Source organism: Xenopus tropicalis, chromosome 9 (genome assembly GCF_000004195.4).
Source record: "Xenopus tropicalis strain Nigerian chromosome 9, UCB_Xtro_10.0, whole genome shotgun sequence".
NCBI lineage: Eukaryota > Metazoa > Chordata > Amphibia > Anura > Pipidae > Xenopus > Xenopus tropicalis.
Genome location: NC_030685.2, coordinates 66,865,196 through 67,441,911, shown reverse-complemented (window position 1 = coordinate 67,441,911; position 576,716 = coordinate 66,865,196). Strand labels below are relative to the sequence as shown.

At 40.3% G+C, this 576,716-nt stretch overlaps 7 protein-coding genes across 17 annotated transcripts in view; 4 read left to right on the top strand and 3 right to left on the bottom strand.

Annotated features, from left to right (window-relative positions):
* Nucleotides 1-2,386, bottom strand: part of dlx2 (distal-less homeobox 2) — a 3,377-nt gene extending 991 nt beyond the window's left edge. Inside the window, 3 exon segments of the mRNA NM_001008060.1 lie at nt 1-789; nt 1,160-1,344; nt 1,882-2,386. The exon segment at nt 1-789 is cut by the window's left edge and continues 991 nt beyond it. Of these exon segments, the coding sequence (NP_001008061.1) occupies nt 442-789; nt 1,160-1,344; nt 1,882-2,209 (861 nt within the window). The 5' untranslated portion in view covers nt 2,210-2,386 and the 3' untranslated portion in view covers nt 1-441.
* Nucleotides 2,387-121,145: 118,759 nt separating this feature from the next.
* On the top strand, nt 121,146-175,150 carry itga6 (integrin subunit alpha 6). 2 transcript variants are annotated; one of them, XM_018097476.2, is made up of 26 exons: nt 121,146-121,746; nt 148,385-148,512; nt 149,757-149,836; nt 150,259-150,514; nt 152,440-152,571; nt 154,359-154,572; nt 156,396-156,592; nt 157,321-157,412; nt 157,697-157,824; nt 157,914-158,009; nt 158,740-158,801; nt 159,466-159,626; nt 161,017-161,163; nt 162,484-162,599; nt 162,691-162,880; nt 163,133-163,216; nt 163,728-163,807; nt 163,896-163,973; nt 164,431-164,533; nt 165,548-165,721; nt 166,798-166,899; nt 167,160-167,270; nt 167,367-167,465; nt 168,121-168,246; nt 168,913-169,044; nt 172,610-175,150. In XM_018097476.2, exons 1-25 carry the CDS (start codon nt 121,577-121,579, stop codon nt 169,018-169,020), a joined length of 3,234 nt encoding a protein of 1,077 aa, XP_017952965.1. In that variant the 5' UTR covers nt 121,146-121,576; the 3' UTR covers nt 169,021-169,044; nt 172,610-175,150. The 2 variants fall into 2 exon arrangements, with proteins under 2 accessions (XP_017952965.1, XP_002934665.3); XM_002934619.5 differs by lacking the exon at nt 168,913-169,044.
* A 4,348-nt stretch (nt 175,151-179,498) lies between these two features.
* Nucleotides 179,499-199,949, top strand: pdk1 (pyruvate dehydrogenase kinase 1). Its single transcript, XM_002934618.5, has 11 exons — nt 179,499-179,906; nt 185,379-185,520; nt 186,534-186,605; nt 188,051-188,235; nt 190,578-190,673; nt 192,156-192,233; nt 194,286-194,362; nt 194,865-194,963; nt 196,102-196,212; nt 196,632-196,745; nt 198,094-199,949. The coding sequence occupies exons 1-11, from the start codon at nt 179,783-179,785 to the stop codon at nt 198,232-198,234; spliced, it is 1,239 nt and encodes a 412-aa protein (XP_002934664.2). The 5' UTR covers nt 179,499-179,782; the 3' UTR covers nt 198,235-199,949.
* Nucleotides 199,950-203,209: 3,260 nt separating this feature from the next.
* Nucleotides 203,210-253,138, bottom strand: ppp1r9al (protein phosphatase 1 regulatory subunit 9A like). 5 transcript variants are annotated; one of them, XM_004917713.4, is made up of 19 exons: nt 253,038-253,138; nt 248,480-250,180; nt 229,405-229,537; nt 228,713-228,833; nt 225,397-225,501; nt 222,859-222,988; nt 222,294-222,443; nt 221,363-221,416; nt 219,099-219,328; nt 218,105-218,201; nt 216,797-216,977; nt 216,229-216,374; nt 214,971-215,298; nt 213,343-213,421; nt 212,456-212,527; nt 210,042-210,234; nt 209,082-209,198; nt 206,896-207,084; nt 203,210-205,565 (listed from the first exon to the last, which is right to left on the bottom strand). In XM_004917713.4, exons 2-19 carry the CDS (start codon nt 250,001-250,003, stop codon nt 205,401-205,403), a joined length of 4,014 nt encoding a protein of 1,337 aa, XP_004917770.2. In that variant the 5' UTR covers nt 250,004-250,180; nt 253,038-253,138; the 3' UTR covers nt 203,210-205,400. The 5 variants fall into 5 exon arrangements, with proteins under 5 accessions (XP_004917770.2, XP_004917768.2, XP_002934653.3 ...); XM_004917711.4 differs by lacking the exon at nt 253,038-253,138 and adding an exon at nt 252,566-253,020; XM_002934607.5 differs by lacking the exon at nt 253,038-253,138 and adding an exon at nt 252,566-253,020 and having other exon boundaries at nt 215,154-215,298.
* A 31,931-nt stretch (nt 253,139-285,069) lies between these two features.
* On the bottom strand, nt 285,070-289,045 carry LOC116407691 (ubiquitin carboxyl-terminal hydrolase 26-like). The gene is made up of 6 exons (XM_031893534.1): nt 288,786-289,045; nt 288,030-288,102; nt 287,165-287,222; nt 286,701-286,839; nt 286,201-286,305; nt 285,070-285,622 (listed from the first exon to the last, which is right to left on the bottom strand). Exons 1-5 carry the CDS (start codon nt 289,037-289,039, stop codon nt 286,284-286,286), a joined length of 546 nt encoding a protein of 181 aa, XP_031749394.1. The 5' UTR covers nt 289,040-289,045; the 3' UTR covers nt 285,070-285,622; nt 286,201-286,283.
* A 26,317-nt stretch (nt 289,046-315,362) lies between these two features.
* rapgef4 (Rap guanine nucleotide exchange factor 4) lies at nt 315,363-479,067 on the top strand. Of its 5 annotated transcripts, none has more exons than XM_002934617.4 (31): nt 315,363-315,711; nt 331,328-331,470; nt 332,739-332,827; nt 336,705-336,851; nt 409,186-409,255; nt 413,044-413,105; nt 418,379-418,432; nt 419,553-419,659; nt 424,684-424,805; nt 426,414-426,597; nt 427,561-427,645; nt 429,414-429,474; nt 431,455-431,531; nt 432,806-432,952; nt 433,190-433,305; nt 433,544-433,632; nt 434,937-435,015; nt 441,640-441,790; nt 445,668-445,756; nt 450,244-450,274; nt 451,199-451,277; nt 452,347-452,493; nt 455,219-455,316; nt 457,732-457,857; nt 459,621-459,799; nt 463,934-464,024; nt 466,591-466,641; nt 467,183-467,270; nt 468,071-468,135; nt 473,702-473,756; nt 476,110-479,067. In XM_002934617.4, exons 1-31 carry the CDS (start codon nt 315,647-315,649, stop codon nt 476,235-476,237), a joined length of 3,075 nt encoding a protein of 1,024 aa, XP_002934663.3. In that variant the 5' UTR covers nt 315,363-315,646; the 3' UTR covers nt 476,238-479,067. The 5 variants fall into 5 exon arrangements, with proteins under 5 accessions (XP_002934663.3, XP_031749210.1, XP_004917772.2 ...); XM_031893350.1 differs by having other exon boundaries at nt 418,379-418,459; XM_004917715.3 differs by lacking the exon at nt 418,379-418,432.
* Nucleotides 479,068-481,512: 2,445 nt separating this feature from the next.
* map3k20 (mitogen-activated protein kinase kinase kinase 20) lies at nt 481,513-572,431 on the top strand. Of its 2 annotated transcripts, XM_002934606.5 has the most exons (20): nt 481,513-481,696; nt 493,705-493,897; nt 501,365-501,452; nt 508,101-508,202; nt 509,407-509,472; nt 509,737-509,765; nt 509,853-509,990; nt 512,235-512,321; nt 518,079-518,153; nt 519,776-519,882; nt 524,689-524,824; nt 548,635-548,679; nt 550,431-550,461; nt 550,554-550,681; nt 551,998-552,060; nt 556,691-556,780; nt 565,090-565,206; nt 565,736-565,810; nt 567,306-567,453; nt 571,117-572,431. In XM_002934606.5, exons 2-20 carry the CDS (start codon nt 493,739-493,741, stop codon nt 571,803-571,805), a joined length of 2,373 nt encoding a protein of 790 aa, XP_002934652.2. In that variant the 5' UTR covers nt 481,513-481,696; nt 493,705-493,738; the 3' UTR covers nt 571,806-572,431. The 2 variants fall into 2 exon arrangements, with proteins under 2 accessions (XP_002934652.2, XP_004917774.1); XM_004917717.4 differs by lacking the exons at nt 548,635-548,679; nt 550,431-550,461; nt 550,554-550,681; ... (4 more) ...; nt 567,306-567,453; nt 571,117-572,431 and adding an exon at nt 536,001-536,781 and having other exon boundaries at nt 481,517-481,696.
* The last annotated feature ends 4,285 nt before the right edge of the window (nt 572,432-576,716 follow it).

Here is a 576,716-nt window from a genome sequence, read left to right as displayed (position 1 = left end):
ATTAATATAAGAATGTTTGCGTGTATTATATTATTAAGGACTGAATTAAAGCTCCGTGCAGTATTTAATTCTCTTTCCATTTCACCAATGCACGTTTTATAGTTTTGTTTTTTTTCGCAATTTTGCAGTAAAACTACATCATAATTATTTAGAATGATCTTAACCAAAAATGTCCTTAATTTTCTGCGAGGAAATCATGCATTTCACAGACAGTACGGGAATAAAACATAACAGTGATACCCTTTGGTTTCATGGGTATCCTGAGACTTGTTGGATAAAGGGATTCATCAGATCACCAGTGGGATTCCTGATACTGAGGTTTCCCCAACGGCCCTTGTGATCAGTGACACGAAAAGACCACCTGTCCTAGTGTTGGGGGTATTTCTTCCAGTTTAACAGTTCCTGTTACCCCTCATGTGGGTATAGGGAGGGGGCAGTTTTCTAGAAGATAGTCCCTGCAGAGACTGGAGCCGGTGGATGATGATGGAGATGGTGCTGTTGCAGTAACGGGTTGGACTGGAGGTGGGGGGCAGGGTTGGAAGTTTGATACCAGGAGTAGTTGCCCAGAAAAGGGCTGGGGCTGGAGGCAGAATTGGAGCTTTGAAGGGCAGACCCAGAAGCTGCTCCCTGCAACCGCTGGTGCGGTCCGAAGTCCCAGGTGGCAGTTGTGGCAGGAGGGGAGTTACAGGTAGGAGATTCGCTCCCTACAGGGAGCTGATCCGATGGGATCTCTCCGCTCTTCCACATCTTCTTGAATTTAGAACGACGGTTCTGGAACCAAATCTTCACCTGCCAAAAGAATATCAGAAGGTGAATATATTGTAACATTTGGGCAAACTGCACCCTATGTACTACTGGCTGCGCAACCCTCTGCCTAAAGCAACAGGCAACATGACAAAGGTCCTGTGAGAGTTTCTCGTACAGATTAAATATAAACCTACAGCTACACAATATATATCATTTAATATGTTCCTCTTGTGCGCTAAATATTGTGTTACCCCATATAGACCTGTATCCGCAACGCTACTCTCTCTTATGTATCTATCAAGGTCCTTGAGTCGCCATGTCGCAAGTTTTGCCAAGTAATTAACCACAAAGAACTACACGATTTCCCACAAAATAATACCCCCCCCCCAGAGTAGTTTCATGCTGAGCCCACCTGTGTCTGGGTCAGGCCTAGCGACGCTGCCAGTTCCGCTCTCTCGGGCAGTGCCAGGTATTGGGTTTTCTGGAATCGCCGCTGGAGGGCCGCCAGCTGGAAACTGGAGTAGATGGTCCTGGGCTTACGCACTTTCTTTGGCTTTCCATTGACCATCCTGACTTCGGGCTCGCAGTCTTCCTTTTCTGTAAAGGCAATGGAAAGAAAAGGGTTAATGTCTCTTCTTTGCCCAGAAAGAGTAAATGTGCAGACAAGCAGGGCAGGGGCACCAGCACCACTCATATTGGCACCGCACTGGTATTTGGTGGTTCAGCCATGAATTCTTAAATCCTGCGGCACAATGTGGCAGTTAGTAATGGGCCGAACAGCATAGGAACTCAAGCAGGCACAATATAGCTTGTGTAAGTAGGAAAAGCAACAGAGCTTGCAATCTAAAGTCAGTAAACGGAGGCTCCTTGTTACCAGAGCTTGCAATAAAATTCTAATCAACCCAAATACACCCATAAAGCTTGCAATCTAATTCCAGTTAACTCAGTATCCCCCTTGCTCCCCAAAACTTGCAATCGAATGCTTTTAAACAGAACCCCCTTTTTCTTACACAGACGAATGGTTGGGCATACGGGGGTTCCTTTGTACCCCAGAGCTAGCACTTTAATGCACAGAGAAGATTAATGAATGAGTATAGCTAATTGCAGATCGGTAGGATTTTGCATTGTACTCACCCGGATCGTTGTGTGGCGGGGAAGGACTTGTCCCGTAGGGCCCATAGGAGCTGTAAGAGCCACTGTAAGTCAGATCGTACGACTTGGTCGAATAAGAAATCCCATTGAGGGCAGCGCCATGGAACTGGTACGATCCGAGCTGCCCATAAGGAGAGCCTGCCCCGCAGTGCTGCTGCTGCTGCTGTTGGTTGGTGTAGTAGCTGCTGTCTGTGGCAGTCGATACCGGCAGTGTCGGGGATTCCTGCGACTTGTGCAGACTGTGGTAACTGCTGGAGGGCATGTGGTTGGAATGCATATCTGCCACCAAGCTGTCAAACACTCCGGTCATAGTGTTGGGGGCTGTGGGGGACACAGCTAGGGATGAGGGGCTGCAGCAGGCTCGGGTTGCAGCAGGGAATTATAATGCGATTGGCTTCAGTAAAACAAGGAGACGAAAAAGAAGCAGCGATCAGGAACGACAGGTCGGGCGGTGGGAGGACGCTGGAGGCATGTTCCCCGCAGCTGGTGGGTTTGGCTGCCGCACACACTCGGGGGAGTAACTGCTCACGGCCGCACGCTGGGAACTCACAGGATTGTGTGGGGCTCCCGGGCTCCCAGCCGGGCATTTAACCCTCGTCATGTGACAGGCACAGGCGTCTTCAGCCAATCACAGCCCGAGAATAACCCCAGCCTGTACCTTCTACCCCGGGACTGAGTTTCTCCTCCCACTTGTTGCTCCTGTGTCTGTGTGTGTGTATCTGTGTGTGTCTGTGTATCTGTGTGTATGTATCTCTGTGTCTGTGTGTCTATGTGTATCTTTGTGTCTGTGTGTGCATCCCTCCCTGAGTGTATGTGTGTGTGTATCTCTCATTGTATCTGTATGTTTGTGTCACTCTGAATGTGGGTGTGTCTGTGTGCTTCTCTGAGTGTACCTGTATGTGTGTATCTCTGATTGTAACTGTATGTGTGTGTGTGTCTGAGTGCTTCCCTGAGTCCATGAGTGTATCTGTATATATGTGTTTCACTCCTTGACTTTATGTGTATCTGTGTGTATCTTTGTGTGGGTGTGCCACATTAGTGTGTGTGTATATGTGGGTGTATATATACATTTGTCTATGTTCCCAAGTCTATATATATGTGTATGTGTCTCAGTGTATAGCCAAGTATACACTGAGACACATACACACATATAAAGACTTGGGAACATAATCACATTTATGTGTTTCTGTGTATATCTTTGTGAGTGTTTCTGTGTATCTATGTGAGTGTCGGTGTCATACAGTTGAAAGTTAGTCTGGATGTACAAGTTACAGTGTCACTTATGATAATGATACAGTGCTACAGTATGAACTACATTACAGCTATGGGAACATAAACAGTGACATTACATTGAATATGCTGGAGCCACATTACATTATCTTGGGGTGTGACAAGTGTGTGTGTGTGTGAGTGTACGTGTGTGTGTGAGTGAGTGTATGTGAGTGTAGGTGTGTGTGAGTGTATGTGAGTGTGTGTGAGAGTGTAGGTGTGTGTGTGTGTGTGTATGTGAGTGTAGGTGTGTGTGTGAGTGTATGTGAGTGTGTGTATGTGTGTGTGTGTATGTAGGTGTGTGTGAGTGTATGGGAGTGTGTGTGTGTGTATGTGAGTGTAGGTGTGTATGTGAGTGAGTGTGTGTATGTGAGTGTAGGTGTATGTGTGAGTGAGTGAGTGTGTATGTGAGTGAGTGTGTGTATGTGAGTGTAGGTGTGTGTGAGTGTATGGGATTGAGTGTAGGTGATTGTGAGTGAGTGTATGAGAGTGAGTGAGTGTGACTGTGTGTATGTTAGTGTAGGTGTGTGTGTGTGTAGGTGTGTGTGAGTGTAGGTGTGTGTGAGTGTGTGTATGTGAGTGTGATTGTAGGTGTGTGTGAGTGTGTGTATGTGAGTGTAGGTGTGTGTATGTGAGTGTAGGTGTGTGCGAGTGTAGGTGTGAGTGAGTGTGTGTATATGAGTGAGTGTGTATGTATGTGAGTGTAGGTGTGTGAGTGTAGGTGTGTGTGAGTGTGAGAGTGTGTGTATGTGAGTGTAGGTGTGTGTATGTGAGTGTAGGTGTGTGTATGTGAGTGTAGGTGTGTGTATGTGAGTGTAGGTGTGTGCGAGTGTAGGTGTGAGTGAGTGTGAGTGTAAGAGTGTGTGTGTATGTGAGTGTAGGTGTGTGTGTGTGAGTGTAGGTGTGTGTGAGTGTGTATGTGAGTGTAGGTGTGTGTGTGAGTGTAGGTGTGTGTGAGTGTGTATGTGAGTGTAGGTGTGTGTGAGTGTGTGTGAGTGTAGGTGTGTGTGAGTGTGTGTGTGAGTGTAGGTGTGTGTGAGTGTGTGTGTGAGTGTAGGTGTGTGTGAGTGTGTGTGTGAGTGTAGGTGTGTGTGAGTGTAGGTGTGTGTGAGTGTATGGGAGTGAGTGTGTGTATGTGAGTGTAGGTGTGTGAGTGAGTGTGTGTATGTGAGTGTAGGTGTGTGTGTGAGTGTGTGAGTGAGTGTGTGTGTGAGTGTGTGTGTGAGTGTAGGTGTGTGTGAGTGTGTATGTGAGTGTAGGTGTGTGTGTGAGTGTAGGTGTGTGAGTGTGTATGTGAGTGTAGGTGTGTGTGAGTGTGTGTGTGTGAGTGTGTGTGTGAGTGTAGGTGTGTGTGAGTGTGTGTAGGTGTGTGTGAGTGTATGGGAGTGAGTGTGTGTATGTGAGTGTAGGTGTGTGTGAGTGTGTGAGTGAGTGTGTGTATGTGAGTGTAGGTGTGTGTGAGTGTGTGAGTGAGTGTGTGTGTGAGTGTGTGTGAGTGTGTGTGTGAGTGTAGGCGTGTGTGAGTGAGTGTGTGTATGTGAGTGTGTGAGTGTGTGTGTGAGTGTGTGAGTGTGTGTGTGTGAGTGAGTGTGTGAGTGTGAGTGTAGGTGTGTGTGTTTCATACTCAAGTGAAGGTTAGAGAGCTGCCAATAATGTTCCTGCCGGGGAGGGAATTACAAGGATTATTACTGAGTTCTGTGTATCCCCAGTTAATCCCCAAATCCTGTCAGAGAAACCCAAATCCTGGCGGTGAGAGAGCAGCTTCCCAGCAATGAGCCGCTCGGTACCGGGGCCGTGGGCCAGGGAGTAGTGAGACCTGGGATATGTGTATAGTTTGGCCTTGGGGTGTCTGTATCGCCCGCCACTGACTCCCCCATAATATTCCTTTTGGCGATGCCCCCAACCCTGACTGGTTATATAACCCAGACAGTCCCAGGCTGGAGATCACTAGAGCCCTTGCTTTCCCTGAGGCAGTCAGTATGGCAGCCCGGGCACCCAAACTTACACTGCTGGGGGGCCCTATGTCCCTGTATGTTACTTACTGAGTCTAAATGTAATTAGTAATGTAGGCAGCCGAGAAATCTGCTCTTATAGAAAGGGAAAGAGTAGGGAAGACTACAGCTCCCGCAATGCGTTGTTGCTATGGGTTACTGTGCCCCCAGCGCTATTCTTTCCCTTTCCTTTAGGTAAGAAGGTCGAGTTCAGAGGCTTGAGTGGCATTTGGGCATCAGTCAGTAAACAGGCCTGATTGATACAGCTGACCCTATTGGTACATTTCTGCCCCAAAACAACCACTTTGGAAGAGGTTCTGCAGCAGTTAATGGGCCATGGGAATTATGCTTCTTTTACACACCCTGAAAATATTTTCGCATTTTGAGAAAATGACTTATTACCATCACAAACAAGCCTTTAAGCCATGCGGGGCTGTAAACACGTTTGATTACAGGGACACTGACATCATCGCTTCAATCACAATCTCATAAGATTCAGGGCAGATTTGTTTTTTTTCTCGCACGTCGGCAGCAACACTGCCCTCTCCTGCCACCTAGCGGCGGTCCCTGTGTATGCCGCCATCAGCCTTAATTAATGAGACGCTCTAATCTCGCCGAGGCGCCAGCCTCTCCTTGCTCCTGGGTGTCCAAAATAATAATTAAAAAGCCACAAAATAATTTCGTGCTTACAGTCTGATGGAATTCATACGAACATTGCTTGCTGGTACAGGAGTGTTGTGATGAAAAAGAGCTGATTGTGTCAAATTGTGTGCCACGTCTGGGCAGGGAGTGTTCCCATGGCACCAACTAAGATGGGGGATTTCTGTTGCAGCCTGTTGGCAGGGCTATGTGCCTACGTTGCATTGGTATAGTTGCACATGGAAACATGGATTTTGTATTGTTTCTCTTTGGGACTGAAGTTTAAAATAGGCATCAGCATTACATTTACACAAAGGCCCAAACAGGCCCAATAAATAGTGAGTGACAATGGCATCTTTCAGCAGTCCCTCTGGCATTTGCCAGAACATATTGATTGCTAGTCCAGGCCAGGTTGCTTGTGTCTGTGACCCCCAGCAATCAGAAAGATTGATCATAAGATTTCCCTAGAAGCCAGATGTTAAAGGGCTTTACGGCCTTTAGGCACATGGGTGCCACATTGTACTCACAACCACTCATCCCAATGTGCCACTGCTTTGTTTTGGAAAGGAATGGAGGCCGTGCAGCTGAGGGCACCGCCATATGGGAATCTCCTAACAGGATTTCCTATACTTGGCACAAAGAGCTGGTTTTGGGCTGAACCTTGAACATTACATGGAATAAGGGAAGAGAGAAGGAAATAAACAAATCAGGAATGGTTGGGAACGTCCGCTATAATGACCAGAACCCACTGAATCGTAGTTTAACAAAAGTTAAGAGTTGCCATGAAAGGAAACTTCAGGTGATTTCCGGAAATCGCAGCGACCCATATGCCATCCCACCAGCAATTTACATTCTTACCAGTGGGATGGCATTGCGGGGAGATTACTGACTTGCATTGGTACAGGGGCTAGCATTACTGACTTGCATTGGTACAGGGGCTAGCATTACTGACTTGCATTGGTACAGGGGCTAGCATTACTGACTTGCATTGGCACAGGGGCTAGCATTACTGACTTGTATTGGCACAAGGGCTAGCATTACTGACTTGCATTGGCACAAGGGCTAGCATTACTGACTTGCATTGGCACAAGGGCTAGCATTACTGACTTGTATTGGCACAAGGGCTAGCATTACTGACTTGCATTGGCACAGGGGCTAGCATTACTGACTAGCATTGGTACAGGGGCTAGCATTACTGACTTGCATTGGCACAGGGGCTAGCATTACTGACTTGCATTGGCACAGGGGCTAGCATTACTGACTTGCATTGGTACAGGGGCTAGCATTACTGACTTGCATTAGCATAAGGGCTAGCATTACTGACTTGCATTAGCATAAGGGCTAGCATTACTGACTTGCATTGGCACAAGGGCTAGCGTTTTGACTTGCATTAGCACAAGGGCTAGCATTACTGACTTGCATTGGCACAGGGGCTAGCATTACTGACTTGCATTGGCACAAGGGCTAGCATTACTGACTTGCATTGGCACAAGGGCTAGCATTACTGACTTGCATTGGTACAAGGGCTAGCATTACTGACTTCCATTGGTACAGGGGCTAGCATTACTGACTTGCATTAGCACAGGGGCTAGCATTACTGACTTGCATTGGTACAAGGGCTAGCATTACTGACTTCCATTGGTACAGGGGCTAGCATTACTGACTTGCATTGGTACAGGGGCTAGCATTACTGACTTGCATTAGCACAGGGGCTAGCATTACTGACTTGCATTGGTACAGGGGCTAGCATTACTGACTTGCATTGGTACAGGGGCTAGCATTACTGACTTCCATTGGTACAGGGGCTAGCATTACTGACTTGCATTAGCACAGGGGCTAGCATTACTGACTTGCATTGGTACAAGGGCTAGCATTACTGACTTCCATTGGTACAGGGGCTAGCATTACTGACTTGCATTGGCACAAGGGCTAGCATTACTGACTTGCATTGGCACAAGGGCTAGCATTACTGACTTGCACTGGCACAAGGGCTAGCATTACTGACTTGCATTGGCACAGGGGCTAGCATTACTGACTTGCATTGGCACAAGGGCTAGCATTACTGACTTGCATTGGTACAGGGGCTAGCATTACTGACTTGCATTGGCACAAGGGCTAGCATTACTGACTTGCATTGGTGGGTTATTGGTTTTTGATCAGAGACTTCCCTGACTGGGGATTAACAGATTGTCCCTGTGCTTGAGTGAATTTCCTCCAAGAATCTAAACCTTTATATTAGTGCCTATCTTAATACCCTATGGGAATTATTATCATTATAAGTATAAGCTGGTATATATATATATATATATATATATATATAGTTTGAGTGGTAGGAAAGCATCTGTATCATGGTGGCTTTGCCCCTTGTGTGATTTTTTTTCTATACACGTTAAACAAAATGTGTAAAAATCACCCTCCAATAGGAACCAAGTTCAATAAACAGACGACTCTGCCCCTCCAGACTGATTGCCAGCTTGTATTTCCCCATGTATAGTGAGCTTTAGGCTCAGTTTGCCATAGATTGCTGGGAAGGAAAGAGCAGATTGCATAGTTTGGACAAAGCCATAAGATGCACAAGCCTTGGCACAATTCTTCCTCCCACTCAGCACTGTACTTGGTCAGGTGAATAGACATGTTACTAATCATCTTCTCTTGTAGCCATGCAGGTCAGAGAGTGAAGTCTATCCCAGGAGTTTCCTTTGCACAGAGAGGGCATTAGAACATTAGGCCTAAGAATCCCTTGTGCCCATATGAACATATGAGATTCTGCCTGATTGCCCCCTTATGGCAGAGGCCAACTAACACTTTGAGGGTGGAACATTGCTGTAGACATGGCCCGGTGGGGACTTGCCTGGACTAAAGTACATGGGCGTTGTTTAACAAACTAAAGAATAAACAGGAAAAGCAACAAAAAGCATCATTGGCTAATTGAGTCGTAGGCGTATTTTTAAGCTTTAATAATGTTTTTAATTAGACTTGCTGAAATAAAACGAAGCATTACAAACAAACACAAATGTTTCTATGAAATTAATTTGAATGTGTTGTAAGATAAGAAAAAATCTCCAGACATGGTCCTGTGTTGGTTCTGGAAAAGTGTATTGGACAAGTTTGTCCCCACCCAGCAATGGCAGGTTCCAAGTGAGATGCACAGCTCAGCTTCCCATGTGGGAATGGAAAGAGCAATCTTTTGAAGGTTCCGACAAGCTTAATGCCGGCTCAGACTGGCAAATGCCAGAGGGGCTGCTGTAAGATGCCATAGACAGTCACTATTAATTGGGCCGGTGGGGGGCTGTTTGGGCCTCTGTGTACTTGGAATGCCAGGGCCTATTTGGAATCCCAGTCTGTACCTGTTGGTGTGTTGGGGGCACCCAGCACCCCTGCGCTTAACTCAGGCTCTGTATTCCATGGGCACCAAGGTGCTGGCTGAGAAAGAGCATTGGCACGCACAGAACAACAACAACAAAAAATATCAACATGTGAGAGAACTGGGGCCAGAAATGAAGGCAGCGCAGGAGACTGTAAAGAGTTGGAGCAGAAAACAAAGTAGGAGTTGGGACAGATATTGCGATTAGGCAGATCAGAGAATGAGACAAAGCTGGAGCTTTAGCAGGGATAAGATATAATTTGAAAAAAGACAGAACTGGAGCAGATGCAGAAGCTGATAGAATGCTGGAGCTTAGGCAGAGGAGGAGCTGAGACAGAACTGGAGCTGAGACAGAGCAAGAACCAAAGCAGGACAGTAACTGAGTTAGTGTAAGAGCTGGGGCAGAACAGGAGCAGCGACAGTATTGGGGCTAAGCAATGGCCAATAAGTGGTATAGCAGGGGAACACATGAAACTGCATAGCTGAGAATGAATCACAGACAGGTATGAGGAGAGCTGAGTGAAGTATAGTAGAATAGGAGCATAGCTGGCTACCCCGTTTACGGCAAATTATAAGGGGTAGTTGAACACCTTGTGTGTGTTTAAGAATAGGAGGAATTTCTGAGTGCCCAAGTTTATGACAAAATAATAGGGTAGCTATTGCCCTGTGTATAGCAGAATAGGAGGGTAGCTATTTGCCCCATGTATAGCAGAATAAGAAGGTAGCTATTTGCCCCATGTATAGCAGAATTAGAAGGTAGCTGTTTGCCCCATGTATAGCAGAATTAGAAGGTAGCTGTTTGCCCCATGTATAGCAGAATTAGAAGGTAGCTGTTTGCCCCATGTATAGCAGAATAAGAAGGTAGCTGTTTGCCCCATGTATAGCAGAATTAGAAGGTAGCTGTTTGCCCCATGTATAGCAGAATTAGAAGGTAGCTGTTTGCCCCATGTATAGCAGAATTAGAAGGTAGCTGTTTGCCCCATGTATAGCAGAATATGAGGGTAGCTGTTTGCCCCATGTATAGCAGAATTAGAAGGTAGCTGTTTGCCCCATGTATAGCAGAATTAGAAGGTAGCTGTTTGCCCCATGTATAGCAGAATTAGAAGGTAGCTGTTTTCCCCATGTATAGCAGAATTAGAAGGTAGCTGTTTGCCCCATGTATAGCAGAATATGAGGGTAGCTGTTTGCCCCATGTATAGCAGAATAGGAGGGTAGTTGTTTGCCCCATGTATAGCAGAATATGAGGGTAGCTGTTTGCCCCATGTATAACAGAATAGGAGGGTAGTTGTTTGCCCCATGTATAGCAGAATTAGAAGGTAGCTGTTTGCCCCATGTATAGCAGAATAGGAAGGTAGCTGTTTGCCCCATGTATAGCAGACTAGGAGGGTAGGTGTTTGCCCCACGTATAGCAGAATTAGAAGGTAGCTGTTTGCCCCATGTATAACAGAATAGGAAGGTAGCTGTTTGCCCCATGTATAACAGAATAGGAAGGTAGCTGTTTGCCCCATGTATAGCAGAATAGGATGGTAGCTGTTTGCCCCATGTATAGCAGAATAGGAGGGTAGCTGTTTGCCCCATGTATAGCAGAATAGGAGGGTAGCTGTTTGCCCCATGTATAGCAGAATAGGAGGGTAGCTGTTTGCCCCATGTATAGCAGAATTAGAAGGTAGCTGTTTGCCCCATGTATAGCAGAATAGGAGGGTAGCTGTTTGCCCCATGTATAACAGAATAGGAAGGTAGCTGTTTGCCCCATGTATAACAGAATAGGAAGGTAACTGTTTGCCCCATGTATAACAGAATAGGAAGGTAGCTGTTTGCCCCATGTATAGCAGAATTAGAAGGTAGCTGTTTGCCCCATGTATAGCAGAATAGGAGGGTAGCTGTTTGCCCCATGTATAGCAGAATTAGAAGGTAGCTGTTTGCCCCATGTATAGCAGAATAGGAAGGTAGCTGTTTGCCCCATGTATAACAGAATAGGTAAGTAGCTGTTTGCCCCATGTATAGCAGAATAGGAGGGTAGCTGTTTGCCCCATGTATAACAGAATAGGAGGGTAGCTGTTTGCCCCATGTATAGCAGAATAGGAGGGTAGCTGTTTGCCCAATGTATAGAAGAAGTGCACTATGTATAGTAAAACAGGACAAGTAGCAATGTGCCCAGTGTCTGCCCGAGTAGGAGTGGTAGCGTAGTGTGGCCTATTTTTAGCAGAACAGGACGGACAGCTACTGTATGTAGCCTACTAATAATAAGAGGAGTGCAAACTTCAAAATAACATTTTCTCTAATGGAGAAAATTTAATTTCAAGTAACTTTTAAATATACATTAAGTATCTTGATTGTAAATGTAATTGCAAATGAAAGCTGTATTTGTCTGTCTATTTCAGCACTGCTAGTTCCGACTGTTGAAACAATATAGAAGACATTATCTCTTTATCAGTCATTTCTCACAAATTCTCATGTTTTTTCAAATGTTAATCACTTGGTCAGTGATCACAAAAGTCAGAACCAGCAGCAGTGGAAGGAGAACAGAACCAAGTACTTCATTGCTTACAATGCACATTAAGAGAAACTTATCCCCAGTAAATACACTGCATTACTATATGTGCAAGAATCAGCAGGCAAAATAGTTTGGTTGTATGGCATTATGAGCAGTAATCAGCATGGCTTTATGAAGGACAGGTCATGTCAGGGCAATTTGATTGTTTTTATGATGAGGTAGGTAAGAAGCTGGACAGTGGGGATGCAGTAGATTTAATCTATTTGGATTTTGCCAAAGCATTTGATAACGTTCCCCGCAAACGACTGCTTTCTAAGCTAATGCATATTGGTCATTTGCACATGGATAGGAAACTGGCTACAGGATCGGGTACAGAGGGTGGTTATTAATGGCACATTCTCTACTTGGAATAAGGTTCTCAGTGGGGTCCCTCAGGGTTCTGTACTGGGTCCACTTTTGTTTAATTTGTTCATAAACGGCATAGGGGAGGGTATTATGAGTAATGTATCAGTGTTTGCAGATGACACAAAACTCTGCAGACCACTCAATTCTATCCAGGATGTGACATCCCTGCAGCAGGATCTTGACCAACTGGCAGTCTGGGCGGCTAAGTGGCAGATGAGATTTAATGTGGATAAATGTAAGGTCATGCACCTGGGATGTAAAAATATGCAAGCCCCGTATACCCTTAATGGGACTGCACTAGGCAAATCCATAATGGAGAAGGACCTTGGAGTCCTTGTAGATAATAAACTTGGCTGTAGCAAGCAATGCCAGGCAGCAGCTGCAAGGGCAAACAAGGTTTTGAGCTGGTATTAAAAAGGGCATAGATTCACAGGAGGATGGTAAGGCCCCATCTAGAATATGCCATGCAATTTTGGTTTTCAGTGCTCAAACGGGACATTATTGAGTTAGAGAGGGTAAAGAGAAGAGCAACTAAGCTGGTAAAGTGTATGGAAAGATATAAAGTTATGTTATGAAGAAAGACTGGCCAAGTAAGGGTTTTTACACAGAAGAAGAGGCGCTTAAGGGGTGATATGATAACTATGTATAAATATATAAGGGCTCTGGCATACGGGGAGATTAGTCGCCCGCGACAAATCTCCCTTGTCACGGGCCACTAATCTCCCCAAACTACCATTCCACCGGCGAACATGTAAGTCGCCGGTGGGATGGTACACGCTGCGCAGGCGAGGCATTTTCGGCGATTTGCAACTGATGGCAACTCGGGGAGATAAGTCGCCCGCGAACAGGGAGATTTGTCGCGGGCGACTTCCTCTGGATCAACTAGCAATTAGGCAGGTTATATATAGGCATTAAGGTTGGACGTGATGGACGTGTGTCTTTTGTCAACCTAACTATATTACTAGGTATGTTACTATGTTACTATGTATTGCGGCACCTGCTGACTAACCTGTGTCTGGGGGCACTCAGGCTAAATTCCAATGAATCAAGCCATTTCCCAAAGAATGAAAAAACCTCAGACAATTTAACTGGCCAACTGACTCATTAATAACACAATCTCCATTCATAAGTGTTGAGAGGGGATAGCCACAGTGGCCTAAAGCCTATTTATGCCACTGAGCACGTTGTTTTCATTCATTGCTGTCTGCAATTTAGTGACCTTTGTAAATACTTTGAAAATACTGAGCAGCATGGATCATTAGGTGCTGGAAACCAGGGTGAGCAGCCAGTATGGCAGTACAGGTAGTGCAGAAGTAAGCCCCTGCCCTGATATCACAATAACCAGCCTATTTCAGCAGTTTGTCAACTCTTCAGGGTCAGGGCACAAAAATGGGTCCACAATCATCACACAATAGGAACATGCACACAATATTCCTTGTCGCTTAGCCTTTTATAAACAGCCAAGGAAATAACAAGATGGTTCAACATTTTGGGGGGTGGGGGTAAAACCTTGAAATCAAAATAACTGGTCTGTCTGTTTATTTCTATTTAGGTTAGGTCTATGTGTCAATACAGGGAGTGCAGAACTAAAGGTGGTCATAGAAGGGCAGATTTGAGCTGCTGATTCGAGTCCTTTAGACCAATTCATGGTCCGCGATGGGCCTCCCTGATCGACATCTGGCCAAAAATCATCCAGGTGTCAATCAGGCAGATCTGATTTTCCCATTGGATCAGGGACCACATTGGCCGTCCTTGTAATTCAATCATTTGGCCCGACGGCATTTATATTATTTCTACCAAAGTGCATAACTTTACTCGTATCAACATTGAAAGTGGCAAAGTGGCAGCATCCTGTATCAATATATAGTTTTGCACAATTTAGTATCATCGCCAAAAATAGACAGTTATTACAATGCCCACCTCCAGGCCATTAATAAACAAGTTAAAAAGCAAAGGACCAAGGACTGACCCCTGCGGTACTCCACTAACCACACTGGTCCAATTAAAATATGTTCCATTTACTATCACTGGTAATCTATCCTTCAGCCGGTTCCCTATCCAAGTATAAATATTATGTTCCAGGCCAATATTCCTTAATTTACTGTATCAAAAGCTTTATCAAAGTCTAATTAGATCACATTCACTGCCATCCCAATTAGTGATATCACAATAACCAGTCTTTTTCTGTAGTTTAATTACCTCCCCTATGCTATCTAGGGAGGGTCTACATGTTAATATAGCAGGACAGTTAGACCTCATATGTAATTAGTGATATCACAATAACCAAGCTGTCTTTACCTAAAAGAGTGCAAAAACTATTAGTGCTGAGGTTTAAAAGGAACATATAGCCTCCATGTAGCAGGAAGTGTCTCTTATTTATTTATCTTATCTGAACCGTGCCCAATGTGACAGGTATGATAGAACCAATCAAGTAAGCACCAAGGCTCTTCCTACTTCAGAGAAGAGAGAATTTGCCATTGCACCTTGTGTTGCTTGGGCCAAAATGCATAAGGTGCTCCATTTAATGTAACAGCAGGGTAAGAACTACTAATATCATAAAATCACAATTTTATTTAGGCTATAGTTTCCCTTTAAATGAAGGGGATCATTTCTTATTTCTTTATGAGCAGTTATTTTCATGGCAGTCCTGTTGCTAACCTTAAAGCAATGTATTCAAAATGTAAGGGTTTTGCTCCCACTTGGGGAAGACAGAAAAAATAATAAATGCCATGCCAATACCATATATAATACCACCAAGTGCCATTTCCATAATAAAAGAGAAGTCTTGGTACTTTCCGATTTTATATAAAATAGCTTTTTCATGGAATATCTTAATAAATGAGGCTTTGCAGCAGTGTAACCATGAATTCCCAAGTGGGCAAGTGTTACACTCTATAAGGGATATCAGCATTCAATGAAACATATCATTATCAGATGAATAAAACAATCTGGGTGCTGGCCCCGCCCCTACTGTGTCTCTTGACATTTTCGCCTCAGCCTGGTTTCTCAGGGGAATCATTAGACTAGCAAGTGACCCCATTTGATAAAAGTGATATTATTTAAGAAATAGAACAAAAGAATAAAAGTGATATCAGACATGAATGGGAAGGCTAGCATTGGCAGTGACTGGCTACAGAGGCCAGGAGACGATTAGTACAACACTCAACATGAAGAACTCTCTGTATTCAGTGACTGCGCATCGTCTGCACATTCACTTAACCTTAGTATCTAGCACTCTGACTTTCAGTCTATATCATGAAAATAAGCAGTGAACCAGGTAAAAGTAACAGTGACCAACAGCAGTAAAGAGCAAAGTGACCCACAGCAGTAAATGGCACAGTGACCCACAGCAGTAAATAGAACAATAACTTATAATAGTAAATAGCACAGTTAGGGCCAAATTTGTGGGCAGGCCACGAAGGCCTAGACCTAGGGTGGCATTGGATACTGGGCAGGAGGAAGCTGCGAGCAGCCAATCAGTTAGAGGCGGTGGTTTAGCTTGGGGGGAGGAGGTTCAAGTGGGGGGGGGGGGGGTACGAGCGCGGGGGGCCCTGGGGCTCAAAAACTTCTAATCCGGCCCTGGCACAGTATTACATGGCACCATGGCCAACAGCAATAAGTGGCACAGTTACATTACAAGGCATAGTGAACTAAGATTTGAATGGTGCAGAGACCCCAGAAATAAATGGCACAGTGACCCGCAGCAATAAATAATGCGCTTCACCATAGCATTAAATTGTACAGAATCCCCTAACATGAAATGGCACAATCAGCCACAAAATTAAAGGACAGGGAAAGTTAAAGGGATACTGTCATGATTGTTATGATGTACTTTTGATTTCTAACTTACACTGTTTTCTTAGAAGATAATTCACTCTGCCATTTAAAATGTTATTCTTGAACCAACAAATGTATTTTTAGCTGTAATATTGGTGTGTAGGCCCCATCTCAGTGCATTGTGCCTGAGTCTGAGCTTTCAGAAGGAGCCAGCGCTACACATTAGAACTGCTTTCAGCTAACCTATTGTTTCTCCTACTCCCATGTAACTGGAGGAGTCCCAAGCCAGACTTGGATTTCTTATTGAGTGTTATTCTGATATCTACTGGGAGCTGCTATCTTGCTCCCTTCCATTTGTTCTGCTGATCGGCTGCTGGGAGGGGGATATCACTCCAACTTGCAGCGCAGCAGTAAAATGTGACTGAAGTTTATCAGAGCACAGGTCACCTAATAGCCAATCCCAGCCCTTATTTGACATCACAAATAACATTTTTAATGCTTGTGTGGCTCACCAAGACTTTTTACAGCGTGGCTCACAAGTAAAAAAGGTTGGAGATCCCAACTTTAAGGGAAGTGTACTATTACTCTGATCACATTTTGTTACAAAAGCGCCACCTGCTGGTCAGTGTCTAACGGTGATTCTGTTTAGGAACCTGTCAGGAGAAATGGTCTGGTGCAAATGAGCAGGTCGGGAGGTAATACAGAGCTCTTACTAGAGGGGGTCATGGCAACCAATCAAATCTTTGCATGTATTATTCTACCTGTATCTGGCTGAAAAAAGCTAATCATTGATTGGTTGCTATGGGTTATTGCCCACAGGAAAACTTGCCCAGTGTTGATGAATAAGGCCAAGTACTAATAGGTCTTGTATTTATAGGTACACCTTCTGGAGCCTAATGAATCATAAACTAGTAAGTGGCAACACGCGGGCACCCTTGGGCATCTCCCAGCAGTCTCAGGCTGAACCCCGGTGCCCGCCATTCACTGTCTGTTGCAAATCTATGTGCCGGCATATGAAAGCTAGTGTGCAGTCTGCAGCTCTCCTCTCAATGGCCTTCTAATATGGGATTCTGTATGTATACAGGGTATCATGTAACACAATAAAGCATATTATGCTGACAAAATTCCTTTTCTGACAGAAACTAACAGTTGTGCCTATGGGTGCTAGCAGCATATTCTATGGAGAAAGGTGAAAGAACTGCGGTGCTTTGTACCTTGATCCTTTTTGGCAAATGAGCAAAAAGAAGACACTGTAAGGAGGTAAAATAACAATTGTAAAGGTGTGTAGTATTTTAATTTGGACAGTAGATGGCAGGCATCTCCAAGGCTGGGCATCGGTTACCCTTCCAAAAAGCTTCTAGCAAAGAGGAGGGCCAAAGGCTGATTGACTATATCAGGGGAATGGGACAGAGAAAGCACCTCTTTGCCCTATGTAACATGAGCATTTATTATAAAACTAGAAAGCAGCAGGGCAGGGAAAGTAGTTTTGCTTTACAGGCGAGAGAAAGGCAGTCTAGTAAACACGGGCAGATGGAAAAAACCATAAAAATATAGGAGAAGACCAGTATTTCTTTCAAGAAAAGGTGGCAACCCTATGTAGCAGTAAGGTTACTGAGCAGAGCCCAGTCTATCACTACTGAGTCTGGGGTTTTGGAGCCAAGGTGGCAGCATTAAACAGAGAACATGGGCCCCGTAATATGCCCGCTGCAGCTCGCCACTGTTATTTTGTGACACTGTTTTGTGTAATGCTGTCTGTTAGATGTCAGATGATATCTCCTGTATGGGCGTCATGTAGGCAACAATAATGTAATAAATGAGGGAATATTATGAATTGGGCATTTACTCGCATGTACTATTCAGCTGGTGGAAAATAATTTGCACACAGTCAGAGAGCAATGCTACACACTTTCCATTCCCTAAAAAACAAAAATAACTTACTGAAGAAACATGCAATTTACTCCTTTATGTGCGGCCAACTGTGCACCCATGGCTGATAAGGGCTGGTGGTGGCCAGGGTGTCTACAACACTTTATGGATTTTTTTTCTCAAGTGTTTACTGTAGTCTATTCATTCCTAAATGTGTGTCTCTCACAACTCTATGTGTATAACAGCCCATTATCACAGGTACCAAGCTCAATGCATGCAGTTCAGTCAATGGAGAATAAAGCCCTAGGGCACTGGTGTGGGTACATTTCCAGCTATGTAGTTGGATTCTAGTAAGGAAACTGACTGACCGATTGGATATGTTGGGCGGGAGAGTGAATTCCCTCCTCCTTCTATTATAACACACTTAGCTCTATGAGCTCCTCTCCCCATTAGGGTTGTCACCTTTTTTGGAAAAAATATTCTTCTTAATCTTTTATTTCTTATTTCTGCTTTCCTTCAGCTCCCAGCATCCCCCACAAACCTTGCCCTCTTGAGTATTGTAGCTACTGCAAGGATGGGGTTGGCTGGAATCTGGTTGCCTACCAACAATATGTGGCCCTGCCAAGAGGCTTTATTGGCTACGCTGAAGCTGCTGGGGACAAAGCTGCTCAGATTGGGTGGGATTCCAGCTGGTTTAATTAATTCTGCATTATTTTCAATCGGATTGGTCCCTGGATCGCTACTGTTTTACATGTAGTGGTGTGTACTAATTCTGGTAGCATATATTCTAGTTCTATCCTATGCTAAATTATATCCTACACCAATACAATGTAATTCCATCTCTTCATATTTTAAATACGAGTCCTTTAGTTATATCTATATAAACTGGGGGCTACTCAAAAGGCCAGAATTAGAAGAGATTATATTACTGTTTGATGTATTATAGTGTAAAAGTGTGGGTTAATGAGAAAGACAAAAGTCAATGTTGGGGTTCAGTGATGATGTCCAGAGATGGCAGCCGGTGGAAGAGGCTGTGGGCAGAGGCCGATGGAGCGGGCCAAGATGGAGGGGCCGTGGTGATGCCTAGAGATGGCAGTCGGTGGAAGGGGATCCAGGCGGATGGAGCGGGCAAAGGTATGGGGGGCAGTGGGCCAGTGGTGAGGGGTGGTGCAGCCGAGAGACAGCAGCCAAGGGAAGGTGCTGCAGGCAGACACAGATGAAGTGGGCCAGTATTGGGGGCCAGTGGCAAGGCGCAGAGACTGCCCACTCCATCAGCCTCTGCCTGCAGCCCCTTCCTCTCTGTGACTCGCCACCAGCTCCCAACAATGGCCCCTTTCCATCAGGCTCTGCCTGCAGTCCCTTCCACCAGCCCCCGACACTGACCCTCTCCTTCGGACTCTGCCTGCAGTCCCTTCCACCAGCCCCCGACACTGACCATCTCCTTCGGACTCTGTCTGCAGACCCTTCCACCAGCTCTCCCCACTTTTCCGTATGGGAGTTTAAATGTTTGCGCATGTGCACTTGCGCGCCGCGGGGGGGGGGGGGGATTCGCACGTTCATGCATGCACGCTCCGGGAGGAGGTGGGGGGGCGATCAAGGGGGAGGGGCGGCCTTGGGGCGCCCGCAACGCAAATCCGGCGCTGGATAGGTAGGTAGATATAGACAGATAGACGATGATAGATAGATATAGACAGATAGATGATAGATGGATAAATAGACATATAGATACTCAGGGTAGGATTGACAGCACACACAGGACTTTTTTTCATGAAGAATCACAAAGTTTTAGATGAATAAATGTGAGGCTTTATTCAGTCCGACGTTTCAGTTCCTGTCTGGAACTTTCATCAGGGACAGTAACATCTCAGTGCAGTACAAACGTTTTTAAGCACAAAAGGGCGCTTTCTATGTGCGCACTGCTAAAGAATATGTGGCTACTATGCCCGCTCACCACTAGGGGGTTGGTTTCCTAGCAACGGCGACGCAACCAGTCTGATAATGTGCCTCTGTTTCCATACCCGGGGGTTGTTCCTCTGTACTGGCGGCTCCTTCCTAGCGATAAGGGATAATAGAGGGGTTGGGGCTTTTCATGTTTTGCACCTTTTTTGAAACGATATGACCAGATGATTGCCACATTCTGAGATCTCCTCATGTATGTACCCTTTGGCTCTGGACGCACTGTCCTTACATTCACCTATATGTACTTTTTGTAGCAGTTTTTTGTTACTTTTTTTGTTTCTTACACACTATTTTTTCACATTATGTGTTTGTTAGTGGTTGCCTAGCAACAGTCTTGGCGCCCTTTTGTGCTTAAAAACGTTTGTACTGCACTGTTACTGTCCCTGATGAAAGTTCCAGATAGGAACTAAAACGTCGGACTGAATAAAGCCTCACATTTATTCATCTTAAACTTTGTGATTCTTCATGAAAAAAAGTCCTGTGTGTGCTGTCAATCCTACCCTGAGTATTTACATCTTCTGCACGAGCACCCAGGTATTGCCTTGTTCTTATGGTATGCAAAATTTGTTTTGTTAAGTGTAGGAGTGTATTCTCGACAAGCATTTTTTGGCTTGCAGGGAATACGTTATTTGTGCAATTAGCCTAAGAAATGGCTATATATTCTGCTATCAGTTAGCTTGCATACATATAAGGAGTTATATGTTTAGGCGCGATTTCGCGCAAATCGCCGAAAAAGACTTGCGAGTCTTTTTCTGCGATTTCCGGAAATTGCCCCGCCGCGTCTGCCATCCCGCCGGCGACTTACATGTTCGCCGGTGGGATGGCAGGGGTAGGCAACTCGGGGAGATTAGTCGCCCGCGAACAGGGAGTTAATCGCGGGCGACTAATCTCCCCCGTGTGCCAGAGCCCTTAGATGTCAGCCAAGAATGGTTGGACATACCCCTCTCCTCTCTGGTCAGAACATAAGCTGCCTGTCAGAACTGAGCCGAGTTAAGCAGGTTCACACTCATGATAGTTCCCCTTTAAAACAATGAACGTTTTGTTTTTGTTATGAAATCTGAATGTTTTTTGTTATGTATTGCTCTAAACAGGGAACATGTTTATCGATCAATATAAATGCAACATATACTGTTCTACAATTAGTCAGCTGTTTTGCTATTAGCCATTATTTTACAATAAAAGTGCCTTTTTAGCAAAGTATGTCTTTCACATAGTATACACTAGATGGCAGCAACATTCCTTCTTTTAGCTGTGTAGGTAACTGTAAGCGGTAACCCTTGCACTAGGATACAATTTATTTTTCTCTATTTAACAAACACCTTTCATCCTATCTGATTCATAAGATGCCATTCTTACTAGGACAAGGATCCTACTTGTATATAGCATGTCCAGCTTGCAGCCCTCCTGCTACGTTGGTTTACACCTGCCCACAGATTATGGGGCATTGATTTACACTTTGTATAGAAGCTTGTCTTTTGGGAGCACTTGGGTCATGTTATGTATTACAGGATAATGTTCTTCTCTAGATTTGCCTTATAAATCTGTGGGAACCCGATTGGCTTCTAATAAAACAACTGAATTATACATTTGAACAGAAAGTTGCATATTACTAAATGTTTTGGCAAAATTGTTATAAAATATGACAGGAAACATTGGGTCTTTTTCACAGTTGTACTGTACAAATCTGTCCGTATATGGAAGTGTGTACAGTAATTATTAATGTAATGTCCCACTGTGGACAGTAGGTGGCAGCAACTCCTAATCTTTCTTGAGTCTAAAAGCGTACATAAGGGGAATGGAACAGGAGCAGAGACACTTTGGCCTGTGTAACACCTTCTATTCACAGCATGGCCACATTGTGTAGTCTGTACAGTTCTTAGGCTGGTGCAGGTGCTTTAAAAAAATTGAAAAGGTGTCTTTCTCAATTTTGCCACTTGGCTGCGCTGTTGCTAAATAATGATCAGATTGAAGGTGTTCACTTTCAATAAAAAAGGGCCTTGTTTTGGGAACAAAGAACCTTTCACTCTGTGCAATGAATTTAAATAGCACTTAGGGCCCTGCCGCTCCCTCACACTGGCTCACAGAAAGTGTGAAAATCCTCTTGTGTCTTATAGCTGAGTGCGGAATGTGATGCACCTTCGCCAATACACGCTGGACTTCAGAGTCAGATTTAGGACTGATCAAAGCCAGCATTTACCCCAGGCCCTTAAGTCTGATGGGGTTTCTGGGGGTTGCAGTTCCCCAACAGCTGCTAGGCTGCAGGTTGGAATTCTCTGATTCATATAGCTTTAACTCTTCTAGATGGGGGCCTCATCTCTGCAAAATTCAGATTTTCCGCACAGATTAAGATTTTTATGCATTAATACTTCCATTCAAATCTCTCCTACATTAGATATTTGGCTGACTGGAGAGATACATTTGAATTTGTAATTCCACATTTAATTTATTATCTAATGATATCATATGTAGAGACTGCCGGCATCACAAAATCAAAAATTAGGATTGCCTGGGTGCAGAGTTCAAGAAACTTTTCCTGGTATATATATATATTTACATCTTTCTGTTCTGCTGCTCTCATGCACGAACACATAAAACTGAACCCTTGCTGACGATCTGATTTTTGTTTGCTGGGAGGAGGCTCCATCTGAAGGGTTAAAATAGAAATAATTGGAGGCACCCACCCTCTGTTATTGAACTACAACTTCCAGCATCCAGTGTCTAACCTTCCCTATCACAGGGAAGCATCTAGGACCCCTGCGACAGTGCTGACACCAGCATCTCAATAGCAGTCATGATCCAGGACTTCAAACTTGTCACAGGGGCTCAGCAACTTGGAAAGTGTCAGTGACACTGCACATGCTCAGTGAGCTCTGGGCGGCTGTTTATCAAGCAGAAAATGAGGTTGGCCTGTCATATAAGATGATGCTACAGGGCAGATTATTACATTCTGATGATAATTGCACTGGTTTCTGAGCTGCCATTTAGCAATAATCTGTATTAATTACAGCCTTAATTAGCCTTATCAGCCTTATACTGTGACATTTATATTCTATATATACAGTATATTGTGAGTCACAGAACATGTGCATTGAATTAGCAGAAAAGAAGATGGGGGGGGCTACTGGGACATCTTTGGGGGCACAGATCTTCCCTGCTAAAGGGCTGTGGGTGCCTTGGGCTGGTACAGAAACCCAAACATAATGTTCAACGTTTCTGCCTTATTTCTATAGTTATGCTTTAGTTCTCCTTTAAGTTCCCCCAGACTCCCAGCAACCCTGTCATTCACCCTGACTGAAATGGCAACTGTAAAACCTTGAACTAGTCTAGATTTTCCCTTTGCAGATAATAAGTAGGTGTCAGTGGAGCCCCAAATCCCCCTTGAAGCGTGCAGGATTGTGTGATTGGATTTGCTTCGGCTGCTAAGAATGTCTTCATTGTCTTGCGGTGTTTCGCTTCCCAGGATATGAACGGATGCTCCCAGGATTCCGGAGGGAATTCACTATTCCCACGCACTTCAAGGCATCTTGAAGCAGTAAAATGTAGGCCCTGTTGTTTGTGAGAACCTTGATAGTGAAGTTGCTAGAAAGTAATTCATTTGGCCAGAACCATTTTATAATATCATTCACCTAACTGATTACTATGCACCCTAAAATATATATTTCTATATTCATATATAGTTAGGGGAATTCAATTCTAATATAGAAAGGTAAACACAGTCTTTAAACCCCCTACTGACAGCTAATGCATTATTGTATTGCTTATTGTGTGAATGGTACATCCCTTTCCCATTTGTCTTGTGGCCGCCCCTAGGCCCCCCCCCCCGAACGTTTAAAGTCCCATACGGTGCAGTGGAGAGGTTCCCATTGCTGCGTATGGGAGCCAAATTTAAAAATGTAGTTGCGGCGGGGTGGCATGCTGCCCCTAAATTTGTGCCGCCCTAGCCCCGGGCCTTTGTCGCCTTGTCACAAATCCGGGCCTGTCCCTTTCCATACCTCCCAGCAATCATAGAAAGGATGTACTAAATCCACTATTTTAGGATCTGGCTGAACCCCAAATCCTTTGTGAAAGATTTGACCAAATACTGAACAATAATAAGCTGAATAAGCAAATTAGTATAAGAAAAGATTTTCTATATAGGCACCTAATTCATATGCAACCGCGTCATGGGGAATCCCTTGAGTTCTTATATGTAAAATTTAATAGCATACATTAAAAAATAATAATTTCCCCCTGCTGGCGGCCAGACACTTGTGGGTGGGGAATCCCTGTCTTTGCAATCAATGTATTTGCTAATTGGCTAGAGGAGGGGACAGGTAGAGGGGTGTTCATAGGAATTAGGGTGCACCGAATCAAGGATTCGGCTGAATCCATACTTCTGACCATACCAAATCTGAAACCTTAAAATCACGTGACATTTTGTCACATAAACACGGAAATCTAAGATTTTTTGCCATGCGCAAAGTTGTGTTTATTCTTCCCCTGGCTGCTATTGCTGGAAGTAATATGCCACCCTTCCTCTCTTACGACATAAGGCAGTGTCGGACTGTCCCACCAGGATACCAGGAAAACTCCCGTGGGCCCAGGTGTAAGTGGGCCCTCCTGCTCCTGACCATTTGGCCTGTTTCATAGTCATTCCCTTTTTCTGAATGGGAACAAAGAGGAGAAATAGATGGAAGAATAGATGCTGGCCTGTAAATAAAAGAGGCTAGGAGAATAAAGAGGTTGGGTGAGGAGAGGAGGAAAAATAGTTTGGAAAGCGGGCCTAGGGTCTAAGGTTTTCTGGTGGGCCCCTGGGTTCCCAGTCCGACAGAAGGTAGATAATTACTAACCTGTAGGTATATTAGCAGCACTAGTTGTTACACTGCCTTCCTCACATCAAATATTCCCATTAGAGACCCCACTTCTACCATTAGGGTTATTGATCTACCTATGTCCATGGACACCCAGTAAGCTATGCTCTGATACATTACTGTTTGTCTGAAGGAAACTCTAAAGGTGGCCATACACCTTCAGATCCACTTGTTTGACGATGTCGCCAAGCGAGCGGATCTTCTCCGAATATCCCCCACCTACGGATGGGCGATATTGGCAAAATCCAGGCTAATTCAGTCGTTTGGCCCAACTATCGTATTATAACGATGGGTATAGGCAAAGTCAGTTCGGGGCTGCATCAACGAGCCGATGCGGTCCCCGATCCAACTAAATTTTTTAACCTGCTCGATCGACATCTGGACAAATCGGTCTAAGGGACCGATATTGGCAGCTAGAATCGGCCCCTGTATGGCCACCTTAAGAAAGATAAAACTGAGTTATAAGTATAGGTATTTTCCCCTTTAGGTCAGTATTAATAGATGCCATGTTTCATGATTGATATCTGTAAACTGGAACTGTCTGCTTCAGCCTCTCCTCCTTGACCTTCCAGCAGTATATTTTCATCCATTTTTATTTCTCTGTCTTTTCCACATTCCAGTGCTGTTACAAACATGATTATCCCATTAAGGAGACAGGAGAATCTGTCTGTTGCCTGTGGCCTTGTGGGGCGGGGTGTCTCTGGGGCTGACAGTCATGGCAGTTGGACACAGAGCAAAAAAGCCTTTCTCTCCCCAGTATTTAAAATCCAATGTACAGATCTCCAGCTGTTAATTAAAGCAACTACACAATGGCTGGGGGCTGCATGTGGCACAGCCCTAATATATAGTGTTACCCATGCCATAAAAACCCAGTCTCTTCCCTAGTAAAGACATATATATCCTGATATGTCAAAGGCAGACACAGTACAACTCTTAGGGCTCTGGCACACGGGGGAGATTAGTCGCCCGCGATTTAACTCCCTGTTCGCGGGCGACTAATCTCCCCGAGTTGCCTACCCCTGCCATCCCACCGGCGAACATGTAAGTCGCCGGCGGGATGGCAGACGCGGCGGCGCGATTTCGCGCAAAAGAGACAGCCCTGGGTGTATAAAAATCTTGTACAAGTCTGAGTATACTGTATTTGTTTGGAAAATCTGTACACATATAAATGTATTACATGTATCTGTAGTGTATTGTATTGCACAGTACAGGTATAGGATTCCTTATCTGGAAACACGTTATCTAGAAAGTTACAAATAACGGGAGGGCCATCTCCCACAGAGTCCCATTTTAAAGAGATACTGACACCAGAAATTAAACCTTTTTTACATCTTTCATAACATGGTCATTGCATGAGCTTTATAATTTTGCCATAAACGTATTTCCTGAGGCTTTTACATTTCCTATCTGATCCCCCATGTTCCTCTATGAGGGGGCGGCCATATTGGTGCTGCAGGAGTCCGTTAGCATTAGAAGCTATAACTGACAGGCTGAGAAAGGACAGTCAGGTTGGTCACATTTAGGAACTTCAAGAACAATTACTCACAAAAGCAGCCCTATCAGTGAAAAATGATCAACATGACCTATAGGTAACTTTTTACGTAGATTCATATTTTAAAAAGTAGTTTTTTCGTGTCAGTATCACTATAAGTAAATAATTTGAAAGGTGATTTCCTTTTACTCTGTAATAATATACTAGTACCTTGTACTTGATGGTAACTAAACTGCATGAATCCATACTGGTGGCAAAACAATCCTATTGGGTTTAATGAATGTTTTATTGATTTTTTAGTAGACTTAAGGTATGGAGATCCAAATTACGGAAAGATCCCTTATCCTGAATACCCTTGGTCCCGAGCATTCTGGATAACGGGTCCTATACCTGTATAATATAATACACTTCTCAATATACTGCACTTGTTTGGCTGTACATGAATGAATATATTACAGGAATGAATATACAATATTTGTAGTGTACAGTATTGTCAGGCAGTTTACCGGGGGGAGAAAATCTTCTCTTTCAAATACCACCAGGATTCCATATTAAGGAGCACAGCTATTCAATAGGAATACAATATAAGTCTTACAAAATCACACTCGAGCTTGTTTTTATAATCATTTCTTGTCATTATGCAATGTTCTTGTCTTTCGGTTGACCTTCATTGACGCACATTGGGTTTATATGTGTCTTGGAGATTACATATGTACATGTCATCTGACGTATGCTATGTACATATGTAATGTAATACACACCTGAATGTTCTATATATATATATATGTGTTTGACAATGCTGTATTAGTTTGGCAGTTGGCAATGTAAACTGAACGTTCCCAATTTATTTGCTAGTATTATTATATATTACATTGTGACACCAGAGTTGTCTCTTGAAAAACGATTTCAGTCTTGGCCATGCTGCGGATATGTTCATTTGTGGCTATCCCAGGAGTGGAGCTTTGCTGAAACAAACTGTAGTTGTTACAGGGCCCCAAGTGGCCTACTGGCTGTGAGCCAGTTGAGCTGTGTTTCCTGTGACTTTAAGATTGAAGCAGACATCCGGAAGCACTATATAAAGGTGCAAGATAAAATCCAAGGTCAGGGCGTAATGTTCTGGTACAGTCACTGCTTAGGTGAGAAACAATGACTCATGGTAGAAAGGGTGCCGTCGGATCTCCGGATATCTGCGAAATAGCTTATCTGCTCGTCACCTCTGCTCAGACTTAAAGGGGTATTGCTTGTAAATTAATTGTTAATATGAAGTAGACAGTGATGCTGAGACAATTTGCAGTTTGTGGAATTATGTAGCATTTTGTTCTCAACCTCTCTACCTTGTCATTTCAGCAGCTACCTGGTTGATAGTGTCCGGTCTATCTGAGCAACCAGGTGGTGGTTTGAATCACAGACGAGCAAATAAACAAAAGTGTGCCTGAAAAGAAAAAAAACTAATAAAAAGTAACAGTAACAATAAAACTATAACCTGGCAGAGCAATAGAGTTATGGCTCAGTGACTCCCATTTGCAATCTGGCAGAAGGCAAATATTCGAAAGCAACTAAAAAGTTAAGTTAAAAGTGAACTACACCTTTGAAGAGAACAAATGAAAGAAAACGCATACAGAGTGCACTTCTGATCATTGTCGCAAGCAGTTAACTGTTGTCCAAACAAATGTTCTTGTGGGAGACGTATATTTAGTAACCTTTAATAAACTGCTGTGCCTGTGCCCTGGGGGTATTTTGCAAGTGACGCGTCCAGTGAGAAGCCATTTGGCATACCCAGCAATTGCTCTCCTCCATATTTCCCATATTTTCCCATATTTAATATTTGTATTGTTTTTTTTTTGTCTATGTAAAGTTGGGGGGAACACGGGCCAAAAGAATTTCATTACGGTAATGATGCTTCATTGTTATTTGTATTTGAGAATAAAACTTGAAACTTTGAAACATCTCTGTCAACAGCAGCACTTTGAGCAATTTTACTGTAATTTGTCAAGAAGGTTCATGCCCCTTTAAATGAGCAATCAAACTGAATTTTCTTTTGTGTGAAAGGACACATCCTTTATCCAGGACTTGGCCAATACAACACACCCGACTGCCTGAAAGATATAGGGAGAAAGGCTCAAAGGATCATAGAATGCATGTGTAGGTGGCACACTACCATAGAGATACGGGCCAGCAGAGGTGGCATAATGGCCTACGAGCATTAGTAAGCCAGTGTTTAGTAAAGGAGCTTAGATGTCCTGTAAAGATTTTGAAATAACTTCAGAAAAGCTATTGGAACAGGATATGTACTAATATGGGCAACGTCTGGCCTAGTGCAGCAGCCCAACTGCAACCAATTAGGTGCTTGCTTTCATATTTAATAAACACATCAGATAAGTGAAAGCTTATATATAGCTATGGGCTACCAGACTGAGGCAAACTTTGCATATACCATGTCATTTCCCAGAGAAAATTACCGTAGCTTTGCTCACATTCATTTTAATGTGGTTAATTATTTTCCAAAGCCGGACTGGGAACCGCTGCTACTTCTCTAATGTTAGTGAACTGCTAAATGACTTATTGGTTTGTGCAAAGCCAGTGAGTAAAGTAGAAGTGATCTTCCTCATGCTTAGCCATTAAGTTAATGTGTGCCTACAGTTATTACTTATTAAGCAGGGAGAACTTAAATGGCATAAACAATTGTTTTACCTACTTAGTTGTGGGCTGATAGATCCTGCACTCTCGATGGGGGGGGGAACAATAGTGTTAACTGAAAAAATACACAATAATATCAACTGAACAATTCCCCCCAGCCCAGTACTGTGACACCTGCATCAGGTTCCTATTCCATTTGTGGGCTGCCAGGCTGGGGCACAGTGAGCCGGGACTAGGGTTGCCTCCTGGCTGGTATTTTACCGGCATGGCTAGTAAAACACCTGTGAACATGCAGGTAAAATAAACCCTTGGCCCACCCATGATCTGCCCAAATTTTACCTTTTTTCTCCCCAATCCACTTAAACTCATCCTCAGTCAGCCCCCCCTTTTGTGTTTTCCACCCACCAGATGGTAAAGATATTTTAGAAAGGTGGCAACCCTACCTGGGACATTAGCTCTGTATGAGCATTACATTGCATGATGGTGAGCCCAGGTGACACCCCAAAGGGTCAGACTGGGGGTGCAGGGACCACTGGGGATACTGCTTCAAGAGCCCCTGCACCCCCAATGGGCCCCACAGCAGCCTTCACAGTGCCCCCACCACCCGTCCATAACCCTCCCCTGATCATGTGTAAGTGATCAGGGGCGGATCGGGGGCGTCCTGTGGGGATTGGGTCTGGGCCTAGCCCAACCCTGGACACCCCTGCTCATACCAATTCTACAATATGGAAGGTGCAAAGTTTGCCACTGATCTAGAAATCCATAGCAACCAATCAACAGGTAGTATTTACCGAGTATCTGTTCAAAAACAAAATTCTTATTGGTTGCTATGGGTTACTAGACCAGCGGCAAACCTCTCATAAAATTAGCCAGATAAAGCCGTTATTGCTGCAAAAGTGTGGGGACTGATTACATATAAATACTTTAGCATAAAACAATTTCACATAAAAATCATTTTGAGTTAATACCACAGGGAGGAATATTTCAGTGTGGGGCTTGTTGACGAGAGAACAGATCAAGGGGGTGAATCCGTTTGCATGGTACCGTATGGAACTCCGCATGTGACAGGGGCCTGGGTAATAGAGGTGATTTAAAGGCTGGCTGCTGGAGGATTGCCATGTCTTCATATTTTTTTTTCTCTCATTTTTCAGCCTCAGGGCAAGTTTTCCTTCTGTCAGATGGGTCACGCTTTGACTTGTCTTACAGGCTGGAGATTTAGCAAGTGCCTGCTTGCCTTAAATGCCACATCTCCCAGATTATATATATACACAGTAAATATCATTTTATCTATGTATTTTCTTTCTTTCTTTTAACCTCTTCAATATCTTACATATATATATATATATACTGCATGTACATACACACATATGTATTAAATACAAGTATGTTGGCAGCACCCTCGCTAATGAATATATATATGCATGGTGCCTGGTCATTCAGTGACCTGCTCAACATATAAGATCCTGTAATGTTTCAGGCATACATTGTACCCTTTGTCAAGCTTATAACAATTAGCTTTTAAAAAGAGCAATACAGGAAGTGACATCACTCTGGTTCCTTAGCAACAGACGAATACACTGAAGCTTATTTTTCCTATGTTCCAGCATTTAAGTGTAAAACAAATATAAAATCATAATCTTAAATGCAGAAAAAAACGTTAGTTATACAAGTATGGGTTCCCTTATTCAGAAACCCGTTATCCAGAAAGTTTTGAATTACGGAAAGGCCCTCTTCCATAGACCCCATTATAAGCAAATAATTCTAATATTTAAAAATGATTTCCTTTTTCTCTGTAATAATAAAACAGTACCTTGTACTTGATCCCAACTAAGATATAATTACCCCTTATTGGGGGCAGAACAGCCCTATTGGGTTTATTTCATGGTTAAATGATTCCCTTTTCTCTGTAATAATAAAACAGTACCTGTACTTGATCCCAACTAAGATATAATTACCCCTTATTGGGGGCAGAACAGCCCTATTGGGTTTATTTAATGGTTAAATGATTCCCTTTTCTCTGTAATAATAAAACAGTACCTGTACTTGATCCCAACTAAGATATAATTACCCCTTATTGGGGGCAGAACAGCCCTATTGGGTTTATTTAATGGTTAAATGATTCCCTTTTCCCTGTAATAATAAAACAGTACCTGTACTTGATCCCAACTAAAATATAATTACCCCTTATTGGGGGCAGAACAGCCCTATTGGGTTTATTTAATGGTTAAATGATTCCCTTTTCTCTGTAATAATAAAACAGTACCTGTACTTGATCCCAACTAAGATATAATTACCCCTTATTGGGGGCAGAACAGCCCTATTGGGTTTATTTAATGGTTAAATGATTCCCTTTTCTCTGTAATAATAAAACAGTACCTGTACTTGATCCCAACTAAGATATAATTAATCCTTATTGGGGGGAAAAACAATCCTATTGGGTTTATTCAATATTTAAATGATTTTTAGCAGACAAGTTATGGAGATCGAAATTACAGAAAGATCCCTTATCCAGAAAACCCCAAGTCCCGAGCATTCTGGATAACAGGTCCCATAACTGTACATTAAAAAACCCACACTAACAAGTATAGGTCATAGTCCATGTTCAATCCATTTTGAGCTAAAGATTTGAATCCAAGTATCCACCATACTTCCCTTTGTTTTAGTTTTAACTCACAATCGCCATCATATTTAAATGGTGGAATTGCTTCTAAACCAATAAATTTCATTTTGTCTTTAGTATGACCCATATCAAGGAGATGTAAAGATAAGCCCACATGGACAGGTCAGGACATAGATAACATATTTTAAAATACAGGTATAGTGTCCCTGTAGCTGGACATTACAAGCCATACTAGGATGTATAAATTGCCTTCTTTGGAAAAAATGTAAACGTTGTGCATATTTCCAATATATCCAGGAATGTAGTTTATTGATGCAGTAACAAGTACAAAGTCTAAAACGTGACTTACCAGTGGAAAAATGTAAAAATGTTTTAGACCTTTGCCCTTAAACATTCTATAGCAACAAGTAGCCAATTTAAAGACAAAGCTATACCTCTCAAAAATGACCACATCCCAGAGATAAAAAAACAAGTTAATACAGACATTTCAAATCTCCTGTATTTTGCAGGAGATACCTGTATTTATAGGTCTGGTGGGGGCTCCGCAGGCTGCATGGTGTGGGTGGAACAGGCCAGGGTCTGGGCATAACAGGGGTGTGGCCAAAAGTCAACTGGATTTATATCCCAATAGGCCAACACCTCTGTTTATGGGTTAAATATATGATACAATAGCTATTGGGAAAACGAAATGGTGCCTAATAAAACAGGCCCATGTAATAAGATATAATTAGGGATGCACCGAATCCAGGATTTGGTTTGGCACCGGCCAGGATTCAGGCTTTTTAGGCAGGGTTCGATTTCTGCTGAATCCACGGTCCTGGCCGAACCAAATCAGAATTAGCATAAATTAGCATATGCTAATTAGCACTTGGAATGTTAGGGCTCATTTTTAACCCTTACCCGTCCTAATTACCATATGCTAATTAGGATTCAGATTCGGTTCAGTATTGGGCCGAATCCATCAGGGTGGGTTAGGGGGTTCGGGTGAACCCAAAAAAGTGGATCGGTTCATCCCTAGGTATCATATTTACCATCTGCAAAGATCATTACTATTATTACTATAAATAAAAACCCAGGAAGTAAAATATCATACACCCTATTTGTATACCTGGGACTCCAACATTAGCGATGTATGAATCCAAAATATTTCTCTTTTCTAAACATCCAGAAATCTGTTGCTGATGGAAACTGAATATTATTGGGTTGTACATAACCCTCCAAGAGATTTTTATATACTGAAGGGATCCATTGACCTCTCTGTATCACATCTTTATTTTATTATAGTCCAACCCCAAAACGAACACAGTATTATAGTGAACAACTGGCCCACTATATTGGAACAGTTACAGAGTTAAGAATTACATGAAGGGGTATATGTATCATGCTGTGTAAAAAGTATAGTAAAATATTACAGGTGATGTTGCTCATAAACAACCAATCAAATGCTTTGCTTTGGTTTTATAACAGTTGAAATTTAATTGCTGATTGGTTGCCCTCGGTAACATCACCAGTAATGCTTCACTCGACTTTTTACACAGCATGATAAATATCCTTATTAGAGTTTATTGTAGTCATTGTTTAGGTGTAGGTTTTTCGCTCTATCATTTTTTTTACTAGTAGTAGTGTTGAGAGATTTCTGCCATAAAGTGAGAAAGAACTGTTTCTTTGTAAGAAAAAGGAAGGAGACTAAACTCTTTGATTGAAGCATAAAATATTTATAATACTTCCAGACATTAAATACTGTAAATTGTTTTTTCAAAAAGTAAAATCATTGTTTTGAAATGCAAACTTTTTTGATGATTATGTTTCTTTAACATTTCTGTCAGTTCTTTACTACTTTCCTTTAGATAACCACTGTATCTGACAGCGCGACTGCAGGGGTTTATTACTGATATTGGCTGGAGTAGTGTCGTTACGAACCAAATGACTGACAGAAAGCCAGCCCCTACAGGCATCCAAATATGAATAACATGATCAAAGAGTAATTCAATATCTTGATTTTTAATGGAAAGTTAAAGCAGAGAAACGTAGACTAGAAATTCCAAACATTATGTATTGGTTTTCTTAAACAGCCCAAGGGAAGCACAGCCCTCGATCTGTACCTCTGCAGATCACTCTATTAGCTCCCCGTGTTCTTTTCTGCTGATTCACAGCCCATGATCTGGGCTGCTGACAGTTGGGGACTGACTCACAATATACTGCATACACACAATAAATATGTTATGATACAAGGTTTTAGTAATTAATTTTTATTCACATTACACTGCAGCTCAGAAGCCTGCACATTCTTTATCAGAAAGCTGTAACATCAGCTGCCTGTGACAGGCAAACATCATTTTCTGCATGATGATTTCCAACAGCCCCTAATCTTAGCTTCTCAATAGCTGCCCAGAGCACACTGAGCATGTGCAGTGCCACTGACAATAAAAATATGGCCTAACAATATCCAAGTTTGATGGACAACCTTAAAGGACTGTATTCTAACTGTTATAAGGCTGCTGAACCTTTTTGCTGCAGTAAGTTTAGAGTTTAATATACAGCATTTCCAACCATGTTGTTTTTTTATACTTACTTAGTTAACAGCACAGTGTTGCTTTATCTAGAGGTATTTTAATTATAAAAGTGCAAGTAAAAACTGGGAGATGGTTACCTATGTGTTACCTATACAATAATAAAATCTACACATTTAAAGAGGTGAGAAAATAGTTTGTTTTTGTTTCCAAAAAAGATCTTGCAGGAAGGAGTTAAGTTCTACAAGTAATTTTTATTAGATGTGTAGACATGCAGCGTCGGACTGGGAACCCAGGGCCCCACCAGAAATCCTTAGACCCTAGGCCCGCTTTCCAAACTATTTTTCCTCATTTCCACACCCAACCTCTTTATTCTACTAGTCTCTTTTATTTACATGCCAGCATCTATTCTTCCATCTATTTCTCCTCTTTCTTCCCAATCAGTAATAGGGAATGACCATGAAACAGGCTAAATCATCAGGAGCAGGAGGGCCCACTGACACCTGGGCCCACGGGAGTTTTGCTGGTATCCTGATGGGACAGTCAGACACTGTGGAGGTGTCTGATATTGAGAGGGCAAACAAGGCGAAAATAGATAAGGGATGGGAGATCAAGCTGTGCTGTTAATTTCTGAGACCGAGCAAAGCCTCGCTGTATTGAGTCTAATTGTAACCATTTCCAACAAGCTCTGTCTCAGTTCTTGTCTGTTTCGTTTTCAGCCTGATTGTTTCCTTACAGGGATTAAGATTCTTAATTTACATAGTGCTGACATATTAAGCAAAGATTTATGGAGAATGTTTAAACAGTCACATCAGAACTTGCCCAATGATGTTTTTAAACTATAGGAGGAAACCACATACAGAGAACATACAGACCAGGTTGTAATAGAAATCAGAACCCCAGAATTGCAAGGGAGCAACGCTATAAACTCAACTACAGTGTTCTACAAGATACCCAGAGAAACCTATAAATGTTCAATATTTGTCCTTTTCATTCGATATTATAGGCATCATTATTTGTGTTGCAACTTCATACTCATTCACACTTAGGCCCAAAAGGTGTAAAACAATTGAGGCATTTAATATATGAAATTGTAATGAACACACTTGCCCATATTTTTGCACTTACCAAATGCCTTATACCTGTATATTAAAAGTACCAGTTGTTTTTGCACTGTTGTTCTGAACTTGGCTGTCTATTACATTATATAGTGAATAATGTACCCCCTCTTGTAAAATATAAAGATATTATATTTTATCACTGAGGAGTTCAGCCTTGTGCTTTTAGGGTGAAGACACATGGAGCTACTTGTAGCAGTTACTTGTCATGGATACTAAAATAGACAGTGCTAATAATTTACTAATAGATAATTGTCTCCATGTGTGTTTTAGCAGTGGTAATTCTCAGTATTGTCTATGGTAGGATACTTTCTGGCATTTATTAGCACACAAGTAGCTGCTACTAAGTAGCTCAGTGTGTCTTCACCCTCATACAGGTGACTTTAAACATCCTTATATTTTACAACAAGGGGTACATTATTCATCATAATACACAAATTTCAGTGAGTCACATGACAGAAATTTCATCACTTAGCACCAATTATAACTGATGACATCACTATACATACACAAAGCACTGTACATTTTTACAATACATTAATAGCACAGATAAATGCAAATATAAATTTTCAGTTACAAAGATTTAAGCTGGCGATACGTTGACAGATCTTTTCCCAGTATGCCGTTCATGTAGTTGGTGATCGAATTGATCTGATTGTTTGGCCCTCGGCCCAAAGGATCAGATCACATTGACAGGCCACTGGGACAAGGACCTTATCAATGAGTTGATGTACTCCTTGTTCCAATGGGATATTTAAACCTGTCCGATTGACATCTGGCCAATTTTTGGGCAGACCCACCTGAGGGCCCCATACATGGGATGATATTCTGCAGACTGTCAACAGCTTTTATCAGCCCATGTGTGGCCACCTTAAGTCCACTTTGTTTAGAGACACAGAAGGAAGGAATTCCCTGCCCTGGAAAGCTTACAGTCTAAGTCCATGGGTAACTAACGGGCATTTTATTTACCTTCATGGCTTCTGTGAAACTTGAGGTACTTTTATAAGTCTGTTGCTTTTTTTCTCAATCTGTCACTGTTCTTCTGAAGGACAAATGAACCAGTGTTGTCAAACCCTGTATCACTGGAGACATAATAAAGGCTTTTGTCAGAGCAGACCACAGGCAACAAATATGATCTATAGTGGCGCCTCATTAATGAATCATTATCACTTTATTCTTGTTTAAGGCTAATGTCACACGGGGCATATTCTCTGTCTGTGGATAAGTGGATACACTTATATCTGCAGGCCAATAAGAATCCGACTCGGGGTGTTATTAGCCTTGCACTACTATACCACTACTTATTAGACTACCCCAAAGAGCTTACCATTTATATCTGATGCCTGGGGCACTAAGTGGTGGTAAGTTGAGAACAGATGTAGTAAACAGCACTGTTACAAAAATAGGGCCCAGGCAAGAGTTTAGAGAATTAGGCAAAAGCATAACATATAGCTATTGCTCCCTAATAAAGACACAGAAAGAAGCAATAATCCAAATTAAATTGACTTCTTCCTTTTGATAAATACTTAATTTAATATTTATTTTTGGTTTGTTCAGAGTAACGGAAATGCCACACTTACGCCCAGATGTATATGAACAACATCATTATTTCTGTCTCCACAGCAAACACATCATCTGAACGGCATCTGACTTAGTTTTTTTCACTGTAAAATGCTTCTTGTCAGATATTTTTGCAAGACTTGTGCAATGGCTTTATAAAAGATACAGTTTTTCTTAAAGGTGAAGTTACGGCCTGCTTCCTATTCTGCATGCTGACACAGCAGCCGTTCAGACAGAGCAGTGTTATATTTAGCTCTGCCACTGACAGAAGTGCTGCACACTGCAGATATGACTTGTATTCAAGCAAGTTGCTGGACGATGGACACCCCAGCAAAAGTAACCCCCTTGTCTTCCTTCCTTGCAGGTTTATTGTCACTTTGAGTTGAGTAAATTGTTCTGCTGAAGGCCAGCAGCTATAAGTTAGAACCGACTCATGCCACCTGCCGGGCTTTGGAACTGTACAAGAGCCTCCAGTATGGAAAAAAAACTAAATAATAATAATAACAATATATTCTAAATATCAATAGAGTAAAACTGCAATGAAACTGACCATTTGTCAGCTGAATAACAGCTTCATGCATGTGCCCTGGCGACATTCCTCCATGCTGCTGGCCTGCAATTGGTTAATCATTTTATCAGTTGCTGAACACAAGAGCCCATTGATTAATTTCTCGGGCAGTTAAACAGTGGCTTACATATATTGTGGGGGTCTTCTCATAAATCACTGACCAAAACCACTTCACAGATCACTTAATTACATTTCAGAAAAGAATAGGTCTTCTGTAGTGAACCGCCCTATGTTTTCCATGCCCATGTCAGTCTATGTAATGCCATACAATGTGGCATCAAAGCAGCGAATCTGTGGTTGAAGTTAATAATATAGGAATGCTGACCAAGCCTTTTGTGGTGTCCTGCACAAAAGAATCCCTTATGGATCAGTGGAGATGCTTGGTGCTCACCCTGTTTGTACTGTACATGATGTATTACATCCCAAAGCAGCCAGTTGTTGTGCCACTATAAGGCCTAACTTAATGGACTTAGATTTTGTGTTCTGCATAGGGAGGCTTTGGAAATCAACACCACCCACATGCCCATAGTGAATTCTCTGTAGTTTGGCTGCTGCTTACTGTAATAAAAGGCACTGCCATGCTGGCTAATTGTGATTGCTCAGTTGATAACTTGGCCAGATTCCTGAAAAGGCCTTCATCAATAAGACCTTAGGGCTATGACACATGGTGCTACTTGTCACCACTACATGCCAGAAAATACCCTGCCATAGAAAATACTTGAGAGAGAGAATTGTCTCTGTGAAACACACACAGAAAATTATCAGTAGCCGCGACAAGTACTGGGCTACAAATAGCTCAGTGTGTCATTGCCCTTATAGAGCTGGAAGTGAATGCCCCATTTTTGGCACCATGAAAGAGAAAGAGCTGGTAATTTATAATAAAAAGGTGCCCTGACCATCTTCTTGTCAGGACAGCAGTGTCCAAACATGAGAAACCAAATGTGAGTGCCATGAAGAACAACTGAAAAGCTTGGAGCTCAGCTTAAATAGATCAGTGGTCATCCAATCAGTGGTACCCAAACGGTGAGGTTCCCCAAGCAGGAAGGCTCAGCAAAGTGGATTGGAATGTGCCTAAAGGGCAATTAGGGTGAGATTTGGGGTGAATGCCTATTTACTGCCCCTCACATTAGCAGAATGACAGTTTGGGCCTCGTTTTGATTTGTAATTTATTTATTTGTAACCTTATAACGTTATAAGCTAAGGGGTGACCAACAAAGGAAACATTTAAATTCAGGAACATTAAATGTGTCTCTGGTAAATAAAATAATTGGCATTCATGTTACAACGTAGTTCTGAAAATGGTGCCAAAACAAGCATATGCTCTTAGCCCAGCAGACACACAGTTCAGCCCAGCAATTGGATTCCAACAGGTCTGTTTGCTTACAGCCAATCGTAATGATCCAGATGAAGATAGAAATGTCAAACTCTCAGGAGAGAGTGGAAATTTTTGATCACACCCATGATATGTCCAATAACACCAAATTGCTATGTCAGCATCTATAAATAGTAGAAAAGCATTATTCTGTCCACATATGCCCTAAAAATGCATAGGTGTATTCAGAGGTGTATTCAGCCTTTGATGACAATCTTTCAATAGCAGTTACTGTTGACCTGTTTGTGGCTTGCTGAGCTGTAGCAGTGAAAAGATACTGCTCTCTGATGTTCTTGCTACATAGAGAGACGCTTCCGCTATTTATTTCTGCATCTGCAAGTCTGGAGCAGCTGCCCCCAGCACTCCCTATAACTCACAAACACAATCAGCAATTTGCTGCACTCTGAAATTTGGGAGCCCATGCAATAAACATGGATATATCCCCCTCTGAGCCGATATCATAACACAGCCAAGGTTATCCAGTCATATCGGCAATTGCACTTAAATCATTTTCCTCCAAGAGACTGTAATTTATTGATTACAGAGCCAATGCAAAAGTTTGCAGCCAAAGTGAGCCCACTTGTAAGTTAGATCATGAATGGAAACTCAAACTCCCAGCATACTTGGGAATGTTAAAATGCTGCCAGAGCTAGGGATGAGGCACAACCTGATGAGGTCAAGTAAGTACATAACCAGTCATGACCAACTTTTAGACCTCCCTCTGTTGTTGAACTACAGTGCCCAGCATGGCCTGACAGCTGGAGGTAGTTGAAATTCAGGAACAGGTGGAGAGCAATGGGGCGGACAACCATGACTTATACACTGAAAAATATTTAACAGTTGTTACACATTATAATATGTTATTTGTATTGGTATCTTCATTTATATTACATTACAGAGGGCCCATCTGGTCCTGGAGGACAAGGAAAAATATCCTGTAGGCCACATCCTTAAAGTGGCCCTGATCATTGTTAAACCATTGAAAGCACACTCAGTCCCACAAAACCCCCATCTAAAAACATATAGATAGAACAATTGGGATTTTAGATCATCAGAAAACTAAAAGTGTATAGACCCTTTGAGTGTACAGGGAGCTACAATGGGAATGGGAAGAAAAGGAGTAGAATATTTTCTAATTCAATAAGGATTTTATGTTGGAGCCTCCTTGACTTTAAACACCTTCTTTCATCCAAACAGGATCTATAGTGCAGAAATTACTATTCCCTTAGTAATACCGGCAACGCCCAAGCCAGGGAGTAAATCAATCGAGTGTACTGGGCCTCTTGTGATGATAAAATGTGCGCTGGTATATGATGTGTCATAATACACATATCTCTGTTGAGGCACGGACTTACCTTGCAGGCACAAACATCTTGTCATAACGAAGCTTTCTCCTCCCATTTCTAAGTAAGAAGGCTACATGATGTATCCCTCTCTTAGTAACTAAGATGATCTTGAGTAATATTATTTACTTTGGCTAAATGAGCACAGATATGGCAGTAAATTAGAAGGGATGTCAATCACTTTAAATTTGAATTACAGCTCCCAAATTTTTCTCAAGCATGATCCATTAGAGCATTGTTGTCCAACTGGTGGCCCACAGCCCCTCGAATGGCCCCCATGTGCATCCAGCTGTGCCTACAGGGCCCCACAAAGTGCTTAACCCCATGAAAACAGTTGCTCCAGCACCCACATTTTCACAGCCTTGCAGTGTTCCTGCAGAACTGACCAGTAATTTGTCCTGATGAAGATGAAGGTTTATGAATGGACCAAATCCAAACCTTAATTCGCATTAGTATTTCATTATGGCTACCCAGTGTTGTAACTTTCTCTTGCTGGGACCAGTATAGGCCTTTACTGACAATAGCAGGCATGACCACAATAGGATCCGCTGAACCAGAAGCAGGAAACTGCTATAAGTTTCACAAATATGTGATATCGGTGGCTTTGTCGAGCCGCCATACACGCAGTCTTGTGTCCTCAGTTCCAGGCACTTGGCTTCACTTCACTGTGGCCGTTTCTGCAAGATTGTGTTTTTTCTTTAGCATGGCATCAAAACTGACACAGCCTGCAGTGGGAACCCTGGAATTATCACCAGCTTGAACGTGGCTGTAGCTCCAAGGTTCCCCTATGTTATTAGGTGCACTTGCTAGAGATTTGGAATAGGAGCTGGGACAGAAGCACTGGCACCTAGTGAAACTATAGCAAGTGCAAGGAGTATCTTTGGACACAAGTACTTTTATTCAATAGCCTCATTATGTGCAATGACTGTATCCATCATAAATGAGCCCTATAGTGTCGATTCCAGGGCAGGGACTGACTTGAATGATGTATAATCTCTGCAGAAACGCTGTGTAAACATGTCAGTGCTGTATCAATAGAGATATTTGTAATAATAGTAAGTGCTGGAGCAGCGTAGGGTCACTTGGGTAAGATGGATTGATTCAATTTGCAATTCAGTTAAACATGGATGCACTTACTAATTTATACCTTTGTATCGTCTCTCCTATATTTCTCAACCTGAGGATATGGGGTTGCTGTGGCTTTAGTATGACTGGAGGGTCAAAGTTGCCAATCACAGACTAATTCTGAATCATGCATAATTAAATAAGATGCCACTCCCTGCACTGGAATTTCACATATTTCTGATTTTGACTTCTCCTGATTCAGCCACATTTAGTATGTTGGGAGGCTGTCTTGCACTTTTAAAAAGGATGATTCAGCATAGGGAGTACTATGGGCTGTGTCACTTGGTGGCACGGGGGGGGGGGGTTCCTGTGCACCCATACATGCCCTAGGCTTCCCCTCTGTTGAACCAAACTCCTCATTGCCGGCAAACATATTAAACTCACATCTAAAAGCACATTCTGAAATCATTCCTCTGTTATTATTCGTAAAAAAACAGTTACTAATGTAAATGGCAAATAATATGTCATAAAAAGGAAGCCAAATGCTGATTGGTTGCTTGTCTGTGTTAAGGTGGCCATACACGGACCAATTTGGCAGCTTATCTGCCAACAATGGGCCTCCCTCATTGGCAGGCTTTAATTTTCCATCGGATCAGGGACCATATTGACTTGTTGATGTGGTCCCGGAACCGACCAACATTGAGGGCCTATACCTGTTGTTTTCATTAGCCCGATATAGCCCACCCATAGGTGGGCATATCGGGAGAAGATCCGCTCGCTTGGCGACCATGCCAAACAAGTTGATCTTACAGTGTATGGCCAGCTTTACTTAAGTATCTCACACACAGAGGATGTCAATGGTACCTACCTCCTCTTATAATCAGTAAGTTTATAACCTTCGCAATGATTTCACCAGTTACCTGCTTCCAGATAAGGATCAACAAGAAAGAACACACTTTAAATGTATTATTAGCCAGGGCTTAAAAGGTCCCCTGCTTTTCTAAACCATTGTACCTTACTATCCTTGCTAAAACATGATTATCAAAAAACTGTACATAAAAAATTTCCACTACTTATTTAGGTTAAAACAACGTAACAATGCCAAAAAACCCCACTGAAGAAAGCTTGTCACAAGAACCACCCAATATAATATATATTTGGGCTGTCATGCCAGCCATCCAACCCTGAGGGGTCCAATGAGCAAGCTAAGACAGGGAACCAAATTACCACCTAGCAGGACCTGGGCCCGCATAGCGTATATTGCATCCCAGTCAGCTGAAATAAATCCAGACATAGACCACCAAATAGCAAGAATTTTCCGGCCCCAGCTGTGAAAAACTGCTTATCAACTGACTGCCTTTACAGATACTTAGGGTAGGTAGGCAGAATATTGCCCTAAGGGTACAGCCGCATTGGGTTGATTCTTGGCCTGTGGATGCAATGGCTCTGGGTGCAGACATGCCAAAAATTTGATCCGTACTTAGGGGCTTTCTGAGCCTTTGTTTATCTGCAGGGTGAGAATTAACCTTGTGCGGCCATACCCTAAGCAAGTCATTATACTGCCCCTGGTATGCATTACTTCCAGCCAAATGTCAACTCATCAGGCTTCTTTTCATCCTTTGACACCAATGCAGCAATACTAACCTTGGTGCTATGCATGCCCAGATTGAGATTCAAAATACAAACTTGTATTTCAAGTAGACTGAGGTCCACACAGCCCCCAACCCTCAGGTCCAATATAAAGCGTGGGTCTATGGCAGCTTACAGAAGCCCCTGTGGCATTTGTCAGTATATCCAGATTAACAGTTCAGGACTGGTGATGTTAATATTATCAACTGACCTCTTTTTGGAAATAAGTAAAGTTATGGAATACTTGTGGATGTTATAAGTCGAATGCATGTGGATGTCATAAATCGCATATGGGGATTTGTAATAAAAGACCCCAGGAGCAGTAACCCATAGCGACCAATCAGCACAAAGCATTTAATTGTCACCTGTTTAAAAGTAAACATCTTATTGGTTGATATAGGTTACTGCACCTGGGCAAATTTGGTGCCTTTTGTTACATATGGGGGTAAGTTATATAGTTACATAGTTACATAGTTACATAGGGTTGAAAAAAGACCATTGTCCATCAAGTTCAACCCATCCGAGTAAACCCAGCACACAACCTATACTAACCAATCTATACACTCACATACATAAACTATATATATACAACCAGTAATACTAACTGTAGATATTAGTATCACAATAGCCTTGGATATTCTGCTTGTTCAAAAACTCATCCAGGCCCCTCTTAAAGGCATTAACAGAATCTGCCATTACCACATCACTAGGAAGGGCATTCCCCAACCTCACTGCCCTCACCGTGAAAAACCACCTACGCTGCTTCAAATGGAAGCTCTGTTCCTCTAATCTATAGGGGTGACCTCTGGTGCGCTGATTGTTTTTATGGGAAAAAAGAACATCCCCCAACTGCCTATAATCCCCTCTAATGTACTTGTACAGAGTAATCATGTCCCCTCGCAAGCGCCTCTTTTCCAGAGAAAACAACCCCAACCTCGACAGTCTAACCTCATAGCTTAAATCTTCCATCCCCTTTACCAGTTTAGTTGCACGTCTCTGCACTCTCTCCAGCTCATTAATATCCTTCTTAAGGACTGGAGCCCAAAACTGCACTGCATACTCAAGGTGAGGCCTTACCAGGGACCTATAAAGCGGCAAAAATATGTTCTCATCCCTTGAGTCAATGCCCTTTTTTATACAAGACAGCACTTTATTTGCTGTAGTAGCCACAGAATGACACTGCCTGGAATTAGACAACTTGTGATCTACAAAAACCCCTAGATCCTTCTCCATTAAGGATGCCCCCAACACACTACCATTCAGTAGATAGTTTGCGTTTATATTATTCCTACCAAAGTGCATAACTTTGCACTTGTCAACATTGAACCTCATTTTCCAGTTTGCTGCCCAGTTTTCCAATTTTGTCAAATCGCTCTGCAAAGCGGCAGCATCCTGCATGGAACTTATAGTTTTGCACAATTTAGTGTCATCAGCAAAAATAGAAACAGTACTCTCTATGCCCACCTCCAGGTCATTAATAAACAAGTTAAAAAGCAAAGGACCAAGGACTGACCCCTGCGGTACTCCACTAACCACACTGGCCCAATTAGAAAATGTTCCATTTACCACCACTCTTTGTACTCTATCCTTCAGCCAGTTCTCTATCCAATTACAAATATTATGTTCTAGGCCAATATTCCTCAATTTGATCATTAACCTTCTGTGCGGTACTGTATCAAACGCTTTAGCAAAATCTAAGTAGATGACATCAACTGCCATTCCAGCATCAAGGTTCCTGCTCACCTCCTCATAAAAGGCAACTAAATTAGTCTGGCAAGATCTGTTACGCATAAAACCATGCTGGCACAAACTAATAGTATTGTGAACTGCAATGTATTCAACTATCCTATCCCTTATTACCCCTTCCAGAAGCTTTCCTACTACTGATGTCAGACTAACAGGCCTATAGTTTTCAGGCTGAGAACGAGATCCCATTTTAAATAACGGCACCACATTAGCAATCCGCCAGTCTCTCGGCACCATGCCAGACCTCAACGAATCCTGAAAAATTATGTGAAGAGGCTTGGCAATCACAGCGCTCAGCTCATTTAATACCCTGGGATGAAGTTATGTAGGATACTTTATAAGTGTTCTGTGTATTGGTATTGTACACCATGCAAAAATCTCATGTAAACAGAGGATGAAGGAGTCACGCATGTGGCCTCAGTTCTAGCTGTCTGGGAGACATCAGGTAAGAACTGCTCCATTCTTATTGAGATCATTAATATTCTAGTGATGATACATTACATATGTAAGGGAGATAAATGGGAGATAAACACATGCTTTATATTCTAAATGGACCCCATTAGAACCTTTGGCTCTCCAGATACTAGCAAGCCATACATTTACAAGGCGCCCAGAAATTTTTTCGACTGCAACCAAAATGACATTGACGGGCTGGAGATCCCTTCTAGCAGAGACAGAAATCTCAGGAGTGAAGAGCTTTCACTGACACAGCCATTTATAAGGGAAATATTTCCCCATGAGAATCTTCCTCCTGGGACTCATTATGATATTATAACACAATTCCCTTAAGTCTGGTCCCAAATGCCAAAAGTCATTACAAAGGTATTGTGCAGTGTATTTTTGTGACAGACAGAGGAAATGCACTAATGGAAAGCAGCAGAATAACAGCTGTTTAGAAACAAAATCAAGAATAAAAGCTGTTTTTATAAGGTCTATAAGTGCAATACAGGGATACAAGAAGTGAGGCGTGCAAAGGAAATTTTCTTCAATGTGAACATTGAAACTGCTTGATGTTACAAACAAAACATAGAACCCATATATAGTTTGTTCTGTTTGCAAAATAAAAAAACATGATATATACAGTAATATATGTGAGATTTACCTCTGCCCCTAAATTGCCTTAGAAGTGCTGTCCCCTGTACCTGGGATGGAGCTTAAGGTTTAATCATACAGATCCCTATTTTTTATCTGTACAGGTACAGTTGTGCTAAATTGGTCATACATGGGCTGCTGCCATATGGCATTTGATAGATTGTTGATTGTGCATGAAGTGTAGTAGCATTAGCTGGGCTAGTAGGCCCGAGTATTTGCAAAGTTCCCAAAGACATGCTTTCTTAACTATGGTTTAGCAAGCTGTATTGAACTATACCTCTAATAATATTCAAATACACTATCAAGGGGGTATAAGGGTAATCTCCCACAGAGAGATTAGTCACAAGCAACAAAGGGAATCGCTGGTGGAAAGGCCTATGCATCTCAGGCAACTTTGAGCTTTGGAAAACTATAGTGATGCAAAGGCCTTTCCACCAGTGATTCGTATTGTTTCCAGTAGGCATTTTGGAGAGATTAGTCGCCCGCGGAAGCAGAGATCTATCATGGGCAACTAAATTTCTCCATGGGACTGTACTGTGGGGCGACTAATCTCCCTAAAAAGCCTTCACCGGTAATAAAGGGAATCACCTGTGGAAAAGCCTATATATTGTTTCATGTTTGCCTGCTGGAGGAAACTTCAGAAAACCAAAGCAATGCTTTCCACCCGCTATTTCCTTTATTACCAGTGGAAAGGCTTTTCCGGGACCCAAGCAGAGATTTATCACGGCGACTTATCTCCCCCTGGGCCATTACACTTAATGCAAGTGTATGCTTCAGTGAGGATCCTGCCTGCTCTGTGTACACTTTCCTTACTGTTCTATGCTCCCACATAAAACACTTTTCTTATCACCAAATACCAAAACAGCCCAAATCTGTCCTTGGGAGGGCTGATTACAGTGTTACATCAGCAAGCCAAATTGCTCAGAAATCTCATTATGTTAAATAACATAACATAATGAAGCCAAGATGGTGCTGGTAAACAAAATTCTCTTGTATCTGTAAGTACTTTTGGTCTACATGCTAGAGATCTGGGGAGTAAATCTGAGTCTTTAAAGGACAATGGCACTCAGGGCAGATTGTCAACCTGTGAATGAGAGAATTACCCCAATGTTTCGGCTTATGGTGGCCATACACTTTAAGATCCACTTGCTTGGTGACCTCGCCAAGCGAGCAGATCTTCTCCCAATATCCCCACCTAAGGGTCGGCGATATCAGGCGAATGTAGGCTAATTTGGTCATTTGGCCCTGGGGCTAAACAATCCAATTATAGCAACGCTAATGAGCCAGTTGTTGTTTCCCCTACACGGGGCGATAAGCTGCCGAATCGGTCTAAGGGACAGATATCGCCAGTTACAATCGGCCCGTGTACGGCCACCTTTAATGCCTTTGTCAAGGGAACTCTCCTCATATTTTTTGCTTGTTGTTGCTGAATGTTGCAGCCATTTAAAAGAGAAAAGGCACAGGTTACATAGCAGATAACAGATAAGTTCTGTACAATACAATGGTGTTTTATCTGTTATCTGCTATGTAACCTGTGCCTTTTCTCCTTTTTCCAGCTTGAATGGCTGCCCCCGTGGCTACACAGCAGCTTTTTATATAAACTACAGAAGTGTTTCTGAAGCAAATGTACAAATTTTACCAGTGCAGGGCAACAGTGCATTGTATTATGATTACTTAAAGGAGAATGCAAGCCAAAATTTAAAAAGCATACTGCCCATAGTCTTCCTACTGTTTAGTAAAAACGCCACACTTTTGGCTCACCTAATCAAATATTTACTCAGTCACACTTACTTCACATTTTCTAGAACAGGCAGCCATCTCTAAAAAGGTATTCTCCCTTCCTTTCCCTCCTTGCTTCATACTGCACATGTGTTTCATTCCCTCCCCCCCCCCCTCTGCCAGATCCGCTTCTGATTGGCTGGTGGGCATGTGTAGCTCAGAACAGCAGACAGGATCAAGTTACACACATGCTCAGAGAATAGGAAGGCTGCCGCTGGCACCTACAGGAAGGGGAGAGAGATTTCAGTGATGTCACTGTAGTCTTCACACTGCTGTAGGCTGCCAGCACCATATCTCAGAGAAGCAAGCAGGGATCTGGGAATTTAGATATGCAGTAAGTACTTAAAAAGAATGCCTTTAGACTTACTTTTAATTTATATTAACCTTTCATTGTCCTTTAAAAACATTTTTATTTTTTGGTGTTACTGTTCCTTTAATAAACTATGATAGTGTCGTCCCTCAGAATATTCATTCAGCCACATGTTGTGACACTGCCAGATCTCCAGCGCCTTGACTGTGTGCCAAATGTTTATTCTACGCTTGATGCAATTATCCCTTTAATGCTTTGTGTCTCTGATGTTCTGCTCAACTACATGTCTCTTTTTTCCAGATGCAGATATTTGTACATATGTAACATTCATGATAATGAAATGCAACTTTAAAAGACTACAGAAGCGTTCATAGCAATTATTCTTCTATGAGAGGCAGCATTGCCACATTCTCAGACATTTTTTGTTTTTCTTTGCACCATCAAAGAATAAAATACCGTACCACAGGAGGCAAAATAGAGTATACAAAATAATAAAGAATAAAATGAAATAGAGGGACGAGTCTGTACACTTTTTTTGGCCAGACCCTAACCTTCAGTTACATATTTATATATTCGGTGCAAGAATTCTACGACTTTTCTGCAACTTTTTCCCCACACAGACTTTTTCAGTTCAGACGTTTAAGTAAAAGTCAGACATTAATGGAAATGAGTTTATTCAGATTTTTTTTTTAAAAAAAGAGAAATGTTAGCATTTTAGTAAATGTGCTCCATAGCGATTTGATCAGAATAAGGGGCATATTTATTATGCTGTGTAAAAAACGGCGAGAAAATTTGCCATACATCGCCAGGCTTCGCCGTGTAAAAATGGCGTAAAAACGTCATAAAATCGGCGTAATTGTTTTACGCGGTTTTTCTTCCACCGGAACTTATGGAAAATAATGCCGTAATATCCGGTGTTCAGATGGTGATCTTTTCCATTTATTTTACACAGATTTTTACTCCATTTTTTCAGCAGATTAGTTTTACACAGCATAATAAATACGCCCCTATGTGTGGGCTTGGGGCAAACTGCCTAGGGCAGTGGTGCAGTGGACAGTGTGCATTTAAAGATATGCTCTCTGATTATAGCTTTACTTTGACAGTATCAATATTCTGAGTGTCAGTTAGTTGCTTCAGTTCAGCAGATAGCAGCAACAGCAACTGGTTAGTTTCATAGCATTTTAATTTGAAGGCTGTAAATATGCAGGATAGGAATGCTAATTAGTCAGAAACCATACAACATAAATTATAAAGGCCAATTGAATAGCTGCTTAGAATAGGTTTGGTTAATTAACAAGTGATGACCTTGAAAGGGTAATAAAGAAATACTAAAATATAATTTAAAAGTAAACTTCCCCTTTACAAGAGTTAATCTTCCATGTGTGCTGCTTAATTGAAAGACTATAAAAATAATTAAACCTGAGAATGTTTTTACTTATAATGGCTCATACAGACTATACCATAGGTGCACCATATCCCTTTATGAGCTAAATGCCAGCTTAAATGAATGCAATCGCATGTGTCACTGATAATCCCCCTTCCAGACCAGTAATAATGAAGACCATCACCCCTGTATGGTGATACATCTCTGTATCCCGGGCACATGTATATAATGAATTCCCTTTCCCATAACTTCCTCCACTTTAAATGCAGTCCTGTCATTTGTGAGATATGGGCTCTTGCTTTTTGATTCTGTTTGCCCTTAATTAAAGATGCAAGTGACTTATTGAAAGGACAAAGCTTTCTCTAAAGTACTGCAGTCTTAATTTTGTAGCTTATTGATTATTCTGTTAATCAATTGTAATAGGCGACTGGAGTCAAAAGGTTGACTTAATCAAATGAATTGGAAGCAAAGTCACTGAAGGCAAAATCATTGCATTATTGAGTTCTTTTTTTCCCTAAAAGTAAACAACAAAGCTGAGGCTATTAAACACCAACATGGCTGTCAGACAGAGCTTTCAATGAGGGATTATTCCCCAAAGTCTTGCCTTCCATGTGACTGTAACTGCCGGTTGTTTAAAATGTTGTATTTCCCTATAAATCCTAAGGAGAAAAATATTGTAAAAAAGTATCATCATCTTGAAGCATTTGTACCAGTATATAAAAAGGAATATATATATATATATATATATGGACTATCTGCCACCTGAAGCACCACCATAGCCCAGCAGCTCCATGCTGCCCCTCTGCCTAGTCACTCTTCTCTTAACTAAGAGAATAATTCAGACAGTCTATGGACTCAACAGAGAGAGCCTTTTGCAAGTGATTTTCTGCAGTATAAAAGCTCTGCTATGATAGTTACATTTGCTCTCACTGTGTGCATGCAATTTCTACTGCGGGCAGCTATTTGCCACCCCAACCAGAATGTCACCCAAGGCTAGGTGCTCTGCTCATATCGTGGCTAAGATGCCCTTATGAAGATAAATACACTGGCTAGGATTTTGTATCTTTAAGCAGAGTGGAGCGCTTTATAGTAAAGAAAAGAAAGCTGGGCTGCTTTCTAATGCTATAGAACCAGTACTTAGAAGGTTCCTTCTCTTGTGTTACACTTAGAACTTAAAGTATTGAGCTTTGTTCCGTAGTTATACCCAATAAATAAACAAAGATACCATTGCAAAGCTACAGTGGGCATTTATATATTTTCTTTGCATTTTTTTAAACAACTATAACTAGAGACCCATGTTATGCCAATTTAGTTTAAACTTTGCCTAGGGCAAATGATTTATATATGTCCAGGATTAACTGGCCCTGGGAATACCCCCTTTGAGCTAGGCTGACTAAAGTTCCTGCACTTCAGCAGGCAATTTTCCACCCACACCTGCAATGTTTTATTATCCTAGACAAAAACATTTTGCTTTATAATTAGTTCATTGCTATGAAATGGTTTCCACAACTGCAGCAACAAAAATTATTTTATTATATAAATTATGCCAGTAAAAAGTCTGTTGTACTGATTTGTTATATAGTTGCCAAAATGCACCAATGCAGTTATACCCATCACAATCCCAGATATCTGCTTTCATTTTCCAACTTGTAGGGAAGCTATCAAAATGAATTTCTGCTGGTATTGGCACTGGTGTGATTTATTATTTGTTAGTTAATTAGCCCTATAATCAGTTCTTTATGCTGAGGCCCTTTCTGTGATTTTTGCTTCCTTACAGTCCTTTTCAGTGTTTAATTAATTAACTAAAACAGTGCTGTCCAACTGGCGGCCCGCGGGCCGCATGTGGCCCGCGACCCCCCTCTGTGTGGCCCCCCACCTGTCTGGCTGCTTTGATGGCTTACTCTTGTGTAAGATTTAAATGGTATCAGTACTGAGATTAACTGCCCCCCTGCATGGTTCACACCTCAGATTCAGGCTGTAATCAGGCTATATTGTTTATGTAATCCCCTGTGTTGTTCACACCTTTTAATCTCTGCATTGTTCACCCCCTGCAGTGTTCACACCTCAGGCTCAGGCTGTAATCACCCACATTGTTCCCCTGTTCACACCTCAGACTGTAGGAGTAGTAGAAACCCACAAATAATCCCTGCACACTACAAAAAGAATATATACTGAGGTGGTACTACAATTAAAAAAGTTTTTTAATATATAGTTATTGTGCAGACTGTAGGAGCAGTGCCAGCATTGTGTCACTGTAGGCTGCCTGTGTGTGCCATACACACAGGCAGCATAGGGCAAGCAGAGTATGGCACACACAGGCAGAATAGGGCAGGCAGAGTATGGCACACACAGGCAGGGTAGGGCAGGCAGAGTATGGCACACAGGCAGCATAGGGCAGGCAGAGTATGGCACACACAGGCAGCATAGGGCAGGCAGAGTATGGAACATAAAGGCAGGGTAGGGCAAGCAGAGTATGGCACACACAGGCAGCATAGGGCAGGCAGAGTATGGCACACACAGGCAGGGTAGGGCAGGCAGAGTATGGCAGATTTTTGCTGTACTACAACCATTAATATGGGTATGGTCATGTGATAACACGGGTGTGGTTTCAAGTGGGTGCGGTTTCAAAAAGGGGAGTGGTCAAACTGGCTTCCATTATCAGCCCTCCACCACGTATGTCGGAAAAATTCCGGCCCTCGGTACCACAGAAGTTGGACAGCACTGAACTAAAACAACTTTACCTAGCAAAATCACTTAGCTGAATGTAATGGTAAATTTTAATATGGGTATGGCACAAGGGCCTATTTTGAATCCCAGTCTGGTCCTGTTGCATTATACCCATAGTGCCAGAAAATACAGGATTGAAAATCTAGGGCAGAGATCAGCGCTCAGTGGTGCTTGGTGTAAGGTTACTCACCAGCGCCGAGTCCCGGGTCCTAGTGTACGGCGGGTCTGTGTGGAGCGCACGAGCCGCCTTGCGTCCCGGCATGCAACGGCGCCATGTCTGACGCACTCACGCAAGCGGCGTGCGCGGAGCGCGTGCGCAACGTGCGCGCGATTTGACGCCCGCTTCACGTCGCGGGACGCCTTAAATAGCCTTTGCAACAGCCCATCAGTGCTCGGTTATCATTTCGGTGTGCCTAGCGTTTGTTACTTCTGAATATTTCTGCGAATTTGACCCTACACCTGTTACCTCGTCTTGAACCTCTGCTGCCTGCCCTTGACCCGGATCCGTTTGACTACCCTTCTGTTTACTCCTTTGGTACTTCGCTGTTCGGCCTTCCAGCCTCTCTCCACTGCTGTGCTTCCTGTCCCATCTCCAGGTTAAGCCTCCAGCCTAGTGCGAGGTGCTTGTGGGTGACATTACCCGTCGGACCAGCTTGGCTTGACACTTGGGAGCCTTAATAAGCAGAATATTGGGTGCATTTTGGGTGCACCTTCAGGTACTTTTACATCATGGATGCAAATAGCGGGTATGCACAGTGCCCATGGGCTGCCCACAGCATACACCAAATTTAATTCACACCTTGCAGCACAATCATATGCAATTCCTATTTATGAGGCAGAAAGAGTTGCCCTTGAAAAGAGGGGATTTGATCTATTTTTTGCACTTTCCCCCATAATATTTAAAACCTATATAAAAGCAATGCTTGTGATACTGCATTCAATGAGAATACCCTTCAGGCAGAGACACTTTAGGTTAACTATTTCCTATTAATATGGAATCATAGTTATGAATTCAGCATTAAGTTATAACTTCAGTCAGTAATGGCAGAACATATAAAATAAATGTCACATCCTGCAATACAAGAACAGTAACTTTTTTGGCCAAACAATTAACACAAGAAGAGTGGGAAAAGTAAGTGATGTGACCCCTTCCTGGGAGGATGTTTTCTTTTCTTTCCTATGTCTACTTCTGAAAATTAGCTATGATTCCCTTAAGATTTTGTGGAATGTCAGAATATCCCATTTGCACTGTAGGGAGCGTGCCCTCTGTGTGCCTAGAAACACTATGACATAAGCATGGAGGCCTTACAGCGCAGCGGTATATGTGGATTAAACTGTCAGGAAAGCTCCGGGGTTGAATAAAGACAAGCAAACTGTAGCTCTCTTATTGGCGAGTGTCTTTGTTGGGCTGTTGGAAGTGATTACCTAGGAAACCTTAATTCCCACGCTCAGCAATTCTAAAAAGAATGTGTCCTGAATTTGCCTTTTTTGCCTGGTGTTCTTAATAAATAAAGCAAAAGAGTTAATTACCATGTCTTCAGACATCCGACCCAAGAGAATGCTGATTGCGTTAATTAGATGCATTATGCTATTGTCTTTTGCTGCTGACCAAATGTCAGGTTTTCTTTTGGTGTGGTTAGAACACATACTGTAAAGCTTTGATAGAGCTGACTCTCCGCTCTGGGAAAGGGAAACTCAGGAATTTATTGTTTGCTGACTGGAAAATGAACAAACAATCATTATATTTTATATTTCTGCAGGCTTTATTCATCAGGAAGGCAGGCCAAATTCCATAGGGGTCATTTATAAAGACCCAGGAGCACTAAGCAAAAGTGCACACGTTAGTGCTTTTTCTACAAACACTTGTGTCTGGGGTCTGACCGTACTCTGCACCTTGCGCCGGATTGAGAGGAGCAGAGAGCAGTGCCAACAGGTGCAAGGTAGCCCCACCAATATGGTCTGCCATGGGGCAGTAAGTATGGGTCTCTCTTACAACCTGTGTCTGCCAGTGCTCCCTTACTTAGACTGAAACTTAAGCTAGTGGGTGGGAAGTGGAACTCCTACATGCCACCCCCTGCCCCTTATGACTGATCATGGGTTTGCTGTACCTCCTCATAGCTGCCCCTTTTAACGAAATTCTTATGCTTTTTATAATATATGTGACCATATACAGTACATGATTCTTTGTGTATGTATTAGAGAACACCTTAGGAGTCATTTACAATCAGCCTTATTTTGCACTTTGCCCACTGTGTGGGTTATTGTCAAATAGCCACAGGCCTCTGCACTCTGTTTAGTAGCACACAGACCTCCGGACTGCTGTTTGAAACTAGTGTGAGGCTGCTCTAGAGTCAAAATGAACGGGCAGGGGGAGGCACATAGCTGCCCTCCCTCCTGCTTCCTACCTGCCCCTAACTTGCACTTCATTTGCCCCTGCAAGTTAGGCTAGCCAGCATCAGGGCCCTGTACTTATGGTAAGGACAGGGCTGCATCTCCTGACACTGCTTTCTGCATGGAGTGCACTTGAACACCCTCTTGTTTCAGGTATATATAATAAGAAAGATATATCATTAGACAAACCCTCATACTTTACTGTATGTGTAATGAGGCATAACAGAACTATAAAAAAGAGTGGTAAAAATGTATGTACAAATATGGTGCTATGGTGCGCAGCACAAGATGTCTCTGTGTTTATTTAAGTGGGAAAAGTTGAGACAGTTATCTATTTAAAGAATACCTAAAGCAGTAGTCTAGAAATGCTGCACATTATGTTTTGGGCAACCACAGCCCATTAGCAGGGAAGATATGTGCCCCCAAAGATGTCCCAGTAGCCCCCCATCTTCTTTTATAGAATATAAATGTCACAGTACAAGGCTGATTAGTAATGAATTCAGGTTCATTACATGGCAGCTCAGAAACCAGTGCAATTAGCATCAGAATTTAATAATCAACCCTGTTGCATCAGCTTCCATGACTGACAAACCTTGTAGAAACAGACAGTAGAAGGGCATAATGGAGGGACATAATGATGTTACTATATGCAAGTGCAAGTATACTTAATGGGAATCTAATGGGAATCTACAGATTAGATACAATCTTAAAGAAGAAGGGAATGTGAGACACAATGTGTGGACGTAAGCAAAGAATTAACAAACATCAAATTGCCTTTAGTCAGCCAGTTCTGTACAGTTTCCTTGACCTCAGCATTAAGTAAAATGGCAATGAAATTTAAGGACAATGTGTTTGCCGAGCCCCCACCCAAACCCAAATATTCTACAAGAGGAAACATTAAAATCATTTGCTTATCTACAGTTGAGTCATAACAGACACAGGATATTTTTGTTCGTTACAGAATGCTTTTGTGGGCTACCAAACACAAAACTGATCTGTACAGCAGCATTTGCTGTGTTTAATTACAGTTTGCGCTGAGTAATATTTAGAGAATGTGAAGTCGGGGAAAGATAAACACATACAATAGGAAATGAGGGAATACGTAAAGGAAATGTAGCATTGTGTGCAAAAAAGTGAATAAATCAGAGTGGATAAAAATATAATCATGTATAAGAATGAAGAGCAGTGGTGAAGCTGTTAATACACAGAAATAATTCCTTCTCTGCACAGGTTTTCAAAAGATTGTTGCCTTATCTGGGTGGCCACTTTGGTGGCCTAATAGTTTAGGGCTCTGGCATACGGGGAGATTAGTTGCCCATGACAAATCTCCCTTGTCACGGGCGACTAATCTCCCTGAACTACCATCCTACCGGTGAAAATGCAAGTCGCCGATGGGATGGCACACACTGCGCAGGCGATTTGTGCGCCATCATTTGTGGGGCCTATTCACAGCCACTGGCCACAGATCTTATCCATGGCCCAGTACAGTCATAGCCAGTGGAATTTTCCATTCAGAGAATTGTTTTGCCCCTATATAAGAACTGACTGAGGAATTCTTCAAGAGAAGCCATGTCTGAATATGTATGTAAAAGTACTTTAACAACCCCCTAGCCGGCACTTTCTTTGAAAAATTATACTAAATTGCAGTGTGGGCAGATAATGTTATTGCTTTACAGGGCAACTAAAGGTTGCAAGTAGGTCACCCTGACGTTGTTTGTCTTAATGTATATGGCTACCATGCCAGCACAATTTTCAGCCACTTGATTTTCTTCCACTTATTATTCTACCTCCTCCATTGTGGTTCCTCCTCATTTTCACATGGGGTACAGTGCACCACCCAGAGGTTCAAGTTCAGAGGGCATGTTTTTGTGCCATGTAGAATAATTTACATACTTATCAAGTACCCTGCACTCCAGACAGCAGTTGTTCATGTTCTTCACCTTGGGCAAAGAGGAGGACCATGCATGAAGGAAATTGGAAAGTAAATAAGGGTTTCATGAATGGTTACATTGGTGATACATAAGGCCATCTTGGATAGTAGTGCAAAAGCAAGTAGCAGGCAGCTTTTATTGACCTGCTGTTTAAAAACAAATATCTATTTGCTAGACTGGAAACAAACTTTGCACCTATAATTACTTGACCTCCTTACTGTCTGTTGTGTTTTACCAGAGATACCAATCTGGATCTGAAGTGATCCGGAAACATCTTGGCTGTGCCTGTCATGCCCTGCTTTGCATGATATCAGAGAACTTCGGGTTATGATTCTATGCAGTTCTATAGAATGAATAATTGAGGTTCCAGGTGCAAATTACTGACAGTGGGCATGGGCGCTGCTGCCATGAAGTGAGCTGAGAAACTCGCCTCAGACAGCAGCACCCCAAAACTTACCAGGGGATGCAAAAAGCCACTCCTGGTAACTTAAAGAGCTGAATGTGCAGTTTTTAAAATGGAAATTTGACTCTGTTAGTGTAGAGAGCGACATTGCTCTCTCCACACTAGCGATGCACCCCTTGGACCCCCTTTGGCACTGTAAAGGTAAGCACAGGGGGCCTAGGGGGGTGGCTTCAGAGGAGTCACTAAAGGCGGCTCAGAGGCCAGAAACACCCCTGACAGCAGAGAGACAAAACCTGTTCATGGAGACTCCCAACAAATATGGGTACTGCCACACTAATGGCCCTTTTTGCATTTTAAGGGGTAGGTTTTTTTTATTGCAATTCGTTCTTAGCCTCCATTCATAAATGAGGCTTTGCCTGTCATTTATTAGTAAATGGAGATCCCTGTGCTAGGGTTACTATAGAGAACATAACATATATATGTAATATATTGCCTTTATACATTTTTAATGCAGACAAAAAATCTATATCACAACTGCTAGTGAAAGAACCATTATGAAAGAGTTTACTGGCAGTAATCTAATACGTGCCCCCCTGGAACAGTGTAGGACTTCCTTCCAGTCATTTTTGTATCACAGCTGTCACTGACATCTTTGTAATTTGTTTACCAGCTGTTAGTATAGAAAAACGTGTTCTTTTGTGAACACTGAGAAAAAATTTTGTGCAAACATTTTAAAGGGTTTTTGGAAAACATTCTTTTATTAAATAGCCGTCCTTTCCCCCAGTTTTTTTCCAGGAGTTATGCGATTTAGATGATTTCCCCCTGGCCTCCCATTACTAAAAGGCAATCCCCCAGTTTTGAATGTCTCCCTGTCTGAATACTCTCTGTGCATATACAATAAACTTTCAGTTCAGTTAAGAAGGCTTTAGTGCACATATAGTAAGCATTTAGTAATGTCACTGGGCTTATTGCCGGTGGAGAAGCATTTTTGAGAGTTTTTTTGCCTGTGGTAGTGCAGTTAACCTCGGGCATGTGCCATCACCCTAAAAAGCATAAAACCCACGTTTCTGAGACTAAACTGAAGGGACCCTTCAGATCTTGGTTGTTGTCTCTGCGTTTGTGACAGAACCGTTCCACCATCTTAACAACTCACCTTTAAATTACCAGTTGGCAAGTAAGACAATTAAATATTGTATAGAGCGCATCTGTCCAACTGAAGATCAGATGTGGCCGTCAAAATGATTTTTATGGCCCCCAGCCTGCTCAAAGGTCCCATAGACTTCACTATATATCATCATTTTAATTTAATCCAGCCCTCCAACATGCTGTATGAGAAATAATTGGCCCAATACATGTAGTAACCTGGAAAGCGCTGGTATAGAGTTTTGGGCCGGTCTGATGCCACCTGCCAATCTAGGCCTGGGCCTTTTCCCATATCAGGCCTGGATGAGATTCAAGGAGAATGGTCTCCTACTTATAACATATAACCCAACATAAAGGTTAATAGCAGTAGATTTTAGGGGAACACATTTCCACAACAACAATATTCCACCACAACAATATGTTACACTTAAACCAAAAAAGGTCTGATATTCACTGGCTTTAGGGGACAAAAAGAACTTGTATCAGGATGGGGTGCATTAAAATTTGCAGAGGTCTTGTTTCTTCTTCTCTTCTTTATAGTGCATCATGCCACACCTGCAAAGGTGCCCTGCACAGAGCTCCTCTCATTGACTCCAGAGGGAGAGAGCACTAACAATATATCACGGCTAGTTGCAGACATAAACATCACATGTTGCAGACAACCTATTTATTTATATAATTTATAGTTATATATAGCATGAATGAATTGATTGGCTGCCAATAGACTGTATTTTTGTGAATTGATTTTATCACTTAGGAGCCATTAGGGTCCATGCAAAATTCACATACTTGGAAGTGCATTTCCTCTGCTTGAGAATTATTGTTGATAATCTTTAGGCTAATAATAAGTTCAGTAAATGAATTAATTAGCCAAACAAATGCATTAACCAAAGCTGCCATCAATCTGAGCGAGATCCTTCAGTCTACTAATTCTGTAGTCAGTAAATCACGTAGACCTGACTTTATATGTAAGCACTGTGTCTCTGAGTCAGGATACATCAATAGATGTTTGTTAGTTTATGCTGTATTGACATTCACTGAGTACAGTCATTGTCAGGAATGATACACCATTAAAGGCTCTTAGTATTCACTCGTTAGAGATTTCTGTTCTAGGGAATACCAATGTCTGGTCCTTTAGACTATTATATATATTATCACATTTCATGACCTATTCATATTTTTCAACACTAAAAAGAAATTCAAGTGGGGGGGCGGAGCCAAGATGGCGGCTTGAGAAGACGTGTTTGCAGCGAGCTCCTCACCTACCTGAATATCCTGACTATATTTAGCCTCTCAGACATTCAAATAGACCACAAGTCATATCTCTCATACCTCTGCCAACAATGGGGAAACATACAGCCAAATCTGCCCCGGCCAAGATGGCCAACAATGGGGAAACATACAGCCAAATCTGCCCCGGCCAAGATGGATAAGTACCTAAGTTCGTCACGGCCGCCATCGGAGCCCAGCTCGGAGCGGGAGCAGCCGACGTCTCCCCCTCCTCTCACTGCCGAACAGGTTCCAACACCTCAAGCAGAACCAACCAACCGTGACATACTTCAAGCAATTACCGATTCCCACACCAGTATGACATCACAGTTGGACACTATTAAAATTGATATCTCACATCTACGGCAGGATGTGCAAAACTTGAGAGAGAGGACGTCGGAGGTGGAACTCCGTGTATCGTCCCTGGAAGACACTACCCGTCCGATACCAGTGGAACTTTCCCGCCTAAATAAACAGATCACCGAGGCCATGGCTAAAGCAGACGACCTGGAAAATCGACTGCGCCGTAACAACTTGCGAATGGTGGGCCTACCGGAGAATACTGAAGGGAATCGGCCTGAACGCTTCGCTGAAGACTGGCTGCGTCAAACCCTAGGTGCGGACCACTTCTCTGCCTTTCTGGTAATAGAACGGGCACATCGAGTCCCCACCAGGCCCCTACCACCGGGGGCTAACCCGCGCCCGCTGATCATGAGATTCCTGAACTACCGGGACCGGGACGCGGCCCTGTCTGCCGCCCGAGCTAAAGGACAGCTCACCTTCAACGAAGCGCCCATCTCACTATTCCCCGACTATTCCATTTCGGTCCAGAAGCAGCGAGCCTCCTTCATTGGGGTGAAATGGAGACTACGGAATGAAGGGCTGCTATACTCGGTACTATTCCCCGCTAAACTACGCATCATAGACGGGCCGAATACTCACTTCTTTACTACTCCAGTGGAAGCAGACCGATGGCTGGACTCTCGTGGGGCCCGTGGGAACCAACGGGTTGGCTCTCCAAGGCAGTGAAGCCACTGCACTCCTCCTGTGAGTATGCTTATACCCCTGGGATACCCCGGGTGATTCTGGCCGTACGTACCTATATGTGCCCCCAAATACCCAACAGGCCCCTGCACTACTGCGGGCATGGGTATGGTATGACTAATAACACTATAACCCCCGCTAAGTCCGGAACATAAGCATGGGCGAATAGTATGCAAGGTATCCGGCCATTGCAAGCCATTAACACTACTACAACGCTGGTGGACCTGCGACACGTAACCTATCAAAGCCACGACACAGATACTTCCCTCCATTATTGGGCGGACTCCTTCCGCGGACATATACCAAGTCCCTTAGAAGGTCTTGACCCTGACAAGGGAATTATACCCGTGGCAAATCCACCAACTCTCCAGTTATCCATGGACAGCCCCAGGGGGCCCCCGAATAAGCCGCCTAGGCTGGCCCACCACTGCCAACACCGGGCATATATACATGTTAATACCCCCAGGTCAACACAGGAGGGTGATTTCACTAGTCCTTTCCAGACGCTAAACTAGTGTGTAGAGGCGTCAGTTATAATGGTGAGGACGGATGACGGTTCTCAAGCGCAATGCTACTACTCCTTCTCCATCAAAGTTCTATCGTTTGGGGCACAGGCCCACCCAAGTTCGGGGGGTGGGCAGGGGGGGTGTTGGGTTTCAGTTGGGTCCCTGTTTGTCTCTTTTCCTCCTTTTTATTTCCTCTCCATACCCCGCAACGGAACTATAACTGTTCTCAGAAAGTAACAGCGACAAATTACACAGGTGACAGCATACCACAAACGACGCACCGATTCACTGATGTCGCAACTGCATTCAGAAACACCGGCATACTTTATTCACCCCACCTATTAGGATGGACACAAATGTAATATCGTGGAATACTCGGGGCCTGAACTCCAAGTTTAAAAGGGCCCTACTATTTGACTACATCAAACAAAGGAAACCTGCCTTGCTATTATTACAAGAAACTCACTTGGTCGGCCAGAAGCTTCTGTCTCTCAAGAAACACTGGGTAGCCCAGGCTTACCACGCTCCTTTTTCAACTCATGCACGGGGTGTATCTATTTTGGTTCGGAAAGGTATCATATTTGAATGCTTGGGTCTGAATACTGACTTTTACGGTCGCTATATTGTTTTGCATTGCAGAATCGCCAATCAGCTCCTAACACTGGCCAATATTTACAACCCTCCCCCATCTGACAATGACCTATTGGGAAAAATCTACGCCCTAATAGCATCATATCCCAGCGCCCCTATATGTCTCCTTGGAGACTTTAATGCAGTCCTCGCTCCCCACTTAGATAGACTGGGGCAAACTGCAACTCAACCTACTAGCCTAGCTAAATGGGCTGAGGCCTTAGGCCTCACGGAATTGTGGAGATGGAAACATCCCAGTGAGAGACAGTACTCCTGTCACTCCCCAAGCTATGGCTCGCTATCCCGAATTGACTTGGCCCTTGCATCCACTGACACAACTGCTAGTCTCTGCAGAATATCTCCCCAGAGCCTTCTCTGATCATTCTCCATTGCACTTAACCTTAAACTTGTCTACCAAAGCCAGACGAGCTGATTGGCGGTTATGCCCTATGTGGTTATCTAATATAGAAATAAGGGAATCTTCACAGTCTGAATATGCCGCATATTGGGAACGGAACCAGGACACTGCCCCTGGGCATGTACTATGGGAGGCTTCTAAGGTAGTCGCCAGAGGCACATTAATAAGTGAAATTACTAAAGCTAGACATAAATCTAAAGCAGAGCTTAAAGTAGCTGAGACTGCCTTTGGGGAAGCCGAAAAGGAATATGCTAGTACACAATCAGAGGAATCACATCAATCCCTCAACCAAGCACAAAGAGACGTAGAGCTAGCCCATACTAAACTTACAAGGAAAAGACTACTTTACACAAACCAAAGAGTTTTTGACCAAGGAGAAAAGGCCGGCAAATTGCTAGCCTACCTCTCTAAGGCCTGGGACTCACAGACCCTTATTCCCAGTATCAGAGACTCCAATGGAACCCTTGTCACCACTCCCCCTGAAATTCTTGACACTTTCACAAAATACTACCAAAATACTTACCGGTCACTATATACGGCCACCCCAGAGGAACTCATGCAATTCCTCGATAGGATAAAATTTCCAACCCTACCCCCAGCAGAGGCAGCCTGTTTGGACGCCCCCATCACTGAATCGGAAGTGGCAGACGCACTTGCGGCCCTTCCCTTGGGCAAGACCCCCGGACCTGATGGATTCCCAGTAGCCTGGTACAATCTACAGGGCCCTCTCCTAGTACACCACCTTCACCATACATACCTCAATGCCATAGATAAGGGCCAATTACCTCCCTCCTTTTACAATGCCACCGTGGTACTCATAGCCAAAGAGGGTAAGGATCCAGAAATATGCGATTCCTACAGACCCATCTCGCTCATCAATACCGACGCTAAAATATTTGCCAAAATACTGGCACGCAGATTAGCTAGAAGAGCCCCTTCGCTTATACACCCAGACCAGACTGGCTTCATGCCGGGGAAATCTACCTCTCACAATCTTAGAAGAGTATATACTCACCTCCAACTCAAACATGACAACTGTGGCTCACGTGCCCTGGTCTCATTGGATGCGGCCAAGGCATTTGATTCGGTAGAATGGCCCTATTTATGGGAAGTACTGAGGAGATTTGGTTTCGGCCCAAAGTTCATTAGCTGGATCCAATTGCTATACAAGAACCCTACGGCTCGTATCAAAATTCACGGAACCCCATCTGATCCCTTCCCTCTCCATAGAGGCACTAGACAGGGCTGCCCCTTGTCTCCCCTACTATTTGCATTTGCTATTGAACCGCTCGCCTTGCTAATACGACAGTCACCCAACATAACTGGGTTTAAACAATGCACTATGGAAGACAAACTTGCCCTATATGCAGATGATCTATTACTTTTCCTGGCCGACACTTCCACTTCTCTGCAAGCGGCCCTCCAGACACTTTCCCTATTCGGCAGCTTCTCGGGTCTCCACATAAACAAAACAAAATCAGTAATACTCCCGGTAGACCCCACACTGAACCCCCCTAATAACACCCACGGCTTGCGCTGGGTTACGAAGTTCAGATATTTAGGCATACAGATTTCACCCTCAAACACACCATATATAGCCGACAATATTGAACCTCTCATCACCCAACTTAAGTCCACCACGACCTTTTGGGCCAAACTCCCTCTTACGCTATGGGGCAGAGTGAACTTATATAAAATGATCTACCTCCCTAAACTTCTGTATAAATTACACAATTCTCCGGTTTGGGTTCCCAAAAAGATCTTTCAGAAAATAAACTCAATATTAATCCCTTTCCTATGGGCCAACAAGACCCCTAGAATATCCAGGAAATCACTTACGGCCCCGGTTTTAGAAGGGGGACTGGCTCTCCCACACTTACATCTATATTTCCTGGCCAGCCAACTATACTACATACATACCTGGCTTCACGCGGACGAGAAAGACCCGGGATTCCTCGTTTTGGCTCACCAGATGGGCTCAGCAGAGGCTGTCCAAAATACTATACACAGAAGGCCCTCTGACTACCCTAAATGCCCTAGTCACATGCCCAACAGTCACTGTCCCGGTCAGGGCATGGAAAGCAGCAATTAACTTACTCCACTACCCCACACCTCCCACCTCCCCTTTCCTTCCACTGTGGAGCAATTCCAACCTACCACACTTGCAGGGCCTGCAAGATTTCCACTATTGGACCCAAAGGGGCATTCAGTGTCTAGGGGACATGCTGATCGATGGTAAATTTCCCACCCTGGAACAGCTTCAAGGGAAACTAGAAAGACAAGACATTCAACTTTTCCGCTATTTCCAACTTAGGCATGCCTTTAAAGCCCAATTCACGACATTGGAGCACACATTTAGCAGGCATAGCTACGTTAACTCGGCGTAATATACTTACTGTGACATTCATTGTAACAGTGTTATATCATACAATATTGTACTGTTCACCTTCTGTAAGCCAAACCTCTGTATAAAGATACCTGTACTAAATATGTAACAGCACTGTGGTAAAGCTATGTACCCCCGTTGCTCCCCTTCCCTTCCCCCCCCCCCTTCCTTCCCTATTTTTGTGTTAAAAAACAATAAAAATAAAACTTTAAAAAAAAAAAAAAAAAGAAATTCAAGTAAATGGAGGGACAGGTTAAAATATAAAAAGTTGATAATTCCATTAGAGCATATAAACGGATTTTCAAAAGGCTACTGGGTCATTAAAATATGTGCAATATCATAGGTATCTTACCCTCTATATAAAAGAATTACACTTACAGCTCAGTTTTATTTTCCTAAATATTTACATGGGGAGGCAAATTTATCAAAATTACAATTTTGCTTATTTATTTAAATATCAGAATATAAAAAGCATGATGGAATAAAACCGTGAATACTTGAATTTGTATTCTACTCATCATTTTCAATGGGTCACTAAATTCCACCGATCACTAAAATTTTGCCTAGGAGAGCTCCCATTGACTTCTACAAGAACCTGCAATCTTTTATATGCCTTATGTTCGAGTTTTTCGCACTTAATAAACACTGAACATTTAAGTGTTAAAACTACACTACAATTTGAATATGTTAGTTTTAGTGCAAAAAATTTTGCACCATGTCAAAAATTCAAATTCAAACGTTGATAAATCAGCCCAGTGTTTGCATTCCTGTTTAAAAGGCTAACCATATTTTTATCTTGCCCTGGGTCCTTCTGTAAATATGTAATATGTAAAAATGTAAATTTTAGATTGTTTCTCTTACTGCTATCCACAATGGTGCACTCATACTGACTTGGCAAAATGCTTATATGCAACAGCATTGCTATTATGCTAGAATTCTGGGGGGAACCTTCTGCATTGTGGCTAAAAAACTTGGCAAACTTGCACAAATATTATGGACATTGCACTTCCCTGGAAGGAAATGAGCCCATGCTGAAGGCATAAGGAAAAGAAACAGGTTCTGACAATAATATGATTAGAGAGGAAAAGGGAAGAGTCAAAGATTTCCCCAAGGCAGTGTGTGCTGAATCAACAGGCTTTATGAGCATGCCATCATTAGTAATCATAGTAGGTGGGGGGTGTTCAGTTTAGTTGGAAAGATAATCAGCTATTTTTTTTTGTTAATTAATAGACTGAACTGATTTAACCAGGAAGAGATAGTTAGGAGACACAGATTGTGAACTAACTTTCAGGGTGTATTGAAGGGACTGATAAACCAAATTTTATATTTAGGTATGGGATCAGTTACCAGGAATGCATAGGCCCTGGGGTTTTCTTGATAAGGGGGTCTTACATAATTTAGACCACCATCCCTTGAGTCTACTAAAAAATATTTAATATAAAACACATAGGATTGCTTTGCCATGTTGGTATTTTTTGTAACCCAACATGCCTTGTCATAAAACAAGACTCAAAGACAAGGTTCTCTCAGAAAGGCTGAGTTATTTATTAGTCATACAAAATACAAGTCTTGTAGAAGCAGTCTCTATAGCACACCAACCAAGGTGGCACTATGTGATTCAAGAGGAACAATACAGTAACGGTCTGTGTTTTTATGACCTTTCAGATATGATGATTTCTATCAGAAGCCCAATATTCAGTTATTTCCATATTACTGTAGTTGCAAAAAAGCATCTATTATTATGAGCATACAACTGTATTAAACTTAAAGTTTCCTGTAAAAAGAGGAACCAGACACACTGTTTATTATCACTAATAGGTGCAGTGTGGTTTGCTAGACTGTGAAGTCTCAAATCTTCCAGCTATGGTCTTAAAATAAGTATTCTTCCATTACTGCCTTTTACCATTCCTCTTGTTTCATCCTGCCTTAGGCCTATCTATATTGGGGATGCAAATAAAGGGGGGTGTCCCTACCGCAGGGTGAAAAGTCTCTACAATAATCAACAACCACCATTATGGATTTATGTGGGAACTGTTATACATAGGTCATATTGCAAATACAGAGGACTGCAAACACCCTCCAGTCATGAATGTTTTTGTTCAATTAATTGAATTTAACAAAGCAATGTATTCCCTAGGGTTGATACTTGTTTGAGTCTGTTTTTCAGCCCCGTGTCCAACCCACACTGCTTACCCACTTTCTTATGCCCATGCAAACCCACCCAACCCACTCCTGCAGAAAGTGATACACTGACCAGAAGTGACATCACATAACCTAAATGGCCACCACACTGCAGCAGGTCGATTAACTGTGGGTTACCCTCATGGTGGGGTCATCAAGTAGATTATGGCCAAGTCCTGACTGCTTTGCAGGTATCCCACGGTTACCCAACCCAATGCAAAACTCTACTATAGAGCTCCCTCGCTTCCTGTGTGACTAGTGGGCAATATAATCAACCATACTCTGATCATAGCTTTGTGTGAATCTTAGCTTTTTGTATCTTTATGTTTCAGGCTAAATACTCTTGGTGCTAGTATGCTTCTTCTCAAATCCTTTTTGAGATGGATCATTCCAACCTGCATGGGTCCTGCAACCGCCTCATCCTTAAGCTGGCCATACACGCACCGATACTATCGTACGAAACCTCGTTTTGTACGATATTCGGTGCGTGTATGGCATGTCGGTGAGTCGACCGATATCGCAGGAAGCTGCTGATATTGGACGACTCGCCGATTGGCCAGGTTAGAAAATTTTGATCGGGCGCCATAGAAGGCGCCTGGCCAAAATCTGCCGTCAGGGCTGAATCGGCAGAAGGAGGTAGAAATCCTATTGTTTCTACCTCCTTATCTGCTGTTTCAGCCCTGACGGTGTGTGGCGGATTTGACGATGTTTCGTGCGACCGATGGTCGCACGAAACATCGTCAGATCGCCACGTGTATGGCCAGCTTTAAAGTCTCATAGATTTCTTTACTATGCATAAAGGTGGCCATACACGCACCAAAATGTATGATAATCAGTGTGTGTATGGTGGAACCGATATTGGTAAAAGCCTTGGATATCTTCACTAGTGATGAGCGGATCTATCCCGTTTTGCTTTGCCAAAAATTCGCGAATCTTTCAAAAGATTTGCGTAACGGCGACAAAATGAGGCACTGCAAATTTTTTCATCCGTTTTGTGAAACAATCCGCCAATGGCGAAACTCAGAAATTTGCCGCTAATCCATGCCTGGCGAAACATTTCGTCCATCACTAATCGTCACCTCATCAATCGGGCTCCTTTAAAGTTACCCGAACCTCGTAACATTAATGCTGAATCCTCAAATGGAGTAAAGTGTTCCTTTGTTTTTACCTGCATATCTGACAGTTCAGCTCTTAGGGCTCTGGCACATGGGGAGATTAGTCGCCCGCGACAATTCTCCCTTTGTCGCAAGCGGGTAATCTCCCCAAAATGCCATCCCACCGGCGAGAATGTAAATCGCCGGTGGGATGGCATATGCGGCGCCGTGATTTCCCCGAAAGATTGTAGTGTGAATAGCCACCTTTAAAGGTCAGGCAGTTATTTGTCACAATTGTGCTGATATAATCTGTCCATTGAATACAGACTCTAGGGAATGTATGAAGGAAACTCTGTGAAGTCACTGGTTTCCTTGAGTCATAAAATTTTTATTAGGAAGTTAGCTTTGTGTTAGCACTAAGACGTTTATCAGGTAAAGCAAATGACCCTGTGACCTAAACATTAGGATACTAGTGACTTTATAATAATGTGTATTTAACTGACCTCAGATTATAGATTTAAAATTGCATGTTAAAATCTAAGTTTAGTAATCAGGGATGTTTATATCTTTGGCTTCATGTTTCTGAATGCCTTCTTATTAGCAGATTTATTTGGCCTGGTAAAAATAGAACACCTGATTCCATGGATTCAACTATACAGCTGATATTGTAATACACCATAAGTAGAATTGCCTGTTCATTGGGATGTAAAGAATTGTCACAAGATATCATGCACCAAAACTGAAAATGTAGTTGCTGATTCAAAAAATCTATACTTGAGACGTCATTGGAAAGTCTCAGGTTGCCACTTGTTTGGCAAAGGAGACACTATCTACAGTGCAGTAGCAATGTGGCCCTGTATAACTATGGAGGGATCCAAAATATTACCTTGAAGTGGGGCTCTTGGCACTTTTGTAGCAAAAAAGCATTGGTCTTTGAATTTTAGGTGAGGCGCTTCATGCCTCTGCCTGCCTAAAATGTTGTAACTCCTATTAAAAATTAAATGTAAAGGATTTATCAGGTATTTCTAAAGTTTTTATAATATTTATGTTCTAATATTTATGTTCTAATATTTAGCAGGTAGAAAGCAGCCCATTAACTAGAGCTTTGTTTTAAACATTTGCCACAATTTTCACTGGGAATCAGTGTGTTTTCAGCTGTATAACTGAAACACTCGAGTACCTTCAAATCCAATCTATCTTCTCTTCATGAACATTTTTTGGCAAAATCCTTGAGAAGATCACTGTGAAGGTCAAGGGGGAGTCAAGAGTTCATTTATATCTGAAAAGGAAAGAATATACAGGAAATTGATGTTTCCTCTTCAATAATGCCTAGAATAGCAAGAAGTGATACAACCCTTGCAGGACCTATAATAACCATCTTGAAGAGCATGACAGAAAGGGCATGTAGACTCCACAAGGTTCAGCCAAAAATGTTTATGGTGTCAGAAACCCAGAGCAGGTTGATGAGAGTTGGAGAAATAAGGTCACAGCAGTTTCATAACCCTGTCTCTCCCTGTTTCTGGTGATTGACTCTGCATAGAACAAAATGAGCAGGAGATCTAAACTAAAAGGTCAATTTAAACAGGCAGGTATTGCCGACCTAGTTGAAAAAGGCATGAAACCTGTCAAATTGGTCTCATAAGCAACTGCAAATATTCATGGAAGATTTATCAAATGTTAGACCTTTCTGTAATGTCTAATGGCTGCAAGAAATATGCTTCAGTTGTGAGCTGTCTTTGTAAAGGAACAAGTACCAAGATCTCAATATTCAAAACATATCATCAGAGCAATAATGTCAGACTCCTATTATTCTGCACTGTAATTTTAAAGAACCAAACATGGTATGGAATCCGTTATCTAGAAACCTGCTATTCAGAAAGCTTCAAATTTCAGAAAGGACATCTCCCATAGACTCTCTTTTTCTCTGTAATGTAAGTACCTTGTACTTGATCCCAAGATATAACTGATGTTTATTGGAAGCAGAGCAATCCTATTGGGTTTAATTATTTAATTAATTAATGTTTAAGTGATTTTTTAGCAGACTTAAGGCATGGAGATCCAAAGTAAGGAAAGACCTCTTATACAGAAAACCCCAGGTCTTGAACATTCTGAATAGTCTGAAAGATCTAATACCTGTACTAAGAACTTCCTTGCACACTCCTATGACATATTTGTCTAGTTATTATATTCCATATACCTTGTAAGTGCAAGAGGTTGTTTGATTGATTGTTTGTTTTTTTGTTGTTGCTTATTACAAATAATAATAGACCAACCTGGAGGGTGGTGACTTGTTGGCCTGTATTAGTCTTCTCAAGAATTTACATCTCTTTGCCAGAGAGGTCAGAACATCCTATGGCTTTTATCAATTATTACAACAACCCGTGTTGTGTTGTGGTCAGAAGACCACTTGGTTCTCAGAGTTCCCAATCCCAAACAAGAAACACATACTAAATTCGAAAATTAAGGGCCTCATTTATAGAAAGTATGAATCATGAAAAGGCAATCTGTAAATTGCAGGACTCCTCTTCTCCCTCCAGCCCATGTTCATCCACCAAACACTTTGCATTGAAGACATAATGCTAGAGATGCAGAAGTTCCACCGAGGGAATTCCTCTTGGATTGCCCCTGATGACGTCTATAGGCACAAGGCCCATTCACAACAAGAACAACATTCCATATGAATATACACTTTGGCTTTGATGAAAACGGAAAGGATAATTGAAGAGTCATCTTAAACAGGAAAAGGTTTATCTCACTTACCGGTCGTCTTAAGATCTTGAACTCTTTTCAGTCTTACATAAACAATAGCAGGCAAACAGTAGCAGAGGGCATGATTTCCTATATTTTAAAGAAACAATCTGGCAGCTGAATAGATATGTCACCTCTATTTTCAACCAGATGATATTTTTGAGCTGTTGTTCTAAGGTTAGTGTTACAGGCTAGTTATTTCTAGATGAATTCTGCTGTGCGCAGGCATGGTAGAGGGCCATATCTGTGTTTCAAACAGAGCAAGTAGGAGAAAATAGCCTTACAGTTGAACTCAGGTGATTGCTGTTTTATATTTGCCACTTGGTAGCCAATATGATTCAATATTTCTATTATGTGATAGTAAGGCCTTTGCTTTGATCCACTGGCTGCAAGTTGATCTGACCAGTCTGATGCTTGCACATAGGGGATACACAGTCCACATCCTTTTGCAGTTAAATGCTGAGGTGCCAGTGAAGGTTAATCACATGTAATACATGTAAAATGGAATAATGTACCCCCATTGTAAAATATAGGGATATTATAAGTCTCCAAGGAGTTCCATTACCATATAAAAGCTCAGAGCTGAAGGCCAAGTGCTTTTATACAGGTCACGGAACTCAGAGGCGACTTATAATATCTTATAGTTTCCTAAAAGGTGAAACATTATTTATTATAATACACAAGTTTCAGTGAGTCATGTGACAGAAATTACATCACTAAGCACTGATTATAACTGACGACATCAGTAAGCAGTTAGCATTACATTTTTAATTTATTCCTATATTGTACTTTAAATCTGTGCATTCACATAATTGTGATATAACTTAAGGTGCACATTAGTTTGGAATTGTTAAGTGTGTGTAAATGTATACATTAAAGCCAACACTAAATGCATTCCATATGTACTTACTCGTGTGATGTACAGTTATATTTTGTCCCTTGTAAGCAGAATTACTAGGGAAAAATGCCATAAATATTAATGTGGAGTCAGTGGATCAATACAAAGAAGGCTGTATTGATGAGATACCCACTGAGTAATATTAAAGTAATATACATCAGTTTAACATATGGACAAAAGATAAAAATAAGCAGTGTAGATTGTGTGTAAGGGGGGAGAATACAGGCGCACACACAAATATAAAACACATTTTAGGCTAAAAGGGGCAGTATGCCCCCTTATTCAGCATGGGTTTTTGAGCTTAAAAGGGCAAACAAGGAAACTGTAGCTACTCCATGTTTGTTCCTTGTGAGGTAGATAATTAGTTTACTAGTGCACAGATAATCTACCTGCAAAAGAGACTTCTGCTAGCAAAATAGTCACAACAAAAGGGAAAGGGTTTCCCTGTTTGCCCTGTTTAGCTCAGGAAATTACAAAATCCATGTTATTAATAATTAAAACAATGGGCAAAAACTAAGCCCTATTCACTGAACTCATGTTGAACAAGGGGGGTATACTGCCTCTTTAAGGTGTACATATATGGGCCTACCCATTCAGTGGCCAGACTAATCGGTCAGCAGGCTGAAGGGGGAAACACATGCTTCTCTTTAGAATTATCAGCTAAAATGACCAGTCGACTTGCTATACATGCCCATGTGGTTGGGCATGTTGAACAAAATTTAGGAACATATTGCCAGTTGAGGTGTTCTTTAAAGTGGACCTGTCATCCAGACATAAAAAGCTGTATAATAAAAGCCCTTTTCAAATTAAACATGAAACCCAAAATAATTTTTTTTTATTACCGCATCCATACCCATTATAAAAGCATTTAAAAATCCCAGCTGTCAATCATATAACGCCTGCCCCGCCTCTATGCCTTAGGCATAGAGGTGGGGCAGACAGTTACTTTCACTTTCAATTCAGAACTTGTGTAACCAGTGCATGGATATGGGTATCAGGTCCCCCCATACTGGCACAGAAACAAGATTTTGGCAGGATGCAATGCCTGCTTTGATAACAGTGTCCACAAAATGGCCCCTGCCTGCTCGCTGCAATTGTGAATTCCAAGGCTGAAGAAAATAAGATTAAAATAATTTATATAGTATAAGTAAAGTTTATTTTGCTTGCCAAACACAATAGAAAACAATTTGAAATTATTTCTTAAGGTGACAGGTCCGCTTTAAATTACACCTAGGGTAATTACACATATGTAGTTTGCTACCAAATGTTGGCCCTTAATTCCAGGGTGGCATTCCACTTTTTCCATCAGTGGAGAAAATCCAGTGTGCAAATGGCCTTTATACAGACAACTTGTTTATTTTTTTATAGGACAGATGTAGGCTAACAATTAATTAATTAAACGGCTCACACAACATATCAGGGCTCACTAAGTAAACTAGTGCAAAGTGCTAAATATTGCTGTTATCTACCAAGTTTTTCTACCCACATTGCAGAGTTTTCCAGAATTTTAGAAGAATTATGTAAACCAGTGATAAATAGTGCACAGGCTACTGCAGGAACAAAATTGTGCCCCAGTTAGTGAAATCCGTGTACTTGGATGCCACTTGCACTGACCCTGATGTGGAACATTAGTGATATTCCAGCTTCATAAATTGTAAACTGGAAACCCATGCCCTGGCCAATATGATGTACCTTTCAAGGGGTACAAAGTACAAAGGGTGACTTCATAGACTTTTTATTATGGCATAATTTATGCAAAATGATGCATTGTAACAATTTACCTACCAAACACACGTACACTAGAATCAGTTTCATCAGGATCCAGTTGACATGGCTGTAAACTTCAGTATGTGGAAGAAAACCCACAGAGAACAATTTTAAAGGAGATCTGATCAAAACTGAACTTAGGACCACAGTGCTCCAAACGAGTTGTGGTAAATACTACACTAGAGCACTCCAACACAGTCCCAGAAGTTAGAAGATGTTAATGTAGAAAATTCTGTGAATACTCACCCCCTGACTAATAGGGAAGAGGTAGCAGAAAGCACTGCCCTGCTCTGAGACTATGATGTATATATATATGCCTCAGCACCAATATGTATGTATGTATATCTTTATTTATAAAGCGCTACTTATGTATGCAGCGCTGTACAGTAGTTAGTATAACAGACATCCCCAGTCTATACAGAGTGCCACACTTGGAAAATATCAAAGGAATATCCTGACATTAAAAGGCCAAGAATCAAACCAAAATTGGAAAAAATACAAGCTAGGTGGAACTCTTGCAGAGCACATTCTTTGTGCACTTAACTCACTACAGAAAGGTTATAGCTCATTCTGTAAAAACATTAAACACATTGGTCACAAAGGGTATACTTGAACCTTTACACAAAAAATAATAATAAAAAAAAAATATATATATATATAAATAAATAATAGGGAACACCTCAGTATTTATTCTGGCCGCAGTTATTTAATCAAAAATGAAATTTGGATTCTGCCTATTAAACCTAGAAAGCAGAATTACTTTATAAATTGGAATGATGTAGTGTTACTATTTATTACTGCACCCGAACTATTTAACAACTGTGTTAGTAAATTAGCCCTTAGCACCACCTCAGGAAGCTTGTGTGAAGTGGGCTAGGGAGTGGAAGGAGAAATAGGAGTGTGGTGTGCCGGAGGGCAGCCAGTGCCACGTGGTAGTGCTCCAGGTAATTATTGGCAATAACTTCATCAAGTTATCGGGTACTATAATTTGGAAAAAGATAGGAATTTATAATAAATATAAATACAAGGATTGCAGAATGAAAAGGAGGATTATAGAGCTTACAAATTAAAAACTTATTATACTTTTTTGGTATGTTAACTTCTGAAAACCTAATGATTAATGGTATGCATAACATTAATCTATACGTACTGCAACAACAAACAAAATCTTAAATAATAGCTGGGTAGATAGATGATAGATAGCTAGATCAGCATAAGGCCAAGAAGACACTTTATTTTCTAAGCATTGCAATCGGCGTGCAGCGTACTGGCCTTGATCCAGCAATTTCTTGGACAATCTCATACCCCACCCTATTGCAGGATGCCCTGCCCAACAGATCAGCCAGGAAGTGGGGGACACATTTGTTTTTCAGTGTAGTCTTTTCTTGCTTATGAGAGGAAACAGGTTTAAAAGCCATTGTGTAGTAACTCTAACTGCTGGATCTTAAGTCCTCTGTGTATTTGGTCTCATTGTCACATGGTCTCCATTATGTTCTGATTTTACTTTCATACAGAAGTAAATAGGAGACATAAGGAACCAAGTTATAGGGGAACTCCATCCAAACACAACATAAGCTTGAAAAGTATACATAATTTTAAGCAACTATATCAATATAAATAGATTAAAGATATGCTGCCTTTTTGCAATTTTTAATGTAATTATATAGTTTGGAACAGTTCCCTAATCCTGGCTCCCTGTTCCCCTGATGATCTGGCTGACTACTTTGTGACTCAATTAAAATGTAATAGTAGTCACCTGTCTTCAGCCTGCCTGCAGTCTGCACCCTTCATATCCCACAATTCCCTGCACACATGATGTCACTAAGAAATGGAAGCTCCCAGTGTAGTGCATTGTGGGTTTTGTATTTCCTGCACACTTTCTGTAAGCTGTAGAGAAGTTGTTACAATGCGTAACATCAGTGTTTTAGTCCCTCCTTCTCTGCCAGGATTTCAAATGATGCAGAAAGAAAAGTAAGTTTTAGCAGCTAGATTTCTGCATATAACAATTGCATTTATTCATACTTTTTGAAGGAACAGATTATAGTGATATTAGGTAACAGATACAGTATATTAGGGGATTCTACATTGTGTGGAGCTCTTTAAAAAATGTTGGTTTGGAAGGCGGAGTTCCTCTTTAAGTAAGTGAAAACATTACTATTAGGGTGGCCGTACCTGGCCCACAATAGTTTTCAAGTTGAGATGAATTTCCCCTTTAAAGTTACTTTCACGGGTTGTTTAGAATAGCAGTAGACTCAGAATTTAACAATGCCTTGCCAACATCTCTTATCCTCCCCCTCTATAAAGGTGGCCATACATGTAATGATCCGCTCCCCTGGCGAGGTCGCCAAGCGAGTGGATCTTCTCCCGATATCCCCACCTATGGGTGGGCGATATCAGGGGAATTTAGGCTAATTCGGTTGTTTAGCCGATGTGGTCCCCAATCCGACTAAATCTTTTAACCTGCCCTATCGATATCTGGCCAATTTCAGGCCAGAAATCAGTCAGGCAGGCCTGTCGTTGCTGCCCCTACATGGGCCGATAAGCTGCCAAATCGGTCCAAGGGACTGATATCGGCAGCTTTAATCAGCCCTTGTATGGCCACCTTAAGTCTGTAAATCATAGAACAGGCAAGGGATTGTTGGAAGTGGAGCCATTGCCGGGGGCAGTGACTAACAACCACCAAAAAGTCTTCAGAGCGGCCCTGCACCCATTACAACTACTAACCATGCAAACCCATGCTCCATGCTCAATGTACCTCTCTCCCCACCCACTAGTTTAAGTTTAAGTACCGGTTCACCCCAGGGTTGTGTGTTAAGTCCGCTATTGTATACACTGTACACATATGATTGTGTTCCTACCCACTCTGGAAATAAAATCATTAATTTTGCGGACGATACTACGGTGATCGGACTTATCTCTGGAAAAGAGAGTGAGATGGAATACAGGGATGAGGTGGAACACCTGTTGGAGTGGTGTAGAGCCAATAACCTGCTCCTAAACATTGAAAAAACCAAGGAACTGGTTGTCCATTTTAGGAAAAATAAGAGCAACGTTGAGCCACTCATCATTGATGGAATGAAGGTGGAGAGGGTTTTGGTGTTTAAATTCCTAGGAATGGAGTTGGAGGATGATCTGACGTGGAGTGTAAACATTAAAGGGCTGTTAAAGAAAGCGCAGCAAAGACTGTACTTTCTGAGAGTTTTAAGGAAAAGCCATCTACCTAAAAATCTGCTTCTTGCCTTTTATCATTGTTCCATCGAATGCATACTTACGTATGGACTATGTGTGTGGTTTGGTGCTTGCACCTCCAAAGATGTTAAGGCACTCCAGAGGGTTGTTAGGTCAGCAGAGAAAATAATTGATTGTCCGCCCCCAACCCTGGAACACATTTACATGATCCGACTCATCCTGGCCACTGTCTCTTTCAGCTTTTGCCATCGGGGAAGAGATTTAGAGCAATGAAAGCCAGAACAAATCGATTGAGAGATAGCTTTTATCCAAGACCAATTATGGCCTTAAATATGAAATAGTAGAATGATATTTCTATTATTATGATATTTCTATTATTATGATATTTCTATTATTATGATATTTCTATTATTATGCCATTGCTTTGAGTTGTTGCTTGCTTCTTTTAAATTTCGTTGTTAGCTATGTGACAATGACAATAAAGATATTCTATTCTATTGCTCACAGAAAGGAGAGCTGACAGGGTAGGGAGATTTCTGCAGTTATAGAGGAAGCAGAAGCAGTGGTCTAGCCCCCCCCCCCCCCCCCCCCACGACCACAGAGTCTGCTTTCTCTATAGTTATACCACTGGCTGGAGGGATGTGGACAGCAATGATATTGTTTTATAAATACTGCTTGCAATAGCAATTGCATTTACAAATTACTTTTTAAACACTAAAAAGATGTAATGTTATGTATATTGGAAATCAAATCATAATGCAATATTTTATTTTGGGTTTTACTGCCCCTTTAAGCCTGCTACACCTGTATTAGTGTAACATGATTTCAGTCCTGTGTTAATTTTCTACTGTAAATTTGTTTCTTAATGATGGGTTTGTATTTGGCAAACTTTTAAAAGAGATATGCAGGATTCATAAAGAATAAAACCAGTGGCAATATTTTGACACATTTATAAAGAATGTGTAGAATTCTTTCTCGGCCTTTAAGCCCCTGTTCTGCATGTGTCAGTAATTGGGCTTGACAGGGCCTTTGACTTTCCTCTTTCATCCTATTTTTTGGAAACTCCCATTTCAGAGGGACTGTGAACAAGTCGATAAGCTGGACTGATGAGGGTTACTCTCAGTTACTTCAGCCAATACTTTCTAGGCTGCTGTTCTCTCTTTAACACAAACAGACGTCTGGGAAACTATTATGGGGCTGACTTTTGTTTTCTTCTGGTTCCACAAACCACTCCACTGGGCACAGGAAGTTAATTTTTCACTCATGGGTTAAGCAGGCCCTTCTTGGCAGGGTTATCTCCTCCAAGCCCTTACATTAAGGTCATAGGCTATGAAATGGAGCCAGGTGTCACTTTTTCCTTTGGGCATCAGTACCACACTTCTTCTTAGATTTATTCTTCTCCCTGTTATTCTCAGTTTTATGGGCTCTTGTGGTAGTCAATATTGTCCTCTTCATTTCTAAATTCATCTTGGTGCATTTCATAGGAGCTGGCACCCCTGCTGGCATGACATTAAGAAAACAGCAGGCTGTTAGGGAGAACAAGACGGACATAAATGTTTATCTCATGTGTTGAGTCATTCTTCACAGAATACTACAGTGGTGTGAAAAACTATTTGCCCCCTTCCTGATTTCTTATTCTTTTGCATGTTTGTCACACTTAAATGTTTCTGCTCATCAAAAACCGTTAACTATTAGTCAAAGATAACATAATTGAACACAAAATGCAGTTTTTAAATGAAGGTTTACGTTATTAAGGGAGAAAAAAAACTCCAAATCTACATGGCCCTGTGTGAAAAAGTGATTGCCCCCCTTGTTAAAAAATAACTTAACTGTGGTTTATCAATTTCAATTTTCAATTTCAATATCAATTTCTGTAGTCACCCCCAGGCCTGATTACTGCCACACCTGTTTCAATCAAGAAATCTCTTAAATAGGAGCTACCTGACAGAGAAGTAGACCAAAAGCACCTCAAAAGCTAGACATCATGCCAAGATCCAAAGAAATTCAGGAACAAATGAGAACAAAAGTAATTGAGATCTATCAGTCTGGTAAAGGTTATAAAGCCATTTCTAAAGCTTTGGGACTCCAGCGAACCACAGTGAGAGCCATTATCCACAAATGGCAAAAACATGGAACAGTGGTGAACCTTCCCAGGAGCGGCCGGCCCACCAAAATTACCCCAAGAGCGCAGAGACAACTCATCCGAGAGGCCACAAAAGACCCCAGGACAACATCTAAAGAACTGCAGGCCTCACTTGCCTCAATTAAGGTCAGTGTTCACAACTCCACCATAAGAAAGAGACTGGGCAAAAACGGCCTGCATGGCAGATTTCCAAGGCGCAAACCACTTTTAAGCAAAAAGAACATTATGGCTCGTCTCAATTTTGCTAAAAAAACATCTCAATGATTGCCAAAACTTTTGAGAAAATACCTTGTGGACCGACGAGACAAAAGTTGAACTTTTTGGAAGGTGCGTGTCCCGTTACATCTGGCGTAAAAGTAACACAGCATTTCAGAAAAAGAACATCATACCAACAGTAAAATATGGTGGTGGTAGTGTGATGGTCTGGGGTTGTTTTGCTGCTTCAGGACCTGGAAGGCTTGCTGTGATAGATGGAACCATGAATTCTACTGTCTACCAAAAAATCCTGAAGGAGAATGTCCGGCCATCTGTTTGTCAACTCAAACTGAAGCGATCTTGGGTGCTGCAGCAGGACAATGACCCAAAACACACCAGCAAATCCACCTCTGAATGGCTGAAGAAAAACAAAATGAAGACTTTGGAGTGGCCTAGTCAAAGTCCTGACCTGAATCCTATTGAGATGTTGTGGCGGTTCATGCTAGAAAACCCTCAAATAAAGCTGAATTACAACAATTCTGCAAAGATGAGTGGGCCAAAATTCCTCCAGAGCACTGTAAAAGACTCATTGCAAGTTATCGCAAACGCTTGATTGCAGTTATTGCTGCTAAGGGTGGCCCAACCAGTTATTAGGTTCAGGGGGCAATTACTTTTTCACACAGGGCCATGTAGGTTTGGATTTTTTTTCTCCCTAAATAATAAAAACCCTCATTTAAAAACTGCATTTTGTGTTTACTTGTGTTATCTTTGACTAATAGTTAAATGTGTTTGATGATCAGAAACATTTTGTGTCACAAACATGCAAAAGAAATCAGGAAGGGGGCAAATAGTTTTTCACACCACTGTATATTAAGAACATCCTTCAAAAGAAATTTTCCCTCTGATTCCCTTTTTAAGCACATTTGCACATTTTAAAATGCAAAATGTTGCATTTTCACATAAAATTCTTTGTGCGCTTGCCTCAAAATTGGTGTCTGTATGCACAGGCTCACAGCTTAGAGCAGTGATCACCAACCAGTGGCTCAGGAGCAACAGTTTGCTCACCAACCCCTTTATGTTGCTCCCAGTGGTCTCAAAACAGGTACTAATTTTTGAGATTCTGGCTTGGAGGCAATTTTTGGTTGTAATGCCAAACAGAGCCTTCTATGGGCTGCCAGTCAACATAGGGGCTACCAAATAGCCAATAACAGCCTTTATTTGGCACCCCACTCCAACTTCTTTTATGCTTGTGTTGCTCCCCAACTTTTTTTACATTTGCTACTTCCTATTTGTTTGAATAATTTCCATTTATTTGCTATGGTAAATATGCTGTAGGCTAGTGCAACCACTTCTTCCTCCCAGCAGAAACATCTGCCACAAAACACAGTTTCCCTATTAAGAGAAAAGGAAGAGGCTGTTTATGGGGACAGTTGTAATCACTGTGGTTCTTCTGCTGTGATAACAGTTCTACTATATATTAAGTGTGTTTTCTCCACTTTCCATCATGGCCTTGAGTAAAATAAGCCTGCAGAGTTATGGGTTTTAGGAGAACTAAAGGAACATATAAGAAGCTCCAAAATCAGTAACATACAATAGCAGTAATCCCAGTGACAACAATGGGCTTTGCTCAAAAATTTATTCTGGTTGGAAAAAAAATGTCAGTGCTACTAATAGCAGAGATCAATATAAAGTGTATGGTGGTGGACAGCAGGTGGATTAGCATTAAGAAGTATACTTAGATGTGCAGTTGGCCCTGAAACCATGACTCTGGCACTTTGGTATATTCACATATACAGGCATGTGACGTAGATAAATGCCGGGGCTAGGTAATCGGCTGTTCTGACTGACATTGAGTGTTCCAGTTGTTCCAGCTCCTGGTTGGACTTTGGCTTGACCCCAGATTATTCATCTGACTGTGTTATCTGGTTGACCTCAGCTACATTTATCTTTACCTGGCTGAAACTTTGGCACTTGGCTTGTTTATTCCCCCCATACCTAGAAACTGTTTCATCCCTGTTGGCACTGCTGCTTCTCTATCTAAGCTCATCCCATTCACATATTCAGGTTCTGACTAGTCAGTAAGAAGCGTAGGGGAGGCTATCCATGGACTCACCAAGAGGCCTGACATACTTGTCTACCAGAGTACCATGAAAACACTCAGTGGGCCCAGGTATAATTGGACCTTCCTAGTTACCCAACTATTTGCCTTGGGTGTCTTTACCATGGAGATTGCCCATTTCTATTTAAAAACAAAGAGAATAAATGGAGAAAAAGATAGATGATAAAGTGTAAGTAAAAGTAATAAAGAGAATAAAGAAAGTAAATGAAGAGAGAAAAAAAGTTGTTTGGAGAGTGGTCCTACGGTCAAAGATTATTGGGGGGCTCCTGGCACCCCAGTCTGACACTAAATAAACACCCAAATATTTATTGTCACTGTACTTTGTAATGGGTATCAAGTGGCAGGGGGTAAGGGAGTACATTGGCCTGACTGGCTGCCAGGCTGGATATGCAATGATTGAAACTCTAAGTGGCTATACTGTTCAACTGAGGTTATTTAAATAAGGGTTCTTATATGAAAGCCTTGTGTCTTGAATTGGCAGACGGGATTTAGTGAAGGCCCCAGAGGAGCCCCCATTATAGATGTGCTTAGAATGAAGACTATATTTACTTTATTGGCAAAAAGAAATGATTGCGGTATTAAAAATACATCAGCCAGCAGAAATCAGCTGTAAACATGTTGACAAAGAAACGGAGCCTTGTTTTTGTCTGAAGATCAGACCGATCATGATTCAATTGTATTTGTTTTGCTTACCTACCTTGTAGTGGTTTTATTGTCCAGCTGCTTGTATCATTCAGTGCAATCTATGGAGCAGCCCCAGCTGCTGGCTGTATGACAGAGGCTCAAACTAGTAAAGGAAGCAGCTGTACAGGTTTCAAAATCATGGGCTTCTCCTTTTTAGGGCAAATACATGTATTTCTATATTCACATATTCACAGACCTTCAGCAGTATTAAAAAACAATCAAACAAAGATCTTTCAAAAAATTTCTTGAAGTTAACTCTACGAAGCCCAGGCCTAGACTAGCAATCTGTGGATTCTGAGTTTTTATTGCATACAGATCAGGTATACTGACAAACAGAACTTCCTGTAAGCTGCCAGTCCACATAGGGACTACCATATAGCCAATCACAGCCCTTATTTGGTACCTCAAGGTGCATTTTCATGTTTATGTTGCTGCCCCCCCTTTTTACATTTGAATGGCTCATGGGTAAATAAGTTTGGGAACCCGTAGTGTAGAGAAACAATGTTATGACTAGTGACTGATTATAATGCATATTAAATTATTATTATAGTACCCAAAAGTATAATAATGAACACATATTTTTCAAAGGGTTAACATACTCCGCAGAAAAAATCGAATTGGACTGGTAAATCTTATATAACATATGGAGAGTTTAGAGTTTCTATAGTGTTATGTGTTTAGCTATAGTTCTACTAACTGACAAATTCAAACACAATGATGATTTATCGGACAGGGCCTGTTTATTGAGTACATATAGATGACTCAGTGGTGAGTGATCACAGTAGGTGATTCATACCATTGGCCAACTGTAAAAAGAACTGTTCTAATGCAAAGATAATGTATTTTGTTTTTCTCTGGAGGATCGTGCCATTAATCCTCAAGACCAGCTGTTCTGTCCCATACTGATATATGGAAGGTGATGAGCTCAGACATTCTAATGGTAGGCTTTAGTGACTCTGATTGGGTGGTCACATACGTGTTTATAGCCATGTATAATATTTTATGCAGATTTAGTAGGACATGGGGACACTAGACAAAATCTAAGAGGAGGCATTTAGAGGATAAAGCCCTCTTACACTAGCTGCTAACATTTTGTGGCCACTTTGGTCCCTGGAGCTTGTAAATCCTTACATTTCCTTTCATTAGGTCAAAAACTATCTTTGAGTTTATATCCTCTTTAAGTAGTGGAGCAACTGTTATCGTAAAAAAGGAAATTGTTTTGAAAATCAAATAAAAAGCAATGATCTGACAGCTGCTCCAGCTCATAATTCTAAACCAGCTGCCGCCTGTATCTTTGTATCTGCCTTCCCCTAATTGAACAGTTAGAACTGCTGTCAAGAACACAGCAAGCAAGAGCATTACTGGGAAATCCGAAATTCTCCATTCACCATCAGCTCCATTCAGTACTCTCATACTGATTCTTGGGCATATAGTTGAATTTACCAGTTATTATTTGTATGTACATATCCCTAAATCTCCAAGATTTGTGGGGCAGCCACAAATATTTGGGTCTAGGGCGTCACTATCCTCGGCATGGCATGCTGCCCAGCCGGAGCTCTTGGGATTGGGTGATCAGGGCATTGGACAAATCTTTAAATTCTCCATGTGCCAAGACCCTACTTTTCCTCAGTATATGGCACTACTTGACATTGGTCCAAGAGTAAAGAAAATCCAAAATAACCCAATATGGTTGCTTCCATAATGTGTTTCATGCAATCAGGTAATTGATGCTCTGCGCAAATAATACATTAAATTATATATGCATAATATTTTAAGATTTTCAATACTCTTTGCCAAGGCCTATAGGCATTAAAGTTTCTGGCTTCTTACATACCCACCTGGCCTCAATTTTGAATCAAGCCGAGTATGATTCAAGTCAACCAATATAATGTTGAAATTGGTTTTAATTCACTTTCACTCGTGTTTAATTCTACTGCCTCTACTAAATGCTATTTGAAAATTGGGAGATCATAATCATATAGGAATTCCTTTGGATTTACATGTAGAGAGCTGATGTTTACTAAACATGTGTAAGTTCAGGAAACGTGTATTTTTTAATGTATTGAATGTCTTATATAATAATCATGACCACTGGGGGTCAGTAACAGGAAAACGCAAAAGGAAGTGGATTGTGTCCCTATAATGCTGAGCCATCCTCATAAAGGACCTACGCAGTCCGAAACGTTGCCGTGATCACGCCATATTATAATAAAGGTGGTTATATGTCACAGCATGGGAGTGCGGCATCACTTTGTTTTGCGGTTTATAGCCTGACCAACAATGTTATCATCATGCAGGGCACAAATTCATTGTGCTGTGTGTGTTTATGCAATTTGCACAGTTCCCTTGGAATACGTGACATCTGATACAATCCCCGTGCAAGTAATGGATATCAGGCACAAAGTATTCCCTTGTACCACTAGGTGAATGGGGTCAGGAAACAGAGCAGAACAATTCACTTCTGGAATAATGATAGTGGCATTATCTGACTGTCAGCCCTGATATACACTTGTTCCAATCCAATGTGATTATACAGCTTTCTTATGGAAAGCAGAATGTGTCCAAAGCCTGAGAAATTACTTCAGGGTCTACCCAGCGAACAAATAAAATGTCAATTTCAATAGCAGAATAAATCTGTTCTCTAAAGATATTTGTTCAGCCAGTCACACAGCTAGAACCAATTTAAGGCAAAGAGATTGTACCAATTTATCAGAAACTACAGAATACTCTATAGGGACCAACATAATGTTCTTTACTGATAACTATAAAGCATTTTAAAGGATAAGTTGACCTTAACAAAGTTTGAATAGGAAATACTGCAGGATTTTTATTAATTCCAACTTTCCAGTTAATTCATAACTGGTCAATCAAGTCTGAGCAATTCATCAATTTCCAACAATACAAACAATATTAAAGAAGACCTAAAGTCTAAAATAGAATATAATTAGAAATGCTTTGTTTTGTATACATAACATAAACATTCTGAACTTACTGCACTAGCTCAGAGGTTGAGAAGCCTAATTAAAGTAAAGATTTAGGCTTTCAAAGTTTTCCACAGGGGGCTACTAACTGTTACTAACTGTTACTTTGTTAGACCATCTTTTTGAAACCAAGGGCTTGCACATGCTCAGTGAGCTCTGGGCTGCTGTCAGGAGGCTGAGCTTAGGGATCGTAGTAAATTATCAAAACAAACAACAAAGTCACATAACATCTGTAATAAAAGCTGATACAGCAAAGCTGATTAATAATTAGAATCATAATATACAGACTGCACTGGTTCCTGTGTTGCCTTGTTTTAGAGTTTTTTGTGTTGTTTATAAATCAAAAAAACTTTTCCCAGCTCTGCAGAGCCAGTGGCTACAAAAATATGCAAACTAATCCTCCAATGAGAATCACAGTTGATGAGTGTAAATCTGTCTCCATGTTCTGTGATCCTGCGATTGGAGTTGGGAGCATTATGCACAGTTTCCTATCACTGAACAAGTCTGTTCTTTGCCCCCATGTCTGATCCCAGTGTCACATAATGAAGGGAAAAAGTATGTAAGATAACATTTAAATGGCTGTCATATAGTGGTGGGAATCTAATCAGAATTCTCATTGGTCAATTCTCTTGCATCTATAATTTTTTCTTCAACTTCTATAGAGTACTAAAAAATTAATCCTGGAGAGATTCCCATTAATGATACTGGCCAAATTATCCCATTGGCACAGAGACACAGGTGTATGATGGATACGGGTACATATAAACTAGTGCTGCCCTATTATACACATTGGATTACAGCACATCATATATATATACTGTATTTTCCTAAATCTAGAAGATAACTGTTGCATTTTCTAAACATAAAAGCTTCTGGATCTTATCATTCTACAAACAACTTAGTTTGCCATTTATATTAGTTATAGCACAACCAAAACACTTTTTAAAGCAAGGTTTTGCTGAGCAGACCGGAGGTTTCAAACAGCTTATTTATTAGGGCAGTGACACACAGGGAGATTAGTCACCGCGCAACAAATCTTCATTGCTGAGGGCGTCTAATCTCTCCGCAATGCCATACCACCGGCTAGAATGTAAATCACTGGTGGGATGGCATTCGTGGCGCTGTGATTTGCCTAAGTCGCCTGAAGTTTCCTCTCAAGGCAACTTCGGCAAATCGCGGCGCCACGTATGCCATCCCACCGGCGTGCTGAAATCCGCTTCATATGTCTGCAGCCATGCAGAGTCTCTGGGGGCAAACACACCAGAGAATGGGTTGGCGGTTTCTCGGGTTTGTGCATATATGTAGGCAGAGCAACTGCCCCGTGTGACAGCAGCCTTACATTAGTTACATTTCTGTTCTCCCTATTTTATTTTGGCTTTGGAATTCCATCTAGTCGTCAGACTCAATTACAATGGAAAAAAGGAATCTTACCCACACACCCTGCCACTCCAAAACAGCGAAGCTTGGGGCACAGATGCTGGAGGGATCAGCACCCTCCTTCCCTTTTTTGTTTGGACATTTTGTTTCAATTAAAATGGAAACCATAAGGTGAATAGACAACCAGGGTGGCTTTTACAAATTTTAATTTTAAGGACTTTTCTTTTATTGAGGCCATAACAAAGTCAAGAGCCTAAAATCAATTTTTTAACAACCACAGTGCAGAAATAATAGTTATAGATCTAAGATCATTCTCATTAATGAGAATATTCTGATACAAAGTCACTTTCAGCACCTTGGAGACCAAAGCATTCAGCTGCAGATTATAAAGAAGCATTTACTTCACCTTTAAAAAAAAAAAAAAAAAAAAAAAAAAAAAAGAAGTATTTACTTGCCAGACACAGTCTTTTGGACTCAATTTCAAGGCCAGAACTAGGGGTAGGCAGGCATGTGACTAGGGTGCAATGGTAGGGGGCGCTAGGTACATACCTCTTTTGTTGACTACACCTTGTTTGGGCCCTTGTGACAGCGCTTGTTTGCGAGCTAGTTCACATACCACCTATGAAGAAGCGTGGTGGCAGGAGGGAAAGCTGGTCTGGCGCTGCTTAGTTTGGTATATTTTTTTCCCACAGTACAGCAATTTTCATCCAGAATTTTAATATTATTTTGGCTCCCATTAGTGCATCTGCCCCAATTACACGCAGTACGTCAAAACTATTGCTGGTTGCTTGCCATTGGGCCAGGGCTGGAAATGCCATCAGAGATTTACAGAGTGAAATTAGTGATTGTAAAACACCATGAAAATCAAAGGCTATATATACACCAATAACATATTGTCACACTGGTATAGTAAAATTTCTTTTTTTTTCTTTTAAGTTTCGTAGCGCATTCCAAACTTGGTTGCCGTTGATTGAGTTTTACAGCTATAAGCTCATATTTACTAAAGATTTTCAGGTTAGCATCAAAATAAATCAAGTTTTTACATATGTTAATGTTTTATGTTTCCAAAAATATTCCCTTTAAAAATATCTGAATTCTTGTAGCTTTAAGATCTATTTCTTATTGACCAAGCTGGCTAAAGGTATTGGTTTTCCAAACACAACTCTGAACATGGAAACTATGCAGAAATTAGTATGGAAAAAAAAACAATTAAGTAATGGGATACACGATCAGTAAAAGTTGATAAATGAAGCAGAACCTCCAGAGAAACTAAATGGAGGGTTTTTCATTTCATTACACAAGATAAGTGTGCTTTTAACCAAAGCTGCTGGGAGTAGGGGCCTGTGTAGCATGTAGAGGTGTAGTAGTATTGTTTTAAACAGTAACACCAAAAATTGAAAACATTTTAAAGTAATCATAATATAATTAAATGTTGCCCTGCACTGGTAAAACTGGTTTGTTTTCTTCAGAAACCCTACTATAGTTTATATGGGGCAGCCATTTCGGGTAATGTCCCACGGAGAAATTAGTCACCCGTGATAGATCTTTGCTACCGTGGGCAACTAATCTCTCCAAAATGCCTTTCCACTGGCAACAAAGGGATTTGCCAGGCCTATGAATTGAAAGGCCTACGCATCACTGGGCAAAAAAGAAAAAAACACAGGTTATGTAGCAGATAACAGAGAAGTTCTGTAGAATACAATGAGAATCTACACCGCTTATCTATTATCTGCTGTGTAACCTGTTACTTTTCTTCTTTTTTTAAAATTGAATAGCTGCCCCCATGGCTACACAACAGCTTTGTTTATATAAACTATAGTTGGGTTTCTGAAGCAAACACACAACTTTTACCAGAACAGGCCAATAGTACATAATAGTACATAGTACATACTATGTACAAGTACATTAGTGGGAATTATAGGCAGATAAGGGATGTTCTTTTTTTCCCAGAAAAGAGGGGCCTGGATGAGTTCTTGAACAAGCATAGTATCCAAGGCTATTGTGATAGTAATATCTACAGTTAGTTTTGATGTTGGTATATATGGTTTATGTATGTGAGTGTATACATACAATCAATATTTAAATGATTTTTAGCAGACTTACGTTATGGAGATCCAAATTACAGAAATATCCCTTATCCAGAAAATCCCAGGTCCCGAGCATTCTGGATAACAGGTCCCATAACTGTATAGGTTTATGTATGTGAGTGTATAGATAGGTCAGTATGGGTCTGTATGTAAGTGTATAGATAGGTCAGTATGGGTCTGTATGTGAGTGTATAGATAGGTCAGTGTGGGTCTGTATGTGAGTGTATAGATAGGTTAGTGTGGGTCTGTATGTGAGTGTATAGATAGGTCAGTGTGGGTCTGTATGTGAGTGTATAGATAGGTCAGTATGGGTCTGTATGTGAGTGTATAGATAGGTCAGTATGGGTCTGTGTGTGAGTGGATAGATAGGTCAGTGTGGGTCTGTATGTGAGTGGATAGATAATTGAGTATGGGTCTGTATGTGAGTGTATAGATAGGTCAGTATGGGTCTGTGTGTGAGTGGATAGATAGGTCAGTATGGGTCTGTATGTGAGTGGATAGATAGGTCAGTATGGGTCTGTATGTGAGTGGATAGATAGGTCAGTATAGGTCTGTATGTGAGTGGATAGATATGTCAGTATGGGTCTGTATGTGAGTGGATAGATAGGTCAGTATGGGTCTGTATGTGAGTGGATAGATAGGTCAGTATGGGTCTGTATGTGAGTAGATAGATAGGTCAGTATGGGTCTGTATGTGAGTAGATAGATAGGTCAGTATGGGTCTGTATGTGAGTGGATAGATAGGTCAGTATGGGTCTGTATGTGAGTGTATAGATAGGTCAGTATGGGTCTGTATGTGAGTGTATAGATAGGTCAGTATGGGTCTGTATGTGAGTATATAGATAGGTCAGTATAGGTTTATGTGTGTGCTGGGTTTACTTGGAAGGGTTGAACTTGATGGACTCTTTGATACACTTTCAATTTTTGGTGTTACTGTTCCTTTAGGAGTGAGTTGTGAGCCATTAGTGGGAAAGTGGAGTATTTTGGAAATAAGCTGTGCTGTTGAGACTCTGAGATAAGCACTATTACCTCTCAAAAGTGAAAGTATAACTGGTATTTGCGTTGGATTCTCCTGATGTTATTCACTACATTAGGCTTGATTCCAGCCAGGGCTCCATCTGCAAGGAATTTGTATGTTCTCCCCATGATTACATGAGTGCCACAGCTTACTCCCACACTCCCCAATTATACAGGCAGTATAACTGACCAGATTTGAAACATAATTCTGTTATGGTACAATGATGGGAAAATGTTTTCTCAGATTTATTTATTTTTATGTGTTGTACTAGGTTATGTGGGAATGGGGAGTTTATTGATTGTTTTGAGTGAACAGATGTATAAGTGTCATGGATTTTACTTGGGTGTTTAAATAGTAGGGCAGATGGTATGACTTCCAGGCCAGCCCTCTATATCTCTGCAGAAAGTATATTAAGAAACAGAAAACCTTTTATGACTGTCATGGCTTCAGCCTCATAACACGACTTCACTAAATAGTTTGGTTACCCTATAAAAACTTGTGGTTGTGCTTTCATGCAAAGTTGACTACGCCCTAATTAAAGAGTGATACAGAAGCACAGGGGATGTAAATAAAAACATCTGTGGAATCTAAAAATATTTTCACATTCTCCTCATATAGCATTAAGAGCATAGAGAACCAACTTAGAAAAATGTCCTACTTATCCTGGGCACTGGAAGGATATGCTGGATAGCAGTCAAGGAGAAGAACCTCAAGCCAGAGCACTTTTCAGTAAACAGGAGTACTGGCCCTAGGAGTAGGGGGGGTGCCTAACAAATTGACACCCGCCAGTGAATAACACAAGATACAGTAAGTAATATTTCAAGTCTCAAAGTAGCATTAGCTGGGACAGCCATGTTCATGGAAAGCTAACTTTGTGGAATGGTGGGCAGGTTGACCCTGCCCATAGGTCTCTAGTTTCTCTACTAAGCTGCATATGTACATACATTGTCTTAGAGCAGTGATCACCAACCGGTGGCTTGCAAGCAAAATGCGTCCATTTTTTTTTTATATGTTTTGGAAGCACAGATACACAAGAACTAATGAAAATATTAAGGTCAATATAACTGTATTTTTTACGTGACCACAAATTTTTTTGACACCACAAATTTTTCCACAGCAGATTTTCGCTGAAGTTTCTCAAAACTATTCACCAGTGGGGGAAACTTTGTGCAAATCCCTGCCTGCCGAAAAAATTTGCTTATCACTAGTAGCTGCTACTAGTAGCTCCATGTGTCTTCAACCTTAGGGCCACGACTCTCAGTAGCAGCAACTAATTGCAAGGATTTAGCTGCCATAGATTAATATATGAGTTGCCGTGACTAATCACCCCATTAAGCTCACTGCATTTTTTAATGAGAATTTTTTTGCTGTCTATTCTCTTGAAAAGGAATCTATTTTTTGGTATCTATGCTGAACTCTGCTGAACTGTGATGACCTTTATCTATCAGTATTTGATAATATGCTCCTTAATTGCACAGCTAATGTGTAGTATAGAGCAGTGTTTCCGCTTTCCCTTACAAAGTATTTTAGGAAAGCTTGAGATAAGTAAGTCAAGAGATACAAGGGGCTGAAGTTGTTACTATATTTCCAATATCTGATTATTTAAATTGCCTTAAGTTACCCTACTAGAAAAAAATGCAGGGAGAAAACCAGTGATATTTCACTCTTTGAGTATCCCTGTATTCTTATTCATCTATTATAATACACTACAAAGCATTGTTAGCCTTGGATGAAACCTCTCATTGCCAGAGGAAATGTTTCTTTACATGAAAAAGGGATTTAACACCATGGGATGAGGTCCTGACAATACAGTCAATATCCTCTAAGGGTTTCTGCAAACATATTTAGCAATGACTGATATAGTGTAAGGTTACAATAATAACTTTAAGCACAGGTTGGAATGTTGTTTCTAGGAGAAACATGACCACCCTTATTGTAGTCAGCTGAATGTATTATACTATACGATAATAAAGCAACTTTAGTGGAATTATGTTCTCAATCAGCAGAGATCACAAAATCTAGGATAATTAATAGACATGCATTTATCACCGCTGAAAAACATATTCCATAATAAAACTACCATTTACTTTGAAGGAATAAAATTTGGAAAGCTAGTAACAATTTGAAATTTAGGTGTCCTTGAGTTCCTAGACTTTAGAAGGCCATAATCTTTATATCTGTGTTCTTCTGACCAGGTTCCAGGCTCCCTCTGTCGGGTCCTGTTTAATTTATAGCAAGTTTACAGATATAGAAAACCATAGTTGCAACAGATATCCTATGTTGTCCAGAAGCATTAACCCTCATATTTGTTCTAGACTGGGCTCTTATTTTGGACCAATGGGGGGCAGAAACACAGTTTAAAAACAACTGTTTTAATTGATAGTAGTATATTTCCATGTACAGGGGTAACCTACATATCAGAGCTGAATGCTGTGTGCTATAATTAGCTCGAAATAAGACTTTCTCTACACATATATTAGAGCAGTGTATCCCAAAGTATCCACCCATTGTCACGATCTCCCTGAGGAGTCGCTGTGGAGTACCAGGAAGGTGGGAGCCTGAAGACGGGGTAACCCGGAGTGTAACCATAGGTAACAGAACTGGTGTCAGAGGCCATGTTGATAGTGAAGAACTTTTAATAAACTTAGTGACTTAATAGTGCACACAAAGGATATACAGACTGAATCTTGAACGGCAGGCAGAGGCAGAATCCAAAACAGGCAAAAGGTCAGGGCAAGCGGCAGTCAAGCGAAGTAAAGGACAGGCCAAGGTCAAAACCGGGAAATCAAGGCAGAACTAGAAAGGACTCAGGAACAAGGCAGAAGGCAGGATCAGGACACGGAACTGGAGCTTGGAACCAGCGAGAACAAGGACACAGACACAGGACCAGGACGGCAGGGTCACAAAAGACAATTAATGACCAAGCAAGGGGCAATGGTCAGGGAAAGGCTTATAAAGGGTGAAGATTAGGAGACGGGAAACACATGAGGTTAATGAGGTGGGCGGAGGAAAGAGAGCAGACAGAAAGTAGGAGACAAGGGAAGAAACACACGGACCGAAATGCCTCCAGTGGCTACAGAGGCAAATGCATGCCGCCAGGAACACCCCAAGTGGTGTTCGAATCCCGCTGATCCTGACATTACCCCCCCCCTTGAGGATCGACCACTGGGCGATCCCAGGATCGGGTGGACATATTTTAAACATTTTCCTACCAAAAATGTCCTTAAGGCTTGCAGTCCAAAAAATGTCCAAAAGTTTCAAGTCCAGAGAGACCAAAAACAAAAGAACTGTAAAAAATTGAAAATAACCAGGATCAGAAGCCAAAGCCAGAGGGTCGTTAGGATCAGAAGCCGGAATCAGAGGGTCATCAGAAGCCGAAGCCAGAGGGTCGCCAGGAACAGAAGCCGAAGCCAAAGGGTCGCCAGGAACAGAAGCCGAAGCCAAAGGGTCGCCAGGAACAGAAGCCGAAGCCAAAGGGTCGCCAGGAACAGAAGCCGAAGCCAGAGGGTCGCCAGGAACAGAAGCCGAAGCCAGAGGGTCGCCAGGAACAGAAGCCAGAACAGGAGTGTCGCCAGAGTCAGGAGCCGAAGCCAGAGGATCATTAACACAAGGTAGGCCACCAAGGTCAGGATTTAGAACAGAGAAGTTGCCAGAATCGAGAGCCACAGCGGATGAGACACCAGGGTCAGGAGCCACAGCGGATGAGACGCCAGGGTCAGGAGCCACAGCGGATGAGACGCCAGGGTCAGGAGCCACAGCGGATGAGACGCCAGGGTCAGGAGCCACAGCGGATGAGACGCCAGGGTCAGGAGCCACAGCGGATGAGACGCCAGGGTCAGGAGCCACAGCGGATGAGACGCCAGGGTCAGGAGCCACAGCGGATGAGACGCCACAGAAAACACCCATTACAGGTGAAGCACCATCAAACACACCCATTACAGGTGGAGGACCATCATAGACACCCATTACAGGTGAAGCACCATCATACACACCCAATACAGGTGGAAGAGAGATGCCCAGGGAAGCAACAAGACCACCACTCACTGCAACAGAACTGGCAGTGCCTGTGACAACAGAACCACCAGATCTAGTAGCAGGGAAGGTAGGCCCGGAAGCAATTTTGTCCTCAGAGGCAGGTGGCAGAAGCATAGGCACTGAAGCGAAAACAGGCACGACCGCTGGCACAGAGGCTGGAGCAGCCGTCGGGATGCAGGCACAGGCTGGATGGCAGACACCGGAGCGGGCACAGGCTGGATGGCAGACACCGGAGCGGGTACAGGCTGGATGGCAGACACCGGAGCGGGCACTGGCTGGATGGCAGACACCGGAGCGGGCACTGGCTGGATGGCAGACACCGGAGCGGGCACTGGCTGGATGGCAGGAACCGGAGACTGGACTGCGGATGCAGGAACCGGCAGGTTAACAGCAGGTGCTAGAGCAGACAGCAGCAGCTTTCGGGGAGCCGGCACAGGAGCAGACAGCTTTCGGGGAGCCGGCACAGGAGCAGACAGCTTTCGGGGAGCTGGCACAGGAGCCGAGGGTTGCAGTTCAGGCACAGGAGCCGAGGGTTGCAGTTCAGGCACAGGAGCCGAGGGTTGCAGTTCAGGCACAGGAGCTGATGAATGTTCAGAGCTGGACTGCCCGAGGACTGGTAGGGACCCAATCCGTGGGAAAGCTGGCAAGGGACCAAGCCGCCTGAGAGCAGGTACCAGAAAAATTGACAAATACGCAGGTGCTAAAGGCTGGGCAGCCGGCCCTGGAGCAGGTAGCATGGAGATAGCCAGCATTGGAGCAGACACTGGAAGCTGGGCAGCCGGCACCGGAGCAGACAGGGGGATAGCTGGCACCGGAGCAGACAGGGGGACAGCTGGCACTGGAGCAGACACTGGAAGCTTGGCTGCAGGAACTTGAGCAAGAGACTGGTTTTTAATAGACAGACTCACGAACTGGGGTTCAGGTCTGAGAGACTTGAAAATGGTCACAGGTTTGATGTCAGACTGCCGAACAGCCAAAGCTGACAGGGGAGCAGTTACAGACTGAACTGAAGGTAAATGAACAGACATGGGTTTAATGGCAGTTTGAATCTCATCCTCATCAGTATCCACATCTTCCCAATCCTCATAATCAGAAAAATCAGTATAGTCATCTTCACAGTTTAGTTCTTCATCATAAAAATCATAATAGGAAGGAACAGTAGGCTGGTGGATATTCAATATATTTAACTCAACAAGCTGTGAATATCTTGGGACTGAAGGGGTAAACGGGAAAGGTTTTACAGAACCGGCAGTCCCAGTGGCACTTGAAGAGAATGAGTCAGAGGTAACTGGGAATAAATCCCCAGTAAAAGTAGCTTTCAGATAGGACAAAAAAGCACAGGGATCCTCCAAAAAACTGGCCTTTTCAGCAATGCACCATTCCGCCCATACACGAGCATCTCCCTCTAGAAGATAACGAGCTATAAGTCTACTCCTTAAAGGATTAGTGGCTTGTACAAAAAATGTAGCAGAACTTAAGGCTTTACATGATAGCAGAAAGGCAGAAAAAGAATCTTCCTCACCTTTGTATTTCTTGAGGGTAGAGAGCCAAGGAGCAGTAGAGAGTTGTAGTTCAACATCACAGGACATGGAGGAGTTACCGGCAGGCTCCATTTTGTATGGCTTGGTCATTCTGTCACGATCTCCCTGAGGAGTCGCTGTGGAGTACCAGGAAGGTGGGAGCCTGAAGACGGGGTAACCCGGAGTGTAACCATAGGTAACAGAACTGGTGTCAGAGGCCATGTTGATAGTGAAGAACTTTTAATAAACTTAGTGACTTAATAGTGCACACAAAGGATATACAGACTGAATCTTGAACGGCAGGCAGAGGCAGAATCCAAAACAGGCAAAAGGTCAGGGCAAGCGGCAGTCAAGCGAAGTAAAGGACAGGCCAAGGTCAAAACCGGGAAATCAAGGCAGAACTAGAAAGGACTCAGGAACAAGGCAGAAGGCAGGATCAGGACACGGAACTGGAGCTTGGAACCAGCGAGAACAAGGACACAGACACAGGACCAGGACGGCAGGGTCACAAAAGACAATTAATGACCAAGCAAGGGGCAATGGTCAGGGAAAGGCTTATAAAGGGTGAAGATTAGGAGACGGGAAACACATGAGGTTAATGAGGTGGGCGGAGGAAAGAGAGCAGACAGAAAGTAGGAGACAAGGGAAGAAACACACGGACCGAAATGCCTCCAGTGGCTACAGAGGCAAATGCATGCCGCCAGGAACACCCCAAGTGGTGTTCGAATCCCGCTGATCCTGACACCCATCCACCCGGCTGACAGATAAGGTGAAATCTGAAGGTGAATGAATATTTACTGTTTTGGCTCTTCCTGGAAGTACAAGATGTTTTTAGAGGTCTGTGACACGCAACCTCGTTTCTTACGATATCTGGTGCGTGTATGGCAAGTCGGCGAGTCGATCAATATCGTAGGAGCCGATGGTCGCATGAAAGATCACAAATCGCCACCTTTAGATTGGCCTACAAAATGTTCAGGGAGCCCTGAGCCCAAAAAGCCTAAAAAAAAATGCTTATCTAGAGTAGTGAACCAAAGCAGTAGAATGGATGGGGGGGGGGGGGGGCGGTGTCTGCATGAACATCGGTCAAAATAAGGACTGGAGTGCAGGCTCAGACTGGGCCCCCCGAGGCGTGGTAAGTAAGCCACTGTTAGCTATGGGAAGTCTAAATGAATGCTACACACACACAGAGAGTTTCGTTTCTTACGATATCTGGTGCGTGTATGGCAAGTCGGCGAGTCGATCAATATCGTAGGAGCCGATGGTCGCATGAAAGATCACAAATCGCCACCTTTAGACTGGCCTACAAAATGTTCAGGGAGCCCTGAGCCCAAAAAGCCTAAAAAAAAATGCTTATCTAGAGTAGTGAACCAAAGCAGTAGAATGGATGGGGGGGGGGGGGTGTCTGCATGAACATCGGTCAAAATAAGGACTGGAGTGCAGGCTCAGACTGGGCCCCCCGAGGCGTGGTAAGTAAGCCACTGTTAGCTATGGGAAGTCTAAATGAATGCTACACACACACAGAGAGTTTGGACCCCAGAAATCACAATCCTTGAGTATAAGATATATCAATAAGGCATAGAGGGCTTATTCTGAGAAATGATTGATAAACTCTCTATTACAGGGCAGTCAACCAGTTTCCCGGATATTGCACATCATAATATACCTTGCCAATACAATTTATTTGGGAAAAAACACAGATAATCTGTAAATTTTCCTATCTCAAAAGAAGGAATGTAGAGGGAACAAAAATGCTGCCAAAAATGGACTGGGAAAATCATGTATAAAAAAGTATTTTTTTCTATGTGCAGAACAAGGACAAGGCCTCTGTGGTATGTAGTTTTACAGGGAAGATACTGTACCTAACTCAAAAATGAGAATTCTGAAGGAAGCAGCAGGCACAGACTTGTCAATGATCTGAGCAATGTTACAGCAGATGGTTTGTACGCCAATGCCTCAATGGCTCATAGAGATTTAGTGTTTACTCATCACCTATGAAGTCTTCAGGATATGCTGTCCTAGCTGGATTCATTGTATGAACCCATAACAAGCACACACCTACAATCACTATTACACACCAGATAATGTTTATCCTTGGGGCTAGTAAAAATGTTTCCCTTAGGGACTGTTCACCTGAAGTGTACAAGACAAGCACACACCCTTCTGTTAGTCGGATTGCTCAGCAATTCCAAAGGATAAGAAAGTGACTTGCATGCATTTAACCCCTGGATAGCTTTGAAGTTTTTCTCAGTCCGGAAAAAACTTTTCTTATACAACAATTTAGTTTCCTGCCTGGGTCTGTAAATTTGGGTTACTCTCTTATTAAACTGTGTATTCACTTTTACCTGAATTTTAAAAAAACAAAAAAAAGCCAAAAAACTAAAAATATATATAAATTAAATACAACACAAAAGACCAGCACTCCAATCTTGTTTACTTTGTGCTTTATTTTACTTGTTGCATCTGACATTTCGGACTCAAGGATGATAAAGGAACCAGGAGCCCAAAGGTATTATATCACTAGTTTATAGGAATTTGGAGTAGGGGGCTCAGAAATAAGCAGAGCTGAGACAGAGGTAGGACTGGGGGACTGAGGACTTTCAAACAGAAATAAGCTTTATTGCCTCACACTTAGTAAAGAAAGCAGGGAAGACAATGGGTAGATATTGACAAACAAAAATTCACAGCAAGGCACAGAAGGGTTAAACCAAGGATCACCAACCTTTCTTACTCATGAGCCAGAGTCAAATGTAAAAATACTTGGAGTGCAACACAAGCATCATAAAAGTTAATGGAGGTGCCAAATAAGGGCTGTGATTGGCTATTAGGCAGCCTCTATGCACACTATCAGCTTACAGGGGCTTTATTTGGTAGTAAATCTTGTTTTTATTTAACCAAAACTTGCCCCCAAGTCAGGAATTCAAAAATAACTCCCTGGTTTGGGGGCACTGAGAGCAACATCCAAGGGTTTGTTAGCAACATGTTGCCCCTGAGCCACTGGTTGGAGATCACCTGGTTAAACAGTTCAAAGTCCAAAACCCACTAAAGGTCAGATATTCAAAAGCCCAGGCGACATGACCTACTGGCAGACCTGAAGTCTTGGGAGTATAATCAGATGAATAGTCAATTATTGGTTGTGCTAACATAGGCCACGTTGTGTGCCTTATCTGGTCCTTGTTTTTCCATTAATCAGCAACATCTTCACCCCCTGCGATTGTAAACGCTTATTAACACTTATTAACAGGGTTGGCAAATCACTTTTAAAGGAAGTTGAGTTATATATAATTCACGTAATTCACTTAATTTAATTCAATTAATAGACGAGGAAATGCTAAAACGTATAGGGGTGTTTTCTGCAAACTGAACCTTATGTAACCCCCAGTGCTTTAATTGGGTCACATGGGGGTATGAAATGAGAAAACACTCCCACACTTTTTGCCCATTCCTTCTCTTTTTAAAAAGACTCAGATGAGTTTTGCCTTTTTCTTTAAGAGAAGTATCATTATTAACCTTTCCTTTTTTATCACCTTTTGTTTTTTCAGAAGTCTACCAGTTATTTTAAGGAAACAACTGCTTCCCTATTCATTTTAGACATTTTTAAACATGTTGTTCTACTCCTTATCTGGTGTACACAGCAGGGGCCTTCATCCTCTCACACTTTAGATTACAATGTTAGAAACCACATACCACTTGTCTAGTGTATATTAATCAGGAGGCAAAAATGATGTAATTCTCTCAGGGGTCTTTCTAATTGATAAATAATCATAACTAGGTCAGATCTTGCTCAGGAAAGTTGGAAATACTCTTGGGCAATGGCTACATTAGGCTGATCAGAACTTCGTCGGGTCTTGGTAGGGAAGGCTGGAAAATACTCTTGGGCAAGGACATCATCGAGCTATTAATGAGGTCCTTTCTCAGTAGGCTGGCATAGGCCCCTAATTTGATTCTTGGTTCAAACTGGATAAGCCCAACATTACCCACCATTTGGGTAGTCAAATCAGGCAATATTTCTCATCTGTCAACCTTGTGAATTATAAGAAACAATATAGCTTTTCTTATAATTATATAAAAAGCACTTGGTCTGGGAACTCATAAAACTCCTCTTAATTAATAATATATATTTTAGAAATTGGGGTGTATCATTTTTGCATATAACTAAAAATATCTGATCTGATGATTCATTTACTAATTTCACAGGTGCAAAATTGTGCCCCTTATGATCCATTCACCTGACAATTGTGTACATGGGATTTGTTATGCTCTGCATTAACAATACAGCTTAATGTGCAGAATGCAGCTCTCCTGTGCACTGGAGCCCTGTATTTATTGTCTGCTATAGGCAGGTCTCCCTGCACCTGTTGGAGCTTCCTAGTTTGCAAGTCTAAATGATGTACAAGCCACTGCAGACTGCCCTTTATGTTGCTGAACCTTCTGAATACTGACCAACTTCTTGGCCCCTTTTAGTCGAGTTTCTGCACAGGTCATTCTAACAAAGGTCATCAATGATATCCATGATGCTAAGGACCAGGGACACTATTTCTTCTCATACTCTTGGATCACTCTGCAGAATTTGATACAGGTGACTATTGTCTTTACATTTCCAAACACTTGATATCAGTGGTTTCTGATTTATCATGGTTGGCATCTTTCCATGCACACCAGTGTAACAGTTTCTGACTATACCTCTCCACCTGTTGATCTATCTGTTGGGATCCCCAAGGGTCTGTCCAAGGGCCTCTCTCTAAATTCTCTTTTCTTCTTTCTCCTTTGGCTTCTCCTATCACGTTTATGCAGATGACACACAGATCTTTCTTTCCTGCCCTGATCCCAACCCTGCTATTCAGGCAAAAATCAGGCACTTGCTTATTGCATCTTGGATGGCTGCTTATGCTTAACACGACCAACACTGAACTGCTTATATTTCCACTAAAACCTGGCCCCTCCCCCTGCTGAACATTACAGTTGAAAATGTCACCCTACATCCAGTCCCCTAAGGCAGGTGTCTGGGTGTCACCATAGCCCCCATTTCTCACATTCTTAGCCCACATCACATCCCTCATCAGAACATGCCACTTCTTTTCAAGAAACAATGCAAAATATGCCCCTGTCTCTGCCCTTTCACTACTAAAACACTGGTCCAGGATCTCATACTCTCCAAGTTAAACTACTGTAACATGTTACTAGCTGGTCTCCCGAATCACATCAGTCCTCATTCCCCTCCACCTCACTAATAAAATGTGTCTCTTGTCTTTTAGAACCCTTCATTCTTCTGCTGCTATCTATATATAAGCTCTCATCACCCCATATCTCAGGCTGAGGACAATCTGATGGACGTGATGGACGATTGAGCGTAATGGACGTATGTCTTTTTTTAACCCAACTTACTATGTTGCTATGTTAATATCTATTGACCATACAGTTCACCAAAACAGCAACATGTAGAGTTGTCCATAAAACATTTTATGTATTGTGCCCTACCTCTGGAATGCTCTACCACAGGGGTCCCCAACATTTCTTACTCAGGAGCCACAGTCAAATGTAAAAAGACTCGGAGAGCAACACAAGCATCATAAAAGTTCATGGAGGTGCCAAATAAGGGCTAAGATTGGCTATTAGGGCTCTGGCACACGGGGAGATTAGTCGCCCGTGGCAAAACTCCCTGTTCGCGGGCGACTAATCTCCCCGAGTTGCCTTCCCCCTGCCATCCCACCGGCGGCGGCGATTTCGCGCAAATCGCCGGAAAAGACTCGCGAGTCTTTTTCGGCGATTTCCCGAAATCGCCCCCCGCCGCGTCTGCCATCCCGCCGGCGACTTACATGTTCGCCGGTGGGATGGCAGGGGGAAGGCAACTCGGGGAGATTAGTCGCCTGCGAACAGGGAGTTTTGCCGCGGGCGACTAATCTCCCCGTGTGCCAGAGCCCTTAGGCAGCCTCTATGCACACTATCAGCTTACAGGAGGCTTTATTTATTTATTCTCTGCAGCAACACGCCCTTATCCTATGCACTTATACCCCACCCCTTTTTGTTTCTGTTTGTTTGCCTCTTCCTTATAGATTGTAAGCTCCTTGGGACAGGGACCTCATCCAAACTGTGTATTGAACGCTCTTAGCTCTTAAGCATTGATTTATCTATTGTTACTGTATAACTTAATATAACTATAACCCTGTTTGGGTTCACGCCTTGTAAAGCACTACATACAATTGCGATGCTATATAGATATTAAATAAATAAATACATATATACATACAATACATACATAGAATAAGGGTGCAATCTTCAGGACAGGGTGCAAAGTACTAAAAGTATGGCACTTTTTGCCATTTTTTTGCAATTTGTGCCCTGCTACGCCATTAGTAAATGAACTCTTTAGAGACTAGATTGGGATCTCAGGAGAAAACAATACAATGATTATAATAACATAAGTAAGGGGTAAAGTTATAGAGAAATGTTATACAAGCACCCTCAGAAACCTCAACCAGAGCTGAAAGTTTCCAGGGTAGCATGGGAAAATATAAGGTAGGTATAACAAATTATTCTCTCTGCCTTTTGTGGGAAGGATAAATTTGTTGAATGAAAGTCAAGTACTTTTTTCAATTGTGTTTTACAGTATTATGCGGGCCAGCTTCCATGTATAAAGTGGTGTTTTTTGTATTACTTGCATAAGCCAATTAAAATGAAGCTTTATATACCTGCATAGAGCTCTATTATGCACCTGACAAGAACATTTTTAGAACTCCTAATTGAATAGAATGGCTTACTAGGGATTTAAGGTTATCAGAGAAGGAAAAAAAAATTTGGAATCTCAGATCTGAAGAGATGAAAAGAAAAACATTTCTGACCAATAGAGGGAAATCAGCCGAGCTGTTCAGCAGTAACATCAGGACTAAAATTAATATAATCACCAGTCATATGTTGCTTGGGGCTAATTTTAGGCAGAATTCAAGCACAACCTCAGGAAAATACAGTAATTGTAGGTATTTGGAAATTTGGGAACATTCTATTCTACACCAAAAGGAAAAAAATGAGTAGAACAAACACAGTCAGTGACAGTGGCTTGCCTACTGCAGGCTGCGCAGTCATGGGGCACCCAGGAAACAGGGGGCCCAGTTAACTTAGTAGTTTGAAACCCCAATATTACTGATGGTGGCCTTGGAGGAAGCAACAAGTTAATAGCCCTTCTTTTACACAAACATATCATTTTCTGATTCTGCTTTATGTGAGTACAGTAAATTCCAGCCGTGTACTATGAGGCTCATGGCCCATGAGGAGATTAGTTGCCCATTAATCTCTGCTACCATGGGCAACTAATCTCCCTGAAACGCCTTTCTACCAGTAAATAAAGTAAATTGCCAGTGGAAAGGCATATGCTTCGTTTTCCAATTTCACATAGAGTTTCCTCCTGCAGGCAATTTTGCGCCACTCCTGAAATGAAGCAACGCTTATGCCTTTCCAGCGGCAATTCATTTTATTGCGGAGTTGTGGAGATTAACCGTAGGCAAAGGCCATCAGCCTAATATGTACGCATTGATGTTTCTTACTGTTCCAAACAGATGTTGGCCCTCAAGCCCCGTGTGTCCCTAGGCCTTGTACACATATCTTGTTTATACAGACAGCTCCCAGGATCAAGGCCGGCTGTCTCTCTTTTCAGAAAAGGAAAAGGATATTGTAGTAGTAGATGCTATCAAGAGATTTTGTGCTTGACAAAATAAACTTTAAATGTCCTGGGGCAATGGCACACACAGTGATTTGATCAGAAAGCCACTACTTGTGCCATATTGTTTTCTATTCACTCACATTTGGTAAAGGCTGATCGTTAACACTGACCTGAGGCACTTCCCATTCAAGTGAATCACAAGCAATCTATAACTTGTAGAGCCAAAGCCCTTAGATGATATGGTGACTTTATGTGATACTTGTTAAAGGTACAGATTAAAAACAAAAAAAAATACAAAAAATACTAAAATTATGCATTTTATTATTCATCTCTTCTAATAAGATGCTGAGAGCACAGAGACATAAAAAGGCATATTCACCTTTATTTGCTTACATGAAGGTATTTAAACACCTATAGCAGTGATCCCCAACCAGTGGCTCGGGGGCAACATGTTGCTCACCAACCCCTTGGCTGTTGCTCTCAGTGCCCCCAAACCAGGGAGTTATTTTTGAATTCCTGACTTGGGGGCTAGTTTTGGTTGAATAAAAACAAGATTTACTACCAAATAAAGCCCCTGTAAGCTGATAGTGTGCATAGAGGCTGCCTAATAGCCAATCACAGCCCTTATTTGGCTCCTCCATGAACTTTTATGGTGCTTGTGTTGCTCTCCAAATCTTTTTACATTTGACTATGGCTCAAGAGTAAGAAAGGTTGGGGACCCCTGACCTATAGTATAAACAATATTATTGTAATATAAAACAGGTTATTATTTTTGTAACGACTGTTCCTTTGAGAAGCAAGGTGGGGGACCTAAAGCAAAGCAAAGAAGGGGACAGTTCTATGCTGACCTTATGTAACCTGAACACTAACCTATAGCAGGCAAAATATTACCCATAAGCATCCCATTAAAGGGGTTGTTTAAATGTACTTTTAGTAAGTTGTAGGGAGTGTTATTCTGAAACTATTTGCAATTGGTCTTTGAACTATTTTGCTTCTTGTTCAACAACTATACAGATTGGAATTTCAGCGGCTTTAGGGTTGCTAGGGTCCAAATTACCCTAGCAATCAGGCAGTGGATTAAATAAGAAACTGAAATAAGTAATAAAAAGTAATAATAAAATTGTAGCCTCAAAGAGCAATAGTTTTTCTGGCTGCAGGGTCAGTGATCCCCTTTTAAAAGATTGAAAGTGTCAAAAGAGGAAAGCAAAAAAAATTATAAGAAGTGAAAAATGAAGACCAATTGAAAAGTTGCTAAGAACTGGCCGTTCTATAACATACTACAAGGGAACTTAAAGGTGAACCACTTCCTTAACAGCCACAGGAACAAAAGCTGGAAGGCTAAAGGTTCAACATTTCTCTTTCAATTCAAAGGGGTCCCAGTGTTTCAAGGGGGCTTTTTAAGCGCTGGCCCTTACAAGTAGACCCCCCCAAACAAAAATGACTCTCTTCTCCTCTTAGTACATTTTGGACAACCAAAAACTGTATTGCTGTAAATCTGTGTACAGTTCTGTTTAATTAAGAGCAGTACACAAGAATAGATTTATTATAAAAAAAAATGGATTGTTTGCATTTCTGAGTCAAATAAAAGTCTTTGAGAGCCTGAAATGTTAAAAGTTATCTGTAGCCTGCAGGGAATGTGTAGTACAGAAATACTGAGTGTAATGCAATGTTATGAGTATAAAGTCAACTCTCTCTCTCTTGGGATAAAGGGTGAAATTCATGAACCCGCTGTGCCAAGCATTGCTGCACGATGACATGCTGTCCCTCCAAGACAAAGGGGCAAATGTACTATGCTAAGGCAAAAACTAAGCAATCTTTGGGCCTGGCAACTGCACAAAACATTTAGGGAATATAACTCATCAATCAAAATACATTTCTTTTTCTGAAGATCATTTGATGGAAAATGTTACATGCTGATATATAAAACGCACAGCTGAATCATTTTTTCTTTTTTGCATTGATTTGACTACTAGATAAAAAAAAAATCATTGTACTATTTCTCAATTGGCACACAGATGTATTTTAAATCTATACATTACTGTAGCCAATCCTGCATTTAATATACTGTTTATGGTATTGCTTTGCTTATAGCCTGTTGTTTCCCTATGTGCTACCAATACAGTTTCCCTCTTATGATATTATAAAGACCCTTTGTGTACTTCCTGTACTAGTGCAACCTTCTGTAAACTGCCCCTTTTCAACAAAAGACAGCTGAAAAGAAACCAACATAACTCTAGAATGTTGTTATCTTCTATCTCTGTCAAGACATGTCCCACCAAAATCTTTATAACAACTTTCAAGTTTGATCTTAAGGAATCCCATTTTTAGTTGTGGTGGGGCCCTGAACAACAGGTTATGTAACATAGGACTTTTTAAATGATGGCCCTTCAGTTGGCGTTAAGCTTGCCATTCCCCCCCAAGATTTACAATTTTCTATCATAGTAGTAAAGATTTGACCTAGAGCTGGCCATACACGCGCCGATAATATCATACGAAACCTCGTTTTGTACAATATTCGGTGCGTGTATGGCAAGTCGGCGAGTCGACCGGTATCGCAGGAGGCTGCTATCGGTCGACTTGCCGATCGGCCAGGTTAAAATATATAGAAGGCGCCTGAGCAAAATCTGCCGTCAGGGCTGAATCGGCAAAAGGAGGTAGAAATCCTATTGTTTCTATCTCCTTATCTGCAGTTTCAGCCCTGAAGGTTAGGGCGGGTCTGAAAATCTTTCGCGCGACCGATGGTCGCACGAAAGATCGCAGATCACTATGTGTGTGGCCACCTCTATGGGGGACCAAGAAGAAATCTTTGAAGAAAACAGGTAGCACAAGTCATTTCTATAATATGAGCACATCTACATTTTATTTGCAATCATAGCATACTTCTATTGCAAACTGAAAAAACAAAAAGATTTGTTTCTTATAATTCATCAGGGACATAAATATTTAATATTCCTACCCATGCAGTAACTTTCAGTATGTTAGTAAGGGTCAGCGCATGATGGGACTTGTAGTTCATCAACCATAGAAATGGATTCCGAAATCAGTTGATGAGCTAATGGTTTACCCTTGTTTACTCTGTTTAAGTTCTGTTTCTGCAACTTTTTTCATAAGTCTAACTGAATGAGCTAATTCTAGAAAGGCGGCATTACTGAGAACCAAAGTCCTCACCCACCTTGTCTAGACAGACCTTTAATTCCCTTTCCAGTTCCTGGCAAATTAGTGTTTAGCATCCTCCAGTTTAGGGATACCCTGCATCCCATTTTGACATAGGATCTTCAGTTAAACCTGACCTAAAGCCTTGGCTTGAAGAGAAAGTCTTCATCTTGTAGGGAACTGGGAGTGGCAATGCCCAGCAAATCAAGCCACTGAGCCCTCTTGATTACTGTTTATTTCCACATACTAATGACCTTTTCCTAACAAGAAGTATACATTAAATTCAGTTTTTCCACATTATTTTCCAGGCAACTAGTTAGCTGTAAACAAGCTTGCAGTAATCTGAACTTGTCGGTCGAGGTGTGAGCATTACAAAACGTACCCTGTGGTAATGACTGATCTCTGACAGCTTAGTGTTCTGGTAGCCTAATAAAATGATTTCCTTGCCAGACGTGCTTGACACGGCACAGCATGTACATCGCTGTCAAAACCTTACAATCCAGGGAGGATATTAAATACCCAGGGCTATGATTCCTGAATGACTGCAAGTAGAAACACCACCAAAAATCTGGGTGGTGTCCCGGAACAGTCATGAAAGAGAAATTTTCCTTCAAGTCAGTTATTTGTACCTGCCTAGTGCGTGTCAGTTTGAAAAAGTACAAGCTTGCCTACGTAAATGGTAAGCACTGTGTGTTCGTGAAACTGTACTCTTTGTACGGAGAGCATGTGTACGCTTTGGGTCTTTTGGTTGCAATAACAGCTGAGCAAATGATACATGTAGCACTAATTGCAGCTTTATTCAAGTTAAGGGTTCTATGTACTTTATTAATAGAATTTTTCTTTATTGTCTGAGGATAAAAGAGTTCAGTTGTTAAAAGCAGGAACTACCAGTTAACTTAATAATAACTTTTTTACATTGACACAGGTACTGCTAGGAAATGGCAGTATTGAACAAACAACATAAATGTACAACACTGCTCTTATATACAGTGACTTGCAAAAGTATTCGGCCCCCTTGAACTTTTCCACATTTTGTCACATTACAGCCACAAACTTGAATCAATTTTATTGGAATTCCACGTGAAAGACCAATACAAAGTGGTGTACACGTGAGAAGTGGAATGAAAATCATACATGATTCCAAACATTTTTTACAAATAAATAACTGCAAAGTGGGGTGTCAGTAATTATTCAGCCCCCTTTGGTCTGAGTGCAGTCAGTTGCCCATAGACATTGCCTGATGAGTGCTAATGACTAAATAGAGTGCACCTGTGTGTAATCTAATGTCAGTACAAATACAGCTGCTCTGTGACGGCCTCAGAGGTTGTCTAAGAGAATATTGGGAGCAACAACACCATGAAGTCCAAAGAACACACCAGACAGATCAGGGATAAAGTTATTGAGAAATTTAAAGCAGGCTTAGGCTACAAAAAGATTTCCAAAGCCTTGAACATCCCACGGAGCACTGTTCAAGCGATCATTCAGAAATGGAAGGAGTATGGCACAACTGTAAACCTACCAAGACAAGGCCATCCACCTAAACTCACAGGTCGAACAAGGAGAGCGCTGATCAGAAATGCAGCCAAGAGGCCCATGGTGACTCTGGACGAGCTGCAGAGATCTACAGCTCAGGTGGGGGAATCTGTCCATAGGACAACTATTAGTCGTGCACTGCACAAAGTTGGCCTTTATGGAAGAGTGGCAAGAAGAAAGCCATTGTTAACAGAAAACCATAAGAAGTCCCGTTTGCAGTTTGCCACAAGCCATGTGGGGGACACAGCAAACATGTGGAAGAAGGTGCTCTGGTCAGATGAGACCAAAATGGAACTTTTTGGGCAAAATGCAAAACGCTATGTGTGGCGGAAAACTAACACTGCACATCACTCTGAACACACCATCCCCACTGTCACATATGGTGGTGGCAGCATCATGCTCTGGGGGTGCTTCTCTTCAGCAGGGACAGGGAAGCTGCTCAGAGTTGATGGGAAGATGGATGGAGCCAAATACAGGGCAATCTTGGAAGAAAACCTCTTGGAGTCTGCAAAAGACTTGAGACTGGGGCGGAGGTTCACCTTCCAGCAGGACAACGACCCTAAACATAAAGCCAGGGCAACAATGGAATGGTTTAAAACAAAACATATCCATGTGTTAGAATGGCCCAGTCAAAGTCCAGATCTAAATCCAATCGAGAATCTGTGGCAAGATCTGAAAACTGCTGTTCACAAACGCTGTCCATCTAATCTGACTGAGCTGGAGCTGTTTTGCAAAGAAGAATGGGCAAGGATTTCAGTCTGTAGATGTGCAAAGCTGGTAGAGACATACCCTAAAAGTCTGGCAGCTGTAATTGCAGTAAAAGGTGGTTCTACAAAGTATTGACTCAGGGGGCTGAATAATTACACACACCCCACTTTGCAGTTATTTATTTGTAAAAAATGTTTGGAGTCATGTATGATTCTCGTTCCACTTCTCACGTGTACACCACTTTGCATTGGTCTTTCACGTGGAATTCCAATAAAATTGATTCATGTTTGTGGCTGTAATGTGACAAAATGTGGAAAAGTTCAAGGGGGCCGAATACTTTTGCAAGCCACTGTATTTCATTTTCCTTCTTATTTTATAGATTAGCATAGTCTTTTAACACATTTATGCCCCCACCCCTATGCTTATCTCTGTTATGTTTAAAGCTGAAGAGGGGAACCCATTCTCTAAGAACTTTGCTTGATAAATATGCTCCCAAAGACAAAGTTGGGGTTATATAATAAAATAAACTAAGTTTGCCCAGGAGCAGTAACTAATCTGCAGGAAGCATTTACTAACAATATAATGTACTGTTGCCCTGCATTGCTACAACTGGTGTGTTAGCCTCAGACTACTCAGAAAGACTACTATAGTTTATATAAGTAAGCTGCTGTGTAGCCATGGGGGCAGCCATTCAAAGGAGAAAAGGCACAGGTTACTTAGCAGATAACAGATAAACCCCCATTATATGGGGCTTATCTACTAGTTATCTGCTATGTAACCTGTGCCTTTTCTCCTTTTTTCCAGCTTGAATGGCTGCCCCCATGGCTACACAGCAGCTTATTTATACAGTAGCTTTTCTGTAGCAAAAACACCATTTTTTTGCAGAGCAACAGCACATTATATTTTAATTACTTTAAAACACTTTATTTTTTGATGTTACTGTTCCTTTAACGGTTTTTCCGCTCCCTATGGATGAGGGTTTGGGGTTGGAGCACCTGGATTTTCTTATTTACTTTGGTAAGCTTTTTTACAAGCTAAGGTTTCTAGTTTGCCAAATATATACGTGAATTTTTTATATCATACTGAAAGTCAATTTAAAGGTGAACTACCCCTTGAAATGGAAGCAGGAATGGGAAATGCTTTGCTATAGCCAGTGACAGGGCTGTCAATTGGTGATTACTCAGAAATATCAATGGTCCTGACTGTGGACAGTGGTTCTCACTTGACAGTGCTACAAGTGGCACCTTCCCCTAATGAAAAATAATAAGAAGTATCTGCAGAAAGGGAGGATAATTGTACTTCTCAGATGACTGCAGAAGCCAAATGCACTGTATGGTCTAAAGCTATGGCCTATGGCACAAGGGATGTTTTCTTATATGGAATTTTTTAGGTGCGTTAAAAATCAGCTGAATCTGCCTATGCTGCCTGTAATTTTCTGTAATGGAAACTGCCTGTCACCAAGTCATTTCTGGTAATGAAAGGCAGTTTCTGTATGGGTGGCACAGAAGGATTTAGGTGATTGGAATGGGTATTCATTTACAGCCAGTCTTTGAGCCCCAATCTAGAAACAACTGGAGTGCCAAACACTTGGTCAATGCTCACAAGATCTAGATGCTTTGTGAAGCCATAGAATCTCATAATGGTTCTAAATCCATCATAGCTTCCATTAAAAGGCTTCTTTTTCATTCCTCTTTTCATGATATCCAATACTTAGATCAATATGGCCTTTTCACTTCCTACAGCTGAATGATAATAACTGTGAGAGGTGTATTCGGGCAGGAGCAATTATACTGCTTAGCAGTGTTTAACATATTCCCTTAGCATTCACATTCTGAAGCCCAACATCATTCACAGGAATTGTGAACATGAATAGAATGGAAAGGCTCTCACTTACATGTGCTCTTTGTTTATGCTAAGGCTTCACTTCAGGGGAGCTCAGCGCATAGTTTGCATGGTGATGAGGCTTTTAGCATTAGTCAAATAAGGACTTGGCATTCCATTCATTTTATGAATAAAAGGACCGCCAGAGTCTTCCTCAATACCATGTGCTACATGCAGACTACATAGTACTGAACTCATGCAGAATTCATTGAATGTTCCCAATCTCAACACATTACTAGAATGAGTTCAAAGCCAACCAATGTCTTCCTTTTTCTTGTTGATCTGTTGGGTTACATAAAATGTTTTAAATTGATTCTTGGGCATGGGTAGAAGGCAACCACAAAACACGGCCACTTTGTGGGAAATGGGTTCTGCCTGTCGTAGTGATAACCAGCACAGTAAATATTTAAATCTGCACAAAATATTTGAGATCTCCAGCCAGCTCTGTGTTAAGGTGGCCATACACTGTTCTGCTCCTTTGGCAAGGTCACCAAGCAAGCAGATCTTCTCCCGATATGGCCACCAACCGGTTTGGCCCCAGGGCCAAACAATCTAATTAAAATGGCAGGCATGGGTGCTGTCGGTCGGGGTCACATCAAGAAGCTGATGCGGTCCCCAATCCAACAGAAAACCAAACCTGCTCGAATGTTCTAAAGGAAATTGGCCACCTTAAGGCTTAATATAATTATGTGCCTAAATCATTAGACTACGGTTATCAGCTTTAATCAAATTTATATATGGTGTTTCTATCCAAACCATTAGCTAAATCAGACGGGCAACCCTGCAGTTCCTCCACTTGCGCCCGCACACTGACGAGTCAGCACATGTGCTGTGAAGTTGCCGGGGAGGGTGGAGTGGGTGGAGCAGCAACAACAGCGGTGGTGGCAAGAGAGCTTAGACTAGGGGTAGGCAGAGGAAGTACCTGCCCAGCACCCCACCACCATTGCACCTTAGACAGGTGCCTCTTCTCCCTAGCCCTAGTTCAGGCCGTGAGATAAATACTGAATTTGAAAGGAGTTTATAAAATCATGGAAAAAATGAGCCTTTTTAATTAATATAGGCCAAATGGCAGTAGTTCTCTCCATGTTCTTTACCCACAATGCACAGTGTGTTCCACAAATGTATTCCCACTTCTAGGCACCAGCAGCACAAATGATTCTTGTCCTTTATTTATATATTTTATACTTTCAACATATTCACACAGTTTAAAACGATTGATTTTCGTGATATTTGCGAACTTCAGAAATTATCGTAACCAATCCGAATTTTTCCCATTCGGAATTCAAACTCGTGATTTCATGAATGTGCCCCTTAGTGTTATTTCATCAGGAATACAGTTGTATGTTTATGTGTGGGGTGACATGCAAGCAGACAAGATAGTACCCAGGTCTGAACTGATGTATGAACCTCAATGGTTCAAGGCTGAAACCACTGCCCCCATGCCACCCTATCCTTTTTAGTGCTTAAAAATGATGGTGTTTCATCATGAGATTATGCAAGGTCATATATTACCAAAATACATTTTTCACAGAAAATGTGTTTTAGTTTTAGTAAGTGATATATATTTTCTGGGGTCCTGTAATGTTCATGGTTATAGTTTCCCTTAAACTTTGTTGCTCCTTAGGTTATCTCATATTTTATTTTGCTACACTTCTCTTTTCATATAAGATGTAATAAACAGTGTGTCACTTTTTATAATGATATAAATGAAAATCTGCATCTGCCCTTCCTATGTTGCTATTCCAGCACAATGCTTGGTATGCATTCCCTAGATATGTCAAGAGCTAGAATGACAAATGCTACTGAACAGAGTATTCATCTGAACAAATGTCCCTTTCTGCTTGTTAGTGAAAGGATCCTACATGTTTAAAGGCATGTTTAATAAAAGCAATGCAGCAAAGAGAATAAAATGAAGATCAAATTATAAAGAGCTTCCGTTGAGTATTGTGCTGTAAATCTGGAACCAGATATTTTCCATAAGTCCCTTTTTTTATGGAAACATTTTATTATGCTTCAAAGACTATTTTATTTAGATACTTGTGAGGTTGCCACACATCAGAAACATCCTTAGAATTTAAAGAAGTATTAACACTGGTTAAACATGCCCCCTAATGAATAGGGCTTGTGTTAAACATAGTTTTTAGTGATGGGTGAAATGTTTCGGCAGGCATGGATTTGCGGCGAATTTCCACGTTTCGCCAGTGGCGGATTGTTTTGCACGTCAAAAGAATAGTCACGCGCTAAAATAAATAGTCGCGAGCGTCAAAATAAATACTTGCGCATCAAAAGAATAGTCGCGCATCAAAAGAATAGTCTCGTGTCAAAAGCGAAAAAAGATTTTTCGCCATTTCGCAAACCTTTGGAAAGATTCACGAATTTTGCTCATCACTAATAGTTTTAGCTTACTATATAACTAATATGATTGCTTAATTACTTTTTTCTGGGGTGTATGTACTAGAGCACCAAGGGGAGCAGGTCATAGAGCAGGCAGGAAAGGCCTTGTTGCATGGTGCTGCTTGCACCTTCTACAGCAAAAATACTGTTTAATTGTGCCCTGTTTTATGCAACAAACAAAAACATTTCATTATTAAAACATTAATCAAAAAGTAGTTTTAGTGCCAGCCCTATTCATTAAACTAATCTTGGGGGTATAGTGCTCCTTTAACTAGTTCCGGAATACAAATAGTCTCAGGTTTTAAGATCTCTTTTCCCCACTGTATGTATAGAGCTAGTGTCCTTGGGTGTGTTTACCATAGCAAAGAGGCCCAGGGCTGCAGACTAAAGTGGGGCAGCTGAACTGCCCCATACATGTGTAAATGCAAATATATCTATTTGAATCTTAATAAATAGCATTACCACATGCCTATGACCAGGAAAATGTTAGATAAGACTTACTTATACATAAAATATATTTTCCCTGACCCAGGCCATGAGTACCACATTTAATAAGATGCCCCAGGGAATTTGTAATTTGCAACCAACAACCCCAAATTTCTCTGTTAGCAGCTGAATGGCTGAACATATCACCGACAGAAGCACATATGTGATTACTTGTAAGTCAGGGGTTTTGTAGGAAAAACACATGGCTAAACACTAGCATTCATTGCAAATGCTCCTTTTTCTGTTTTATATTACATGAATGTGTCATTGATTTTGCACATTCCTGTAATGAGCAGCGACCAAGCAGGTATTTAGGAAAGGTAAACTCTGTTATAGGCTGGAGCACTAAGACTCCTTTAACACTTCACAAATATCCACCCTAAAAGCAGCTTGTCTGTGTGTCAGTATAGTTACCTCATTCTCCATACGCTGACTCGCTCTGTACAATGCCATATTTGTCTGAACGTTAGCTTTCACTCCGTTTCCTTTAAAAATAAAAAAAAATTCAAACAAGAACTCTTGGCTTAAATAACTTAAACCAGTGCTTAAGCAATTTTGATTTCTAGTGTTAGAAGGAAGAAGAAAAGATCACAAAACCTTGTTTCAACATAGTGGTTTGTTATGTGCCATACAGTATCTGGGAACATAGATCAGTTGACTGGAAGGTGTTCTCTTTAGATGAACAGTAAAACAAGTCTATGTTTTAACTATAGCAGGGAATATACAGATACAAAGGATAGGGTTGTATTAATAAAGAGATTAAAGCTGTTTTAACCAGGTCTATTAACTTTAGCAACCAAGCAGCAGATAGTATTTAATAGTCACCCTAAGAAAGTGGCCTCCAAAACAAAAGTAGAAAATCGACAAATACATCAGTGATTACTAAAGATTTTTATTGGTGTTATACAAGAATCAATAAATTGGGTAACACGCATAGAAAATATCTGGCAGAGGTCCATGGAGCTTAGGTTCTTATACATTTGTAAAGCAGACAAAGCTATATATGAATTTGTTATTTAAGCCTATTATTTATGGCTAGGATCACACGAATACATAGCAGGCAACCAGTTGCTGCGTCAGTGAGCTATCAGTGCTAAAGGAGATGGCACAGCAGTCCATATAATCTAGTAGAGGCCCAATTATTAACTGATTTTAATGGTTTTTGAATCCACAAAAAAACACATTTTCACTTAAACCACAAATGCCAAGTAATTTATTATATCAGCCTGATATGAGAAGCACAAATGAAAAAGCTAAAAGAATCAGAATAAGAATATGAAAACCTTGAAATCCTAAGTATTTTCCTGTGCTTACAAACTTGAAAAAAAACCATGAAAACCTCTAAAAGCACAAATTAAATAAAGATTGTTACATTTGCCTAGGACAGCTACCATCAACTTCTACATGACATTTACAGGTGTATATATATATGCTATATATGGTGTAGTTTTGTATTAGTGTCTTTTCATGGTTTTTACACTTACACAGAAATTATGAAAAAATGGTGTGTTCGAGTATCTGGTAAAATACATGATTTTTACACTAAAAATATCATTCCTGAAAACCAAAAAAAATAATACTAACGTTAGTAAATCTGGCCAGTAGTATTGATGTTTCTTTATTGCTTGCAAAACATTGATAAAGGCTCTACACAGGGCTATTGGGTTCATGGATGACTAACTTTGGGATACTTTAATTGACTGAATGAAAGCAAATGTATTTCATAAGCCAAGTACTCTCAGGTTATTGACTTTGGGAGGGGTGGCCATAGAGTATAAGTTCAACCACAGTTGGCAAATTGGTGCCATTCAATAAAAGTACCTGTGACTAAAGCCACTCTTTGAACTATGCGTTGGCAAGTGTGCTTGCCAGACTGTTTGGCTGACTCATGTGCAGAGCACCTATTGGCGCTGGTTAACCCTGACTCTACCGTCAGCATGCTGGGTCAAAATGCCCACAGATAATACACCCAGAGAATCAGGTGCAGACATCATTTTGATGGCAAAATATTTTGATCTAATTCAGGGGGCTCAAACTCAATTTACCTGGGGGCCGCAGGAGGCAAAGTCAGGATGAGGCTGGGCCGCATAAGGGATTTCACAAAAAATAATTGACTTTGGGAGGGGTGGCCATAGAGTATAAGTTCAACCACAGTTGGCAAATTGGTGCCATTCAATAAAAGTACCTGTGACTAAAGCCACTCTTTGAACTATGCGTTGGCAAGTGTGCTTGCCAGACTGTTTGGCTGACTCATGTGCAGAGCACCTATTGGCGCTGGTTAACCCTGACTCTACCGTCAGCATGCTGGGTCAAAATGCCCACAGATAATACACCCAGAGAATCAGGTGCAGACATCATTTTGATGGCAAAATATTTTGATCTAATTCAGGGGGCTCAAACTCAATTTACCTGGGGGCCGCAGGAGGCAAAGTCAGGATGAGGCTGGGCCGCATAAGGGATTTCACAAAAAATTGGCTTTCAAGGGATAATGCAAGGCACGGCGGGCGGGAGCTGCTGATTGCGGAAATGACGTTATGCCATCATAACAGTTATTATGGGAAGACGTTCTGTGTGCACAATTAGCTCCTTAGCAGCTAATTGTGCACACAGAACGTCTTCCCATAAGAACTGTTATGATGGCATTCATTCATTGCTTTTGAGAAGGCGTTGGTGTGGGCCACAAAATACTGTACCGAGGGCCGCAAATGGCCCGCGGGCCGCGAGTTTGAGACCCCTGATCTAATTGTTTCAAAGTGCAGACAGATTTACATGTGTTTTAACACACCTCCCTCAATTGTGTCAGGTGCGTCATGGCAACTTACACCTGAAATTGCATTTTGCACACTGCATTTGTGCTCATAAACAAGCCCTCATAAATAAGCATAATTTTTAGCACAATAATTTGCCTTCATGGCAGGAATTGTAGGAGAGAGTTTGTGTCACTAAGAGCGCCTGTTATGGGGGGGGGGGGAGGTTGCATAGGACTAAAAAGAGAGTAGTCCCAAATAGCTGGTTCTTTTTGTTACCTTTTAGGCATCATATATCCAAGAGTTGCAGTTAAACAATTCATCCTGACCAGGGTCAGATACAGAATGTGGCTAAAAACTGCTTTGTGCCTTCCCCATGTGCCACAGGCAGCTGTGCTGCTGTGTGGTTCTGAAGGTGACCATGAGTGTCAATAGAATGAAAAATTGGCAGTTTGGCCATCTACAACTGAACGACTACATCTGAAGCCTATGGTGTACAAGAAGCCAATGGTGGAACACTAATGAGCCCAAAATTGCCATTAAAAAAAAGGACTGCATTTTTATCTGTCTCGTAACATAGGGTTAATTGACAGCTCTGCATATTGATATAAAAAAAATAAAACTTTCAGACAATCAGCCTGAAATCTGGACTCTGCTATGACTGATAATTGAGCTTTGGGTGTTCTGGGGAATGTAAAATCAGAAAGAAAAAGACTTTATGGTAATACTGTTAAGATGTAAGAATTTACTATTAAAAAAGTTTGATATAGCTACAGTAACAACGAGCCAAACACATATGATTGCATTGCTCCTCTTACATAACTTTATTGAGCAGGATGCCACTGTGCAGTTAGCTTCAACCAGGATGTGAGTAATGCCAAGCACGATCTAGAGGGTAGTTCCTAGATGGAAATTTGTTACAACATATCCTAGCGATACAGAAAGAATTGAGACTTCATGAGTTTTCATGATATATGAGGACTTTGACAGTACAGATAAGGTATCCCTACAGCTGAGAAGCAAAGCATCCTTTCTTCTCAACTTGGATGGTACCTAAGTTCGTTGTGGGAATATTTATTTCTTATCTCATTATGTGTACAAAATTAAGAATATGAATAATAAATATTTGCAGTTGCCAGTCACCGGGAAGACCTCAGAAAGCCCTTCTTTATTTTCTAGTTGAAGCAGAGAAAAGCAAATTAAACCTGCATTTGTCTTCTCTTGAAGATATGTTATTAAATATGCTAGCAGAAACTTTATGTTAAGGGCCCTTTACATATTTATAGAGATCATATCCCAAATCAAGTGTTGGTACATGTTTTTAGGTGACAATTACAGCGGGTCACTATCCACAGCAAATCAACTATGTTTTGATGGCATCTGCCATATAGCCACTTTGAGTGGAGATGTTGCATGTTTGGCTTTAATAACACTTGGAGGCATAAAAAGGTTGCATCTGTCTACAGCCTACGCCTATTTATTTACTAATAAAGTCTGGCCCAACCTGCCCAAACCCAGTCATACCAAGGCATGCCAATGATCCCTTGCACTCCCCTACTGTATTTGATAAGCCTCTTTCAGGGGACCTGACATCCTCTGAAACAGGCAGAGTATGGATTATTGTTGGGGCATGGCCTGTATAAAGCAAGGTTGTATCTGTGGTAGGTCTGGACTGGGATTCAAAACTGGCATTTCAAGTACACATGGGCCCAAGCAGCCCCCCACCAGCCCAATAAATAGTAACTGTCTATGGCATCTTACAGCAGCCCCTCTGGCATTTGTCGGAATCCACAGATTGCCAGTCCAGGCCTGATCTGTGGGCAGAATGGGCATGGCATGGGTAGAACAGGGTGTGACTAGAATTCACCTTGTTTATAACACAACTGGCTTGGCTTCTATGAAAAAGGCACAACTGAAACATATTGTATGAAGCATAGCTTAGTGTGCCCAGAACATTTCTTTAAACTCATATCAGTGGGTTTGGCTGAAGAAAATCTAAAAATTCTCCCTGCCAGTGGGTGAGCCCCTGTTCATACAGTATAAATAAATATAAATAATACCAATATATTCTGTACACAAGTTATACAGTAATTTCTATTTAACTATTCCGGGAAAAGTAAACTCATTATAGGCTAAAATAAAAAGGTGTATTTTGACTTCAGGATTAACGAGCCTATCCCACAGCATGAAACAGCATGTCCCCTGTCTTTATACCAAGGAAACACTGATGCCAAATTAAGAGCTTGTTCCAAAGGGAAATGCATTTGATAAGTGCTTCACAAATGAGAGCTTTGAAGAACTTATCTGTTTCCTTTTCCTTGTTAGCAAACTTTCCATTAACATAACCTAAAATACATTTGCTCTACCAGCAGTGACAACGTGTGTATATGTTTGTGTGTGCGTGTGCATATGTGTGAAAATTAGGAAATTTAAAGGACAAGTATATTAATATAATAACATTTGCCAGCTTTAATGTTTGCGGGTGGAGAGCCACCGTTCAATCGGTGCAGCAGTCCTATGGTACGCCCCTGCCTCATTCTTCCCAAGATCATTCGCTCTAAATAGCCATTGGCTGCCAGTGGTATGTTGGGGTTGCAGTTTTAAAAACAGCTGGAGGACCACAGCTTTGAAATGGCTGAAATATATGCTCTGCACTCACAGGACTTATGGTAAATATAAGTTGCATTTATTAAAGAAAGATTTCAGTTTGGTCCACCTCTAATGTGGTCCAAAAACTACCTCTTCCAGAGGTGGCAGGCATTTTTCATTTATAGAGGACCTGTCACCTTACAAATTAAATCATTTCTATTGTGTTTGTCAAGTAAAAAATACTTTACTAACACTGTATGCATTTTTGAAATCTCGTTTCCTTCAGTTTCACAGCAAGCATTTTGTGAACAGTTATTAACACAAGCTTTGCATTATCATTCCAAAATCTTGTGTATGTGCCACAATGCTGATGCCCATGCCTACGCACAGAATACACAATTATAGACAGTAAAGAGAGAGAAGGGAAATGTGAGGACTGCAGTAACATCTTGGAAGTGCAGAATGGAAAGTGAAAGTAGCTGCCTTCCCCACCTGTATGCCTGAGGAATGGAGGCAGGGCAGGCAATATATGATTGACAGCTGAGATCTTAAAATAATTTAATTTGCAGTAAAATAGTTTAATTTGCAAAGGACTTTCATTATACAGCTTTTCGGGTCTGGGTGACAGGTCCCCTTTAAGTCAACAGAAAGCATCATGGCCAGTTTTGGGTGCTTATCCTCTAGCTGAAAGAAAAAATACCTGTGGGCCATAAGTTCGGGACTGCACATTCACCAAGCCTGACCTGACACAAGTCTGGGAAAGAAGAGAGAAAATGGTGGTCACCCACACTATGAAAGCTATGCCATTTTAAAAAAAGAGGAGCGTAAAAAAAGTCACTGTGGGGGTGCTAAACAAATCGGCATTGACTTTAGTTTTCCTTTTCTTTTAGGGTAGAACAGAAAGGTGATTTGCAGGGATATATCAAATACATAAATTTTGAATTTGGCTGCATACCAAATGCTTAACAAAAAAATTGGCTGAATAACAGACAGATCGTTTTCTCTGCTGGCATATACTGTATATATATATATATACTCTGCCTTCAAGAGATCTCTAAAAACGCATTTATTTAGAGAAGCTTACCCTAATCTAGTTTAGCAATACCCTGTGCCACACCTCTCACAACTCTGGTCATGCCCATTCCCACACCTTGTGTCTCAACCCTTTCTCCTTGTAGATTGTAAGCTCTTTTGGGCAGGGCCCTCTTCACCTCATGTATTGGTTATTGATTGCTTTATATGTTACTCTGTATGTCCAATGTATGAAACCCACTTATTGTAAGGCGCTGCGGATTATGTTGGCGCTTTATAAATAAATGTTAATAATAATAATAAATATCAGAGAGGCTTGGATTGCATCTACACTTAATCTTTCAAGTGAAAGTGACTTGGTATAACTCTTCATAGGTGTCAATATGTGCAAATTTTGTGATGGGGGAAGAGATTAACACTGCCTCTACCACTTCCTGCTGTTCTTGGCATTATACATTACAAACTCCTGACAATGGGGAGCCCAGAGGAAAACTGCTTCCCTTCCACCTGCTGACAGCAAACACATAACTCCAGTTTTCTAACCATTTTAAAAGCTGCATGCCCAACATACCCTCAGCCTGTGTTTATTGGTGGCAGTAAGGTGTGTACCCTGTATGCGCCAAGGAAATGCGCCAGCGCACGATAAGGAGGATTCCTAGGATGAATCACCACTGATCACTTCCCCAACTATTATGATTCCAGCAGTAGAATGAGTAAGTGGAATACTTCTGCAGTGTACTGTGCATATCATTTACTAGACACACATTGAGAGCACTTTTCTTGTGTAGTGACCCCATGGGAGCAGGAACACTTTTACCCCTGAATTGTGCTTCCAGTATCTGTCCAGATTAATGAATGTTGCACAAATCCACATTAATAACATGTGGAATAATGGATTTCTATTTTGGTACTCCCATCAGCATGAAAGAGCAGGAATCATGATCCACTGAAGCAGGTAATATTCTCCTTAGGTGGGCACACAACATGCCCAATCTTATTTTGCGGAGTGTCCTTGGTAAACCACTTGGAGCGACAGAGCAACTGCTGTAAGGTCCCATTGGATTGCAGCTCCTAAATCCAGTTTGAGCATACAAACATATAGTCAGCTTATGCCACACATAGAGAGGTCCCCAGTAACATGAAGTTGTGGTGGTGGGGGTCTGCATGTGATGAAAGGGCTCAGCTCCCATGTCTGACTGCGCAGAAATGTGTCTGTGCAGTTTTTCCCCTACTTAATACAATCTGTTTTTTGCTGGCAAGAGTAGAAAGCAGTGGGTTTGCTGTCTAGATACCCCATTAAGGGTACTTCAGTGTGTACACACTGTGCCCCCTGCAGCTGCAGAGTCTTCTTCCTCAATAGCTAGACCCTTGCTTTAGATTCTGCAATCCATTCTGGGCAAACTGAAATAGGTTAGAAACAATGTTGCTCTTTATCGGTAAAGGTTATGGGCATTTTCCACAAGGTACCATATTTATTAATAATATATTAAAATATATGAATATTTATGGAGCTTCCATAGGCTAAAATGAAATGCTGTTCACAACTTTCAATGTAACTATAAAATAGCAAAATGCTTTCATGGTTTGCCCAAGCAATATCTTTTGAGCTAAGAGTGAATGTACCTTTGTCACTCTCAGCAGGAAAGGCAATCCTAACCTCTGTACTTGAATGCTTTGTGTTCAGTATATTGTATTCTTTTAACCATTTGCACTAACAGTTGCAGGGAAGAGAGATTTAAACATGTATGCATTAAAGGGATGGATTTATTCATAAGGCTGTGGCCACACTGGCTTTTTTCCTGTACCAGAAGTGAATACATTGCTTCCCATGAGATTGTACCCTGTTAGTGTAACAGCAATTAAGAAACACAGCCTACTCCATCTTTCCCACGAGTCTCACTTCCCATGGAGAAGTTCCCACTGTCAGTTTTGGCACTTTAGCCAATGAAACACAAGCGCTGACACACACGAGTGAGCAAGAGGCTGAAAGGGGTGCCACTCCAGCGCACTCCCACACTTATGAACAGGGCTGTCCTGCTAGAGGTCAGGGGCCCCTTCATATATTATTTTTAGTGGCTCTTGGCCTTAGTGAAAGCTGTGTGTATAGGCACTGATTCAACAGTTAGGAAAGCATTGCTTGAGGGGATTGTATAAAATATTTACCTCAAAGGGCCCCAGTGATGCAGGAAGCACAGGCAGTGGCCCCTTTGCAAATTTACTTCCTATACCCAAAACACTCCTGTACCCCTAATCAGTTTAATTAACTCTACCCCACATTCTATTGATGCATATACCACTGATAAAATAACTATATATTAGGGCTAATGACAGCGGCGTAACTAGAGTTTGTGGGACCCCCCTGCAGAGGAACTTTCAGGGGCCCCCCTATGAGGAACTTTCGATATCCCACCATTTATATAAGCATGGCGTGTGACTTTATGTGGAGGTGACTGGAAGCAGCAATGGTGGCGTGGCTTCAGACTCTTGTAAGTCCCCTCAGGTACCGGTGGCAGTGGGGCCCTTCAAAAGTCGCCCCCCCCCACAAAGGCCCTTCAGGACTGGGGCCCCCGCATTGTAGGGTCTGTGGGGCCTTATTTATGCCACTGGCTAATGGGGGGGGGGGGGATATATTTTCTGTACAGGCAGTTGGTCCCTATACGAAAAAAATAAGCAAAAAAATCACCAGCCCTGCTAGATGCTTACTGCTAAATCTATGTTTACAGGGTAACCCTTTTGAAATAAAAAATAACAAAAGTGGTATAAAGGTGATACCTTTATTGGCTAACTAAGATAACCATAGCAAGCTTTCAGAACATTTTAGTTCCTTTTTCAAGCTTATTACTAAAAATGTTCTGAAAGCTTGCTATGGTTATCTTAGTTAGCCAATAAAGGTATCACCTTTATACCACTTTTGTTATTTTTTATTTCAAAAGGGTTACCCTGTAAACATTTTTGACTGGCTAACAGGGTACATCACCTTTTCCTGCTAAATCTATAAAAACAGCTGAGGGAAAAGGGGGTCACCAAAGCTTCAGAGCACTATGTGGAGTAGCTACTAATGGTCTAATGCCCATGGAGCACCCTGAGTGCCAGCAAATCATGCAGCTGTTTCCTCATGGACTACATAGTTCCCTGCTTTACCTAGCTCAAATATACCTTATTTAGACAATATATACCTCATATATACCCATGCTTATTATTACTTCCCGCTCTTCAGCTAAAAAACACAATCATCGAGTGTGGGTATGAGGCTTTCCATAAACTAATGGAAGAGCGCCACGCCCCCATCACATAACAGCAGCTTGTTGGAGGCGGCACAGGCTGAGGTGCATAAGCCGCACAGTCAGACTTTGTGCTACCTGAGGGCAGGACCGCTTGGAGCAGCGCCAAGGCACCGACTCGCCCAGTCTAAGCGCCGCCCCTCCCAGTGCGCTCTCTATCTGCGCACTGACAGCGCACCTGCTTCCAAGCCCGCCAGCAGGGGAGAGCCGGGCAAGCCGTGGGCTGGGCGGGGAAGCCCTGGGAGAAAGAAGAAAAGAACTGATCCCGGAGCTGTGGGTTCGGGCAGCAATAGGGCGGGGTTTGCCTGCCTCAGCAATTCATATAAAAACCTTCTACTCTCTAGAGAACAACGATCCCATTCAGCTAGCGGGAGTGGGACGGGCGCAGGGGAAAGGGCACAAGGAGGGGGGCAGGACCGTGAGAGATACCCGAGGATTTGTTACTTGGCACTGCCACTGGGACACGGCAAGGAGATTCCGTAATAATAAAACTCTGCAATATGCGACTCGCAGCGGCTCGGATTAACCTGCTGCTCGGCTGCTGCTGCGCCTTCATCGCTGCTTTTAACTTGGATACTGAGAATGTCATCTCCAAAAGCGGGGATCCCGGGAGCTTGTTCGGATTCTCCATGGCCATGCACTGGCAGCTGGACCCAGTCAACAGGAGGCTGTAAGTGCCGAATTGCCTGCCCGGGCTCCGCTTGCATTTTGTCTAATGTCTGTGGCAACAGTTCACTTTGTTGGGGGGTTCCCGTAAGGTCTGAGCATGGTGGGGCCTCCCCTGGAGCAGTTGTAAAAAAGCATGGGAAAGCGCAATAAGGCGCAGCAAACGGACCTTTACACTGTGCAGGTAGCGCTACAGCTCTTAGTAACTAGGGGGTATAGCGCAGCACCGAACGTAGTAACAGAATGGATAGCCTATAGATGGTGCCTATAGTAGCAGTGTGGGGATAATAGCCTCTGGGAAGGGACTGGGGCTGTGGGATAGCAGGTATAGTAGGGAGAGATGGTGCCTATAGTAGCAGTGTGGGGATAATAGCCTCTGGGAAGGGACTGTGGCTGTGGGATAGCAGGTATAGTAGGGAGAGATGGTGCCTATAGTAGCAGTGGGATAATAGCCTCTGGGAAGGGACTGGGGCTGTGGGATAGCAGGTATAGTAGGGAGAGATGGTGCCTATAGTAGCAGTGGGGGGGGGGGGGGATAATAGCCTCTGGGAAGGGACTGTGGCTGTGGGATAGCAGGTATAGTAGGGAGAGATAGTGCCTATAGTAGCAGTGGGATAATAGCCTCTGGGAAGGGACTGGGGCTGTGGGATAGCAGGTATAGTAGGGAGAGATGGTGCCTATAGTAGCAGTGGGGGGATAATAGCCTCTGGGAAGGGACTGTGTCTGTGGGATAGCAGGTATAGTAGGGAGAGATGGTGCCTATAGTAGCAGTGGGGGGATAATAGCCTCTGGGAAGGGACTGGGGCTGTGGGATAGCAGGTATAGTAGGGAGAGATGGTGCCTATAGTAGCAGTGGGATAATAGCCTCTGGGAAGGGACTGGGGCTGTGGGATAGCAGGTATAGTAGGGAGAGATGGTGCCTATTGTAGCAGTGTGGGGGGGGGGGGGGGGGATAATAGCCTCTGGGAAGGGACTGGGGCTGTGGGATAGCAGGTATAGTAGGGAGAGATGGTGCCTATAGTAGCAGTGGGGGGATAATAGCCTCTGGGAAGGGACTGTGGCTGTGGGATAGCAGGTATAGTAGGGAGAGATGGTGCCTATAGTAGCAGTGGGGGGGATAATAGCCTCTGGGAAGGGACTGTGGCTGTGGGATAGCAGGTATAGTAGGGAGAGATGGTGCCTATAGTAGCAGTGGGGGGGATAATAGCCTCTGGGAAGGGACTGTGTCTGTGGGATAGCAGGTATAGTAGGGAGAGATGGTGCCTATAGTAGCAGTGGGATAATAGCCTCTGGGAAGGGACTGTGGCTGTGGGATAGCAGGTATAGTAGAGAGAGATGGTGCCTATAGTAGCAGTGGGGATAATAGCCTCTGGGAAGGGACTGTGACTGTGGGATAGCAGGTATAGTAGGGAGAGATGGTGCCTATAGTAGCAGTGGGATAATAGTCTCTGGGAAGGGACTGTGGCTGTGGGATAGCAGGTATAGTAGGGAGAGATGGTGCCTATAGTAGCAGTGAGGGGATAATAGCCTCTGGGAAGGGACTGTGGCTGTGGGATAGCAGGTATAGTAGGGAGAGATGGTGCCTATAGTAGCAGTGAGGGGGGGGGGGATAATAGCCTGTGACTGTGGCTACATGATAGTAGGTATAGTAGATGTGCCAAAAAAATATTGGCATTGGACTAGAGATTGGGATTTTACTAAATTTTTTTGTCTAATACTGTTACACTGTAGCCTGTATATTTATTTATATATTTTTTTGCAACTTTCTAGCATACATGATAACTAAATACATGTTATCTATAGGTATGAAAACACACAATCCTTATCAGTTTTGCTCAGCCTGTGACCCTCTCTCACCCAAGAGTTAGTTCAGGGTATTGCTTTCCAGCAGCAGTTGGGACATGCCTACTTAGTATACCATTTTATCAGTATTGATCAGCATGAAAAAAAGAACAGGCCTTTCGGTGTTTGGGACAGTTTTTACCCAAGTATAACACCGTTGAGGCAAATATATTGGATCGCTGTCAGCTTTCTGTTGTCACAGCCTGAGGTTGTAAAGGTGATGTATATAACTCAGTAGTGTGTGGCAACGATATACAACAGCTGCTGCAGACCTCTTGTGGAAACAGCATTCTCCTTCCTATAGGTACCATGGAGGAATCATTCTTAAAGGAATACTTTCATGGGAAAACATGTTTTTTATTCAAAACACATCAGGTAATAGAGCTTCTCCAGCAGAATCCTGCATTGAAATCCGTTTTCAAAAGTGCAAACACATTTTTTTATATTTAATTTTGAAATTTTACATGGGAATGGGTAGCCATATTCTTCATTTCCCAGGGTGCCACAGCCAAGTGACCTCTGATAAACTTCAGTCACACTTTACTGCAGCACTGCAAGTTGAAGTTATATCCCCCTCCTCCCAGCTGCCGATCAGCAGAACAATGGGAAGGGAGCAAGATAGCAGCTCTGTGAGCAATTTAGTCTGGGATAGATCTACCACGGGTAACTAATGGTTCTGAAATGCCTTTCCACAAAGGCAGTCGCCAGTGGAAAGGCTTACGTATCGATTTGATTTTCCAAAGTCCCGCAAACTTGGCTGCAGGAGGAAACTTCTTGCAAAATGAAGCAGTGCGTAGGCCTTTCCACTGGCGATTGCCTTTGTTACTGGTGAAAAGGCATTTCAGAGCAATTAGTCACCTGCGGTAGCAGAGATCTATCACAAGCAACTAAATTGTACTATGGGACATTGGTCTAAAACTGGTAGATATGGGAATACACTCAATAGTAAAAAATCGAAGTCTGGCTTGGGACTTCTCCAGTTACATGGGAGTAGGAGAAACAATAGGTTACCTAAAAGCAGTTCTAATGTGTAGTGCTGGCTCCTTCTGAAAGCTCAGACTCAGGCACAATGCACTGAGATGGCGCCTACACACCAGTATTACAGCTAAAAAATACATTTATTGGTTCAAGAATAAATTTTTAAATGGCAGAGTGAATTATTTGCTATGTAACAGTGTAATTTAGAAATAAAAATCATGACAGAATCCCTTTAAGAGCTTCTGCAGTGGCCAAGTGGCCCAGCTTAACCGTTATCTGCCTCAGTGCTCCAATAAAATTGCCAGTCTGTGGCTCTTTCATTGCAGTCACGCATTGCCCAGTAAATGAGACTTCCTCATTATTATGTCTGGCAGAGGCAGGTTGTATCTGTATTCACAGTCGGTTGGTGGCTGCTTTGCCATTTATGCTCCTAACGATTGAAACTCTTAGGCAAGGAATATATATATATCAGATAGCCTATTGATTTCTATTCTCTGAGCAATGTCTATGGGGTTCCTGTTGAATATCTATATGTTCTTGGTTGGGAGAGGTTCTCCTCTAACCACACAAGGTGCCGTTTGCTGTGAACTTTGCAACAGTGCGACTGTTTAATCTCCAGAGTTGATCATTAAACTGCTGGATAGTGAAGCGGAACTTTTAACCTCATTGTTGCCATCTCGGCACTTGCTTTGTGTGCACTTTGTTTCCTGCCAAAAATTCTGGTTGTGTAGTGACTTTCACTCTCTATACACCCCTTATATTAACCCACCCTTAGCAGCGCTGAAGCAGTTTAATATTGTCCTTTTTACCAGGGAAATGTTTAAATTGTGTTAACAAGCAAGTGTAAAATAAACAGTGTACCTGCAGCACTCTTATATTATTTAATGTGCATTGAACTTATTAAGTCATGATTGTAAGCTCTATTGCCACCAAGATTTACTATGCTAACATATAAGTTGTCTTAAAGGGGGGGGGGGGGTTGAGAAACTGCCCAGAACACTGCAGAGCAAGACCCATAGGCAGGAATAAAGCTGGCCATACACGTGGCGATTTTCGATCTTTCGTGCGACCATCAGTCGCGTGAAAGATCGTTCCAACCCTCCACTGACGGTCAGGGCTGAATCGTCAGATATGGAGGTAGAAACAGTAGGATTTCTACCTCCTTCTGCCGATCCAGCCCTGAAGGTAGATTTTGCTCAAGCGTCTTCAATGGCGCCCGATCAAAATCTTTTAACCCGCCCGATTGGCGAGTTGTCCGATATCTGTAACCTTCTGCGATATCGGTCACCTTGCAGAGTTGCCATACATGCACCGGATATCGTACGAAACGAGGTTTCGTACAATATTATCGGTGCGTGTATGGCTAGCTTTAGTGTAGTGAAAGTTTGAGATTCTAAATAGCAACACTGTAGCATAGTTTAGAGATGCAGTTTAACATAGCAAACAACCTACTATGTATAAATTCAGGGGTTCCACAAAAGCCTGTTTTGTCCCGGATGTCTTTAGTGGCCCTGCAGCCCCTAAAGACATCGCTGACTAGCATTTGTGATAGATAGATGACCTTTCTTGGTGGCCAAAATAATGAAAATCAAACTATCAAGGCACAGGAGGGGTCAATTGCTAGCCTGTTCATTCGCCCATCTCCTAATGTTTGCATTGTTCCCTGCTTGCTTGTGTTGGCTTTTCACACTGGGATGGCTTTTTTGTATGCTGACTGTCAGCACGGCAGTAAAGCTTCCCTGCAAGGACAGAGAGGGGTGGAGGGTTCTAACTGGAAAACCACAGAAAGTGTTTTGTTGAACGCACAAGAACTACTGCGATGTCACTGTTTGTAGACACTTCCTAGAGGTGACTATGTGTTGTGATTTGCACAGTCGCACATTGGTGAGAGGGTTCAAGGGACCGGCGCCTGATGTATGTTGTATTTCTAAAGCATTGTGTTTCATGCTTAAAGGGGTTGTTCAAATTTAAATGTACTTTTCTATTCTTAGCAACTTTGCAATTGGTCTTAATTATTTATGTGTTATAGTTTTTGAAACATTTGCCTTCCTTCTCTACATCTTTCACTAACCCTGGCAGCCAACAACTTTTGCTGTGTGGGGCTACAATTTTATTGCTATTGTTGCTGTTTATTCCTTATCTTTATGTTCAGTCCCTCTCCTATTCATATTCCAGTGTCTCATTCTAACTATTGCCTGGTTACCAAGGTAAACAAGACCTTAGTAACCAGATAGCTGCTTACATGCCAAACTGGAAAGCTGCTGAAGAAAAGTGAAATAACGGAAAACCCACAAGAAATAAATGAAAACTAAGTGTAAATTGTAGCAAATCACTAAATATACTGTGGAAAATTAACAGCTTGCATGGTGCAAATGTCCTGTGTAAAACATTAGGGAGTTGCCCCTGCTTGAGGGCCACAGGATGGCCAAGTATATATTGCACATTATTTCATATAGACATGAGTGGTGGTTAGAGCTCATCCTAGGGGATGGAAACATTTATAATGCCACTTCCATCAGTCAAGAAATTCAAGTGGACGTTTACACAGTGAATTTATATTGCTATAAGAAGACGACATGGAGACTGTGTGACTGCTTTTCCCGTGACCGTGCATCTCAGTGAGATGATTGCCTCCTTGCGTAGTGTGGCAGCAACATTCTTTACCCTGGGGAACCTACAATTTCACCAAATCATCTTCAAGTCATTAAGGATGCTAAATTCTGCAATTATAATTCCCAGCTGGCAAAATTTAACAGGAGACACAGTATAATTTCTAAATGTGAGAGTTGATAAATCATAGTTCAGATTCTTCATTAAGACTGAGTGCTTTTTCCTGGAGTCTGTACTGTCATTTTTGCCAGAAGATAATTTACTGTCATGATTGCCAAAACATAATTTACATAGTGCATAAGGGCTCTGGCACACGGGGAGATTAGTCGCCCGTGACAAATCTCCCTGTTCGCGGGCGACTAATCTCCAGGAGTTGCCATCAGTTGCCATCCCACCGGCGAAAATGTAAGTCGCCGGTGGGATGGCACACGCGGCGGCGCGATTTCAGTGGAATCGTGCAAGTTGCCTCGAGAGGAAACTTGCGGTGCCGCGTATGCCATCCCACCAGCGATTTACATTTTCGCCGGTGGGATGGCAATCTGGGGAGATTAGTCGCGGGCGACTAATCTCCCCGTGTGCCAGAGCCCTAATGGCCTTCAAGCCTTACATTTTTGCTAATTTAATGTACAGGTGTGGGAGCTATTATCCAGAATTCCCAGGACTAGTCCTTTTCCAGATAAGGGTGTCTTTTAAATTGGATCTCCATAATCTAGTCTACTAAAAGAAAAAATCTAAACACAAATTTAACCCAATAGGATTGTTTTTGCATCAAATAAGGATTCTGTATATCTTAGTTTGGATCAAGTACAAAAGTACAAGGTTTATTATTACAAAGAAAAAGAAAATTATTTTTTAAAAATGTGAATTATTTGATCAAAATGGAGAATATGGGAGATGGCCTTTCCTTAATATGGAGCTTTCGGGATAATTGGTTTCTGCATAACGGAAACCCATACCTGTATAATGTTTGAAATTAAAAAGGGAGGTACTACTGCACATAAGCAATACAAGCTCATTTGGGATGTATTATTCTAAGCTCTTCTGTATCTCACTATGGGCCCGATTCACTAAAGTCCGAAATAAGGAGTGCTATTTATAGCATGCGTTAAAAATCTTATCACTTCTTATTTTTCGCTCGATTCACTAAAAGGACACTTGTCATAATTAAGAAGCGATGTTCTTGGCGTTATTTATCTTACAATGACATATTTTAATGAAAAAAACTATGCGATAAGCGTTATAGGGCCCGATTCACTAAAGGTCAATAACGCTTATCGCGTAGTTTTTTTCATTAAAAAGCATGCGATAATTAAGTACCGATTCATCAAAGTCATTTCGCATGTGTTAATCCGCATATTGCATGCACAAAAAAAACGCATTGCGTTAATTAGCGAATAGAAATAGTACTAATGCATGATTCACAAACACATATGAAGCGTTAAACGTGCAAAATATCGTGTTAATCTGTGTGAATATTAACCCTACTTGGGGCAGACGGTACTTAAAGAAAATTGCGGTTCGTGAGCTATTGGCAACACAACATGGAGTTTGCAGTCATATTTTTTCAAGTATATGTTGGCCCTAGAGTGATGCATCCTCCAGTTTTCAGGGAAATGGTGGTTTTCAGAAAGTAATGGTTACGTGCGTAATATATTGCGCTCTGCAAGTGTCCTTTTAGTGAATCGAGTGAAAAATAAGAAGTGATAAGATTTTTAACGCATGCTATAAATAGCACTCCTTATTTCGGACTTTAGTGAATCGGGCCCTATGTTCTATGTATATAGAATGTGCAGTACTGTATATTATAGAGAATCATAACAACGTATTTTGTTTTACAGTAGAGTGTGTGCCACTTTATATAGTGCAGATCTCCCTATTTTGCATTGTGGTTCAGTACATAGTCCGTCACTGCCACCTTGATAAGTTTCACCCCAGAAAACCCTGCCCTATGGGCAATGCCTTTTTTACATTTTCTTGGATTTCTTTTAATATTATTCTATATAAAGCAGCAAGTTGTTCAGCATGTCTCTATGAATATCACACACCATGCAGAAAATTAAGTTACAGTTCAGACTGTATCCAAAAAAAGGAGAAAAGTTAATGGCATACAGTGGAAGTTCTAGCATCGGGGGTGGAGATCACTAAAGCAGATTAGCTCTTAAGTAGTATTTGCACAGACCAAAATGAGATCCGATAGTCTGGCCACTCCCAGCAGCCTTTAATATCTCAAATTCTTTGTCATTCCTTTCCGACACGCTGCACTTACAGACAGCAGTCCCTGCTTGCCTGTGCACATTGCTGCTTTTTAGAAAAGAATTCCAAGGCAACAAAAGAGGTCACAGCTCTGAGCGCTTTAGGGCTGGGATTGGAGCAGGATGCCTTTTGTTATTCTCTATTCAGTAAACTGCCTTTGCAGTGAATAGGTGGTGCAAAGGGGGTTCCCTCCCTGGAGGGTAAAATAAAATTGTACAAAATACAACTGTATAATGTCATTTTGTAACACACATGCACAAAGTGTGTTTGGAAGTGAAATTGTAGGTCCATGTCAATCATTTTGTCAAGCTTAAACATTTTGGCTTGTTTTGATATTAATAAACAATCCCACATGCCTGTATAATGTCACTTGGATAATCATCACCATCATTTTATCAATTTGTACTCACTGTGCTGCAGGCAAGTCTCGAAACGCAGGTGTAACTCAACTTAGATTTTTTAAAACTTAGTAAATTTGCCCTGTGCAGTAACCTATGGCAACCTATCATTTTTTGAAGCTGCAGGTAGAACATTTAAAAACAAGTTTCCAGGTGCAGGTGCATGGGCCAAAGTCTCTGTAAGTTCGTCAGGCTTTGTTTCCTGATGAGCTCATATTACCAAACTATCTGATCTGGAATGAATTAGGTCATTGTGTGTATGACCTGATTGTGCAGTGATATAAGCATTTGTCTGTATCTCCTACATTGTGTTTTAGGGCCGTGGTAGACGGGGCGATTAGTCGACAAATCTCCCATGTTGCGGGCGACTAATCTCCCCGAAATGCCATCCCACCGGTGAGAATGTAAATCGCCGGTGGGATGGCATACGCGGCGCCGCGATCGCCGAAGTTGCCTCTCAAGGCAACTTCCGCAATTTTGGGAAATCAGCGCGCCGCATATGCCATCCCACCGGCGATTTACTTTCAAGCTGGTGGGATGGCATATCGGGGAGATTAGTCGCTCGCAACAAGGGAGATTTGTTGCGGGCGACTAATCTCCCCATCTACCATGGCCCTTATGGTCAGCTTTATAGTCCAGATAGTGTGCTTGATTTGCACATTTGTGTAGTGTTAAGCTGGCCATACATGCACGATAATATCGTACAAAACATCATTTCGTACGATATTTCGTGCGTGTATGGCAACTCGGCAAGGCGACCGAAATCACAGAAGGCTGCTGCCTATCGGGCAGGTAAAGGGCTCTGGCACACGGGGAGATTAGTCGCCCGCGGCAAAACTCCCTGTTCGCGGGCGACTAATCTCCCCGAGTTGCCTTCCCCCTGCCATCCCACCGGCGAACATGTAAGTTGCCGGCGGGATGGCAGACGCGGCGGGGCGATTTTGGGAAATCTCCCCGTGTGCCAGAGCCCTAAAATATTTTAATCGGGCGCCATTGAAGGCGAATGTCCATATTTGGCCCAGCATGAAGGATGAAATGAAGGAGAAATACGCATTCAGTAAATACATTTTCTTCCCAAGCTTGTACAAGAATACAGCACATAAGCTGGCAGGGGCCTTAGTGTTAGAGCTAAAAGAAACAAATGAATTAGCCTGGGAGGACAAAGAGCATAGCTGCTGTTTTGTCCATAAATATCAGTGAGCTTGTAGTGAAACAAACCAGGGCTAGGCCCTAATGACCTGGATACCAGTCTGATGCTGTAGAAACAGTGCTAGAGTTGTGCTCTGTAAGAATCAGAAGTGCCTGGTGTGCCAGCTGAGAGGCTCTGCTTTATGGCCAACACTGATTTCCTACATACAGATGGCAATTAATTTGCTTGGTGGCCTCTTTTCTACCCCAGCTGATTTAATATTGGCCTTATTTGATCATCTGCCTTTTACTGCTGTTTTGCACATGCACACAAATGGTTTCTGTGACTGCCATATATTTATTTGCAAGACCTATACCAACAACACTTCATTTTAGATAGAAATACGATCACAAAATATGACATTTTCAGTAGTATTTTGCCTTCTGCTGAGTAAATACATTTTTCTAGATTCTGTTAATGCTGATTAGAGTCTCTTATAGACAAATGCTGGCATTTACTTAGGGCATAGCTGGGGTACAATCAGGAGGCATCTTACTGAAAAAGCAAAAACATTTTACTGGCATATTAGTTGTCCTTTAAAAAGGAGCACAATTACCTTAATGCAGTGTTTCTTCTAAACTGCTATGGGAGATTTTCCTTAACTACTGGATTATATAGTGCTGCAGGCCAGTATATGTAAGGTTAAAAGCGTAAACACTGTAGCAGTAAGAGAATTCTTTTCATTTTATATGCCTATAAGTGCCAGTAGGGCATTGTGTTTGCATGTGATCTAAGGCCCTCTGACACTGGATGGGTTACATTCCACATTCTGAAACACTTGCCATAAATTACATCTTTTTATTCAAGAGCAGTTTAATGTTTTCTGCCTCCCTCCATTTCCACAATGAATTCTGGGATCCAAACATTCTAAATGGAATTTCTAATGAATTCCGCAGCAGAACTGACAGCCAGCATTCCCCACCCAAGATTGATGAGCTGTAAATTAAACTGTATTGTTTTCACCGGTTACTTTCATTGTGCCTGAACGACGTCTGAGAAGTATGAAACACTGCTTGCTAGAAATTATTTTTGTTTTTGTCAATACCTATTGATTTGTTCTGAGAAAGGTACACCAGTCAGTGGTCCAGATTCACTAAACAGTTTTAAACATAAAAAAATTCACTGCTCTTTTAATGTTTAGAATTGTAAGGTGAATAAGAACTTCCAATTCACTGAACTTTTTGTATGTTAATATTACTTGAGGAGGAAATTGCCTCTGTATCACTATACAATAAGCCTCAAAAAACTGCTTTGTGCTCCTCTTTGCTCCCTTCTATTCCAATCACTTGGGCGGTCAGCCTGAAAGAACCACACAATACACGTGTATAGGCATTTTTACAGTATTTATTTGTTTGTCCAAACAATGTAGTAGGTAGCAACACAGGGGGCTCCAAAAAAACTTCCATTGCCCACCATTAAAAAAAATTGCTGTAAGAATCTCATTCAAATTGCTTAATTGTGCGAAAATATATATAATGGCATTTTGTTTTCCACATATTAACACCTCATTATCCTTAGACAACAGTTTTAGGGGGGCCTGGACTTTGACACACTGACAGAAATGGGGAGGGGGGAAAGGCTGATGCCAGCATAGGGACTGATTTTTGGCCTGTGTGGCATTAGCCTAAAGGTGGCCACACACGTGGCGATTTCTGATCTTTCGTGCGACCATCAGTCGCCCGAAAGATCGTACAATCGGCCACTAACCGTTCAGGGCTGAAACGGCAGATAAGGAGGTAGAAACAATAGGATTTCTACCTCCTTCTGCCGATTCAGCGCTGAAGGCAGATTTTGATCAGGCGCCTTCTATGGCGCCCGATCAAAATCTTTTAACCTGGCCGATTGGCGAGTCGACCGATATCAGCAGCTTCCTGCGATATCAGTCGACTTGCCGACTTGCCATACACGCACCGAATATTGTACGAAACGGGGTTTCGTAAGATATTATTGGTGGGTGTATGGCCAGCTTAACACTGTGTGGGGTTGATTTAGTAGATGACACATTCTTATCAGTTATGGGAATGTGTCAGTATCACTTTAAACTAGAAACAGATAAAGACAGATATCTAAGCTGTGCAATCCTGAAGGTGTTTCTCTGTGCAAACTTCCCGGGTCAGTGAAGCAGAGATATTTTAAGAGCAACTAAAAACCCAACAAAAATTATTATTAGTTTATTCCAGTTGCGGCATAGTGCTGCTGTATCTCTCTTAAGTCCACAATGTTCTCCTTAATTGCCCTTTTAAAGGGAGGAAATAACTTAGGTGTTACTTTATATAAAGAATTCTTTGTTGCAATTATATAAAAGGCCCAGTATCTGTTTAAAGGATCAACCGTTAATATTCCAGTATCCCACAGAGCTGTGGTTTTTTATATTAATCCTCTGTATAAAAACGCTCTCGCTTTTTTTTAGCTCATTGATCTATGTGTATAACACTGGGTAAGGCTTTCTACTCATTCTAAAATTAAATAATGACCTTGGGCTATAAATTATCCCCAAACACAAGTTTTATAGCACTGGCATTTCTGCCCAGTTACACGGGAAGCTTTCACGATCACTTAGCTGTTTAATATTCTCCGAAAGAAGCTGGAAAGGGCAAATAAAGGATTTCCTATGCCTCCATCGTCCAACTTATTCCTGTAAGTGTGAATGTCACTACCAATGTTAGGCAAAACCTATAGGGTGTGGAGCTAATCTCTAGAACGGTATTTACTACATAGTATTAACCTTATGTATGTATATATATATATATATATATATATATATATATACATACAAACATATAGCACTGCCATATTCCTCAGCACTATAGACATTATATATCATTTACCTTCCCTAGTGGAGCTTACAACCTATTACTGTGAAGGAACCTACAGATAGCCCGGTTGGAACTGAATTTAATCTTCCTACACATGAGTAGAATGTGAAATAACATAACTGGTTGAATGCTTGCTTGAGCAGTTACCAGTTAATAACACCTAAGCAAAGCATCTCTAAGGGTTTAGACATTCAAAACATGTTTTACATTTTCTTTTCTTTTATCATTCTTTTTCCTGTTTATATTTTGTGGCATGTTATATTCTGACATTAAAACGAAATGCCCATTTGCTAGGGTGGGTGAACCTAGCAACCAGATAGCAGCCATATTCTGACTTTTGTTCTGTGGTGTAGAATTTGGACAGCTTGTGCTCAGCCTAGAGACTGATAATTTGATGAACAGAACAAAGCCTGAACAGATAAGCGTTTAAAATAATAAGAGCAATTAAATTCTTGGTCTGCCTTGTTGTTGCCCTAACAACCAGATGCCATTTTAAGGGACCATTCCAGAGAAAAGTTAATTAAGCATATAATCAAGTGAGAAGAACAGCAGAAAAGTTGCTTATATCTTTTGCATCTGCAAACATACTAAGGGTTAATATAAAGGGGAAATACCAAGTTCATGATACAAATTCCTGTGTGTTTCTCCCACATATTCTGGGTAAGTATGCAGGGTTCCTTTGCTGACTGTGTACTTTATCTGTGGGCACACAATGGAGTCACACAGGACTGTTTTCAAGCCTAATACTAAGGCCCTTTTAGAAACCTAGAAATAGTATTTCAGCAGTAAATTCTGCTAAAGGTCATGAGTCTTAGTCATTTTCTTTATTTAATATATTACATCCAAGGAGCATACTGTAAATACAAATGATTCCTATTGTGGTTTACTTCTCCTTTAAACGTAGAACAGAACGTTGAGGGCCAAACCACAGAGCAGTTTATTGTAGCAAGAGGTACCAACTGCTGGGAAGCCTGCCATTCACTTAGTGAGCAAAGCAGTGCAATTCCCTTTCCAATAACAGTTTTCTGTTTACTGGTTTAGATTTCTAAGGAGTTAACTATGCAACATGGGCAAAATACCCCCAGTCCAGTAATCTACAGGAACCAGTCAAGAATCAGACTGATTGGTTAATGTGGGTTAATGGACAGGGCCAGATTTTGCACAGATTACTTTATAACCCCAGTAGAGTGCAAACTTTTTTGTAGTGTACCCTCAGTCTCTTCTTTTTGCTTTATTTTCAGTTGGCATTTAGAAAATATGTCACAGTGCTACAGAAAATGCTTCTATCTTTATAAATAAATGATAATATGGAGTGAACAGAGACATGTTTTGAGCAAATCATTTGCCCCTATCCCTCTACTAAAACTGCTCAGGCTCCAGGAGAAGACAGAGTGCATGATGATAAATCTCCATCTATTGACTCTGGTGGATGTCTGCAGGGGCCCATATATCAGTGCTTATTGGGGAAAGTCCACTAACTCGATTTTAGAGCTTCATAGCTTGCTTTAGTAAATACCAGGCAGAAAGAATTAAGAGCATTATTTCATTTTATTCTGTTTCCGCCACCATGACCTTCAGTAGAATCAGTATCGCTGCACATATTACACAGAGCAACTGGGATTCTTTTTTATCATACAGTTGTCTTTTGTGTGAAATAGCCAATAGACATACATGAAACAAAAGCCAATTGGATTTTAATACTTGGCGGTATTTGACCAACCATATTGCACGTATGGATTTTTGTGTAACGTGGACTAGGAGCTCTGCATTGGTTAGCCCATTTGAAATGTGTAAATAAGGGCCCGTTTAGCCCCAATTAATTCATTGTTTCAACTCAGTATCTGCTACAGAAAATAAACTTAGGGACGCTGGTTGGGATGCATACATATATGACCATATTTATACCAGATAGATAGACAGAGACAGATAGATAGACAGACAGCAACATAGATAGCCAATGGCTATTACTATTTTAGCGAGCTTAGACATATTCCTAGCAAGCAAAAGATCAAAGTTTATATATGATTTATTACACACAGATATTTTATAGTAATGTAGTTACATTACAAGCTCCATGAAATTGATCAGTCTTACCAAAAACTGTAGTAGAAGAGTATTTACTAGCCATAGTCACAACATTTCTATTCCTGGGATTGGCTGGTATAGTTTTAGGTCTGAGCATATAAAATGAAGATATCATAACACAATGACCATCAGCAGGGGTACTATAATGTGCTGAGAAAAGGAGCATCTTATTTATCTACAGTATAAATAAATAGGAGTATAGTAATAGAAATTATTAACAGTGAAGCTTTTGCCATAATTATCATGAAGTTCCTGAACCTTAGCTCTCACCAACCGCACCAGATGCCTCAACTACAATATGATCTGGAGTGCCTGCTGTGTTGCCTGATTTCTTTGTCAAGAAAAGTCTATTCTTAGGCAATTTGTAGGCAGTTACTGATAATCTTATCAATGGAATGGGAAGACCTTCTTTTTCCTTCTGGGTATTTCAGAGCTCTGTGAATGTTATAGCCATCTGTCTGGGGGTAATTAGAGCTGGAATAACTATGCTAACAAGGTCTTCTGTCTTGGTGGCTCATAAAGATAAAGCTTTGGAGTTACAGGGCCTGCTTTATTGCCTGAGTGCTACAGTGCCCTGAGCACATTATTAGCCTTACATATATCTGCTGCCCTAGATCAGTTTATGGGCAGCCACTAGTGCCAGGCTGCCTGCTGGGGAATGCATGGCATAAACCATAAGATACAAGTTACACTGGGGATGTTGACTTTTCTCAGACAAGGGGTAGAAATAGAACAGGGTGTACTTATATTAAACTTGCCAGGTCCATTAATGCACTAGCTCGGACTGCTCAGTGCTGTCTTTAGTAGTGTAATATAAGAGAAATGTATGGTGTGTGCATTCTGGTATTCAGTTAGGAGTGGCTCGTAACCTTGTGTTTATGGAAAGCCATAACTGTTTTAAGCCTCAGCCCATGGGCTGGATGAATTGATTTTTTTATGGCTCTTCCCTTTTTGTTTTATTTTTGATCTTTGTTCCACTATATATTTCCAGTTTTTTTAAGGGGGTCACTTCTGATTACTCATAAGGCAACCTTTAGGGACTTAAAGCCAAAGTGTCACATATGTTTTCCTACAGTAGAAAAGCATTCAGAGGAGATTAGTTGCCACTGCTACAGAAGATTAATCGCGGGGAGACTAATCTCCTCATGTGTAATTGTTGTTTTCACCTTCAGGTTAACTTTTAGTATGTTATAGAATGGCCTATTCCCAGCAACTTTTCAGCTGGTCTTCATTTTTTATTTTGTAAATTTTATTATTTAGTTACCTTTTTCTTCTTACTCTTTCCGGCTTTCAATTGGGGGTCACTGACCCAGGAAGCCAAAAAACTATTGCCCTGTGAGACTACAATTTATTATTGCTACTTTTTATTACTTATCTTTCTATTTAGCACCCACCACCATTCATATTCCAGTACCTGTTTAAACCACTGCCTGGTTGCTAAGTTAAATTGGACCATAGCAAGCAAATAGCTGCTAAAACTCCAAACTGGAGAGCTGTTGTAAATAATTAAAAAAGTGCAAATAATACAAAATGAAAACCAGTTGTCTCAGAATAGCACATCATACCAAAAGTTAACGTAAAGGTGAAAATACCCTATAATTTAAACTTACACCCCCCGTGTGTCTGATTAACCTAAACAATGCTGTGTATAATTAATAGGTCTGTATTAGAATAAAAATGATTGCATGTAAAATAGTAATTAACCATTGGTGTTGCAGCAGATTCAACTCAGGTTTGAAACTACTTCTGGGGTTTTCAATTTCTAATAGTCATGCTGACTACATTACCTTACAATATAATCTGAAGTTCCCAAAAGGTATGGGTGTATTTAGCATAACAACCATTTATGAAGATAAATGGCAGGTTACGGTTGACAGAACAGCTTTATAACAAGCCATCTGTTTGCAGACTTTCCGGAGAGAGTCGTTTTGCCTTTACTGCCTGTGAAAAACTGCAGTTGTAACCTGATTATTGCTCGGCTACTTGTGTGCAGAGAAACAGCTGCTTTCTAGACTGGTGAAAGTTACCCTGAGGTGACCTGAGACTGCCCCATTTATCCATTTTTTGACTGATTTTATGTTTTCATGTTTAAACTGATCCAGTAGGATGACATGATGGCCTTTGAGTCCCCAACTTGCCACCAGTATGGTGAAAGCGGGCCCAGACTGGGATTCAGAATATGTCCTGCCAGTTTAAGTAGGCAGAGGCCAGTTGCCAGAATCCACAGATTTCCAGTCCAAGCCTGGTGGATGCTTGGGAGATCTTTGCTTTGATGTTGTGTCCTTGAGGAGTGATAATAAATAAAGGTCATTTGTACAAAAAAAATACTTGGCATTCGGCAGAGGAAAAGTCCTGCCATCCTGTAATATCTGTTTCTCTAGAACAGTAATCCCCAACCAGTGGCTGAGGGGCAACATGTTGCTCACCAACCCCTTGGATGTTGCTCCCAGTGGCCTCAAAACAGATGCTTATTTTTGAATTTTTGGTTAGGGGGCAAGTTTTGGTTGCATAAAAACCAAGTATAAGGCCACACAGAGCCTTCTGTAGGCTGCCAGTCCACATAGGGGCTATGAAATAGGCAATTATAGCTCTTATTGGCACCTCCAGTAACCATTTCCATGCTTGTGTTGCTCCCCAACACTTTTTCCATTTGAATGTGGCTCCCGGGTTGGGGATCCCTGCTCTAGAATCTTGAGGTTAAAGTCCATATATAGCCAGTGGGTGTGTCAGTACTCGGAAGGTTTTCTAGATGGGTGTGTGTATCCTGGAGAAGGTAGTGCAAGGATTTCCTGTGGCTTCATTGTGAGCAGAACTACAAAGGTTTTGCATTCTTAGCAACAACATATCGGTACAAGGCACGTGTGTGTATCACTGGGTGCGGCCCCACGCTGCAGCTTCTAACAACATGTCTCAGTTTGGTCCACTCACAAAATAAAGCACGTTTACATTGATTTCCTACAGCCGTGTAATCCAACAAGAATTTAAACCTGCAGGTAAGGAATTTAGTCTGAGCTTGCTGAGTGCTGCATGTTTGTGTAATATGGTGACAACTGAGCATACCTTCTGTCAGTGTAATGTCAGTGAGATACATAGAAGATGCCTCCCCAAGCTCTCTGGCAGGGGATAGCTAATATCTTGCCACCACTTTGCTAGAAAGAGTCCTAAAAGTTATTGACCCTAGGCCCTGTTCTGCACCCCCTTCATGAAATACACATCATCTTACAATATAATAAATATTTGAAACCCCCACTTCTAGGTTCCCTTTTTCTAGATCAAACCTAGGACCCCAACTTTATAAATATTGAAGTAATAGGGGCTGATTTACTTACCCACGAACGGGTCGAATGGAGTCCGATTGCGTTTTTTTCGTAATGATCGGTATTTTGCGATTTTTTCGTATGTTTTGCGATTTTTTCGGATTCTTTACGAATTTTTCGTTACCAATACGATTTTTGCGTAAAAACGCGAGTTTTCGTATCCTTTACGAAAGTTGCGTAAAAAGTTGCGCATTTTTCGTAGCGTTAAAACTTACGCGAAAAATGCGCAACTTTTCGCGTAAGTTTTAACGCTACGAAAAATGCGCAACTTTTTACGCAACTTTCGTAATGGATACGAAAAACTCGCGTTTTTACGCAAAAATCGTATTGGTAACGAAAAATTCGTAAAGAATCCGAAAAAATCGCAAAACATACGAAAAAGTCGCAAAGTGTTCGTTTTCAAGTCGGAACTTTTCCAATTCGGGTCGGATTGGTGGGTTAGTAAATCAGCCCCATAGAGTAGGAAAGCTATTGTAGATAGGGCCAGAGACCCTTGGTGTGTTCTTTGCGAAAACATGGAACCCCAATCCTGCAAGGTACTCAGCCTCAGGGACATGGAAATCATCTCTGGTGGGCCAAATTCAGATTGTCCTTTTTCATAAGGTTCTCTTATTTAATTTAAGTAAAAGTTAAAGGAAAACTATATCCCCAAAATGAGTACTTAACCAACTGATAATTTATATTATGTTACATTACCTATTAAACAATCTAACCAAACTGGAATATATATATAAGTAAATATTGCCCTTTTACATCCTTTCCCTTGAGCCGCCATTTAGTGATGGGCTGTGTGCTCCCTCAGAGATCAGCTGACAGGGAATAACACAGCTCTGCCCATGAATTGGCTGATGGGGCCTAGCATGTATGTGTGCCTTGGCTTGTTTGTGTGCACTGTGAATCCTATGATCCCAGGGGGCAGCCCTTAATTCTTATAATGGCAATTTTCTATTTAGGAGTAACCAATAGCAAATACTACTAAAAAGTATATTTTTATGACATGGTTTATTTAGATGAATCAGGGTTTTACATATAAACTTGTTTATGCAATATAATTTTTATGGAGATCTACTTTCCTTAAAAGGAAATGAGATTTTGGCCTGTGTGCTGTGTGTTGGCAAGTCTCAGCTTTCTATGACTTTTCACTAGATTTTAATTCCATGTTAACAGAAGATATAGAGGCAATACCTTGTTTTGCTGAAATCTGACACTTTGCATGCCGAGACGCCAACTGTAGCCGGATCACTTTGCAGGGCTTCTGTTCCCTGAAATCTCAAACAAACAAAACCTTATCTGATCGGCCCATTTATAAAAGACTCAGGTTCTTTGGTCTGTGCCTCCAAAGGCAGATTCATAAAATATTCACTCTGAACTTTTTCTTCTCCTCCCTAACAGGGAGAAACACTTGTCCAGGGGGTTGTGCTGCATTTGTGCAGCGCTGAGAAAGATATTTCCTGTGTTTAAAGGACAAGGAAGGTCTATTAACCACACTATTAAATAGTACTACTATTGCTATGTAAAAATGCTATATTTCTGGCTTGCCTAATGAAAGATATACAGAGATACACCTGCTACATTCTACATACTTGTTTCAGTTAACGGCGCCGCCATCTTTAGCAAGGGATGCCCACTCCCTTTCCATCACTGTCTCTACTGCGCATGCGTCCCCAACATCCTCCAGCATCCTCCCTGCGGCCCCCCACTCCCCCCTGCATCCTTCTGTGTCTCCCCCCCCCCCAGCAGCTCCCCCCCATCTCGCCAAAGTGCGGCGCCGCATATGCCATCCCACCGGCAATTTACATTCTAGCCGGTGGGGTGGCATTTCAGGGAGATTAGTCACCCACAACAAGGGAGATTTGTCGCGTGGTGACTAGTCTCCCCATCTACCACGGCCCTAAAGGGTCGTGTCGGTACTTTTAGGTTCTTATATTTTAGGGATGCACCAATGCCACTTTTTTGGGGTTTTGGCTGAACCCTGAACTCTTGGTAAAAGATTTGGCTGAACACCGATCTGAATCAAATGCAAAATAGGCTCCAGAAGGGTTAAATAAAAGTACGCTTAAAATATTTTTTACTTTTGTGTTTCTTGACCAAAATTAAAGTGATTTTAAGGTTTCTCATTCGGTTTGGCCAGGCACTTTTGACACATTCCTGCCAAAAAAAGGCAGAATCTTGACCAAATTCTTGACCTAATTCAGTGCATCCCTATTATATTTTTGTAGTTTTGTAAGGGATGCAAATGCTAGAATACAGGTTGTGCTTATGTAAAAGATTATCAGAATACGTGTAATGTAGGGAATGATTTACCCCCTATTTTAAATCACAAGGATATTGGAAGTCACTATGATCACCAATCATTTGCATTATATTTTATTATGTGTTGTCACCTTCCACTACAGATTTCCTAAAATATTTTTACAGTTTTATACCCATCTGATATGTTAAATACATTTCGTGCCATTTGGATACTCTCACATAGTTTCCTATGTATTTGTGTGGTGCAGGGAAAGTATTGGCAGAGCTGTGAGTGTTACTCATCCCTTGTCCCCCCTACTCATTCCTTACAGAAATGTGTGTGTCAGTACAGTTGGGTTTGTGTGCCGGTCTTTCTGTTAAACTGCACGCGTGCGCTTGCCCTTTACAGACTGCAACACCTGCTTTTCATGTGTGATTTACATTTTAAACCAGGTAGAAATTTGTCACCTTAGGGGACATTAGTTGAGTGTGACTTGAACTTGTGCTTCTAGTGAAGGAAAGCACCCAGACAGCAGAGTTTGTTAGGCTGGTATTGTCTGTTGTGCAGTCTCAATGATAGATACAGGGCAAGAGAAAGGAATATTTGTTCTTAGAAATAATAGAACACTTATTTGTCTTTGTTAGGTAGGTGGGAAGGGTCTATTTCCTCCACCAGTGTAATTAAGACTCGTAACTGTAAGAATATTACACCTTGGGGGCAAAAAGCATGCTGTGTTGGCAGCCACCTACCCTGGGGGAAATTCCTGGTCATGAGCATCTTTAATTAATGCTTCACCTTGCACTTCCCTTGAAGTCATTCATGTAGGAAAAAACAGTGATTTAAAAGGATACTCCAAAATGTTACCTTTTCAAAATGGTATTTTTTTTATATCAAATATCCATTTCCATAAAATTCCTTTCAAGCTATTTTCTTTGCCAATTATTCTGACCCCTAAAAATCAACAGAAAGAGCTTTACATATCAGTAGTGGAGCACTTTGCAAGGGCTTCTGGTTACAGACTAGCACCAATCCTGCTTTATCTTTTTTTTTTTTTCAAGGGCAGTCGTACAGTATCCTCCATGATATCACAAGGCACAGTAGGGTGGTCTGGCACCAAGGATGATATAAGCCACATCATGTCAGCATGGATCTGTATTTTTGTTTATATTGCTGCTCTTAAATACTGGGCTATTACAAAGGGTTGTTCACCTTTAAGTTAACTTTTAGTTTCTTATAGAATGGCCAATTCTTAGCAACTTTCCAACTGGTCTTCATTTTTTATTTCTTATAGTATTTAAATTATTTGCCATCTTCATATGACTCTTTCCAACTTTCAAATAGGGGTCACTGACCCCAGCAGCTTAAAACTATTGTTTTGGGAATCTACAATTTTATTGTTATAGTTACTTTTTATTACTTATTTTCCTATTCATATTCCAGTCTCTCATTCAAATCACTGCCTGGTTGCTAAGGTAATTTAAACCCTAGCAAACATATAATTGCTGAAATTCCAAACTGAAAAGCTGCTGAACAAAAAGGGAAATAATTAAAAAAAACACATAAAAAATGATGACCAATTGCAAATTGTCTCTACATACTACATACATATGATGTCTCATCATACTAAAAGTTAACTCAAATGTGAAAATATTGCACAGTAGGATGCTCTGCTTACTACTTACCATCTATTCAATAGTCCCTTTTTATCACATAAACCCTCCACTTGATACCTACCTGTTCAGCTTCTAATTACTGATTTGCTGGTTGTGCTTCAGGCTGATGTTCTTAGATGGGTGCTTGTGGGTCACTTTAATGTGGTAGCCACACAAATGTCCTCTCATTGGGAGAGGCAGAGCTAGAGAAATGGGGGACCCAGGCAGCACCTCCAGAAAGGGCTGGGGTGCTTTAAACTGACACTTGCTCTGCTAATGTGGTGTTTGCTTCTGATACCGCCTGGGTAGTGGGATTATTACTTTGTGGGTTTTGTGCTGCTGTCTCATTATTTTGTGCATCCTATTTGTGTTCTATTCTTGTTTTTTCCCCTGTAAGGGTGATGATGAATGGATTAGTATAATGAATGCAGACTCAGAGGGTAGCAGAAAGTATATTAATATTTTCAAGTTATTTACTCGCTGCTTCATTTTTTCCTGCCAGGATCGTTAGTTGCTCAACTTCAAAGGCATTCATTCTTTGGGTGCTTAATAATTCCTTGGAGCTAATTGCATTTGCAAAGACACAAGAAAACATGTGCGAAGGTCAAGTAACCTGAATGTGCAGTCAACGGTGCAGAATTGTCCTGTAGAGAAAAGTGCTAATTTAATTGGAAAATTACATAGAAATCTAAGTTTTAGTTTAAAGCCATACCTTTACATTATGATTTGCTACATTTAGTCATATATTTATATTGCTTGGTACCCTCTCACATTGCTGGTGAACTGTGGAAGAGACCAGATTATGCACTCTTGGTCTGTTATATTATTGGAAATTAGTTGCCTTAGTTTCCATAGTGGGACACTGAAATTGGTTCTGATCAGTCAGATTACTTAATCATGTTAAAGTTTTGGAAAGACATTTTGTTGCCCCTGTTTTGATGCCCTGTGTAAGTGTCTTTAAAGGCCATCTAAGCTTTTTTGTAAACTCTCCCATTGTAATACCCTACTCTTTAAGGGCTTGGCACACGGGGAGATTAGTCGCCCGCGACAAATCTCCCTGTTCGCGGGCGACTAATCTCCCCGAACTACCATCCCACTGGCGAACATGTAAGTCGCCGGTGGGATGGCACACGCGGCGGCGCGATTTCGCCAAATCGCCTGCGCAGCGTGTACCATCCCACCAGCGACTTACATGTTCGCCGGTGGGATGGTAGTTGGGGGAGATTAGTCGCCCGTGACAAGGGAGATTTGTCGCGGGCAACTAATCTCCCCATGTGCGAGAGCCCTAAAGGAGAAGGAAAATCTCAATCAGTAAATGTTAGGCACCCCCAGTGATTGTAATAGCTTATACCCCAGGATAGTGCTCCTGCTAGCAGAAAACTGCCCCGGCCCAGGGTATTTCTGCAGAAGCATGTGCAAGTTCAGCTTTCACTCTGCTGTGCATGCACCTATTTGAAGTATAACGAAAAGAAGATGGAAGACTGCAAAGAAGACGGTGACAAGGATCTTCTGCAGAAATACTCCGTTGGCTGGTGCAGTTTTAGGGTAAGAATCCACAGAGGGGTTTAGTCGCCCGCGATAAATCTCAGCTATTACAGGGGCAACTAACTGCTCCAAAATGCCCTTTGCATCATTCGTTTTCCGAAGTCACGCTAAGTTGCCTGCAGGAGGTAACGTTGGGCGACTTCGGATTACCGAAGCCATGCAAAGGGCTTTCCACTGGCAGCTGCTAGTTACCTGCGATAGTAGAGATCTATCGTGGGCGACCAAACTGCTCCGTGGGATGTTACCCTTAAGCAAACTGGAGCACTAGCCCAGGTTATCAGGTAGGCAATCTTAGGTGATTTTAACTTTCCTTCTCCTTTAAATGAACAGTAAAACCAAAAAATGAAAATGTTTTAAAGTAATTAAAATATAATGTACTGTTACTCTGCACTGGTAAAAGTAAATAAGCTGCTGTGGGGGCTGCACAGCTGGAAAAAAAGGAGAAAAGTTACACAGATAACAGATAAACTCTGTAGAATACAATGGGAATCTATGCAGTTTATGTGTTATTTGCTATGTAACCTGTGTTTTTTTTCTTTTTTTTTAATTTGAATAGCTACCACCGTGGCTATACAGCAGCTTTGTTTATATAAATTATATTAGGGTTTCTGAAGCAAACACACAACTTTACCAGTGCAGGGGAACACTACATAATATTTTAATTACTTTAGTACACTTTCATTTTTTGGTGTTAGTTGTTCCTTTAAGGTACGTGGCCCAAACTAAGGTACAGGTGCAATAGGGTCTCCCTGTGAGAGCTAGTACCTACCATAGGGGGATTATTTATGCTGTCAGAAATACACAGCAATGAAACATCAGCAGGACAGATAAAAGTGGCTTTGAAGTGTTTGATGCTAGAAAAAAAGTATTTAATAGCTTAATAGACAGTTGCATGAACCAAACGCATGGAGCCAACAGTGTTTACACAGAGCAAAGCAGCAACATTGTTATGGAAGGTTTATGTTTGGTAGATAACGAATCTGTTTTGGACAAATCCCTTCACATTTTCCAGTACCATCCAATCATGTGACTGCAGTTCTGGACAAATGAAGGTGACATTTTACTTTATTGAGATGATATTATTCTGATTCTGAATTAGGTTTAGTACTTATGGAGGATACAGGAATTTGACCAAATATAAAAATCACAAATTCACTGGATCCCTATATTATGCTCTTTTTTTAGTAAATGTGACTGTTTGCTGGGGGTTCATTTACTGAGACTCTGAAGTGAAGAGTGCACCCCGATAATGAAACAAACATTTGTATATACTGACTGCTTCTGTGTGAGCAAGCATTGTTTTGTGACATTGAGATTCTCAACAGCCAGCAACTGGTATAAGGCACATAAAGTTGGAGGCTGAAGATCTGTTGATAAAAAAAAAAAAAGACGTCTGTAATAAACTGTAATTGGATGAATGTTGAGTAATTAAATGTCTTTAGTTAAGCTTAGAAGCTGAAGTAAGCATGAACACTTGGCAGTAACATTCTGCTTGTATGGAACAGCCCAATATCAGCTAGATTTGACAGGTTCTCTTGTGCTGCTGTGGCCCATTTAATAAACTTGCCTCTTTGTTCTGCCCCTTGTAGGGTGAGGGCAAGGGCAGTGACCCTTTAGCCAGAACGATTTAACTAAATTAACCATTAAAGTCTAAAATATAGAAATATTCTCTTTACTTTACTTGTTCCAGTATTGTTATTGCTGTCCACAAAGGGTTTTCACTTCAAGCATTGCTAGCCTACTTAGGGCTGTAACATGCCTAGGGATGCACTGAATCCATCATTTTTGGATTCAACCACATAAGGAATTGTTGGCTAACTATCCAGCTGAATCTGAAACCTAATTTTGTTGCCTTTAATTATCCAGCACTTTAAAGTTGTGGTATTTTAAGGGATGCGGCTATGGTTGGGTGTTGGGATTTGGCAGAACCACACACTAGATCTGGGGTTCCCAACCTTTTTTACCCGTGAGCCACAATGAAATGTAAAAAGAGTTGAATAGCAACACAAGCACGTAAATTTTACCTTGGGGTAACAAAAAAGGGCTGTGATTGGTCACTTGGTAGCCCCTCTGTCAACTGGCAGCCCACAAGAGGCTTGTTTGGAGGTACACTGGGTTTTTATCCAACTAAAACTTGCCTCCAAGCCAGAAATTTAAAAATAAGCACCTTTTTGTGCCCACTGGGAGCAACATGCAAAGGTTTGGAGAGCAAAATATTGCTCCTGAGCCACTGGTTGGGATCACTGCACTAGATTCTGGATCCTGGTTTTATGTTCCTCATAAACAGGTACATTTTTGTCTGTATTTGATGCAGGTAGCAGCATTGTCCGGCATTTACATGATTTTGCCCTGTGGCTTTAATATACAGTATACCCCCTGCCTCTACCGGCCATTCCAGTGAGCTACAGATCACATCCGGCATGGAGACGTCTGTGTACCCATGACCCTAGCATGCCATCATTTAGTTATGGAATCCAATCAAGCAGATTAGCACTTGGATTACTGCAGAATTCATTTAAAATTCATTGCACTCCACCACTTAATGTAATGCATTTACTTTCGGCTATTTATACTCTCTCACAAGTCATAATACACTTTTATTTCTTGGCTTATCACATATGTCTTTGCCAAGACGGAGCCACTGGGGAAAATTCATTGTGTGGGTCACGGATAATGTTCCTCTGGGCGAGCTGTTTCATCAGATATACCAGAGAATGCCCTCGATTCATCCCTGAAAATCCCAATGCATAACATTAAACAAAGGAACCATTTCCTTTCAAGTTCTCTATATGGCTTTTAATTTAAAAGTTGATTTGTAACCCAGTCTTTTATTTTCTCTGGTTTTAAAAAAATGATTCTGGGCATTTTATTAAAGGGATACAGCTTCCACAAATGTAGTGCCTTTTATTACATATGGGGGTTTAAGTATGGAAATCCAAATTACAGTCCAGAACACTATGAATGACAGGTCTAATACCTGTATAATGATGATTTTCTGCATAAGAAATTTTAATTTTAGGTATGTTGTCTCTTTCCTTTCCCCTTGCCCCCACATGATAGGTATGGTTGGCCAGTTTACCCATCTTCAACTGCCTCTTCGTTTTATGTATTGGGCAGAATGATCCCATTTCCCAAAATGCTGTTTGTTTGAAAGGATTTAGAATGACCTCTTTGGACAGAATAGGCAACTGATTAATGTATGTGGTAATTAGTCTACCATTGTGCCATGGTTCTTGTGAGTCATCTGATCATTGGCCAACAGAGCGGTTCCTTTAACTTAGAGTTACCAGATTACTTGAAAATTCAGGGACATGTCTAGAAAATCCAGCTAATAGGGCTGTACTTGTTGCAATTTAATTGAAAAGCAATTAGTGCATCCCTAAAACATGTATTTATCAGATGTGCCCATGATTTATTAAGTGTCTGGTAACTTTAATTTAACTTTTACTCCATTTAAGTGCTTCTTAAGTTTATTTTAAAATTATTAAAGAAATATATAGCTGCCCATCTGGGTGACTGATAGGTGGAGCAACAAGTGCCAACCTAGAGATGATTATCAAGCCATGACCAAGGTTATACAGGCAGTTGTGTCTGAAGAAAGAGGCCAGTATCTGCGCAATAGTAGTATATTTCACCATTTTGATGAGTTTTTGATCTTTCCTCAGCTGTTAGGCTTTATTACATTGAACAATATAGTTATACTATTTTCTGTTTCTCTCTGCAGGCTGTTGGTTGGGTCACCTAGAGCTAAAGCTCTTCCAGCACAGAAAGCGAATGTAACAGGCGGCTTATATGTTTGTGACATCACATCGCCTTCACCGAGCTGCAACCGGGTTTTGTTTGATGACTCAGGTACCTCAGTAAATCTTATACCACTGTTCCCATATTTTCTTAGAATCTTTCAAATGCTTTCTTAGAGTTTCTGTATATTACAAGACTGTGTCAAAGTAGTATTACAGTGAAACCTCAATTTTACATCCCCTGATTTTTAGTTTTCCTGCATTTTACACCATTGTTTTGTGGTCCAACTAACATACAACACATAATAAACTTCCCTGATTTAAAATTTCCACGGGGTTTGCACCATTTTTTCTGGGGGCGGGTTCTACTGTATATATTGTTAGTGTGTTCTCCAGCTGGGAACCTTTATTTTCTCAGTAAGGTACCTGAATTATACCATTGGTTACTGTTACTGTCTAACAGGTGATTTTTAAGCCACAGTAACACTAAAAATGAAAGTGTATTAAAGTAATAATATGTTATGTACTATTGCCCAACACTAGTAAGGTCTAAGGACAGTGGCGCACCCGCAATAGCAAAGATTTATCGCAAGAATGTAAACCGCCGGTGGGATGGAATACGCGAATAAACTTCAGGCGACTTTGGAAAAACAAAGCAACGCATTTGCCATCCCACCGGCGCTTTACATTCTTGCTTTTGCCGGTGGGATGGCAAGTCGGGGAGATCAGTCGCCACTATAAGTATCTCCATTTGTCTAAAGGTGGTCATACACAGGCAGATTTCAGCTGGCGATTCAGGTCCCTCAGGTCCCTGCCAGTTCGGCAGCTTATCTGCCTGTGGATGGGCACCCCTCTTGATCAGGCAGGTTTGATTTTTCTGTTGGATCAGGGGCGGCATCGGCTGACAGCTCATATACCTGCCCTTTTAATTCAATCATTTGGCCCTAGGCCAATCATTAGCCCAATATCGGCCATCTAAAGTTGGACATATCGGAAGAAGATCTGCTCATTTGGTGACCTTGTTTTGGATCTTACCAAGTATGGCCACCATTAGCCTTAAAAGTTGTGTGCTTGCTTCAGAACTCCTACTATAGTTTATATAAACAAAGCTGTCTGAAAGTCTGAATCCGATACAGGAATCTTCCCTGATTAATGCATGATATTAACCCTGCCTCCTGTCATTTCTGCCTCACCCCTAAACATCCTCACCCTGCCCCCAATGTTGCCTGCTCAGCTTCCTGTCCCCTGGCAACTCTACATTACCCCCTAATAGTCTACCCTTGGTCTATGGCAGAGAATAACCTAAATGGTCTTTAGTTCACTTTGTTTTAAATGTATTTCTTCTCTCTTTTTTAGTTGATTTGACATCAGAAAGCAAAGAAAATCAGTGGATGGGTGTGAGTGTTCAGAGCCAGGGGCCTGGTGGGAAGATTGTGGTAAGTTTTCATGCTCAAGTATCTTGCTGCATCTTGAATGGAAATTAACTAAAGAAATGACAAACTTTGCAAGATGGCTGTGTGCTCCATTTGACACCAAATTACATTTATTGACTACATAAAAGTTATAGTAACCCATAGCAACCAATCAAAGTGAAGCATATTTTCTGACTTTCCTTAGCTCATTACAAGGTGACAGATATATATAATACCATTTTTGTGGTGACCAGCAGTTTAGGTCCAAGAATATCTAAAACAGCAAATCAGTGTTCCTCAAACCTCACCCTAAATGACCTTCAAACTAGGTTTTTGGTGTTATCTAGAAGGCATGGTTCCCAAATCTCACCCAAACTGCTTTCCTTTGGGAACCACCCGTGGTTAGGTGAACATTCCCTTTAATAAGAATGTATTTTCCACAACAGACTTGTGCACATCGCTACGAAAGGAGAACGAGTGTAAATACAAACTATGAAAACCGGGATATCACTGGAAGATGTTATGTGTTCAGCCAAGATCTCACCATGACAGATGAAATGGATGGCGGAGACTGGAATTTCTGCGAAGGACGAAGGAGGGGGCACGAACAGTTTGGTTCTTGCCAACAAGGTGTTGCTGCTACATTCACAAAAGATTTTCATTATATCGTATTTGGTGCACCTGGAACATACAACTGGAAAGGTGGGACCTAAGAATAATTTATAGACAGAACGTTGCAAGGCTGTGTAGGAAATGGGGATAAACTGTAGTTACAGTATATAATAGTAAAGCAGAGTATTAATAGTAGTATATTATACAAGAGCCAGAGCAACACAAGCATCATAAAAGTTCATGGAGGAGCCAAATAAGGGCTAAGATTGGCTATTAGGGGCCTCTATGCACACTATCTGCTTACAGGAGGCTTTATTTGGTAGTAAATCTTGTTTTTATTCAACCAAAACTTGCCACCAAGTCAGGAACTCTAAAATAACTACCTGTGGGCACTGAGAGCAACATCCAAGGGGTTGGTGAACACAATGTTGCTTACGAGCCACTGGTTGGGGATCACTGCTGTAAAGCATATCCTTGTGTGATACTCAGTGATCAGTTGTAAACAGTGCTTACGTGACCCATTGTTCCCTGGAGTCAATCAACCCCTCCCTCACCTTATGGGAGTTGTGGTAACAAGAGAATCTATGCTTCGGCCCCCTGTCTCCTACAGTTGTGACACCATTTTGAACATAACTCAATATTAGTATACTGTTGACCCAATAGGGAATGAGATTTTATAGGACACGTAAGATGACAGGATATACAGTCTCATGTTTTTATGTGACAGGATGAACAATTAGGAGTACTCTTAACTATTCAAGTCACTTGGGCAGCATGTCATTTCTCATGTTATCCTTATTTTATCCATGTTTTGTACACAGCATTTGTAGTCCAATGTCCATTTAAGTCTTTATTTATGCATTTAAAATAACAGTTCGTCATTCTCACTGTGGTGAGTGGTGTTATATGGAAGGCAAAGGAATAAGGGCCGTTAATAACAGGAGGAAAGATTGCTCAGCATCTAGTCTGTTATTAGCAAACAAGCATTTCATATGGGTTAGTGAATCTGGCAAACTGTTCACCTCTTATTACATTGTACCCCAAGCGGGGCCTTAAATCACCTCTGAGCAGTTACAGAATTCTGGGGTCAAAATGGACCCAGATATTATTGCCTTTAATTAGAAGTGATTTGAAGTTAATCTCTGCATTTTGCTTCCATACATCATGTGATTCACTGCCCTTTTACATTATTTTCATGTATTGAGTTGTGCACTTTTTAAAGGGGTAGTTCACCTTTAAGTTATTTTTATATGTTGTAGAATGTACTGTTCTTAGTAACTTTAACTGGTCTTAATTTTTTACAGTTATTTAATAATTTGCTTCTTCTTCTGCCACTCTGCAGCTTTGAAATAGGAGTCACTGACCCAGCTCTGTGAGGCTATTATTTTGTTTTATACTGTATATAATTTGGTATTGTTACTTTTTAGTACATTTATGTCTACTCAGGCCCTCTTTTATGCATCTTTCAGTATTTCAGTCAAACCATTACATGGTTCCTAGGGTAAAGTGGACCCTAGCAACCTCCTTAATATTACTGTTTATATCATACTTAAAGGAACACCAAAATATGAACATGTATAAAAGTAATTATAGTATAATGTACTGTTGCCTTGTGCTGGTGCAACTGGTGTGTTTGCCTCAGAAACACTACTATAGTTTATATAAACAAAGCTGCTGTGTAGCCACGGGGGCAGCCATTCAAAGGAGGAATGCCACAGGTTAATTAGCGGATAACAGATAATACCTGTGCCTTTTCTCCTTTTTTCCAGCTTGAATGGCTGCCCCCATGGCTACACAGCAGGGTATTTATATAAACTATGGTTGCGATTCTTTAGCAAACATACTAGTTTCACCAGTGCAGGGCAACAGTAAATAATATTTTTATTACTTTAAAACAATTTCATTTTTTGGTGTTACTGTTCCTTTAAAGGTATTTTAAAGGTGAACTACTCCTTTTCACTCATTTCCAGTGTCTTTCTTTATTTTTATTTATAATTTTTCATTTCATCCTTTAGGAGTGGTCCGGGCAGAACAAAAAAATAACACTTTAGAAGACTTGTTTATTTTTGAAGATGGACCTTATGAAACTGGTGGTGAAAACAAACGAGATTCAGATTTAGTTCCTGCACCAGATAACAGTTACTTAGGTAATAATAGTCTGAGGCTACAAAGCCCTTTTGGAACAAACTGCAAGACTGTAGTTTAATCAGCAGCCTTCCATTTCTTATTGAGCTACAAATCCCAGCACCCTGTAAGAGTAGGGATACTGTGAGTTGGAATTCAGAAGCAGGAGGAACACATTTACATTTCTAGCATTGGACAGTTGTACTTTGTATCACTGGGTTGCTCTAATAATGTCATCAAGGACTGGCTTGTGTCTGTGTTTCCGTAACCTTGCTGTCTCTCTATCTGCTTTCTCTTTCTTCTGGGACTTCATACGTACGTATAGGCCTTCTGTTCATGACAACCATGTCCAATACTGATCCAGACCAGTTTTTGTACAAATCTGGGCCCCCCAGAGCCAGGTCGGAGAAAACCGTTGATGTGATGACTAATAGCTACCTAGGTTGGTGGTAACTGGCTGCAGAAACTCTTTCCATTGATACGTCACCTGTGGCATCACTGGCAAACCATTCTGGCCACTCACACTTCCTGCGTGCTCATCCCATGATGCATTTCTACATACATGTAATAGCGTAAATAGAATTGAAATACCATACCCAGCATCACCCCTGTCAGTTTCATCTCCACAATATCAGGAGGGAGATATTCCTGCTTTTCGTATTTAGTGTACATGTGTTTCATGGTCACTTAGACAACAAATACTAAAATCCTATTGGAGAATACTGTATATTAAATCTCTCAAAACTAAGCCATGTTATATCTGTTTGCATAGGTTAACTGAAAATAATTCAAGCATATACACATCTGTTAATATTCTCCTACTTAATTCACCCCATATTTAGTTGTACCTTGAAACACATAGGCAAAATTAAGTTTATACATGGCATAAATATATTTGCTCCATTCCTTTACATTTTTGCAGCCTCCATCTTGGTGTTGCTCCAGACATGGGACACCTGTGGCTCCAGATGTCCTTCAGCAAATCTGGGGGGCTTTAGGTGACTTATCCCTGGTATAGCAGCATGGTATCATCAAAATGCATGCACTGAGTTATTTCTTATAAATGATGTTATTGAGAGACACGTGTCTACAACAGAGTGGCTCCTTTCTGGTAATGAAGACACCATGTTCATTTATTGCATGTTAATTGTATTTACTTAAAGGGATTATTATCAGCATCATTACCCTAATTTTTAACCCAGTTCTGTAGATACTCCCAAAATAGGAAGAATATTTTTACTTTAGTAAATAGTTTTCTAAAACAGGTCATTGAATAAAATTAATTGACTTTAGCCATATCAGTTGTGCAAAGCTAGCTGTTCAGGTTCTCTTTCTGCCAGTCTTTGACATCACCAAAGCGGTGTTGCAGAGACATGATAAAAAGGGCTACTTTCTCCATTAAAGCTTGGAGCAATCTATAGATTCTGGCAAATGCCAGAGTAGCTGCCATAAGATGCCACAGACAACCAATATTTATTGATCCTGGTGGGGCCTGTTTGGACCTCTCTTTACTTGAAATGCCAGGTACTATTTTGAATCTCATTCTGGATCAGTCTCCATCTGGTCCACTTCCACCCCCCCAGCAATGACACCAACAAGAATATGAGATCAAGGGATGCTTAAGACTACTGGGCTGATTTCTGAGTGAGACTGCAGAGACTGGTTTAACAAGTTTACAGTGCTGGTGATATTAATTTTAATTATAGGAGTAAAACGTAGTATTGTAAATAATGATCCCTTTAAGCTGCAGACCATCATAAAGCGAAGTGAGATTTATCTTATTCCAGTCTTCTCTGGCTTTAATTTGTAGGATTTTCTTTGGATACCGGGCGAGGGATAACGTCCAAGGAAGAAATGACTTTTGTTTCTGGAGCCCCGCGAGCCAATCACAGTGGGGCTGTAGTCCTGCTGCAAAAGTTTCCACCCAATGAGAGGATGTTGTCTGCTGTACATACATTTCAAGGAGAAGGGCTGGCGTCTTCCTTTGGTTATGATGTAGCGGTGGTCGATCTTAATAGAGATGGGTAAGGCTGCTTGTGTATAAGCCATGAAAGCTCAATGGTAGTTCTGTCAGTACCTATGCCAGAGACTTGTGATTTCAAGCAAGACTTGTTATGTGCCTGGGCAGTGTTTCTCCAATTTCCTGTTGGCCGCGTGTGCTCAAATGGTTACTTTTTATTCAATTGTGTGAGCACAAAAACAGCAAAGTGTGGCTTACTGATATTATCACTTATTGGTCATGTGTTACCAACATGAGCTGTCAGGCAAGTGATTCATGTTCTTCTGTGCCACCGCCTTTCAGTTGTCATTATCCCCGCACTCTGTTAATGGTGTTAAGAAAAAGAAACACAGATAAGAATTTGTCAGGAAACACAAAGTGAATTGCACAAATTCTTTTCTCTGACACTGTTCCACAGATCTGCTTTTATTTTAATCTCCAGGTCAGGCTCATATCCTTCCTGTGCATACGGCTGTTAGGGCTATGGATGTGCGCCTGAGAGGCACAGACCCTGAAACACGTAGAGGCCAGTTTATGAAGGATATAGCTATATTATTTATTAAAATCCAGTTAGATTTTTCCCTTTCTCTCTTAAATTCTAGGTTACAGTGTGCAAAAGAGCTGTTTCCCAATTGTGCAAATTTGTTTTTCAAATTGTCTTTCCCGCTATTAACTTTTTCATTTTTGGTTAGTGTTGATACAGTTGGGTGTATCATTGAAGCAAAAAAATGTATTCTCAATTGACAAACCCCTCTGCTTTGATAATGCATTGATTGTTGCAGTCTTTCTCCTGACTGTGAAGAAGGTGTTTAGAAGATCCAGTGGATTCTTAATGTTAAAATGAGAAAAGTCATTTCAACCAGTAATCTCAAGCTCTTGCAGAAAAACCCTGTTACCTGACAATGAGATACACTGTGACTGGTTTACTAAGGAAGCTTGGTGCTATTGTCTATTCATTTGCACCCATGCACAGCCATCAGTGGGGTGTTTTTAGTGTTGCCACTGGGAAAGATACCAGTCCTCCACTCGCTTTTATTTACCAAAACTGGCATGAAGTCATACAGGTACCTGTATAACTAGTACAGTCATACTAGTCATACTAGTCATTCAGATAAACCTGGCAGGTATCAAACATAGGTGGCAGAGGCAACCACCATTAGCCATTTAATTTGTAAATGCCTGTGTTCATAGTAGACCGTCAATGGTTGCCTCCTCACTCAAACCTGCATATTCGTCCTCAAAGAGACCTCATTCCATACCAGGGTGATCAGGCCATCCAGCAAACATTAAAAAGTCTCCACCGGGAGCAGCTTATAGGGATTTCACTATCGCTGGCTTTGTGGTCTCGTATTGATAGGGTCCTTTGCTATTCGGCTTGTTCCTTACGCCCACCCTCTAACATGAGCACTGCAGTAGCTTGCTGGCTTGACTAGTCAGAAGTACTGATAAAGTTTTGACTCTCACTTAGGAACCACTACTGAGGTATATTCCCTTGGCGTTAGTTAGCTTCCCAGGTTAGATCAGCTTAACAGCTTTAGTATATTATCCCTCATTTAGATCTTCTCAGGACATTCCCCTAACCTCCAGTAACTGAGGGGCCTCTTCTACTATCTTAACTGCAAATGTGGATTCTCTGTGCCCTCTAGTGATCAAACTTAATAAGTGCAGTGAATTGACATGAACAGGAAAAGAACCCATTAACCCATTGCATTAAAATGGTTCATGTTGACACAAATTCCATTAGCCCTTAATTACTGTATGCATGTAATCATACACAGAAAGTTATTAACAGTGCTTTACTTTTGTAACGACAGTCCTGGTAAATGTTTTTCTTTTTTTTTTTCTCAGGTGGAAGGATATTGTTGTTGGTGCTCCCCAATATTTTGATAAAAATGACAGAGAAATAGGAGGCGCCATTTATGTCTATATAAATCAACAGGGAAATTGGAATGATGTTATGCCTGTCCGCATTGTAGGAACCAAAGACTCTATGTTTGGTATATCTGTAAAGAACATTGGAGACATAAATCAAGATGGCTACCCTGGTAATATTTGCCGCTTAGTGCTTATTCTAACAGCAGTTGAGTACAGTTTATGGCTGCCCTTTGCACCAGATTGGTGCACAGTTCAGCAAGAGCAAGTTATTATTATTATTATTGACATTTATTTATAAAGCGCCAACATATTCTGCAGCACTGTACAATAAGTGGGTTTCATACATTGGACATACAGAGTAACATATAAAGCAATCAATAACCAATACAAGAGGTGAAGAGAGCCCTGCCCAAAAGAGCTTACAATCTTAGCACTGTCCTTACTGTGTGCTGTAGGGACAGGTAAGGGGTGGGAGGGGGAACACCTACGTGCTTTCCTGTCTGCCCTTCATGAATATAGCACTGCCAAACGCAGTCAGCTCTGATTTCACTAGGGGAATGCAAGGCTCTGTGCCCCATTCTGAGTTATATTGGACAGCAATTTGGCATTTATGAAGGCAAATATTGAAATAAGTAGGATTTTTTTTAGTATTCTGTGAAGAATAGACTGACACCCCCTGTTCATCAGCCCTGTTATATGTTTTAAAATTTATCAGCAGAACACTCCCCACCTTTATTACTCCTGATGACCTGTCCAAGGTGTAGGGATATAACTACATGAGATCTGTTGTAAGCTGATTAATTGTTAAAAGTATTACTTGTAAATATTGTTATTTACTAATTTATAATTAGCTACCATTGAAACTTGCCAGCTGTCTCAGTCTTGATTTTCTATTTAGATATTGCAGTTGGAGCCCCGTATGATGACGGATTTGGCAAAGTTTATGTGTACCATGGGTCCAAAGATGGAATCATCTCAGAACCTGCTCAGGTGAGGAGTAGGGTTGTGGTACTCATGGAACCAAGCATGAACAGCAAGAAAATTCTCTTATTTGTCTTTGGGTTTGTTTTATTAATGTTGTAAGGAAAGAGTGCTGCAGTACCACTATCATCCAACAGACAGTGCTCTGCATAATTTTTTATTTGCTTCTGATGTTATACACAAAATCTTAGTTTTTAGATATTCCATATGTACACGTATATTATATTTTAACATTGTCCTTGTTGTTGTCTGTTATTGGCATAATGAGATGTGTAATATTTGTTTCCCTTAAGGTTATTGAAGGCAGAAGCACAAATACGCGGTTCTTTGGTTACTCCATCGCAGGAGATATGGATTTAGATCAAAATTCTTACCCAGACATTGCAGTAGGATCCTTATCAGATAGTGTTAAAGTGTTCAGGTATGTAATGATATGCGATAATACAATATTTTATAAGATTGTATTTGATGCAATTGTAAATATCAAAGTTCTTTTTCTGTTTTGTTTAGATCCCGTCCTGTTATCACTATCAAGAAGACTATTAAAGTAACACCTGATAGAATAGACTTCAACAAGAAAAACTGTGATGCCCCGAGTGGAATATGGTATGTCATTTCATTCATTTTGTGAATGGAAGCTTAAGGCCAAACAAGGACCTTTAAACACAAGAATACTGCATTATCATGACTGTAGTAATGCTACATCCAGATGAAATAGTGTCTCCTGAGATGCTTGCTCTGGAACAATGTGTGTGGCATTTTCCCTGCAGAACAGTCCTAAGAGGTTGAAGGAGTCGTTTTAGCAGGTGATTCTACAATAAGCACAGGGCCCTCAGCGCCTTTCTCAAGTGCAGGGCACAGGCAGCTGCCACCCCTAAGGACAGGTCTGCCTGCAAGCAATGCTCTATCGTCAGTTGAACATAATTGACCTGCTAACTGCCCTTATGTGGTCCAAAAATTAGTTATGTTTGAACGGATGGATTTTCCTATTTCCAAGGCTTAGGGATATTTGTCATTAAAGTTTCAATCAATACTCAGTCTCCATAGATCAATTTTAATGATGTTTGCCAAGCACACTGGAAGTTAAAAGTAGTTTACCCTGGTATAGTAATTGATAGTGATCACTAATTTGCTATCCAGTCTAGTTTGCTTCTAATACAGACAAGCTACTTATTGGTTTTGATGGGTTATTAGCCTGGGGCAAACATAGCCTCTGTGACTGCATAGTATACACAAAGCATGTTGTTTAAGTCTTTTCTCAAAACCTTGTAATGTGATACAATGACCCTTGTTTCTGCAATATCTAATGCTTATACATGTTATTCTGTACTTTCAGTTTGGAAGTGGAAGGTTGTTTTGAATACACTGCAAATCCTAAAACCTACAATCCAGTTCTAAGTAAGTGAAACATTTGGGGGCACATTTACTAATCCACGAACGTCCGAAAAGTGTCTGAATGCGTTTTTTTCGAAATGATCGGTATTTTGCGACTTTTTCGAGCGCTCAATACGAAAGTCGCGACAATTCGCGAAAGTCGTACTGGCAATAAAAAAGTATCGCAACAATTCACGAAATTTGTAATGGCAATGAAAAAGTCGCGACAATTCACGAAATTTGTAATGGCAATGAAAAAGTCGCGACAATTCGCGCAAGTCGTAACGGCTACAAAAAAGTCGCAAACAATACGAAAAAGTCGCAAAATGTTAGTTTTCCAATCCGAATTTTTCCCATTCGGATTCGTGGATTAGTAAATCAGCCCCTTGGTGTCCTGTGGCCAGTATTTTGTTCCATTGTTCCATAAAATGTCTTTCTATTGTGCTTAGAATAGTATTCTAAGATGTTTAATATTATCCTAAGATGTACCTTGTATGAGGCAAACTTATGTTGATCTGCAAGCCCCTGGTCCACAGTTCCTGGAAAGTTCTGTACAAAGCAGGCTTCCTGTAAACATTATAATGTTAGATAAGCCATTGGGAACATAGAGTTACCTTATATATGAGGAAATACTCTTTTATACTGCACAGAGAATTATTTATTGAACAAGTTCTCATTTTTTTCTCAGCTCTGAGCTGCACGTTTGAACTTGAAAATGATCGGAGGCTGTTGCAGAAGCCATTAAGGATGAACTTTAAAGATCTTCCCCAGGAAAGCAAATTGCCAAAAACCATTGAGCTTAGAGGCCAGAATCAAAGGAGATGTGTCACGACAACACTTCAGCTATTGGTAATTGTTCAGACCTTTTCTGGGCAGAAACCATTTAACTGCTCAAGTATTGGGAATAAATCCAAGGCTTTCCACTTTGATTAATTAGATAATGTTTAACCAGTGTATAGTGTTATCAGTATTAATATCACAACTGCATATTGGCACTATCATCATTGGCCTTTATTATGTAGTCCTGTTTTCCTTATAGTAAACTAGATTGTTAGGAGATATGCAATTGCTACCAGCATTATAACTGGATGCTCCAGAGCAGCAATTGTCAAACTTTTTTGCTTCAAGCCCCCATCTGAGGTACATTTGGTCTGTGCCTTCCTTAACTAATAAGGTTACAGATACTGTATATGGAAACATTGCTGTTTCAGCCATAGAGTAAACCAACACATAAGTATGCACTCTAAATCTCACCACCAAATACACTTGACCTTCTATTTTAAAGGGCATTTTGGTATGCCAAATTTTAGCTAAGAAGTCTTTAGGCTGGCCTCCCCAATGAGTGCCACAGTTTAGGATCCACAGCTGTAGAGAATTTGTTATAACAGTAAAGTTTCTTTATGATTTAAATTGGCTATAGCAGGTAGTTGCATTTATTTGATTAGGCTGCCAGAATAAGCAAAACTGTGCATAATATTAACTCAAAATAGTGTTTTATAATAACTCAAATGGTGGGCAAAATTGGCCTGATACCAGTTGTCCCCCAGTTAAACAGTCAGATGGTGGGTCTGTTCGGAGAGGACCACATCCACAACCTAATGGTGACCTCACCTAATGGGTTTCTCCAGCCTTGAGCCATCAAGTCAGATCAAAGACTACATGGCCATGGGCCTGGGTACAAAATTTGCACTTGTTTTCCTGCCCCACCCCATCTAAGACACTTGAGGTACACACCTCTCAAATTCCATTGTCACACCCCATGCCCCCTGCTTATAATGTATTCCTTGCTTCAACTCAGGGCCACCATCTATTCTAGATGGACAGACAGGAGCCCTTTAATGGGCCACCTGAAATAAGGGTAAGGCCTTTCAGAAAAGAATAGGGTTTGGCTAGGGCTGGTTGGGTTGGAGGTTTGGTAGATAATGGTAACCCTGGTTGCACTATGCAGGACTAGGCAGAAATTATGCATTACCCACTCCTGTAACTTACATCAACCAGCATAGCAATTAGCTTTTATTGAGCAGTTAGGATTATAAAAACAAAGATCTAATTGGTAAGAGTAAGTAGACTAAGAAAGTGTTTGTGCACAGCCCTTTGTTTCTTTATGTGGCACAAGGTATTGTCTGACACAGAACCTTTCATCAGTAAGTAATGCCAGCACAGTTGTTTCCGATGACAGAACAAGCATTATACGTGCAAATAACCAAGCAAACATAATTTACCCGTGCTTTCATTTCAGGAAAGTATTAGAGACAAGCTACACCCCATTGCCGTGTCTGTTAGTGCAGAGATAAAAAGTGTTCGTCGAAGGAAGAGACAAAGTAGTCCCCTTCCAGAACTTATGCCAATCCTAAATTCTAATGAGCCCAAGAATGCTACCGCTAATGTAAGTATTCATGCTCTGCTGCTTGCAGTATTGATCTGTGCAAGAAAATGTATCCACAATGGGTTTTCTAGTGAAATGTTATATGTATTAGGTTGTTTAAAGGGGAACTCCACCCAAACACAACTTAAGCTTTATGAAAAGTAACTATAATTTCAAGCAACTTTGTAATACACATCATTTAAAAAAATATGCAGCCTTTTTTATTTTTAATGTAATAATATAGTTTGGAACAGTTCCCTAAGCCCCGCCCCCTGTTCCCCTGCTGATCTGGGTGACTACTTTGGGACTCAAAAAAAATGTAACAGTAGTCGACTGTCCTCAGCCTGCCTTCAGCCTGCACCCTCCCAATCCCACAATTTCCCATGTGATGTTCCCTGTGTTGTGTGGGACTCTTTAACAAATATTGGTTCAAAAGCCAACATTCCTCTTTAATGCAACTTTTAGTGTGATATAGACAGTGATATTCTAAGATAATTTGCAATTGATATACATTTTTTATGGTTTTAAAATTATTTCATTTTTTTTGTTTAGCAGCTCTCTAGTTTGTAATTTCAGTAGCTATCTGGTTGCTAGGGTCCAGTTTACCCCAGACAGGGGCTTGAATTAGAGATTGGAATATGAACAGTAGGGGGCCTGAAGAGAAAGACATGGAATAAAAAGTAGCAATAATAATACAATTGTAGCCTGTATTTTCCTTACTATTGCATTCCAACCCATACTCATTTTTTTATTTTTTGCCTTTTTTTTTTGTAATTATTTATTTATTTTTAAATCAGCAGTGGCTCAGAATTTACATTCATGATTGCTCTGTGTTAATTATCTTAGCTAATAGGCAGCAGTTTTGAAATTGAAAATGAGGAGAAAATTGCCTAACAAGTAAGATAAGCAATATAGCTATTACAGCAGGAATCATCACAGTAGATCCAGTGTTGGACCTCTTGCTTCTAACCATTTGGCCTATGTAATGGTCATTCCGTGTTTCTGTATGGGACCAAAGTAGTAGAATAGAGTATAGTATGTAGAGAAAAGAGACTAGGAGAATAAAGAGGTTGAGGGAGGAATAATAGAGAGCATGGCCCAAGCTTTTATAGTAGGCCCCTGGCATCTGACACTGAGTAGATCTGTTTATGGTTGCTGGGGCCAAGACCCCTGACAACCAGATAGTATTCTTAGCTGCAGGCTGAAAAGAGCTGCAATAGGAAGGTTAATTATTAAAAAAAAATCATACAAATTAAAGACCAGCTAAAAGGTTGCTAAGAATAGGTTCATCTGAAACTAAAGTGAACTTTTTTTTTACCTATGCACCTTTATTTTTCCTAGGTCCAGTTTCTAAAGGAAGGATGCGGGGAGGATAATATCTGCAACAGCAATATGCAACTAAAGTACAAGTTTTTAACCAGAGAAGGAAGCCACGATTCATTCACAGAATTGAAACAGTAAGGGAAAAAGTTCAAACAATGATTCTTATCAGCGGGGAGTGTTTTTCCAGAGCTCACTGATTGGGTTATTTTTCCTTCAATGATACAGAGAGAATGGTATTCCGGTACTAGCATTGAAAAACCAAAAGGAAATTGCTTTGGAGGTCACCGTCACCAACAAGCCATCCAATCCGGCAAATCCAAAACTGGATGGCGATGACGCACATGAAGCACAGCTTACTGCGGAACTGCCAAGCTCTTTGTCCTATTCTAAATATGTAGAGCTGAATCCTCAGTTGGTACGTCACCAGTAACAAGTCTTTCCCACATATGTAATAAAAGGTGCTAAGTTTGCCCAGGAGCAATAACCTATAGCAACAAGTAAGATGTTTGCTTTTAAACAGGTGACCAGTAAATGCTACTTGCTGATTGGTTGCTATGAGTTACTGCTCCTGAGCTAATTTAGTACCTTTTATTACATAACCTAATTTGAACGATGTTTATGGTTATTACTTAAGTTCAATGTTGATTTTCTTTTTTTTCAAACACAGGATAAACCTTTAATTTGTGCATCAAACCCCAATGGCTCTGTTGTGTTCTGTGAACTTGGAAACCCCTTTAAAAGGAATGCCAATGTAAGTCTGTATGGAACTTATTTCTCACTGTGCCTTGTTGAAGAATTTAGACTGCTTGTGGAATCACCCACCAAAACATACCTACCATTCAGCATCCCTAAAAATGCTTACCTTTTTGACAGGAGAAATTATTTCTGATGTTATTTAGTCAGTGGGGTATGCTGTTTTTATAAATCTCATGCAGCGTATTCTGGGTAATGTAGTCCATCCTTTGTTGAAGGACTACAGGTCATGTAAACACCCTGAATTATTACAGCAAACTTTGTATTTAAGAATAGCACAAATTGTGCACAAAAAAAAATACAGATAAAAAAATCCTATATTGTGCAGAATCTGAGAATGCTGAGTTTATTGTTTTCTGTATACCCAGTCAATATATATATATATATTTGTGTGAGTGCCCTCTCTCTATTATGTTACAGATATATATGATATATATATATATATACGTTTATTGCCAGTACTCATTATACAAATGCACTGTAATTGTTTTTTATTCATATTCTTTCAGGTAACTTTCTATCTGATCTTGAGCACAAATGAGATATCAGTTGATACTAATGAGCTGGATATTGGCCTTAATTTGAAAACGTAAGTTTTTTTTCATCTTAGACCAAATTTTTGAGGCTATTTTTTTTAAATGTAGGTCTTTTTAAAATTAACTGATAATCTATTGCAGAACAAGTTCCCAAGCCAACCTTGCCCCTGTGGCTGCAAAGGCTCGAGTGGTAGTAGAGCTGCTGCTTTCTGTCTCTGGGTAGGTCTTCGGATTTCTGTCTTTCCCTTCATATTTCTGCTTAGGTAACGTTTCTCACTAGTGACACTAAGGCAAACAAAACTACTGCCCATAAATAAAATGCTCTATTGTGTTGTCATTGTATTGTCAGAAATATATGCATAGACGTAAGCATGGTGTGCAGGGGAGGAATGATCTATGCAAAAAATTAGGCCCGCATCCTTTACTGCCTTTTGCAAAGTGGAATCCATGAAGTAGAATTCGCTTTGCATTATTCATGCTATTTCCTAAAATAAGCTATATGCAGAATTTACAGATATAGGATGGCTTATCCGTAAACCTGTTATCCAAAAAGCTCTAAATTACGGAAATACATTATCATGATTTTTTAAAATTATATCCCTTTACCCTGTTAACAATAAAACAGTAGCTTGTACCTGATTGTAACTAGGCTGCACAAATCCATTTTGTTTTTCAGAGTTGCCAAACCTTCCCAGGTGTACTTTGGGGGCAATGTCCTTGGCGAGAGTGCCATGAAGTCAGAAGATGACATTGGAAACTTAATAGATTTTGATTTCAGAGTAAGTTCTGCTTTAGCTTATCCCGAAATGTTGTGCATAAAGCTCCCACTGTTAAGGAAAGTTCAAAATACAAAAAATTGCTCATTAACGATCACAGGCACACTAAAAGTGACACAATCAATATTTATTAAAGATTCTTGTGTCCAAACACGCTCCTTGTGCTTCTGAATATTTTGCCATTGGGCTTGCCCAGTCTTTTCTGGTTAATCATCTGCAATTGCGCCTATTGATGCAGTGTTCCTGATGCTGGCTGCATCTATAGGCACACCTTCCAACAAACTTCAGCTTGTTAGTTCAACAGCTAGATAGTTCAACAGCTTTTTCTAAGCAATAGGGTAAACATGGCTGCTATTCATAGAAACCACAATTGAAATCACTAAAAAAATATTTATCAAATGTCAGTTTAAAGAAATTAGTTTACCTTTAAGTTTACTTATTTAGTATGTCATAGAATGCCTTTTTATTAGCAACTTTTTCGCTGGTCTTCAGTTTATGTTTTTATATCTTTTTACCCAATATATCTCTATCTTTTTTTATTATCAATTTACCCTTGCCTGGTTGCTAGAGTAAATTGGAACCTAAAAACCAGATAGCTGCTGATATTCCAGACTGGAGACATGCAGAACAAAAACCTGAATAATTTTTTTTAAATATATAAAAAATTAAAATATCAATGTCTGCATCATACTAAAAGGTTACATTGTAGGGGAAGTGCCCTTTTAACCAATAAATGAGCATATCTGTATACATCATGTTTACAGAAATCTCTACTGATATGGGGACTATAGATAGTCCAGATGATGCTGATAGTTCTGAAAGGTGGGTTTAGAAACAGAGCTGATATAACAGGTTTATTTGTGAGATATTCTTCTGGAATATTCTGAAGATACAATTATGTCTGTAATAAATATGTCAGAGAGTTGTTAATTTAAATAGTTCACCTTGAAAGGCAGAATGAATAAAGTTCCACCAAACAATTCCATACGTACTTACTTATGTTCTTGTTCATTGCAGGTAACCAATTTTGGAAGGCCTCTTAAAGCACTTGGTACTACCTTCCTGAATATTCAGTGGCCAAAAGAAATCTACAATGGCAAATGGTTGCTTTACTTGGTGAAAATGGAATCAGAAGGGCTGGATAAAATGGAGTGTCAGCCTGCTGGGGAAATAAATAAACTGAAACTGCTGGTAAGGTTTTAATTTCAGCAGGGAAAAAACCACTGATTCAATACATTCCACCATATGTGATAAAAGCCAGTACCCAAGTGCAGTGACACTTAGCAACCAATAAGATGTTTGCTTTTAAATGCTGCCTGCTGATTGGTTACTGTAGGTGATTAGACTGGTAGGAAACTTTGCAGCTTTTATTACATTTTGCTTTTACAGCAGCTTTGCCAGATTGCCAAGGATGCTGTACTCTACTGCAGCTACAGAGCTGTATGTTAAACATCCCAGGGGTTATTTGAAAATTAAAATTTGCTCCTAGACAGTAACCCGTGGTAACCAATCAAATCATTACTTGTTCAACCTGCAGCTGGTGAAAAAACATTGAAACTGCAGAGGCAGCATGTACCTTAAGTAGTTCTTATACCTAACTGCAGTGTATTGGTTTACTAAAGGTAGGTTTACAGTATCTTGTAGCGATAAGTCTAAAGTATTTGGGTTTGCTGAGTAATTTTCTGGTTACTGTTGTGTAAAGTAAGTTGTGTGCCAAAGGTATTGTTTTCTGTTATCTAAATAGAGGCCTGTGAGCCAGATGTGGCCCTCCAATGTACTTTTATGGCCTTCAGTATGTTTAAAGGCTCCATAGATTTCACTGGCCCTTGACCATGCTATAAGAGAAATAAGTTGGACACCACTGTAAATTATCATTTGCACGGAAGAAAAACTAATTGAGGGCCTCTTGTTAAAACATCAGTATTACAATCTGTTTAAATGCTTGTGTATATCACTTGCATGTACCTAGCTGCTTTATAAACACACATGCATAATTGCTTAGGTCTCTGGTCCATATATCCCTTGTATAAATTAGCACATGTGCTGCAGCTTAACAAGGAAAGAGAAAGCTTTGCCCATCCAGGTCCTTTTTCCCAATAACAATTTAGCTGTTGCAGTTGTTTTGGTTTTAAGGAAACAGAGTTCTCTGATATCCATTATTACTCATTCCAGGACGGTACCATAACTGCCTCCTGTTTACCATAGTTTATTTTCTGTTCTTGAAAGCAGACCAAGGGTTGTAACTGTTGGATTTTTTTCTCTGATAGGAATCGGGCAAAACGAGACACAGGCGTGAAATTGGAGAAAGCCAAAGTGGAACAAGTGATAAATCATTTTCTTTGTTTTCTGAGAGGAAGTACATGACATTGGTAAGAAGGATTGACCATTAACCAACACATTATGTGCCTTGTCTGCAAACATTTTTTGGCTAAGAAAGAGTATAGGGCCACAGTAAATAATGAATTCTGCAATCATTTCATTCTATAGAACCTGGAAATGTAGAATCTACTTCTTGGTATGCTGGAGCGTGTTAATACTATAGATTTTATAATCTGTGGCATATAAGGTGTTAAGGAAAGAAATTGTACATTATTTGTTTTTTAACTAATAACATCAATGTTGTTTCCAGGACTGCAATAACCAAGCAAAATGTGTGACCATTAAATGCCCTCTCCATGGTATGGACAGTAATGCAATCATTAAGGCAAGGTCAAGACTATGGAACAGTACCTTCCTAGAGGTAAGCATTTAGGACTAGTGCCATAGACATTAATGTAAATTAAGGCCATTGGATTTTTCATTCATTCATGGGATGCTTTCTTTGTATTTGCAATAGGAATATTCAAAGATGAATTATCTTGATATCCTTGTGAAGGTCTTCATAAGCGTAGACACAGCAGCACAAAACATAAAATTGGCGAATGAAGGTTACCAGGTAAGTGCTTGTATGTAGTAAAACCTTAAACACCCTATGGAAATGTCATAAGTCTAGTAAACCATAGCAACCAATTAGCAGGTTGCTTCTATTTGTCTGAGGTTTGAAAGCAAGTCCCTGATTGATTGTTGTGGGTTACTGGAATGGAAGCAAACCTTACCTCTTATGTCAGTGGAGGCCTTCTTGTTCCTTGGAATGGCCTACTGGTGAACGAGGAGCCAGAGAATTATATGCCTTTTTAAATACATTTACTTAAAAAGATTCCATCTTGGCCATCCTTTGTGAGATATTTCATACACTGTATTAGCTTAATTGTCCTTCTCTCTAGTTTGTCTAGTCCCTTTGGTACTGGTAATCAAAACTGTACTGCATACTTTAGATTGTGCCTCAGATACTCATCTCCCTTGAGTATATACCACTATTAATATACACACAAGCTTGCTGGCCCTTGTTGGATGGAATTGTTTCCTACTGGAAAGTAAAATATAGCTGAGTGTTCCAAGGAAGCTTGTAGAAATGCAATTTGAGTTCCTGCGTTGCTTGGTTTTAATAAATAGAAAATGTCCCATAGAAAAATGTTAAGGGAAAGTAACATATTTATGAATGCAAATATGCAGAGAAGATATAAAACTATTCCCCCTATTTCTGTGTACAGGTTCGTGTAACAGTTTTCCCAGAGAAGACAGTAGCTCAATACTCTGGCGTGCCTTGGTGGATTATTTTCGTGGCTATCCTTGCTGGTATATTGATGCTTGCACTCTTGGTGTTTTTGCTGTGGAAGGTATGTACTTTTTTTATTCATTTGCCCAATACAAATGTTCATGTTTCCATTGACTGAGTACAAAAATACACATTACTTAGGTATATAAATATTTAAGTTAAAGTTGATTATGTCAACTAATCTGCTCTAACTAATGATGAGTTGTAATTAAATAGCCAGAGGCTGCTGCTAGTTGTCACTCTGAAGCCACTAGTAAGATGCGCAGTTATTTCCCTAATTGATGATTTTTCCTGTAGGTTTCAGCTTCATGGAACCGACCTATTAATGCCATCAGTGCCATTTCACTAAGTTTTACTTAAATTTACTATATCAGTGCTCTCCACCGCTTTGCCTCGACCAATCAACTGACACATGAGTTCAAAGGATGGATTGCATTAAAATGAAACCCAAAAGCTCTTGTGCTGACTATAAAAATCTGGACTATGAAAATCTTTATGAGGGCCACATCCTGCTGTTGGGCCCTCCAGTTCTTTCCTCTTTAATACAGAAACTGCTGTTTAGGGACCTGGTTTCAGCACTGAGTGCGTTACTCTTGTAACTCATACTTTGCAATGCTATATATATGCTATATATAAATGTATATCGTTGATGATTTGTATTGATTGAATTGCTTTGTTCACAACTTTCCAATCCTCAAAATGTACGCAATTTATCGATTCTTTGTAGTGTGGCTTCTTCAGGAGAGATAAGAAAGATCAATTTGATGCCACATATCACAAGGCTGAGATTCATACTCAGCCTTCAGACAAAGAAAGGCTAACTTCTGATGCATAGTATTGATCAACAATCTGTGATTTGGTAAATGATTATTTTTTTTGCTGGCTGTGGGAAGTGGTTTGCCTGCAAATTCTTCTGCTGCACAAATCTCTATTAATCATTCAGATTATGTCTCTAACTGGGCTTCTGTCCTTCCTGTCTGTAACTGGGAAACACACACTTCTTCAGTCAAGCTAGAGTATTGTTTCAGTTGCTATGATTGTTACTCCAGTGAACTCAAACAGTCAGATTCTATATAGTTATCAATAGGGTAATGGCAGATGCCAGTGATTGTCTGATACTGGGCCCTTCCTGCCTTTTACTGTGCACGTGGGGTGGATTTCAGATTCACACTTGGGGGGAAACTCCAAATGAACTTCTGCCATTATCCATGGAACTAGTATAAAGACTTCTCTAAGGAGCCTGATCAGTACTAGGTTTTTTATCAAGGCAAGAGATAGATAAGTGGTAGGTGGTACCCAAGGGACCCTAGCACTAACAAGATCAAATAATGAATTTACAAAATATATTTTACATAACAGGTAGCTAACACTAACCTCCAAACAGCTCTTTTTCCAACTGTGCCTACAGTAGAATGTCCATGCTAGGCACTCTTTCTAGATAGGAGGTAACAGGTAGGATTGCATCTGTTTTTCCTTTATCTACTCTTTGTTATTACTGGTTCTTTTGATATTGGCCGTGTCCCTATAAATGAGAGACTATGCTCTTGGCTTCTAGACCTCACCAATATGTTGATTTTCTACAAGAGATTGCACTGATCTTCAGGGCTGAATCGTCAGATATGGAGGTAAGAAAAATAGGTATTCTACCCCTATCTGACGATTCCAATCGACACGACAACCGATATCCGAAGCTTTAGCGATATCGGTCGCCTCGTCAATCCGCCATTCATGCACCGAATATCGTACAAAACCTTGTTTCGTCTGATAATATTGGTGTGTGTATGGCCAGCTTTATACAGATTTAATAAGAATATCTTTATCTTAAAAGTACAATTGCCCTGACTGAAAGGGAACAATTGCAATTTTTCCTTTAACATAATAAATATCAATTCACTTGTGATAAATAATAGACATCACAGATGAGAAAATTTACACAATCAGGGATAATAGGTTTTAGCACAGAGGAATGCCATAAATGTATAGTATGCCCTGTACTAAGAACAGTTTTAAAGTAGAGTATGCTATAGTGGCTGTTTAAAGAATACTGTAGGTATAGGGGTAATGCTACATAAGGAGGCCTTGCACAGGGCACAAAAACAAACATGGAAAATAATTTTTTTAAAAAGCAGCACCCGCGAGAGTTGGACTGACCAGATGACCTTCTCTAAGCTTTGTGTAATATCCGGCAAGCAAGTACTGTCTATGTGTGTATCAGCCACAAATTGTTTATACAGTGAGTAACATACCCCCTATTGTAAAATATAAGGATTGTAAGTCAGTAAGGAGTTTCATGACCATATAAAATCACAAGGCTGAGGGCCCTACGGTATGGCACTGTTTCCTCAGATACACAGACAAAAACAAAGAACCAGAAAGTGTAGATCAGAATCAATTTTTTTCTGAATTTATCATTCATAGGTGTCCACTTGGATGCAGAGCCATGTGGCCCAATGTGGTGACTGTTGAGAGGACGGTCACCACATACAGTAGCAGGCATATTAACAGAAAGAAACAAATCAACTTTGCCTTCTTTGATTACTGAAGAACTGCTCTAGGATTTCTATAATAATTTCATAGACACAAAATGGTGTCAAGGTGGCCATACACTGTAAGATTTGCTCATTTGGCAAAGTCGGCAAATGAGCAGATCTACTCCAAACCACCTAAGGGCCAAACAGTGGTATTACAATGGTGGGCATAGACGCTGTCGGACTAAGGACTGTATCACGAGCCAATGCGGTCCCCGATCCAATGGAAAATCAAACCTGCCTGACCAAGATCTGCCCAATTTTAGGCCATATATCAGTCGGATAGGCCCATTGGGGGTGTCCATATATGGGCAGATAAGCTGCCAAATTGGTCTAAAGGACCCGACACCTGAAATCTGCCTGTGTATGGCCACCTTTACTGTTAAAAGACATTTATACTAAAAATCACCAGCTTTTGACCTACAACTTACAGAATTGCTTTGCTATTCTTCCTGCCTCTACTCTACAATCACTAGTCCACACTCATGCATGCTTTAATGTTTATACATACTAGCACACCATGATTATTGCACCACAGGCATGCAGAAGAGCTTGAAGCACTAAATATGTTACCAGCGCTCCATTGGATCATAAACAATAAATGTCATGAAAAAGATGAGGGATATGTGTATCGTCACTGGTCTGGGAAAATACTAGGTAGCTAGTGCTAGTAGCACATGATCCACACATGAGGGCAGGGGGGCAAAGGCATGCGGGAGGCATCAGCATAGTGGAAGAAACCGGATCCTTACTGTTACATTTTTAAACTGCTCGACTTGATTAAAGAAGCATTAAGTATGCAAACTTTGATTAGAAAGAGCCTTTCTGTTAAAGGAACAGCAACACCAAAAATAAAGTGTTTTAAAGCAATTAAAATATAATGTACTGTTGCCCTGCACTGGTTTAACTGGTGTGTTTGCTACAGAAACTCTACTATAGTTTATATGAATAAACTGCTGTATAGCCATGGGGGCAGCCATTGAAGCTGGAAAAAAGGCACAGGTTACATAGCAAATAACAGATAAGCTCTGGAGAATATAATAGGTTTTCTATCTGTTATCTGCTAGGTAACCTGTGCCTTTTCTCCTTTAGGGCTTTGGCACACGGGGAGATTAGTAGCTCGCGACAAAACTCCCTGGTCGCGGGCGACTAATCTCCCCGAGTTGCCATCACCTGCCAAAATCGCGCTGCTGCGAGTGCCATCCCACCGGCGACTTACATTTTCGCCGGTGGGATGGCAGGTGATGGCAACTCGGGGAGATTAGTCGCCCGCGAACAGGGAGTTTTGTTGCGGGCGACTAATCTCCCTGTGTGCCAGAGCCCTTAAATGGCTGCCCCCATGGCTACACAGCAGCTTTGTTTATATAAACTATAGTAGAGTTTCTGAGGCAAACACACCAGTTGCACCAGTGCAGGACAACAGTACATTATACTGTAGTTACTTTTATAAAATTTAATTTTTTTGTGTTACTGGTTCTTTAAGCATCTTTTGTATTTTTACTTTGCTTCTCCTTTATGTTACCAGTCGAGCACAGGGATTTTAAATCTCATTCCAATTCTGGAAAATCATAGAAACTAGAATAGATTCAATATAGATATTCATGAATTCTAAAATACATCCATTTGCACAGCAGTATTTGTCTTTATCTTTATTTAAGGCAGTACCTTGTTCTAGAGTCACGTATGAGCTGTTTCACATGTTTGCTTGGTGTGGATGTCTTGCTTGCTTCTCTGCACTTTGATTATTGCTCCTGCGCATGGATTTGCATCTTTCCTTCCAAGTTGACTTTCCAGTTGGCTGCAATTAACACATTTAACCTAAAGAGTGAGAGCCCCTCTAAGCCAACACCTTGCACTTCATTTAACAACATTTGCCTTTTGTTCCCCTTCCTGCAGTGTGGATTCTTCAAACGCTCCAGGTACGATGATAGTGTCCCACGATACCACGCTGTACGAATTTCCAAAGAAGAACGAGAGTACAAAGATGGAAAATTGCCTAAGAACAGTGAAAAAAAGCAGTGGGTCACAAAATGGAATGAAAATGAGAGCTATTCATAGAGTTTTCTATTTTTCCTTTTTCTTTTTTTTTTTTTTAAAGAGATGAATATCCTTGTAAGATAGCCAGAAAGGCATTTGTTCGTATGGGGTCTAAAAAATTAGGCTTCCGTTTTAACTGACTGTTACTTATGCCATGGCTATTTCAGTTTGCACTGTGTTTTAAATGAGGACTTAGACTTTAAATCAGACTATTGCACCAAACCTTGTTCCACTGGAGATATCTGGTAGTTACTGCTGTGGCTTTTAGCCTATCACATCAGCAGGCAATGCGGCTAAGCCCTTTGCATGCTGGATTTGTTAACCAAGAAAGAAAGAAGCTGTTGGATATGTTAGCTGGAGGCTACTGCTGCAATCAAGAATCAAGTTTATCACTAAAGACTCACACATCCACATCACCCTGTACTGAATTACCCAGAGCTGAACAAGTCTTCCATTTACACAGTGTAATGTACCTGCCTTAATGCATAATTTTGTGGCAATGACATGCTAGCAGAGTGCTGAGATGTAATGTAATATATTGTACAAAGCCCCGTAGAGATTTATCCAAAGTCTATAGTTTCTTGTAAGTCCTTCATAGCCTCTGCTGGTGCCTAGGTCCATCATCAGGGCCCAGCTTTGTGGTGCCTTCACTGATATGCATTATCCTATGCAAGATATTTGTGCCAAATCCCCAAAAATATAGGCTTGGTCTTAGCTTCTGATATACATTCCTAACATAAGAGTGTATATATATATATATATATATATATATATATATATATATACACACACACAAACACACGCACAGTTATAGGATCTATAATAAGATAGTACCTAATACTTACATACTTAACTAACACTGCATAAACCCATGCCAAGTCTTAAGCATTCCTGATAATAGCTGAGTATATATATGAGTATATATATATGTACACACAAACAGTGTGATTAAAACCAAGATACCCTGCTATCAAGTTGTAAATGCATTTATATACTTCAAGGGGGGAATGTAATAAAAATTGCTAGTGGTGTGTAAAATGGCATTTTTAGCGCTGTTCGCAATGTTATACTATTCACTAAACATTTATTACATTGTGGATGTTTAACACCTACTTTATTACATTTACTGCGCACATGCACAAACTAAAAAAATCGCAAACCTCCTGTCGCAAGAAATGCAAAGGGTTCAACTTTTTCTTTGTTGCACAAATGCAAAATTTGTCGCAAATCACATTTTGGTCCCATGGCGACAGTTTTTTCCGTTAGTGATACATATTACATTCCCCCATAAATGTGCAATAGACCAACACACTAAATACAGCACCATTTTATCTAAAGCTGCCTGTAACAACAGGAAATGAAATGTCCTATATGCAGGGTACACTTAGCCTGCCCTTGAGAATTCCGTGTGGTTTCTAATTTGCAAAGTAAATTTATTGGAAATGCAATGTGCTGTCATTTTGTAGGGCTTTTTGATAACACATACTCACAACTTGGGTCAGAACACAACAGGTCTGGTGAGGAATAGGGCTGTATTAATATCCCTAGGCACCAACCAGCCGCCCGCTCCTTTTCTCACTGATCAACGCATTTGCAGGATAATCTTTGTGCATGCACTGATTGGATGAAAGGGGTAACATCCCTCCTTCTCAACTCAGTTGCTGGATTTAGCTGCAAGCGTCCAGTGATGGACTGGGAGGAATTTAGTTTTGTTTTTTAGAAAGATTTTTTTTTTATAGATAGGCACCCGAGGGATGCCCTCCTAAAGCTGCCACTCTAGACATGGGCTCTTCAGACCTATATATAATATTTATATATTGTTTAGGCAATAGATAAAAGATGTCTGCAAACACTACTGTTGATAGCAAACACACTGTAATATAGACTAGAAATTCTATTTCAAAGAAAATCTTGTTTTATATATATATATATATATATATATATATATATATATATACTGGATAACAATAACTAGCATGTCAGTTCAAATGGATAACTTTTACATTTTATTTGTGTTCCAGGCCCTTTAAAACCAATTTTTCTATATTGTGCCGACTGTGTATAATGTTGCCTTCATGATATTTATTGATATTTCAATTCTTCTGCTTTTTTATTGTTAACGCAAAAGATATATCTGTGATCTGTTGCTGCTTTTGGGGTTAACTATCCAAATAATCAAGATGGACAACTGTTAGCAACTCATTTGTGTACCGCAATATTTCCTTCATGAATGGACGTAACTACTGAATTGTGATGTCATATGTGTCAATGTTAATCCTGTACCGGAACAAATCTGCAGCCCATGTTCTGTAAATGTAAATACTAGAGTGTACATTAATAATGTTTGTTTTAAAAAAGAACAGAATTTAATTTGAATAAATGTCACATTCTTACGCTGATTTGCTGTTTGCCTCTAAACTTCTTAGCTTTGCTTTATGGACTGATTAAAACTGCCATTATTGTGGGTATTCCATCAAAATGAGTGTACAGGTAAAATGGGGTAAGGGTCATTAGAAGCAGCTAGACCTTTATCATGTAACAGTATATAAGGCTTATCTGCATTTTGAAATCTCTTGTTAGATAGGCTGAAATAATCTGAATGTGAGTTATAATGTACATAATAGCATTTTGGCCTTTGCTGATCTGACTGGGAAGCTGCATACAAAGCAGCGTCTGGTGATTCCCAGTCAACTGGACAGGATGTGGAGTCCACTTCCTGTTTCCTGTTACTGAATATGTGAATATACTATAACCATTGTGCTAAATGGCCCAATGTCAGTTTTCCAGCTATTTATTGTTAAGCTACAAGCTGAACTGTATACTAATTCTCAAAAACATTAAGTTTAGTTGTATATTTCTTACAGGGGCTGTGAGAAACTATAAAATCCCAGACCAAGGGAAATATGAGGCTGTGTATCATGTTGCTAATATACATCTCTCATAATGCACAGCTTGATGTACATTAAAGTAGCCTTTAGCAGCAGAGCCTTCAAGATGGGTTAAACTACATTTTTTTCTGGATAAAGCTTGGCAGAGCACCTTTCCATCAATTCAAAACAAACAATGCAAAATGCTGTTCATTTTGTAACCTTAGTACATACCTCCCAACTATCCCGATTTTCGACGGACAATCCTGATTTTAACAGCTCAAACCGCAGTCCCATATTCTTATTAAAAAGTCCCTCATTTCCCTGAACTACTGTAAACAAGAAAAGATAAAACGTTTCTCAAACATAATTAGATAAGTAGCTTTTGGCAGAGAGCCCAGAATACTTAACAGTCAACACCTGCACTTAGATACAATTATAACTAATAAGATAAACAGGTCTCTTGGGGGAACTGAGACTTGTATCTTAAAGGGCAATTACACCATTTTTAGCAAAACTGTAATAACACATAAAACAAGACCCCAAAACCCCCAGAAATGTGTTCAAACTTTAAATAACCTGCCAAATTTTGTAAAATGGGAGTATTATTTAGGGGGTGTGGTTGCAAAAACGGGCACAGTCAAAAATGTTCGCCATGCTACGTGCGGTATTTCTTTTTGTTCCTCTTTGCATTTTTCAAATGTTGGATAGTATTCCTTTGTGTTTGCACCAATCCAGCTGTTGAACTACAACAACAGCTGAAGATTGAAATTGGATACTGGAAGATGCAGTCTGACAGCTGGAGGGAGCTGGCTTCAATATCCCTGCTAGCCATGACACAAGACACTCACCCCCCTCAAGCTGTTGCTGAGCTACACAGCCCATTGTTCCCAAGCAACCACTGCTAAATAACAGTGCTAATTAATTATTTTGTCCAAAAGGACCACCCATATATATATATACTTTCCCTTTAACTGCTTTGGGGTGTGGCCTGTATCAGGGTCCCAGAAAGTAGCAATTGCCACCTTGCCCACAAGTTTTTCAGACCCAGCAGCACCCAGACAATACTCATAGGAGATAAACTGGCTGCTGTAGTGGTAGAATCTTAAAGGGATTCTGTCATGATTTTTATGGTATACTTTTTATTTCTAAATTTCAGTTTACATAGCAAATAATTCTCTCGGCCACTTTAAATTTTATTCTAGAACCAACAAATGTATTTTTTTAGTTGTAATATTGGTGTGTAGGTGCCATCTCAGTGCATTGAGTCTGAGCTTTCAGAAGGAGCCAGCGCTACCCATTAGAACTGCTTTCAGGTAACCTATTGTTTCTCCTACTCCCATGTAACTGGAGGAGTCCCAAGCCGGACTTGGATTTCTTACTATTGAGTGCTATTCTGATACCTACTGGGAGCTGCTATCTTGCTCCCTTCCAATTGTTCTGCTGATTGGCTGCTGGGAGGGGGGTGATATCACTCCAACTTGCAGCGCAGCAGTAAAGTGTGACTGAAGTTTATCAGAGCACAGGTCACTTGGCTATAGTACCATGGGAAATGAAGAATATGGCTAAATTAAATATAAAAAAAATCTGTTTGCATTTTTGAAAAATGGATTTCAATGCAGGATTCTGCTGGAGACGCTCTATTAACTGATATGTTTTAAAATAACCTTTCCTATGACAGTATTGCTTTAAGGGTAATGTGTCACGGAGAGATTAGTGGCCCACAATAGATCTCTGCTACCGTGGTATGACTTATCTCTCCAAAATGCCTTTCCACCGGCAACGAAGGGAATTGCTGGTGGAAAGGCCTACACATTGCTTTGGTTTTCCAAAGTCATGTGAATTTTCCTCCTGCAGGCAAATTCGAGTGACTTAGGAAAACCAAAGCGGTGTCATTAATCTCTCATTACTATAAGGGTAATGTCCCACAGAGAGATTAGTCACTCACAATATTGTTCTGTGAATAATTGGGGCTGTTGGCAGGTATGAATGAAATGGATATCTCTGCTTAAATTTGAGATTTTGAACTTTTGTCCTCCAACTATTTTCCCAGAAGTAGACAACTGAAGGAATGGTGAGTACACAATTTATTATAATGCAGACAGTGATATTCGGAGACAATTTTTAATTAGCCCTCAGTTTTTTCTGTTGTTTTAATTATTTCACTTTTTGTTCAACAACTATACTTGTTTGGAATTTCAGCATGTATATGGTAGCTAGGTTCCAATTTACCCTAAAATTAGAGAGAATAAAAATGGGTGAACCTGCATGACATTTTGGATTTTATATGATGTAAATTAAAGGGAAAATATACCCCCCTTGGGACATGAGGACTAAAAGTTTGGCTTATGTAAAAACAGTCCATAAACACTATCCAAACTGCCAACTTATTACATGTATTGTACATATACAATTATTTCTCATACAGCATGTTGGTGGGCTAGATTAATTTAAAGTAATGATGTCATACAATGAAGTCTATGGAGCCTTTAAACAGATATCTTTGGAGGGCCACATCTGCTGGCCTCTACTTGGATAGCCCTGTTCTAAGGAACCCATGCTGGGACAGGAGAAAATTGTACAGTTGTCTAAAACCTAGCGATTTCTTGGGAAAGCAAACTTAATTTAGGTCTCTGCTTTATTACTCTTGATTCCATTTTGGCCCTTTACAACCTGCACCACAGATCGTAGTCTGCTGTCACTGTAGGTGACTTGGTGCTCAGCATAAAGTACCCTAAGTTTTGATCAATACCTTGCTTTGAGCATTCAAACACATTCATTTTCCATGCAACTCAGCAGCAGCATCACTGAGCACTAACACCAATTCAAATAGTAAGTCCCTTATGTAAATCACATGCAGGGGTTGAAGATTTGGACAATACTTTTAAACTTCTCAAAATGAATTTATCAGTAATAGTTTTCCCCCAAGTAATCACCTGACCAATGACTTTTAAGGACTCGTATAGACAGGCAGTGTACCCTGTATTGGCGTTCTCTTACTGCGTTCCACTGCAGGACAAAACAAAGCCCTTTCTTCCCTATCGTGCTGTACTCACACAGGCGCATGTAAGCACCAAACAAGGCATGTTGCGTTCCACCTGTGTCAAGTGCTTACATGCGCCTGTGTCAGTACAGCAGCATAGGGAACAATAGGCTTTGTCTGTTCCTGCATTTGCCCTGTGGAGTAACACAAATAATAAAATAAAGATCAATTGCACATTGTCTCAGAATATTGCTCTCTGTCATACTAAAATTTTAAGGTAAACAACCCCTTTAAGGGTATATAGTAACTGACATACAAACACAGTAGGTAACAAGTATCCCCACAGGAATCTACAATCTATAGGGGTGTGGAGCTAAATAAGACTTAAGCCCCCATATGTAATAAAAGTTCCCTCAGTAGCAGTAACCCATAGCAACCAAAAAGATGTTTGCTTTTAAACAGGTGCCCAGCAAGTTCTACTAGCTGATTGGTTGCTATGGGCTACTGTGCCTAGGCAAACTTAGTGCATTTTATTACATAATCCCTATTCTAGGAGAGATTGTGTATTACTGGGACCATTGCAAGCTTGTTCTATGTCAGACTATGTACTCTTTTTATGAGCGGATAAACATGACTGGTCAGGCCAGTATATGTTCACTTTAAAGCCAGCTTTGAGGCAGCTCATCACTAAACTACTCGAGTTAATACAAGACGCTAATGAAGGCCGCAATTCTATAGAAATGTCTGACCGCGGCAGCGAGAAGGTTAAATGTTCACTAAAATGGCCCCTGATTTTGATGCATATGTACCCGCCCCCTTCAGCACTTTTCCCTGTCTGATTGGCAGAGGTGGGACGGAACTGTACAGCCGATAGAGACCACCCCTTTTCTCCCCGGCTTTGCTGATTGGTTGGTTATTGAAGGACGCGTGTGAGAGGCAAGGGACTGAGCTGCTGCTGGGCACTGAGGATCGGAGCCCTGTGGTGTATGGCTGCTGAGGGTGAGCGGTGCCAGCTGGGCAGCCTGTGGGCACTGACAAGCTCCCGGTGAAGCCTGTATGTGGGGCGGCGTTCAGTGGTGCATGCTGGGTGAATACTAATACAGGGAGGAAGAGAAGGAGGGAATGGTACTGTACCCCGCACAGCCCCACAGTTGGTAGTGCCTGCTGCGTTCCAGAGTAAAGATGAGGCTGCTCAGGGCTCTGATGAGAAGCGCCCCCTTGGCCAGCAGCAATACCCCCAGCCTGGTGGACTTCTACTCCAAGTTTTCCCCGTCCCCATTGTCCATGAAACAGTTCCTGGATTTCGGTGAGTTGGGGGGCTCGCCAAGGGCCCTATTTCTATCAGGTGTGGGGTGTGGGCATAGGCAAACTTTAGTACTTCAGGCCTGCTAGGCAGGGGCTGCTGGGACTTGTAGTTCTCTACCTGCTGCAGAGCCAAAGGTTTGCCTGAGATTTCCTAGCAAAGCTCTGGGGCCACTGATGATTTTGGATCTTGGGTTCTGGTTTGAAGGGTCCTCCCAAGTACCTCAGGGGCCCTTTGGGGTATATTCTGTAATTGTGTAACATTTGTTGGATATTTCTAGTTCAACAACAGGTGGAGGGTTACAGTTTGCACAGAATGGATCCCCAGTGACACTGCTCAGTTCCATTTTACCCACAGATCAGTACCCCAGCCTTCCTGCACTGCCAGGGGCCCCAAAGATTACTAGTTTGGGTCACTGCATCAGAACCAAGGGGCCCATCTCCAAAAAATGCTATCTGCAGTACTTCTGCTCTGAAAAGCACCCGTACTGGTGGGCAATTACGTGGGAGCCGCAGGAGAAGCTTAAATTGGCCCAGGAAGTATTAATGTATCGCAGCAACAGGATTGCTTTGGTCTTGCAATAGTTAAAGGGAATGTAAACCTAAAAGATCAATTTTGCTGCAGGGCACTTCTTCCAGTAGTAAATATATTTACAAATTACTAAAACCGTGGACATTTTGTAATTGTTGTAAATTGCAAAGTTGCTTAGAATTACAGTTCCTTTTACAATTGGGTTTACAAAACAAATCTAATTTTACTTTAGATTAATAAAGCCCACAGCAACCCATCAACATTGATGCAGTGAGCTGTAAAGCTAAATTTTGACTGGTTGCTATGGGTTACAAACCCGAACAATCAACTGCAGGGATCTTGTGACAGCAACGTGTTTATTGTTTGATTGGAGTAAAATTAGACTTGTTTTGTTAATGTTGAACAACTCAGTGGTTACACCAGATACAAACTGGGTAGGGGCCTGCTTGGGACTGGCTCTGCCATTATACATTTGCTTCCTATTGAAATTGGCCTCCTGGGTTATTATTGGTACATCTTGATGCTGAAATACATATATTATCCTTATAATATACCCATGTCTGGTGGTGGGGTCATCATAGCATCCTCTTTAATTAGCTTGGTTCTTGGTCTATTTATACTTAAGTGGTGCAGAAATGTGGCATTTTGAAAGTGTGTTTATCAGTGATTTGGGGGTGATTATCCTTCTGTGAGTTATTCTCAGTTATTTTTTATTTTCACATGTGCCTTACAGTAACTTAAGCGATTATATAGGATGAGCAAAAAAAAATAGAGGACCCCCAGACCCATTTGTAACCTTGTATGTGGGTGTGATGGGAAATAATATAAAGGAATAAATGCACTAGCGTGGATTCCTTATCTTGTATTTGGCTAGAACGTGAATAAAATTGGGGCAATATTGAACCCTTAGACTAGGGGTGCACAAGAAGTAACAATGGGGGTACAGAGGTAGAGTTTATTTTTTTGTATACAGTGGAAACTTAAGGCTTTGTTGTTTTGTTCTAAGGTCTGTTATTTTATTGAGGGGTTAGGGTCCAACCTTTGACCCCCTTACCCAACAGGGAATACGAAAGTCAGATGGGTTTTTGCCATTACATAATATGGTGGCGCAATTTTACCCTTCATCTTGTAGATATAAACTGATGGGAAGCCTGTTGATTCCCACTTTATTTGAACATACTTTCTAATTGTCCCATACTTTTCAACCCTATGTAACTATATACTGTACTATGCACAAATTTGACAATTTAAAACAAACTGGGGCTCATGGACCTAACCTTACTAGTTTTTCCAACCTTACCAGCAAATCCCATAGACCTTTGTGCCTTGGTAATTCATTCCTGTGGGGCAAGGACTCATGGAATGAGTTTTGTAATCAGGCCTGAGATCTAGGGAATTTAAAGTGGTGCCCCTTTCAGTACTGATCATTGATCATCTGCATACATAGCCACATACATACATACATACATACATACATACAAAGCCCCATCTCTGTACATTGAGAGCTCTTCCTGGTTGCTGCTGGGAGCTTCACCCCATGCTTGCTGTTTTGAAAGTCAGCTCTCTTCCCCAGGGGTGGCTACATCACTAGGCAGGGGTTGAATATGGGTGACTCCCTGCTGTTTACTGTTGCTGTGAAATCACCCAGTGTGCCATTAGCCTTATAATACAGATAAAGGGAGAAAGTGCTGGTCACAAGTGAATACAGTATGTGAACAATGGAGATTGCAAATTAGCAAGAGTGTTCCTTATTGGGGGGGGGGGGGGGGCATGACAAGGATTGGGCAGGTGAGAAGAAGCAGTGGAAGGGGCTCTATTACAGGAGGGAAGTATGGGGAAGATTTCACTTACCCTTTAAACATGGCTGCTGTGTTTATAGCAGGATTTTTATACAAAAAAATACATTATATTACACATTATAAGGAATATTGGGGCCTTTTAATGCATTAGTAGACTTAGGTCAAAGTTGACCTAAGTTGGAGGGCCCCCACATATGTTCAGCTCTGTATATTGTGGCCACATACAGATTTGGGGTGATATAGCCCCCATCCTTTGTTACAAACTTGCATGCAGTAACGCTAGTAATGGAAAAGGTTATATAGTAAAGGGCTTGTCTGCAAGAGCATCATAGTCCGGTAAAAAATAACAGTGTGACTAAATAGAATATTCAGATAGATTTCTTTAAGGAAGCATGTATGTTAATCTGTTTTGCTCTTTCCTGAACCCCACTTACTCAGATTTGTGTTTCATTCTCTAAGTGCAAAGAGCTGCACCTTAGGGCACAACCGTGGGGGGGCAAAGTGCAAATAATCTGTTCTTTCTTCCTGTGTGTATTCTTTTTTTTTTTTTTACACTTTTCACCTGTCTTTTTAAGGTACATTTTTATTCTTACCAACCCTTTGAAATCGAATGTATAAGGGTAAAGGGAAATTCTCCCCAAATTATGAAAATTTTTTAATTTTGCATAATGAAATAAAAGGTAATTCTGAGCAACTTGCCAGTTAACATTACAATGGCTTTGCAAATGTAGTTGCTATTGAAAGCAGTATCAGTCTGTTCCTTTCAATTATCTGCACAGCCGGTCCTGACTGTTGAAACAATGTGACAGAATAAAGCCAATAATCCAAAAGAGGAGAAAGAGAAAGGCAAAGAACAGCAGCTCCCACCATTTAAATCTATGAATTAATAGGATGAGCCGATGTTCAACACAGTTATTTGGTGATTAATTAATGTACAAAACACATAAGAAAAAATACTACTTAAAAAAGTGACCCCCCCAAAAAAACCCCACACCTTTCCAATACACCTGTTTTATATTGACCGTATATAAATAGACAGATATGGGACCTTTTATCCAGAATGCTCTGGATCTACGGTTTTCCGGATAAGGGGTCTTTCTGTAATTTGAATCTTTAACCATAAGTCTACTAAAAACTCATATAAACCAGTAGGATTGTTTTGCCACCAATATGGATCCATGCAGCTTATTTACCATCAAGTACAAACTACTGTTTTATTATTACAGAGAAAAAAAATATTTTGGGAATTAATTGATGAAAATTAAGTCTAAGTAATTTTTAAACTAATATATATTGGACATTTTTTAGAATGCATTTAATTGTGCTATATGTATTTTTATTTTATGGGTGGAGTCTTTCTTTAAGGAACAGCATTAATAGAGCAGGGTAAATTTTTATGAAAAGAGATATTTTAAAAAAGTGCATGATCTGGGGGGGGGGGGCTATAAATATTTGGCTGTGTGGCCCTGCTGCTGAGTAATAGTGGTGCAAATGCCACTGTGATACATGTCTATAGCTTCTCTGCTTCCTGGGATAGAAACCTAGAGCTTTGCCTTTGCAGCCCCCACATACAGTATATTGAATCCCAGTATCCCCCAGTGTTTAATATAAGTTTAATCTGCTGTGTGGGTGAAGTCAGGGTGGGTGAGAACTACTACCAACATATTGCAAGAAAGAGGGGCATGGGAGTTGTATATGGATACATTTGTTTGCAGTTTGTTAATTGTCTAAACGACCAGCTAAAAAACCTAACAATCACATACCTGGAGGGCTGTATTGGAGTCTCACTGCCACTAGCAGTGCTTGTTAGATTTGCCCTCTGCTAGAGAAAATGACCTTGTCCTGGTTGTAGCATACACTGCTTTCCTTTGTGCCTGACCTTTACTAAAGAATAGCTTCTCTGTTACCTGCAGTGTAAGGCAGCAGTGTTTAAATGGCTGCTACCTGCTGTGGGTCACTGGCCACTGGCATGGGTTGGACAATCCTTGTCAGGCCAATACCTTTCTATTGCCAAATTTACTCACCAGGTACTGTAAAGCTGGCCGTGCATGCACAAATAAAACTGCATGAAACCTAGTTTCGTATGATTCTCGGACTGTGTGGGCTCAAAATGATCCCGATAATTTTCGTACTATGGTGATCAGTCATTTAGTTGATCGGACAGGTTAAAAATTTCAGTCTGATAATGCTAAAATCAGCGCATGTATTGTGTATCTTACAGTGTCCCTGGGGGACCTACAGTGGAAGTCACTTTTGTATGATTAGGGTCTGCCAACTATTTCATGTTCAGATTTGCTTTATTCTACAATTTCAGTCTGAATGTTAGTTTTTGGTAGTTGCATTTAAATATACAACCGATATCTGATCGTTCGTCAGAAGAAGACTAAAATGTGAGTGGTATTGGCCAGCTTAAAGGAACAGTAACACCAAAAAATTCAAGTGTATAAAAGAAATTCCAATATAATGTACTGTTGCCCTGCACTGGTACAACTGGTGTGTTTGCCTCAGAAACACTACTATGGTTTATATAAAGAATGCAGCTGTGTAGCCATGGGGGCAGCCATTCAAAGGAGAAAAGGCACAGGCACTTAGCAGATAACAGATAAAACACTATTGTATTCTACAGAGCTTATCCGTTATCTGCTATGTAACCTGTGCCTTTTCTCCTTTTTTCCAGATTGAATGGCTGCCCCCAGGGCTACACAGCAGCTTATTTATATAAACTATAGTAGTGTTACTGTAGCAAACACACAACTTTAACCAGTGCAGGGCAACAGTACATTATATTTCTTTTACTTTAAAACTCTTTAATTTTTTGGTGTTACTGTTCCTTTAAGAGAGAATTTCCTTCTTTTTTTTTTTACGATATAAAGGGGATGTACTATGCATAAATTTAGTGGCAAAGAGGATAAATTCTTCTGTCGCTGATGGAGAAAGCTTCTGCCCACACATGCTGCCACTCAGATGTAATACTGCAGAGGAGTATTTTTTAAAAATTGCTGGCATGTTAAAGAAGAAGCATGCAAAAGAAAGCCTAATTATTAGTAAGGCAAATAAAGGAAATTCAAGTTTGTAAACTGGCACATTCCTTATAATATATATAAAAATATAATCTAATTTTATTAAATTATGTTCTGTTTTCCAGGCTCAGTCAATGCGTGTGAAAAGACATCATTTATATTTCTGAGGCATGAATTGCCAGTACGGTTAGCAAACATCATGAAAGAGATCAATTTGCTGCCAGACAATCTCCTGAAGATGCCATCCATTAAGCTGGTTCAGAGCTGGTAAGAATTGAGAAATGGAAATGAATTCCATCCCTTGGGTTGGATGACGAGCTTTGGTTTTCAAATCCAGTAAAATTATAGAATGACTTTGGTTTGTAATTTGAAACAGTGCAATTAAAGGGACAGTATACCCCCCCTTTTCAACATGAGATGAATGAATAGGGCTTGTGCTGAACATACATTTTGCCTATTGTTTTGGTTAAGAAATATCCATGGTTTCTGTTATTTCTGGCACTAAACAAGAATTTGAAGCCAGTTTCACTTTAGTACTTCCTGTCCCAAGGAATGGCAAAGGAATTGATGAAACTAATTACCAGTCGAGTGAAAGCCCCTGATAATGAGATGCTCAAAGGCTACTGCTTAGATAAGGAAGAGGTTGATGGGAAGCTCATTGCCCTGTTTATAAAGAAAGGGGAATGTAAGTTCAGTGAACATAGCCCAGCTCTCAAATTAGTGCTTTATAAGGGCAAAAAATACAAAAATGTGGATTTTTTTTTAATCATTTTTTCTTATTGGCTAAAACATGATAACCAAACTGATTATAGGTACAGTAATTAATACATTTTACAGTAATAATAAATACATTTATTTCAGTAACAGTAGTCGGTAATATAATACCTATGATTTCCAATATTTAACTTATTTTCTCTTCTGCTACCAGTTGTCCAAATCCCTTCACTCAACATATATTTTACATTAAGGATTCAGGTTGTATTTAGAACTCTTGCTCAACTGTGCTGACACCGGTTAAAAATTTAGTAAGTAAAATTAAGTGCCTTTCCAGTGTGAGATGTACTGGTGGTTTCATATGTGCTGGTACCCGGCCAGGGTGGAACTGCAGTGCAACATCACGGTTGTGTTTTAAATGTAAAGAGCAGGTTGGGAAAAATAGTGGTATTTCCATACTTTTTAAACACAGTGTGATTTCTCCTTATGTGAATATCCTACAGATGCAATCACTGAGATCAGTTTAGAAAATGGCCCAGAGTCCCACATATGTTTGTGTCTTGCAGGTACGTTCAGAGCTTCCAAGAAATAATTGATTTTAAGGACAACAATGCTGAAGACCCAGATACAGTCCGAAAGTAAGTATGTCGTACTGGTGAGTTACAGACAAGGAGCTCCAGAGGTTTTATTAAGAGAACATTAAGTGTGCTGTGTAGAGGACAACTTGAACAAGGGCTCCTGTTAAACATGAAAGGGGTCTTTTTAAAGTGATTTATGAGTTCAGCTGTGTCATCCTCAGGAACCAATATTTTTGAAGGTCTGTTCATAAACTTCTCAGATGCAGGGAGTCCCTGTTCTGTAGCACTAACAGTGTAAGTTTGGTTTCTGGGAAATTTAGGGCTCTGCTGTAGGGAGGTTCCTAGCTGTATCAGTCACCCTGCCAGTGCTGTTCAATACCATGCAGGTTTCTGGTTCAGGAGGTGTGATTGACCGGTATTAGGTGGACAAATGCATTACCTCTGCCAATTGCACTAAAGTCGCGCCCAAGTATGCCCATGTCACAGAGTTCTATTTGACTAATCCAAGCTCACAGGGTTTTAAAACTGTAGCTGAAACGCAGGCATCTGAGAGTTAGGTCATAGGCACAGTTTAATATCTACTTTTACTTCTGGACAGTGGCTGGTAAAAAATACAGGGACCATTAAAATCTGTAGGGTGCTCATTCACATTCATAGGCGCAGGCCAATATGGGTTCCCCAGTTAAAGGGGAACTCCTGCCAGACACAACTTAAACTTTTTGAACAGTAAACCTAATTTCAAGCATGAAAAAATACATTGAATATTGGTATAAAGCATCCAACTAGTCCTTAGTTGGACGTATGAAATAAACAAGCTTTATTTTACTGCACCCAGGCACTCTTTTATATTTAATTTGACGGGAGTGCCTGTTGCCCTGGACTTTATATTTTTTTTTTTTATAAATATGTAATATGCCCCCCTGTTTTCCTCCTGATCTGGCTGATTTCATTGGCACTCAAAAAAGATGTAACAGTAGTCAACTGTCCTCAGCCTGCATCCTCCAATCCCACAATTCCCTGCACATGTGTTGCAAGGGAAGGAACATCAGCGTTTTAGTCCCTCCTCCCTGCCAGGATTTCAAATAATGCAGAAAGATAAGAACTGTTTTGCAGCTGGATTTTGGCATATAAAAACTGGTCTTTATTCTTACTTTTTAAAGGAACAGATTACAGTGATAGGTATAGGGGTTTGTGTGTTGTGTGGGGCACTTTAACAAATTTTGGTTTGGAAGCCAAGTCAGGTAGATTGTAAGCTGTGCAGGGCAGGGACTTCCTTCCTCTTGTATATCTGACACCTTACTGCATATGCAGCTAATTGTACACTGTATTTAAATAATATGCATACAAAATTAATGTATACTTCAAGTTGAATAAATCCATCCAAATCTGATATACGGTGGAAATTTGCAGGCCCTTTTCTCATTGTACTAGCCCTTTGGACTGGCTCACATATAAGTCAATTGCATGGGAAGGGTAAAAGAGACCTTATTTTGTCTTTATAACAGATTCTCAGATACAGTGATCACCATCAGGAACCGGCACAACGATGTCATCCCGACTATGGCTCAGGGAGTGGTAGAATACAAAGACAGTTTTGGGGTCGACCCTGTCACTTCTCAGAATGTGCAGTATTTTTTAGACCGTTTTTACATGAGTCGCATATCCATTCGAATGCTGCTGAACCAACACAGTGAGTATCTGTTCTTGCATTGTGCCTGCTGTACTTGTTTGTTATTTGGATGTCCGGCTGCTTAGGTAACCGTTTATAATAGATCAGAAAGTATGTCGTCTCCAGACTTCATTCCATTCAAGTGGCTCCAATGCTCTCAATGCTATTCAGCCCAGAAACACCTGCTAGCTATAAACCACTGCCGAATAAATGCACTGCCCCGTGTTTGCTCACTGCTTAACCTGTAAATGAAGCTTTAAATAGTGCTTAGTATATGAAACAAAGTTACAGTTCTTGTTTTATTATTATAACCATTTTGTATAAAAATATGTATGAAAAAAAGCTGTCAAGAGAAGAGAAAAAAGTTGCTTCTGTTGTAATTTCTAGGAAAACTTGGAGGGGAAGCTCAGTCTTCTGGGACTGGGTACAGTTACACCACTAACCTTTTGCATATTTGATATATTTAGTTCATAGAGTTGGTTTACTGAGAAAAGCAAGTACTGTCCTTTCAAAGTTGTTCATTTTGCTGGATTTCAGATATACTGTTAGGGGATCTGTTATCCAGAAATCCATTTTGCAGAATGCTCTGAATTACAGGAAGGCCTTCTCCCACAGACTTCTTTTCAAGCAAATCATTTTTATATTTAAACATAATTTCCTTTTTCTCTGTAATAATAGAACAGTAGCTTGTACTTGATCCCAACTAATTATGTTTAAGGTATGTAGATTCAAATTAGAGAGAGACTTCTTGTCTGGAAAACACTAGGTCAGCATCCAGAGCTTCTGGATAACAGGTCCCATGCTTGTATAACCTCACTGCCCTTGGTATGGTGACAGATTCACCTATTGCATGCTGCAGTAGTTAGCCAGTAAGGCTTCTTGGTTCTCTTAGATCCGTCTGGCTTGTGATCTACTGGGCCACTAGCCCACACATGGTTCATGGTTGTTTTTGGCATATGCCATTTCACAGAAGCTCTTTTCCATTTTACATCACAGTAAAGGATGTGCTGTATAAAGATAAGGAAACTTGTTGCTGATCCTGCTACCTCCCTAAAAGGAACAGTGACACCAAAAAATGAAAATGTTTTAAAGTCATTAAAATATAATGTACTGTTGCCCTGCACTGGTAAAATGTGTGTTTTTGCTACAGGCACCCTACTATAGTTTATATAAAAAAGCTGGAATACAAGAGAAAAGGCACAGGTTACATAGCACATAAACAGATAAGCTCAGTTGAATATAATGTTATTTTACAGGGCTTATCTGTTATCTGCTATGTAACCTCTGCCTTTTCTCCTTTTTTCAATTTGAATGGCTGCCCCCATGGCTACAGCAGATAAATAAACTACAGTAGTGTGTGAAGCAAACACAACTTTTACTAGAGCAGGGCAATAATACAAAATATATTCATTACTTTAATACACTTTCATTTTTTGGTGTTACTGTTCCTTTAACTTTTAGTTAATCTTAGTTGTTCTATTTTTAAAATTCTAACATAGTTCAAAACATTAACTTTTTAACATTTCACTTATCTGTTAAATATGGTTATAACCTTTGTACTGGAGAGTAGAACTAGGAAGGACTCTGAACCACTGCATTGCTGGTACCCCTTAAGTTTTATGGGCAAATTATAAAATCATTTAGGTACAGAGCTGTAGTATTATAGCAGGGTTCTGCTTTCTGGCTTTGCTGTCCTTGACTTGAGTACAGCCTCTGCCTTCATCATAACAGCTGCTTTCTCATTGCCAAACTACAGGCCCTGTCCATATAGCTGTCAATTTTGGCATCTAGCGGGGGCGGACTGGTGACACATATGGGCTTTTCGGCCTATTGTATCACAGCTGCACAATACTGCAGTTCATTTTAAGTAGTCAGCTTTCTTTTCCAGTTTGCAGTTAACTGGCTGCCGGGCTTTGACCCTAGCAACTAGGCAGGGGGTTGGAATCACATCCAAGCGAAGGAAAGGTAAAAACTAAGTAATCAGTAAGGTCTATGTAAATACAGCCATAAGCACTTACAGTAATGCTGTACAGTCCTTCATCAAAAGAAACACAGGATTTCTTGTCTCTTTTTGTAAACATGATATTCCAGTGTCTGACTTCCTCTCTCAGAAACATCCTTAATTCCTGTACCCAGAGTCTGTGCAGTTCTCTCCCCCCTCCCACCAGAATGCTAAGAACTCCCTCTCCCCTCCCTTAGGAATGTGTGATCTGAGCTGTAAGGGCTAGAGACTGCAGGAAGGAAGCTACTTAAAATGGCAGCTGCTATCTTAAGCAAAGGGAGAAAGCTCTAGTTGTTTACTCAGGTACCACATGCTTAGAATTCATGGAGATGAACAATCCTTCCTTCTTTCTCAATTGCAGCTCTGCTGTTTGGAGGGAAGGTGAAAGTGAATCCAGCACACCCGAAGCACATCGGCAGCATTGACCCAGCATGCAACGTTGTTGACGTAGTTAAAGGTAATGTCACCTTGCTGATCTGGAACTGGAAGCCATTCTAGTCCATTCCAAGTGGTTTTACTGCTTATAATGACTGACCAGTTCAACTTTATTGCATCTGTCACCTGGATATTTGTTGTGTGGCAACAGCTGGAATGGTTTCCATTATAACCAGTGTCTGGGATATCTAATGGCATTAGTGTCATGCACAGTGCAACATGCTACTCATAGACATAGCCAGATATTTTGTCACATCAGCTTGGGTTGAACTGTTATACACAGTAATCTCCACATGGCAGAAGCCAAAGAAAGACATTTATAGGAAGCAGGGACTGAACTTCTTATTTAATGAGGAACCAAGCAATATTGAAACATGGGGGGAAAGTTTGGATGGAATATAAATGCTTATATATTCATATTTATTTACTGAACACAGAGACAAATCAGTGGCTGTAAAAATAATCTGTAAAAAAAATTCTCTCATTATACAGAGGTCACCTTGGAATTCTGTGGCTTAGATAAAAAAGGACAAGGTGTGCAATGTGATAACTTTATGTGGGGGGGTTGGGTCTAATGTGACTCATGATAGCGGCTCACACAATATTCAAACAATCTTTTATGCATTTAGCTAGCTAGAATAATTAGTATTCAAAAGCCTGGTATATAAATATGGCTAATGTCACAGCTTACTCATGTTAGAGGCCCTTAGCCCATAGGAAATATCTGACTTGTCAGGTTCTGTGGCTGCAGAGGGGGCTGGACTGGATTCAAGGCATTCTGAACTTTACAGAGCAGAGGGGCCAGCCAAATGGGAGTCACTTAAGGACACATGTTCTGCAAGTCAGTCACTGCTTTGTTAAAGGCACAGATTCCACCTGGTGATTATCAGTCCAACAGTGCACACTCAGATAGGCCAGTGCAATGGTACATCTTATCCAGACACAGACTTGAGAGGAAAGTCACTGAGAGTCTGCAGTTACTTTGAAATTGTTTACTGGCTGAGTAAAGTCACATCAGCAGTATTGAGAGCTCTGTATGTGCAAATTTTATCTGTAAGGGCTATGGCACCCATGGGGTTTTACTGCAGCAGTGATGTGCAACATGTGGCCAAGGTATTCCTAAATTACAACTCAGGTTCCCTTCAGTTATAGCATGGCTCTGGAGATCATCAGTTTACAGCCAATGGCATATAAATATTCCTTAACAGTCTAGCTCTACTGAAATATATCTAGAGCATACTCTGAGATCCTTTATAGAGTCATACTCTGAGATCCTATCTAGAGTTAAAGTGTGCTGGAAGCTATAGTCTAGCAACATCATGGATGGATTTCATCAATTGCTTAACATTTCCCTAGCTCTCTAGTGGCAGGGGAGTCACATTTCATTGACGCAAAGGCGTTTTTGCATTACCCCCAAGACTTTGTGAGGACTGCTCATGATTTAGATTTATGGAAATTAGCACCTAAACTTATGTGACTAAATATTATTTGTAATATTTTTTAGATGGATATGAAAATGCAAAACATTTGTGTGATTTGTATTACATGAGCTCCCCGGAAGTAGAGCTAACAGAGTTCAATGGTAAGAGTTCTTCCACATTCTTTAAATCTGGTTTGATGTAAATGTTATTAATCCACACATAGGCTGGGTAGTGGGATATATACAGTATATATATATATATATATATATATATATATATATACAGTGGGTTGCAAAAGTATTCGGCCCCCTTGAACTTTTCCACATTTTGTCACATTACAGCCACAAACATGAATCAATTTTATTGGAATTCCACGTGAAAGACCAATACAAAGTGGTGTACACGTGAGAAGTGGAAGGAAAATCATACATGATTCCAAACATTTTTTACAAATAAATAACTGCAAAGTGGGGTGTCAGTAATTATTCAGCCCCCTTTGCTCTGAGTGCAGCCAGTTGCCCATAGACATTGCCTGATGAGTGCTAATGACTAAATAGAGTGCACCTGTGTGTAATCTAATGTCAGTACAAATACAGCTGCTCTGTGACGGCCTCAGAGGTTGTCTAAGAGAATATTGGGAGCAACAACACCATGAAGTCCAAAGAACACACAAGACAGGTCAGGGATAAAGTTATTGAGAAATTTAAAGCAGGCTTAGGCTACAAAAAGATTTCCAAAGCCTTGAACATCCCACGGAGCACTGTTCAAGCGATCATTCAGAAATGGAAGGAGTATGACACAACTGTAAACCTACCAAGACAAGGCCATCCACCTAAACTCACAGGCCGAACAAGGAGAGCGCTGATCAGAAATGCAGCCAAGAGGCCCATGGTGACTCTGGACAAGCTGCAGAGATCTACAGCTCAGGTGGGGGAATCTGTCCGACAACTATTAGTCGTGCACTGCACAAAGTTAGCCTTTATGGAAGAGTGGCAAGAAGAAAGCCATTGTTAACAGAAAACCATAAGAAGTCCCGTTTGCAGTTTGCCACAAGCCATGTGGGGGACACAGCAAACATGTGGAAGAAGGTGCTCTGGTCAGATGAGACCAAAATGGAACTTTTTGGCCAAAATGCAAAACGCTATGTGTGGCGGAAAACTAACACTGCACATTACTCTGAACACACCATCCCCACTGTCACATATGGTGGTGGCAGCATCATGCTCTGGGGGTGCTTCTCTTCAGCAGGGACAGGGAAGCTGCTCAAAGTTGATGGGAAGATGGATGGAGCCAAATACAGGGCAATCTTGGAAGAAAACCTCTTGGAGTCTGCAAAAGACTTGAGACTGGGGCAGAGGTTCACCTTCCAGCAGGACAACGACCCTAAACATAAAGCCAGGGCAAAAATGGAATGGTTTAAAACAAAACATATCCATGTGTTAGAATGGCCCAGTCACAGTCCAGATCTAAATCCAATGGAGAATCTGTGGCAAGATCTGAAAACTGCTGTTCACAAACGCTGTCCATCTAATCTGACTGAGCTGGAGCTGTTTTGCAAAGAAGAATGGGCAAGGATTTCAGTCTGTAGATGTGCAAAGCTGGTAGAGACATACCCTAAAAGCCTGGCAGCTGTAATTGCAGCAAAAGGGGGTTCTACAAAGTATTGACTCAGGGGGCTGAATAATTACGCACACCCCACTTTGCAGTTATTTGTTTGAAAAAAATGTTTGGAATCATGTATGATTTTCGTTCCACTTCTCACGTGTACACCACTTTGTATTGGTCTTTCACGTGGAATTCCAATAAAACTGATTCATGTTTGTGGCTGTAATGTGACAAAATGTGGAAAAGTTCAAGGGGGCCGAATATGCCATTTCATAGTTTAGAGTTATTTGTCTTTTAAAGAAGCAAAAAGACATCACAGTGCTGGGATCGTAGTTTGGCCCAGCCAGGGCACTATCTGCAAGGTTTTTTCATGTTTATTTTTTGTGTGGGTTTTCTCCAACACACCTAAAAACATACAGGCAATTTAACTGGTTTCTTATCAAAATTGATCATAGTGCTTTTGAATGTGGTAATGACCTTAAACTGTAAGCTTCTCTGGGGCAGGGACTGGTGTGAAATATGTGTGATCTCTGCTTCAGAATATGTTAGTGCTACATAAATAATAATAGTACATTATCCTATATTAATTTTGCTTTCTCTATCTGTAGCTAAATCTCCAGGACAGCCCATTCAAGTGGTTTATGTGCCATCTCATCTCTACCACATGGTGTTTGAACTTTTCAAGGTTGGTAGAATCCCTTCTTGTGCCAAACCTCAAACTGGAGGACACGCTCAGAGCTGGCGGGGTCCACTTTCTTCTTCTGAAATTATTTCTGCCATCACAGCAAAGATGGGAATTTAATGTCACTGTATTGTGTGTCAGAATTTAGCACTATTAATAGCAAAAAAGATACATAGTTTTTGAAGCAGGACAGCTGATTAGAGAAATATGTTTCTTAAGAACCTAAACGCTTCTACAGTAATGGGGTACAACCTGAGGCTCCAGACTCATTTAGATCTGTGACTCCTAACTTCAGACAGGCTGTGAGGGTGTTGGCATTTAATTGCCACTTAAGGGCTGAGGCCTGGCACACCCCTGGATTGTGAAATATTCTCTGTGCTCATGGAATAGTATTTCACTCTGATTCTGCATCTTGCTGATAGCTGTGGATAAAGACAGATTAATATGAAATGCACAATTGTGCATTTTAAAGCTTGCAGATCATGACTTTTTTTTTCTCTTGCAGAATGCAATGAGAGCCACCATGGAATTCCATGCAGACAAAGGAGTCTATCCTTCCGTCAAAGTGCATGTGGTTTTAGGCAGTGAGGATTTAACAATAAAGGTAATTTCACTTCTTGCACAACATATTCTGACTAATGCCAAGTAAATAAACCTGCCCATATTCCTGTTCCTTTCTGAATGGGGTAGGATTAGTGCCATAAGGTTAAAAAATGGACGTGTTTGCTGCCACCCTGTTCGTGCCTGTGTGCAGTAAAGCCAGTGGGGCTTTGAAACAATCCATTCATAAGATGAGATTTCTGCAATACAGATTTCCATGTTTAGAATGCAAGAATGAGGAACTTTATGTATCCTCCTGTAACTGTCATCAGTTTTTAGTATTGCGGCCATACTGCTCACTAAACACAAACCTAGCTTTTCCTACCTGGTAACGGTCAGAAGATTTTCCTCCCCTGCTGGTGGATCACGCGCGGCACTACTATGCTCTGTTATAAAGCTGATGGGGAGATGATTATAGGCAGCCTATGTCCAGCACTTAGCATAAACCAGATGTGTTGTCACTATACCACAATTATTGCTGTCTAGCCAAATGCTCAGTTTTCTGTGGCTGCAGCAGCAATGATGGCAGTAGGATTTTTTGTAAACAGACAGATAGCAACGGCACTCAGGAGCTTAATACAGGGCTATGCCCTTCAAATATTTTATTGCGGAAAATGCAACGTTTCGAGGCAAAGACAGCCCCTTTGTCAAGCTTGACAAAGGGGCTGTCTTTGCCTCGAAACGTTGCATTTTCCGCAATAAAATATTTGAAGGGCATAGCCCTGTATTAAGCTCCTGAGTGCCGTTGCTATCTGTCTGTTTGGAAGTTGTGGGGAGGGTGCCGATCCCTCTGAGCACTGTGCACCGAGCGGTGAGTGGATTTTGGAGAGCGGAGGGAGTGCGGGTGAAGGTTCATTTTGCATCTACAAAAGTTTTTTTGTCCCTTTCCTGCACCCACACCTGTCACATTGTTGGCACAATGTATCTGGCTTCTAACCAGAGCTGCCTACATGAGTTAAGGCAAAGCAGGGAGAGTTTGTCACTCGTGGCCTAAACCCTATACACACAGTGCTGTCACCTACACATTGTCCTTATGTCATACAGCAAGCCAATCAGAGGAGAGTGCAGTCCTATCCTAGAAAATAGAGGAAGTTTTTTCTTTATTCAGATTCCTGATTTCTGTTGTTTGTGTTGCGTTACAGCTCAGTGACCGAGGAGGTGGGGTTCCGCTAAGGAAAATAGACCGTTTGTTTAACTACATGTATTCTACTGCACCACTGCCTCGAATGGAGACATCTCGTGCAACCCCATTGGTTTGTTCAACTTTCTCTTCCTTACCTGTATAAATTCATTTTAGATGAGCTTTATCTGTCAAACTGGGCATTTACTTCATACTAGAGGGGTCAGTTATTAAAAAAAAAAAAAAAGTGCAAGAGCCATAAGGGACAGAAGATGCAATTCACCGAAGTTTTAGGGAGAATGGGTGTTCCCAAGAATAATGAAAGAAATCTATACTACGCAACTACTAAGGCAAAAGGAAGTTTTATGACCAATTCAGCTTGTGTGCAGTACCAAAAGCATTGCACTAAATCAAAAAATCTGGTACCAGTAATCTAATTATCTACCTCGCAAGGAGCAAATAAAGGATAAAATGTTTTCTCCCTATATTCCTACTGATATATCTCTAATTCCTGTCTCTGGATGCATTACACGGTATTACTTTCTGTTGCAGGCTGGGTTTGGATATGGCTTGCCAATATCTCGCCTCTATGCAAAGTATTTTCAAGGAGATTTGAAGTTATATTCCCTGGAGGGATATGGGACGGATGCTGTTATATACTTTAAGGTATGAAATCAAGGAACTTATGGGAATAGAACTCTTTTCCTCTCTTTTTTCTTGCCAATTTCTGGCTGTTATCTCTCAGTTTATATGCAGTTAATTGTTCATTAGGCGCCTTCTGCACTTTGCTCCACTTGGACCAGGGCCAGACAACTCCCTTTATAGAGCCTGTAACAGAACTAAAGTGTCACCTTCTCTTTTAGTCTTTCCCCTCAGTTTAAAGAACCAGTAACGCCAACATATGTAACATTTATGTAAGCTCTTTTTGTAGATTGTAAGCTCTTCACCTCTTGTATCGGTTATTGATTGCTTTATATGTTACTCTGTATGTCCCATGTATGAAACCCACTTATTGTACAGCGCTGCGGAATATGTTGGCGCTTTAGAAATAAATGTTAATAATAATAATAATTTAGGACGAAGACACAGATTAGTCGGCACAATTTTTAAAAACCCAGTTGCAGGAACTCTCGCCATGGCTATGATAACGGCGCTTTGTGCCACATGGTAGATTTCACACACAGCAACTGGTATAGTTGTGTACGGGATAAGTCGCCACACCGATGGTTTTAAAACATTGTGGAAACTAATTGCCCCACGTGTCTTCGCCCTAAAAGTTTGTATGGCTTCATCCAGCACCTACAATATTTTTATTGGCCGCAAAAATACAGTTTTATGTAAGAGTTTTTTTCCATTCTGTAGAGAGCCATGAATGGCATTGGACCCCTGTTTGCATAATAACTAAACACATTGTATTCTGTCTAATTATCTGTTTTCTTCTGTGTAACTATGTGCCCTATAACCAGGTCCAGAATGAGATTCAAAGTAGGTACTCAGAGGCCCTGAGAGCCCCCCACCAGTCTAATAAATAGTGACTATCTGTGGTATCCTACAGCCGCCCCTCTGGCCGACCTCAGCTGGAATGGCTGCCCCAAGGCTCATTTATATAAACTACAGTAGTGTTTTTGAACCAATCACACATTTTTAAGTAGTGCAGAGTAACAGTGTGTAATTAAATGTATACAGATCCCTTTTATTTTGGTGTTACTGTTCCTTTAATAGTCCTATGCTTTATTATCCCTCATGATTCAGAGCTGATTTGTTTGTTTGAACTCATCTCTTTGCCTCTGGCGGCTGGATTAGCCCTATAACATCCCAGACTCTGGGGCAGCAAATATCAATAAGCCTTTCAGATGTGAGTGGCCAAGGACAGATGAGGGGCAAATTGCACCGGCCACATGGCACCACAGTCTAAATTCTTTGTAGAAATTGGTTTCCATTTGCTGCCAGAGATTTACTGTTTCAGACCAGTAATTGAGAGCAGTAATTGAATTTAACCTTTTTTCCCCACCAGGCTTTATCAACAGAGTCGATAGAGAGGCTCCCCGTGTACAATAAATCTGCCTGGAAACATTATAAGACCAACCACGAAGCAGACGACTGGTGCGTCCCAAGCAGCGAGCCCAAGGACATGACCACCTTTCGCAGCAACTGAACCTCAGATGCTCTGTGTAGAGTTTTTAATGCCCGACTAACGTGGCATTGCCCTTCTATCAGCTCTCTCATCCCAGCTGGGCGCCCTATCTGTACATGAACCATCAGCAGTTACCCCAGTGACACAGTCCCTGCACACACGGAGGCATTTGTACTTAGTCCTTCAGGTTGTCTCTTACAGGAAACAGTCTCTCAGTTTGTTGCATTTTACCTGGGACATTTGTTCTGGGTCCCCACCCGTTTTTAAAAGAGGTGGCTAAGCCCTTACTATCATGCCTTTGGTTCTTTTAAATCTGTGAGAGGGACAGGAACTAAAATCATCTCAGGCGTGGAGAAGCATATTCCCCTTTTATGTTTTGCCCCTTGGTGTTTATGAGACAAGGAAACAGGGTACACTGATCAGCAGTCACAGTGCAGAGAGGTGAGAATATCAGGATAATGTTCATTGGGCAGGTCGGAAAATCCTGTTGGGTGAGGACACATTGGGACATTGATGAGGTCCTTTCCCAATGGGTATGCAGGGGATTGGGATCTGATTTGGCCAGCACATGGGTGGCCAAAGATCCATTTGTTTGGCCTGGTCTATTTGTTTATGGCCAACTTTACTCTGTTGTAGCCAATAGAAATAATCAAAGATAATTACCCACAGGAACCAACCAGTGAAACTAATTCTGGTTGGTTCCTGTGGGTTATTTCTCTGCAGTAACATTTATAGCCATGTTATAAATTCCCCCAACCCCTAAGGAGAGTATCTGAACTCCATTGTAATGTGGCCTTAAGTCTATGAGTGACTTTGCCAATTAACCAGTTCATCTCCTGGTTCTGATGAGCAGGGCCAACTAGTATACGTTAAAGCCTGTTTGCTGCAATATAAGCAGAGGTATTAGCACTATGGAGAGGGTGTTGTGGAACTACAGTCTACTGCCCTGGGGTGCTGGGAGTTAAAATTTTCTTATGGATGGAGTCACATCACATGGGAGATTCTTCCCTGGTTATACTTTCATGGACATGATGGATGGAAATGTAATTTTTATCTTCCCAGTTCATATCAGTAACAAAGACTGAAGCGTTGCCTCCCGTAGCAGCCCATCATTTATATACACTGTATATAGACCCACACACGGCCTTGTGTGCAAATGCGAATCACTAGATTAGAGAAACGTGCCTTTTATTTATCCCGGTCATTGCACAAACTCTTAATTTGCCTCATTGTTATAGTTGTGTGCCTGCTTACATAGTGTCAAGATTTTCTACTGCTGTCTAGTGGCTAGGGATGAATAACTCTAGCAACCAAGCAGCAGTCTGGAAGTCAGAATAGAAGATGGGGCCTTGAGAAAAAAAAATAAGCCAGAAAATGGCCATAAAAGGAAAGCCTCAATGTTTTGTTGGTTGCTAAGGTCAGCGAGCCTGACAACCACCTAGGCAAATATGGGAAGGGCAATAATTAAATAAAAATACAAAAATAAATAATGAAGAGTAATTTAAAAAGTGTGCAATGTTAAAGTGAACTTCCCATTTGAATCACTGTATGACTTGTTGACTTGTTGCAATACAGTATTTCAACATGTATAAATGGTGCTTTCTTTTGCTTCCTGCACATAACCCCCACCAGTTTGCACAATCACCCAGTTATGGGTGGCAGTAAGTCTCATGCTTCATTATTTTATGGTCTAAACCAATAATAAAAGTCGATTTCGCATTGTTGGTTGAACCGCGTTGCAGTGTGAGTTGTACATCTGTTGCTAAGGCATGTAGTGGCCATGTTGTTCTGAGGCAGGTCCCTCCAGTAGTTTTCTATGTCTTAGGTGTAGTAATATGTTTGGGGACTGTACATTCATACAATTAAATGATACTAATATTATACACTTGCAGGTATGTATGCACAGTCCCCAAACATATTACTACACTGTTTACAGATAAGGGGGAGATCATTATAGATTATCCTCCTTGTCCCCTCCTGGATGAAACACAGCAATGCTCTATAAATAAGAATATACATATAGGCAGGTATTTCTAGGGAGGGTCATTGTATTAATTACCTAATTCATTGGGTTAAAATGGTGGTTTTGCAGTAAATGCAACAAATAATACAAATGTATTGGGCTGATTTAATCTGTGGCCACACTGGGCATTCAGCTGTGCCTCGGAGGGCAGAGAAATATGTGTCCAGTTGTAGCTAAAAGGCCACACAAGCACTGACCGGCCGGTGTGGGGCACCATGGATCTGTCGCAGCACCTTGCTTTATGGCACAGGGGAGCATCTGTGCTTGGTACGAGCTGGAACGTTCTATAAACATTTTTGGTCAAATGATTTGTTTAGAGCATCAACACTGTCAGAGTTCTCTGTTGCCATAACAAAGTATCCAGTAGTCCTGCAAAGCTTTCCTTTTTCTGTGCTGCAGGGCACATTTTCTTGGCCTGTTACTACTGGACTTGTTTTGTTGCCCCTTTGTTAGAAATATATACATATATACTTCTCTTTGGTTGTAGCCACAGCGTGCCATGGGGTGAGGGCTAATGGCCTGTAGGTAGATGCACTATGGCAGTAATGTAGTCAGTAGGAGCAGTGGTTGCCATATTAAAGGAGAAGGAATGTGTCCCTAATATAAGGGACTGAGTGTTGTTTACTATACTAACTCCCGGGACCCTTGCCTCTGAAGGATCTCCTCATGCCTGGCTCTGGCTCCTTACACGGCGCCCTGGGTGGGTAACATGTGCAACAATCCCTGCCCCCCTTGCACTCTTCAGTGGTTTCTTCCCACACTCAAAAACCATACTGGCAGGTTGACTGGATCCTGGTGGAACTGATCCTAGTGTTGGTAAATGTTACTTTAATGGGGAACCTCTGCTTTATCAAGAATGGAATTGAGAGTAATAATTCTTGCCAGAAGGTGGCGCTGCAAAACAATAAATAGAAAGTTGCTCTAATGTGGAATAAATTGGACCTTGCTATATAAATGCCTCCCATTTGCTTTATGGAACCAGTTTTATTCATTAGGGGTAATTTCCCCCCAGGCCTGCCCAGAACCAGCCCTTGTGTAGGCCCAACCTGAATAGGGTTGCCCAGTTGGTATCCATTTAATGGCAAATGTTTACAATTGGACAAGAAGTTTGCGTTGGGGATTTTTCCTTCAGAAAATGACAGTAATGGGAGAAGAAATGGCACAGGCAAAGGCCTGTTGATGTGCGAAGCTCATTTTTGAGGGCAGTAATTTACAAATGTCCCATAAGAAGCCACTGGGTTCCAGTCAGCATGGCAATGACTTTGGAGACACCTGGACACTCAAATGGGCAGAGCCTGTATTGTGACCATCATTTGCAGACCTACGAGAGTCGCTGTTGCTCCCAGTTGTGCATTTTGCTCCAAAGTTCTCCACTGAATGGGCAGATTGGACATGACTGCTTATATAAGGGCCACGATAGTCATGTCATAAAAAGAAGTCTATGGTGCTCTTCTGCAGACAGGTGGCCAGTAAAATTCCTTGGAGGGCCACACCCAGCCCACTGGCCTCTGGTTTGACAGCTCCATTCCAATGAACTGACCAGGTTACATGCATTCACTGGGATTCAAAATAAGCACTGATACTTCAAGTACACAGAGGCCCCACCAGCCCAATAAATAGTGACTGTCTGTGGCATCTTACAACAGCCCCTCTGGCATTTGCCAGAACTCACAGTTGCCAGTCTGGGCCTGGGTTACTGGCTTTAGGATTCACCCAGCTATTCACCCCATTGGTACCAATGTGTGCCCATGTGTTCTATTTAGCGAATTCTGCCCTTGTTTCTGGGAAGTGTATATCACGGTGCCAAATTACCTAGGTCTGTATTTATTTGCAGAGATCCCTCTCAGTGGCCCCAGGACCCAGATACCCCTACTCCTAAGGTTGGGTGCACAGCAAACATACCCAGCATAAGGCCCATCTCCTGGTATGGCACAATACTCCATAGCCACAGGAATGGTGGGAGTTGTAGTTCAGCCAGTGTATAGTTTCAGCACTATTCTGCGCACTTCTATGATACACGTGGACAGTAAAGCACTACAGAGTGTATGCTGCGCTTTGGGCCCATTCTACTCATGTAATATTGGTGTGTAGGCGCCAGTGCATTGTGCCTGAGTCTATTGTTTCTCTTACTCCCATGTAACTGGAGGAGTCCCAAGCCGGACTTGGATTTCTTACTATTGAGAGCTATTCTGATACCTACTGGGAGCTGCTATCTTGCTCCCCCCCCCCCTATTGTTCTGCTGATCGGCTGCTGGGGGGGGGGGGATATCACTCCAACTTGCAGCGCAGCAGTAAAGTGTGACTGAAGTTTATCAGAACACAGGTCACATGGCTGTAGCATCCTGGGAAATGAAGAATATGGCTAGTCCCATGTGAAGCTTCAAAATTAAATACAAAAACAAATGTTTAATTTTAAAAAATAGATTTCAATGCAAGATTCTGCCCTGCACAAGGTTTATCATTTGAAATGGTTTATTAAAAATACCTTGCTAAAACTCTGCTACCGGTATACTGGAACAGGCGAAAGGGAGACACTCGCTATGTTGACATGTGTCGCTTGACTCCTCCCCCTAGCCTAAGCAAGCCCCTTACATTTATAGCTGCTGCCATTACAGGATAACAAATCCTCTGTACGGCTGCAACAGCTGACTGCTGGTTTGTGTCTGCTTGCTCAGGCTAGGGGGAGGAGCCAAGCACCACACGTTGGACCCTGCACAGTGAATGTCCCCCTTTCGCCTGTTTGAGTAGGCCGGAAGCAGAGTTGAGTTTTAGTGAGGTAATTTTAATAAAGCATTTAAAATAATAAACCCACCTACGTGTGGGTCTGCCCAGAGCTCAGTAATAATATGGGAAACGTCGGGCTGTGACACTGGGACTCCCATGTGCTGCAGCCTGTACAGCAGACACAAGCCGTGATACAGGGGTATATACTGTATATTTGTGTGTGTGCATGAAGACAAGACAACCAGAGGCTCAGAAAAGAGTCAGTTTTATTATATAAAACTTTTTTTTTTTTTTCAAAAAACTTTCTAATAAAGATCATGATTTTCTTGTTAGGGGGCTAATTTAGTGGGAGAGAGAAGAGCTAAAGGAAGAATTGGTCCTCAATCAACAGTTTCAGCTCATATATAAAACACTATACTGCTCTGTACGGGGAATGAACAGGTTAATTGTAAGCGTTTATAAAAAAAAAAAAAGACCCCAATTGTTCAGTTAAATTTGCATAAAATCCCAATCCCAGAATGCTCTTCTGCAAATGATTCCCCTATAGCCGGAGACAGCAGTGGCACCCCCCTATTCAGCGCTCTAGCAGTACAAAAATACCCCCCTATACCCACTATCTCTATGCTGAAATGCAGCCCGAGCCCAACTACTACATAAAATAGTTCTACACAAACTCCAGTCTCTGGGAATCCGTGTCCGGCCGTGCCCCCCGCTCGGGCACAAAAGCAGCAGGACGTCACCTCATTACGTTCCGAGACCCCAAGACTAAGGTTTTGCCGCAGTGGTTGCTGAATGACAAATTGTGCAATACTGGTAAAATCCATAGGAATAAAACTGCCAGGTGTGTCCCAGCAAGGGTTAAGGAATGTGCTCCAATCAGTAGTAGTGATGTAAGTACCATTGGTGCCCCCGCAGCTACACCCCCCTGTACCATAATCTCAGCCACTGTTAGTAGCAATCGCTCACACACAGACCACACTTACAGTCAGGACAAACGGCAAGCCGTGGAGTAGTTTTCCCAGTAGGGAAGTTTATTCAAGGGGAACTAAACACACTGAAACCAACGTCAAATTGCTCAGGGGGAACTTCCGCCATTTACAGGAATACAGCGAGCCTGCGAGACAGTGGCAGCGCTTACACTACTGTAATCAATCTGAAACTGCCCCGCCCACTGCTGTTTTGGTTGGTCGGCTGGCTGGACACCAGAAAATTAAAGGGGTGGTTCACTTTCAGGGTAACTTTTAGTATGTTATAGAATGGCCTATTCCTAGCAACTTTTCAATTGGTCTTTATTTCTAATAGTTTATATATTATTCTGACTGTTTCCAGCTTTCAAATAGGGTCACTGACCCAACAGGCAAAAACCATTGCTCTGTGAGGCAACAATTTTATAATTATTATTATTTTTTCTTACTTATTTTTCTATTTAGACCCTCCTCTATTCATATTCCTGTTTCTCTTTTACAGCACATCCAGGTTTCTAGGTTTTGCTGTTTCCTAGCAACCAGATAGTTGCTCAACAAAAATCTAAATATTTCATATTTCATGCTTCTCTGCTCAGTAACTGCATTTTCGACCAAACAAGACAGCAGGGTGCACCGCGGTGGTTAAATTCATTCTATAAGCAGAGCACAAACTGCCAAAATCTTGAAAACTAGGGAAAAACAATATCCTGTAAATTGTAAAGTGCTCAGCAGAGCAATCTCACTACTTGGTCTTTTTTGTGGGAGTTTAGTTCCCCTTTAAGGAATAAGTGCAAAGAGAATAAAGGCCACATAGATCATGAAAAATCTCCCCTTTCCAAAAGGCAGGCAGCCTAACATATCAGCGGCCACAGTAGGAAAGTGGTTCTAAACAGACTGCGTCAGGCATTTCCTTCGGAACAATATTTATATACAATTTCATTGGACAAGGGGCCGACTGAAACCGTGACTGCGTAAAGGTTCCAGATCCCTTTGGTCCCAGCAGGTTAAGAGAGATTTGTCTCATTTATATACAACGCACGCCACTGCTGGAGGATTCTGCACCCCATGCAGTTGGTCCCCCCTCACTAACACAATTAGCAGCCATTAAATTGGATGAAGAAGTGGTTACGTGAAAGAATAAAGACCACAGAGCGAGGAGTTTAAGTAGAGAGCGGCACGGCGCACAACAAGCAAACCAGTGTTGTTATGGGCGACAGAGGGACAGTTCTCCCATGCGCAACCCATATTAGCGAGTGGTCTCACAATAACGCTCTGTACTACTCCCTACACATCCTATCGGCAAACATTTCAGTACACATTTCATTAAAAGTTTGGGGAAAAAATATATATATGTGACTCTAGGCGACTTCCAAGTAGAAAAAGACTACCAAAAAATCTGAAATACAATGACCCCAAATATATATAAGCTCCACCCATTGTACAAGTATATACACACAGAGTGGGGGGAGTGGCCTTTAGCAGTTGGACTCCACAGTGCCTGGCGCTTTCCCACTTGGCTTCGATACCCCTTTTTTCATGATTTTCTCCTTCTGCTTCTCCATTTTCTCCTGTGCTTTTCGAATTTCTTTGATCTTCTTCTTTATTGTTGCTCTGTCTGTATGGCTGGAAACACCTAAAGCCTAGAGGGACACAAACAGAAAGAAATAAGCCCCACGTCCTAGATTAACACACATGTGGGCCCAAGTCTAAACCAAACATACAAATGTGTCCATGGTAACCACACATCAATCTTTCACCCTGGCACCCACTATTGCTGAATATGGCCGCTCAGCCCCACTCCAGGAACCACTGGAAATAAGAACATAGGGTGGCATGAATGGTCAGTCCTGGATTTGTGGAAAGGCCCTGGGCCTTGAGTGGCAAGTGGCCCCCAATACTCTATCCAGAGCTTTACTGGCCTGGTCCTATCAGATACAAGGGAGCACTTTAGAAACGTCAGGGCACTCAGATATAGAACTTCTATTTGTACTCTGTTAGGATTTAAAAACAACAAAACAAAAAAAGAAAAACCAATACAGCATTTTCACCAGTAGAGGGCACCAGGTCACTACTATAATTGAGAGAGAGAGGAATGTGTCTCTGCTGGGAGTAAAAATGCACCCTTAAAAATAAAGTAAGACATTTTTGCTTTTTAGTCCGACAGCTGAAAGGTTAATTACTGATTGGCTGCTGCCCAGGTGCAAATTTGGCCAGTATTAATAAATGAGCCCAAGTATGCTATATTAGATCTATATAGATATAGAATGTGTGTGAGCGTGCAGGCGCTGTAACCCTCTAGCAGCCCAGAAAATCACATGTGCGCATATGCGGGTGGAAGTGAAACTCCCCAGTATTTCTTATTGTATCTGGCCAATAGACAGTAGTATGTTAGTCAACATAAGTCAATATTCAACACATTAGCAGATCCCCAGAATTTTATGACAGACACAATGTGATCCCCCAGAATTTAATGACACAACATGAGCCCACCCCCCAGCATTTCATGGCAGACACTGTCCCATTATCTGTTTTCTCTTTTCCTTCAGATTTTTTTTTAAAGTGTAAGACCGGCTGTAGTCACAAGCTGATTGGATAGACTGGAGGGAGGTGCAGAGCGTACCCATATCCAATCCAAGCACAGCCGTATGGCACTTGCAGTGTCACCTGTGCAGTCTCACAGATACGGCTTCCCTTCTGTTATTGCGCCACTTGTTCCGTCACTTGTATGTGGCACCCAGCGCAGCTCCTGAGCCTTACGCTTATGTTGTGCCTGCCATGAAAGGCTGTGGGCTTGTCATAAAATGCTGGGGGCCCACACTATGCCTGTCATGAAATGCACTTTGAGACACTGTAATACTCCCATTACATAGCAGCCTCAAATTCAGCATTATTTGACCCACTCACTGGACGGTACACCCCACGCAAGCAATTAAAGGGCACATTGCTCCTATGCAAGATGCCCAGTGGTACCTTTAGTTTGTCGCTGTCCAGTAGCATTAACTGCTGCCCGTCTATGTTTTTGGATGTAAACTCTCCGATATACTGCTCCAAATTCATTCCCATAAGCCAGTGGCAGACTTGCTGAGTGGTCCAGTTGGTAACCGGCCGGCTGTGCCACTGATTTTGTTTCCCCGTTGGGGTGGAGTCATCATCCAGAGCCTGCAGTAACAACATGGCACAGACTGTAAGCGTCACTTTATTTATTAAGCACCACTACCCCCCTTCCTTTCTGGACTATAAATGGCATTCCTGCAACCGCGCAGGCCTCGCTCGCATTCTTCCAACAGGAACAAGAGCAGTGGAAGCTGTTGCAGATCTGCATTAAACTGCACGTGTTCAGCACTGGGAACTGCAGAGACGGGACTTGAAGCGCCAAGGTGGAACCCGCCAACCCTGCTGCACTAATTTGTTTTTTGAAACATTTAGGGGGGTCCCCAGTGGTGCAGTATGGGAAGGAGGGCTATGAAGGGGGGCTGGGCTATTGCTCAGGGTATTATTGAAATTTAAATCCCTAATATGATTGGGGGGGGGGGGGGGGGGAGGAATAATTATTAGTTATAACAGTAGCCCTTTAAGCAACTTTCCAATATACATTTATCAAAACATTTCTAAGGCTGTAAATTTATGTTAGTGTAATTGCTATAGAAATCAGTACCTGCACTGTTAGTTCAAACTCCTGAAACAGCAAAAGCCACCAATTAAAAGACTGGGAAGAGAATGGACTTCTGCTAGATTGTTTCAAGACTTGGAGCCATATTGGACAGAAACTGGGAAAGTGCTGGGATGAGTCTGTACAAGGCACGTGCATTTATGGCTCCCCTGTCCCAGTTATAGCTTAGCTAACAGAACCGCTGTCTCACAGAAGGCTCAGTATATAGAGCAGTCAGTGTTTCTCTGTAATTCCCCAATTAGATCCACTACCTGCCATTAGAGTGAGGCCAAGGCAGAGTGGGGCGGGACGTACCCATTTGAGTGATGTCCCTTTATTTTTATATTTGGGTTCACTATTGAATATTCACACTCTGGCCTTCATGGACAGTAATGGGAACAAATCAGAATAAGAATCAGATGTGCCAGTCATTTGTGCCTTTAACCTTTTATTAATCCCTATTCTGCTGATCCAGTACACATATCAGTGTGCCTAAACACAATCCCTTTATGATCATGAACCAACTGTTACGGTGAAACCTGCCCAGTCCAGGACTCCATTAAAGCAATTATAAAATGAGAGAATGGCACAAATGACACAACGAGCAATTCATTATGGACTGACAGATGGATGCACAGCCACACACTGACAGCAATACAGATACAACCGCAGGTACAAATGGTTAACGAGCCTCTCAGAGTCCACACTGAGCATCACCTTTCTTACTATGGCTCCACCCAGCACCAAGGCCACTGAGAGCTGTAATGGCAAACACAAACAGCCGGCACAACTCGTAATAGTGACCCCAGTGTCAGAGAGATGAGCCTCCGTCACAGATCATGAGTCTGCAGGACAGTGACCAGAAGCAAACCTCAAACAATGCCCTGAATGGTTGGTTCAACAAGGTTGTACCTTTCTGAAGAGGGCAGAAATGAGTCCAGATCTGAATCCCCATGGAATGTTCCAGGCTGTCAGCAGAGAGGTGGAGAAAGCACATTCATGGCTATAGGAGGAGCTTGATTCCACTTACTCCCAAGCATGGAAACCTGGTTTTGTCAACTTCAAACTTATTTTGCAGTAGATCCATTTATTTTAGTCTCATTTGTCAAAAAAGCAAAAGGTGCCAATATTTCTGGCCATGACCCTATACAGACACATTTTGAAGTTTTTGTGTGTTCCTATGGGATTCTACTTAACACAGTGAAGTAGGTGGGTATTTCCCAGAAATGGGGATCTGGCTCATCCCAATGAGCAGCCCCTGAGCCAATGGAGAGAGTGGATGCTCAGCATGGAACATCTGTAGGGGGTACAAGTGGAAGCAGCAAGATATTACTGGATATAACAAAGGCAACACTTTAGTTTCATAATAATTTGTGTCTATCTTTCTCATATTCTGCTGTTCCCACCCATTCCGTACAGAGCTAGTTGGACACAACAGACATGCTTTTATGGTGAGAGACAGACAGACTACTAACAGAACACCAAGTACACACACTTTGGCACTCACCTCATTGGAAGAAAAGGTGAAAGTGTGTGAGCGCCCTGACAGAGTTGGCTCTGCCACTAACCCTGACAGATCAGAGCCTGGGCTGTAACTGTATGCATCATCTATGAGCATTCTGCTCTGAAAACAAGTAGAGATAACATGGCATTAACTCTACCCCGCCTCACCCATGGCTACAAGGAGAACCACTTCATGTCAGAATGGTTAATGGATGGTTTGGATCTGGAGTTTACTTGTAAGGGGTCTTAATAATTTGAGGCTACTCAAATTTTATACAATTAAAACCCCCCAACAGGTAAGCTTTGCCACCAACATGGATTGGAATTAGGATATATTTTCCCTTTAAGGATTTGCTGAATGTACTCAGAAGAACTTCACTGTTGCAAGTACGAATTCAGGCTCTGCATAAACATGTCTTTGGCTTTTATTCACAGCTATTTCCCTGTTTTGTGCCATGGATACCTCTCCATAAACTACAGGCTCACACAATCCTCAAGCCCCCATATAGCATATAATGCATGAAAGCTGTTAAATATCGGCTGGCAATGCTGACCCATACAAAGTTGTTTGCACTAAAAGCCCCATGAAAACTCATTATTGAGGTTTTCACTTGTTACATCCTTAGTTGGAATAAAGATGCCCATACACATGCCCATAGAAGCTACAGACTATCCTATCCCATCCCGTCAGTTGTGAGGCACACAGACTTGTGCCTAAGTCATTCCATTGCCTGTTTGTATGGGTAATCTCATACTCTGCCACAAGTATTTTAAATTATGAAGTAATATTGCATCTCCTTCTTACTATAAATATTAAATAATAGCTTTTGCATATAACAAAGCCCTTCAATAGTAAGGAAGTACTAATGAAAGGAAGAGGACATATGATACGGAAGTCTTGGTGCTGGGTATACACAAAGGCTTCTTTATAGAGGCAGCATAATGTTCCTCTGTGAGATTGTACCTTGTTCCTGCTTCTCTCTTGGCTCTGCTCCACTGTAAGGTCAGGGCCGCTCGGAGAGAAGTTCAGGCTGCCACTGGAGGGAGATTCTTTGTGGCTGTCTCCGAACCAAGAGAACGGCATGCAAGTGGGGACTGGAGAGTCAGAATCAGATAGCGACTGATTGTCGGGCTCCTCCAGCAAGTCTCTGGAACCTCTGCACAAACACACAAGAAATACACTTATTTATTAAAGCTGGAACAATCTTGATTTTATTTTTCCTTCAGAGAAACAAAAGAATAGCGGGAGAGCATGGCTTCTTCTAGGCAAAAGGGATATGGCACCTTCCTCTGCTTAAAGGAACAGTAACACCAAAAAATGAAAAAGTGTTTTAAAGTAATTAAAATATAATGTACTGTGGCCCTGCATTGGTAAAACTGGTGTTTGCTACATAAACCCCACTATAGTTTATATAAATAAGCTGCTGTGTGCCATGGGGGCAGCCATTAAAGCTGGAAAAAAGGCACAGGTTACAAAGCAGATAACAGATAAACCCCCATTACATTCTGCAGAGCTTATCTGTTATCGGCTATATGCCTTTGAATGGCTGCCCCATGGCTACATAGCAGCTTTGTTTATATGAACTATAGTAGTCTCTCTGAGGCAAACACACCGGTTGTTCCAGCGCAGGGGCAACAGTACATTATAATTTAATTACTTTTATACACTTTGTGTATGTGTGGTCCCCTAATATGAGGAGGAACGTGCTGCCCTGAAAGCTAACACTCAGAAACATAAGCGGTATGTGTTTGCTTAGAGAACAGAGTAAAAATAGGAATCTCTCTTATGTCGCATTGTGAGCCAGTGAGCAGGAAAGAGTCAGTATTTGTGTTTGTTGCAGACTTTTGTTTTCTCAGTGTGACCACAATGGTATAATATATCTTACCAAGACAGACAAATACTGACAGGTTCTGTAGGTAAGTAGGTATGCAGGAAACATGCCCAAGCACACACAGACTCTCAGCCTCTAATTGATCTGTTTATATATTTTTGCAGGCACAGAAATTCAGTTGAATCCACGCCCAGTTCCTTGTGCAACAGAGCGGGCACATATCACCCTCCAGCTAAATGCAAAGTAGAGAGGAGTGGGGGGAGTGTGCCACTGTGCCCCCCCCCCCCCCCCAGTTCTTTAAGGTAGTGTGCTTCATTCTGCCTGTAACTACACCTCTTTAGGGGGAGTTCACCTTTTACTTTAAGTCTGATGTAAACTGAGATTAGCAGGGCCCAGTATACCCTAGCAACCAGGAAACAGGCCATTAAGCTGCTTCTAACAAAGAAAACTGCTACTAGTCTGGGGCATAGCCCCTACACACTGTGCCACTGTGGGGTGAAGGCAGGGTCAGACTGGGCTGGTAGGCAGTGGGGGGGGGGGCGCCATGGCAGCCCCGGTGTGCCCTGCACCCCTCCAGTCCCATCCTGGGTGAAGGGTACATGATTTACCAAAAATAACCTGCACACCTCTGGGCTGAAAGCTACATGTTTGTTATACACCAGAAGAAGAGGGGGCAATGTTGAAGAACTCAGTAGAGACTGCCCTGGGAAAGAAGTTGTTCTCTAACTTGAGAAGCATGAGTCTCTGCTGGTCATGGGCAGAGCACAGCAACCCTATGGCCCTAAGTAAACAAGGGTGCATAATGTCAACCTTACTTGCCAAGATAATTTCAAGTATTTAGCAGTTTATTCCAATTTGAATGCTTGCTACGCATTTTATCTCTTTTATGACAACTCTGCAAACTGAACTAAACTACCAATATGGCAGCTTATATTAATAATGTAGCAAACCCAAAACAAGACTGATAGGCCGTGCCTGTTACAGCTTACAATCTAGATTTAATATACACATGCCAACTTAAAAGACATGTAAAGAAGCCTATGGGAATGGAGGCAGTACCCATTGCAATTATAAGATATTCCTAACAACAACAAAAGGAAAGTGAGTTATTAACTGCCCCTCTGCAGTCAATATAGACAGTGCAGCAATGAAGTTATTCTTTGGCACCCTTCTGCACATGGTAAAAAAGATGTCCTGAACCCATAGCTCATCCAGATTCTAAACCCAAACTCTGGATTCAAAGCATCCCTGTCATAATATCCTAGCCAAGGCTGTTGCCCTTCCAAGTTCAACCTGCACCTCAAATGTAATGTTCAGTACGAGCCCTATTCATTGTACTCAAGTTAAACAAGAAGGTAGATTGCCCCTTTTTATAGCCCTGCAAGCAGCAACTTTTTTTGTATCTCTGTGTCTGAAAAAGTCTGTGCATAGCAACACATTATATTAATAGGCAATTAAGAGTAAAGTTTCAAAATGGTGACAGAAACGAAATCGCTTAATGCAGCAGATCTAGTGCCCAATTCTATACATGCATAAAAATACTTACCGACTGTCCAGGGATCCTCTAGGATTCTCTTTATCAGATTTTCTGCCTTTGCCTCCAGACTTTCGCAGTCCCCTAAACAACAAAAGAAACAAACTCCCAAATTAAGGAGACATCCAAGTAACAGAGCAGGCAATTTTCCCATTTACAAGCAAGAAAACAAATTACAAAAATAAATTTAAAAGTGCAGGTCACCTTTACTGTTATAGATTTATGTCATATTCTTAGCAACTTTCAATTGGTCTTTTTATGTTTTTATTTTAAATTATTATTTGCCTTCCTCTCCAGTCTTCCTCTAACAGCTTTGAAATAGGAATCACTGACCTCTGCAGCTTAATAAGCTATCCAGTCTCACATTCAAACCACTACCTGGTTGCTAGGGTGTCTGAGCAAAACAACTAATTAAATAACCACAAAAAAAGAAGATAAATTGCAAATTATCTCAGAAAATCCCAATCTACATCATACTAAAAGTTAGTGGATTCTGTCATGATTTTTATGGTGTCATTTTTATTACTAAATTACACTGTGTAGGCAGTTATTTTAAGTCATTTTGCCTCATCTGAGAAAGAGCCAGCATGTCCCAAAGCAACTGTTTTCAGATAAGTATTGTTTCTCCTAATGTATTTGGAGGAGTTAAGGCCGGATTTGGGTGTTTTCTATCGAGTGCTATTTTCATAACTACCACTAGGCTATGTTAGCAATGCAAGTGTCGGGGAGTTGTTCTTGTTACCTTCCCATTGTTCTGCTCCCACATCAAAGTTCAAAACTAAATATAAAAAAAAATCTGCTTGTTCTTTTTTTAAAAAAAAATAATACATTTTGTAAAAAAACATGTTATTCCTTATAACATCACTTATGGTTTAAAGGTCAAACTGCTGTTACCTTACCCAAAATCTGGAAACCGCCTTCTATGCTTTCCTGCGCCCTCACTGGATTCAACAGTTTTTTCCTCATTTCTCTTTTCATCTGAAAACATAGCTGAGTTAGTGATATGTTTTCATGCCACAGAATATTCAAGGACAAGTCTGAGAGCTATCCCGTACCTCTAGTCAGTATAAACCTTAATCAAGGTAGGCTTATACTATATTATGGGCACACATATTCTTAAAGGGGCATAAGACAAAGTTGCCAAGAACCAGTTATCAGAGCACATACGAATAGAAGAAAACAGGACTGAGAGGTGCAGATGTTTTTCCAGGCCTGCCATGGGACTTCCTGCAAAGCTCCGTTATATTATGGAAGTGGTGCTGCCAGCACTATTGCTGATTTGGGACAGCACTGCAGAAACATCCACCCTGGAGCGTGATTTAAATTATAGAAAGAAAAGGATAATGAAATGCTCAGTTACCTTTCCTTTTATTTGAAAGTGTTTTGATTTTTTTTAAGGCAAATTTGTGATGGATTTTTATGTCCCCCTTAAAATTCCAGATTAGCCACCAATAAAGTTGATTATAAAATGTATAAAGGCAAAAAGGTGGTGTTAAGTGGTGTAATAAATAAGTGGTGATCATACTTAGGGACATGTAGCATGGAACTTTGAAGGCCAATCTCAGATAGATATATATATATAGATAGATATATAATAAAATTCCCTAATCTCCCACCACAATAAAAATCCCCATTGCACCCAGCCAGTCTAGCAGGAATCAATGCTCATGTCACCACCTTTTGCCTTTAGCGCAGAATGAAACAGTTAAACATGCTTACGGATTAGTAGGGGTGCATGCAGATAAATGGTAATGTCAGTAATCACAGCAAAAGTGTGACACGACAATGTAAAAAACTGTAAACAGAAACTATTGCCTATGCCTCCCCAATTGCAGCAATTTGGCTGCTGTAAAAAACGGAAGTGTTTATGTGTAGCTGGTGGCTAAATGCAGAGGGGTTTGGCTGCATTATATCTAAATCTAAGTGCCTGGGGGGGGGGGGGGGTAATTTCTAATTATGCGGCGAGGGGTTAGTTCCCCTTTAAATTGATTCCCATAAAGTCTTTATGCTAATATTGAGTTAGAAATGTGGCTCCCAGACTTATAAACCGCCATCTCCGAAGTTTAATTACCAATATGCAAGTATGTTCAACTTTGTAATTAACGGAATTAGATGATACACAGATGGCAAGTCTGGTTCTGCATAACGCTCATACCCACTGGCTTTGGGGCAGCATTCAAGATGCATTCTTACATGCAGCAGTAAAGCTTTGCCTCTGCTGTAAGTGGAGGACTTCCCCACAGGATATAAATGGACTCTGACTGCATAGTGGTCACAGCATGCACACTTTACCTGATTCTGAAGAATTCAACTTTGCTGCTGCACCCTTAATGCCTCTGAACACTGGGGGGTACATGGCCTTAGTTTTTATACTGGAAATAGATCCAATCATAATGCAAGAAAGTTGCATGTAATCACTTCATGCAACTGTGTGCCACATCATAATCGATTTTCCATCAAGTCAGATGCCAAGTGCCGGTAATTGGAAGCCTGAAAATGATTCGCTAAGCCTAATACCTAAGCTTACCTTTGAAAACTTTTCCTTTGCCTTTAGACTCTCTCTGTTTGGTATTTCTACCAAAAGCTTCAGGGGAGGTCTGATCTACCCCTTCCCCAGTGGGAACCTGACTTTTGGTTAGAATGGGTTCAGTGTTAGTCCTGGGTGCCAGGGAGGAGGATGAAATGGAGGGATCTGACTCCCGAAGGCTACCTAAACTTTCAGCTTCTCGAGTCTTTTCAGTTCTTTGACCTTCATGTTGATAAGAGGGCGTGACAGTCTGCTCGTCCAGTTCCTCAACTTTGTTTTCAGATAGGCTGCAACTTTCTGTTTGTAGGATACTTTCTTCTGCATCGTCCTGTATGATGAGAGTCATATGAATCAGGGTAACAAACCATGAATATACAGGCTACAGTTTATGTTAAGGTAGTACAGGTATGGGTTCTGTTATTAGGAAACCAGTTATTCAGAAAGCAGGAAAGCCTCTCCCATAGACTCCATTTCAATCAAATAGTTCAGAATTTTAAAACTGATTCCCTTTTCTCTGTAGTAATAAAACAGTACCTTGTAACTGATCCCAACTAAGATATAATTGATCCTGATTGGATGCAAAACAATCCTGTTGGGTTTGAATAATGTTTTATTGATTTTTTTTAGTAGAATTAAGGTATGGAGATTCAAATTACAGAAAGACACCTAATCCGGAATACCCTTGGTCCCAAGCATTCTGGATAACAGATCCTATACCTTTATAAGGCACAGCATTGCATTAAAGGACAATTCATGTACTTCATTTGGAGCAAAGGGGAAATAAAATAAATAGTTTGATTAAAGGGGAACGCCACCCAAACAAAACTTAAGCTTTTTGAAAAGTGTAACAGTAGTCACCTGTCCTAAGCCTGCATCCTCCAAATCCCACAATTCCCTGCACGTGATGTCAAGGAAAGGAACATCACAGCGCAATGAATTGTGGGTTATGTAGTTCCTGCATGCTGTCTCTAAGCTGTGAGAAAGTTGTTACAATTTGTAACATCAATGTTTTAGTCCCTCCTCCCCTGCCAGGATTTCAAATGATGCACAAAGAGAAGAACTGGTTTGCAGCTGGATTTCAGCATATAAAAATGGTATTTATTCATACTTTTTAAAGGTATATTGTTGTGTGAGGCTCTTGAACACATTTTGGTTTGTAAACTGGAGTCCCCTTTAATATCCTAGAATCCAAATTGCTAAGCGAATTTGTGCACTATACTATCATTTCATATTGAGCAAAAATAAAATGAATACTCACCTCCAAGGCAATGTTCTGTCCCCCAGTAGGCTCCTTGAGCTTATTTCGAGATGGCCGCTGCCGTTTCACTCTGAGAGCAAGCTGTGCTTTGGCCTTATGTGCACTAGTGTCTAATCGCTGGGTTTCTCTGACACATTCATCAAAATCTAAAATAAAAGTACATTCATAGATATTCTGTGACAGTGTGGTGTTACCAGATACAGTTACCTATACAGTAAAGTCATATTGAACAAAATAGGACATACTACAATGTAAAAGATAAATGTTCTGAAACTTTTACAAATGTGCTTTATAATAGCAAACTCATTTTAACAATGTTTGATACCTTTACATTATTTTCTATTTTGAGGTTCTACCCCCATATGTAAAAAAAAAGGCACTAAGTTTGCCCAGGAGCAGTAACTCCTTTTATTACATAGCCCCATAATTGTCCCATTCCTCTAACAACTGTACAGTGCAGCACAGTCTAAATTTATAAGTGAAACAGTAAATGTGTAATATAATATACAAATCTATGTGTCTGTAATTAATTGCCACCGATTTATGGGAAATGTACTTATTTTTTTACCTGGTACTAAATCGTCACAAACTGGGGAGCTCTCTGCCTCCAAAGCTTCACGAGCTTGTACCAAAGCTGGATCATTATCACCAATTTCCGCACTGTGCTCATTTATCTGATGATGATTATGGTCTGAGAACCCTTGAACGGTTTGCTCATACTTGCACAGCTTGTACTCAAGATCAGAAATCTGTCAAGATAAAGAATTTCTCGGTAGGTGAACGTTCAACAACATTTGCAGTGTCACACTAGTAACATCAAGTTAAAACTAGCACAGGAGGAATGCAAATATCTGTTCCAATCAAGTACTTCTACTGTAAACAATTCAGGAATGCTTCAAATGTATTTAATAAGAGTTACCTTTAATAGCAAATCAAGATTTCCTATTACAAAATGTATGGTATAAGCTGTACTTGATACTGCCTGCAAATAAGACTACTCCTACCATGCTGCTTGTTTATAATGTGACTGTGATCCTTGTGGAGACATATTCTGACCAGGTACTTTAATGACTTTAATTATAATTTTCAAAGGCTGCAAACTGTCTCTGACTTAAAGTTACAGGATTTATAATGTGTTCTTTAAATCATCATAAACCTACATTTACGCTTGCACTTCCTTATCTGTAAGTGTGTATAATTCACTAATCTGCCAGTGTGATCTTGCCAAGGTATCTGAATAACATCATTCTATATGGGGAGGGGGTACTGTCTTGTGGTTATTTCCTGACATGACAGTACACATGCAGGAGAAAGACATATTAACATATGTTAATGTGAAAGCAATTCACAAGGCCCTGTGAGGAAGGGCTGAATCCACCTCCAAGTGTTGCACCTACAGGTGCCCTAAAGCACACAGATTTACACTTTAATATCAGTTTGTACTGCCAGGATCCAACCTACAAAGCATACTTATTTTATTAATTTAAACAAAATCCTTTTTAGATGGTAAAATATTTGAACACATTAAAGTATCATTTACACTAGTGTATTAGTAGTTGGTTAGACCATAACAGTCTCACTGAAAGGAGGGAAGAACCTTGAAGTTCATTACTTCATTTGCTGTACATTAAAACAGCAAATGATTGTATGGAACATGGTGTAACCCAGCTGGCTGTTCCTACAATTACTGTGGAGCCATACAGTCTACGCTATTTACAGGTTACAAGTGCAGGTAATAGAACCAACAGAAGCTGTTAAAACTTTTACTTGCATTGAGTCAGATTAATAAACTGTTAATTAAAAAAAAAAAAGAATTAGGCAGCCCAAGCCGTGTGAACAGGAACAGCCTGGAAATTGACATGCACCGTTGGCTTACCCTGCTATTTAGCACATTGATTTTTTCTGTATGTAGTCGGTCTTTTTCTTTTAAAAGCTCATTATGCTCCACTTCATTTTTCTCAAATTCCAGCTCCCTAAAAGCAAATTTTAACAGAAAAAAAAAATTGTACTTAAATTGCACACATACTATATAATACACTGGGCCACAAAATTGGATCATCCTAATCGTTTGGCTCCTGGGCCAAATATCAAATTATAAGCACAAAAACACTTCTGTGCCTTGATACAAATGAGTGAAAACTGCCACACACCTTGTTAGCACCTACACTGTACCGAACAGTGGCCATTCACAGGAAGATTTGCTCATTTGACGAGGTCACCAAATGAGCGGACCTTTTCCTGATATGTAATATCGAATTACAATGGAGGGCATAGACGCCATCGGAACAAGGACCACATCAATGAGCTGATGTGGTCCCCGATACGACGGAAAATCAAACCTGCCTGGACGAGAGCTGGCCAATTTTAGACCAGATATCGGTTGGGTAGGCCCGTGGGGGGTGCCAATATACAGGCAGATAAGCTGCCCAATTTGTCTGAAGGACCAGAATCGGTGGCTGAAATCTGCCCATGCATGGCCACCTTAACTATACATATTTAAAGAAATGCTCTGTGTTGAGAGCATGCTATACTTGACAGGCTATAAAATCAATAGTACAATATTTACCTGCATTTGTTGGTAGTGTATCTGCATGGTGTATTCAAAAGGAGAACAGTACAGTTCAAGAAAAAGAAATATAACAGAGAGAAAACAAAAAAAAACAGACCATAGGCAGAGATGTACAGCTCTGTCTTAACTTTTGACCCCCCAGATTTTGCTGAATTACAAAACCTAGTGCCTAGACATTTGAGGCAATACTAAAGGATGCTGTAGTTCTGCAACATCTGGGAATTAGAAACAGGGTTCGACAGAATAATCACAGTGAGGATTTCCAGTTGATATTTTGCCATTACAGAACCTTGGTACTCACTTTATCTGAAAGTCTTTGAGCAATTTTTTGGCTTTGGCATATTTCTTTTCCAAGGCATCATATTGCTCTTGAGTCTCTTTCAGATGCTCATTGACCGTTTTGCAAAGTGCTTGCGCCTCTAGCCAGTATGTCTCCAGCTTTTTTATTTTTTCCTTATTTTCCTCAACAGATTGTTGGTATTTCTGCTTATTGGACTCCCAGTCTAACTTTTCGGCTTCAGTGGCTTTTATCTTAAACACAAAATAAAAACATTCCGTACATAAAAATACATCTTGCAAGGAGATGAAGGCACCACGTAGGCAGAATGGTAAACGTAGCAAAGGTTTAATTTGTATACACTCTATAACATTTATATAAAGTTGCAGAGTCTGCAACATAACACATGTAAAAGAACCTGAAACTACCAGCCTACTTTTTTTTTATTGATTGTAAACTCTTTAACTTATGTGTCATTTAGTATCTGTATGGCACTGGCAATCTGTGGATTCTAGAAAATGCCAGAGGGGCTGCTAAGATATCATAGATGGACAATATTTATTGTGCCTATGTGAGGCTGTTTGGGTCTCTGTGTACTTGAAATTTAAGGGCCTATCTGAATCCCAGCCAAGACCTGCTATATGTAGTTTGTCAGTTCTATTGTACAGCACTGCTGAATATGTTGACGCTTTAAAAAATGACTAGTGCAAAGGAATCAGTCATAATATATAATGTATTTTATAATCAAATTAGTGACAGCAAAGGCAGATTGTATTTTAAAGGAACAGTAACACCAAAAAATAAAAGAGCTTTAAAGTAATACAAATATAATGCACTGTTGCCCTGCACTGGTAAGATTGGTGTGTTTGCTACAGTAACACTACTATAATTTATATAATAAGCTGCTGTGTAGCCATGGGGGCAGCCATTCAAGCTGGAAAAAAGGAGAAAAGGCACAGGTTACATAGCAGATAACTAGATAAGTTCTGTAGAATACAATAGTGTTTTATCTGTTATCTGCTATGTGCCTGTGCCTTTTCTCCTTTGAATGGCTGCCCCCATGGCTACACAGCAGCTTATTTATATAAATTATAGTAAACTTTCTGAAGTAAACACACAACTTTTACCAGTGCAGGGCAGCAGCACATTATATTTTAGTTAGATTTACACACTTTCATTTTTTGGTGTTACTGTTCCTTTAAGGGGGCCAATGGAAATTATGCTTGGCAAAGGCAGCAGAAGAATGGATGTTGAGCTAACACTACAATCTGTGAGATGTTAAACAACAAAGGGCCTATATTCTAGTGTCCTCAAAATCAAAGTCAACTCTGCCTTGCTTCAATTTTACTAGCAGCAATGGTTTAAACAGGCCAATCTAGGCATATGGTCATCGAAGAGTAGCACAAAACTGTATGCAGCTTTATAGAACTATACAGAGTGCTCCCATCTGTATCCATACATGGGAGTCAGTCTGTAATACAGCTGCATCACTCATAGCCTGGATTAGCTCTCTCCACCTCCATAGCAGCTGTTTGTGGTGAACCACAGGCTGCAATAATCCCCATGCCAGTTCCATTCCTCTAGAGCGGAATACAATTTCCGTATTAGAACTTTTTTTTCCAGTAAGGGGCTTGAAACAAGCATCTATGGCAGGAATCCCCAATCTTTTTTACTCATGAGCCACACTCAAATATAAAGAGAGTTTGAGATCAACACAAGTATGCAAAAGGTTTATGGGGGTGCAAAATATGCCGTGATTGGCTACAGGTAGCCATTATGTGGACTAGCCTAAAAGAGGCTCTTGCTTGGCAGTACATCTGGTTTAATGCAACTAAAAGCTTGACTCCAAGCCAGTAATTCAAAAATAAAAACCTGCTTTGAGGCCATTGGGAGCAACATTCAATGGGTTGGTTGGTGAGCAACATATATGGAACATCAATGGAAACGCCTCCCCTTTTTCTTTTAAATAGGAATTTTGGCAGGTATACTTTTGCTTAGGATCCCAAAAACAATTCTGAAAGTCCCGCCGGCATGTCCATTTAGGGCTCATTCACATTCATGCCTGGCTGTTTTTTGGGCAAATAGTTAAATCAAATCGTATTGACATTGGATCCTTTGATTGAACCAGCAGTTAATCAGAAGACAACAAATAGGATCTGGATCCAATATAAATATTTAGGAACAGACTCAGGATATTACTCCCCAAAGACAAAACTTTCAGTTTGGAAAAGATAAATGATATATGGTATATTTATATTTGGACTGTGTGCCCCAGCACAGTAACTTACCCTTTCTTTCAGCTGATTCACTTCTGCCGTAGTGACAGCATGTTTTAGTTGAAGCTAAAAAGGAATCAATAAACAGAGTGATTATAACAGCTATAATGTAGATACATTTATCTATGGACTCACACAGCTTATATTTGTTACAATTACTAAAACAGCAGCACATTGTCTCCTTCTGGCCAGAAGTAGGGTAAAGCTAAACTCAACCAATCTTGACTGCAGGAATAACTTAGTTAAAACACAAGTTGATGTCTTTACTGTTTCGAACGGGTCGATTTCTCAACCTGTGATAAATATACCCTTGCCTACAATTACCTTTAACTTTAAAGAAAAATGCTCCTCTAAACTGTTCAGGAGCATCATGAAGCCTTAAAAGACCAGATCCTCTTGCACAGCCCACGTTGGCCCAGTAAAACCTATAACCCATTCTGCAATCAGCTCTCAAAGGTCTAAAATTAGATAGAAAAGCAGTCATGTTAAGCTTTTTCCCATTATTTCTGATTGCAAATGATTAGAGCAATGGAACAAATTACCAATTGTGGCAGTCTGGGAAACTATTTTTAAATTGATGTTTGTTGGAACAGCATTAAAATAAAAAGGGCAGAGAGGAACACGCATAAAAGCAGAATTACACTGCAATCATTAGTGTTCAGTAAAGTAACTATGGCAGTTTAATTTTGTTTTTAGTTAATCGTAATTGTGGGCTGCAGCAGAGCACAGGAGACCTGAGCGCCTTGATTTGTCTGCACTATAACAACTGTAATGTGAAGATTATGGGGCTCATTTAGAAGACTGTGGGGCTCATTAGGGGCCAGCTATAGGTTTAACAACGAAGGCAAACATCTGATTGGTAACCATAGGTTACTGCTCAGGGGCAAATTTGCCCACTGTTTATAAATGAGCCCATGTGTGTCTATGTTTATTGGAATAGTACCTCTTTAAATTTAAGTGCCAGCTGTGATGAATCCATGTCCAGAGATATATCAGAGTCTTCACTTTCTGGCAGATCAAAAACTTCTACTGATTTCCCACTATGTAAATCGGATCTCAGGTCATCTTCATCATCTTCTTCAAAATCTTCTTCCTGCAGGAGATGCAAGTAAATTTGGCTTTCCATAAAGCTGTACTGCCACAATGACAGGCTTAGATAAGTAAGTGCTGCCTGTTTGTGTCAACATGGTCATTATTCTAAAATTTGAGGGTCTTATGTAAGAAAAAAAACAAAAACAATGGCTTGCTGTGAGAACCCATATGCCAGCCTGGCTTCCAATGCCATTCAAATCCTGCCCCTTTTGTGTGTGTCAACCCCAGACTGGACTCCTACCTCTCCTACCATTATGGTGAATCCAAAACCATGATAAAACTTGTATTAGCTGCAAGGATAAAGTAAATTTACTGCTGGCTAATAAAAACAAGATGTACCCCCAAGACCCCTACATCAGTCAATTCTGGATTTGACCCTTAGCTGCAAAACATCAGTAAAAAAATCCCAACAATACCTGGCCCGTACTGCCCTCTGAGTATTGGGGATCATACAGTTGCTGTTGGCATCTTTCTTGTTCAAGCGTTTCGCTGATTAGCCGGGCCACTTCACTCTGCGTCCCTGGTTTTTCTCTCCCAATAAGAAATCTTTATTTAAAAGAAAAAACAATTAAAACATCAATATTAGAAAAACAGTTACAAATAAAAATAGAACGCAATTAAAAGAAGGCTTTATTTCTGGTATTTGATGAGCACCCCTTTAATGGCTGCATGCACAGGAGGTTATACAGGGCTAGTTTAGGCACTTCAGGTGCAGCATTTTTAGTAGTTAACAAAAGTGTTTTACCCCAAACAGTTCCCCTAAGGCTGATGCCACACAGGTGTAATATCGGCAAGCCGGAAAAAAGCTTGCCGAGAATACACTTACCCTACCTTGTACCTGCACCCGAATGAATGAAATACGCTCGGGTGAAGGCACATGTAGCCGATATCTGCCAAAAATGCGAGACCTCGTATCTTCGTCAGATATCGGCTACATGTGCCTGCACCCGAGCGTATTTAATTCATCCGGGTGCAGGCACAGGTAGGAGTGTATGGCGGTATTTTCGGCTTGCCGAAAATATACGCCATAGGCTCAGTGTGGCATCAGCCTAAAGGTGGCCATACACGCACCGATATTATCGTACGAAACCTCGTTTCGTACGATAATCGGTGCGTGTATGGCATGTCAGCGAGCCGACCGATATCGCAGGAAGCTGCTGATATCGGTCGACTCGCCGATCGGCCAGGTTAGAAAATTTTGATCGGGCGCCATAGAAGGCGCCTGACCAAAATTCTCCCTTCAGAGCTGAATCGGCAGAAGGAGGTAGAAATCCTATTGTTTCTACCTCCTTACCTGCCGATTCAGCCCTGAATGGTGTGTGGCGGATCTGACGATGTTTCGTGCGACCGACGGTCGTACGAAACATCGTGAGATTGCCACGTGTATGGCCAGCTTTAGACTTGTTGGATGATGTTAATATTAGTCTACGCGTCGCTGCTTCGGGCGCTTCCTGTATCTTCCTGTGTTATGGATAGTTTTATACTCAATCACATAATTGAAATATATGAGATAGTCCAAGAATAGCAAGACATGCAGAAATATTTTCAAAATTATAGAAAACAATTGTTTCCATGCATATTTCTTAAGTAAAAAAAAAAAATAGGGTAATCTTTAATAATTAGTGTTCCTTTAAAATGCAGAATAGATGCAGAAATATTTACGCAGTGTAAGAGTTAAGGGTAATAGCTGATGAGATTTGTTGTCTGTAAGAAATCTGCGTTACCCACAGGTGACAAATATCCTGAAAATACATAAGCATTTGGCATCCATCTGAAACACCAGCAGTAAGTAAAAATACGAATCGCGCAACCGCCGGTATCTGAAGAAGGGAATTTCCGGTGTTTATGCAATTCATATGTTCTACCACCGGCGATTCACACTGATAACAATGCTAAGGGATTTTGTTAAAGAGTTTTGTTGCTTGTGGGTAGGTCAGATTTCCCACGACTGACTAATTCCCCCATGTGCCTTGGGTGTAATACTGGACTATAATTTAAATGAATATATCGGTATTTATTCCACAGTTATTCCCATGTAAAAATATAGGAAAGTATTTTCTTTTAGTCAATGGCTGTTAAAGGCTCACTCTGGCCTTGTCTTTGCTAAATCAGATTTTACGGTTTCAATGTTTCAGGTTGCATTCATACGCCACATTCCTAATGGCTTTTCACTAGTTGGAAGTCCTAGGGGGATGGGTGACAAGGGAATTTGCTCTCAAATGACTTTTTTTCCAATGCAACATAAGTAATTTGAGAGCACTCACTCTAGCCACCCCCCACCCTGATGACACAGACCTACAAAAACTAAGCATACACAGCTCAAATAAGATGATGTGACAGAGTTACATAAGCCTTGGAGAAATGGTTATTCACAGTTTCGGTTTTTGAGTATATTTACTTAAAATTGCTGAAACCATTGTGATGCTTTAAGGTGGCCATACACGCTACAATTAAGTTCTTTCCCACCACTATTGGTCGTAGGATGAACTGCTCCCACACGCTACTGATGTTAAGAGATAAATCGTCAGACATGCGGGTAAAAACAAAGGAATTCTTTACCCCATCTGCCGATTCAGCAGTAATGTTACAATATTCGGGCACCTTCAAAAGCACCTGATCAAAATATTTAGTCCTCCCAGATTGATTTATTAATAAATAATGACAGTATCCTGCTGGCAGCTGTGGCCACCATGTTAACTGCTTAGGCAACGCATAATACACAAAGCGGTGATGCCAGCTGGAAGGTTACTGAAAATACTCAAAAATACAGAAAACCATAGATTCTACATTCTACAAAAAGCAAGTGGTTAAGCTATTAAGTAACAAAACAGCAGCAACACAATGACAGCATACCTCACACATTTAATCCTTCCAGTAGAAACAATAGCAATTCAAAGGTTAAGGCAACTAAATCCTAGTTGTATATGAAGCCAAACAAGGAGACTGTTACTTACCTAACTGCACCTTGGGTATTTTTAAGCACTGTAGCTGCAAACAGTTGCGTCACCCCAACTAAACTTGTACCGTCCACCTCGACTATTTGGTCATTAACCTGAATACTGCAAATTGAAAACAATATTCTGTTAAAATAAAAATTACCTGTCAAATGAATGAATTTGTTAAAATTCCAGTGAATATTTAAGCCCAATATGGATCTGAAGCCTAACAGATGTTTGTGAATGGTTTTCAATCGCAAGCTATGGGGAAACTGCTTCAATCATTAACAAGATTGGGCAACACAATCAATATTTGCAAAACAAAAAAAAGGGGGGGGGGGGGGGGAAGAGAATGCATTACTCTGTCTGGCCAGGACTGGTGTGTCACTATTGCACAACATATAAATATCTGTTTGAAGAAGAAAATGTAACTTCAACAACAAAGCAATATGAAATAATATTACAATGACATTATTTATGGGCAGTTAATCATATAGTAGGAGAGGGATTACTTTTTGCAACTTTAGAATATATACAACCATTAGGGCAATGACAGAGGAGGTGCTTTGTTGCCTGCGGAGATCACCTCTACTGCAGGCGACAAAAACGTCTGACAATAACTTTTATTCCAGAAGAATGAGGACCACCGTATGTAAAACACTTTAAATAGGCATTCTTCCCAAATCTTTTACTAAGTATTAGGCACTCCCTACACACTCTGGCACTTTTGGACTTGAGCGTCTACACCACAGATTTTTACAAATTGTGGCAGAAAAAAATTAAATATTGGGTTATACTGGCTCAAAGACCAAAGAAATTCTTGTTTGAATTGTTTTACCCATGGCTTGTTAAAACATTCTAATCATTTAGACTTATGCCCCATGTGGGACCCAATGCTCCTAAAATCTTCTTTATGTGGCTGCCTGTTCTGTTTTATTTGGATTGTGTGCTGATGGAGTCCATTGTGTGTCTATTATTGTAATATACTTGAAGATGACGACATTTGTTTCTGAGATTTTTTTTTGCTTTCAGGTATATATGCATAATACTTAAAATTACAGGCGATACATAGTTTATGTAACGATGAAGAGAGTCTTTATGTTGCGAAATTCTTCAAATATATGCATGTACCTTGTCCACAGGTGAGCAAGCATAACAATTTCCAAGCAGAAGATACCCTAAAGGTAAGTGCATAATAATTACCTTATTACCTGTAAAGTAAAGGGGACCATAAACGTTAAGATCCACTCATTTGGCAAGGTCACCAAATGAGTGGATCTTTCTCCTAATATGCCCAGTTAAGGTGGGCGATATTGGGCTAATTCAATCGTTTGGCCCTAGGGCCAATCAATCGAATTGAAAAGACAGGTATTGGAGCTGTCGGAGTGAGGACAGCTTCAATGAGCCAATGAGGTCCCCAATCTAATAGGAAGCCCACTGGAGGACGCCATATGTGGGCAGCTCAAATCAGCTGGTGGGATGGGATTTGCAGAAATCGCACATCGAGAGGCAACGTTGGCGACCTTGTCGCCGCGTATGCCATCCCACCGGCGATTTACATTTTTGCCGGTTGGATGTCATATCGGGGAGATTAGTCACGGGCGACTAATCTCCCTTGTGTGCCACAGCCCTAAGATGGAGAAAAGGCACAGGTTACACAGCAGATAACAGATAAGCTCTGTGCCTTTTCTCCTTTGAATGGCTTCCCCCATGACTACACAGCAGCTTTGTTTATATAAAACTATAGTAGTGTTTCTGAGGAAAAACACAACATTTCTACCAGTGCAGGGCAACAGTACATTATATTGAAAGTACTTTTACACACTTTAATTTTTTTTTTTTTTATTACTGTTCCTTTAACCCCCTCCTACACTGTTTTCAACATCTATTATTTTATTATTGTTTATTTATATCACCAAACCCTCAATGTAAATTACAGTCATTGTCCTAGTAAGCCTCATAGTATGTGGCTCTGTCAGTATGAATAAAAAAAAAAAAAATAGTAATCAAGGCTGCACGCTGTATCTCTACCTGGCCTACAGTTTTCTTGCTACTAAATTACTGTTTAAGGAAGCAGCAGCATGCAGAAATCATTGAAGAGCAGTGAATTAGGACAGGAAGGCAGATAAACCCAAAACAATATCACTATTTCACTTCTAGTATGTCTCTTTAAGAATGGCCACTTACATGGGTTAAATAAATAAAAGACATACGACTAGCTGACATCTAGAGTCTCTGTGGGTAGTTGCTATTATCACAACTGCTACTGTGCATCAGATCAAGGGCAACTAAATCTACTGTGAGCCCTAAGAACTAAAGTCAGCCTAAAGGAAATGGTTACTTCGCAGTTTAGGGCTCTGGCACACGGGGAGATTAGTCGCCTGCAACAAAAACTCCCTGTTCGCGGACGACTAATCTCCCCGAGTTGCCATGACCCTCGCGAGTCTTTTTCGGCGATTTCGGGAAATCGCGCCACCGCGTGTGCCATCCCGCCGGCGACTTACATGTTCGCCGGTGGGATGGCGGGTCATGGCAACTCGGGGAGATTAGTCGCACGCGAACAGGGAGTTTTGTCGCGGTCGACTAATCTCCCCGTGTGCCAGAGCCCTTAGACTTCCTAGTCATTTAACATTAGCACACTCTACAAAGGAACATATTAATGTATTCAATGGTGTGGCCCTAAGGTTTATTTTTAGTGCCAATGCATTTAGCATGCATGACTAAGTAAACACACATCCCCAGAAGCATGCAGCAATACACAGTCCTGTCTCGCTAATTAAGGCTGCATTCAGCACAGTATTTCTCTATTCCTCACGGAGCAAAAGGTGGTTTCTGTGAGAACTAAATGTTCATCTCAATGGGATACATGCTACCTATGGCAGAAGCTGACATGTTCATGTGGTGATTACTCTGAAACGTTCACTTGAACATTCCTGAGTTGCCTCCATCTGAAACTTTGGTTTTTGATTCCTGGCTTTAAACAAGAAAATGAAGCCAGTTTCACTTTAGCACTTCCTGATCCTGCAGACCATCATAGGAACTGATAAAACTAATTACCAGTCCACTGTGTAGCACCTGAAAATGAGCTGCTCAAAGTTACTGCTTAGACAGGGTGGCCTTGTATATATTAAAGTAAATAAGAAGAAGCCTGCAGGCTAGGCAGGGCATTCTGGCTACAACAGAGACTGCAACAGTTGACTGTGTTCCAGGAGATCAGTCAAACAAGCAGCAACCAACTTTAGTTAGGATACTGTATATTTCTTTAAGGGAAAATTAGAAGAAGAATAACTACCAGAGATCCCCCTTCAATCTTGCTTACGATAAGAGAACTTACCGGCCATCTCTCTGTGCTGCCCCTCCTTCAGTAATAGTTTTCACAAATATTCCCAACTTTTCCAAGCCCTGGTCTGCGCCAACACCCATACCAATGATGCTAATGCCAAGGCCACTGTCACCTGATGAGAATGAGAAACGGAAATGTTCACAAAAGGAAAGTTTTATGTATGACATTACAAAGGCACAATGCAACATTAAAATTCATGCATCAGCATTCTAACTAGTGCCAATGAACTCTGCTCAGCCATTCAACAAATGGCTCATAATTGCCTACCCTTCATATAGATTGACACATTTTACTGTAAGTGCATAAATTAAATGACTTACCCTATATCTTGAAAAATGAAATGCAAACAAATGCATTCATAAGATTCTAAAATTTTACAAACAAAATGATAAGGGCCGTGTCCGACAGGGAGATCAGTCTCCACGCAACAAACCTTGTCGCGGGCGACTAATCTCCCCGATATGCCATCCCACCGGCTACAATGTAAATCGCCAGAGGGATGGCACAGGTAGCGCCGAAATTTCCTCTCAAGGCAACTTCGGCAAATCGCTGCACCGCGTATGCCATCCCACCGGCGATTTACATTCTAGCCAGTGGGATGGCATATCGGGGAGATTTGTCACACAGCGACTAAACTCCCCGTGTGTCACAGCCCTAAAAGTGTGAAGTTTAAATGTACAGACCTTTTTCAATCTCTACTGGAAAAACATCCATTTTTTCTACCCTCTTCTCCAACTCATATTCTGCAGAGGCGGCGACTGGATCAACCTCTTCGTTACGTCTGTCATAATCTTCATTTGAAAATGTGCTGAAAACCTGGAAATTGTAAAAATACAGTAAGTACAGTAAGTATTGAAAAATTCTTTTGACATTGGTGAGCCGAGCAGCATTCGTCTACCTTAGTGCCACTCTGCCAAACATTTGTACACTCTAGGCTTATGGCACACATAGTAGATTCTCGGTCAGTGGATAAAGGAGAGGCTGAGACCCCCTACGCTGGAATCAGCACACTTTTGTGTCTGCACCAGTCACTGTGTTGGGCCGACAAAAGGCACACAAAGCGTATTTCAGCCAGACAAGTATGCATTTAGCGCAGAAATCCGCTCTGTGTTTCTGTATGCAGGCTGATGCAGTTGGAGCCATACACTAATAGTTCTGCTCATATGGCAAGGCTAAGGCTAGGTCAAATACTGTATCCTAATATGGACCTTTGTAGACCTGTCAGGAGAGAAGACTGCATCAACATGCTAAGGTGGTGCTCATCTAGTGGGATTTTCTAACCTGCCAGACAAATATCCAGACAATTTTTCAGCCAGATATTGACCAGGCAGGCAGAGTCATGCACAGGCCAAAAACCTGTCAATTGGGCCTGAAGACACCAAAGCAAAGCCACCTTAGGAATAGAGTGCATATTGTTCTGGAAAGACTACTGCAAAAAGGAAAAGAACTTGCCGGCAGTATGGCAATACATTTAAATGTAGAAGTAAAACTAAACAAAGAAATGACAAGTATAGGAAGGTCAATGAGATCACAAGAAGGCTTAACCCTAGAGAAATTATTCTATATAAAAAGATAAAAGTCCAGATATACAAAAAAGAAATGCCCCATTTTACTATTAATAGAAATCTTAATTGACATATATATAGATTTCAGCTTCCGTGAGCAAAAAGTTGTCGCCATCATTTGGAAATAAAAAAATTCCTTGAGTTAACGCCTACTAAATCCACAGCTAAAAGCTGAATTATGAAGGCTCTTAAAATTTAACTGAGTGGTAACCGACAGTTAATTTGGGTTGTGACCCAGGGGTTAAGAATCAATGAGTTAAACCGTGAAAGAAAAAGATCTGAGATGCTGTGGGTAACTGCAGTGATGCCATTAATTAAGCACATATGTGAGTAAATCAGCACAAGAGGGTGTTTAGTTTTGCTTTTACTAATGGCCTCATAGATTTTCTCAACAGTTTTGACATCATTGTGGTGCCTCAGAGATCAATATTATACAAATCATTGTGAAATTATCAACTCGTATTTTTTTTTTAATTTACTTACTCGAGTCAGGAGAACAGAGTAAAGCAAAAGAGACTGTTTTAAAGTCACAATATAACTATGCTAAAGCATGCAGGAAGACTGCCTTTTGTTCTACAGAAGGTGGGGATTGCTCTGGTGCCCTACGTTTAGTTTCTGATACATAGGTCCATTTCCATGCCAGTTAGTGTGAAGAACAGGCCACAGGTAATGCAACCGTGGAGGTCCCACTAACTGACTCTCTGAAAAAAAACAAAAACTGTCTTGTCCATGTAAATTCCAAATATGTAGTAAGCTAAAAAAAAATTATTTTCAAACTGCACAGCCTAGGGTTAGTGGGGGTCAGGAGTAATATGATGCTTGCTAAGTTTGGTTATCTTAAAAATAACTTCAATAGCACACATTCCATAGCAAAAATGGGGAAAAAAAACCTTTCAAACTAATTGTTGCTTTCAGTGGGGCAAACATGTTGCAATACAATAGTGGTGACTTTTTACTCCAGACAGGGGGGCGGGCATTGACATCACAGGGGCGGGGCTATCATGTAGCAATGGGCGACTGCCCGATTGGCACGTCAATCTCGGAAATTTGGAAAACCGAAAATTTTTTTGCATTGGCCCTATATTATGTATGAATTATAACCTTAAAAGAATGTGACTGGACAGAGCTGGAGGTGGAGAATCTTTTTAAAGGAGGTATTGCTACTAGCTTTGATAAAACAACCTGGTACAAACTATTTTCAACACTGCCATTTAGGTGTTTATGATTAAAAAAAAAACAAAAAACAATTAATAGCACACATTCATAGGCAAAACTTGCACGTTGCTGCATCAGTGAGCGATACAAACAGCCTTTACCTGAATAAACAGAGGATGTTCAATAACAGCTTATTAAAACATTCTCTTCTTTTAGAATAACAATTCCAGATATGTTTGTTTTTTCAGTGAAAGATCAAGAGGAATGCGGAAATCCAGAACAGTTTTGCAATCACCTTCCAGTCCTGGGTAGGAATGTTGTTCTCATCTGAAATTATCAGTCAGATTGGGGTGGGGCGATGGCTTTACTGTTGTCCTGTGAGTGCTGAAAATGATCTTTATGGGCATGGTCATTCTGAGGCTCCAGACTATGCATTTGGCTTAAATGTCTTGGCTTAAACTAGGGTTGCCACCTGCCCAGTATTTCACTGGCCCAGACAGTAAGTATCATCCAAGGCTGGGGCTTGTACAATAGATTCTTCTGCCATGTATTTGCTGGTAAATCTGTAAGTGCCTATCGTTCTGCCCCTAGCCCACCCAAAACACCCACTTCCAGCGTGGCCCCTTGCCCCATGGCCCTTTATTTCTCACCCTCCTAACAAAACTTCTTCCAGGTCGGCCCCTTATGTGTCACTGCCTGCCCCTTTTACATCACCATTAATGATGGGCAAATCTGTCCTCCATTTCGCTTCACAAGAAATTCAAAAAGAAGTTTAAAAGAACCTAACCACAGAAAAGCTCTTTTATAAGCAACAAAAAATAGCACTTTGCTTAAGGGTGAAGACACACACAGAGCTACTAGTAGCAGTTACTTCTTGTGGCTACTAAAATGGACCATGCTGATCATTTACTGATAACTGTCTCTACGTGTGTTTTAGCAGAGGCAATTCTCAGTATTGTGTGTGGCAGGGTATTTTCTGGAGTTTAGTAGCTGCTACTAGTAGCTGTGTGTGTCTTCACCCTAAAGAATAAAAAAAAAATGAATTTCAAGGTTATTTGTTGAGCTGTGTACACTGTCAATACAGAATTTGCAGAGGCTATTAACATGTTCTGATCATTGGTAAGTTAAAGAGATACAGTCACCAGACAGAGTCCTTATGCAACATTTCACCTAGTTTTCAGGAAAAAGTAAAATTATGCAGCTTTGAAAACAAGCATATGACGTTACTGCTTTTAAAAGGGTTGTTTTTAGTATGATGTAGAGCAGGGATCCCAACCCTTAACCGTGAGGTTGGGGATTACTGATGTAGACTAATATTCTGAGAAAATTTTCAATTGGTCTTCATTTTTTTTTTTTATTATTTTGGTGTTTTGAATTATTTAGCTTTTTGTATGGCTGCTCTTCAATCCGAAGCAGCTATTTGGTTGCTATGGGCCAAATTACCATAGCAATCAGGCAATGGTTTGAATTAGAGACTAGAATATGAATAGGAGAGGGTTCGAATATAAGGATAAGTAATAAAAAATGACAACAACAATAAAATAGCAGTATCATAGGCTCACCCCCTATCCATTTGAAAACTTGAAAGAATCAGAAAAAGGTAAATCATTTAAAAACCACAAAAAACGAAAATGAAGACCAACTGAAAAGTTGCTAGATTCTATAAAATAATAAAATTTAACTTGAAGGTGAACTACCCCTTTAAAGTTATCAGCACTTTTGTGCCTGAGTGGGGAACCATCCTGCTACGCAACAACTGTAATTCTTTTTCCTTTCTGAAAAACAACGTAAGTCTTTATAAAAGCGATTTCAAATATACGCTCAGGATTAGTTGTGTTCCATGGGTCAAAACAGGATCAAAAACCCTTTATCTGAATGGCTCACAAATATTTACTGCACTGCTGCTTGGAATGTCTGTGAATGGCTTAACAACGAGAGGGATAAATATAAGGAGGCTTAGTAAAGGCAACAAACAGCTGCATAGTAGTGGTAAGCTCTATTAATACTTGAAATCTGAACCTTAAATGCAACAAAAAAAACAAAGCTTGTGCAAAAATCAAAAGGTATTATTATAAAAGGGCGTAATTCTGTGATGACAGTTCCTTTTCAGTAAAAAGAAAGTATTTTAACAAAATAAGTTGCAACATTTGCAAGAAGTCTAGTAACTGTAAGGTAAAGGCACAAGGGATATTCATATGGCCATGACAGACAAAATGCCTGCCTGCAGCTGCTTCCCATTGCCATAAGGGCTGCAAATGTGGGGCCTATGTGTGACCAATACACAGGTGGGCTCCTCTATGCAGGACTGTACACTATCCCAGGACAATCTCACAATAACTTTGCTCATTGTACAATCATTTTCATGCTAAAAGAAAAGTCTGCACAACTGCACATCACATGGAATGGAAATGTCTTTAAATGTATATTAAAAATAAAATTTTATATATGTTTTCAGCCAGGACAACAAGTATGTGGGAAACGCCAGGAGTCTTTTTCCCCTCATGGGAAACATATCAATGCACCAATACATGTAGCAGTACTCAATCGGATATATTTAGGTTGTTTGTCGTCATGACAACTAGCTTCAACAAACTAGATGCTTCCACTGATAATGTGCATCTCAAAACTCACGCATCTCTCTTAAAGAAAAGAAAAAAAAACAAGATTATAAATTATAAATTCACCTCCTAGAATGACAATTGATCATGTCACTTTAAAAAAAAATGTTAAGAATAATTGAGCAGTCAATGCAAAATTCAGATGCAAACTGATTCAGTGTTTTTTACAGACTGCCAACATGCATGCTCATTCCATCGCAATTTGTGTTTTGGCAAAAGACTTGCACATTTCAATGGATGAAATTGCCATAGGATTAGTGTTAGAATGGCATCACTCCCACTAATTGGTTAGGCATAAATCATCTGTGGTTTACTGATGCAAGTCACTAAGGGAGCCCTAGCATTACCATGAGGTGCAGGAAAGGGCTAATTCCAAGTTCCGCTGTGTCAGTGCATTCACGTGTGTGTGCAAATCGCCAAAGCAGGCACAGCCAACATGCCTTTCCCATAAAAAAGACCTTGCGCCGTGCTGCCTAACCAAGACAGGGCATTCAGGTACTGCTTAGAAATGCTGATGGGAGACTTCCATGGTGCTATTCACCCATCATCATCATCATCAAGCAGGGACAGGTAAAGTTTGACAGATGCAGTTCTCTTGACACTGTAGTAGTGATATCGGAGTCAGGAGAACTCAACCCAAACCACAAAATGTTGCTATTGTGTAGGACCTGCACCCAACCGTACCAATACATCTGCAAGCACCTTAGGTTCCATTCCAGAGGAATGGTGTACTTACCCAGTCTGACCTGCACCTGCAATGGTCACCCACATTTTAACCCTAACCGGCCTGACCCAAGGGTAACCCCGGACATCATTACACTGTATTGGTCATAAAAAATGTGGCCTAAACATCCTTAATCACCCTAATACTATACTGCAATATAAACAGTTTGCTGAATATCTGGTCAACTCAAATCCTAGTGAATCAAACGTTTGTATGTAATAATATGTATTTTAATAAACATTCATTTTTCGGTTTAGCATGTTTTACATGGGTGCCTCCGTGACAGGTATTTGAGAACATGAGTAGGCTTCCTGCTGAGGCATTCACAGAATTATGTAAGAGGCACCTGAAAAGTTCAAAACACAAGGAAGTGTGTATGAGTCAACTTACACTCACTGAATTCCGAAGAGCAGTTAGCCTTCCAAGGCCAATGGCACGTGGCTATTTAATAGGGACACCAGACTGAGGCATGCTCTTATATGAATAATGAATAAATCTTACATAAAAATATCTTCAATATATCAATAAAGAATAATAACAAATCAAATTGTCGATAGCACTCAGAACTTATAGGGTTAAATCAAAGGTCCATCTGAAAAGAAGGGTTAGTGTTAGAGCTCACTCACAGTCACTGTTAAAGGAATACTCTCATGGAAAAACATGTTATTTTCAAAGCACATCAGATAACCGAGCTTCTCCAGAAGAATCCTGCTTTTTTTTATACTTAATTTTGAAATTTCACATGGGGCTAGCCATATTCTTCATTTCCCAGGGTGCCACAGCCATGTGACCTGTGCTCTGATAAACTTCAGTCACACTTCACTGCTGCGCTGCAAGTTGGAGTGATATCCCCCTCCCAGCAGCCGATCAGCAGAACAATGGGAAGGGAGCAAGATGGCAGCAGCCACTAGTAGATATCAGAATAGCACTCAATAGTAAGAAATCCAAGACTGGCTTGGGACTCCTCCAGTTACATGGGAGTAGGAGAAACAATAGGTTAGCTGAAAGCAATTCTAATGTGTAGCGCTGGCTCCTTCTGAAAGCTCAGACTCAGGCACAATGCACTGAGATGGAGCCTACACACCAATATTGCAGCTAAAAATACATTTGTTGGTTCAAGAATAAAAGTTTAAATGGCAGAGTGAATTATTTGCTATGTAAACAGCGTAATTTAAAAATTAAAAGTACGCCATAAAAATCATGACAGAATGCCTTTATGGTAGGTGTCATGGAGGCTCTCATGTAATACACATGGGCAAAATAAACTGCACAGCTGCTAAAGTGAAAATGTATTTTCATAAACATTTGGATAGAACTATTGATTTGACGAAAAATATTTACATATAATCAGCACATGGTAGACAGAATATCTTCCCCATTAGGCAAAGCATGAAACCTTTTAAAATAAATATGAAAGACTTAAAAGGAAATAAAAAAACAAAACTATAGATTATTGGTTGTCAATTGTTAAAAAACAAACGTGTTTTAAAGTAAAACTGGTGTGGTTGCTTCAGAAACTCGAATAAGCTTCTGTGTAGCCACTTAAGCTGGAAAAAAAACAGAGAAGGGGTAGTAGGTTACAAAGCATTTAACAGATTTGCTCTGTAGAATACAATGGCATTTTACCGAATTTTTCTGTTATCTGCTATGTAATGTCTGTTTCAATTTGAACAGATATTCCTTTGGCTACAACAGCAGCTTTGTTTCTTTAAACCATAGTGGTGTTTCTGAAGGAAACGTTTTCCAGTGCAGGGCAACAGTACATAATATTTGAATTACTTTAATACATTTTTATATATTGGTCTTACTGTCATGGTGCATGGGCAAAGAAGTCTTTTTTTCACTTCCTGATGCTCCTACACTTTAGGCGGTTCCAATTAACGGAACAATCAAAATTCTTTCTGTTCTGCCCACGGACCAATTGATCAATTATGATACGGGATCAGTCAGTGTTTGAGTGCCTTTAATTCTAGAACTGCAGCTTCACTGATCACAAAGTCTACTCATGGCTCTAAACTAGCTGCAACGTTGAACTCCTGACATACTACCACCCTAGGCTGTGCAGATTACAGATTAGGTTGTAAGAAAATACATTTAGCTCACTATATATTTTATTTTTATTATTTTATTAAATTATTGTGTCACTTTAAATGCTGATTTATAAGACACAGGTAGCACTAGCAGTGCATTTGACAATGACAACCAGTCCAGTCCATGCATTCATTTCTTGACTGTTCAAGTCTAATTTCCAAGTGATTGATATTAGCAATGTTCATCAACAAGTCCCAATGTGTATTGTAATACCTATCCTGGCATCTATTGGAGAAATGCCTCATCAGCATCTGTGCCTGTATAATTCAAGTAATGCCAGCTCTCAGTTGGCTGGGTCCCCAACAATTCCAGATTGCCCCCCAGGTTACAGTTAACAAAGCTCTCTGGGGTCAAGCCATAATGGGAACATTGCCTGAATGACAAAATCTTTCACTCATCACAGTCTAATGTTTTTGCCATCATCTAAAGAGTACACATTAAATTTAGATGGAGGTAACTAATGCAACAGAAGAAAACATTTTCATAACATAATATTTAATACTTACATTTTTATAAACATAAAAACACAAAACACAGCTTTTCCATTTTCTCCCAACTTAGGTGTTCTTCAGAAGTATTAGAAAAATAACATACACACAAACTATTGCTGGTTTTTGGTCCGAAGAATCTGTGTAGTTGCTAAGAAATACCTCGGCCATAGTACACAATGGCTCTCTTTCTTTCCCCAAAAGCTTCTTAGCAAGAGAAGCCAAGCAAATCCCAAATTATATGTTCTTCTTTCAGAAAGTCTGCTACTGCAAGTACAAAATGAGCCAACGGGGGGAGAGAGACGGCACAGATGTCCTCTAAATCTTATCAGAGAACGGATTCAAAAAACATACAACGGGTTAAATCCTAGGTTATGCAGCTGAGGGAAGGGCATTTAAACTTAAGGATGGGGGCATCTTCTTAGGTCTAATATAAATATGTGTTTTTCCAGTCTTCTAGAGCAGGATAACGGACAGTATTTTGCCATATAGGCCACCATGAAGTTTTTCCCAATAAACTCTCATTATAGACAGAAGTGCCTTGACCAGCACTCTATAAATCCTGACCACATTAACTGGAAAACTAAGGATATAAAAAAAAAAAAAAAAAAGATATACAGGTATAGGACCCATTATCCAGAATGCTCGGGACCAAGGGTATTCCGGATAAGGGGTCTTTCCGTAATTTGGATCTCCATACCTTAAGTCTACTAAAGAATCAATAAAACATTAATTAAACCCTATGAGATCGTTTTGCATCCAATAAAGATTATTTATATCTTAGTTGGGATCAATTACAAGGTACTGTTTTATTACAACCGAAAAAAAGGAAATTGGTTTAAAATTCTAAATTATTTCATTAAAATAGAGTCTATGGGAGACGGGCATTCCGTAATTCGGAGCTTTCTGGATAATGGGTTTCCGGATAAGGGATCCCATACCTGTATATATCACCGCTTGCCCCTGAGTGGCCATCTTTGCTTTTGGGGGGGATTTTGAATAATGCACCAAACCCACAATTTTTTGGATTTAGCTGAATATGAATCCTTCAAAACAGATTTGGTCAAATATTGAATCAAATCTGAATACTGGATTTAATACATCCCTATTTATTTGCCTTTATCATCTGTCTCTACAAGATGGAATCGGTACTCCACAAAACCAGAAAGTTATAAGGCTATTCTGTATAACTATGTGGCCCAGTTGGCAAAATAAATAACTGGGTAAAAGGGAGGTAGGAAAGAAAAAGGGGTTTGAGCAGATAAACATACTTGTTTTAGCAGATATATATCTATATACAATCCATATAACAATCATTTCCTATATTACCACACTTTTCCAAATTTATGCAAGTTGTTGCTGAGTAACGCAGTTGAGTTTCTCCATTTCTATTGTCCACCACAAATATTTCAGACCCTTTTTTGCCAACTGAAATTCGAAGTTTGGTTCTAGTAAGTTTTGAGTGTGGCTATCTAGGGTGAGGTTTCAGATTTATTAGTGTTTATTAGTTTGGACAGTGGAGTCTGGGGTTTAATTTTTAAGAATATGGTGTTTCTGCAAATAGTGCAATTTTTTATGTGAATGAACTTATTGTGATTTTTGTAATATCTGGATTAAGTTATATGTTTTGTGCCAGGGGTTCCATACACATAGCAAAGATTAGAGGGATAGGGGACCGCCCTGCCTAGTTACATTTTTTTTTAATTAGAAATGGTGATGAGTAGTGTCCTCCCAAAGATACTTGGGCAGTGGGAAACTGATACATTTTCATTATAGCTGTGGTGAATTTAGTGCTGCATCCCATGTGGAGTAAGGTATGATAAATGTATCTCTAGTCTATGTGGTCGAAGGCCCTCTCTGCATCTAGTGATAAGAGCATAGCTTTACTTTTTGAGCTTTCGACCTCAAGAACTAGCTGTAAAATCCATCTGCTATTGTTAGTTGCTTCTCTGTCCAGGATAAATCCTGTTTGGTCTGGGTGTATTAATGTTTGTAGGTATTTGTTGAGCCTATTTGCAAGTACTTTAGTGTAAATTTTGAGGTCAAGATTTATTATAGAGATCAGTCTACAGTTTTGGCAGATTGGTGTCACAGTTTGATTTTGGGGTGACTACTATGTTGGCCCTAAACATTTCTTGGGTTATTTCAGCATCTGATTTGGATCTTTTCATAATTGAATCACCATGCTTTAAAAGTCTACTAAAAAATCATTTAAATGGTAAATAAACCCATTAGGATTGTTTGGCCACCAATATGAACATATGAAGCTTAGTTATCATCAGGTATAAGGTGCTGACTAAAATTTAGATTTTTACTGACTGACTAGTGCCTTCCATACATCCAACAAAACTATTACAGGCTCTCTCACTACTGTGAACTTGTGTTAAAGGATCACTGGATAAATATAGCATAAATGAATGACCTCTGTGTTTCCTTTACTTGCAGTGAAAACAAAGTAGATACATAAACAGCCGCACAAAAGCTTTACTAACAATTGTCACTCACTACACAAGGAGACTAAGGAGAGATTTAAGTGAAAAGCTCAGAAAAAGAGGTCCATTAAGTCACAAACACTCTATTTGTTTCCACAAGACATAACAGAAAGCGCTCCTTTACACTGAGCACTCACATGACCTCCATTTGCCGATCATTTTGGTGCAGATTTGGAACAAGTGCCCCCAACAAGCTGTTGAGGCATTGCAAGGATTATGATAACCTCACCAGACAAAAAAAGGTTACACAATTTATTAAGGCTAATGAAACAATTAGGTTTCCTTTCCTAAGGCTAACAGCACATAAGAAGGTATTGACTTGTGTGTGCAACAGACCACCCAAACCAAAAATCTCAGTATGTGTAAATTTAAGTGAACTGTATTTTAGTGCAAAAAATGTGTGTCACTCACCTGGTGCAGGCAGGCAAAAGTCACAGGAGGGCCAGAATATGTGCCTAGATGTTGCGGTGGTTTAAAGGAACAGTTCAGTGTAAAATTGAAATTGGCTTAAATAGATTGTGCAAAATAAAGAATTTTTGTAATATAGTTAATTGGGCAAAAATGAAATCTATAAAGGCTGTGAGAAGATGTCTAACATAATAGCCAGAATTCTACTTCCTGCTTTCAGCTCTATAACCACTTAGTCAGTGACTTTAGGGGGGCCACAAGGAACATAACTGTTCAGTTAGTTTGTGAGCAAACAGGTCAGATTCAAATGCAAACTAACTGAACAGTTTTGTCCAAATGGCTCTGCCTCAAGTCACCGATTGGTTACTGACTGCTAACGGCTTAGAGAGCTGTAAGCAGGAAGCAGAGTTCTGGCTATTATGTTAGGCATCTGCCCTCTTCAGTCCTTATAGATTACATTTTTGGCTTACTTACTATATTAAAAACATTTTTTTTATTTTGCACAGTCTATTTTACCTAGTTTCATTTTTACACGGAACTGCTCCTTTAAGACATACACTTGACAGCAGACGCTTGGTTTTCAAATGCCTGTGATCATGATCAAGGGGTGACTCCTTCTGCAGTTTTGCTCAATGCCTAGGTGTGGGTTCAAAGCAGGAGAGTGGAGAGGTAGCTTTTACCTTCACTACCCTGCCTTGATATAGATCTTAAAATGTATGACCTGTAGCAGTTTAAGGATATTGTGGGGAAGTGGCACCCCATACAGTACACTGGAGATCTGACCTCAAGCTACAAGGCAGGAGAAACACAGGAAAGCTTCCAGTTGCACTTACATTGTACACATTCACATGATTCAGTGTCTTGTTGCTGACAGTCACAAGGGTTGGCTTTTGATCCATACAGCATCATTGTGGTATTTCAAATATATATATATATATATATATTACTTAACTTATAACAAAAATAGTTTTAGCCTATGGATATGTAAATAATTACAGCTGAGGCTTCTCTTCATACAACACCATACCCTGAGAGCAAAACAGAATCTTCAGATCAACAAGCCTGGCAAAAAGAAAGGGAAACAGCACATTTTTATTTTCCCTTATCTGCAGTCACAGAGGTCCATGGAGGTTTGGGAGCCAGACTTGTAACCCAAGGGTTGGTTTATCATTAAATTATTTACCTTAGGCTTACATTAATTATTGCGGTCTACATTAGCAAGAAATTTCACTGTATTTGGAGGGGTTCAATTAGAGAACCCCTAAACAACAGGACCCATTATTGGGCCAAACCCATAGGGTTAAGATGCCTATTTGGAACATAGCAAAGCAGCATGTTCGTTGTCATCCTCTTTATAGTTTAACATTTTAAAAAGCAAACAAATGGATGTGAATCCCATTTTCAGCGCCCATATGGATGGACTAAATAAAATGACTGTCCACTCAGTGCTTTACCATAAGCCCCTCTCCCATGTATCAGTCTATATCTGCTTTAACCCTTCCCTGCCTATTTTACATAAACATATACTCAAATTGCCAAGCTTTCTTTTCCTCTACTTTCATTCTGGGGTCATTTCCTTGGGGCAACGTTTAGTTTACCTAGTAAAACTATACAGTGCTTTTCTTTTTGGGACAGCATAAGCTTTCCAAATAAGAACAGATTAGTGAGTAATTCTACTTCTTTAACTAGATATATAAGTCTTTAATACCCACAAATATTAAGGGAGTAAAATATTGACCTTTTATAAGCCTGAAAACAACTCTGAAAGCCCCTTTACCTACCAAGCATGCCAGTATTATTTGTGTATATTTGTATGGAAATTCTTTACTTATAGATCAAAGCATCCCACTAAAAATCCAAATATGCTTTAGGATACAAAGACGGACATCTGAATATAAAACACATGACTGTTCAGAGTAAATGGATACCACATATTCATAAGATAATAAAAATATATGGCTTCTAGAGATCTAAGGTAATTGTGATTTGAAACATTTTGGCCCCTTCAAACTAAACTTAGGGTGGGTTATGTGTTGAAAAAGCCCCTACAACCCTACAAAACCATATAAATTTTGAAATGAGAAAAAGATGGTAGAAAGACAAAATGTACTAATTATGATGGTCTCATCTCCTAAATACATGATATGATACTACACAGCCTGGGTAGCAAAAATATTCAGGTTTAAGAGACCCCTGAAAAAAAAGTACAAATTTTATTGTAAAAGTAGTAGATTTTTCTATTATAAAAGCCTCTAAAAGTACAATGGACACACAAAGCAATTAATCCTCAAATAGTACAGTTCCTGAAGAATGAAAAGCAAATATGTATTAATACGATAAAATATATCAAAGTGCCAATGTTTGGTAAAATTAGGAATTGTGGTAGTTTATGAAATGAAAATAGGAATATCATCCTAAATATGAATGTCATGGCTGTTATACGATACAGACATATGACAAACCAATATGCCAAACTATGTGGCATGCTCAGATTCTAAATGAATAGAGTATAGAACTTTTCATGTTGACACCAGTCCCCACTCTGTGATTCTAAATGAAACCAGTGGCACTTATTACTGTGACGCTACAATTAGATAAGTTATAATAAGCAACAACAACAATATGTCTAATCATGTTCTTTTCTATTCATCTTACAGTCCCTCATCCAAACCACTGCCTGGATGCTAGTACAAACTGGATCCTAACAACTAGATAGCTTTTAAAGTTTTAAACTGGAGAGCTGCTAAACAAAAATCTAAATTATCTTAAAAACTGCAAATTGTCCCAAAATACCACTGTCTCCTTCATACTAAAAGTTAATTCAAAGTTGAAATATCAATTTAATTCACTTCAGCAGCAACCCAATTAAGTTTTTTTTTCCTTTTTATGAGTTACTGCAAACAGCACTTATTACAGCAATGTAATGTAGCTGTATCCCAAAACCCACTAATATAAGCAAAATGAAATAAGAGGTAACCATAGTAACTATATCTGTTAGCTTAACATTTTTGCGGTGAGAGAATGCAATGCTCTTTACAATCACTGAATTAATTTTTATCAAAGTTTCCCAATAACTCACGCATTCACGAGTTTCACGTAACTCAAATAGATTTATATTGCTCTACATTTCTGGCTCCATCACTTAGGGAAAAGTAGGGGAGGTGGGTGGCCCACTGGTTAAAGGCTTAAAAATTTTTTTAAAAAAAATGTGTAAAACTGTAAACTGTAGCGGTGACAGGAGAAAGGGACATTTTGATCACTGCTGTTCTCCTCGAGGGCAGGTGTTAAATTGGTCAAGTGCAGTTGGCAATAGCAACCAGGCAGAAATTAGCTTTGAGCAGACTACTGCAAGTTAAAAGAAGCCAGAGATCTGATTGGCTGTATGAATAAATTCAATGTTGCAATTTAGCACTGTTAAGCCAGGTATAACTATGGATTTGCTCTCTCTGACTGGACTGGAAGGTGCAGCAAGTAGCCCTGTACCAGTGTTTGCTATCCAAAACACAGCCCTATCATTACCGCCTTCCACTCCCTACTTGCACAGCTATTTGCAGATGGCTGAACACACAATATAAATTGCAGGAAGAAAAAAAGCAGATTGTGACTTTTTTGCACTTTGCATGCTGCATAGAACTTCACAAATTAGGTCACTTGTGTTTTATAGCCATGAAATGTATGTCTCCACAATCCATATCACATTCAAACACAATAATGGCCACTTTTACCAAGAACCAATTAACCTTGCCTGGGTTTTTGGAATGTTGGAGGAAAGCATAGTACAGGTATGGGATCTGGGTTTTTTCAGATAAGGGGTCTTTCCGTAATTTGGATCTTCATAAGTTAAGTTCATTTAAATATTGAATAAACCCAATAGGCTTGTTTTGTCTCAAATAAGGATTAATTACATCTTAGTTATGATCAAGTACACGGCACTGTTTTAGAAAAAGGAAATCATTTTTAAGTATTAGAATTATTTGCTTATAATGGAGTCTATGGGAGATGGCCATTCCATAATTCAGAACTTTCTGGATAACAGGTTTCCAGATATGGGATCCCATACCTGTACTTGAAAAAAACCCAGACAAAGGGAGAACATAAGAACTCCATGCAGATATCATCCTGTCTACATACAGACATTATATATTGCCATTGAGCATCCAGGCAAAGCTTGAATTTTCAGGCAGAGAGAACAGAAAGGAATTCTGGAACACTCAAACTTAAACCAGCTCATAGCTATTGTGGGGAAGTTTCAGGTACTGCCATACAAGGGATGTATGAAACCAACCAGTACTAAATAATATAAAATGTTCCTGTTTCAGAGGGGTAGTGGCCAATGGGAAGATTTATTGCCCACTGTTAAATCTGGCTACAGTGGGCAACAAATCTCCCCCTGAAATACTTTCCCACCGGCAATAAAGTAATTCACCAGGGGGAAAGCACTGGTGTTTATCACTGCTAATCAAACTGCAAGCAAACAATGAGGAAATCCCAGCAGGACACATGAAAGCTATGCTGCATTGAATGTCTGGGTCAAGCGATCACTAACTTATCACTAAGTTCTACAGAACACTGGCAGTTACAGTGGTGTAAAAAACTATTTGCCCCCTTCCTGATTTCTTATTCTTTTGCATGTTTGTCACACAAAATGTTTCTGATCATCAAACACATTTAACTATTAGTCAAAGATAACATAATTGAACACAAAATGCAGTTTTTAAATGAAGGTTTACGTTATTAAGGGAGAAAAAAAAATCCAAATCTACATGGTCCTGTGTGAAAAAGTGATTGCCCCCCTTGTTAAAAAAAAATAACCTAACTGGTTTATCACACCAGAGTTCAATTTCTGTAGTCACCCCCAGGCCTGATTACTGCCACACCTGTTTCAATCAAGAAATCACTTAAATAGGAGCTACCTGACACAGAGAAGTAGACCAAAAGCACCTCAAAAGCTAGACATCATGCCAAGATCCAAAGAAATTCAGGAACAAATGAGAACAAAAGTAATTGAGATCTATCAGTCTGGTAAAGGTTATAAAGCCATTTCTAAAGCTTTGGGACTCCAGCGAACCACAGTGAGAGCCATTATCCACAAATGGCAAAAACATGGAACAGTGGTGAACCTTCCCAGGAGTGGCCGGCCGACCAAAATTACCCCAAGAGCGCAGAGACAACTCATCCGAGAGGCCACAAAAGACCCCAGGACAACATCTAAAGAACTGCAGGCCTCACTTGCCTCAATTAAGGTCAGTGTTCACGACTCCACCATAAGAAAGAGACTGGGCAAAAACGGCCTGCATGGCAGATTTCCAAGGCGCAAACCACTTTTAAGCAAAAAGAACATTAAGGCTCGTCTCAATTTTGCTAAAAAACATCTCAATGATTGCCAAGACTTTTGGGAAAATACCTTGTGGACTGACAAGACAAAAGTTGAACTTTTTGGAAGGTGCGTGTCCCGTTACATCTGGAGTAAAAGTAACACAGCATTTCAGAAAAAGAACATCATACCAACAGTAAAATATGGTGGTGGTAGTGTGATGGTCTGGGGTTGTTTTGCTGCTTCAGGACCTGGAAGGCTTGCTGTGATAGATGGAACCATGAATTCTACGGTCTACCAAAAAATCCTGAAGGAGAATGTCCGGCCATCTGTTCGTCAACTCAAGCTGAAGCAATCTTGGGTGCTACAGCAGGACAATGACCCAAAACACACCAACAAATCCACCTCTGAATGGCTGAAGAAAAACAAAATGAAGACTTTGGAGTGGCCTAGTCAAAGTCCTGACCTGAATCCTATTGAGATGTTGTGGCATGACCTTAAAAAGGCGGTTCATGCTAGTAAACCCTCAAATAAAGCTGAATTACAACAATTCTGCAAAGATGAGTGGGCCAAAATTCCTCCAGAGCGCTGTAAAAGACTCGTTGCAAGTTATCGCAAACGCTTGATTGCAGTTATTGCTGCTAAGGGTGGCCCAACCAATTATTAGGTTCAGGGGGCAATTACTTTTTCACAAAGGGCCATGTAGGTTTGGATTTTTTTTCTCCCTAAATAATAAAAACCCTCATTTAAAAACTGCATTTTGTGTTTACTTGTGTTATCTTTGACTAATAGTTAAATGTGTTTGATGATCAGAAACATTTTGTGTGACAAACATGCAAAAGAATAAGAAATCAGGAAGGGGGCAAATAGTTTTTCACACCACTGTACATCTAATTGAAGAAGTTGCAGCACTCTGCTACTCATTTACCACACTGGAAAGCACCAAATATATAATTTTTTGCTGATAAAGCTGTGAGCTGCGCAGCACAGAAGACCCATTACTAGTTTTGCAACTAGCAAGTTATTCCTTTGCAACAGAAAAAAATAAATTAGTTGACATATAATCAGATGATAGATGCTTAAATGGCAAATGTATTAATTTGTACATGGTGGGCGTGCCACATCCATTGACCATCAGGCCCATACCCCTAGACTGACACCCTATGGAATATTCACTAAACTGCCATAATCCAGTTTAGTCCGCATTCTTCAAACCTCCAATATAATAGGGACACAATGGTACTGAGCATATTGCCTTGTAAGGTTTGGAGAAGGAATGTCATGCTGAAGAGATACAAGATAAGATGGAGAATCCATCCATGTCAGTTTAAGAGGTATAAGTTTGGCTGCAGGAAGTGGCAGAGCAGTCAACATAAACCATTAGTGTTTAATTTAGGCTAGAGAATTCTAAGCAATTTTACAATCCATATTAATAAAAGCAGTACCTATCACTTCCCAATTGCTTCCCCTAGTATATATGCGGGCAAGAGCATGCGTGCCCTGCTCGTGTAAAGGCCAAAGCACTCTATTAAACAGTAGCTTAAAAACTACTACAAAATTTAGTTAATATTGGAAAGATGTAAAGAACACTTTCGTTCATTAAGCAAAATTTTATTTTGGGGTTCACATCCCCTTTACTAGCCAGAGCAACGACAAATAGCAGTGTATAAAAGATTCTGTAATAGCAGTCCTGTTATAGACAGTTTTGAAAAGCCATGAAACTGAGTCTGAAAGAATGCAAGTGTAAATAAATCACATGCCATACAACACAAAATCTTCAAATATATTGCTTCGTTCCACTAAAGAAAGCTCCCCATGATTTCACAAACAGCCTTATGTCACCTTCTCTGCAAAATAAAGGTTATCAAAACCAATACATTACAGTTTAAATAATGAAAGAACATTTTCAGTAGTATTTAATGCACATTTGACTAAAACATTATTATTTTTAGGTTCTTCTTAGAACAGAAAAAGAAGAAAGCAGAATGTGACAAAAGCACCTGTGTTCTTAGACTTAACTAAAGGCTGGGAAAATCTGTGTTAGACAGACCGCAATGAAAAGTCAGGGATGATGCTGGGATCCCGCTGGGAGAACTATAGTTACCTGTCTCTGTTACCAAGCTCACAACAACTTCTACATTTACATTCCATAGCAACGGCAATCTCAGCAGCCATATTTATGTGAACATATATTTATTTTTTATTTTAATAACTAAACTTATGGTTAATATATTCGCATTTCTAGGTAATAGGGATGTTTTTCTATTTCAGGTTTTTGCATATGGAAAACCTATGAACAATAACACAGCAAGGCATTGTAAACATAATAAATGATCATTTGCTTAATCTCTGATAGCCTCTTCAAGTTATTGCATTTTCATTTATCCTCACCTGTTGAAGTTCTAATGTGGACTAAAGCTTACCATACATGCACTGGTAAAATCGCACAAAAGAGATTTGGTAAAATTCTTGGTACATGTGTGCTGGTCGGACATTCCCGACCAACTAAGCAGGAGCAGTCAAGGGGTTGGACATTGAATAGGTCCAACCTCTGTCTCATAAGAGATGAGACGAGAACAGTGACTTAAACCAAACCCCTTTAAAACCAAAACATTTTTCAAATGTAATGCTAAAGAACTTCAATATGCAGTAAGAATTCCCTATTATAAATTTGTAAAAGTAATTTTAATTAAAAAAAACTGTCTAACAATTTCCTCATCTCCATTCCCTGACTACTTAAACCAGGAAAAGGAAATAACACAAGGCAGGCAGAAACTGATTTCAATTGCCTTTTCATTTATGAATTAACTTTTTAAATTATTGGAGAAATTAAATGCATACAATGGAATGTGTTTCAGGTTCACATAACAGAAGAGATTTAAACAATACCGAACTTGCCATACCTTTATTGGAGCTGTAGAGAACTTCACCTTTCGAGAAGGTGCTAGGTCTTCCTCTTCAGACAGTCCTGGTACTTCTTCACAGTCACTACCAAATCCATAATTCTCATATTCAGTGGTCAATTCATCTTTGGAGTCACCAGACCGGTCCTCTACTTCTGCTTCCCGATCATCATCAAAAGCTGCATTTTCAATGCCAAAAGCACTATTAGAATATCCAAACATGATTTCGCTCTTTTCAACGCGTTCTTCAGACTCACTTTCATTTTCTTCCTCACTGTCTTCATCATCAATGTCCTCTGTTGGTTTTATGTTCTCCTCTTGAGGCGCTGTAGTTTGCTCATTGTTCTGTTTAACCGTGCTCTCCATAATATCACAGGTTTTCAAATCAAGAGGTTTTATATCTTCAAATACGTCATTTTTAATCTGTTCCTCGTCATCACTCTCTGAAGACTCATTTTGTAAAACTACTAACTCTGCCCTAACCATTCCGGCTACTGGTTTTTCAGTTGCAGGGACTAAAGAATCGTCTGCTGTCTGGTTTGATAATATATTGTTATTTGGAAGAAAGACTTGGTCATCTTCGATTATAGTACTAATTCTTTGTTCGTCCTCATCTCTCTCCAGTTTTTTTCCAAAATTTTGGTTCTCAGAAGGGCTACTAAGCTTGTATGAAGAATTAATATGAATTTCTTTTTCAGTCCCTTGTGAGACATTTGCCAAAGGATCTAAGTTAGGGCTACTAGACAATTCCATATGGTCTTCATTTTTTATAGAGTCCCTTGATTCTTCCCCATCACTATCTACAAGGAAACTTTCCAGTCTCCTCGATATAGGCCCTGCATTAAGGGATGAAGATGTTGATGAATTGGATCTTTGACTTAGGTTATTGGAAGCCTCTTCTGTTTCTTTACTCTTAAATGAAGGCGAAGTAATCTTAGTAATTTTGGAGCATGAGGTTGAGTGGTCAGAACTGGAACTTTCTGTGTCTAGTGACCCATGCCGTCGCTGGCTAATTAACTTTTCTTCCTTAGTTGGAGAAGAGCTGTCAAAAGTGTTTTGGCGATTAACGTTTCTTTCAAAGAGTTTCCTGGTTTCAGAAAATTTTTCTGCTAAAGCTACTTTGTCCAAGTCCACTTCCTCTCCTGTCCTAATCACCTTTTCAGGAGAAGGAAGATCCCCACTTGCATTAAAAGCATTATTTTTTTGTACACTTACAACAGATGCATGGGTCGGCAGAGATGAAAAATCAGCCTTAATTAGCTTGGGCTCTTCATTTGGTGATGAGCTCATCTGCATGAACATATTCTTGATCTTGTGGACCCGATTACCATACGAGGCCCGTCCTCGGGTAATGTCAGCTGGTGCTCCATTTGTACTAAACTTCAAAGACACAGGCTTTGGTGAGATCTCTGGCTTTCTACCATCAAATGAGCACTTAATGGCATGGAAATCAGACTTATATGCATTTCTGTGCGGTGAAGCACTTCTCAGGGTCCTATCCCCTTTCCCTTCTGTTTTTAACATTTTTTCTTTAAGCAAATGATGGTTCCTGGAAGAAACTTTGAATGTCACTACCACTTTACATGGGCGGCTCCAATCATATAAATATATGCTCTGTTGCGTTTGTGGGAAATCCAAAGAAATGAATCACCCCCTCCACGTTCAGCTGTCTGTGTAATATCATTGCCACATGAATGCCATCTGCCAGAAGAAAAAATTAAAACATATATAAGGTAATGAAATACTTTCCATGATCTCATATCCAGCTGCATATATGCTTTATACATGATCAGACCTGGCACTGAAGTTTAATACTACCCAAGTATTAATTTTTTTTTAAAAACCCACACATTTATTATATTTCATACTGCTGTAAATTAAAACCCTGTGTGTTCTCCCCAATATGTTGTAGCCAGTCACTCCACCCTTAATTTTGTCCCTGATAACCCTTAAAGCCTGCCCCAGCATCACCCACTATAATAGAAAACATTTACAGGCACCTGTGGGACTGCAAATGTCTGCATCTATGAAAAGTTTCTCATATGCGAGGTAAAGTTGGGCAGGCCTTTCGGGGCATGGTTTAGTTGTACCCCGCCCAGCTATCTTTTCACCCCACATGGGTGAAAAAATTTGCTGAGTAGAAGACTGCAATGTTGTAACTCACATTAGTGATTAGGGGGGCTGGAAGCACCACCTTGAGCCTTCATGAAGGGGAACAGATGAAACTACAGAAGAGAAAGTAGGCACTGAATCATGTTACTCCAAACCAGGCGTATAATTTCTAGTTAAATAACCAATACTAATAAGTCAAGTACAGCCTTAAGGTGGCCATACATGGACAGATTGAAGATACCAATTCGGGTCCTTCAGACTGATTCAGCAGCTTATCAGCCTATGTGTGGTCCGATGGGCCTACCCAAACAATATCTGCCCAAAAATCTGCCAGATGTTGATCAGACAGGCTTGATGTTACTGTCGGATCAAGGACCACATTGGCTTGTTGTTGCAGTCCTTGCTCTAACAGCTGATGGTTCTGTCATTATAATTCACCCTTTGGCAGTAGGACCAAACAATAAAATTAGCCCGATATCACCCACCCTGGGTGGGCATATCAGGAGAAAGATCCACTCGTGTACTGGGATCTTACAGTGTATGGCCACCATTACACATGCAAGCACAAATCAAAGATGCTTTTAGACTTTTCCCCAAAACATTACTGCTTTTTTATGAACTTGGTTTGGAGTTGCATTCAGGGCCTGCCTTCTATTTTATGGTTAAAAGTACTTTTCCCAAAAATATACAGAGAATGTTCAGGGTTTATATAATTGTAAGTAATCTAGTGTCACACACAAAAATTGCATGTTTTCACAAGAATGAAATCTAAGAAAAATAAAAAGCATGTTTTCAGGGAACTTAGCACATTTTCTTTCCTGTGGCACATGAAAAGTAAAGTTGCTTCTGGAAACATTAAACTGCTTTCAAGAGTCCTAGAAACACAACACTCATGTGCCTTACTATGCTTAAAAAATACGTCCCCCCCAGGGAATCACCCATTAATGACTTAAATGAGCCAAGACTCAAATGAATGCAGGCACCTGTGCTCACGCAGAAGAGCAGAATTGGCATGACTTGTTTTTGTTTGAAATGAAGGACTTTGTGCACATATTAGTTTGAGCGCTGCAGAAAGATGCAGGAACCCATTTACGCTGAGCAAAACATCACGGTTTTCTCCAAGTAACAATCACGACAAAACACTTGTTATTTACTACTATAAATAGTCCTACGTAAAATCACCTTTAGACATCAAAGCTGATAAGAGGCACCTTAAAAGGTTAGAGTTGGTTTCTTTTTTTTAATAAATATGCATTCAAGACTAAAAACATAGCTGGGATTGTAAGTTCTTGCGCTCAAGGACCTTCTCAGCAGAGGTCGATTGCACCTCTGACACTGGAGACCCCAGTTTGAATACTAGGTCATCTGTCTGTGACCCTGGACAAGTTTTTTAAACTCCAGGTGACCCAGCGCACTATCCATGGCTACTCCGATCACAATAAAGGCAAATAAGATACCAAGATCCAAATAACTCTTCCTTTTGAATGCCCGTCCCTACATTCCCCTTCTAGTGCAATTACTTGTTAATGATTTACTCTGTGGATTGTACACCGGATACATATATAAAAGCACCAGTGCAGTATACACATTATAGACGCAACTAGTGCACACGGCCTAAAGCAATGTGATAGTACAGGTCCCGGGGTGGGTTATAAAATAAACCAGTATAGAATGTCACATCTGCAGCCCTCCTGCATCTATAAAGTACAATGAAGAGCTGTCAGTGGGTGCTGGGAAGCGTTGCAGCTGGGGGGCCACATGTTGCCCATTCCTGCTGTATGGGCAGGTACAACCCACTCAGAGAGTTTATAAACAGCAAAAGCAGGTGACAGTCCTGGTTGCTGGGAGACAGTGCAGTAGTTGCAAGCTTGCTCTTAATAAATAATGCCTCTGATTAAAGGTAATTATTCAAGCTAGCCCCAAAGAGAAGATAAAGAAAAGGCAGAGTATATATGAGAGAAATAAGAGTCTCACCAGTGTGGAGATGGAGTTTGTTCCTTGCCCTCCCTCATTCCCTCCTTGGACAAAGAATGCAGTTAGTGAGCCTGCCTGCTGGCACCCTGCCTCCTCTCAGGCACAAAGAGCTCCGCACCACACGCCTCCTCCTCACTCCAACTGCACTGGCTCTCAGCCCCAGTCCGCCGGGAAAAGTTTGCCGAAGTACCTGAACTTCCACTCTTCCTCGGCCACGTCTACTCGCCGGGAAAGGGCCCTCCTCCACCCAGTGGGAAAGCCAAGCAGACACGTAATAAACTACACAAATTGCTATGAATCAGACTCGCTTCAACTGCGCTCAGCCATGCCACCATCACTTCTTCTCCTCCTCCCACAGCCTCCCCGCCAGGCTTCGTCTCCTTCTTCCTACTCTCTCTTCCCAAATAACTCACTGCGCGCCGGGGGCGAGCTCAGCGCGCTCCCTCCCCGAACCCGCCAATCAGCAACTCACAGGCCTCCAGGCGCGCCCCCGCTCCACTTTATCTGAGGGTCTCGGAGAGACACACTTCTGCCTCGACTTTTCCCAAGGCGCGCTTCCTGTTATCCCGGAGCTGAGGGAAAGGCGGGGGCGAGCACGCACAGGACGCGCCGGGTGCTTGACGTTCTCGGCTTTTAGTAGCATAGCCATCGCTTCCAGGCGGGAGTGCTTGGGAAGGAGTTTATTTTATGTTTAGTTACACTACAGATTCGCTTCGTGTTTGAGGCAACTGAATCACTTACACTGCACAGAACAAAATTAGTCTGATAATTAGTATTTAAGACAGGCGAGAGGGGCAAATAGTGCCTTGTACCCATGTCGCACCCATTTGAAGCTGATGTTGAGGCATCTAATGTTTTCTTTGCTGTGCTACAGTCTATGCATATTGGGGATATTTTTTGGGTAGCGAAAATACAACTGCACTTTATTGGTTTTTAGTCTGAATCCTCACTTTTTTTAAACTACTTTATTAGTACTTTGCACAATGGCTGGTGTGTGGGGTATTGGGGTGCCATATGGCAGTGAGGTGCCAAACTGATAATTAACTTTCTATATAAGCTCTTGTATATTTTTATTTAACTTAAGCTGCTTTACTGTATCAGCCTGCAAGTAGAATATAGCTAAGGGGCCTGAACTGGCAATCAGCAGATTCTGGCAAATACACAGCCTATTGAGCCTGTAAGGGGCTGTTTTGGCCTCTGAACTTGAAACGCCAGGGCCTATTTTACAGCTGGCAAAATTTACAAAATTGCCTCAAATTGTGCGATTTATGCCTGAAAACAGTAATTCCCACTTTAGCCTATGAAGAAGCAAATGCAAGTGTTTTACTGCCTGAAAAGCAGCAAGACGTAGCCAAAGAAATGATTATACATCTGGCCAGTATTTTACCCACCTGGCCAGTCAAAATTATTCTTGGAGCCAATGTTATTAATAGGGAAAAAATGATAAAATATAAGAAGGCTGGTATTTTTTCCAGAAAAGTTCGCAACCCTAGATACACACTAAACTTAAGTTGGGTGGACCAAAACATCAAAATACTTGTAGGGCCATTAGATACTTTAACTTTTTTTTTAAAATAAGGAACTCCTCATCAATTAGGTCAAGGATGTCCAGCTAAATGCCCACAGGCCAAATGTGGCCTTCCAAGATATTTTTATGACCTCCAGCATGCCCCAATCCTCCATAAACTTCTCTGCATGGCGTTGTTTTATAATCTGGCCTCCAGTTATGAGAAAGAGCTGAATGCTGGCCCACAACATGAACATATTTTAACATCACTGGGTGTTCCATTTGATAGAAAAGACTTCCCCTGTGTTTTATCTTAGGATATTTTTCCTGAAATTCTCTTTTTTTTTTTTTCCTATATTCTGCACATTAATTTCTTAGGAGCTAATTCTTACCATAAGTAACATGCCTAATTTTCCTTAAAATGCCTGTTTATCCTTTGTGAATGCTGCACTGCTGATACTTTGTCATTAACACAGTAGAGTACAGTCAAACCTCAGTTTTACTTTCCTGCATTTTACAGTTCCCCATGCTTTAGACAGTTTATGGTGAACTTTATACAGTGTATAGATTGTGCACCTACTAAACATACTTGTTCAGATTGTCTTTTGATTCTGACAGTGGAGTCACCCGTAACATCAGAAAAAAAAGTGTTAGAAGATAATAATAGATAAATTGTTTTCTGGGAAATATTCCCAAATATTGCAGGGCAGTATTCCAAATAAAGTGGCCTTTGACTGAGGCAATAGTTATTTTTGTCTGCACTACAGTTGTCTTATGGCTGCTGGCAAGAAAAGTTGGGGAGGAGAAGTTTTCAAATTATTAAAACTGCCTAATGTCAAAGGGAACATTAAAGTAAAGTGTTAATATGTTGTGGAATATGCACATTTTTTGGAAATTAAAGTAGCATTGTGAAGATGAAAGGGTTATTATGGATTAAGTAGCGAGCTGCCATCTCTGCACAGTCTCAGAACTATGCTGGGTGCCTTTTTTGTGCTGTTTTGTGGTGTCAACATTTTTTTTTTCATCTTAACAAAGCTGTTGAAGTGAAACAGGCCAACTTCACTACTATTCATTCAGCAAACCAGGAGACAGGTCACGGTGAATAAGGAACTTGGGTTATGGGCTCACTGACTGTCTGCCTTTTCATCTGATTTATATTCTTAGGTCAAAAACCTTTAAATCCTTAATTAAAAATTGTAACTATATAACTATAAATATAAAATTAATATCTAATCAATATTACATGTAGAATACTTAATTATACTTTAAATTAACAGTTCTCCCTGTAGAACCTGAATCATTCTTTAACCCCTACAAAGGTTTGAATTCGTAGGCTTCGTTTGTATCTAATTTATTCATCATACAGATGTGACAGGTTTATTATATTAATTTCTAGCCCTTATCTCCCGTACAAAATATAATCATGTCTTGTAATCTCAGCTCATAACTTCTTAATTAAATGAAACTGAAACTACTGTTTATATGGAGAAGCTTATGAATGCAGTTGAAAAAGTTAAATGTATCTTAAATACCAGCAGAAACTGTACCTGCCATTTTGTCAAACTACATTATACAAAGTGCATAGTGTGCAAAGCTACACAGTACTTAAGATATTTCTTTTAAAAAATACATCAAGGGGGGATTTACTAAAACTTTTTTTTTCAGGTTTTTAAACAAATCTTGAAAAAACTCATTTCCATGAAAGGCAGTCATTTATCAAAAGATCTGAACTAAAAAAGCACAAACAAAAGAAATTGTGGAAAAGTTGCAAAAACCACTTTCGACGTCACATAACCACGACTTTTTCATATTGTAGCACAAAAGCCAGCATCAAAAACAACTGAAAACATCAAAACCTACGAAACAAGGAAAGATCTTCCAGTTGTAAAAGGGACGTCTACCATTTACTTCTGCATGATCTCGACAAGGTTTAGCTGGCATATTTTCGGAATCATAATTGTTGCAGTTTTGTTGCATAATAAGGGGCTGATTTAACAAAATGTGAGTTTAGAGCTTAATACATAAAACCCACATTCTGTTCATTCTTGTGGGGTTTTTAAAAGGCTATTTATCAATGGGTGAAAGTTAAAGTTCACTAATTGATAAATACGCTTCTTAAAATCCCATAGGAATGAATAGAACACAGGTGAGTTTTTATGTATTAAGCTCTAAACTCACATTAACAAAATTAGGTTTCCAACGACAAAAAGCCTGACCCGAAAAAGTCACTGTTTAGTAAATGCGCCCTCGGGCCTTTATTTTTTGAAATAGACCCCTTTACTAGGAAAAATAGCAGAAGAAAAATATTGTCTAACCTATTTAATATTTGGGACAAATGAAAAACCACATATCATCTGACATCTGAAAGGACATTGTATTGACTGGAAACCCCTGTTTCCCATCAGCTATTAAATCCACAAGCTTCGCTGTATGGGAAGAAAATAATCTTATTCAATAATTTGTGTATTAATCATTTCCTTGACTACATATATTGTTACAAAGCAACTATTGTTCAGACTAATAACACAATGGTATTTAACTTCAGAAAGAAAACATCATTGATTTTGCTGGATCCCCATTCTGTTTTAGAGGATGCCCAGAACCTGTATCTTTGATACACAAATGGTGGCATTGTTCCAAGGCTAAAGCATTTTGGACAAAAGTCATCAGTTTCTTGAGACAGCGCCTAAATGCCGACATACCAAATTCACCACCGAATCTGCTTCTTAACTTACCAATTAAAGGCCTGAATAAACCTAGAAACATTATTGTTAACAGTCAAATGGACTCTTGTTTTACAAAGGCCAAAGGAAAGCCTTGACTTTAATTTGCGCTTAATTAAGATTAAACAGGCAAACACGAGGCCACTCCTAGAAGACTCAATGCTCAAATTAATGAATATTGGATACCATTCACCTGCCAAATCTCTCATAGGGAAGAAATGGTGGCTATCACATTGTATGTCAATGACACCAGGAGGCAATAATACTGTATAAATATAGGTAAGGCACACATACATGCTAGGCCCCATCAGCCAATTAATGGGCAGAGTTCTGCCTTTTGCGCCCACACTACTTCCTGTTACAGTTTCAGTTTGGCGAGATTCGTTAATAGGCCACTTAATATGATATAAACTATCTGTTAGTTACGTATTCATTCTGGGAGTATAGTTTTCCTTTAACTCAAAGTCAGTAGCAATTAATCTGATATTTCAGATATAATTATCTTTCTCGTGAGTATTAATAAATTCATTTAAATCTTGGCTGTAACTTCATTTTGTCTCAATATAAATAGTTTCAGTTTTTAATCATTTTATTAAGGATTTATGTGCTGAGATTACAAGACACTGTGCTTTTATATAATTTAATGTGTGGGGGTTCACATTAAATCGGTTTGTTGAAGTAGTTTGCTTTCTGATTGGATAGGAGCTAAACTATCAAATGTTACATACAGTGGAGATGCTACATACTCATTTTATAAACCTTTGTATGGGTTGGTGCCACATACAAGCAAACAAGTAGGGGAAGGAGATTACTTGATACCTACAAAAATAGAGTCAAATAGAGTATGAAATGCAGTAACTGTATATTATATACACTTACTACAGCTTTGGGCTCCTCAAATAAAATGACCTGTACTGTATGTTGCTCAGTTGTTTGTTTGTTTGTTTATGAGTAGTGTTGCCATTGGAAGTGGCATTATAACTTTAACCCCAAGTATGTATTTATGCTTCTGTTTGCTGAAAACTGCACCGGCCTTGAGTACTGCTGTAGGAGTGCTACCTTATCTTTTTCCTCTTACTTGATCCACTGTACAGGCTCAGGCCGTGTGCGCACTCTTTTCACTCTTTTATGGATTTGCTCAGTGCACATTAACTGCAAGGGATCACTAGGGGATAGAAAAGATGGCAACATGGAGCTCCTATCTTCAAAGCCGTTATCCAGAAAGCTTCAAGTTATATGAAGACCATCTACCATAGACTCCATTTTAATCAAATAATTCTCATTTTTAAAATTTTCCTATTTCCTTTTTCTCTGTAGTAATCAAACAGTAAATTGTACTTGATCCCAATTAAAATATAACTGACCCTCATTAGGGGCAAAACAATCATATAGGGTTAAATTAAAGTTTAAATTATTTTTTATAGACTTAAGGTATAGAGAGCCAAATTACAGAAAGACCCCTTATCCAGAAAACCCCAGGTCCTGAGCATTCTGGATAATAGCTCCCATACCTGTACTTCCCATGGCACTTGTGTCTCTGGGTACATTTGTGTTCTATAATTACTTTATATTTATTAGTTACCAATTATGGTATTCTGCCAATACAATATTTTCCACATATTTTGCAATAATCTGTTAGGAGAGCAATCTTTGGTAACAAGCAGCAACATGTATAGTTAATCCATTGCTGTATGTTTTACATTGGATGCACGCTAAATATTTTGAATAAGAGAAGATTATACATTCTTGTTCTAGTGTAGACATTCGTGGAGTTCCCAGGAGTCCAAATAGCAGTTGGCTGTTGGGATGGTGGCAGCTGTAGTTCACAAGAACAAAAGCTTCTAAATTTCAAATTGATGCATTACTTTCTGTGTTCATGGGATTAGACATAATCCAGGCTCTGCTATTATGCAGATGTGTTCTGGGGGGTATATATCATCTAGCCAGTAGCTAGTATGTGTAGACAGGGCCATACCATTACATTAAGCGGTTCCTCCCGTCAGGGAGCTGAATTATTAACCCATTGGTCTCTGCCAACAGGTAGAATGGAACCCCAATGAAAAAGATCTCACATGACCACACCCCTGATTCACTCCAGCTGAAACCTCACCCGTGATTAACCCAAACCCTGCCAACTGCTCCCTAAGCCCACTTGCATTCTGACCTGCAAATCTTTTTTCATTATTTACCACTGCTTTTAATCTATGTGCTCTGGGGGCACACTTAGGGACCCATTCATGAAAGCAGAAATTTTTGACTGGTAAAAGCGCGATTGGAAAAAATTCGTAGTAACCACAATAATTTCTGATGTGCGAAAATGTCATGAAAATTCTTTTTTGGTCAAGCCAAAGCTTGAATGAAATCCGAAATGGTTGTAGTCTTTGCAAAAAATACAACTTTTTTGTGGAAGTTAACAAAAACCACAAAAAAGTTGCGCAATTTTAACGATATTATCGTGGTCATTATGAAAAGTTCTATAAATTAGAAAAAATATGTTTTTTTCTGAAAAAAAAATTGTGCTTTAATGAATGGGCCCCTTAATATAGACACTGCCTTTAAACTGTCCTGGGATAGGCTTATTCTGATACACCTTTGTGGTTACTGATGCACTCTGGCTATACTGTAATGCCCTTTTTGGTAATTTCTATCTATATATCATCAATCTCTCTAATCGTAATAATATTATACAGAATGCTCCTAAATATGGAATTGTCCTTTATTATTTAAACAATTCTTTGGGTTTTTGTTTTTTTTATAGATTGCTTTCCCGTAATAATAAAAACAGTACCTGGCTTGTACTTGAAAACCCAAAGTTTCAAGCATTCTAGCTAATAGTTCCTGAACCAGTATCAAAGACATGCTTGTAATCCCTTTGTTTTTCAGCCCATGCTTCTCTAAAAAGAATGTCCCCTGGGACTGTAGAATCCTTGTACCCAACTGCATTGCCATTGTAGCAGATCATCTGCTGCTAACATAGGCTGCCCTGGGCAGTATTGTACATGTGTGCCCCATTAGACCCTGTAAGGCACATTCACAAGGTCCAGGAAAGCTAGCGTCATCAGTGCCCCACCTGCTAGCATGGTGCTGTGGTTGGATATAAGTGGATTACCTGGCAAGTGGATCTTTTACAGCAGTGATCCCCAACCAGTAGATCGTGAGCAACATGTTGCTCCCCAACCCCTTGGTTGTTGCTCCCAGTGGCCTCAAAGCAGGTGTTCATTTTTTGATAACTTGGCTTGGAGGAAAGTTTTGGTGGCATAAAACCAAGTGTAAAGACAAACAGAGCCTTCTTTAGGCTGCCATTCCACATAGGGGCTTCCAAATAGCCAATCACAGCCCTTATTTGGCACCTCCAGGTACCTTTTTGATGCTTGTGTTGCTCCCCAACTCTTTTTACATTTGAATGTTGCTCACGAGTAAGAAAGGTTGGGGATCCCTGTTTTACAGACTAGGGTCATTGGCTGCCAAGAAAAAGTAAATTACTGGGTCACATGGGGGTAATATAAAAAATACACCAATCTATCCTAGGCTTTCCTTGTACTATAAGAAGAGTGGAAGAATGAAATATCTTGTTTGATGACTGTACTGTTTTGGAGGGCCCAGTTACAACTTCTGTTTTTAAAATGTTTCACATTACTGAATCTTTCCCTATACCACTTTTAAATTTAATTTTGTTCTTTGTAAATCAAAGGAATTAAAATAATCAGTGAAAACAAATGTTTCTTGTACAAGACACAATAACCTACAAAGTATCTCCCCAAAACTCCCAGTGAACCAGTGAAGTGCACCAATGAGTATTCTGTACTGTGGAGAAGTATATACATTTTCCTTGCCCATTCCATTTAGGCCTGCACGGAAAGTTTACACCCACTATCATACAGAAGGATGCTTTAGGCAAAATATATAGCATCATATTTCCTTTAGTTTCTGCTCCTACGTTAAATAGTTCAGTCCACACCCCTTACGTGTTGCATATTTTCCAATGTGATAAGAAATAGGCTTAAAGGAGCAGCTTACAAAAGAAAACTAAAAAGAAAGCATCATGTAGATAGATATAAAATAAGCAACTTTTTTATTTTTGGGGCATATTGAATTGCTTGGCTTAGTCCAGCTATAAATTAAAAATTCTATCTGGTAACAGGGATCATCTTCTATTCTGCCATTCAGACTATAAACTGGTTACACATGGAAATGTGCCAAAGTATACCCATTAATTTCAACGCTACTGTCCACCTTTTGGACGCCTGGCACTTTGGGGGGGGGCACAGTTAGGGTTGCTGCCTTTCTCTTTCTGTAACTCTGGGCAGGGAGTGGATCGGTGGTATCACGGCCCAGGTGGGGGATGTCAGGGGGCAGAATATGTAACGGTTAATGTGGGTGCGGGGGATGACATCAGGGGCTGGACAGTGATCAACGACTGGCTGATTTCCATGTCATTCAAGGGGAGTCCAGTTCATATTTACTAATTTGCAAAACCAGGCAAGAAGTTTTAAACCAGAGAGAAAACTGGCCTGTCCAGGTCAAAAGTGGACAGGTGGCAACCCCAGGGGTAGTCTCTAGACCAGGGGTCCCCAACCTTTTGTACTTGTGAGCCACAGTCAAAGCAGCCCCCTGTTTGGTAGTACATCTTGTTTTTATTCATAGAAACTTGCCACCAAGTCAGGAATTCAAAAATAACCACCTGCTTTGGGGGCACCCAACATCCAAAAGGTTGCTAACAAGCCACTGGTTAGGGATCACTGCTCTAGACCATTCTGCAGACTCCATTCAGTCTGTCAAATTGGCTGGGCATTTAGTACCACCCCAGTCAAGTATAATATTGTATTGGGGTCTAAGCAGCTGTGAAACTGGTAAATTGTACTGGAAATTTCATCTTCCAATGTTCGCAGCATGTAGATGGGGGAAAAGCAGAAATAAGAGTAACTGTGTGGATGGCCAGATTGAATAGTATATATATATATATATATAAAGAAGCAGAGAGCTGCACACACAGGGACTTTGCAAAAAGATAAAGCATTTATTGAAAAAGATCTGACGTTTTGAGCACTAACGGTGCTCTTCCTCAGGGACAAGAATAATATACAGTGGTGTGAAAAACTATTTGCCCCCTTCCTGATTTCTTATTCTTTTGCATGTTTGTCACACTTAAATGTTTCTGCTCATCAAAAACCGTTAACTATTAGTCAAAGATAACATAATTGAACACAAAATGCAGTTTTTAAATGAAGGTTTACGTTATTAAGGGAGAAAAAAAACTCCAAATCTACATGGCCCTGTGTGAAAAAGTGATTGCCCCCCTTGTTAAAAAATAACTTAACTGTGGTTTATCAATTTCAATTTTCAATTTCAATATCAATTTCTGTAGTCACCCCCAGGCCTGATTACTGCCACACCTGTTTCAATCAATAAATCACTTAAATAGGAGCTACCTGACACAGAGAAGTAGCCCAAAAGCACCTCAAAAGCTAGACATCATGCCAAGATCCAAAGAAATTCAGGAACAAATGAGAACAAAAGTAATTGAGATCTATCAGTCTGGTAAAGGTTATAAAGCCATTTCTAAAGCTTTGGGACTCCAGCGAACCACAGTGAGAGCCATTATCCACAAATGGCAAAACATGGAACAGTGGTGAACCTTCCCAGGAGTGGCCGGCCGACCAAAATTACCCCAAGAGCGCAGAGACAACTCATCCGAGAGGCCACAAAAGACCCCAGGACAACATCTAAAGAACTGCAGGCCTCACTTGCCTCAATTAAGGTCAGTGTTCACGACTCCACCATAAGAAAGAGACTGGGCAAAAACGGCCTGCATGGCAGATTTCCAAGGCGCAAACCACTTTTAAGCAAAAAGAACATTATGGCTCATCTCAATTTTGCTAAAAAACATCTCAATGATTGCCAAGACTTTTGAGAAAATACCTTGTGGACCGACGAGACAAAAGAACTTTTTGGAAGGTGCGTGTCCCGTTACATCTGGCGTAAAAGTAACACAGCATTTCAGAAAAAGAACATCATACCAACAGTAAAATATGGTGGCGGTAGTGTGATGGTCTGGGGTTGTTTTGCTGCTTCTGGACCTGGAAGGCTTGCTGTGATAGATGGAACCATGAATCCTACTGTCTACCAAAAAATCCTGAAGGAGAATGTCCGGCCATCTGTTCGTCAACTCAAGCTGAAGCGATCTTGGGTGCTGCAGCAGGACAATGACCCAAAACACACCAGCAAATCCACCTCTGAATGGCTGAAGAAAAACAAAATGAAGACTTTGGAGTGGCCTAGTCAAAGTCCTGACCTGAATCCTATTGAGATGTTGTGGCATGACCTTAAAAAGGCGGTTCATGCTAGAAAACCCTCAAATAAAGCTGAATTACAACAATTCTGCAAAGATGAGTGGGCCAAAATTCCTCCAGAGCCCTGTAAAAGACTTGTTGCAAGTTATCGCAAACGCTTGATTGCAGTTATTGCTGCTAAGGGTGGCCCAACCAGTTATTAGGTTCAGGGGGCAATTACTTTTTCACACAGGGCCGTGTAGGTTTGGATTTTTTTTCTCCCTAAATAATAAAAACCCTCATTTAAAAACTGCATTTTGTGTTTACTTGTGTTATCTTTGACTAATAGTTAAATGTGTTTGATGAGCAGAAACATTTTGTGTGACAAACATGCAAAAGAATAAAAAATCAGGAAGGGGGCAAATAGTTTTTCACACCACTGTATATGTTATCAGTTTGCAGTATTTTGTTTGCAAGCCTTGTATCACTTTAAGGGCTCCTCACCATGGGTAACATTATACAGGCAAGTTACTTTCCCATTTCCATTTGGGAAAAATCTTCTATAACTTTCCCGGGGGATTTGTCCCTGACAATCCCATATTGAATGCACCACAATGTACTACGGTTATTTTTACACAAGCAACCGTTTCTCTTCTTTTATGATGGCATCTCATCAAAAAGGTGAGATTTCGCACTGAATTTCAACTAAGAATCTGCCATCTATGAAATGCCATTATGCAATTAGCATCCACATATCTCTGCTGCAGCCTTCCCTGTGCATTTCATTAGATCCCTGCTAAACTGAATGCCCTTTTTATCAACAGCGGGAAATACTATGTTCTTGCACACCCACCCACACGCTATCTTCTTAACAATTGTAGGAACAGTCTGGCAGTGTAAACAAAACCCACATGAATCTGAAGGAGTTGCTCTGAGTTTAGTTCTGGCAAAAGACTCTGTATTCATATTGTGGTTTTTTGTTTTTTTTTAAATGATTTAAAATCTATGTCTTGCAATGAAGGAATGTAAATGCACCTTCCTTTATTACTTGGCTTCTAACTGACGTATTTATGATTGTTTTCATATAAATATATCAGTTAGAAGCCAAATAGTTTGTAATTGTACTCTGTTTTTGGTTTGGCCTTGCTCAGCTATTAAAAAGAAAAGTCTCCAGCCAAATACAGAAATAATCAAAGTTTTATTTGGGACGAGCATTTTTTGCTGTTCTCGTATCCTGTCAACAAAAATCTAGGTCATGAAGAAATGATAATGCAGACAAAGGGAAAGATTCTCCGCGTGGTTGTTAGGTGCAGAAATTTCTTGTATGGAAAAAGCGATGTACATTATATCATTGCCATTGCTATGGAAATGTTATGTATAGATTAAATATAAGTTGCTCGTTCCTAGGAGATAAAGAGAACATCTACTTATTATATTGATTCAGGGCAAACAAAATGTCCAGCAGACCAAACCAGTTCACCCAATGGCCTTCATTGGGATAGGGGGACAAGCTGGTACTCCTGTAGGGGGCCCCATGGATTGTGGGGTCAGCTATGATTTTTTTTTATCAGACGCCCCTCTAGCCCTCCTGCTCTCAGGCCGATATGGCAAGCCAATACATGGGTGTTGTGTTGCTTACAAAGCACTTGCTTTGCTGGTTGTGGGGTCCCAGCAATTTAGTTGTATGTGCTGCCAAAATATAATACTTTAAGGTGGCCATACATGCACAGATAAGCATTTTGTACAAGTATCTAAACTTGTATCGGAGTCTGCTGGCCTCACCAGATATCCCTGTGCTATGAATATCTGATGGTTCAAGGATCGGGCAGGTTTGGAATTCTACTCCATCTACTAATGCGCTATGCTGGCTAGTGCAAGTTTAATTGGCAGTTCTGATTCTTTATGCGTTTTGAACAGTTAGAACAATAGAAATGTGGCCATGCTGAGTGTGGTTCCCTCATAACTCTCTCAGGACTAAAATATGGGATATAATTAAACTTTAAACTTTCTTACAATTGTCATTCTTTTGACTACACTTGTCAGTAGTAATGCGCAACTCAACTCAAAGCTGACCCAAACCCACTAAACCTTAACCCACACCCGAACCTTACCCACAAAATATTGCCAATGTAGGACCCGCAAACAACTCCGTACACTACTTCTGCAAATGCCTCCGGTTCCAAGACAGGGAATCTTCGGGAGCAGAGGAGGAGTGTACTTCCCCAGTCTGACCTGCACCCAACCCAAATCCACATCACCCCATATTTCAACCCAAATCTGCCTGACCTGCAGGATTGTGGCTTTCAGGTCATCCTACACATCACTACTTGTCAGAACAAAAACAACATGGAGTACTTTAAGGTACTGTAAATGAACAGTGCACTTCTCAACTTATCAACAGAAGGCTCTGTAGGGTTTTATTTGCAAATACTCTTCACAAGTGCCTCTTCTACATCCACTACTTCCATTTGCATCAAGCTGCTACCTTGTAAAGGCCAAGTACGGGCAGTCCTTTACCCAAGGGTCCATGCCCCTTCCCATTACCCATCCTTGGTCCTTAAACTCTTTGGCTTAAGGACCTTAAAACACCTAGCTTGTTCCTGAGTTCCAACCTGTTTCTTTCATTTATTCATTTGTTTGTCTGGTACTGAACCAGGGTAATTCATTCATTTTGCTGCCTACCCTGACCCCTGGCCTGTTAATGTATTTGCCTATTATCTTCCACCTGTTCCAAAATACTGGCTTACATTTGGTCTTTCAGCCCCTCCAGATCTTTTGCCTGACTATTGGCTTCTGCTGTCTGTTGCATAACCTGCACCTTGGCTAGTTTAACAAGCTTGTTTATTAGCCATATTAGCAGGTCTGCTACTCTTTACTTTCACTGTATTATTCAGCATATGGACTCCAGCCTGTCAATCCGCAACCTACAGTTCCTCAGAACTCCTCCCAGTGAAAGCATGACCTAGATTACCTACCAAATCTTAATCTTTTTTTTTTTTTTCTCTAAATCAGTTTCCTTCTTTCAGCAGCTGTTGGAAGAGCCCAGCTGCCTTCCTCATGTCTCATATCTCAGGCACGATCAGAGGCAGGAGAGCAATTCACTTTTTCTGCCCTTGCAGGCTGTGTATGTAGGTATTGACATAGGCAAAAGCAATAAAAAACACATTATGCTGCTATCCAGTAGTTCTTTGAAGTGATCGAACTTTGGAAAATTCTGTCTGTTTAGTTTCCTAGTTCATAAGCTGAACATTGATACAAATACAACAAATCTTCCTTGTTGTGGGCAACTAATCTCCCCGAAATGTCGTGAGAGGCAAATCGCTGTGCCATGTATGCCATCTCACCGGCGATTTACATTCTCACTGGTGGGATGGCATTTCGGGGAGATTAGTTGCCCACAACAAGGAAGATTTGTAGCGGGCGACTAATCTCCCCGTCTGCCACGGCCCTTATCCAGAATGCTTGGGACCTGTGGGTTTCCAGAAACGGGATCTTTCCATAATTTGAATCTCCATACCTTAAAGGAGACCTGTCACCCAGACATAAAAGGCTTTATAATGAAAGTAATTTTCAAATCAAACATGAAACCCAAATTCTTTCTTTTTATTAATACATCCATAAGTATTATAAAGGCATTTAAAAATCCCAGCTGTCAATCATATATTGACTTCCCCACCTCGAATATAACTGAATAGATTCAATAATAGGCTGCTTATAAGAATACAGGATTCAAATCAGAAGCAAACATAATAGGAAACAAAAATCATAACATCATTTTGTAACTAATGCTGGAGGGTTCACTCAGTTGCTCACGTATTTTAGCAATTTGTCTTCTTAAGCCTATAATGGTAGAATTACTCTAAGGCAGTGATCCTCTAACAGTGGCTCATGAACAACATGTTGCTCACCACCCCCTTTGATGTTGCTCCCAGTGGCCTCAAAGTCAGTGCCCCTTTATAAATCTCCGGCTTGGAAGCAAGTTTTGGAAGCACAGAGACACAGTTTTACTTCAAGCAGAACCACATGCAGACTAGCCAATCACAGCCCTAATTTGACATCCCCAAAGAGCTTTTTGAAGCTTGTGTGGCTCACCAACACTTTTTACATCTGAGTGTGGCTAATAAGTAAAAAAAGGTTGGGGATCCCTGATCTAGGACATTGCCACCATATATGTAGGACCATTCCCTCCTCCCCACAGCCCCCAAAACAAAGGCAACTGTATTCAGTGGGTATTTTATGGTGCCGGACAGGGAACATTTACTGCCTAAGGGCTCTGGCACACGAGGAGATTTGTCGCCACGACAATACCCACGAAGAGATTTCATGCGAGTTGAGCTCCAGGCGATCTGCTACCCATGGTACACTCAACAGTTAACCCCCCCTCATGTTTACTCAAGTCGCTCAGAAAAGGGTCTGTGTGCGATTTGAAACAGCAGGCGATTTGAAGTAGCCTCGTATGTTTTGACGCTGGCGATTTCCATTGATTTAGCATTGGCGTCTTGTCGCTCGTCTTGTCGCCAAATCGCTCTTTTAAAAATCGCCGGCGACAAATCTCCTCGTTTGCCAGAGCCCTAAATAGTATTTTATTTGATTATGCCAGTAACTAAATATTTAGTCCCAATCCCTCTCCAATCTCTCTCCTCTGAATGCCCCAACTCTCCCAGGCCTTGAGTACAGTATATGATTAAGCAGTGGGTAGGTTTGCTTCAACAAATAACTGGTACAGTCCAGAAAGCAAGCGCTTGAGTAAGGGTGTACAGCATACTTGATATGGTTTCCACGATAAACAAACTTGTGTGTTTGGTTCATTATATAGATAACATAACATATTTGTTGGTATCAAAAGGTTTAAGAATCTGGGATAGAATGCTTTTAAGCTGATCCCACTTCAGAATACCTGATAGACCATAGAAGCATTTCATATATTTAATATTATTAGAAGACCACCAAAAAGAGTATATCCATGTTATTATAATGTTATGGTATGGCTCTATAGAGGCAACCTAAGGCAGGGGGGTTGAGATCCTTATCCTCACCAATGTCCAGTGTCAAAAATCCAAAACTAAAAGGGAAGGTAAATCTCGAAAAAATTGCAACTATTCTGTGACTTTTAGTAAATGGGCCGCTATGTCTATTTTTTTCAACTGTGCAGTTACCTATAGTAACCAGTTGGCAGGTAACTTTGATCAGTCGGAATGCTTTGGGGAACCTCTCTCTACCATTCATTGATGATTATCTTTGAAGGGAGGAATTTCTAAACAAACCAGCAGAAACAAAAGGATCAGGCACACTCGGTGTTTGTCCTCTGAGGAGAAGTTTAATAACAGGCTTGAGGAGTTAACTAAGTTCCTTTGGGAGGCACTACTCCCACTAGCTACTTCCTATTTATTCCTGCCAGTTACTGAGGCACCCTGCCAAATCAGATTAGCCACCTATGTAATAGTGTTTGTGGGGAAAGGCACCACAATTTCAGATGAAAAGCACCTAGACCATTTAAGCAGAAACAAATGTTTGTCTAGGTAGCAGAAGTCTGTCTTTCCAATTGTGAGGGTTCTGCATGAGTGTGAGTGCAAGGAGTGCCTAGGGTTGCCACCTGGCTAGCAACAGACCAACAAACCTAAAATACTTTCTCCAGCAGGTCTACAGTGTAAATCAGTATGTGATCACAAACAAAATGTAATTTTCTTATATGGTAAAACTATGAGAAAACAAATATAACACCACAAAATATCAGTGCCCCAAGCTGTACTATAAAAGTGCAATTCTGCCAAAATTGATCCCTGGGGCGATCATTAAATCGCATTAAAACTGCAGGCATGGGCGCCATCGTCCAAGGCCGTGTTACCAAGCCGATGTGGTCCAACAGGAAAATCAAACCTGCCCAATCGAGATCTGCCCAATTATAGGCCAGATGTTTTGGTCTGAAGGACCGGAATCAGCCACCTTTATTCTTATATCTTTAGGGTTTCCTTTGCAAAGAGTTTATGGAGTGCATGTGTTCTTGCACATCATTTTGCTACTGCTGCAAAATCTCACCATAGGAAAACCTGAACGTTTGAAAAATAGACAAAAGGGTAAGGGAAGAGGCACCAGGTCAAAAGCACAAAACATGGAGAGACTTGCAGCCACGCTGAACAGGAAGACTCTGGGAAGCACCTCTATCTCCTGCTAGATAAGCATTTATTGTGTGTAATTATGAGCGTGCATATTTCCAGATTAAAGGTATTAACAATCTACTTTGTACTTGAGGATTTACGCTCATGACTGTAAGCACTGTAAATAACAATATATTTTATTCTGCCCAGTTAAAGTATTTTAGCATTAAAAAATACGTTCTGCGGTCCTTAGTAGAAAGGCCTATGCATAGCTCTGGTTTTCCAAAGTCACACAAAGTTGCCTGCAGGAGGAAAGTTTGCATAACATCAGAAAACCGAAATGATGCGTAGGCCTTTCCACCAGGAAATCCATTTGCTACCAGTGGAAATGCATTTCAGAGCAGTCACCCACCGAAGTGGAATCTAATAAATTACTCTAAAACTGGGCTTTAACGAAGAATAAAGGGAAAGTTGTACTCACCACAAAATTTTAAACCATTAGGCAGGGGCTATGACAAAAAACAGGTATTGTTTGTCTGTATGTTGCAATATACTTCAAGCTGGCCAACTATGCCAAAGTCATCCCCGGTTTGGCTAGTCCTTCACTATAGGTGGCCATACATGGGCCGATTCTAGCTGCCAATATCGGTCCCTTAGACAAATTGTTAAAAATTTTAGTCGGATTGGGTACCGCATCTGCTCGTTGATGCGGTCCCCGATCCGACTTCTCCTATACCTGTCGTTTTAATTCGATCGTTTGGCCCCAGGGCCAAACGACCGAACTAGCCTGGATTCGCCCGATTCGGTAGGTGGGGGACATCGGGAGCAGATCCGCTCGCTTGGCGACATTACCTTTACTTTTATCTGATTCACTGATAATTCTACTGCTTCATTATATATTTTTCACAGAGGCTTAGTTTCACCTGCAACTTTCATGGTTAAAACTCCCAAATGGTTGCCTTTTTTATTGGTCTTCATCCAATCACCTGACTGTAGCTGGGAATGATGGAAGCTACAACATGGGACTGTCTAGAGACCTATAAAGTCTGAAATAAAGAAGAAATCTTCATCTTATAAAATCTAAAAGCAGACAGCACTTAACCTCTAATGACTATGGAGTCTGTAACTGCTCTAAATTGTACCAAATTCGCCATTTTAAAACTGGCGAGCACTCTGTAACAAGGTCTATCCATACAAATTCCGCAGTGAAAAACATCTTGTGACTTGTAGGAAATATTGGGCCCGATTCACTAAAGTCAGAAATAAGGAGTGCTATTTATAGCATGCGTTAAAAATCTTATCACTTCTTGTTTTTCACTCGATTCACTAAAAGGACACTAAAAGCGATGTTCTTGGCGTTATTTATCTTGCGACGACATATTTTCAAGCAATATATTACGCAGCGCACAACATATTATGCAGCATGCGATATTTTACGCAGAGCGCAAAATTTTCAGAACGGTAGTCTTCAGAAAGTAATGGTTACGTGGGTAATATATTGCGCTCTGCGTAAAATATCGCACGCTGCGTAATATGTTGTGCGCTGCGTAATATATTGCTTGAAAATATGTCGTCGCAAGATAAATAACGCCAAGAACATCGCTTCTTTATTATGACAAGTGTCCTTTTAGTGAATCGAGTGAAAAATAAGAAGTGATAAGATTTTTAACGCATGCTATAAATAGCACTCCTTATTTTGGACTTTAGTGAATCGGGCCCATTTACTCTTAAAAATAAGCCCTCCAAATGCAGAAATTGTATTTTCCTAGCAGATTATTTCAATCTATTCACAGATGTATATTTTTAATTCCCTGCAGCTGTTGGGCTGATTGCAGGACTTTTGGAAGGAGAAGCCTTTTCTGTGTTTATTTATTATTGCTCCTTTTGGTTGCCCTGTGTGACATGAAATCAGATTTAAACCATGTTGGTAATACTGTCTAGCCGGGCATTGCTTCATCATAATGTTAACACTTTATATTCATTTTTTTTTTTTTAGTTATTGTAGCTTTTTACATTTGTATTTTTCTTTATATGTCATGTTTGTCATAAATAAGATAATAAGCAATAGGAGATGTTACTGGTGTTTATATGGAAAAGCTGACTTGAATACATTGCGAATGCAATACTTTACAGATTTTTCAGAGTTTTTTAAACCCCCGGTATCAATATAAATCAGTATCTTTAGCTGAGTGGAGATGAAACCATATGGAAAGTTTGAAATGCTATCCTACATGTCAAATTGGTAAAGGGGCATTCACCACAGATTTAGATATATTAGATATTTTTAAAATTTCTCCCCGCATGTATGAAACATTGTGGCTGCATTTGTTTTGCTTTTTGACCTATGGGTGACTTTGTGGGATGCTTCTGCATTCTCCCTGTTAATAATCAGTTATGTCCTAAAGCTGAAAGTGTTTTAACAGGTGATTAAGTGTGACAGGAAGTGCACTCTATGGCCAAAAGAATCTAGACACCTGCCTGGCCAACATCTCATTCCTAAACCAAGGGTATTAATATAAAGTGAGTGCTCCCTTTGCTGTTGTAACAGCATCAACTTTAGTGTGAAGGATTCCACTAGATTTTGGAACCTGGTTGGTGGGATTGGCTTTTATTCAGCCACAAGAGCAATAGTGAGGTTAGGTTCTGATGCTGGGGATCAGGCCTGGCTCTCGTTGTGCATTACAGTTCATCCCACAGGTGCTCAGTTGGGTTGAGGTCAGGGCCTCTCATGTTCTTTTACTCCCATCTATGCAAACTATTCTGTACAGGCCTTGCTTTGTGCATGTGGAGCATAGATTCACTGGTGGTAGTGTTGGGTTGTACCGCTGGGACATTGAGAAAAAACCCAGTGGACCTGACCCTCGTGGGCCCCAGTGCCCAGGACTTACATTTGTGCGGATTTTCAGCAGCCTTTTAATAGTTTCAATGCATTATTATGTGTTTCTCACACCTTTTCTACTTCCAGCACTGGATCTTAAAGTTGTATTCAGGCTAATAAGCTGCATTTATTAAATTGTGGAATCTAATGAGGTGCACCTGTTGCTAGGTTTTTGCACCTAAGCTCCAAAGACTTCTTTTACAAACTCTGAAAATTGAGAAGGCAAGGAGGATTCAATTATTTGGGATCTCTTTTCAACTCCTTTTCTTTATGTTATGGGTGGCTGGTTTCTACAAAATCTTCTCTCTATGTCATTCCAAAGCAAGTTCATTCTTTTTAGACAATGGAAAGAGAAATATCCAATATCTTGCCAGGTGAAAACATGTCAATTAAAGAAATAAAAAAGGATATACTGCCACTTTTGAATCTGAGTGGTTCCCTTGTTCTTTAAAGCTTTGGACAACTGAGTGGGGCCTTTTTTTGTGCTTACTTAATTTAGAAATTAGAGAAACTCAGAAAGTAAGGGTGTTAAAAAGCTTGGGTAGTTTAAACTGAGGATCCCTCTCTATAAAGTTTTGGGCATCAAAGCACTTTTGCTAGGTCACATAAAGCTGACTGTGCTTTAGGATCCTTTCCCCCATATGTAACAATTTAGTATATACGTAGTAGTACGTATACATAGTAATGTAGTACAGCAGGTATAGGACCCATTATCCAGAATGCTCGGGACCAAGGGTATTCCGGATAAGGGGCCTTTCCGTAATTTTGGTCTTCATACCTTAAGTCTACTAAAAAATGAATAAAACATTAATTAAACCCAATAGGATTATTTTGCATCCAGTAAGGATTAATTATATCTTAGTTGGGATCAAGTACAAAGCACTGTTTTATTTTTACAGAGAAAGGAAATCAGTTTTAAAAATCGGAATTATTTGATTAAAATTAATTCTATGGGAGACAGGCTTTCCGTAATTCGGAGCTTTCTGGATATCGGGTTTCCGGATAACAGATCCCATACCTTTATATATTTCCCCATATGTAGTAACCCATAGTAACCAATAAGATGTTTGATTTCAAACAGGTGACCAGTAAATGCTACTTGCTGCTTGGTTGCTAGGGGTTACTGCTCCTGGGTAAACGCAGCACCTTTTATTACATAAACCCATTAATGTTTTAGAAAGCAGACATCCAGGGCTACATTATGGCTAGCAGGGCAGACTGGAGGTACAGAAAAGATTACAGGATTCCTTTTTCTCTGTAATAATAAAACAGTACCTTGTACTTGATCCCAACTAAGGTATAATTACCCCTTATTGGGGGCAGAACAGTCCTTTTGGATTAAATTACTGTTTAAATAATTTTTTTAGTAGACTTAAGGTAGGAGATCCGAATTATAGAAAGACCCCATATCCAGAAAACCCCAGGTCCTAAGCATTCCGGATATCAGATCTCATACCTGTATGTATTATCATAAATAATAGAGAGAGTGATATGTGCAGTGTAAATGGGATTCTCCGTACCAGCAGCCGCTTTCCCAAGGCCTCATATTGTTATCACTGTCAGTACCCAGGCCTTGCCTATTTGAATCATCACTGTTACACTGATGGCTAGAGATAACCTTTAGATACATTTTATTATACTGCCTTCAGCATACTTCTGATTTGTTCTATGTATGTGTAGCTACTGCCATGTATGTGGAGTCCCACTTGCATCTTCCCAGATCTTCAAGCTACAGAGTTGAGACTAACGCTCCTATTTGGGGAAACATCAATCAGAGGAAGAAATCTTGATAGAGAATTAAAGTTCAAATAGAAATGTAAATATGCTGAAAGTTTAAAATAATAGGAAGGAACGGCTCTGTGATTCAGACACCCAGGGTGTGACATTGGACTTTGGTATAAGCAGCCTGTGTGAGCTATGTGTGACCCGGGCAAGATCATTTATCTTCTTGTGTCTCATTCACCAACACTGAACCTGCAAGGAATGCACAGCAGAACTTACATAATGCGCCACTTTCAAAGAGGAGAAAATGATCTCATGGTTTGTCACATAAACAATTGAAGCCTATGGGAGAATCAGAATTTCTCCTTAAAGGAACAGTACCACCAAAAAATGAAAGTATATCAAAAGTAATGAATGTATTCTGTACTGTTGCCTTGCACTGGTAAAAGTTGTGTGTTTGCAACTATAGTTTATATAACAAAGCTGCTGTGTAGCCATGGGGGCAGCCATTCATATTGAAAAAAGGAGAAAAGGCACAGGCTTGAATGGCTGCCCCCATGGCTACAAAGCAGCTTGTTTATACATTGCAGTAGGGTTTCTAAAGCAAACAAAACTATTTACCAGTGCAGAGCAACAGTACATTATATTTTAATTACGTCAAAACATTTTCATTTTTTGGTGTTACCGTATATACTCGAGTATAAGCCGATCCGAATATAAGCCGAGGTACCTCATTTTACCTAAGAAAACTGGAAAAATGTATTGACTCGAGTATAAGCCTAGGGTGGGAAATGCAGCAGCTACTGCTAAGTTTCAATAATCAAAATAAATACCAATAAAATTACATTAATTGAGGCATCAGTGGGGTATATGTTTTTAAATATTTATTTCAAAGAAAAACAGTAAACTAGCTCTGTAAGCGGAGAAGAGGGTCAACAAAAACAGCAGGCACTGGAGGGTCTGGTTGCGGGGGGGGGGGGGCTAATTTGCACACAAAGGAGAGAGGGTGCTAGTCTGGAGGGACCCATGGCACCCGACTCGAGTATAAGCCGAGGGTGACTTTTTCAGCACATTTTGGGTGCTGAAAAACTAGGCTTATACTCGAGTATATACAGTACTCTTCCTTTAAATAAACAGTATGTTATAGAATGTCCTATTTATATCAACTGGTATTGATTTTTTATAGTTTATGAATTATTTGCCTTTCTTTTCTGCCTCTTTCTTGTTTTCAAATGGGGGTCATTTATACACTTTTAGCAGTCCAAGACTACAATGGAAAGCTAAAGCTGTAATAATAAGATGGAATTGCATCATGAGCAGGACAACCTACAGGGGGGGTACAGGGGGTACGGCCGTCAGGAGCCCACAAAAGTGAGATTTATAGGTCATAAAAATGGGCAGGCTCATGGGGAGTGGGCGGAGTTTGGCATAATTGGAATAATCAGGTACATCAGGGGAGTGGCCATGGATGCATAGGTCATTATTTTGCATAATTATTTTTGATAGCAGGATCTTTCACCCAGGGGCCCAGGTGACCAAAGGGCTATTATTTGGGGCCCTTTTAAGTAGTATGGGACCCCATAATTCCTGATAAGGAAACATTACCCTGAACCTTGCAATAAAATACCTTCAATTTCTTCTGTTACATTGATTGTGGAATACGTGCAGGCCCGGACTGGCAATCTGTGGGTTCTGGCAAATGCCAGAGGGCTGCTGTAAGATGCCATAGACAGTCACTATTTATTGGGCTGGTGGGGGCTGTTTGGGCCTCTGTGTACTTGGAATACCAGGGCCTATTTTATAAACCAGTCTGGGCCTGAATATGTGCAGTATTTGGTCAGAGGAAACAGCCCATTCTGTATCAATATTTATTTGTCCTTCCACCAGAGATTAACTTTATACACAGCAAGATGAAGTGCCATTTTATAACAAAATGTTTCTTAATAGTTACCAGCCATTGTTCCAGCCAAGAATTGGAATCAATAGCTTTCAGTGAGCGAGGCAACTCTATCAGGGTGAATGTATGGAATGAGGAAAGCTGAAACGACAAACACTGTATCTAACGGCAGAATCATGGCTGCGCCTCTGTACAGCTCTGCTGCCCCACAAAGGTTGCCAAGGTTATTTGAGTTTTGAAGCTGAGGAATGTGGAAAGTATTTATTTCCTTCTATATTGTAAAAGTCTTTGCCTAGAATGGAATTCAACTCTCTTTTCCTCTTCTAAACCGTAAAGAATGAATGTACTGAGGAGGAATCCAGTGCTTTTGGCAAATTAATTGATTCAATTCAAAGGGGATCTATTTTTTCCCTTATAACTTTGGATATATATTTCTATATGCTTCCATAACCTAACTAAGCAAAGGAATGATACAGTTGGCCTAGCTATATTCAGGCCTGCCCAGTTCAACTCCTTGATCCAATTCAATCCTCCATACTTTACATCATTAACACCAGCATCCCCTGATGTACCAGGCCATGTCGCTGATCCATCTTAATCACCTCCTCATTTATGTCACCATTGTTATTTCTTAATAGAAAAGGTGGCAAACAAACTTTAGGTGGACTTACAGCTTTAACATGCCCTGTTGACAGTTATGTCTGTAGCGCTGATAACTGAAATAAGATTGAATCTCACCAGGTTCAGCGGGACACCGGGAAAACCTGGTGGGCCCTGCCAACCAGACCCACTCACCGCCTGAAGCCCTGGGCTCTCCCCCTGACCCCCCTCCCAATTGCAGCTGCAAAGAAGAATACAAGGTACATGCGGAGGGGTTGGGTGGTTGGTGGATCTAACAACTGGGGCATGGGGGTTCCCGCCAGTCCTTTGCTGGATCTCACCCTATCTGTCTTTGTCTCTCCCCTTGTGGCACAGGTTGATTAGAAGTTAAAAGTCAAATTATATAACACGTAACAGGGAATATAGGGGGTTATAGAGAAAGCCCGCCATGCTTCAATAATGAAAACACGGATTGTACTGCAAAAGCTGATCTTTCTTTTTTCCATTCTTCATTTTTATATCAATGATAGTGGCTCCCATAACTCTAATCTGACATGGAAATTTTAGTGGTTACAGATTTATCGAAAATGCTGATACGCTCAAACTTCCACCCTGGAAAAGCTCAAAGCAAATGTAAGCAAATGCAGATGTTGAAACCGACAGCCCGAGGTATCTGGGGCAAAACAACATCTGAATCTGGCATGAAAGCAAACGCCGCAGTCACGTGGTCCAAGCAAAACATCCGATTGATAAATCTGCAGAGCTGTATGTGAAACAAATGCTCACTCCCAGCCGGATTACGTAATAGCCACACAGCCTCTCTGCAGTCGCGTTACTCCCAGTTGTCTGTACATGTGGCAGCTTTCACTGCTTCTACTGCTACTGGTTATAATAATATAATTCATTCAACTCTACAAATCTGAAACACAATTTGCACCAAGTTACCTTTACCGAGAATTGAATTATTTAGTGGCTGATTTATCAACCTTCAAATTCGAATTTTTACAACGATTTACATTATTTTTTGCACTAAAACTTATACATTTGAATTAGGGTTTCCAAAACTCAAATCTTTAATATTTATTAAACACAAAAAACTTATAAAACTTTGTAATCTAAAAGCTTCAAGTTCATGTAGAAGTCAATGGGAGTTTCAAAATTTAAGCAGTGTTTTCAATTCGAGTGTTTAGAATAGGGTTGTAGACCCTTTAAAACTGGTGAGTAGAGTGCAAATTTGCTGCATTCGCGTTTTTTTTCTACAGTTCAGTTTGATGGAATTTTTTATATTGAGTTTTTTTTTATAAATAAGCACACATTCGAGTTTGATAAGTTTCAGGGGCAGATTTATCAAAATGTGAAATTATATACATATTTACAGGTATTGGACATGTTATCCAGAATGCTCAGCGCCTGGGGTTTTCCAGATAAGGGACCTTCCCGTAATTTGGATCTCCATACCTTAAGCATACTAAAAGTCATTTAAACATTAATTAAACCCAATAGGATTGCTTTGCCTCCAATAAGGATTAATTATATCTTAGTTGGGATCAAGTACAGGTACTGTTTTATTATTACAGAGAAAAGGGAATCATTTAACCATTAAATAAACCCAATAGGACTGTTCTGCCCCCAATAAGGAATAATTATATCTTAGTTGGGATCAAGTACAGGTACTGTTTTATTATTACAGAGAAAAGGGAATCATTTAACCATTAAATAAACCCAATAGGGCTGTTCTGCCCCCAATAAGGGGTAATTATATCTTAGTTGGGATCAAGTACAGGTACTGTTTTATTATTATAGAGAAAAGGGAATCATTTAACCATTAAATAAACCCAATAGGATTGTTCTGCCCCCAATAAGGGGTAATTATATCTTAGTTGGGAATGAGTACAAGGTACTGTTTTATTATTACAGAGACAAAGAAACTCATTTTAAAAATACTTATAATTATTTGATTAAAATGGAGTCTATGAGAGAAGGCCTTGTATATTGTTCTCCAGAATCAGATAGTTACGGACCCCCATGGCCACTAATACCAGGGAGGGTTATGCCCACAATAGATAGGTGATATAATAAGAGAATTATCTCGTAAGACCTATCTAGTACGACAGGCCTTTTCTTTTAAACAGCTGACCATTAAAGGTTCCCTGATATTTGGTTGCTATGGGCTACTAGGTCTGTAGCAGACTTTGCACCAGGTAGGGGATTACAGCCCATAATGAACAGGTAGCATACAAGGGGATTTAATTACTATTTTTACAGTGATATCTGTATATGTAAGTGGGATCTTGCATTAAAATCATGGAATTCTCTACAGTAATCTGTGTAGGGTTTTATTCATATTTAGTGGTAATGAGTCAGGACCACATGACTAGCCAGTTATATAGTAACGCTGGTCCATTAACACATCAACCAACCCATTGTAACCAATTCCTACATTTTATTTTCAAATTTCAATATGCAAATTCAGTTCAGTATTTATAATCTTTTGTGGAGTTTTTAGAATTTGGAATTTATTAAAATAATAGATTTGGTGCAGCCCTAGTTACTGGGCCTTACTTATTTTATTACATGTCCCCCAAAGTGATGGCTGTAGAAAAGTAAAAGACCTCCATCCCTCCCTTCAACCTTCCTTAACTAAAAGTCTGCCCATGTATTTGTAGCAACACAACTGGCGACTTCTCCCATAATTATTTGTTTGCTTGGGTTTTATAATGTTGCCACTTGTTGTTACTCTAAGAAAGAATATCCGTATTGAGGTCATTGTGGTTTTCTAACTTCCTTAATCATAGGAAACCCCTAACCAGGAGATTGACTTAGCTGTCTGTATAAATACACAAGATATCGTGGATATTGTACTACTCTCATTTCCACTCTTTGGGCACATTTTTCATTGCGCGCTGCACATGCGTGGCAATTTTTAACCCTTCCTGATCCTAATTAGCTTATGCTAATTTGGGTTCGGTCCGGATTCAGCAGAAACCGTCGGGGTGGGTTCAGGGGTTTGGTGCATCCCTACTTTTTATACCTTATTTTTCAACTTAGGTCCTCTCCTGTCAATATATCAGTCTCTTGTTCAAACCACTTCCTGGTTGCTAAGGTAATTTGGTTCCTAGCAACCAAAGTTAACTGAAAGCTGAACAACCCCTTTAATAGATCTTACGAGATGGTGAAACATGCCTTGGCCAACTTCCACTTAACTTAGTGATAAGGTCTGTGCTTTTGAAGAGAGAGTGACTCTTCTAGTGTCAGTCGCAGGAGGACTGCAGGAAAAGGGTGATCACTGACATCTCAAAAGCATCAGAAGCTCAGACCCATCAGAAACACAGACTAATCAGAAGCTCAGACCTATCAAAAGCACAGAGCTATCAGAAGCTCAGGCCCATCAGAAGCACAGACCTATCAGAATCACAGACCCATCCGAAGCACAGACCTATCAGAAGCTCAGACCCATCAGAAGCATAGACCCATCAGAAGCACAGACCTATCAGAAGCTCAGACCCATCAGAAGCACAGACCTATCAGAAGCTCAGACCCATCAGAAGCTCAGACCCATCAGAAGCTCAGACCCATCAGAAGCTCAGACCCATCAGAAGCTCAGACCCATCAGAAGCACAGACCCATCAGGAGCACAGACTATTTACAATCACAGACCACCAGGAGCATAGACCCTTAAAAGCACAGGCCCTTCTGACGCATAGACCAATCAGAAGCACAGAGCCATTAGCAGAACTTCTCAGAAGCATATATCCATCAGAGGCCTAGACTCATTAGAAGTACAGACTATAAAAAAGCACAGACCTATCAGAAGCACAATGCAGAGCTTCTCCGAAGCACAGACCCATAAGAAGCATAGCTCCTCAAAATCTCAGACAAAATTGCTAAGTTAGGTGGAGGCTAGCCAATGCATTCTCCACTATGCACATTTGTCACATTTTGTCTATTTGTATTCTGAGGTTAAATTCCCCTGACAAACTGTTGTGTTGTAGCAAATTTCAGTGTGTCAAAACAGAATGTTGTTCTTGAGTCAAAAGAAAAATGAAAACACATGAAGGTGACAGAGTGATGATGGGGTTACATTGTGGTGCCCATACTACGACAGCGGATATCTGGGTGTGCGTGTATGAATGTGGTGCCTAGCAGGATAATGTCTTTAGGCCAGAAATAGAATAGCATTTAACCAAGCTTTCATGGGGATCGTTCATTAATCCCATACGACAGATGGTGCCAGGTTAGATTCATTTTGTGATCCTGAGCTGGTAATCACGTTTATTGCTGGATCTCATGTATAATTACTGCTACAGTGATGAGTTAATAGAGTAGTCTAATACAGGTCAGGGGCAATCAAATCTACTTTTCCTGTGTTTGTATTCATTATCACTGCAGGATGAGGAAGGGGTTTATGATAAGCAACAAGTTCATGTAATACCATGACATAGGTGCCACAACTGATGGCTATGAGCCCCTACAAGGAACTGCGGTGTTGATGAGAAGTAGCCATTAGCCAGCAAAGGGTTGAATGAAAGAACAGACATGGGACAAAGAACATACTTTATTCTGACATTATTAGCAGGGTTGGGCTCTTCTATATTTTTCTGACTTTCAAATAGGGGTCACTGACCCCAACAGCCACAAAACTATTGCTCTGTGACATCACAATTTTGTTATTATTGGAACTTTCTATTACTTATCTTATTTTGCTGTCCCTCGCCTATTTATATTCCAATCTCACTTAAACTACTGCCTGGTTGCTAAGGTAGTCAAGACCCTAGCAACCAGCTGAAATTTCAAACTGTAGCGCTACTGAACAAAAAGCTAAATAACTGAAATCCACAAATAATAAAAACTGAAGACCTATTGCAGATTGTCTCAGAATATTATTGTCTGCATCATACTAAAAATTCATTTAAAGGTGAGCAACGCCAATAAGCAGGTTATACATGTAAAAATATTAATCCAAACTTGATTTTTGGTACATGTATAGTGTCCTGTCAATCCTTGTTGATATCCATAGAACAACACATGCACAGTTTGGGAAGATTTGAAAACTTTCGGCGATGTACCGCCATTGTATTCAGCAAAGCCAAGTGAGGAAATGGCACCTGCTGGAACAATAGCCCCCATGCATACCTTCTTGGTCTGTGTATGGCTCTTAAGGTGGTTATACAGGGGCAGACTTAAGCTGCCAATTTGAGTCCTTTAGGGCTCTGGCACAAGGGGAGATTAGTCGCCCGCGACAAAACTCCCTGTTCGCGGGCAACTAATCTCCCTGAGTTGCCTTCACCTGCCATCCCACCAGCGACACGCGGCGGCGCCATTTCGGGAAATCGCAGAAAAAGACTTGCGAGGTATTTTCGTCGATTTGCGCAAAATCTCGCCGCCGCGTGTGCCATCCCACCGGCAACTTACATTGTCGCCGGTGGCATGGCAGGTGAAGGCAACTCGGGGAGATTAGTCGCCCGCGAACAGGGAGTTTTGTCGCGGGCGACTAATCTCCCCGTGTGCCAGAGCCCTTAGACCAATTCAGTAGCTTATCTCCCCGATGGGCCTCCCTGATCTATATCAGATCGAATAAGGGAACACATGGGCTCATTAATGGGGCCCTCAGGTCAGACAGCATCTATACCAAACAATCGAATTAGCCTAATATAACCCACCTTAAGTGGGCATATATGTTAATCATTCTACTAGCAAGTATTTAACTAAAATACACTTGCAGGGTTCATTTAGGGCTCTGGCACACGGGGAGATAAGTCGCCCATGACAAATCTCCCTTGTCACGGGCGACTAATCTCCCCAAACTACCATCCCACCGGCGAAAATGTAAGTCGCCGGTGGGATGGCACACGCTGCGCAGGCAATTTCGGCAAATCTCCCCGTGTGCCAGAGCCCTTATGTGCTTCATAGTATTTATGTTATCCACAGGAGGACTTACAAAGGCTACTACAAAGGGGCAAGGTGCTTTGTAGCAGGACAGCAGAAATAAATTGTATTTGTTGTCCAAATAAATGGGTGCTGTAGAAACTTCAAATTGTTCCCTTATCTAGTTGACTAACAATAAGGCTGACAATGCAAGCATTATTGGCCCCTCCTGTTCTGCACCCACCCGCCCCTCACATCCTCCCTGCCCACTTTCCAACTCCCCGGCCACCCAACTCCTGCCCCCCCCCATGTCCCCCCTCCTTGCCCGCTAGCTCTCGGGTAGGAAAGCGGTGGGGAGGGGGGTTCAATAAAGTTATAGAGGAAGCAGGCCCTGCAGTCCTGGCCCTCCTTTCCCCTAGGTCCCGGGAACTGTTTCCTCTAAAGTGGTGAAAGTACAGGGTCTCTCCACAAAAATCTTTAAGGGGCACAGTGCACAACTTCTCGGAGCCCCCAAACCCCCATGCAACTTAGCTGCCAAGTGGGGGGCCAAGTTTATTGAGCCTGAGTAGGGAGACTACTTTACAGCAGATCCCCCTAGTCCAAGTTACCCTGTGCCCCCACCCCAGGCTGCAGGGTTTGCTGTATGGTAGTTACGTGTAATATGTGCAAGCACTTTACTGAATATGACTGGTGCCTATGTCTGCACCTATAATGGCTGTATTGCTTTTAAAAATAATAACAAGACTGCAGGGTGCTAGACTTAATGCTAGAGAACTGGTACCTAGAATGGGTTTGGTCACTAAAAACTGTACTGTAAATATTAGCTGTCACATTCACTTATTTCCATGTAGTAATACTGAAAAGGCAAACAACAGGAGAGTAAGGACCGAATCTAACAAATGTCATCTAGTGCCATCTTGTGGCATTCTTGCATACATGTGGCACAGAGCTAGGTTTTCCAGCATTTCTTGGATGATAGCTACTAATAATGGGTATCTAAAGCCAGTCATATACGCACAGATAATATCATACGGAACCTCATTTCGTGCAATATTCGGTGCGTGTATGGCTGCTCAAAGAGGCGACCGATATCGCAAAAGGCTGTGGATATTGGCCTACCAGGCAGGTTAAAAGGTTTTGATCGGGCGCCATTGAATGCTCCCGAGCAAAATCTATGTTTAGGGGTGAATTGGCAGGTGGAGGTAGAAATTCTATTGTTTCTACCTCCATATCTGATGATTAATCCCTGAACGTCAGTGGAGGGTGGGAATGATCTTATCGAAATTGCTACGTGTATGGCCACCTTAAGGCTGCTGATTAGATTCATTGGACTAATCTATTGTGTTGGACTCAACCAAGTCCTAAGGGGTTTTGATGAAACTTTACCCTTTTGTTCATCCATAGACCCAAAAGTAAATAATAACAGTCACCACTAGCAACTTGCTACCTGGCTCCAGGTGCACATGCCCCAGATCTACAACATGAGGAGTATAGTATACTTCTTAGGGAAAAAATAGTACTAGGCTGGCACTAAAAACTACACATTCACTAACAATGAAACTATCTATATTGTATCTCTGGTCTTAAAATACTCTCCTTCATTCAGCTTACATTCTGCATATGACTAGGCCCAGACCAGGATTCACAATTGCTACTGTTGCTAGTGATGAGTGAATCTGTCCTGGAAAACTTGCCAAAAAGCAAAAATTAATGAAAGCATTAAAGTCAATGGGTGTTTTCTGTGCCCTTATAAGATAAAGAAAGTATATATGTTAGGTACCAACCAGTGATTACAAGCATACAAAAGAGGGGGTGGGGGTTAAGCATTGCACATTCCTCTGTCCCCCTGTTTTATTAGTAATTTGGTATCAGTGTAAGCGCATATATTTTCACAAACAAAGGTTTATAGTTCAGGTTTATGATAATACCCCAGTGATTACAATCGCTAGCCTTAAACCAAGTCCAGTGCACCACTGTGTATCGCGCTAGCCCAGGGTATATTTTTTTGCCAGTACCATGTCACCATGTTCTGAAGGGCCCTAGCAGTCTATGCGCAATACAGTAAAAGCTACGAATTTTACTACAGGGCACATGCCACATGGGACCAGGAACCTTTCAGAAAATACACCTGGGCTGGTGCAATAGTTAGTGAAGAATAGCAGTGGCCCTGGGTTTAAAGGAGAAGAAAAGGCTCAATCGATGGGGAGAGGAGTGCCAACTGTTTTGCACCCCCTAGTGATTGTAATCAGTTATATACCTCAGGACGGTGCTCCTTTTGGCAGAAAACTGCACCAGCCTGGGGTACTTGCAAGGAGCTCTATTCTTCCTGCTTTTATGTCTTTGCGCGGGTCCGCATGAGTAGTAGAGTGAAAAGCTGACCTTTAACAAAAAAGCTGGCTTTTTCACTCTACTGGACATGTGTTGGCCTGGGATTTTGAAGAAAGAGGGAGGATTGCTGGCTCGCAAGTACCCTGGGCCAGTGCAGCTTTCTGCTAAGAGAAGCACCGGCCTGGGGTATCAGGTAAGTGATTACAATCACTAAGAGGTGCCTAGCATTTGGCACCCCCCAGTGATTGAAAATTTCGTTCTTTTTTAAGGTTAGAGAATTGTATCCACTGGGGGTGCCATATTGGCATCAAAGGGCTGCATCTAACCCATCGCAACCAGGCAGTGGTTTGAATGAGAGACTGTGACACCAATAGGACAGAGTGTGAAAAGAAAATTAGTCATAAAAAGCAACAATAGCAATAATAAAAATATTTTTTGGGGATCAGTGACCAGAATTTGATATTTGAAAAGGGTCCAAAGGAAAAGGAGTGTTTGGCTGCAGTGATCTTGTATGTGTTAAATCTTGGCCTGGGTTGATGACCTTGGTTTTATCAGCATTATATAAAGCAGTGACATACACTTTGGAAAAGGACAAAAGGAAGTGAAAGAAACAAAATAAATTAGATTCTAAGAAGTCTTTATTTGTCATCACGGAATAAAAAATATCTGTAGACAAATAAAATAAAGCTAGTGACCAAGCAATGTTGTTAATACTATTGCCATGAAGGGCTGTCTATTTATTAACAACTGTTGCTTGGCTGTAAAATAGTTTAAAAATTCCCATACAAGGGACATATTTCCACCTGAGACAACAAAGCCTGATCATCCTTTGGATGCTCTAAACCCACCTCCACCCCCCAGGGGCAAATTGTTCTCGCTTCCAACTTTAAAGTACAGTATATAACTTTTCCTGCGGGCAGTAATAGTCCGCCCTTGCAGGAGTGCTACCTAAGGCAAAGTTTTCACTTTGCCTCATGGCAGAATAGCCCCTGGGTCTAGAGCTTTAGATGTTTTCAGGACTCAATTAATCTGCTATGGTGCCTGTGGTTTTCTTTTACTGAAGACTGTAGCGTGGTAGAGCAGGAAATCTTCAATTCTACAGACAGGCTAGAATGTTGATATAGCCCACTTAAACGTATTCAGAAGACGTCTCACTGTTTCTTAAACAGGCCCCTGACAAAATAAAGATTTGACAAGTCAACAATAGTAATGATAAAATACAAGAATGGATATTTTAATGTGTTTAATTTGTATAGATTGCATGTTCAGTAAGGTCAGCACTAAAGGACAGGCCAATGGTACAGGAAGCATCAGAAGCAATTCTAGCAACCTCAGTGTATTTCATTAGCTTTAATGGTAATCTAAGGGGGCCTATTTATTCAAATCTGTACTGTGTTTTTTCCATGATTTGAGAAAATTACGTCTCAGCGACATTCAATCTAATTTAACAGGTTACTTTCTTTCTTATTTGCCCTGGGTGTAGAAATCATCTTATTGTGGCAGTGGGACAAACAATATCACAGTTGTTTTACAAATTGCATGTTCATATGTTTCAGTTATTAATTTGAAGCAAAATGCTCACTTCTGGATGTAAAAATATATTTTGTAGCTTCCTTTTGAGTTCTAACACCATGGTCTGAGCCCTCTTGCCTAAGTAAAAGGCTAGAAATATTAGTCATTTATAAAACCATGTATGTACTATTCGCCTTGCTATAGCTCAAAAAATATCCAGGTCAGGGTGCAAATCTTACCTTAACTGGTCTTCAGACTGGGCTTCCAATAATATCCTGATCAGGAAATGTGCATTCTTCCCAATATATACTATAAATCCTTTTCACTTCACATTCAGAAATGATCTAAGGAAACCACAAAAGTTTACATTATTACCAAGAGGATTATTTTTAAAGGCAACATTGCCTGAAACCTTAAAGACATTGGCAGAGCATGTACCTCACACAAGCCATGTCTTATGTCCCACAAAAGGCTTCCTCAACTATCCCTTGAATTTATAATGGCTCTAAAAACCCCAAAGCACTTTGGCGGGGGCAAGGTAAACCAGCAATATACTTTTGGTGTGCTGGTGATTATTTTTTCGAACAATGTAGGCTAGTATAGGTAGGTCAGTTATATTTTGTTGGTTGGAGGCACCAAGAGTATAGGTATTTCACCTTGTCAACCCATTCTGGATATAAAGAAACCTTGTCTGATATCATGTTAAATAAATGAAACTATACTGAGAAATATTACTTACTTGTGGATGTAAAAATAAAGGTAGCCAGTATAGGCTCTTGTAGCCAGCATAGCTTCCGGGTCCATTTCATTTACATCAGAATCATCATATGTCAGCCAAGTTTTTGTTTTGTCATCATATACATCAGAGACATAATGACCTGAAAAATATAAGGTAATACATGAATAGAAATCTATGAATATAATCCATAAAAAAAATCCATAAATATAAGATAAAATAGTAGACATTAGATGCAGCTGTCTGTGGTTCTATAGTGCTTTGCAGTGGCAACCAGTGAGTTGTTAGCTAGTGAGGCAGATATCATAAGCTGCCTGATTCTAGCAGGGTACCTTATATAAGAACCTGCTGTTATCACTATGTATTTGTAAAAGTGGCATTTGCAAATGTTACATTTCCCTAATCCAACCTCTGCCTCAGCTGTGAATGAAAGCATAGACAGCGCAAATGAACACCCATTAACTTACCATCTTCTGCACCATCACCAATGTGATTAACTATGCTCACAAGATTGTAGGACTGGAACTGCAAGGTAAAAAGAAATGATTAGCTCTTTGTAGCTCGCTTATTAGGAAATTTATTTTAAAACCCATAGCAGTTTACAAAAGGGCTTTTAATTCCTAGTACCATAAGAGACAAAAAATACAAGGATTAAGCAATTTCTATTTGCATCTTTCCTCTCTGGTTTGCTAATTATTATTATTATTATTAATATCCTTAATTTATAAAGCAGTGCTTTGTGTAGATTATATCTCTTTCACATCAGTACCTGCACCAGTGGAGCTTACTTATCTAAGTACCTATCAGATTAACACATACACACTGTAGAGAAACCAGAGGACATACAAACATGGGGAGGACATACAGTAAAAACATTTTAGATTTAGCCATGGCCCAGAATTGAATTTAAAACTCCAGTCTTGGCATAGCCTGTCCTAGTCCAGTACTTCAGTACACAATTAACCCCCATAGAATTGTCCAATAAATCTACTTTTCTGTGAAGTTTTCCTATTCCCATTCTACCACTCAATGCAATGAATGAGTGTATTTATTCTGTACTGCACAGCCAATACAACTCTATTCCAGCCTTGTTGTACTGACTCCCTAAATATGCAGAACACCACAACCCCTATTTTACATTACACAGCTGATCAGCACCGGATTTCTAATCCGGGCGCCCCTAGGCCAGCCCAATTCATCCCCCCACCCCCGTCACCCATGTGCAAACACCCCCCCCGCGCACGCACGAAAGTTTAAGATCGCATTCGGAGCAGTGGGGAGAGGTCCCCATTGCTCCGTATGGGAGAAAAATGTCAACACAAAAAACCTCACCTTGTCCTCTTTTGTAGACTTTTTCATTGCTTTCCTTGATATCTTGGTTTTTTTCTCTTTGACATTACTATCCCTGTCAATCAAATCAGAGCACAAATATATTGAACAATAGCATGGACAAAAACATAGAAGCAAATTACACACTGTCCTATTTCACTATAAAGTACTATTTTAATCTCTTAGCTAGCAAATAAGACATGATAATTGCACAATTTGTTCTAACGAATTCCAACAGGTCCTGTATTTAAAGAGCATACATCTACTATTAACTGGTAACAATTTTTTAATTGCAGTATATACATTTCCAATTTTAAGAGGAAAATGTACACAAATATTCTGAAATCTATGTCTTAGTATACACTTGCAGTTGTAAACCATCTCACTGCAATATAAACTAAATATAGAATAGAAGATGCCGCGGCACGTCTTTTTGCAAAAGTAAGAAAGTAATTTTTATTTAGGTCAGAGACCAGGCAATGTTTCGGGCCTTTTCTTGCCCATTCTCAAGCCTGTCTGGTAATCACACACAGAAAAATATTTTAACCTTCAATACCAGAACCCACCCCCAAAGCACAACACCCATAGAAGTTACAATACATTTAGTGAAGACCAATATATGCAAAACATCGTACTGTGATATTGGTGCATGTATGGCCCCCTTTACAACATTTCTATTTGAAAAACCACAAGGGCTCTATAAGTGGATTTCAATAAACTGAAGCATGAATTTGAGTATTTTGTTATCAGGAGACTTACATTTCTGGCCTTGGCAGTGGAAGACTTGTCCTTTCTGTGCAGTAAGGTGACACAGTAAGAGACAAAGAAACCTCCACTTCTTCATACAATTTCTCAGTTTCTAGTGTTTCATAGTCGAACCAGAATCGTTTTAGTTGCACAATAAGGATCCTAGTTAAAAGTACAGGAAAATTAAAACATTTAGTGCATACACTGGCTGCGGCACCAAACCAAAATACAGCATTGGGTAAATTTGGAGCAAAATTCCAGGGCATAATTAATTAGGAATATTTAAGGCTAGCCAGTCCAGACATGTTAGAATAAGTCTAACCTCTGTCTTGGAAGGTACAGCAAAATTATTATAAAATTGTAATATTATATTTTATTATTTATTGTTTGGGGTTGAAAGATCAAACACTTGCCTTGGTAAACTTCTGAATGTTTTCTTGAGGGTTGAATTATTTCCTCCACATTTCTCACAAGACAATTCTACAGTTTCCTCCTGTAGATTAAAAAAATATATATGTTTATTTAAATAGGTAAAGGTAAGAATATCTTATAACTGACCATACTGAGAGTGACAAGAAAGTACTCCAGGTTATATTGTAGAGGGATGGAAATATAACATGTGTATATCTGGAAATCCACTGGGCACTTTTTTAAATTAATGTTTGTGATTTCATATAATTTACTACAAAGCACCACACAGTGGGCTAAGTGCAAAAAATAGGTGCTCAGTTTCGGAGCATAAAGACCTGTGCTCTGAATCTAGTGCGGTGTGCACTAGAAGACACATGGAGCTACTAGTAGCAGATACTTGTCATGACTACTAAAATAGACAATAGTGATCATTTACTGATAATTGTCTCTATGTGTGTTTTAGCAGAGGCAATTCTCAGTATTGTCTATGGAAGGGTATTTTTTGAGTGCACTTGTACTTGCACCCCCCGGGGTTGATTAATGACCCCTCTTGTGTTTTCTGTGCCAAAAGACTCACATCCTTGAACTAACATGAAACATCAATGTAAATGAAAAAAAGACAATTAATTTTGACCAGCATACCAAGAAATTGTTATCCACTGCATCTTGAATTGTCATTAAAACAGAATCGGAAACCGATTCTGAATCCCATGTTGAATCCGAATCTGACTCTTCTTGTATAAGGTTGACATATAAACAATTTGTCTTTTCCACAGATGTTCTAGTTTTTCCACACCTAAAGGCAAAAGTTATACGGATTATAAAGTGCATTGACACGTGTATGTGAAGAATAATGAAAATTTAGGGGGGATTAACCTCCACAAAAAAGAGACCAACTGTCATATAAAGGTATACAACTATAAGCTCTCTGCTGGAAAGCCATCTGTTTGTAGCCTCTCCAAATAGAATTCAACCCTCCTCTCTTATTGTCTTCTAATAACTAAGTGGAATATTTCCCAATATTGCTATTTGTCCCATTTTACCACTCTTGCTGCTGCCAGCAGAAATATGTTCTGGATAAACCAAAGCACTGTAATTATTATAGCTAATTAGTACTTACTTTTTACAAGTGTATATATTCTCCATTTCAAACTCAAAATTGGATTTCACAGGGCAAGTTATTGGATTCTTGCTTATTCTAGACAAGTTCTCTATGTTTTCTTTTATCAGGTTGAAGCATTCAGAAAGAAAATCATGGGCATCCTGCAGGAGTTAAAGGAAAAAGATGAGATAAAGAGAATAAATATTCCCAACTGGACTGATAACATTTAAGGCTGATGTCCCATGGAGCGAGTTAGTCGCTAGTGATAGATTACTGCTATCACAGGCGACTAACTGCCCTTTCCCACAAGGGAAAGCATTTTAGGGAGATTAGTCGCCTGCAATAGCAAAGATTTATTGTGGGTGACTTCCTGTGTGTCAGTACCCTAACATTCTAGGATATTCTGAGATGAGATACCCAGTGCACAATTTATAGCTATATATTTATGTTATAATTGAGAGAAGGGGATGCTACTTACATGCTGATTGTTTTCTGCAAACCTTTCTGCACTGTCAGATAGTGAATCTTTCAGTTTCAGCAGCAGTGCTGTTCTCTTCTTAACACTGCAGGTGTCTTTTCTTTCCAGTAGACTAGAAAGGTTTCTAAAAATTCAAACATCACAATATTAAAATAGCCTTAATATTCTATAATGCCTGCAATAATCATTCCATGCCAGTGATTTACTAAAAAAAAACAACTAATCTCCTAGCACCTTTCAGTCTATGTAAACAATACAAATGTTCTATATTAAATATTTATATCAATTTCTGGAACTTTCTTCATAGCTATAACAGAGATTTTATGTACCTTATAAAAGCAAACTGTGTTGTCTTCTTTGGTATTTTCTGCTTCAGTAAATCACTGACAAATGGCTGAACAGAATGAAGGCACTGCAAAGTGGCGTTCATGTAACAGGTATTCCCCAAATTGGGAAAGCTAAGGAAATAAATAAAATAATGAGTACACAACAAGCACACACCTAAATGAGTTATATTTATTAACACTGTCCTTTCCAAAAAAGTTAGGGATTTTAAAACATTAGAGGTAATGAGAGAAAAACAACCTACCCCTGAGGTTCAGGAACCTCCACTTCCTTTGTTTCCACTTCATTCAAATTGGATAAACTGTTGAAACAAAATTACAGTTTAGAAACTTTAAAATCATATTTATAGGAACATGTGTACGTATATGAATTACACACTTGTATTCAACCACACTGTCCTGTTCAAATGATTATAGTATATACCCATTGTTTAAAAACACTATTTAAATTTAAAGAAATAACAAATAATGGTTAAGTGGTTACAAGTAAGTGGTTAAGCTATGGAAGCAAAAGTACAGTTTAGAATATGTATAACTAAAATAAATGTGCCTTTTTCACAGAAGTTAGAGATTGCTATATGGGAGACTGTCAAAAGTATTTTCTTACATACATTTAATCCTTTCAATTACCACCACAAACCCAGTTTACATCATTTTGACAAAAAAGGATAGGGAAAGTAATTTCAGATTTAAATACCTTTCTTCATCTTGAGCTTGGACTTCTTCCTTTCTCTTCTTCCGGTAGCAATACACGACACTGCATATAGAAAACATATTTTTGACTTTTTTAACTGTGTTTTACCTGGCCCTATATAGGCCATACTGTTGGCTATTTTTGTTTGCTCTCTGAAAAGATTAAATGGCAAGGTAAAGTCACATTCACTATGGGGATCATTCACAAATCTAAATGACAGAGGGAGGACTGGGAAAGAAAGGTGGGATCGCACAGTGGAGCTTTGGTTCAAACTTCCCCAGGTCGGTGCAGTTTTTTTCCAGGCACTGGCCTGGGAAACAAACCTATTAATTCTATTCCTAACATTTCGTCACCCCCAATGAATAGGACTTTCCTTGTCCTTTAATGCTTTTTCATAGTTGGTTTTAAACAACCATATAACCTTTCTAGTTTCTTCACATGTAACATAATGTTTAAAGTAATGTATAGCAAAACAATGAATAAAAAAATAGATATACAAGAACCTTAATTTTTACACTAACCTACAGTCCTCCAATCCTGGGCCAACCCCTCCCCCTCTGTGGCCCAAAACCAAAAGGATGTAGACTAACCAAACTATGCCCACTTTGCAAATATAGATTAAGAAGGAATACTTACCAGGTAATCACTGTTATCAGTACTACTACACAACATGCAGAGGCAACTCCAGCTATTAGTCCAGTTGACCATTTTGCCTCAGTTCTGCTGGGTTTTTCTTCATTCTTTTCATCAGAAGCTTCAGAATCCAGTTCAGCTGACAATTTTCTATTGTCGCTTATGGGTATTTTCCTATTCTTTGTACCCAAATGTCTATGAGGCACATGCCATGTTCCTGCATTTCAAAGACAATATATTTGTTTCATTAATCTACATGTTGTGGTTGTTTATAGATAACTTTGGCTTTAACAGTAGAACTGAGTTGGTAAAGGTATACACTGAATGGGACTTTCGTGTAGCATAAGATCATTAATGCAAGGGCGTGGAATAGATTTTTAGTAGTATTCAGATAGACAGAAATATATAAAAGAGCAATTTATAGGGATTATTCTTGCACTCTTCCCAAGAATTATTTCATGGGGATGTGTTTCTATGTACTTATTCTAATGTAGACTTTACCTTGTTTAAATTTCTTTGTCTCCTCAATTTGCACTTGAATCCTCGGGAATGGTTTGAACAACTTTCCACCAACAGTTAACCGCAATTGATAACTTCCGCTATCGGTGAGTTTGGTGGAATCGATGATCAATGAGCAGTTTCCTTTGTGGACCAGATCCTTAAACACTTTGAACCTGTTATCTCGCAAACTAACTGTTCTCATCTTGATGCCAGCAAGCTGTATAACAGGGATGTACGCTCCACTTTCCTCTTTATCCCATTCCAAACTGATCTTGTTATTTTTAATAGGTGAGCGTGGAATGAAATGGCAAGGTATAATGCTCCATGTATTAGGTTCCAGCTGGATTTTTTCACCAAATAGTGTAACATTTTCAATTTTCACAGCTAAATGAGGAGGAAAAGAGAATTCTAAAATAACGCATATAAATGATTCAAGGCTACACATATTTAAAAATAGTGTGTATAAACTAGGGATGCACCGAATCCAGGATTTGGTTTGGGATTCGGCCTTTCTCTGCAGGATTTGGCAGAATCCATGCTCCTGGCTGAACCGAATCCGAAAAATTACATGACATTTTGTCACGTAAACACGGAAGTTGAAATTTTTCACCGCACACTGCACGCATTCGGGGGTTCAGACGAATCGGAAAAAAGTAGATTCGGAAAATCCCAAGTATAAACATTTGTACATTAAAAACACCAGGTTAAACATAATATATAATATTAAGTCAAATTAATATATATAAAGTCAAAACAAACCATAACATATCTACATAAGAAATAGTTACCTGATATTGGAGCCAAACACAGGAATACAATTAAGAAAAATAATATGAAAATAATTTGAAATAATTTAGCCATAATTGCTATGGAGAGCCAATAATAAGTAAAGTAAAACTTTACTGTTCTTCACTCTCCACAACCACTAAGCTGATGTGACACGAAATAAAGCCGAACACAACAGCAAGAGCTGACAGAGCTTTGCAGTTGTGATGTCATAATGCTGTTACCATGGTGACAGAACATAAAGAACACCAGAGGCACATCAACAACAGTGACAGTAGTGATGTCATAATGCTGAACATTAGAGGGACATTAACACAAAGATAGCTTGGGCAGATTTGGCAGATTTTTAACTGTCAAAAAGGAAATAAATAAATAAAAAGTTTTATTAAGGGGAATTCTTTGTTTTACTGGAGACATAGAAGAGTCAAAATGTTGTCGTTACCTGATGTTGGAGCCAAACACAGGAGAAAGATTAAGAAAAACATACTGATGATGATTTTCAATAATTTAGTCTTTGTAACCACAATGGATTTGAAGATCCAATAATAAGTAAAAACATTACTATTTTTGGCTCTCAACAGCCATTATCTCATGCAAGCAAATAAAATATCAGCTCTTAAGGTGGCCATACACGCACCGATATTATCGTACGAAACCTCGTTTCGTACGATAATCGGTGCGTGTATGGCATGTCGGCGAGTCGACCGATATCGCAGGAAGCTGCCGATATCGGACGACTCGCCGATCGGACAAGTTTGAAAATTTTGATCGGGCGCCATAGAAGGCGCCTGACCAAAATTCTCCCTTCAGAGCTGAATCGGCAGAAGGAGGTAGAAATCCTATTGTTTCTACCTCCTTACCTGCCGATTCAGCCCTGAATGGTGTGTGGCGGATCTTACGATGTTTCGTGCGACCGATGGTCGTACGAAACATCGTCGGATCGCCACGTGTATGGCCACCTTTACAGTTGTGTTACCCTGTTACAGCAGGGATGTCATAATGGTGTTACCATAGCGAAACACAAAGGGAGAACATTAAAGAGATATCAGGGTTGGTTTACTAAAACAGGCACAAGATTGCACCCAATTGCACTAGAAAGTGACCAATTGCATCTTAGCGTGTATTTTTTTAATGAGCTGATTGGTTGCTATGAGTAACTGAACTTGTGCAAATTAGCACTTAATAAAACCCTTTTAATACAAATAAAACATAGGGGCAGATACACAAAAGGTTAATTAGGTTTCCCTAAAAATAGTCAAGGGGAGAAATTTAAATTTAAGTTAGCATTTTTGTAGCTACCTGATATAGAAGCTTAACAATGTACAAAGAATGGTTTTCAATAATGTAGTCTCTGTAGCTATAATGGCTTCACAGCTAATCAAACACATATAGGGGCTGATTTACTAATCCGCGAATAAATTCAAACGTCAGTCTCCCTTCAATAATTTTTTTTAATATTGGACATAAGGACTGAGTAGTGCGGATTCCTCCTCAAGGTTATATATATATATAACCACACACACTGTGTGCATGTGAGTAACTGCTGCAAACTATAATGCATACCAAGCAAATGCAAGCTGCAGTCTTTTGTATTTTGCTGGACTGCAACTTCCATAATCCCCTGACAACTTTTGGCTAAAAAAAGTTAGTAAGAACAGTGAAGCTGACCAGAAAAGGCTGACGTGCAATCCTGTTATTCTGATCAGCTGACTGATTATGTTGGGTTTAAACCCCAACATACTGTTCTTCTTATTCTTAGCGCCCCCCATTCTCTAAACGCTACTCCTCCTACAGTTTTAGGGGTACAACACCCAAAATCTCCACACTTCTTCGCCCTATAGCGGAGCAGGTTGCTTGTGCTTTTCTAAGTGATCCCGCCCCCCCATCTTTTTGTGGCGCCGCTCCGAACATTCCAATTTTCCCATTGACTTTATTTTCAAACTGCTGCCGAACTTACAGCTTTGAAGTGACACCCCCCAAACTTGAATAACATAATCATGGGGTCACCCCGAATGAAACAGTGACATTTGTTGGATGACCTCAAAGTGGGAGGGGCCAACAACAGCCAAACAAATTTCACCCCTTGACTTTAATGGGGAAATTGAAACTTCTGCCAATCTTACAGCTTTGAGGCTGCACTCCCCAAACTTGAATCACATAGTCATGGGCTCAGCCTGAATGAAAAAATGATGATTGTTGGATGCACAAAAGTGGGCGGAGCTTTGAATACCCAATCAGATTTTACCTATTGACTTGGCGGAAATCCAACCTGCTGCCGTTCTCACAGTAATAACGCCGGGGGCCCCAAACTTTTCACAGTTGGCACTAGGGGACTGCAGTTTTAGTTTTGAAAAGTGGGCAGAGCCACCAACAGCCAATCAGATTTCACCTATTGAATTTTATTGGTTTGATGCCAAGGTGCCCAAACTTTGCACAGTCAGTCATTGGGTGACTACATATTCAAGTTTTTGTTTTAAAGTGGGCAGAGCCTCCAACAGCCAATCAGATTTCACCTATTGAATTTTATTGGTTTGATGCCAAGGTGCCCAAACTTTGCACAGTCAGTCATTGGGTGACTACATATTCAAGTTTTTTTTAAGTGGGCGGAGCCACCAACAGCCAATCGGATTTTCCCTATTGACTTTCAATGGGGAAATTCAACCTGCTGCCATTCTCACAGTATTAATACCAGGGTCCCCAAACTTTTCACAGTTGGTTGCTAGGGGACTGCAGTTTTAGTTTTGAAAAGTGGGCAGAGCCACCAACAGCCAATCAGATTTCACCTACAATTTTATTGGTTTAATGCCAGGGTTCCCAAACTTTGCACAGTCAGTCACTGGGTGACTTCGTACTCAATGTTAGAAAAAGTGGGTGGGGCTGCCAAAAGCCAATCACATTTCTTTCATTGTTTTCAATGAGTTAATTTTAACTGCTGCCATTCTCACATGTTTAATGTCAGGGTCCCCAAACTGCACAGTTTGTCACTGGGTGAATACATTCTAAGTTTAGAAAAGTGGGCGGGACCAACAACAGCCAATTAGATTTCACCTATAGACTCAGAGTTTAACTTGATTTTCAATGGGGAAATTCAACCTGCTGCCATTCTCACAGTATGAGGTTCTCTAGGGGACTGCATTTTTAGGTTTTAAAAAGTGAGTGGAGCCACGAACAGCCAGACTCCACCGACAGATTAGACTTCACTTATTGAATTTTTTTGGTTTAAATTTAAAATGCTGCCTTTCTCACACTATTTATGTCAGGGTTCCCAAACTTTGCACAGTCAGTCACTGGCTGACCACATATTCACGGTTAGGAAAAGTGGGCGGAGCCACCAACTGCCAATCCATTTCCACCCTTTAAATTTCATTGGTTTATATTTAAACTGCTGCCATTATTTAAGTATTAATTCCAGGGTTGTTAAACTTTCCAATGTTAGTCACTGGGTATTTGCGGGTCAAACCACGTTTTTCAAACCAACATGAAGTTTGTTCTCAAACTTCCCTTTCTAGTTGTGCGTGATATTTCCTGCTAGCTATTGACCTTATACACATTGGCATTGGCTGAATATATTTTACATTTAGGAGTAACTGTTTGTGATTGGTCAAATGCATAGAATCATACACCATGGTCTGCTCACGTGGAGTATGATTATAAAAATACATTATGAAATACAACATGAAGGGCAATGCATTATGAAGTATAGTTAGGCAATGATCATATTGATCCAGTCATATTATCACAGTCTCCAATAAAACAGTCCAACTGGGCAATTTACAATACCAGAAAAGCCAATATTCTACTGCAATTGAACAGTTTGAATATTACCTCTAATAAGGCAATAACACAAATACTTTCATTCCCTGTTTCCACAGTTGCTCACATTAACCACGGGAACCTAGAAATGGAAAGCGATATCAGTATCTGTTTGCCTGGTTTAGATTAAGAAATAAGGAATAGTGTTTAGTCTCTTAAAAAACAATACGCAAAATGTTTCTTTAGTAAAAGTACCATTGATTGAAATCATGTTGAACCAAGGGGGATTTATGAAAAGCACAAACATATAAGCAACCACAAAAAGGGAGTAAAAACTATTAAATATTATACAATTTTTGCTTATTTGTAGATAAAGCAGAAATAATTCATCAGAATTTCAAATAGTCAGCATTAGTATTACTGCTGATTATTGGAAAGTTAAAGCCTAGTGGATATACTCCACCCCCACTCCTAAATGAATAAAAAGAAACTACAAAATAATAGGAATATGAATATAGAGAGAATAATTTGCTGGTATGAATTATGGATCACAGCCAATGTCACAAAAACCATTAGAATTTAATGTTGGCGGACATATTTAGGTGGAATATAACCTATATAACAGTGTCAATGCAAATTTGTGTCCATAGTTCACTTGTGCTTTAAATCTGCATTTTGGCCTTTTTTGGGGGCACAAATTGTTCTATTGTAAAAGTTCAAAAGCTTATTCTCCTAAAATGGAGTTTTTTTTAATGCTATTCCAGAGATCCTTGATCACAGACCATCATTTTGGCCCTATGTAATAAGCTGCATCCACTTTACAAACCACAATCAGTTTATGCCCTTTGTTCTTTATCATTGCATATTGATGTGATGGGTCTCACTTTTTTCTCCAGCTATTGGAGCTGCTGCTCACTTGCCAAAGAATGTCAGACAAGTACATAGGTTTAACCTTCATTATTTTGAATTCAAAGCAAATACAACAAACTCATTTCAGGGCAGATCTAAATAATAAAGGATAAGTAACATCTAAAAATAAAAAAGTCATTAGTGCACGTAGAGGATCTATTTATCATGCTGTCTAAATAGAACAAGAGCCTCCGTTGGTATTTTGAGGTATGGCCATCTGTACTCCCCATAGTAAGTAACCTTAAACTATGGAAAGTTCATTACCCTCGTTTTCTATATTATCATTGAACATTTTGTCAGAACTATAGTTTAGCCACTCCTCCGCTCTGGTCCCACAAGGATTAGTTCATTTTACATAATGTAGTCCTTAGAAAATATGATCCATGGCATGCTGACAGATTGATATGATCCATGGCATGCTGACAGATTGCTTGTGCTGTTGACACTCCAAATGGTAAGCTGTGGTATTGAAACAAATCCTTATGTTTGTTGATGGTAAGATATGGCTTAAAAACAGGATCTAGTTTTAGCTGTTGATAGGTATTTAATAAATCAATTTTACTAAGGTTCTTGCCTCCAGAAAGAGTAGAAACCAAGTGCTCTGCATTGGTTGGGGTTCTGGTTCTAAGCAGTAGTCACCATAAAGTCTGATGGTTTGTATGTTTTGGGAACCAATACAACTGGAGCGGTCCAGATGCTGTGTTCTTTTTTTACAGGCTCCCTAGGGGCATATAGCTTTTGAAAAATAGGCTTTGCATCCAAATTTACTTCTAGCCAATTTATATTGCCAAATCGTTCATTGAAGGGTAGCTGGAGTTACTTTGATGGTGAATATGTAGCCCAATTCAGGTACATGATCCAACCAATTTCATTTCAAATGCATAGACCTGTTGCCTTTCGCCACTTCTGAAGGAGATGAAAATGGCTGGCCATCATAAGCCATGTGTCCTAGGACCTCTACAAGCACAGGAATCACATATCCTGTATAAGCAGTGAGAAGTTGAGTTCTGCAAGGTAATTTTATTTAATAAACAGTCAATAATAATAATCAGTATGTGATATTAGTCATACAGATGCACTAGTGCCTGTAGATATGACTGTATCCAGCCTTCCTCACCCATTTCCAGCTTAAAATTTATGATATACTCTCACCTTTGTGTAATATATACTGTGTACAAGTCTGCACCCTCACTCTCTGCCTCACCTTCATGGGAGTTACAGTTTAGTCACATATTACTGCCTGGGCTGACAGAGGCAACCAAATTACCCACAGTTCCTTTAGGTTTCTACTTTACATCTGCAGTTCTAGTGCTGATGCATACATGCACAGCAGTAGTAGGTTTTATGCTAATGGAACATTAGAAAACATGTATTTGCACTGACAGGCATGGTATCAGCCTGTACAGAGACATGGATAATGTATCTGCTCCATGTGTCGGTACACAGGCCATAGGTAAAGTGCAGATACATGAAGGAGTGGAGGGGAGCTCCAATGATTTTTTCCACCTGCAAAGAAAATGCAGGTGGAGAAAAGCTGATGCACAGCCCCACTAGCCATAGTTATTTGTGGTAAAAATACTTTCTCACCTGTGACTGACAGAATAGTTGGCTGTGCTGCATTAAGTGAAGCAGCTTTAGGGGTTATCCGTAAGTGAACAACTATTTTGCTCTTTCAATTGCTGAGAGTCACATCTGGTTTATTCCAATCTGTAGATTCTGGCAAATGCCAGAGGGGCTGCTATAAGATGCCATAGACACTCACTATTTATTGGGTATGTGGGGGGCTGTTTGGGCCTCTGTGTACTTAATATGCCAGGGACTATTTTGAATCCCAGTCTGAACCTAGTTAATTCCATAGCTGAGGCAATGTCAAAAGACTGAAAAGTTACATGCTTGTCCTTTAGTAGATTATGCAAGCAGAGCTTATTGTGCACACCACATACAAACCTATCCTGAAAGGTCTGATAAAGGAATTTACCAAATGTGCAGGAACGGATAAACACTGACATAACTTGTTGTGGGTCACTCAGGCCAGGTTTTTGTGGAGAGTATAGTAAGTAAAATATTTACTTTCTTTTACTGACTGACATAATTTACAGACAGCCATCTCTCAAACATAAAAATCAAATTTTAAGCAGATTCTGGGAACTCTGGGACCTTCACAATGGGAGACATTGTAGAAATTCTAATTACTTGAACGTGAGCATAAGGATACAATTGTTTGTTAGTTAAAAATGTATTTCAAATTCTTTGATGGATGAATTGTATTTAAAACCGGTTTCATAATCCATATTGCCATACTGCTATTTACCAATAGCTTAGATGGTTTCAAATCAATATTATGCCATATAGGCTAACAAAGCTTATTAACTGCAACATATTTTGGCCACACATGGGAAGATTAGGCTGCAATCTAACTGATTGCCTACCATCCTACAGACCTGATTGCCTACCATCCTACAGACCTACTTAAAGGTGGCACTAAATCCTACAATTACAATCTTTCCCTCAACCATTGGTTGTAGGAAAGATAGTTCATCCACTCTACTAACGTTAAGAGCTGAATTGTCAGATATGCAGGTAGAAACAAAGGGAATTCTTTACCCCTATCTGACGATTAAGCATTAATGTTGTCCAGCATTAATGATGTTTAGGCACCTCCAAAGGTGCCCAATCAAAAATTTCAGTCCTGCCCAATCAACGAGGCAACTGATATCAAAGGCTTTTACTGATATCAGTCGACTTGACTCCCACCATACATGCACCAATTATCATACAAAACTTAGTTTGTACAATAATATCAATGCCTGTATGGCCACCTTAAGAGCTGCAGACCAGATATTAGACCACATTGCCCACAAAATTTGCAGCTAGGCCCAATAAGTCTGATCAGTCAGCTAAGAAAGTGAAAGTGGGGCCTCTAGAGTTGCAGCCTGACCATATCATTGGCTGCAATCACATAAAACAAGAAAAAAATCAACAATACCAAAGAGCTCTAATAACAAACATAACATAATTTATATATGAGGCTTATAAATTATCGTTAACGCTATATCAGCATTAACAGTCCAGAAATATTATTCTGACACACAGCAGCAGAGTGGAGCTCTTACTCTTTGCAATAGGTTCTGCAAGCCAACCAAGGAGCAGTGCACCATTATTTGGAAGGACAAGAACATGATAGCTGAAATAAAAGAGGGAACAATTTTTTTTTACACAAACTTCAATCAAAAGAACCAAATATAAAGCAAAATCGCCCAACATTGTTCATCGCGTTCTACTGAATCATCTATAAAGTTTTTTTTTCTGATCTCTGCGACCAGTTCTGTCATTTTAATACAGTTGCCTAATAGAAGATAGGACATTTTTGGATGAGTATTTTGCGTGGATGACTTTAAACCTTTATCTCTTTGTTAATTCCTGCCTCTGTATTCTCATTTATCTTACTTCTTGGCTTAATAGGTCATGGAGAATTATAGAATTTTCTATTGGATATTATGCATGAACTTTTTTTGTACTATTATGTGAGTGTAATCCATTGTGATAACACAAAATGGACAATCCATATCATTGTGGCCATTTCACTGTAGTGGTTTTATGTGCTTTGTACTCTATACAAAGAAAGATCTAATCATGTCCCAGTAGAAAGACCATCTTCCCCCTCTTTGTGAAACCTTACCAAAGTGGATGAGAGGTATGGTAATGACACCTCAGATATTCTGTATTAGTGCCAAGCCCCAAAAGCTGCCTTAGAACTCCTACCATTATCTTCTCTGTGTTTTTTGTCTTCTTTCTTTAGAGACGGGATCTTTCATTTCTTATGGTTTCCCCCAACACTTTAATGATATCTCTTAAGAATCTACTTTTCAAATGTTCCTTCTTATGTCTTTTTTCATATAAGCTGTATAAAATATCAAGAGCGTGGGTTACCTATATCCAAGGCACATTTTACTTTTCAAATCAATGAACAGCCCAGAAGAAATATGAGAGAACCATATGACCGTTTGCCCTGCAAGGGAGCTTTGCTTTAAAATATTGACACATTGAGGATTTGTGCGGTTTGTGGATATTTCTTTATTCTTCAAATATGTTGGTATAGGGCCAAAAGGCTCTCAGTAAAATAGCAACAGAGAATGGATTTTAGAATAATAGCTTTCACTCAAGTAACACATATCTCTTCTTTTCTTGTTTCTTTCTACACATAGAAAACAGTTCAAAATATCTGGTTCAGCTGTGACATTCTTGTAAAGTTTACCAAACTAGTCTTGAATGCCATCTTGAGAGACATAATGATATGAGCTCTACCTTAACATTTCCTTTGTCCCTTATTTTAGAAAAATATCTCAATTATTTTGTGGCCATCAAGGTCTTCTAAAGTCCAGACATATTCCCTAGTACTGTAAAAGTTCTGCTTAGAAAAGACATAGATGAGCCTTGAGCTGAAATGGTATACACACGGGAGACACATGAATTCATCTTGGGTACTTTTCTTGAGTTATTCCTTCACACGTTCATTCCTCATAGCTTTGACTGACTGGTAAGAGTTTGGATCCACAAAAAATGTTTTTTTCACTTTATGGCTTTATTATAAAGCACTAATAAGTGATATATTGCAGCTTATGCTTCATTTTTTAAACAAATATTTATATTAATATCATGTTTAGTGAAGGGATAAACACTGTGCTGTCCAATGCACATTCTAAATGCACATTCTAAATTCTTTTATGGGTACCTTGGCAGCCTACACAGATGGTCATGGGCTACATAGATCCTTCCTCTCCACTTAAATAATCAACTTAAATGGTCCAACATTTCACCCCAAACAGACCATTGCTGAATCCTAGTTGTGAATAAAACTTCCACACAGGGAACCACCAGCAAAGAACTTGTTATCTTACCATACATTTGAATTTTATGTCTTTCTGCACTGTTAATTTTGGGATCCAAAATATAAAAACTACCGCTTCACTGCCTTTAGTTTCTGGGTAAATTCTCCCTTGTCTCACATCTCTTCATAACCAAGTTATATTTTGGATGCCAAACACATTGAGAAATAATACACTTACAAAAGTTCTAACTTTACATTAAAATGGCAACTTGTCAAATTCTTTTTTACATGACCACATTCTTGGAGAAGAAAGAGAGATGTAGTATGAAAGAAATGAGTACCATGAAGATTGATTTTGTATATGTTAGCAAAGGGATGCCAGTGGAGGTAGAACATAAATTCCAGATTCTCATATTAAACCAACAAGCCTAAGAATAAGGCTGCTTTAGTTCTATTTCAAGTATAGCTCCCAAGCAAAAAAAAAAAAAACCCAGAGCAAGACTACAGAACATGGATTGTTGACAATTTCTGCACTGCTATTGAAAAACACCCTTCTCTAATAAAAGATAACAGAGATGTTCCAAATAAAAAAGCCTTTTTGCACCCTAACCATGAAGCCACTAACCCATAAAAACAAGCACATAATGTGAATGAGCTGATACGACCCCCTGGTCAATAACTGTATACTGTATGTGTTAAGTAATACTTAGCACAACTCTTCACTTGTGAATATAAAGTTTTAACAAATAGAATTTGTGCATCATGTTTGCCTATAGTTTCCCTACCAGTTTTGACAAGGGTTCTGTTGATGTAGGTGGAACCAGTGTCGGACTGGCCCACCAAGATACCAGGGCCCACCAGGTAAACTTCCGGTGGACCCAGGTGTCAGTGGGCCCTCTTGCTTCTAACTATTTAGCCTATTTCATGGTCATTCCCTATTTCTGTATGGGAACATGGAAGCTTGATAGATGGAAGAATAGAGTATAGTATGTAGAGACAGCCTGGTTGCTCCTGCTTGATCCTCCTCTTCCCAGGTACTTGTCATATGGTTGGGAGTGCAGATAATTTTCCCTTTTTGACTTTTTTCCATCCCTGGGAAACCACTGATTGACTGGAAGTTCTCCACTCACCTCAAGGTATAAACCCCCTCAGCTGTGATATCTAAGATGCTGCACATTAGCATGGTAATAATGGTAGGCCTCCTACTCTATAAATAGCGATTTAAGTAGTTTATCGCCAAATAGCAGCTAACAAGTTAAACCTGGTCAAGTAAAAAGTATATTTCTAAGGGTCAGCTAAAGGTTAAATCTCTCATCTTCCTGTAATGACTTGCCATCTGTTTACCCCAGGCAGGTCTGCCTATCTGACCATGTCTATACAGAAGCATTGGCTGTCAAGAATAGCTGATGTAGAACCACATACTTCAGATTTCTAGGGGATATTCCTAAACTTTGCTGCATATTACAAACTGTCCTGCACATTATTCATACAAAAAGTAAATTCCATAGTTTTCATCAAATCTCCCTGTGTGCCACCATCTTAAATGGCTATTATGGCAGGGCCTGGGTGTGCAGGATAACATCCAAAGTAAATATGCGTGTAAAAGGTAACTCATCAAAAATACACCACAGAACAGTTAAATAATAACATAGCATAAACTATAACATATTTTTTATTATTTGTATCCTTGTTATGTAGGGTGAAATTAGGTAGCCCTCTATTGGAAAGACATCATGGCAGAACCATAAATTCCTGGGCATGTGCCAACCTTCATATCGCATGGTGAGCAAGAGAGCAACGTCACCAACCCTCAGCCATCCAGGTGATATTTAGCAACAGGGGATTTTGGATGAGTTGAAGATGCTCTGCTACAAAGTTACCTTAAGAGGCAACTCCTTCCTTAGGTATGCAGTAGAGCAACTACCGGCTTCTATATACTCAGTTACCATAAGAAAATAATCTACTGCCGCCCATATACAATGATTATAAAGAAATGATGAAAATGTACAGTGTAAACAGGTGGCACGATGGTGATTTTGTCTATTTAAATGAAATAAACTAATGCCAATAATAACAGGCTACACCATAAGTACAGTGTGAAATTGCCAGCAAGTATGACCTCATTCACCCTCCTACACATGTAGACTAGAGCATGGAGGGGCTGTTTAACATTCCATTTGGGTATTGCCTCATTCTCTGAGCTGATATTGGCAAGGCAGAAAGAAAGATGAACTCATGGAACTGTAAGGGTTATGAGTAAAACTTCAGGCTAACGTGGAATCAAAATTAGTATTCCGTATTTGTTGTGTTAAGGATTCAAAGACAGAATTCAAGATGGGCATAGATAAAATGAAGTAGCAACCATCTGTTATGCACCATATCACCCACAAACAGTTATTATTGCAGATATTGTGTGTATATATGTGTGTGTGTGTTTTTATGTGGCTTTGGCCCTATTAATATTGAAAGTAAGGATCATGCAATCTGAACAAATATATGTACAGTATATATTCATAATTTGCTATGCTTGTTTGCTGTATGTTATGGAATTGAAGCAGGCAGACATATGTGTTTTACCATTTTAAAAGATATTTCAAACAAATCATCATTAAAGGAGGTGTAACCCTAAAATTAAACATCTAATTAATGAACAGTAATGATGTTAGGTGGTCCTAGGGCTGCATGCATTTTTCTATGCCGAGCTTCAGCCCAATGCTAGGGGATCCGCCAGAAATGCTCAGAAATACAGGTATGGGTTCCGTTATCTGGAAACCCATTATTTAAAAACAGTACCTTGTACTTGTTCTCAACTAAGATATAATTTATTATTAAATATCCTAAGATAGAATTTACCAATAATGGTTAATTGATATTCTAGTAGACTTAGGGGCTGATTTACTAAGACACGAATTCGAATCCGAATTGGAAAAATTCCGATTGGAAAACGAACATTTTGCGTCTTTTTCGTATTTTTTGAGATTTTTTCGGCGCCTTTACGACTTTTCGGAAATTGACGCGACTTTTTCATTACCAATACGATTTTTGCGAAAAAACGGGAGTTTTTCGTAGCCATTACGATTCGCTCGTATCTTGTCGCGACTTTTTCGTATTGAGCGCTCATAAGCGACGGCCGAAACTTTCAGACTTAGCATGATTTTGGAAGCCTCCCAAAGGACTCAATGGCACCCTGCAGCTCCAACCTGGCCCAAGAAAAGTCACCATACTGAAGCTTGAATGAATCCGAACACTACGAAAAAATCGCAACATTTTGCGCAACTTTCGGAATGGCTACGAAAAAGGCACGACTTTTCGCGCAAGTTTTAACGCTACGAAAAAATCGGCAGATTTTGCGCAACATTCGGATGGCAACGAAAAAGTCGCGATAATTTTCCGAAAAAATTGCCAAATACCGATCATTACGAAAAAAACGCAATCGGACGCATTCGGCTGGTTCGTGAGTAAGTAAATGGGCCCCTAAGGGTATGAAGATCCAAATTATGGAAAGATCCCTTATCCAGAAAACCCCATGTCCCAAACATTCTGAATAATGTGTCCCATACCTGTATTTGTACACCTGCACAAATATTCTTTTAAATCAAAGACCTGCACCTATGGCCACTGGGGCATGGGACAGGATGCAAAGTGCAAAGAATATGGTGCTCTGCAGACATGTGCACAAACACATACACTATTTTTCTACAGGACAAAAAAAACACCAAATGTATTAGAAATTCTTTATATTCAACTCATTCCTAATAGGAATCCATGATCATATGAACAGATGTCTAATAAAAAATACAAAAGATAACAGCTATAATTAACATTGTACAGTTGCACTGAGGCAATCTCTAACACTGCTTCTTTTTTTCAGGATAACCTCGGTTTACAAAGGATAAAATGACTTCATTCAGTAAACTTGGCTTGCTGGGGTTTGGTAGGGAATTCAAAAGCTCCCACGGTGCATAGCAGTGCTAACAACACACAAGCACTAGTTCTGTGATCTGAACTTCATTAGGGAATGATAAGTACCCTTGCAGGCTACCCAGGGAGATGGCATAATGGCAGCATCAATCCATTCTATAAGCCAGTTCACAATGCCATGCAGATTTTAAAAGCTTGAAGAAACTGCATATTTTTTGTGAAATCAAAAGGTTTTTTTTATATACGATTAAAAGGTTAATCATGCTACAATTTTAAAAAATACAGTTGAATAATTGCCAGTTAAAGGTTATTTATCTCAAACCCACAAAGTAAAGGAAAAAATAGACTTTAGGCATATTAACCTGGTGCCAAGTAAAGGTTATTTATTTTAAATAAGCCTACAAATAATAATAATGAAAGATATGTAGAGCACATTTATGAAGCTGAGCTCAAGTTCATTTTGGTAAGATTCATGCCTTATAGGCCTATAACTGGTACTGTCCCACAATAATAAGCACATTCATGAGGTATGGGAGTTGTTTGTTACACACAGTCATGTAACTAAAGATGGAGCTCACAGAGAGAGGGGGCCTGGTGAGAACTCAACCTCCCAGCCCTTATGAGGCTTGAAAGGCTTGCAAAAATACCATAAAAAAGTTCTTGCTGCTGTCTGAGAAAGGCGATAGGGTGAACTGTGCCAGACCTTACGCATACGCTCACCCCCCAACATCACCTCCTTAAACTAGAAACCAGCTACTGAAGCCCTAAGTAGGATTTTCTGCTGCATGATGTGCCCCACCACAGGGGACATGATACGTTTCACATGCATTCCAAGGTTGGATGTGTCATTATAGGCAAATAAGAAACAATGAATTGCATTTCGTCCTGTACTCCCCTGCGGTAGAAAGCAGTTATCCACCACAGGGGAACGCAGGGTCAAACACCCCTGTGTATGAGCCTTAACACAGATATTTCACTGATCATTTTCTAGATCACTTTTTTCAGATTTTTCTGCTTCTGTCCATATCTGCAGGTTGATATGTCACTAACTAAATTTGCTTTAATACTTATACACACAAAGGAGAAATTGTTTGTAGATTGTAAGCTCTTTCTTGTAGATTGTAAGCTCTTTTGGGCAGGGCCCTCTTCACCTCTTGTATCAGTTATTGATTGCTTTATATGTTACTCTGTATGTCCAATGTATGTAACCCACTTATTGTACAGCGCTGCGGAATATGTTGGCGCTTTATAAATAAATGTAATGTAATGTTTGCCCTGCACATATATTATCCACTATTACATTTGCCTTTTGTTGGCAAAGAAAAAGTCTTCTGATTCCTTTCCCATTCCATATTCATGTATTCATACCTTCTAAACGAAACTGAATACCATCTTGTACGAAAGTAAAATTGTCATGGTGCCTAGTCACTTTCCCATTCGCCAAGGCAACATTTGGCATTTATGACAAAACAACATAAAACGCTAATTGTTTGTTTTCCTTGTTAAAGACACTAGATATAAACAGTGGCCTGTCACAAACAATCAAGTCAACTGAATGGCACAACTGTATCTTTAGGAAATTACATCTTTTAAGCAAACACATTTACTGTGTATCTGTTTTAAATAGAAACTCCCAGAAGAACTTGTTACTATGAGATTCGGGTCGGTTTGGAGCCACTGTGTCCAATGCAGGTTCTGAGTGACTTTGATCATGATGCACAATTGTTTCCAGGGCCGGAGCAATGCAAGCTTGTTGGGAACATATCTGATGGAGTGAAAATGGCATAAACCAGAGATGTGCAGCCTCCTGCTGCTGCTGCTAATATAATTGCTAATATTGGGCCTCTATGGCTTTTAGCTCTGAGTAGGACTGCACTGTCTACAAAGCAATCAGGGGTCACTTACAGATCCCAGGGGTGCAGAGTCAGGGCAGGAACTAGGGGTAGGCAAAAGAGGCACCTGCCTAGGGTGGGGGGTGGTGCTGGTCACATACCTTTTTCCTTCCTCTAGTCTGGGGTCTCGTCCTCACAGCAGAACTTGTCACCACCCCCTGCAATGTCACCATAAGGGAAGGAGGCAAAGTGGCTTGGCCCGCCTCTGGCTAGGGTGCTAAGTGATGCAAGTGTGTTCATCTGACAAGCACTTGTGCTCTTGGGAAAGAGCAGAGTGCAGCAACAGAAATAAAAGGGGCACAAGTAGTGGGTGGGAGGAGAAAGACTTTGTGCCGCACCATCTGTCCATTTTGTACACAGCGCTGCCTAAAGCAAGTAGCACTTTATTCAAGGGGTAAGCCACAGGTATCTGCACTGCAAAACAGAGTGAAGAGGCCTGTGGCCATTCTGCAAAAGTGGAATGCAATGGACAAAAAGAGGGGTCAGTTGCGGCCTTTTTTTGCATTTTACACACTGCTTTTTGCAATGTACCCTTTTGTGTTTAAATGACATACAGTTAGTGCTGCCCTGCTAGCAGCATTTTCTAGAAGTGTCCCTTCAGACATGCCATTATAATCAATGTAGAAATGGCCAATGAACACCCTTTAACCCCAAACAAGCCAGTAAGATCACAGAAAAATGGCCAATGAACACTCCATTCATTTCAGACATGCCAGTAAGAATGCAGACATGTAAAGATTTGATAGAAAGAATGCAGAAATGGATAGAAAGCATTCCCTCACCTACACTTGCATAAGCAGAATAGCAGTACCAAAGTTATTCCACCCTGCTGCTCCCACACTACTCTCTGTCTCCTTCTGCCTTGCTTCTGTAAAAAAATCCAAGATGGTTGTGCGTTCCAGAGTGGAGCACATACATGGCTTGGATTTTTTTCTTGATGAGCAGAAATCATATGATAATGCTGTAATTATCATCCATGTGCTTTGTTGCTCCTAGGGGGGCTAAATCCCCACTCTAAAGATGTTAGCTGCAACTTGCACACAAAAAATGAAAAGCTACAAGCTAATTAACATGCATTTTTGGTGGAATGATGCTAGCATTCTAGGACAAAATGCTGCATAGCTATTTGCATCAGAAAAGTGAACCCAGAACCATGCACTGCATAAATGATCCTTTTATTTCAATTTGAAGATTCATTAGCTGAACAGAAACAGTTATTTTGAATCAAAACCATGTTTATTTCATATTTATGTGGCCTGAATGTCCTTATCAAAAAGGATATAACTGCAGATGGGAATTTGTCCGTGTCCTGGTCTAATTGCTTATATCATGTGCTGTAATATTACTGTTGGAGACTTAGGGGCTCATTTACTAAGACACGATTTCGAATCCGAATTGGAAAAATTCCGATTGGAAACGAACATTTTTCGTTTTTTTCGTAATGATCGGTAATTTTGCGATTTTTTCGGCGTCTTTACGATTTTTGCGTAAAAACTCGAGTTTTTCGGCGTCTTTACGATTTTTGCGTAAAAACGCGAGTTTTTCGGCGTCTTTACGAAAGTTGCGCAAAGTCGCGATTTTTTCGTAGCGTTAACACTTGCGCGCAAAGTCGCGCCTTTTTCGTAGCGTTAAAACTTAAAAGGCGCAACGTTTCGCGCAAGTTTTAACGCTACGAAAAAATCGCGACTTTTCGCAACTTTCGTAATGGCTACGAAAAACTCGCGTTTTTACCCAAAAATCGTAAAGACGCCGAAAAACTCGCGTTTTTACGCAAAAATCGTAAAGACGCCGAAAAAAATCGCAAAATTACCGATCATTACGAAAAAAACGCAATCGGACGCATTCGGCCCGTTCGTGGGTTAGTAAATGTGCCCCTTGGTGTCAGTATTCTAATTCCAAAGCCTCCATATTGTTAGTAAAGATGTAATGATGCCTTATGGAAATAAACAGACCACTCTATGTGAAATTAGCTTTGTGCCAGTGTTCAGACCTGCTGTATATTTATCCTATTTGTGCTCAGCGATACTTGTTTTCAAGGCTCGTTACCTAGTTACATATTATCCCTCCTACACTGTGTTCAGTTAAAAATTCAACAAAGAAAAGAGGACATATGGTCCCTGCAAAGCAAACACAAGCGGGAGGCACTCAGCGGCACTACCAGACTTTTGCCAGGAACAATCACAATTTTTAAAGCAAAAATAAATATGTCCCAAAGTGTCACTGACAGATGTTGTGCCATAATTTTCGCATTTTGCACCCTGCCCTACACTTGAGACTTTTAGCGTGCAGGAGGAATTCCTGTCCAACTATGGGACATTAACAACAGGATATTAAAGTTCCCTCAAATTATTTACATTTAGGGCTTGATTTACTAAGATGCTTAATTGCGTGAGTGCATTAACCCTTAGCAATTGTCTAGAATTGATTTTTATTTATGTCTTAATTTTTTATTTATTTATTTTTTAATATTGAGAATTTTGTTCAGCAGCTCTCTGGTTTGAAATTTTAGCAGCAATCTGGTTGCTAGAGTCCAATTTAACCTAGCAACCTGGTAGTGCTTTGATTGAGAGAGTAGTATATGAATAGAGGAGGGCTGGAATAGAAAGATAAGTAACAAAATATAACCATGCCAATAAAATTATAGCTTCACAGAGCAATAGTTTTTGTGGTTGCAAGGATCAAAGACCCTCATTTAAAATCTGCAAAGAATAAAAAGAAGAGAAATAATGCAAAACTATAAACAATAAAAAATGAAGACCAAATGAAAAGTTGCTACGAACTGGCCATTCTATAACATACTTAAAGTTAACGTGAAGGTAAACCAACCCTTTTAATAGCCCCTTTTTGCCTGCTGGTGGATTGTAGCAGGTTACCAGGGTACTCAGACGTGGGTGGAGAAGTAACTTAAATAACCTGGCAGACTAAAACTACAGTGCCTTAATGTGGAGGAGTAGTGGCCAGCATGCTTCAGGTTCCTGGTTCTAGAGCAGGGCGCATGCTGCAATGGATCCCTGTACTTTTCCGACTGCCCTATATCCTTGCACTCAGAACTTTGAGCTGGATTTTTTATCTGGCAAAAGGTGCAAAGTACAGCTAGACCCTTGACTGAAGTACTAGTAAGGATGGGCAATACCAGCACTGCAATGAGTGCAATATCTACAATAGACAAAATAAATTTTCTTTTGCTTGTGATTAAAATCCCATATGTGGTATTATTAGTATTATTCTAAGCACAAGCCAGTGAAATTGGCTGCTACTAACACATGTACCCTGAGAGCTGACTCAGTACTCCCTCTTGTTTACAGGATTTCTCTATATTGTTGGAATTTGTCACTTACAGCTCTGCAGATGGAAAATTAAATAGTCAGGAAAATAAATATTCTGTAGCTATCCTGCTCACAGGTTTCACACAATTCTTTATATGACACCATTTTCTTATATAGCGGAGAAATTCTGAAAATTGTTCCGTACATGGATAAATATTTTCTTTTACAGAAAAGTCTTGTTTTTGTTGTTGTTGCATTATTGTCAGCTCTTCTGTATTCAGCCTTTTTTTATCTGAAGCCCCACCCAAATCTAATGTATTCAGTGGGACGTAGGGTTGCTACCTTTTTTTGCCTACAATACAAGCCTTTGGGTGGGGGACGGGATGATGATGTAACAGGGTGGGGAAATGGGCAGGCTGGTGGACTGTGCAGGGAAATTGGTGGGGCAGAGATGGGCCTCTGCTTAAATGGGGGTGATTGGCCATGGAGAGTGTCAGGGATGGGAGAGATTTATAGGTAGGGTTGCTACCCATAAAAATGTAACTCCTTTTTGGGAATAGACAAATTCCAGCTATGGGTAGAGCATGGGGTGCATTGGAATCCTTTACACCTCCCATGCCAAGTGTAAGTGCAAAGCTTAAATAAATTATTAGATGGACACCAGGAGCTCTTGCAAACAAAGGATAACTGTTTATTTGTCCCAGACAACTGATGGTACTGCAGGGTGAAAATACCCACTCTCTGAGGAAGTAATACAATTCTTCTGCAGTACTATTGATGGTATTGTAGATTAAGCAGTAAAGTATGGTGTCCACCAGGTTATCCCTCTCATGCAGAGTAAAGGCAACCAACAGGAGGTAAGTCCACTGGTTTATCCCTCTCATGCAGAGTATGGGCAGTGTTAAGACTGACCTAGTCCCTGGCACTACTGTGTCCCTATATTAAACCACAAACCTGTAGGAGACTACTCCTTTACGCTCCTCTCCTGGATGAAGCAAGAAAGCTGCTCTTTCTAGATAAGTACTATCTAACTCACTTTCCTAGAAAGTGTTTTGATATAGCTAACCTGTTCTTTCTTTACCTTGTTCATGGGGTTCCTGCTCTCCGACTTCACTAAGGGTGCTGGTACCCAGATCAAACGCTGCAGGCCATAAAGGAAGTGTGGTAGGGTATGGTTTACCTATAGGCCAGTAACAGGGTATATGTAAATACCAAACTAGATACATGAATCCTCGCCCAGTAAAAAAGAGAAAAGGAAAGGTAGGGTTTAAAGCCATAGGGGCACATTAACCCTATGGGTCCCTACACAAATTTACCAGCAAATTTGTCATAATGGCTGGTTGGCAACTCTAGTAGAACTATACATTATATGTAAATGAAAGGTGTTGAATCTACAGATTTTTGTCCTGAGATAATTCTAGCTTGAAAGGGCAGGCAACAATCATTTTGATTTACGTCCCATTCTTCTCAGCAGAAAGACGCTAAGCAACTAACACCATAAAAAGAAAAACTTAAAAGCGAACCTCAGCAAAAAGGTGTATCCTCATCTATTGCCTGTTCTGCCCAATCCTGAGCTTTAGGCTGATGCCCCTCATAGCGACTCAAAATGCCTTTCCACTGGCAACAATAGGACTTGTTGGTGGAAAGGGCTATGTATCGCTTTGGGTTTCCATAGTTGCCTGCACAGGCGGCTCCCATTGTTGCTGGTGTAAAGGTATTTTGGAGTGGTTAGTCCCCCGTGATAGATCGCTGCTATCTCCTGCAGGCAACTCACTCTGTGGGGCATCAGCCTTACCCTATAAATCAGCAAGGTGATCAATCTGCTATTCCTATGCACGGTAATCTACTGGAAAAAGGGCTAGGTTGAAAGTCCTTTGCACAGGGTCAAAAAATCCCAGAACGAGTCCTTTTCCCGTTGAATCCAGTAGAGTGTTGCAGTTCTGCCAGTTCATGCATTTACCAGCAGGTTCCTTGTTGTATGGCTAAATCATAAGATCTTCTGCTTGTCCAAGCCATCCGAGTATCCTGTCCTGAGCTCCAGTTCCTGTTTCCAAGTTCTTGCTTCTAAGTTCCTGTTTATAAGAATAAAAGACCCGGGCCTAGGGTGGCACAAATTCAGGGGTGGCATGCCGGAGATCTCTATGCGCCCTAAGCTCCAGATTTAGGAGCATGCATGCAGTCCTGTGGGAGGGGTGGGGAGCAGCTGAGGATGCCGGCCTCTGGGCACCAGGAAGAGAAATCCAGTCCTGTTTATCTGCAACCCTCCACAACCTTGTGTCTTTTTTATAGACTTTGTTTTTTCTGTCTGCTCCTTACATTTCAACTAGGGTCCCTGTGATTCGATTTCTCATTATTAAACCATTGCTCAATGCAATTCATGTTAGTCCTCACAACTAGCTTAAAGGGCACCTGTCACCCAGAAATAGTTTCCCACACCAGAGGTTGGGGGAAACAATAGTTAGGGAAAAAAAATATTGCCCCCATCAGTGCTAGGCCACCTGCATGGGGAGGGCAGCCATGTTGTATAGCATGCATATGCATAACAAGTGAGTCTCCCTGCTCGCTCATTATGTGTAAGCATCTAAAGTAAACATGGTGGATGCACCTCAAAAGTTTATGTCACGCACATCCGCATAATGAGTGATTTGTGGCATATATATATATATATACAGTATATATATATATATACACATACATACCCACAAAGGAAAATGAGTTATTTTGCTCTTTGTGCCTTACAGTCATTAATCATAATATTAAAGCCATCTTTCCTGCTAGTATGCTATTTATTCTATTCATAATTAAATTAAACCTGCACACACTATATATATATATACATATATATATATAGCGAGAGAGAGCTGTACCCCTGGGGAGAGAGCACAGGCAGGGAATTAATGACTCGCTGAGCTCCAACAGGATGTGAATGTGCAGCACCAAATTGATCCGCCTGCCAGCTAAGCCAATAAAGCAAACCTATTTTGATATTTCTACTGGAAAAAGATTGTACCATATGAGTTACTGTAGCCAGTGCTTGCAGCACCTCAGCCCATCCCCCTGCCTTTTGCCTCTGTCTCCCTGTAGAAGAGTTGGAGCGGAGGCACTGGAGGAGGGCTGCAGCGGTGCTCGCATTGTGCTCTTGCAGTGTCAGTGGCATCCTGCCTGGGATGTGGTACATGTGATACAGCATCAGCGCTGCAGCCTTCTTCCTGGGAACTGATTGCTGGCTGCCTGGCACTCAGCTCTCTTAGTTTGGAAACTGACCCTCCCTCAGCACTTTGGGAGCAGAGCAGGATAATAGATATATTTTTATTTTCCCTTTTCCTTACAAGACTGAGCTGGCAGAGCTCCCATCATGGTGGCTGCACACACTGCCCATTCTACCTCCTCTGCTGAATGGATTGCCTGCTTAGATAAAAGGTACTCTCCCCTGCCAGACCCTGCATGCAGTGTGCGAGTGTGTGTACGAGTGTGTGTTTGTGCATGCTAATCAGCCTGCCGCAGGGAAGAATGCAACAAGGCAGCTCTTACATACAAGCATGCATTGTGTTCCATTCATTTTCAGTTAATGAATGGGGTATATGAAAATACTCAGTATGTATAACTCAGTATGTATAACCCTCCATTGTCACTCTCCTGTCTGCTTGTTCCTGGGGGCTGAGCTTTGCATTATTCATGCATGGAAAATCAATATATTCTTCATGAGAAATCTTTTGTAAGAGGAGACGAGCAGGGTCTAACATGCTCCATTCTGGCCTCTAGGCAGACAGTGTCAGACTGTCAGGGATGCTGGGTGTTAGTCTTGTTCTATGATATTGTGCCTGAGACCTAAAAAATCTTCTTGAGCAATATAAATGGGTACCACCCCCCAGCAGTTTAAAATAGTGGTATTGGAACTACTGCTCACAGTATATTTATAAAATAGACTGTGTGTTCTTGCAGTTGCATGCACTGCACACTCTATTCCTCAACCAACCCACCGGAGTCATTCTGCTTGGCCTAAGATCTCAGTTATTGGGCATTTGTCATTATCTCCAATATTTTTCTGATGAAGCCCAGATTTGGTCTAGAAGGTCATCTACTTGATCCAGCATTTACATATATCATTTTTAGAAATAGGAGATACTGACACCATTTCAAAAACCATATGTAGCTCATAATTTATTTTGTATTTAATTTCCAAAAACGAAAGACATAAAGCACCCAGGGCCGGAACTAGGGGTAGGCAAAAGAGGCACATGCCTAGGGCACAACAATAGAGGGGGGTAGTGCCAGGAAGGTACCTCTCCTGCCCACCACTAATACATGCTCTCTTGCCTCTCTCCCGCGATGCACTTTCCCCTGCGACATCACTGGGCATGCACGTGGTTCTTTACGCACACATGTGGGGGGGAAGGTGCAGGGGCCCGGTTGACTTGGCCTGTCCCTGAGGCTACCCCTGTGGTGGGTCAAATCAGACTGATCGGATTATTTGCCCCAGGGTCAATGATTGGATAATAATATAGATTATGCAGGCCCCTGGCGGATGGGGTTGTCACCCAATTGTATTTTCAAACCTGCCAGATAGATATCTGCCCCATCTGACTTGCCATATTATAACATTGAGATTGCCATAAGTAAAACCCATTATGGTGATCTGGCTAAGAGAATGAAGGCATTTTACAGTTATTAAGCCAGATCGCCACGAGTATTGGGTTTTAGCTGCAGCGATCTTAATGTTATAATATGACATGTCAATTTCGGGAGGTTTGTTGCCCGTGGTAGCGCAGACTTAATGCAGACGAACAAGTACTTTCAACTTAGGGCAGAGATCCCCAACCTTTTATACCCGTGAGCAACATTAAATGGAAAAAGTGCTGGGGAGCAACACAAGCATAAACAAAAGATCATGGGGGTGCAAATATGAGCTATAATTGGCTATTTGGCAGCCCCTATGTGGACTGGCAGCCTATAGAAGGCTCTGTTAGACTTTTACTTTTCTGTTTTATGCAATCAACACTTGCCTCCAAGCCAGAAATTAAAAAATAAACACCTACTTTGAGGTCACTGGGAGCAACATCCAAGGAGTTGGTGCACAACATGTTGCTCACTGACTAAGGGTGATGGCACATGGTAAGATTTGTTGCCCACGGTTAAATCTCCATCACCATAAGGGACAGTAAGGAGGTTATGTAATAAAAGGTACAAAGTTTGCCCAAGACCAGTAACCCATAGCAACCAATCAGCAGGTAGAATTTACTGGTCACCTGTTTAAAAAAAACATCCTATTGGTTGCTAGGGTTACTGCTCCTGGGCAATCTGCAGTAGGGCAGGTTCACTGCGGCCAACAAATGTCATCTGCCATGGCGCTAAGTCAGTAATTCTTACATCCTTTCATGCAGGGTTTGGTGGCCTCCAGTCACAGAGCATCATAATCCAATTGCCTAGGCCATAAAGCTGGTTCCTACATCTAGTTCTGGCCCTGCCTCTTTATTAATTTGTATGGATCTGGAAACATCCAGGGGTAATGCAAAGGGTTGCCACCTTTTTCTGTGACTAATACCAGCCTTCAGGTTGGGGGGGTGGAATGTGATGTAATTTGGGGAGGGGCTATGACATAAGAGGTGGGGAATGGGAGGGCTGGGTGATGAAAGGTTGGTTGGGCCAGTTAATGGGTGGGAAATGGACAGATTGGGCAGGGCTATTGGCAGAGGTAGGTCCATAGTTATAAAGGGTGATTGGCAGCAGAGAGGGTCAGGGAACAGAAGGATTTATATGACTTTACAAATTTCAATTGGAAATTTACCAGCTAGTCTAGTCAAATACCATCCAGGTGGCAACTCTAGTTGTGCAGAGAGCAGCTCCAAATTATTATGATTTCAGGACAGATATAATTCCTTATCACATTGGGGTCCAAATTAAGGAAAGTCCCAGGTATATGGGGCATATCTGTGGTGAAAAGTATGTCGTTTGTGGGCACAAAGCAGCCCTGTCCTTTTATTGTGAAAAAAGAAGTATTGGTATATTTTAAGTATTGCAGCTTTTAGGTGATTAAGATAAGAGGCCTGTCACTGTGGAGAGATATTTTGCTGCAAGACTTTTAGATATGCAGATATGATGTTGATGCTTCTCTGGAACTGCTTTGGCCTAAGGACAGCTTTTTATCAGCAGGGGAAACAGAACAATGCCACCATTTCTAATTGTCCTGCAAATAATACAATGATGTTTGGAAGGTTATAACTATTGAAGTGTACCTCTGTGATCATGTGAAATTGGCCACTGTCATGGAAACGGAGCTGTTTGATGAAAATAGTTTTATTCAATGCTAAAAATCAAGAAAATACACAGACTATATAAATCATGCACTATACAAATACATAACTCACAACATTTGAAAAATGTAAAAAGGGACAAAAGGAAATGCCGGGTGTAGCGTGGCGAAAATGTTTTGATCACACCCCCTAGATACCACTCCCATTTTTACAAAATTTGGCAGGTTTGAACACATTTCTGGGGGTTTTGGGGTCTTGTTTTATGTCTTATTACAGTTTTGCTAAACAAGGTGAAATTTCTCTTTAAGCTGCAAGTCTCAGTTACCACAAGAGACCTGTTTAGCTTATTAGTTACAATTGTAAGTGCAGGTGAAGCTTGTCAAGTTTTCTGGGCTCTCTGCCAAAAGCCCACTTATTTAATTAAGTTTGAGAAACATTGTATCTTTTTTAGCATTCAGTGTAGGAGTTAAAAGAGAAATTAGGGACTTTTTAATAAGAATCTGGGACTACGGGCTGAGCTGTTAAAATCGGGACTGTCCCGTGAAAATTGTGAGTTATACAAATAATACATTATTGTTCCAAGTCACTGGTCCTCAGCCCACCCCCATCTCTTGCCAGTCGACACATGCACGGATTTTCCTGCAAATGCACACAGACGCCACATATACAGTATCTTTATGTCATCATATTTTTATTTCAAGCACCCTAAAAACTATTGTTTCAGGCACAGGCCCTTCAGTATCTATATAGATATAGGGCACAGCAACTATCTTTGCAATTTAGTTGTCCACTATCTTCCTACATTGCTGCATCCCCCGTCTTTCATTGGATATGTTTGGGAAAGTTCTTTAAAGCACTTGTAGCTTTTTCCTGGAGGTTCTGCTAGGGTAGAATCACACTTTAGCATTCACAGTGTGCAAGTCTGGGAAACCTGGAAACCATTGGCCATGCACGGGTATGGGACCCATTATCCAGAATGCTCAGGGTTTTCCGGTTAAGGTTTTTTTTTTTTAATAATTTGGATCTCCATACCTTAAGCTTCAAATTTAGATAAATCGCCTCTAAATAAATCCAATAGGATTGTTTTGTCACCAGTATGGATTCATGCAGTCTACTGAGGATCAAGTACAAGGCATTGTTTTATTATTACAGAGAAAAAGGAAATTTATAATTAAAATTTAAAAAATATTAATTATTTGATTAAAATTAAGTCCATGGGAGATGGCCTTGCCGTAACTCAAAGCTTTCTGGGTAATGGGTTTTGGGTTTCAGTCCATCTAGTAAATTGTCAACTATTCCTGCTTTCCCAGTTTCCAGGTAATTTATTAATCTATTAACTGACTCATATCATCAGGGTGAGGGTCTTGTGAGTTATAGTTGATAAGTTACACTACTAACACCTCAGATATCACTGCTAATCTTGCCATTCACAGAGGTGCTAATGTGCATTAGATATGTGATAAGTTTGTCAGCTGACAAATGTTTGGTTTCAAATACAATCCACAAGATTGCTCACAAATTAACAGCAGAGTTGTTTGCAATATAAATACAATAAATACATCACATACAGCCACTACAATCATTTAGAGACAGTTTATTGCTGTTAGTAACCAAAAACACTGGGCATGTCGGCATGCCCAGAAAGGAACTGGGCCCCCTAAAATTTATGACAATACTTTTTTTCATATACATATATTTAATCTTCTTATCAGTCAGTGTCTCACTGGGCTACTATACCTCTCTGCTTCTTCTGTAGTTACATCCCTGGTTGGGATAATGGTGAAAAATTATTTTATACAGGGGATGTATTCATATGGGTGAGTCAAAAGTCCCTAGAAATGCCCCCAGATCAAAAAGGGCATATTCAACAAACAAAAAAGGGTATCCGGAGGGTACAAAAGGTGTAAGGCGGAACATTATGAGCTCAGTATGTAATATTTAATATGAAGTTCTAAAAAAATATAAATATAATCATTGAAGGAGATTTTTTGACGAATAACCTGTAACCCCTTCTTGGCTGTAACCAAGCCAACAGCACGGCTAGTCTAGGTTGAGAGCATGGGGTACACACGACTCAATCCTTCAGGATGGGCTGTGTGTGCAGTTAACAAATGGGCCCCAGAAGGTTCTTGCAGTTGAACAATAGAATTGGTTTATTGTCAGAGACAATCAATATGCAGGGTTATTGCAATAAACTCACACAGAGGAGATATCAGGTAATTGCACAGAAGGTAGAAAAATTTGGTGTCCACCTGTATAACCCACCTCAGCCGAGGGTGGGGGAGGTAAGGACCACCAACCAGCACGATCTCCCTGTGGAGAGTAGCCTGGCCAAGTATCTGTATCCTCAGGGTGTCCCTTAGCAGCTAAGGATCCCTCACAGCCGACTATGGATCAGGGATAGGAACTGACCTGATACCTGCGTCTTAACCGTGGCCCTGCTCTAAGGCAACAATGCCTGTAGGGAAGAATACTTCCAGCTAATCTCTCCTGGTTGGAGTCGAAACTGCTCTTTCTAGCTAATCTCACTATCTTACTTTCCTAGAAAGTGCTCTTATGAATTATTCTGATACTTACTACTCCTCATTCATGGAGTCTCTGTCCCCGACTTCACTAGAGCTAGATGCAGACTCTAGGGTAGAAGGCTTTACTGGGGCCCTGTTGATCCCAGGCTCAGTGGAACTTCCACCTGGGTCAGCAGATGCAGCCAAAGAGGAACACCCACCCCACTGCTAAACACTATATCTGAGTGCCAAGGGAATGGCCTCCCTGTTACCCAATAAGACACATATGCAAAACTATAAACTGATATGAAACTGAATGGGTCTTTGCCCAGTAACAGCACATTCTAAGGAAGTTGTAGGGTTTAAAGTCAAAGGGGCATGTTAACCCTATGGGTCCCTCAAACCTTTTGGTTGCAATGTTGCATACCAGGAATATGTTCCCTGGGTTCCTTGTTAAATAACAAAGGTTACTGGAATTACGGTTCTGTCAGCCAGGAGTTTGCATGTCCTGTTTTAACTATACCTCCAGAATGAATACTTAACCAACAGACAGTTTATATAACTTTAAGTGGCCTATTAAAGAATTTTACCAAACTGGGATATATATTTTATTAAATTACCCTTTTACATCTTTTCCCTTGAGCCACCATTTTGTGATGGGCTGTGTGCTCCCTCAGAGATCTGTCAAAAGACAGAACTTTGTCCATTTATTGACTGTTGTGATCTAACATGTATGTGTGTGGATTGTTATGTTTGTGTGCACAGTGAAACGTACAGACCAAGGGGGCGGCCCTTAGTAATTACAATTTTCTATTTAGGATTACTCAGTGGCACATACTACTAAAAAATAAATATTTTTATGAAGATGGTTGATTTAGATGAAGCAGGGTCTACATATTATCTGTTTTATGCAATGTATGTAGAGCCCTACATTGTTCATAATTTAGTTGTAAGGTATACATTCATTCTTCCTCGAGGCTGCAAATGGTTTCAGGTAGAGAATAAATTTGTACAAACCTATTACACTGGAATTTGTAGTCTAACAATTAGTAAAGAATACCTCCCAGCACTTTAAACTTTTTTATACTGCTGGCCCACCCAAGCCCATATATATATATATACCAGTCACATCTGCACGCTTTCTAATCCTGCCTGTTTTCTTTACGTCCATTCTCCTTTGGTTCCATGTATCAGGACTGTACCATTTACTGTGCTATATAGGCAATAAGGCTAAGGGGCCTCAACTTGTATGCATTGCATAAAATTGGCTAAAGGTTGACTGTCTCTACTTTCAATACTCTCAATCTACCTTGTTTTATATCACAGCCCCCTGTTGTTTTTGTACCATATAAATCCAGCAGCATCTGTGCTTGGTTTGTCTAAAAGCAAAGTCGATCAGAGAACAAGCTGAGAATATTTGTAGCATGGTGTGACCATGGGAAGCTCATTAAATATTTATATTTTCCCATTATACACTTGCAGATATTCTCTAAAAAAGGCTTGATACCTTCTGTATTGTATTTAAGCAGAGTATTCCTTCCAAGAAGGGGTAAATGCATGTGGCCCCACACTGAGTGGGGCCCCACGGAGCAGCAATTTGAAATTGTTGTAAAGCTTAAACACACACCCTGTGTTTACCTCTGAACTATGTAGGCAGCTCTTGTAGTAGGGATAATACTACAACAGGACCTTTAGTAAATCTCGGTACGTATCTCTCAGTCAGTATGAGTGAGGAAAGCCATAGGTCTGGTCCAGTGATGTGCATAACCGTCCTGCTCCCAACTTGCAGCCAACCCGTTGAGTTACTTGTATTTATGGATCCGCACCCAACTCGCCCATCTCTGATGCCACGAATGGGGCAGTGAAGTCGTCCATCTATAAATACAAACTGTTGGAGGTGGGGTTATTGTAAGATCATTGGTGGGTGAAGGGAAGAGTTTTGAGCCAACCTCACAAATCACTAGTTTGGTCCCATACACAGACCAAATATTTGCCAACTTAGTCTAGAGGGTCCAAGTTGGCAGTGTTGGCCATCCCTGTACAGGCTTCTAGCACCTAATGAGACCTGTGATGGACCAAAACCAGCAAATGTCATCCTTTTTCTACCTGGTCCCACTGGGAAATATAAAGAGGAAAGTAAAGGTGTAAATAAATGGTTGGTGTATGTCATAAATAAATAAGTTAGCCAATGCTTAAAAACCTCTGCCACCCTAGCTCTGCCACAACAAAAATTCACCACACATCAACAATTTTCCATTGAAATTTATGTAAAATAATGGTGTAAAATCTGGCTAGGCGGAGGGTGACTTTTTTAGTTGGGGAGGCTAAAGATGGGCCATACATAGACGGCCCTAAAACTAATGTGAGACATAGTGGATTTGCTGCTGGTGCAAAAAATTAACCTCCCAACTACCTTGCCATTCCCCCTGGGATACTGTGCAAAACCGCAGATGGGAGGGCTTTTTTACCCTAAAATGCTTAGGATGTAAAAGTATTTATACATGCACTTCTGTGAGGGGTTCTCCATCCATTTGTGTTTGTGATCAGTTAGCTTAAAGGGTAGTTCACCTTTAAATTAACTTTTACTATGATGTAGACTGATATTCTGAGAAAATTTGCCTGCTCCTCTTTTTTATTTTTAATAGTTTTTCATTTATTTAGCTTTTTCTTCAGCAGCTCTCCATTTGGTATTTCAGCAGCTACCTGGTTGCTAGGGTCTTATTTACCCTAGCAACCAGACAGTGGTTTAAACGAGAGATGGGAATATGAATAGTTAAGGGGCCTGCATGGAAAAATAATAAAATTGTAGCCTCGCAGAGCAATACTTTTTAGCTGTCCGGGGCCAGTGACCCCCACTTGAAAGCAGGAAAGAGGCAGAAGAGAAAGGAAAATTATTCAAGAACTATAAAAAAAAATCACTAGGAAGACCAATTGCAACGTTGCTAGGACCACCCCTTTAGATGTGTTTTAGTTAGTTTTATAGAAAGAGAGGCATTGAGTAGGGACATCCCAGGCACATTATATGTAGTACAATTCAGTCTGTATTTACAAAACCAGCACATTATATGCAGTGAGAAGCAGTGGGTACAGATAGCAGATATTCAGGCCCTGGCACTATAACACTGGCACTGATACACAGCATTGGCTCCACTATAACTAATTAGAAATGAACAAAACAATGACAAAAGTAAGAAAAAAATAGTAAGTGCAAAAAACAACAACAAATATATAAAAGCACAATTAGCTTTTTTCAGGGGGAAAGAGTTAACTTAGCATCCATCTGTTAGGATAGGGCAGGGGTCCTCAAATTTTTCAAACAGGGGGGCCAGATGCCAGGGGGGGCCTGACTATAGCTTCAGTTTGCACTCATTGCATTGTATGCTATTCTGAAGTGTCTATTTGGTCTTTTCACACCACTTATTACATAACAACCCTTATGTGCTATTAAATATACAACTGTGACAACCATGATGTGCCCTTAAATGTACAACCTGAACCTTTGCACCCCCACCAGATATTAACATACCGGTAACCATGGTAATACCAAGAAAGCACAAAGCACACATTGTTTGTGTAATAACAGCTGAACTTTTTACAGGATAGACACCCATTTGATAGCCCTTCAACTGTATGTTGTGGGAATTACAGATTTATACCACTAACTAAAACCCCATCATTACTCAACAACATCTGGTAATGCTGGGAATTGTAGTTTATAAATCTTTCCAGGCCCTTACACCTTGCTACTCTACAACACAATACCCCCGCATTTTCCTATCCATGCCCTGTGTGTCCCCCGCTCAGCTTATAAAATGTGATATCGCCCGGCTTTCCCCAGTTTCAGGTTAGCTTACCCATCTTCACATACAACTCAGCCATGTCAGCTCTTAGCCAGCGCGTCTCACTGTTTCCTCTGGGGTCCTCCTCAGCGTTGTCCTCGACAATGGAGAGGGGCGGGGGCCGGGTAAATGACTGCGGCGGGCCGTAGTTTGAGGACCCCTGTTATAGGTGATAGGGATATTATAGATGTCAGGTAACAAAAAACAATTTAATTTCAGCTAGTAATTCAGCCTTTGGAACTGTATAGTACCTGTGTATAGCACCTGTGTATAGTACCTGTGGGAGTGGGATAAAATCTGCAGCAAAAGTTCAGAGTTGGTGAGGTTCTTAGGTAGAGTTTACAGCCTGCAGATTCTTCTTTTCAGTCATGTGGATTGCACTGCCTTCAGTTTGTAATATCTCCCGACCCCTGTCTGCATCTGTGCATTGATTGGTCAATTTTACTGTCTGTCAAGAAAGCTGTGGTATGATTGGAGAATCCACAAGAAGAAAACTCCAATCAGAGCACAGCTGATTACAGCAAAAGCAGAGCTTGTAGGAACACAAGAAGATTTCCTGATGTTAAGTGTTCCAGGACAGTGCAGAAACAGAGTGAGGTTTTTTTTTAAGGTGCCACGCAGTTTTGGGGGGCTTAGCCTCCACTAGTCTTATTGAAAATCTGCCTATGAGTATGCCTTTCTTTCTATTAATGGGCATTTGGAGTGCATACTGTAAATCAATGATGCCCAACTTATTACATGTAATGAGCCAGTTATTTCTCAAATAGCATATTAAGGGCCTGAATTTAATTAAAATGATGATGTCATACAGTGAAGTCTATGGAGCCTTTAAGCAGACTAGGGGACATAAATACCTCTTGGAGGGCCACATCTGCCCCGCAAGCCTACAGTTGGACAGCTCTGCTGTAAATGTATCAAGGTTCAGCAGATCTCAAGGTTAGACCATGAGAATAGCATTCTATAGGAAGCAGAGACTTTACCAAATGATTTGAGTCGGCCAGGGGCACAGAAATGTCAGTGCAGAGTCTTTAACAAGTCTGTTCTCCATCTGAAATCATAAGCAGCCTCTGCACATGAAGTATTGTATTGCTTTTCATACAAAGTTCTAAATAGATTGCTAGCTCTTGTTCTGGCAAATATTCACAACAAGAATAGAGGGAACAAAAGTATGGTTTTTGGAATTAATTTATTTTGCCTAGCAACCAGATTGTGGTTTGATAAGACAATGGAATAAATATAATAAAAGGAAGATAAGTAAAAATTATAACATTGTAGCCCCACGGAACAATAGTTTTTGCCTGCTGGGGTCAGTGACCACCATGTGAAAGCAGGAAAGTATAATATAGTAAATAACTATAAATAAATTATAAATAGCAAAAAACTATAAAGATTTCATAATTAAGACCAATTTTAAAGTTGCCAGGAATAGGACATTCTATAACTTGCTAATTCCGCTACTTAGAATGTAAACATTAAGGGGTGACATTTTTGGCCCCTTAGTATTCACGTGTCGTGCTCCTGAGTTTGGGTTCAGGAAAACGTGGGTACGATTTATGGCATCTCTTCTTCCTCTGCCTCAGGTTCCAAAATTAGCCCGACCTATGGGGCTCAGTGTTCCTGTATAATCACAGTACAGCACCACATGCAGATACATAATATTAAAGTGGTTGTTCACCTTTGAGTTAACTTTTAGTATTATGTAGAGTAATATTCTTAGACAATTTGCAATTGGTCTTGATTTTTTTAATACCTGTGTTTTTTACTTATTTTTCTTCAGAAACTCTCCAAAAAATGTTTGGCTGCCGTGGTCAGTGATCCCCATTTTAAAGCTGGGAAGGCAAATAATTAAAAAAAAACTATAAAAAAACAAATAATGAAGACCAATTGAAATATTGTTTAGAATTGGCCATTCTGTAATATTGTCTTATAATATCTCTGTTTACGTCGTACTAAAAGTTAACTTAAAGGTGAAGCACCCCTTTAAAGATTATAATACAAATGCAAGGCACCAAATAACCTGATATTTAGTTTGCATTCTCCTTCTTATAAGCCAATGTTTATTAGTTATTTATGTCAGAGCTGCCTTGGGTGCCACCAGTGGCAAAGGTTTCAGGTTCAGAAACTCCATTGCACTCGAAAATAAATCACTTTTCTAGGAAAGAGCCTGTAAATGTTGAATAGTGTATATAGTAAGAGAAAATGGTTTTGGTAGTGCTTCATATCAGAACCATCTATTGTGCAGTTTCCAGGTTGTTGTATTATGGTTTATATTGAACTTTGCCCCAGGCCCTGCTACCACTAGGGGCAGCCTTGTTATTTATTGTAGCATTCTATTCTGTACTAAACTTGCCTCCCTTCCATTCTATGACAGGGCTCCTAATAGTAATATTCAATTTTATGCACACTTCTGTGGGATTTTGAGGCCCTCTGGTGGGCAAAAAGCAATTCTGTGCATATTTTAGATTACAATAGGGTCAAATAATACAAATAAATAAAATGTAGCAAAACAATAGCTTGCTTTCTCTTAGAAATTAAACAATGCTTTTCTCTTGGAAACGTAAAACCTTTTCCCAGAGTCTGTTTTTCTTATTGATACAGACACCATCTCATTGTACTATCAACTGTTGTCCCACAGCCACAGTCCCTTCCCAGAGGCTATTATCCCTCTGCTACTATAGGCACCATCTTTCCCTACTATACCTGCTATCCCACAGCCACAGTCCATTCCCAGAGGCTATTATCCCCCCACTGCTACTATAGGCACCATCTCTCCCTACTATACCTGCTATCCCACAGCCACAGTCCATTCCCAGAGGCTATTATCCCACTGCTACTATAGGCACCATCTCCCTCTACTAGACCTGTTATCCCACAGCCACAGTCCCTTCCCAGAGGCTATTATCCCACTGCTACTATAGGCACCATCTCTCCCTACTATACCTGCTAACCCACAGCCACAGTCCCTTCCCAGGGGCTATTATCCCCCCACCGCTACTATAGGCACCATCTCTCCCTACTATACCTGCTATCCCACAGCCACAGTCCCTTCCCAGAGGCTATTATCCCACTGCTACTATAGGCACCATCTCTCCCTACTATACCTGCTATCCCACAGCCACAGTCCCTTCCCAGAGGCTATTATCCCACTGCTACTATAGGCACCATCTCTCCCTACTATACCTGCTATCCCACAGCCACATCCCTTCCCAGGGGCTATTATCCCCCCACCGCTACTATAGGCACCATCTCTCCCTACTATACCTGCTATCCCACAGCCACAGTCCCTTCCCAGAGATTATTATCCCACTGCTACTATAGGCACCATCTCTCCCTACTATACCTGCTATCCCACAGCCACAGTCCCTTCCCAGAGGCTATTATCCCACTGCTACTATAGGCACCATCTCTCCCTACTATACCTGCTATACCACAGCCCCAGTCCCTTCCCAGAGGCTATTATCCACCCACTGCTACTATAGGCACCATCTCTCCCTACTATACCTGCTATCCCACAGCCACAGTCCCTTCCCAGGGGCTATTATCCCCCCACTGCTACTATAGGCACCATCTCTCCCTACTATACCTGCTATCCCACAGCCACAGTCCCTTCCCAGAGGTTATTATCCCCACTGCTACTATAGGCACCATCTCCCTCTACTAGACCTGTTATCCCACAGCCACAGTCCCTTCCCAGAGGCTATTATCCCACTGCTACTATAGGCACCATCTCTCCCTACTATACCTGCTATCCCACAGCCACATCCCTTCCCAGGGGCTATTATCCCCCCACCGCTACTATAGGCACCATCTCTCCCTACTATACCTGCTATCCCACAGCCACAGTCCCTTCCCAGAGGCTATTATCCCACTGCTACTATAGGCACCATCTCTCCCTACTATACCTGCTATCCCACAGCCACAGTCCCTTCCCAGAGGCTATTATCCCACTGCTACTATAGGCACCATCTCTCCCTACTATACCTGCTATACCACAGCCCCAGTCCCTTCCCAGAGGCTATTATCCACCCACTGCTACTATAGGCACCATCTCTCCCTACTATACCTGCTATCCCACAGCCACAGTCCCTTCCCAGGGGCTATTATCCCCCCACTGCTACTATAGGCACCATCTCTCCCTACTATACCTGCTATCCCACAGCCACAGTCCCTTCCCAGAGGTTATTATCCCCACTGCTACTATAGGCACCATCTCTCCCTACTATACCTGCTATCCCACAGCCACAGTCCCTTCCCAGGGGCTATTATCCCCCCACCGCTACTATAGGCACCATCTCTCCCTACTATACCTGCTATCCCACAGCCACAGTCCCTTCCCAGGGGCTATTATCCCCCCACCGCTACTATAGGCACCATCTCTCCCTACTATACCTGCTATCCCACAGCCACAGTCCCTTCCCAGAGGCTATTATCCCCACTGCTACTATAGGCACCATCTCTCCCTACTATACCTGCTATCTCACAGCCCCAGTCCCTTCCCAGGGGCTATTATCCCCATTGCTACTATAGGCACCATCTCTCCCTACTATACCTGCTATCCCACAGCCCCAGTCCCTTCCCAGGGGCTATTATCCCCACTGCTACTATAGGCACCATCTCTCCCTACTATACCTGCTATCCCACAGCCACAGTCCCTTCCCAGAGGCTATTATCCCACTGCTACTATAGGCACCATCTCTCCCTACTATACCTGCTATCCCACAGCCCCAGTCCCTTCCCAGAGGCTATTATCCCCCCACTGCTACTATAGGCACCATCTCTCCCTACTATACCTGCTATCCCACAGCCACAGTCCCTTCCCAGAGGCTATTATCCCACTGCTACTATAGGCACCATCTCTCCCTACTATACCTGCTATCCCACAGCCCCAGTCCCTTCCCAGAGGCTATTATCCCCCCACTGCTACTATAGGCACCATCTCTCCCTACTATACCTGCTATCCCACAGCCCCAGTCCCTTCCCAGAGGCTATTATCCCCCCACTGCTACTATAGGCACCATCTCTCCCTACTATAACTGGCATCCCACAGCCACAGTCCCTTCCCAGATTCTACAGTCCCTTCTCTACTCTACCCTGTTGGAAACTAGCTAAATAGCTAGGCCCTTTTAATACATGATAACCTTTTACCTAGTTTTTATGGTTGCAGAATCCAGACAAAATTCCATACAAATGTGAGTGCAAGACAAAATAGCCCTGCCCAAAATAGCACTGGCCACCCCAAAGATCACCGACCAGCCTTCTGATTTCATGGTTCTATACCCACCATCACAGGCTCGCCCCAATGGCATAATCCCACCCCCTTTTTCTAGCTTTTGTTGCTGGCAAAGTTGGAAATGATATCCCTCTCTCACTATGCCCCAGCCTGTTGACGCTCAACCTCCTTTGATTTATGAACCCCAGGCATCTGCTAGGATAGGCACTGTGGTAACCTACCACTGATAATAAAATTTAGTATTAATGGTAATAGTTCCCCTGTTTCATTTTATAAGAGGGAGGTGCCTGTCATCTCGAGTTTCATCTCCTTAATCACCAACTTTTTCTGCTTGGTGGATGTGCCTGCTTCCATCAGTCTAACATCTATTCTTCTAGATTCAACCCAGTGTTTCAGAGAACTCATTTATATATTCAGTGCTTTGCAGTTCCCTGGGTGTCGATGTCTTTTACTTTGGAAATAGTGTTACCACTTTTGGCATTGTGCGGTAATAACATATGAGCCCCACTATGTATTATATGTTGGGTACAGTATTCCATTTTATAGTCCTTTCTGTAAAAATTATAATCATCTGACGTTTGCATTGCTAATAAACACTAGCGGGAGAGTTCCATGACAATTTAAAGCCACAGGCCTCGTGCTTTTTTACAGATGTTTGCTAATATTCTCATATTTGAAAGTAGAGTACATTATTTGTTATACTACACAAATTTCAATAAGACATGTGACATAACTGTATATAACTGATGACATGACTGAGCACCTTTTATTATTAAAGCATAATAGTTATTCATGGTTTTTGAGTGTTATATCATGTGTATTGCATGCTGAAGGGGTGGTTAGATAAAGGGGTGGTTAGATGAAGGTCTAACAAAGAAGGTTGTCAACCTGTGGGACTAACTTCCCTAGGGAGCCATAATGTAGTCAGTGAGGGGCCCACCAAGAAGACCAATTAGGGTGAGGTTTTGGGTAAATGCATATTTGATCTTTTAGACATTTTAGAAATATAGAAGGTTTGCTAAGGAACAGGAATGGATTAAAGGAACCCAAAAAATCTGCATTATTCATTTATATGTTCAAACTATGGTACAAGTGATGATTTAATAAAAATTGACACATTCAAGCAATACAGTGTATACCATAGATTCTGGTAGACATTGCAGCAGCTGAATGTATTCTGTATAGTAAACAGCCCATGTGTTATTTGTTTAGGCCCCTGGAGCGTTCGGGAGAAGATGTGGACATTATATTTGCACGACTGAAAGAAGTTAAAGCTTTTGAGCGATTTCACCCAAATCTCCTTCAGCAGATCTGCTTTTGTGGATACTATGAAAACCTGGAAAAGGGGATTACGTGTAAGTAAAAATGTAAATGACTGTAAATACCATAGACACAATGTTATATGCTTGGAAATAGCAGAAAATGAAGGGATTCTGTAGTATAATTACTATTAGTGTTTATCAAAGCCAGTAAAGCCCCAGAAAAGTAAAACCTGCAGGGATTTATTGAATCAACATTATTTTGATAACTTTGAAATTTCAGGATGTTGCTGCTTAGTGCAAATGTTATTGGCTGGTAAATGAAAGTGAGTATGCTCTGCAGTGTTCTCAGCTGGCAAGTGAGACCAAGTATTACACTATAAATATATGGTAAATAATGTACCCCCTGTGTAAAATATAAGGATATTATAATCATGAAGGAAATACATGACCACATAAAAGCCTTTTACTTATATATACAGATTTTACCACAGGGGGTACTATATATTAAACAAGTTTCAGTGAGTCATGTGGCAGAGATAACCTCACTAATCAACTGATGACATCCCTAAAGACCATTTATAAGGATATCATTTACAGGATACTCAAGGCTCTTGTGTATTATATAGCGAATAAAGAACACCCTATTGTAAAACATAGGGATATTATAAGTCACTGAGGAGTTGTGCTTTTATACAGGTCATGGAACTCAAGACAACTTCTAATATCCTCATATTTTACAACAGGTGATACTTTGGTTTATTGAGTCATGTGACAGATATTACATCACTAAGCTCTGATTATAATTGTTGACATCACTAAGCACCGTTTATAGGGATATAATTTACAGTTTGGTCCCATAGGGAAATGACAAAACTGTATATTATAAGAATATAAGGCACTGTAATGCATCAATGCTGCTGATGTAGCTATACATAAAATACAGGGCTGGTGACTAGGCTTGGAGAGTTTACTTGGATGAATAATAAGGGGACATTTGATACTTTCCCCTTGTATATGTCAAATGGGAATATTAAGAGCTGAATGTATTGTTATTAACTTCATTTTGTCTGTCTTTTATAATGGTGTTACTGGCTTGGAATAAAATGTCATTATTTTAAGATTAGGTTTTATATTTGTTATAAAATCACCATATCCAACACTTTTTCTTCTTGTAGCATATCAAAGGCATTGTATTACAGTGCATCACAGTAAACTACATCTATTCTGTTGCAGTGCATAACAACTAATGTTTTACAGTTCTCCCCAGCCAGTGTATTACAGTGCACTATAGTTACTGTATTACAGAACATTACAGTCAATCTATTAACATTATCATTTTATCTTTATCTGTTCTTTTCCAGTGTACCGTCAAGGTGATATAGGAACAAGTTGGTATGCTGTGCTAACAGGATCACTGGATGTTAAAGTATCTGAAACTAATAACCACCAGGTAAATGCCTGTTCTATTATGTGTAAATGCAGTGATATCCCAAAAGCAATGGACCACTCACAACAGTAGACTGCAAGCAGTTAGCCCAATTAGTGTGTCACGTGCTCAAACCTGCAGCTGATGCAGTAAATGGCTGAAGGGTCTTGCATTCTGCATGAGTGTGATGCCTTTTGCTTGTGATAACTACATATGGTGACATAAAGGGGCCTAGTTATCAAGCTGTATAAAAAAATGGTGACCAAATACACCACACATCAACAGGCATCACAGCATAAAAAACAGCATTTTTATCAAAGTGTACATTGATTTTTCACCCATTGCATACCTCTGTGTAAAAACCTGGTGTAAACAAAAGCAGCCATTTGAAAATGCTTTAAAAAAATACAGCATTCATCCATCACACTTTTTTTTTTTCAAGTTTTCCCTCCTGATCCTATTTGCCACATAAATTTTTCGCATTGACTTGGATTAAAACGGATTGCATAAAATCTATAGTGGTGTAAAATAATGGCGGCAAATCCAACGATTTGGCAGTGTTTTATTTATTTTATACAGCTTTTTAAACAGTTTTTCTGATGTTTCTCATTTTACACTGTATGATAAATGGGCCCCTTAGCATCATGGCCTCCAAGTCATCTCAGCACTGTTACGTCATGCAAGTGATAGTGTATAGGATAATATAGACACTGTGTATAGTATAGTGTATAGGATAATATAGACACTGTGTATAGTATAGTGTATAGGATAATATAGATACTGTGTATAGTATAGTGTATAGGATAATATAGACACTGTGTATAGTATAGTGTATAGGATAATATAGATACTGTGTATAGTATAGTGTATAGGATAATATAGACACTGTGTATAGTATAGTGTAAAGGGTATTAAAGACACTGTGTATAGAATAGTGCGTAGGATAATACAGACACTGTGTATAGAATAGTGTATAGGATAATATAGACACTGCGTATATAATAGTGTGTAGGATAATACAGACACTGTATAGAATAGTGTATAGGATAATATAGACACTGTGTATAGAATAGTGAATAGGATAATATGGACACTCAATATCATTTGTTTTCTGCAAGCCCCTAAAAGTTTAAAAATAGTTTAGTGTAGGTAAGCAGCAGTTAATAATTTAAAGGGCAACCCAAACACAGCTGATTTGTTTTCAATGCATAAAGAGGTTTCTAATACATCATTAAACAAGGGCAGTGGTAAGCTAGGCCTAATAGGGCCCAATAAAGAAGCTGACCTTGAGGGGTCACAAATTGAATTCACATCCTGCATGGTTAGTTAGCAATTAATTTAGATGCATGGCTGCACATAAATCATTTCAGTCTGCAACATGCATCTAAATTAATTGCTATATAGCCAGGCAGGATGGAGATTCAATATCTGGCTGGTATTAATGGCGTGAGGTGGAGGAAGGATCACAGGCCTAAGATCCCAAATTGTTAAATCATATAATTTGGCAAAGGGCAAGTCATTTATCAAAGGTCTCTTCTGGAATTTCCTAATATAATATATAATATGTTAGGCCCAATTCACTACAGGACATTGTATAATCAATAAACAACACAAGGTGGCAGTGTTTGAAAAAAGATTCCTGTCTCAGTACGGTGATTCTCAGGCACTGATGCACCAAACAAACTCATGATCTATTTGGTAAAATGTTAGAAATATTATGTATTTTTTAGTCTGCTGAGGTGCAGTAAATGCCTGCTGCCCTTAGTGCCAAAAGATTGCATTTAAGTCAGAAAATATGAACAAAAATAGGTTCATCCCACAAGCTCAAAGCATGAATGTAGAGACAATAACAAAGAAGTATAGTAGCTATGGTTGAAAAGAAGACACACATTCAAAATTGTATTTCAAGTCAACCTGCAAAATAACATTTCAATACCTGACTATGCAGCCATATGAGCAGACCAGTTACTCCAGCAGCCCATTGGTCCTGCAGAGTCCACTAGTGTGGGTGGAGGCAAAAGACATCCAGAGGAGACCCTGCCCATCATTTTCAGCTTTTTATTCATGGCTTTGGCATAATGAAAGTACACATCTGATTGGTTGCTGTGGATTACAGAACCAGGGGGGAAATGCAGGTATTGCTATATAACTACCATTTGCAAAAGTAATCTGGACAGAAATATACAGAACTGAATATACCTATATAATACCTTCATTATTGCCTTCTTATATCAGTAATGTGCCATAAATACAGTGCCGCAGAGTGAAAAGATGCTGAGCAGCCTCCATTGGAAGAAACTCTTTGTTTTTAGCCACCGAGGAATGTGTCCCCAAGTATTGATCATTGCCTTTCCCTAATGGAAAAGCTCACTCTAGCTTTTAACCATTGTCTTATTATGGGTTTAGAATAGGGATTATGCAGCAGAAAATGGGCTGTGTATACAATCCATGCCTTTTAATTCTCACTGTGCAGAAAGAACTGGCATAAATGAGCTGATTAGCTGAATGCCTAATAGTAAATATATGGGCAGAAGAGAGAGCTGACGAGCCAAACACTGTATTATGGGTTTAAATGACATCATAATGGATTTTGATTTAACTATATGAGTTTGTATAGTTGTTCTGTATCATCTGAATATACATTGTATCCATTTCTATTTGATCTTCCAGACCCAAAATTATAATGGCATTTCTTTTGGGTAATATGTAACATATCATGCCAGAATATTTGACATGAAGTAAAGTCACATTATACAATTCTGTCTGTAACAGAAAGCTATGGGTTTGGCAGGGGGGTTCTGTAACAGATGTCCCCCATGGGGAAAGGAGGATACTGTTACTTCAAATTGTTGCCAATGCTCTTCTAGGGGTAATGTAATAAAAGTGTATTGTTTGCTCCAGTTCTAGTAACCCATCAGCAATATTTTTTTGGTTGTTATTAATGATTAGACCAATGCAGCTATTATTATCATATATTATAGTTTTTTATAATTATTTGCCTTCCTCTTCTGACTTACAGCTTTCAAATGGGGGGTCACTGACCCTGTCAGCCAAACATCTTTTGCTCTGCTAGGCTACAATCGTATTGTTATTGTTTTTTGTTATTACTTTCCTTTCTAGTCAGACCCACTCCTATTCATATTCAAGTCTCTCATTTGTACCACTGCCTGGTTGCTAGAATAATTTGGACCCTAGAAACCATATAGTTGCTAAAATTCCAAACTAGAGGGTTGTTAAATATAAAACTAAGTAATTAAAAATGATGGTGCATTGCACTTTGTTTCAGAATAGCACTCTCTACAACATAATATGTATTTTCAGTAGTTGAATCAGAAATTTCCAGTTTGTGGCCCCCTAGTCATTACTGACCTATTATTCTGATCATATACTGTCAGCTGAAGGCGCTGTTGGAGAACTGGTTATTTCTGATTTACATACTTTCTCCTTAATTTGGGTCTCTCAGTCTTCCTTTATAGCCACTGGTCAAAACATTTTCTGCACAGACATGTTGGTTCTAGCTATCGTATATCTCCTTCGTTAAAGGAATTGTTTAAATGATCCTTTAGTATTTATCATATAATGCAATGATTGAAATCTGTAAATTTGCACAAGGAGCGCACTGCTGGGATTCCAAGGCAGAAGCCCTTTATGTTGGACTTAGTTGAGCCTTAGCCTAATATCACAGTAGGTGAAGGGAAGATATTGAGCTCTTGCTAGCTAGGATTATTGCCAGGTGTACAAATGTAAACTAATCATTACTTAAATTAATATTTTCTATATATATTTTCTAATTTTATATATATTTTTAGTCAATATGAATTTATAGCTTAGAATACTGCAGGTATATTCTTTATATACTAATACTTTATATACTAATAAATATGCTTCTTTTAAACTGAAGGATGCAGTCGTCATTTGCACTTTGGGGGTGGGAACGGCTTTTGGCGAATCCATATTGGACAATACCCCTCGGCATGCCACCATCGTCACAAGGGAAAATAGCGAACTCCTTCGCATTGAGCAGAAGGATTTTAAAACCCTTTGGGAGGTAAGTACTTTGCTTTTATTGGTAAAGCTCATAAAGGGAAATGTAATAATCAGCAGAATGTTATAGTGGAATTTATCCATTACTGGGAATATGGTTCACTGTCTGTTGTTAGAAGTAAAACATGTCTTGGAATTATGTAAACCATTTGACACTTTTCATACTGGGAATCTGTTGCAGACAACTGTATTTCCCCAGAATGCCATATGGGTGTTGTAAATAACAAATGGAGCTTTAGAAACAGAGAATATGTGGAGCTGCCAGACTGACATATGCAGAATAGAAATTGGAATTGCTGTTCTTGCTTCTGTGTTTTGTTTTACCATCACTAGTTATTGGAAAAGGGATCTGCGTAACAGCTATTTAAAGTGGGAATATACTTAAGTATACTTAAAGTGATACTGACACTAAAAAAATACTCTTTAAAATATGAATGTACATTAAAAGTTACCTATAGGTCCCATTGATCAATTTTTTTGCTGATAGGGCTACAATTAATCGTTTTGCCAACTTGACTGCCCCTTCTCAAACTGTCAGTTATAGCTTCTAATGCTAACGGCCTCCTGCTGCACAAATATGGCCGCCGCCTCATAGGGGAACATGGGGGATCAGATAAGTTATATAATAGTATTGGGCAAATACTTTTATGGCAAAATTATAAATAGCATAGAATTTTTGTATTTTATAAACTTGGTGTACCAGCAGTGAGGTTCAGCATCATTATAACACTAACAATATATCCAGGCTGTCAAAAGAAGCTTTCTTAGCTCTTGCTGGGCATTGAGTGTTAGATCTTTTAAGTGGCAGTGGCAGTGCACATGCTCAGTATGCCATGGGCAGCTGTTGAGAAGCTAAGTTTAGGGGTTGTTGGAAATCATCAAGCAGAGGACAAGGTTTGTTTTTCATAAAAGCTGATGCTAAAGGATCGATTATTAAATGCTAATGCATATGCACTGGTTTCTGAGCTGCCATGCAATGAGAATCTGAATTAATTACCGATAAGCCCTGAATGTAATTTTATATTGTGTATATACTGTATATTGTGAGCTTGTGCCCAGAGCATGTGTACTGGGTGCATATTTGGAGACACAGATTGTGACTGCTAAAGGGCTGAGGTGGATTGGTAACCAATCAGATCTTTGCTCTTCATTCACTTGTAGCATTTCTACCCTAATTCCTTGCAAAACTTTATGTTGTCTAGGTTAGCTTTAAGTATGTTATAGAATGTCCTATTCCTAGAAACTTTGCAATTGGTCATTATTTATTTTTTATAGTTTTGCACTATTCTCTTTTAAAGCTTCCCCGCTTTCAAATGGGGGTCACTAACTCCGGCAGCCAAAAAACTATTGCTCTATGAGTTTACAATTTTATTATTATTGTTACTTTTTATACCTTATCCAGCCCCTCTCCAATTCATATTCCTGTCTCTCTTTGAAATTACTGCCAGTTTGCTAATGTAACCTAGCAACCAGATAACTGCTGAAACCCTAGCAACCAGATAGCTGCTGAAATCCCAAACTGGAGAGCAAAGACAACTAAATAACTAAAAAAACCTCAAAGAATAAAAAATGACACAAAATGTCTCAGTATATGCAGATTGCCCAATCATGCTACTGGTTATACACGATTTTAAAGTGAACTAACATGTCATGCTTTATGGCTGAAATGTTAATTTCAAGTCAAATAACAGTGGGCCAAGATCCTTTCTGGGTTTTGAAAGCTATGGCACACAGGGCATTTTTGGGGTTATTTCCATTCAATGTTTTTAGTAGCCCAAGCATGCAGCATCAAAAGACCAGAAGTCACCCCATTTACTTCTGTGTGAATTGCACAAGCTGATGCGGGACTCGTTCCTGCGCACATCTTCTGACGGCCCCACTCTGCAATCTTGAGCCCCCTTGAGAGGCCTGGACTGTGGATTCTGGCAAATGCCAGATGGGCTGCTGAAAGAATAGACAGTCACTATTTATTGGGCTGGTGGGGGTTTGTTTGGGCCTTTGTGTACTTGAAATGCCAGGGCCTATTTTGAATCCCAGTCTGGGCCTGCCCCTGGCTAATTGAGGCAGAACAATAATGTGCATATTTGTGCATAAAGCAGTTGCCTTTACTGTTCAGTGGCATGTTTGATAAATGGGCACATGTTTCAAATGCCTGAAAAAAACTTGAAGGCCTGACGACAGTTAACACCCCACTCTATAAGCCGGCCTGCCCCTATTAGCACTTTACACAACAGGAGCTGGCTCTGTCATTAAGCTGGCAACCTGACCCAGGCTTTCTGCAAGTTTCTTCAAGTGGCATTATTAAGCATGGTTGCTATGAAACATCTATTATTTCCCTTCATCTTGACGTCTTATAGCCACTTTCTACTCTGATGCCTGCCTTGCTCGGAGTAAATACCAACAAGGCAAAAAACTGTTTTAAAATTACGGCTAAAAATAAATAGATACTAGAAAGCAAAGCTTACAAGTGCCGGGCAAATGTTCCTATGTTGCTGTAACTCTGAAATATTACAGGCTGTGGCTGTTATATTTGAGCTATTAAAATAATTTTTGTGATGCAACTCAAATGATCGTTAGCATTATAAAGAGGAGCATTGGAATTGACATGCCAATTATTTCTATCTAGCACATGTAAATATGTCTTGTTGTTACGCATTAACTCTGCTGTGTGTTCAGCCATCTTTTATCAGTTGGCTAAGCATAGCCCCACCCAATCCACTATATTTTATAAATCATACAAAATGAAGAACCCTGCATAACAAAACAATGTATTATTTTTTTTAAATATGGGTTATGGGTGTCTATAGGGTGTTTTCCTAGGGTTAATGGCTCTCGCTCGCAGTTTTACTCCTAAAACTGCTGCTTTTACAAATCTTGGCTTCCCGAGTGTCACTCACTGTTGGCATGTGTTTAAATAGGTCAACCTCTGTCTGTCATCGAAATAGGAAATGTATTTGTGCCTGGAAACCTTAGTCAGGTTTTCTGCTTTTCATATTTCTTTCTGGTAGCAATTAGGGAAAGCTTGATAATTCTTTCTATGGATAACATTCCATGGCATATTTACACCTCTGTGTCATTGAGAGGCTTTAGATTACTTTCTTAAAGGGGTGGTTCACCTTCAAATCAAATATTTTCATATTATACACACTAATATTCTGAAACAATTGGAATTTGGTCTTTGAATTATATCCCTTATTATCCAGCTGCCCTTCGTTTTGGAATTTCAGGAGCTATCTGTTTGCTTGGGTCCAATTTACCATGGAACCAGGCAGGGGTTGGAATGTGAGACTGGAAGTTGAATAGGAGAGGGCCTGAATAGAAAGATAAGTAATAGAAAATAATAGCAATAAAATTGCAGCTTCACAGAGCAATCAGTTTTTGGCTGTCTGGGTCAGGCAAATGAGGTAGTCAAATAATAAAAAAAAGCTAAAAAAAAAAAGGTCAATTGAAAAGATGCTAATAATAGGGCATTCAATAACATACTCATAGCTAACATACAGGTGAACTTCCCCTTTAACTTTACCTTGTTATGTTGCACTATAGTACCTAATTGCCCTGAGGTATAAGCAGGTGGCATTCTATCATTGTCACCAAGAAGAAAACGCAAGTGTCCAAACAGGTGCACAAAAATGTCCCAAACAAGCCTTAGGCTCCAAGGCACGCATGGCATATTCTCTACTTGCAGCTTTGGGCTTGGGGAATAGAAGCTGAACCTGACCGAGCAGCCTGTCATTTGCTTCAATGGAAACTGCTTGTCGCCGCTGTTTTAGAACAACAGTGAAGGAATCGCCAGTATAACATTATCGTAAGAGAATAAAGCAGCCCATAGAGAGAGATAAGAAAGGTTAACTAATGCAAAGTAAGCAAGACCAGAATACATTAAGAGCACTTAAATTGTGCTGATTATTTAAATGGTAATCTGCCCTACTTTACTTAATCAAAATGTTGTTTTTCTCTTCATAGGCAATCAAAAAAAAAAACACAATAAATATTATATAAAGGGAAAAAACACATTGCTAGCTCTAAAATGCTGAAACATTTTTTATTTCAAATTCCATTCCTGGAGCAACCCATAATGAAATAAATAGGTGAGGGCCTGAATAGAAAGAGAAGTAATAAAGAGTAGCAAAAACAATAACATTCGATCAATAGGTTTTGGCTCCCAGGGTCAGTGACCCCCATTTGAAAGCTGGAATGAGGCAGAAGAGAAGGAAAAATCATTCCAAATTCATAACAAATAAATAATGGAGACCAGTTGAAGAGTTGCTAAGAATATTCTATATTCTGTAACATTCTAAAAGTTAAATCAAAGGTGATTTACACTTTTAATAGAGCAGCACACTTACTTACTATGTTTTCTTTTACATGTCAAGTCAAGTCAAGTAGTCAAGTAGGTTTTTTATTGTCATTCCAACCATATACAATACAGTACACAGTGAAACGAAACAGCGTTTCTCCAGGACCAAGATGCTACATACATGCAACACATGAATTTAACAACACAACATAAATTAAAAATATTGTGGAAATAGTTGCAAGAGCAGTTCGGGTAGACAGACTGGTGGCCTGGATATTACATAGAGAATTTCCCATACAGAGTAATATGGTTAAAGCTGTTACCCCCAAAGCACACATTGTAGAGATCAGTGGTATGATGGGGTGGTCAAAAATGGACAACATTGTTGTTCGAACCCTTTGGGGGACAATTTGAACAGACCATGAAATTGTCCCATTCAGTAGCTGCTTTGTGAGGAGTGAACAATCCAGTCTGCTGATGGGTCTTTTTGGTACATATATTAAATAAGATGATACTTTGAAAGTGATCTCATTAACAAGCCGATGCTGTCCTTGTCCTGTTGGGGGTGACATGCTGGGCCAAATCAAGCTGATCCAACCATTGGACAACTGTTGGATCATCCAGAGAGGCCTGCTTAGTTTGGTAGGCCTGCCTGAGGACCCCATACATGGGCTGACTGTCAGCAGCTTTTATTGGCCTGTGTATGGCCACCTTTAGGCAGGTGTTGCCTTGGAGAACTAACTTCACTATTACTTCTTGGTGAAACCTAAAGCTTAGTGTAAAAACTCCCATGAATGTCATGAGGCTTCACAAGAATCTTTGTTCCCTGACTAAGGTTGCTAATCTCCATGGGCTCAAAGTTTGTATACTCGGGCCTTGAGCTCCCCACACTTCTATTGCTGGTGCTAGGCAAAGACTGAAGATGAAGATTCAGTATATAACCTATGGACTGGTCACACAATCCTATGGCTATTTGGGAGGAACCTCCCTCCCACAGGGCATAGGTAAAAAAACGGGGAGAAGTAGGGGTAAATAAACATTTGGGTCCACCACTCATGCAATATGTCTTGGGGACAATAAATGAACTTATTAGGTGATTTTGATGTCAGTGTGTGGTGATTCCAAGCAGCCTGGTGCCCAGAATATTGCATCACTATATACTACTAATAATACCAATAAATGCTGGTTTTATACCAATAAATGTAAAGTGATCTCTTTTGCTTTTTTTGAACTCTTGTTCATAAAGTAACAGAGATTTCTTTCTGACCCCAAGATCATCTGATTTGTGGCTTCATGTTTTCTCTGCAAGAAATATAATTCATATAGTGCATAATAGACACATTTGCCTATAAAAAAAATACTATTTACATGTTTTATTTAGTAACTCATGCGATCTATAAAATCTCAGTGTGACATAAGCCTATGGGCACAAGTGTAGCAATTAACTTTAGAAGCCCAGGAAGACTTGTCATTTAGAGGCACGAGGATGATCGTCCCCTTCTTTTCTGATTCACACAACAATACAAAGGAAGACAAATATAGACACTTTCATCTCCATGTGATATTTCAGGCAATGGCTAATCAAGCTATTTGAGAATACATTATTTATACAGAATTGGACAATTCTGCTGCATTTTCTTCAGCAAACACGTATTTCCAACCACGCTCCAGTTTCAAAACCTATTCTCCTTGCAGGCTCTGAAAGATATAATGGAGCCCAAACCATCTAAGGGCAGAGACTACTGAAATATTTATACCGTGAGTGGGCAATTTAGATACCCTGCTCTGTGCGGGTTTAACTCGGCTGAAAGGCTCTTCAGATCAACCAGCCCTGAACGCTCTGCAACATTTCTTGTGTCCCACGATAAGAGATTTCTATTTGGTTGCACCTTCGGCAGGTCAGTTGGTCCAACAAAAAATAGCAACCGAATGCTACAGTTAATTCCATATATTATTCGGCGTATATTCTCCTGAAAGGTTCAGCGTAAGCAATGCAGCTTGAGATTTCATTGTTATTTTTGGTATGGAGTCGACAGCTACTGTCTAGAAATATCTTGTCACAGACACGCAAAGATGCAGGAAATGAAAATGTTCCATTTAACTCAGTGAATTCACATGTAAAACAGAAGCTGACAATGTGATTCCGTCAGCTTAAAGGGACATTGATTCTCAAATACAAGCTTGGCGATAGAGCACCAAAACAGGAGGACATGGGGAGAATTCCTAAAAGTCACATAAGAGAATAATATTCTGTAAGATCATTGCCTTCATCTAAGAAAAAGAGCATGTGATATAAACATCTAAACTTGAATTTTGGAAACTCTTAAAGGTGAAGTAAGCCCTGAAAAGGATATGAACAGGAATTCTGTATGTTAAGCACTTGACTTGTTATATCAGCCCAGAAGCAGAGCAGCTCTATAACAGCAGTTCCTTTAGATTTGTCACCAGCAGCTTTCCGTCTTCCTGAGCTTGCAAGGCCTACTTTCTCCATTGAGATGCAGTAAAGCAACTTTGCTTTGGGATCACCGGAAATCATTAAAATAATTGTAGGGGAGTGAGTGTAACATCTGTCAGAAAATCAAATAAGCTGGTTTCTGTGTTGCCATGTACTAAATATAAAAGAAGTAATCGTTATCCCGGAAACATGGATTTTATGAATTTTTGGTTGTAAATGTATATTTAAAGGGGATTAAAGATTTTATTTTAGCGTTTAGGACCATTCGAGCTACGCCTAACTGTTTGTAGCAGGCTAAGATTTCTAAGATAAAATCTGTGCTCTCATTTTTGGACCATGTGGGTTGTCCTGTAGAACGCAATCACAACTATTTTTTGGGTGCCTCATTTATCTACAGGGCTCCTTCTGTAGTAGCGCCTGTAATTACTTGCACATTTTCATTGTACGGAAATGAAGGGTAAGCAGCTCCACTAATGGTTTTGCAGAATCTGGAGGCAGGCTGGGAGCTAGGGCAGAGAAAAGGTTAAACTTTAACATACATATATGGGCACCCTTAACTGTCCACCTAAAACTGCTGTCCTAGTCATGGGCGCTTATATAGAAAACCCTATAAGAAAGCCCTGCCCAGATCCCTGGGATTTTCAGAACAACTGGGTATAGTTTAACTGTACTTTCCCTCTGGGGCTACTAACAACCACAGAGAGACGCCATCAGCAGCCAGGAAACCACAGCAGGGCAGCTATTACCTCTCAAACCCTCTAGTTTCAGCACCCCAAGCACTACAACGTCTGTTTCACCAGTAATCTCTCTTCCAGAAAGCTGCTATCATTTTTAGACAGGAGATAATTTCCCTTCTGTGAACGCATCAGGCAGTTTGAAATCTGTGCAGCCCAAAGCTATATGTAGAAAATCACAGATAGATCCAAACATCTCTTCTTGCTTCCCATGGGGGCAGACTTGAATATTTGTCCCATAAACAACATAGAAGCCTAGAAACCTTCTCCTGGGACATTAGTCTTAGTGCCACAGTAAATCATCCATTCACAATTTAGCATTCCTGATATATTTTTAACCTTATAAAACACATTTCCTTCCTTATTGCTCACCGTTAACATATTTGTATTGAGAATATAATAAAATTAGAAACCTTAGACATTTGCACGAATCTCTCTTGGATTTATAGTCAGTGACTTGGAATAGTGTGCGGAAGGAAGTCTCCTGTATCCAGGCTGCCTGCCCTTCCTTTACTGACTATCTGACAGTTAGGGTCTATTCATTAAAGGGATATTGTCTTCACAACATTTCACTCTTTTTAGTTACATTTGATTTTTTACATTGTATTAATCAGTGATTTTTTATTGTCTGGAATTTAAGTCTTTGTAGTGTTTTTTTAATACATTCTAGTGTTTTTAGTTCCCATAGTCCTGGGGTCATACCCAAGGATGGTGCATTTTTACCCTAAAAGGAGCACCGCTTAGGGGAAAAAATTTAAGACATTGGATGCACTGGGAAGTACCTAACATACTGGAATCCCCCTTCAGTCACTTGTGGTTTCCTTGTCCTTAACTTACCACCAGGAATGGATCATCATCATCATAATGACATAGGCTGCAGATCTCTATAAGTGTTGTAGGGCTGGTGGCCATAGGAAATAGCACAACAGCTGTACAGCATTTTTTTGATACAACCCCCTACACTAAGCATGCCCAATTATGCCTAAACATACCCCAATCTGCAAAAGCCCTTCCACGATACAACACAGTAGCCCACTGACATATAATTGTGACACTCAACAGGGCTATCCCAAGCTTATCACTGCCTCTGCTTCAGTGACAGAAAACTGTTCTGAAAACTGTTCTGAAAACTGCATTAAAAATACTCCAGTAACAGGGCAGTTGTGCTGGATGTTTGGGCTACTAAGCTTCATGCAATAGCAGCAGATATTTCCTGCACTGAAGTTATTGCCATCCTGCCAGCTGTTGTTTTTCCCAGAGAATAAAAAGCATTAGGCTGGAGGTGTTATCTCTCTCTCTCTCAATAGTCCATTCAGTGCCTTGGTAGAAAAGAGCACCCTAATTAATAATTAAGCATTCACAGGCACAGCAGATCATGCATTAACCCCTCAGCCAGTGGAGAAGCAACCAAGCCCAGTTGTGAAGCCTTTCACAAGAAACCACTTGCCAATGTTGCTGGCAGCAGATCCTGGGCTTAATACACGCCCTTGAAAGGTGTTTTCATTAAAGCAAATGACGGGCTGCGCTAATTGACATATGCTGCATGTGCTGTGAGCCTGGTTATATGGGTGCTAATTTATTATCATAGGTGCAAAAATACACAAATACAGTGACTCATAGCAACCATCAAACACTTTTAGGGTGATGGCCCATCGTGAGATTAGTCACCCGCCGTTAAATCTCAGTTATTGCAGGCGACTAATCTCCCTGAAATGCTTTCCCACTGGCAATAAAGTGAATTGTCATTGGGAAGGCATCTGCGTCGCTTCATTTTCCAAAGTCGTGCAAAGTTTCCTCCTGCAGGAAATGTAAAATCAGCTAAATACATTATCTATTATATGTATTATGCATTATATATTAGAGTAGTGGACACCCAACCAGTGGTTAGTAAGCAACAGGTTACTCACCAACCCCTTGTATGTTGCTCCCTGTGGCCTCGAAGCTGTTGCTAATTTTTGAATTGCTGGCTTGGAGGCAAGTTTTGGTTGCATAAAAACCAGGCCCACTGCCAAACAGAGTCTTCTATAAGCTGCCAGTCCACATAGGAGCTACCAAGTAGCCAATCACTGCCCTTATTTGGCACCCTCACAAACATGTTCAATGTGTTGCGCCTCAACTTTTTTACATTTGAGTGTTGCTCATGAGTAAAAAAGGTTGGGGATCCCTGTAGTAGAGGAAACATAAAAACAATTAGGAAATATAAAATTAAGGTTTCATTGTATGTCTCACAATATTACTGAAACATCCTTTTTCTAGATTTTCTTTGCTGCTGCTGCAAAAAGGATCATACAAACACCAAAACAATTCACTCTAGAGCTGCACAAAATCCTTTCTTAACCCAATGTTTATATGAATGAGCCATAAACAGGATTAATTAGCACAGTGACTGAAATAAGAGAGCTTAGGCTGATGCCAGATGTGGCGAATTCTCTACGTCCTGCTACTCTAAATTTGTCCTACCTGTGCCTGCACCTGAATGAATGAGATACGCTCAGGTGCAGGCACAGGTAGGAGCGTAGGGCATTATTTTCGGCAAGCGTTTTTACGCCGTACGCCACATCTGGTATCAGCCTTAGCATGGCAAAGGAAGCCATCGGTTTATATATAGCTGAATAACTTTATGGAAATGGCATATTTCTAGTAGCAAAAAGCTAGCCCACCCTTAGTAGAAGTACTTTGAAAATCTTTTAAAGAAAGGGAAACTTTAGTATAATGGTATCTGTTTAATGACATATAGTCAAACGTTAAGGTTACATTATCTCTGAATGCTGGGCTTTTATTAATTGCACAGGGAGCTAAAGGTATAGAGCACTGGGCTGTGATACAATTAAAATAAGCTTCGTTATCTCTTCTTTTTCTAATTCCACTGAGAGGGAGATCTACTTTAGTGCCAGCAGTTTTATCTGCCCGCTGACACCAGAACCTGGTTTTATACTGTCTTTAAAATTAGATTATTCTTCTCCTTCATCCAAACACAAAAAGAGTAATCTCTCCTCTGAAAGTATTTAATCAAACCACAGTTATCAATTCTTTTTTAACTCTTTAATGTTGAGATAATTAGGAATATTCTTGGCCTTATGAATTCACAATAAAATAACTAGTTTCCTTAATACATTTATAAGGCAATACAGTATATTGCTGATAAAGCACAGATGTTTGCTAATTTTGCATAGGAATAAATGTTATAATGGCTAAAATATAAACATTGATAGGTTTACCACCCTAACTAGGATGTTTAGGGTTATTGAGTTTTTAGCTCTGGTGTTTCCAAGATCTATATTATCTGCCTCAATGTAGAAATGTGGGATGACTCTCTTTAGGACCAAGCGCTAGGATGTCATTTATGGATTGGAATTCCATAGTTCACTCTAGGTCAGGTCTCACATCAAAGATCTAGTGATTTGTTTTTATTTTGGAAAAGGCGGAAGTTTTGCTTCTCTATTTGTGTTTTGTTCTAAAAATTATGTAATATGGAATCGTATCCCTCAGAGAGAAGGATGCAGCTGCCCATTGCCTCCCTAAGCTGCTCTGTAGGGCCTTCCGCTGGCCAGGCCTGCTGTTTTTAACCCAAAAATTCTCTAGGTCAGTGCTGTCCCACTGGTGCATCCAGTCCATGCCCCTCCCCCCTCTGTGGCCCCCAATTGTCTGGCTAATGTGACTGCTTACCTTTATGTTAGCTTTAAATGGTGTTAGTACTGAGATTAACTGGCCCCCTGCATTGCTCACACATCAGATTCAGGCTTTAAGTCCCTGTATTGTTTGCACCTGCAATCCCCTGTATTGTTCACACCTGTTTTCTCCATTGTTAACCCCCTGCATTATTCGCACCTCTGGCTCAGACTGTAAGCCCCACATTGTTCACCTGTTCACATCTCAGACAGACTGTAGGAACAGCAGCTTCATTGCGTCACTGTATGTTCAGGCTGCCTGTGTGTGCCTTACTCTGCCTGCCTTATGCTGCCTGTGTGGGCCATACTCTGCCTGCCTTATGCTGGCTGTGTGTGCCATACTCTGTCTGCCCTATGCTGCCTGTGTGTACCATACTCTACCTGCCCTACCCTGCCTGTATGTGCCATACTCTGCCTGCCCTATGCTGCCTGTGTATGCCATACTCTGCCTGCCCTATGCTGCCTGTGTGTGCCATACTCTGCCTGCCCTATGCTGCCTGTGTGTGCCATACTCTGCCTTCCCTATGCTGTCTGTGTGTGCCATACTCTGTCTGGCCTATGCTGCCTGTGTGTGCCATATTCTGCCTGCCCTATGCTGCCTGTGTGTGCCATAGTCTGCCTGCCCTATGCTGCTGTGTGTGCCATACTCTGCCTGCCCTATGCTGCCTGTGTGTGCCATAGTCTGCCTGCCCTATGCTGCTGTGTGTGCCATACTCTGCCTGCCCTATGCTGCCTGTGTGTGCCATACTCTGCCTGCCATATGCTGCCTGTATGTGCCATACTCTGTCTACGCTGCCTGCGTGCACCATACTCTGTCTGCCATATGCAGCATATGGTCTTAAAAGCTCTTGTGATAATAAATTATGTATAGGTATAGGTATGTGGACAGGTGGGCTGTGGGTGAAATTATTTGCCCGTATTATATGTGCCTTAAATGGCCATTTCAATTAATAGACAAATAGTATTGATAATAGCTCCTCACCACTTCTTCTTTATAAAGCCCCCAATTTTAATTCTTTCTTTACTATCTTGAAAAACGTACCAAACCTGTACCGTTCTGCCTTTACCTGGGTGTATTGGCCTTACAATTTGCATGCAGCTTGGAAACACCGAGGATTTTTACTTTGCAGAGATTGCTAAAAAAAAGACTTTTTTCTTTTAGAAATGTAAGAACTTTGAAAGTGCAGAATTATAGAGAAGAGATGCAGCTTTCAGTTTGTATGCATGAGCACACCGTTTTCTACATCTTCTGGGATGTGTATATTTATATCCCGCTAGAGTGTGGAGATAACACAGATAAAGTGTGAACTCATAATGTGGTTAATCCCAGCCTGTTCCATTGAGGATTCATTTAATATAAATATATACAGGGTTTGATTCCTTATCTGAAAAGCATATCCTTTGATTTACATATGATTCAATCTTCCATTCCACCAATTTATGCAAATCCCTTGGCACAGATAATTCATGCCAAATGTATTACTTTGCACAGTTTTAAAACAGACCCACAATCAAAACTCCCAATAATACATTTAATTATTAGCGCAGCATCTCATCAATGGACAATACATCGTTTCCACTGATATTTGTCGGTGTGTGAGATCTAATGGTGGGTTTCATACTATTGTTTCTGGTGGCCCCTAGTTTTTCTTCTTTGGCTGATGCCACACGAGGCGTAGGGCTGATTTTTTCGGCAAGCGGAAAAACGCTTGCCGAAAATTCAGCCCTACGCCTGCTACTTGTGCCTGCATCCGAATGAATGGGATACGCTCGGGTGCAGGCACATGTAGCCGATATACACATGAAAACGTGAGAGAATGCAAAATCAGCCCTACGCCGCGTGTGGCATCAGCCTTACAGAATATTTGTCCCTGTGGGTTATTGTCCGTGGTGATGACCAGCTGACCAATGACTAGAAGAGTTTCAGTGGCTTATGCTTCTCAGTCAATGTATCCATGTGTGTGGCAGATTCCTCCTATAGGTTGTTGTTCAGTTGCCTGAGCTTTCAGAACTTGTGAGGCTTCTAGACTGTCCCCGAATGTCTTGGGGTGAATGTGGTTTAGAGCAGTGATGCCCACTCCAAGGCCTATAAGATGTACATCTCTGTATGAGTGCCAGGGCAAGCTTAGGGGAAAAGAAACCTTGTACAAAGTATCACAATGGGTGTTAAATAGTGACATGTGGGTCAGGAAAAACTCAACCCACATGGCCCTAACCCACACCAGCATCACTCCTCTAAACCACATCCACCACCTGCGTCTTTCCCCACTATATGCACTTAGGTTCCAAAACAGGGAAACTACATGAGCAGAGGAAAATTGTGCTTCCACAGTCTGACCTGCACCTAAACATGCAAGGGCTTAACCCCTCTGACCTAAGGGTAAACCCTCAGTCAACCTGCACATCGCTAGTGTAACATAACGTGTTACAGGAATATATATACAGCTGTAGGGGTTCCACTACCTCTAAAGATGGACCTCTGTTCTTTGATAGTTCTAATACTAAATAACAATGAGCCGTCACTTATGTGTTTCTGATATTCCCCTGGGCTCCACTGAGTTAATTACAATAACATTTTCTTGCCCCTCCATATATATGTCACAACATGTGTTCTTTACTTTACTTTCAGTAGGTTGATGTCCCTAAAGGTTGAACTCTGTTGATTGCTATTTAGGAAGGTCAGCTATACTTACTGGACTGATGAAGACAATGGTGGAGATATATTGAAGACAAAATGTGACATTGATTGTTTAATTAATTTTAGTGGTTTGAGAAGTGATAAATCAAATATAGCAGAAAGTTATGTTTCTTTTATAAATAAGTTTTCAATAAGTGATAGCATTAAAGTTCCTCTGAGACGGAAGCTTTACTTTTGTCTAACAGAAGAACCCACTGAACAAGCTTGGTTTATTTGAAGCAGAACTAGATAATAAAAAGAATTTTATTTCCCATTCTCCTTTACGTACATATTTCAGCAGCTTGATTCATGTCCCCTGTGGTTTTAGAATGTATTTCTGTTTTTCATTTTCCCTTTCATACTGATGAGTGGTGTAGAGTCAGGCTCCTGGGACCACTGTCTGACAGCCAAGCATTTTGCTCTTAGCTGAAGGGAATGCATGGTGTGACACGCACAAGGAGGGAGTAGGAAAATGTAAGTGTAGGTAAGTCAGAAAAACTCAGGGGAATGTCACAAAAGTATAAGTCTCACATACTAAAGTCCTTCTAATGGTCATTTAGCATTAGAACCACAGCAGTGTATACAGGGCCACCTTTAGTGGTGGTAGGACCCATGGCAAAACAAAACCCATTATTAATCAAATATAGGACTGTGGCCCTGCAGCTGCTGTCACCCTACAACTTTCAGAATTCCAAAGGCACCATGGATCACCTGCCTCTATTTTATTCTGTAGACCTTGTTTACGGTTTATTCTCATGTTTCTAAATCCCTAAACCTGCTGTTATTATGTATTTGAATGTGTTTTAAGTAATGAGCTGGTGGTTTTAAGACAAGGAGGTGTCATAGAGTATAATTTAGTGAGGCACTGTGGGGGTAAATAACTGTCATTTTAGTGCATCATGGTCAAGACTTTACAATAAGAAGTGTTTCAAGTTTTGTTTATCTGCAAACTGTGTGTTCTGCTCAATTGCTTGGAAATTCAGCATCACAGTTACTCACTGGCAGTTTTTTTTTCCAGACTTGCACAATTATCTGCTATTTTAGTTTTTTTGTGGCCTTTGTATCCTGAAAGTGTGTGTGGGTGTTTGATAGTACCTATGTTTATTTTGGCCATGCTTTGGCAAGAGTCATACTCTAATCTTCCACTTTGGATATTATTAGTAACACAATCTACAATTAAATGTCTGCCCCTAGCCCTATAGGCTATGTCTCTATGAAGATTCTCATTCATCCAGGTCATGATATACAGTATCTAGTAGAATTAAGTCTAAAACAACTGGACTTTTCTGAGTTTTTTCTTGAAAACGTTTCACCACTCATCCGAGTGGCTTCTTCAGTTCAAATGACTGGTAGGGAATTTCCCTACCAGTCATTTGAACTGAAGAAGCCACTCGGATGAGTGGTGAAACGTTTTCAAGAAAAACTCAGAAAAGTCCAGTTGTTTTAGACTTAATTCTACTAGATACTATAGGCTATGTCCTTTTCTTCCTGTAGCAGTTTTTATTTTTTTATTTGGTAACAGCTCACAGTCCAAGTGGCAGTGGAAAACATTTATTAACATGTTAATGGTACTGACAGGGTCTAAGAGGATCTAACTGATCATTAGTGACCAGCAAGATGTTGTGGTTCCCTTTACCCTGCTGGTATAAAGGTAACATAATGCTAAAACTGCACATAAAGGGTTGTTCACCTTTTAACTGTTAGTATGGGGTAAAAAGTGATAATCTCAGACAATTTGCAATTAGTCTCCATTTTTTATAACCTGTGTTTTTTTCAGTTATTTAGCTTATTGTTCAGCAGGTCTGCAATTTTTAATTTCAGCAGCTATCTGGTTGCTGGGGTCCAAATTACCCTAGTAACCAAGAATTGGTTTGAAAGAGATACTGGAATATAAATAGGAGAAGGATTGAATAGAAAGATAAGTAATAATAAATGACAATAACTGTAAATTGTAGCCACACAGTAGCTTACAGTACAAAATGGTCTGCTGGGATCAGTGACCCTCATCTCATTGCTTGAAAGGTTCTGAAGAATTCAAAAACGATAAAAAATTAAGACCTATTGAAAAATTGCTAATAATTGGCCTTTCCATAACATAAATTCTGTCTCCTGATATTGTCAGTGCTAAGATGGGAGAGCTGTGCACAAGGCAAAGTTTCAGCATTGCTTGGATAGTCTTAATGATGAATGAGCACTAAGACAGTCAAACAGTTTATGACTAATATACAACATGCAATAAACAGCCCTTATGTTGCCTGCTTCTAGACTGAATTCACTGTACATTGGATGGCTTTGTGCCTCCTATTTGCCCACGCTAAAGATGTTCATGCCACAGGCCAGTTCCTTTTAATAATAATGTTTGATAAATATTTGGACAAATAACACTGGTCTCATTGGTCTGTCCCTGATCTGAATAAGTAGAACTGTAAAATGAGAAGGATTTTTGGCACCTGTTAGTCACTACCGAAGTCCACCATATATTAAAATATAGAACTGCACTGCTTCAGTCTCTATTTTGGGGGACCTGTGGATATGATTGCTGCTGGAGCAAATTTACATTGTAGACATAGATCACAGGACAGGTCTACTATTGAAGGGATGAATTTCTGTAATAACATGGGCATAGTGCCCCCATGCAAAGATTTGGGCTTATTCCCAACCCTTTCTCAAGCCAAATATTCAAACTGGATGATGACCTGTCACATGTGTGCCTAGAGGCATTGACTGAGCTAATTGCCAGAGCTGCTAACCAGATTTCAACCAAACATCTCTCAGTATGTATGCATGTATATATTTATTTATTTATAAAGCGCTACTTATGTACGCAGCACTGTACAGTAAAATAGATTAATACAAACAGGGGGTTATTAAGATAATAATAGATAAATACAAAATATAACAATAAATACAAATAAATACAAGGTACAGTTGCAGTTAAGAGTCAGAGATACAAGAGGATGGAGGTCCCTGCCCTGTAGAGCTTACAATCTTGATCTGACTGGATTGCAAGATGGTCTCCCCCAGTGGTTTCCTGAGGAGCAGTTTCACTAGTTTGGCAAGAACATCCAAACTGGTAGACTAGATGGCTTTGTGTTGTGTACCTAGCTGAACTTTACTACTAGTCATTCTGTTGTCTTCCGTTTACTATCCCCACCATGGGCCTCTGAACTGTAGACACACTGCTTCTACATTACGTTAAGCACAAAAACAGTTTGTTACATACTATCTTCCGTTGTTTGGAGGTTTGTTTTGGTATTACATCACATAGCGACTGGAGTGAATTTCTGTCCCATCTGGATAAGTTACTCTATTAGATATATATATATATACATATATATTTCCTTTATTCTGCTCAGGAGTGGTTCCAAGGCGTGAGCTGGACAGATTTCCTCAGCAAATGCTGGCGTTTCCTCTCTGAAAACTATTTTCTCCGAAATGTGATGCGCCCTCAGGAAGTGCCATATTCTTCCCAGTTCCGCTCTAGCTGTTTTAAAATATCAGCTATTGTTACTGTTCCATTGAAGTGAATGCCTTTCTTCGGCACGAAGCTGAATGCTAACAGAGAGGCTCTTCTCCAGTGTGTAGGTGCTAACAATGGGGAATGTGTTTTGTCAGAATTTATCCAGTACCTTTCAGCATTCTAGCTGCTCATCATAGCATTTTGTGAGCATAACATTTCAGCCATAGCATAGAAACAGGAAAGTTTTTTTCCCGACAGCTGCAGGCCCTACATATGTTTCCTGGGATAAGTGAGGGCCAGTGATCACATGAGCACTAACTGTTTGCAATTTGCTGCCTACCCTATTTCCTTGAAACAAGCCCCCTTTCACATAACAAAAAGACACACTTGACCTCGGCATTAACTTAAAGGGGTATATCTATCATGCTTTGTAAAAAGTGGCGTGAAGCCCAGAGCAACCAATCAACAATTAGATTTCAAAATCAAAGCAAAGATCTGATTAGCTGCTATGAGCAACATCACCCACAATGTTCTACTCAACTTTTACACAGCATGATAAATATAACCCTAAGTATAATGTAGGCAGTGATATTTTCAGTTGCTGATCTTTTTCAGTTAGGCAAATGTATTCATACACAGAGCAGTAGAAAACATATTTAAAACGGTCAAACAGGCTCTTTACATAACATCATAAACATTTATACATTTTATACAGCATATTATAGTCAATAACTTTATGCGTTGTTATATTGGGGTGGTGATATAAATAAGAAGACAGGGAGCCAGCCTACTTTTGTGGTTGTTGGATGGTAATGGTTGGACTCTAGGGTTTGACTCAACCAACCACACTGCTTACTCTAGTTGTGACAAATTTAAACAAGTTTCAGAATTTAACTATACAACTATGGCTGTACTAGGATTGAACTGCCCACTCTTTCCCTCTAGACCGAGTAATTAGCTTTTTTAGCCTGTGTGTAGGGTCCTTTTGACTACTCCTTCCCTATAATATCCAAGGCATTCAGGTATTCTCTTTTTAAACACAATACAACAATTTTGGACTATAGTAGAACCCCCATTTTATATTTTTCTAGGGACCAGAAAAGTATGGTTTAAAATATGGGAAAATGTAAAATCAGGGAAATTAATTATGCATTATATATTAGTGGGGCCACAAAAAAAGGTGTAAAATGAGATAAATCTTAAATGAGGAGATGTAGAATTTTTCAGAAGGTTTCACTGTATTTGGCTTTTTATTCTGCCCATTTCCAGCCTGAAATCTGAAATGCTAACTGGTTGTTGGAGTCACTGACCCTGGCAACCAGAAAGCAGTATTAAAGCAATTTGCCATATATATAGTCACTTTTTACATAAAGCCTATAGACTTTATTTATCCGGAACCCCTTTCTCCAAATTTCATTCATAAATTACACGAGGCCATTGAGTTCATGAGATTGCCATCAGGTGTATATTCTGCCAGTTTTTTTTTGGTTGCTTACATAGTTACATAGGGTTGAAAAAAGACCAGTGTCCATCAAGTTCAACCCATCCAAGTAAACCCAGCACACCTAACCCACACCTACCAATCTATACACTCACATACATAAACTATAAATACAACCACTAATACTAACTGTAGATATTAGTATCACAATAGCCTTGGATATTCTGATTGTTCAAGAACTCATCCAGGCCCCTCTTAAAGGCATTAACAGAATCTGCCATTACCACATCACTAGGAAGGGCATTCCCCAACCTCACTGCCCTCACCGTGAAAAACCACCTAGGCTGCTTCAAATGGAAGCTCCGTTCCTCTAATCTAAAGGGGTGACCTCTGGTGCGTTGATTGTTTTTATGGGAAAAAAGAACATCCCCCAACTGCCTATAATCCCCTCTAATGTACTTGTACAGAGTAATCATGTCCCCTCGCAAGCGCCTCTTTTCCAGAGAAAACAACCTCAACCTCGACTGTCTCACCTCATAGTTTAACCCTTCCATCCCCTTAACCAGTTTAGTTGCACGTCTCTGCACTCTCTCCAGCTCATTAATATCCCTCTTAAGGACTGGAGCCCAAAACTGCACTGCATACTCAAGGTGAGGCCTTACCAGGGACCTATAAAGGGGCAAAACTATGTTCTCATCCCTTGAGTTGATGCCCTTTTTTATACAAGACAGCACTTTATTTGCTTTAGTAGCCACAGAATGACACTGCCTGGAATTAGACAACTTGTTATCAACAAAAACCCCTAGATCCTTCTCCATTAAGGAAACCCCCAACACACTACCATTCAGTAGATAGTTCGCATTTATATTATTTCTACCAAAATGCATAACTTTGCACTTATCAACATTGAACCTCATTTTCCAGTTTGCTGCCCAGTTTTCTAATTTTGTCAAATCGCTCTGCAAAGCGGCAGCATCCTGCATGGAACTTATAGTTTTGCACAATTTAGTGTCATCAGCAAAAATAGAAACAGTACTCTCTATGCCCACCTCCAGGTCATTAATAAACAAGTTAAAAAGCAAAGGACCAAGGACTGACCCCTGCGGTACTCCACTAACCACACTGGCCCAATTAGAAAATGTTCCATTTACCACCACTCTTTGTACTCTATCCTTCAGCCAGTTCTCTATAACCCTGTAATATGGAGTTGTTCCCTGGGTGGCAGATATTTTTTTTTTTTTTTTAAATTTGACAATTTTTATTTTTTCCTAAGAAAGGGAAATAAACAACATATCCGTAGCCATTACACATGTTTTAACAGTACAAATGTAAGTTTCAGGCTATACATGTTCAGCAAACCGTAACTTATGCTCTACCTAAATAATAGGTAGGGAGTAAGAAGGAAGAAAAGAAGGAGAGAGGGAGAAAAGGATAGAGAGGGGAGAAGGGGAAAGAGAGATTAAAAAAAAAAAAAAAAAAAAGGTTAGGAAGGAGAGAAAAAGGCACCAGGGGATATTAATATACCACAGTTCTCTAGGTATCCTTAAACAGACTTATAACTTTTCCATAAAGACCACTTTTTATCATATGAATTTAAAGCGTTTTTGTTTCTAGTATCAAAGAATTCAAATTTCTCAGTTAAGTCTAGTAGATTTATCATCTCATTCATGCCTGGGATAGTGTCTGATTTCCATCTCTGTGCAATTAACAGTCTAGCTATTTCTAGAAAGTGTACCACCAATTTTTTTTGGGCATATTTCAGAGAGTCAAGATCTAGGTTTAGTAAAGCAGAGAGCGGTGTTTTCGGGACTTGTGTGCCAATAACAGTGTTTATTAAATCGAATACCTGATTCCAGTACGGGAGCAGTTTAGGACAGTCCCACCAAATATGAGTAAAAGTGCCTTCCTGGCCATGGTGGCAGATATTTTATAAACAGTGTCACGTTGTAGTTTGTGTGTGCGATACATGTTCCTCTGTACATCTGTGCATTTTGATGGGAAAGCCCTAGTAAGTTCTGAATTATGAATCATACTCCATGGTGTGTTCTGGAACTGTTAACACACCATTTAGAGGTGCAAATGGAAAGCATTTATTGAATTGAAAAAAGTGTAGAAGAAAATGGATGTTAACTTTTTCTTTGACTGCCTTTGTCCCCATTGATCTTGCTGTGCCACCCAGGAACTGGAGAATCTACAACATTGCATGGTGATACTTTTACACCAACACCATAGTTTCTACAGCATGTAGTACCTACATAAACACTGCCTATCCCCAGGAAGTCATTCAGCCATGTAAGTTAAGGAGTGGTAGCAACAGGGCCCTATCCTTAAAAGGGCACTAGGCATATGCTCTAGCTCCCCAGGGAAAAAGTGAACTTTCCCTACATTGCCAATAGCTTACAGATACTATGACATTTGTGGATAGAGTTCTTAAATATTACATTCTTGTAGATTCATTGGAAATATCTCGTTATTTGTTTGCAAAAAATGGCAATATAAAAAAACGCTAATCGGTTTATCATTGAAAATCAAGTTGTTTATAAAAAACGTAGGCCAAAATGATCCTTTCTGCGTGTTAAACACTTCCATATCTGTAGTATCTGTACATCCTTGTTTATTCATAGACATCCAACTCTATCAATCAAAGAACCTAAATCCAGAAACATTTAACTGCCCTGGAGATATGAATCTAGCAGTGTCCCATGTAGGCTGCTCACACTCACTTCCCCCTCATGACTGTCTTATGTCTGTCCCAGAAATTCTTTAACTTTTTATTAGTACTCTCCCACCCCTCCCTCTCAAAGGTTGTTTTGTATATGGTCTTCCTTTCTGTAGAGCTGAACTCAAGCAATAAATGGTATATTACAGGACTTCTTCATCTTTAATTCATCTTGTAGTTACTTAAAAGTCCTCATTGGCAAGCAACTCCCTTGGCTAATGAACTACTCTCCATGCCTGAATGTCTATATGTATGAGACAAATTTTATGGCGACGCGAAACGGGACAGATTCGCTCATCACTACCCACAATGCATTCTTTCCTTATTGACATCATGTGTTCAGGGAATTGTGGGATTTGAAGGATGCAGGCTGAGGTCAGTCGACTACTGTTACATTTTATATAATTCTCAAAGTAGTCAACCAGATCAGCAGGAGAACAGGGGGCCGGGCTTAGGTAACTGTTCCAAACCATATTATTACGTTAAAAATCATGAAAGGGCTGCATATTTTGTAACTGATATATACTGTATATATATTATATAAGTTTGAAATTATGTTTACTTTTCTAAAAAAACTTAAGTTGTGTTTGGGTGAAGTTCCCCTTTAAAGAAAGGAACACATTGGCTTCAAGTGCACATGCTCAAGTGCCACCAAAGAGCAGAGGACTGCGCAGCTCTGCATTTTCATTATTGGTTTGGTGAAGAAGGGCCTTTCTGAGGGTGTCCTTACAGCAGCTGGGGTTGGGGGGTTACATAGTTACATAGGGTTGAAAAAAGAGTCCATCAAGTTCAACCCATCCAAGTAAACTCAGCACACACAACCTATACTGACCTATCTATACACTCACATACATAAACTATATGTACAACCACTAATACTAATTGTAGATATTAGTATCACAATAGCCTTGGATATTCTGCTTGTTCAAAAACTGTGCAGTGCACCCATATTAACTGCAATGTCAAGATGTAAAGAATAACATTTCATATCATTACCTGTAAATAATTTGTCTTTCTTCGTCTTAAGGTTAACAGATCTGCCTTACAGCGGGATTACATGACGTATAGTTATCGAGTGTCTTTCAGCCATAATGATGTGAAATGATACTAAAGTATACATCACCTCACACACAAGCATTGCTAAAGTGGCTCACACAGAGCCCCCTCTGCCTCCCATTCAGTCCTTCTCAGTGCCGGCCTAACGTGCAACGGGAAACAATTACTGAATGCGTGTAATACAGCTCCAGTCTCACTTACAATTACCCAGCAGAAGGTGCTCCAGCTGTCTGGCAACATTTTTTTTGTATTCAGGTTTTACCGTAATTTTTCAGAATTATGTTAAACACGCTTAACTCAATTACCCTTCCATTCACAGGCAATGTTTGCAAACCGATGCCTTTCTTTTTTTAAAAAGACAGTATTAAAGCACCAGTATAGCCTAACGTTTCCCTGAGAAAGTGTGCTTTGTACAGGAAAATATGTATACTTGCAAGCTTAATAGGAGCTCTCTGTTCAGCTTCTCCTTAGGAGAGTATCTCTTATGTTGCATCTCAGCTGACTACTATCCCCCAATAAGAATGTGCCCCCAGGACTGCTAAGCTACTCCTTGGTCTGATTTCTTGTTTTTGGATTATAACACAATAGAAGGCCTGTGGGAGATGATAAGGAACTTGTTTATTAGAAAGGAGACGTGAATTACTCACTAGTTAGTTCTAACCAGCGTAACACAATTGCATGTAAGTCAGCCTCATAAGCTATCCATGAAATATGTAAACACAAATTTTATGTGTATTCTGTAAGTCTTGGTTTTTAGAACTTGATCTGCAGGGAGAGTGGATTTGGGACCTGGTCAGAGCCACAGTACGTTGACAGAGGACAAGTAACTGGAGGGATTTTGAACCAGGGCAGTGTAGGAAGGTGAAGTCTTTGGAGACGCCAGCAACTGATGGATTTCAATAGGATTGTAAACATTCTGAATATATAGTTGATCTATTTTTAAGTTTACAACAGGGAGAGCGGGCAGAAGAGCTCAACCCCTGACCTGCAAACAGTGCTAAGATTGGCCTGAACCCACCACACCTGCAGGTACACCCACGTGTTCTGCGGGTATCGGCCTGGCCAGCACATCCCTAGCGGGTATAGATGTACATCGTGGGCCACAGGTTTGCGGGTCGAATGGCTGGTTTTATTCATATTTCTTATATTATATTACCTATATTATCTATTATATATTTTACTCCTTTAAACTCCTTTTTTTCTACCCTACCTTCTGATGATGTCACTTCCTGTTTGCAGCAACTGCATTTCCTGTTTAATGGTGGTCAGTGGGTCGCAAATCGGGTTACAGATAAGGCAGTTAAATAGCAGGTCAAAGTGAGTAAAAGTGCGGGTTAAGAGTTGGGATCAGGTCTTGGTCTCAAAAATTGGCTCAGCACAGGACTCTACCTACTTGTACCACTGCCTCTGGCCTCTGGGTGATGTAATAAAAGGTACAACGTTCGCAGTAGCGTTTACCGGTCACCTATTCAACAGCAAAATCTTATTGGTTGTTATGGGTTACTACACCTGGACAAACTTTGTGCCTTTCATTACATATGACTGTTACCTCCATATGTAAGAAAAGGTGCAAAGTTTGCCCAGGTGCAGTAACCCATAGCAAATAATAAGACGTTTAGCTCAGCTTCCTCTCTGGTCCTCAATAAAACCCCTAAAGGGCCGGGCCCCCTTATGGTATGTTGTGGATCCTGGTTCCTGACTTTGGGGAGGTAAGCATTCAATACTATCTGCTTATGCATTAGGCCAGTGCTGTCCAACTGGCGGCCCGTGACCCCCCTCTGTGTGGCCCCCCACCTGTCTGGCTGCTTTGATGTCTTACCATTGTATAGGATTTAAATGGTATCAGTACTGAGATTAACTTGGGTTTTTGCTGCACTACCACCATTGTGATAAAATGGATGTGGTTTGAAGTGGGTGTGGTTTAAAAGGGGGGAGTGGCTTCCATTAGCGGCCCTCCACCATGTATGCGCGAGAAATTCCGGCCCTCGGCACCGCAGAAGTTGGACAGCACTGCATTAGGCCATGGCCATGTTTGCAAATATTAAATTTTCTACACATTTTTAAATAGATGCATTTTATATAGAGGTTTCAAAAATAATCTTTCACTGGTAAGTTATAACCAGCAACATGACACTGTTGTGCTTGTGTTTGGAACACATCTGGAATATATGCAGTGATGGAGATGCCTATATGACTCTCTACAATGTGACACTGGGAAGCCTGAACCAATGAATTTAGTTAGATTTGAGGTGTTTTTGCCATAGGTATAAACACATCACCTAGGTAAAGTGAACTGTCCCCCTTTCATATTATCAGTTAGTAAAATTCCCTGTATATTTGCAGAAGCAAGCGTTATCTATCAGTATTACAATGCAGAAAACATGTCTTATACAATGTTACACTGTAGTTATTTTAGCCCGAAAGCTGCAGTGACTAAAGGACAAAATATTATGGTCTGCTCTGTTTATGTGTAGGAGTAATTCTGCCAGAATGACACCATTCTGTCTCCATCAGTTACCACATTAAATGCAAGGCCCCCCCCTTCCCCCACAAAAGAAAATACTCTTGGGAGATTTAGATGTTACACAAGTTCAAGACCCGGAGGTGGATGTACAAAACACCAGACCGGGGAATCCAGGTTTCCCAGCAGTTTAATCATGATTTGGGTTTATGAAAATTCCTGTTTTTTAGGTTTCTCCTTTCCCATTCATTTCCTATGGGGTGTTAGTGCTCAGTGCAGCTCAGTCTTAGCACTGAGCACAAACACTTTTCACAATGACTATTCCCTAATGCAAATCGCATTTAACAATTGTTGAATCCCAAACTCTTGTTGTCTGGAAAGACCATCATCCCCCCTCCTGAACCATTTTACTCCCCAAAACAGCCCCCATTGCCTTAACTGTTCCCAAGAAGCAAAGTAGTGTAGTGGAGTTGGCTGTACCATCTCTCACTGCTTAACCTTCTTTTGGAAATAATCAGCATAACTGAGCAAGTGCAGTTAATGCCATTTCAAACCTGGCTTTAATTCACTGTGAAAAGACTGAACAAATAGGGAAAAAGGGGGCTGCTTTGGGGGAGCACAGTGGTGTTTGAGAGTGGGGGGAGTGGCCAACTGAAGTAGTAACTTTAAATGGGTTAAATCAAACCTAAAGTGTTACTCTCTGGAATATCAGATTTTATCAACACATTTATCCATGTTCAGGGGTGGAATAATCCACAGTACAGTCTGTGACACTAAGGCCACTGAACCTAAGGGGTTTATGAAACAAACATTACGGTGATGTTGCCCATAGCAACGGTAGGTGACTGTTCAAATCTAATTGCCGATTGCTTGTTATGGGCAACATCACAGGTGATGTTTGACTCCAGCGTTAATGAATATGCCCCTTAGGGCGAAGACACATATAGCTACTTGTAGTGGCTACAAAAACAGTGATAAACAGATAATTCTCTGATAATTGTTTCTACATGTGTTTTAGCAGAGACAGTTCTCTGTATTGTCTATGTAGCCGTGACAAGTAGATGCTACTAGCTCTGTGTGTCTTAGGGCAGTGACACACGGGGAGATTAGTTGCCGCATGACAAATCTTCGTTGTCACGGCCGACTAATCTCCCTGCAAATCGGCGTTGCGATTTGCTGAAGTTGACCGAAGTTTCCTCTCAAGGCAACTTTGGCGACTTTGGAAAATTGCAGTGCTGCGGATGTCATCCCACCGGTGAAAAGTTTTCAGGGAGAACAATTTGTCCCATTCAAAGTAGTGGTAAGCCCTTTGTATATGGCAGCCTCTGCAGGTGACTGTTGGGCACCACCATGAGCATTCCCAAGCACAACTGGCCTGTACTCTGCCATAATCCAAGTGTTTCCAAGGTTGGGAGCACCACAATGCTTTAATTCCAAATATGCAGTAGGCGTAAATGTACTGTGTCCCTTTAAAATATAAGCACCTTCGGTGCCAGAACTCAAAGAATTGTGCTTGACGATGTTCTGTACTAAGCAATGAGATTTGCCCAGGAGTATGGCCAGTGGGAGACTAAGAACCTCTGGGACCTAGAACTAAAAATTACATTTTTCTACTCTACTCCCCTTTTTTTTCCAAGAACAGCTGTAGCAAAGTAGAAAGGAGCTGTTCTAAGAAGGTAGGGAATAGCATATACATCAGTATATACTATTACCGAGCTAAAACTCCTTAGCCATAATGTAAGTTTGCCTTCACATTAACTCCAATGCATTTTGGTGGAATTTAGCAGTTTTGTAAACTTTTATGCAAAGCGAAATGCCAGAGGTTCACTCACTAATTGAGTTGTTTGCTATAGGAAGAAAATGTTAGGTTGAAAAAGCACAGTAATAAACCACTGATATGTCAAAAGCACAGGACTGGAACTTAAGGTGGGCAGAAGAGGCGTGTGTATAGGACCCAACGGGGGGGGGGGGGGGGGGGCGCTGCAGCTGAGCTTCTACATCTTCTGCCTGCTTTCCCCTAGTTTTAGCCCACAAAATACCCGTTTGCCCATATGCTGCTGTCTTCCAGCGGGGGGAAAATTGGTGCGTCAATCACTTGTTTTGGGGGGGTTGGTGTGGGTGGATGCAGAGTGGAGGTGACAAGTGTATGAGGGTGTGGATGGGGAGGGGTGCCCTCACCTTTAGTCCAGCACTGCAAAAGCCATAAAAATAAAATTCTAAAACCTATTTGTGAATTATTAAACATTCATAGCAGTTTAGTTGTGTTTATAATCACAAAAGTTACCCTTTAGCCATAAGGAACCAAAATTCCCACCCAATTTCGACTGGGGCCCCCCACCCTAGTTGAGAGCAATACATCCCCTCCACACCAACAATGTACCTTATACCTGTAACTCCCTCCTTACGCCCACAATTGGGGATGAAGGTGACTGCCCACAGTCCCACAGGAGTTGGCATGTGTTGGTGGAACCCACAAGTGCTGGGGCCCACCGTTTTTTTCCTGATGTCCCACTGGCCCAGTCCTACCCATTTTCCCACCTAAACTTATAAACCCTTATATGTGCAGAGCCTACATGTGCAAATTATCATTGCACCCCTAATCCACACGTAGCCAATGTTCTCTGAGCTGTGATGGTTAATGCATACACATTAGCTCCCTATGTCTTTGTGTTCTGTAAGAGATATCCCTGGAGGTGGTTCCGTGAGGGAATTAAATAAGTGCATATAATTGTGTTTTAATAATGTGACAGTGCAGCTGAGATTTATACTTCTGGGCCGCGACAGACTTCTCACCCAAAAATAGACAGGTAATTGGGATCTTCTTATAATATCCAAACCTTAAAGGGGAAACTCAACTATCTAAAATGTAGTTACAGACAAAAGTAATCCCAGCAATATTAAACTAGTCTTTAATTTTATTTTACTAATTACTTGCCTTTCTACCCTGCTTCTGTTAACTGAAATTAAACTTAGCAGACAAAACAGTGCCTTGCTGCTAGGTTCTGTGACCCTAGCAATCAGTTTGAATTCCAAACTGGAGTAATGCAGAAAGAAAAAGTTAAATAATTGAGGAAAGGGAAGTTCCTGTGGGACTCAGAATGCAATTAGGACAGTCACCAGCTTAATATGTCAGATCAGCAGAAGGTTAAGTGACTTGTCCGGGGTCAAAAAGGAGTGGCTGCCACATGGGATTTCCAACCAGAATGCCTAACTTGAGATACGGTATTGGAAGCAGACCACTTCACTTAGTCACCCAGCGAAGTATATAAAAATAGAAAATAAAGACCAACTGCACAGATGAACATTTCCATATTGTGAGAGAAATCAGTGGCACTGAGCCATGGGTAATGGGTAGATAAGCTCAGGTCACTGGGAGCATGCAGCCATGGCATTCATAACCTGAATATTCCGCTGTGATTTATAATATTATAATGCTGGATTTATCCAAAGCTCCCAGAATAAAAGGGATTATAGAAGCTTGCAAGAATAAGGGACCATCTTATTTGGCAATCTATTCCAGTATAAGGGAGCACAAGTCAATGGTGGTGTCCAGCTGTTATAACAGATGTCTAATGCAATTGAACTTTGCCCTTTTAAACCCCTCTTGCTATAATTTGCAAGTAACCATGCTCTGATAAGCATCTCATCAATGGCAGATATGTAGCCATAATGTTCCAATGTTCCAGCAATGCTTATCTGGGAGTTATGTGTGTGTGTGTGGGGGGGGGGGGTGAAGATTGTGATTCAGAAATATTCAGATTTTTAGCCTATAAATTGGTATAGATTATAGATTTATAGGAACCACTGTTACTGCACCTTGTGCACAATTGACAACAATTGCAACTTTGGGCTCCATCGGGCAGCTGTGTTGGGGTACATACATACGCATAATGAACGAGTGCCCCCGCTCAATCATTATATGCACGTGTATGATGTAAGATTGGGGGCGCATAAACTATTCATACATTCCATGCATGCTCATAAGAGAGCCTCCTGGTATAGTGCTTTTTTGGGCCAAATAGTATTGTTTCCCCCAACTGGATTGTGGACCCCATGCAGCATACATCATTCCCTGTCCCAGTGGAGCTCACAGTCCAAGGTCTCTATCACATTCACACGTTAGGGTCAAATGAGTTAGAAGCTAATGTGTGAGGAAACCAGAATACCCAGAGAAAAACCATACAGACACAGCAGACACAGCTCCAACTCCTTGGAGATAGTGCCCATCCTGCAATTGAACTCAGGACCCCAACACTACAAGGCACCAGTACTACCGATTTAGCAAAAGTGTTCTGAAATTTCTTTTCCTTTGAATATTTTTGGCACTAATTAAAACTGGGTTGGAAAAGTATTCTTAGAATGATGCAAAGCTTGAAAACTCTATTATGTGTGGTTATTAAAAGCTAGGGTTTGGCAAGCTGCTACCTAGCGCATTTGATTGTTTATCAGGAGTCTGACTGAGCAAAGCCGAGCCATTGGGATAAAATGCTCTCTGTTGCCCAGATGCACTGTAGGTTCTGGAAGTCGTACATTTTAGTCCCTGCACTTTACTCTTATTCTGGGCATCTCTGTCCAAAGTGCTGAATCTTCTGGTGTTATAGTTCTACCAGCAAACGCGCCCAAAGCTCCCTCTATGCTATGAAAGCTGGCACTTGAAAAGTATAGAGGACTTGTTCTGTTGGTGGCCTTTAGATGAGTATATGTCAGTGTAACTCTCTCCAGCACTAGCTGAGGATGCTTGGTGAAGAATTTGATACTTCATCTGGCTCTAACCTGTTACTGCAGCTGTTATTGTTTCCTGTTAGTGCAGTAGGGTCACCGACCCTGGCAACCAAAAAACAGATCAACTATGAGGGTTCATTTTCATGGTTATTCTTATTTTTCATTGTTTGTCTTCGTTTTCTAACCCACTCCTATTGATTTTCCTTGTGCTGCCTTCTTACCATGGTAATGGAGGCTGATTTACTAACAAATTAATGGTCTTGTCTGACTATGGTGCAAGAGCCTTCTCTTCAGGTCTCCTGATCTCTGCTGTTGGTCCCGGCTTAAAAATCATGGAGCAAAAAGCATCAGGATACAGGTCCCCGTGATGGGCTACACCTCCTGATGCTCCCTAAAGGTGGCCATGCACTATAAGATCTGCTTGTTTGGTGAGGTCGTCAAGCCAGCAGATCTTCTTCCAATATTCCCACCTATGGGTAGGCGATATTGGGCTAATTCGATCAAATGGCATAGGAGGAAAAATCAAACCTGCCTGATCAAGATCTGGCTGATTTTAGGCCAGATGTCTGTCGGGCAGGCCCGTCGTTGGTGCCCATACACAGGCAGATAAGCTGCCGAATTGGTCGAAAGGGCCAATAACTGGCCCGTGTATGGCCACCTGTACTTGTGTGTCTGAATGATGGGCAAGTTAGGGGCAGGTAAGGGGATGCCTACGTAGTGCTGGGCGGTATGACCAAAAATTTATATCACGGTATTTTTCAAAATTATATCGGTATCACGGTATTTGACGGTATTTTTTTTTCCCCATGCATGATTAGGTGACCACCCCAAACACCCGCCACCCGCACCCCCCCCGCCACCCCAAACACCCCCCCGCCACCCCAAACACCCCCCCATCCGCACGCAGCCCCCCCACCCCCCCATCCGCACGCACCCCCCCACCCCACCCCAAACACCCCCCATCCCCTTCACATAAATATAACCCCCCACCCCACCCCCCCAAACACAACCCCATCCCCTTCACATAAGTATAACCCACCCACCCCCACCCCAAACACCCCCCCATCCCCTTCACATAAATATAACCCCCCACCCCACCCCCCCCAAACACAACCCCATCCCCTTCACATAAATATAACCCCCCACCCCACCCCCCCAAACACAACCCCATCCCCTTCACATAAGTATAACCCACCCACCCCCACCCCAAACACCCCCCCATCCCCTTCACATAAATATAACCCCCCACCCCACCCCATCCCACCCCCCCCAAACACAACCCCATCCCCTTCACATAAGTATAACCCACCCACCCCCACCCATCCCCTTCACATAAAATATAATTACTGGCCAGGCACCCCCCGACAGCTCACATTGGTATCCGACTCTGAATGCGTCCTAGCGATGGCGCTTTTGTAGAGTGTGCGCGCTGACGTCACGTGCGCGCTGACGTCACGTGCGCGCTGACGTCATGTGCGCACCCGGAAGTATTCAGCACACCGGTATGGGGGTATGTCAAAAATTTATATCGGTTTAAAAAAAAAAACGGTGATCGGTTTTTACCGGTATACCGCCCAGCACTATGCCTACGTACCCACGGGCCCACCCCTCTTGGATTGAGTGATGCCTTATGAAGGCACTGTTCTAGTCAGGGGGCATGCTGCAGGTTGCACTTTGCACATTGCGTGCTGTATTGTAAATACTGTGTTACAGTTAGCCAGAATAGATCACTGTTTTCTCTACATGTGCTTATGGCGCACACAAGTCATTATGACACACACAGAAAACTTTAGGTTCACACATTCCAGTACAAAGTACAGTGAGTATTTTCAATAAAGTATAATGTGTAGTTCAGTACTTGCTTAAAACCTTCACTCTGCTAAAAATCAGCACAGATATATAAAGTCATTGCTGTATATGCAATCCTAAATACAGGTATGGGATCTGTTATCTGGAAACCCATTATCCAGAAAACCCTGAATTACAGGAAGGTGCTCCCATAGAATCCATTTTCATCAAATAATTTTTAAAACATTTGGCCTTTTCCCTTCCTTTATTCCTGCAATAATAAAACAGTACCTTGTACTTGATCCCAACTATAATATATACGTAACTAATTCTTATTGGAGACAAAACAATCCTATTGGGTTTATTCAATGTTTTAATTATTTTTATAATTTAGTATGGAGATCCAAATTATTCAAAGACCCCTTATCTGGAAAACCCTGGTCCCATGGGAGGACAGTTTAGGAATAACTCTTGTGAACCATTAATTTCACTTTTTGGAGTCATTTAGTTGATCTAGGGCTTTCACAGAGTTATTTATCTGGAGTTTCACGTGTTAAATCCTTATTCTGAAATGTTTTTCTTCGCACTGAGACTCGTGTTTGGGAAACTAAAATATATGTGTGACAGCCGCTACATGCGGTGGGTGTATTAATAGACTTGATCATGGGGGATCTTTTAAATAACAGAGACCTCTCAATCACTAGCAGCTGGCTGATGCCCAATTATGTGCCACGGCTACCATCAAAAAGCATTGGCAGAACTTGCCAGGCTAGGAAAATGAAATGTGTGTGTGTGTGAGTTTCTCCCAGTGACATGTAGGAAGGGGAGGAACGGCCAAATACACTGTAGCATCCTGACCAGGGGTGTCTGTTCTATAGAGGAAGCCCAGGGAAACAAATTGCTCGCTGGGTTTTGAAGTGAGCGAGGAAGAGCACAGCTGGGTGCACAAGCAAGGACTGCTTCCTTAATTGGATGTTAAAGCACAAGAAGGCAGCGGATTCAGTGATATTCCCAAGCATTATCCAGGGGAAATCTTTTCAGCTTGACCATGTGTTTGTTTTATATCCACAAGAACATCAGAGAGCGCAACTAAATGCTGGGAGCTATTCTCTAGGCTGGACCTATGAACAGGCATCATAGTAAGTTCTGGCTATCTGAATTCATTTTGGCTTTATAATTATCCACACACAACTAAGCTTTTGTTAATGAACGTATGGCATCTATGTGCAAGAGAGCGTAATTATCCCCACACTGAGCTTTTTTCTATTAATAACTAGAATCATATATACGTCCTGCCGTGTCTTTATACATTAGGTGCAACAGTAATTATAGAGTAGTGCTGATTAATGGAAATGAAAAAAATATATACATACATATTTGGGGGGGGGGAAGAGAGTTGGGAAATAGATGTGGGTTTTAGATAGAACATATACATTTAGTATAAATGTCTCTGGCAATTGTACAGTAGTAGATATCAACCCTTTGTGCACCACACTACCGCCATTCATTAGTTTGCCACTGCATGTGGGTCCCTCTTGCCAGTGGTAGAGGGATGTGTGGCTTATCCAAAGGGCTTTATAGAACATTGCTAAACAAATTTAATTTCTGCCTTTAAATTACTGAATAAATTGATACTAATAAGATCCAAACGGTTATTAGCCATTAGCTGAAACATGCAGGGCAACGGGGGATCATTATTAGTACATACTCAGGGTCCATTAGGGGCTTGTAAGAGTTAGAGTAAGAGTTCTGTGAAATACACAAGGATACTGCATTTTACATGCAGGGCAAGGGGGGATTACAAATGCTTCTTTGATTTATTTATTTTTTTGCTTATTCATAGCTGGTGACTTTAACCCCTTGTGCAGCTGAACCATTTGCTGTGGTTATATAATAACTTTTCATGTTAGGTTGTGATGCATCCATTAGTAGGCAGTGTGGTTGTGCCGTACTGAGAGAGGCAGGAGAATTGTGGATAACACCCTCCGATGTGCTACAGAGAAACACACAGAATGCATTGTACAGCCAAAAGAGTGAAGAGGTTTAAATAATGCATGGGTAGCCTACATGTACAGACTGACTGGGGGGGGCATACTGCTTAAATCATTGTCAGAACAGATTCTAAGATTAGCAGTGTTATAGTTGCTTGGTAAAGCATGGATATAGCTGTGTTGCACTTGCAAAAGGAAAAGGGGCTTAACTTTGAAAGCCTGTTTAACTCTTTGCCGTAGGGAGCACAGGTCCTTGTCAAGCAAGAGAAAGTATGCAGGGCAATCTGTTTAACTCTTTCATTGCAGGGAACACAGAGACTATTTCACTGACTGGTTCCCAGTGTTCCAGCAGGAGTTGTAGGTAGATAACAGCTGGGGAGATGCAAGTTGGCAATGCCCATTCTCATGTCTTTCTTGTTTCCCCTGAACACCTGCTTTCACATATTTCAGCTCTGGGTTCTATTCGTAGATCATTTTATCTTATCATTAAGTTTAATTACTGTCAATATAATGCAGAAGTAGCAGATTAACAGTGGCGTAAATAAGAGGGGTGCAGGCAGAATGACAACATCTTGGCTGGCTTATTGATGTTAAGGGGCCACATTTGCAAAAATTGGACTGGGGCCTTTAGGGCTTAGGTATACATTAGTGAAGTTGACCAAATTATAAATATAGTATATGTGTATTTAGTGGGGAAATAAGGGACAGTTGGTACCCACAGCTCAAGGATGTGTATTTAGTGGGGAAATAAGGGACAGTTGGTACCCACAGCTCAAGGATGTGTATTTAGTGGGGAAATAAGGGACAATTGATACCCACAGCTCAAGGATGTGTATTTATTGGGGAAATAAGGGACAGTTGGTACCCACAGCTCAAGGATGTGTATTTAGTGGAGAAATAAGGGACAGTTGGTACCCACACTGAAGGATATGTATTTAGTGGGGAAATAAGGGACAGTTGGTGCCCACAGCTCAAGGATGTGTATTTAGTGGAGAAATAAGGGACAGTTGGTACCCACACTGAAGGATATGTATTTAGTGGGGAAATAAGGGACAGTTGGTGCCCGCAGCTCAAGAATGTTGATTTAGTGGGGAAATAAGAGACAATTTGTACCCATAGCTCAAGGATGTGCATTTAGTGGGGAAATAAGGGACAGTTGGTACCAACAGCTCAAGGATGTGTATTTAGTGGGGAAATAAGGGATAGTTGGCACCCACAGCTCAAGGATGTGTATTTAGTGGGGAAATAAGGGATAGTTGGTACCCACAGCTCAAGGATGTGTATTTAGTGGGGAAATAAGGGACAGTTGGTACCCACAGCTCAAGGATGTGTATTTAGTGGGGAAATAAGGGACAGTTGGTACCCACAGCTCAAGGATGTGTATTTAGTGGGGAAATAAGGGATAGTTGGCACCCACAGCTCAAGGATGTGTATTTAGTGGGGAAATAAGGGATAGTTGGTACCCACAGCTCAAGGATGTGTATTTAGTGGGGAAATAAGGAATAGTTGGCACCCACAGCTCAAGGATGTGTATTTAGTGGGGAAATAAGGGATAGTTGGCACCCACAGCTCAAGGATGTGTATTTAGTGGGAAGCATGAGCTTATACCTGGGAAGGCTCTGTATAATAGATGTGCCATACATGTAGTTTTACAAATATCACCTTGTAGTAATATATAGGCTTTTCTTGCTGTTGGTGCAAGGCTAAGTATATGGTTTCAGTCAGCATAAGTTATTGCACTTTTATTAACACTGTGAAAGCTTCTTCTTATCTGTTTATATATTAACAAAACCCATAACATTCTTGGGAATAGCTAAATGTGGAACATGGAACGGAAAGAGGAGCACAGACAATCTATTATGTATGACCTTGCAAATCTTGGTAAATGTGCACTCAGTACCAGCAGATATAAATTCTAAATAAGTTCCAGTGATTTTCCTTGGCTTACTTGGATAATTATATTTTCTGTTGTTGTTATTTTTGTGTCTGCAAGTAGCAGTCATGCCATACTTTGGGTCTATCTTTATAACAGAGAAGGAGTCACTTCTCATCTTACCCGTGATCAGACGGGCGTCTTTTCCATTGCGCTGTTCAATAAACATGAGATTCATATCTCCCTATGGGTCCCCTATGAGTTACAATAAGCTGAGTGACTGATCTGTTCCTAAGAAGATGCTCACAATTCAGTAGTAGCGCTCTAGCTTGTGAGTCCACTGCCAGATTCCTGCCTGTTGAATACATGGAAGTGAAGAACACTTCAGCTGGTTGCAAAGGGCTTAGTTCAGTATCTGTAGGGATGTAAGACACAAGTCTGTCCTTAGTTCTCATAACAAACAAAGATACTTTGCATACACAAGATGATCACTTGATATCAATATGTTATTACTTCTTAGTTCAGAATAGGTAATATCTTGGAGTAAAATACAGACTTCCAGGCAAGCCTTTTGCCAAGGTATGTAAGTATGTATATCTTTATTTATAAAGCGCTACTTATGTACGCAGCGCTGTACAGTAGAAACACAGCGCTGTACAGAAGGTCTCCAGCAGACCTTTCCATGAATGATTGTACCAAAGGCCATGGCAAATAAACATCTGCTTGATATATTTCCATCAGGGCCAGGACTAGGGGTAGGCAGAAGAGGCAACTGCCTAGGTTGCAATGGTGGGGGGACACTAGGCAGGTACCTCTCCTGCCTACCCCTATTCCTTGCTGTCTTTCCCCCTCCACCACCAATACATGTCTCTGCACTGTCCTTCTCTCCCCGCCCCCCATGGTGTCAATGTGAATGTGCTTATTTGCTTACACACGGGGGAAGGGGGGTGGACGTGTTTGTTCGCGTGGGCATGGGTGCACGCAGGGTAACTGGCCAGGTTGCCTAGGGTGCCGAGCCGGCATGGCCTGCCCCTGATTTACATGCACTATTTGCAGACTAGGGCGAGTCTTTTACGGTCTTCCCACAACCTAAACAGAGTAGAAATGATGATTGTCCATATTCAGGTCTTGCTTGACTTGTTAATTGCTACTGTGTCTTACAAAAGCTATTTAGCATAGAACGCTGGGACACACACCTCAAAAGTTTTCTGTTTTAAATGGGTGGTTAAGTTACCCTTTAGTATGTCATGTTTAGAATGGCCACTTCTTACAGATTTTCAACCAGTTTTATTATTTACTTTTAATAGTTTGTTTAATTATTGTCCTTCTTCTGACTCTTTTTATGGTCACTGACCCCTGCGACCATAAAAATATTTTATGTATTTTAATGTAACTTTTTCTTACTTTTTTTTCTTTTCAGCTTCTCTCCTATTCATATACCAGTCTTTTATTTAAGCCGCTCTCTAGTTGCTAAGGTAAATTGGGCCTTAGCAGCCAGATAGTTGCTGAAACCCTCCCTCCCCCGATTAAGCCGCACAAAGTATAAGGTGTGTGCGTTGGGTGAAAGGAGGGATGGTGGTGGGTGAGTGGTTCTGGTGGCCCCTGGGGGATGTGGGGGCCCTTGGGATTGCATCCACAGTGGGCTTCACAACCCAAGTCTTCTGCAGTATGCATCCTACCATCTGGTCCCTCTTCTTGCTTCGTGAAGTGTCTTTACTTCACAGTTTAATTACCCAATTGCACACCCAGTCCTTTATACAGAGTCTTTCCTATCAAAAAGTCAACTCCTCAGTTTGTGTGCAGTGCTTTGTGGTTGGTCTTATGGGTCTATGCATGTGTGGTCTAATTGCATGGGTGGGAAGGGGAATCCATGTGCAACACTCTAACAAACTATACTCCCAGAATGAATACTTAACACAGATAGTTTATATCATATTAAGTTGCTTATTAAAGAATCTCACCAAACTGGAACATATATCAGTAAATATTGCCCTTTTACTTCCTTTCCCTTGATCCGCCATTTAGTGATGGGCTGGGGGTCTCCCTCAGAGATCACATGACCAGAAATAATGTAGCTCTAACTGTAACAGGAAGTAGTGTGGGAACAAAAGGCAAAACTCTGTCCATTAATTCACTCATGTAAACTAACATGTATGTGTGTCCTAACATGTATGCGTGACCTTGGTTTGTTTGTGTGCACCGTGAATCATGTAATAGCAGAGGGCGGCCCTTAGTTCTTAAAATGGCAGATTTCTATTTAGGAGTACCCAGTGGCACATTCTACTAAAAAAGTATATTTTATAAAAATAGTTAATTTAGATGAATCAGGGTTTTACATTTAAGCTGCTTTATGCAATATATTTTTATAGAGACTTACATACCGCCCAACTGTCCCGCTTTCCTCGGAACAGTCCCAGTTTTTTGTAGCGCATCCCGCTGTCCCGGATAGTTCCATGAATGTCCCGCATTTCCGTAATGTGGGACATTCATGGAACTATCCCTGACAGCGGGATGCGCTGGCTGTAGTCAGGCGTTCCTCTTCTTCAGCGTCTCCTCTCTATATGCGGCTCCTTGTTCGGGGGAGCCAGGCCCTTTTATAAGGTTGCGCCCGTGCGTATTGACGTCACACGCAACCTTATAAAGGGGCCTGGCTCCGCCGAACAAGGAGCCGCATATAGAGAGGAGACGCTGAAGAAGAAGAAGCAGCAGCAGCATCATCATGTATGGAGGCTCTGTGTATTGGGGGGGACACTGTGTGTGGAGGGGCACCTGTGTATGGGGGGGCACCTGTGTATGGGGGCTACTGTGTATGGGGAGGCTAATGTGTATGGGGGACACTGTGTGGGGGGCTACTGTGTATGGGGGGGCTACTGTGTATGGGGGGCTACTCTGTATGGGGGGCACCTGTGTATGGGGGGCACCTGTGTATGGGGGGCACTTGTGTATGGGGGGGCTACTGTGTATGGGGGGGGCTACTGTGTATGGGGGGCTACTGTGTATGGGGGGGCACCTGTGTATGGGGGGCTACTGTGTATGGGGGTACTGTGTATGGGGGGCAAAGCTGATACATAGTTATAACTCACTTATAACTGACTGCCTTCTCTCTATACAGTGGTGTGAAAAACTATTTGCCCCCTTCCTGATTTCTTATTCTTTTGCATGTTTGTCACACAAAATGTTTCTGATCATCAAACACATTTAACTATTAGTCAAAGATAACACAAGTAAACACAAAATGCAGTTTTTAAATGAGGGTTTTTATTATTTAGGGAGAAAAAAAATCCAAACCTACATGGCCCTGTGTGAAAAAGTAATTGCCCCCTGAACCTAATAACTGGTTGGGCCACCCTTAGCAGCAATAACTGCAATCAAGCATTTGCGATAACTTGCAACAAGTCTTTTACAGCGCTCTGGAGGAATTTTGGCCCACTCATCTTTGCAGTATTGTTGTAATTCAGCTTTATTTGAGGGTTTTCTAGCATGAACCGCCTTTTTAAGGTCATGCCACAACATCTCAATAGGATTCAGGTCAGGACTTTGACTAGGCCACTCCAAAGTCTTCATTTTGTTTTTCTTCAGCCATTCAGAGGTGGATTTGCTGGTGTGTTTTGGGTCATTGTCCTGCTGCAGAACCCAAGATCGCTTCAGCTTGAGTTGACGAACAGATGGCCGGACATTCTCCTTCAGGATTTTTTGGTAGACAGTAGAATTCATGGTTCCATCTATCACAGCAAGCCTTCCAGGTCCTGAAGCAGCAAAACAACCCCAGACCATCACACTACCACCACCATATTTTACTGTTGGTATGATGTTCTTTTTCTGAAATGCTGTGTTATTTTTACGCCAGATGTAACGGGACACGCACCTTCCAAAAAGTTCAACTTTTGTCTCGTCGGTCCACAAGGTATTTTCTCAAAAGTCTTGGCAATCATTGAGATGTTTTTTAGCAAAATTGAGACGAGCCATAATGTTCTTTTTGCTTAAAAGTGGTTTGCGCCGTTTTTGCCCAGTCTCTTTCTTATGGTGGAGTCGTGAACACTGACCTTAATTGAGGCAAGTGAGGCCTGCAGTTCTTTAGATGTTGTCCTGGGGTCTTTTGTGGCCCCTCGGATGAGTTGTCTCTGCGCTCTTGGGGGAATTTTGGTCGGCCGGCCACTCCTGGGAATGTTCACCACTGTTCCATGTTTTTGCCATTTGTGGATAATGGCTCTCACTGTGGTTCGCTGGAGTCCCAAAGCTTTAGAAATGGCTTTATAACCTTTACCAGACTGATAGATCTCAATTACTTTTGTTCTCATTTGTTCCTGAATTTCTTTGGATCTTGGCATGATGTCTAGCTTTTGAGGTGCTTTTGGGCTACTTCTCTGTGTCAGGTAGCTCCTATTTAAGTGATTTCTTGATTGAAACAGGTGTGGCAGTAATCAGGCCTGGGGGTGACTACAGAAATTGATATTGAAATTGAAAATTGAAATTGATAAACCACAGTTAAGTTATTTTTTAACAAGGGGGGCAATCACTTTTTCACACAGGGCCATGTAGATTTGGAGTTTTTTTTTTCCCTTAATAACGTAAACCTTCATTTAAAAACTGCATTTTGTGTTCAATTATGTTATCTTTGACTAATAGTTAACGGTTTTTGATGAGCAGAAACATTTAAGTGTGACAAACATGCAAAAGAATAAGAAATCAGGAAGGGGGCAAATAGTTTTTCACACCACTGTATTTGTATTTTATATGTAGGAGTTGCTATATTGTTTTCCTTAGGTAGTACAGTATGAGGGTATAGCACATTTGCGTCTGATCCAGCCATTTCATCTATATAAAAGGAGTATTTTTTTAAAAAATGGGGTGTGGTAATTGGGGCGTGACCACAAAAGTGGGCGTGGTCAAAAAATTGCCAAATCTTTTTGTCCCTCTTTTCATTTTTCAAATGTTGGGAGGTATGGACTTACATTGTTTGGGGATATAGTTTTCCTTTAACCAAGCAAGTAACACAAGGAGTCCTATCTCCTGTCATTTCACTGGAGATAGCTGTAAAACTCCATGGGATATGTTGCTTGCGGATGGTCCCGCTGGAGCAGATGGGTTAATCTTTGCTGTGTGTGTTAAACCTAGTACAGTATATATTTTATGAGAACGCCTGATGAGCAGATATACTGTTTGGACAGAGAATTGATTTTGCGATAAAAGGTATGAATATTTATTTACAGGTGAGCTAATGATTAACTTGTCTCAGTGGATAACACAGGAACTACAAACAGTGATTACCACATTTATAATAAGCTGCGGCGTATGATGTTGATAGATTTGCTTTTAAAAGGTTTTCCGGGCACACTTTTGCTTGAATTTCACGTTACTGTGCGTTTTCTTCTTTACAATCCATTTCTCAAACAATTACTTGTATTTTGGGGGTATTAAACAAGAAGCTGCAGCAGGAAGTTCATTTTCACAGGAAGCTGTATTTAGTTTCTGCTTTGTATGTGAATTACATACATGAGTGATGCAGATGCTAAGGCAAATGGAACGCCAGGCTGTCGGATCACTGTGATTTCCCTCTGGGAAAATTGCAGCAATTCGACAAGGGAATCACTGCTTACCAGTCTTACTTATAACAAGGGGAAGCATCTCTGTTATGGCTCACAGGGGTGCTTATTGCTTGAAATGCGTCATTCCTGGTACTTCTGCATAGCTTATCAAATTGGAAACCATATAGTTAAGACTGTAAAAGGCACCCTTCCATTAAAAGGGTTGTTCACCTTCAGATTTACTTTAAAGGGGAACTCTGAACCAAAATTTGTTATATATATGTAGCCCACTTTATAAACAGTTGTGGCACTACCTGCTGATAAGTTACTATACTTGGCGCTTTCAGGAGTCCTGAGCCCCGCTTACTTTGGGGGACAGCTATTACTTTTACTTTGGCGTGCCTCCACCCAGGATAGGGATAGACTGAACTATAACTCCCCTCCTGAGACTTAATATACTGCTCCTTTGTGGGGACTCCCAGCACTCCTGGTACCTTGCCCCCTCCCTGGGGTAGTTGCTTACCAGGCAGGTGGATCCTCCAGCAGAGATACACACACACTGAGGTAATGCTGAACAAAGTGTTGTGTTTATTGGCAGAGTGGTAGACAGCTTTGGCATACAGGATACACAGGATATGTCAGGATACTTTCTCTTTCCCTCAGGAGTCCCTCTCTCCTGGGATACCGGTAACACTCCAGCCAAATGACCCTCCCTTTGGGGTTCCCTCCGGTACTTCTCGCCAGAAGCCCCTCTCTAGGGCACTTCCCGGTACTCCCGCCAAGCGGACACCCCTTGGAGACCTCACTCCGGAAATGTCACCCGGCTATCCCCCGGATTAGGCAAACTCCTATTCCTCACTCTTGTATCCCTGACTCCAGCTACCAGTGCTGGGAGATCTTAATCTCATCTGCCTCCTGGTGGGGCCAAGCTGCCCAGCTAAATAATCCTGTCTACCACTCCTAGAATGGTCTATTACACATATCTAACTCACTAGACCCAGCCTGTCACTATCCTCTAGCCAGAGGGGTCCCAGGCTTAAGACCTGAAGGCACATGGCTGCACAGCCTTATATACTGTGTGCACCTTGTGGCCTAACTATTGAACTGCAGGGAAACTAACTCCCTGTTAACCCTTATAGTGCCAACCACCCAAGGTGTCCCACTACTAAGTGTTACCTTCCCTGGGGCCTATCCTGGAGGCAACCTTCCTAGGGGACCCAAACTTTGGGGAACCCTACATTCTCCCCCCACAAGAAAAATGTCACCTCCCGGCTGACATACCTTTAACCAAAACATATACATTTTACCCATACATTTCTTATACCAAATACTTCTTCCACGGTCCCTCGCGGTGTCTGCGCAGAAACCTGTATCACTAGGGGAAGAAACAGTAAATACAATTTTACCTTTCCCACCACCCCCAAAGTCTTGGTATAAGTCCCAGAGAGTCCTTTTCCTGAAAGAAATTTCACACATACTCAGAAATGCACAGGACAATTATCTCTCAATAAACAAAAAACTTTTATTAAACTGCTCCTTTACTACTCCCTCCTCCTCCTTGAGGGAGTCCTTACCCCCAGGTGATCAGCACCTCCTGGGGTCTTCCACCAACGGGTGGGGATGCTTTAACTGGGCAGCTCCAGCCGGCAGCTGCAATACCCTCCATGGGTCAGAACTCTGTGGGGGCAAACCCCTCCAACTGAATGGCAGCTCCCCTTGTTGGGAGAAGTGGCAGGCAGTCCAGGCCTCCACTTAACAGAAATTTAAACATAGTTCACCTTGGGAGAGTCCTCCTCACACCATATAAGTGAACCTACTCTTTACATCATCATAGGAGGTGTAATAACGCGGGTGAGGCTTCTCTACCTTCCCCCCATCTGGCAAGGTATGTTCTATGCTGAAATACCTCGGTTTGGGATTGTGCTTCCCACAACTTTGGACGGCATGTTTGAGCACCGTGCGGCCCCACCACCATTCTTTTTCCCGGGCCCGCACATGTTTCCAGGCCTGTTGCCGTTTGGCCCTGTCAGCAGAATTTAGGATGTTGAGGGGCATCTTTTCTTTTCTTTGAATATCCTCTAATACCCACTCCTCCATCATGTGCTCAAATTTGTCATAGACCCATACCGGTGCATATGGGAGAAAGTAGCCCCACAGCATGTGGACCCGAAAATTTAACACCCTTTGTATCCGGGATACTGAGCGAAAAACCGCAGGGTCTGCCTGGCCAGGTAAGACCCAAAAGTACTTCTCTTCCTCAGCACTAACTCGGGGAGGGGGCACAAAACTGCGTGGAGAGCCGGCCATAGCCCTTACACTCTCCCCAGCCTCATCAGCGGATTCCTCTGCCCCAGTTGTATATTCACTGAGGGAGCAGACCCCCCTCTGACAATAAGGTGGCGGTGCCCTGCTGGCCGGTTTATCCCTAAGGCTCTGCAGGTAAGATGGTGGTGCCAAAACCTCATCAAGTCCCGACTCTGAGGGTATAGGGGATGGGGGCCCCATTGCCTCAGCCCACGCTTGGTCCCGCTCCCCCTGATATTTATTCTTCTTAGGCCTCCCCCGGTGTTTTCGGGCCCTGGGTAAGGTGGATCTGCGCACCTCCCCCTCTGCAGGTGGTTCCGGGGCTACCCACACATCGCTCTGGGCCCCCCGTTCACTCACCTCTTCAGCCGCCGCTTCCACCGCCTGTGCAGTACCTGGTACAGTATTGGCGGGAGCGCAGGCCTCATCCCGGTCGGCCTCACACTCCGCCGGATCCCCCTCCAGATTGGGGTCCGCGGTTGCGGCATACGGTTCCAGGGGTCCCTCTTCCTCCTCACTGAGGGAAAGTTCCTCACATGCGTCGGCGAGGGCCTCCACCTCAATCACTTGGGCTCCTCTGGGTCCGGCCCCAAACGGCCCACTCCAGAAAGGTCGGTCGCAGGTAGCGCAGATTGCCTCCGGGTGTTTCATGGAGCCAAATGACTCCACCTCGCAGCCCCCGCACAGGGGTACCATCCAGCGTAAGGTATCATCCACCTCCATCTCCGCAAAACAGCCGGACCACATAAATCTTCGGCCAGTGTCGCGTAGCCTCACTGCCATTCTCCTCCTTGCCCCTGCAGGGGTTAGTAATTCCTGCCCAGGTGGCAACGGCTTGCTCAAATTAGGCATACTAATGGTTGCGGTTAGCAAGGTGCGCAGCTCCTCTCTCCAGCTCCGTCAGACACACTCTGGCAAAGTTCCAAAATGGCCGCGATGACGTCACCGGTCAAGTCGCGCCCACTCACTTTGGCGCACTTTTTCAGCCACACGGTTGGCTAACGCTCTAAGGGGCGGCCCCCACAATCAGGAAAGTTCTGCCTCCTCCTCCTCACGGGGCTTCCCACGGGATTTCCCGGGTCTGTTTGGCGCCACAGGCCTGAAGTCTGATTGGCCCAGAGCAACTCCTCTGCTCTTTTGGCGCCAATTATCCCTCACTGGATACAGATTCAGGGTGCCCAAAATTTAACCCAATCGGAGGTCAGGCTTCCAAATTCACACTAGGCCCAAAACTTAGTTATGGCCTTTCTGCACTGTACTTGCTGTTCTTTTTCTGCTGTTTCGTAGATCTCAGCAGTGCCTCCAAATGTAGCCCACTTTATAAACAGTTGTGGCACTACCTGCTGATAAGTTACTATACTTGGCGCTTTCAGGAGTCCTGAGCCCCGCTTACTTTGGGGGACAGCTATTACTTTGTACTTTGGCGTGCCTCCACCCAGGATAGGGATAGACTGAACTATAACTCCCCTCCTGAGACTTAATATACTGCTCCTTTGTGGGGACTCCCAGCACTCCTGGTACCTTGCCCCCTCCCTGGGGTAGTTGCTTACCAGGCAGGTGGATCCTCCAGCAGAGATACACACACACTGAGGTAATGCTGAACAAAGTGTTGTGTTTATTGGCAGAGTGGTAGACAGCTTTGGCATACAGGATACACAGGATATGTCAGGATACTTTCTCTTTCCCTCAGGAGTCCCTCTCTCCTGGGATACCGGTAACACTCCAGCCAAATGACCCTCCCTTTGGGGTTCCCTCCGGTACTTCTCGCCAGAAGCCCCTCTCTAGGGCACTTCCCGGTACTCCCGCCAAGCGGACACCCCTTGGAGACCTCACTCCGGAAATGTCACCCGGCTATCCCCCGGATTAGGCAAACTCCTATTCCTCACTCTTGTATCCCTGACTCCAGCTACCAGTGCTGGGAGATCTTAATCTCATCTGCCTCCTGGTGGGGCCAAGCTGCCCAGCTAAATAATCCTGTCTACCACTCCTAGAATGGTCTATTACACACATCTAACTCACTAGACCCAGCCTGTCACTATCCTCTAGCCAGAGGGGTCCCAGGCTTAAGACCTGAAGGCACATGGCTGCACAGCCTTATATACTGTGTGCACCTTGTGGCCTAACTATTGAACTGCAGGGAAACTAACTCCCTGTTAACCCTTATAGTGCCAACCACCCAAGGTGTCCCACTACTAAGTGTTACCTTCCCTGGGGCCTATCCTGGAGGCAACCTTCCTAGGGGACCCAAACTTTGGGGAACCCTACATATATATGCATGATGTGAAATCCTGGCAGGGGAGGAGGGACTAAAACATTAATGTTACAAATTGTAGCAACTTCTCCACAGTTTACAGGCAGAATATAGGAACTACATAACCCACAATGCATTGCACTGTAATGTCCATTTCCTTATTGATATCACATGTGCAGGGAATTGTGGGATTTGGATGCAAGCTGAAGGCAGGCTGACGACAGTCGACTACTGTTAAATTTTATTTGAGTCTCAAAGTAGTCAGCCAGATCAGCAGGGGAACAGGGGGCCGGACTTAAGTAATTGTTCCAAACCATATTATTACATTAATAATTACATGAAGAGGCTGAATATTTTTAAATTGATATATTTTGCAAAGTTGCTTGAAATTATGTTTACTTTTCAGAAAGCTCAAGTTATTTTGGGTGGCATTCCCCTTTAAGTATAGAATTGCCTATTCCTAGAAATTTTTTGTTTGGTCTTCATTTATTACTTTTTATGTTTTTTGATTCATTTGCCTCCATTTTCTGTCATTTTACAGTTTTCAAATGGGGGTCACTGACCATGACAGCCAAAAAACTGTTGCTCTCTGAGGCTATAATTATATGGTTATTGTTGTTTTTTTTACTTATGCTTCTATTCAGCCCCTCTTCTATTTATCTTCCAGTCTCACATTCAAATCACTGCCTGGTTGCTAGGGGAAATTGGACCCTAGTAACCATATTGCTGCCAAAATTCCAAACTGAAGAGCTGCTAAACAAAATGCTTAATTATTCAAAAACCACACCAAATTAAAAAAATGAAGACCAATTTCAAACTGTCTAATAATATTGCTGTCTACATCATACTAAAAGTTAATTTATAGTGATAGTCCCTTCCCACAAATAATTCTTAGTTTAGTTTGATACAGAGAAAGGTGAAAAAAACTCTTTCATGTTGTCTTTCATGGAACAAGCTGATGTCTAAGTCCCTGCATGTCACAGTGCTGCAGTGGCCCATTGGCATGGCAATCATACTATTATGTCATGATTAAATGGCTCTGACATCATTACTCCATTAAAAACAGCAATACCATCATGCTGTAATGTGTTTGCCAAAAATGTTCTCTTTTGCTTCTTTTTCCATTTGTAAATTATGCTTCTTCTGCAGTTGTTCTTCTGGTTTAATATTCTATCTCCAAGTTTTGGCTTGTTTACTCATGTCATCATAATGACACCTTGTTCCGAACTTTCTAGCATGTTTTCTCCCTTCTCCATCCAATGGGATCTTCCAATTATATCCTGGCAGACACAGAGTACACAGAGAGTGCTATAGATGAAAAGAATATAAACCACATTCTACAACATCACGGGACCTTATGGGTTCCCTGTGACTATTTACATACTGAATACAAGCAATACCATAAATGATCTGTTGGCAAGAAAATATATTTGTATAGAAGCAAATAGGTATTTTAGATGTTATGGATGAGCCAGCATGTTTAACCATTTTCCAAGCCAAAAAAGAAAATCCTCAAAACAACCAAAAATAACTTTGTGTCTCTTATGTCATCAAGTTATAAACTACAGTTTTGAGTAATGTGATGTCACTTTACCACTAATTTACATAGGCTAAATCTTCACTTAGCTGTAAGTTATTATGTTGCCCCTTAAACTTTTTTACAAATGATCAATTTTTCCATCTCTACATTTTGCTGAACTCTCTCATTCCTAGTATATTGCATTAGTTATAAGGAATGCTCTTGGCTTCCCTTGACATTGGTGACATAGGTTCTCTATTAATTAAATTGCCAGGCCGTAGAGGAAGTTTTCTTGCTTTACTGCTCAAAAAGTGTCAGGAAATAGTTTGTAGAGGAGGTAATCCTGTGCTCCAGTTGCACTTAAAACAGCACTTAGGGGTTATTATGACCTGGTTGGATGCATTCCAAGACAAAGTTGTGGGCCTTGTTTCGCCCCATTGTCCTCCCCTCTGGACTGGCCACATAAGACAAAGGCCAGATGTGCATCTTAACCTGCCCTACGGAAAACAGATACAGGGTCAAATGAAAAATTTGAAAGTTAAGAAAGTGCACCCAGATTTAATTATGAAAGAAGCCTATTATGAATAGTAAAATTGGGCATCCAAGAAAAGACCTGCTTTTTTTGGGATGTCATAGTAACATACTAAGCTGGGTTGAAAAAAGACATACGTCCATCACGTTCAACCATAAACCATGTCGCAAATGAGCAGTCCATTCCGCTAATTTTGCCATTCATGTGGAGGGCTGAATCAGACTTATATGGTTACTTGCCACCTGGGCCAACAATTGATCATAATGAGGGGGCCTATCCAGACCCATTGCAGAGGAATGCCTCAGAGGGCCAGTACATTTATTTCCCAGTGGGAGTGTTTAACTATCCCTACTTTTTCTGAAGGGGCCGAGATGAAAACTTACAGTATGTTAACGCATGGATAAGTCACTGCTCTTGAAGTTTATGAAGGCTACTAAATAGCTAAATAAGCTGTATCATGGATGAATGCAGCTTATGCAGATTTGTCAAGTCTTTCATAATTAGAATGACAGTCACACTAGTGACAAAAAGTTATGAAGCCCCTGTCTATCAGCAGCCGGACTGGCCAAGCAATGGATTATCAAGTAACTTGACCAACCAGTTTGCTGTAGCAGGAATTGGGAAACTGTTAAAGTAACTGCTCCTGATTCGCCCCGGATCTCAGAAGTGATGGAGCACAGTTACTGAGTCAGTGGGTGAATTAATGATTAATAATTATTTATTAATACCTCTTTAATCATTCATTATGGTACCATTGTATTTATACAGTACCAGTGCTTTCATTTTTTTCTTGTATAGTCTTTACCTCCTTTTTCTAAAATTCTTCAACTTCAGAGTTGTGGTGCCATTAGCAATATAAGTATGGGAGCCGTCTGACAATAAAAGGCACAACTGGAGAGTATTCTGGACGGAGCCCGTGTATCTTTTGCTTCACAGCTGAAAATCTATAGAGATCATAATTGCCTAAAATGTGTCCGTCAGCCCATTTTTGTTCTTCCACTTCACAGAACAAGGAGAAATTACAACTGCTGGGATGCAAATGTGCATTGGCCCAGCTGTTTTTGAATTCAGGGAGAAACCTTCACCTGTGATCCTGACTGCAGCTGATACTGCTCAGCTCGAGTGTAAAGAATGAGACAATAATGTGGTTAAATAGCATCTATGTGGATCACAACCTCAAGTGTTTACTTCTCTATGTGCTTTGGTTTACAAAAACTTTTTTAAGGTAAAATTGTTTTAAATGAGATATAAGCCTTCCCTAAAACTAACTCCTAGTTCCCCAAAGTTGGCATCCCATACTTCATTACAGAAGAAGTCTCTCCTAGAATCTTTCCTACTTGCTCAGCTTAAATTGTCTTGTAATTTTGTAGCATATTGATATATCACTTGTCAATAATACAGCATAATCAAACTATTGAAGGCTGTATATAGAGTTGAAGCAAAAAAATAAAATTAAAATTAAATATAAAGAGAGCAGAAACGATTCTCAATGGAAAATCCTCTGGAATCGACTGGAGAGCTGGCGCTGGAGCATTGTTTTAGGAATCCAAGAACGAGAGCTCCTATCTTGTATTAACCCTTGATAACTTGGTGGAGAATGCGGGATGTTGTACGTGAAGTAACAGTGCTATGAAAGATTCATGTGAAGATCAGTGACTTGCATTACTCCTAGCTATGCCTTCAGCACCTGTGGATGCAGGTTTTTGTTCTCCAGAATGACCTGCACTCCTCCCACCAGTACAGCATGGCCTGTGCAAAATAATTTTGTTTTATAAACATTTATTAAGGTTATGTATCAATCAGGACCCCTACTGATCCCTCTATACACATGGGCACCACTGCAGAATCTGGATTTAATTGTTCTATGGTTGTTGTTGGGTCTACAGTTTCTATGGCTATGGCTCTGAAGTTGTGATTGTATAAAAGTTCAAATGCTTTATTTAGACATTATTTTCTTTTAAATTCTGTGGCATTTATCAGAGAAAAGGCCAGTTTTATTTTAAAATTGCCACTTTGAGACAAGTAGATGATGCAGTCTGTGCAATGTTTGCCTCAATGATGCAGCAGAGTTGGCAGGTAGGTTTATGCGTTCAGAAAGGATCTGCTACCTTCCCGGTACAGCAAAACATACTGGGTTATGACCTTTTCAACATAAGTCGGCTGTTGATCCAGGGAAAACACCAGCTGACATTTTTGTAGTCAGGAAAGATTTGCTTTTTTTTTGCCTTTTGAAGTGAAGCAGCCAATGGCTTCAGGAGAGATGTGTTTGCTTTCCTTTGGGAAAGTCGTTCTTTAAAGGGCAAGTAAAGTTTGGACTAAGGATTAAGAATTTAGAAGTTATGGTATAGTTCCACTACCCATATGAAAGCTCTTGACTTGCAGCCTTGTGCCTTTGCATGGTCATGGAACCCTTTATTATATTTTCCAGTAAGCAGTACATTATTATTATTTACAAGTTGGGAAAAAAGAAATCAATTGATTATGAAGGGAAAGAGCAGATGGTATAGTGTTGCCAAAGTCTCTGTGGCAAAATGCTCCTTGAAGCTTCATAAGATAAATCCTACTGAGGGTGCCAATGTATCGCTTATCTAGATTTACAGTAGCTATTATGTATTCTGCATGGTGTCGGTAATTTCAGTACAGGACATTACAAATAGAGCTTGCTAGATGGAATCTGACGACTCCGGATATTGGAACATTCTGTCTGAGACTTTGCTTCCGTCATCTTGTTGAGGGTATCTTGGTTACACTTTTCCTGTATCCCAAATGTATGCGTACGAATTACACAGTGGATTAAAATGTAAAGTCGATAGATCCGCAGCAAATGACTTCTAGTAATAACTGGAGCAGGGAAGGTATAGTTTGTTCAAGATAAGAGCAGTAGTTACGGGAGGAATGATATCCTGTGCATGCAGTTCTTGGTCAACAACCTGTTTCTGAATCCTTTGATCTTTGTGCATTTTGACCTCTTAGGCTAATGTCCTATGGAGTGGTTCACTAGCTAGCGATAGATCTCTGCTATTGTGAGTGACTAAATGCCCAAATGCCTTTTCACCAGCAACAATAGGAGTTGCTGGTGGAAACCCTATTGCCTCACTTCGGTATTCCGAAATTTCCTCCTGCAGGCAACTTTGTGCGACTTCAGAATACCGAAGTGACGTAAACGGCTTTCTACCGGCGATCCCTATTGTTGCTAGGGAAAAGGCATTTTGGAGAGGTTAGTTGCCTGCGATAGCAAGGATGTATCATGGGCAAGTGAACCACTCCATGGGAGCGGTTCAGTAAACTACCAAGCTATCAGCTGGAATTCTACTTTGCAGTATGCTTCATTTGAAAGAAAAAGCCTACATTTTTTCCTAATACCATTGCAAATTATTTCCTCTTTCATTTTAACCTTGGTGTACCTATGACATTTTTGTTTGGCCTAGGGTACAGAGTATTATGCATTGTGATGTGTTTTCCAGCGGCAGCAAACCTCATTACAATCTCATGGTGCCAGCAGCATCTCTTCTACGTATCTCTGAGCAAAAATGTTAAATTTGGACAAATACAAGGTCAGCGAACGGAATTCTTCAGAGTTCCATTCCCAGGTCTATACATACACTGTTCCTTTAGATAGAATGCTGAATATATTTATTAATTTATTCATTTATGAAGTGCAATTTTGAAGGCAAGTTGCATGTTTTTTAAACAATAGGCAATTTTTTAATCCTATAATTACAGAATAATTGCAGCCATTGTGCAGAACATTTTTGGAGTTGGGATTTTGTCATTTCTGGTGCTTGGTGTCAAAATTACAACTCTGCATGATTCTTAAGGTGCAGTTAGACTGTGTTTGTTGATGCAGGCCACTGTAGGAACTTTGGAGCTTCAGGGTTCCCCAGCATCAATAGAGATTTATATTAAAATGAAACACTTACAATAAAGAAACAAAAACATAATACAATTCTTATACTAACAAAACTAACAGTGGGTTTAATTAGCTATGGAACAGTCCACTTGTGATACCCACCACCAGATAACTCCCTCTCTGTTCCACCCATACAAGGATGGTCAATTATCAAAGTCAACCCCTCTGTCTATAATGAATGCCTCCCCTCCCCACATCCTCACCAATCCCACAACACCCAATGGATTCCCCAGCATCAATAGGAACAGGAGGCGGAGAACATCTAAGACAAAGTGCAAAGAGTAACTTTGACACAGGTACTGTTAATGAGTGATGTCCTTTCGAGAGGTGACTGCATATGTTTCTTGTTTCCTATTGGTGACAAAACAATTCTATTGGGATTAAATAATGTTTAAATGATTTTTGTAGACCTATGTAATGACAATCCAAATGATCCCTTATGTGGTCCTGAGCAGATCTGGATAACAGGTTTATGATAAAAAATGGTACAATGCATGCTTGACTTGAATAATTTTTTAACTCAAATTGGGCCCAATGATCTGTAGTGTAGTGTAGGGAAGCAGGCACCCGCCCTCCTAACCTATACTTGGAGCTGTGATTGGCCAGTTTAGTATTATGGTGTATGAATAAACATTTGTGGCCTGCTCTTTCCAACCGAGTTATTCACTGGGGACAAGGTGGTAGTTGTTGGGTCAAATGGGGAGGGAGAGGGGTGTCTTCTACGTTTTTTGGTTGGAATGTTTTTTATAGTAATATAGTCATGCCTTTTTGCTATGGGATCTTAGCAGCATATTGAACAGAATATTTGGTATTTATACTAGAGACTAGTTGGTGCAGATCAAAATACTGTACATGATAGAGTATGGGTTTCATGTCCCTGTTCAAAAAGGGTTCTTAAATCACATATTTTTATATGGATATATTGATAGAACTGGCACAGAAACCAGGTGGAAATAAGTGTAACATGCAAGCCCAAATGACAATTAAAAATGTGGGCAGTACCATTTGACACAAGTAAATTTTTACTATAAGCAAAGGCAATTTATTGAATAGATATAATTAACACTGTAGCAGAGACAGCAGTTATCATGGAGTTCCATTTGCAGCCCTGTGGTATACTGACTGCTGCCAGGGACAAATAAAATTACTCCAGTAACTGTCAACCCTCCTGTCTGTCTAAGAGAGTGACTTGTCATCTAACAGCACGGCCTGGTCCTGTATCTGGGTCAGCACCCATCAGCACTCTTTCATAAAAGGAATTCAGCTGTAGTGTAAAAACTGCTTTACACCACAAAGTTTCTTGGAGCCACTGTTAGAATTTTGTCTCCCCACTTTTATCTTGTGTAGGAATGATGTCCAGCCTACTAAGTGATTTTTATTGTCCATGAGAAGACACACTTTTATTGATACATTGAGTAGAAAGAGCTGCTAAAAAAAATGTGCAGCATGATTGCCTCTCCTATGGTTCAGTCTTGCCCACTATTGCTTTGTAACATTATTGTGCAAGGCAAAAGTGCTACCCACTGAGCCATCCTAATGTTAATGGCTATACTTTGCATACGTGCTTGTGGTGCCTATTCTGCTGCTGGAGCCCCTCTGTATGGGATGTACTCAGTGCTGCATTTAAGTCCGGTGCCACCCTGGTTTGCAGAGATGATGTCACACAATTGCCATGTGTTTTTCCCTATAATTCCAGGATCATTGTGGATGCAAATGGTCGATTCTCTTGAAGCAATTGCTCTGCTCCTACCTCAATTGCATCTTTGCATCAAAAAAATGCTTTGCACACCTTTTTCGAAGTTTCAGAGATACATGTTCCTGTGGCAAGCCATATGAAATAACTCCCAAATTACACTTTAAAGCAAAACCACTCCCACCGTGCCCCCATCTATTAAGCCCTAAAAAGCCAGCCTGAAATGTACATCAAAGGGAATTCAATGTAACAAGTCACACTAAAGCCCTAAGCAACCAATACGATGCTTCCATTTAATCAGGTAACCTGCTGATTGGTTGCTATAGACAGGCCCAAATTTGTGGCGAGGCCACAAAGGACCGGGCCTAGGGCGGCACAAATATTATAGGGGCAGCATGCCGCCCCACCGCACCAAAATGTAAAAATTTTGCTCCCATGCGGGGCAATGGGGACCTCTCCCCACTGCTCCGTATGCGAGTTTAAATGTCCGCGCGCACTTGCAGCAGGGGTGTTCGGGCGACAAATGGTAATGACCTCGGGATGCCCCGGATAAGAAATCTGGCACTGGCTAAAGGTAATAAGAAGTGTAGCAAATGTTGCTCCTGATATTACATAACCCTTGTTATTAATTATACATAATACAACCACATTTTAGGTGCAATTCACATTACTGAACAAGGTTTAAATTCATGCCCTTAAACTCCAAAGTTTGCAAGGTGTGTATTGATAACGTTTTTCTTTTTCTGGGGTAATGAAGTTGGTTGTGGGCATGGCTTCAATTAGCAAAAATCTGAGGGCCCCAGTAGATGGGCATGGACAGGGAGTTTTAAGTCCGAATAGTTGATTTACGTTGGTGAATTCTGTCTTTAATGGGCTGTGTAGTTTCACCCACGTATAATAAGGCACGTGGGCACTTGATATGATAAAACAACAAAATCAATTAAACAAGTGTAATATCCCTGGAGCATGTATTTCCTTCCTGAATACGGATGAGTGAAGTTAGGTGCCTTAATGACGTGCGAACATTGTTTGCATTGCAGGCAGGGAAACATACCATTTTTTATAGGAGCAAGGACACGTCGGAGAGAAACCGTTGCGACTTCCAAATCCTCCCTTACCAAGATAGCGAGGTCTGCGACAGGACAGTCATGGGGACTTCTAGACTCCTCTGTCTCAGGTTAAGATCTAGCAGGTCCTTGGCTATGTTTATTAACAATGTAATGTGCCATCCCTAGTGATGAGCGAATCTGTCCGGTTTTGCTGAAATATTCACGAAACGGCAAAAAATGAATGAAATTCGGCTTCTACATGACTTTTTTTTACGAATGCGCCTTTTCTGACGCAACCGCAACTTTTTTCCTCACTCTGCAAATTTTTGTTGCAGCAAATTTTTTCAGCAGTTTAATGAAAAAATTCACCAATGGGCAAATGCAGAAATTCACAGCGAATCCATGCCAGACAAAATGAGTTAACTCATCACTAACCATACCCATCGCTGGATGGAAAGTATGTAGGGAAGTTATATGCTTTCTGCCTATACTTGTAGACTTACAGACTGTCTAACTCATTTGCTATATCCTCTCTGCATAAATGTAGTAGTCATTTCTGACAATAGGAAGGAAGCGAATGCATGCATACAATGAAATGACTATTATAGTAGAAGCTTAAACAAGTCTCTACACTTAACAAAGGAATCCATCAAATCCTTGCCATCTTTTATGTATACTGTTGTATCTGAAAACGCAATTGATTATTTATCAAAAACCCTAGAAAACGTAACTGTGGGCAAACACGTATTGAAGATCTCTTTAAACCACAGCAGGGATCCATGGTCTTTCCCCCCAAATGACCAAAAGGTGAAATAATGAATTTGTTTAAACAAGTTTCTTCAGAGAAATTCATGAATATATCGGTGTATGGGCAACGTTAGAACCCATTGCGTTTCCCTGGAGCTGGACAAAGTACAGATCCTGATACATAAAGAAATTGTAAAAGAGCACCAATTGCAATTATTCCAAAATTAAATTCTGTTGTTGTTTTGTTCTAGAAAAATTGTCTTTCATGAAAAACCGACCTCTTGCTGTCAATAGTGCTAATAATTTATCTAGAAAAGTGGCTGCAAGAGCCATAGTGCCCTTATACTCGCCACAATGGAACGCCCATTGCACTTGTGTGCTCCTAGTGCTGGATTTCTAACCCCATGCTAGGTGCAAAGTGCATCCAGACCTGGATATAACTGCTTTTAGAATGATTGTGCCCCTTAGCACTCTTGAACCATGCCCGTGGTCTCTGTAACCCCTATTACATAGTAACATAGTAACATAGTAAGTTGGGTTGAAAAAAGACATACGTCCATCAAGTTCAACCATAATGCCTATACCTAACCTGCCTAACTACAAGTTGATCCAGAGGAAGGCAAAAAACCCCATCTGAAGCCTCTCTAATTTGCCTCAGAGGGGAAAAAATTCCTTCCTGACTCCAAGATGGCAATCGGACCAGTCCCTGTATCAACTTGTACTAAGAGCTATCTCCCATAACCGTGTATTCCCTCACTTGCTAAGAATCCATCCAGCCCCTTCTTAAAGCTATATAATGTATCAGCCAGTACGACTGATTCGGGGAGGGAATTCCACAACCTCACAGCTCTCACTGTAAAAAATCCTTTCCGAATATTTAAATGGAACCTCCCTTCTTCTAAACGGAGTGGGTGCCCTCGTGTCCGTTGGAAGGACCTACTGGTAAATAAAACATTAGAGAGGTTATTATATGATCCCCTTATATATTTATACATAGTTATCATGTCACCTCTTAAGCGCCTCTTCTCCAGTGTAAACAGACCCAACTTGGCCAGTCTTTCTTCATAACCGAGACTTTCCATACCCTTTACCAGCTTAGTTGCCCTTCTCTGGACCCTCTCTAGCTCAATAATGTCCCGTTTGAGCACTGGAGACCAAAACTGAACAGCATATTCTAGATGGGGCCTTACCAGTGCTCTGTAAAGGGGAAGAATAACCCCCTCCTCCCGTGAATCTATACCCCTTTTAATACAGCTCAGAACCTTGTTTGCCCTTGCAGCTGCTGCCTGGCATTGCTTGCTACAGCCAAGTTTATTATCTACAAGGACTCCAAGATCCTTCTCCATTATGGATTTGCCTAGTGCAGTCCCATTAAGGTTATACGGGGCTTGCATATTTTTACATCCCAGGTGCATGACCTTACATTTATCCACATTAAATCTCATCTGCCACTTAGCTGCCCAGATTGCCAGTTGGTCAAGATCCTGCTGCAGGGATGTCACATCCTGGATAGAATTGACTGGTCTGCAGAGTTTTGTGTCATCTGCAAACACTGATACATTACTCATAATACCCTCCCCTAAGTCATTTATGAACAAATTAAACAAAAGTGGACCCAGTACAGAACCCTGAGGGACCCCACTGAGAACCTTACTCCAAGTAGAGAATGTGCCATTAACAACCACCCTCTGTACCCGATCCTGTAGCCAGTTTTCTATCCATGTGCAAACGACTTCACTAAGACCAATAGACCTTAGCTTAGAAAGCAGTCGTTTGTGGGGAACGGTATCAAATGCTTTGGCAAAATCCAAATAGATTATATCTACTGCATCCCCACTGTCCAGCTTCTTACTTACCTCATCATAAAAAGCAATTAAATTGGTCTGACATGACCTGTCCTTCATAAAGCCATGCTGATTACTGCTCATAATGCCATTCTCCACTACATAATTTTGAATGTGATCCCTTAACAAGCCTTCAAATAACTTGCCCACCACGGATGTCAAACTTACAGGCCTATAATTGCCAGGCTGAGATCTTATTCCCTTTTTAAATATGGGAGTGACATTCGCCTTCTTCCAATCACTAGGTACCATACCTGATGAAAGAGAGTCTGAGAATATCAGAAACAAGGGCCACTGCAATTCTGCCCCTAGCTCTCTCAGTACCCGAGGGTGTATTCCATCTGGCCCAGGTGCCTTGTTTACATTTATCGTGTGTAACCCTTTAAGCACCATATCCTGTGCCAACCACTGTGTAGTTGGAGCTGAGGCAACAGTGAAGCTATTGGGTGAGACTTGGCCCACTGGCTCCTCTACTGTATACACAGAAGAAAAGAACTGGTTAAGCACATCTGCCTTTTCTGTATCCGCTGTAACCATATTGTTATTATAACTCAATGGGGCCACACCCTCAACCTGCATCTTTTTACTATTAATATACTTAAAAAACTTTTTGGGGTTAGTCTTGGCCTCGGCCGCGATGCGCTCCTCATTTTCTATCTTTGCCTTCCGGATTGCTGTTTTACAACACTTGTTATAGTGTTTATATTCATTAAACGCAGCTACTGTCCCCTCTGACTTATATTTCTTAAAAGCTTTCCTTTTTTTCCCTATTAACTTCTTTCTCTTAGTTAACTTATTCTCTAAGTAAAAAAATATTTGAAGAGACTCATGGGAAAATCAGGTTTGTCAACGAATAGAAGAAAGGGCGCCTCCAGGCACACTGAAAATCCACAGGGCCAAAAACAGAAGTAAAAATCTTTATTAAAGTTGAATTAAAAAACAACCATCTCCAATGACCCTACGCGTTTCATGCCCTAGGACACTTAGCCATGGGCCCCCTTACAACAGGTACTAGTGGCACTGTTTTTTAGTGGTTGTTTGTTACTTTGGTAAATTTATTTATGTGTCAATGCAGGTAACTGGTCTGTTTTGTCATAGTATATGTTGATATTCCTAGACCATTCACTTTTGGCCTTCTCTTAGACTGGCAGAATGTGATTTAGCCATTTGTGGGGATGGCCAAATACCATTGTTCAGTTTAGGAACAATTTGATATAATGAGAGGCTTGCATGAGCTGTGGTTACTCTCACTTTCTTTATTGCTTATGCCCTATCATCCTGATGAAGGAAGGGTGTATCCCCCCGAAACGTTGATGAAGGTGGTCACAATAAATTTGGTAAGCTCCCCGACTGCATATATTTGTGTGTGTGGCTCCGTTACAAAAACAGTTTCACTGAGGATAAGGACCCTTGCACCACTAGTGCAGTGGATGTGAAATTTATGGGTGTGCGGCTTAAATAAGTGTGTTTTTATGCCCTATCTATCCCCTGAGAAAGGGCATTGGCAGACAACATTTTCAATTTGGCCAGACCAAGGGCTATGTAATGGATCTATATACAGCATGTATGGCAGGAACCAAGATGATATAAAAAAAAACACAACAAATTTAAATGTAAAATGCAAGGAGCAATGAATACAGTGATCAGCTCCTTATTAAAACCAGAACCACATTTAGTTACTGTTAGAATGGCTTCTGTTTTTGACCAGAATTCTTCCTTGTACAAGTTTAGGGATGTTTGGGTTTGGAAGTGACAGCCGTCCATTCCTAGGCATCTGACCAAAGCCACCCACTTTATTTGAGGTGACACGCTCTGTCTCCAGGAAGAGACAACTGACCTACCTTTCCTGCTGCCTGGAGACCGAGAGGCAGTGACAGCTGCACTCGCATGTATTTGCCTGCCGGTCAGCTGGAATAAAGGCAATTGCGAGTGGTTGACTAACTACATGCATTAGTTAGGGAAGCTGAAGAAATGAGGTGTTCATGGCGCAAAGTGAAACAGACAATAGGTTAATTATTTGGCAAAATGTCCCTGGCTTTTCCCTGAGGGCTTTCTAACTGTTTTAATAGCTGATAACTGCTATCTCACACACTCTTATTCCTTATTTAACAGTAGAGAGGAATGGCTGTAATTAAGTAATTAGGATGGAAACAATTGCACTTGTCAGACTGCTGAATAGTATTAACTCATTACTTTCTTAGAGCAATGACACACTAAGCTACGTGTAGGCAGCTACTTGTTGCAGCTACAAAATAGACAACACTGATTATTGCCTCTATGTGTCTTTCAGCATCGACAGTTCTCAGGATTGTCTATGGTAGAGTATTTTCTGGCTTTTTGTTGCAGCGACAAGTAGCTGTGTGTGTCATAACCATTAGGCTAATGTTCCATGGAGAGATTAGTCGCCCGCAATAAATCTCTGCTACCACGGGAGACTAATCTCCCAGAAAAGCCTTTCCACCTGCAATAAAGGGATTGCTGACGCAAAGGCTTGCGCATTGCTTCGTTTCTCCGAAGTCATGCAAAGTTGCCTGCAGGAAGAAACTTCTGGTGACTTCAGAAAAACGACGCAAGGCCTTTCCACCACCGATTCCCTTTATTGCTGGTAGAAAGCTTTTTTGGGAGATTAGTTGCCCGCAGTAGCAGAGATTTATTGTGGTCAACTAATCTCACCGCAGGAAATTAGCCTTATAGGAGATCTAGACACTCCAATAAACTATCCAGCTGCACCTCTACTTCTCTGAAGGAGCCAATATTTCATTATAGATGCAAAAGAATTCACCAATCAGACTACAGTTTGCCAGCACTAAAGGTCCCCATACACTCGCCAAGCGAGCGGATCTGCACCTGATATCCCCACCTACGGGTGGGCGATATCGGGGAACGTGTAGCCTCTTGTTTCTGCCCCTACACGGGCAGATAAGCTGCCGAATCGGTCCAAGGGCTTGTCTTAAGGCTTGTCAGACAACTTGCTGTTATCTTATATAGAGAGATGAATATATATTTCTAACTTCAAAGTATTACACTATACAGGGCTGCCACTGTACTAGGCCAGGTAGAGGTGTGGGCACCTTGGCCTAGGATGCAAGTACCTCTTGACCTGGCTCTGATGTTGAAATTTGTGCACATAAAGCCTCATTTACAATTGCAAGTGGGATTATGATATAATAGACGCAAATTTCACACTTTACACATATTGACACGTCAAACATGCTCGATGCAACTATAGTTGCACTGAGAACCAACATGCCCAAACAGTCTGCTATAATGAAGTTTGTGCAGTAGCACCTTTAGGCCCTGGGGAAATTTTGAGCTGCCACCACCCCGAGCATGGTGATGACTCCAGGGTTCCCGCGGTGGGATTTATCAGTAGCCACTGATTGCTATTGGCAGTGACTCAGTCCCAACACATGCACAATTGAGTTCATTTTGGTGGCACAAATTGCCTCTGGGATTCCTGTTGGGCATCATCTAATACCCCCCTGCAGTTCCCATGGGAGTCAATGAGACTTTCTATGGAAATGTGCTGCAAGTGATCTTCTTATACTTTTTTTTTACTGTACATGTCAGTATACATGTCACTTTAAGCTCCTTGGGGTGCCTATTATAAATCATTTCGTATCTGAAGCAAAGTTCCACGTTATACAGTAATTCTAGACAAGCGATGCATATGCCGATAGCCTCAACATGCATCAATAATCAATTATGCTTGTTACAACGACATATCTCATTATGGAAATACAGTACATAAACGGACAAGTTTTAGCAAAAACAGGCGAATTAATGATCAGGAGGCTCGACCTTTGCTATGTAAATGTGTGCAAACTCATTATACATGCGAAATGACACAATTAGAACGAGAGAGTTGGATAATGAGATAATGCTGAGAAATTGGGGGCCGGTGATTGAATGGTGGGAATTCTAATGATTTTAGTACAGCACTATGGTCTTTGTGCTAGATGAAAATCATTGCGTATTTATGTAGCCAATCAGGCTGTCCGCACACTTCAAATCAACTTAATCATCTCTCCAAAAATCTCTTTTAAAGGCTAGTTAGAATTCATCGGAGCCTGCTATGCATGCATGGGAGAAGCCATTGTGAACTGACGGGGTTTCGGGAGGGAGCAAGCATAAAGCAGAACCAGACTGACAATTGGGTAGAAGTATTTGTTTCTCAGTTCCCAAAAACCCATTGTTTATATTGCTGACAAATTTAAAGCCCCTAAATGGCTAGTAGGTTAAACCACATATTTGATGTAAGACTGGTTTCGACCTCTGCTGCCATAAGGTGCAAAAGGCACCTCTCTAATTGTATTTGCTCCCATAGAGCTCTATAGGAATCAAGCTAGTTGCAAGGGGTAATTTACCTTTTTAGACCACTAAGGGGAGCAAAATCGTACCCCTTAGTTTTCAATACCTGGGTCTTCAAGGCAGCTCTGTCCTTACGACCTGCTAGTACCTGACTCTTTTGCATCCTGTGCCTGTCCATGTCCAAAAACAGGCATAGCTATATTCATGGTGGAAGTGCAGGCCCTCAATTCTGGAGCACAAGGTAACTTATCTGTAGCAAGCAATACCAGTCAGGCAAACAAGGTTTTGAGCTGTATTAAAAGGACCACCTTATAGAGCATTGGTAAGGCACCATCTAGCATAAGCTCTGCAGCTTTGGTCACCAGTGCTTAAATGGGATATTATTGAATTTGGAGAGAATCCAAAGAAGGGCACCTAAGCTGGTAATGGCTATGGAAGGGCTCAGTTAGAACAACTGTCCAACATATTTTGGTTTTTTTTAACTCTAGAAGAGGCATTTAAGGGGGGATATGATAACTATGTATGGATGAAAGTTCGAATTTTTTTGTGGTGAGCTCTGATATTACATTTTGATAAATTTACCCCTGACTCTCTGTATGGGATATGAGAAAAATGCAAGCACTTTTCTTCCTGTTATTTATATGGGTCCCCCCATGAACACAAGCACGCAATACCAAAATTATGGCCACACAACTTGTGTGTATATATAAACATTTGATGTTACTCTATAATAACATAGTAACATAGTAACATAGTAAGTTGGGTTGAAAAAAGACATACGTCCATCAAGTTCAACCATAATGCCTATATATAACCTGCCTAACTACAAGTTGATCCAGAGGAAGGCAAAAAACCCCATCTGAAACCTCTCTAATTTGCCTCAGAGGGGAAAAAATTCCTTCCTGACTCCAAGATGGCAATCGGACCAGTCCCTGTATCAACTTGTACTAAGAGCTATCTCCCATAACCGTGTATTCCCTCACTTGCTAAGAATCCATCCAGCCCCTTCTTAAAGCTATATAATGTATCAGCCAGTACGACTGATTCGGGGAGGGAATTCCACAACTTCACAGCTCTCACTGTAAAAAATCCTTTCCGAATATTTAAATGGAACCTCCCTTCTTCTAAACGGAGTGGGTGCCCTCGTGTCCGTTGGAAGGACCTACTGGTAAATAAAACATTAGAGAGGTTATTATATGATCCCCTTATATATTTATACATAGTTATCATGTCACCTCTTAAGCGCTCTTCTCCAGTGTAAACAGACCCAACTTGGCCAGTCTTTCTTCATAACTGAGACTTTCCATACCCTTTACCAGCTTAGTTGCCCTTCTCTGGACCCTCTCTAGCTCAATAATGTCCCGTTTGAGCACTGGAGACCAAAACTGAACAGCATATTCTAGATGGGGCCTTACCAGTGCTCTGTAAAGGGGAAGAATAACCCCCTCCTCCCGTGAATCTATACCCCTTTTAATACAGCTCAGAACCTTGTTTGCCCTTGCAGCTGCTGCCTGGCATTGCTTGCTACAGCCAAGTTTATTATCTACAAGGACTCCAAGATCCTTCTCCATTATGGATTTGCCTAGTGCAGTCCCATTAAGGTTATACGGGGCTTGCATATTTTTACATCCCAGGTGCATGACCTTACATTTATCCACATTAAATCTCATCTGCCACTTAGCTGCCCAGATTGCCAGTTGGTCAAGATCCTGCTGCAGGGATGTCACATCCTGGATAGAATTGACTGGTCTGCAGAGTTTTGTGTCATCTGCAAACACTGATACATTACTCATAATACCCTCCCCTAAGTCATTTATGAACAAATTAAACAAAAGTGGACCCAGTACAGAACCCTGAGGGACCCCACTGAGAACCTTACTCCAAGTAGAGAATGTACCATTAACAACCACCCTCTGTACCCGATCCTGTAGCCAGTTTTCTATCCATGTGCAAACGACTTCACTAAGACCAATAGACCTTAGCTTAGAAAGCAGTCGTTTGTGGGGAACGGTATCAAATGCTTTGGCAAAATCCAAATAGATTATATCTACTGCATCCCCACTGTCCAGCTTCTTACTTACCTCATCATAAAAAGCAATTAAATTGGTCTGACATGACCTGTCCTTCATAAAGCCATGCTGATTACTGCTCATAATGCCATTCTCCACTACATAATTTTGAATGTGATCCCTTAACAAGCCTTCAAATAACTTGCCCACCACGGATGTCAAACTTACAGGCCTATAATTGCCAGGCTGAGATCTTATTCCCTTTTTAAATATGGGAATGACATTCGCCTTCTTCCAATCACTAGGTACCATACCTGATGAAAGAGAGTCTGAGAATATCAGAAACAAGGGCCACTGCAATTCTGCCCCTAGCTCTCTCAGTACCCGAGGGTGTATTCCATCTGGCCCAGGTGCCTTGTTTACATTTATCGTGTGTAACCCTTTAAGCACCATATCCTGTGCCAACCACTGTGTAGTTGGAGCTGAGGCAACAGTGAAGCTATTGGGTGAGACTTGGCCCACTGGCTCCTCTACTGTATACACAGAAGAAAAGAACTGGTTAAGCACATCTGCCTTTTCTGTATCCGCTGTAACCATATTGTTATTATAACTCAATGGGGCCACACCCTCAACCTGCATCTTTTTACTATTAATATACTTAAAAAACTTTTTGGGGTTAGTCTTGACCTCGGCCGCGATGCGCTCCTCATTTTCTATCTTTGCCTTCCGGATTGCTGTTTTACAACACTTGTTATAGTGTTAAATAAGCAGTTCATATAAAGAGTTTTATTGATTAATGTGCTAAATAAAGATCAGTTCATTGTTGGTCAGTGGAGTTTGCCCTTAGTCTAAACCCTATACTCCTTCCTGCCCCTGATCTTTGCTGTCATTGCTTGATATGGAAGTTACGTAAGTTATTGCATAATTTACATAAGGGGCCCAGTGATGTTGCTGTGGGGCCCAATAGTTAAAATAATTAATGCGTTAATAAGTCAGTATTTTAATTGAGGGTCAGGGAACTTTCTACTTAAGTTATGAAAGTTTCTTTGAAAATAATGTAAGTTCTTGTATAAATTACATAAATTGTGTGGGCGTAGAGGCTCAGTGATGTTGCTGTGGGGCCCAATAACCAGTCATTCCCCTGCTGCAAAGTTCATGTAGAAGACACTTATGCAATTCAGTAAACAGATCCCAATATAAACAGCTGATGTTACTCTATAATAAGCAGTTCGTAAAAATAGTCAAAATAATGAATGTGCTAATAAGTCAGTCAGTTCATTGGGGGCAGTGGAATTTACCTTCATTCACTGGTGGTCAGTTGGAGTGTGCCCCTGTCTGTCCCTGTCAAGCTTCATACACAAGTTTCTAGGTAGTTTTTCTGAGCGTGACTCTGTATGTGACATTTGTGATGGCCCAATTACTTAAGAGGATTTCACCAGACCTGGCACATCTGCACCCACCTGATGGCAGCCCTGTGTCTATGCAGTCTTACAGCAGCCCCTCTGGCACTTGCCAAAATCTATAGATTGCCATTTTGGGCCTGGAAGGTATGCCTTTAGAAGAGAAGAGAGTATGCCTTTAGAGAAGCTACAGGGGAAACAAAATGTAATGCTTTAATAAATAAACACAAGGGGATCATACAAAATGGTGCCAGACAGACAATACAGCCATATGCTGCATCAAATATAAAATATGAGGTTTAAGGTTCTCCATTAATTCTTGACATACTGCTGCAATGTAATTGCTGTAATTGTCCTTTCCACCTTAACTTGATTTGTATAAACTTACTGTAGCAAAACAGACAGTTTAGACAGCCAGATTATAGTATTTGAATATACAACTCTTACCTAAATGGTTCTTAAATTAGTTCTGATTTCATTAAAATTGGGTTAGAATAGGTCCACTGGCTCTGTCAGGGCACCACATGTAGCGGCTGGCACAATTGGGTTGAGGGCTTACCGGACAGCAGGATAACCATACAGATCAGTGGGGAATTTTCTCTTGCAGCATGGAAGGATTTAAAGGTCACTCAGGACAAGCAATTAGAATATGTCTCCGCAGAGCCAACAATGTGATTTTGGCCGGGGTTTTGTGAGCAGAATACATATTAGGAAGTTATCGCAGAATAGTTCACTTCTAGTCTGTATTATGTTATAATGTGATGTGTGCATGTACGGGTCATTCCTGGAACAGGGCGATCTGTATCTTATTAATTAGAGGCTCCAGTTCAGCGCAACCTGCTGCTGTTGCTTTCGTAAATCCCTTTTGGGTATGGATCTGCGCCTTGCTTCTAAAAGTCATCAGAAGCAACTTTTTAAACTGGAGCTTTTGATGGACAGCTCTACTTTTTCAAATAGTTTTGCAGCTGCTTAAAGGGTTTTTTAGTTCCAGTTTAATTCTCCATTTGTCCCGGTCCTAATCCATCAGTGCACAACTTCTGCACTCATAATAGGCAATACACACTGGAGATATATATCCACCTGCTATCCCAGTACTGCAGTCACTGTCGGTAACTTGTACTTGTATAGGCAGTTTGTGCTCCTTTAGATGCTGTTCATCTACACGCAGCATTTCACATAGGTTTTGTATACCAAAATCTGAAATGCAGAAAAACAAAACAAAAACTTTTGCAAGTTTAAAGGGAAAGTAAACCCTCAAAATTTTTTCCTTTGCCGATCTGTTTCGCAGTTCCTCCACTGGATAACCAACAACAATCACAACAATCAAGACTAACAATATTGCGCTAGGTTCTGTTATTTGTTTTTTTTCCATAGCCTGTGGTGCTGATCTGTATTTTGTCTTGCAATACAAAGGTATTTTCTGGCAGTAGGGGAGTGAGAATTCCCACTGGTGACAAGACACCCTGCGTGCCATTGACCATGGTTAAATTCTGCTAAAGTAATAAGAAATGTGATTTAATGATTGCTTTTTTTCACTTCTGTTAGTCCTTATATACATGGACACAGCATCCTGACCACATAGGCAGTAGCAAAACCTGCCCCCCCCCCCCCCCAAAAAAGGTTTGTAGGGGCCCAGTCCCTCCTCCCCTGCCTCTTTTCTTGCCCAATTGGGATGGTTCACCTTTGAGTTAACTTATAGCATGTTATAGAATGGCCTATTCCTAGCAATTTTGCAATTGGTCTTTATTATTTTTTTTTTTAGTAGTTTTTGAATTATTTGCCTTGCTCTTCTACATCTTTTCATCTTTTGAATGGGGGTCACTGGTGCACAGCTGCCACAAAAACTATTGTTCTGTGAGCTTAAAGTTTTATTATTACACACTCAGTGACTCTGATCTCTAACCTGAGACCCCAAGCTGGCCCTCTAGTGGCCCAGTGTCCTTTACAACCTCTGCTTACAATGAGCTATATAAAAACAATATAGAGAAAGTACAAGGGAATTACTATACAAGCAAAATGTGGTTATGACTCACAATGCAATGTACACATCTGGTTACTGTACATTTTTTATTGTTTTTTTACCTTGGGGATTACTGTCACATCCATTTAGCATTTCTGAAAAAAATCTGCCTTATAGAGCTCATCTATGAAATGCATAGATAAGTTGGGTTTAGTACTCCCAGATGGATGCTGATAGAACATTCTTCTACCCATTAACCAAACTAACATAGCAGGTCTAAGACCTTTTAGGCTAATGGCACACAAAGTATATCCTAGTGTTTTTAAGATAATTCTAAGATCCTTAGAGAGCCTTTGTCATGTGATTTTTCAGAAGATCCACAAATATAAAACCAACAAATAAAAACCTACACTGTATTATAGTAAGATAATGGATTCCTCTGTCCGTGCTCCGTCCATCATCTAAAGACCTCCAGTGCCAAAATGCTGAAGCACAAATCAGATCATAGATACTTAACTCAATGATGAAAGGCCTTACTATGGCCCAAATGTACTTATTTTATGCTGACATGTTACATATGATTGAAAAAGATTTTTTACTCCTGTTCTAGTGGAGCTTACAAATTTTACTTTCATGGGAGCATACACATACTACACTAGGGTGAATTTTATCAGGAGCCAATTAAATGAAAGTAGTGGTTTCCAAACTGAGGGAGTAGCATCCTCGGGGTTCTGGATTAGTGGTTGGGGCGCAGCCTGGAGGTCTATAGAGAGAGTAGGGTAGATGCCCCTGGAAGTTTAACATGAAGCATCAAACAGACTAGGATTTATGGGAGAGCAGTTATTTTCTATTATATAAATTGATGTATCAGTGCTTGAATAGCTGAAACACCAAAGTTTTCATTAGGGGCGTAACTACCAGGGGTGCAATTGTACCTGGGTTCGCACCCCTTTGGGCCTGCCAGAGCCGCAATAAAGCATAATGCCGGCGGCTGGGCAGGGGAAAGTTCTTGGTGCCAGAGGGCGCTGGTGTGTGACTACCGGAGGGAGGCAGGCCTGGCGGGGGCCCTGGTTGCACATCTTCATATATTTGTGGCTTCATTTTAAGCTAAAGGGTTTATCAGCAAGGGTTCAACCTACCGAATATAATCTGACAAATGCTGAATTACTGTACAGTGAGTATGTGGATGGACTGTGGGAGGAAACTGGAGCACTTGGAGGAAACCCACACAAATACAGAGAGAATATTGAAACTCCATGTATAGTGTTCTTGGCAGAAGTCCTCTCCAATACATTACAAACAGAATGATATCCCAGATAAATCAGAAATGCAATTTGCAAGGTAACATCGTTGGTAGCCTATGCCTGCTTTACATTGAAGCTATACCATGTAGCTGCAAGCAGGGGTCATATTTTATTAATGTCCCCTTTAGCTCTATTACTACATGTTATAGTAGGCTTTTGTGTTCTACAAAAGGTTAACAGTCCTTATGTGGATCCTTTTCATGGAGTACCTTGAATACCACCTGTAGATGCTCTGGCCTATATTTAACACATACAGGGGTCTATCAATTGGGGTAATAAAAGACCCACCTCCTCCTGATTGGAGGGGCTAGAGTATAGTGGCCCACCTAGCTTCCTGACTGATGCCATTTTTATGGGATCAGGTTGTCTTCCTGTAGATTTGGGGCCTTAAATATTTTGTACAGTGATGGGGTCTGCTAATTCAGAAAGCTCCAAATTATGGGATAATGATTTCCTTTTTCTCTGTAATAATAAAATTGTAACTAATAAAGCAATAGGCAAAGCAATCCTATTGGGTTTTTTAACATTTAAATGATTTTTTAGTAGACTTAAAGTCCAGAGATCCCAAACATTCTGGATAACACGCTCCTTACCATTATTTTTTGCTTTAAATATTTCTTATTAATAGTGTACAGGTATGGGACCTGTCATCCAGAATGTTTGGGACCTGGGATTTTTTGGATAAGGGGTCTTTTCATAATTTGGATCTCTACTAGAATATTATTTAACCATTAAATAAACTCAGTAGGATTGTTTTGCTTCCAATAAGGATTAATTATATCTTAGTTGGCATCAAGTACAAGGTACTGTTTTATTATTACAGAGTAAAAAGAAATCAATTTTAAAATCAGTATTATTTGATTAAAATGGAGTCTATGGGAGGTGGCCTTCCAGTAATTTTTTTGGATAACAGGTTTCTCAGATAACAGATCCCGTACCTGTACTGACACTGTATGAAACATGTTAAATTCTGGGGGGAAAATTGACAGACTGGGTAAAATTCTGCATTTGCTCTCCGTAGGCAGAAAAAACTACATGTTACAGTTGAACCCCAAGTAAAAGGTTAAACAGCAGTATGGAATAAAAGTAAATGATATGACTATAATTTGCCTTTAAAGACATCACTAATTAGGGCACATTGTATTTGCAAGGCATTTTATGGGATTTTCCCATTTGGATTCTGCAACCATCTGTTCTTTTAAGTGTGATGGTCATAAACATAAAAGGCCATGTCAGAGAACTGATTATAGAATAAAGTGAATGCGAGACGTTAGGCTGACAATATGATGATGACAATACATCAGAGGGAAATGGGATATACTGTAATCAGATCCTTTGATTGCCGGGCAGTTTGAGCATATATTAAGCACAACAGGGGTATTGATCTACCAAACAACATAGCGTGCCATTCCATAGTGCGACTTGCTGTAAGCTGGGCAATGATATTAAAGCACAGCTGGAATGGTTTATGGGAAGTGTATGTACAGATAGTTGGTGCTGTCAAATTAGGCTGTAATGTGCTTAAATATCCAAACACTTGTAATGTAGAGTAATATCCCTTAGGGGCCCATTTCCTAAAGATCATCGTTTTTTTTTTCCTTTTTTACGATTCATATTTTTTGCTCTTAAAAATTTGTATTTTTTTGTGTTTTTTCTCTGCTTTTTTTAAAAGGCTGTTTTATTAAATCACTTGGCATTTGTGGTTTTAGGGCAAAGACACACAGGGTGATTTAGCCGCCATATACAATTGTACAAGCCACCACCACTAATCACACACCGATTTGCAGCCCGCCAATTAGTTGCCGCAACATTTTAAATAGTGGCAGTGACTAATTGCCCTGTGTGTCCTCACCCTTAGGATGAAGACACACAGAGCTACTTATTAGCAGCTACTTTTTCATGGCTACAAAACAACAGAAAATACCCTGCCATAGACAATACTGAGAATTGCCTCTGCTAAAACACATGTAGAGACAATTATCAGTAATTATCAGCATTGTCTGTTTTTGTAGCCTTGACAAGTAGTTGCTACAACTGTGATTTTAAAAACCTCTACAACCACTAAAATGAGAATGATGATAAATGGGCCTCCCTGTGTTAGCAATGAGCTCTAATACACTGCATTTATTTAGTGCACCAAAGAGCACTCAGCCTCAATCTGCTACCAGGGAGATACAGCTCTCTGATATCCTATTTATTACGTGCACCCTGGTGCCAGAGAGAGGGGTTAATGGGACAGCACTAAATGCAAGGCCATATTAAATAATTATGATGCAGTGTTGCTCTGCCCAGATGTTGCCAGACTACAACGTACCACATTCTACAGCATATTATCAAGGGTAAGGGAATGATAGGAGCTGTGGTCTAGAATCCACAGAAAGAGATTTTTAAAGCAGCATTGCATGATAAAACTTTTCTGAGTTTTCAAGTTCCAGCAGCCCAATTAATACATAAGTATTCACCAGCGGGCAGAGAATCTTAAACATCTGCCAATGGGGGTGCTGCCTACTCTGTTTACACCTGACTCTATATTCTCACTTTGATTGTTGCTAAAGGAATAGAATATAGTTTTTCTGGCTGTAGACAAACAACACTATATCCATCCAAATTTGATTACAGGCTAATGTTAGGAATAAATTACATATTACAACCAATATGTTATTTAGAGAATCCTATTGTGTCTACTTTGGAGTTCGAAGGGGATCAAATGAGTCAGTGTTATGGAAGGTGTAGGTGCCCTTTAAATTGAGTTCTTTGCTAGTAAAATACCGTTCCCCCATGATGACTTGTCTGTTGTTTATGGAGCTTTGGGATTTCTCAACTGGCACATGTGTGACTCAAAAAGCACCAGAGTTTTGGTTACCCCTTACATGACAACCTGCAATACGTAGGGAGCCAGAGAGCTGACCGTGTCACATACTGGGTAGTTCTGAAGGCAACTAAGTAAGGAACAGAAGCCAAGAGCCAACCCCAAATGCTGTACTGATTTGTTTTTTATAAAGCAAGAATCGAGTCAGCTGACATTTCTCTGCTTACACAATACTTACACAACACAATATTTTCATAATAATAATAATAATATTTTCACTAATGTGTCAGATTACATTAACAACAGATCGAGCTGTTGTTTCAAATCCATTATATCAGCAGTGTGAAAAATGCTAGAAAAAAATTATTGTATATAGCAAAAATGCTCACGTTTCCTTTAAGCCAGCTAGTTAGGTTGAAAAAAGACATGCCATCAAGTTTAACCTTAATGTCTATATATAACCTGCCTAACTGCTAGTTGATCCAGAATTAGGCAAAACCCCCATCTGAAGCCTCTAATTTGCCGCAGAGGGGAAAAACTCTCTTCCTGACTCCAAGATGGCAATCGGACCAGTCCCTGGATCAACTTGTACTAAGAGCTGTCTCCCATAAGCCTGAATCAGGGGTAGCTAGCTAGCTCATAAACCGTTGTCAGCAAAAGTCCTTTTTCTGTGCCCCATCCTGGGCCAGATACTGTACCTGTGAAGCCAAGAAGGCTCAGTTGAGTGAACTGTACTATCCTGTACTGTACAACCTTGCACTGAACGAAATATAATAAATGTGGGTACAATTTTGGTAGTTGTAATGTTATTGGGAGACTGCCGGTTAATCTGCCAAATAAGGAGAGAGGATGTATATTGAAATTTAAATGAAAAATAAGATGAATGGGGAGAGGATTGGAAGTATAAGGAGAAAGAGACAGACACAGTGTGAGCTCCGAGCATCTCCATTTTGTGAGGAGGGAAGTCCCACAAAGATCCATGTCTCACGTCAGCAGATTTGGTACAGAGCTGCAGAGAGTACAGGTGTGACTGCTACACGCAGGCAGAATGACTATATTAGCAGCAGTTGTACCTGTATAAAACAGCACTTTGTAGCATGCCCTGATTGCTTCTTATTGTGTCTGAGCCTCACAATGGATTCCAGTTGGGTTGCTTTCCCCTTGCGCTGATAAAGCTAACGTCAAACCAGGCAGGTAGCAACTCTTGTCTGTGTTTTAAAAATACTTTTTTTAAAAAAGCTGTGATGCTAAACATGACAGTTTATCAGCTCAGTGCAAGTTTCAGCCCCAGTCGTCTCCGTAAGGTGAGTTGTTGATACGAATTGAAAAGAATAGTTATGTCTAAGCTGCTTATATCTAAAGTACCTCTGAAAGGACCTGTGGCATTATCCCATTGAAAGGGATTAGATCCTCCAAAAATATCTCGGGCTGTTCATTTTCCATCTCTCAGCGTGGGATCTCATTTATTAACCTGGGTGTTAGAGGATCGCTATCACTTTTAATGATCAAGATAAGAAATTAATCCAAAACATTATCTTCCTACAAACCTATTGTAAGTACAGGGCAGATTCTCTGGATAGTGTATGGCAGCATAATACAGAACTGACATTAGGAATGGGGGTGTAACTAGGGGAGCGCTCTGGCCCCCATGTGATGCATAGCAGGCAGACAGGCAGATGGTGACAGCTGGGTACCATTGTGACAATAGCATTTCATATTAGTGCTGCCCTTTTGGTTTCTCAGTTGCTTGCCTTGCTAAATATTAATAATGGGACCTTGTCATTCTGACAAAATCTTTAAATATATATCCATGTTTTTATGTGTTGTAGAAATATCGGCAGTATATGGCTGGCTTCCTGGCTCCACCCTACGGTGTTCTGGAAACCGGATCTAATGACAGTAAGTAAAAAAGTTGCAAAGTTTTGCTTGTGATTTAGTGTAGAGAATGCATTATTGGGTTCCTCTTAAAGGGAAAACCCAAAAAAATTAATTCATATAAACTTATTGTGCACTTTTCTATTTTTAGTGGTTTCTGAGATATTTGTTTTAGACTGCTAAGGCTAGGCTTTCTGCTCAACAGCTTTCTCTGCAATTCAGACCCTGATTGACTCGGTAGCCATGAAAAAACACCTATTAACTTCCATGCATTTTGCAAACTTTTGCTGTTTTGTGATTTTTTTTGGGCAAAGCAAAATGGGACAGATTCACCCATCACTACTTAAGTCTAAAGCCTTTTATAGACAGTCTAAAACTGCTTATACATTAGAGACCACACACTAAAAATGGCAGTGCAGGTTCAGATTAATTTAGGATATTAACCAGGCAGCTTAATTTGAGGTATACATTAATACAGAGTATTAAATAATACCTTATATGTCCTGAATGCTTGTGAGGGAACATATTCCAATACAAAATGTTGCCATTTAACCATTTCTTCCTACATGGGACTGATCCTATGACATCCAATCATCATCCTTGTTTTAGCATAACTGTATCTGTCCATCTTTAGGAGAGGCTTAACTGTCTCACTGTCTCAACACAATAGCCCAAAAAGGTATCTCTCTGGTAAAAGAGATCATCCACGTCAACACAGTGTCCTAAATGGCATTTGTGTAGTTGGTGTTTCTGACAATATTTGTGACTTTCTTAGCTTCACAGTATGAATACTTTTGACAGGAAACAACAGATGGATTCCTTGTTCTGTGTAAACATTCTAAGACCCAAGCAAATAGAATGACCTCTGGACTTAATGTCTAAGATCATCCTACAGTTGCATTTGTTATGTGCCTGTGTTCTAAATCTTTGTTCTTTGATAATAGCTAGTATATAAGTGTTTATAGCATACATCTAAAACACCAATATCTACAAACCTCAGGACTGAATGATTCTGGGGACATAGAACAGAAGGATGGAACTAGGCAGGGACAGAGACCTGGAATAGGAGGCATTAATAACTGGGGCGCTGTTGTCATGGGGTTGAGTTGGGAAACTCGCGCCAGGCAGCAGTGCCCAGCAAGTTACCAGGGGTGGCAAAAAGAGCTGAAATTCTTATTTTGAAATTGGAAATTTGGCTTTTCTAGCCCTATTGTCCTCTCTGCACTAATGGTGCGGACCCCCCTTGACCCCCTCGATTGATAAAAAACAAAGTACAGGGGAAGCGAGGTGGAGTGGAATCAACTTGGAGGCTGGGTAACAGAGTGGTAATGACAAAAATCAATATATTACAGTAACTGCACGAGAAAGCAAATAGTAACTACCTCATATAAATGTGCTGTTTTTAGCAACCGCCTTGTGTCCCTTCCTTCCTGTTTGCAAAGAAAGGCTTTCTTGGATCATTAAAATAGGTTTCATTTATATGAATATATTGCACTGGCAACAAAAAAAGCTTTACATGCAATTGATCTGATCAATTTTAGCCGGACTTTTGCTTCTGTTTAACTCTAGAACACTGCAGTGCTCTGTCATTGGCTAATGTATTGCAGATAGCATCTGTATAAGTGGTGGAGGGTATGGTTTTATGGATCCATGGTCCAAATGTCTACTTTACAGCCAAAGATCATTCTCACAAGAAAGTATATCTATATCTAGGCAAGCAAGTACAAGCAAGTAGTTGCATTACCCCATATCTGTATCTTAGACCCATTTTCTTAAAATCTGTTTATTTTTTACATGGAACTAGGTATAAAAAGCAATAGTTCAACATAGGAAAATCCAGTAAGATATTAGCATGCAGAAAAAATAGTGACGATTCCAAAGAGCTTTGGTTCAGCTGAGAAAAATGCCATAGTATTGTGGCTATGTGTTTGGAAAAATGTTTGCAAATGTACAGAGGTATACAGGAAAATTAAAAAAGGGGCTCATGTATGAGATCCTGTAAACCTGTGATTGCTTACACTAGAAATGGCATACTAGGAGATATAGCCAAAGGGTTACAAAGTAGCAACATTAGCAGTCTAAGGGGCTGATTTACTAACCCACGAATCCGACCCGAATTGGAAAAGTTCCGACTTGAAAACGAACATTTTGCGACTTTTTCGTATGTTTTGCGATTTTTTCGGATTCTGTACGAATTTTTCGTTACCAATACGATTTTTGCGTAAAAACGCGAGTTTTTCGTATCCATTACGAAAGTTGCGTAAAAAGTTGCGCATTTTGCGTAGCGTTAAAACTTACGCGAAAAATGCGCAACTTTTCGCGTAAGTTTTAACGCTACGCAAAATGCGCAACTTTTTACGCAACTTTCGTAATGGATAGGAAAACTCACGTTTTTACGCAAAAATCGTATTGGATCCGAAAAATTCGTAAAGAATCCGAAAAAATCGCAAAACATACGAAAAAATCGCAAAGTACCGATCATTACGAAAAAAACGCAATCGGACTCCATTCGACCCGTTCGTGGGTAAGTAAATCAGCCCCTAAGACTAATGTCCTATGCTTCACAAATCTGATTGTTCGTGTTGTGCCTGTACCCGGAGCCATTGTGTTGGTTCAGATGCAGGCCTACAAAGCGGGATACTGTGCAAAACTGTTTGTGCATCATATTCTGCCTAGTGTGCCTACACACAGGCTGACACAGTGGCTCCAGTTGCTGGCACAACAATTTTTAAAGGGTTGGGCCATGTTCTCATCTGTGCAGGCCACACTAATGCCACACTGGGCGGATTCTGTCCTGCAGATAAGTACATTATCTGCATGCCCTGAATCCGCCCGGTATGGCATTAGCTTTAAGATGCAAATATATCTCAGAAACTGCTAAAAATAAAAGATATATGTACATTTCAAAAGTGCTTGGAGAATAGGATTGCCATCCAGCCTGCCAAGGCCGCAGCCGATATAATAAATTTACAGGCAAATTTACTTACTGGTAAATTTGTAATTGTGACCCAAGCCGGACAACTTAAACTAAATCTACCTCAATCGTACCCCTTCTCCTGTATGTATGTATAACTTTGTTTATAAAGCACTACAAGGATACGCAATACTGTGTACAATGTTACAATATACACAGTTACACAGAGGAAGAGAAGTATTATAATAAATACAATAAATTAGTATAAATTTTAAATACATGTGGTAGGAGACACAGTAGGAAAGAGGTCCCTTCCCTGTAGAGCTTACAATCTAAGTGATTGGGGAATATTGGCACAAATTGGAAGTCAAGAGTGCACAAGGTATGGTATGGGCATTGGCCCTAAAGTGCAGAACTGGACAAAATAATGTTTTAGTTATTTACCCCAGTTTGTCTAGAATCCGCTCAGGGCTCACCTATGACATAATCACTCTACCCCTTTACATCACTGCTGTGCGTGCCCTTGCATTCCCACCTGCCCAACCACCACAACCAGGCTGGTAACATTTACAAAAGGCGGCAACCCTGAGAATCATCCCAAGTTTATTTCAGCAAATGTTTGGGGTTTACGTGCCCCTTAAATCATGTAGAAATTGTAATACCATCATCAGAATGTTTCCATCTAAAAATAGCATGGCAATTACGTTTTAAGCTATACAAAGCATTTATTGTTTTCCAAAACCAGAATTAGTATATTAAAGTTGTAGAACCTTTGCAACTACATAAGTGTTGTAATTAAATCAAGGGCTGGGCTGATATCTATTTCAGTGTGTTTCCTGTCTATAATAATAAATAAATAATGAATTATTTATTTAACAAGTTATTTCTGTTTTTGTAGGGCTCTCAGACAAAGAAAATATGAATAGCGCTCTGGGACCAGGATCCAAAAACTGTAATAAGGTAAAGTCTGTGCATGGGGTTAGGAGTGAAGCTGTTAAAGAAGAGAGAATGGCTTTGAGTAAATGTGCCAGAATCTAATTGATATAAATGGATTATGTGCTAAAAAAGTGCCATAATTACATGTATTTCTCTCTCAAATATCTATGAGTTTCTTGCAGATTATTCCCACACGGGGAGATTAGTTGCCCGCGAACTGTAAAATGTAAATTGCTGGTGGGATGGCATACGCACCACTGAAATCACGCCGCCGAGTATGCCATCCCACCGGCGATTTACATTGTCGCCGGTGGGATGGCAATCCGGGGAGATTAGTCGCCTGTGAACAGGGAGTTTTGTCGCGGGCGATTAATCTCCCCGTGTGCCAGAGCCCTAATGTTTCTTTGGTGCAGTACATTATCCAGTCTGCATTGCTTGAAACTATATATTCTGCATATGTATTTTTAGTTATCATTAACAATTACCGACTTTGGTATTATTATTGCTGAAACGTTATAACTTACACAGTGCCATTATTTTTCTCTACAAGGATACTGTCTAGGATTACATGAGGCAGCACTTCTTTTCTCTTTAATAACAGGCTAAAGCCTAGCTCTATTATGTGAAGCCGATTCCTTAATGCATGCATACATTATATGCCCCCTCAGTGATGTATAAGGCTTCAAATTAATCTAATATCATTAAATATCATTTTGAGATGCCAGGGGCAGATGCTCTGCTCTAAGCTGTGGTGTTTCTGGTCCCATTAAGTCAATATACAGTACACATGGGCATTTACAGACAAATGATTTAGAAGCTGGTTCTGTTGGGTGAATCTATATGGGCACAGTGCTAGTTCCCAGATCAGGTGCTGGGTTAGTGCTCCAAAAGGTAGTCTTTTAGTTTGGTTTTAAAAAGACTGAGGGAGGATTCTCTCTGGAGGAAACCAGGGAGGGCATTCCAAATGTAAGGGGCAGCAAGGCAGAAAGGTTTATTGCATTATTCCTTATCCATAATTCCCTGTCTATTCCTCTTATCCCTTATTCTTTGTTTAATCCCTTATCCTAAATTATTCCTTTTTTATTTCCTTATCCCTTATTCACTTATCCAGATTTCCCTACATTTTCCTTTATTCCCTGTTCCTTATCACCTGTTTAATCCCTTATCTCATATTATTTCTTTATCTCTTATTTCCTTATACCTTACCTTATTTAGTCCCTTATTCCAAATTCCCTGTTTATTCCTTTATTTCCTGTTTATTACCTTATCCCTTATTCCCTGTTTAGTTCCTTACTCCAAATTCCCTGTTTATTCCCTTATCCTTTTTTTACCTGCTTGTGCGTAACAACATACAATTAAAGCCTGCGACTCCTGGTTTGGGGGGTGAGGGTTAGGTGCAGTTTCACTTCTGTCTTCTTCAAGGAGGTTTATGAGGATTGGGTGGGGGGTTGCAGGCAAAAAAGATTTCTCTATGGCATGCAGCAAGGGGCCACATCAGAAACAGACCAAAAAACACTTGCTTGTCCTTGCTCTGAAATCCCCTAGTCATTGTTATTCAATTCATGCAATATAAGCATATATATATACATATTTATATTACAGGACTGGGTGTGACACTGGGCTCTAAAGCAACATTAGTACTATATTACTTTATGTATTTATTTTTATGACTAGCAAATTGTGCCGTCAGTATTGCTTACTATGAATCCTTGAGACTAAAGCAGCAGAGATAAAGCAAGACATTTCCTGTGAAATTTTATGAACAAATCAATAATGTTATAATCATAAGGCATTTCTTTTATATTACATGGCTACAGTGTATTCCATCGTCCTGTAGAGAAACCAGCCTTTCCCATTCTCTGTGCTCTCTCGGCTCAGTCCTGCCATTTGACCCCTACATCTGTATTGTTTTATTATCATCTTCCCCATCCATTCTGATGCTGTGACTAGACAGTTATCTAGCTCATCTAAAGTGGCAGAGATTTCTTCCCAGATAGTCGTGAGAGAGGTGCCTGTACAACCAAAATTGTCATTTTACAGATATGGGATCCCATTTCCGGAAACCTGTTATGCAGAAAACTGAATTACCGAAAGTCCATTACCCATAGAGCCCATTTTAGAGGGGTTGTTCACCTATAAATTAACTTTTAGTATGATGCAGAGGGCGATATTTTTTCATTGTATGTGTTTTTTTTTTAAAAATTATTTAGCTTTGTTCAGCAGCTCTCCAGTTTGGAATTTCTTCAGCTATCTGGTTGCTAGGATCCAAATTACCCTAGCAACCAGGCAGTGCTTTGAGTGAGAGACTGATATATTTATAGGAGAGGACCTGAATAGAAAAATAAGTAATAAAAAGTAACAATAAAATTGTAGCCTCAAAGCAATAGTTTATGGGCTGCTGGGGTCAGTGATCCCCATGTGGAAGCTTGAAAAAGTCAGGAGAAGAAGGCAAATTATTCAAAACCTATAAAAAATAAAACATGAAGAGATCTTAAAAGTTGTTAAGATCTGGCCATTCTATAACATATTAAAAGTTAACTTGAAGGTGAACCATCCCTTCAAGCAAATAATTCTAATTTGCAAAAATGATTTCCTTTTGCTCTGTAATAATATCCTTAAAGGGAAACGAAAGGTAAAGTCACTTGGGGGTGCCAAAATGTTAGGCACCCCCAAGTGACTTTAACCGCTTACCTCGTACCCCGGGCTGGTGCCCCTGTTGGGAGAAAACAGCACCAGCCCGGGGCACCTGGAGCGGATCGTTTCCGTGTTCTGGCTTCCTTTTCCGGAATGCCAGCGGTGGGCGCATGCGCAGTAGAGTGAAAAGCCGACTTTAATGTTTAAGTTCGGCTTTTCACTCTACTGCGCATGCGCGCGCAGCGAAACAGAAGGTAGGAAGCGCCGGCAGCTACCCCGGGCTGGTGCTGTTCCCTCCTCACAGGGGCACCAGCCCGGGGTAAAAGGTAGGTGGTCAAAGTCACTTGGGGGTGCCTAACATTTTGGCATAATCCATCTTCACAAAATTGCCATGGTCCCTTACATAAATTAAAACTAAATGGAAGATATAAGTAGGGTATATTTTCATCAATATATAAACAGGAAGAATCAAAGCATCCAAGTGTTGCCATCATAACTATTGACCTGATGTTCCACTGTTTGCAAAAAGCAACAATAAATAAATAAGAATCACACTGGTGTGCATGTGACCATGTTTCCTGGTAGGTACTATTGAACTGCAATAGAAATTTCCATACAACCCAGGGTTAGATATTATTGCATCCAGGCCTGGACTCAAAATAGGCCCTGGCATTTCATAGATGGCCCAAACAGCCCTCCACTAGCCTAATAAATAGTAACGCTTCTTAGAGCAGCCCCTTTGGCATTTGCCAATTCCTAGTGCCTGATTCCATTTCTTGGTTGTAACAACAAAATAACTGTGTATATTGGTGGTAGGGTTGCCACCTTTTTGTGGCCGTAGATCTGGATAGGAGGTTGGGACATCACGGGGTGTCACAGTGTTATCCAATTGTAGTTATCCAATTAGCACATTTTTGTACACAGAGAGAGGTGTCAAGTCGTATAATCTACCTTTTCTCAGTGGGTGTTAGTACTCAGCACAGTTCAGCAGCAGCACTGAACACTATTACCCTTATAATCCTTCTTGCAAATCACATGGGGTATAATGATTGCAATAGATTTTTTCTGTCCTGAAATAAATTGTTCCATTAACTCAAGGCATCAATAATAAATTGGCCCAACTGTTTTAATTGGACAGGGACACCCTTGCATGTTTATATTATATTTATGTAATTTATTGTGTCTCGTGTGTTAGTGAAAGGACATTCATTTATGTTCATTCTGTATATAACACTGAAGCTCTTTATCATTCCTTAGATTAGGGACTGTGAGTGCCAGGGTTACTCCTCTTCTTATTTCCTTGCAATGCTAATTTCATACAGTATTAGGAGCTGGGGCACCTCCCTACATATAGGGGTACAGATTGAAAAGGATTGTGATCAGTATTTCTTAGTTCTTCCAAAGGTTATATCCTTCCCATAGATTCTGGGAATAAGCTACACAAGCCGCATTGCTAACCTCTTTAGATGGAACACTAAAGCAACCAGGAAAAACATATTTTCCAATAATCCAGTAAAGCATACAGCAAAATAAATACACATTATTACTACCCAGAGGCAGACCAAGTAGTATTGCCACCGGGCCATGGATGTTGTACTTTTTTGGCTCAAACTCCTCTATAAGATGCAACATTTAATGAGGCTCCCCTTACCTTACAGATATAGGAATACAATGCTGTATTAGCCATTTCCCTGTTGTTCCAATAATACCAATGCACAATCCCCTTTCTAAAAAAGTTGGGACACTGAAAAATATTTGCAAACACAAATGTTTTATCCTGAAAAGTCACCCAAACTCTTCTGCAACCTGGGCTTCCAATAGAATTCATGAGCGCATGAAGTCCTTCTCTCCAGATCTCACGATAATGAGCCCCTAGCCAGTGCTCTGTGCATCCTGGGTGGCCAGCCCAGTATTCATAAAAATATGTGTATTGGGTTAGTAAGCAAATGTTAGAAAGATGTGCTATAATGATTTATATTATGATGTAAACCTTATAGATGTTTTTCATTTTCAGCTTTGTCCTAGGTTTTGCTAACTCTGTTTGGGCATATTTATGACCAAGTTCTTCAATAAAAAAGTTAAAATTATGTATAATATAGTTTTCCTGCCATTAGGTCTGGACAAAAACATTCTTACAACTGGCAAGAAATTCGGTTGGTAAATATAAATCCCAGGCAGCCATTCTCCCAGTGTAAGCCTGAGGCTGTCGGACTCCGACAGCATCTAAATTGAATGCATTAGATGACCATCATTTTGTTGGGGGAAATATACTTTGGGCTCTTTAAAAACGGAAGAATAAAGATAATTATTTTGCAAAACAAATTTAAAAGAGAGGGCAGAATTCTGATTATTTGTTTTTGCTTACAGTATATTTAAATATAATATGATTTCGGATTCCATTCACAGCGGAAAATTCCACATTAGCCCTAACCTTTATTTTACTTTCCTTTCTTTCCTTTAATGCATAATTTAAGAAGGTTAATGCTTTGGCCAGTTTTCTTGCTTTTAAGATTCTGTTAAACCACACTTTCTTTTCCGCTTATTTAATTCCATTTAGATTTACTAGTTGCTTTATGTTTTCGTTTGCTCAATTCTAATGTTTTTTTTATTTGTTTGTTTTCATGTTTGTTTCTGTTTTACTTTGGTTCCGTCTTATTTTTCAGACCCCACTCATTGAAAATCAAATCCCGATACGTCCAGCTAAAACCATTACAGAGGTAATGGGATTTCGCCAAGTGGTGAAGGTGCATAATGATTTGAAAGCGATTTTTTTTAACAACAAGAAAACCCCAAAAACTGCCTTTAGTCCAGGCCACACTGGGTGGGTGATTCTTCCTTAGTGCAAAGCCAAGGGATCCCAATGAAATGAAGCCAAGATCCCCCTCTGAGCCCTTTACTGGCATCAGCTTATGGTTATTACTTGCTGGATCTTGCAATTGTTTATCAACCCAAAAAGTCAAGTTCAGCTTTAGCCATACAGTGATGTAAAAAAACAAGGCCTAAGTAGGCTTGGGTGGTTTAGGAACAATGTCAGTGTTTTGCAATGGCTGGTCAAAGTCCTGAACTCAATTTATTTCAGAGACTTAAATTGTGCCATGCCCACCTCATAAATGAATACTGAAATACAAACTGAGACACTGAGATGTCATCTTGGAGCAGATCTTTTGGATATACATATAAATAACTTTTGGACTTTTAATATTCGATAGGTTAACAGTGATCCCCAATCAGTGACTTGTGAGCAACACATTGCTCCCCAAACCCTTTGATGTTGCTCCCATGGACCTCAAAGCAGATTCTTATTTTTAAATTTCTGGCTTGGAGTCAAGTTTTAGTTGTATAAAAACTCAGTATATTGCCAAACAGAGTCTCCTGTAGGCTGCCAGTTCACATAGGTGATACCAAACAGCCAATCATAGCTATAATTTGGTAACCCAGGGACTGTTTTCATGCTTGTATTGCTCCCCAACACTTTTTCCATTTGAATGTGGCTCACACGTATAAAAGGTTGGGTATTTACCAAGCAAAAGCACATAGTACATCAGCCACTATATTTTATATATTTTACAAAATGTACAGTTTTACAGTGGTGTGACTAGGAGGTACCAGGTCCCAAAAACCTTGGGGAAGTTGAATTCTTTCAAAAATGTATAATGAAATCTAACAATAGTCAAGGCCCTGCTTGGCCTGCTATACTCTTGTTCCCCACCAGATACTGCTCCCCTATAGTTATACCTTTGCTTTTCCTTGACAGGTAACTTTTCCTGCCTCAGTGCTTTGTGTCACATTCGAAAGTTTCTTACATTAAAATAATTGTATATTTTTCATACACCGCAGGTTCCATCAGAAAGAATACTCAGGGCTGGAAAGACTTTGCGTAATGCCATCCTTACTCGGGCGCCCCACATGATTAGGGATCGAAAGTATCATCTGAAAACATACAGGTGAGTAGCCTGCAAGATAAGCAATATAAGCCTTCTTAGGATCGAGATGAGTGATGTACTTAGCTGGAAACCCCTTTTCAAGAAAGCTCTAAATTACAGAAAGACCATCTCACTTAGAGGCAATTTTAATCAAATTTGAATGTTTAAAATGTTTTTCCATTTCTCTGTAATAAAAAACTGTATTTTGTGCTTGATCCCAACTAGGATATAATTAATCCGTATTAGGGCAAAACAATCCTATTAGTTGTATTTAATGTTTAAATAATGTTTTAGTAGACAAAGTATGAAGATTACAGAATTACAGAGAGACCCATTATCTGGAAAACCCCAGCTCCCAAGCATTCTGGATAACAAGTCCCATACCTGTATTTTATTTAGGGGTTTCTGAGTATCGCTGCATTAATGGCTAAGTATTATACAGGTAAGGGATTCAATATCCAGAAACCCATTATCCAGAAAGTTCCCAAGTTAGTTCTCTGACCTGGAAGAAAGTGAACCACTAAACGGAGAGGTTCCCCTCTATTATTTATTTTGTTTGTTTAATTTGAATTACAGGATTTGCAGGGCATAGCTCAGGTATCCTCAAACTACAGTCCGCAGGCCAGATCTGCCCCCCAAGGGTAATTTACCCAGCCCCCTCTGCATCCTCAACCCTGGCAGTGGGGAGCGGGGAAGCTGGGAGAGCGAGAGAATGCATTGGGGAGCGGGGAAGCTGGGAGAGGGAGGATGGACAGAGCGGGGGAGCTGGGAGAGAGAGAGAGGATGCAGTGGGGAGCGGGGAAGCTGGGAGAGGGAGGATGGACAGAGCGGGGGAGCTGGGAGAGAGAGAGAGGATGCATTGGGGAGCAGGGAAGCTGGGAGAGGGAGGATGGACAGAGAGGGGGAGCTGGGAGAGAGAGAGGATGCAGTGGGGAGCAGGGAAGCAGGGAGAGGGAGGATGGACAGAGAGGGGGAGCTGGGAAAGATAGAGGATGCAGTGGGGAGCAGGGAAGCAGGGAGAGGGAGGATGGACAGAGCGGGGGTGCTGGAAGAGAGAGAGGATGCAGTGGGGAGCGGGGAAGCTGGTAGAGAGAGAGGATGCAGTGGGGAGTGGGAGGGGGAGTGAGGAAGCTGGGAGAGGGAGGATGGACAGAGCGGGGGAGCTGGGAGAGAGAGAGAGGATGCAGTGGGGAGCGGGAGGGGGGAGCGGGGAAGCTGGGAGAGGGAGGATGGACAGAGCGGGGGTGCTGGGAGAGAGAGAGGATGCAGTGGGGAGTGGGAGGACACAGAAGGGGGGTGGGGTTTGACCCCACAGGAGGGAGGGCGGACTATAGTTTGAGGACTATAGTCTGGCCCCCCCAACAGTCTGAGGGACCATGAACTGGCCCCCTGCTTAAAAAGTTTGAGGACCCCTCGCATAGCTCATTGAGTCTCAGAGGTTGCCATTATTTGTAAATACAGGCAACTCTCAGCCTGTAAAATTGCATTTCTAGCTTGAAAAATAGCCTTACCAGATCAGAAAGCGCTCATCTGACAACACTGCCCTTCTGTAAACCACATCATTATGTCAGGAGTCCCTGAAGCCCTTTTGGTCCCTTTGGCAATGAGAGGAAAATCACTCTGTAGATCCAGTTACTGCAGGAAAAAGACTATTTTCTATAAAAGCGACAGCAATCTTCTGTGAGTAATGCTACAAATGAGTTCTACCTCACTGAGTCTGCGAAACGTTCCCTATAAACGGCAACATTTCTATTTGAGAATCGCATAATCCATTTTTCCATAAAAAATTGAAATATTCTTCCCCCTTGCCAGTTCCCATTTGTCTTCACGGTTGCTTACACACCACATTTTGTCAGCGAGTTTCTGTGTAATCCAACTGTTCGCTAGCTTTACAACTGGCGCCTGCGGCATACAGCAAATCTGCTAAACCACAACTGGCAGCTTTGCTTCGGGGGATCATGGTAGTTGTAGTTTAATGGAAGAAGACTGGTCTAATGTTCATAGTGTGAATCATGGTGTCAAGTGATCCAGTCAATTACTCACAGCAATAAGACATAGAGAATAGAGAAAAATGCTTGTACCGTACTGGAAACTCTAAGCCCACAATTAGCCAATACTTGAATACTCTTTGACACTACATTTACTAGAAGTGGGCAAATTGTCCCAGTGCATTGACCCATAGCAGCCAATTAACTATCATCAGTTTAATGCAGGCAGTATCATGTTCAGTTGCCAGTGGTTACTGCACTGGGGCAAAGCTGCTAGCGTTAATAAATGACTCTTGGATGCAAATGTACTAAAACCCTCTTTTATTTTATATTTAAAAATAAAAATAAATTTTCCATGAATGTCTGACATTTATCAAAATATTGCAAATGAAAAAGTTGTGAAAACTTGTCACATGATACCTGATTTTCCAGGGATGGGAAGCGACATCTGCCTTTGACTTCTACATTATCTCATCAAGTTTTAGATGGTGAATTGTCGCATTGTTTTTGTATAGTAAATCTCGGCAAGTTTTAGTGCTAAAAAATCCAAATCGGAATATAAAAATAAATCCGATCATTAGTAAATGGCCCCCTAAGTTGATAATATTGGCATCCTCTAAATGTTTTTCATATTTACATGTCATCCTTATCTACATACTGTACCACCCTACATATTTTGGCATTTTCCATATAACGTGACAGAGCAATTTACTATGAAATCACCACTTTCCTTTTGTTTTTATTTCTATTGTACCGTTATTATTGTTAGTAATACCAGAACAGCCATAGTGATTGCATGTCATCTATATGCAGTCACTCTGCAGTCAGTGCAGCCCTGCTTAGTGCATTTATTAGCAGTGGCTCTGATTTCTCAAACTGGTTCAGATTCCATCTTGAACAGGATTCAGTTCAAGATTCTCGTACTCACCTACAAAGCACTTACTGGTGCCGCACCACTCTATTTAACCACCCTAGTCCCCAAGTACACCCCCACACATAACCTTCCCTCTACACATGACCTCCTCTCCTCCTCACTCATCACCTCCTCTCACTCTCGCATCCAGGACTTCTTACAAGTTGCACCCATCCTCTGGAACACTCTTCCCTGTCCAATTAGGCACTACCAGACTCTCCAAGCCTTCAAACAGTCTCTTAAAACTCACCTTTTCATTCAAGCCTATAACCCTCAGAAATGAGATTACCAACTGAGCACCCCCTAATCTTCCCATAAACACTCACTAACCACTGGCTTTCACCTCTCACTCCGCACTCACTGTCACTTTACACACCTACATGAACTCTAACACCAGGCTAGTTACCCTGACCTTATGTCTCAGCCCTCCCTTTTAGAATGTAAGCAGGGCCCTTCCCCCTAGTGTCTCTGAACCTCATGCAAATGTAACTGCAAACCATTTTTGTGAATTGTTTATATGTACATGCTAACTGTTATGTCTTTTGTACCCCTCTATTCTGTAAAGCGCTACGTAAATTGATGGTGCTATATAAATAATAATAATAATAATTCAATACAATGAGAAAAAATATATGTCCTAATTCATTTCCAGATTTTCCCCATTAATTTTTAATGGGCGATAAAAAATGAGATAAAGTTTTCAAATTAAATCTGGTCCTTACCATGGAAACAGATTTATCAACATTCTGATTTTTGTGGTTTTAGAGGTTTTTGAAACCAACAATTAACTCATTTCTACTAAAACTACAAATGTCTAGCCGTTTATCAAAAGATCTGAATTGAAAAAGCACAAATGAATTAAAATATGGAACGGAAATAAAAAAAGAACACAAAAACCTCACATTTTTTGTAGTTTTGTAAAAACAAGACCTCAACAGCTTTTAGATGGATATTTTTATATTTGCATGTTTTTGTGCTTTTGACACATAATAAATGATCAAAAATTCAAATTTGTTTTACAAGAAAAACTAAAGCTTTAGCACAGAAAAGCACGAATCATTGAAAAAAATACAGATGTTAATAAATTGCGCCCTTATTAATGTATCTCTCCTAAACCTAATATATTTATTTCTAACAGAAAAGATTAATACACATAATAAGAATAATAATCTCACTTGGCTTTCATACTACCCACTGGGCCTAAAAAGCAGACAGAATGGGAAAACTGATTAAAGCTGACCAAACACCGACTAATGTTCCACTTATGTAGCTCAGTTACATCATGACGATGTTGGTTGATGTCTCTATTCATGTGCCCCTAGGGGTTATTAGCTAAACAGGTATCCAACAAATGCGCAGTTGTTCAGAACTTGCATTGGGCACCCAACACATGAAACTTGCCAATTTTTAGGAACTGAATTGAATAACTTGTTCATCACATATATAAGCAATGACAAATGCACCTTCCCACAGCCCTCAGCAAAACTATTTGCTCCCTCTACCACATGTGACCCATAATTCAGGGGGAGCGGGGGTGATGTGAGTCTTCACTGGGCCTTATCTCTGCCCGGCATCCCCTGTGGGGTCTGCTTCACATATTGTTCTACCACTGTATGCTCCACCTTAACCATTATGGCTTCATGCATAGTGTTCACTTTTCCAACTAATTCCAACCCAACCAAGGTACCTAGGGGTGAATATAATAAAAGTCAGTAACAGAAAAAACAATGGGTAATGCAAATTATTTTTTAAATTCCTCAAAATTATTCTAGCTTACTCAGATTGGAATAGCACATAAGTGGATAGGGATGTAAGTGCTATTAGTGTTGAAGATTTGGTGCAGTATAATAGCAACACACTTATCAAGCTTTAGTTTTCAAGTCGAGTTCAGGCTTTTATTTTTATTAGAACAAACACACATTAAAACAGCCCATTTATACAGCATTGTGTGTTTTATTTTCATCATTCCAGATATATTTCTGCTCCTTTCTTATTTAGGGTTGAGGACAGTAAATTGATTTCAGGCTGCTGGTATTTATCCTTTCTCTGAGCTCTAGGTGGGAAGTTTCCTCTGTTGAAATTACTAAGAATGTCCTGACATGCTGAATTCTTGCAATTGTTGTCTCTTTCTGCGTCTTTTCCAGGCAGTGCTGTGTGGGAACTGAACTTGTTGACTGGCTTATGCAGCAAAGCTCATGCGTTCATTCTCGGACGCAAGCAGTGGGAATGTGGCAGGTGTTGCTCGAAGATGGAGTCCTAAACCATGGTAAGAAATATTCTGTAGCCTGATAATATAATAGCCTTTATTGAAAGGAAACATAAAACCTTGCCCTTCTGCAACCTGGCTCTCTAAAGTAGGGTCCCACATTTAATTACACATGCATGTTGATTCTCCAATGACACTACATCTTGCAATCTCGCACATAATATAATTACCATTTTGTTTGTACTTGACAATATTACACTGTAATCAAACATCAGTAGGGGGGATAGAGTTAGGTTTGGAGCTAGAAACAATGGGGCAGAATTAATTGAGATAAAGGTTTATGATGTGAAAGTGCATGAATGAGATTAAATTTGAGATACAATTCAGTTTACAGTTTATCACGTGAAAAAAATGCAACCTATGGGAAAACACTGGACCTGAATTAGGAAAAACACTGGAGCTGAATTAGGGTAAAAGGGGGGAAAATAATTTTGACTAAAACCCCAAGTAATATTATTAAAACAGCCTTGTATAAAGAGCATGAATGGAAAAATCAACGAAAAGGATCCAAAAACCTTAAAATCCTCTTTGTGTAAGAATTTTTGTATTAATGAAAGTATCTGCAGAAAACCTCTAAGGGTGGTTGCACACAGGGAGATTAGTGGGTAATCTCGGATACCACGGATGACTAATCTCCCAGAAATGACTTTCCACTGGTAATAAAGTGAATCGCCAGTGGAAAGGCAAACACTTCGTTTTTGCAAAAGTCGCCCAAACAGTTAAAAAAAACTGGTGCAGTTTGCCATTTTTATGGATTGGCACCCTGTCCTGCCTTCATCAATGTTAATAACACTGGACTACAATGGTCGTAATTCTCTACTACCCTTTGCACACTTAGGGGCAGATTTACTAATGCACGAAAGGGACCGAAAGCGGCCAAACGCATTTTTTTCGTAATGATCGGTATTTTCGCGACTTTTTTGTTGCCGTTGCGACTTCTTTGTATGTCCTGCGTTTTTTTCCTCACCGTTACGACTTTATCATATATTTTCCGCAACTTTTTCGTCGCCATCGTGGAAAAATCGGATTGGTTTTTCCGCCGTTTACAATTGCTCAATACGAAAAAATTGCGATGGCGACGAAAAAGTTGCGCAAAATACGATAAAGTCGTGACAGCGACAAAAAAATCGCGCAAAATGTGACGGTGACGAAAAAGTCGCCAAATTTACGTTTCCAATCCGATTTTTTCCCATTCGGGATTCGAATTCGTGGATTAGTAAATGTGCCCCTTAGAATTCCTTTCCACGTTCATGTTCCCCACATTTCAGTCTGCACATTGGGCCGAACAAAATGCTGTTAAAACATAATTCCTGGCATAGTGTATAATCCCCTGCTGTCCTGTATGGGCTTATACATAGCCAGCTGGTGTCATGTCTTGGTGACGGGGGGATGCAGTCCAGAAACAAGTGCAATATCTATGCCAGGGCATACAGGAGCTTGTATTTAGCATTTATTTATATTTAACATATATAATACACACAAACACACGCACAGCCATAGTGTATTAAGATTTATTTGACTATACTAGGAGCTGGTGAGATATTGTTTTTTTACCAAACTGCAAGAGATGATAAAGAGATGTCACTGTATTTGTGCGTTTGCCCCTAGTGGACCAGGAATATTACTTCCAAGACAAATACCTGTTTTATCGGTTTCTTGACGATGAACACGAGGATGCACCGATGCCAACAGAGGAGGAGAAGAAAGAGAGCGACGAGGAGCTGCAGGATACGTTGCTCTTACTCTCGCAGATAGGACCCGATGCACACATGAGAATGATTCTGAGAAAACCGTGAGTCTTCATCCTTTCTTCTTGTTACCCATTCAAAGGTAAATTGGGAAGAAATGTAATAACAGGCCCAGAGCATGTTCCAGCTGTAGCGACCAATCAGCAGTTAGCCTTTATTGTCATTTTTTTATGCTTGAATGTAAACATCTGATTGGTATGGACTATGAGATCAGCAATATTGTGAATGCTATTACATTGCCCCTATAGTCTTTAATATAATAGTTCACTTTTTCAGTTTGTCTTTATTTTCTCTAAATGGTTTTTAATTATTTGCCTGGGGGTCACTGACACCAGCAGCCAAAAAACTATTGCTCTGTGAGGCTATAACTTTATTGTTATTGTTACATTTCCCGAATTCCTTGCGAGGCAACTCTGGGCGACATCGGAAAACCAAAGCGACGCATATGCCACCCCACTGCCAATTTACATTCTTTGCCGGCAGGATGGCATTTCGGGGAGATTAGTCGAAGATTTATCGCGGGCGACTAATCTCCCCGTTTGTCACCTCCATAAGGGTGAAGACACATGGGGCTACTTAGTAGCAGCTACTTGTCACTGCTACTAAACGCCAGAAAATACCCTGCCACTAGCTGCTACTAGCTTTGTGTGTCTTCACCCTAAAAGTTGTGTGTTTGCTACAGAAACACTACTATAGTTTAAATAATAAGCTGCTGTGTAGCCATGGGGGCAACCATTCAAGCTGGAAAAAGGAGAAAAGGCACAAGGTTACATAGCAGATAACAGATAAGCTCTGTAGAATACAATAGTTTATCTGTCAGCTATGTGCCTGTGCCTTTTCTCCTTTGAATGGCTGCCTCCATGGCTACACAGCAGCTTATTTATATAAACTATAGTAGGGTTTCTGAGGCAAACACACCAGCTGTACCAGTGCAGGGCAGCAGTACATTATATTCTAATTACTTTTATACACTTTCATTTTATATTGTGTGTTTTTTGTTTTTTCAGACCGGGTCAGAGGAGTGCAGATGACTTAGAAATTATTTTTGAAGAACTTATTCACATTAAAGCCTTATCTCACTTATCAACAACAGTAAGTCCATTTCTTGAATTGCATTGCATTTTAAAAAAAAAAGTCTTTCAATCAAGGCGATCAACTTGAGGTTAAAAAAGTAGCACAACCTGTATTGTATTGTATTTCTGTTTTTATTATCCCCCCCTTTTTTTGTCTTTATTATCTTTATCATGCTGTCAAAAAAGGTAAATTAAACTGGTAAACAGGTAAAGGATCTGTTATCCAGAAAACTCAGAATTACAGGAAGGCAATCTCTCATAGACTCTATTTTAATCAAATAATTCACATTTTTTAAAAACCGCACCTCTCCCAATCAAGATAAAATGAATCCTTATTGGAGGCAAAATAATCCTATTGGGTTTATTTAATGTTTAAATGATTTTTTTTAGTAGATTTAAGGTATGGAGATCCAAATGATAGAAAGACTTCTTAACTGGAAAACCCCAGGGCATTCTAGATAACAGGTCCCATACCTGTATTTAGAAAAATAATCAGTAAGAATAATTGTGATTGAAGATAAAAATCCCTGGGCAAAAATAACACCATTAATTAAGTGTGAAACTAAAAATGTATAATTTTGGCCTTTAGTAAACAGACCATGGGCCTGATTCACTAAAGGGCGATAAAACGTGCGCTATTCTTATTGTGCGCTAAAATTTTTACCGCCGCTTAATTTTGGCGATTTTTCGCACGATTCACTATAAGCATACTCGCGCTTTTTTACGCGCGATATTGCAAGCGTTATTTAACTCGCGAAAGACTATTTCAATGCGGTATTTGCCTGTACATGCACTAAATTACGCGAATAATCGCCGAATATGAATGGTAGCATAGAAATAGTGTATAAAAATTGTCGAAGCATATAAATGGTGTATATAAATATTAGCCACATATAAATAGTAGATGCTTATAAATAGTAGTCACTAGTGATGAGCAAATGTGTTCTGGTTTCTTTAGTGAAAAATTAGCAAATCTTTCGAAAGATCCCCGAAACGGCAAAAATGTTGTGCGGGCAAAAAAATTGTTGCCCGTGACTATTATTTTTTGACACTTGTATCAATTTGTGGATGTGCGGTGAATTTTTGCGTGGCGAATTTTTTCATGCGTTTTGCCATTGGCGGATTGTTTTGCGAAACGCATGAAAAAATCCGCCGCGAAAAAATTCAACGCGCGTCCAAAAATTCGCTGCGAATCCATGCCTGCCGAAACATTTCATCACTTGTAGCCAAATAGAAATAGTTGCGCAAATGAACGCACGCCATGTTAGCCATACACGCCAATACTTGCGGAAAATTACTGTATTAAAAATGAACATTTCGCTGCAAACTGGCGGCTGCGTCACTCTGGGGGAAACACAGACTTGAATAAATAACACTGTAAGTCCATATTTTATTGCAAAAAATCATTTACTGTACTTTTGTATAATTTTTCGCCTGCCTGTAGTAGGTGTTAATTTTCGTATAGCCGAATGCGATATTTAGCGCGCAAAAGTTATAGTGAATCATGCGATCGTATTCTTTTCAGCGCGGAAATTAACGCAAAACGGTAAAACTAGTGCGAGAAATACCCCATGCGAAAATGGCGATTTTTCGCACGCGATAATACTATGGTGAATCGCGCGCAAGTTATTTTGCGGTTTTTAACGCGAAAAAGCGTGCAATAATTTTTATCGCCCTTTAGTGAATCAGGCCCCATGTGTTGAGTGGCTTGCAGGCAGTCAGAACTTGCTGTGCACGTGGGCAGTCATTTCCATTCCGTCAACTAAAATATAATCATTCATTTTAAGGTGAAAAGAGAACTTGCTGGATTCCTAATCTTTGAATCTCATCCCAAAGCAGGAACTGTGTGTAAGTATAAAGTGCTGGTCCTTCTTATACCAGTCCTTAAAATGAGCGCTATGTGTGACTGTGTGCTTGGTAAAATCTGGTTTTATAGGGCAGTGACATTACTAGAGGTTACTAGCGGCTACTTACCAACACCATATTGAAACTGCTCATTATTCAGGGTCCCACCCAGCTTCCTGTATTGTTATAACTCAGTTGAATGGTAAAACGTTCATTAAACTTCCATTTACTCCCCAGTATTTAGCCTGACAAAATGTTCCAAGTAGAATCCTGCCTACAAATACCATCTTGCTGTTATTTGACATAATATTTTGCTGCTCCCCTAAATCGCTTGGGTGGCAAACAGCATCATGTGTCATTGCCCTATGATTGAGCACCCACTCTGAGGCAGTTGGAAGCAATATTAAAGGAAAACTATACCTTCAAACAATGTAAAAAAAATTATATTTTATTTTCATACAAAATATTAGCAGTATGTGCTATTCGGTAATCCTGAATAGAAAATTGGCATTTTGAGAATTAAGGGCCATCTCCTGGGATCATAGGATTCACAGTGCACACAAACAAGCCAAGGGCACACATACATGCTAGTGTCGCCACTCCCACCCCCATCGCATTGGGGTGAGGTACACAGGGGGGAGGGGAGCAGAAGCTTGCCACAGGGGTAGGGGACTATTAGAAAGCAACTTACTGCCCATCTACAAGCTAAAAATCATGTGGGTGGCAAAACCGTCCTAGGAATGGGGGGTTGTGCTTGGACAACAAAATGGGTTGATAAACCTGCTCTGAGACAACCCTACAATATTTATGGGGGCATTTACTAATGTTCATTTTATTTTTTTCATGATTTGTATTTTTTTTTTGCGCAAATATATGAAATATGGACATGAGTTTAGTTCTGGTTTCGAAAAACTCTAAAACCACAAAACCTGAATGTTGATAAATCTGAAACAGAACTATAATAAAGGTTTTTATCACAATGAAGACACATCTTACTCAGGTTGGCTCTGTGTTTTTGATACCTACAATAACACATCTTTTAAGCAAATGTCTCCAGAGGAAGTTGAAATTTGCAGATCTATGCGTTGAAGACTAATCATTACTTGTCTGCTCATAAAATGATAGTGTAGAGAGCAAGGACCCAGGGCTTTCCCCAATGTATTTCTTCAGGCAGTCAGCCTACTCATAGGGTGGTATTGTCTTACCTTCATGCAGTCTAAATCTGTTGAAAAGAAAGGAAATTTCCTAGAGTGAAATTCCACCCCCCTCACTTTGAAATGGAATTGATGCCTATAAAAGGCCCTTCTAGAGTTTGTAGTTCCACCTTACCCACAACCAACATTTACTGTCAGGCTTTCCTGGTTCATGCCAACTTTTGAGCATTTGGCCAGGGCCTCCCTTAGCTTATAACAAGGCTACAGACATGAAACCACACTTAGCCAGAGTTCTATTAATCACATTTGTAACCCTTTCTTGGCACACTCACTTCTGTTGAGTCCTCCCAAGAAACCGCTCCAGTCACTACTCTGTTGTTAGGATGTAACAGGAGATAAGCCATAAAACTATGTTAAAACTGACTCCATTTTTACAGTATACTAAACACAGTCACACCAGTTTGTGACCTTTTGACAAATTCAAGGCCAGTCAAGTTCTTCCACTCCTATCTGTCATTGTATGGTGACATACTTTCTGGCCAAATAATATACATTGCTGCAAAAGTACTGTATCCCTGAGGAGACCTGGGACTAAAAGGGTAACCACAGCACCCACCCCCAACCAGAATTACCGTAACTGTTACTTCAAAAGGTTTTGATTTCAACAAGGCCATGAAGTACCTGTACAAACCACTGAATGCTGCTAATGTTGTTATGGCTTATCACAGGAAACTAGTGGCGTCACTAGGAAATGGCATACTTTACTAATTTGATTGTGCAACCCAACTGTTTGCTGACCATACTCCACTTATGTTTCTGCTGTTTGCAGTATTTAACCAAGGAGAAGAGGGCACTTCCTGGTACATCATCTTGAAAGGATCTGTCAATGTTGTCATCTATGGAAAGGTACTTCTTTAGCTATCTTTATATATGGAGATTCTTCTTGGTGTTTTAGTTTCTATTACATGATATGCTCCAGATATGCTCTAGGGCAGTGCTGTCCAACTGATGGCCTGTGGCCTGTGTGGCTGATGTGATTGCTTACCTTACCTCAGACTGTAAGACCCTGCATTGTTCACACCTGTAAGACCTCAGAGTCAGACTTTTAAGTACCCCCATTATTCACCTGTTCACAACTCAGACAAGACTGTGGGAGCAGCACAGGCATTGTGTCACTGTAGTATAATGCCATACTCTGCCTGCTCTACCCTGCCTGTGTGTGCCATACTCTGCCTGCCCTACCTGTGTGTGCCATACTCTGCCTGCCCTATGCTGCCTGTGTGTGCCATACTCTACCTGCCCTATGATGCTCGTGTGCCCTACTCTGCCTGTCCTATTCTGCTTGTGGGAGGTTAATCTGACAGAGGGTGGTTCAGGGAGTTTGTTAGCATTTGGAAATAATTGTTGAGGGTCCCTAAGATGTGTAATTATGTGCTGGGGGTTGCTGTGCTATCCTTAGGGGAGGGGGAGGCATATAGAGTCAAGGGTATGGCTTAATATGACTTAATAAACTTCTTTCACATATGATCACAGAGTGATGGGTGATACATTATCCCTACAGTAAGCACTAACCATTTAGTTTTTTGGTGTGCTACCATTAATGAGAGTATGGTATTAAACTCTCTTGTCGTAACAAGGGTATGGCGTGAAGTGGGCATGGTTTAAAAAGGGAGTGGTCAGTACTGGCTTCCATAATCGGCCCTCCATCAAAAATCAAAAAGATTCCAGGCCTCGGTACCACAAAGGTTGGACAGCACTGCTCCAGATAAAGGGGTTTGTGACTAGACTAAGAAACTTGTGTTTGGTGGTGATGTGGGGTATTTGGGAATGTTGAGTATGGGGGCCTCTGCACTAGATTTGAACAAATTCTATATCACAGATGTGTTTTATTTTGCCTTGTGTATTCTTTCCTTTAAAAAACATATCTCTTGACCCTGTTTATATGGGACCATTTCAGTTTGCAAACCCCAAAGTAATTGGAGCTTAGTGGAAATAGATGAAAATTAAACTGAACAGGGTTACTTGCAGGATTCCAGACACTGCTGTACTACATCAAATGCCCTCTTGGCAGTCAAGGTTCGGAGTTCAGCAAGAACTGGAGGGTCACATGTGACTTTAAAATCAATATTATTATAACTGGCTTTAACTCTTAAACAGATACTTTCCATCTCTGCCTGTAGGGAGTTGTTTGTACCCTGCATGAGGGAGATGACTTTGGGAAGCTTGCCCTTGTTAACGACGCCCCAAGGGCAGCATCCATTGTTTTACGAGAAGACAATTGTCACTTCCTGCGTGTGGACAAGGAGGACTTCAACCGGATCCTGCGTGTAAGTATTGGCAAGGCTTCTGCTGGGATTCCCCTTTAAACTCACATGTTCTGCCTTCTAAAGCAATGGGCTCTAAATCTGGACCTCAATCCATCCATCTGGGTAGTAGTATACTCTACTATACTACTATATACTATATTATGGGTATCACCTTTCTGCTGTTAGAGTGTTTGCATTTTACAGTAAAGCAGCATTACATTGTAGCACTGAAATCCACCTTGGAACCTGTTCCTACAGGACGTGGAGGCCAACACAGTGAGACTCAAGGAGCACGATCAAGATGTCTTGGTACTAGAAAAAATCCTGGCTGGATCTCAAGGCTCAGCACAAGGGAACACTCAGTCGCCATATAAGTAAGAGTTTTGCAATGTTTGGTTCCCAGACAGAGGTGAATGTGAAACATACACAATATTTTATCAGTAACACAAATGGCAGCCCAAACCATGTAAACTTCCTTTGTCTGTACTGTATTACTTAAGCCTAACTCTAATAACAAGGCACTTTGGGCTGTTTATAGCAGTCAATTTTAACATTTTTAGCATAACATGAAAAGACAAAAGAAAACCACTAAATAACTGTTTGGCTTTGCAGATACACTGTGATGTCAGGAAACCCAGAGAAACTTCTAGAACACTTCCTGGAAACAATGCGCCTTGATCCGAGTTTAAATGATGCAACAGGTAAATAAAGGACACATGCACACACATATAATTGTGGCCATACAGTGTCCAACCTTATATGTATCCAGCCCCTAAAAGCCCTCACCAACTTTCATGCCCAGGCAATGGCCAGTATGGTCAAAATCAGACAAATGGCACAACCAAGTCTGGGAATGTATGGCTAACTTTAGTTTATGTTTTCAGGGTCTTATTTCTTGGTTAACTACTTTTTATAATAGCTCCCTCATGTGGTGGCAATGTGTTTTTCTGAAAATTTCTGCAGCTGCATTGTTAATGGTTGATTTTTCAAAACTAGATACAAGTATGGGACCTAGTATCCAAAATGCTCGGGACATAGGCCTTAAATCTCATTAAAATAATTTATCCAATAGGATTGTTTTGCCTCCAATAAGGATGAATTATATCTTAGTTGGGATCAATTACAAGGTACTATCTTATTACAAATAGAAAGGAAATTTTTTTTAAAAATGAGAATTATTTGATTAAAATGGAGTATATGAAAGATGGCCTTCTCGTAATTCAGAGCTTTCTAAATAATGGTTTTCTGGATAACAAATCCCATACCTGTATTATTATAATATAATATTTTTGTTATTGCGGCAGCCAGTGGCAAGCTGAGGATTCAGGGTTTTTAGTTTAGTGCCCATTATAGATCCGTGAACTAGGTTTCTGCATCAAAGAAGAACTAAAAAGGATTATAAAAAATAGACCAGTTTTACTTTCTCTGATGTCCCTTCAGACTCTCACTTACTAAGCTGGTATAAATGTTCAACTCCTTAATGCAAAGTCTGCCTATATATACAAAGGTGTGTTTGATTGTGCAAGTCATAAAATGAGGATTTTGCTTATATTTGTCCTCCAATATGGTGGACCAAATTGAGCTGATTTGATCCTTCAGCCCTCAGGCCAATGATCCCACATAAGGTGCCTGTGCAAAGCCAGAGGCTTTTCCAGCTGGCAAAACTGATATTTTAATGAACCACAGAATATCAGAAATTCATCAGGAAGGGAGTAATCATTTTGGGCTCATTACACAAACTGTTGAGTAGGTCAAGAGTGGCCAAATAGACAGCCAGTGTATGGGCACCTTAACACTCACTACCAAGTTGCAAACTGTTTCTAGAGGTTAAATGTTGGGATTATGGGGTTTTATTAGTGAGTAGCTACACACTAAAAGTTATTTCAATCAATCATCTATCTATCTATCATCTATCTATCATCTATCTGTCTGTCTATCTATCCACTATCTATCTATCTATCATCATCTACTGTATCTATATTTCTGTTCCTTTCTTGTATTTCAGACACCGCTTTGGACGACTTTATTCTGATGCACTGTGTTTTTATGCCAAATTCTCAGCTCTGCCCGGCCTTGATGTCACAATATCCTTTCAGTAACCACATTAGTTCAGTGAGAAGTAACAATGTTCAAATTTATCCTGAGGTATGTCACACAGTAATTTACCTGTGTTATTTCCCATCTCTGTGGGACAATCAAGATTATCCCCCAAACCCATGAGAGTATTAGCAAGGTAAGCCTATAAAAGCCGTTGCCAAATTGAATTGTCATTTCTGGGGAACCGCGTGCCCATATGCAAATAACAATTGTTTGTAAGCGCTAAACAGCTGTTTGTGGTAATATGCTGTGAGTTTTTATCATTTACTTGCCTTTGCTTTTTAAACATCTTGTTAAAATATGTAATTTCATGGTTTTTATCCAGCTGGGAATTGTATTAGGCAGCAGCTGGTTGGCTGTAAGTGCCCCGTCCCTGTGTAACAAAGCCTATTCTGCAAGCTCAGCATGTTGTGAGACCTGCGCACCTCTCTGCCTTGTCCCCTTCCCATCAGATCATGGAACAATACACCAGAAATAATGAAAGCCAACGAGGCAACCCTTCTTCCTGGCTCCGCAACCCACTTTTTATGAGCGGCTGGAGATGGCTCTAGGCAAACTGCCAAAGAAATTGTGATAGAACCAGTGGTTCCTTGAATGTGACAGTTGGCTTTCTTGTTATGTTTCTGTATTTCTGCTTATTTTACTGTAGCTAGTAATCCTTACCGCATCTTTTAGTCTGCGCTTCCCAATGATGTGTGAAATTATATTAACAAAAGTGACAAATTCAGGCTTGGTTTATACCAGGCACCTTAAAGTACCCCTCTTATCATTAGAACCTTAGATAATAAATATTCATAACCTGATCCCAACATTCTTCTTAAATGTATATATAGGTATTTTAAAAAGATATGATTATTTTTAAAATGAAGATAAAATGAACGTTATTTGCAAGCCCATATACGGCATTTTCATGTATGGATCTAATGACTGACATTTGAAATTTCCAAATATGCGCAGGAGTTCATGCTAAGGCCAGCAATGCTCCAGGAATTAAGCAGCCTTTTTAAAAATTCTCCATCATATCGACAATAATGATCATTAGAGGGGCTGATCTTGTCTGTTAGAGGGCAAAACTCAGAGTTTCCTAAAGGACATCAGCATTATAACCCAGCTCAATGTGCATTGCATTAGCCCTACAGAGATTTCTCTTATCATTGGTTTAGGGGGAGTTGTCTCCTCTCATCAGTATCATTGTCAGCACTTGTCCATAGTGTGTAGTCTCCATGTCCTGAATAACAGTGTTTCCCCCTGATTAAATGCATTACAATTCTAGAGTGAAAGGTAAGAAGTTGGAGCTAAAGAACTGTGTACTAAGACTATGGCTTAAATAAAGGCAAATGAAAGTTGGATATTCTTTCAGTAAGTAGCAATACAAGTGTGTAAGCACAGTCCTATTGTGATTGTGTGCAGCCCAATAAGGGTCAGATCATATATTCAAAGCCCATTACTTTTACTGACCAGTCATCACCTCTTCCAAACACTTCTGGTCATCTCCCTTTGCAACCATGCCTCTACTGTCCTTTCCAGGTGAGCCTCTTCATCCCAGCCTGCCTCTTTTAATTTCCATTTGTTTCCGGAATAAACTCTAATAGCTCCCAGTGCTACCTCTGTATTTATGATAATCTGATTTGTGTTTCAGATCCATGATGATACATGATGTAATGTAAATCGATGGCACATAAATAATAATGGTATTAGTGCACAATTCGCTTGGGGCCAGACAGTAGCAGTGACTGACGCAAGCCTCTGCTGGAAACCTGGGACTACTGTCCTGTTCTGGCTGTTGGTAATTCCACACTCAGTTGCCTGTGAAGGTTCTCATTCATCCAGGCCACGGTATATTTATCTATAGTAAAAACTTGGATCAGCTAGACTTGCTGTGTTTCACTTGTCATCCGACTGGCTTTCTCAATTCAGAACTAAACTTATTACTATAGACACACTCAATTGCAGTTGCGTTTGTAAATTTAACTTGCGTTTATGCCTTTCTCCTAACTGGCAGATATGGGGTGCAACAACAGCCAAAGACTGGAAGAAAGAGAGTCTTATACAGTGTTAAACAGGGCAAATGTGAGAAGGGCACTTGGTTGGAGAGGTCTCCAAGTAAGCAGATCACAAGGCCCCTCAGACCATCTAGCTGTGCCGTGCGTAGAAGGCCGGGCATCCTAGGCAACCCAAACAGCCATCATGCTGCATGCACAACCACCAAGCGGTGATGACAATGGGGGTTGGGTGAAATGATGAGTGGGGATGGGGATTATGAGTGGGGCTAGAGGGACTTGAGGGCCTGGAATAGTGGTAGGCTGACAAGAGGTACGTGCCTAGGACCCCCCATGCCTCTTTTGCCTACCACTAGTTTCAGACATTATCTAGAAGAATTTTCCAGCCCTTATAATCAATAGCAGAAGAAGCACAGATCAGATACAGATTGAGTGGGTAGTTCTGACTCCATACATGGGCCAATAAGCTTCTAATTTAGTTATTAGAGTGGCAGAGTCAATACCAGCCAATAAGGTATTACTGGCACAATATGGCCTTACTATATACATTATACAGCAGTTACAGCAGTTACAGCCTTTGCCTGACTGGATTTTGACTTACTAACCTAGAGTTGCAGTCCCTCCTTAGTAAAGAGGTAAATCTGTGGGTGGCAATAAAGGTTAGGGGTTATCTACCTCAATTTTCCCACTACATACAACTGCTGGCCGGCAGGGCTACCAAAAAAATGACAGTCCCAGAAAGATACCCTACCTTCCCTCTCTAAAGAAAGCTTTGTAACTTCCCAATCGGTGCGTGCCATACACGCACCGATAATATCGTACGAAACCTCGTTTCGTACGATATTCGGTGCGTGTATGGCAAGTCGGCGAGTCGACCAGTATCGCAGGAAGCTGCTGATATCGGTCGACTCGCCAATCGGCCAGGTTTAAAGATTTTGATCGGGCGCCATAGAAGGCGCCTGAGCAAAATCTGCCGTCAGGGCTGAATCGGCAGAAGGAGGTAGAAATCCTATTGTTTCTACCTCCTTATCTGCCGTTTCAGCCCTGAAGGTTAGTGGCGGGTCTGCCGATCTTTCGCAGATCGCAACGTGTGTGGCCACCTTAACAAAAAAAAATCCATTACAATGGAATCACAGCTAATTAAATCATCTCTTAATTAACGCAATATGCAATCTGTGATTTTTTTTTCTCCCACTTTCCTTATTTTTTGTAAACCTTAATCTCCATTCACAGAGCTATCATTAGCCAAACGTGAACGTAAGTAAATGCGAAATAACAAAATGCCAAAAATTACAGGTACCCGCAGTGAGTCAGATAATAGCTAGGTAAAAATATATGAAATAATTACATGGTTTGAGACACTGAAAGAGGAACATGACTAAAGGGGAATATTAAACTTGCTGTTCACAATTTGTGCAAATCATAGTCTACATTACAGGCTGGATGCCGGGGATATTATTGTGATATTGGGAATGTTTAGGTTTGTTTAAATTTACAACACAGGAGCTTTTTTTCATTATTTATTATTGGCAGAGCTAGAGAAACGAGCTGAGAGTGAAAACAGGCTTTGTATGTTAATACTGTATACCTGCCATTTATTAGGGAAACTAGTTTTATATTTACATTGAATAAAAAGTTAATACATATATGAAAACCCTTCTATTATGAATTAAAAACCTGTAATTTTCCTGCATAAATAGGGACTTTGGACTTGCCTAGGAAGTAACTAGGCTGCCTGTAAACACAGCAGTTGGGTCTCTCATGTGTACAATCCACTTCCATAGACCAGTGTTGGACTGGGAGAGCGGCAGAGTGAAGCAGGGTATGGCAGGGCTAGGAGGGCAAGGCTCCTCTCGCTGGGAAGTGGGTCTGGGGAAGTTACCTTACCTGTTGGCTTTTCATGTAGGGAGGACTTAGAGCACAGAAGGGTCTCTACTGAGGGGTTTGGGGTGATGATTATTGTTGCAGTTGGACAGGGTGCCTTGACTCTGAGCCCCAAGGGTGACTGGAATGGGCAATTACCAAGGTTAGTTGAGGGCTGTCTGTGGGAAGTCTCTGGTAAGAAGGAACCAAGCTTCAGACCTCTGGGAGGATGTGGATGTTGTTTACAAGTGGTCCTACAACAAATAAGTTATGGTTGGTTATATGATTTAACTCATATTATGTAATAAACAACTAGGGATGTCCCTTCCCTCTTGTGGTCCATGTGTTGGTTATTTGGTGGGGACACAAAGAGGGGATAAGGTAGACAGCAGGCATCGTCATAGGTGTCCTATGGCCCACCAGAGAACCTGACACTCCGGGCTTTTAATTGTGGAAACTTAGAAGGACTGACGGGAATTCTACCACCCCACTTAGGTTTACTTTGGCCTTCAACCACTGCTTGAAATTAAAGAGTTTGGCTACCATTGTTTTAGTCCTGCAGTGACTTTTGCTCCCATACAGACAGCTCTAGCAGCATGGGCAGCGTTTATCATCCATACATTTAATGAGACTGTGTTTATTGTATGAGACAATATATTTGCCATATTGTTTTAAATTAAGAAAAAATATCTATAATTTATTGCACTATACTGTGCAGAACAGTGAAATTGTAAACACCTGTAGGGACCCATAGAGTTAAGCTCCCTATGGCTTTACCCCTACCTCTTCACTATCTTTACTGTTATTGGGCAGAGCCCTTATACTCAGGTTCAGTTATGTAACTGTATTCCTTATAGGTTTGTACAGGTTGACCACTCCCCCTGCAGACTGATATAGTGTCTTGCAAGGAGGAGTGTCTTCCTCTTTTGGCTGCATGCTGTGTCCCAAGCAGAGCTCCATCTGAGCCTGGGTGCAGTCAGGCCCCAGTAACACTACTGGAACAACTAAAAGTCGGGGAAAGGGCCCCGTGAGCCACAGCAGAATTACATTAATAGCACACTCTAGAAGTGAGTATAGTCAGTCTAGCTAGAAAGGGCAGCCATCAGCCCCATCAAAGGAGTTATTAAGGGTTTAGCCTACCCTAGGCTCTGTATGCCTTGCTGTGGGGACCACAGTTAAGACGCAGGATTCAGGCAGTACTTACCCCTGAACCACAGTTGGCTGGAGGGGATCCGTTCCAGTAAAGGGCATCCATCTTGGGCTTTCAGCTAATACTCTGCACATCTCCCTATTGGGCTTTGCTGTTTCCTAAAGGTCACAACTGCTGTTTATCACTGTGACAATCTATATCTACTGTCTGTGAGTATAATACCCTGATAACATCTGTGTCTTGGACAATAAACAAGTTACTATTTCATCAGCAAGAACCTTTCTGGCGTCCATTTCTATCTATTGCACCACATTATCTCAGATAGTTGTAGTTCAACTATACTCTCGCTTCATAGTAAATCTCCCACTTAGCGGAGGCCCATGCCTAAGTATTAAGGGTCGCATGTAACACATGCTCTATACCATTTACTAGCCCGGGTTTTGCCATGACCTAGCCAAACAAGTGTTACACACCTTTGCCCTATATTTAATTCCAACTTCTTTCTTATTCAGCGCTGCCTGCGGTTGCTCCCAGTTCCACTTAAGCACTAAGCTATTGGTAGATGGGACTACCACGGAGACGGTTAGTAAAGCTCTGGGGCAATTGCCATTGCCAGCTACTTCTGTAGGCAGAGAGTCTCTAATTCATTTGAACCGGAAGCAGCTGCAGAAAGAGTTTTGACTGTCCATGAAAGCATATTATTAGTCATACACACTGGGCTCAGGGACTAAACCCCTGTATAGTAAACCCATCCTTATCTGTAAGATTGAGACAGGCAGCAGCTGGAGAATGGGAGCTCATTATCTTTACTTGAACTAATTGCACTGATTTTAGTGGGGAATAAGGGAAAAACAAAAGAAGCATTTATTGCAACTTTATAGTAAAAATGATTTATTTGTCTTATACTGAAAACACAGTTTCCTCTCTGATGAATGGCAGGTAACATACCTATAGGTGCACTGACAGTCCTTATTTCTCTCTAAGTGGATAAAGACATTCTCTACTATGAAATTATGTAAATAACATAAAATAATAGGACATATCTGTCATTATACCATTTATTCTGATATTGTTCAGTATGTATTTATTATTATTTATTTAGGTTTGCCTATTTATTTTTCTACTGACTTGATGACTACATTATTTCAGGTGCTTTATCTATAACAAATTGTATTTTCATATATGAAATGCGTTCAAAAATAATCCACTAAAATTTGAGCCTTTAAACTGTGTATGAATGCTTGCCCATGTATCAGCAATACCACTAGATGGCAATAGTGCTCTATGCAATTCAACATACTTATCTAAACTAGAGTTGCACTGTCAGTTACTTCTGCCCTATACTCTGTACCGTACATGTTCTGCAAACAAGTATTATATTATATATATATTCTATCAACTGCTGACAATTCCTGCAAATATGGCTGAGCATTTCATAAGGGTACAGATTTACCCATACCTGGCTAATGTTGATGTCATCAGCAGGGCTGCACTTTACATCTTTAAAACGTTGTTTTGGGGATCAGCTTTGCATCCTTTTTATATATTTATTAAGGTTGATATTTCCCAAATGTACATTTTCCTTAACTGCGTTGAACTTACCATGCGCAGCCTTCCCAGGGAACGGAGCAGGAGAAGCTGGATTACACCCTGAATAACAAGCGCAGGGTCATACGGCTGGTTCAGCAGTGGGCCACTCTGTATGGGGACCTGCTCCGTGAGGATGAGGTTTCAATGGCCTTTCTTGAAGTAAGTTCTTATTATTTCCAACAGACCACTAAAAATATAAGCATGCCTGTGCTCTATACCCTATGGGCCAATACAGTTTCCCTTAGAGAGTAAGGTATTATTTTCATTCATACTTATGAGTTGGAGTTTCCATATTGTTGGTCACAGAAGAGGGGAGGTTGTATGTTCTCTACAGACCTCCAGTCAAGCAATAAAAGAAAATATTAGGGTTCATTTACTTGAACTGAGGGATGAAGTACAAGGGCAGTAAGTGGCACCAGAGCACATAGCAAGCACTTCTCCCTGGCAAAGGGGCAGACTGCAGCATCAGGAGGCACAGGCCAGCCCTCGCTTACTTCCTGCTGTAGGGCAGCCTGCGTCCTCTCGCTCCTGCTCACTAAATTGAGCATCTGAATGACATGCAAGTTAGGGGGTGGGAGGGAAATTGCCAAACTGCCTCCCCCTTCTCACCCCTCATGAATACAGGACAGTGTTGTATTCTTGGGGGTAATCACAGATCTCTGTACCCCAAAACAGACCTGCTGTAATTTGACATCAAAGGAAGGCAGTGTGAAAAGTGCAAAAAAGGGTGATTTGCACCTGCCTTGATTTGGTATTGTGCAAAAAATAAAATGTTCTGCTTCTGTCCATATTGTGGGTAGTGGAATTCTGGGGAATGTATTTCCCAGACTGGCAGTGTGTATATGGCTCTCTGATATCTGCCAGCCCTAGGAGCACCCTAGTCTGCATGTTATTGATGTACAAGCTTGGTAGCATTTTATAGGATGCCAACGTGCTACCCACAATTCACCCCATTTACTCACAGGCAGTGGTACATTTAGGGCTGTGGCACATGGGGAGATTAGTTGCCAGCGACAAATCTCCCTGTTCACTCACTTTCACAAGGGAACGAATGCAAAAATAGAAAGTAAAAAGCTGGTGGCAGCCCTAAGGGCTCTGGCCACGGGGAGATTGATCGCCCACGACAAATCTCCCTGTTCGCGGGTGACTAATCTCCCTGAAATGCCATCCCACCGGCAATTTTCCTGAAATCGTGGAAGTTTCCTCCCAAGGCCGCCGGTGGGATGGCATTTCGGGGAGATTAGTCGCCCACGAGCAGGGAGATTTGTCGTGGGCAATCAATCTCCCTGTGTGCCAGAGCCCTTAGGGCTGCCACCTGCCACCAGCTTTTTACTTTCTATTTTTGCATTCGTTCCCTTGTGAAAGTGAGTCGTGTTGGAAATCCTTTAATGTAGTTTACAGATTTTTGTGTCAGTCCCATTATATTTTGATCCATGCGATTTGTTTCAATCCAACACCATCCAACAAAATCTCCCATGTAGTTCAGCTCCTTGCCTTTCACTTTGTAAATGAAATCTCACGGCGCAGCCCACAGCACAGAGTTTGTAGGACCAGTTACTTTGCACTTTTCACGTTGCCCCCAAGCTTGTTAAATGAGCCCTCTGGTCTCCTACACTTTATTACCAGCCTTTATAAATGTCAATACATTGCAATTTCCTTAAGAGACTTTGCTACACAATGGCTTCCAACTAAAAATACCCATAATGATCATGATAAGTGGGCAAGTCATTTAGATGCATGACTTTAACATAGAACATGGATTTTACAGGTCTGCCTGGTTGAAATGCTGCGGCACCCTACAATTACACCGCACATGCCTGCTATTAGAGGCAGAGAATGAGCATTTTATGTAGCACTCCAGCTCAGCTTCCTTTACATCTCCATGTTCTGAAACAATTAACCAATTTCACATTTGCTATGTCTCCTTGTACAGAGACATTATACATTTTATAAGAAGTTTGTTATAGATAAAATAATGTCCCTCTATTGCTTCCTTAGCCTATTAAATAGGCTGTATAGATATTTGTCCTTTCTTACCCTGGAAGGGTGCAGAAGAACAAGCATGAATTGATACTGGGGAAACATGGAATTGACCAATCTTGGAGTAGTGGTAGTTCCAGGGTTCCACCAGCAGGTGGCATCTGTTGGAGATACTGCAGCAAATGGAATGTTAGTGCCATTATTAATGGCTTATTCTGAAATTGAAGCCATCAAACACATTCTTGATGAATGGACACTACCTATGTGTATATTGGGCATAATTTGTGATGGATGTTCCTTACAGTGCTGTAATTCCAGGCCAGGAAAAAATGTTTCATTGTGGGTTAAAAACATAGCAGTTTAGGGGGGCCAGTAAGGCCCTAATTAACAAGTAATTTCAACTTATCTTGGTAGAATCTTATCAATTTTTTGGGGCCCTAAAGTGAATTTGCTGTGGGGCCCAGTAACATCTAATTTTGCCACTGTCTGAGGCGTTTGCTTCTTACCAAAACCTGTTTTGCCACTTTCCCTTATTATTGGCTCTCAGCATGTCTGGTCTTCAAACCAGAACCATAGTGGAGCACATCGTAACACTTTAGGGTGTACCATATGTCTGCATACCAATAGCCCCTAGACTGGTAGTTGTAGCCGCCTCCTTCAGGACCCCTCACCCCTTCATTGCTAGACTCTGTATAGTTTTCCTGTAATCATAACTCCACTTATAGTTTTCAGCTTTTTCTTTTTAACATGTCACCCACCCCCATATTATATTTAGCTACTGTGCTTTACTGAGCATCTGCCATTTCAGCACTAAATGCCATACAGTTCATTTCTATCCACTCCTCTGCATGTTTAAAGCTGGATTATATTCTCCTTCTACCTCAGCATTAATATTGCATTGTTATTCAGAGCATCTAATCAATATGATTATGACCTGTAATCAGTATCATTATTTCACAAACATAATATAATAATAATAAAAAAAAAATCAATTAAAGACACAAATAAAAGCGTCTGGTAATGAATGCTAATAAAACCCTGTATCCTAGTTTGTATCAAAGTTTTTCCTACAGTGAGGTGCCTGGATTTTTAAAATCAACCGCAACCTCAAAGAAGATGCCGCTAGAGGGTTTTGAGTATTTCACCTTATTCTGTCATACTCTCATATGATCCATTATGGCACCCCATATACATTGGTCATTAACCTTTTCCACTAATGCTGTGACATGCTGGTCCTTGGTGCACCATGTGATGTCAAAGCAAAGTACACAAAGCACTTATCCCATCACTCATTGGTGTATGATGGGAACTATAGTTCTGTTGTGTCAACAAGATCTCATAGGTTGTTTCAAGGGTTGACACCTTTACACAGAGGGGTAGAGCAGAGCAAACATTAAGAATAATGTAGGGGAAACCCATGTAAGGCAACTGATATTTAATCCATGACTATGCAGATGGCTATCATTTAGGAAAATGGATGCAACAGGCCTGTAAGTTATCGCACAGGATTCTTGCCAGGAATGAGTGGGTTGATTGCTGAGATCCAAATTGCCTGTGTGCCGTAATCCTTAGGAAGTAAAGTTGCCATCTGTATTTTACTGACCTAGCTGGTAAAACACCTGCCAAGGCGGGGCTGTTCATGTAATTGCCCTCAAACCAATCTGCCAATAACGTACCTTTTTTTTCCTGGACGTGCTCCATAACTGTTCTTCCGGCTCTCCCCACATAGTAACTCCACCCATTTTTATCATTGGCCCACCCATTGATGTAATCATTCTGCCCCTCTTGTGCCCACCCCCAGCTGCAGGTAAAATTTAGTCAGGAAGGTGGCAACCCTATTAGGAAGGTGTCCCTTGCACACCACTGGTGTCCATTGCAGTGGGAGTCTGTCAAGTTTATAAGATGTTTAGTAGATGTTAAACACAAGGGGTAATAACTATATCCGGCATGGGACGTTTATTTTTTATGTGCCAGTTGTGGGCTCAAAAGTGATGTGAAACAGCTTTCCAGCTGTTATATCCTAACCCAGCCATCTCTTTCTATTTACTTTTCTTAGGAATTTTATGTGTCGGTATCAGATGACACAAGAACGACTGCAGCCCTGAAGGAGCAGCTACCTGACCTAGAACGAGCCATCAAGCAAATGTAAGAAGTCTGTAGTTATCAGTTGCTTTTATATCATAAAATCAAAGCATCCATCTGTTTAGCTGAGCTCAGGCGTCATTTAAAGTAACAGTAACCCCCCAAAAATTAAAGTGTTTTAAAGTAATTCAAATATAATGTACTATTGCTCTGCACTGGTATATTTGCTTCAGAAAGACTACTATAGTTTATATAAATTAGCTGCTTTGTAGCCATGGGGACAGCCATGTAAGCTGGAAAAAAGGAGAACATGCACAGGTTACATAGCAAATAACAGATAAGCTCTGTAGAATACTATGGTGTTTTAGAGAGTTTATCAGTTATCTGCTATATCAGCGCATGAGAGGCCCCCCCTTTAGATCAGTGGAACTGAACTTTCATTTGAAGCAACGTAAGTGGTATTTCACAGTGAGGGCAGTGAGGTTGGGGAATGCCCTTCCTAGTGATGTTGTAATGGCAGATTCTGTTAATGCCTATAAGAGGGGCCTGGATGATTTCTTGAACAAGCATAGTATCCAAGGCTATTGTGATACTAATATCTACAGTTAGTATTGATGTTGGTATATATGGTTTATGTATGTGAGTGGATAGATAGGTCAGTATAGGTCTGTATGTGAGTGGATAGATAGGTGAGTATGGGTCTGTATGTGAGTGTATAGATAGGTCAGTATAGGTCTGTATGTGAGTGGATAGATAGGTCAGTATGGGTCTGTATGTGAGTGGATAGATAATTGAGTATGGGTCTGTATGTGAGTGGATAGATGGGTCAGTATGGGTCTGTATGTGAGTGGATAGATAGGTCAGTATGGGTCTGTATGTGAGTGGATAGATAGGTCAGTATGGGTCTGTATGTGAGTGTATAGATAATTGAGTATGGGTCTGTATGTGAGTGTATAGATAGGTCAGTATGGGACTGTATGGGAGTGTATAGATAGGTCAGTATGGGTCTGTATGTGAGTGTATAGATAGGTCAGTATAGGTCTGTATGTGAGTGGATAGATGGGTCAGTATGGGTCTGTATGTGAGTGTATAGATAGGTCAGTATGGGACTGTATGTGAGTGTATAGATAGGTCAGTATGGGTCTGTATGTGAGTGTATAGATAGGTCAGTATAGGTCTGTATGTGAGTGTATAGATAGGTCAGTATAGGTCTGTATGTGAGTGGATAGATAGGTCAGTATGGGTCTGTATGTGAGTGGATAGATAGGTCAGTATGGGTCTGTATGTGAGTGTATAGATAGGTCAGTATGGGTCTGTATGTGAGTGTATAGATAGGTCAGTATAGGTCTGTATGTGAGTGGATAGATGGGTCAGTATGGGTCTGTATGTGAGTGGATAGATAGGTCAGTATGGGTCTGTGAGTGTATAGATAGGTCAGTATGGGTCTGTATGTGAGTGTATAGATAGGTCAGTATAGGTCTGTATGTGAGTGGATAGATAGGTGAGTATGGGTCTGTATGTGAGTGTATAGATAGGTCAGTATGGGTCTGTATGTGAGTGTATAGATAGGTCAGTATGGGTCTGTATGTGAGTGTATAGATAGGTCAGTATGGGTCTGTATGTGAGTGTATAGATAGGTCAGTATGGGTCTGTATGTGAGTGTATAGATAGGTCAGTGTGGGTCTGTATGTGAGTGGATAGATAGGTCAGTATGGGTCTGTATGTGAGTGTATAGATAGGTCAGTGTGGGTCTGTATGTGAGTGGATAGATAGGTCAGTATGGGTCTGTATGTGAGTGGATAGATAGGTCGGTATGGGTCTGTATGTGAGTGGATAGATAGGTCAGTATGGGTCTGTATGTGAGTGGATAGATAGGTCAGTATGGGTCTGTATGTGAGTGGATAGATAGGTCAGTATGGGTCTGTATGTGAGTGTATAGATTGGTAAGTATAGGTTGTGTGTGCGGGTTTACTTGGAACGGTGGAACTTGATGGACTTAAAAAAAGACTTGATGGTCTTTTTTCAACCCTATGTAACTAATGTTGGTTGTTATGGACACCAGCCGGTGATGTTTGTCTCCAGTGTTAATAAATAAACCCTCTCATATTTTGGTGCTACTATTACTTTAAAGACATTGGGCCACAAAAGAGGAAAATCTGGGAGGAAAAAAATACAGAAATACTCAAAAATAATTTTTTACATTATAATATGGCCTTTGGCATTTAACAGATATGTTTGCCAGCAAGGGCAAGTGTTCTTTCCAAGGCAGGCATACTTTGGCCCTTGTATAAATACCCACAACGTATTGTTTCCGATCTATGATTGGCGTCCCGGTGACTTTTCAAGCATTCTCTGCATAATAAAAAAAAACATACAGGCGATATCCCAGAGAGACCCAGTTGGCGTATTCGTAAAAGCGTGCATTTTATGTGCATATCATATCTTGTTCCGCTGACCACTATCACAAATCCACATAATTAAATGGAAACTATTTTGCCTGCTAAGAACCTAAGAAACACTTTGCTAAATGTGCTTTGTGGTCTCCCGCGGCACGCAAACGCAACCTTGCGAGAGCCAGGCCCTTCAAGTGCGGAATCCTGTTTGGTTATGCTAATAATGTCACTTGGACTCAAATGAGCAATCAAAATTACTTGCCAAAAGTCTTCCCGCGGCCCTCGGGTTGCCCCGCTGAAACACTGGCCGAGCGAGAGGCTTCTACAGACTTCCACAGCGTGAAACTTCATAAGAACTCAAATGAATATTGTTCTCACTGATTTTTTACAATTACTTTATTGAAGTAATAGCGCTGAAATAATTCAAGTGCTTTTTTTTTTCCACCAGTCGAGATTTGCAGAAAATAAAGAGACTCATTATGTAATGAATTCAATATCGTTCCTCGGCATTAATTCATAGTTTCGCTTCAACATGTTGAGTATTGATGTGGCTAAGCTAAAGGAACGGCTTAGTGTAAGAGAGGGAGATTGTATGGTGCGGATAATGGAATTAATCTATAAGTGAAATGCGGGGCCAGCGCCAGGGGAATAACGTTTCTTGGCATATTAAGAATTTGTAAAGGTTTTTTCATTTTTAATCAAACCCATTTTCAGAAATGTAATAGTAATATTTTTCTCTTAACTTTAAGTGACACAAAAATGAAACCCCAGATTTTCATAGGAACATGTGATTAGTACAGGACGTTAAAGAACTCCACCCAAATACAACTTTTTGACAAGTAAACATAAGGATTTTTAATGTAATAATATGGTTTGGAACAGTTCCCCTGCTGATCTGGCTGACTACTGTGAGACTGAAATAAAATGTAACAGTAGTTGCCTGTCCTCAGCCTGCATCCTTCCAACCCTACAATTCCCTGCACACTGCCCTGATGTCAGTAAGGAAAGGAACATCTCATGCAATGCATTATGGGTTATGTAGTCCCTTCATGTTGTCTGTAAATTGTGGAGAAGTTGTTACATTTTGTATCATCAGTGTTTTAGTCCCTTCTCCCATGCCAGGATTTCAAATGATGCAGAAATAGAATAACTGTTTTGCAGCTAGATTTCAGCATATACAAATGGTATTTATTCGTATTTTATAAGGAACAGATTACAGTTGGTCTATTGGGGGTTTCTGTGTTGTGTAAGGGCTCTGTAACAAATTTTGCTTCGAAAGCCAGAGTTCCCCTTTGGCATAAATTCATGGTTTATCAACATTCAAGCTATGAGAAAACCAAAAGAGTTTACCCTGCTTTAGAAGGCGCTATTTATACATTTTTAAATGGCCACAGCCCTGTAAGGTCATGCCACACCCCCAGACTTAAAGGTCACTCTCCTTCTTGACTTGGGATTGTAACACAATTGGATCCCTATGGAATGACTAATTTCTAATCAAAGTCCCAAACATTCACAGTTATTTAGAACTCCTCCTGGGATGTTTAATGGTCAAACTTAAAGCCCATGAAATATGATAAGGAAGCTTGTGGCCAGCCTCCAGGGGCAAATAGCTCATTGGGCTACAAGGTGGTACAATAACACCTTCATAGAGACTTGGAGGGAGGCTTGGAGCAGAGGGGCCATTGGGGTAAATGTAGATAAAAGTACAAAAGACATATTGCATCATGTTTTTTTATTTGCCAGGGATTTACAGCCTTCAGCTCTTTAGCTGAACTCCAGTTTCTCACTGGCAGCTTTTGGTATCAATGAATGGGTTAAATATAATGTGTGGTTTCTATATATAGCTGGATGGTTAATGCCCTGTGGGGACTATCACAACTTGCATTATAAGCTGCAGTACTGAGTGCAACACTTTTATCTATTTGGATATGAAGGATGAACATAGGTGGATCATACAAGCTTGGGTGGCATGTTACATGCACTTTCTTGGCATTAATATAAATAAATACAGTATACTGCATCAGTGAATCAACATTTGGAATTTGTGGCATGATCCAGTACTCTTTCTTGATGTTTTTGTTCAAAACAATTATTGTAATACATGATGGGAAAAAATATTTGATAACAAACATTTTCCAATATAAATTTGTGTTACAGATCTGAGGATGCAAAGGGGCAACAAAAGAAGGTAAATAAGACACGTTAATTAGTTTTTTATTTTTTTTAAATTGATATAAAGTCAATTAATGTTCTAGGTTCATGTGCATTTTCCACACCCAGGAATACAGAATTTTAGGGTGTGCCATGTTGTAAAGCAGAGCCCGGATGGGTACCTAGGGTATACGCAAAATATGCAGGTATTGGGCAGCTTGTGGATAGCTAAATGTGGGTGGTCTACAGGTTGTGGGCCTAAGTATAGGCTTCTCTATCTACATTCAATAAACCCCCCTCTTAGATGACGTTACATCAGGATTTTTGATTATATCATGTCTGGTTTTATAGTGGGTAGCCATAAATAGGCTTCTCTGTCTCCCTTCCTGCCTTCCAGCCACCATCTGATTACATTACTTTTGGTTTGCGAAAACAAAGCTTATGCAGGTCAGGTCAGGTAGTGGGTCCAAATTGGTAAAAAGCTGGGTTATGGCTTGGGTAGGTGTGGGTCCGTCCAATTGCATTTGGATATATCTCTAATGCAAGGTACTATGGCAAGTAGGAAATCATCTTGATACAAAAAATCTTTGGTATGCCAAGGTGCCACTGGGTCCTCCAATGGCTATAATATAGTAGCACTGCTTGTGCCAAGTGATTAGATAAAGAACTGCCCATGGTAGTCATCCGCAGAACAGCCCTTGTACTGTTAGTAAAAGTACAGAATAACAGGTAGTAGGCAAGATGGAGACCACCACATTTCCTACCTCTATTTACGAAGCCCATCTGCTAAGGGCAGTGGCAGACAGGGACATTAGTTTCCCTGTGACAAATCTTTGTTGCCGCGGGCGACTAATCTCCCTGCAATGCCATCCCACCAGCAAGAATGTAAATTGCCATTGGGATGGCATGCACATCGCTGCACAGGGTATAATTGCTAATTCCCATGTTCTTTTTTCAACAGCACAAGGTGCTTTTACGGCAATTCAGCACTGGAGATGAGAGACTGCAAAAGCGCCAGGCAATACGGAGTTCCGATGAACGTAGGTTGTTTAGCATCTCATGTTCTAAGTCAGACCCCACTTTGCTAAACTACGCCTTCCAATAAATAATGTGTTTGGCACATCCCCTGCTCAGTTACCAACCAGCAACTCTACAGATCCGGAGAATGTACTACTTTAACTGCACTTTTCATAAGGTTGAGTAATGGCTGTGCATCATTGTACATTCCCTTGGGGAGCTTTAAGTTAACTTTTAGTATGTTATAGAATTGCTAATTCTAAGCAAATTTTTAATTGGTCTTCATTTTTTCTTTTTTGAATAATTTGCCTTCTTCTTTGTCTCTTTCCTGCTTTCAAATGGGGGTTACTGACCCCAGCAGCTAAAACAAACTATTGCTCTGTGGGGCTACAATTTTCTACATTAGCGTGGGCCCAGTTTCCCATAAACTCACCAAACCCAACTTTGATGGTATCATTTGTTGCAACTGTTTGGGACTTTCACTGGGTCTCAAGGAAATTAATTTTAGCCCTGCCCCCCCAAAAAAGTTGACAACTTTTACCATTTTATATAGAAACAACTCATTAATTTGGGTTCCACTTAACCTTTTATGTTCCTGGGCCCAACTGAAGCTGCAGGCTCTGCTCCCTCTATTGATACCCCCCAGCTTTGCAGCCTATTTACTGTGCCTCACACCTTCGTTGTCGCACCCTATGAATGAGAAAATGTCCCAATGGAGCAGTTATATTATACGGTATATTATTATCATTATCCCTGCAGCAGTTCTGTAGTAAATCACTAATATCAAGGCTTCGTTTAACTATCTTTGTTTTATTCCATATCCTAGAATCCTAGATACATGATTAATAAAACTCCCTCAAAAGACATTTATGTTTATTTAACAGAGATTCACACTTGAACAATTACCCATGATCCTTTAGTGTTAACAAAGAAACCTGCCCCATGTACATCTTACCTCTCTTTTTATGTGAGAAGGTGCAGTGCGTAAACTAGATGAAGCACGTGGTTAGATGGGAGATACCCAAATGTGTCAGTTATCTATTTAAATTCTCTAACATTGAATGTGTGAGAGAAGATTTCTTTCTTTCTTAGTTCTGTTCAAGGTATACTGCATAGACCATACGTACACCACTATCCGTGTCGCTGTGGCTGCTTCAGTGAAAGAAGTGCTCTCTGCGGTCGCCGATAAACTAGGCTCCGGGGACAGCTTGATACTCGTCAAAATCAGTTCTGCAGGAGGTACTGTTTTGCCATCATTGCTTCCACACACGGGAAATAATTTAAAAACCAAGGTTAAACACACAAATAGTGCCGGTTTTATAACAGCATTTGAGATAATTTCAGTTGATTACAAACAACAGTAGGATCTCCCACTGAGTAAATAGACCAAGCTGGGTGCTAGAAGCAGATTTTTACCGGAGACGGCAGCAGGGAAGCCTTATAGGGTTTCATTGTCACCATTTCCCAAAATATTACCAAAGCCATCAGCCTGCACTGTGCAGGAGAACTATTCACTTATCAAAAATAGCACTTCACAGCGCGCCGTGCCCTTGTCTCCAAGTTATCCGGCAGGTATCTGCAAGCACCGTGGCTAGCGAATCTACAGCCATCAGGATAGTTTTCATCAAGTTTTGAACCCCTCCGCTGCCAATAGATTAAGGAGGCATTTTTTATTGCAATCATGCTTATTGTGTGTAATTCAGGGGCGCCAGAATTTGGCGACTTTCTCTCTAGACTTAAGTATTCAAGTGATCATGCCTTGCTTTAAACAACAAAGAGGATTAAGTATTCACTGAGGATTTTTCTACAGCCAGGAGTTATTGGAAAAAGGAGATTTAATAATAAACACCATTTTTAGGGATGTACCGAATCCAGGATTTGGGTCGGGATTCAGCCAAGATTCGGCCTTTTTCATCAGGATTCAGATTCGGCCGAATCCACGGCCCTAACCAAACCGAATCTGAATCCTAAAAATCACCTTTTGTCATAGTAACACGGAAGTGAAAAAATTTTCACCGCGTAACGACATTTAACCCTTACATGCATTCGGTTCAGTATTCAGCCGAATCCCTTACGATGGAACCCAACCTAAATTTCTAATCAAGACAAGATGGAATCCTGGACAAGCAGTTCTTCTGTACTTGTTGTCTGTAATTAGTAATACTGTATCCACTAATATGAATAAAGGCTGCCTGCAGGGTTAGAAAAAATCCTGGTCCCCACCATTGGTGGCCCCAAGCCACCAGTGGGCCCCAGATTGCTCAGTCTGATTCTGGCTACCTTTCTGTAGGTTGCTAATTCTAGCCCTGATTTGCACCTAGAAGCAGTAAATATATAGACCTCTATTTTTTCTGTGCTCAGCATTTGCCCCCAGTGCTATAGCATAGAGCTGTGGACATTAATTTGGACCAACTGATATACTGTATGTAGTACCACCCAGATTGGACTAAAAGTCAAAATAGGTCATGGCTTTTGAAGTACACAGAGGCCTAAAGAACACCAATAGCTCCATAAAAATCATTTGGGTTTATTGAAGCAACAAGAAACCTATAACCGATTGGATCAGTTCAGTTGGTTATGGATCAATCCAATTTTATTGTTCTTCTTGGAAAATAGAATCAATACAAAAACAATCCATATTGTAATCTAAAAAGATCTTTCAGTAACAACTGTGAACTGAAGTAACTCACCAGTAAAATGTCCTGTTTTGGTTTACTGCCCAGAGCCTACAGTATAGGGAGGCAGATAAGCCCTATGTGTTATGTGCCAGCAAAGGACAGCACTATTTGTTTCTTACCTCCTCGAGTGCTGTTGTAACCTATAGATTACTCTAAATAAATATATTGTTAATGATGGAAATACTGCCATTGATTTGTTTCCTTTTATTTTCCATTTAGCAGCCCATAACGGTTATTTTCACTTTGCCGACTGCAATTGTATCATCTCTAAGCCAAACAACATTTTTACATTCATTTTTTTTACTTTGCACCATTTATCGAGATACTGAGATTTCTGAAGGGATTTAAACTCCTAAGCATAATCCGAGAAAACGCACCGTTATTATCAGCGTAACCATGACAACGCTATTACTTGGAAAAGCAGCCAGTGTTAGAATGTAATAATCACTGGGATATTAGAACAGAATGTTATAAACCTATTTAGGAATCTAAGAAAAAAGTTTATAGTGTTTTATTTATCAATAGATGCATTTAAATATTATTTTAAGTTTAAATTTCTATTTATTAATGTTGGTAATGCTGGCTTGGTTATACATGCAGTTGTACAGTGCTGTATACACATAGATATATACCTGTATATATATTTTATTAACTGCCACTTATAATATACTCTCTGAAAGATGAGCTAAGAGAGTCAGTCATTCAGTAGAATAAGTGGGGAAACATACTAGAAATGTGATGGAATTTGCAGTAGTATGGGGCAACTGGCTGCATATTGTACAAGTGGTTTCAAAGGCAAAAAATGGGCAAAGGGAACTCAGTAAATAACACTTGGTCAATGGCAGCTGTAAAGTACAGTTTCATCTTCTGCCATTTAGCACTGAGCCTTATTACACAGAATATCAAGCAATGTTTATTAAGATTCAATACTTTCCTACAATACTTTCCTGTGCAGTTGTGAACTGTAAAAACCATTATATTTAATCATGTCGCATTATATGTTTTATGGACTTGCATTGACTGCCCTATATACTGTATATACACACACATATAAAAGGGATGTCCAACAGGCAGTTCTTCAGCTTTTGTTGAACTGTATGATCCCCTTGTTTGGCTTTTACAGTCTTTTGGGGATATTGTTTGACACCAGCTGGAAGGATGTCTCTAAAGCAGATCCTTCAGCTTCCAGAAGCACAGGCCACACACAGACTTATATGTCATTTACTTCCATGAACTGCCGGATGATACTGAGAACATCAAAGTATATCATCTGCCTTTATTTGCAGAAAAAGTGGTGCTGAAACCAAATGAAATATCCGTCTTTACAACGCTCAGCGTGAATGGACGTCTGTTTGCCTGCCCCCGGGACCAGTTCGATTCTTTGGTATCTGCATTATTATTACTGTTAAATCTAGAATATTAAATGAGTATTATATAAAGCAGGCTTGTATTTCTTATAGCACATGGCACCGTATTTGTGCAGGTATAAGTTCTGTAGAACAGCTCTTGATCTATTATCCGGAATGCTTGGGGATTGGGGCTCTCTGGATAAGGTGTTATTCCATCATTTTAGTCTACGAAAAGACTTTAACCTTTCAAAAGCCCAATAGGATTGTTTTGCCACCAACATAGTTTGGTACTACCCCTGTTTCCAAAAGGTACAGGGTCCTGTCTCATTATTACAGAAAAAAAGGAAATCAGGGAGAAATAATTATTTACTTAAACACGGACTCTGTGGGAAATGCCATTCCAGTAATTTGAACTTTTGGATAATTGATTTCAAAATAATAGATCCCATAACTGTAATTAAGTTATTATGAATTATCTTTAGTTTAAAGAAAGAAAATGGAGGAAAAATGGTTCTGGCACACAGCAACAAGAGCCAGCCAGCATTACTGCTGATGTAGTTCATTAACCCAGAACTCTGCACTGTTTATTCCTGTGCTTTACAGAAGTTAATGTCTCCACTGGCATTGGTCTTTCTGACTGGTTAAAGTAAGGAAATGGCTTTTATGGGCAATTATTAAATGTAACCTTAAGGGGGTGTTGATGTTCCAGCTGCAATGGCCAAATCATACACACAGGGGCCCCATTCATTAAACCACGATGACCACGATTAGAAAAAAATCGTATTTTTTCTAAAGTTTAGAAGTTTTCGTACTGTTAACGATAATATCATTAAAAAAGCATGACTTTTTTGTGATACGTTCGTTATTCCACGAAAAAGTTGTACTTTTTGTACTTTGCGCAACAAAGTTTTCGTTATTCATTCAAGCTTCGATATCGTGACTATCTTTTGGCCAGGTTAGAGCTGTAGAGTGCCATTGAGTCCTATGGGAGACTTTCCTTGGGCCAGGTTGGAGCTGCAGAGTGCCATTGAGTCCTATGGGAGACTTTCCTTGGGCCGGGTTAGAGCTGCAGAGTGCCATTGAGCCCTATGGGAGGCTTTCCTTGGGCCGGGTTGGAGCTGCAGAGTGCCATTGAGCCCTATGGGAGACTTTCCTTGGGCCGGGTTGGAACTGCAGAGTGCCATTGAGCCCTATGGGAGACTTTCCTTGGGCCGGGTTGGAGCTGCAGAGTGCCATTGAGCCCTATGGGAGACTTTCCTTGGGCCGGGTTGGAGCTGCAGAGTGCCATTGAGCCCTATGGGAGACTTTCCTTGGGCCGGGTTGGAGCTGCAGAGTGCCATTGAGCCCTATGGGAGACTTTCCTTGGGCCGGGTTGGAGCTGCAGAGTGCCATTGAGCCCTATGGGAGACTTTCCTTGGGCCAGGTTGGAGCTGCAGAGTGCCATTGAGCCCTATGGGAGACTTTCCTTGGGCCGGGTTGGAACTGCAGAGTGCCATTGAGCCCTATGGGAGACTTTCCTTGGGCCAGGTTGGAGCTGCAGAGTGCCATTGAGTCCTATGGGAGGCTTTCCTTGGGCCAGGTTGGAGCTGCAGAGTGCCATTGAGCCCTATGGGAGACTTTCCTTGGGCCAGGTTGGAGCTGCAGAGTGCCATTGAGTGCTATGGGAGACTTTCCTTGGGCCAGGTTGGAGCTGCAGGGTGCCATTGAGCCCTATGGGAGACTTTCCTTGGGCCAGGTTGGAGCTGCAGAGTGCCATTGAGCCCTATGGGAGACTTTCCTTGGGCCAGGTTGGAGCTGCAGAGTGCCATTGAGCCCTATGGGAGACTTTCCTTGGGCCAGGTTGGAGCTGCAGAGTGCCATTGAGCCCTATGGGAGACTTTCCTTGGGCCAGGTTGGAGCTGCAGAGTGCCATTGAGCCCTATGGGAGGCTTCCAAAATTATGCATTGAAGTTTCAAAGTCAGAAAGGTTTTCGGGCTGTTTACAAGCATTAGCATACAAAAAATTTGTAACTTTTGGATCGATACTGCGTTTTTTCGTACGTCAAAGAAAATAATTTTCGTAATATTTTCTTAACATCACAAATTATCGTGGTTATTACGAATTGTTCCAATCCTACTTATAACAATGCAAAATTCGTACTTTAATGAATGGGCCCCACAGTGTATATATAGTGCTATCAGCGGGTAAACACTTATAAAATCATGTCATTGTGTATAAATAAATCAGTCTGTGTCAGAATGTTTCTTCCCTCCCTTGGGAAAATAATATATAGTTCACAAGGTTGTTTCATGAAAAGGCTTTTTAACCACCCCATTTCAACTGAAAGTTACTATTGTTGGAGTCTTTGTAAAGTCCCTTAGATTTTAGGAGCATTTATTAACTATATTAGCGCTAGAAGGAAATGTGACGTTTATATATTTCTGTAATGTCCAAATTTCTCCTCCATTAGACCCCTCTACCAGAACAAGAGGGGCCTTCCGCTGGAACCATGTCAACTTTTGAACTCATGAGCTCTAAAGACTTGGCGTATCAGATGACCATTCATGACTGGGACCTATTCAGTTGTGTGCATGAGGTTTGTACTATATATTACTTCTAGAAATGAATAACCTAATTAATGGCTTCTGACATCAGAGACACTTCTGACATCAGAGGCAGCCTTTTATAAATAAAAGGGGCCATTACCTTAATGTTGCAAGTGTTGCCCGAGCTCAATTAAATATTACAATCCCACTTTAGGGGCATATTTATTATAGTGTGTAAGCCAACATCATCGGTGATGTTGCCCATAGCACGCAAATATTCGCACAAGTATTTTCTGAAACCTCAAATGGTTGGGATTTATTTTAAAAAAGGCAAAAAGCAAAAATAAACACTGCTGAGTTTCTATAGAAGTCAATGGAAGTAGTTTATCAAGTTTATTTATATTCAAAAGTTTATTAAAACATTCAGGATTTTCAGCCTCATTGAAAATGAATGGAACATACACTGGAGTTCAATTTTTCCTATGACAAAACATGGCTATTTGGTTTGAAAAGCATTTTGACATTTTTTTTTCTCAAACTCAGATTTTAATAAATGTTCTGAAATACACTATTGCATTTACTGAATACAAATATTAATATCAAACCATTAGCCTGAAAATCAAACAAGAAACATTTTTTTTTCTTCAAAAAGGTGCACCAGGTTGTAGTTGCAAACTTGCAGAGGAAACAAAATTCAAGTGAAATAAAGAAGTCACTCTGGTTTAAAGGGGAAAATTTGTAAAAGAGCCCCAAACAACACAGAAACCCATAATATCCCTATCACTGTAATCTGTTCCTTCAACAAGTATAAATACCATTTTATATGCTGAAATCCAGATGCAAAACAGCTCTTCTCTGTCTGCATCATTTGAAATCCTGGCAGGGGAGAAGGGGCTAAAACATTGATGTTACAAATTGTAACAACTTCTCCACAGCTTACAGACAGCATGCAGGAACTACATAACCCACAATGCATTGCACTGTGATGTTCCTTTCCTAATTGGCATCACATGTGCAGGGAATTGTGGGATTTGGACGGTGCAGGTTGAAGGCAGGCTAAGGAGAGTTGACAATTGTTATCTCAACAAGAGAACAAGGGGCGGGGCTTAGGGAACTGTTCCAAAACCATATTATTACTTTAAAAATCATGCAAAAGCTGCATAGTTTTTAATTGATGTATATTGCAAAGTTACTTAAAATGATGTTATGTACTTGGGGTGGAGTTCCCCTTTACCCTTGTTTTACCATTACCAGGCCATCAATTAGTAATTCTCACATGGCAAATCAGAAAGAGTAGAATCAGGCAGTGCAGCATTTGCAGAAGCAATGAGACAAACAATGGGCAATAACCCAAAGTAACATTAGCTCTCATAATGAGAGGCCTATCTGTGTGTTGGGAAGCCACAAGAGCCACGTGCAACCTCTGCCATATATTGCCAGCTTCTCTAAAATATTTAAAGAGGATATTCACCATAAAATAAAATTGGAACCATAAAAGTCAAAGGAAATCTCCAACTGGTCCTTATTTTTTTTACTCAGTGTGTATTTTATTTTTAGTAACTTTCTGAGTTTCAGCTTTCCAGTTTGGATTTCAGCAGCTGTTTGGTTGTTAGGGTTCCACTCACCCTAGTTACAAGTTTGTGCTTTTTAAGCATAGACCTTTCAATACAAGCACAATTCCTGTTTAATGGGCCCACATAGAGCGTCCATTTACGCCACCCTACTAATTTTAGCCATTTCTCCTTCTAAAGGTTTGGGTAATCAATAAAATAATAACCCCTTCTAATGTTCTTTTTTTCCCCCTTAACTGTAGCTGGAACTTATTTACCACACATTCGGGCGACAGAATTTCAAAAAGACGACGGCAAATTTGGACCTCTTCCTGAGACGTTTTAATGAAATTCAGTTCTGGGTTGTGACTGAGATTTGCCTGTGCCCTCAACTCAGCAAGCGCGTTCAACTTCTAAAGAAATTTATTAAAATTGCGGCCCAGTAAGTACTTTGTAGCAATTTAGAAAGAGCAGACAAAAAAAAAAAAAAAAAAAAAATGAAAAATGCTCTTTTTATATTCTAAGTAGATTTCACTTTTGTGCATTTATGATTTATTATAGCCTTTGCTCCTGAGATACTTTTAATAAAGATATAATGTAATGAAATATTTTTCACGTCGACCAGAAAATCTTTTCTGCTGAGACTGGGCTGTCTGCATAGCCACAGTAGGACGCCGGAGGCCAACAGCATGGCCCCTGACAGCCTGGTATTGCTCTCCTATTGCTTCACTATTTAAGCCTGCTGCTTAGAAGGCTGTTTTTTCCCTCTTGAAATCCTTTTCCTCTCAGCTTCTGCATTTTAAAAATGTTAAAGGTGTTTTTCTCTGCCGTTTATAGCCTGAAAAAGCAGCAGGGCATAAAGAGAAACAAAAAAAAAAAATCTGTTAAAGAAATACATTTCAAAATGTGTTCACGTCAACAGCGGGGTCCAGGAAAATACTTAATTACCACCAATTAAAAATAGAACAATCTCCGAAGACAATGGAAATGAAAAACAAACACAAAAATTCTTAACCACGAAATTTGAAATAAAAAACGGAGGAAAAGATTAATTCGCTAAATCCCAGTCAGGCTGGCTAACGTCATGTGTTTAACCTTTTAATGTGGCAAATTTAGTCTCACAGTGAAAAGGTGGGGGGGCTGAAAAAAAAAACCTGTTTACTTGCATGTTAGTAGACTGTACGCAGTGCTAAAAATGAAAAGCCAAATGTGCTCTTTAGTGCTGGGGATCCCACTGAGAGTTCTGAAGAACAAATTTAGCAAGACAAAAGCTCAGTTGGCAGAAACGAGTCCCCTTATGGCGTCTGGCTCTTTAAAAGGCGTTTAAACTGGCGACATGGTCATATATTGGCGTTTGTACCAGGGCAGACATTTATTTTGCTGCACATTATTTGATGGAAATTTTTAGAATTCATACACACACACTCATATATATATATATATATATAAATCAGGAAAAAACAGGTGCACTCCAGGGACCTTTAAAAATAAAAATCAAGAATCTTTATTTAAGTCATTTTAAATATGTATCAGGCCTGATACATTTTTAAAATGACTTAAATAAAGAATCTTGATTTTGGTCACAATTTTAACCACTTCTACTTGAATTAATTTTTAATCAGCTGTAGACTGTGAAAATACAAGGCAATGTGCAATAAAAATTCATTTTTGTTGTGGTTAATGAATTTCAGTAAATGCATAAAAAAGAGAAAAAATATATAGCTCAATACAGGTATGAAATCCCTTATCTGGAAACCCATTAGCCAGAAGGCTCCAAATTATGGGAAGGCCATCTCCCATAGAGCCCATTATATGCAAAAATTCTAATTTTTAAATATGATTCCTTTTTTCTGTAATAATAAAACAGTAACTTGTTCTTGATGGGAATGAAGCTGCATGAATACATATTGGGGCAAAACAATCCTATTGGGGCTATTTAATGTTTAAATGATTTTTAGCAGATCTATACAGTCTAAATTATGGACAGATCCCTTAGATGGAAAACCCCAGGTACGAAGCAATTGGGATAATAGCTCCTATCCCTATACAGGTATGGGATCTTATTCTGCTTGGGACCAGGGATTTCCAGGATAGGCATCTAAGGCTACTATAAATCATTTTAAAATAAAAACATTTATTTATACAGCTTAGTAATCATCAAAACCTGTGCATTCTTTTATCATTACACAAAAAAAAAAGCAAATCAGTCAAAGAATTAAAAAAAATATTTATTTTTATTAGGCCACTATGGGAAATGCCGTTCCCATTTTTCAGCGCTTTCTGGATTTCATTGCAGACCTTCCTGGCATTGTCTTCCAGATGTCGTGGAAATTGTTGCTCGTAATTTTGAATTCAGATTTCTGGCATTGTTTATGAATGTTTTTAAATTAGAGACTGATATTAGCCCATTAATAAACACACAATATTTATTACAGCTAATATTTTAAATATGACATCTTGAGGTCATCGCGCTCCCAAAACACTTTAGCATTGACAGGGATCCAGCTATAGTTACAGCTATCATAAATTAAAGGTTTTTCCTTGTGACCAAATACACTGTGCAGGGTTGAACAGAGGAAGAGAAATTTGTTACATTTTGAGAAATAATATTTTTTTTTCTTCTGACATGATCAGTGCATTCTATGTAACTTAAAAAATCCTTAGTGTTGCCAAAATTGTAGCACTGACATATCAAATCCCAAGTAAAGGAGAAGGAGAGAAAGTAAGGGAGAAAAGGAAAATAAAGTTGTTTTTAAAAAATATCTATGAAAATGTTTGCCAGAAAGCTCCAAATTACAGGAAGGCCATTTCCCATAGACTCCGTTATCAGCAGATAATTCACATTATTAAAAATGATTTCCCTTTTCTCTGTAATATTAAAATAGTACCTTTATTTGATCCCAACTAAGGCAAAACAATCCTATTGGGTTTAATAAATGTTTAAATGCTTTTTAGTAGACTTAAGATATGGAGATCCAAATTACAGAAATACCCCTAATCCGGAAAACCCCAGGTCCTGAGCATTCTGGATAACAGGTCCCATACCCATATACAGAGGATAATGCATGTTCATTTTTTTGCAGTTCTTATTGTGGCTGTCATTGGCTTTATTCACTTTCATATTCTATATTCTGTTTGTTTTATTGGCTTTAACCATAATGCTGTAATTGGCTAGTGGTTTCTTTCTGGTAAGGGCCCATGCAGCACTGCTTTTGTGAAATATTTCCTCATAAAGGAGTACCTGTATTTAGCATTCATTTTAAAATATCTGTAGTTTTGATTTGTTTTGCTAAACCCTGCTGAACAATGAAAAGGAAAGTGCCTTTTTGGCTCCTCAGAGGGGAATAAAGTCTTTAATGAGATGCTGTTTAATCTACAGGTCTGACCAGCAGCAAGGAAGGCATGGTCTCATAATACATTGATTTATTTCCATACTCTATATCTATAACCTTGTTACGAGCAGAGAGGTCCTGACCAGATGTAGGCTCTAAAAAAGGAACTTGAGCCAACAAAGGGGTTAATGTAATTAATCGTCTTGCCTAGTTATTCATAGCAACCAATCAGCTTGAAGCATTTACTGGGCTGCCATTTGAAAAGAAACATCTGATTGGTTACTAGTAGTGGGCAAACTGAAGACATTTTATTACATTACTCCCATAGTCTTAAAACTGCTATTTTAACTAACACTGCTGAGTAACTCTAAAAAGAACAGTATGATACAATAGCACAGTAAATAACATTTTTATAAATAAAATAAAAATTACAAGTAAAAATATGATTTGTTAATTTTGAACATAAGCATATATATTTCACCTTTCATATTATTATGAGAATTTACAGGATACCTCTTTAGTTACCAGCATGCAATGTTCTAATTGAATTAGAACATAATAACATTGTTTATACTGTTAGCCACCAGAAGGGAAATACTGCAGACTCCGTTCCCAACTGTTCCTGTTCATTAGCCCCATTGCTTCCAGCCCTATGGGCTTCAAAGTCGGTTGGGCACAAACAGAGCAAAAGTGTTTATAATAAGTGCTCAAAAGGACCAATATAATTATATATATCATATACAGTAGATAGATAGATAGATAGATAGATAGATAGAGAGAAATAGACAGAGATAGATAGAGAAATAGACAGAGAGAGATAGATAGATAGATAGATAGATAGATAGATAGATAGATAGATAGAAATAGACAGACCGAGATAGATAACAGACAAATGTAGATCAATAGTTGAGAGAGAGAAATAGACAGACGGAGATATGTAGATAGATAGATGGATAGAAGGATGATAGATAGATAGAAGGATGATAGACAGAGAGTGAGAAAAAGACGATAGATAGATAGACAGACAGACAGACATAGATAGATCGATAGACAGACAGACAGATAGAAAGATAGATAGATGCTGTCATTTTAATTTTATTCTAGAAGAAACACTAACAGCTACAGTGTAAATTCTTCCCTTACAGTACAATCCTGCTGTGATTTACATCCTATATACAAGGTGCGCTTTTGTCTTCTGTGCCTTTAACGATCTGATAATCTCATGCAAATAATATGTTTTTCAGCTGCAAGGAATATAAAAATTTGAACTCGTTCTTTGCTATTGTCATGGGGCTGAGTAACGTGGCCGTAAGCCGTCTCTCACTGACATGGGAGGTATGTTTCTAATAGGTATTCAACATTTCTTTTTTATATCTATACAAGGAAAGGGACATAAAGCTTTTATTTTTTTGCTGTTAGTTCTTGTCTAATGGAATTATTAATAGATGATTTATGAGAATTATAGAATTATCTTCTATATCTGCTTGGGATTTAACCTTGATTCGAAAGATCCATTGTTTATCTTCATAATCCTCCTCATCTCTTGCCATAACCCTCTGCCAATCTCAGCTAAGTATAATAATCAAAAGGTGCCATACTGGGGGTGTAGGTTGGGGTATGAACAGCAAGGGAGACATAGCCTGCAGTCTTTTTCTATTGGCTTTAGTTTACAGATTTTAATATGCAATGTTCTTATTTACCTACAAATACATTGAAATTGCTACAAATTGCTTTATATGTCAAATTATTGTGGGTTGCACCAGGAAAAATTGTATCTACATTGAGATATTCATCTGGGAATGAAATGAAAGTTGTTAATGGAATAAATCTACACAATGTGAAAAATGATTTTCTAAGGGTGAACAATGTTCCCTGTAAAGTATCCTATCACATAGGGGAGGCCTCCTTTATAAACCATTTGCTCCTGGATCCAATAGCAGCTTCTACATTTCTAATAGTTTCCCACTGCTATACTGTAAGTAAAGCTTTCTGAGCAGATATTCTCTTTATCTCTAATGCAGAATTATTACTTGACACTTGCACAGTTTTACGTGGTTGATCATAAGCAGCTCTTCTCTCATTTTAGATTGTAAGCTCTATAATCCCCTTTATCACCTGTATTAAATGATCTGTGCACAAAGGCTAATATTACGTTATAGTTAATATATGCATAGTAAAATAGTATTCATATACTATGTATATAATATGTATACTCTATATAACATGCATTTTATTATATACTGTGGTACAATTTATACATTTATCATTAAAAATAATGTGTCAGCTGGCTCTTCTCACCTTTTCCTTGGAAAAATAATTCACACTAGGAGGCCTATTTACTAATACTAAAATACCTGCAGTCACATAAAAAGAAAAATATGACAAACGGGTGCAGCTTCTTTCCCTCATTTGTATTTCTTCCTCCTCTAACAGAATATTCGCGGTTGCATTTTTTTGCAGCTAGAATTGCATTGCTCCATATATTTTCAATGAGGAAATAAAGTTGTTACAGACAATTCCCATTGATATGTATAGAAACTTACCAGCTTTTACTTTCCAAGTTTTTCCTGGCAATTTTCGCTTTTTCTTTCCTTTAATAAATCACGACTAGTTAAGTTTCAGAGAATACACAGGTAATTGTGCAATTTTTTCACAGTTGTGGAGAAAAAAAACCATCAACTAAATTTTTGATAAATAACCCCCTGGTGATTCTGTAAAACACCTAATTAGTGTTACAAAAAGAACATTATTTTTAATTTGGGAAACAGCACTATGAAAGTGCTTCCCCCTGACCACTTCCCCCAATCGTGGCTGCAATGGAGAAGTATAATGTACATGTGGGGGCAGTGGGTTGCGCCTTCAGTTCACAGTGAGGGTGGGGGGTCCCTGAGGGGGTGTGGGGACCGTTTAGGTGGACCCCGAACACCCCAGTCCGACACTAGTGTCTATGCTATGATTAGACATCTGATTATTGATTGATTATTGATATATAAAAGAGGATTTTTCATACTTGTGAACTTGTTTTATTGTTTTTTTTCCTGCCTATCAAACCCCTTTTGCATCCTAATCACAAAGCAGCCCCCATTCCAGACTGAGTAGCACAAACAGAAATCCCATTAGCCTGTCATTTAATCCCCCCCCCCCCACACACACACACAAATTCAGAGCTGCCATATTTCCCTGGATTTGCTTGCTAATCACTCACACTCATTTTAATTTTCCAATTATTGCTCAGGCAATTTAGATGGGGAAAATGTTTACTGATCGCACTGATTGTTGCTCATAAGTCATAATGCCAATGTGATTAGTATTTCAATGTTTTCACAGTTGGCTTGTGAATATGACAATGCAATTATCATTGACAGATGCCTAGAGATAAAGAATGCTCCATTTTGCTGCTCAGAAAATAATAATTGGCCTTTGTTTTTGTTTGTTTTTTTTTGCATCTGAAGTTTGTTAAAGCTACAAGGTGACATATTAATATAAACTATTCGCTGCAAGGCCCACCTTTATGTCCCTCTGGAGTAGGAATGAATACAAATGGCAGCATCTGAGCTTGTCAGGCAATGGCTGACAACATGGCACCTAGTGACAGCAGGAACCTAATGAGCCTGTAATGCAATGCCCAATCTTACTTCTTCCTTATATAAAATACAGCAGTGCTAATTTGTGGCAATGCACGGACATCATTCATACACAAGCAGGTCATGTCTGGCATTCTTATATCTATATATTATACAATCTAACATCCCCACCGTAGGGACCTACACACTCGGGTCACTTTCATCGGGGGCCCACCTGTCTCTCCAGGGCCCTTTGCAAATAATAAATAAGCTTTAAGAAAGGTTTTTGTGTTCTGTAGTTTGATTTTGAAGTCACATGACTCTCATTGTTTTGACAGAAACTCCCAAGCAAGTTCAAAAAGATCTATGCAGAATTTGAAAATTTAATGGTGAGTGAAAGAGAATGGAAATATTTCTCCTCTGACATTTGCAGTAATGCGATTGATGGTTGCATGTGTGCTTTACTGTAATATCATAACTGTAACATTATAACAGTATTATTGGCTGGATGACGAGGAACTGTCTATGTATTTATCCATAATATTAAAAAAGTTATATGTGCTTCAACAGTACAGGTATGAGATCTGGTATCTGGAAACCTGTTTTCCAGAAAGTTCAGAATTAGGGGAGACCATCTCCCATAGACTCCCATAGAAAAATGATTTCCCTTTTCTCTGTAAAAAATAAAACGGTACCTTTTGTTTGATCCCAACTGATATATAATTAATCCTTATTTGTGTCAAAACAAGCCTATTGGGTTTATCTGATTTATTAGTAGACTTAAGGTATGGATATTCAAATAATGAACCTCTCATCCAGAAAACCCCAGGTCCCAAGCATTCCGGATAACAAGTCCCATACTTGTACGCTGTTTCTGACAATAATGGCCAAAATCAGGTAGTGACATGGACTTCTGTGTTTGTACTGCAGGATCCATCAAGGAATCACAGGGCTTACAGGCTCACTGTAGCTAAACTGGACCCTCCAATCATTCCATTTACACCTCTGCTTATCAAAGGTAAGGAACCAGCCTATAGGAATAATACTGCAAAGACACTGTTCAACTGATGAGTGTTGTGTTCTTTATTAGTGTTGATTCTGTCATAGAAAGACCAGAATTGCCAAAAGTACACCACACTAGGGTATATCACTTTAGGGAAGAACAGTAGGACCCCCAGCAGAGGTACCCTATAGTATAATAAAGGTTTCCTTAAGATTTTCCTTATATCTCATGATAATTAAGCCCTAAATAAACCTGCTACACAGATTCAGAATTGGTTGTATAGGCAGGTCATTGATCTACTTTTGAAGGAAGTTCTGGAAAATAGAGTCGATTTCTTCCCTGATCACTGTTAAAATAATTAGAAGGATTCCATCTTAAAGAATTATCCAATATTCCAATATAATCAGTTCAGACTCATTGGCCATCCTCTTTGTAAGCTAGTTACTTTGTTTGGCTGACAGACCAATAAGTAGATCTCAAGATGAGGCATTGGCAAATTAAATTGTCAACCTGATTATATAGTGTAACATATCCAGATGGAGAACATTACTCTTGAATTAAAATTTGTTCCCCTTCTAAAATGTATTTGTAACTAACTATTTAACTGTATGGCACAACTCATGAGGAGACTCAACTAATATCAAATACTTACAACAATCAAGCACAAGGGTCCTGGCCATTTCTGTATAAGGTATATACATTTGGCTTTTTGGGGAGTGCTGGGGAATGCAGTTTAGTAGCAGGCTACAGATCCCTCCCGAGTGTGCTTAAGGATATGTTATATAAAATATTTATCTTTTCTTTTTTTTCTACAGATATGACTTTTACCCATGAGGGCAACAAAACCTTCATTGACAATTTGGTTAACTTTGAGAAAATGGTAGGTTTTTCTTTTTTATTCTGAGTGCTGAGGTATCGCTGAAGTTTCATTTTGCCTAACAGTGATTCTTAACATATTGGTTGGGACCCATGTTAGGGTGGGTCTTCATAACCCCTTTTTAAAATTTCTGTTATAAAAGAATATAGTAAAATATGCTTTAAAGTTTTAAGCCAATGTATTGGGTTGTGGAGTTCCTTGGTTCCTAAAATGAAAGGTTAAGAAACCTTGACCTGAAAGGATCTAAGGAATCTAATGTATTTAATGTTCCTGATAAACATACATACGTAAATACATAATGTTCAACAGCAGCTTATTATTAGGTGGATGGGGCTTGTGTAGCTCATTGCCTAACAGGCTATTTGTTGTAGCCTAAAGACATTAAGCTGAATGAAGACTGTGACATAATTTGATAAAACTTGCCAAGGCCTAACTCCAAGCCTACAAAGAAACCTATATTGTGCACAGCCCCACCTACATTTTATTTTTATATGTTTTTATTTATGGCAAATAGTTCAGTTTTAGTTCATTGGTTTACTGTGGAGGTAAGTAGAAATAGAGAACAATGTAAAAGTGCTATAAAGAACTCCCTCAAATAAACAGAAATAGGTGCAGCTCACAAAATGTGAATAGCATGCTTAACCCATTTCTTTGTAGGTCCAGAGTGTGACAAAATGTTAATGTTTCGGAGGGATAAATTCCCTTTCATCAGAAGATGAGACGTGCACAATATCTGTAATGATTATTTCCTTTTATGTCCTTTTTGATCACTGACATTTTGTACTTAACTTTGCACACCTCCGCCCAGTATTTCCCCTTTATAATAAATACACAGATAGTTCACTTTGTTTTTTGAATTCATTGATCCAGAGGTGTGTATAATTCCAAACCACTTTTACTGTTTGGAGTCCTGCTTAATAGATTTAATCTAATGTAGGGCTCACTGCTTCTTTCTATTTAATACAAGAGCATTTATGAGGGCTGATGGCCAAATTTGGGCATTCGCATAGCAGGCTAAATCAGAATAATAAATCTAACAGGAAACCTAGTGCAGATTGAAAGAATGATAGAGGGACCTAAGGTAAAGCAGACCCCTACCGTGGTGGATTCTTGTTGGAAATCATAGAAGGAGCTGTTGGAATAAATCTGGCAGTAGCATGGCACAAGGGACTTACTATAAGCTTTAGTGGTACACTAGTACCCAGCTAATCCATGGCATGCTGGGAAAAACTTAAAGGTGCCAAAAAGCTGCATTAATGCCTGTTTTGTAGCTACATGCCTTTATAATCAACCTCCAGTTAATTTTTAAATATATTTCTTTGGTAGCTTAGTAATTTGAGACACTCGTCAGACTTCAGCTTGAAATGCTGGTCTAATTACTCTCATTACACAAAAATGTAATTTGTTAAGGAAATATACACTTAGGTAATAAAAAAATCAATTAAACTATATTTTCCCATTATAAAATAAAACCACCCGTACCATTTTTATAATATGGCTGAGGAGAGTTACATGGAAACATCTTACAGTGAGTGTTTATCCTACAATATTTGCACTGTCCCATCTGTGAGCATGTCTAATTTGTAATGCTAAATCACAGCTTAAGTCAAGTAATTATGCAAATGTATTCTAATTGAAATATTTAACATCAAACAAACAGAATAAAAAGCATATCTTTAACCTATTTGGCTTGTTAAATTAAAAAAAAAAATAATGACTGTTCAATATTCCATGTCTTGCTTTGCACTTTGGCATAATCAGAAGCTTTTGACTGTGTGTGGGGAGTGGAAGCTTGGGAACCACCATACACTTACCTGTTAATATTTGCTGTACAGAGACTGTATCATGCAGCGCACTGCGTATGAGCAAAGGGCAAGTCACATGACTGAGAATGAGAGACCTTACTGTAGATTATTGTAAGATTCCACTTTAACAGTAACATATTAAATTAGTAAGTAAGTGGCAAGGCAGGTGGCCTTTTATTAAAGCGGTGGTTCACGTTCAAATTCATTTTAGTATGATGTAGACATTAATATTCTGAGACATTTTTAACTGGTCTTCATTTTTTATTATTTGTAGTTCTCTAGCAGCTATCCAGCTATCTGGTTGCTATGGTCCAATTTACCCTAGTAACCAGGCAGAAGAGACTGAATGGTGAATAGTAGAGCACCTAAATAGGAAGATACTGTAAGTAATTAAAAGTGATGACAATAAAACTGTAGGCTCAAAGAATAATCATTTTTGGCTGTAGGGGTCAGTGCCCTCCCCCCATTTGATATCTGGAAAGAGCCAAAAAAATGGCAAATGATTTAAAAACTCTAAAAGATTAAAATGTAGACCTATAAAAAAAGTTGCGAAGAATATGACATTCTATAACATACAAAAAGTTAATTTGAAGGTGAACCACCCCTTTAAATGAGTACTCTATAGTGACTGATAACTGATGAGCAACTTAAGCTCCGCCACTGCTCAAGTTCCTGCCATTGGCCTCTTCACGGTAGGAACAAACTGGGTTTTGCATCATGTATACCTCTAATGAAACACCCTGTTTCAAAAATGTTTACGACACAGATGGAGATAAGTGTTCCGCCTACAGTTATTTCTAATGAGAGAGGGATATTTATATTTGGGAGATTTTTTTCTTAGGAAAGAATGAGGCACATTCATTAGTTTATAAATCCTGGGCCATTTTCAGTTATTCAGCAATGGGGAAACTTTAGAGACTTTGCTTAAAATGCTAGCCATTCACAGCACCCTCCACTCTATTTATTTTGGCCTAAGTTCTCCCGCAGCCCCAATGCAGCCCTTGCTTACCCCCGACCACAACAGATGTTTCAAAGTCGGACCTCGTTTGTTCACACACCATTTTATGCTCCTGAGTGTGGCCAGCAACAGAAACTCAAACGTCAGAGTCACTCAAGACTTTTTTGAAATTTCTAAACTGTTGATGGCCCCAATATTGATGGAATTTTAAAGAATAGTCTTCTTTTTTTGTACTCTGGACAATAAGCTTTACAGTCGGTGCAGCACAAAACTGAGAGGGGTAGGCAGGAGAAAATAGGATAGAGCAGAACAGGAGGAAGACAAGAGTATCTGTATTATCTTACGGTGTCATTGGGTTTGGTCTTTAATTTTAAAATAAACATCAAAAAACAGCAGGTAAGGCATTTGTATGTAATGCACATGTTTCTGCCTATGAAATATTTTATATGCTGTGTATATACACTTCCTATATTACTATCAGCTGGTTCCCTGTCCATCTGGTTAAGGCTCTCTCTAATATTCTGGTGGTTTTAGTACTTTCAATCCACTGGAAGATACTCAACATATAATTAAAGGAATATAAATGCATGGGACCTGTTATCCAGAATGTTTGGGACCTGAGGATTTCCAGTTAAGGGGTATTTCCGTATTTTGGATCAACATACCTACTAAAAAATAATATAACCATTATTTAAAGGCAATAGGATTAATTATATCCTATTTGGGATCAAGTAAAAGGTACTGGGCTAGGAAGAAAGGATTTTTTTTTTTTTTTTAATCTATTAAATGGGAGATGGTCTTCCCTGTAATTTGGAAGCTTTCTGCATAACAGGTTTTCGGATAAGGGATCCTATACCTGTAATATAACCTGTATAAAACATATATATAATATCATATCATATATATTTAATATAATCAAATATAATAAAAGCAATATAAAAAAGCAAAGCAACATGTACTTTAGTGCCAAACCATTTGCTATATTTTGCATTTTATATTCCTTGTATTTTTTGCACCCAGCTAGTTCTAATTGCACATTATTAAAAGAGCTTGTTAGAATACTCAGCAGCTGTTGGCACAAAATAGTTATTTATAGCTGTGGTGTTACATGAAGTCTCGCGCCAGTACCATCATTCAGTCCAGCAGAGCTCAGGAACATCTAAAGCTTATGTCATTCCCTTGTTATAAATATTCCCACACTCACTAAGAATGTATCAGGATACGTGACACCATGATGAGAACATCTTTTGGGGCTTCTCATTGCTGCTGACAGCCCCCCATACTGTTAGATAAACAGAATCTGCACTGGACAAGGCTGCCCCTAAGTTTTTAACTGTCACCTAAATATTTAAGTTTATTACAATGATAGCAAGTATCTGGCTTAGGCCCGGACTGGCAATCTGTAAATTCTGGCAAATGCCAGAGGGGCTGCTGTAAGATGCCACAGACACTCACTATTTATTGGGCTGGTGGGGGGGCTGTTTGGGCCTCTGTGTATTGGAAATGCCAGGGCCTATTTTGAATCCTGATCTGGCTTTTAGAGGATGAGCTGCAATGCTGGGAAATTTATACTTTTTTCAGTCTAGTGGTTCTCATATAAAAGTTCTATAGCCACACCCAAACTCTGGTGGCTGCATGGGCATTTTAAAGAGACAGAAAGTTGAAAGTGCTTTTTCTGGTTACCCCCTAGCTACCAGAGCTGGTTGTGGTTGAACTCTTTGGCTGTATGGTTGTGGCTACACCATGGCAGGTTCTACTATGCAGAGAGGATGGAAGTTGTGGACAGTGGCACCATAGTAAATGCAATGAGAGTGGAAAAGCAAACCAATAAGATTCTACCCTAACAAGCAATAATTGCTATATTTTAATTTTGCTTTTGGAAGCATGCAAAGTGTGCCATAACTGCACGCAAACCCTGTGACCCTATGGGGAGCATGCAGCCGCTATAATAAAAAATCTTAAAGAAATATACCCAAATCCCTTTCTAAACCTTGCTGATAATGCTGAAAGTATTTAGAATTCATAAAGAGAATAAATAAAGAAACTCTAAAGAGCCCTGAAATTAATCACCAAGGTGGTGTGCATGTTATAACAAAAATATCTGATATTTTCCCCTCTGCTATCTGGGTGCCTACATTGTCAGCCTGCAGTGGTCTGTGGTATTATGGGATACATACAGTAGAGTACATTTACTAAGACACGAATCTGAACCGAATTGGAAAAATTCCGATTTGAAAATGAAAATTTTGCGACTTTTTCGTATTTTTTGCGATTTTTTCGGCATCTTTACGACTTTTTCGTTACCAATACGATTTGCGCGAAAAAACGCGAGTTTTTCGTAGCCATTCCGAAAGTTGTGCAAAATCTGCCGATTTTTTCGTAGCGTTAAAACTTGCGCGAAAAGTTGCGCCTTTTTCGTAGCATTAAAACTTAAAAGGTGCGACGTTTCGCGCAAGTTTTAACGCTACGAAAAAAGCGCAACTTTTTGTGCAAGTTTTAACGCTACGAAAAATCGACAGATTTTGCGCAACTTTCGGAATGGCTACGGAAAACTCGCGTTTTTTCGCACAAATCGTATTAGTAACGAAAAAGTCGCGACATTTTTCCGAAAAAATCGCAAAATACCGATCATTACGAAAAAAACGCAATCGGACGCATTCGGCCCGTTCGTGGCTTAGTAAATGTGCCCCTATGTGTAGGCACCAGGAAAGGTTTTCTTAAAAACCTTAAACATGTGTAGTCTGTGTTTCACGTGCAACAAGCCTACTTATACCGCTGTTTCATTTTCCCTTCTTATCTTTTCCAGCGAATGATCGCAAACACCTTGAGAACAATAAGATACTGCCGAAGCGTCCCTTTCAGTAAGTGTTGCACAACAAAACTATTCTTATTATGCTCCTCCTTTATTAAAAATGTGTAAATAATAAGTATATTAGACATCACTGAGGATGGCCCTTACCTTAAAAAAACTGCAAAGGAAGGAAGGAAGAATTTTAATTTTATAATTTCTTGTAAGCTTACATAGGGACTTCACTACCTTTTTTAAAACACAATACAAATGGAGACATGGCCCTGAACCTGGCCATATGTTATACGATCCACTGGTTTGGTTTAGGTTACCTAATGGGCGGATCTTTCCCTGATGTCCCCTAACTAAGGTGGGGGATATCGGGCTGATCCAATCATTTGGCCCAAGGGCCTGCCCAGTCGACATCTGCCCGATTTTTGTCCAGATAGTGGTTGGATAGGCCTGTTGGGGGGTCCCAGATAATCTGCTGAATTGGTCTGAATGTGTATCTTAAATCTGCCTGTGTATGGCACCTAATTTTACCATTACATTTCCTCTTAGTATGATGTAGACAGTGATATTCTGAGCAATTTGTACTTGGTTCTCATTTAATTACTTTTTTTTGTGATATTTTAATTATTTAGCTTTTTGTTCAAAAGCTCTCCAGGTCTGAGTAGCTATTTGGTTGCTAGGGTCCAGTTTTCCCTAGAAACCATGCATTGGTTTGAATGAGAGACTAAAAATATGAATAGAAATGAATAGATTCTGAGCAGAAGAATAAGTTAAAAAAAGGAACAATAGAAATAAAATTATAGCCTTGAAAAGAAATATTTTGTAGGTCCTAGTTCAGGCCTATTAAGCAGACATGGGCTCCAGTGTTTATAAACAGTATTCAAGGTGATTTTACCATTGCTTTGCAAAATACTCTCTTTTTCTACAACCATTCTCCTTTAAGGTTTGATACCATTTGTTGACATTATGTGACCATTTCTTTTGTGCATTTGGTTTTTTCATCCTACAGAAATCTTGTATAGAAACAAATAGATGCCCTTTCCAATCTCCAACAACATCTCAGATATATATATATTAAAGACAGGGCCAGCAGTGATCCCTGAGGCACCCCACTGGCCACCCTACCTCTGATCTTCTGTTATTAGTAACTACAGGTCTTCTGTCCTTGAGTCAGTTCCTAAGCTGTAGAATGGATGTGCTGAGATACAGGAGACACAGTAGAAGATATCTTCCTGCTGATGTCTAGTTATCCATATGCACTGACCACCCCGGATCTATTACTTTACTCAATTAATGAAATCAACACACTGGGTTTTTGGTATAATCCACCCACAGTAAATCCGTCTCGCCTTGGATATTGTAAGTCAATTATCCAAAATTGTATTCAGTTCCTCCATTAGTTTCCCTATGATCTGTGTGAAGCCCATGGATCTTTAATTAGATATTCTTCCCTACTGCCTTTTTTGTGAAGAGGAACTACGCTCTCTATTTTCCAATCATCTGGGCCAACACCTGCCAGCAGAGATTGATTAAAAAGTTTGGTTAATTGTTATGCAGTCATTACTGTAATTTCTTTTAATATCACTGGATGGAGACCATCTGGACCCTCTGACGCACTCACTTTTAATTTTAGAGCTTTACTCTCATGTAAACATGTTTGTTATGGCTCATTGCATGATGCAGCGTCTCATTTTTACCTCCCGTCGTCATTCCTCGAATATGAAAACAACGAGGGTGGAAAGCTCAAGATTCCATCTTTCATGACACCTGTGTATACAGTGTATTTATCTGTATTGTCCTTGTCATTTACATAGGAGTGTATGTAGGCCTAGCCTACTGTGTGCACAGAACATACTGTTTATTTGCATGGCAGCATATGGATATCTGATGTCTAACAAGACAATGTCATGGGGAAACAAAAAGCATCAGTTTGGTATTTCATCAGTTATCTGGTTGCTAGGGTCTTGTTTACTCTAGCAACCGGGCAGTGGGTTGAACGAGAGAAATGAAAACCAGGGCATTTTATCACATACATATTAATGTTAACTTAAAGGAGAAGTCACTCTCATTTGGGGGTGCCAAAAGCTACACCCCCCAGTGATTGTAATCATTACCCAATAACCCAGGCCAGTGCTCCTGTTAGCAGAAAACTGTCCCAAGCTGGGCCAGTGATTGTTGACTTTCCATCTCCTTTAAAGGTAAACCACCCCTTTAAAGAGGGTTTAGATCTGTTACAGTATCCTCTCTATATAATGCGCACAATGTTTTTCCATGATTAAGCTCATCTTAGTTGAAGTGTTATATTACGACACCTTCAGGAGTTTATATGCCCTTGTTACTGTCTGCTGAATGGGACAAATTACCTCACAAGGTGGGTACGATAAAATGCACAACTGAATCTCTTTCTTTGCCAGATCCTGATGCCTCTCTTGCCGGCAAAAATCACCAAGACGTGCGGAATTATGTGCGCCAGTTCAACGTGATTGACAACCAGAGGACACTGTCTCAGATGTCCCACCGGCTGGAACCACGCCGAGCCTAAACAATCAAATATTCTGGGGGAAACTGTGCAGATAACACTGGTCAAGCTGAATGTAACAGAAAAGATATAAAAGATAAAACATCCTTATTTCATTTAATTTTTATTTACTACTCCTTTGATATTTTGATATGGTTTTTTTACTTATTCTTTGTTGTATTTAACCCCAGAATATGTGTGAGTAAATGAATAATTCCTATTAATTATGTTTAAAGGACAGGCATAGACTGGAATTGGTGCTATACAATTACTGCGGTTCAGATCAGATGGGAAAGTCATTTCAGATTAATCCAGTGTTTTGTGAAACAGTAGATTATACACTTAAAGAAACAGGGGAGGATTAACCTGTAAAAAGCCAAACTGTTCACTCTTATGTGCCCACCCACATGCAGTGGCGTAACTACCTGGGGAGCAGTGGGTGCAATTGCCCATCCCCCATGGGATCCAGTAATAGGCCTGTAGCGCTACAGCAGGTAGCCTTTTAGAGACCCAGATTCTGCAGCAATGATGTGGCATATTCCTGGCATGGAGGGAAGGCGTAACCTTAGGGTTGTCCCCTGGCTGATATTTTGATGCTTGATGTCGATGTTATTAATTGAGCAGAAGCTAAAAAAATAGGATGGCATTAAGGTGGCAACCATAGGCAGTGACATAACTGGAACTAAAAGTTACTGGGCCCCACAATAAATTTAATTTAGGGTCTCATTGCTAAGACCAATTTCACAAAGATTCACATTGAAATTGCCCATAAATTAGGGCCTACTAGACCCTTTACACTCCTGGGCCCCTGTTTCCTCTGTACCATAGATGCCTGGTGTAAAGGCTGGGCCCCAGTGTGAATTGTAATTGTGCACCAGGGCCTGTAAGCCCCAGTATTAGAATAGGCATTTGCTTTGTTCCCCCAATATGAGAGGGGATATCAGGGAGGAATAAACACAGATTAAAGCACAAAGGACATATTATATTATGTACAGGGTGGGGGGCGGCTTGGGGATGGTTCAAAATGTTGTCATTTAGGAGCTGCCAGTATACTGACTATGGCACACAGTATGTTTAACTGCTTCTCTCATCACATCAACAGAATGCCCTTGTCTGTTTATTTGAAAGTGAAATGTGCTCCCTATGGCGGACTCTGACTCTAGTCAGACAGATATCACTGGGGAATGCTCATTTTCTCCTTCTGGAATGATCTCTGCCTGACAGCATTAGGGCTGCTTAGCCAATGCCTTTCCTATTCAGATAAAGGAGAAGTGAGTGAGCCGTAAATATTTCTGTATTGTGAAATGCCAATTTCCACAATAGGGGACTTTGCACCGCTATCACTACAGCCGAGGATAATGGCAGTTTCACATTTCTAGCAGTCTAAAGCATTTTATTTTTTAAAAAATATGTTTCAACCATTTTTTTAAACCAGTTATTTGCATAAACAGGATAAATGGGGTGCTTCATGGCGAGTCCCAAGGATATTGGCTGATCATTAATATGCAACCAGACTGGGCAAAATCCAGCAGAGCTACATGTGAGTCGATAGCTGTGAGGCTGTGCACATAGTCTTAATGAATTTGTTCAGACCAATTGGGCCATGGTCAATGCATAAGACTAAAGACTAGGCACTAAATGTAATATCTTACTTCTTCCTTTCTTTGTTAAAGGTTTTTCCTGACAACAGGGTTAATAAATGGGCATACAGTATATTTAAGTGGCTGTTATCTATTTTACAGCATATTTGCAATCTCATTTGCCTCACGTGTAAAGCTGTTTAAAGCAGAGGGCAACTGACAAGGTCATCATTTGTTATCTCTGCCCAGCAGGTCAGCGTGATTCTACATTCTATAAGACTTCCATATGTAATAAAAGGCACTATGTTTGCCTTCCTGGTGGTTGGTTGCTATAGGTGATTACTCCAGTACCAAACTTAGCACCTTTTAATACATCTCCCTGCTAAAAAGACCATGTAGCTCTGGCAGGGATGATGCTTCCTGAAGAATCCTCTTAGCAGTTACATTTAAAAAGTGCCAGATGGATAGTTTAATAGAAGGTCTATTTCCCCTTTAAAGGGTAATGCTGAAAACATAGAAAACTTGTAAATATATATATATATAATTATAAATAGCACAAAATGCACAGACACATTACACAGTAAGGGAAGGGTGCCCTTCAGCCCTCCTGCTGTTGGCAGCAGCCTGGGGGCGAGAGGTCCCCTCCCCAACATACAACATATCATAATTTCTGGGCATTAAAATCTGATTCCTTAAGGGCGAGGACACGTGGGCCAATTAGTTGCCGGGACTTTTAAAAAACTAGGTCGCGGCGACCAATCTCTGTGATTTTAGCTGCCTTAGGTTAATATACAAGTCGCCGTGACCAATCACGCGCTGTTTTTTAAAAAAAAAGTTGTAGCAACTAATTGCCCCATGTGTCTTCGCCCTAACTTAACATTTATCTGTTGCAGTTTTCCAAAAAAACAAACCCTGACATTGTGTTGTATCCTAGATTTATGGAATCTTCCTCACAATACTTGTTCATGCAAATATTTACTCATTATGGGGGGGAAATGTATTTATTTAATTTTGTTACTTTATTTATTTTGTTATGTAATGGACATGGTGCCAAATTGTTTTACCTTATTTATTAAACAGGCATGCAACTGACAAAGGTTTTTAATGTTTACTTCTATGTATAAAGCATAATGAAAATGTGTGCTTAAATATATATGTATACAGTATATATATACACACACACACCAAATGTACTTATTTTTGTGTCCCAAAGCTATATTATTTTATTGTAAATATATGCTTACATTCATAGATTAAAATGTCATTTAAAGATACAAAGAGTTGGATTTTCTTTTGCACTTGAGAATGTGTAAATTCTTATATAGAGCTATATGTTTCATATGTGAATTATTTGGGGCAGGACTTCTATATAAACTCTTTCTCCTTTGCCAGGGATGTTGGGGGTTTTGGCAGTACATGGCAGGGTGGGAGCTGTTATGGGTTTGATTTAACAGTTGCACCTATAAAAGTGCTGACAGGAAAGAACTGATATAAGACTAAGGGGCCCATATATCAATATACCATTGAGTCCGAATACTAAAAATTTTTATTTTTTCCAAGTTTTAGAACTGCGCGTATTTTCTATGATTTTTTTTCGTTCATTTTCCGCAACTTTTTTATACTTTGCGACAATTTTTGCAACAAAATCGTATTGTTGCAGCGAATACAAAATTTTCATTATTCATTCAAGCTTCGGTATGATGACTTTCATACCAAAGCTTGGATCTGCAGAGTGCCATTGAGCCCTATGGGAGACTTTCCTTGGGCCAGGTTGGAGCTGCAGAGTGCCATTGAGTCCTATGGGAGACTTTCCTTGGGCCGGGTTGGAGCTGCAGAGTGCCATTGAGTCCTATGGGAGACTTTCCTTGGGCCGGGTTGGAGCTGCAGAGTGCCATTGAGTCCTATGGGAGACTTTCCTTGGGCCAGGTTGGAGCTGCAGAGTGCCCTTGAGCCCTATGGGAGACTTTCCTTGGGCCGGGTTGGAGCTGCAGAGTGCCATTGAGCCCTATGGGAGACTTTCCTTGGGCCGGGTTGGAGCTGCAGAGTGCCATTGAGCCCTATGGGAGACTTTCCTTGGGCCGGGTTGGAGCTGCAGAGTGCCATTGAGCCCTATGGGAGGCTTTCCTTGGGCCGGGTTGGAGCTGCAGAGTGCCATTGAGCCCTATGGGAGACTTTCCTTGGGCCGGGTTGGAGCTGCAGAGTGCCATTGAGCCCTATGGGAGACTTTCCTTGGGCCGGGTTGGAGCTGCAGAGTGCCATTGAGCCCTATGGGAGACTTTCCTTGGGCCAGGTTGGAGCTGCAGAGAGCCATTGAGCCCTATGGGAGACTTTCCTTGGGCCAGGTTGGAGCTGCAGAGTGCCATTGAGTCCTATGGGAGGTTTCCAAAATCATGCACCAAAGGTTCAAAGTCAGAAAGTTTTTTGCGCCTTTTACGATCGTTCGGATACGAAAATTTTGGAACTTTTGGATCTTACCACAATATTTTCATTCGCCCACAATGCGATCCGAAATTTTCCTATCTAATACGATTTTTGCCCACTCGTACTTTTTGAAGTCCGAAATTCAGCCCCTAAGAGTGCTAGAACTGGTACAGAGGCAGATATTGTAGGGTGCCTATTGCCCCACTCTGCTATGGGTCACCCTTTTTACAGTCAGTCCTTAGCAATTCTGTTAAAAGCCGTAGTGTTTATGGGCTGCTATACCTTTAACCTATAAACAGCAGGACCTGACATCATGAAGCATCTTTTATAAAGATACAGTTACATCTTGTAGATGATAGTGCAGGTGCCTAATTTAGTAATGCCCCATGGTTGGGGTTGCAGCCTGGCTGGTACAAATTATGCTTATTATTATTAATAGGGAAAAAAGTTTATAGAAAGGCCTGTATTTTTTTCCACAAAAGGTGGCAACCTTATTACAGCCCTGCCCCTGACAGAAGTGCTTTCAGAATGGGCATGATTTTGCCCTATTTAGTGCCCCATCACACGTCCTGGGCAAAGGTGCTGCACCCTGGGCCACTGCTCCATAACTTGTGCACCTAAATGCCACCCAACTTGCGGCAGGCCGGTAGCATTGTGGGAGGGGCTATGATGTCACAGATATGGTGAAGCGACACCGGGGGCAGGAAGCCCTAGGTACTACCCACATATTGCCCCTCTGTACGCAGGTCTGTTGCTGGCCATAACTGTGCAAAGTTGTGCTCCTGGTCGCAATACTTGGGTTAATATGCTATTGTTTGCACGTTTCACAGTGCCAATTTTTTTATTAAATTAGCCCTACAAAGTAGGTCTGTAAAATGTCCCTCCTAATTGGCTGCTCTTGCTGCATTGGGCGCTGATCCCTTGTTATATGACACCAGTCAGCAAGCATTTGTTCTCTGCCCTCCCCAAACGTTACTGAAGAGCAACAACACATACATGTGCTATTACTTACATACATGTGCTATTATTTACATACATGTGCTATTATTTACATACATGTGCTATTACTTACATACAGGTGCTATTATTTACATACATGTGCTATTATTTACATACATGTGCTATTACTTACATACATGTGCTATTATTTACATACATGTGCTATTATTTACATACATGTGCTATTACTTATTCTCATGCTGTACATGGCTGTCAGGTACTCACAGGTGTTGCTTCACTGTGCGCCTTTATCCTTATGTGACTCCTTTTATGGGAAGTGCAGTGTAATGCGCACAAAGTGCCGGCAGGGGGAGTAAGAGCAGAGCGCAGGAAGAATAGTAAATGACATAAGACCGGAAGAAAGTGGAAGGAACACGCTGCTTCCAGCAGTGACTTGTGCAGGAAAGTTTGTAATTGTCAGCGGGAGGGAACTGTCTGCGCTTGGAGAGTCGCAAAAAGACGCTGTCTGCAGCTTTGGTACAGGTAAGAAACTGGGGGCAGTGTGACTGGGCAGCACAGCACTGACATGGGGCACTAGGGGGGCACAGAATAGCACAGGGCACAGGGGAGACTGGGTGACTCAGCAGGTAGGAGCCGGCATGTGCCTGGGACCAGGGCTCAGCTGTGGGGCGCCAAGGCAAGGCTCCAGGCAAAGGAGAGGGAGCTGCTACTGAAGTCAGGGTGCTGGGCAACATGGGGTGGGGGTAGAATTGGGCAGGGTGTGGCCCAGGCATGGTCTGGGAGAGAAATACATAGCACAGTGCTGTAGGCAGGGAGTTGCACAAGAACTGCTGCATTCTCTGTCCCTGTGTGGGTGCATATTATGGGCTGGCGTGGCTGCAGCTGGGACCTTTCCTGTTGAAATCTTCATCCTGTGACTGTGCAAGGTTCCCTGTAGCTGAGTACTACTCCCTCTTGCACTTATTCTCATTGCTTATATCATCACTGTTTCTTTATGTATTCATACCAGGTATTCCCCTCCTATTAGTCAGCACCCAAAATGGACAGGTGTTTTAGGGTTGGATTCATGTTAAGAACCATAATGGTTAACTGGAAAGACAAGGTTTCTCTGCATATGAAATGCCTAACAAGTAGCTGATTGGCAGGTTACACATGCATTTCTGGGGTGGTGCCACCCTAACTCAGGTGCATTGGTGGGGAGACCAACAGGGAGCTGCCTATACGAGTAGTGCTCTGTAATTATATACATAATATAATATTCATGTGAAACTAATCCTCTCATACATAGAGAACTAGCATTGGCATCCTTTGTTTGTAGGTTGCTAAAGAAACTTTCAAAAATACAACTTCCAGCATCCCCTTAAAGTGGCAAAATACCCACTATCTCCAATAATATTTTTTAGACAGTTTGCAATTTTTAGACAATTTGCAATTTGTTCTCATCTTTTTTTATTTGTAGTTTTTTAATTCAGTTTTTGTCCAGAAGCTCTACAATTTGGAGTTTTAGCAGCTATCTGGTTGCTAGGGTCAAGTTACCTTAGCAACCAGGAAGTGGTTGGAAAGAGAGACTGGTATATTAATAGGTGAGGGCCTGAATAAAAAGATATGTAATAAAAAGTAACAATAACAATAAAACTGTAGCCTCACAGAGCAATAGTTTCTGGCTGCTGGGGTCGGTGACCCCCATTTGAAAGCTGGAAAGAGTCAGAAGATTCAAACAATTAAAAAACTATAAAAAATAAATAATGAAGACCAGCTGAAAAGTTGCTTAGAATTTGCCATTTTATAACATACTAAAAGTTAACTTAAAGGGGGGGGCCTTATAGTGCACAGGGTTTGTCATTTGCTGTGCTTCTGTATATGGCATATTAATGGTTATTTGTGTTTTGTGATGTCTCTGTACGTGAAGCCACAGGCTGTGTAACCTCTGTGTAGTCTGAATCAAAAGAATGGTGAAAAAGTCCAGGAGCGGTGATAACTCCCTTAGCAACCGTTGGACTTGTCTAGTGGTGGGAATGATGGAGATGAGAGTGTTGGCAGCTCCAGTCATCACAAGCTCAACACCAGCCCTCCACTTGGCCCGTACATCATGTTTGTGGAATGGAAAAGTCATTTAAACAAAAATGTCATGGTTTATTTACTCAAAAATTGTTATGCGCAGTTTTACAAAGGACTTGTAGAATGTGTTTTCCTGTAAAACATTCACTGAATAATGTGCAGCCCTGGTACCGAGGCTACGTTATACAGTTGGGCCCAGGAGAATAGAGGGGGCCAGGGGGGATTCTGACTGATGTGCAGTTTCAAAATGTGTGTAAAATAGGGCCCGGGGCCCAACAGGTATTCGGCTCAAGGGCCCACCACCTAGCCACCGCTGCTCCTGCTCCCCCGCCCCCGCCCCTGCCACCGCTACTGACACTTCTCTGCATTCAGCAAGTGAACTCTACAGCCATCTTTATTTTTTAACATCATATAAGCAGCGGAGCTGGAGTGGCAGTGGCTGGCTCGCAGGCAGGTGCAGGGCCCACTGGGATTGTTCCCGGTACCTGGTGGGTCAGTCTGACCCTGAGTAGTTGGAGCTTAACAAAAAGGACATCTGTTGGAAGTAATTGGAAAAGGACAGCCCCTGCCTTGTATGGAGGGCAAGGAATCCACTTTATATAGAGGCCCATCTCATTTTATTACTAGAAATGTTACATGTTATAGAATGGACAGTTCTTAGCAACCTTTCAGTCAGTCTTTATTTTTTATTCTTTATAGTTTTTTGTATTATTTGCTGCCTTCTTCTGACTCAAGCTTTCAAATGGGGGTCACAGACCCCCACAGCCTATACAGTACAGCTCTGTGGGGCTATGACTTTCTTGTTATTTTGAGTTTCTTATCTTTCTGTTCATTTAAAGGAATAGTTCAATGGAAATATGAAACTGGGTAAAATAGACTGCGCAAAATAAAAAATATTTCTAATATAGTTAGTTAGGCAAAAATGTATTCTATAAAGGCTGGAGTGAGCAGATGTCTAACATAATAGCCAGAACACTACTTCCTGCTTTCAGCTCTCTAATCTCTTAGTTAGTCAGTTACTTTAGGGGGGGGGGGGGCACATGGGATATAACTGTTCAGTTAGTTTGTGAGCACACAGGTCAGATTCAAATGCAAACTACCTGAACAGTTGTGTCCCATATGGCTCCCCCTCAAGTCACTGATTGGTTACTGACTGCTAACAACTTTTACAGAGCTGTAAAGCAGGAAGTAGTGTTCTGACCATTATGTTAGACATCTGCCCTCTCCAGCCTTTATAGATTACATTTTTGGCTTACTAACTATATTGAAAACATTTTTTATTTTGCACAGTCTGCCTATTTTACCCAGTTTCATTTTTACACTGAATTGTTCCTTTAAAGGTGAACAGCCCCTTTAACAAAGTTTTCATAAAAGTTTGGGTCCCCTTTCATTTGAAGACATCACTAAAATTTTCTATTGGGGCAGATTTATCAAAATATGATATTAGAGCTCACTTTCTATTCATTCATATGGGATTTTTAGAAGCATATTTATCAACTTTGATAGTTAGAATTCACCATTTGATAAATATGCTTCTAAAAATTCCATTTGCCATTGTTGTTTACCTATCTGTATAAAATAATCTCAATAGAGATATAAGGGACAATTAGAATATACAGTTTGCAAACCTATTTTGCTTTGTGAGCCAAGAAACTCAAAATAAACTCGCATTTCTTTCCTTCATTATAGTAAATAATTTGCTTCTCCTTTCTGCTGCCTCCCTTTATTGTGCCGCACCCCTCACCAGCAGGTACATTTAAATCAGTTGCATTAAATGCCAAAGGCGTATGCCTAAACTGGTTTTATTAAAAGAGGTAGTATATTGAAGGGAGTATTGACTCTGAGACCAGTGCGGCTCTAATGGTTATTAATGGCAATCAGCATCGACTAGGTAAGATCTACTTTGCAAGCACCAGTGTGTGACTTGGGTCATACACATTGTCATACACAAAAGGACAATATTGTAGCAAAATAGTGACTTACAGTAAAGGGCACAAGTCTTAAGGAAATGGCCAGAGAGGGCACATAGGATTTTTAAACCACCCCTGCCACCTCAGGCTGTAGTACAAACCACCTGAAGCTTTCTTGAGGTCACAGCAATAAAATACACCTCATGGAGTGTTGTCATTCTAATCCCCAAACCTAGATGCAAGTTTTGGCTGCTCCATTTGTGGGAGAAGTTTGATATTCATTCCATCTGGAACAGCGATTCCTTCTCCTACTGCCTCATAGTAACCCCATGGTGTTCAACTAAGATCATATGAATGGGGATTCAGAAAGATTATCCTCTGCAAAGGAAGTTGTAGTGAGCTTTTTAGATATGTATAAAACATTAAAGGGGATGTATACCCAAAAAAGTGCTTTCTGTGGTGGTTACACTTAAAAATAACTTTAAAACCAGGGGAATAGGTGTTCTGATAAGTTGCTTTTATTTCTGGTAAAATAGATAGGAACCATCAGAGAGCTCAGCCATAGATAGTGCAAAATGCTCCAGATGGTCAGGCTGTGTGTATGTGTATGTAGGTTGGATCCCAACAAACATTTATTAACATTGTACAGTAAAACTACAAAGCTATCGCCTTTCCTTCTAAATAAGGTGGCTTGGCTCGGCTCCCTGTGTATGTGAATGTGCCAGACTGTAAGAGGAGGCTCAGGAACTGGCAACAGCACAAACTACTTAGGGGGAAAATGAAAAATCCAAACTTTTTTCAAAGTACCTTTTTTTTTCTTAAATAACATTTCTTTCATGTGATCGGAGTGAGTGATTGGCTGTGTGACAGGGGGATTATGGTAACTGTTTCCCTCGGAATGTATACTCCAAGGAAGTCTGTGAATGTGTCCTAGCGATGAGCCTGAAAGGCCTCTGGCATGAACATGTAAATATGACTAAAAAAGGGATCCTCGGGTGTTCATCTCCTTCCAGCCTTCTCTTCTGCTGAGTGGATGTCTCAGAGCTTATGGGAATGGTGCGGGCTGGGGAGAGAAGCACAGGCTGCACCGAGGGGTTAACTCAAATGCATTAAAGTGACAGTGTATTTGAAGTCATTTTATTCAAAAGCTATATATCTGTGCGCGTATTAAAATGTCAGTAAAGTAACTGAATTATTTCTCCAATTTTATGATTAAAATTGCGAGCAGTGGAGAAATGATATCTCCCAACATTTTGTGTGGAAGAAAAGGAGACAATTTATGCCACCTCACCCCACAGATCCACCCAAAACACTACTAGCACTACTCTGCTATTTTTAAACAGGTGGGTGGTTTTTTGAGTCCCCAGTGGAACTGTAAAGCAGGGAAGCCTCTGATGGGTGCCTTATGACTATGTTTTTTTTAAATATAATGATAATAGGCTGAAGAATGTTGAGATTTGTAGTCCAGCAACATTTGTGGTGGAGCAGTGCTGCTGTAGTAGGTTGTGTTCCCTTCAAAGCATAGCTAGGGAAGGCTCCTTTCACAAGGCTATAAGTTTTGATCTTTTGGTGTAGCCAATAAGCTTGCTAGATGTCTATTGTAGTTTTGGCTGGTTGGATTCTTTATCAAATTATGAACAGCCCTCCAATCTTCCTAAAATCACCTTTATTTGCATAATTGGCACAGGCTAGTACAGGTTGGATTCTTACCAGTGCACCTAGTCCAGGAACCATAGAGATGGAGTAGGGAGAGGGACACAGGAAGTCATTGTGTACAAAGCACCAAAGATTCTCATCAGATGATTATCTTGCATTAAGTTAAAAAACACTCACAGTGGGTGGGAAGCCATGCTGGGGCACACACGTCAACACTGATCGGATGCCCCAGGGTTGTATTCTTACACTCACACTTGGTGGGAAGCCATGTTTGGCACACACACACGTCCACACTGATCTGGTGTCCCAGGATTGTATTCTTACAGTCCCACTGGGTGAGAAGCCATGTTGGGCACACACACACGTCCACACTGATCTGGTGTCCCAGGGTTGTATTCTTACACTCACAGTGGGTGGGAAGCCATGTTGGGCACACACATGTTCACACTGATCGGGTGCCCCAGGGTTGTATTCTGCTCAGTACAACTTTACCTAGCCCTTGAAGGTCAGTGACCCAACTGGTGCAGGACGATCTAATGAGAATCCTTCTTCTGTGTGTCCCTTCCTTGGCTTACTCTTCTATGTTCATGTGATCATCACTGGAGGCATTAAAAACACAAAAAAACTAAACAACACCATTCCTTTCCTCTTCGTGTTTAATTTCTGATGTGGCATAATAGCAAGGTGGCTCATGTTGTGCTTGTAAATAGGGTTTTGATTGAAGAATCCCTTACAGCTGCTAGTCAGCTTGGATGCAAAGGAATCAGATTTAGGGAAGGTTTACCTTTTTTAGTCTGTTATGGTATTAAAGAACCAAAGTGCCAGCTGTGTTGATTCTGTGTTTCTGGCAGCTCTATACCATGCCCATCAAAGAGCAGACTGGCAGGCCCAGATTTGTGGGAAGGCCCCGGGCCTAGGGATTTTAGGGAAGGCCACCCTATTGCTGGGGAGCCACCCTGAGCACTGCACTACCTGTCAAATATCCTGTCCTCAGTGTGGCTTCTTTTTTTCTTTATCTTGGTTGAACTTGGGGGCAAAGGTTCTTAACAAAGCAGCGAGGGGCGGCATCACCTAGGGGCACAAAGATTTTAAATCTAGCCTTGCAGACTGGCAGAAGCCATTTGTAATAGTAAATTCAAACACATATACAAACAAGTTGGGATATAACTCCTACTTCTGTTTATTCCAGCATATTAAATTATGTTTTTCAAATTTTTAAATTCCCTATTGGTTTATTCATCTCCTGATTTTCCTTGGTAGCCTCATGCCACAGCACCACACTTCCAGCTGTGTTCTGTATAAAATGTGGGAAGCCTTAATCCGTTTGGGCATTGCTGTATCACGGCTGAAGAGCTGCACACTGGTTTTATCGTGAACTTGCATGTCTGGCATATTTATACAGCTTGTTAAATCAGTTCCGACCATTTGACTTGCACCTCTGCGACTGGAGGCTATTACACTTTCAGGGGAAGGAAAGTGAACTATTTTGGGCGCTCAGTTTAATTATGTTAAACTGCTGACATTCTATGTATAAAAACTGCATTGGCAGACTAAGAACAGATGCGTATAAAGTTCATTTTGTATCGTTAGTCATAGTGATGCATGCCTCGTGGGTTTAGGGTACTTTTACACGGGTTGATCTTGAGGTGTAAACGTTAAGGTCTTGCTAAAAGTTAAATAAGAAACATTGTCAAATCCTCTGACTGACAGCCAATTCTAAGTGACCCAAACTTACATTAATACATTACATTATTTTTTTTCTGATACCCAAAAATAGACCACTCTGTCTGTGTTATATTGTCAGCATGCAGGTACCTGGAACTTTCTTCACTGAGCTGGCCCTCTCTCTATATATCAAGACAGGAAACCATTTGTTTGACTTTGCTCACCCTCATTTCCGTTCTCATTAAAAAAAAACAAAAAAGTTACAATGAGAAATACTGTAATGTAAACCTTGAGGAGCCTTGACGGGGCACCAAACCCCCTTGTTGAATATGATTTTTTATGAGTAGTGCTAAACTAGGTCAACCAAAGCAGTGGAACTAGTTTCAGTTTCTAACTTCCTTGTTCTCGGAAGCAAATATGAGTGGAGGAAACCCACTGCAGAGTGAACTTCTGCCAGTCTGTATACCAAAAGGGATGTTTATACAGAGATCTCTAGTGAAGCTAACTCAGTTGTATTTAGGTACATTAAACTCTTTAATGGGCATTTAATACCTCTATAATTTTCCTGCAGAACTGTGCTTTCACCAAGGGAAATCTTATGAAAGTATAGATGGTATGTCTCCGTATGAGAAAATCTGTGCAATTGCCCCATTTGGTTGACTTGTCCCCCATGGTGTGTCAATACACCATCTCATCTATGTGCCTTCTGTACATGGAATGCCCAGTCTTCCCTAAATCTGGATAATATTGAATGGCAATCATCATGGAAAGCTGACACATGCTATGTGTGCAAGATGCCCTGTATTTAATAACAGATAAGCCCCCTTCATCTGTATGCATTATACAGCTAAATTCAGAATTTTGTGAGGGGAAAGTAAAGCACAAACTTTACTGAGTAGCAGTGAGCAATAAGTTGCAAAACATGTTCTGGTCACGTCCCCTTTGGCTACTTGTACTGGGATTATAAATACAATTATAAACTGCAATGAGATAAGGAGTTTGTGCCTAACAAGTCTGAAAGCCAAATGCTGAGTTGGCAGAGCTTTAAGTTGCCAAAAGCTTGAGGAACTAGGGCTAAAGAAAGTTAGCTATACTTTCCAGTAGTAAAACTGTTGTTCTCTGGTATAATAGGAACAGGAATAGTAACTTCTAATGGGCTGTAGCTGCACTAATGAATTTTGAAAATCTGACTCCTGTCTGCACGACTTTCAGAATTTGGCCCCAAACAGAGAACCTATGATTCTGGTAAAATACACAGGATAAGGCACATGAAAGTGGAGCTGGATTATGTCACAAAATGCTTAATTCAGCTGGGGGGCACATTCATTAAAGTACGACAAGTCCGATTACAAAAAATTTGTATCTTTTCTAAAGTTTACAACTTTTGCGTATTTTCTGTGATATTTTCGTTAATTTGCGTGACTTTTTCGTACTTTGCAACAATTTGCGAGACAAAATCGTATTTGTTGCAACAAATATGGAAGTTTCGGATTCATTCAAGCTTCAGTATCGTGACTTTCCTTGGGCCAAAATCATGCATTGAAGGATCAAAGTCAGAAAGTTTTCCCGTAGTTTACAATCGTTCGGATACGAACATTTTGTGACTTTCGGATCACCATTCTCGTGATTCTCGTTCCAATATGAAAATTTCGGAACTTTTGGATCGTAAGTATGAAATCTTCGTATTCAAATCAACGGATTTTTTGGCTTTTACAATCATCAGAAATTATCGGATTTCGTGATTCGGATTCGTACTTCAATAAATGTGCCCCTGGGTGTTCATTGCAAGGAAGGCACATGGTAGTGATGAGTAGGTTGACACTCAGAATCTATTGGGCCAAAGAATTGAGCCCTTGGTGAGGTTTTTGCAGATAGCTGGTTGGACTTCAAGCAGGGCTCCTCCCCTTTTTGTTGTAATAGGGCTGACCCTTCCTCTTTCTTGGCTGATCCCAACCATATATGAATAATCAGAGGGGAGTCAGGTTGGGTCAAGCTGTAAAATAGGACTTTGTGCTGGGTTGGGTGTGGGTTGCGGGTCGGGTTAAAAAAATTCTGACTTTCTCATCACTGTCAAACAGGGTCATGTTTGTATTGCTGTGTGTTTATAGATACAGCAAAGCTTTCCTCCAAAATAAAGCAAATGAAGTCAAAAGCTTTTTATGAGCTCAAATAATGGGAAACATTAACTGCTCTTAAATCCACAATCTATTACATAAGTACGCAATGCCTTTACAAGCAAAATGATTCCAAATTTTGTGTCCAAACGATGGCAGGAAACATAACGAAGCCAGGCTTCTCTATGAAGATTCCCTTTGAAGTGCATTTATGTTGCCTCGCAGGTCTAATCATGTCGCTGCACAGAGAGCCAAAAGATCCTTGAAAACGGAGGGCAATTAGACTTGGAATTAGAGTTGAACACGACTGCCATATAAAGTGAAAGCTCTAATGAAAGCGATGCGAAACAATGTCAGATTTTGAGAATGGAAACATTTCCTGTAGGCCAAGGATAGCACTCTCATCATTTACTTCCACAGGAGTTCTTCAGCAAGTCACTTTATAATCCTATTATAGGCAATTAGGCTTGCTATAAAGAGAAACATGTTGGTTCAGTCTTGTATTTGGATCTTTCTAAAATAGCACTATGTACATTCCACAATGGCTCCAAAGTCAAACACCATTTTTCAGCCTGTGATTAGAAAGGCATCGATTAGGCAGATATAGTTTATTGAAACCCTGTCGTTGGGTGATAACCTGCGCTCTCTCTCACATTATTCATTATGTAAGTGTAAGCAGCAGAGTAGATCCCAGTAGAATCCCACTGGTTTTCTGCTGAGTAATATGGTTACGAAACAGGAACACTTATTACTAAATGCCAGTGAAAAACAAGATTGTTTATAAAGAATAAGGCTCATTTATGAACAGATGCACCGAGCACAAAATAAGCTGATTTTTTGCAAGCACATAAACGCTATTAAAGGAGAACTAAACCTCACAAATGAATATGGTTAGAAATGCCATATTTTATATACTGAATGTATTGCTCCAGCCTAAAGGTTCAGCATCTTTATAGCAGTAATGATCCAGGCCTTCAAAGTTTAAACTTTTGATGTCAAAACAATCTGATCATAATTCTTGTGCCTTTCTGAATGGTGTTATGGTATTGCTTCACTTTGTAAAACATATGGACTCTAGTTTCCAATACTTTAAATGTAGCCTATCAGGTCTTTGTTACAAATAAGGCCCTTGAGTGTCAGACTGATCTTTAAAAAGGCTCCAAGCCCCCACTACAGTCATAGGACCATTCTTGGAAATGTCTTCACCTCTCATAAAGAAGCCAGGGGTCTATAACTTGTCTTGTGTTCTCACTGCTTAAACTCGTAAAGTCCAAAGATGTTTCATTCAAGAGACCCTCGAGTTAAGATGCAGTCTCTCAAGTGTCTTCATTTTTCATGATTGCACTTGCACCTATGTATAGGCTTCGGACAAATGCCCTAAGCACTCTGGCGAGACCGCACATTTACTCAGGCTTATGGATATTTAGCCGCTGCGATCACAACATAGGAACCAGGAATGTTCCACATACCAGAAGAGCCATGCAAGCTGACAGTTGACAGAGCACGTTGCAGTTGTCAGTAGTGACTACAGACGTCCCGCTGGCTCACCCCTTGTGCCATGTGGGCAAACTAGAAAGAAAGTGGTTCTGGTACATTCCTCTAATAAGAATTGCACAATTCCCATTAAAACAGTTAACTTTTATTTATGTTACAAATTGTATACTGTAGCATAGCTGGAAATCCCCACCCATCTTTCCACTTTGTCAAGTGTTAAATCGCACAAATTCTTGTCTAAATAACCCAACATCACAATGGCTGCAAGCCTGCATCTCTGCCGCAGTTTATTTACCCCTCCACTTCCGTTGCGGGAAGAGAAAAGGGCAGGTCCCTACTGGAAGAGTAACTGGGGTCAGGCTCAGAGCAAAGCCAAGTACGTACGTCACGGAAAGTTCTTTTAACCCTTTCAGGGTTGTATGGCTATTAAAAAGGGGGTGTGATTTTAGCCGTGTGCATATGTTTTAACGGGGTGGTTCACCTTTTAAAGTGATACTGACACAGAAAAACTACTTTTGAAAGTATTAATGTGCACAAAAAGTTACCTATAGGTCATGTTGATCATTTTTCGCTGGTAGGGCTGCTGTAATTGTTATTTGAAGTCCCTAAATCTAAATTTTGCCAACCTGACTGTCCCTTCTCAAACTGCACAAATATGGCCGCCCCCTCATATGGGAAAATAGGGATCAGATAGGTAATGTAAAAGCATTGGGCAAATATGTTTAAGGAAAAATTATAAAGCTCATGCAAAGACAATGTTATAATTTATTTCAAAAACAGTTTAATTTCTGGTGTCAGTATCTCTTTAAGTTAAGTTTTAGTATGTTATAGAATAACTGACCCCAGCAACCAAAAACTTTTGCTGTTTGAGGCTACAATTTCATTGTTATTGTTACTTTTTATACTTAACTTTCTATTCAGACCCACTGATTTTCATATTACAGTTTCTCAATCGAGCCACTACCTGGTTGCTAGGGTAATTTGGACCCTATCAACTATATAGCTGCTAAAATTTCAAACTGGAGAGTTTCTGAATGTAAATCTAAATAATTCAAAAAACACATATAATAAAAGAGAAGACCAATGGCAAGAATAACACGCTTTATTATATACGAAAAGTTAATTTAAAGTTAAACAACCCCTTTAATATATGATATTACAGCAAACATATCTAATGATCTCTGTACCTTTGGCCTTGTTTTTGAAAGGGTTTAAATAGTGCCAGGTTATTATTTTCCTGCTCCCTTGTCATACAGGCAACAAGCATGTAAATGTGGCCCATGATACAAACATTGTAGGCACATCACCATGCTGTGGAGTCATTGGGGGCGTTACTGAGGGTCTTTAATTGCCACAGGAATAGGGCAGAACTTACATTTTATTGGTTGGGTTTCTCATGCAACAAAGATCTATGTCTAATGTTTGAATGTAAACATCTGGTAAGTTGCCATGGGTTACTAGACCTGGAGCAAACTCAATGAGGGCTTACAATAGGGGGGCAAGTCTGTCCTTAGTTCTTTACTCATCACATCACGCTAGACTCCATTTTATCTCTAAAAGTGGGTTTCAGTGTCTCATAATATATCACTGTTCCCCTACACTGACACGATTGTTTGTTCTTTTTGTTCTGCAGGTTGCATCTTGGAGCTGCCCACTGTCATTATGAGATGTTGTCCTTAACTGCTTCGTTTGTGCAAATTAAATTTGACGACCTGCAGTTCTTTGAAAATTGTGGCGGTGGAAGCTTTGGAAGTGTTTACCGAGCCAAATGGCTATCCCAAGACAAGGAGGTGGCTGTAAAAAAGCTACTCAAGATAGAAAAGGAGGTAAGTGGTTTGGCCTTGATTTTCTGGCTTTTTAGGCATGTTATACCCAGGCCCAGACTGGCAATCTGTGGGTTCTGGCAAATGCCAAAGGGGCCGCTGTAAGATGCCATAGTCACTATTTATTGGGCTGGGGGGGGGGGCTGTTTGGGCCTCTGAGTACTTGAAATGCCAGGGCCTATTTTGACGGGGAGATAGAGATGGTCGTCACCAACCCTGATTGTTACCCTGCATTTTAGTAACAGATATAAGTATGGAACCTGTTATACAGAATGCTCAGGACCTGGGGCTCTCCAGATAAGGGGTCTTTCTGTAATTTGGATCTCCATACCTTAAGTCCACAAAAAAAATAATTTAAACATTAAAAAAAAACCAATAGGGTAGTTTTGCCTCCAATAGGGATTAATTATATCTTATTTGGGATCAAGTACAAGGTCTGGTTATTATTACTGAGGAAAAAGGAATCATTGTTAAAAATGATTGAATTAAAATAGAGTCTATAGGAGATGGCCTTCCCGTATTTCGGAGCTTTATAGATAATGGGTTTCTGGATATTGGATCCCTTACCTTTAGCTGCTAACATGGCAGTATTTTTTTTCCTGTGTGATTTGGTTCAGTGATGCAGCAAAGGCCAAGGCTTGCACGTGGGCCCTTTCTTTGTTGTTTGTTCTTCCCCCTTAGTACAAATAATGACACTGTAGTTGAGGGTGGGGAAGAGGAGGAGGACAGTGACTTTAGATCCAGTAGGGCAGCCACAAAGGATCTGAAGTCAGATGCATCTGCAGAGGATAAATATAAATTGTGTGAAATCAAATTCACAATGTTTTAAAGGCCGAAATGCTTCTAAATTACCCCCTTTATCTTAACCTCATATTGACCAGTTTTCAATGTGAATCACCAGTGTGCCTGAGCTATCCCCTTGGCATGAATGATTATGCTTGAAACAAGGGGCAGCCTAACATATTATATATAATGACTTTGATTAATTAAGGTGCAAGCACATGGCAGGAGCATGTTGATTCTTGTAAAACTGCATCAGCATTTTTAACTCGGTTACCAAAGGGACGTGTGTAAATATTTATACTGTTGCGGTGCAGATGGTGGGACAGCAGGTTGGGTTGTCAGGAAGAAGTTTTATGTTTGTAGGCAAATAACTTGGGTTGAGATAACTGGTTTTGTACACAAAGCGATTAATATTTAATTAAGGAAAAAAGTCCATAGTTGGAGTGAGGCCCATATCTGGTCTTTAGAAGCCGGACTGTGTAGGTGCCCATTGTGTTTTGGCACGAGGCTTTACCTACAATGTTGACTCATGTGGTGCTTGCTGTGCCTATGTTTCCCACATTTGAGTGTTTTCAGACTTATACCTGCCTATATCAGCAGTGCCAGTTGGATTTCAGTTTAGTCAATGGCCATTGGAAAGATGAAGTTCAGGCTTGAAGAGCATTACTGGTGGTGGAACCACCACACAAGTCTGTGGTGTAAGTGGGTGTGGCCTGATTGTAATGGGGTGTGGCCTTGGCATAACACAGTCATTGCTAAAAACCTAGAAGTTCACTCCTCTGGGGATATGTTTGGCTTCAGCAACAGCAATATTTCCTTGTGTACTGGATATTCTTTAAGTGACATCTGTAGAAAGGACCCCGATAACTGCATATTGTATAAGATCATCCGTGCTGTCATTTAGTAAATTGTAAATAAAAAAATAACTAATTAAAACTTTCTAGGCCAGGACAAATTCCAAGGATAACTAAACCTAAACCATAATTATAGATAACAGGTAATCATAATTTCTCTAAAAGGGATGAAGCTTAGTGTCAAATTGGGTGAAGTAGATATGGGAGTGACTGGGCATAAAAGGGTGTGATCTGTGTAAATAGCAGTGCTTAGCCTAAAATAACTCCATTTACAATTGAGGAATTTTGGGAGGTGTTCATATGTAAAAGTGCATGTCTATAAGTTGAGTCAGTAATAGAAAATAATATTTTGCACTGGCTGGAATCACAGCCAAAAATGTCAGTTCATTGTTTGAATAAAGTTATTTTTTATTTCCTGTGTGTGCGGATTCCTCGTTGGATGCTGTTGAAAACGTTTTCTATAAAGGACTGCACCCAGGCACATATTACTACTGTTTCCAGTGCCGGCATCTCACTTAACTTTGTACTGCCCAGTAAGTCTGACTAAACCTGGCAGCTTGATATAGGCTTGTGTGCTCAATACATTATTCTGCTGCTGGAACTCAATGGTTAGTAATGTTGCCTTGGAACAGTGATTTTCCCTTTGCTCCCTTTTGCTGGGTGCTCTGGTTTTTTGCCACAGTCGGTGGTGGGGGTATCTGGGTGGTTTTTCTTTCTGTACTTCAATTTCCTCCTGCACTCCAGAAACATGCAGATAGGTTAATTGGTTTACCTTGAAAGTGACCCTGAGAAGTGCAGAGCCTTATGTTACAGTTATGAATGCTCAATGCCAGACTGGCGTGCCAGGATGCCCGGTGCCAGTGGGCCCTTCTGCTTAGCCAGCCATTTTGATTTGTATTCCTTTATCTTTATATACATAAATAAGAACATAATGGCAAGTTAACGGCTGCTAAAGAACTTGCCTGTGCCGTGTGTGTGATTAAACATTCACTCTGAAAAGCAATTCATATTATATCAGCACTATATGGATAAACAGTGATAATAATATCTAAGGGCTTCTTCCTGGTAGCCTAGATTTACAGGCAAATGGCTTCCCCTTGATTGTGCAATGTGTGCTTTCTGCAATTCCTCTAACCCCTCCTCACATTTTTACCCCTTTTTATTACTTCTTCCTCTATCTGTTGTAACTTTATTATCTTTCATATTATGTGGTGAAAAGGAAATTCCTACTAGTCATATGGCTGCCTACTTCCTGAGAGACTGGCAGTAATGAGGGTAAGATAGAGTAACCACGCTGGCACTGTACTGTACCAGCAATCAATGATTTAACCCTTTAAGTACCGGAGAGTGTAGGATCTGCAGTAGCGACACTGACGTACCAGCTTTCCAGTGTTCTAGATTCTAAATCCCCAGGTCATTTATATCCCTAAAAATGACTGGATCTGGGACTCTCCAGCTGTTCCTCAACTACAACTTCCAGAAACTCAGGAGAAGCCAGATGTTGTCAGAGTAATGTTAGTTTTAGTTTAATACAAGTGGAGGTCGCAGTTTTACAGTATCATGCATCCCATTTGTCTCCATTTAGATTTGCAGATCTGACAAAGGGCTGGGCTTACAAAATGCGAAAATGTTTAGGGACAGATAAGGTGGTGACTGGGGTGTAACTGGGTGTGGTCAGTTCGCATCGTAGGGTGTAGAATCAAAAGTCCCAGTCTGACAATATTTGACTTGTGCAGTACTTTGCAACGGTAATTATTGGTCAATATAGAAGCTGCCATGTTGCTTGTTACTCTTTGCTGCAGGCCTTGTTCTGAACAGCAGGTGGAGTGCTCTTCTTTGCAACTTTCTAGCTGTAGTGAAAGTATAAGTCTTATGATGATTCGAGCTGGACCCATATAATATTTTTATAGTAAAGATAAAGGGCATAAAGTATTGTTCTGGATTTCTTTCCCTGCAAACTCCTAGTGACTGTAATTCTTTAGACCCCGGCAGGCTCTATTCAGCTCTTATCTCTTGAGATGTTCCCAAAGACACGTGCAGTGGAATCCTGCAAGCAGTTCAAAGTTACGATGCTGTAAATATTCCTCAGAGGCAGTGATAGAAGAGCCCCGAGCAATCCCTCTCTCTCCTATTATGGATAAAGGAAGGGGCTTTACTTACACAGATTCCCTCTCTTCTCCTGTCATTGAGTGCGGATTTATCATGTTTATGGCTGGGGATATCTGGCCTTCTGAAGCGGCTATTTCTCTTTAGCATTAGGTCTGTGGGTCTCTTCTTCACTCTCTTTAAATGGGTATAAGATGCAAAATGCCCATGTTGCCTACTCAGATAAGATGGATAGATATAGAGAAAGATAGATTGATATAGAGATAGATAAGTAGATAGATATATAGACAGGCAGATAGATAGAAAGAAAAATGTGGGGACAAATGTGTATATGGATGAATGGTTAGAGAAACAGATATGTTGTACATTGAGAGCTAGACTGGTCTTATTTTGTACCTTATGTAAGTGTGTAAAAGGATTGAGGGGGCGACAAACAATACCCCCTGATACTGTTATCAATGACCAAAAAATGATCTGAGGCTTATGTCAAAGCAAGCATTTTTTCTGCTGATTAGAGACAGGGTTGGGCTGAGTGGGTGGAACACCTGGGAAAAAATCCAGAGGGCCCCACTGACCCAGACCCGCTCCTGGCTGCTTGCCAGTCACCTTGGGTGCTCCACCCCCACTCCATGCAGTACAAAGGGAGTGGAGACTGGTGGCGACTGGAAGAGTTAGTGACCGGAGTGGGGGACCCCTGAGGTGGCAGCTTTGGTGGGCCCTGGACACCCCAGTCTGACACTGATTATTGCCAATATCACCCAGTCTGTTAGAAGTAACTGCTATCCTACATTCTACCTTCCTATGGCACCCACTTTGTACTGTAGCCCCTAAAACATCTCTGCTCTGCATAATCTCAAGTTTTAGTTTTTTTAGAAGTTAACAATATTACATTTTCTGTCTGACAGAAAAACATTTGCTGAATTAATGTGTTGGGAGGCGTTAAATGCTTTCTTCTATCACAAAAGAGTAATAATTGGATCATTAAATGAAGCAGTCGCCTGAAGATTATCCTCAGATGTATGGCATTTAAGTTACCCAGGAAGCTTTGCCCAATTGTGTGTCGGCTATTTGGGTTCTAGTAACATTATGATAAACAGGTTTTTTCCCCCCGTTTATTCTCCTAAAAAAGAGCAAATGATAACAGTCACAAAATTGCTCTTTGAAGAACATAAGTGAAATCCGAAAAAAAAACAAAATGTCAAAGTCGTTGTGAGACGCGACTTCATTCTGTTCCCTCTTCTGTAACATAAAAGCCAAAAGGAAAGATCTGACACGAATCAGAAAAACTAACTTTGCTGTTTTGAACGTTTCCGCAATCAAACGAAATGGGTTTTCTGACTACATACACGGCAGGGCAAGAGGGGTCAGACAATGGCGCATCCACACCAGGATTCCCTGCACTTCAGAAGTGTGCCTGCAAGCGGCTACCACCTGGGCTTTCATTCATATCCCTATAGGAAATGCACACAGAGTGGCTAATGTGCACTGGTGCCGCACTCGCTTGTTAAATCATTCCCTTGCTTCAACTTTCTGCCGTCAGTGATGTCAATGCGAGAGTCTGAGAATCCTCTCAATATCTATATTGGTTTATCCTTTGCAAGTGCCAAGGCCAAGTATGACAAACACACCTAGCTACTGAGAGTTGCAGCTCCCAGAGTCCTTGGTCCAAGCAGTAGGTGCTCCTAGATCAACTTCAGGTAGCTCTTTGCTCTATAATTTATTAAATAGTCTTTGTATGGGCAGCTATCTATAATTAATATTTAGTGAATCTTCTGAGTAAGGGCTGAAAATAACCTTTGTATGCCTTTCCCAATGTGCCATTTTGCAGGCGCAATCGGGCATTAAAGGAGACATATAGCATAAATGAACCCCCCCAAGTCTTGTTGGCAGTAATAAATAATATATGCTGCTGGTTTCACACTGTGTTAAAAATGATCATTATCTTTAAAAAGTAACCATTCAGGTGTGTGTGTCCTAATGGTCCCTGCCAGAACTGCAGTAGAAGGGGTATAGCAAATCACAGCCCTACATTCACGCAAGCAATGTGTGTGACAGGTGTCAGTTCCCTATCAGGTCCACCTAGCTGCTGATTGGTTCCTATCCATCACTACAGTGTGCTGAGTGCCATCCGCTCAATGGTCAACCCGCTCCTGACCATAACTCTCCTGCTTAAAACCAGCACCTATCTGATAGTAAATAACCCCTCATGAGTAACTGATGTAGGCTCTGTGGTTAGTTTTACATAAGCACATATTGAAACCTTTAGTTGCATGGCTGCTTTGCCGTATGCATGCTAATAATGCATGAGATTTGTCATAAACCAAAATCTCACATTAAACTGTTACATTCATGATAGGTAAGCTATGGAGATAATGTTTGTAGCTTAAGGGTAAATATGCCAATGAAATGAATTTATTATAGAGAGAAAGGTGTACTCATCAAATAAAACATATGCACTTTATTGCCACACAAAGTAATTTCTTGGTAAACCTCACTTTACTCAAAGTGTATATAACTCGCTCAAATATTTATCTCACTTAAGAGTCTGTGTGTTTAGTCTAGAAGATAAGGAATGTATTTTGCATTTGTACTGGTCATAATATGACAATATCCTAATAAGGCTTGCCATTACACTGACTTTGAATCCAAGAATCACTTTAAAGGTGGCCATACATTATCATACAATACTTTATTTCGGATGATATTTGGTGCATGTATGGTTGGAGACGAGCCAACCAATATCTGTAAAAGCCTTGGAAATCAGTCGCCTCGTTGATCGTCAGGATTAAATATTTGGATCAAATCGTCAGGAAAGGGTAGAATTCTATTGTTTCTACCTGCATATCTGACAATTCAGCTCTTAACGTTAGTAGAGTGGACGAATGGTCGTGGGAAAGATCGTAACTGTAGTGTGTATGGCCACCTTAAAGGAGCAGGTTTAAAGATTGTAAAAGAGAAGAAAGGCATTAAAGTTGTCACCGGGCATTTGATACCATGTAAGAGAAAGGAGGCAAGTGATTAATGTTGGTATTGTTATACACATATACGGAGTAGTTACAATTGGAAATCTAGTATAAATAAATCTAAAGCAACTAAAGCAAGATTACTTAACAAGTCCAGTTGTTTTAGATTTATTTATACTAGATACACCATGACCTTCATAGTCATCTTACAATTGGAAAGTAAAATATATGCTGAACGAAAACTGCACTCCATGAAATGATATTTAAAAGTAATTGTTTAGAAAAGAAAGCAGGCCACACACAGCTTGCCAGATAAGCTTGATCCCCTCTCCTTAGTTTTGGGACAGATTGGGTTTTTCCAAATGCACCCCCCTCCTTGGATGGATCACATGGGGGACCCATGTACAGCTATTGGCCCTTAGCAGCTTCCACAGCCCTGTGTGCCCCATAGGATATTCCTCTTGGCCCAGTCAATGCCTGAATGAGCCAATAAAGAACAGCAGAAAACGGTTCGCTGTGCCAAATTGGTGGGGTCTAGAGACCAAGATAATAGAATAAATAGAAGAAATATCCAGTAATGATATCATGAACACATACCCGGGGGCTGAGTGTTAGTAGACAAGGCAGGACTCTTACTGGAGGATCCTTCAGCCTTAGCTGAGTTTTATCTATTCAGTGTACCCTCATATGGAAATATGCACATGGATCTATGTAGAAATGTACTCACGTGTCCTGATTCTTTTTTTTTTTTTTTACCCTTACAGGCAGAAATACTGAGCATGCTCAGTCACAGAAATGTAATCCAGTTTTATGGAGCTGTACTTGAACCTCCGAATTATTGTATTGTTACAGGTAAGGCTGCTGATTGTTATTATAAGGTATGACTGTGAGGGAAGGATCACCCGGTGTCTCGGCATTTACCATTGGCTAATGTGGACATATATTCACTTTTTTCACATGCAAAGTGCGACTGCACAGGTCGCTGAACAACCATCTCCAAATACAGCGTAAGCGACGGAGAGTAGGATAGGGGCGTCACATAACTGCATTTCACTTAATGGATATATTTATGCATAGTAAAGTTGTTTAATAATGCAATAATAAATTCCACTCAGAAAGTGATGTTAGATCTGTCGAGAACGTGGACAAAACTGTGTATAGTTATTATATTTTGGAGAGAAGCACGATGCTGAGCACAGCCGCTGATTAATAGGAGCTTAGTAATTCTCCTCCCCTGCTCTATTTCTGGACTGTAACATCTTGCTGCTGACAGAAATATCAGTGGCACCTCTCTCTGCAACCAGAGCTGGGTCATGTCCGTATCAACAAAGTCTCATTAAAGCACTATCCTCGCAGAGTGAAAGATGGCTTTGTTCAGAGTTTATCCACATATGGAGACAAGTTTATATCACAAAACAAAAAAGCCATCAAAGTAAACAAATTAACCGATCATTTCATTCCAGCACTCCAGCAGGGAGGGAGCCGTATCATTCTATAGTGCTGCAATAAGCACCAGAACTTATTACTTCATGCCTTGGTGTTCATTGTGGCAGTACTTCATAATACTCATGTGTGGCCTCGTTATTTCCATTTTAAAGGAGAAGGAAAGTTACCATCACTGGGGGGTGTCAAAATGTTAGCCACCCCTCAGCGATTGTAATGGCTTACCTTATACCCCAGGCTGGTGCTCCTGTTAGGCGAAAACCACACCAGCCCAGGGTAGCTGCGAGCGAGAGATCTTCCGCCTGTCTTCGTTCTTCCAAATCCGGGGTCCGATGCTTGCACAGTAGGGTGAAAATGCCAAGTTTACTGTTAAAGTTCGGCTTTTGACTCTACTGTGCATAGCTGGGCTTTTTAGAAGAAGGTAGAGGATCGCTGTGTCACAGCTACCCAGGGCTGGTGCAGTTTTCTCCTGACAGGAGCACCAGCCTGGGGTATCAGGCAAGAGATTACAATCACTGGGGAGTGCCTAACATTTTGATGCCCCCCCCGTCCCCCAGTGATTGTACCTCTCTTTCTACTTTTATGTACCGTTTATTACATTACTTTAGTTTTTTTTTGGAGATAAACAAATACTACCCTTGATAGGTATTACGTTTTTTTTTCTTTAGATAAACTAATATTGCCATAGCCATGCACAACCAACTTGCACTCATCTATACTTCTGCCATGTAGAAACTTTAGAGCATGATAATGAACAACACACCCCGGGGCAAGAAAACCCAGTACTTAACAAGGCTTTCTTTGTGTGTTGTGTGTTCTTATGGCTAGGGGTATTGCATGAAGTAGAAGGAACTGTTTGTACTGTTTGTTAATGCAGTTCCATGCCCCTTGAAGGTGCAAGGGTGTCCATTTGTGCCTTTGTTCCTGTTATCTGGCTAATATTTTTTGCCTAATTTAGCTGCGTGCATCTATGCTGGGGTTAGAATCCTGCACTGAACCGATTTTTAAGAACCAAATCTGTGGCCAATAACCCAAACCCGCAACCCGCATTTCAACCCACTTGAACCTGCTACTTGACCTGACCTGCAACTGGGGGAAGTAACATCATCAGAAGTTCCCGGGGTTAGAAAAAAATATATTATAAAAAAAAAATTTAAATCTAGGATTAAAAATATAGCTAATATAAGAAAAGTATATAGACAAGACCCGCAACCCTCTTACATAGCAAGAGCATTGTAAGTGGAGTTATTCTCACTTTATTTTCCTATAATTATTATTCTACCCTTCTTAATCTACATATTTGCATACTTCATTGGTCTGGGGGGTTTCAATTAGGAAAATGTTAGTGTAAGTGAAATGTTGGCTCCAGTTGTAGTAACACATAAAAGCCAATTAAAAATTGTCTGGTTGGTTATTTTGTCTGGGTTAGTTGACCTGGAGAAATCATTGTACCTGTAATAATAATCCCAATCCTAATAAGATGTGACGTTACTGGACTACATGTAGCCATACACAAAATTATCTTTTGAAGAAGGAACTTGGATAATACTGGCAGGACCTAGTCAGGTGGGTAAGGGTTGAAATTTGGGCGACCATTTTGGGTTTGGGTGCAGGTCAGTCTAGGGAAGTACAGGGAAGTGCGCTCTCCTTCTGCTCCCAAAGTCACTCTTGGAACCCAAAGCACGAGCAGAAGTAGCGTACAGAGCAGAAAGATGTGGGTACGGGCTGGGTGCAGGTCCTACAATGGCAATATTTTGTGGGTTAGGGTTCAACCAATCATAGTAATGGATACAGTAATTGGGCTTGAAAATCATATGACTAAACCCTGTGTCTGTAACCATGTAACCAAATTCATGTAGGAATGAAGCTTTTGTGTTATAAAGGAATGATGCTCTCCGATGATTCTCTCTGCAGATCATGACTTCAGATAATTCTAAAGCAGTAGTGGATAGAATAGAATTACAGATAGATACTCCTGTAATAGCACTAAAAAACTTTAAAACTGCTGAAAATTATTAGTTAAAGGAATACTGTCACAAAAAAACATTATTTTTTACAAAAATGCATCCGTTAATAGTGCTGCTCCTGAATAATTTTTTTAAAAAATTTTTTATATTTCATTTTAAAATTTGTTATGGGGCTAGACATATTCTTAGTTTCCCAGGTGCCCTCGGCCATGTGACCTGTGCTCTGATAAACGTCAGTCACTCTTTACTGCTGCGCTGCAAGTTGGAGTGTTATTACCCCTCTCCCTTTCCCCCTCAGAAGCCAATAGCAAGATAGCAGCTCCATGACAGCTGCATTGCTAAAAAGTAGTGGTAGATATGAGAATAGCACTCAATGGCAAAAATCCAAGTCTGGCTTAGCAAAGTCATGACTCCTTTAATTACACTGAGTAGGAGAAACAATAGGTTACCTAAAAGCAGTTCTATTGTGTAGCGCTGGCTCCTTCTGAAAGCTCAGACTCAGGCACAATGCACTGAGATGGCGCCTACACACCAATATTGCAGCTAAAAAATACATTTGTTGGTTCATGGATAAAAATGGTAGATGTTGTAATGATAATATCCTTTTATTTAAATGATGCTGGGGAACTTGAGAGAACCCAAATGTATTCATTCATCGATTCCTTATCCAAATGCCAAGGTTGACATTAGTTTACATTATGCCAAGTGGAATATTGCTCAGTAATGTGCATACACAGCTATCCCGTATCTGGCAAGGCGACATATGTAAGGCACCAAGTGCCGTTAGGTAAATCATTTATCTCTATAGCAAACTCATATCACATGTTTGTTTCCTAGAATGAAATTCTTTTTCCACTTGCTCACAGCTATTAATAGTGACCTTTATCCTCTCATATTGATTTGAAAAGCAATCCTGAGGCAGATAAGTTACAGTTCAGGTAGACCCAAGTCTTGTTCATCTGTCCATGCCAGACTTGCTTACAATCTACTTCTACTTGTTTGGGTAGGATATTACAGTACAAAGAATTTAGTCTAATTTAGAATTAACCTTCAGATTGCATAAATCACATAATTGTAATGCATAAAGCATTAGATCATAAGTGAGGACCTTGCATGGTGGACATTAGATAGAATCCCTTACTATTAGATTGTGTAGTTGCATAGTAGAAACCATAGCAAGCATAGTATCTCTTAGCTTTAGATTGTAGGCAGGATCCTTGCATAGCTGACACCAAAAGCATCTCTCAGCATTAGATTGTAGGTATGGACCTTGCCTAGTGGATGCCAAATAGTGGGATGAACCTTACAGCTCTTAAAGGGACATGTCACACTAAGAAATCATTCCAAATCCTTTTATATCATGTTAGTTGAGCAAAATAAACTTTTCTTACACTATATAAATGATTTAAATGTTGTTTCCTTCAGTCTTGGAATTCACAATCACAGCAAGCAGGCAGGGGCCATTTTGTGTTATTAAGGCAAGTTTTGTATGATCCCAAAATCTTGTGTATGCACCAGAATGGGGCAACTACTGCCTAATGCCCATGCACAGGTTACAATGTTGTAAACTGTAAGGAGGGAAGGGGAATGGGAGGAGAGCAGTAAGATCTAGGAAGGGCTGAAAGGAAAGTGAAAGTAATTGACTGTCCTGCCTCTATGCCTGAGGCATAGGGGCAGTAAATATATGATTGACAGCTTAGATTTTAAAATACATTTATAACAAGTTATTTATAATAAAAAGAATTTGGACTTTGTGTATCATTTGCAAAGGATTTTAATTATACAGCTTTTTATGTGACCCTTCACCTTAATGGCTTAAACGTGGCTTTAAAATCTATATGAAGGTCCTGCAACTCCTGCATTTTAGTCATTTCTACAGGTTCTGGGGTAATTAAACATTTGTTTCTGCCCCATTGGCCCAGTATCTGCCATGATTTCACAGAAGCTATCCAGTGCTTATTTAGAGGCATTGTCAGAGAATGCAGTGGAACTGGTGTATCTGCTCTGCATATTGTAGCCATGTACAAACTCTGCTCTCCAGATCTGTGAGGCCAAATCTCCAACAACTGCAGCGAGTATCACATTTCATTTTTGACGAAGGTTCAAAGATCAGAATATGTCTACATACCCCTGTCCCATCTCAAAGCAGTTGGCTCAGTCTTTATTTCTGACTTCCTGCTCCATTGGGCGGGGGCTCAGGGGAACACAGCCACTTACTCAGAGCTCTACATTTACAGACAGGGTGTTGGCACCTTTACGGGAAGGGACCCTCATTGAGCACCGCTGCACCATTAGCACTAACACTGTGAGGAACAAGATCTGTAAAGAACTGATTAAATTCATTAGAGCTTGTGTGTTTTGGACCTTAGATTATAAACTCTGCAGGAGCATGGGGTTATGTGGATTAAGAACAGTATCTGTAAAGCACTGTGTAACAAGCCAGTGATATAAGAATTATAATAATCTGATTGACTTGGACCGATTCGGCAGCTTATCTGCCCGACCCATATCTGGCCTGGTTAGAAAATTCAGTCGGACCTGCCGACTGCCCCATTGCCACCAATATAATTCGATCGTTTGGCCCCAGGGGCCCAGAGGTTTGTCCAGATTTTGTTTCAGGTGTAACAAAAGTGGTATCTGTAGTGATGCCTGTCCTTCCCTGGCCTTTAAAACTTTAACTCTGCAACCCCTGTGCTTGAAAGGCAGGCTCTTAAGTCCTCCTTAGTTATTGTTTATATTTTATATGGTTATACGATCTATTATCCAGAGTGCTTGGGACCCGGATAAGGGTTTTTTCCATAATTTCTCCATACCTCAACACCTTTCCATCAAGTACAAACTACTCTTTTATTATTACAGAGAAAAGGGCATTATTTTTTAAAAACTGCAGGTTGATCAAAATGGACTGGGAGTGGTAGTTGGCCTTCCTGTAATTCAGAGCTTTCTGGATAAGAGATGTCATATGATGGCTCTAGGGCCTTTTCCTGGCAACTTTTTGTCCATAATGGAAGATAAATCAATTGAGTTCACCTGTACGTAAGATCATATATGAAATATATATATTTTTTTAATTATTAAACTCAATCTACACATTTCATTGTTTGAATTCCATGTATTGCATGACATTGCAGATAATATATTTAGTTGGTCAGATGTCATTAGACCCAGCAGCTCAAGCTTTTAATAGCATGTCATACTGAGGGATTCTGGCCGTCACATCCAACAGGAGAAGAGCCGCACATTCTTTACTAATTGAATAAGTGTTGCTGTTTAATTTTGAATTAAATCATACTGAATCGTGTTTGTTTTTGCATCGCTGGGTTTGAAACTCTGCTTCCCAAAGCAATTAACAAATCTGGAACAGGACCAGGATATAGCAATTCGTTCTTGAGCAGTGCAGATCTGAGCAGTGTAGAATCAGGGGTAGTACCACAGGAGAAGATTGGGTTCTAATGTGCCGTTCATCTGAGCAGTTGTGGAATGGGGGACACAGAATGTGAGGTGCCACAACAATAGGATTTGTATTCATTAACACAATCACAGGACTACCTTTGGGAGCTGCATAAATATTATAGTGGGATTAGTTAGTATAGTCTGGATAAGAACATTATCCATTTTCTAAGTCATGTCTTATGTCTTAAAGGGCCAGTTATATCATCATGCTTTACATTTCCTAATTTCCATCACTAGATGGCGCAGCTCCGTGAAAAACTAATGTCTGTCTAAACTTCAGGTTGCAAGCACACATGGGGCTGTTGCAACAAAAATGTTAATGAATCTTTACATCAAGATGGAGATGTCTCCACCCTTCCATGGCCATGTGTTCTCTTGTTTGCAATTCCATTGCCACAGTGGTTATTTTGGATACACAATTATGCTGAGCTGGTCATGGGGCAGTTGCTGTCGGACACTGGGGATGCCTCAATGGCATTGTGACATTAAGAATTGGGTGGGCACAGAACAAGTTGGATTGGGTGGAACCCAACATATTCAGCCCCAGCTAGTGCTGTGCTGCACAGACCATGGAGGCTCCATCTTGCTGGTTAATGGTTTAACATACAAGTGACATTTAATTTTCTCTGTGTTGCAGAATATGCTGCGTGTGGGTCACTGTACGACTACATTAATAGCACCAGAAGTGAAAACATGGACATGGATCATATCATGGCGTGGTCAATGGATGTAGCGAAAGGTGAGTGATGGGCTAGAAACTGAAGTGTACCTAGTGTATTCTGTACTGCACTGCTGTAAATATGTGCGGTTTCTAAAAAAAATATATTGGAAAGGTTGGGCTAGATCAAGAACTTCTATGGGGGAGGTGGTGACTTTCAGCTGCCGAGGCCAAATTTTGCCAGCCCCATATATCAGTGCTGCTTTGGTGCATTCTGCATTCCCTTGGGGTTCTTCAAGGTGATTCCCAGTCAATGAATAGGGGCCTGGACATTACTATGCAGGATATTGTAATTGCTTGCCAGGTGCTTTGTGAAACTACGTAGCCATTGGGCTCAGTGCCAGTTGTAGCAACAAAGTTCCTTCAAGGTTGTTGTTTGTGGGGGTCAGGTATCCACTCACATATCTGGGAAATGGAAAGTGGGCATTGATTGGTTGAAAAAGAGTATGACTGCCTAATTACATGAACTTTGAAGTTTGTAATACAAATCAATATATTTTGCATTATTTGGTGCAGTATTTAAAAGGAAAAGCAGAGTGTCTATGAAACCAGGCACGCAAAGTTTCATTCATGGGAAGTAGAGCAGAGAGTATCGGTTTCTCTGACTGTTTGTTTAAGCAAGTGTTTCTGAAAAGACTACATATTTAACGGTGAGGGCAATTCAAAGCAATAATAAGGTCATTTTAAAACATATATGAGATACTGCTGACAGACTTACATCTACCGACACACACTATAAGGTTTGATGGCTCAGAATATACATTCACTGTTTACTCTCATCTCATCAGGTTCAAAATAAATAAGTGGATTTGTGTTACCCTGTGAATAGAGAAAAATGATTAATATTGTGTGCCTTGTGCAAATCTCATAAATTCATATACAATAGGGGAACCTTTAAAAGCAGAATAAATCATATATATGAGATGCAATTCAAGAAAAGTTTTTTCTACTCAAATCGAATCTCGTCCATTAGTTTTCATGTGATAAACCGTGAAATGACTTTTTGTCACTGGATAGAATCTGGCCCAGAGTATGATGGTCTTTGAGAAAACCCCAGAACAGCGACAGTGTTCAATAATGGCTGTTAATGATGATTGACAGACAAAACTTGCTGAAACACATGGAGCGCTGAGCAAATATAAGATCTAATTCCTTATCTATACCTATAATTCTATAATTAGAGGAAATATTTTGGTGAACTTTTCTTTTCTATCTTTCAAAACAGGAATGCATTATTTGCACATGGAAGCTCCGATACGAGTAATACACAGAGACCTCAAATCTCGAAATGGTAATGTTTTTGATGACTAATTCCCTGTGTTAAATTCATTTACGTTTGCCCCTTCTTTCCATATGCTTAGAAAATATGATGGAAATTAATTTATGATTTTATAAAGACATTGGATCCTTCCAAAAGAAAACAGCAAGAGTACAGTATTCAAATTTAGACCAAATGGGACAATCTTAAGTCTGGGGAATTTATAATAACTGTATAATTCTAAATATAGAAATATATAATATGCTTACAATGTATCTTTTGCCTCCCAATTTCTAGTTGTCATAACGATGGATGGAATATTAAAAGTAAGTATTAAAAGAATTTTCCTGGGTATAAATTCCTTGTCTGACCAAAGGCTATTTAATTCATGGTGCCATTATTTTGTTTTTCAGATCTGTGATTTTGGTGCATCAAGATTCCATTCTCACACGACACATATGTCCCTTGTAGGGACCTTTCCTTGGATGGCCCCGGAAGTAATTCAGAGCCTTCCTGTGTCTGAAACATGTGATACATATTCATACGGTGTGGTAGGTGGCATTTCTTTTGTACAAATCCAATATTAATAGGAGAACTGGTCAGCAAATTGGAAAATTAGATTTAGTGTTGACAAATGCAAATATTATGCACTTAGGGGTAATAACAAAAATGTAAGTTATACACTTAATGGCAGCATGTTGGGAGAATCCTTAATTGAAAATGATTTGGGGATTTTTATGGGTAACCGACACTGCATCTCTAGGCAATGTCTACTAAAATAAATAAACTGCTGCCTTGCATAAAAAAGGCAATGAATTGACGGATCCCTCTTCTTGGTTGCCATTAAGACTCACCTTGAGTATGCAGTAGTGCAGTATTAGGTTCCAATTAATGAGCTACAAATGCAGAGATAAGCTACTAAACTGATTAAAAGAATGGAAAACTGGTCAGAGCCCATGCCTTTAGACTTAAGGAGCTAAACATTCATTCAATGCAGTGAAAATGGTTCTTGATGGTGAGGGCAGTGAGGTTGGCGAATGCCCTGCCAAGTGATGTTGTGATGGCAGATTTTAATAATGCCTTTAAGAGGGGCCTGGATAATTTCTTGAACAACATAGTTTACAAGGCCACACTGGTCTTAAGATCTACAGTTCATATAGTATTTGTATGTGACTAAGCTCTTGTGAGCACCACCCTCTGATCCCATTTTATTCTGTAACCTTTGCCTGTCATATTATTGTAAGACCACCCATTGATATAAATGAATGTAAAGCACTGCATAACTTGCTGGAGCTATATAAATAATTGATGATGATGTATCTTTTTATATATATATATATATATGAATGTATCTATAGGTTAGTATAGGTCTGTGTACATGGGTTCTGGGTGCCCTTGGAAGGGGGTTGAACTTAAGGGACTTTGGTATTTTTGCAACCCAAATTAACTAGGCAACTGTGTATTCATGAAAATTATAAATGTATTGTTTAGCAGTTTTAATAAAGTCCCACTGTCTTGTCAGTATAAATATACAAAGACTGACATTATGGTACTGTATTTTTGCTAAGGTATTGCTTAGGCGCATAGCCTGCCCTATATAAATTAAGAATTAAAAAATATCACGAAAAAGAACGATCAGGGCAATGTTAGTTGGTAATGTGCTTCATTCATTATCAAAAGAGCAAAGCATGTTGTTTGCAATCACCAATTAGTTGGCAACCTAGTTTAACAGGAGTGTTAATTAGAAAACATCTTGTTGAGAGTTTTGCAGTGTCGCCGGCTTGTTCCGTGTAATTGGGAGACACATTCAGAGAGATCCAGCTGAGAATGTTCTTCATTTGATGGCTGATGTTTGGTTGCCGAGGTGCCTTGGGACTGATGCTTTCATTTACTCTCAATTGTATAGTATTGCCAGTCTCCAAAGAGGGTTCTCTAATTCTTCTTCATTAATGGGCTTCCTCTAGAACAATATTTATGAGGTCTAGAAAGACAAAAGTACATCAGTTTTCTAATACAAGTTAATTTAATATGGCTTTACAGATGGTCTATTTTACCGAGTTAGATTTACATCCAAATACCCCAAGAAAGATCAAGAATCAATCGTCTTGACAATTTACTTAATATGACCAGTTGCATTTGTTATAGACTGTGGTTCTGACTAAATGTCCACTATTATTTGTATTATGTTTCATGTATATTATTTGAATACCTACTACATTTCTGAAAATGTTCGCTTTCTACTAAAGAAACCCATTGACCATTGGATCAAAGTAAAATACCTTAGAAATGAGGTTTAAGTTGTTACATTATCCAGTAGCTGAACTGCCGTATCTCTTTTATTTCTGGCCAATTAAATCTGTTGAAAAGCGATATTGTCTTCTAAATGCAAAACTGCAAATAAGTGTTAGGGCAGCAGAGGAACCCTATAAGAACATGATCCCCATATACATACCCACCCATGTTAGACATACAGATACTGAAATAAATGAGTAACTTGCTTATCTTGTGTTTGTTTTGCATTTAATAACCAAATATTTTGCATTCGCCACAAACCATAAGCCTTTTAAACAAACCAATTAATAATATGTTTCTAATAATGTAATATTGCAAATAACTGGTATTTGCACCTACATATTTTGCTACTTCAAGCCATATATTGGGTTTTATTCTAGACTTTCTTCCCCCAAAAATGGAAATATGTATTTGTCGAATGAATGTATTTTAACATTTTTTTTTAATAAAACTTGTTTTTTTTTTTTATTTTTGTTCCCATTATGTTCTATGTGAACTGTCAGGTTCTCTGGGAAATGTTAACAAGGGAGGTCCCCTTTAAAGGTTTGGAAGGATTGCAAGTAGCCTGGCTTGTCGTCGAAAAAAACGAGGTAAGGCTACTTTTTATGCTCGGATCCAGTTGATAGATATGAAAACAGTATTGGGGGTTTTGCAAAAGACTTTTTCATCTTCTTCAAATTGAAAGTAAGTTGAACGTTTATGGAAAGATTACCAGTAGGAGCTAACACAAAGGGTCAAAGTGATGTTATCCCTCATGAATGGACCCTTTACATCTAATTGTTGCGGCTTCACATCATGAAGCTGTAGATCAAAAATTGGAGAACTACTGTACTAGTTTCTCAGTCTCAATAGGGTAACCTGCGGGTTTGTTCTTCGTGATGAAAGAAGCCATTGCATCCAAGGTAGGGGACCCGTTTAACTCCGTCTCCCGCGATTTTGGGCATCTTTTTACTGGCCAGGAGTTGATATTTCTGTGAGAGACCTTCAGCTACTTCAGTTTAACTCTCTCAGCAGGAGACACTTTGCTGTCACTTAGATGAGAGCCTCAAAAATAAAAGAAGAGGGGAAAAAAAGAAGAAAATTACAGTTTAGCCTCCTGCAGTATGTTCAACTCGACATTAAAGATATGCTCATAACATGTATTGGCAGGGCTGAGCCGGAACTGTGAGGTTCTACCTCAAACATTTAGCTGGGAAAAAATTCTATAGTGGGGTAAACACATTGTAGACTTCCTTCTACAACTTATGAAAGGATTTTTTTTTGTTTACAAAGCAAAAATGGGGCCTTTAATTGGTGATGCATTAGCGTTTCTGCAAGTATTGGAACTTAGGTATAGCATGTAATGTTGCATTTCTGTAAAGAGTTACAGATTGCTTGGAGTCTGTTCTTTGTGTTTAATTTTGTTAATTGAGTGAGCTATAACATTAGATAACTTCTTTATTATAATGTTTATTAGGGCCATATAATTGATTGCGTTAGCAATATTGACTGAGGTAGCTCAGGGGTAGTGAGGAGCAAGGCCATATCCAAGCTAGCAAGACTTACTTCCTGCAAAGTTTCTTTCATTCAGTTTATTACATGAAGTCAGTGGCCACCAATCCAGTTGCAGCCCTAGAATGTCTCCACCAGCAAGTGATTGCTGTCTCAGCTGGCAGTCACTTCTGTGGCCTTTCCAACTACTGATTTCATTTATTTCCATGGCAAATGCGGTGCCAAAGATTAATTTAGCATGAAGTGCGAATGTTAACAGAGTTGTTCATCCTTCCCTGCACTGGCAGAGCTAACAATCTAACTTCACTGTTACATCCACACAGCTCACACACTTTAGGGCCGAAGGTCATTTCCGTTGGGAGCAATGGGGAACTAAATATGTTTTTGAAGTGTAAGAGAAAACCAGAGAAAACCCACGCAGACAGAAGGAGAACATACAAATGCTAAGATTGTGCCCCAGTCAGGGTCATAACCCTAGCACTGTAAGGCAGCAGTGCTAACCGCAATTGTAGTTTCCCTAAAACTCTTACATTCTATGCTACACAGTGGTCAACTAGTCATAGGCTGAATCAGTGTTTGTGTTTTATAAGATTTTCTAAACTTTCTCATCTCTGTCTGTTCGAGGGAAGCACAGCGTCACACATCCTTCTCTCTTTTCTTTAGCCAGTGGGGTCATAGTTATAAATAATGTTTGTAAGGGACTGAATGACCCACATGCAATTTTTATCAAGTTCAAAGTTTAATTTTATTTGCTGTAGGTAATGATTTTATAATGTAGCAGCTTTTGCAGCCAGGACCTGCAGGCTTTTATACCTACCTTCCAGATTACACAGTCAAAAGCATGTTTACATGTCTGTATGAGAGAGTTGTCAGTCTCCTTCCATTTATCCTTCCCTCCAGGGTGGGTTATGGAGGGGATTTCCATATATTTCTCTATAAGAGACTCCCAATATCCCAGACTCTGACTTTATAATTGTCTTTGGCACAATTAACTATAACAGAAATACAGGCTTATTAACATGAACATGGGGTAAAAATTCCCTCCTGACTCCAAGATGGCAATCGGACCAGTCCCTGGATCAACTTGTACTAATAGCTATCTCCCATAACCCTGTGTTCCCTCACTTGTACTGAGAGCTATCTCCCATAACCCTGTGTTCCCTCACTTGTACTGAGAGCTATCTTCCCTACCCCTGTATTCCCTCACTTGTACTGAGAGCTATCTCCCATAACCCTGTATTCCCTCACTTGTACTAAGAGCTATCTCCCATAACCCTGTATTCCCTCACTTGTACTAAGAGCTATCTCCCCTACCCCTGTATTCCCTCACTTGTACTAAGAGCTATCTCCCATAACCCTGTATTCCCTCACTTGTACTAAGAGCTATCTCCCATACCCCTGTATTCCCTCACTTGTACTGAGAGCTATCTCCCATAACCCTGTATTCCCTCACTTGTACTGAGAGCTATCTCCCCTACCCCTGTATTCCCTCACTTGTACTGAGAGCTATCTCCCATAACCCTGTGTTCCCTCACTTGTACTGAGAGCTATCTCCCATACCCCTGTATTCCCTCACTTGTACTGAGAGCTATCTCCCCTACCCCTGTATTCCCTCACTTGTACTGAGAGCTATCTCCCCTACCCCTGTATTCCCTCACTTGTACTGAGAGCTATCTCCCCTACCCCTGTATTCCCTCACTTGTACTGAGAGCTATCTCCCCTACCCCTGTATTCCCTCACTTGTACTGAGAGCTATCTCCCATAACCCTGTATTCCCTCACTTGTACTGAGAGCTATCTCCCATAACCCTGTATTCCCTCACTTGTACTGAGAGCTATCCCCCCTACCCCTGTATTCCCTCACTTGTACTGAGAGCTATCTCCCCTACCCCTGTATTCCCTCACTTGTACTGAGAGCTATCTCCCCTACCCCTGTATTCCCTCACTTGTACTGAGAGCTATCTCCCATAACCCTGTATTCCCTCACTTGTACTGAGAGCTATCTCCCATACCCCTGTATTCCCTCACTTGTACTGAGAGCTATCTCCCCTACCCCTGTATTCCCTCACTTGTACTGAGAGCTATCTCCCCTACCCCTGTATTCCCTCACTTGTACTGAGAGCTATCTCCCATAACCCTGTATTCCCTCACTTGTACTAAGAGCTATCTCCCATAACCCTGTGTTCCCTCACTTGTACTGAGAGCTATCTCCCATAACCCTGTATTCCCTCACTTGTACTGAGAGCTATCTCCCCTACCCCTGTATTCCCTCACTTGTACTGAGAGCTATCTCCCATAACCCTGTATTCCCTCACTTGTACTAAGAGCTATCTCCCATAACCCTGTGTTCCCTCACTTGTACTGAGAGCTATCTCCCATAACCCTGTATTCCCTCACTTGTACTGAGAGCTATCTCCCCTACCCCTGTATTCCCTCACTTGTACTGAGAGCTATCTCCCATAACCCTGTATTCCCTCACTTGTACTGAGAGCTATCTCCCATAACCCTGTATTCCCTCACTTGCTAAAAAGCCATCCAATGACCTTCTTGAAGCTATATAATGTATCTGCCAGTACGACTGATTCAGGGAGGGTATTCGACAATGTCACAACTCTCACTGTAAAAAATCCTTTCCAAATATTTAGACATTACCTCCTTTCTTTTAATTAGAATGGATGCCCTTGTGTCTGTTGGAAGGATCTACTGGTAAATAAATCATTAAAGAGATTATTATATGATCCCCTTATATATTTATATTATCAAATCACCCCTTAAGCATAATTGCTATTAGTAATTGCTATTGATTTGTTACTTTGGGTTGTTAGGTTGGGCAGAGTTCCCTGTGTTTAAAAAGTATTGTAAAAATTTTACAAAACTGTAGGATATGATTACAAAATCATTATATAAAGACTTTTTTCTTATAGTTTTGAAATATTGATAATCTATGGATGTGATTCCTAAACCTAATATTGTTTTTAGTACTGATCTCTGACTCTGTCTGTGACCCACAACATGTTAGGCTGAGGAACTAAGAATTATTTAACTGTAAAAGAAAAAAAATAATAAATCTTATTGTAATAGTGATGGTTCCCCATTAATAAAGACCCCTCATAGTTAATAGTTAGCAGATGCTCAATATGATTGAATTGGTAATGAAATGGGCTTCAGAAACCTAAACTGAAGCATAAAATGTGTAGTGTGTTTGTTTCTAAAGCACGTAGTGTAATGAGGTACCCAAAAGGTGGGGATCCCTAATGTCAGTAGCAAAGCGGTAAATGGAGCAGAACCAGCCTGGAGACGAAGTAGAGTGCCATGTGGGTTGATAATTCTTTCAGGCTTCCTTAGGTAATTATTGATCTCTAGGCATGTGTCCTTAATTACATAATGATGCCATTTGCTAATTACAGGTCTCTTAGATTCCAGATGATATGGTAACCTTAGCATACAACAAAAACTTCCAAAAACACTATTTGGGGGCATATGACTTCACATAAAATATGATAATGTGTGTAAAACATTCTAATGTTCACTGATAGACATCCATTTATTTGATATGCAAAATATACATTTCCTATGTACTCGGCTTTGTGCCTTGGTTTTTTACTGATAGGGAAGTTACGGCAAACTTAAGACTCAAACTTAAGAAAATGAGTAACCGCTTGGTGAAACCAGGTTTACAAATTGCTCTCTGCTTTATCAGAGAACAGAAAGAATCAGCTTAGTCAGTAACATAATAAGGCACCAAAGTTTGCAACAGCTCTTGTAACCTATATCAATCAATGAGATGTTTGCTTTGAAACAGATGACCAGTAATTCTGCTTACTGATTGCATGGGGTTACAGACCTGGTGCAAATATTGCAACTTACTATATTAAACACTTACTGTGGCCATGCGCTATAAGATCCGCTCGTTTTGCGAGGTCACCAAATGGGTAATATCTTTCTAATCCTAGTAATATCTTTCTAATCCTACAATGAAGGGGGTAGGAGCCACTGGAGCGAGGACTGCATCAATGAGCTGATGTGTTCCCTTGATCCAAAGTGAAAATCAAGCCAACCTGAGATCTGGCAGATTGTTGGCTTGATATTGGTCGGGGAGGTCTGTTGGAGGGCCCTATACCCGGGCATATAAACTGCCAAATTGTTCTGAAGGACTTTAATCAGCAGCTCAAATCTGCCCTTGTATGGCCACCTTTAGTCTGCTATGTACCTGTACATTAACATTATACTAAACTGCTGTAACCTAGGACCTTTAGTCGATGAAGGAAGAAGGGGGCTCCAAACTGAGAAAAATAAATAATAATGGATGCCCAATCCCAGGTTTCAGTTTGTAGGCAAGAAAAAGTCTCTTAATTTGTATTAGGAGATCTTCTGGTCTCTGTATGAGGCTGGGGTCTCAGAGTAGATAGATGGCCTATCTGCCAGCTGGCTACGGTGCTATTTATAGTGACATAACATCACAGCTCAGTACCTTTATCCATTGTAGTCAGAGACATGGGGTGGTGAAAAGAAGGATTAATACTCAAGGATACTTTAGATCATGACATAATTGGCCTCTGTACGTTCTCATTTATAAAGCCCGAGTGATGGTACATCCATGTGGGCTCATTATCGAGGGCTGATTCATTACAGAGTGACATGAGGTCTGATTGATGTCCCTCCCCACTTGTGCTGAAATGGCATGTGATGTCCCAAAATCTCCTTCCTCCTTCAATTCTTTATTTTGTTTCACTTCTCCAATTATTCTTAGAAATCTGTGATAACCCAGTTTTGCAGAATAAAGTACTCAACACTTGCACTGTATGTCTTGCTGTGGACTCAAAGTAATTGTTGTTTTTGGGGGGGTTTCATTTTCAGAGGTTAACCATTCCAAGTAGTTGTCCTCAAAGTTTTGCAGAGCTGATGCACCAGTGCTGGGAAGCGGATTCAAAGGTATTTCTGTTATTTATATAGCACCATCATACATTGTATTTACCCAGCACTTTTCAGAGTTTACTCCTGCCCTAGTGGAGTTTACAGTCTAACCCCCATATGTAATAAAAGGCACTAAGTTTGCCCAGGAGCAGTAACCCATAGCAACCAATAAGATGTTTGCTTTTAAACAGGTGACCAGAACATTCACCAGCTAATTGGTTGTTATGGGATATTACTCCTGGGCAAACTTAGTGCCTTTCATTACATAACCCTTTAAGTCCTAATCATATTTACATACACTAGGGTCAGTTTAGTTAGGAGCCATTTAACCTACCCTGGAGGAAACCCATGCAGGCATGTATAGAACATACAAACACACTGCAGATATTGCCCAGGCTGTAATTGAACTCAGGCCCCTAGCTACCAACTGAGCCACCATGCTGCCCAAATTATTTGAACTTCTGACAAACAGCAATGTAAAAAGATTTCAAAGAAAAATGAACATACGTCTCATACAAGTTCGTAACATAGGGTATTATTTCTCTCAGTTACTATGTAGCTAGCAATATATAACTGGGACTGTATGTTTGTATCAGTAGCAACTGGCACCAATACAATAAATACTTTATTATATAGTGGCTTTGCAGTCATTACGTAATAACGTTCTGACGCCACGTAATGATGGGAACTAAATATGTGCATAAATTCAGCAACCATCTATAAATACACTGCCATTATAAGGCATATACCAGCAATTCATTTGTTTTCAAAAAGTTGGATTTGTATGGGCATTTCAGCTTCTAAGCATAGAAACACATTCCAGCTGGTTGTTAGACAGATATTAGTTTGAGAGATAAACAATTTATTGATTTGTTTCCTCAGCGTAACATTACTCTCCTTCCAACACCCATCCATGCTGTGTGCCACATATACATTGCAAATGGCTGACTCACGCAGGAACCGGCCAATTAGTGCAAGTAAAGTCTGTCATTGACTCACAGCATCGGTGGGTTGGGTGCAGCTGGCAAATATGTCAAGTCAAAGAACCCAAAAATAAATATTTAAGTCTATTAAAGGAACAGTAACACCAAAAAAGGAAAGTGTATAAAAGTAACTAAAATATAATGTGCTGCTGCCCTGCACTGGTAAAAGTTGTGTGTTTACGTCAGAAACCCTACTATAATTTATATAAATAAGCTGCTATGTAGCCATGGGGGCAGCCATTCAAAGGAGAAAAGGCACAAGCACATAGCAGATAACAGATAAAACACTATTGTATTCTACAGAGCTTATCTGTTATCTGCTATGTAACCTGTGCCTTTTCTCCTTTTTTCCAGCTTGAATGGCTGCCCCCGGGGCTACACAGCAGCTTATTATATAAATTATAGTAGTGTTACTGTAGCAAACACACCAGTTTTACCAGTGCAGGGCAACAGTGCATTATATTTTTATTACTTTAAAGCTCTTTCATTTTTTGGTGTTACTGTTCCTTTAAGAACGGTAATAAATGATTGTAAAACACATTAAACATCCTCTATAGTTAAGCAGATTTTCCTAATAGAGAAGGTTCCCCTTCAAATGCATGGGCAGTAAATTACCTTGCTGAGTATTAATACTGACCTCTTTGCTTTTCTACCCAGAAAAGACCTTCATTCAAACAGATCATTTCAAACCTGGAGTCCATGTCAAATGACAGCAAACTTCCCGACCAATGCAATTCGTTCTTGCACAACAAAGCCGAGTGGAGGTAATGTTTCTGACTTTCGGCAGCAAATTCCATGTGTCTGTAACTTCCTGTTGCAATGTAAACTAGCAAAGAAACAACATGGCGGATGTTGCAAGTAAAGATGGTCTTGCTTTTATTGGGGCCCATTATTGTAGTGCAATAGGTAGAGTCGGGAATGTTAGAGAAGGACTGAAGATGCCACTTCTTATTTGTATTCAGAACAACAGCAATTTCCTGGAAGTGGTTCCTTATAGAGTCCTGCATCAGGTTGGGTGCCCATGGGTAGCAGATCAGGTTGCAGGTTTTAATGTAAGCAAGTTTTACTCCTTTAAACCCTTTTTTATTTTTTTTCTGATGACATTACTTCTAGTTTGCAGCAACAGCGCTCCTGGTTTAATTGTGCTCAGCAGGTCAGGTTGGGTAGTGGGTAAGGGAGTTGCAGGTCGGGTCTGGTAGCAGGTCCAAGGAAGATAAAATGCAGGACATGGCTTTGGGTGTGGGTCCACATTTCAAAAATTGTACCCACGCAGGACAATAGTTACCCAGTTATTTTGCTTGATGTTGTTAAAATAGAAATAAGCCCCCAAATAATTATGTTAGAACTGGTGTACCATATGCCAACAGCAGGAATCCTGGGAAGGAAAACAAGTTTTGTTTATGCAGCTTCTGGCCGGGCCGGGCCCCCAGTGGGCCATCAGAGGCCGCATCACATCTACTAAACAAAAGGAAAAATAAATGCGGGTAGGAGGAGTGGGGGGCCCAGGAGGTCTTGGTTACGTTACTTTCCAATGGTGGGACATGTAGGCTTACCCCCCTCCCTGTATGTCATTTAGATGCACAAGTTAGGGAGCATTAGGTGGTGGAGGCGGTAAGAAAAGGGCTCTGCTGAGCTTCCTGATGGTGCTCTTTGCACCAAGTGCCAGTTTGTTGACCCCGGGGGATGAAAAATGATGCATATATATGAAATGCTGGAAATAACGCCTCCTGAAGTTCCAAGGCTCATTAGTGTCTGTGCAATTAGTCAGAGCAGTGCATACCTCTGTGCTCCTGTCACTGTTCCTAATACTTAATATAAAGCTCCTTATTGGACCTACATGAAGTGGTGACTTGCTTAACCCTGGAGCTAATACACCACTCGGTGTGCGTCAGACTACAAGTGCTTTACTTGCAATAGTAGTAGGAGCATTGACAGGCAGACGGGTGGTTTTATCCGCTGCTGGTTTCCATAGTATGACTGTGGCAGACTGAACTCCATGTGCCACTGGCTTTAGAATAACTGGTGCAAGTACACACCCCCTAGTTCTTTCCCAATAACCCAGGGCCCATCTGCTCAAATATGCTTTTGGGAAAATGTATTAAAAGCAAATCTGCATCACCAAATGATTGTAACAGTGAGGTTCCCACTGCAGGCTATATAAAGAAATGCTGGACTCTGTCCAGGAAAAACTGTAACACAGATACGGAAAGATGCCAAGCTTTCAGAGACACGAAGAACTGTCAAAAAAGCCATAGCAAAAAACCCCCAAACCCTCGGAGCTGACAAACACAAACAATTACACAACATTTTGTTTTATTTCCAATGTGAAATCAATAGCTCAGACTCCAGGCTATAATGTAAGTGGAAAAAATGACTCCATGAAGGGTCTGCAAAGCCAGATCACATGATGTAAGTAAAAATAGCGTGATTTAAGGTTGACTTTGTTACTGTTTAGGATCCACAAAGCCATACAAGCATGTTCTATTTGCTCTGCTCCACCTACTGGTAGGGAATGCAAACTACATGCGTATCACTGGTCAGATCTACTGTAGGTGCAAAGTGTGTTAACATGAGTATAAACTCCTCTTATTTAGAGATTTATATACCTTGGGATAAATTTCAAGATAAGAAGAATGAGAGAATAACTGTGTTTTTGAGCCATGTGTATCCCAGGGAAACACCATGTCAGGAATGTCTGGCCTTGAAGCCATTCTTTTAGTAGGCTAAGCATAAATTAAATAAAATATAAATAAATTAAATATATTAGCACTGAAACATATACAGTGAACCCTAATGACAATTATATGTGATAGAGCAGTTCTGTACATTTATGTTTTACATTATATGGGTGGAAGGTTGCCCCCTTTGTAGATTCAGCACTGGTATCTTCCTAAAGGGTTTTTGCTGGGCAGCAGGAATGTTATATGAGTTGCTCCATTTGTTCCATGATATTATGGGATGCATTGAAATAAAATCAAATGCTGCCTTCCCAGATTGAAAATGTGCATCATTTGAAGACCAGGGGCAACAGGTTGCCACCAGATTATATGGCCCCCAAACTGCTGAAGAGCACATAAAGTCCCCATGATTGGTTGCTTTGGTTTGCAAATTGCCTACGGTCAATAAATGGGCCTGTGTACAGTCCTGTATAATAATAGGAACTTTTAATTTACTAATTGGGTTACAGTTAAAATAAGACACAGGAGGGGGATATCTACCTTTCTCTCTAGCCCTATTTGAGTTCAATAGGGAAACACTGGTCAGATGGAAATTATGGTATTAGGAACAAAGTCTGTTTAATGCTACTCCATTTAAAAAGACACGTTTTTCTAACATATTTTTAATGTTGTTTCATAAACATATTTTTATATTTTTTATATTTAATTATTAATTGGTGAGTTGCATAACCTAACTTTTTTCAGTCTGCAACCTATGCTGTGAGAGAGTACTGGGGATCATTTATAAACACTGGGCAGATTTTCACCGGGGTATTAACCCATGGTCAGATAATGACTTTCAGCATTCAACTTGCAGTTGGCTGAAAAAAGCTAACCACTGATTGGTTGCTCTGGGTTACTGCCCAGGTGCAAATTTGCCCAGTGTTTATAAATGAGGCCAGCTAGCAGGTTTGAACTGCTATAACTCCAGCGTAGGTCAGCAGTTTTCAGTGCACAACAAACAACATGTTGGGTTTAGGACACACAATAAGACATTCTATATCTTAAGATTATTAGGAAAAATGATTGTGAGAAATAATTGTTAAGTACTTGCTGCAGTCTAGGGACATGCTTAAGTGTTAAGCTTTCTGAATGTAAATTCACCTGAAAGGTAAAAATCAAGTCATCCACTCTTGAAATTATGCAGAGATGTTTCTGAGTGGGGGGGAGAAGAAAGATCCACTATGGTTTGTGAGTGCAGAATTTCTAAGTGTATGGGCATTTGGTTCTAGCAGGCCTGCACTAAAACTATAGGCAATATCCCATCTACAGAGACAGGGTCAAATGTCATGAGCGATTTTCTTATTTGTACATAAATCCTCTATACTATACAGGATTTAAAAAATAAAAATAAAGTTTATATCATTGGGATATATAAGGGGCCAGTATTGTTGTTATATAGGCTATATGTCCATCTTCATATTCCCTTATGTGCAGGTTTGGGATCTGTTATTAGGAATGCCTTGGACTTTGGGGTTTTCCTGATAAGAGGCCTTTCCTTAATTTAGAGCAAACTTCCTTAGGGCTATTAAAAACAAATATAAACCCAATAGAATTATTTTGCCACCAGTATGGATTCATGCAGCTTATTCCCATCAAGTACAAGGTACTGTTTTATTATTGCAAACGGTCAAAAAACAGGAATCTATGGAAAATGCCTTTCTTTATAATGAGTTTCACAAACAAGCTCACACACGCATATATATATATATATATATATATATAATTTTATCCACATTAAGGAAAAGCTGCAGCATATTGGCACTCTGTACAAGCTGAATGTATGGTGATGCAATATTGCATAAGGCAGATATCACGTGAAATAAAAGTCCTTTTGTACAATATGTAGCATGATGCCGGGCTGTGATTGGTCTTTTTAGGGGGAGAGAAAGAGAAAAATAAATCTCCCTTTTTATTTTATGTATTTTGTAAGCACTTTTAAAGAAAATGTAACCACTGTCTCGGCTTTCACTTTGGTGAGATCAAACCTTCCCTCTTCTCTCAGCTTCTGTTGCAAATCTGTCTTAAGTGATAGGTGGCCTTCCATCTTTGTCATGTTGACAGCAGAGAGGCATTTGCCAAAAAAAAATCGGTTTGCTGTGAGCTCATGAAAGGTCAAAAGAACAGTATGTAGAACTGAATCTAGAGATATCAAATCTTTGTATAAAAAAAACTCGTCATTTTCTCATTTGATCAGCATGCTCAGATCCTTATTTCTGGAACAAATCCCATTGCTGGCCGCCTACAGTTACCAGTGGGGTATATTTTAATTCTTAGCGGTAACCCAATCTATATTTCTGCATTGCCTAGGAAAAAAAAAATAAGTGGGTCTTTTGTGAAGATTTTTTTTTCTTTGTTGTAGAAATGAATATGTTACTATGTGGTCGCCGTGTGTTTGTCCCACTTTTATTTGAGAAAAAGGGTATTATAAAAGGCCATTTTGTGCGAGGCGACTTGCCCGTATTCGGCTATAGTCTGGTGTCCTGTAGTGATGCCCTACAAAACAGATCTTCTGTCTTATATTGAAATCTTAGCAGAAACAGCAGCGCCAATCCAACTTTAGTAAAAGGCGCAACACTGAAATAGTAACATAAGGATCAACATCAATCCCCCCTTATACTGTGATATTCTTACATTCAATCTATTGTTAGGAGCACGGTTCAAGGGTTCAAGTGCATAAGTACAGTCACCTTTATTTGACAAACCATAGGAGGGTAGCCATTCCTATATATGTTGATTTACAACTGGTTTATCCATTGAGAAAAGTCTAATGAACCCTCTGAGATATTGTTATGCTTATATATATGTGTGTGTTTCCCTGTACCCAAACTGAAATGAAATATCTTTATGCAGATGTGAAATTGAGGAAACCTTAGAGAGGCTGAAGAGACTGGAGAGAGACTTGAGCTACAAAGAACAAGAGTTGAAAGAACGGGAGAAGCATTTAAAAATGTGGGAGAAGAAGCTGACCGAGCAGTCACACACGCCTGTAAGTACCGACAGTCTAGGCTCCTCAGACATACTTTGAATATTAATGAAATATTTTAATATTTCTCAGTTCTTGCAATAACCCTATTTAGTGCAAACATCACGTTTTATAATTATAATGCGTTAATTCATAATGATAAAGCAAAGGGACAAAATCATGCTTCGTGGAGGATATGAGGGCTTGTAAATGTCCCTCTTATCCAAGTTAGCCTGAACATAGCCTGAACAGAGCTAACAAGGTTTGTAAGGGACTGGGCTACCAAAGAGTATTAGAGATCTTTATTATCCCTAATTAGCTTAGAGCAAACAATGGGAGAGAGACCGTGACCAGCTTTTTGCAATTACAGTGCTGAGATGAGAAAATATACCAAGACATTCTGGCATACAGTCAATAAAGACCTTGCTCCTATAGCTATGTCAGGGCCTTATTTATAAACACTGGGCTAATTTGCACCTGGGCAGTAACCTATGACAACCTGCTAGTGATTAGGTGCTTTTGCCAGTTGCAGGTTAAACAAAAAACAAAGATTTGACTGGTTTTGATGGGTTACTGGCATGGAACAAATTTGTCTATATGTATCTTATCAGTTTTAATTAGAAAATAAGAGATGGTAAAGGATAGGAAGAGGCTTTCATAGGAATTGGCATGAACATGTAGTTAAATCGCTTAAATTATCAGCCCCAAAGCATAAAATCAATGTTTATTTACCATACGTTAAAATTTATTGGAGCTGGTCTGCATTCATGTTTGTATGTGGAACGGCAGGATTTGAATCATCTGTTACTGTGCAAATACATTCTTGTCTTACAGAAGGCATTTCCTTTAATATATATATATATATATATATATATATATATATATATATATATATATATATATATATATATATTAATATGCAGTAGAAGCCGGCACTCACGTGTAAAGCGAATAAATATGCCTGGGTGCAGTCCCACTAGTATGTACACAGATGCTTGGAAGAAGGTACCGCTCACGCAGGTCTTAGGTTCAATTTTGTAAATTTTATTATAGAGGCAAGAGAACTGACGTTTCGGCTGCAACACCAGCCTTTGTCAAAGTTACAAATACAAATACACTTGTATTTGTAACTTTGACAAAGGCTGGTGTTGCAGCCGAAACGTCAGTTCTCTTGCCTCTATAATAAAATTTACAAAATTGAACCTAAGACCTGCGTGAGCGGTACCTTCTTCCAAGCATCTGTATATATATTAATATATATATATATATATATATATATATATATATAATATAATATAATATATAGGCCATTTTCAAAAAATAGCAAGTAAAATAAATGTCCATCTTTGGATGGCTGGGCAATGATGTTGTTGGCAGACATTTGTGTGTAAGAGCTGAAGGATGCCAGACTGACACCAACAAGCCCTTTCTTATTACACTGCATTAAATTAGATATAAGTATTTCAGGCTCTGGTGTGTATGAGCATTACCTAAGCATATACAGGTATTGAATCTAATATCCAGAAAGCTTTGGACCTTAGGTTTTACAGAGAAGTGCTTTTTCTATAATATGGAGCAACATGCCTTAAAGCTGCTAAATTCATGTAAATATGATTGTTGTGCCATCAGCATAGGTTTATACCAGCTTATTATTGCAGAGAAAAGGCAAGTTGCTCAAATATAAAGTTTGTTAATACAGGGCAAATTGAAATAGCAAATACCATTTTGCAGCTTTTGGACACTGGATTTCTGGGTGATACATTGTAAATACATTATGGACCACACCTTTGCCTTTAGTGTGACATCATTTTAAAGAAGATGTTGCTGCCCAGGAACATAATTACAGTGAAATGTAGACGGAGGCTGAGGAGCCTAATGGGTGTTAGGAGCTACATGTGAGAGCGGATTGTGTGGTTCAGACTTTTCTGGATAATAGATCCTATACCTGTATGTCCCACAAAAGCATCCTATAAAGGCTAGTATGACACTTTATCATTTGTCTTTTTGCACTTATTCATTTACATTATGCAAACTCAACGTTGATGTTAAAATATGTCTTGTGTTGCTCACTAAACGGAAAGCCTGCATGTTGTCACCATGTACGAGCCTGTTAATGAGGTGTGTGCACACGTATGTAGTCTTACTGACTGTAGTGCATCTCACAGTTTTATTTGCTAACATGTGCTTCTTTCATGGTCAGCTGGGTTGGACTGGCCCACTGCTGTACCGGCCCCGGTCCTGTTGGGTTCCAATGGGCGGAGCACAGTGGCAGGCTGCGTGAAACGCTCGGGGGCTGAAATGCATTGCTCTATAATTATCTGCACTGGCACCAGTACTCATGGGGAGCGGTGGGCCCTTAGCTGGGGAGGGCCAGTGAGGCCAGCGGGGTGGGCCCTTTGCTTGGGTTTCCCGGTGGCTTCGCTTCCCCCAGTCTGATACTGACGGTCAGAAACATTTTATCAATAAATAAATCACAAATGCTGTATATTCCAGTGGAACTGTAATTAGTAACCTGTGGATGGGAGAGGATTAGCAGGTACAATATCATACCCCATAGTAGGCTGCATCTTTAGAAATGAAAAAAAAACAGATAAATTAAGCATATTTGGGTGACATTTTATAGAAATCTGGACACCTGGAGGCTGATTTATCAGTTTTTTTAATTTTTCTTTAGAATTGCATTTGTGGGGAAAAAAAATGAAAATTAACTTGATTTTTTTTTTTTACACACTTAGGAAAAAAACTGGATCTCAATTACCAATGATAATAATAGTTTTATAAATCTAGAAAAGTTAAATTGAAAATACACCTCCCATGGATTTCTGTAGAAGCTTGAGGTTTTATCTGCCAAGTGTTTATTTAAATTTTCCAGTTTTTTTCTGGTGATGGTTTGTATAATATGATATGAACCTAGTTGTGGTTTTCTGACATTTCTAGCACCGCGGGGAAGTTTTGTACATTGTGCAATAGGGTATATGAGGATGTTGGTGTGTGGCAATTGTGGGGCCCTTATAAATATAAATATAATATATATGGTTCATACTGGCTGTAAACAAGACATTAAAGGGGTGGGTCACCTTTAAACGTAGGACGTTATAGAATGGCCAGTTCTTAGCAACTTTTCAATTAGTCTGCATTATTTATTTTTTATAGTTTGAGATTATTCAACTTCTTCTTCTGCCTCTTAAGTTTCCAAATGGGGGTCACTGACCCCAGCAGCCAAAAAAACTATTGCTCTTGTTATTGTCATTTTGTATCACTTATGTTTCTATTCAGGTGCTTGCCTGTTAATATTCTAGTCTTTAATTCGAACCACTGCCTAGTTGCTAGGATAATTTGGATCCTAGTAACCAGATAGCTGCTGAAATTCCAAACTGGAGAGCTGCTGAAAAAAATCTTAATAATTCAAAAACAAAAATAATAAAAAAAAAATGAAGACCAACTGCAAATTGTCACTCTCTACATCATACCAAAATTAAATCACAGGTGAACAACCCCTTTACATTGAGCACATTTCTGTGGCTGAATATTAAGTTGGCAGATACCTTTTACAAGAACTGTAAACTTTTTTCATTGAACTGGATATGATTTAAATGCTGCAGTGGATAAAAAAAATATGCACTGTGCCTTTAATTAAATATATTAAATTAAGATCCCTAAATTTCAATTATATCATGAAGACTGTCATGAAAAAAATACCATCTAGAAAGTCTGTTACTTGCAACAAATTCTAAAAGAAATCTCACCTTTGACTCGGTGTTTATGAAGTTAATAAAATAATAAGCAGGTGACACTGGACATTTAATAGTTTTGGTGCAACAAAGCTGGAAAAGGGTGACATTTATTGAGAGATGATCTCTCTGTAATGTTCTGCCAAGAGAAGGATCTCAGGAACTTTTACAAGAGAACTACAAATTAATTGGCTGACCTGCCAAGCAGTTGGTTCTGATGTCTGACCTCTGTATCAGCTTCTAGATCCTTAAAAGAAGATAAGTCACATTGTGTTCCTTGCTTGAGGGAATAAATAGGGACGTACTTACAAAAACGCTTGGACACATCACAGGGTGGAACTGCTGAGTGTTCTAAAATGGCTTGGATTCCAATTAAGCTGTGCAATCCCTGTTTGGACATATAATGACCAATGTAGTTAAAAGATACTGAGGTGGACAGATATGCAGAGACCCATGTACCAAGTATTTTCACAAAAAAATAAATTTAAAGAAACAGTCAGCTAAAAAAAAAATATGGGCAATGTAATTTTTGTCCCACTGAGCATAAAGAAGTATTAGTAACAATGATGGGGGGTTGTCAGCGCTTTAAAAACACCCGAAGGTCATATTTGGTTTTTGAGCCACTCTATTGAAGTCTTATGGCTCAACCACTGTAACAAACAGCTGTTCCTCGTGAACCTTCATCACCTGATATTAAATATCCAATAGACATCTAATCTGAGAAAACTTCCCATGGATGTAGTCATCTGACATTGTCATATTCCTGTAGACTCAAGCACCACTATCACTTCTATCACCTTAAGGATTACCCAAAGGAAAATCTAAGCCTAAATTATTTCTGAATATCTAATGTAGTTAGAGAAGAATATACTAAACTACCTGAACTAACTAAATATAGATCTTAAGATCCCAATAGCCTTAGATAGTATGCTTGTTCTTCATCCAAGCCAATCTTAAATGCATTGGTGTTAAAGGCGAAGGAAAGTCATTTTGGCATTTTACTGCCAATAGATACGCCACATTAGTCCAACCTAGAACGCTATATTTATTCTGCAGAGTAAACAGCTTTAGAAGCTTTCTCTGTTTGCTTAAGGTAGAAGCTGCCATTTTAAGTAGTTTCCTTCCTGCAATCTAGCTGTTATAGCTCAGATCACACATTCCCAAGGGAGGGGGGAGTGAGTTCTTAGCGTTCTGGTGGGAGGGGGAGCAGGGGAGTGGAGAGAGACGAGAACTGTGCAGACTCTGGCCCCAGGCATTAAGGATGTTTCTGGGAGCAGACACTGGAACATCATGTTTACAAAAAATGAGACAAGAAATCCTGTGTTTCTTTTGATAGAGGACTCAGTGCAGCTTATGGCTGTATTTACATAGACCTTTCTGATAAAAGTTTACTTACATTTTACCTTTCCTTCTCCTTTAAGGTTAAAAGGCAAAATGTCAATGTGCCATAGGCACCTAGAACCCAATCATTTTATTTGTGAGATGAGTTATTTGTTCCTGTTCCTGTATTATATCTCTCCTTTCTTCCTGCACCCCTTCCTTTCTGGACCATTAGCATTTGGCATTTTAATGTCTAAAAACGCTCTTCAATTTGGGTATCATGTTTACATGGACATTTTGGCATTTTCCAAATTGCTCCTGATTAAAGGAAAGCTAAGGCTGCACCAGCTTTACAGGAAGATATTTGCCCGTAGTACTTTATAAAGAACATAAACGATATTACATGTAGTACTGAATAGTGAAATACTTTTTGTGAGGTTTTTGGATAACGGTTCTGCGCATGATGGCACCCCTTCTGCACTTATATCATGCATGATTTCCATTGGTTGCAGTGACATTTTGCATGGGTTCTATGATAACATGTTTAAACCTGTAAATCATGATCTCTAACCCTTCTGTTGTATCCATATGTGTTGTAACAGTAGCCATGATGCTAATACGTGTACTTGATCGCACGAGACGCCATGCATGCTCCATACGAGCTCTCTTACTGTATGTGCTAACACCTGTATTGTACTTGGGTTGTATATTAAAGGCATGTAACATGTAAATTATCTACTACTCATCCATTGCTGTTGTCATTTGAATGGTGTGTCAAAAAACATGGAATGTTCTTATCTGTATGTGCTAATGATATTTGTAAAATATACAAATAAATATGTTTCTTCTGATGCCTGTGTATACTGTTTAGATTTAAAAAGAACACAGATTAAAGGAAAACTATACCCTCAAACAATGTAGGTCTCTATAAAAATATATTGCATAAACAGCTCATATGTAAAACCCTGCTTCATCTAAATAAACCATTTTCATAGAAATATACTTTTTTAATAGTATTTGCTATTGGGTAATCCTAAATAGAAAATTGCCATTATAAGAATTAAGGGCCACCTCCTGGGATCATAGGATTCACAGTGCACACAAACAAGCCAAGGCACATATACATGCTAGGCCACATCAGCCAATGAATGGGCAGAGTTCTGTCTTCTGCTCCCACACTTCTTCCTGTTACAGTTAAAGCTGCATTATTTCTGGTCAGGTGATCTCTGAGGGAGCACACAGCCCATCACTAAATGGCGGCTCAAGGGAAAGGATGTAAAAGGGCAATATTTACTGATATATATATTCCAGTTTAGTGAAATTCTTTAATAGGTAAAGTAACATAATATAAACTATCTGTTGTCTGTATTCATTCTGGGGGTATAGTTTTCCTTTAAGACATCATTATTTAGTACTTACTGTATGTCTTGAAAGTCTTCTTCCATTGTCCTGGGGTATTTATTAAATTCTCTCCAATAAGAAGCAGGGCTATTGCTCTGTAGCTCCTGTTGGTCTGTAGGCTTTGTGTTCCCTCTGCATGCATCCAGGGCCATACATATAAAGCTCCGCTTTATCTGCCAGATTTCCAAACCAACATTTCTTGCCCAAATCAAGTGCACACCTCTTAATGGGTAGGGGGTGGAAAGGGGTGAATGTCTATGTGCCTTCCAGCACCAGCCCCTTACTAATTAGCTGAGGGTGCCGCAGGTCTCAGCACTGTGGTTATATGCACAGAAAAATATGAATAAAAATACCCTTTGCACACTGCGCTTGGGTGAGCCCTGTCAAATTTCCCTGCGTTAAGCTTTATCTTCACCCTTTGATACATATAGTCCAGGGACCTAGCAATCCACATGATGATCCCTATCCATAACTGGCCAGTAAGATACAAGAAATTACTATATTGCACTAGAAAATAAACAATAGGAATTCTGGGAATGAGTTCCAAACAAACTCCAAAAAAAATCCCATTTACATGGGTTTATCCTATAGGTCAGTGCTGTCCAACTGGCGGCCCGCGACCCCCCTCTGTGTGGCCCCCCACCTGTCTGGCTGCTTTGATGGCTTACCTTTGTGTAAGCTTTAAATGGTATCAGTACTGAGATTAACTGCCCCCCCCCCTGCATGGTTCTCACCTCAGATTCAGGCTGTAATCAGGCTGTATTGTTTAAATATGTAATCCCCTGTGTTGTTCACACCTTTTAATCTCTGCATTGTTTACCCCCTGCAGTGTTCACACCTCAGGCTCAGGCTGTAATCACCCCCATTGTTCCCCTGTTCACACCTCAGGAGCAGTAGAAACCCACAAATAATCCCTGCACACTACAAAAAGAACATATACTGAGGTGGTACTGCAATTAAAAAGTTTTTTAATATATAGTTATTGTGCAGACTGTAGGAGCAGTGCCAGCATTGTGTCACTGTATGCTGCCTGTGTGTGCCATACACACAGGCAGCATAGGGCAAGCAGAGTATGGCACACACAGGCAGGGTAGGGAAGGCAGAGTATGGCACACACAGGCAGAGTAGGGCAGGCAGAGTAGGGCACACACAGGCCAAGTTTGGCACAAACCAGCCAAGAATGGCACACACAGTGAAAGTATGGCACACGCAGGCAGGGTAGGGAAGGCAGAGTATGGCACACACAGGCAGAGTAGGGCAGGCAGAGTAGGGCACACACAGGCCAAGTTTGGCACAAACCAGCCAAGAATGGCACACACAGTGAAAGTATGGCACACGCAGGCAGGGTAGGGAAGGCAGAGTATGGCACACACAGGCAGGGTAGGGAAGGCAGAGTATGGAACACACAGGCAGGGTAGGGCAGGCAGAGTAGGGCACACACAGGCCAAGTTTGGCACAAACCAGCCAAGAATGGCACACACAGTGAAAGTATGGCACACGCAGGCAGGGTAGGGAAGGCAGAGTATGGCACACACAGGCAGAGTAGGGCAGGCAGAGTAGGGCACACACAGGCCAAGTTTGGCACAAACCAGCCAAGAATGGCACACACAGTGAAAGTATGGCACACGCAGGCAGGGTAGGGAAGGCAGAGTATGGCACACACAGGCAGGGTAGGGAAGGCAGAGTATGGAACACACAGGCAGGGTAGGGCAGGCAGAGTATGGCACACACAGGCCAAGTATGGCACAAACCAGCCAAGAATGGCACACACAGTGAAAGTATGGCACGCAGGCAGGGTAGGGCAGGCAGAGTATGGCACACACAGGCAGGGTAGGGAAGGCAGAGTATGGCATACACAGGCAGGGTAGGGAAGGCAGAGTATGGCACACACAGGCAGGGTAGGGAAGGCAGAGTATGGCACACACAAAGGCAGGGTAGGGCAGGCAGAGTATGGCACACAGGCAGGGTAGGGCAGGCAGAGTATGGCAGGTTTTTGCTGTACTACAACCATTAATATGGGTATGGTCATGTGATAACATGGGTGTGGTTTCAAGTGGGTGCAGTTTCAAAAAGGGGAGTGGTCAAAACTGGCTTCCATTATCGGCCCTCCACCACGTAGGTCGGAAAAATTCCGGCCCTCGGTACAACAGAAGTTGGACAGCACTGCTATAGGTTAAACCTCACCCACTGGGTTTTAAAGCAGAAGCCAGGATAATAGCTGATCAGATTCCCAACTACAGACCGGTTTTGCCTTCTTGAGGCTCATCAGTGTAGTGCAGGGTTTTCTGATCAGCTTAGGTAGAGTCACCGTGTGGTTTCACAAACAAATCATTAGGGTTGAGGAAACAACCTCATACAGATACAAATAAACAAAAGGAATTCTGGGAATGAATTCCAAACAAGCTCCAAAAAAAATTCCATCAACATGGGTTTATCCTATAAGATAAATCTCACCCACTGGGTTTGCCGAAAATTTACGAAATGCAACTTTTGCGTGATTTTTTTGACCCGGGCGCGACTGCAATTTTTTTTTACACAACCATGAATTTCCCATGGGGAAATTTTGCACCCGTTTCACATAAAAAATTTGCAGATGTTGAAATGCGGAATTTCGCTGCGAATCTATGCCTGGTGAAAAAATGTGCTCATCGCTAATCAGCACCCCCAAAGGCCATATTATAAAATAAAGAGGACAAAATGCTTGCTCGGTTTTACCAGGCAATGACTGGAGCACAGCATCCCTCAGACTAGGGTGTATCATTGTTTTAGCAAATGATAGCAAGAACCTTTACATGCAGCTGCTTTTGTTTTTAGAATCAATACCTTTTCAGAATAATATCCTTTAATTAGGAAGATAGCTTAAAGTGGCTGCTAACAACTGTTATTTGGTCAACACATAGGCAGAAGTCATAACAGTTTAACCACTTTATTTAGACATGCGTATTGCTGAAATTACAACCTATCAAACCACAAGGGTCTCTTCTTCAGTTACAGATTCTTCATGGAGAACTGAATTGCATTTATCCATAGAGACAAACTCTCGGAAGTCTGACAGCCTGTAATTTCAGCCCAGCGCTGGTGCAATAAAATCACTCCTACTGCTCATTCCATCTCTCTCTTTTAATAACTTTTTAAAACAAAATTACTATTTCAGCCACATACTGTTTTTTTCCCCTCTACTATATTATTTTAATGTAAACACGTGACAAGTTTTATATCATTGCATCATTTGCTGAAGATATTTCTTGTATATTTAGCAGAGCTAATTCTATGTAGGGAATATACGCTGCTGTGGACAATAATAACGGCATTCTCAATGAGACAGTGGTAGGCAGAGGAGGATACAGGAACCAAGGAGTACCTGAAAAATGGCATTTACACTTCTAGGCTCAGAAAAGTAACTATGGAGCATCTATCAATATTTGAATTCTCTAGCTTTGCAGAACTCAAAAATTTCCAAACCTGATTGATTAAAATTCCCATGTGAACTCTTTAGGTTTTTGCACTTAATTAATCTCAAAAATTTCCATTTTGGAAGTTTATATTTGTGATTTGCTGCAAAAACCTTGAATTGCAGTAAAAAAATCAAATTCGAATGTTGTTAAATCTGCCCCTATTTAGTGCAGCATTAGAGACTCTTCTTCTGATGGTACATATTCAATCGTGAGTATGGAGCAATGCCATATGCAATTTATAGGCAATTTATAATTCCCGTTCAACTGCAGGCATTTATGTGGCCCCTCAATAGATCTGTGGCTCAGGAGCTTCACTGACCACTTTGGAGGACATCATGTTTTAATAATTTGACTCCTAAATATATAACCTAGTAAGTAACTTGGGCACTATAGGGAAATCGTTGGACAGTACGGTTTTGAAAGCAAAATCATCAGACTGCATTTGTAGAAAAAAAGTGATTATTACAAAAATGTATTAGTTAGTAATTTGGAGCCCCAAACATCTCACCAAGGGATGCCCTCTGCATGTCTTAACAGCAAACCGATCTGCTGTTCTTCTTGCCCAACAAGCTCCTTTCACAAGAAAACCTGGGTGTTCTGAGCCCAATGGAAAGTACCAATGCATTCAATAAAGGCCTAAAGCCTTAGTTGGCTCTCACTGTCAAGTGGCATTGCCCTTGCCCAATCATTACTTCAGGCGACAATTTTTGATACCCAATATAGCCTGACTGGATCTTCATAGGAAGCAAATACTACAGTACTCGGCTATTCATTAAATCAGCATCTTTGGAAGCAAAAGTGAGTGTTTTGTAGCTACTGTAATCAGTAGAATCTGTGAAAATAGATTTGGTAACCACCTCCATTGAGGCCAATTCTCAGTGCCTGTAATCAGTTGAGCAATGCGTAGCCATAGCTAGCAATGACTTTGAAGATATTCTCAGACCTTGGAAATAATTGTGAAACAATTTATCTTATGGACACATAGGAAAATAATAAAAAAAAAAAAAAGTTGTCGATGGTTTGTTTTCATACACTGTAATAGTTCTTTTTGTCTTGGATTCTCTGCTACTTTCTGAACATATGCCTTTCTTCTCTCTCATGTAAAATCTAACTTCGTAATGGTGGCAGAGAAATCAAAGGCAAGCTTGGGTGTCAGATCTTAGTCCCAGGTTTTTAATTCACTAATCATTTTACTTTCCACTTGCTGCCAACTAATCCAATGTTGGGGGATTCTTTGATTTAAATTGATCCTAACTTTCCTTTTTGCCTCTGTCCTTTCCTCCTTGTTAATAGCTTTTCTTTCCTGTTGCTGCGAGGCTGTCTCAGAAGTCTTTCTTTGAATCTAAAACAGAGGAGTCAAACAGTGCAGAGATGTCGTGTCAGATCACAGCCACCAGTAATGGGGAGGTAGATGGCATGAACCAAAGCCTGCAGGCAATGATGAAGGGGTTTGGAAATATATTCGATATGAATGTCGTAGGACCTGTCTTGCATTCTGGGATGCAGATTAACATGCAAGCCAAACAGAATTCTTCCAAAACCACATCTGTCAGGAAAGGAAAGAAAATCAACATGGCTTTGGGATTCAGTGAATTTGACTGGTCAGACGACAGCAGTGAATGAAGATCACATGATGAACAAGTCAGCTCTTATTGGTGAACTCCGATTTGTGTGAACCACAAGGCCTGTTGCTGTGGCCCTTATAGAAACTTGCTGATGAAAAATACAAGTACCTGTATACATTTTTGTAGGTTGGTTTTATGTGAGAAGATATTGTAATGTTTTTTCCCCCTTTCACTGCCATTTTGTAATTGCTTTTAAGTTGTTTTATGAAATGTTGATTGATTAACAAATGGTTGTAGGTAGTGGTTTAAATTTGTGACTCCGGATGATAGAAAACATTAAAAATTAGTGTTAATTTACATTTAGTGCCTGAAAATGTATGTGTTATTATAATCCTCTGTAAATCCCTCCCTTCATCTATATTATATGTGTTTTTCTAAGTAGATAAATGGCTTTATGGAGTACTGAATGCATAGATTTTCAGCCTAAACTATATAAATGTGGTCAAGTTAAATGCAGGTGTGGCTATTAATCATCTTACTGGGTGGGATCTGTGGCAAACTGGCTAGGTAGTCTGACGACATAAAGAGTATTTCCCCTTGTCAAATTACAAAGTTTAAGTTAGAAATAAGTAGAAACATGTGAAAAAGGCATAATAGGTTAAACTGAAATAAAACTTTGCAAGTGTACTTGTAATGGGAGATGTACCACAAGCCTTCAGCAAAGGATAAGTGGTGAGTAGAAAACTGCATAAAATCATTTCATAATGGAAGCTTGTATTAAATTTGGTTCAAAGTGATGTATTTATATGTAGAAAAGAAGCCATGGACTAGATGTGAAGTTATGGCTTTGCACAAGAATTAATCCCATTTTCTATATCTCATTCGTAGCTTCTGTTACATGGCAGCTAAATCCCTGCATAAACTTGTTACTGATGTACCCAATGCGTGACACTGGTGTACATGTCCATCTGTTATATGGGAAGATAATGTATATTGGTCCAACACCTGGACTTGTGATGCAAAATGAATGAAAAATTAGCCAAAATCTGTGCAGAAACAAGCAGACTTTGGTTGGAAGGTTGATAAAATTGTTGATCACATTGGCGAATATGATCATTAACCAAAAGTTTGGCAGTAGCCACCACTGTTGCCTCATTATATGAGTGGGACAATGGCCAACGGTTCTCATCCTTTAATGTTGACCCCTTTCTTGTGACACATGACTGCAAACCTCAGCACAGAATGACTAAAGGTACCCAGTGCCCATGTACAAGGGGGAAAAGGCTGTTCTGTACATGCCAATGCTATCCCACATATTGGAACGGGCTGGACACTGGTGAGGGTGAGAGTTGAGAGGATTAAAAGGCAAGCCTTGATTTCTACTAAACTGGTAGTGTTCAGCAACTCAATCTGTACCCAACAAGAAATTTAGAAGAAACCTAAACATTGTTTAATTCAAATAACCTAGAAATGCACAAGAGAGATACTGAATCTTTCACAGAAGATTTTGAACCCTAATTAAAACAATTGGATCAGTAGACAAAAAATGTTGCAGTGAGTAGTTCAGAGCTTTAATGTGAATATAATAAACAGACACACTGAGAGTTGTCACATAAGCTGACAATTAAAGAAAAAAAATTTTTACAAACAAAAAAAAGTGTGCACTAAAGACTGATAAAAGATGAATTGGTCATTTGCCTCAATTGATATTCTATATTAAAGTGAATAGTTATTACCTACCGTCCTCATTAGGGTAACGTGGGTGGGACAGTTGTTGAGTTTATACAGGAGCAATTCAAAAGACTCAATAGTCATAAAGGAAGGAAAGGGTATTGTACATAATTAATAAATCTTCTGATCTTTCAGCACAAAATCTGATCTGTCAAATATTTACCAATTCTTAACTTGTTCATGAAGATTAAAGGGACAGTAACACCAACAAATTAAAGTGTATAAAAGTAATTACTATATAATGTAATGCTGCCCTGTACTGGTACAACTGGTGTGTTTTCCTTAGAAAGACTACTATAGTTTATATAATAAAGCTTCTGTGTAGCCACGGGGGCAGCCATTTACAGGAGAAAAGGCACAGGTTACTTAGCAGATAACAGCTAAAACCCCATTATATTATACAAAGCTTATCTGTTATCTGCTATGTGCCTGTGCCTTTTCTCCTTTTTCCCAGCTTCAATGGCTGCCCCCGTGTTGACATAGCAGCTCATTTATATAAACTATAGTAGCATTTCTGTTGCAAACTTACCAGTTTTACCAGTGCAGGGCAACTGTACATTATATTTTAATTACTTTAAAACATTTTCATTTTTCGGTGTTACTGTTCCTTTAATATATTTTTTTTTTACTGTTGAATTACAATCATCCGACCTCCATTATTGTTTTTGACCGATTTGATCATTCAAAGTAAATAAAGATAGAACCCCCTTAGTATGGTCATAGGGTTAACAAAAAGATTGAACTGGGTGCAGAGGATTAGCAATCAAAATTTACAATTATGTAATAAAAATAAAAAATGTTCACCACCAAAAACCTTTTTAGGTTCTTATTTAAAAAAAAAATTGTAGGGTGGACAAATCACTCAGAAGTGATTTACCAAGGGGATCTAAATACCTAGGCGCATTCGGGTCCCTCTTTAAAACTAGCAGATATGGCTTGGGCAGGGGCCATGGCCTCTGACAAAGTGGCTCTCTATTGCCACGAAACACGTTAGGCCCATGCCCCTCCCTGCCTATAAATATGTTTGCAAATGAGGACTGTACATGTGGATATCCATGTCCTGCCCCTGACCCTCCCATTGCAGCGTCTGTAGTGCAAAGGTTTGTGCCAGATTGTGTTGAGCCAATTACTGTACATGTATTGGAAAGAATGGTGCATAAATAAATACAGATATTTAGAACTTGTCCTACGGTTTTCCCTATGGAGCATTTACCAAATGTATAACCAAATAAAAATGTGGCTATTGGTTTATAGTGAATGGAAGTGGTGAAAGTGAGACTTGATCACAGCTTATGGCAAGACAGCCTATGTAGAGTTTCTATGAGTTACTTGAACTTTCAGAACAGCCTTGGAGGCCACATAGGTTCAGCTCTCAAGTTTGCAGTAAATTGCTTAATCTTCAAGCATAATTAGAAAATCTCTGATCTCATTTAAGAATAAAATACACACAAAACACATAAAGGAAAGTTAATGTATCATAAAATCTCAATTGCTTTAAGAGGCTTGAATGGCAAATGTTTCATTCTAATCAAGGAAATGCTGTATATTGTTTGGGAAATTGCACCTTGCCTGAAAGCTTTTACACAAGGTAGGCAAATGGAAGGAGAACGCAGGCCAAATGGTTTCTTTATAGAGAGTCGATGTGTTTCTAAATGACTGCCAATGGAAATGCAAATGTACCCTAGAAAGCAATATAATAGCATAAATGCACATGATTTATGAAATGACAAAAATGCAATCCACAGTATGAAGATTAGAGCATTTAGTAATTGTAATAAAGCTGAACTAAATTAAATGTAAGGTTTGTTTTGTGTAATTGCCTCCAGCAGCCTAAGGACATCTCCCGGCCCCACAGGCTAAGAATGGGATTCTTATTTCAAACAATTTTTTTTTTTTACAAATACAATTTTGCTATGAATAACTCAGGGCTTCAGAGCAGACACATTAGGGGATCTTGTAATGAAAAGAAAAGGGAAAGCTATACACAGAATTTGTTCATTTGTATCTCTGTCCAAATATACAACATTTACACTGACCTCCTTCCAGGGAAATGTGGCCCCTTTGTGGTTTTACCTCCACCTCACAACTACAGGCAGGTTTTGTGCTCACTAAATAACTGCCTGGCTCCTATTGTGATCCAGGTCTTATATCTTTCCATCATTTGTATGAAATATAGTATTCCTGGGCACATATTTGGGGATTGTACTTCTAGTTTTGCTAAAATTCTCATGAAATCATTCATAGGCAGCTCAATAGAAAATGTATTCTTGGTTCCGTCTCTTCAGAATTGTGTGGAATATTTACTAGGGATGCACAAAGTCCCAAACTGAATCCAAAACAGTTTGCATATGTAAATAAGCTAAATCATGGGAAAAAAGCAAATTAAAAATATCGACACCTTTCATCACCCAGCAGTCTAAAGTCATGTGGTTTTAAGGGTTCGGATTAGGTTCGTCCAGGTGATTTGTCTGAATACCAAACCAAATCCAGGATTCAGCGCATTCCTAATATGTTCTACGTTGGAATAGTGATATATACTCTGGGTTGGACTGGGGGGTGAAGGGCCCACCTGCAGGTGACCCCGCTGGCCGCGTCCCCTACCCCCCCGCACGGGCCCCCCTATCCCCCTTGCAGGGCCCCCCAACCAATGCTGGCAAGGGTCGGGTCTGGGCTGCCGGGGCCCACTGGGAGTTTTCTGGCCCAGTCCGACCCTCTATATACTGAACACCTTCTTGCTCTCCATCATGTAATTGATATGGGAAAACAAAACTGCAGGTATTTTAAGTAGGGATGCACCGAATCCACTTTTTGGGATTTGGGCGAACCCCCAAATCCTTCGTAAAGGATCTGGCCACATACTGAAACGAAACTGAATTCTAATTAGCATATGCTAATTAGGTTTTGGAAGGGTTACATTTTCAACTTCTGTGTTTACGTGACAAAAAGTCACATGATTTTTAGGATTCGGATTTGGTTCGGCCAGGAGCACGGATTCGGCCGAATCCTGCCAAAAAAGCCCAAATCTTGGCCGAATCCCAAACCAAATCCTGGTTTTGGTGCATCCCTAATTTTAAAGCTAGGATAGGCACAGTCTGTAATGATAAATCATTGTTTCCTTACAGACATACCAATAGAAAGTGTGATTGTGCTACTCAAAAATATATTTGAAAAACATTTTTGGAAAAAAAAAGGCCAAACATTTGCATCAAAAACTGTTGAGTAAAAGCTGTTGAGTTTCTATAGAATTCATTGGGAATTGGTGCTGAAGATTTTAAGCAAAAACATTTTTCTTCAAGTTTCATAGAACTTTTGAGATTTTCAGCTTTACAGAAAGTGAATGGAACAATGTGATTTTCAGTTGTGTGGGACTTTTTGCACAAAACAAAACCCAGAACTATTTTTTTCTTAAATATGCTAATGCTTGAGAATATAAAACAAAATGGTGCAGAGAAGAATTTCATTTTATATAAATATTTATTGTTAAGCTGATTTTGCACCAGAATTAAAGGTTACTTAGTAACTGTGTACCTGTCACATTTTGCAGCACAAATTTCAAGTTCAGGTTCCTGAAACTTGATTTTTTGAGATTTTTTCTAAACTCAAATTTCAAAACTTCACTGAGAAGGAAAGTCACTTTGGAATTTTACTGCCAATAGATTCGCCACATTAGTGCCACCTAGAACACTATATTTATTCTGCAGAAAGCATTACCATACCTGAGTAAAGAGCCCTAGAAGCTTTCTCTGTTTGTTTAAGACAGCAGCTGCCATTTTAAGTAGCTTCCTGCTGTAGCTCAAGCGGTTGGTAGCTGAGATCACACATTCCTAAGTGGGGGGAGTGAGTTTTGTGAATTCTTATGGGAGGGGGAAGAGAGGAGAGAACTGCACAGACTCTGGCCCCTGGAATGAAGGATTTTTCTGAGAGAGGAAGTCTGATACCGAAGAACATGTTTACAAAAAAGGAGACAAGCAATCCTGTGTTTCTTTTGATAGAGGATTCAGTGCAGCTTTTCTGTGACTGCTTCTGATAAAGCTTACTTAGTTTTTACCTTTCCTTCTCTTTTAATGTAGAGATATATGGGATTTGTAATAATCAAATGTCAAGCTTTTTTTCAGTTTGAGTTTTTAAGGCTCATTGTTTTGCAGATTTAGTGAAATTGAAGAGTAGACAGTGATTTTACTGCATTCAAGAAGTTTTTTTTTTTTACATCAAGAAGTCTGCGCAGTTCTCTCCTCTCCCCCCTCCCACAAGAATGCTATGAACTTCCTCCTTTAGAAATGTGGGATAAAATCGCAGATGCTGTCAGGCAAATGGAGAAAGCTTCTAGGGTTCTTTACTCAGGTATGGTAATGCTTTCTGCAGAATAAATCTAGCATTCTAGATGGTTTAATGATTTCACAGTGAGTGAGCCGCAACAAACCTCTCTGATAGGCTTCTAGCGTCTAAAAATCAGCAATGTCAAAATTGAAGGCATGTATGTCCCACAGGTATGTGGGAGTTCTGGTTGGTTTTACTCACAACAGCTGGGCATGAGTCTGACATCTTAGAATACAGGAAATTCTTTGCGTTGTGGAGAAAAGTCTGAATTGAAAGAATTTCTTTTTTCTCATTTTATGTTCCCTCGTGAAATAACATTAGACATGTCAAGCTTGTCCGCTTGAGAATAATTATGCTCTGCAGGTCCCGGACATACAGATTAGGCTTCCTTAATAAATTTTTCCAGCAATTGTCTTGTACTGAGCCATCTATGTTTAAATGGGATTCATCGACGCATTTCAAGCGGTGGGTCTTTTGAACTGTATTAAAAGGAATTACTGCATATTTAGGCATTGTATTTCTGTAATCAGGCAGCTTCATTGCTCTTAATGAATTTCTACTTTGCTTAAGATTGAAAAGAACACATTCATTCTGCATGTGTTAGTAATGGCAGATTATACAGTGGCTCCACTATTATAGAACAAGGCCATTTAGTGCTATTAGGAGGATCTTCAGCTGCGTGCAGCTTAGTGTAGAGCATTATGATGTATATAGTAAATAGATATATATAGATGTGACTTTTCTAAGTATTGTCAGTATGGCACTGATTTCTATTGGATACAGCAATAGTATGCGTGGATTTAACACGTTTCCTTTTTACATGGGGACAAACAAATAAAAAATATTGTGCTCCATTTGCAAAACAGTTGTGATAATTTACGCCAGAGCTAATAAACCTCCCTTCATAACACATTCTTGCAGTTATACCTTGTTTTGGTGATAAGTTAGGTTTTAGTGTTATTACAGGTATGGGATCTGTTATCCAGAATACTTGGGACCTGGGGTCATCCAGATAAGGGGTCTTTCGATAATTTGGATCTCCATACCTTAAGTCTGCTACAAAATCAATAAAACATTAATTAACCCCAATAGGATTGTTTTGCATCCAATAAGGATTATTTATATCTTAGTTGGGATCAATTACAAGGTACTGTTTTGTTATTACAGAGAAAAAGGAAATCGGTTTTAAAGTTCTGAATTATTTGATTAAAATGGAGTCTATGGGAGACGGGCTTTCCGCAATTCGGAGCTTTCTGGATAACGGGTTTCTGGATAAGGGGTCCCATACCTGTACTTCCAAAATTTAATATCACCCCCCTGTTTAAAGAGGTTTTTTTCAAGTGATGTTACTATCAAAAACAGCCCAGGCATTATTACTGGCAATGTATCATATTAATAGGGAATTGTGCTATTGCTATAATAAATATTCAGCATATATACAATTCAAATTGACTTTTAATGGCTTAAAAAATACATGCTTATTATGATTATGGCATCTGGTATCACCTGATAAATACATTCATATTTTCCAGTTTGCTAAGGAACTATTGAATCAGATTCATTATAATAGTTTGAACTATAATTGACATTTAATAAACATAAAGTTAATTGTATTTTTTATATTGCTTATATAATTGGTAAAATAACATTATGTGCTAAATTTGTTGCATTATTAAAGAGTTAAGTTATAAAAAGGTTTTGAGTTAACATGCCTAAAAAAAGATCTTCATCTCAAAGGAGAAGGAAAGGCTAATAAAGAGTTAATCTCAAGCTGCAGGCATACCTTCAGTTCTCTCAATAGTGCCCTTAAGTCTCCTCATATTTCTCCTGTTCAGATGCTGAGCTGTGTAAAGAAAGTTCCCATAATTCCTCACTCCTGCACAGACACCCAGACCAAGGGGCTGATTTACTAACCCACGAACGGGTCGAAATGAGTCCGATTGCGTTTTTTTCGTAAAGATCGGTATTTTGCGATTTTTTCGTATGTTTTGCGATTTTTTCGGCGTCTTTACGAATTTTTCGTTACCAATATGAATTTTGCGTAAAAACGCGAGTTTTTCGTAGCCATTACGAAAGTTGTGTAAAATCTTGCGATTTTTCGTAGCGTTAAAACTTGCGCAAAAAGTTGCGCTTTTTTCGTAGCGTTAAAACTTACGCGAAACTTCGCACCTTTTAAGTTTTAACGCTACGAAAAAGGCGCAACTTTTCGCGTAAGTTTTAACGCTACGGAAAAATCGCAAGATTTTACGCAACTTTCGTAAAGGCTACGAAAAACTCGCGTTTTTACGCAAAAATCGTATTGGTAACGAAAAATTCGTAAAGACGCCGAAAAAATCGCAAAACATACGAAAAAGTCGCAAAATGTTCGTTTTCAAGTCGGAACTTTTCCAATTCGGGTCGGATTCGTGGGTTAGTAAATCAGCCCCCAAGTGTACATGCTCAGTTAGTAAGACTATGGGGGAGATTTAATAATCCACGGACGGTCCGAATGCGTTTTTTTTGTAATGATCGGTATTTTTGCGACTTTTTCGTTGCCGTCACAACTTTTTCATATGTTCCACAAATTTTTTGTCGCCGCCGCGACTTTTTTGTATATTTTACGCGACTTTTTCATCGCCGTCGTGAAAAAATCGGATTGGTTTTTCCGCCGTTTACAATCGATCAATACGAAAAAAATCGCGGCTGCGACGAAATAGTTGCGCAAAATACGATAAAGTCGCGGTGGTGACAAATCCCTTTCGGAATTCGGATTTGTGGATTAGTAAATCTCCCCATATGAGTCAGCTTCCTGCTGATTGGCCCAGATCCACATTCCTAAGGGGGGGGTGTGAGTTCTTAGCATTCTTGAGGGAGGGGGGAGCTGCGTGTCTCTGGCACAGGAAAACAGAGACAACAAATCTTTTGACAGAGAACTTAGTGTGGCGTTTCTAATAGGAAAATCAAACCTGCCTAATCAACATCTGTCCGGTTTTCGGTCGTGTAGGCCCGTCAGAGGGCTCTATACATAGGCCGATAACCTGCTAACTTAATCCATGACTTGACTTATGTACTTGGTGCCTTTGCTTCAGAAACTTTAGTTTATCCAAACAAGCTGCTGTGTAGCCACGGGGGCAGCCATTCAAAGCCGAAAAAGAAGAGAAGATGCAGGTTACACAGCAGATAACAGATACACTGTGCAGACTCCCATTGTATACTACAGAGTTTATCTGTTATCAACTGTGTATCCTGTGCTGGAATGGCTGCCCCTGTGGCTACAGAGCAGCTTGTTTATATAAACAAAAGTGATGTTTCTGAAGCAAACACCCCAGTTGTGCCACTGCAGGCCATCAGTACGTTATATTGCCATTCTTTTAACACTTTTTAGATGTTAAAAATGTTGCTTTTTGACAATGGAGTAATTTTGTTAAAGAACACTCCGGGAACAACTTCCTGACCTATAGTCTGTTCCAGATCTAGTAGATCTAGGTGTATTTGCCACTTGTTCATAACGCATAAAGAAAGATCTATCGGGGTATACCCAGCAGTTGTATTCAATTCTATATTTGTTCTTTAGAAGAAACTATGGAATTATAAGACATAAAGTATCTCATTAGGTCTAAGTAGCAAATATATTCTTTTTAAGTTAAGTGTATTGTTAAATTTAGTGAAAAATCCTAATTAACCCCTTTGTGTGACTGCTAATTTATCCCAGAATCCAAAAGCTATAAACCCTTAACTAATCCATGTAAGGAATAGAATCTTACACATATGCCTTTTTTTCTTGTATCCATGAAACAATATAAAACAATTCCACTCAGCCTCAATTTCCATTAAATAAGCCTCAAGGGCCGTTGCAAAAATATTATTAGCCTAATGATAACCATTAGTATCTACAAATGTGACCTCGGTGTTACATTTCCTGCTATTAGATGCCTACGTGCAATTATAGCAGCATGAAAATAGGGACGTGATACTGATTTTGAACATGTGGCTTTTAACATATCCTAATACTTATGTCATGTAAAATGCACTGTATATATATTTTTAAACCAGCATTTAATGGCAACACGTAACTGCTGATAGATGGGCACGGTGGCGGTCACAAATTTACTCACATTTTTATTGTTGAATGTATAATTGGATAATCATAGTAAAAGGCGACTGGGGAAGAATACAGAGGAGCTCACTGCAATGGGCACATGAGGGACGCTTGTATAAGGACATCAGGACACAGGAGGATAATGTTCCCCTCTGAACCTTACCCCTGTCTCTCACAGGAAAATGGAATTTAGTCTGTTTGTACAAGTTATTCATGTTTTTTTTTTTGTTCGTTGATAGCTGAAGGGTAATTGGAAGCAGCATCCAAGGACAATGATGACAAGTGTATTACTGCCGGGAACGTAATTAGAAATTCTCAGTGGCAGACTCTCGCGCGGGCCCTGCGTTGATCAAATACAGAAAGGCACATACAGCAGTGGGAAAAACAGGGAGCTCCTAATCCAGAGATGGTTTTTGGACATGAGAAAGTGGAATTTGCCCTGGTCTTCCTGCATCTCTGAGGGCCCCCTGGGGGGAAATAAATGAGTAGAACAAAAATGAAAAATCAGATTTCCTAGCTCCAGTCTAATTGTTTCAATTTTATTATAGGGTAAATGCACATGTTTGTACATTTCAATCATATTTAAAAAAAAAAATGTATTTACAAACATTACCAGCTGTAATTTATAAATGTATTTGCCTATAGTTGCATTCCTGCTGTCAATCATACTTATAATGCAGTGGGACTACCTGACAGTAATGGAGGTTGCATCCACTTGCTTGGATCAGGGAGTTGAATACATTAATTCGGTTTATGTTGGATATGTTTAGATTATTCTAAATCTACTGTATAGTCAGACAGGCCTGGCCACATCATGTCAGACTACAAGTGAGAGCATTTGTTGTATCTTCAGTAGTAGTATGAATGCAAGTCTTGTAGGACCAAACTGAACTTTTGGGTCTTATAGACATTGCTGGCAAAACTGGCAGGTATGTAGTGCTCAGATATGCATCACCATGCAATCCATTCCATAAGAAGGTACCGGGCTTTTGGTAGTAATTTCCTTTGACTTTGAATGGGGGGAGAGTAGCATTTTGTCAGTATTCTATGGAACTTTACTTTTTTTTCTGGTTTTAAATACATAATGGACCACTGGTTTTACTTTTATCCTCACACCTTCCCCTTCCATCAACTAGTGGTGTAAAGGAGAACTAAAGCTTAACTAAAGAAGTAGGATAGAAATGTACATTATGTTTTGGGTTTGTGTAACAGCCCAAGGCACCCACAGCCCTTTAGCAGGGAAGATCTGTGTCCCCAAAGATACCCCAGTAGCCCCCCCATCTTCTTTTCTGCTGATTCCCTGCACATGCTCTGTGCTGCTGTCACTTACTGAGCTTAGGGACTGATGCACAATATACTGTATATATAGAATATTAATGTCACAATATAAGGCTGATTAGTAATCAGTACAGATAATTACTACAGGCAGGTCAGCAACCAATGCCATTAGCATCAGAATTTAATAATCAGACCTATAGCATCATCTTTCATGACAGGCCAGCCTAATTTCTGCTGGATAATTTGTGACAACACTGAGCATGTGTAGTGCCGCAGGCACTTGTAACAGAAACCAAGATGGGGAGCTACTCTGATAACTGGAAAGTCCTGGATGATTTCTACTATGGAGATGCTGAAACTTTAGGCAGTTGCAGTAAGTTCTGTACTAAAATATGGAATTTCTAGCCATGTTCATGGGTTTAGTTCTCCTTTAAAAAGAAAGAGCAAGCTCCGAATAACAAGCCCTTTCCTTCCCCCCCAGTTGTCTGGAAGGGTTTCACTTGGTGGGATCAGGTCTGAAATGGAAGTGCTTTCAGTTTCACTGATCACTGTATAAGGAGTAAATAGTATAGGTAAAACAACACAAAGGATATTTTTTGCAAAGCTCTAATACTGTATATATTGCACCTATATAACAATGCCCCATTTTGTAGTACTACAACTGCCTAGGTAAGAACAATACATTTTCTTAAATTATTTATTATATATATTTTATATAATCGAGAGGGAGACGTGCCCAACTGATATACACTGTAGGCAAATGTAGGCTTTACATGTCCTTTAAGGTACATCACATTTTCCGCCAGATGGAATAGTGTGTGTGTATATATACTATAATTCTATCTCGCTGAAAATGTGAGACAACTCAAGCAGGTTATTATATAATATAAATATAATATATAATTATATGGTACATAAATATTCTTATTTGTTCACTCTTCTATCATTTCTCTCACAGCTGTTGCCTTCCTTTGATATCTGTGCGTGGACAGAAGAAGACGTGGTAAGCTTTATGGGCACCACACTGTAATGTAACATGGAAAGTAATGTAACTGAGGTTTCTGTGCTTCACCAAATAGACAAGTGGCCTAGACTTTTCTAGAACACTCTTTTTGTCAGTTTACTTCATTACTGGCTATATTCTTCCAAGTATTGTTGCATTCAATCATTTAAGGTCACTGGGGTACAGCTCTGTGTTTACACCATGCAGGAGACTTCATGTAAAGGGAAGTGAATTAACACCCTTCACTTTTAAATTCTGAGCTAAGTAGTCATGTTTCATTTTATTATACATATATGAAATAACATATGATCCATTTACATGAATAAGTCACAAATAAATCTCTTAATTTTCACCAATGTGGTAGCCTGATTCTTTAATTGTTATTGTCAGGACTAACGACCAAACTTATGACAAATCTTGAGCTGGTTTTGGTATGGAGCGTATATCTGCCCTAGATTGGCACTAGTTGCACATACCTACTGCTCCATTGTTTTGTGCAGGTGTCTCTGCTCAGTAGCACAGCTTTGCATTCTGCATGATTGATACATCCCCCTGATGAGAAGCAATATAAATAAACATTTTCTATTTCAGGGTAAGCTCATGGAATTCATAGTTGCTATATCAAATGGCCAACATGCACTTTAGCTACAGAAATGTTTCAAGGCTGTATATGGAGGGACTACCTTTATGGTGGACTTTCCTTTTATCAAGAGTTAGCTTTGCAAATGTATGGTACCTTTTATAACATTCAGCTCATTTCATGTGTATTTCAACACAAGCCATTCTTCTGGTCACTGTATAGCAATATGATTAAAACACTAGTTATTGCTGTGCACGAGGACTATAGAAGGCCTATTTCAAAGATCTATAGCTAAAATGCTACTTGTTAGCCAAGATCTCCCTATAGGGGACCCCTGCTGTAGATATTATTGACCATATATTAAATATGACAGCCATCCTATATATATCAGCATACAATAATTAATAGTTGTCTTCCTCTCCTCCAGCCCCTGTCAGACCAAAGCCTATAGCCCCCAAATTAGTCCTGACCTCAATTCCCTAGCAAACGAGATTCATGTACAAATATTACACTTTATAAAATTTTAAAAAAACATTAAATAGTGGCTAGCCAGCCTACACTAAACTGGCAAATATGAAAAATAAATGTGTCTCTTATATTGGACACAATAGTTCACATATCACCACTCAATTTGCACATTTGTAAAACCACAAATTATTAATAAAAATAGTTGTCCCTGTTTAAAAAAAACCACAGGTGGATGGTAGAAAATGGTTCTAGTTCACTTATAACAGTTATTCAAACAGTAGTTCAATAGGATCCGCAGTCAGCTTACATCATTTAGATGGCACTGTGGGTTTATCAGCGGCCATATTGAATTATCATATGGACCCACAGTAAATGACAGAAATTTGCTGGCCTACGGGGCCCTGGATAATATTCAGTATCACTAATTGCAATACAGTGTGGGATAATAATGTCCCAGATACAAATTGTTAGTTCATAAAGAGCAGTTATAGAGCCATTCAAATCAATGGTCAACTTAAATCCAAAGTTTGGAGAAATTTACCACCACTGTAGATGCAACTATACTTACTAATTTTCATTATTGTAGGCTGTCCGGCCACTAATTTTATTTGAATTGTATAAATGAATGGGAATTGTGCATACACTCTTTGCTATTAAGAAATCTATATTTTAAAAATGTAATTTTACTTTCTTAATTTTGCAGTACGTTTGGATGCAGCAGCTGGTTAAATCAGGTAAAGCCATAAACAGATCATAAAGACATTGCATTTGTGCTAACACTGTACGGTAGATGAATGTAACAGCACTGTGCTTCCTTGTGCTATAGATGATGAAAATATGTACGCCTCACTGTTCAGACAGCACCACATCACTGGCAAAAGGCTGCTTCTCTTAGAAGAAAGAGATCTAAAGGACATGGGGATTGTCTCTAAGGGGCACATCATTCATTTAAAGGTAGGTAGCAGAAATGACTAGGATCCCTTCCTGTAAATAGGCTTATTTTAGAGGCTATATATATATATATATATATATATATATATATATATATATATATAGTACCAAACTCAATGGGAATACTTGTGAAAATCTAAATTTATTGAAAAAATCCAACGTTAGTTTAGGGAGTGCTCCTCCATGGTTCTATTATATATATATTTGTATATCTCTGTATTTCTAACATTTTTCCCAGCACCCAGGCATTTTTCCCATTGTGGTATGTGCCCTCTTTTTACTATGTTATATATATATATACACATGCCATAGTAGCGCAAGGGCACTTTCCTTAGACCAACAATTGCCTGGGTGCCGGGTGTAGGAAACAATTATATAGATATTGAATTAACACAGCACTCGCAGTATTTAATCAAAAAGCAAAAATATACTTTATTGGTGCAAACAAATCGACGTTTCGGTCACAGTTCCTGGGCCTTTCTCAAGATAGGTCCAGGAGTTGTGACCGAAACATTGATATGTTTGTACCAATACAGAATATTTTTGATTAAATCCTGCGAGTGCTGTGTCCATTCGATATCTATCTATCTATCTATATATATATACATACACCCAAAACAAATAAAAAATTTACAATTAACAGATTTTGCCCAAATGTTTTTCAAGTTTTCATGCTAAGTATAAAATTCATTTCATTTCCTTCTCTCCTACCAGACTGCAGTTAACCGTACACATATCCTACAGAAAAAAAGTTAACAAACACTGTTGTACAGTTTATTACAAGATATTTAAAATTTTGCAGACTATAAATGACAAAACTATTATTTTAATCTTCTGTATTTTCATTCCCTAATAGAGCCCCTCTGTAAAACTGTACTGCTCCTGTACTGCTGTTGTTTGTCTGTTGGTGTGATAATTCCAGTTTCAAGAGTTATCTCATAGTTGTGATGTTAATAATATTATGATCTGCTTTAAATAAGATGCTGCAAATATACAATAATAAACCCATAGTCTGGCTGTGCCACTTCCCAGAAGGCTGCAGGTAGTCACCTTAGAATACAGTGGCATATAGGAAAGCATGAGCAAGGGCTACGCCATGCCAACCAGAACCAAGTTAGCCAACCAAGCAAACTAGGCCTTGCAGTTGGTAGTGTCAAGCAGTAGGTGGGTTGGTGAATTCAAAGTTCTTCATGTAAATCTGTATATCACAGAAAACCTATTTTTCCTTATGTATGTAATTGTCATTCTGTGTTAAATGTCCCAGAATCAGAGTAATTCTATTTGGTAACTATTTTATTTTTTTCTCTGTTTTAATGCAGACAGCAATAGAAAAATTAACACACGATTATCTGAACCTTTTCCATTTCCCTCCACTAATAAAGGTAAGATTTGTGCGTTCAGATACTTTCACTACTTACAAATTATAATTACCACGTGCAGTAAACAGTCAGTGCTGGGTAATATACAATACTGAACAAAGCACTACTTATTAAACATTAATGGGCTTATTTATCAGTTTTTTAATTTGTGAATTTGAGTTTGTTTTTCTAATTCAAATAAACTTGCATTTCGATTGCTTGCTTAGTTATTAATAAGGAAAACTCGTGCCCAGGAGCAACCAATCCGTAAGTAGAATTTACTGGTCACCCATTTAAAAGTATCTTATTGGTTGCTATGGGTTACTGCTCCTGGGCAAAGTACCTTTTATTACATATGGGGGTAAGTGCGGTGAGTGGAAGGGTGTCTGTGCCACATAGGTGGCGCTACAGTTAGTGGCATGCACACATGACACATATGAGTCATTGGCTGAACTGTGGAAAGTGGACAACTTTGAGCAACGTCCTAAACAGTAGTGTGGATGGAAACAAACCACAAGCTATTTACATATATCTAGAAGATCTGGATTTCAGTTGTGTTGCAAAACTGTCTGGAGTAAGAGTTTTTCAGCAGTGACAGATTTATTAAAATATACATACGGTGCTAAGTGATGTCACATAAATCAGTCAAATGTGTGTATTATAAGAATGAATGTACCCCTTTATTTATGGATATTACAAGAGGCTACAGAGTTCCATGATTTATAAGAGCAGTTGGCTACAGCCTTGTGCCTTTATATGGTCTTGGAACTCTTCAATTACTTCTTATATTGTATTAGAAATGTATTTTGCCCTGTATATTTACATTGGAGAGTGAAAAATGTAATTTCCAACTGAATATTAAGAGTTTGTATATTTTGTAAAGTTCTGTTTAATGGAAGGCAGATCTGCTTCCCACAGCGTCTGAGTTCTTTATATGTCACAAAACAGCCCAGGCCAAATGGACTGTTTCATATTTCCAGGCCTGTCTACAGGTAACATGAAAATTAGAGGTGGCTGATTGGCTTATTTCTGGGCCAGTAATAGGCTAGCCAGCTGCCAATCCTTGCTTTTTTATGAGTAGTTATTTAACTGTGGATACTTTAGGGGAAAAAAATCACTTATCTGTCATTTTCAGTTGAATCACAGCACATTTAGGTAGCTGTAACTATATTAATAGACATAAAAAAATAGAGGGGAAATTAACAGCTACTAAAACCTTCTCAAATGCCACTTTGTTCATATACATAACAAGACTTGCTGTGCTCTTAAAAATGAAACTCTTCACTGGTGAGTCCGTGGGACACGGAGCCTTTGTTAAAAGGAAATTAACTCTGCAATACAGGCAGAGAAAGCAGCATGGCATCCATTCTTTTTCCTTTTCACATCAGCTGCCATTGACATCAAGACCAAGTGCCATTAACTGTTGCGTTTCATGCCAGCATCAGATATCCGTTGTTGCAGCGCAGTATTCCTTCCAAAGAGAAGCTCATTGTGAGCGACTCCTGCCAAGATTCCACCCGGCTTGTTCTTTAGCTGCAAATTTATGGAAGAGCAAACAAATCTATTCCCAGCGCAAACATTCTGTCAATGAAATGCTATTTATTGGCTGCAGCCTGCATATCGGCAGAGTGAAGGATGTCTCAGCTGGGCTTCTAAGTTCTCCCACATTCCACCTACTTATGCGGAGTGAATCATTAACTAAAATATGTAATTACTTGTATAATTAGGCATAGAAAAGACAAGAGCATCTCTCCTGGTCATTGCTAAATATTCTTATGTATATTTAGAGTAAAGCACCTCCACTCCCTTCTCTTCATGGTATAGTTATCTCGATGCACGTGCTTGCCTATTACATATCCACCCATTTGAAACCTAAAAAAAAGATCCTACAATTTTGAATGCAAAGTAGTTTTTCTAGGAAAATGTTGCCACAGAGCTTCTCTAAATACTTTGATATCGAGGAGGCCTATTAGGGATGAAATTCCACCTCCAATGTCACCATCAACCAGGATCATTAATGAATCTCACCCTAGCAGCCCAGCTCTACCCAGTCAGTGTCCCTCCTAGAAAGTGATATTTATTTAAACGAAGATATGAAGCACATGAAGTTACATGGCTTGTTTAAGGAATAATAAATGGCTATCAAAGTATGTAAGTTGAACTTGTATTTCCTTTAAGAGACTCTTGAAGAAGTTACCAGCTCTATGTTTCAACAACTTCAGCTCTGTTAAGTGAAATATATCATCTTTAATTGAAGCCCAAGCAACTGCTTCAATCAATCAGTGCAAATTCATTCATTAAGGAAGTGGAAATAGAATTGTCTTTAAAAAGGCAGACTCCCGCTCCTCGTCACCTGGCCAGAGGGCCAACAATGAAATAGTCTTCAGCCTTTGTCTAAAGACTAGGCCGAACTCCCCAGCCAAAGGACCTGCTGAAGGCAAGACCCCTTTCGCAGCATGGCTAGGATAGCCCCTTTGTCCAATCACCTCCAGCCAGAAGGCCTTCAAGGGGAAAGAATAACAAGTGACCTGCAAAGCAAAGGGCAATAGTAGGGAGGAGCCTGATGACCACATATCTCCTCCCCCCTAGATGCTTGCAAAGACTGAGGCACATTGTATCTGATCCTTAAGAAAAATACAAAGATAAAAATGAAGGACAAACAGTGGAGTAAAATTATAAATAAAGTTAAAAAGAGTGTCTGTGTGCAGTCCCAGCCTTACAGCCGAAATATAAATATTCTCTTCCCCTGTGTCAAAAGCTGTAAAAGAGCAGCATGCTGTTTAAAGTGCCGGAGTAAAATGCACACATATGCCATATGGTGGTGGTGCAATCCTGCAAATTCTGGGGGTGCAGAAAATGCTCAGGCTCAGGCAGCCGGCCCTTTGACCAGAAGATTAAGTGCCTCTTTGTCTCACCATTCAAGAGTGGGGCCTTCCCCAAACGATAAGAACAGATACTACACTTAAACGGCTGAGAAGCATAGTGTTGCTTCATCTGAATGTTACTAGCATAAATCTTTTTCAGGATCTTCCAGGGCTAATAAAAGAATGTCCTGCATTATGCCCAGGCTGCTCTGTGTACTCTTAACCCTCTTCTTGGTTTCATACCATTGTTGCTAAAGGGTCAGGTATCTGTGGGTTACTTGCAAAAATAAATAAAAATGGGTAACCTGCGGGTTGCAGCTAATATTTGCAGATGTGGGTTATAGCTATACTTCTTATATTATATTATGTATAATATTTATATTTGATTCTACCCCAGCCCACATGTGATGATGTCACTTCTGGTTTGCAGCAATAGCACTTCCTGTTTACTGGTGGCGGATCAGGTTGTGGATAAGGCAGTTGCAGGTTGGGCTGGATAGTGGGTCCAAACAGTTAAAAATGTGGGTCCAGGTTTCAAACATTGGTTCCTCGTAGGAAGGTACTGAATACATTTTTCTTGCTTTGAGCACCTAAACAGCATTATATCAGCTCTCTGGAAGTTTGCAAACAACAAATTATTAGGAAACAAAATTTGCACAGTAATCCCAATATGTTTTAAATTACAATAAAATATCTAAACCAGAGTTGATAAGCATAAGTGTCATTGGATAATTCTCTTGCATCTGTAATTACACTTGATATGTCTATTTGGGGAGCAAGATGAAGCAAAAGAGTCAGCTTTAGAGAAGGTATTTGTCCTCTCTTGTATGTATGTATGTATGTATGTATAACTTTATTTATAAAGCGCCACAAGGGTACGCAGCCCTGTACAATCTTACAAAATTACACACAGGGAGGACAAGTGTTATAAAAAAAAATACAATAAATATATATATATATATATATATAAGTGCCATGTGGTATGAGACACAGTAAGAAGGAGGTCCCTGCCCCGTAGAGCTTACAATCTAACAATCTTTTAGTTATGAAAACAAAAAGCTGCATATGTTTTGCCACTGGGGATTCAATTTAACGCTGGTGGAAAAGCATTTAGAAGAGATTTGTTGCCCAGATTTAACTGCGGGCTACAAATCACCCTTTAATAGACTCCTTTTTAGTTAAAATTAGTGATTTCAGCCTGGAGTATCTTTAAAAAAAATCCTGTATAACATTTTTTATGAATGTATTTTTTGGAGATGCAAGGCACATACTTGCTAGCAAATAACTTCATATATCAGGGACAATGCTACGTAACTTTTTTAGCCACCCATTATAAAAAAATATAAATATATATGCATTGTTACCACATTTCCAGGGGACATTTTTACATTTTTTGATCCATGTCCTTGAGGAAACAGCTGTCCTTGATATTTTTTCTACCTGTTCGATATTGTTCTGCCATAGTGGTTAAAATCTTTACTGTTGTAGATTGGGTTCTAGCAAAATATATTTGTGATTGGAAGAGAGGTATATTTCATATAGGGACCCCTAATAATTGAGTTCTGTTTTTGAGTTCTAAAGATTTTCCCCCAACCCTTCAAGTTGTACAGATGTTTTCCATTTCTAGCCCTACCCTGATTTATGAAATATTCCTATTTTTTTACGATGGTTACGGCTTAGTAAAAAATACATATGCATTATGATTTACAATCCTCTTTTCTGTTCTATAACATTTGTTCTCCAAGATAAATTGACCAAAAATAATTGCCAACATTTATTTGTTTTTGTAGGATTTTGAGTCTGAAAATGATGAAGAAGAAAAGCTAGTAAATCTAGAACTTGTTTTTGGATATCATTTGAAATCAGGCAGCTGCCCGGAGGTACAGTCAGTCTTTTATTTGCAAACTTTCATAATAGAAATTTTATAATTTAAATCTATGTAATGCTTATTTCTGTTGTAAATAGGCTACCTCAACAACAGTATTAAGTAACATCTTTTCAATGTATCAGTTTTTATGTATTATTTCAATTTACCTGGCATAGGACACTGTTTAAACAGACACTTAGGATGTTACTGGGTTTGTGCTAGGGGAGGAGTTGTTATAAGGACAATTGTGTATGGAGCCATGAAGTCGGTATTGTACAGGAGGCAAAGGAAGAAGTCTTGAGGCCCACAACATAACAACATAACATAAAGGGACCAGCAGCTATATATACATCAGTGACATCCAACTCGTGTCAACTAACTGTTGGGGATACTGGTAGAGCAACTGTTGACCTTAAGTTATGCATCGCTAATATGGATATACAAAAGGCCATATATAAATAATAGTTTTACAAATGAGCTTTAGATATTTTATACAGCTTATAATTCTCTGCATCATTATCCTCTGAGTACCGTATATACTCGAGTATAAGCCGATCCGAGTATAAGCCGAGGTACCTAATTTTACCTAAGAAAACTGGAAAAACTTATTGACTCGAGTATAAGCCTACCCTAGGGTGGGAAATGCAGTAGCTGATCACATGAAATGGATATACCTGATCAGTATTGATAATAATGGGAAATACTGTACTTAGGTACTAATTATAGGTAATTATTGATTGACTGAAGTTAAACACATAATATGTGTTTAACTTCAATCAATTATGATTAACTATAATTAGGATCTATAGGAAATATATACTACAGTATTATATATATGTAATGTATGTAATATGTCACATGTACAGTAATGGGAAAAGTTATATACTGCCCCCGCCAACCCTATAGCGATTCCCGCAGCCCCCACCATCTCTATAGCCCACACGCACAGCACGGACAGTCTCTCAAAACGAAACAAGTCAGTCTTACACAGTGGCCGATTTAAAGTTCCTTCAGTCCCAGTTAATGTCGCTCTCAGCATGTCGGCTTCCCACAGAAGCGTAGCGCTGTGATAGGAACCACCTTCTACATTAGCCTGCTACCTGTTGGTGCGCTCCACAGTGGCGCCTGGGGCGGAAGTGACGTCACGCGCCCCTTCAGGTTGTCATGGCGTCACGCGCCCCTTCAGGTTGTCATGGCCTCGTCTTCCACACAGTCACATAGATATACTGTCTATCTATATAGATAGATAGACAGTATATCTATGTGACTGTGTGGAAGACGAGGCCATGACAACATGAAGGGGCGCGTGACGTCACTTCCGCCCCAGGCGCCACTGTGGAGCGCACCAACAGGTAGAAGGTCTTGTGGATTACTCAGGCAATCAGCGGTTCCTATCACAGCGCTACGCTTCTGTGGGAAGCCGACATGCTGAGAGCGACATTAACTGGGACTGAAGGAACTTTAAATTGGCCACTGTGTAAGACTGACTTGTTTCATTTTGTGCGTGTGGGCTATAGAGATGGTGGGGGCTGTGGGAATCGCTATAGGGTTGGCTGGGGCAGCAGGATTTGCTAGCATTGGGTCTGGGACTCGAGTATAAGCCGAGGGTACATTTTTCAGCACATTTTGTGTGCTGAAAAACTCGGCTTATACTCGAGTATATACGGTAATATTACTGATAATCATCATTGTTAGGAAGACATTGCTTTTGGTCTTTATATCAAGGCCTACTGTTGACAAAACTATATGGATAACTCTTCAAACATTGTGTGTCCTCAGTTCACAGGGATCACTCACTTCCAAATTCTAAACTGCCTTTGCAAGCAGTGTTAGCAACTATATGTTTGGAGCATAGGTTTCTATTGGCAAGCTGTCATACCTAACATCAGCTGCCAAAACTTTGAAGTTATGGAAATGCTGTCTCTGTAGTGATAAATCACACTGTAGAACAAGGTGACTGTATGTTTGGGGGGGGTGCCAATAGAACACTTCCTGCCTGAAAACATAATACCAACTGTAAATACTGACAGAGAAAATTAGTAGTCTGGGGATGTTTTTCCATAGTTTGGGTTTGGGCCTCCCGTTTTAGTTAAAAACAAACCTTAAAACAAGTCTACAATGACATTCATAACAATTCTGGGTTTTACATATTCTGGCAACAGTTTGGTGAAGGTCCTTCCCTGTTTCAGCACTTTAATGCCCCCCATGCTCAAAGCAAGGTCTGTACAGATTCAGTTTGCTAAGAAAGGAGTAGAAGCACTTGAATCAGAATCCTTACTACAACTCCTGCAGACTGGATTAGAACATCGATAGCAGGCCAGCCCTGCACAAGATAGGTGCCCAACATCTCTAATGTCCTTGTAGTTGAATCAAAGCAAATCCCATCAACAAAGCTCCAACATCTAGTTAAAACCCTTCTATTGAAGAGTAAAGGCTTTTATAGACCAAGTTCATATAGTTAACAAATTCCAATATTGCTTTTACAAAGAACGTTTTGTAAGCAAGTGGTCCCCTTAGATGCTGGGCATCCTGCACAGAGGAGTGTGTTGCAGCAGTAAATAAATATCATTCAAAAATGCATGGGACCTGTCATCCAGAATGCTTGAGACCTCCAGATAAGGGGTCTTTCTGTAATTTGGATCACCCTTTGTCTATTTTAAAATAATTAAAACCTTAAATAAACCCAGTAGGCTTGTTTTGCCTCCGATAAGGATTAATTATATCTTAGTTGGGATCAAGTACAGGTACTGTTTTATTATTACAGAGAAAAGGGAATCATTTAACCATGAAATAAACACAATAGGGCTGTTCTGCCCCAATAAGGGGTAATTATATCTTAGTTGGGATCAAGTACAAGGTACTGTTTTATTATTACAGAGAAAAAAGAAATAATTTTTAAAAAATGTTATTATTTGATTAAAAATGTTAGAAAGGCCTTCATGTAATTTGTGATGCTTAATTTGGCTTTGTGGGTAATCTTTTTCTGGATAAGGGATCCCCTACCTGCATTTCCATTTAAAAAAAAATGTCAAAATCATACTCCACTTTGTTTTCAAAAATAAGTATGCGTACAGTTATTTAGAAAAGACTCAAGGACATAGCTACAGGGGTCCTTTGGTATCTAAGGGGCTTGCATGGGAGCAAATAATTAGACTTTTAACCTGAAGAAAGATAAGGAAAATTCACAGACCTACATACAATGTCTCTGGACAGAAATGGTAAAATGCAAACACTCGTGGTCACTGGGGACAGGGGACAATTCAAAAACCATTTTCTTGAAACAAAATAAATGTTTTTTCAACATGTATCTCAGTCAGTATGGGTATATTTAAAATCGTACAGGTTTCAAAACACAACAATATATAATTCCCCTGATAAAAAGTATATATGTGTGTATAGATATATCAGTGTGTATGTATATAAAATCATCCACATCATCCATATTCCAAATAGCCCAAATCACACAAAGAATTGCTCCTACTCTCACAGATACTGCAGTGTTCTGTTATATAATTGTGGGTAATCTTATATTTCCTGGAAAGCATTTTTCCAGGTCTGAAATTATGACCTGAAGTGCTGCTACATGGACAACATGAATCGCTTGTCAAGCAGAGTTAACTAAAATAGGTTGCACAGCAGTACGCTGTGACCTGCTTCTTTATCCAAGAGATTAGATAGTGTAGGTTCTTTAAATTAAATCATAGCAGGATACCTGCAAACTGCAGTCATATTTGGTCATATTATATATACATCTATGTATATGCATTAGCTATATAAGCGGTACAACTAGGCTAAACTTATATTCTAAATTCCTAAAGGTGCCCAAACACAAGCTAACATAAGAGCCATTCCACTAATTACTTTGTGGGCTGAACAGTTAAATACTGCATGATTTGATAAGGTTTGCTTATCCTGGATGGACAGACAGATATATATATATATATATATATATATATATAGAGAGAGAGAGAGAGATGAACTAGGGGCAGATTAATCAAAATGTGATATTAAAGCTCACCGCAGAAAAATTCACCCACTTTCTATTCATCATGGGATTTTGAGAAGCGTCTTTATCAATGATGATAAATAAACTTTCACCCATTGATAAATACACTTCTAAAGATCCCATGGGAATGAATAGAAGGTGGGTGAATTTTTCTGTGAGGAGGGAGTGGCATCTAGGAAGTGCCTAATGGAAAGTGAAAGGAACTGTCTGCCTAAGCGTAGAGGTGGGCGGGGGGGGGGGAGGCAGAATATAATTGGCAGCTGAGGTTTCTAAATGCGTTTGTATGGAGATATGGATGTTTTAATTAAAAAAAAGAATTTGTATTTCATGTTAATTTGAAAAGGAATTACACAGGTGACAGGTGCTCTTTAAATATCACTTGAGATTCCTGCATATCCAAAATATGATAGTAACATTGTAATGTCAAGTAAATTTAACTTTTAGTATGATGTAAACCATTTTGAGGTGTACCTTTGTTTCTATTTGTGTATTCTTAAGGATTTCCATTTCTCTTCTGCCCCTCTTACTCTGAGTTTATAATATTGCTGTTTGCAAGACATCTCTGAATCCTAGGCACCTAGTCACCTGTATTAAACTGTCTGCAGAGCACTGATTGGCCCCCATCGGGATCCCAAGCAAACTTATTTGCAGAGGACCTCATACACAGCCTAATGCAGTCTATGCCCTATGGGATTTCTTTCCTTGTTGAATTCTGAGCCCCTGTCAGAAATAAGTTGGGGAGCCCATTCTTTGGCCCATCCACAGGCAAATACTGTCAACCTGACCAACTTTAAAAAGCATTCAGATGACAATAGTGCATAATTAGTCTGAAACCATTTTATCACATCAGAGAAAAAAACTTAATTGTAGTTTTTATAAACTCATTGAGAAGAAAGTGCGCAGTTCTAATTATAAAATTAAATAGACATCTTTAATACAGGGTGATATTAGTTTTACTGACCCACTAACTGAATTTAGATAGCACTGCCCGTATAGCGCTAGGCAATAAGTGAACCTTTTTATAACGTAGCTAGATTTGACAACTTCCATTTCACAAATCAACATATTGCAGTTGCTCAGTTCAAAAATAAAGGGCAAGATATTTTAATGCAATGACTTATTTTGGCATCGATTCCGCTGTTGATTCAGAATGCGGTGTATCATATATATATAAGTCCTGGTGCATGGTACACGCTGTGAGTTCTTTTCTCTCAGCCATAATTGCCACTATGAAAAATACAAGTTTCAAAAACCAAGGCAGTCATACACACATAAAGAAAGGTGACTGTAATCTTCAGATTTTATAGCATGCTGCCCTAATTAAAAGTACCCTGTAGAAATACGGCATTATTCTGCCTTTCTTAATTTAAGCGATGTGTCATCCAGTCAAGAAAACATGTCAGGACCTTTATAAACATGTCAGGCAGGATGTTTTCAAAGCAATTTCATATCCAGAAAATGTGTATTGTGCCATTAAAAGTATGCTTCATTTGAGTTGTTTCAATTTAATCTTTAAGAATCCCCAAAGGCCTTGTTCCACTCGCAGGAAAAACATGAAAAAAAAAAAAGAAATCTTCTAGTAACCTTGTCTGTGCTAGTGCCTAGTTAGTAACAATTCTGCCTGACCTTAGACACGAGCTATTGTTAAGGGTATAATACATTTACATATTTTGCAATAAAACATCAGTCATTTGCATTACAGTGTCAAGATTTATTTTATTCTTCCACCTAAAAATGACTCATTTTCCTTTCTTGTATTTTAAAGACCAACTACTCTAAGCTTGTTTGAGAATAATCAAAAATTGGCCATTTAGCTAGAAGTCATTTTCTTTTCAAAAGGCAAATGTTATTTAATCTTTCAGCTGTTCATTGTGCCATCATAAATACTTTCTTTTCAGCACAGTTGTGGGGACTGAAATGAGCTCACTAATTGCCTCCCATTTCGACTGACATGTGGTGGTTTAGTGGAAAGGGAACGCAGCGGGGAGAAGGAAACAGGAGGCTGAGAAAATGAGAGCTAATTATTTTCACTGCCGCATGTCAGGCTCTGTGTCAGCCTTGTTTTTACAAACTGGAAGGTTTAGCACTAAATAAAACAAACTGGCGTCATGTTTTAGATACTGGCAGTGTCATAGAAGCAGCTGCACATCTCAAAGACAATATAATGCCTGCATTTGCACGGACCCCATCTGACAGCCACTGTGAGCCACTGCTTCCTAATGAGGATATCACAGTAGTGCCAAGTAAAAGGTGCTGAATTATGTATGATTCTTCATCAGTAAAGCAATAGTCCTTTACATCATTACGAGACATTGTTTTCCTGAAGAGATTAAAACATCCTTTAGTCCGAGACCCTGAAACCTACATTCGCTAAAAGAGGGCTATTATTGGAATTTTTGGGTAGAGCTGCTTGTGGGTTTTCTTTCTGGATAAGAACATCTCACGGGAAAAAGCTACGCGGGGTCACGACATGTGAACTGTGGTAGAAGAGGAACAAATTATCTTCACTTGTATTATCTCGCTTTAAAATCCGGGCAGGGTTTAACATAATGATAGATAACCCAGGTGCCATCGATGAATGTTCAACTGTTATGACTCTGAAACAGCAGGTCCCGGCAGATGAGATAGATAATAGCAAAGAATTTCCAGGAGCAATTCAGAAGCTCAGATGATCAACATGTTACTACTTTTAATAGCAGCATGAGCGGCATTTTGCTCAGATATTTGCTTTATCTTCTTTGAGATCTATCACTTCTCGCTGCACGGGAGCCAGCTAAGAAATACACTTTCCCAGCACATCTGAAGGCACATGGCTGGCCCTCTTATGCCATGTTGTTCAAAACCGGTCATGCCATTTTAAAGTTTAGTTAGCTTATAATAAGGTTACATACAGGAGTACCTTAAGGAACTTGTTCCTTGTGTACTAATAAGATTTTTAGGGTTAGATACAAAGTCTTTGGATGGATATAATATTTTCATTATTTGCTTGAAGCAGAGGAGATAAAATTTGCTATGGCTGTGCCAGATTTGGGTAGTGGGGCTTGTAGACAACCAATAAGAGTGACTACCTTGGAAAGATATCTTCTGTTACAACCCAAAATCCTGTTGGTGCATTTGGAAAGACATCGACCCATATGAAATCAGTAGGGATGCACCAAATCCAGGATTGGGTTTGGTATTCGGCCAAGATTTGGCCTTTTTTTGAGGGTTCGGCCAAATCCACACTCCTGGCCCAACCAAATCCTAAAAATCATGTGACTTTGTGTCCCGTAACCCAGAAGTTGAAATTTTTTCACCACACGCATAAGGCGACATTTAACACTTCCAAAACCCAATTACCATATGCTAATTGCGATTCCGTTTGGTATTCGGCCAAATCCTTTACGAAGAATTCGGAGGTTCGGCCAAATCTGAAAAAGTGGATTTGGTGCATCCCTAGAAATCAGCCTGTTCCTTTATGACAAAAATAATTTTGTAGCTGATCGTCTGAAAGTGTGTGTGTGGGCACGTTACCACAGGTGCCATATCTAGCACAGAGTGACTGATACTTAAAACAAATTTAACAGCAAGCCTGCATTTTGTTGCTTATACTCTTATACACTTTGGGATGATGCAGGACTCCTTCACATAAATAGTTGCCTTATATAGATTTGTGAGGGTGGGTGCAACGCAACCCATGGAATACACATATATTTAGCCTTAATACGTATGAAAGATATCTTTGGAATACAGATGAGACATGATTATCCTGTAAATTATTTCTTTATCATCAGTGCTTAGTGATGTCATTTCTGTCACATGACTCACTTAAACTTGTGTATTATGAAAAAACCAACCAAGTTGACAATCCTGTTTTTAAATGCTGTGATGATTTGAAGACTCAAGATAAGATATTGTATATGTAGCGATACTGTATAGACAGCCTTGTAAATGTTTTTAAATTAATAGTTCAAGCGGGGTAGAAGCACTGTAGCATTTACAAATGTATACAAAACATGTTAGGAAAGACTAGGAAGAAGGAGAAAATCTAGGTGATTAGGTGTTGACTGCTGGTGGCCTGTGTGTGGGGATTTGAGATGAAACGAAAATGAACTTTTTGTGTGTTGTAAAGGGTAATGTGAGATAATCTGTCCTGTTTTGGGCAGGGGTGTCAGTCTTTCTTTTGTTTCTTACTCTACCCTAGATTATGGGTTTAAATTACTTGTCATATTACTTCCAGCTCCCTGTATTTTAGCATTATTATGCAAAATATTTGAGTTCATATGGAAAAATAAGAGCGCTTCATAATAATTGCATTCCAAAATATTTACTTTTAGGACTATAAATGGAAGATGTACATGGAGTTAGACGGAGACGAAATTGCTATTACATACATAAAAGATGTGACATTCAATAGAAACCAGCCAGATGTAGAACCTCTGAAAATGACAAAAGTAAGTTGATTTTTGATCTGAGTTTTAGCTTATATATGATTATTATTTATTATATATCTATCTATCTATCTATATATATATATATTGAGAAAACAGCATATAGACAGAATACAGAATGTATAGCCCACAGTGTCACCTGTCATCAATCTATACATGTTCTATAAATACCATACCATACCATTCAATAAATACACTACTTTCTGAAGGTTTAGAATAGATCTATTCAGTGTGTTAATTATCCTGTTATTTAATTTGATCAATAAAATATTTAATTCAGTGTGTGAATTAATGTGGTTCAGTTCCTAGGCCAATGTCAGCTTGTAGGTAAATTCTTTGTACAAATAGCTAAAGCCAAGTAGGTTTCAATGTTTCCTTTACAGGGCAAATTCTACTATTATTTGTTGTCTGCGTGGCACTGATTATAGTAAGCAATGAAAAACATTGTATCCAGCCTTTAATATTGTGTGGCCATAGCCTAATACACTGATATATTATTATACTAGACGTTTTGTTTTTTTTCTCTCCCCAGCCACCGTTTGTAATGGAGAAGTGGATTGTAGGAATAAGAGAAAATGAAACAGTTGAATGTATTGTTACTTACGAGGTAAGTAACAGAATAAAGTAAGAGGAGTTGCAGGTTTAAATTTAAAAAAAAATTGTAAAGGAATTTAAAAAAAAAGAAAGTAAAACTTCAAAATACTTTAAATGAGAACTAAAGGGACTGTTAATTGGCTTTATAATTTTTATTATGGTGGATTCCCATCACTGCTATTCCGAATTTTCATTGCAATGTTTTATGGGTTTAATGTCAGAAAGATGACAAGTAAATTAATTTTGGCGTTAATAGACCTGGTGCAAACTTTGATCTGTGACGTGCAGTTGGCAATATCCGTGCTGATAATCCCGAGGTTGGATTCCCTAGATAGAGAAGTTTATTTCAAACTACACTCAACTTATCAAAAGCCTATTTCTGGTTGGTTTCTATAGATAGAACATCAGCCAACTTCCCCCTCTTGGTCGTTATTGCATATATATATATATATAGGCATATTTTTTGATGTTGCCCATAACAACCAATCAGATCTTTGCTTTTGTTTTCTAACTTGTAGATAGCTGTTCAATTGTAATCGCTGATTGGTTGTTATAGGCAACATCACCGTTGATCTTGGCTTACATACTATAATAAATATGCCCCTAGGTGTTCTGTGCAATTTAAATGAATTATGTTGCGTCAATGTTCAAAAGCAGGTTCCATATTCACACTGCAGCTACTCTTTAGTTACACTCTGCTCCCCATTTTAACTACTTCCATTTAACAAGGAATACAGCCTATGTCAACCTTGGGTAAAATAGCCAAGGGTACATAGCCTTATTATTTTTATTATACAGATTACTAATAAAATAATAATTAAATGGTGGCATTGTAGAATGATTTGAAGGTGTTGCTTTAGTGAAGAACCAATGCTTCTAATTAGTTACTAGTTAAGTAGTAATAGTAAACAAAATACATAATTTAATTTTGTTCCCCCAATACAGTATTCTCTTATAATCAAACGCATACTTGCAAAGGTCTCAGGCTCAAGTGTAGAACTGCATCCTCCACTGCTCAATAAAGAAGCACTTGGGCTTTGCTGCACTCTGCACCCATTTAAAAATGAAATACAAGAAGTGAGGTGGGATGGTGATATTTTCGGCAAGCAATTTTCCACTTGCCTTGGTGGGAGATCCAATTTAGAGAAAGCCCCAGGTCCTGAGCATTCTGGATAACGGATCCCATACCTGTATTTCTGTCCTGTACTGATGGTGACACTTCACTCCCCCTATGTCTTCAGCATCTGTGTCTGTGAGAACAGTTAACAATATATTTAATTGGGTCAGTGCATTTGTTATCAGCCTAAACCCTGTAACCCCTTTTTTCAAAGAAAAAAAGCTAATATATCATTAATTCCTTGTAAGTTAAACCATTAATTTACACCAATGCTTGTCTCTAATCCGCTGAACTGTTTTCATTTTCACTGTTTGTTTTTGTAATGTATTTTGGCAAATTTGTATGCAGAATGTGGTCTGAATGTGTTGTCGTTTGATATTGTTTCCACCAGAATGATGTCAGGACTCCTAAAATAACCAAACACATTCACAAGATTCACTGGGACAAGATGAAAATGCAAGATGCGGTGAAGTCTGTCCAACTAGCAATAATGTCACCCCTTCTAACTTCTGAAAGCAAGCAAAGCAACTATGAGTCAAGTAAGATTATACAATTAGCAAATGAAACATCTAATCTACGCATAATCATATGAAAACACTCTGAGTCACATTTCTAGCAGTGAATCAGTCCAGAAGAAGATTATTATTACAAGATTTGTTAATTTGTTCTATTATTTTGTACAGGGAAGCATAATGGTTGGCTTAGCCTAACAGTTATTTGACTTGAAGAAGGAATTATAAACAAAAGCCTTTTTTTTACCCCTGAGCCACATGGCTTAAATTCAAGAAACAGTGTCAGTTAGGCACTAAACTCCATGATTAAGTATTTTTTTCTAAGCGTGCCATGTTTTGTTAATCTTTCGATGTTCATGGTGCAAAAACCTAATGGAAAATAGAGCTACCTGGCATGTAAAGGGCCAGTAATAACAAATAAAATAAGTACCTGTTCATTCAGCTCCTCCTCCACTATTTGTTGTTTATATGAGAGGTTTTTTTGCTATAATTCTGCAGAGAGCCATAAATGACATTTGACTTATATATGTTTAAGAACTAAAACCACTGTATTGTAGACATGGCCACCAGGCCAAGGGTAGGTGCTCCTAGTATGATCACAAATGCAATGGAGCACAGAAAAGTAAACATGGCCTGTACAATCGGGTTAAAGAAGAACAAAACCCATGTATTTAAGTTAAGATCTAAAGTGGCCACCCTTCCAGATCACACTCCTGTACTCCCCCAAAATAGCGCATCTCCCTTTTTATTCATAAAAAGCAAAGTACTGCAGCAGGGTTGGCAGCTGCCATCTCACACCACTTACTCTCCTCTTTGGAGTTTTGCCAAAACTCAGCTTGTGCAGTTGAAGTCAGGTTTAGAGTGCTGGTGTTGGCTTCCAAGTAAAGAATAAATGCCATAAGATGGAGCCCACCAACTTTTGCCCTTGTTGTAAGTCATATGTGTGTTGCATTGTTTCCAGCCAGCATATGCACAGCCAATGGAGGACATTTATAATGAGGAGATCACACACAAAGGAGGTGGAGCTTTCATCTTTTCGGAAGGCTTTTAAAATGGGGAGGAAGCCCTCGACAATCAACATAAGTAATAGAAGTAGAATTTATGCTAAAACACATTCTGCCTGTTCTAATTTAAAAATATACATATATTTCTTTAGAAATTAGTAATGGGGTTTTTTTTTTTTTTAGATTTGACACTTAGGGGCACATTTACTAACCCACGAACGGGCCGAATGCGTCTGATTGCGTTTTTTTCGTAATGATCGGTAATTTTGCGATTTTTTTCGGCGTCTTTACGATTTTTGCGTAAAAACGCGAGTTTTTCGGCGTCTTTACGATTTTTGCGTAAAAACGCGAGTTTTTCGTAGCCATTATGAAAGTTGCGCAAAGTCGCGATTTTTTCGTAGCGTTAAAACTTGCGCGAAACGTCGCGCCTTTTAAGTTTTAACGCTACGAAAAAGGCGCGACTTTGCGCGCAAGTGTTAACGCTACGAAAGAATCGCGACTTTGCGCAACTTTCGTAATGGCTACGAAAAACTCGCGTTTTTACGCAAAAATCGCGAAAAAATCGCAAAAAATACGAAAAAGTCGCAAAATGTTCGTTTCCAATCGGAATTTTTCCAATTCGGATTCGAAATCGTGTCTTAGTAAATCAGCCCCTTAGTACCTCCCCTGTAATTCGCTAAGTTAGTTTAACTAGAAATATTGAGCTCTGTACTTGTAAACCTCTCACTCTACCTCTTTGTCTCAATTTCTTGTGATTATGCAGGTAGTTAATCTGTGCACTGGTAATCTAATTATCTACCTCGCAAGAACCACAAAGTAAAGCTGGCCATACACGCACCAATAATATCATAGGAAACCTCATTTCGTACGATATTTGGTGCGTGTATGGCAAGTCGCAGGAGGCTGCTGATATCGGTCGCCTCGCCGATCGGGCGGGTTAAAAGATTTTGATCGGGCGCCATAGAAGGCGCCTGAGCAAAATCTGCCTTCAGGGCTGAATAGGCAGAAGGAGGTAGAAATCCTATTGTTTCTACCTCCTTATCTGCCGTTTCAGCCCTGAACGCTAGTGGCCGATTGAACGATCTTTCATGTGTGGCCACCTTTAGAAGCAGTTAGAAACCCATTATCCAGAAATTTCCAAATTACGGAAAGGCCATCTCCCATAGACTCAATTTTAATGAAATAATTCACATGTTTAAAAATGATTTCCTTTTTCTCTGTAATAATAAAACAGTACCTTGTACCAACTAAGATATAATTACCCCTTATTGGAACCAAAACAATCCTATTGGATTTAATTAAATAATTTTTTTTAGTAGACTTAGGTAGGAGATCCCAATTATGGGAAGACCCCTTATCCGGAATACCCCAGGTCCCGAGCATACTAGATAACAACGGGCCCCATACCTGTAGTAGTTTGAAGTTTGAGCTGTTTAGCCCACAAAAAATATAAATAAGACATAGGCAAAAATATATGTCCAGCACACAGCCTATTATACTGTATACTTTTTAGTGTAGTGATTAAAACAATGTTTTATAAGAAACCTTAAAATGTAGTATTTAATGTATAATTCTAATCATTCTGAAGTTGGTTTAACATGCTATTTTCTATAGCAAAGAGCAGCATATATAGCACTGCACCATGAATGCAAATATCCATCCAGCATGACTCCATGAACAGTAAGGGGGAAATAGACTTTTGTGATGATTCTAAAGTTTTGGTGGCGGCCTCATGGGACCTGCTGTTACAGACAAGCTGGAATTGGCATTGTTCAGCAATATAAGTTGCAGGCTCCAGTTTCAGACTAATTATAAAAATCTGCTTGTATTGTGCTGGGAAAAAAATGTTTTGTAAAGGAAAGGTTGTTACAGAAAACAGCTGATATAAATAAAAAGGCAATGAACAAAAACAAAGCATTACGAATAAAAATAAATGAATATATCAGTTCCAGAAACACAGAATGACTTCAAATGTGCAGTTTTGGTACGTGCAAATAAAACATGTAATATATAAGTAACCTGTACAAAAACATCATAGACTATTGATAAATTTATCAAAATTCGAGTTCATTAAAAACAAAATGCGAATGTAAAAAAAAATAGACGAGACAAAACTCACACGACTTTTCTTCTCGAATGCTAGCTTATTTAAAGCATAAGAAAACCTTTTATTTTGAAATCGCCTAAAATTACTCTAAACAGCCCCCAGAATAACATACCTTTCCCCATGCATGCAGATTTATTTTGTTTCTCTATTATAAGCAACTAAATTGTTTCTCTTTTACTGACCTCCTTGTCTAGTGTGAAACTCCACCCCCTTTTGCTTTCTGAGCACTTCTTCTCTCGGACTATGAAGACCTCAAAGAGGTGCCTGCTGGGCATGCTCACTGTCTCTGCTCCAATTAAAATCAATCAGGCATGCACAGTAGGCACCTCTTTGAGGTCATCATAGACTGAGAGGAAAGGAGGGCTCAGAAAGCAAAAGCAGGCGGGGCCTGTGTTTGGTTAAATTTATGTTTATGGGTTTCTGAGGATTTTGCAGGTAGGTTTATCTTTTAACACTTAAGTTTCAAATTCAGTGCATTATCAGTGTAATGAATTGTCCTGAATCCCAGTTCCATAATGGATTTCCTTTTCCACGATATGTTTCACTGCTTTTATTTATTCTACTTTTATGGCCTTGCAGGTGTGGACTGTCAGTGGATCTACACTTTGAGAATGCGTCAGATGGCCACTCCCACATCACCTCAGCATGCAGCAGGCCTACCTCGGTCTCAGTCCTCCAGCCTTTCAAACTTATCTCAGATTTTACCGTATCTGCAGAACCAAGAATCCTATGCCGCCGCTGTAAGACGAATTCGCGCCAGTCCAACTTTGCAAGTTACATCAATAAATTATTCACGCAGTTCCTCCCCAACACAGTTTGGTTTAGCTAAAAATTTGTCTTCCTTGTCAATCCAAAGCTCCAAAGGCAGCAGTGCTTCTAGTACAGCATCTGATAGTCCATCAGAAAGAGAGCGAGCCCATCGAACACCCAATAATTCCTCTTACCAACACAATAGGCACAGCACACCCATGCAGAGGAGAAGTGGTGGCAGAAGCCCTCAAATGAATAGTGGCAAAAATTACAAGTCTTATACTGTAACTTACAGTCATTCAAGACCTTTTGAACAAAGACCTCAGAGAACGAACCAAAACAGATATATTCCAGGGATGCCAAAACTGGAATCTGATGCAGCTGTTAATGGAGAAGAGAAAAACAATAATGATGGTGGATGGATAAAGGTGGATTATTCCAAAAAGACTCATAAGCAAACTACAACTAGCAAGTCACACAAAGACCGCTCCAAGTCTTTTGGACGTGGTCGGAGATAAAATTTATTATATTGTATAGATTTAGGGCTAATATTTATTTTTATTACAAAGGGGAATTTTATATGATACAAATAGTATAAGAAAAAACATATCCATTTTATTTTTACTCGCACAGTGAATGTTTTCTTAATTATTGATAAATGAATGAATAGTAAATAACATACTATATTTTAGTATGTTTTTAGAAACTGTTTTTATATTAAATGAAATGGCACGCTATTATATTTTATATATAAAGGTATTAATTTATGTGAAAGGGAAACTAAAGAACACTACTGTGTCTTTAATGTTAGTGGATTCTATGATGAATGTACTTAGACATATAATGTACCTGTTTGTGTAACTAAAACAGAAATGCAGGATACAGGTTGGCTGTGGAACAAACCCAGACCAAAGCTGGTTACTCGTGGGCATGTTGACGATATTCAACCAAGCTGGCACAAAATCTCACCATGCTTTGGCACGAGACAAAGATTAGGGAGGCCCTTCGGGGGCCCCATACATGGGCAAATAAGCTCCTGAATCGATCTAAAGGCCACCTATAGTGGATGGATAACATACAGGCACAAATTGGAGTGAACTAGGACAAGTGAATAAATACACACTATGTTATTATAGTACTTTAAGATTTTGCATGGAGATACGCCTATTTTTCCACATTTAGCATTGGGGTATTGGACCTGAAACTGCTCATTCATGATATTTGGACATTTGTATGTTTGTGACATGCCTGTATTAGTGTTTCATAACTCATTTGAACAGTACAATACAGGTATGGGATCCGTTATATGGAAACCCATTATCCAGAAAGCTCTGAATTATGGGAAGGCTGTCTGCCATAGACTCCATTTTAAACAAGTCATTCAGATTTTTAAAATTGATTTCCCCTTTCTCTGTAATAATAAAACAGTACCTGTACTTGCTCCCAACTAATATATAATTAATCTGTATTTGAGGCAAAACAATCTTATTGAGTTTTAAGTTTTAATTATTTTTTTTAGTAGACTTAAGGTATGGAGATCCAAATTACAGAAATAAGCCTTATCCAGAATGCTCAGGGGATTCCAGATAATGGGTCCTATACCTGTGTTGGACATCATATGCACTGCATCAGTTTCAGGGGAAAATAGTTACATAGTTACATAGGGTTGAAAAAAGACCATTGTCCATCAAGTTCAACCCATCCGAGTAAACCCAGCACACAACCTATACTAACCAATCTATACACTCACATACATAAACTATATATATACAACCAGTAATACTAACTGTAGATATTAGTATCACAATAGCCTTGGATATTCTGCTTGTTCAAAAACTCATCCAGGCCCCTCTTAAAGGCATTAACAGAGTCTGCCATTACCACATCTCTAGGAAGGGCATTCCCCAACTTCACTGCCCTCACCGTGAAAAACCACCTACGCTGCTTCAAATGGAAGCTCTGTTCCTCTAATCTATAGGGGTGACCTCTGGTGCGCTGATTGTTTTTATGGGAAAAAAGAACATCCCCCAACTGCCTATAATCCCCTCTAATGTACTTGTACAGAGTAATCATGTCCCCTCGCAAGCGCCTCTTTTCCAGAGAAAACAACCCCAACCTCGACAGTCTAACCTCATAGCTTAAATCTTCCATCCCCTTTACCAGTTTAGTTGCACGTCTCTGCACTCTCTCCAGCTCATTAATATCCTTCTTAAGGACTGGAGCCCAAAACTGCACTGCATACTCAAGGTGAGGCCTTACCAGGGACCTATAAAGCGGCAAAAATATGTTCTCATCCCTTGAGTCAATGCCCTTTTTTATACAAGACAGCACTTTATTTGCTGTAGTAGCCACAGAATGACACTGCCTGGAATTAGACAACTTGTGATCTACAAAAACCCCTAGATCCTTCTCCATTAAGGATGCCCCCAACACACTACCATTCAGTAGATAGTTTGCGTTTATATTATTCCTACCAAAGTGCATAACTTTGCACTTGTCAACATTGAACCTCATTTTCCAGTTTGCTGCCCAGTTTTCCAATTTTGTCAAATCGCTCTGCAAAGCGGCAGCATCCTGCATGGAACTTATAGTTTTGCACAATTTAGTGTCATCAGCAAAAATAGAAACAGTACTCTCTATGCCCACCTCCAGGTCATTAATAAACAAGTTAAAAAGCAAAGGACCAAGGACTGACCCCTGCGGTACTCCACTAACCACACTGGCCCAATTAGAAAATGTTCCATTTACCACCACTCTTTGTACTCTATCCTTCAGCCAGTTTTCTATCCAATTACAATTATTATGTTCTAGGCCAATATTCCTCAATTTGATCATTAACCTTCTGTGAGGTACTGTATCAAACGCTTTAGCAAAATCTAAGTAGATGACATCAACTGCCATTCCAGCATCAAGGTTCCTGCTCACCTCCTCATAAAAGGCAACTAAATTAGTCTGGCAAGATCTGTTACGCATAAAACCATGCTGGCACAAACTAATAGTATTGTGAACTGCAATGTATTCAACTATCCTATCCCTTATTACCCCTTCCAGAAGCTTTCCTACTACTGATGTCAGACTAACAGGCCTATAGTTTTCAGGCTGAGAACGAGATCCCTTTTTAAATAACGGCACCACATTAGCAATCCGCCAGTCTCTCGGCACCATGCCAAACCTCAACGAATCCTGAAAAATTATGTGAAGAGGCTTGGCAATCACAGCGCTCAGCTCATTTAATACCCTGGGATGAATCCCATCCGGTCCTGGACCTTTGTTTACCTTTACATGTTCAAGTCTCTTTTGAATTTCCTCCTGAGTGACCCATGCGCCAGTAGCTAAATTACTAGCACTGGGTATATTAAAAGGGAAGCCTTCATTATCTGGCTCCTCAGATGTATAGACAGATGAAAAATAAGAGTTCAAAATTTCAGCTTTTTCCCCGTTCTCATCAACCAACGTACCCCCCCGTGATAATAAAGTTCCCACCCCTTCTTGCTTCATTTTTTTACTATTCACATAATTAAAAAATAATTTTGGATTCTTTTTACTCCTAGCTGCAATATCCCTTTCCATCTCTATTTTAGCTTGCCTGATAGCTTTTTTGCATGCTTTATTTGCTTCCTTGTACCTGATGAAAGTTTCCGCTGTCCCAGCTAACTTGAATGCTTTAAAAGCACGTTTTTTATTACCAACCTCGACCTTAACTCTTTTATTCAGCCATAAGGGTTTTGCTTTGCGATGCCTCTCCTTGCTTACAAGGGGAATATACTGTTGTGTATACCTGCAAAGCAATGTTTTAAAGATGTTCCATTTTCCTTCTGTGTCTAACCCCATGAAAAGCCTTTCCCAGTTGACACATTGCAGAGATGCCCTTAAACTGGCAAAGTCTGCACGTCTAAAATTGAGCGTTTTAGTTACTCCCTTATAGAGCTGTCTCTGTAGCATTATCTCAAAGGAATGGTGTCTACAGTGGGTGTACCTTGCAGCCATAGGGTCTCCTTGTTTGAATTTTACATTTGGAAATTCAAGAATGGCACACTGCACATATATAGCAAACTTTGCAGATAACCATATTTCTTACTACTGGAATGATTCTATGCTGTTGTTTACATATTATAAATGAACCCCTTGCCAGTTGGGCTCTTTGATCCTGTTGCACCATGTTTTGCCACATCAACCCAGTAATTATGATCTACAACAAGAAGTTAAATAAAGCTGTGTAACTACCTTCAGTCCAATGAAGTGGGCATTTGAGGATTTACTGTACTCTTCTTATATTATGCATACTTTATTGCTGCTATATTAACAATAATATGTAAAAGGAGGGTTTTTTGTTAAAATTGGTGGAAAATGTATGGAAAATGTATTTTCATCATCTCAATCAAGATAACTGGGACCTGACTTAAGATTTTGTATTGTATGGATGTCCTTGGATTTGCAGCACTGGCAGACGCCAGTCATTTTGTTACACAAAATTGTGTTATCCTAAAAACATTCAGCATTATTTCCAATTGCCAGTATTTATTATTTGTAAAAAATGCTGGACACAGGTGGTAGACCTATTCAAACACACAAAAATTTCCCAAAAAAAAACACAAGGAGAAATGCTAATTATCTACAGATCTCAAACTAAGGGAAAAACGTGATTTTTAGTTGAGATCTAACAACATTTCTCATTTTCACCATTGATAAATCAGCTCTATAAATTTGTATTCCTCCACCTGAACAATGATGTGGATGGTCAATAACTAGTAACAAAACTGGAAGTCCACATTTATGTCCACCAGGGGGGGCTCATAGCACTATATAGGAGGGACCTGCCTAAAGTGCAGCTGGGCTGAGATTTGGGTTGAATGTTGATCTTGCTGTCCTAGATATTCTTAGAAAACCCATCCTCGATAGGTTAGATTAAGATTTGAGGTAATCACTTATTTGCCTGATCTAAAAAAAAAAAAAAAAATGATTGAATTATAAATGTCAAAAAGTGTTTAACGTTCTGAGATAATGATGGGATCTGAGCAGATGTTGGACTGCAAAGGGGGGCTTTAACCGAAATATCTGTAATTCACTTCCCCAATGCCCTTGATTTATGTGCCTTTTACTTGCTAAAAGCTATCAACAGTTCTATATAAGCGTGAGAAGAAGCAAGGGAAGTTTTTTTTTTATAACACTGAATGGTACAGTATTATTGACTGACATATTTTATAATGCAAATTCTGTAGAATGAATAAAATCACCAGTACTGCCCCTTTTTATAAGCCAGAGATGTTTTATTTTAAAAGGATCAGTCGGTATGCTCTATCTTTTGTACTGCTAACAAATGGTTTTTTCCTATCTTTCCAAAAAAATGTAATTGAACTAAACTAAAAAAAAAATGTAAATGAAAGAGAAGGGAAAAAATGAAAATGTTTTTGAGCTCAAAGAGTCCTGAA

What these genes read in the sequence shown, in the direction of transcription:
- itga6 (XM_002934619.5), top strand. Translation starts at nt 121,577, where the DNA reads ATGCGACTCGCAGCGGCTCGGATTAACCTGCTGCTCGGCTGCTGCTGC. An exon ending in GATAGTGTTAAAGTGTTCAG is followed by an intron (nt 157,825 to 157,913) that starts GTATGTAATGAT and finishes TGTTTTGTTTAG; the next exon opens with ATCCCGTCCTGTTATCACTA. An exon ending in CGACAACACTTCAGCTATTG is followed by an intron (nt 159,627 to 161,016) that starts GTAATTGTTCAG and finishes CTTTCATTTCAG; the next exon opens with GAAAGTATTAGAGACAAGCT.
- pdk1 (XM_002934618.5), top strand. Translation starts at nt 179,783, where the DNA reads ATGAGGCTGCTCAGGGCTCTGATGAGAAGCGCCCCCTTGGCCAGCAGC. An exon ending in GACCCAGATACAGTCCGAAA is followed by an intron (nt 186,606 to 188,050) that starts GTAAGTATGTCG and finishes TCTTTATAACAG; the next exon opens with ATTCTCAGATACAGTGATCA. An exon ending in CATCTCGTGCAACCCCATTG is followed by an intron (nt 196,213 to 196,631) that starts GTTTGTTCAACT and finishes TTTCTGTTGCAG; the next exon opens with GCTGGGTTTGGATATGGCTT.
- ppp1r9al (XM_004917713.4), bottom strand. Translation starts at nt 250,003, where the DNA reads ATGTTAAAAACAGAAGGGAAAGGGGATAGGACCCTGAGAAGTGCTTCA. An exon ending in TGAATCAGCTGAAAGAAAGG is followed by an intron (nt 219,329 to 221,362) that starts GTAAGTTACTGT and finishes TTTGTGTTTAAG; the next exon opens with ATAAAAGCCACTGAAGCCGA. An exon ending in AGAGGATCCCTGGACAGTCG is followed by an intron (nt 210,235 to 212,455) that starts GTAAGTATTTTT and finishes GTGTTTGTGCAG; the next exon opens with AGGTTCCAGAGACTTGCTGG.
- LOC116407691 (XM_031893534.1), bottom strand. Translation starts at nt 289,039, where the DNA reads ATGCCCTGGAATTTTGCTCCAAATTTACCCAATGCTGTATTTTGGTTT. An exon ending in CCACTGCCAAGGCCAGAAAT is followed by an intron (nt 288,103 to 288,785) that starts GTAAGTCTCCTG and finishes TTTGATTGACAG; the next exon opens with GGATAGTAATGTCAAAGAGA. An exon ending in TGGTGATGGTGCAGAAGATG is followed by an intron (nt 286,840 to 287,164) that starts GTAAGTTAATGG and finishes TATATTTTTCAG; the next exon opens with GTCATTATGTCTCTGATGTA.
- rapgef4 (XM_031893350.1), top strand. Translation starts at nt 315,647, where the DNA reads ATGGTGGCTGCACACACTGCCCATTCTACCTCCTCTGCTGAATGGATT. An exon ending in ATGTTGTCATCTATGGAAAG is followed by an intron (nt 431,532 to 432,805) that starts GTACTTCTTTAG and finishes CTCTGCCTGTAG; the next exon opens with GGAGTTGTTTGTACCCTGCA. An exon ending in ACTTCAACCGGATCCTGCGT is followed by an intron (nt 432,953 to 433,189) that starts GTAAGTATTGGC and finishes CTGTTCCTACAG; the next exon opens with GACGTGGAGGCCAACACAGT.
- map3k20 (XM_002934606.5), top strand. Translation starts at nt 493,739, where the DNA reads ATGTTGTCCTTAACTGCTTCGTTTGTGCAAATTAAATTTGACGACCTG. An exon ending in AGACCTCAAATCTCGAAATG is followed by an intron (nt 509,473 to 509,736) that starts GTAATGTTTTTG and finishes CCCAATTTCTAG; the next exon opens with TTGTCATAACGATGGATGGA. An exon ending in CGATGGATGGAATATTAAAA is followed by an intron (nt 509,766 to 509,852) that starts GTAAGTATTAAA and finishes TTTGTTTTTCAG; the next exon opens with ATCTGTGATTTTGGTGCATC.